Source organism: Nomia melanderi, chromosome 2, assembly GCF_051020985.1.
Source record: "Nomia melanderi isolate GNS246 chromosome 2, iyNomMela1, whole genome shotgun sequence".
NCBI classification, from domain to species: Eukaryota; Metazoa; Arthropoda; class Insecta; order Hymenoptera; family Halictidae; genus Nomia; species Nomia melanderi.
In genome coordinates, this window is record NC_135000.1 from 23,079,498 (window position 1) to 23,634,570 (window position 555,073).

The window sequence follows — 555,073 nt, forward strand, 5'->3', positions numbered from 1 at the left end:
CGCGTGACCCGGTGCGGGAACAATTAAAAATCCGTCTCGCGGATATCGTTTAACTTGCTTTCCAGCTTTTCATCGGCGCCGCCGCGACAATGTGGCGGGTATTTTTTTTTTTACTTAGCACGCGTACACGTACGTCCGTGGATGCGTTATTAACGCGTATGTGTCGAACCAATCGATGCGAGTGGTCGAACAACGCTTCAGCGAAAAAACAGCCGATTGGAAGCCGGAAACCGGCACGGTGAAAAACACCGGCCGAACACCGGGAGAGGGAAAAAGGACTTTTCATCGAGGGCTTTCACAAAACGTGCAATTTCATCCTTGATCAACTGGTATCGGGCTTCTGCGATTTTATTTCAATTCACCAGGGGATCTCAAACGATACGGTGGTGTGATTAAATATGTACATCAAATTTTTATTTCATCACGAGCAGGTATATATACAAATAGACTTCGGGGGCGGGTAACTGTCTACGTTCTTTCTTCACCCTCTAAATTGATTTCTTCTTCGCTCCGCGTGGAAGCCGACTGGCAGAGACGAACCAAAGCATCGTGAATCTTCGGTTCGCATCGATTTCTGAAGTCAGCGGAACTGGATCGGAACACCAAATCAAGTTTAACAGTTCCCTACTTAATACAAATTAAACTCGACGATCCTTCTACTTAAACGGAATCCGAACTCTGAGCGCTCTTTGACTTTCCTTCGAAGGAATCTTTACCAATTTCATCGAATATTTAGAATTTCTATATTTCTCTTATAACACTGTCACGAAGAATTCTTTTGTTAAGTACAAAACAATATACCATCCTATTCACCCGAAACTGTAAACAATCTTTCACTCGATCCAGAAAAATACGTTCCACCGAATATTCAATATTGTTCATTTCCTTGAGTCGTTTAGAATTCGACGATCATCTCGCGATCCGATCCAACCCCCGACTCCGTCCCGCGTCTGGCCAGTCACCTTCCGTGGCAACGCGTAGTCGTTTATTACGTAATTATGCACAATTGTTCGCCTTAACGTATTAATACTGCAGAATATTGTTTATGTCAAAATGCGTCTGCCTCCGTGTCCGCGCGTGTCAATGCTATATGCTACAAGAGATAGTTATCTAGTCCCGCGTCGTGGGAACGCGCCGGTACGCGAGCCGGACGGGCCGATCGCGTCCGACCGTGAAAAATCCTGGAAGAGTTCCGCCGGAAACGGGAACACTCGGCGCTCCTATCCTCGGACAAACAGGAAGGCAGATCGATCTCCGCGCGGCTGCTTATTATTCGCCGACCGTGCACCCCTTCGCTCCCCCCGTGTCATTGGTACGAGCGGCAAGTTGCCGCTTAACGGCCAATAGCGCAGCTCCGATTGGCGTGTCCATCGGTCTTGCATCCCGTCCGAGGTACATGATTATCAAACAATTATACTAATCGTATTTCGGATACGGGACCGGCATTGCAGGGGAGAACGATCGTTCGGCCACTGACCCTTTTGTACCAATTAATCTCATCGCGAAACGCGCCCGTCGCGCGCTCGCGTCCATCGATCCGATCGATTGGATCGGGCTAGTCCTCGTCTAGGTGTCTTATTAGTCCAATTGCTCACGGGCTCGGCTGACTCGTGCTTGGAACACGAATAGTTTCGTTTACATATGTCGATGTCAGTTCAGGATATAGATTAGGTGATTGTAATTGAAATTTTGTGAAGCACTTTTCGCGACGATGAGGGCGGGTATTGATTTTGCAGAGAAGATATCGGATTCTTTCATGAGTGACGTTATTTCGCGATAGCTTTCGACCCAATTGTAATCTTTAGTGTTACAAAGAAGAATTGTGGAAAAGATAGCTCTCTTGATCACATTCCTGAAGCATTGAATAAAATTGATTCTTTAATGCCATGTTCTGAACACCGTCCGCAGCACCTGAGAGTAAATCGAAATGTCTCGTCCCTTCCGGAACCGTTCGAATCGAGCAAGACTCGGTTACGTTTCCGGTGGTTCGGTGCGTGCGCCCGCACGCGATTGTCTCCGATATCGTATTGGTTCACGCGTTAACCAGGGGTGATCCACGCACTAAAAACTCAGGCATTCAGAAATATATTTTCAAAATTCTTCACCCCAAGATTCCTCGATCAATCGTTAACCAATTGTACAATCCCCTACTCAAAACTACACCACCGGTTAACGCGTTCGATCAGGTTCCTCGTATCCGTCACGCACGCAAAATAAAATCCCTGTCCGCGCGAGTGTCGCGGTCTTTTCGTCTTTAAAACTATATGCAATATATTACTTACTGAGCTGTATGGTTCAGGAAGTTAGGGTATCCCGTCGCAGCTCGGACGACATCAAACCGAACGGGAACATCTTTGGGTCTTAAAACTATTCTGTCTGTCGCTCTATCATTCTCTCTTCCATTCATTCTCTCACTCTCTCTCTCTCTCTCTCTCTCTCTCTCTCTCTCTCTCTCTCTCTCCCCCTCTGTCTCTGTCCTTCCCATAATGATAGAAAAAAGTCTCCGCATCTCCGACCTCTTTATTGCACTATTATCGTGAATTGCTACGTGCCGCCTGTCCGGAGAGCGGACGGACGATCGAACCCGGTGCACGATAGGGATCGAAGCTTCATATCGCGTCCCCGCAGCCGTGAACTCGAACGAATCGCCCGGGAACGACGTAACGAATTTGATTTACCGATCGAGGGTGGTTAATAACCGGGGTCAGGACAGACCTGTTTCGATTACCGTTGGAAACGATCGTTCGCGATAATCGGCCCTTCCTTCCTTCCTTCCTCCTGCCGAGGTCCTTGTACTTTTTCTTTGTTCTTTTGCGTCCCATCGGGCTCTCCCGATATCCGATAAACGATGTCACGACTGGAATAGAAACGACGTGTCCGAGTCGTTCCGGCATCGGAGAAACGGGTGACGGGGGTGCGCGGCAGCGGTTACGGGCGGCACGAGGGGGGAACGCGTTCGCCGATCTGGTCCGGAACGTTTTCTTGTTCGGGGTTGAGGGATGATCGAAGGTGGAAACGTTTGTCGGTTTCGCTTCTCGTCACGCCCGCGGCGTCGGAACGGTGGCTACCGCGCGGCCGGACGCTGGTTGCTGCCTTCGTCGGTCGTACGTTAAACTTCAGACCATTTGCAACCCTTTGGTGATGCTCTCGACGTGTTCCTTGGCCCGCATTCTCAGCGCCTGGATGCTGGTCGTGCGTGGATCGTGGCCGGGTGGGCTCGGCGGCGCCGTCGCGACGTGCCCGCCGTTACCTATGCTGGTCATCCCCGCTGTCAGGGTTCCTGTTGACGGAACGGATGATTGCCATTGAGATGTCTGATGAATGGGACAACTATGCGAAACGATTCATTGTTGTTAGCAATGTGTGCTCTGTATTATTCGCAGTTTTTATTGTATATGATTTATTCTAGTTTCAAGTTAGCAAGCATTTTGAGAGGATTGACGATGTTCCGATACTTTCTAGATGTCTCTGTTATATTGCACAGGCGATTAATAGAGTCTGGTGTTAAATATACGTCTAATTATAGTCTCATTAAAAAAGAATGTGAACCTCTGATGAATGTAATGGACTCAAACACATTTCACCTTTTTTTTCGAAAGAAATTCAAAGTTCAGCGTTGCCATCGATATATCATCTTTATTGGAAGGGAACTCGATTACGTAAAGACTCCGCTACTCATTAGGCCATTAGCGGTTTATCGTGGCTTCGACTTAACTTATATATCATTTTGCTCGCGCGAAAATGTTATTAAGAAGCGGAGCTTACCGGGCACGGCGTTTCCAACGGCGGCGACATTCGGTGGCGACGGCAGTCGTCTCGGGGACGTTAAATAACTGGGATATCCCGAGTGAGGTGCAGCGAGGAAGCCGGGTAGAGCGCTTAACAGGCCCGGAGGAGTGAGCCAAGGGTCCCCTGGTAAGCCGAGAGCCGGTCCGGCCACGTTTCTACCGAAAACCAGATAACTTATGAATCACACGATCATCGATAAAGCTATCAACACAGCAGAATCAACGACGCTCTTGTCTAGCTTTCGCAAAAATTACCTCATATTGGCGGCGTGGTGGTACTCGCTCAGTCCAAGTCTCGCGGCTTCCATTTTCTCCTGTCTGCGCCATTTTGCCCGTCTGTTCTGAAACCACACCTGTAACAAGAATAAACGCGAACACGTTATTACAATAAATATCGCCGCCACGCTGCAACATCTCCTCCAAATTGCATTTTATATTCCTGTAATCTCGCGAAGGAAATCTCGAAATAAATAAGACCGAGCGTCAATGCAATCTGTAAATCGTGGTTTGGGTCTGGGCAAAATTGCCTTCGGTGGTGGGAAAAGGCGTGTAGAAAGTCAACGCAAAAATTTCTACCGAACGGGACAAGAAAGCGCAGGGAAGGGGATCCGCGAAGGATTTCAGAGGGGGTGGCAACTCCTAACCAAGAGTAGCTAGAAAATGGAGTTCCTTTGGCCTGGTGCTGTGCGAGCAGGGCGAGAAAGTCACCGCCAAACCTCCCTCGTCTTCTGTTTCGCTCTACTTTTCGAGTTTCCCTCCTTCCTCGAGCACCCTCTGCCTCTCTTCCTCGGATTGTGTCTCTTTTTCCACCGTCTCCTCCCTCCCTCGATTCTCCTCCAGCTTTCTCTCTCCGTTCCGGCATCCCTCGTCCGTTTTCTTGGGGTTGCCTCTCTCTCTCTCCCTCTCGACAGCGCTCGAGCTAGCCAAGGCTCCGCTCGGCGGAGGGTTGAAGAGAAATGTCTCTCTGGGCGGGGCGGTCCACCCTTGGAGGCAGCGCGGCGCAAGAAAAGGAGCTAAGAAGGGAGGCCGTAGGGTGAGTCCGCGCGGGGGACCACCCTTCGAACATCAAGAGGGTAACGAGGCTGCGGGGCGAAATCGAAAGTGAGCGACGTGACGGCGTCGGCGACGGTGACGGCGGCTAGGTGGATTCGAGAAAAGCCTGGAACGGCAGCCGCTTTTGCGAGGAGGGATGAAAGGGTCGGGTCGGCCATGTTGATTTCTTTATTGTAACATGGCTGCTGTTGGCAGGCCGGCTAAAGTCTATCGCGATAAGTATCGGCTGCTGGCTTCTCGGCTTATGAATTATTCAGCGACGCGAAGACACGACGATAGGCCCTATTGAGTGTGTCCGTGACGAATGTACCGAGTTCGGTGAGAAAAAGGGGGAGGCGTGGGTCGATGTGAGACGGAGGGACTCGCCGATGGCAGCGCGAGCGATCCTGGGATCCTTTTTTGGCCGTGGCGAAGTGGCGGAGTCACGGTCACGCGGACGACGTGCTATCGTCGATCGTTGCGAGTCGAGACTCTTAATTTGAGAGTGCTCGGGCGATGGGTTCAACTTTTGTATTAACTCACACCTAAATGTTCGTAATATTAAAATTATATCATTACGAATTCAGTACTTCCCAAAGGGTTTTACGCAACTGAATTACGTAACGTCAATAGAAATCAGTGCACTATATATTCAAAACGAATTTTACGGGAGCTTAAAACACCATTGATACAGTGGAAATTGCGTCCATTAAATTTATAAAATAATCTTCAAGTAGAATTGTCCACTTCTGTCTGAAATAAATTGATTCTTCTATAAGCTATGTTCATTATAAACCTAATTACTGCACACAAAGCTGAAGGTACACGCTAACGCGAGAGAATTAACTATTTAACCGGCACTAAAATTCCGATCGTTTACAGATCCGCCCGCGTTCCCCGATACAGGATACAACAAATAAACCAATCCAATTCCTGCGGAACCTGCAGATGCCGAAATCGGATTTCCCAGGAAGACTTCCGTCGCGGGGGATATCCTCCTCGTCTCCGACGGCCCGTGACGACGCGCGCGGTCTCCATCGAACGAACTATCTACAACGTCCCATTCCCGTCGCGTACCGACGCCGGCGTCGCCGTTTCTCCATACCGTTTCTCTGCCTCGTTTTATTATGTAATCTACTCCATAATTTCCCGTTTAACTCCTGAATTCCCTCGACTCATCGTCGTCCCTCTATCCTACTACCGCCGACGCTCCGTCCCTCCTCCCCGAAAGGATTGCTCGCGAGGAGGAGGACAAGCGTCGCGCGTTGGAATAATAAATAACGGACAAATTGAATGTCCCGTCGCCGGTGAACGAGAAACGAAAGAGAAACGGCCAAAAACCATGGGAGGAACGAGGCACTCGGGCGGAATGACACCGGTGTAGACGGTGCGGCGGACAGGAGGCGCGGAGGGCAGCGAGGGGACGGATATCGAGGCATTCCCAGGCTCATCAGGACGATATTCCGCTCTCGAGGACGAGAAGCAATTTTCTTTCCTGGCTGCGTGGATGAGTAAAGGCCGTGGACAAGATGCCACGTAGAAATGATGGGAAAATAAGCGAATTTCCCTTCGTATCTCTTATATATCCTCTTCTTCTCATCTTTCCGCCCCTTCTCGTCCCTCTCACCTTCTCTAGCTCTCTCCGTCCGTCTTTCCCCATTCATCGTCTTCTTCTTCTTCGTGACAGCGACGCCTGTCGCGGATACAGCCCCGTTCCTCCGCTCCTCCCTTCCAACAATCCAGAAGAGAAAAGTCGCTGCTGGCCGAAGCGTCCACCCTCACCCCCGCTCTTTCTCTCTCTCTCTCTCGCGGAAATATGAAAAACAGGGCTAACACGGCTTAACCATTTTACGTCGTAAATTTATTAGAGTAGGTACTTCCAACCTTCTCCATCTCCGACCCGTCTCCGCCCCAACCCCCGGTTGTTTCTTCCGCGTTTCGGCCCTCGTCCTTCTCGAGTTTTCTTCCACCTCGGCCAATCCCACCCTCCTCTCGGCGACGCGTTTACTTCGCGCGAGACGTTCCCCGGCAATGATATTGCGAAGGTAAACTCGCTTAGACGGTTTAAATGTAAGAAAATTGGAATAAAATGGAAGTAATTCCGGGATTAAAATTGGACGTTGCGTTCGCCTGCGTGAACCGGGCGGCGCGACGCGACGTTTCGCGCATGATCACCGGCGTCCATGATCGCGGGGCGAGAACCGCTGTCGCCGTTCAGAAGCTTATCGAGGATAGCAACGTGAATCGCATTGTATAATTAATACCGAATCACGGCTGATGATCGCAGACGTGTTTCCTTTCCGGCTTTTCGTCTTACGCAGTCGACTGTTGATATCTACATCGGTTAATCCAGTAAAACTCTATTGCGACGGATCGATTCATAATATCCTGCAGACATCTGCCAATTTGACGTCTATTTGCTAGGTATTAATAAAGATGGTGTCCGACTTCGATGCGACACCTTTTTGTCCGCTTTTCAAGCTAACGTTTAACGATCTCTCCAATGGGAACAGTAAGAAAGGAAACGGAAGATTGTTAATATTCTTGAATTAAATCTACTCCCTCTAGAAATAATTCACTTTGTGTTCCGACAAAACTTCGCGAAACATATTGAACTCAATACATCTACCCCAAACTTTCTTGAACCCCAGCTAAGGTAAAAGCACGCCGCGAAAACGTGAAAAATTCCATACGAAGAAGAACGATCGCATTTTGATTCCCAGCGACGCAGGCCGGAAACGATGGCATTGCCACGGAATTTTCGATGCGCGGCGTGTCGCGACACGCGGCGGAACACATGCTCGGCGCACGGCGACGCGCCGAAAACGCGTTCACGCCAAGCCCCGTTACTTTCGACAGAAAACCACTTTGCCGCGTTGGCGCGCGGCCAGTCGGACCTGGAAAATCTCGGTCGGCGTGCGGAACGACGGACCGGGAAACAGAGTGGTCGTTTACAGGGAAATATCGACGTTAACGTCGTGCCCGGCGGCTGCGTAACAGCTTTCCCGGATCGGTCCTCCCGTGCACGGTGACACACGGTGACGAAGCTTTCCCCGTTTCCCTCTGTTCATCGGCGCGGCCGCGTATCGCGGGCGAAAATCAGTTTTCCACGTACCGACAAGCTCGTCGCTGCCATTTCTTTCATCGGGCTCCCGTCGGCGTCTTCGTCCCCGCCGCCGTCGCATCGTTCCGGGACGATGATCGCTTTATCCTCGCTCCGGCGACGGCTCTCGAATTCGGATTAGCGCCGGTAAAAAGGTATCTGGCCGGCTCACGCCACGTCGAACGCATTGTCGTTCCGCGGCGGCATTAACAGATTTTCGTCCATTGTTCGCCAATGCCGGTGGCCCTCGCCCTCTTTGAAAGAGTTGCGGACCGGCCGAGGTGTCACCACGCGTCTCACGCTCCCGTGATTCTTGTTTCTCTTCCTTCTCGCTTTCTCTGTTAACCGCGTGATCCACTTGCCGGCCGTTCGAACGACGCCTATTTTAAGCGATAATCGCCGACGCGTAGTCTGGGTTTCTCGGTGTTGGTTGTATTATATACAATAGGAAAAGATGTAAGTTGAAGTTTAGCGAAGCGAGGAGTGTGGAATAATGTATCATTCGACACGTTCTCCGAGAGAACGTTATTTCGGGAATACGCTTATACGGGAATTCAATGAGGTGTTTTCATGAGAATTAACTCATTTTTGTTCGATCACCAGTAACTCGATATTCTCCTTTACTTAACAAACAATTCTACATTCTCATACCTATATAAGCTATGTTACATTCACGTGCTCCATACCCTTTACTATTGAACCCAGTACTGTCCGATCGATGCGGAAGGAAACAGAGCCATCTAATAGTTATTTTTCTTTCGGGTGTATTACAAGTTTATCAAAACGCTATATCGGGCACGCCGACAAGGGGGAGGAGGGGAACATAGAATAGGGGCGGACACGTTTCGAATATAAGCCTAGATTCCGGTCCAGAGCACTGTGGTATGCATAGAGAGGGGAGATGTTTGGAGAGGGTTGGAGTCTATTATTCACCGTGCTTTTTATGCCCCCTTCCCCCTCCAACCTTCCTCGCCGGGGAACCCTACTTCCACCCTAGCCCATACTATTTCCCCCTCCGTCGGTCGACCCTGTCAAACTGTCGTGCAAATTCAATCCTATACCAGTCGTTCTCATTTCGATTCGGTTTCGGAGCGTGCCGAAAGGACAGCGTCTGTGCATCCGCAGTGCGGATACGTTCCGAGGATAATTGACGATGCGGCGTGACTCGTGCAGCGTTCGAGTTAAATCAATTCCGGCCGGGGCCGAGGGGGGCGGTGGACGGTCGGTATCTAGTTAAACGGACCGAGTTGGTTCGCCGATCGGTCGGGTTTCGTTGCGATTTTGATTCGCGGCGCGATTTCTCGGCCGCGTTCGTTGCTGTCTGTCGAGATCAACTTGAACGTAATATTTTCTGTTCTCTTCTCCTGAATATAATTTAGTCGCAGGCTTCGAGTTTGACAGTGGGTTAGTTAATTATGGACAATCTGCCGACGACAGACGAATTAAGTGAAATATTCGTAAGCGGAGTTGTAAGAAAATTGAGAGTTTCGGAAGGGTTGTAAACGCAAGGAAGGATAAAGTGATTCAGAGATTCATGGGAACGGATGCTGAGCGCCACTGGCCAGCTCCTCCAATAAAGCCACCCCTGTCGTTGCGTGTAATCACCCTTAAACACTCCAACGCCCCGGCCTAACCCCGGCGTACAGCGATACAATACTAATGTGCTACAAATAACATCCCAAACACGAGGCGATTTCACTTTTACAATGAGGCTAAACGGCTCCGTGTGTAACGACGAAGGATACGCCACGGATCGTTCCGCTGGTCCTCGAGTGGATCCTCGCGCGCGTCCGTCGCCGAACAATGCGTTGTTGTGCGTTCTTTTCACGCTGGATCGCCGATATCCTTCTTCCTTCTTTGTCACGAAGTCATCGAGCGGAGCGTCCCGATCAAAATCGAAACTCTCTCGCTCCTGATGCACGTTTATTGAAATTTCGCTTTGCGACGACACCGTGCGACGTTTCGAGTGGGTACGCTACCATCTGGAGTTACGAGGCTGACATAAGTTTTACGACTAACAAGTTGAAACGTTTATGATAGGAGAAACACGTTAACGAGTTTCCCGTCACGGGAATCTTGATCGTTTAATGCATTACACGTATCACTTATTTCTTTATACCAGCGGTAATGGGTATGAAAGACAATTATTAATTAATTGATATCACAGCTCTTATACCAAGTCAACGTTTTAGCGATTATGAAGGCTATTTTTACTCGATTATATCATTGCGGTACCGTTAAATCTCTACAAGAATACCTTCCGTCATCGTTAATCAGCGAACGTCGTTCTTCAGTCGATAATATATTCCGCATAATAAAGAAGACAGCGAAGTGGATTTATTTCAGGTATTAAATAAGCGTATCGAGATAATCATTAATTTTACCCTGAACGATTCGAGTGCTCCAGAACCGTCTGGAAATAGAGCGCTAAAGAGGAAAGACATATCTTCTTTTTAAAGTACCGCCGTGTCATACAATGCTTCGATCGGATTTATTTGCACGGTCTGTCAGTATTTATCGAGCCACGGGCATAAATGCACGATAAATATACGAATATTCCGGTTATTTGATCAACGCGGATTTATTCCAAGTATTAAGGTATCGGCGACGGATATTAATCGTGGGTAAAGAGCTGCGTAATCGGCGCACTTGAAATTAGCCGCGTCGGCCCGGTTCGCATATTCCATTTCGCGTGTTTTCGCGTCATTAATCGAGGCCCCGTTTTAATGCGCCGGTGTAATGCACTGCGAATGGGGATAAATGGAATTAATATGCTCGGCGAAGCCATCCGGAAGACAAAGGATTATTAAATTGCGGGTAATCTAAAGACAGACAGTTGGAAGGTGAAGGCAAGCTCTCGTAATTCTCGAAAAAAGATCCGCTCGCCAGTGAGAATAATATACTGGCAATTACTTGAAGGGAGGATTCAACTTTCTCGTTTTTCCATTCTTCTCGCTTTCTCCGTCTCCGCCCTCCCCCCCTCTCTCTCTCCCTTTTTCTCTCCCCGTCTTTCTTCCGAGAAGGATTATGGGCGATCGACTTTCTCAATGATCGGAGGAACACGGAAGTGTCATGAACACGAATCGTGCCCCGAAATTCGATCCTTCTTATTAAGACCCCGTCGACGTCGAAGGAAAAGGGGAGTTTAACTGGAACGAAGGATTCAGGGCTCGCCGTTGCAAGGGAAATATAATTGAACAAAATTACGAACACCTTCCAGCACTTTCGGTCGTATAAGATATTGCTTAATACAATTAACAGCAGTTTACAAATCGTTCGATTAATATTTAATCATTCCGTACTATAATTTGAGGAACACCATCGAAGAGACAACCAAAAGTATCCATGTTCCTGTATTATCTCGCGTGACAGGACTTTCTATCTCGATATTAAATAAGAATCCCTTTCAATTCTGCAACCGTCACACAATTTCTCTAGAAAGCAACAGACAACTTAGCGCACTGGCTAACTTCAGAACTTCCAAAATCACATTTTCTTTCTTTATGAGAGTATAAATACAATTTTTATCTCTACGAGGTAAATGAGATTATCCCTACAATATTTAATCACTTTTCGAACACTATATATCTCTAACTAAAATTTTAACCCTCAACATATTTACATTCTCCCGTATTTCTACTATCAAGTGCAGTAGTTTTCACAAACCCTCGGTTCCACCGTCGGTAAATACTTACAATGCAAGAAACTACCGAAAAGAAGACCGCCCCCAAGAACACAGTTAATTATCCGACCCAGTTCTCATTGCTGAATCGAACCGTCCAATCGCGGTGAAATCAAAAGCCGCGGGCTCTTTTATCCGCCACTGTCATTAGCCCGGGTCTCGTTTTAAAGACACGGGGGCTGAATGCGAGCCGAAAACAACAGAGCCCGCGTACCCCGACGTCGCTTCCGACATAATCGGTTGAGGGTGTTTCGCGTGAATAAGGCACGCAGAATTTCGGCAAATTAGCCTTATGGCCTTCGGTATTTTGACACCGCGCGTTCATTGTACGCCGCGGACTCCCTTTTTCGTCACCAGGCCGCGGAATCGGGCTCGGTTGAATGCACCCTTTGTCACCAAGCGGAGCCATTTACCGGGCAATATGCCCGCAACCCCGCTAAGGCTGCGGTTACGGTGGACGCGTGGTAGGACGAACCAGCTTTCTAACGAATAATCATCCGAAGATTGCTGTGCACACACTCTCAGGGATCTGTATACGCATTTCAATGCTTCGACGTATTGAGTTTATCAAAACTTATTTGAACACGCATGCACCGTAAATGCAGCTTAAAGGTATGATTTTGGTAGAACTTCGATAGAAAGTTGAATTTAAGAAAGTTTATTAGAAACCGAGGGTAGAGGGGTGTTGAAATATTTTTCTTCGGTGCATTTAGAGGCGATGATAATTGTATGGTTTCAATCATTTAAAGTTTTATGAAGAGGAATGAGTGATGTAATGAGTGATCTTGAGGAACTGGAAATTAATTGTCTTATGTTTATCGTTAATCGATTAGTAAATGTAACTAGGTATCTCTTAAACGTGAACGCGGTCACTATAAAACAAATTGAAGCATTTATTTCCATTCTTCGCTGTCGTTGGTTCTGATCGAGTATCGCAGCACTTCTGCAAACGTACCCTAACGGGACTGGCTCCCTGGATCCTCGTAGATCCTTCGATCAATCGGTCCCGAATTTATAATAGAGAACGAACAGGTTCACGGTACGAATATAACGAAACGATCGATAAGCTTTTCACCTCTCATTTTTCTGTTTCGCATCCGGTTGTCCGCCGCGAAACAACCAATTACGACCGACGGACGGCGAAATTTGTGCCACCGGAATATACGATCGCGTCATTCGATGATCAAAGCGTTCCGGCTATTCAAATGGTGGTTCCCGTGCAAGGTAAACTAAGCAAAGTGTTACAATCTATTTTCTTCGCGACCAGATATCGATTTCATATCTTTTTTAAACTAAACGTCACAGTTTATCACCTCGTTATTACTTCCTCTTCTCTGACACCATCTACGGACTCCGGCTAATTAAATATTTTCGAGCGGTGTTCCACCAAGATATAATTGTACGCGTACAAGGCAATGCGCTCCTTATTTATACCTCGCTGATTACATTTTCACGGAAATATTCATAACGATCTAACAGCGTGTCGGAATAGTATTTTGCCCATGTAAATGAATTTAAATAATTCAAAATCTTCTGCAAGGATGCATCGTATCGAGACAGAAGAAAGTCGCGCGGGCTGCGCCGGCGATCGGAGCAGCGGGACAACGATAATTAAAAGGTCCGCCGAAAATAAAAAAGGAAATGCAAAAAGGAGGGAAAGGCGGGGAGAAACCGCGAGAGCGGCGAGATAAAGGAGACGCGTGCGCGGCGGTCCCGGGTCGCAGCGTAGCTGCACGTGAAAATCCGTCGCCGATGTAATAACTCTAATAACTCGTAATAAAGCCCGGGTGGAGTCATATTAGCGTCAGGAGCACGCGTGGGCGCACAAAGGGCGGCCGCCCTCGACAAACACCGTGACTTTTGATGATTATTAACTTCACGGGCCGGCCAACGTCGGGCCAGGAGATGGGCAGCGGAGGGGAAAAGGCGAAAGGGAGTGAGGATCCATAGGCTGTGCACGGTAATCTGTTGCCCTGAAGGCTTTCTGGTCCTGCCTCTTCCACCCCTCTTCTCCTTTCCGCGCGACTCCCTTCGCGGCGATTCCCTTTCCACCTCGTTCCCACCCCCTCGACCCTGGGAACCAAATTAATAGTTAGTTCTGCTGGATATGTCTCGAATTCGGTGTATTCCCTCTCCCCCTTGAACGTGGAAGAGGGCAGCACTGGACTGACCCCGGCTTCCCGTGCCTTTCTTCCTTGTCTCCGGGCTGCGTTTGACATCGGTTACTCGTTAAAGGGCCGCGCGATATCTCGATCAAACGGACCTCTTGCGGCCCTCGAGTGGGATTAATTGAACCGTATCTCAGAATTGTTAATTTACCACGGCCTTTGGCCTCGGTCAGCGGCAATCGGTCGCTCCGATGTTTTCGATCGTGGTAAACATTGCGTCAATCGTGCCAGGTGGAAGAGCTCGATCTCGTTGGATGTGGGAATCTTAGGTAATCCGAGACTTGGTTTGCCGAGGAATGGAAACTCGCGATACTAGTGAATTGTAATGTAAATTATCTAGTATTCCGAGTTCCAAGATGTCGTTATCCATATGTTTCTTCACTGTTTGTCGTATGTGATATAGCTATAATCTACATTCTTAGCGGTAATTCACGTCCGAGATGAAACTCGAGCGTCTCCAAGTTAAAAGATGTAAAATACCAGATCCGATCAAGAGACACTTCGATCCCGAAAGTATCCTCCGTTTAACGTGAAACTATTCAAGATTCCTTATCTCTCCGGTGCAAACGATCCTCCGAAATCACGGATACGGTGCACGAGGGATCACGGGGCGGCTCGCCGCCGCGCCGGCCGGTAGTTTAGTGTTACTAATCCCCGGCGCGATTTACAGTGCGCATTCACAGATCAAGGAGAGGTTGAAGGCGCGCGCGCGTCCTCGTTTGGTACCTGCTCGGATCCACACACCCGGACAACAGAGAGCAGAAATCTCGGAACTCCTGAAACGGATATATTTTCACGAAGTGACATTCATCCCCCGGCGAAGAGAGGGACGGGGAAAGAGATGGAAAGAGAGAGAGAGAGTGGCTCGGCTTTCCCGCCTTTGTAAGGGATCCCCTTCACGGTTGCATTTTGCATCTATGCGCCGCCCGAACCGTCGAGGGCATGCAGCGGCAAGAAATTCGATCTTAAACCACTCCGGAAAAAAGAGACGAGCCAATGAAGGCGGGGAAAGGGGATGGCCGACGAGAGGAAGGAAGAGAGCAAATTCGAGGGGGAGGGAGAGAGAGAAAGAGAGAGAGAGAGACAGACAGATTTACGGGGATGACGGAGGGGCGGAGAGGGAGGGCCAGCAACCAGTGGAACTGAATACGTTTGTACCTGAGCCCGACAATGGGCTCCGTAATTCGATTACAAGGACCGCGAGCTAATTGTTAATTGCTGGCCTCAGGACCATATGCCGACAAAGGTTTCATAACATTATATGGAATATTAAAACGAGCAGGAACATGCGTGGATTTTCTATGCGTGTGCCCTACATGAAGGACCTTCATGCCGGGCAGGATCCTAACGCGGTCACGGGGACCACCGTTTCATCCTCCTGGACGTTCTTGCGGCCGCTTCGTGGGAAAAGCTTCCTATTCTTCCGCCTTCGAACTCCTACCAGCTCTTCCACTTCGCAAACTGCTCGCTTGTTGATCGATATAAAGTTTAGAAGATCGAGTGAATCTCCTTGTGGAATTCATCCCCCATATTGCGAATTCTTGTGCTGTCTTTCTTATTGGAAGTCTATCGTTGTTAATTATTCATAGGAAATAATTTGGATATTGCAACCAAATTGCGAACGCAGTGTAGTCTGATTCGATTCTCATCGACTCAACCCTAATCTATAAGTCTTGCGACAATGCCGATATTCCAAACGCTTTTAGACCCGCAACTTTTCGAAATTCGGCGGACGATCGCTGCCATGACTTTCAATCGCGGCGGTTCGACAGACGATAAGTTCCAGTTCGAAGAGAGCCGCGCTTCGTGTCCGCAATTAGCGAGATTTAATCATGCTCGCGTGTCAAGTATCGTTCGTGGCTCGGGTTCCACGCATGCGAGGCGTTCTTATCGTCTCAGCTCCATCGAGCGTGGAAACGTTGGAGTCCTCTTACCCGGACTTACTCGTTACCTCCTTCGACGTCGTCGCGATTAATTATCCTTGTAATTGCACCCTGTGCCCGCACTGGCCAGTCTTTTTTCAGCTCCCGCGGCTCATCCCTCTCTCTCTCTCTCTCTCTCTCTCTGTCTCTCGTCGCTCTTCATCGGGACGCCGCTCGTTTAACCCTCGGTGTTTAACGGCTAATCTGCCAAATGAAGTGTTTTTGTGTTTGAGCACAACACTTCGACTCAATAGAGGAGCAAAACCGCCCTCGGGAAAAGGGTTGCTCTGACATGATTGATGCTCGAGGGGGCTGCGCCAAGGGTCTACGCCAACCCTTTTTAGTCAAGCGCTAAACGGAGCGCTTAATTGAGCCACAGACCTCAGAACCTCGGACAGCTAATCTCCCGGACGTATTTACAGAAAACGATGGACCGTGCCTCGTCTTTCCAGCGCGCGCCGACTTTCTTTGCCCGTCTCTGCGACGCGACGACGCGGCGCTACGAGGGCGGGCTGCTGATTTCTGCTTTTCCACGGCTCGCGGCGACACCCGTATTCCAGACGTTTAATGGCCGCCTTTCCAGCGACCAGTTACCTACCTACCCACCTACGTGACTCACGTTTTAAACGCTTCTGTCCCCCGTAATTGGTGCTCCATCAATGTCCACTTGGAACGAGCTTGTTGCTTCGTGCAACGAAGTCTTTCGCGCGCTCGCGTGATGTTGCGCGCTGTATCGAAGAATTGTAACTGTTTCGGATTAGTTTAACTGATCCGTACACGTTGCGACCTTTTAGCGGCTACTCATAGCTGCCTTTATCCGTGAATAATAATCTGTAGTATGTTTAAGTAGCTCCAATTAACGTAAACGGTGGAATAACAGCTGGATACATTGTTAAAATATACTCGAACTCTTCTACCCATAAAAGTTTCCAAGATATTCCATCACTTCTCACTCTTAACTCGAGACGCAGTTAGTCCCGTAAAAGATTCGAAAATTTAATAGAAACCAACGGATGTCCACCCCTTGTAACCGCAGCGGCGTTAAACAAGACCGGCAACGAATATTTTCGAGCGCGCGATTCCTTTTTCACAGGGAGAACGCGGGGGATTGATAGAGGAAACCGTTGAATTGGTTAACGACGATATTTCCCAGAGCGCGAGTATCTGCGGGCTATCAAAGAGCTTCGTGGTACCCAATAGTAATGAAATCACACTCAGATTCGATTCCTTTCCTCGATCAACCCCGGAGACGTCGCCCGTCGTGCCCGTGGTATCGGGGAGGTAAACGATTCCCGGCGGAGAGGACGTTTTTCTTTTTCCTCTCCCCGTTGTATCGTCCCGCGTTTCCTCGGTTTCCTTTCGGATCGACGCTGTCTCACCCTTTTCTCGGCGCGCTCCTCGGAAGAGCGTGCGGCGAGCCGGCTCCGGTCTGGCAAGCAACGGTGGCGTGCGCGGGCGCGCGAACGCGTGAGTGTCTGTGTGGGCGCGAACGAAAGGACGAACACTGGCCCCGTAATGGAGTTTCCAAATATTCGGGGAGCCCTCGCTCAATTTCGAACAATTTGCATTTAGGGTGAAGTGCAATTAATAGAAGCGGGGTGTTGTCCCGCGCCATTCCACGCCTATTAACACTATATTCCGCGGGAGTTTAGCATATCGGGGGTGGCCCGGGGAGAGAGAAAGAGGGAACCACCGGTGGAGGGAGGAGGAGGAGATGTCGGGAGGGGGGGGGGCGGGCAATATTGAGTTACGCGACAGTAATTATAATACTCGTTAGACGGCGCTGCAAGAGTTTACCCACTTCGCATGCTCTCGCTAACCCGCAGGATCGAAGGACGTGTTCCTGCGACGACTTAAGGGTTTGACAGTCTGTTACCGAGAAACCGACGGCGTCTACCACCCCTCGTCCATCCCTCTCTGTCCTAGAACCCTTTTCCTAGCGACTGCTTTAAACGGGGGAAAAATGTGCCTCGTTAACGAATCGGGTCCGGGGGTGTTAATGAATTAAGCAGAAGTAGAACTCCCGCGAGGGACTCGCCGCCTCCGCCAAAGGAGACTACCGATTAATGAGCTACTGGAAAAGCGAGCTGGGAAAAGTTCGCCAGCCTTTCCCCGTGAATTTTCCGGATACTGGACGCCGGTGATTTAACAGTTTCGGTGATTTTGAAAGGGCCGAGTTTTAGTTTTGTGTTACAGGAAGAAGCTTGGTATATATAATACTAATGAAATATGATATGACAACTTCTTTCCTTCGAAAGAAGGAAACTCTGTTATTTTCTTATTCATCGCAGAGACAAACCGTGCGATATATTTGATTATGCGAATGTCTAATATTTACCTAACCCCTCCTGTGACAATAGAAACTCGTGTGAACGAGTATATCGACCACTCGTCGAGTCATCTAATCGCTTAAAAATTCGGAGCAGTCTGACTTATTTCATCCTCCGCCACTGACGCTTGATCGTCTCGGTGCCGCCGAGCCGGACACGCGAGACGCGAACCGACGTTTTTCCGCCCGCTTGTCACGTCCCGGGACTGGAAGCGTGCCTGTCCCCCCGGCTGATCTGTCGCGGCGTTATATTTTTTTTGTCCTTCCTTTCTTCCGTCTTTCCGTTCCTCCGTGACGCCCTCCGTCGCACGCGGCAGCAGGTGTCCCGCTCCCACGATCTTCGCTATTTCCCGCCGCCCCATTTTCACCCCCCGCAACCGCCGCCGCCGCCGCCGCCGTGCCGAGACTCGGGGATCTCGAGCCTAGGCGCGAGGCCATTATCTTATTTTCCGCCTGGAAACATCGCACCCACAAGAAAAACGATCTGACGCCGGAGGAAGGGGACGCTGCGAGAAAGGCCATTGGCTGCTCGTGCGGAAGATCAGAGGCGCCAGCGTGTAATAACATTTGTATCCGCGGGAACGTCTTCCTCTCCGGGGAGATATCGAGCTCCGAACAGTTTTTATCCTCCGATCGTCTGGTTTAGGGTATCGGCCCGTCAGAATCGGATGTGTCCGGGTGGCAGCGGCCATTATTAAAGCCGAGTTCCCCGCAGGGGGATGCTCGCGAGGGTGGACGATGATCGTGTGATAAGAGAAAGGAAAAAGAGACAGACCACCGAGGATCGGTATTTCCACCTTGAACGATCGGGGGTGAAATTATTTTCCTTTTGTCGTGCGCGGTAGTCCTCGTTTCCTGTCTTCGGACAGTTCGGGGTGATTTGTTCTTTGTTTTCGTCGCACCGGTAGATCAGGCTCGCGGATAACGGCGTTTCGACGGTGTATTATCTTGATTTATATATCCGAGATCGATCTAGTCACTCGAACATACCATTAGCCGGCCTGGTGCGAAAATTCTCACTGGGTACCCTTCGCTAAACAGCTTTATGGTGCCACATATGGGTATTAATATTGCGAGCTTATGGTTCTCGGTCCGCTGACCACGAGGGGCACGGTTGGCCAGGGTGCGGCCGAGGGGACCCCGTGAAACTATCGGTTCGAGCCTCTGATATATAATTTACCGCGAAACCTACGAAAGAGAAATTACCCGATGGAAAAGAACAATCCTGCGTGTCACGGTTCAATGACTTACTTTCCACTGAACGTCTTCCTGTCGCGGCACCGTTTCTACATAATTAAGTGTATCAAACGCAATGCCTACAGTCTTCGCAACTGTCAAATCAAATTAAACTGAAGACGAGAATCCAAGCGAATTTAACAACTGCAATCGAAATCACTTTCGCAACGTAAAGTATTAGACAAAACAAGTAAACATTCGTTTCAATTCAAACTTCCAAATCAAACAGCCAGAATCCCAATCAACGAGTGAACAATAGAATTTTTCTGAAACGGTAAACAATGCTTATCACCGTTCAGCTCCGCAGAAAGCCGAGCCCTCGAAAAGGCGTGCTGCCCGCGAGATTGCGCATGAGCCACTCGACGCTAATTTCTGCACGTTTTTCCGCATTGCGTGCGCAATTGCGTCGGGGATCGAGGCGGCGTCGTCGCGCGGAGAAATTCGCGGCAGTAGCCATGGTTACGGGCGTTGATCGGCGGGGGCGCTGGGCGGAGGCGGCGTGCGTGACTAATTTGACACCCCGTAGATATAGGCGCGCTTAACCCAGACAGTCACCTGCGATTCGTGCCGGCCTCGTGTCGGTGCTAACGATCACGATTTCGCTCGGTCTCCATCCCCTTTCGTCGGCGTGCCCCTAATAAAACCGAATTAAACGGGCCGATAAGCGCCGCCGTCGCCGTCGCCGCCGCATAGGAAGAAGAGGCCGATTTCGACGGTTTCGATTTCGGACACGAACACAGTTGGCCATTTTCTACAAGCGAACCGAAACAGCGCGACGTTGCTCCACGAATCAACGTTGTTCCCGGGTTAATGGTTTCGCGAAATATAATAATAAACTCGGCTCCGCGGGTAAATTTGGCCGGGTTCCGCTCGGATCCCCAGTGGCTGATTTAGGCGAGAGCTAGAAGCAGATTGAATCATGCTATGAAATTAATTATACGGCACGCTCGCGAGCACGTTACTCGACGTTGTATGAAGTAGACGTTGTACGTTGTTGATTTAAATAACTGACGGCTGATGGTCTGGTGGGATTGAAATTCTTATGGAGAGAGAAGGGTTTTGATCCGTTTTGCGGGCAATGATTATAAATGCGGAGCGATTGAATATGGAAATTATTGTTCAAACATTGTGTAGGTAAATTTAGTTGTACGAAACTGATAAATATTGAAATCACGTTTCCGTTGACGGTTTAGATTTTCCGTCCTATTATTGTCGAGTTAGACGACGTTGTCAGTTGATCGACGAAACTTTTAAGCCGAACCGATTATTACTATACTTTCGATCAGTTAAACTGCGAGTAATCCAATTTTCGCACCCTGCAAGAGCACTCCGACTCTTCGTGTAACCCGTACGTTACAGCAGGAATGCGTGACACTAACGTGATCGTTCTTCTAGGCGTAACTAACGCGCGCAAAGTGGAAAACGCGAAGAGCCGTCGTTGCCAGAAACAAAGAGATTATTGTTCCAAGCGAGGGTTGATAGTCCAAGGGAGCAGCGTAGTCACGCAGATTTTCATTAAAGCAGCGTGTATGCAAGAAAATAGTTGTACGCGAAACGACGCGTTTCTCTTGGCCTTTGTGTCGACGGTTTCTATGCCGACGTGACAGTAAATAACGTCAAGCAGCGCAAAGAAGATCTTTCGCGCCCCCTTTATTTCGTGCATTCCTTCGTGTCGCAAGATGACTTTCCTGCGCGACGTGCCGGGCAACCCTTCCGTCACGCGACAACGCCCCCGTTTCGAAAAATCAAAGTCCGCTTGGAAATCCCAGCAAACTTCGTTGAAAAATCGAAACTGGCCAACGGTCAAGACCGCGGTCAACGGGAACCGCTTCGAAACGTCGTCGAAAATATTATTCCGCGAGCGGGCGGCGTTGAATTTTCTTTGTAAATGGAACGAAAACAGGGAAGATCGCTTTTAAATTGCGCTCTCAAAAGCTTTCAGAAACGATTGCTGGTTCGATATTAGTTTCACATCCGTCCCCTCCCCCGCCCCTCCCTCGCCGACCTAACCCCGACGAATGTATTTCCCGTCGTAGGCGACCGGTTTGAAATTCTTCCCCGGCGGTGGTGTGCGAAAGCCTCGAAAAAAAATTGTAATCGAATTGGAGTATTTTTCCAATTGGCAATCGCCGAACGGCCGAGCGCGCGGAACGATTGTCTATCCGGCTCGTCTCTCTCCCGCCCGTCCCCTTCCACGCGCTTTCTCTATCCCTCTCTCGTTCTCCATTCCAAATTAGTTGGCCTACCGCGAAAAATCAATCTGCCCGCTTTTTTTCCGCCCGCCCCGCGGTGCTCTCCGCCGTTGTCGATTCCATTCTCGGTGGTCACCGGGAAAATGTAGTTCCAACAGGTCCTGCGAGCGAAACGCCGCCCAACTTCCTCTTCGTTTCGCCATGTTATATTATTATGCTATCTGTTTTTTTATTGTCTCTGAATGTCTCATTTAGAAAACTGCATTCAGCCCCGCGGGGAACTTGAAATCGAATTTACCTTTATTGCTGCCACTGACTTCGATATTTGGCTCCACTTTTCTAACCAATATATATATATAAACGAGTTCTAAGTAACTAATTTTAAATGAATCGTTGCATTATGGAGTTTATAGATAGTACACTCGAATATTGTCAGAGTCTAATATGAAGAGTGAAAATACATGTTGATAAAACAGTTATATACCTTCGAGAGTGATATTCTTAAATGTATAAATGCAAATTATTCAGGGTAGAAGTTTAAAAGGTCAGAGATAAATTAAGTGACATTATTCTTCGAAGATTCTCAACTTCGAAATTTAAAACGTTCACCGCGAGTAACACGTGAATAATACCGATAAGTCCCCCTACATTTTTCCCGAAAGTTCCCGATCAGCAGGTGTTTCTCGGCTCGGTTAATTCGTTAAGTGTTTCCAACGAAACTCACCCCTGTATCGATTCCCATCGGAGGCCCAGTCACTCGGCGCAAATCGTCGAGTTAGTCGGTTATGCCTTATTCCCCGTTCTTCGGCGGAAACTTGGTTCGCGTGACGGCGAAGTTAAACGCGCAACAATCATGTATCTCGACGATGCAACGGGCGAAAGGGTGAGGTGGAGCAGACGTAGAATATTCGCCGTGGACCGATAAAAAATTGAGCACCGGCGAACGGCCGATTATAAAGATTTAATGCCCTTTTGATGCCGTCGTATCAGGCAGAAATATGTACGTTTCATTAAGCTCGTTCCCGTCAATTTCGATGTGACCTTTTTATGGCCGCGCGACGGACAAACGGAGAGGAAATAAACGTTACCGGCAACGGGAAAAGTATCCAGCTTGGCCCTCGGCCATCGAGGAATCGAAGCGAACATTTAATAATTGACGATTTAGCTCTGTTCCCGAGGCCGCCAGACCGTGTTCCCATTACCGAACGCTATTCATCTCCCCGTGGATTTTTTGTAATTCCTTTAGCATCAATTAGAATCCAGTGCTCCCAATAACGAACCAACGGGAATTGCCTTCAACGATTTACAATAATTTAATTTCTATACGTCACTTTCCGTGATTTTTCAAAGGGTTGCTGCGCGATTTCCGTTCGACGGAAATCTACGCGAAAACTGCGACGTCAAAGAACGCGTCCGATCATTCTATGTACAACTTCAGGATTCGCCGCGTCGGAAAAGGAGAATCAGTTTCGAGAGATTCACGGTGACGCGACGGTGGCCGCCATTTCGAGAGATCGTTGTCTCGCGTGGGACCGATTTTCGGTAATGGAGCTGAGTTACAATAACGAGCTTAATAAGCAATTCGCTGCTTCGATATCGGTCGAGGCGTTCGGGGGCCCGCGTCCAATAAAACCTCCGCGCTACGGACGATAATTATCGCGAGAAAACAGCGTTAATCCCCGCAATCAATCCGGCGTATATGCGGCCGGAGGATGCATGAAAATCTGGAAAACGCGCTTTCCCGGTCGCAATCGGGGCTACGGTGACCGCCGACCGGAGCCCCCTACCATCGAAACGGCCCGGTTTGTCCAATAAAAGCTCCGTTTTCCCTTCGCTATCAGCCCCTTCCACCCTTCCGCAAAACCATCTCGTCGACCGGCCTAATAAATCCGACAGATAGGATTGGCGTGCGCTATCAATTAAAAATGATGAAACCGAACGTGCGTCCGCCTCTACGTTTCGCAACCGTTCCACCCAATCTCTATCCCTACCTCCCTACCACCTTCGCCCGCCATCACTCTCTCTCTCTTTTCCTCTCTGCCTCTTTCTTCCCTTCTCGCTTTCTCGCTCACGCTGTCATTCCGTCTCTCCGTTTCTCTACCTCTTTCTCAACCCTCCCACACTTTTCGCGAGGAACACGGCTGATTCCTTCGCCTTGTCTGCTCGCGTAATAAGCTTAAGCGATTAGGTGTACCTTAGGGGCGCACCGGTGTTCCCTTCTCTGGCCTCACGGCTCCTCGATTTCCAGTCGATGGAAGAAGAAAGCTGGAACAGGCGCGGCGGGGGAAACGCGAGACGAGCGGCCAACCCCCTCGAGAAAATTGCAAAAAAGCAGAACGAGAACGGAGACGACGGGGCCGCGACGCCGGCACCGGCAGGTTTTAAACGCAATTTAAATTTTTAATTGCGACCCGACCGGAGGGGAAGACCTCCAATCCTATCCTTCGTCCTTTTCACGCGATCGCGCACCGTCCTCTGGACGCTGCGTCCAACCGCGCCCTCCTTCCGCGTTTTCTTCCGTATTAATTGCGTGGGTCTCCCGACGATTGGGCTCGTCGGGATATTGGCCAGTGAAGCGAACGTCGTCTTAAGGTAATTTCTTTTTCGGGAACAAAGTCGGCTTCGATCGGTCTTGAGAGAGGAATGTACCTATCACCTGATAGTCTGGAAAGTCGCTTAATCTCGATATCTTCTTCTCTTCGATTCGACTCGAATATTGAAGTTTCAATGTATTCACGGTATAAACATTTACGCTGGAAACGAACGTGTCGAACGTTACGCGACGTTCAAGGAAAGCGTCCTCCCGCGGACATTATTTACGCTCGTTAAACCCCTAGCCTTTAACGACCCGCACTGTAATTCCGAGCGATCGCCGTTGCGAGCTGGCAACCCAACAAGCCCGTAAATTCGAATTTTTGACGTCATTTATTCAATTTTGCGACCCGCGCGCAGCGCGGATGGCACGTTAACGCGTCGATAACATCCCGGCCCGATGCCGGGAGATTCGGAACGCGTGCCCGGGTTCCCGGGCAGTCGAACGGGGCGAAGTGAAAACCCGGTGAAAAATCAATTCCGCGCTTCGACAGGCAAAAAAGCAGGTGCCTCGTGAAGGCAGCCAGCGGCGCGGCGGGCAGGTTATTATCCGGGCCGCGGTGAACTACGGCGCGGCCGGCGCGACGTGCACACGTACCACGCTCGGGAACCGTGGCCCCGGGAGTCTAATCGATGCGTCGTCGCATGCGACTGCGTGCTTTTATCGCTGTCACGCACATAATTAATTTAATTTAGTTTAATACGTCGGGCCAGCGTCAGGCGGCGATTGCTGTTCCGATTGTTTGCACGGAAACGCTACCATTAACCCCGGACAGCTCGTTGCGCGAGCGTGCGCGGCGCGCAGGCCGCCAGCGCGAGCTTTGCCGCGTTCACGCGGCCACGACACTCGTATCCGCTTCGCTCGGAAGGGAAAAACAGACGGAAAGAGAGCGAGCGATACGAACGAAGATGGAGATAACAATAAATCGGTTGTTTCGTGATCGGTCACGTCACGAATCGCTGAACGTCCCGCGAATTACGGTTAATCGCCGGGAACGATAATTTATCATCGGCCGAAGGAACACTTATCTCTATGTTCTCTCGTGAATTTCTATGTCCTTTTTTCCCCCGTTTTTTTTCCCCCCGCTACTTTTCTTTTATCCTGCGCCGGCACTGTTACTTTCATGAAAAATATAAAAGCCAATAAAGCGCGATTCGCTTTGCGAAAATTATTGGTCGGTCCGCGTCAAAGCGCGAAATTTGTACCGTAATTCCCGAGCGGGGGTTAAAAAAAAGCACCGCTATGACGACCAAACGACTACGCTGTGCTTTTTAATAAACTTTGTCGTCGGTCGTTGAAGTGCACGAATCCGCGGCTCGATACAACGCTACCGCGCCGCGGCGGGACTCGTCGTTTTCCTTTTCCTCTTGCTTCCTTTCATTTCCCCGTTTCTTTCCGTTACACTGTTCCCGGTAATACGATCGCGGTGTCGTGAGGGTTAACGAGTTAATTCCTCGTTAGTCGCGTGACTCCGTTGCCGGCGCGATTATTTAAAAATGTATGAATTTTCGTTGTCGCCCCGGGAACCGCCGGGCTTGATATACCGGCCCGCCGATTAACCGGCCTGTGTTACACAATTATTCTCCGCCGTTTCTCTAATCCGTACGGGGATCTTTGATTACGGGGAAAATGGCGTGCGCGCGATTAACGGTCGATCGACGTCCGTATCTTTTCGGGATTCGCGGCGTTATGCACGGGTCCCGTGTCCTTCGTTCTAAATGGCGTCCGTTACAATAGATTTTAACGCGTTTTTACACAACAAAATACGAAATACCGAACAACGTTGTATATTCTTGGATCCTTGGTTCTTCTTCGTTACCAAACACATTAAGTAACCGAAATATCTCGATCCACAGAATATGGACTGCCGGAAATGATTAAAGGTGACGGAAAGGAAGTCACAGACATTTCAATGGAACGTTATCAACCTACAAAAATAGTGGGAAAGATATATCTATTTTCTGGTAGGATAAGCTTCACTTTCTTTTGTTCAGAATGGAGAATGGAAATAGAAATATCTCGGGGAAATTGTATCAAGCAACAAAAACGGTATACCAATCTATTTCCCGTGATGAGTCCTTCTGTTCTTTTTTTTTCGGGTCGCGAAATGGAAATAGAAATGGCACCAGAGCGTACATATTCGCCGGCGATTCGCAGATTCGTTGGGAATAACTCACCTGGACTCGCACTTCCGGAAGATTGACTTTCATGGCGAGTTCCTCCCTGGAGTACACGTCCGGATAATGAGACTTCTCGAAGGCCCTCTCGAGCTCGTGCAGCTGGTAGGTGGTGAAGGTCGTCCTGTTCCGGCGATGCTTCTTCTTCCCGCCGTTCCCGTTTAAATCGTCCCCGCAGCCTGCCCCGAGTTCCTCGTCGCTACCGCCACCGGTGGAGTTGCAGCTGTTCTCACCTGGAACCCACGGGAGTGGTCAGGTCTCCTCGGAAACGGTCGTTACGGTTAATAGGTACGGTAATGGTGATCGATTTATCCAGTCCCAGCTATTACCTCTATTATGCGCGTATAATGGTAGCTATTACAAGTGTTGTAACGCTCGGCGGCCGTGCGCGAGCGAACGGAATTTCGCGGCCACGTAAATTTTGCTGCGCCGTGCCTTCCGGCATTTTGTGGACCGACGAATTCACCGATTGTCACTTCTTTGTCTCAAATAAAGTCGAATTGTTCTATTAGCGTATATTTTCTACCGAAGCTCTAACAAAGGAAAATTAGGAAATTGCTTTGAGCGTAATGACGCTCTCCGTTAGCGGAATGAATGTTTCTATAGGTTATTTGTATAAATTAATGTCCATATTGGTGAATTTCCATGAATATTTGCGTTCCATTTATCGGAATACAGATGATAATATTTTTAGTTATAACCAATCCTCAGTTAACGTATTCTTTCGAGTGACAGTCGAAAAATGTTTGAATTCGATTCCAGGAATATCACGGCAGACCGTTCGCGATGCGTTAATGGCGAAATGCATGCATGGAACTCCGTCTCTCTCGCTGGAAACCATTATTCGTAAAAATATCGTGGTACAATCATTCCGAATAATCCGGTTAATTGGCTAGAATGTAACAAAGAATTTCAATATTCCCCGAACTTTCGACTTTCCGCGTTATTCGGCGACGACATTTTTATTGGCATTTCGTTCGCACGCGTCGTTTAATTTTTAACGCAACACCGTGGATCTCTGCGACGATTATTGATTCACACGGGCCCCGTAATTATTTCCTCTGTAATACACAGCGCATAATTCAGTGGATCGTCATAAGGGTTGTAATTGATCCACGCATCGACTGTGCAGTTAACAGTGTATTATCAGAGTCCTACCCGGATAACTCATTATCGATTCCCTTTTATGAAATGGAAATGCGTGCCTTTAAATATACAGCCTTAATTCGTCCCGATTTTTCTGCCCGATGTGACAGCGAACGGTTCGAGTTTACGAACCAGCGAGTGTAAAAATATACGTTGTACATCAGGTGTCGGTTCCGAATCGAATGAGTCCAATTACAACCATGAAAAAAGGTGACGTTTATCTATCATTTCACGAAATGACGGGATATCTTCATTTCCTACTATTCGTGGCTGGGAATAGAAGTTTCTTAGTCTTGTTATTATCGCGTGGATTTAGTTCAAAATAATCCCGTCAACGGTTGTCCTACATTCCAATTCATCGAAACTGTTTCGTACATTTCCAAAATGTACCGGATATAAATTCATGTGGAATCATAATTCACAATCGAACAGGGAGTTCCTTATCTCACCGTACAGCAACCCAGGGAAAGAGGCAGAATGAGAAATAGTGAATGAAAGAAGAGAGAACGGAGAGAGATAGATACAGTTGAAAGCACAATGGACAAATATCGAAGCACGAAAATACACGTGTCAGTGACTTTTCCGTTACGCAGAATCCGGCAATTTATCGTAGGAATCAACGTTCCAATAGAATTTGGTCGGTCGCGATGTTCAGTGTCGCGCCACGGAAATTGAACGGTGGCCTGCAAAAAGGGAACTCTCCGTTTTTGGTTGTTTTGCGTGGCGTGTCGCGAATCCGTCAATATACCGACTATTAAGCGACTCGGTTTCGACCGACGAAAATGGGACAGTCGGAAGCATCGGTCTTCCGTATATAATTTCTTATTCGTTTTAAATATCGATCGAAGTTGAATGATCTGTGTTTAGAAGCCGCGAGTCCGTCAATTACGACTGTATACGATCATTACGGCGAGCCGCTTCAAGTGGCAAGAAATTCGACTAACTAACGTCCCCAAATGTAATTCTTTGTCCGCTTATTCTTATTGACTCTCCGAAAAGAGCTCGCTCCGAGAGTCGGTATTAATTGGCTTAAGGATTTTGCGGATTTCTCGGCTATATCGGCGACGCGACATTTCGACGTCGTTAAACAAGTTCTGGCAGGTGACCGCCGTAACCTGCACTTCCGACAAACTATTACACGGTCATTTTCAATGTAAATTACGCCACCTTCCCATTATCCGTCCTTATTATAGTGCCCAAGAACATGAACACCGTAATTGGAGAAGAAATTGATTTTGCGGGGCTGCGCGAACGAACGACGATCGTTCACCTCGCTATCGTAGCAAATAAACACTTTCTCCGACCATGCCTCGGATAATATATTATTAATACCTTGTAAAACATTAAAATGCGCCAGCGCGAACATCCAGGACAAAGATCACGCTCGTTTTATGGGCTGCGGGAACGTAAAGCCGTTTAAAAGCGTGGAATTACTTCACTACCAGTAAACTGAACGCTTTACTCAATCCAGCTGTTAATTAATTCTTATCATAAATAAAACTACTCGTTTCGCCTCAAACCTTTCGTCCAAATGGTACTCATAGGTGCCACGAACATTTAAAATCTCCAATATGTACCAAATTAAATACTGGTACACTTGCACCACCCACACCCTCCGCTCATCTTAAAAGGATTATCACATTTTTCACTAAAAAACTTCAATTTCACTTAAAATCAACTATTCTTCCCCCGCCTCCTTTGATTTAGGGAGAAACACGTATTCAGGAACGAAAGGGTTAAACTATACATTCCAATTTCAGTAGCCTCTAGAATTGGCGAGCGAAACTTTCGTAGGCTCCCAATAATTGAAAGCAAATCAAGCGTCAAATCCACGTCGACATAAATCCACGGCTAGGTTAATTGAAAAAAGAGAAGAGAAATCAGTCAGCGGTCCGTCGGAACGGTTGAAAAACAATGCCGGTCGAACGGGGCGTCGCGCGTCTAACGCGTTTAATTCGAAACGGAAAGATAATGGAAGACCATTTTCCGGGGTTCCTCATCCATAACCAAATCCAACAATCGAATCCGGCCGGGGCACCAAATGATTCTCTTTTCGCCGATGGATCCCGACACCCCGTGGGGTATATATATTCAGGCTCTCATTAACTGCATAATTAACCTTCTCTCGCGTCGCAGCGTAGCGCATTAGATCGAATTGTGGGGGGTAATCGGGTGGCTCAATGGCGGCGGCGGCGTTCCCGTGCACACACGGACAGCTGCGCAACGAGCACGTATATAACGGGCGATGCGTGCGGCTGTGTGCGCGCGGTATCGGCCCGGTGCTAACCAACAGCCTAATAACCTCGCCTTGCCTCGTGATTGACGCGCCTGTACCGGCTAATTATCAACAACAATCAATAATGGCCCCCGAGAGTGCCAACACCGTCGTCCTCCTTCGCTCCGGGGTACCCGCCTTCGCCTCCCACGGTTACGTGTATCCAACGCTACCAGACACGACGCTCCACCACCCTTCTTCCTCCGGGCTCCGAATCCTATGGAGAGGAACTTCTGTTTCAGGATAGGAACGATCATCTTGGGATTCGAAGGGGAACCACGGCCGTTTCGCAGCCAAGCAAGCACGTTCGATCCCGAACTCGCGTGCTTGTGGAGTATAATAATTAGACGGCGAATTTTATGCATTCGTGGCAAATGCATGTATACAGTGTAGATCGGAGGAATGTTCAGAAGAATTTAACGTTATCTACTTTTTATGGAAATCACGGGAATGCAATTTTTTGAGCTTCCGGTGATCATTATGTCATCTAAATGAACCTGTTTTGTAAGATTCGAGTAGTTAATGGTTATACGTTGTTAGTGATTCTGGAACAAGAAGAGTAACATGGGTTGGTTTATTTTTATGTTATTGATATTCTTTATATCGTGAAGTAATTGAGATCTGTTTCTCTTGGCAGCACCTTGTTTTTTCTATAGCTAGGTTATATGAAATAAAGAATTATTTTAAATAAAGAAATATTACTATATCATTATTTATTGTGTAAGACGTATTCTACTCGTTGTAAGAGGCTTAATTTTAAAGTTATCAGACGCTCGTGAAAAATACGCAGTGGTCACTGTATTAGAACAAAAGATTGTTTCTACTTAAATGGAGCTTCCTCGAATAATGGTTCACTCCGTTAAAAATGGAGTATAGATAACCTGATTTGATTTCGCCGAGGAAACATCGATTTACTGGGAAATATTTTTAAAGTCGAATGAAGTCTTTTGTTCAGCCGTTCTTCGGCTTGGCAGACTATAAATTCATAAACATCCAGAGTTAGCAGACTGAAAACCTGCGGACAGTTTCCGTAGATGTATGCTCGGAATAACAGTACCGTTTATAAGGAGTAACAATTCCGTGGGCGATTCAAATCCACACTTCCGCCCCAATTCGCATCGCGCTCGCGATGGTAGACGCCCGTCAGAAATTGAATTACTAGGAGAAACCTTTCTCCGGAAATGGCGGAGTTCGTGTCAGAAACTCGATCTCGCGTAATTGATCAAAAACTTATGAACCACGAATAAACGATCGACCTATTCGAAATCAAAATCTATTTTCACATCGACGAATCCGTTTCTTCAACTTTATCTATAAAAAGACATTCGTCCGAACCTTTGATCAAACTCACATCAAAATATCTGATAAATCTCTATGGTTTTCGTTTCGTTGAAAATTTCTATTAAAAGACAATCGCTTATAGTGCGTGATATTACAAAAAAGAGAACGTTAACAATTATTTACTGTCTATTTCGCCCGCGACGAATGCGATGGAATTGGATGTGTTTAGAGTGAAATTAATGTGGGTATATTATATTCGTAGTGGGTTATGGAGGTTTGTATAGGTGTATATAGAACGTCTGCATAACTGGGCGGTGTAAGCGTGTACCGGGTTGTGTGAGTACGTCTGCGCAATAATTGGTTTCGGTCGGACAGAGTAACCATCGTGATTAAATTCTACGAGGCAGGTGCAGAGTGGTGGTGCGCCGTCGCTGTTGCGTTATATCGAGATCACCCAGTGTATCGCTCCAAGTGGCTCGAGTTTTCGTGGATTAAAGGCGACACCGCGTCGCAAAGTGAAAGTTTTCCACGGTGTAATTGGGAATCGGTGTTATTAATATCGGGGAACACTGCTCTGGTCCTGGCTTCATAATGTCGTTAGAATTGAATAAACTGGCGAACGCAGATCTAAAAGTAATTCTGTCATAATCGTTATCTCTACCCGCGATAGAAGACTCGAATAGACACTGATGTACATTATGATCTAGATTCAGAGAATTATACAGTTAATGTTTTTCGCTGGACGAGTAACTACAAGAAATTACAGAACGAAACACGTGTATTTCGACTTTTAAATGTATATGATACGCGAGAGAAGGTACGACAGTTATGCGAGATAATAATGCCAGTTGTAGTATCTGGCAGACATATCAATTTGAATTTCAAGTATGAATGATTTATGTTTGAGTTAGTTACATTGTTGCATAATAGGGTTTCAACGCAGCTTTTAATCAGCTAGAAATTATTTGAATACTAGAAATAATATATCACACCTTCCAATTATCTCACATTAGTTCCCGATGATTGTAGTTTTTGCTTCTAGAAGTATCGAGCGACAAGAATTGATGACGACCGAACGGATACTCCGTTGCGAACATTAACACGATTTCATTATCCACCTTAATCGATTCTTTGACTCGATTAACGCCCCGGGGGAAGAATCAAAAGAAGACCCGTGGCGTTCCGAAATTTATCAGCGATCAGTGTTGGCCCATTAGAGGCGGTGCCCGATTCAGGAGGCCACGATTCCTCTCCGGCCACTTCGTCCATTATACTATCTTCCCGTGTCAATCTCTTAAGTAGCTGGAATGGGCTAAGAACGCTTTACAATGTCCCGATACCATCTGTTCCACCGTTGAACGCGAAATACCGGCGACGATCTGTTTTCCCGAAATCGAACCACTTTCGGCGAACAATTACGCCACTGAGACGTGAAATCCGGGCACCGTTGTCGCGTTTCTTTCAAGCAACAACTTTCGAAATCTGCGATACTTGCCTCCCTTGAAAATACTATTTTATCTCCCTTAATCACAGTTATAGAACGAACTACTCTCCCAACGCAATAAGAATCGCTCCGTTCGAATTCCAATTTTCCTGATTTACGAAGCTAAGAATTACAAGGACTTACAATTATACGAACATTCTGAACATTCGTGCAACGCTGAAAACGACGATTCTTTACGAATAAATCCGCGAGGCTATACAGTCGACGCTTGCCACGGGAACGATATTTAAAGAACGCTAATGGGCGAAGTCCGGTTTAATAAGGTCTTGTGTTTCGATTACAATTAAACTCTATTTATAAATCGCCCGACTTTCGTCACCTGTTTCAACCGGACCTCGTTTCTGCGATCCTTTCAACGTATCCACGGCTGACCACGCCGACCGAATTCGAATTCCGCGAACGGTGAATCAGCTGTCCGACGTTCGATTAACGGAGACATAATGAACGCCGCCGCGGGAACTTGCCACGTAGGAGAACGGGTTCGGGGAAAGTCGTGCAGCCAAATCAATCACGTGAGCCGGACGCGGGTCTCCAACCCCTGGACAAGACACCCGCTAATTAAATAACTCTCGTCGTCGACGTATTTTCCATCGGAGCCGCGGCGAACATAAATCGGCGAATAGATCGTTGGATGGAACGGCACACGCGTCAGCGATCTTTTTTCTCATAACCGCGATCCAACCCCCTCCTCAAATTCCTGTTTCCCCCGAGCGACGTTGTTCGATGTCGCTTCGTCGTTTATACTTAAGCACGGCTGTCGATTCGAAATTTAATTTCCTTGATCGGCGTGGGAGGACAGGGCGGGACAAGGAGAGGCGAAACGAGAGGAGGGAAATAAGAGAAAGAAGACGGTATACGCCGTCACACAGAGGGCTTAGCTCGCCGACCAAAGAGGATTACAGAATTTGTCTTCCCGTGGACCGTCACCGGTACGTCTCGCCGGCTCTCCCGTCTATCCTTTTCTCTTTCTTCCTCTGTCTCTCTCCTTCCACTCGTTTTCTCTGATCTTTATTTTCTCCTGTCTCTGAACTCTTCTTCTGTTCCCACCCCCGCGTTCCCCAGCCGCTCCGTCCCTCCACCTTCACCTTCTTTCTCTGTGGTTTTTATCTCCGGAACGAAACGCAATGGCCACTTTGCGCGGCACAAAGTTTCGACGGAAATTTCTTCGTAAAAGCCACTGTCACCTGTCGCGCTCTTTAATCTGACGCACGTATCGATCCACCCAGAAGTGTTTCCACCCCGCGGCGCTAACCCCCTCCCCACCGTACCGCGTCACTCGCGTTCAACCAGTGTTTTTATTATACCCGATGCAGGCTCGAGGAGTTGTCGAGTGTCTCCCGCGACTGGTGCCGGGTACATAAAATGGAATAATTAGGGTGGCGATTATGTGCCCTTGATGCCGTTTACGCTTCGACTGTCGCTTAGACGCAGGTAATATTTGTTTCAACACTTTGAATTGGTATTTCGTGAATTACCGATCAGCGGTCACGAATCTTGCACGATTTAAAGGTGTTGTTACTTTTTAAATTGTCCGTTGTGCTTTCTTGATCTTTAAATTTTCATTCGAATATGTTAATTGAATAGGTATCCGGGCAGTAGCGGAATCGCATAATAATTCTCGCAACGCCTGGTCTTCGCTTAGCAACGGAAAGATGAATTTATTAGTGCAGGGAGTGAAGAAACAAGAACAAACTATTCGGCGAATGGAAAGACAAATAGAAGAGGAACCCGTAGAACGTGATCTCTCGATTCTCGATTAGCGAGAGGAGAGTATCAAGTTCGTCGATTATTCACGTACCGGTATCGAATTATTAAATTGTCAAAGCTACGGCAAGAACGCGAACAGAGGTGAAGAGAGAACGGGACAGAAGGAGAGAAAGAGGGAGAGAGAGGGCAGCGTGTCTTAAGAACGCTCGGCGAAAGGCTCTTAAGCTGTCATCAAGTTCTTGCAACGGGGATAAAATTTCCTTCTAAACGGGTCAACGTTCTGGTAATCATCTCGAGTAAGTTAATTGGAACGATATCGAAGTTAGAAATTATCTAATCGAATTGAACCGACGTGTCTATTTCTGAAGAATTCGGATGTAGAAGTGTGTCGAAGGATTTTCTGTCCGACTAAATTGAACTTGTTACTTTGCTCATCGTTATAAATAATAATATCACGTATATATTATTTTCTATAGCTCAATATAAACTATTCGTATCATAGAAAAATATAATTGATTGTAGAAATATTGTGAAGGATCATTGATCTCGATGGAAAGAATTTAAACGATTTAAAATCGTTTTCTAATTCACGATTTAAAAATGTAATGTTTCATCTTACATGAACTTTTACGTTAAACCTTAATATACGTATTCTGTTCTTTCCATCGTGTAAGGTAACCTCTGCCAATTAATTTTTTTTGCACGGAAATAACACTCGCTAACTTCCATTGCGTCGTCGTAATAGCCTTACATCGAGGCTCGGTATAATCCGCTGTAAAACAATTTCAACTTTAATCTCGGTGTGTTTTCAATTTTCCCCACGTTCTCGTTAAGGCGACATATTTCTTTACAGAGGTTTGAGAACAGCGACGGAAAAAGAATGCAGCGAGCGAGCGAGTGAAAGGGCAGGCGATATTTGTCTGCGTTCTTTGAGGGAGGATTATAATTCGCGGCGTCGCGTCGCCTTCATTATAATAGTAATCAACGTGGCCGCCCCTCGTTATCGTTACTACTTAATAATTTAATTGTTCGGTGGCGTGCAGCCTTTATTGGGATATCTCTGGCTGCATCGTGCGACGGTCGATCCGCCGTTGTGTGGGTTCGTTCGTGATCGCGCGACCCGGTGTTTTATAAACTTGCCGCGAAGGAAGCCACGAAAGCACCGCGAAAAAATTGATTTCGAGTAAACACCGCGAAATAGATCATGACAATATTGCGCGAATACGGTCTCGCGAATTTTCACGCTACTGCGGTGACACCCATTACACTCGGTTCAAACAAACTTTTATTAAGCCGAAAATTCTGATGCGAGTAATTTTATTATTACCAAAATTTATTTCATTAACCATTATTTTACTGATTAAAAGACCGCCATAAAAATAAAATAGAAAAATTAGTGATGATTGTTTAATCCAAGGGATTTATCGTATTTTTGAATCTCATAATTTCCCAGATCTTAACGTATTTCTGTCTCTCGAATCAGGAAGCTCGGCTCTTCTAAAAAGATTGTTTTCAACCTTTCGGAATATTTCCGAACGCAGAGCGTCATCGCAAAGAATCCAAGGGCGTTCGAAGGGTCGTTGATAAACTCGAAGGGAGTGAAACCTTCCACGGTCGTCCATGAGGTTCGAAAGCAGGCCGGGGTAGAGCGCCACGCAATAAAACACCCCGTCGTGCACAATGTACCTACTAATAATTTAATTGTTCCGAGGCATGCGATGCTTATTACAATCTCTCCATCGACGTTGTGCAAGCACGAACACAAATTCTCGCGTACACGCGCTTCTAAACGAGTTGACTCGGCCTGCTCTGTCTACGACAGTCTGTGCACGCATCTTCTTGGCCGAGCACACACATACGTGTGCAACGGATGGATTCTCAGTATCACCGATACGTTTCCATATGAACTCATGAAAGTCTCATAAACCCTAGACAACATCTATTATCATCATACCTGTTCATTCCTCTTTTCTCAAAAATCTCGAGAAAATGAAACACGAAAGCTAAGACACGACAAATCGATATAAATATTATCATCGTTCAACTGATCGATTTAGCAAAAATAATTTAGACAATGGAAAAACCTTTCTATCCTCTTAGTTTCAAATTTTATTCTAAAACATTCTCGTTGTCGATATAATTTGAATTCTTCATTCAACAAGATGAACCTAACGTTAGAGAACATCAATAAAGTAATCGTTATATTAGAAATTTGCTATACTCTTGCAAGTAACGTTCTCAAGTCGATACGTAGCATAACACCGATCACTAATCGCCGAATCACGGGGAACATCAAGCTGCACGAGCGCCTCCACTTCCTGTGCTTCCGCCACCCCCTCCCAAACCCCTCCGTCGCCGTCTGTCCCCGTATGATGTATCTCATTGGATTCGTCTAGGCATGGAGACCCGTCTGCTATCGATCACGAAACGTTTCGGTATCCGAGCGGCGAAATAGCTTCCCCGACGCCGGGTGTACGATTGATCGACGACACCTGTGCGCCAATTACCACTCGTAAGCTTTGATCCAACGGTAATTCGGTTAAATCGGCGCGCTTCTCGCTCGCTCCAGATCACCTTGTTCCGTCTACGATTCTTGACGCTTTATTGATCATTTTCCAACGAGATTCATGCGGAAATCGTGTGTCTACGAATATTGCTCGGTATGCGAATTTAACGAAATTCCACCAGAAAGGGTTACACAGAGGATCATTTTACATTCGACAAATGATACAATTATCCATCGTTGTTCGATGGTAAACATTATGATAATTCGTGAATCCGCTTCAAAAATCTCTATTGGCGATATTGAAGAGATTATAAATAAGCCAAAACGCAATTTTTATAGTATTATCGGTTGGAACAAGTTAGGATCAGTAACGTGAAATATAAACGGAAATTCCTGACCACATTGAAAGCTGTTGCGAGACAAACAGAATTCCCATCCTCCAAAAGCGGTTGATCCGCTTCATACCGGAGCGACATTTCGTAAATCTTTCGCGACAGTGACACGATTATCTTGGCTGCCGTAAATAGAATATCAATTCCTGGATTTCGATTTTTTCGGTTGACCGCCTCAGTTCGTAAAGAGCAACTTTTATTCCACATGTATTTCCGAGTTTTATAAAACACTTTAATAAGCACAATTGCTCTGTTGCGAAAGAAAATCGATAACGTTTCATGATAAAACTGTTAACAATCTTGTTGCGGGATGATTCTCCGTTTAAGTATCAGTTGGATTATTCAATGTTCACCGCGGCACTGATTCGAAGTCGATCGCGGGCGATACGAGTCTCCGATTGATTCGATATACTCGGCTCGTTTCGAGCTCCGTTCGATTCGGCCGATCGACGTCGGCGAGGCTCGAAAAGCAGTCGAAAAACGAGCTATCCTCGCAATAAATGGGTATGAAATTACACGTAATTGCTCGTGCCTCCTTCCCTCCGCGCTATATTGCCGTTGTCACGCGATCGAAATTACTCCCCCTAACAAAGCACTTTTACCTGCGGCGTTCCAGAGCGCGGCGACGCCGTTACCTCTACCCCGGCCGCTTTAATTCCGCCATTCCTTTCAATGGGAGCATTTTTCTTCTATTAACTGTTTGCTCTTCCCTTGTTATACATGCACATGTTGCCTCAACGTACTCTTTTCAACGAAATTTCTCTATACTTTAATTTACTTCAATTATACTCGCGTTCACAATTAGGTACAGTGTTCTTATTCCCCCCCGGTGTCTTTAATCTAGATACTGTAGTTCAAATCAAAGAGCATACGTGTCGCGTTTAAATACTTCTTGAAATAATTAAGGCACCGATATACAAGAGAATATTTCAGAATACACTGAATTCAGTTTACAGAAAGATGCGAATATATTTAAGAAATCCTGATAGTAGTTTAGGGATACTTTAGAGTACCTACAGAAAGTTACTTATAATAAAAACTAACGGTTCCTAGAATTCGAAATTATGAAGTTTATATAAGTAAATCACAATCGTTACCTTGGTCCCAGAATTACAATTACTCAAGCAACTGGGCGGAGATCGTGAAATGTGAGGTTTCCGGGCCTCGAAACGTTTTCCAGCAGACAGGACCGATTAATTGTCCCAATTCGTCGCGCTCGTATTACGCGTGGATCCGCGAAGACCGCGCGTGATTAATTGGAAGCGTGCCGCGTAGCAGTTAGCGGCCGCTAGCCGGTCGGAAAATCAGAAAGGATAATTGTGCGAATTACCAAGGAATTGATGCAATTACGACGGCGGAGCCACGGCGGCATTATCGCGGCGTTAAGGAAAGTTATTCGTTCGCCGGCCGGCTCATTATGCGCCGGGAATTAATGAAATTTGAAAGTGCATTAATCCGCCGGCTCGCGTACGAGGTAAGATTGATTGCGGCACACTTAACGCTGCTCCGTCGGTCCCCTTCTTTCTCTTCTCTCTGCACTGTTCGGTGCGTCTATCGCGGGAATTTATCGTCGTCGCGTTGTGTCATTTCGAATCGGATCATCGCGCTGGATACTTCCTCCAAAGAATAAAACGTACGCTGTTAATCCCGTAAAACATTACAGAGTCATGTTCCTCCACGCTCTAATTCCATCATTTTTCTTCTGTCTGTAATATATTTTTTGTCTGTCACACTTTAATAACTCACGATATGTACATCCTTTTTATTAATCTGTTTAATATTTTGACAGTAACAAGTTGACGAAGATACGGGTATGATAATACTAATGCGTTCAGCCATAAATTGGGCAATAAGTAATTTCAATAGCTGAAGGAGATACTAATAGAGTCTACGAGGTTCGTAATAGTTTCGCCAAACGTTTTTATTTTCACGGCACTAAAGTTTCCAGTAACATGTGGAAAACATGCGAACGAAGGTAGCGGTTTTCGACCGTTATTCGTCCGTCGCCGGCGCTTTCTTCAAAATTCATATTGTTGCATGTTAATTGCATGTTGAAAGCCAATCAGTTTTATCTACGAGTCTCCCCGCACTAATTATCTTAAGTTGCTGCCGTACAAGATTCCAGTTATTAAAGGCACCAAGGACAGGGCACAGCCGGCAAAAGTTCACGACGGCCTTTCACTTTTAATAACTTAATAAATTCTCCCGATGACTCGGTCGCGGGCAGAAGGGTTTTCGACAGGGATAACAGATCCGTTTTAAACCTACGATGGTAGCCGCCGCGCAGACGGGCCCCGGGAGATGACGAAGAAGAAGACGAGGACGGCGGAAGATAAGGTTGGAGGAAGAGGAGGACGAAAAAGAGGCTGAAGAAGAAAGTAGATGGGGCAGGCGCGATCCATTAGTAGACACGTCAATTCAGCTCTTAAGAAGCGACTGACTTAAAGCCGCTTCCATCTATCTCTTTTTTTCGCCCCTCCCCGGTTCATTCCTCCCTTCTCTTCCATCATACTTATTAGCGGAGGCCGACCTTGCCTCTTACCTTTTCTTCTTTCTCGCGGACGGTATCATAATTAATGATAATTCGATTAGCGGAACAAGACTTGGGCTCCGGCTAAGCAGCCTTCCGAGTTCATCTTCTTCTTTCTATTTTCTCTTTCTTTCGGCAGGCAGGGAACCGGAGGGAAAGGGAATCGAGGGTTTCTTTTTGTTTCCTCGCGGCTCCTCGATTTCTCCTTTCAATTTTCTCGTCACGGAGATAGACCGCGGCTCGTTTCCTGAATTGACCGGCACCGCCGAAGGGTTAAGTGGCTCGATTACTCTTGGAAGACATTGTGCACGATTTCCTTCTACCTCTCCCTTCGCCATTCTTACCGTTCACCGTCTTCTTCGTTCAGAGAAAACCGAAAGAACGGTGTTCTTCGGGTTTCGATCTTTGAGTTTGTTATTGTGGCGGATGCGTGTAAGTAAACTGTTCTCCAAGGATTCTTTAAAAGACAATCACTGAATTCGTACGTTGTTTTAAATCGAACAGGAACGAGATAATGTTATTAGTTATCCCAGATTTATTAGTTGAACCGCAGAAAAAGATTCTCCTATCATCTACCGTCCAAATAAAATTCCCGATTAAATGAACTTCTACGCGAACCGATGTTTCCAGCTAAAAGAACCAACGATCGATCATTATCACCACCGGCCGGCCCTTTTTCCGCGACATCCTCCGCGTCGATCGAACTTCGTTCATTATCCCACAAAACCGTCGCGTCCGGCGCTACCGATTTCTAACTCGATGAAGTCGTTTCTTGCGCGTCCCATCGAAATTACCGGGACATGCGCGACTACTTAGTTGCCGCGGAAACGCGTTGATATCGAATGACGTATCGCTCTATCGATCGTCCCGATCACCGCTCGATCATCGCCGGTCGACTGATCTCGCAGACAAGAGAAAGAAGAGATTCGAAGCCCGAAACGCCAACAGCGGTCGAATTAAATCGAAAAGTCACCGATGACGACTCTGTCCGAGAGGGATCCGCTGCCGATCTTCGCGCCCCAACAAAATCGATCTGTCTGTGACGGGCTCGGTGTTGGGCAGGAACAAACGGTTAAGTGCATTATGCAAAAACGCTTAGTTATCGATGACCGACACCGGCCGCGGCCAACGAGATTACACGAGGCTTAATATATCACAAACAGAGGATCGAGCGCGGACCTTAACCGGAACGAGGCGTCGAATCACGCTAATTCCCATCGGTCGAAATGGTTGACGATTTCGCGCGGCGAATCATTCCCTTCTCCGCCCCTCGAACATCCTCCCTCGTCCCTCTTCCTATTCGACCTACTCGACGCCGAACCCTGGGTGCAACGTTTCTCTCTCTTTTTTTAATTTCTCTTTTTCTCCTTCTTCCCCTTTCTTCTCCCTCCCCTCGCCCTCCCCCGTTCGAGGGGGAGAGAAACGAATCGCGAGGCAGCAGCGCCCGTACGAAATTGTTTTGTCGATTTTTACCCTTCCGGCCGAAAGTGTTTGTTGCGTCGATAGGCGGGCGCGGCCGCGTGCAATACGGGTAACGGTGACATCGTGAACGACAGTCGGTGGTCAAACCGTTTTGCCGTGTATTACGGCCACAGAAGAACAACAACGGCAACGACGACGACCAGAACTACGACGATGACGTCGACGACGGCCACCGGTCCGCTCGCTCTCGGAATTGGAATTATCGGATACACGTTTCGACGGGGCCGATACAGCCGGACTCGGTTCACGTTTCACTTCGCCTCCGGACGACGACTAATTAGCGGCCGTGCACGGTAGCATACCGCTGCCACTCGGGAACCAGATCGTCGCGATACTAACGATTTTTCAATTACACTCGTAACGTCGCCCCCGTGCGCGGCCCGAACAGTAGTGTCGGGATAATGGCGTCGGGGATCGCGGCGGAGAGGTTAAGCAGCTAATGAGGAATTGATGTGCATCGGAGAAGGAAACTATGGGAATACTTTCGTCGGTGTTTGCCTCTGCTGGCAGTAATATTGCGTATCTACGGAAGTCTATTGAAATCTTGATTTTCGGATATTTGCTAATGGGATTTATGACGTTCAACCCTCTTAGTTGCAGCCTTTCGAAACATTGTACGAGAGGAAATGCATTGTCGTTACACAGCGCAATGTGTAAATTTGAAATTTTCTGATAATCATGAAACTGTGTCCTTTTATTCGGAGTATCTAAATAGTTTTTAGATTGCATTTCAGACTTTTGTTAATTAGGAAATTTCATTTGACTGTATTTAATTCACGCTGCAACGTGACGTTTATGTTAAACAAAGTTGGAAGCTGATTACTAAGTGGACTCGTAAATCTTTTGTAATAGGATCAAAGTTGAATAAAGCGGATGAAGTGCTCGAACAAATCTGCCTGCGCCGGTTGATAAGTGTTTATCTGCTATGTTGGCTTATTAAATCATGTTGATAAGGACGTTTGACTACGCAACGCAACGTGATCGATTGCTTATTGTTTTCAAATTGCAGATCAAGATACAAAACATAATGAGAATATGTAGCTTATACCTACTTAATTATTTTCACTTCCGCTTGAGTCATTTGATTAAATGTTTCTTTTCTGGAATGTTTTTGATTTATTTACGATTGCATATTTAACAAACATGAAACGCTTGATACCCTCGTAGGATTAAAACAGATGAAGAAGAAGAGAATGGGGAAAAAAATAATATTCTTTTATAAATAGAACACTGAATAAAATCCATCAAAGTTGAGACAATAATTCTTCTGTTCTAAATGAAGATGTCTACATACTTTGTTACACCGATTAAGAAGTTGCGGATAGCTGTTCATTACTCACGTCCGTTCGCGATTATTAATTTCACGTGAAAGAACGTAGACCGCGATGAGGATATTCAAATCAGACGAGAAATTATACAAATGAGCGCGGCTTAATTTGTCAGGAAAAAATACCCCTCGGGAAACCGCGGTTGTTCCGTGATTTCTAACGCCGATTCACTCGGCGAGCATTGACGAGCACACTAATGCATTCTCCTAATTAGCGTCGCGCTAGAGAATCAGCAAGCGAGATACATTAAGGTTTTCACGACGTTATTATCTGTGGCGTCATCTCAATTTCCATAACTACCGTATTAATAATTACCGCGATCAGAACAACAGTGTCGCTAATAACACGCTCTAATTCGATCCGGATGTCTATTAATGAACTTAATGAAGGAGGAAAAGAATACGAAAAACAGCAAAATGTGTCTTAGACCTCTCAAACTATCAAGCTAATTACATAATCCGGAGTTTCCCACGAAATTGCAGGCAAAACATTGCGCTGATACAGATGTTTGATCAACGCCCGCCATTAAATCAGGAGTTTCGATCGGTACGGCGGATAATAGTGAAACTAGTAATTGGATGAAATGATTGATCGAAGCTGCTTTGTTAATAAGTCTCCGGGGGTAACTTGAGCCGTTTTGGGATTTGGGATCCAGTGTCCTGGATCTGGCACAGGGGTAGCAACCGAGACGCATGAGGCTCTTGCGGCTCATGCGTGCCCGTCGGACGGAGCGTACCGTGTTCTACTATCTCTCACCGTATTGTGGCAATAAAATAAGTTTTACATAATTCTAATTAGCGTAATTGCGTCAAATAACTGAAGCCAGTTTGTATACTGGTATATCAATCTTAAATACACCCTTTGGAGGTAACGTTCATCGCTAAATTGTTAATTTAAAATTACATCATCAATGCTAACATCATTTAACCCAGAAATTAATGAATAAAACAACAATAAAATCTTTCCAAACCTTTAATGTTTATTATAATTGAAAGATAAAATGTTAATTAGCGAATACGATATTTATAGCTCGAATTAGTTTTAAATCAGAGTAAACGATCTAATTGATTTAAACCTATTATGAAGTAATTTCGAGTGTTCTGTTGGAAAAATGGATCGTTAGAAGAACACTTCATGGTACAAATCTTTCAATAGCAACTAATCAACCTGACTAATACCGTACAACCCTTACGTGTGGGTACTTCGAAAAAAATCTCTCAAAGTATTTGTAAACAAGAAACCATGCGAGTGACTGTAAAATATTCTTGACAAGTACAAAAGTAAGCAACGAAAGCGTACGTTACCGGTGTTCTCCTGCGTGTCCCGAGCGTTATCCTCCATTTCTTGATGACCTCTTTTGTTATTAGCCAGTCCGAGGATAGCGTCGATGCTGTGTCTGGGCGTACTGCTCGCGGGTTTCGGCAGGACTATGTCCTGGCTGTTCTGCGAGGCGGTGTCGACGAGCTGTTGCGAGTCCATCGTCGGAAATCCAAATCTGACCCTCGGTCCGATACAACTTAGGCCACCGATCCCGTCAAGAACGGCACCCCCCGAGCGATCGTTCGGTGTACGCACTAGTACTCGACCGACGCGCGAAACGATTGTCCAGGACACGCGTTCTCAATCCCAAAATACATTTTGAAGGACTACCGCGCTATCACGCGCCAATGTTTCAGCGTTTCCCGCTTCGAAATCTCTAACGGGATACAAATTACCGCAAACTTTTGCTGTCGCGCCACCACCCCCTACAAATTACACGCGACAAGTTCCCCTGTCAAAACAGTTCCTCCGTTTAATCAAGCTAACGGCAGTCAACACTCGGTTACCAACACTGCTTCTGGCATCGATGCAATCGACTCGAGACAGTTCTCATGACCGATCCTCGACGCACAACATCTTGACACTCGATTGTAGAATCTATAGATCCTCGACGATCCTGTTCCTGGCACAGATAACAGAATACCGCAAGCTCGATCCCACTCCGAAGAGTCTTCTAAGTATCTCGTTATTCTGACGAGAACGTTTCCCAGTATTTTACACACTACGTACTCCTCGACGGTTCCAGGCGAGATCTACCTTCGATCCGATCCCTCTGTGATCCATCCGCTCGCAACGATCTTCTCGCTCGCTCATCGAACCGACGATCGGGATATCTCCGGCGCGGACAGATCGCCGAGAGGCACGCTGGTTCCGAAAAAAAAGAAGTTGACAAAACAGTTCTGGAGTCGAGGCTGTTGTGCGTGCGTCGTGCCAACGAGGACTAGTCGGCTGGTCGTTCGGCGGGGTGGCCTTTGTTGTAGCTGCACACAACTACTACGCGGGAGAAGCCGTTCGCTGGAAAGAGGTGGTCCGGGAGCTGTTGTCGTGGGCGTGGCGTCGATCGGCGAATCCGGGACGTCGTTCGCCCGCCGCCGGGCCAATCGCGGCCGGGAGCCAAGAACATGGCGAGACAGTGGTGCTCAATCGGCACGGGGCGACGGTTAACCCACCCTTGCGGTCTCGGTGGTGGGGTTAATTCGCAGGGGTAGAAGAGGTGGACTCTCGTCGAGCTTCCGTGACACCGTGCGAGCACACCAGCTCAGCCTCCGGCGAGTGTACGAGTCACGGGTTCGTTGTGTGCGCGCTCGAGGGATGGATAGAGCGGGGTGGCTCTGTGTACGCGCACACGCGCGAACTCGGAGGGGTGGCCCGACTGAACAGACGCGCGTATACGTGATCGCCCGTGTACGTGCATGCCGAGCTAGCGATAGAGGGAGCGAGAAGAGAATTGTACACATAGACGCGCGACCGGCGCGGCTTGATTCTTGCGGCGGATTCTGGCATCCCCTGTAATTGCCAGAAATGAGGTAAAGCTTACCGCTTACGCGAAGCCTCTCTCCTACGCTTCTGGATCCACCATCTCGCGCGTATCTACCTACTCCATCCGTGCCCGGCGACTTTGCGCGCGCTACCTGACCGCGCATTTACGGTGTTATGCGTGCACCAGACCGCGGCCTCGCCAGCCCCTGCAATTTTTCGAAGACAGTCGTTCACGGTTGTTAAGCTGTTTAACCCGGCTGCCGCGTACCCCGCCGCTCGAGCCGCCCCCGCGTTGTTTGCGCCCCGGTGGGGATGACGACTCTTCGCTCGCGGTAATTACTTCGTTTCGATCCTCTTGCCCGGCCGTCCGTCGCACGGCTATATAATCTCGTTGTTCTTTGCCAAATTATACTCGCTTCCGTCTCCTTGTTTCGTTGGACACTTTTACGCGCGCCGAATGCCGTTTAATTGTTGAATTATCGAGGGACGTTTCCGTGGCAGCGGCGGGAGACTGCTCGCGAATGATAGTCGGCGAGGGGATTATTCGAAATTGGTTTAACGTGATGTGTAAGTTGGACGTGTCGTTGGAGCAATAGTAAATTAATTGTTGCGAGATGGCAAATATTCTGTTAACAGTACGAGATTTAATTCGAAATATGTTCGAAATGCGTTGAGAAATATGTAGATTTTCTGGAATCAGATCATTTCTTCAACCAAGAACATGGGACATTTCAAACTAGATTTAATATCTTAGATACCTATTACTGCGGTTTATTATACAAGAGAATTTTAAACATAATTTATACTATGTTAATTCACTTGATAAGCAAGAGTGTCAAAAAATTCAAGTCGATAAGCGTTGCCACTGAAAATCCGATTTTTCGGATCCCGGTAGCTAAACCGTTAAAAAGTAAAAGTTAAAAATTTAGAATATATGTAAACAAGTACCCAATAGGTAAATATGTATGTATCACTACAAAAACAAAAGTCTTTCGCACAAAAGAGAAATATAAATTATAAGCTCATAATATTAAATTTATTAAATACTTAAAATTGAAAGCAAACAATGTCTTTTACAAAATTATTTGCAAGAGAGTCCTCTAGCTTTGTTCTCAGGGCTCATGATCAAGATCTCGCCGACAGATTTTAATCTGGATTTCCTTTCACAGCTATACATTTTTTTTTAAAGGAATTGGTTTCGCGACAAAAAGACACAAGTAAGTGGGAGGCTTTTTACTTTGCCAGGACGTCGCGTCCGGTCTGGAAATTGTTTCTTTTTCGGCTCGCACACCGAAAAACCAGCTCACAAAACAAATCCCCGTTTCCCATTCCGCATTCGATTCCGCGTATCGTCGTTACCATTTGGCGTTTTAGCCCAGGGGGAAGTGTACGCCCACAAAACCGCGACACAAAAGATATCCGCCTGTAGCGAAACAGTAGCTGCTCAAAATCGATCCAACTAAATCGAGGCAAATTATACGTTGCGGGCGAATTCATCGTTCTTCCGTTATAGAAAAAGCCTCCCCCCATGGTCCGGGACGCGTCCCGATTATAATTGCTCCGCGAAATAGTGCGTGGAGTTTGCCGGACCTCCTCTAAACGACGCCTGTTAGCTATGATTGGACTTTTCTGAATGGCCTGTGGCGAATGTCGTTAACCACTGTAATTTAAGTCTACAGCAAAATATAATCTTTCCGTGGTGTTAACGGCCTATCGTGAATAACACACAGTGGTCCTTAATAGCCATCGTAAACTTTACTCTTGTGTTCTACGAACTGAACACAGAAGATATATAACTCTACTCGTGGAAGATATATCTGTATAATAAAAACATAATTATCATTACCAATATAACAATTTTCAACAAATTTACGCTTTTCCGTTTGCAAGAAATACTTAATAAACATTATTATTGCACGATTCTATCATACAACTGCTATAAATGGTTCAACCTTGGAAAGACTGATTGGCTTCCAATATTTTATTTCAGAAACAATCATACATTTATCGAATTTGAATGATTATCTCGTAACGCAAAGCAAGTTTCAATTTTCATGGCGTTTGGAAACAATTACAGGCGATAACAGTTTCATTATTGAAGTCTCGGGACCATCTGTGATTCGGAAACGCAGCGACGGGTACGCGTAACCGACGATGGATTCATACAAAACCGGGTTTATCGTCGATCCACTCTGTATGCTTTTGTACACGATTGTTCCCACGTGCTCCGTGTCCCGCGACGCGTTTGCACGCGTTTAACAAGGAACGCGCGACGCCGCTTTTCCACCGCGGCACAATCTCAGTCACGGGATCTAGCTCGTGGTGATGCCCGCCACGGGAACAGGGAGAAAAGGCTTTTAAGGCCCCCGTAGAAATCAGATCAGAAGTTGCATTTAACCGGATCCCACTTACCGCGATAAATATCTGCCCGTGGAGGACCGGGGGACCGGACCGGAGTTAGATCGACGCGTTTATTCCGTGCCTGGCCCAGTTAGAGAGCACCCTAGAGCCACTTAGCTCCAGTTTTAGCTAATTTCCTGAACGTTGATCCTGCGACCGTGCTCAAGAGATTCCTCCCGTGCTATCCCGGAAGATCGCTCGTTCCCCCGAAAAACTCAGGTAGCCCCGTGACGGTTGAACGTTTCAACCTGTTCGACGTATTCCAGCTAGCAGCTGATACGTCTCGGCCGGGAGATAAGCGGATTCCCTAACTCGTCTAATCTCCAGCCAAACCGAAAACTGTTTCCCTCGGAGTTCTTGCCAGCCCCCATTTCCGGCGAGTGAACGTTGCTCGACCTAATTTTTTGGCGCCCGGTTTCCGGAAATACTGAAGTACACACAAAGTATAGTTATAATTCAAATAACATGTACAAATATGTCTACCATCTTTGTTTTATATTTTCTAATATTTGTATCTCAATATAGATTAAAGAAATGTTCAAAAACCAGCTATTACCCACCGTACGTAAGTAGGTAATTCTATGACTTAGAATCTTTCGTAGGAACACAAATCGAAGAAGTTAACGTATCATCCGGATCGTGTAAAATTCCACTTATCGTTGAAAGAAATCGTACGTAATTCCACATGCGCCCCGAATAATACTCCACTTCCCCAAGCTCCCGACCGAGAATTTCGTACAATCTCAAGAACGACCTACAAGATGTCCCCATTCTGTCCCCAATAAAGGGAGCGAGGACTCGAAATTGCCTAAATAATGTACAGCCACTGGAAAATTCCCTTGTGTGGGGCTCTTTGAATCTTCATTGTAGCGGATCTTGTAGATCGGTGATCAGGGCCGATCGGCCGTTCACAATGACGCGTGTCTCGGCCGTCGAAAGGAGCAACGCGGACGCACCCGGGGAAACAGTTTTGCAAATCGGACCGACGGCGGTATAATAAAGAAAAATCGGGCCGGACCATTCACGCGGACGCGGAAATTTCACTGGGCGACGCAGCTGCGCGGTGGGTGACCCTCGATGACCGAGATAAGTCTAATTTCGTTGTATCGGGCATTGAGAGCGTTTTAGAGCGGCCGTTCTAACGTGATCCGCTCCAATTTTCCTTGGCCGATCCGCTGGCTCTTGGGCAGTGGCGCAGCGTGCGGCGAATCGCCGGCGAGGTGCGAAAACAGGAGCGGCGCGAATGAATGGGACTGGAGAGCGTGTCGATCCTCGTCCCGCTCGAGCATGGAAGAAAAGCTTGTTTGGCCTACGGTAGCCGCGGGTGGCTCAAGAGCATCGGGCATTGTCGCGTAGACAGACGGATTTCGCGACAGGTTTTGGGAAAACTCACAGCGGGGCGCAGGCCGGCCCCTGACGGATCTTCAGATTTCCGACGCTTAAGCCGTCGCGCGCCACTGTGCGCCGCGGACGTTGGCAACCATCGCGCGCAAAGAACGTTTCGGTGAAGCATCAACAGGGAGATTTAGTCGAATTGATACCGTCACGTGAAACCGCGTTACACGTTAATCGATTCGCGTTCTGTGTAAGAGTCACCGACGAGCATCGAATTTTTCCGGTTTTCGCTCTTGGTATTAATTAAACGCGGGGGGCGAGACGGCCGGGCGGGCCGACGAGAAACTTGATGACCCGCATGAAATCGTTTTCGGGGATTATTACCCGGCAAATGCCGGTACGCGAAACGAACCGCGCGGAATCGAATTAGAAGAGGCTCGCGCTGCCGGCCGCACAATGCGGATTTTTAACGAACCCAAAAAACAAAAAATAACGTTCGTATTGCCTTTCAATTCACGCGGCGGACGGCGACGTGGAGCGAAGGGGCGGCGGGTTCGGCGGCCAATCGCAAGGACACACCCGAAACACAATTTCGCGTTCGCAATATCTTCGACAATGCGTGACAATCGCTCAATAATCCCGATGAAAAAGCGGAAAAACGCGGGGCCGGGCCAGAGCGCCGCGGAAAAACATTGCCGATCGAAGGGTCGAGTTTTTGTTTTCCAGGGTAATATCGAGGCTGGAACGGCGGTCATCAAAGCGGTTCGCGGCGAAGGGCGCGCCGCGCTGACTTACCCTCGAACCGTGAACGCGTACACCGCTGCACCGCCCGGATTTCGAAATCACCGGTCGAAACGGTTCGAAACGGCCGCGCCGGAACACGCTCGTCCTGTTCACTCGCGAACGTATCCAGCTGAGAACCGCTGGAAGCTGCACATCCAGAGAGCAAATTACCTTTGCAGCCCACAGGACAAAATTGTTCGTCCCTCTCTCGCTTTCGCGGCCGCCGGTACGTTTACCTCGTTCCATCGTTTCCCCCCTCGCCGTCCACCGTTAAACCGCTCCCCGCAGCCCCTCTTGCTGGAGCTTCATCTCGCCTCGCGCTCTCATATTCCTCTCTGCCGTTCTACCGATCTCCTGCGCCTCCCTCCACTGCCTGCTCGCTCGTCCTTCCGCTGTACCCCTCGCCGTCCTCCGTCGGTGGTACTCCGGCTTAATTAACTGTGTATACACTGCAGTCAACTCCTACCGTTGTCTTGCTCCCGCCAATTGGAGCCCGAGCCGAGTTCTCCGAGCTCGCTCCACACGCGGCGCCCGACGACCAGGACGACGAGGAGGAGGACGACGACGGCTGCGACGCTGCGACGACGACACACGCCACGGGTATCCCCCGTTTAATTCTCGCGGCATGATTTCATCAAGTCAACCATCTCCGAGTTGCATCTTACTCGCTCGCTCGCTCGCCGCACTCCGGTGTTCCTCTCTCCACCGCTGAATCTCTCTTCTTCACTTCTGCTGTTCGCGTCTTTGTCGCTCGCACACGCGCCCATTACGGCGACTCGTCAATTTAGGATGGCCGAGACTAGCTCGCCGAGACGTCACCGCGGTTAATTAATTAACCCAGCCGTTGACTGGCATATCATTGTTCGATGACTGGAAGCTCGTTGCGTTGAACCCGTTTCAACGCGGAGTTTGTCCCGACACGGAACAGGCTGATTCGCGTTTAGAGTCGGTAGAAGTGATACTTATTGGCTTCGATCGCGGAGGAGAATTCCGGGTCTTTGAGTAATTCGATTGGCTTTTGAAGTGAAGGTTGAGCAGCGGCGGAAGTGTCTATACAACTCTCGTCACGTAGCAATTTCTGAATAAATCCTATTTAAACTTTTCAATTATTCCGTAAAGTTTCGCTGAAATCATTCGAAAGAGACCCAAGAAACGGAGGTGAGCTATGATGCCCTCTCCGAGCTTTCCAGAACGCGAACTCCCTTTTCTCCCTCGACCAATTTCAAACGTTCCGAAACGCTGCGAACCCTTACTCCCCCATAAGAAGCTACAATCCATCACAATAGAAATTCGATCGCGAGTGTCCTGTAATCGAATATTCGCGGGTGTCGAGAGAGAAAAACGCGCTCCGCCGGCGGGGGGATGAAGCGTCGCGGAGCGGAGTATACGTACACCACGACGTATAAACGAACGAGATTCACGGGGACAATCGGCCCCGTCGATCCGACGGCCCGGCGTCGCGGGGAACGGCGAAAATCGCGGGCGGAAAGCTCGCCGACGCAACGCGACGTGACGCGACGCCTGCGTTTTATCGCCCCCGTTTTCATCGCGTCGGAAGGCGAGACCTTTCGGCAGGAGAAAGAGAGAGACAGGGTGAGAGTGAGGTGGCGGAGAGCGGCGGTCGGTCCGGGCGAAACGGGAGAGACAACGATTTGGCTTGTACAAAAAGCACAAAATTAAATTTCGGTCCCCTCGCGCACGCAATATACGAGCCACGGGTATATTCCGGCCGGGGAAGGGACGCGAGGTCCTCTCCAATGGCGTTTAGCGGTACGTTAACTATCATTCGGTCTCGCCCTGGGGCCAATTCGCTAACCCGTGTTTACCGATGCCCAGGGCGCTGTTAAATAAACTACGGGGACGAGACCCCGGGTCAGACAGTCGTACGCGCGATTAAAAGCGTATCCGTGAGCGGGGACCACTTCGAGGAGACTCGACCAAGATCGCCACGACCGTCGTCGACGGGCTGCGAGCCAATCGTTGTACGACAATTAAATAAATTTTGCATGCGGAATCACATTCTTGTTAACACGAATCGTGAAACTGATGAAAATTGGTGTTTATTACTTGTTCTCTTGATTTTGGTAGGTTGAAAGTAATTCGAACGAGTGAATACTCTTTGGGGAAACTTATTTCGAAGATTTTAGTCAATTAGTAACGTATACACATTTATATATATGAATTGTATAAGGGTGAAATTAAAGTAAGGGTGAAACTGAAATTGACGTTCGATTATAAATTAAGGCTAGGGGTTCAAAAGTCTGTTATTCTTGCTGTTGTCGTCACATGCTTGTCGAGATGGTGCATCTCTAGCAAACTTCGCTAAAGAAGAGTTTTAATTTCACAAAGAGAATTGGCTCTGGAAAATACAGAGCAGACTGCTCTCCCCAAGTCTCGCCAATGAAAGTTTCATCCCCGTCGGGACCATGGTATCAAGCAAAAATTATAAACAAGATTACCGGCTTGTTTCGCGAAGCGTGAACAATTTCATTCCCGTGTCCCGAAGTTCCGTTTCATTACTGGCAACAATTAATTCCATCAAAAGCGGAGCAATCGAAGGAGCGCAGCGGCACGATAAGCCGCTCGCTCCGCGATTAGACGTTATCGAATTCGAAATCGATTACTCGGCGCATTGTCGCAAAATCGGATCGCTGCAGATGGACCGGCCCCGCTTCCTGCTGCGTGCATATGTGCAAGATACACGACAGAATCGCGCGAGGCGTGCGCTGGAAGTTGCGACGTATTTATCCCTGTTGGATACCTTTGTAGCCGATACGGGAGTACCCTTTCGGGCCATGTGTTCCCTTTGCCTGAAAGTCTCCTCTCGCCTTCTACCACCCCGCCCTCTTGTTTCTCTCGCCGCCCGCTTCTCTCTTTGACCATTATTACTTGTTACCAGCGGTGATCCGTGCTTGCAATAATTGCGACAGGATTTTCGTCGACGGGTATTATTACGGGACCGCCGGGACCGATAACAGAAGCCGTCAGTGATACACTTGGAACCTATAACGTGGATGGTGTCATTATTATTTCCTGTATAAGAATATATTTTATTACACAGCAGAAACAGTATATTCTTAAGGTGTTAATATTTCGGTTTACTAAATTCTCTTGATAATTGCTTTAAGGGAGGGGTTGAAGTGTGCAATATTTGAATTGTGGAATAATCAAGCGTCTAAAAAAGTGAAACTGTAAAATTCAATTATGATCAAGCTAATTTTCTTGGTTAGTTAGTAACATAAGTTTACATATCAAGCACATTTTCCATCGAATGAAAGCTACCTTCTTCTTAAGAGTCGCCAATTTAGATAATAAAAATATTCAAACCACGAATGCTTCTTTTTCTAACGCGAGGATAGTACAATTTTGTACTCTGCACCGCGTTCGAAACTCGGTTCCCAGAGCAATCGCAAAAAGCAGCGGCAATCGAAATGGGAAGCCGAAACGCGGCGGCGTCGAATCCGCGAAAGTCAAGCGAAGACCGAGTAACGAAATCACAGCTAACGGGGTTCATCCGGCTCGTTTATCAAGCGCACGAGCTTCCAGCTTGCGCGGGATCAAATTTCGTGATGCGTAAGGCACTAGACAATTTTCCTCCGAGTTTCCTGCTTCCCCGACCCCTCTCGCGGCGCCATTGTTGCCGCGTTCCTAGCTGTCGTCCTCGTCTTCGTCCTCGCCAAGGCGGCGGCCGTGCGGTCGTTTATGCGAACGGAATTTCCTCGTCTACGGCACATAGTGTATGGCAACGGAGTCGGCTTTATAAATCCGATGTTCGACGGGGTTGTGTGTCGGGATTCGTCGGGTGGCGAGGCAAGGCGAGGCAAGGCGAGACGAGCGCCCTCCGACAGCCATGTTTGCGGGTTTATAAATTGGGTTCGGCGCTGGGGATTTTTCTATTAGGACAAAATTGGTTCTTTCAACCGCCACCAGGGCGGTCGGCCCTTCTCCCCCTCGTCCCTCTGCCGCCCAACGTTTCAACAGAACCCACGACCGTTCGTTCCACGCTTGCCGAACTCGTCGATCCTCTCCGCGTAGCCCTCACCCTCCGCGGCCGCCCTTCTCTCTTCTCCGGCGGTCTTCTTCGCTCTTTTTGATTCTCTCTTTCCCTCCGGGCGTCCCTTTCCACGTCGTTGCATCCTTCTTCCTCCCCTACCCTCTCGCAGTTCCTCCCATTCGCATTCTATCTTTCTTTCCCCGGTTTTCCGCACGTCCTCGTCCCTCGAGCGGCGTGGTCCGCTATGATGGGGTGATTCGCCGGGGGCTGATGGGCGCGAGGGGAGGGGATGCTCGTGGCAGCTCTCAAAAGTCGATATTTCCGTCACCGGTGTTATCGGTGTTTCCTACATTCTGTGTCCAGCGTCACCATAAACGAGGTTACCGATCAAAGTGCCGCCGTCGTCGACGCTGCCGCCGCGGCGGTGGCGGCGGTGGCGGCGACATCTCTCGCTGCCTGCCCCCCGCGGCCGATCCCATCGCCATGGATTCGGCCGCCAATCGCTTTCCTCGTCGTCCGTGGCTCGCCGGAGCTGCGCGTAATGGAACGGAAGGCGTCATCGTGCCACCCCTGAAAAACGGAACGTTCCGAGCGACTTACCCGTGACCCGGCCCGAAATGTAGTAATAAATCCCCGAAAGTCACCGTTCCCGAACGTTCGTGGTGTATCCACTGGCCGCTCGAGTGTTCGGCTGGGCGCCGGAGGGAACGGGGAGGACCCTGACGTCAGCCATCTTGATGGGAATATAATTGCGCCCTGTAATTATGCCGGTGCAGCTTTCATTGCGCATTAACCCTCGTTACGGCAGTTTTCACGGACTCGTGAACCGGCTCGCGGAAGCTAATTACAATGCTAATTACCCGACAGATTTTTCAATCGTCGGATTCGTCTCTACGGACAGCAGGGCTGGGGGGAGGGTGTACGGGCGTGAGGATAGAAGGAGCGCGACGCGACTAGCCGCGGACGGAAATCCGTTTTAATATGGCGCGTATCGTGCGAGCGTTAAACGGCGGGAAACCTAATTAGCGACTTTCAGCGAATCCCTCGGCAGGAATTGCGAGAGATCGCCGCGCGGAATATAACGGTAACTCGGTTAAACGTTGCCACTTGAAGGGGGGGCCCTCCTCCACGAAGCGCTACCGATCAAACTATCCGAGCCCGCGGGCAGCTCGCGGGAAACACTTTCGAATCGGTTCTTGTTATACGGTTTCCCTATTCAACGTCGTTTCGGTTAGGTAACTACTTACTTACTTACTTACCTCGGAAACACGGGAACGTAATTAGTCGCGAGCTCAACACCCGCCGTGTTTAATTAGAACTTATCGCGCGTTTAATAGGACAATTGTCCGCGATACCCGATGGTAAGGACACGTTCGACCCTGTTTTCTTCTTTCTTCTTTTCCCGTCCAACACCTGCGGCTTTTTGCGCCTTGTTTCCCTTGCTTCTTTTTCCTCCGTTTCGTTGTTCTTTCTTTCTTTCTTTGTTCGGCACCTTCGTCGTCGCTCGTCCCGAAACGCGGGCTAATTAGCCGCCGCCATTTTTCCATCGGGCAACCCATTATCGGCCATTGAGGCAAGTACCGGCAAGCCGGAATAGAAGTTTAATGAGGTTTACCGCGGGAACGGGGATGGTTTCGCGAGCGCGCACCGAAAACAGGAGGGACGCGTCGATTTCGGACCGTCGGAAATTTCGACGCGATATGATCGTCGCGATGTGACGTTTCGATTATAAGGAAACGAAATTTTTTTTCCGCTGATTCCGAATCCTTTATCGCTCGAGATTCAATTTCGGATTGCGTAAATATGGAAAAGTAGAGATAAATGGAAAAGAATAAGAAAAATAAATATCGCGCGAAATCAGAAAGAAAACATGGATTTACATTCAAGCCGAAGACAACACCGTCTTGCTTGTTTAAATGAAGTGAATACGTCAGCGATAAACATTTACGACAATATAGAGATTATCATGAGTCACGAAACACTTTACGACATTACATTTGCCAATGGTTATCCGGTAATTATATATCATATTTCTTTCGCCAGGGAACCTATAAAAAAGATTTAATAGCCGGTAAGGGAAGCACATCGGGCTAGCCAGAGGACCGTGTCAAAGCGAACTTCATTTCGAACAAAACAGGCTTTACCTTTCACGGTTTATCGTCCGATGGAGCGTAAACGGGGACAGTATACCGGCCGCTGCAAATATAATAAGAGAAGATAATGGGACCGGCTCCCGTAACGAGCGACAATCATAAATCGTCTCTCGATTCCTTCGCTCGGCAATCTCGCGGGCCGCCCCGCTCTCCCTTTGTGCCGCCAGCGAAACGAACAATAAATGCGATAAATACGAGTCGTCGCGAGGATAGGGCAGTTGGCGGTGGCCGAAACGAGAGGGGCCAGGGGGCGAAATTATTCGATTTGGCCGAGACTTGAAAGTTATCGAAAGTCCCTTCTGGAGGGGCGGGCTGGCAAGAGGGTGCAGCCTGGTCGGGTCATTTGGCTTGACTTCATAAGTCATTAGAATCAGCCTTGAATCGAGTCGTTTGTCACGAAACACCCGGTACAACGAGGCACCAGTCGAGATCGGAGAAGGACAGTTCGACGTCAGCGTGTGTATAAACGGTACACCGCGGGGGTTGAACGAGAAACAGGCCGACAGACGAAGAGGGAGAGACAGAGAGAGAGAGAGAGAGAGAAGCAGCGGCGAGCACGAGAGGAACAAGTGGGACGGGGGTTGGGCGCCTAACCAAATTACATCAATCCCATTTCACATCGTTTTGACATGGCAATTGAGTTGAGTCCCGCGCAACTGTTGTGTTTTTGCTCGCGCGCAGCAAATATTCGCGGCGACGAGCGCGGAGGAGGGAGGCAAGAAGCGGGTCCTCGCCTCGCTGGGTTACGGGGCCTACGCCTCCGCGAGGAACGCTCAACTTTTCACCCCTCCGGTTTCGAGCGAGGCGAACGGAGGGCTCGGTTCGGCGGATGACGGCGCCGGTGGGGGCAAGTGCCTTAACTTTTCCTTATCGAAAATAAGTCGTTAGCCGGCCTTTCATCTTTAAACGAGTTTTCGCGGTGCGCTGAGTTTTTACCCGGGACCACCTCCCCTCGAGCCCGACGTTCGCCATATCTGTTCCGTCCCTCGACGATATATCCCCTCTTCCTCCGGCGAACCTTCCCCCCACCCGCGCCGCCCCGGACCAGCCACTTTCGCCCGCGTTTCCTCGGTTTAAGGGATTTTTCAATTTCACCGTGAGAAGCTAATTTAATTTCTGACGACGACCAGTGCCGCCGCTGGAAGCCGGTTATCCGCGGCGCTTCGCCCGCGAATCGCGGGGTTCGTTCGGTGATATCGCGCGAAGGTTTTCTTTTAATCTTTGGCGGTTAAATTGTTCGCGTGAGTAGATTAATGCTATTTCTTATGGTGTGCACTTTATCTATAGTGTGCGAACAGTTCGCTTTACAATTTATAATGTAATTGTAGTCTGTGACAGACATTTTTACCTACTCGCAGCTGAAATTATGAATGAATAGTAGGTATGTGACTTGATTTATTGAATCTCGATGAAAATTTAGAGGATAAAGTAAAGGAATTCATTCGATATCGAAGATTCGTTATTCAGGGGTACAAGGAGCTAAATTATAAATTATACTCTTTGCCAGTGAGAGAAATCACGCCGATCGAGTGAATATTGAATGGAATGTTGAGCATAGGAATCGAATCATGTGTCGACCCGTTTGATTGCAGCGTTCAAGTGGATGGAATGGAAATATTTTCTTGCTTTTTCGGGGGGAAAGGAGCGGGCCTGAAAAGAAGAACGCGAGGGAGAAGCTTGGAAGCGTGTTGCCTCATTGTCGGCGTTGCTCGACAGGGGGAAGCGAGAAATAACGGTCCCCTTCCTCCGCTGTCAGGCTCGTGGTGTGGCTTAGAAGAGTACAATGCTTGCAAAACCGCCAGCAATCCGCTTACCAAGTGACATCTTTACGCAATTACCAATAATTGGTCGCTGGTCGGACCAAAGCCTCGTAAACCTAATTAGGATAAAGAATGCAATCGGAGATGTTCCCGAGGGGAAGCTTCGTTCCGTTTGTCGATGGCGATAAGGATTCGCATGCCCCGGGCCGGGCCAGCACGATCTCGCACCGTTTTAAGTTTATTTAACTCGGCGAATTCTCTCTCTCTTTCTCTCTGCATATTTTGTACCGTAACTTTATTTCAAATTAAATGTTTCGTACAATTCGCGGGCAACCGGAGGTTGCGACAAGAAGATAATAGCATGCAAAAATATTGTAAAAATTATCGAACAGTTAGCCTAACGATTGGAATTTGTGACAGAAATACGAAATGTGCAAATGAGTAAACTATAAATTACTATTATTGTAATATTTATTGCAAAATAATGAAGAAACATTGCATTTTGTTGCAGCGATTAATTCAAGGTGTGAAAGATAAATGAAATACTTCTATTTGACATTTGAAACTCGTTATACAATATGGAAATATATATGCTACCTTTGTTAATGCAAGCGTAACAGTGCTTATGCAAGCTCACCTTCGCCAGTAATTCTCCTTGAGGTGACGGAAACGTAATCGATTCACGGACGCAAACGTGATAATCGCGTTATCGAAATCGAGTAATAATCAAATGAAAGCATTTCGTCCCGTCCCAGATGAGCGTCTTAACGAAGTTCCACCGAATTATCAGCAATTATCGGTCCTTCGGTGTAATTCCGTTAGCCACGCTGAAGTTGGAAAAGGCACGAACTAAAAGCGTGTTCCGTCGAAAGGTCAAATCAGATTTCAGTCTTCGGGCGGCCTCGAATCCTCTCGATTAAATCAGAATTTTCTCCATCGCGTCGTAATTTCGCAATTACTCGAACTGAAGAGAGCTCCTTGCTATCCATTCTCGAACGATCGTTCAGGATTATATTCAACAACAATGCCTTTCCAAATGTCGAGCCAAACTGTCATCATTTCCATTATCGTACACGCTATTAAAAACTTCAACATCCTTTAATAATGTAACTAAAGAGGACATTAATCTCACAATTGAAACGTGATAATTTCAATAATTTTTAAACCATAAGTTACTTCTACAACCTTCCCATAGAAAAGTTGTCTTAAAGAGAACATTAACAGATAAGGACCGCTAAATCGACCAAATCCGAACGAAACGTTTGTAAAACTTCAAATCACAGTAACGACAAGGCGGATGACGCCGTACGGCTGGGAAAGTCTATAAAAGCGCCGAATGTTCCCTCCGCTCCCGCCAGCGTTCGTGCTCGGTTCGTAACCGATACGTTTGTAAGGGAAACCGAGACCCGTTGATTCCGCCATCCTCGTTCCCGCGGTACAATAAAATTGCCTTTCTTCGCTTTGGTTTCGCCTCGTCCCGATCCCGGGCCATCCGACGCGGATAACTCGCGGTGCAATTGTCGCGTGCACACCAGCGCAGCGACGGCAGAAAGCGACGGAACGACGGGACAGCGAGAATCGCGGGAAAAACTGGAGAAATCCGGTGAAAGGGTGAAACGCGAGAGAATCGAAGCTGCGAGGACGGAAAGATAAAACGGGAAACCGGGGAAACGTCGTGGAACGCGCGCGACAAAGGGTGAGAAACCGAGACAGAGCCACGGGGGTGTGAGGGGGTCTGGACGGGGGTGAAAAGAGAAACTAAAACGAGGGGGGTAGGGGAAACATACGTAAACACATGTTGTTACACTTGGGAAAGCACTTCTGTTAGAGGGTCTCTTTCTGAGACGGCTTATACCCGGGGCCAGGACAAGGCGAAGAAAACCTCTCTTGCTCCGCGAAACGACGTGTGGCGACAATTCCATTGTGCGTCCCATTCGGTCGGCCGCTTTGAGATACAAGCACGCATACAAACTTCTTTGTCCCGGTGGTGAACGCGGAAGGTCAGGCGACGCGGACTGCTTTTTGGAAGGGGATGTATAGGTGCGACGGAGGATTACGAGTGGCGGGGAAGGTATTTTGACACCCCGTATAATGGCGCGACCGCGGGGTGCACCCAATTAGGTAACGTCGGGGCGTGAAGGGCCCGGTTTGCTACGGGGAATAAGATACAAAACTATCCGGTGAACGGAGAAAGAACCGTGAAACAGCTCAATGCTGATGGAAACTTTCGGGGCCATTCACTGGATCGTTTAGGATTCCGGCCCGCCGGAGAATGGAGGTGTTTAGAGACGCTCCCCGCGAGACATTGTACGATCTTAAACAATAAGCTTTGTACGGACGTGGACGTCTTGAACTGAATTCGGGCGTTGTCGCACCCGAGCATGAATACGTAGAATTAACAACGTTCCACGAACTTGATCTGCATTACGTGTCTGGATGTTTTACCGAATTCGCTTCACTATCAGTTCCATTGTAGACTAATATACTATCATTCGTGAACCTTTCAAGATATCGCGACATATCATCGATTCCAGTATTTCAAATATCCATTCGAGTTATTCGTCTTCGGCGATAACACAGCATACGAAATGTCGCGCGATGGAAATTTGGAAGCAGTTTGCAGCGGAAAAACGCGAAAGGGAAATTTCTCGTTGTCGGTGTAGCCCGAGGAAGCCTCGGTGGATCCGGATCGACGGTTAAGAGCGCGACAGCCTGTTCCCCAGCGGGAAAATAATGAAATTTGCAGGATAATCGGTAGGCAATTCATAGTCGCTGAGTGGTTTCTATTAAGGCTAACGACAGCCGTCACCGGAGGGGCTACGGAGTCCTCGAAGGAAGACAATCTCCCGTGAGGAGATGGGCCTTTTTTTCGTTCCCCTTTCGCGCGCCTCGGCTTCACCTCCCGATCCTCGTTTCGTTCTACCGCCAATCGCGAGGATCTATTTCCTATCGGCGGACCTGTCCCCGTCTTTTTCACCTCTTTGCCGGCGAGCTACCTTGCCTGCGACACGATTTCTCCTCCATCTCCTTTTCTAGCATCTTCCCCGTTCCTCTCATTCTCTTTTCCTCGTTCGTCGGGTCCCCTTCGTCCCCCTCGCCGACGTTTCATCCATCTGTTCCGTTATCCGCGCGCACTCGTAGCCAGGCGCTCTCCCTCCCCTCCCGTCTCACCTGTAGAGCTCTCAGTGTTTCAGGTGGGAAGCAGGCGTAAGCGGAATCGTCGGAGAGTTGATTTTAGGTCGGCTAATGTCGTTTCGCTTTTAATGAACTTCTCCGTTCGTTAAGTACGTTTCGCCATCTCCGTCTCGCCAATCGCGCCGCGGATCCTCCGGCCGAGAAATTGGCCCATTCGGATTTTTCATCCGGGACCACGATCGGTCATGGTTTCTAAGCGCTTCTTCGCGTCGCCAAGAATTTTTAAGCATTTCCTTGCGAGATACTGTTTGGGGTACATTGTTTAGAGAAAATTTAACTCATTTTCGTTCGTGTAACTTTATATCGGTCCCTGTATCATTCGAATAATCTGTCACTCAATTTTCGTCTGTCCTTTTGTTTCTGTTCTCGCAGAGAGAAATTTGTCATGGAACTTATTTACCTTGATTTTGCAGCTAGTTCGTTGACTAGTCACGGCAGGGATGGGTCATAGGATATATCTACAAAGTATCGGTGCGGTTAATATTGAGGATGTCGAGTTAAACGAATTTTTCGTGATTAAAATGAAAGATACGATGATCGGTAACCGTAGAAATTGAAGTCGATCGGTAACCTTGCGGCGTACGATAAGCTAGCGTTATTTGTGCAACTCAGGATATCTATAGAATAGTTTATAATAGTAATAACTTTGCCGATGATCACTATGTTGCATAAGAAAGAATATGAATAGATAAGAATTAAATTTAGTGAAATGTATTTCGCTACGGTGAAACATATTGCGTTGATTAATCGCGGTGAAAATGTTACAATCGGGCTTGCAACTTTCGTTACGTATCGTACAGATGCGTTTGATGAATGAAAGAATGCGATGACCCGAAGCACGCCTGCTCGAACGTGTTTTGTTCCCTTTGACGAACGTCGCCGCCGTATTGCCAATCCTCCATTATCGCGTTGACGTCCGCTGCAAGTGTCATTAGCAAATGAAAGCTGAGAACATTATTGCACTAGACGGAATATTATCTGCTCTGCTGCTTCGTAATTGTTCTTATTTTGATTCTCTTGAACCGCGGCGAGCCGTGAAACGTCATCGAGCTATCGTATACATCGGCAGTGGTTTATCGTGAGAACCTCGTCCTCCATCTTTTTCCTCTTTTTCGGCGGGACCGATACAATTTATCTTTCTGCTACAATTGCGCTCGTTACGTAATTCATCTCGAAACTACAGCGTATTCGTGTCACTAAGATAAATAACAACAGCTTCGGGCATGTGTTCACGCTGTCTGCCGTCTCGGAGAATGTCGACACGCGTGCCCGCGCGTAGCCGGCGCGCGCGGTGTAAACACTCGTCGATCGAAAGGGGCGGGCCGCGTTTATTGTTAACGCAGATTTCGATTTCTGTTCGAGGCCGTTTTTATATCCGTGTAAAAACAGTGCGCACGAAGGATGATTGCGATTCTCCTGTTTTTTTTCTCTCTTTTGAACGTTTGAAAACAGCGTGTTTCCTGTTTTTCTAGTCATTTACGCCTTTACGTATTATTTTGATCGCCGTTGGTACCGCAATCTCGTCGGCGACTACGGGGAAGCGATGCAATAATATAACCTGTTTACGGTTCTTCCCGGTTATCTCGAATTTATCTGCTGTCAGAAGGGAATCTGCCGAAATAAAGAACAAAGTTGCGTACTTGCGAAACGCTCGGGCTAATCTGGCTACACGCTTTGCAACTCGCACGGATAAGATGCGGGGAAAGAAACGCGGAAGAAATCTATTTAAAGAAAGGCTTGTCTAGTGTAATCTATTTATGTGCTTTAACTACTTGAATTTATAATTTACTGTAATTTTAAAACTGATTTTCTTTTTAATACGAAGCACAAAGACGTTTGCTTGAATCTAAAATTACTAGTAATTGCTTTTTCACGCGCATATTTACCGAAACGGTACTAAATACTTATTTCTACTTTACTTTTCATCAGACGAAAAATTTGAATGAATTAACATTCAATTGGCGCGCGTAATATCAAAAACAAATAGAAAGAAATATTAAATTGCTTAAATAGTACGTTTAATTAAAATGTAACGAATGAAATTTTATGAAATTTTATGCATTGTATCTATCGTGTCAGATAGAAGCTTCCTAGGTAATTTTCCGAGGTGTACAAGCGAACATGGCGACGGACTATTTATCAGTAAGTGAAACGTCGTCGTTGGGAAAAACGCAGCCGATTAAATTCTGCCCGTTTGTTGCATCAGAATAATACTTACGACATTTCAACCGTTAGATTAACGTTCCGCAAAAATAAAGAATGTGGCGTGCTCCCGAGATTTTAGTGGGGGGACAGATTCGTGATATGTGTGTGTATACATACGTCAGCCTGATGGCCGATACAAGCAGAATTTATCGAGCTAGATTAATTAGCTTTTATTTCCCGGAGATATGCAAGTGTCACGGGTCATTAAATCTCCATCACGAGCTATCCTTCTGCACGGGTAGTTTCAAGCTGTTGATCGATTTTGATAATCGATAAGATTACCACGACCACGGCGCTACTCATTGTGCACGGAATTCTTAACAATTTGTATAATTATAACAATAAAAGTAATAAACATTTTTCTTGTAGAAAATAATTTGATTGAATTATATTATACCAGAAAAATAAAGGAGGTAGAAGAAATGTACACGCAAGTAATAAAAACAATGAACATTTTCATTGCACAAAATAATTCTGTTGCATTGTATTATACCAGAAAAATAAGAGGAGAGGAGAAATGTACACAAAAGTATGAATAAATGAAAATGGTGCAACGGCAAACTCGCATTATCTGTATTTACACGGAATTTCATAGTGCGTCACCGGTTCTTTACCGATTCGCCCATTTCATGCGAAAGTGAATTGTTTTGCAGGTTTCCCCTCGGAACATTGAGTTAGGGGAAAGCCGAACGAGTATTTACCTATATAGGTGCAGTTTTCTGTGCTGGCAACAAAGGGTTTTCCCATACGTTCCATGACGAGCCGATACGCTTGGGAAAACAATCGAAGTAGGATGCGTTTCTGTCTCGCGGAGATAATTTGCTATCGAAGAAACACGCTTCAGATCAATTTCGTAACGAGCCACTACCGTCGACGGGGCGTGCTTCGACAGCTCGGCTATCAACCGTAACAAACACGCCTTCAGAAATTGTGACTAGGAATGTTTATTCCGATTGTTTCAATCGCGAATCGGTTAGATTATTTCAAGACAATACCACTGAAGGCAGGTTGTTGTTTCGAATTGTTGACACTAAGCCAGCGTGACTCAGAATTCTACGAATTGACAATTGTCAAAGAGGGAGTTAAAGGAAACTTTCACTTTCCTTATATATTATTTGCCGAGTGAAAATGAAAATCGCACACGAATTTAGGAAATAACAATACCACTATCGTACAGCGTTCTGATTCGTAACGATTAAAGTTTGTTGAATTTTTCAGTATTTTGATTAATCGTTTTAAAAAATCATTTAAGTGTTTAGTCGCAAACGTCGCGCGATCAAGCGGCGCCAAGATGGCGACTGGACGAAATGTTTCAATGTGCATACTATTTCGTGTACCCTATAGAATTTTCTTTCGATTCTATGCAGGATTTGTTCGTGTATCCACAATCGAATCTTTTCTTTTGAGAATTTTCCTCTCGTTTGAAGAAACAATTTACATGTATATAAACGAAGTTCAGTACGAGTCAATGTTACTGCCGTGTTTGCATGCAAACGTAAAGATATTATTTCGTTTCCGGTGATTATTCTTTTAGATTCCTCGAGGTGCTGCGCGAATACAAAATGGCGCCCGAAGCTTTTCACGTGCAGAGCCAGTGCAATTATAACGAAAATATGTTACGTAAATGGAAGACGGCTGTGGAATCGGGTCAGTATCACCATCATTTTCGCCATTCATTCACGGCGATGTAACGCCAAACCATGTTACATCATGGCCGACAGTCGAGTAGATTCTTTCGTCAGATAGTCGGATCACGCGGAATCACCGTCGATCGTTGAATATCCCAATTTCCCCGATGCTTTCCGTGAATTTTTCTTTCTTCCTCTCGTAGTTTCCCGCGTTTCACAATCCGGAGAGATAAACCTGGGGACATCGATCGGAGTCACGGAATTTTAGAATTTGTATCACTATCGGCGCAGGTTGCTTCATACGTGTTTCTCTCCGGGTATCTGCGGACGCTGTAAACAATTTTATTTTCCACAAAAACAATTGCCGTTTCAGTGGCCGAAACTTCGGTCGGCATTAAAATATCCGTGGTCGTTTTCAAATGTTCTACAGATTGTGCAAAGTTATCGTACACACGATTACAATACCGATGTACACATAGATAACTATATAATATATATAAGTTACGTATGAAACTCATTCGTTTCTTTTCAACTACGTGAGTATTATCTGACGCAACCAAAGCTATCGCAAAATATAAAAGCCGGGTGAACGCGAGAGTGCTGTCAGTGTTAATAGTAGTGCCGTTGGTATTCCATGAAATAGAATCTGTTCTTAAGAACAATCCTCTCCGCTCTATTCTCGAGTAAACTCGCAAACGTCGAGAAGCGACAGAACCCAATATTAAACGATCTCATATTGTATTTGTTCCAATCAATATTCGTTACGATCTCGAACTTCGAGCGTTGAATTCCTCGACGGTTCATACGGTTTCAAGGATGCAAAAAATCAGAGAGAAATTCAATATGGATTACTCCAGTTTTAAAACTGAGGTCTCTAAACAAAGGAGGTCCGCGACCACCAGGGAATTAAGTAAGAAGTCGATTTTATCGATTTAATTCGATTTTCAACGATCAACCGACTGATTTTAAATGCTTCTTTGTGTAACTCATTGCAGCGAAAATAGCGTACTCCGCGGGGAACAACGTGGTGTCTCTGGCCGAGGGAATGCCGAACGAGAAAACGTTCCCGTTTACTGAAATCTCCGTCAAACTTAAGGATGGATCCTCGTTCACCCTCGAAGAGAGGGACCTGGCCGTCGCGCTGCAGTACCTTCCCACGCAGGGTTACCCGCCGCTTCTTCAGGTAATTAACTAATAATCAACTTCAGTTATACTATACCAAGAACCCGTGAGCTTTGATCTTCATCTTCTGGTAATTTAGACTGCAAGATTTTCAGCGCTTCCAACTTTGACATATGTACATAACACAAAGAACACGAATAGATTAGTTTAAACTATTTCAATTCAGCTGTGTAGTCCTCGGCATGTTATTTCAAATTAAACCGTCGAATAAACACCAGCAGCATGGAAAGTGTCAACCTTTATCAAAATACTTTAATCAGCGATTACTCGGTAAACCTTTTCGAATTAATAACCAGCAACCACCAAGGCTAATTTTCAACATTCTCTCGGTTCAAAATCAGAAACATCGCGTACACAAAATATTTAGAAACTTCAAAAGTAGATTGAATAGTTTGGCCCTTAACGTGTAAAGAATATTCTTATTCTGCTCGTTATTCGAATTAATTTGTAAAAGTGTGGTTGCACGTTCGCCGAACAATGTTCTCCCCGCGTAGCAAGAGAAAAACACGTTAAAATCTCGCGTATTATGAGATTCTGGGGGAACGATTTTTCTTTATTGCCGACCGCCACGCAGTCGCGCGTCTCCTCTCAAGTCGCTGCAATTTTTCCTTCCTTTTCCCCCGGCGTAATGCAATTGCCCCCAATATGTTTAACGACGTTGAATATTAAATTGGTTTCAGAGCCTGAGGGAGTTCCAGCGAAGGGCGCACGCACCTCCCTTGTGGGAGAGCCGCGACATTGTGATCGTCTCCGGAGCTCAGGACGGATTAAGCAAAACTCTCGAGGCTATAATCGGGCCCGGTGATCCGCTCTTGGTGCACGATCCTTTTTATCCGGGCGTGGAAGTTGTGGTCAGTAATTTCTTCACCGTTTTCTATTTCACCCGTTCGTCCTCGTTCCGATTTTATTCAGACATCCGAGAACCGGTTATGAATGAAAAAAAAGAAAGAAAATGCCGCAAAAAAGATTCCAACTTTTCGAAACAGACGGAAATTGCATTATTTTCTCCATTATTTTCTCCGTGCACAAAGTGTACAGGAGTTCACAGTTAATTGGAATTTTTATGTGAAACGTTAATTGCGCTATTTCCTCAATAAAAATCCGCATCGGCGAATTACGGGCAAATAACGATGTAATGTCGATCACCTAGCAGCGATAATGTAACTCTGATATAATTTCAATTGATATATACGTTGGAACACAATTAATGCGGGACGTCTAGAAAGGAAACGGGAAAAAGGTAAATTTCAGAAAACTGTTATCGAATTGAACTGTTTTCTAGTCGACAGACTGAAACAAATCAAAGGAAGTATCTCTTATCGCTACGAAGTATCGCGAGACTGAATTGGAGGGCAGCGATTTCTTAAAAGTTCCATTTTTCCTTCAGAAAATGTGAAACGTCTGATAAATTAGAATAACATTGAAGCTAATCGTGAATACGCGTGACTCTGTTTCGATGGAAAAAACAATTACGCTGATCTGTTTTGTACGAGAACAGGCATTTTTCTCAATGTTATCGCGGGCTATGTAAATTGACGTCATCGTTTTCGGGATGGACCATTGATTGCGAATAATCGATTAGTGATTTACCGATTCAGCGATTCAACTGATTTACCTAACCTATGAATGTTTTGACGAATGGAAAATGTAGATTAGTATTAAACAATTATCTAACTGTTGCAAATACGTCACGCTTCGTGCCACTATCATCGTAAGCATTATGTGAAGTGATTAACGAGTGTTATCGGTTAACCACGCTGCCGATAATCGCGGTAACACATAGTCAAAACGAAATACAGTTTACGTAATCGGAGGTGCACCGTGTCAGAGTTCATTAGGTGATTAGTTTCATGTGTTGGGAGATGATCGAGACGAACTCTACTGACATCCCGTTTCTCGGTTACAGGTCGCGCCCTATAAGGCAGAATTGATCCCCATCCCGCAAGATGAGCACGGTGTCATCCCGGAGATTCTCCGGGAAACGTTGAGAAACAGGGAACTCGCCGGCAAGAAAATGCCCAAGCTCATGTACATAAACGCCACCGGGACCAATCCCACCGGCGTTGTTATCCCGCTCGAAAGGCGGAAGGAGATATACAGTATTGCCTGTGACTACAACTTCTTGATCCTTGACGACGATCCTTACCATTTCATGCACTTTGAAGATGTAAGTGACCATTTTTCAGAAAGAGATTTGCTTAAGCTTAGAATACGAATCCAATGAAATTAATCCGGGAAATTAATAGAATAATAATTAAATGAATTTGAAAAATGAACTTTATTATAAATAATCGATCAACGTCAGCAATCTAGAGTAATCTAGTAATTAAAATTTTAATGTTTGAGATTTATGATACGAACGAGGAAAGTTTTTCCTTCATCAATTAATTGCTTAATGAACTTGTTGTTTAGCTAACGATTTAGCGAGTCAGCGACTGTATGATTCGATTGATCTCTTTCACAGGAAGAACCTAAATCGTTCTTGTCGTTGGACACGGAATGCCGTGTAATAAGGTTGGACTCCTTTTCGAAAGTGATCAGCAGCGGTATTAGATTAGGATTCATCACAGCAGCAGCGCCGTTAATCGCGAGCATAGAACTCCACTTGCAGAGCAGCCATCTCCATGCCCCTACATTATCACAGGTTGGTAGGGTGGTTTACCCTCACCCTTATTCTCGGCAATCGATATCGTTACGGCTTCTGAAGAAAATTGGCGATAGAAATGAAAAATTCAATTAAACTTCAATTCATAGAGATCAAACCAAATGAAGATTCAATGTTTAAAAAGGAAGAAAACCAAAACCTAGGCGCATATGAATTCGTGTAGGAAGTTAAAACATTTGATCGGAGTTCTAACAAATATTCGTATCTTATCTTATCGATGTAACAAAAGGACTTTGACCAGAAAAGATGACCTCTGCTACTTTTTCCTATCATTATTAATTACATCTGAAAAAAGAAAGTTCACAATGGAACTTTTTCGACAAGACCTTCAGCTTGCTGATTTCATAGTCCGCTGCTTCTGATAAAAGTACATTGTATCTAACGCCTAGACTTGCGTAAGTCTATATTTCGGATCTTTCTTATGAAATAATTCTTTACTCGATCTATTAAGCCAACGAAGCACCTCAGTTTTAATTGTACAAATATTCAGAATTCAAATTTGTGAAATGTACATTTTGAAATTCATCTCCCAGCAACGGAAACCGTTAACGAAGCTGCGAAGTGTCTTGCCCAATTGTTACCAAGCCAATAAAAAGTTGCAGCGATAAATTATATGCATCGATAATGTCCCGATCGTCAATAAAACTCATGTCACTGCACGCTTCATAAAGATAGTCTCGAATCTTGTGATGCGGGGACGGCCGAACGCGCGTCGTAAATATTATTCTCCCCCTATTATGATGAAACATAGTGAAACATATCGGAACAGCTAGCACGCTCCGCGCGCTTATCGCTCGGCGCGCGCGTTTGCTGTACCGACAGCGGCGCGTGTCCGCTCTTATCGGGAATGTAAACACTGATCACTTTTAATGACTCTAACGGGGGAAAAAATGTCTTCGCGTCCGCCACGATGATGCAGGCGGTGAAAAATCTAAAATGATCGAGTCTATAAAAATTCTGATGACTTCGAGATACACGAAGTACATGAAATTTTTATCGATCTCGCCGTTTTACGTGTGAGACGTCCACCGACAGATATTCTTTAGATGATATACGTGTATTTCAATATAATAATGGTAATTAGGGAAAAGTATTAATTCTATATTAATTTTATATTAGTAGGATACGGTTAGGAAATAAATATAAGTGGATTGTTAAATATTACTCTTTTGAAATGTTATTAGAAATATTCAAATGTTTGTGTCGGAACAATATTTGAGAATTATTGTTACATTCACATATCATTTTGAACGCGTTAATTAAGGGTAAAGGTAAATAAATAAGAGTGCAATGTTTGATCAGTAAATTATTTACTATTATCATTGGTCAAGTAAATGAACGAAATCTGTTGAGAAGCCAATAAAATTCTAAATGAAGAGTGTTAAAGTAATTGGCGTATTTAGATTAATTTGTGTAATTAATATCCTTTTGTTTCCAGGTGATAATGTACAGATTAATGAAAGCCTGGGGATACGATGGACTAATAGACCATTTCATGAGTATAAGGTATTTCTACAAGCAGCGCAGGGACGTTATCGCGGCGCTCGCAGAAAAACACTTGAACGGTACGTAACAATAATTAATTTACACCCGACTGATTTGATTGTCCGGCATATCATTATTCGATGAGCCTCTTTGCGAAAGAACTGTGATACACGGTGTCATTTTCACAGCTATCTAATATTTATTGCGAAACACTTAAAGAAATATTTACAAATTCGTTTTGCAATTCTGTGTTTCATTATTAAAATATAGATATAATAACATTCAACGAAGATTCTTGTTTCGTATTTTATATCATCCATTACGTTCATTACATGAAAATAAAGTTCTTCATAATGTACGATGAACGAAGTGAAATTCATTTAACTATATTTAATAGCAATTACCGTCGGTAGAAGGTTCGAGAACAGTCGTCTTATAATTAGTATCGCTGCACAGAGATTGTTCGGAGCTAATTAAATTTTCAATAGTATTATATCAAAGGAAGTGACGTCGATTCTCTGCTGTGCAGGTTTGGCAGACTTCACTCTGCCAAAGGGAGGATTCTTCCTCTGGATCAAAGTACGAGGCATCCAGGATACTTGGAAGATGATCATGCAGCGAGGAGTTAAGGAAGGCGTAATAATGGCGCCCGGCGGAGCCTTCATGAAGGATACCACTAAACCTTGCAATGCTGTCAGAGCGAGCTTTGCAAAAGCTTCTTACGAAGAGATGGATCTGGTAAGCTGGAACAAGTCTTTTACGAATATGTAATTTACGATAATTCTTCGACACGTTATTCCTTTCTGAGAAATCGAATTTTACTTTAAAGTTGATTTGTATGTAATACATATTATGAGGAGTAATCGGTTATTATATTTTCTTTCGAATTATGATTACTATCAGATGGATACGAAGTTATTAATTTTTGGAAATTTCTTTTCAGGCGTTACGAAGATTGGCGGATTTGATCAGATACGAATTGCGGCACAATTATCGGTTAATGAATGGAAATCCGTAGTATTAACGGTGGTATTACGATTCTGAATGTAGTATACCTTGCATTTTCGACGTTACCAGCAGTGAGTAACGACCGACTATGTGAATAGAGTAGTCTATTCGTAGGGAATATCGTACATTGGTAAAGATGCGATAATTTCATCGATTGCTGAGAATTTACCGACTACTGATACGTTAGTTCGAAAACTAGAGAATTATTTATACCTATGATAAATAAGTCTTCGCATATTATTTGTCAATATGATTCCTAGAGGACGCTATAAGACCAAACTTTTTCTTTGATATTTCTAATTTCTAATTGGTTATCGTTTTTTGTATCGTTCAAAGCGCGAACTCAAATTTGCGTTATATAGCGACGGTTTCGCTAGCTATCATCGTCTCATTGTCTTAATATTGTCATCATTATTTTCATGATCATCATTAAGTTGTATTTAACCGTTTCCAAAAATGCAAAGCGAACTTTGTATTTTATTGTGATATATGTATACGAAAGCGATTTTTTTTATTTATCAAATAACGGCGAAGTATTGTATATTAATTGGAGTTTTGTTAAATTTATCGTTTTGTAAATAAAATTGCGTTGATTATATATTCTATTCACGATATTCCTTCACCGTCTGATACCTATAATTATTGAAATTATTAGAAACAAGGAAGCGAATTATTGTAACAATAAGTAAAGCACGTAGAAAGGAGCACGTAAAGATTTCAAGCAATTCATTTTGCAACGAATGAATGCCTATGAAATGTTACTTACATCGCGAAACGCAGATTATCTACCCCTGACGCTTTTTAATTAGCCTTCGGAAAATGATTTAACACAATAGAAGAAAGCAGGCAGTAGATTAGATAGAGCGAAGATGGGTCAATAAGTGTAGAGAGGGACGCGAATCCAAAAGATAGGGGTGTTAGGGGGAAACAGGGACTAGACTCTTTCGCATAACGCTAAACATCTTAATTACCAATTAATTGAAGAAAATTAAATTAATCTGCACCAATATAAGCCGAGGAGAGCCGTCCTGCGGCGTGCAGACTTCCTTGGTGTTCAACTCGTGTGTTGTACGTCCCATCGTCGATCATCCTCTCCGTGTTGCTTCGTTTTCGTAGGAACGATTTCTCGCTGCTTAAAATAGTCCCGATATTGCATTATATTTTCTTCTGACAAACGCGACGGGTGTGACCGTTCGATACGGCTCTTGATTTCTCGCTAAGAATAAACGAAAAAATACCACGCTCCGTTCAGCGCTGTTATTAACCATACTATCGATTTCCTATGAGGAATATTTTCTGAAAAAGACGACGTAACGACGCACACGAATAATTGATGAATATACCCGAACGATGAAGAAGTAACCTCTCAATATGTCGATAACACACGGTAACGTATCATTTATTCATTTCTTCAAAAAATCGAATTATGTATTGTATTCTTAACCCGTCGACTGAAAAACGGAGTTAACTCCTCATTTGCATAAATCCCTTCTGTTTTGTGTATAGTCGTTCTCCGAGTAGGCCGAATGTCAACAAGCTGCAAAGACAGAGGAGCAAGGGGTCTCTTCTGGAAATGTATTTTGTGCATGTATAAGTACAATAGTTATGTTTTCATAAAATGATACGTAAAAGGATCATTATGCGCCGCCCCTTATAATGGCGGATTTTTCGAGGAGACTCAAACATCGCGAGTAGAAGATTTCCCCTGCCCCTCTGATTTTTCAGCTCAGATTGTTCAGCATAACATGTAGTTACATTAATCATTTTAATTCAAGCACAAATATTTATTTCTAAAAAATCACTTGTCACTTCCCTAAAAGCTAAGATGTAAAATTATGTTAGTCACCGAGAATGCGTCAATTATTAAATATAATAGCACCTATTTTATTATTAACGTGTGATCTCTATTCGTTTTCCTTCTTATTATAAGTGTCCGGATTGAATCAGTGTTCTATCGCAATCTAGGATGTTTCCGCGTTTTCAGGGGGTAAGTAAAGAAATGAAGAACGCATTAACCGGAAGTTATCGAAGGTAACGTGAGAAACGTTCGCCCTTATCGAGGAAGAGGGTGTAAAGGGAACGGCGAACGAGGTTAATACACACGTAATGATGGATTTAAGGCGACCAACTTGTGTATTTTCACCAGTAGGGAGGAACGAAGGGATATTCCCCGGGCCCTTCGAAGATATAGTGTATATTAAAAGACGTTTCTGGGGGCCGTTACAGGGGATGCACAGATACGGCCGATCATACGAATGGCCACATTTTCAGGAGTGGGATTTCGGCGAGAAACCAGTTCACTTTCGTTTTCCGTGCGGGGGATCATCGAGGTCAGTTCTGCAGGTTTACGAGCGGCGATTGACCAACAAATACGATCCGCCGATAACACGGCCATAATATCGCAAACTAGTAAATATGAACGCATCGAGCCCGGAACTTTACAGCCCTCGAAAGTACAACTCCGAGAGCAGCAAGAGTCTCTCCGTTGCGCATTTGAATATTGCACTCGTATTAGGATTTCCTTGAAAAACATATTATTCTTATCATTACACGATCTCGCTGAATGCACGGGTAATTGGAAAGCAGTCGTTTTTCTCTTCTTTATCGTAAACTGTGCGTTACAATAAAAGATGAATCCTCGCATCGAATCCATCCCCTATAAGAGAGGAATAAGCACACCACTCGCAACTCATATCTTTCTTTGGAAATTTCAAGAATACTTCAATATTTCATTTCGTTGAAAACATCAACCCTGACGTCGCTATGAATCGATACGAAAAAGGAAAATAACCGGTTCACTTCTCCGGTATTAGTACAATACCATTTTCAAATATCCTTTAACAATAGTCCTCGAAAACAAACTACAAAACGCATTAGGAATCTGTTACTCCACAATTCAGTATATCCAACGAACGTATCAATACCGATCATACACAGAAACTAGCCCAACTTCCTCCCGAAAGACAATTCAGAGATCACCATCAATGCGTCCAGGTAAACTGTTGACGGCCTTTATCGGTTGCCAAAAAACTCATCCAGCCCTCGCGTCGTCTGTCGTGCCCGCGATCCCCCGGCCCGGCCGGAGCATTATTTTTACAAATCTAGCCCCAGCCCCGGGTACCATTCGCCGTAGACAGCTTTCAAGGATGCGCGCGTTACCCCCGCGCAGTACAGGAACCCCGGCACGTCGAGCTGCCGGGAGGACAGTCGAGCGGAGCGTGGGAGGGTGGCGGTCGCCGGAAGGAGGCGGAAAAAGAGAAGAAACGCGGCGAAGAAAGCAGAGGAATTCTCGGATTGGAGCCGTACCCTTAGCTCGCAGCTCGCCGCTCGTATATAGCCGCGCTCCGCGCTTTCTGTCGCTCCTCTATTCGTTCCCGGCGCTCCATATAGCACGAACGGTAAGGGGGTTATTCCCCGGGGGTAGGTGAGATCGGGAGGTGAGACGCGGAGACGATAGGCGAGGGTGACTCCGAGGAAAGGTGGGGAAGAGGGTTGCGGCTCGTGGCGCGAGCGAGACGGACCGGCGACCGGGGAAAGGATAGACAGGGGGTCGGAGAGGGACGAAGAGGGTCGGAGAAAGAGGAAAGGACAGAGCCGAGAGAACGAATGAAGCGAGAAAGGAGAGGTTGGCAAGGGTGTGCGAGGGGTAGTGCAGTTTCGTGTTGGCATTACTCTTGATTTCCGTGGTGACGTCGCTACCTCGGCTGCCCTTTCCCTCCAGCCAAGCTCTTCCTACTGCTCCTCCGCCTCTGCCGCCCCGGCTTCTCTCGGCGTCGTTCCTTCGTGTCTTGTGTTTTGCCCGTTCCTGTGCGGAGAACCCATCCCGTCCACCCACCCAGCCGTGGATACCGAGAAAGAGCAGCAGCCACCCGGACTATCCGGCAAAGATAGATCCTTTTGTGCGCCCCTCTCTCCCCCAGCCGTCCTGCACCGTCCGCCGGCCACGAACACAACGCGACGCAACACCGTAACACTGGGACTTTGGTTTTTCGTGGCGCGTTCGCGACGCCGCCACGGAAAAAGCCTTTCTCAACGGCCATTATATCACCGGGGCGAACATCTCTGGCCTACCCCGAAAAAGCACCGGCCCGACCCGGTATAATAAAAAATTAAGGGAGACCGGTATCGGACTGCTCGCCCTACGCCTCGGCGAGGGTTAAACGACTGGTAATGAACAGATGCTGCTCGGACGTGCTGAACGGGGATGGAAAGCTTGAGGGTTTCTTGGGGTTTTAGAGTTTTTGGAACACGGTTGTACTGGAATCTGAGTATTTTTTGGTGATAAAGGATGATAGGGTTCGTTGTTGTGCTTGTTTTTTGGAGGTAATTATCGAGTTTGGTAGTAATGGATTCTTGTTATGTTGTATAGAGAGTTTATGGAGTAGAAACGATGTCTGTTTATACGAGACACGTGTGTTGTTGGAATGTGAAGTTCTACCTTCGTTTTTCCTCAGAAATCAGAATATCCTCTGTTTCTTTCAAATAAATTCGATCGGTTAAGACGATTGAAATATCATTAAAATGGGTTTATCCACTTATCGGTGATCAAACTTTCATTGACGCTTACGCCGATTCTGAACGTATACGCCGCCACGACATCATTAAAAACGGATGAACGCTAAATAACGAGTGACGGATTGTTGATTTTCCACTCTAATGAAATTGAATTTATTTCCTAGTTCGATGTTCCAGTATCTATATTATAAATACGTTTTATATTTTCGCTAACAGTTTCGATATTGAAATTATCCTCCGTGCTCGAAAGTTGTTAATATCTTATAAACATCCGAGTATTTAACAACGTGATTACACCAAATGCCACTTTAGACTGCTTCCTCGATCGGTAATAAAATTCGGACAGGAAATACGGTGAAACCTTTCATATCCGAATAATACGGACACGAAAGTATTCGGATAAAAGAATCTTTCACGGTAGAAAGACCACTTTTCTGGTACCAAATGTCATTTAATTAAACAGAAGTCATGAAGATTGACAGTTTGTTTAAATATTTGTCAGTCTTCTCGGCTGTTTTACTTCAATTGTAAGAAGAATCCACAATCGGTTCAAGAGGAAGTCTATAAAGGTCAAACAGATCGAACGAATATTATTCTTTCGCTGTTCGAATTATCATGATTAATCTCCAGTATTTAATTTATTTAAATATTTATTGATCTAATGAAACGGTTCAGCGATGTGCTCTGAGCTCCCAAATTCGCAGCGATCACGGTCGATGCTTGTCCTGGACGTAATTCAGTCGGCGAGGGGTAGAAGTAAAAGGCGCCGGGATGTGCTGGACAAATAAAGAGGCTTCGCAACACGCACAAGTCTTTTCCGTCGACGTTACGAAAACTAACGACGGAGCCGGATAAGAGATAGCGCCTCCACGGAGAAACAGGTACCGACTACTCTTTGAGCTTTCCCCTGGATCTTCTTTCCAACCCCGACTCTTGGCGCGGCGGAATTTTTACGCGTGATATAATGTCTGCGGCAGGTTGCCCCTGGATCTCGAGGACGACGCCAAAGGAATAGTCTCGTCGAGCGCTCGATACGCAAAATTAAATATCATGTAACAGGGGGTTGTCTCGCTGCAAAGTATTACAGTCTCTCCACATTTAAATTTCAAGGTTCCACTCTACTCGAATTTTACAAGACAGATTTCGTTGAAGTGTAAAGCGAATGTTTTAATTATTACCATCTTAATATTTAATATGACACATTAAACTATACGGACAACATTTTGCAAATGAAAAATGTATGATCAGCGTATCGTTAAGTCATTAAACGAGTCAACTATATTCGTCTACGGTACAGACGTTCAATGTAGCATATGTAAAGAGTATCGCGTCCTAAGTCTGCGTCCACACTGAACGTGTTAACAACTTACCAACCGCTCGCGAATAGAATCGACATACACTGCTTACCATCTCAGTCAAACGCGGATGCAATACTACTACCGTATTAGAGCCACCATGATTCTTTCATCCAAAATTCTGTACACAGGCATTAAATTTCTAAAACAAGTGAATACACTTATATTGCCAATAACAAGTCACACTTACATTTTTAAATAGAACTTTATTACCTTCATCATTACGGAATTGGTTAACCCCTTGCCTTATCGTGTCAGACACGAGGCGAAGATATCTAATATGGTTTAACAATAACATAAATGTCACCGAGTTGTGTTAAGTTGAAACGAAACATTATTGTTCTTGTTAGCAATTTATATGAATGTTTTCTTTTTTCTTTTACTAGAATTTTTCTTTTATTAATGCATCGTTAATGATGAATATTTATAATTAATGCACCTACGAAATTCAATCGTAAGGCAAGGGGCTAAGAACCATTGTCCCAGACGAATCGAAGTAAAAATAAAATATACTCACGGTGAAATTTCATAAAACGAAAATCTGTCTGCCACTGATCAGGGAGTAGGGGTTCTAATCGGAAAACCGATCGGAAAGGTCGATCGCGGAACAACGTGGAACTGAACGATGGAAAGAGGTGGTTGAAGGGAGGTGAAGAGCGGGATGCCGGCGTGAGGGGTTCGGATCGGCGTACAATATAGCCTCGCGATTGCCCAGTAAATATCGGGGCGAGGTTATAGCCGGCTCCGCGGCCCGTAAACCAAGACATTAAATTTTATAATATTGCGTCCCGTCTCGCTCCCGTCCCTCCTCGATGTCGGCCTCCCAGGCCCCCTCTCGCTACCGTTCACCTACCTAACCCGCACCCCCTTCTCGCAGCACGGGCGGGCGCGCGGCACCACGCGCTCGCGCGCTCTCCGTGCTTTTATTGGCTATTTACAGAGGAAATGGCCTCTAAATTAACTACAGACTGCCGGATTGCTACCTCTGCCGAGCGGCCTCGTATAACGCCTCGGTGCTCCCGCCCGTTAAGATCAAAATCGAAATGACACCGCGGCGACGATTAATTTTCGCGCCGAAATAGAGACGTGAAACGGCATTCCTTGTACGATCGCAGTCTCGAGGAATTCTTGACCGACGATGGGCGCTAGTGTCTTCTGGTGTAAAGGATTGTTTGTTTTAATCGAGGCGGATTGTATTTGAAATTCTCTTGAGTGTTGAATAGATTCTGCGGTAGCTGAGGGGTGGTTTTTGTAGAATTATACGGAGCATTGGGAGAATCTTGTTGAGTGGAGGGAGATTAATGTTGAAATGTTCGATGTAGTTTCTAGGGGTGGGAATGATTTTGTTAGTTCAGTAAGGATATGTTTTAGAATAATTTCAATGTAGAGATGAAGATTGTTTTGACAAATATTGAAACTTTCGAGTCGATCTGTTAAACTTTTTGATCAAGTGGTTCGGGGATGTTTGATAACAATTGTTTTATGATTTTTACAATGATTCAATTGAAATTCTTTTCAGGTATGTACGATGATATTCGATACCGCATTAATCGTTCCTTCTTATACAATCATTTATTGTAACGCGCAGTTTCTTCCATTACCTCGAGGCATCGATACAAGGGTCGACGTTGCGTCTGGAAACCAGGACTCTTCCTTAATTACGTAGTGAATTCTTTATTATCTGGTTAGAAGAAAACTCGCGAGACTTCTGTATTCTGCTGGAAGTTCCATTACTGAATTGACTTTCCTGGTTATCAACAATTTCACTAACACCGAAAAAAATTCGAAAAACCCGTAACGAGTAGCTTTTCTTTCTTTATCGGTGTTCGAGATCGGTCCGGTGTAATCATGGAAGTTTTTCAGTGAAGTTTCGTTTCAATGTTATCTGATTTCCAGCGAAGATTAATATACCTAAGCGAGTGATCACTGTCAGTGTGCTTTTTGCGGGTCGCGTGGAGCATAAATTTCAACTGGCAAACTTTTCATCAGGAACATCGAAGCTGACAACACGGTGCCAAATAAATTTCATATCTCAATTAGTTTTTGTGGCACGTGCCGTCACGTGGCCACCGTTTCCCTTGCTGCTCCGCTCCCTTCACCCCCTTTTGGATCTTCGTCGCCGTAGGCAGGGGCGTAATTCAAACACAAATATATTAAGTGTTGTCTACGCCACGAGACCCGTTTAGTGTGTCTGTTTCATTTAGCCGGATAAGAATCTCGCGCTCCGGCGAGACACGATTCTAAGCGACAGAATGAACACAGGTAGATAGGAAGGTAGATGAACACGATGCCCATCAATGAATCAAAGACTCTTTCAACTCCCCAAATGAATGTTCGCGAAAATGATTATTGACTGGAAACATTTATGCCCCACGATTGATTATAAAATTATTATAAAATTCTGGAGTTTTGTGAATTCTATAGACATTCGGTTAAGTATGTTTGAAATTTAAATCCTTTGTCTTAATTTTCTTCTGGAATTTCGATCGATAATTTCAAGTACCATTTATCTTCTTTTCTTTAATGTTGGTAACCCGTTTAGATTAACGAGAAGCTTAAATTGTTTTAACGGTTACATCGTAAATAATAATAAATATCAAGTTATAAGTAAAATTGTTTATAGAGTGTTGTACTTTCTCCTGCCGCTAAAGGAGTTAATCGTTTCTAAGACCTTGGGAAGTGGTATCGATCAATAAATGCAGTTAAAATCGAATGATCCGTACCGCGGCCGCAATCGTCACACTCCCCGCATGAACGCGATCAGAGAAGACATATGTTTGAGCAGTGTAATATATACATAGTTCCTCCTCGGACACATCGTCCTACAACATATTAACAGCTTAGCCGGTAAGCCTTTTATATTACATTTTTCCCTCTATGGGGTCTCCTAATCCAATGGGGTAGCCACCCGCCCTATAACACGGGGGGCGCACATAGCGAATTTGACCTGAATCGAAGTTTAACTCTGCGAGCATCGAGGAACCGCAACCTCCGAAGTTCCTGTGAAACTTCACGTTTACGAAAATAAACAGCATACGCGTACGTCACTAATTAACTTTTTAATGATCACCAGGTTACATTCAGTTTAAATGTCTTGGCTACAGATCGAGGTAAGTAGGATCAGATAAAAGCACCAATTTTGAACATGTACAAGATTTATATCTCCAATATCGTGAATAAAATACGAAGAGATGAGCTAAGTCATAAGGGATTCAGGACAATTGCAGGTTTCCTGTTTTTAAATCTTACCACTTCTACTGTCAAACAATTGCTATTGTTTAAAGTAAACTATTCACCGAAAGGAGAAAGAATTTAGAAGATTAAGATTAAATGGTCCAGATTAGTAAAACGGCTATCTGACATCGTTCTGATGGGAATTAATGAATGATTTGAAATTTATCAGTAGAATCAACGTAATTTTAAGTAACTCGTTACTCTGTCCAATTAATTGTCGGTCTACGTACTCGATCCTCGAAGCGTTACAAAAATTCAACCCCAAAACCGACGCGCCACCCCTTTCGCGTGATCCTCCATCAAGGTCTCATGCCTTTCCCATGCGAGTCTGAACATCGATGATCCGAGAATCGCTTTCTACCGGCAGTCGCTTCCTCCGACTTGACTTTGTGAACATTTCACGCCCGAAGCCCCAATTAAGTAGAATGACTGACCCGACTTCGAGGTGTCGCAGATTTATTGTCCCGCGATTTCCTGCAGCGCCGGCTGGTCGTACTGGACATAACTTTCTCAACGGTGTTGTGTTTGCAGGGCGCACCCTGACCGGGGTTGGCCTATTGTTTGCTTTGAAACGCACGCAACGCGGAATCATCCCTTGACGCGTGACTTACATGCCTGTAAAGCCAAACACAGTGGGAGGCAGCGCGTACGAAAGCGTGAGTGTTCTTCGAATCGGAGGTCGATTCGGTCGAGTTACTAGAGCTCTAGTCCTTTACATAAAGGCAACACGAATGAGATAAAAAAAGGTGTCCAACTTGAATTTTTACTTCAATATAAACTTGCACTTTGCTGTACTGATCGAATATCATTTGTTGCAATTTTATTAAAAGTAAGATGTTAACTAAACGCATTTTAATCGAGATCTTAAGATCTTTTTTCTCGAAATGTACCGTTTGCATGCAGGTAAACGACATGACGATCAGAATTTTGATGATCGCCAACTGATCTATTCCGAATTATATTTGACAAGGAAATGAACGATGCCTTCACGAGGACTAACTCGAAAGCGACGCGACGCAACGCGACGGCGCGTTCGATGTCTGAACATATACAAGGGGCCATCAAAATGCAGAACATTGCAACGGTGCGCCGGCAGTAGTCAAGAATTTGAAGATACGAGAGGCCGGTAATAAATCTTTAGCCAGGACTTAAGTTTCGAAGTAAATCTTCCCACGTTTTAGCAGTAAGTCCAGAGCTCACTGCGGAAAGGGATCAGGAATACCGACTTGCCGGATAACTGCTTGCATGGCCCCGCCGGTGCCGGTGGCTGCGTAGACTAGGAAAGGTGCTAAATCCACTTGTGACGAGTTTAAAATCGACTCTATCGCCCATACTGATGTGTCTCGCCTTAATCCGCTCGAGAGGCGAGCAAACCGCCTCCTCCGCCTTCCGACTGCGATATTCGGACATCACTTTCCAGCTGACGTATCCATAAAGGAATCTTCTTCACTTTCAATTCAATTAAACAGAATTTTCCTCGGTGATTTGTACATTACTCTTTGCCAATTATTGCTTCAACCGACAATGTCGAGGTAGTTTTCTTGTCTGATGTTAACAATTACTTTATAGTCACGTAAAGGATGAAGTAAGGCATCGTGTTCTCCAATAGAACAGTGATTTAGCAAAACCTATTGTTTATTTTGATCACTAACAAAGAAGTTTGGGATCAGCAAGTGAAAAAGTTCTGTTTCCTTTATTTCAATTTGTCACTCCAAAATCCCCTGGAAAGGAACCGAAGTATGCGTGAAAACGTTTCCATGTTGTCGTGCATAATTTCGTATCCCGAAGCATTATTTTATTCACATGTTGCACTATATTATATTACTGGAATGAATTTTCCGCTAATGCTAAATAAAACAGGATCGTTCGCGTTAATATTACATTTCGATTCTGCGCGCCGCAACTAGATCAATGATTACATCCCGTTTAGACTTTCGCAAACTGTTTTCCAATCGCCTGTAAACTCCCGATTTTACACGTCGAATCGGGGATGACGCGGAATGATTTTTGGTGCAACGCGAACGACGATTGCGGAAGAATATTATTGAATAAAGAATCGCGAAATGGCAGTGGTCGGCTGGGAGGAGATAAAGTTTCGGCGAGCCGGAGGTGAGAAGAACGTGATTTAGATATCGCCTTCTTGCGGTAATCAATTTCCATTAACCAAGTCTCGACGCAGTTAGAGAGAGAGAAGGTTCAGGGGCGAGGCCAAGGGAAACGAAAGGTGAAATGGAGATAAAGAAAAGCTGGGAGGCGGGGGACAAATCTAAAGATGCTGTGCTTTAATCAAGCCTTTCAGATCTTTCTGCGAACCTATTTAACGACTAATTACTTTCGTGATGTTATAAGGCTACAAGATTTTATTCATTTGTTCTTCATGCGAAGAAACATTCTATACGACCGCATAAGAAATTTCATCCGCTCTTTTAAGGGTTAAACATGTCCGACAATCGTTGCTTGAAGGAATATTAAGTGTTCATAATATTTTGCTTCGCTGCTTTATTGTTCAGTTGTATTGAAAGATTCTTTCGAGTTGAATCAAAGCGAGATGCCGAAAGATTAAATGAATCCGAGCATTTTTACCGATGATAATCGCCGTAGTTCGAGGCACCAGACATTCTGCAAGAAGTTTCTTGCAAGCGATCCTCCTCGAGATTCTTTGAACTACCAATAAACAAATCTGGGATAACGAGAGAAGTGTCGGAGCGTCCTGGATACTTTCCGGGGGTAGTCCGTGAGCTGAGAAAATTGAAAAACTTCTCGGTAAAATTGTCCCGCCACTACACAACTTGCACTAAACTTAACCTGTCCCTGCTCAATACATTCTAAAAACTAATTAAACTTTGGATATACACAAGAAGAGACCCGACCACAAGTTCCCGTCGAACGTTTCTCAGGGGTGGATTAAACAGGACGAGTTCTCGCCGAGCAAAAATGCTTGCAGTTGAAGGCTACGGGAAAACAAACGTAACTCACGGGATTGAAATAATCTGATTAACAACGCGATTTCCATCCTACACGAAACGACGTTTAATTTACCGAGAAATTAATGGGCCACTGTCATTCATACCATCGTGCAGTTATAACTCATGCTTGACGAGTTTCAATGAAAAATATTATCCGATACGATCGTGCAGAACGCAACGCTTATGATGTTCGTGCAACAAATAATACTCTTAACATTTGATCGTAAATAGCGTGCCAAAACAGAAAGAAATGTTACGGTCACCGTGCAATTACAGTCACTCTAAACATCGAAGTTCGCAACAGATATAATAACGCAAACAATTCATCAGACTTCACACACAATTACACAATATTCATTCGACAGCGTCAGAGAAAGAGCTCTCCCGATGAACAGATTCAGTTCATTGACGGTTAACAAAGGATCGCCGGTCGGACAAAAACCTTCTTAATAAAAATCTATAATATTTGAAAACAACGGAATACACAGGACAAATAAAGTGTTCGTTCCGTTCATCAATTCAGCCGGGACGATCGAATAACATCGGTCAAGCCCGTCGATTAAATGCATGAAATTTTCCGCTTGGACACGAGAAAAGAGAACTCGCGATGGTTGGGGCCGAAAATCGACTTCGCGGGGTGGTTGGGCGGCAGGGGGAGGGGTCGGTTTCGGGCCAGGCCGAGGAAGCCACGACGCGATCGGTGAAAAGCGAAGCCCCGTAAACGCGTGCACAGGCCGGGTTCGGTCGAGCAATTAAGCAAAAGCCGACCGCGTCGAGTGGCAAAATATTTGCAGAAACGTGGCATCGCCGTTTGGAAACTCGTTGGTAGCCGGAACTGGAATGTGAGATATGGCTGGAACTCGATCGACGTCCAAATGAAGCACGCCCGGAGAGTCGGCAAGTGCCTGGTCGGATATTATAGACCTGTGAACGAGGCTGAGGGGCGGTTGTCGCGTTAAATTGAAACGCTCGAAGGTAACGTCTAATGAAAGCATACGCGCGGAGCTAATATCTACCCCACTAGAATGTAATAATTTCGGAATGGTACTTCAGAGAGTGGCCGTACTTCTGCAACAAAGGTTTAAGCACACGTGCAGCTATTCGGAATCGCGCGTTGCCGGAATCATCCTCCTCCACCTCCGCCTCCTTCAGCATCCCTCCCGCCCTCCCCCCGGCCACCCTCGCCGAAGCTTCGGCGGCATGTCGGGCGACGGCGTTGTAAAAGTAGCAGGTATAGGCGATTTATTAAAAAGTTCATTCAATGATCCCCGTCCGAGCCGGTGTGCAACCGAGCCGCCGGCGTTGATTTCGTTAGCCGACGAGCTGACGTAACGAAGGGTAAAGGCCAACCGGAAAATCAAAATTTGCACTTCGAACGCCAGGTTCGATCCGTAATTGCGCTCCCCACGAGTTTCCGACGATTCCGTGCTCATCGCCGTTCGACGAGCTCTGGATCGGAATTGAACGACTTCGTTGGAACTAAAACACGTGTAATTCGTTTCAATATGCGACTGCTAGATGCCTGTTTTCCTTTTACCGACTGTGTGCTTCGTAACGCGTTCTGCAGATATTCGATGATCGATTAAGTTTCTCTGCTTCGATTTATATTTATGTTTCTAGGGTGAGTTGCAGTCGACAAATGCGGGTTTTCATCGTGAAAAATGCTTCGATGTATAAACGAATATTAAAGAAACTCGAAGCGTACAGAATGTTAGAGAAACTTCCTAATATAGAAAATGAATTCGCCCTCGTTTCAGTTGCGAATTAATCAACAAATTGCCCGTCATTGACTCATTCCTGTCCGACGTACAATTAAAAGGGACTGCAGTCGGGCTCGGTATTAAATCGCGAACGAATTCGAAATCGTGTTTCGGAAAAAACGTGGGAACAGGGAAAAAGAGGATCGAAGGCACCGGAGCGCGCAGAAAGTGTTTCTAATTGCAGCAAGCGATAATAAAATCGGCCGTGCGTCGGTGCCGCGGAAATCCATCGAGCTTCAGCTTTCAACGATCAACGGTAATCGGATACAGGCGTTTCGGGAGCGCGGCGTTGAAAAGAGTTTTCAAGAGTTGCAGCTAGAAGTGCGCGCGTAGAATGAATTTCAGTTGAAGGGCCGTGTTCGGGCGCGATTGTGTTTCGCGTGCGATCGTGTACGTGGGAGAGAACGAGACGGATCGAGGGTGAGAGACACGACGCGCTCGCGCGCGCGCGCACACGCGTTCACACTCTCTCTCCGGCGGTGGCACGGTGTTAAAGGGATGGGGCAAGGGGCGGGTGGCACGAGAGCATGTGGGCGCTGTAAGCACAAATTGCCACAAATTGGAGAAAATTGAATGAAGCTTACAGCTTAACGAAGGCACTAAATCCTTGTGGAACGACCTACCTCAACATGCAGCCCATTTTCGTGATAAGTGAGGAGATGTCGTGCGTTTAAAACACTCCATTGACAAATCGCGATTAACGCGACTCGAGCCATTCACCTGGCGAGAACGACCGGTTCGCTGCTTAAAACGCTGCTTCCTTTAGCGTTTTGTGAATCGGGATTTTTGAAGTTATCGAACGTACGTTCCATATGTGCGACGTCAGTAACGGATAATGGAGAAAATTCGAGGTTTGAAAAACGTTCTACGAAGAAATCGACGCACGTTTTATATTTGTTATTGGAGTTTCCAATTTCATTTCTAGAAGAATTTGTAGAAAAGTATTGCTAATAGCAATAGTATGAGTATTTCTTTCAAGTTCATTCGTTGAAGTGAAACTGCAATACACTGATTTGCAGTATAGCCAATTACGCTTACACAGCACTAAAACCCGACAGCCTATTCGCGACTTTTCGCTTCGCGATCGCTAAAACCACGGCCACACTTTCGCCCGGAATGATTAAATCAATTCATATGTCTGGCCACAGATAACAATAAAAGTCGCGCGAGAAAAACATTACATAACAATCAATTGCAGCCGGCGATGCTTCTAGCGTTAAACATTAGTAGAATCCAGCGGATATTCTAGCCCGCAACTCATCCCCTCCGCTCTCCTAACCGCTATCTATTACGATTCCCGATCAATTTTAATTTCACCGTGCCCGTTAACGATCCACGCAACAAAATGGCGATGGCAGATTATAAAGCGATCCACGGGAAGCCTCCCCAACGATCGTGGGACGAATCCGAGCAGTAACATTCACTCGGGATCTCTCAGGCAACGGCGAGCTGCGATAGAAAGTTTCCACCCCCGGTCGAAAAGAAGCCTTTTATTGGAGTGCCTTCTTCGTTAAAGGAGACCCCCGTGCTTCCTAAACAGCCGGCGGAGGATCGAAATCGGGGAGGATGAGAGTCGGAGGGTCGGGAACGGAACACCGCGACGGGCGGCGCAAGGGGCGAAGGTAGGAGCCGAAGGTGAAAGAGAGGGTAGGAAAGAGGGATAGAACGGTTCCCTATTTGTAGCGAACAGGAGACACTGACGAGAGCCGGGGATGCGTGCTAGACACGGAATATGTCTGGCGTATGTAGAGAACCTCGTACACTCCCTCGGGATTGTTATGGGGGCATTCCGGCTTCTGGTATGTAATATCAGAAATTCCTGTCTACCTGTGTGTCGCCTGTTGCCCGTGCATGTTGTTCCAATTCGAACAGGCTGGGGGGGGGGCGGACGGGACGTCGGTGGGCGCGAGGGGGGTCGGGGCACACGGCGTACAGCCTCGAGAAAGTGGTATTACTTCTGCCGGTATAGAGGCCCAGGAGGGTGAGCTTGAGTATCGCGGCCTCTCTCTGATACGTCGAATATTTCGGAGGACGAAACTATGCAAGTTTCTACGACAAAAATTAACTAGACGCGCAAGAGGATCCGGGCACGAACGTATTTCGTTTGACCGGCAAATGAATACGCCCGCGGACCAGCCGTCAGTTTTCATCTTGTCTTTGTGCGCGTTTCGGACAACCGCGGGCGACCAGTTTTTTTGTTTTCGGGGGACTTGCCGGTGCCTTAATTTCACATGTTATATTCGTTCCGGTGAAGCCCTGCGCGCACTTCACCTCGAGGAAGATTACGTTTGGTATGGGTTTATTGTATGTTTTGGTTTTAACATTTAATGTTAATAATATGAAGGAGGATATGTATGGTTCTATACATTTTCGGATAGTTGAAAGAGATAGATTTCATTTGTAGCGTTGGAAGGTGGAAGAGTTAAACGGTTCGAATGCGGAAGGTGAAATTAAAATAATTCCCTTCATATTAGTGGTACTTGTATATTTTAGTGAATAATTTAATTATTTAATATAGTGGGGTAAGTTTTAAATTGTGTCAAACCAATTGCGCGTTGTTAGTACAGGGATAGCACAACGTTCAAACTACTAATTGATTTTATTGTCAGATATATGTCACCGCGCGTTGCGCGGAAAAAATTCCGGTGACGAAGGTGCACAGCATGGAGGATCGGTAGTGTCGAGTCGCTTCCGGGGCGGCGCGTGCACCGTTGTACCGAAAACGGACCACGGTTTCACTACGCGGAAGGGTAGTTTTAGCCAGAGGCATCGGTTGTCTGCATTCGACACATTGTCAATTTGCCGCTGTTCGTCTCGCCTGTTTAAAATCGATCGCGTACAGGCACATATGCCTCCGCCTGCAAATACATTTCCGGCGACCAAGTGTTTCTGCGCTGTTACCATTCATCTCTTCCAGCGAGGCGCGGGAAAAAAAGTACAACCTTTTATTCGCGCACCGTCCTCTTTACATCGAAACACCCTTATCTAGAAACACTTGCGTTAATAGGAAAAAAGATACTCCTTCAAAATTATTCGAAAATTAAATACATCATAATGAACATTAATCGACGCTTTAAAAACCGTTTCGAAGCCTAAAACGATGATCTTAAGATCACAAAAATCGAAGATCTAAATTCTGATTAATACATTTCTTCTAAAACCATCCAGTTCTTATTGTCGCATTTTCGAATCCAATTTCACGTCTCAAAATTGGAACGAATTACGACGCATTGTTGAAAGCGCCGCGTCGTTCGGAATTAATTCGAAAAACGACAATCTTAATTAATCGAACCGACGACAGTCGTGTTATCGAGACCCGCGTCGATACGTCACTACACGTATCGTTGCTTCGCTCCGCGTATCGGTGTATCGTATCGAGACACCGTCGGTGTAACGATAATTGGACGATAATAAAGTTTTTTTCCGGCGTGGAAACAGTGGCTGCCGCGCTCCGGTGCCGGCTCACCGATGATAAAAACTGGGAACAGCCGGATATTTGAAATATATATCGCGCGGCGTGGATTCCTGTGGGCGAATCATGCCGCGCATTCCCCGGTTATGTCTGTTTCATTAAACCGTAGAATTCCGGGCTATTTTTCGAAACGCTACGCCCGGGGAACCGGCCGGTACCGTTGGTTACACCGTTTTCCATGGATCATCGCGCTGAACAGTGGAATATTGCCGCGCGACGCGGCCGAAAATTTCTCCGCGTGATCGAATACTACGGGTCGACGACGTTAATTATCCTTAATACGATTAGCAATGAATTTGCATACGACGAACCCCGAATGTTTTCGATGCATGCGTGCCGTATACCGCCTTTGCGCGCCGGTGAAGGGAAAGTGACGCGGACACGAACGCTTGTAAAGAATCGCTTATCTTCGATGGCGCATAATTATCCGTTGTATGTTCCTTCCAGTGAAAGCGTCAGTATGAAGGATCGAATTAAATGAATGTATACTGCGTATTGTTTAAAAGAAGTGTGGTACGACTATAATAGGATAATGTTTCTTAAAACGATTAGATGATGTGTTAACTAAGAAATTTGTAAAGTTGCTTGCTGGATGCATGTGAGAACGAACGTTTGACGTTGTTTACAGAATAATGGCTTGCTGGTGGCTGTGAATTAATAAAAAATACTTTGTTTTCGTTTTTTATATTAATTGTTTACCATTTGTAACGAGGTAATATGATACATTGGACAAGTGCACTCAAGTCAGTCGTGTACGTCTGATTGTTCGAAATTAAAACACGTTTCCGCGGAATGCATTCGGAGAACTGAACCGGAAGATTAATTCCAATAGCCACGTCCTCCTTCGTTTCGTTTGACAGGCAAAGCGTCGAAGGCGCTCTCTCAAAGTCCGACATCTTTGATATTAACTCTGCGTTGTAAATTATTTTCATATTAATGCAGGAATGTCGAACAGTCGGCTGACGAAGCGTTTCTGGCGTGTTTATTAAATTTCTTTGACATCCGCTCCCCAAAGCAATATGGCTCCTTCGCACGTGTGCGTGTCGTTTCACCTAGATCTACCTCTAACGTAAGACATCGTGCATGATTTTCCGAAAATACAGGCACCTTGGGATTTAATTACGTTAAACAATTAATGTTAATGATAGGTATCTTAATCGTTATAAAGCATCAATGATTAATTTATATCATTCAATACCTGTCGAACAAGTCGAAGATTCAATGATTACGTATTTCACTTATTTATCTGCATATAACATTTTACGCTCCTTGAATAAGTAATTCGCGTTTTGACATATTTCAGTGGATGCCACTTTGTTCAAACGAAAAAATTACCTTATAACTGGTAGCTAGCAAATGTAACTTTGTAAGAGAAGTTTAACCCACTTTACTCGGTCAGTTGCTCTACGATTCTTTGCTGATAATATTAATTTTAATAAACTATTTCACAGGCAAAACTAGCTTCCTAGTACCTATCAGAAATTTCGGAAAGAGCCTTGAAAGTGTAAGTTTACATTGTTATGAAATTTTTAGAATAGGTTCAAGTTCCTGCTTTAAGTTCCGAAATAATGGAATCAGACGGCAATGATACACAGACAGTCACAATAGAATTCCTCCCCTCTTCGAACACCTAAACGTCATCAGTCTGGGTGTGATCCTGGCGGGTGGACAGCTATTGCAACTGTCGATGTATCCCAAGGGTCAGCTTCCGAAAAACAAACAATAGCAGAGTTGTGGCATGCGGGATATATATAAAAAGGAATTCATTTGTGCAATTCATTTGTAAAATAACTAAATTACTACTAGGCAATAACTGTAACTAAAAATATGTAGCTTTCAATATTCACCTATCAAATTCCCATATGAATCCTGCACCCTCCTTAACACTTCTCAATAAAAAATGTTCTTGATCTCTCATTCCACGGCATGACCAACACGAATAATCAAATTAAATTTAAATACTGTATCTAGCTATTAATTAGTACAGCTGATTTACTGTCAAAGAACGCAACGTTTCTACTTATAAACAATAATTCTAATCATCCAAACAAATGTAACATAAACCAGTAATCCCTAGAACTACCAATCAATAGTAAACAATAATTTCTCAATATCGTATCGAACAGTCAGCTGTACAGAGCCGTCTAATACCAATCCAGACGCAGTTCTCGAGGAGCGGTCTCAGGGAAATTTCCGAAAATCCCGGATACGTGACGCATTTCACCCAGTTCCGTGCACCGGCGGGATCGTAATTCCCAATCGTCGCGATAAATATCCCCGTTGAACGGGCGCATTATACTAGCCCGGAGCGTCGACTCGTCCGCGCCACCCCCGCGGGAGAGAGAGGAATATCAAGCGCGTCAATACCGCGGGTACCCCGAACTGTTCGCGGGGCATATTCGTCGGGTGGCTGACGTTGGCGTGGCGGCGCGGCCGAGTTCCGTCTTCGCCATCCACCTTACGCAAAAAAAAAGGAAAAACGGTAGCTATTGAATTAAAAGGACGTAGCGAGTAAAGCGGCCGGGGCTGGCGGGGCCACCCTCCACGAGGAAGAGGGATGAAACACGTTGATACGGAGGGTAGTCGACGGGAATGAAACGAGGACAGTGGATACGCGGAAAAAAAGGTTGGAGGAAACGAGAAGGAATCCTTTCCTCTTCTTCAGCCCCCCGTGAACCCGCCGCTCACCCCTGCCCGTTCCCCAGCCAACCCCCGCATCAACCGGACGCCGTGCTCACCGGCCATAAAAATAAAATTTCAATAAATCTCCGGCTACGGGGGTAAGCTAGTGGGGCATCCAGAGGGCGGGCTACTCGCTCATTGGAGCTGCGTCCGCGGCGGTTACCGCCTACCGCAAAACAGAGACAGCTAGACTACAGTAGCCTGGATAGAGTTTACCTCGGGATATGGACAGCCCCGCCAACCACCGTAGTCTGCGAGCCGAGGCTCCGCTTCCACTGCCCGCTTCTCGATTTCCTTTACCATGGTTCTATCTCTTCCCCTTTCATCCCTCTCGTCATCGCCGTGGAGCCACGCGCTTTTTCCTTACTTTCCATCCTTATCTTCTTCTTTGGTTGTCTCCCGCCTTTCTTTCCTGTCCGTTCCCCACAGTCCTAGGGTAATCTTCCTAGCAAAGTGCTACCGGAAGACTGATTTATCAATTCACCTTATCCGAACGTTTTATGAACTTCAAATGGGAGTTCAATGGGCAGCATCGCTTTTCTTCGGATGTTCCTCCAGAATTATCGATAAGACTAGATTCACCGATCCTTTATAAGTTTAGGATTACAGGTTCCCTTAAATTTCGTGTATACTGACGATTCCTTTTCCCGGAGAATATGAATATTCGCTTAATCCTTCGATAGTAAAAATGAAATCTTTAGACTCACTTTCGAGCTGAAGAACCACTAGTCTTCGAAAACGTCCGTGAAACATTGCCAGCAGAATTTCCAGCGTGGCACGGGAGATCACGGAGCCAACTCGGATCGGCGGGACCGCGTCCACGGTCCGCGTGTCGCGCTTCTCCCTGGCTAGGTACGGTCCTGGCGGTGGCGGCGAGTCCGAAGCGTAGGAGCGATTTAATATCACGCCCACAAGCCGATAGCGAGAGCGAGAACGGGCTGCTGGTATCCGCGGAGTGAAAGAAGAGGAGCATAGGAGGGTGGTTCGCGATGAAGCGAGAGAGTGAGGGACACCGGCGCCGACACGGCGAAAGTGGGGGAGCTCGGATATGGCAGCCAGGCAGTCCGCTGTTTGCCTTGCTGGGGCACGGGCCGTTTCTCGGTTGCGTCTTCACGTTATATACCGCACTGTCGCGATAAACAGACGCCTAAGCCGCATTATTTCAAACTCGCTTGTGATATATACACGGTTGCCGAACGCTTCTTTCGAGGGTGACATACGCGGTGACACGCGGGTTTCCTGTATCAGCGAACTTTGAGGCGGGGTTACGCTACCCGTAAACGGCATGATCAACAACATCTCCGCCGGCGGCTTCGTACACGGTCTTACTGGTAAGTAATTACGATTCGCGTCGTCGGGTACACTTTGACAGTTCGATCTTCTTGGTTATTGACTGTAATTCTTCGTTTGGAATGTTCCGTTGTTGGATTTTTAGAATTGGCCGTCGAGAAGTTTGGATAGGAACCGTCGGTGACAGATTTTTGTTTTGGTGACTGTTTTAGATGAGAGTTTGTACGATGATGTGGGGATACGATGGTTAGTTGTTAGTTAAGGAATTCGGGGAATGTTGAGTTTTTGATTGGATGTAAATGGGAGACTGAGAGATGAACAATTTTGTGTGGGGAAGAAGGTGAGAGGGAAAGATTGTTTTCCTTTTGTAATTTCTTTGTGATATTGGTGTATGGGCTTGTTTTGATGCTAGTTATGGAGCTTGAAAAATATTAAAAATCTATGTTGATAAATGCTGGTAACAGATTGAAAAATCGTGGCGAATTTTGCTTAGAAATGGAAAGGGTGAGGGGTAAAAAATTAACACTGAATTCTCTTCCATTGTACTTCACTGATTTGCTTTGTTAGCCTTTAGACCTACCTAGAATTAGTCATGAAAAAAATCAGTGCCAATAAGCGTAAGTTATTGCTAATGAAGTTAGTGAATGCGGAGTATTAACTTTTAGTTTACATAGATTCTTCTTTTTAAACTAGTACATCATAAAAATCGTTAAATTTTTTAATTTATTAATACTAAAGGTGGTATCAGTAGTAGTAAAACGTATTCTTGTCTCCAGGTAAAACGCGAACCTGAGATTGAATTTGCTTAGCCGATTTTTGATTTTCCACTACTAGTCATCATTAGAATTGTTTGTTTCCGCGTGAAAAAGTTTTTAATCGGATATGGAATGTCAAAAGCGAAGAACGATAGATATTTTTTTATCGCTGATCGATGGAGTTGGATGCAGTTGGAAAGATGGATGCTGGATTTGTATAGCTTTTTCGTGTCATTATTCTTTTTCCAATATTTTTTGTTCGGTATTTAGAGTCTGACCGTAGATCTAACTCTTCACTTTTTTTGAAGTTAAGTGTTTAATTCTTCGAATGGGAACGATCATTGTGCAAAACTTTGATGGAACTAAAAACTTCAGAAATCTCCTCGGCAACTATATATTTTACGATGATGTTGAAAAATTTGTGACGGAGTTTATAGCAGTCTTTGAATTACCGACGGCGAACGACGGTCTTTACTAGCTAGGCGCCATATTGAACAGTGTTTATAATTACAGTAAGCAAACTGTATACTCTAAACTACTTATCAACTTCTACATGATCTCATAAAAAATGTTGCGATGTTTATATAATTAAATGAACCTTAATTTTTTTATAAGTAAAACGGTGGTGGCGTTTTTACAGAATACGGAATAGCTTGTCAGCATTATACGATTCGCTAAATTGACAACTTATAGCCACTAAACATTTGCAATTCACTTTAATATCCTCGTCATTATTATGCACGAAAAAGCTCATACCGTGTAGTATTTAAAGAATAACAGAAGTTTAATTCGTGACGATGAGGGAAATGATATACTCATTTGCGTTTAAAACCTTGTCAATTATGGAGGGACGATTCATGCGATAGCAACATAAAAATTTGTTAATACGTATATATTTCTGTGACTCGGTTTTGCGATGTTCTAATTCCTGGCCGTAATTCACTCTGAAGTGATTATATTTATGAAATATTTCCACCTCGTTGCGCAACATGTTCAATTATTAAATATTGGCAGGCTTCAGAGACTGGTAAACTATTGATTTCGTCATTTATTTTTGTCTACGAATTTCCACGAACCTGTGAGTGAGTCTTCGACCGTCGGCGTTGATTCTTTCTATGCTTTCGAACTGTTTCTTGTGTAGATATTACGAGACGATTAAAGTTAACTTAAAATATTTGACATTCGGTAGTAATAAGGTAGCTAGAACTGCTCAAATTGTTACATTTCTTCGAGGCTCTATTTGGATATTAATCGCTGATGTCTGCTTCACTTATATCTCTCGTAAAATATGCAACAGTAAAACACATCAAATCTTACCGTTCACCCAGATAACAAATGCACACAATTCGCATGATTTCATTTATTACCTACCATCATGTAATTCATATTTTAAGCTTACTGTTACATGACTTCTTTCTCTAACAAATCATTCCTAATATCTACCACTTAGAGTACGAGGAAACTTTAATTTATTTTATTGTACCTCTAACTCTATTGTTTTCGTTGTTTTAAGAATTTTGTATGCTTTGTGCAAGAATTACAAAGTGAAAAACCATTTTGTAAAGATACATAAAGAGATTAATGGATGGTACGTTTTGCTTTCTAAAAATAGCAATGATATCTTTCATTTCCCGGAATGTCACCAAATTTTCATAATGTTAGGACTTACTCTAATTAAAACACTTAAAGATTTGCGCGTGTGAAGGTGTTTGGAGTTGATTCGTTTCCCGCCGAAAGTCGAACATTTGCCGAACAGAAAAAGGGAAAAAGTTAGTTGAGTGTGTAAAAGAAAACCTTGGCCACAGATAACACGTGGCGATGCGACCGCCCGTTTGCTTCCCTCCCGCTCAAGGAAACCGCTTCTCGAGTTTGATGACCTTAATTACCTCAACACTGATTACATTAGGCGGGAAGTTAAGGAACGATTTAGAGTTGGGATGTTGCTACTGGTAGAAACCAAGCGAGGCGCGACTCATTCAACCGATTAGGCCCTGTGCAACGCGACTTTTGTTGCGACGTGTACACTGCGGATAATTCGCAAATTCAAAATACAATGACACAGTGGCCGAACATTAAATTTCAACAGAGTCACCGAATCGTGGTCGCTTAGTTAACGTGCAGCACGATAGTTGCAAATAAAATATATTATTGGATTAATTCAATATAATTCAATATCTGGTCGCAATGAAACTTATTTAACTACATTTGTCTAAAAAGAGGTAGTTTCCGTGGTTATCAATTATAACTTTGTTTTGCTATGATAACTTTCAGTTTCCATTCGTTCGATATAGACGATTTCATCAAAATCTGTCAATATCATTTCCTCCTTCTTTCTAGATTCTTTTTTATCGTTTATATTCGACAAACTGTAGAGATGCGGTTGATAAAAAATATGTAAAAGTGTTGTAAATTCGAGAATTCTCAGGGCAGGGTCGCGATAGCGATGAAGTAATTACATTATGCGGATTAATTGCATTTGGTGCTATTGTCGATACGCTGAGACACAATGCGACGATCATGATCGCGACGTTTGGTATCAGTGCGTCCGTCGCGTCGTTTTTCGACTGGTAATGTGATTTATGAATTTATTAATCAGACGTTTTTAAAACGGACGGCTGTCAATCAAGAGATTTTTAAGCGCGCTTCTACGTCGTTATTGAAGTGATACTCGTCGACGTGATATTGAATCAGTCCGCCGGCAACGTTGTTTTTACCGGCCGCATCGAAAACGGGGGGTGAAAAAAAAAATATAAAAAAAGACACGGAAATAATCGAATGCGACGTACCCTCTGCGCAGCCTTAGGTATTATCATTTTAATTCGATTTAAAAATCCGATAATCCGATCAGCCGGAATAGGATTAAATAATCAGTCTAGGAGCTAATAAAGGCTAAAGCACCGCGAAGCAAACAAAAGATTACGACGGTAATACCTGCAAACACCTTCCTTCGTTCTTAAACTTGAACTGAAAACTGTACGTACAATTACTAAACCAAATATTCTATCTTCATTTTTGAATTGTTCGTCATTCGAACATTATGATACAACATACAAGTCCAGCACCGTTACCAGTTCTTCGTAAAAAAATTCGTAATTTCCGGAATGAATTGATCTCAACCGGGACGAATTAAATCACACGGCCGATGGCGCAACTCGCATCGTGACAATTAAATTTCGCGTGTCCCTTTTTCAACCGGTGAGGCGAGACGAAGCGTTCCGTGGCTCAAAAAATTATTGTAAAATTGATGGGAAAATCTAGTACCGGTCGCTTGTCTTTCCTTTCCCGTTCGTCGAAGAGAGCCGAGTGGAAAGGGGAAGGTAAAAAATCACGAGACGACGAGATCAAAGGAACCCACCGAATTTCGGGCGAGAGCGAGGGCGCCCATAAATACCGGGTCTCCCAGTAAAATCGAAATAAAATCATCAGCGACCATAAAAGTAAAATGGGAATAAAGACCAGTCATAAAGTTCATTCATACGGAGTATCCATTGAGTAAACTTGCACGCGTGGTGTCTGGGACCGCACAGTGTTCGGTTATACCTCTCATGATGCGTTCGCGAAAAAGGTCAAGACGAGCGTCGCGATATTCTTTCGACCGCCATTAATTACTCGAATTTCCAAATCGTTTCTCATTTATTATTCAGCGATCGATTACGACGGGTTTTTGCGAGCCGTCTGCGAGCTCCGTGCTCGATAGAATTTTCTAGCGATTTGGCATGCACGTTTTCGGAATATATCGGTCTGTCTAGCTCGAAATAGATTCTCCCAGGATTGCGATTAATTATTGAGAAATAGCGGGGATGATATTTTATTTCCATCGGAACAGATGCGACGGCATTACGACTGGTCCGAAACGCTTCGGTTCAGACCGGAACGGTGGTCGAAAACGAAAGTCGCCGCGCGGCGACGCGTGCGCGCGCTCGCGCGTTAACGTGGCCGATCGTTCGTAATAATTCGCGAAGGATCTTGTGAAACGATCGCGAACAGTTTACACGTCGTGTATCCGGTCGTTATTCATCGAATGCACAAATTGCATTAACGGGTACACGCGAGCCGAAACGTACACCGGCCGCGCCAATAAAAACCGAAACGGATTTTCGGGCTGACATTTGCATAACTTAGCAAAAACCAGCCAGCCGGGGTCCTGTCCGAAATATGTAACGCGGAATTATGTAACTATTTCCGCGATACCCATTGAAATTCCAGACCGCGCGACTGTATTATGTGTCTGTCCAGCTGTATTAAACATTTTGGATATCGGCCCGGGCACGGGCTGTGAATGAATCACTATTAATCACGCGGATTATAAAATATCGATGCAAAACTGTTGGGTATCCACCCCTTCCCGGCGCCGTATTTATGAAACCAATAAAATTCCTTACGGTTAGTATATTATCGTTCTGGCCCATGTAACTTCATAACTCGCTTGATGCATGGTGCGAGTCTTAATTAACAGTTTCCGAGATATCGACCACAACGAATGAATCGCGATAACGCGTTCTTATGCGTAATCGGTGCTCGACAAATCTACGGCGAGCACGAAATTGTACCGATTTATGGAAACTTTTCGTCGGTGTACCATAAATATGCTTCCTGTTTCACGAATGACAAGAAACGTTATTGTCTATGCGACACATGAGACGGTTTCCTGAGCTACTAAAAAATAGCTATAGACAAGTGTCTAACGACTGAATAGCGAGACAGAAAACTGTTTGTTTATCCAATAATGAACACTAATGCAACAATCACGAGAAAACCGTTTCTCGTGAATTCGAAGAAATTTAACAGCGCGATGAAGTTGCGATTCCTCGACTTCCGGCGGCGGTAGTCATAGCCGTGTTCGCCGGAGCACGAAAAGTCCCTAGGCGGTCGCGGGACGTCTGTAACCACCGTTCAGCCGATTGCGTAAGCGACTTTGACAAAGCACAACGACGCGCGATGGCCGCCGCGCTGATCACGGGCACGGGTATACGAGAATCGTCATGGTTCCAGCCGTTCAGCCTCTCTTCTCGCGCGCACACTGGAAAAGTGTTCAACGACCAGCGTGACCGTGCACGCGTGTACATACGCGCGCGAACACGGCGATCCTGCATGGGTGTGTTTGCACGCCTAGAAGCCGGAGGCCGGTGACGATTCTCGCACCTTCGTGCTAAGTGGTCCGTGTTCCCCTCACCAACGGCCCGGCCAGCTTCTGCTCCTACACAAATTTAAACTACATAGAGCAGCGAAAGGGAGTGAGCGGGTGATGGGGAGGGCCGGGAAGACTGGCCAGAGAAAAGGAAGAGGAAACGGCTGTGTGGCCTGTGTGTAATGGCACGATTTTTTCGCGTTTCGTGTTCGCAGGAGTGAAGGATCTTCATGCGCACGACCTGAAGAGGCACGAGAAGTTGGAAACTCCCGTGCTAGGAGGGAATTTGGATCCCGGGCTCGCCGCCAGCATTGGGTGCACGCTTCATCAGGAAATAATCATGGCTGGCGCGGGTAAGCGATTCACGTTCACGCGCGTCCGGCAGCCTTCACTTCATTTCCGTCGTAACAGGCATCGATAGTGCGAGCAGTAGCTTTGATTTGAGATTTAATCAGTTGATGGCAGCGGTATTCTAATTTCTAGCATTTTGAATCATGAACTGGGTGAAAGCTGGATTAGCTAACTGTGTTTTGAATACCTTTAAGTACCTAGTCGCGCTTAAATATTCGATCGATATTTAATTGTTATCCGTAAAATAAAGTCTCCTTATGATTTTGTGTAGTTAATGGCTGCAGCGAACGAACGCCTCATTTGTTACTATTAAATTTTGTAGTACTTATGATGGGTATTATGTACAATTAATAGACGACGGATTTTATATGTTTGTACCCTTCTCATTTAAAATTCGATGTGGTAGATTATTTGAATACGTTCGAGCTTCCAATGAAACAAAGGAACTTTCTTTGAACATTGCACGACGATGCAAGAGTCGCGTTATTCCCGAAACGCTTCAATTCCAAGTACAGCTTCGACAGGTTTACCTGGTAGAGGAAAAATTGAAGTTAATTGCCTTCAAGTTCTGTAATGAACCCGTGAACCGCAGGCTCCATTTTCCCCTAATGGTCGACCTTGAAACGATCGAAATATATTAAGGTAAATGGATCGAACGGATGCCAGGGATTAAGAATTTGCATAAATGGTTTAGGGAACTCGACGAGAATCGGACAAGGCGATGACAAGCCGGTGAAACAGAAACGACATCGGACGAGGTTCACGCCGGGACAGCTGAACGAGCTGGAAAAGTGTTTCAACAGAACGCACTATCCGGACATTTTCCTCAGGGAGGAGATAGCTCAGAAGATCGGCCTCACGGAGAGTCGAGTTCAAGTAAGTGTTATTAATAATGTCGTATCTTCTCTGTAGTATAATCGTCTAGTTTCCAAGTTGATCAGAGAGCAACCCTACGTTATTTAGAAGTTAACTCTTATACGTAATTATCGCGTTAAGCAATTCAAAACCGTACTCGGTCATAGATGACTGAATCGTTTTACTGCATAGTATCTGCAAAACATTCCCGGACATCAATGTATTTCATTTCGTGTTACTTTCTGGACAAGGGATTGCTTTAACGAGCGCAACCGGATGGAACCGCGAGTGTCTCGAAATCAATTTCGTCGGCCTACCGTGGCTTTTCGGATTAAACTGAAACTTGGAGTAGCATTAAGCGTTCACCCTACGGGGTCTCGAATTTTGGCGGACTACAGCTTGACACGGGGTTACCGCAAAACTTTCCGGAATCTTTCCCCACCCTCCGCACGCTGGCGAAATTCAAAGATAACCACCGAATAGCCATGGTATGCTGTGAATTTTCCGTTCGCTAAGACACAGGGAAAATTCAATTATTCTGTTATTACGTGGACTATAGTATAGAAGTGTTCGTGCACGTTTGAGATTGTACATTGTATTAAATATTATAGTAAACAACCGTCGACTGAATAATATTGTTATTTTAAAAAATACATCGGGACAGAGGGAATTTCAGTTAAATCCATATTCCGCGGTCGAGCCGGAATCAATTATTAAGAAGTCCAAGAGGATCGCGGACGATGAAAATAAATATTAGAAGTAACAGGATTCTGAAACGATCGTTACGGGATATTAAAACGAACAACGACTCTTGAACTGGAAATTAATAAAGCCGATACCGCTGACCAACGAGGGTGGTTTTCATATTCCCTTGCGGCAGCCATCAGGCTAGAGCTTTTTTAAGTCTCCGGGACACGTCTAGAAAACCGCGGGCTAATAGAAATTCATGAAAATTTTATTCGGAAGTTGGAAGCGTCAGTCAAGCCGGGCGTCGTGCTGCATATCAAACAGTTTCGCTCGTCTCCTTTCCCGCGTCAAACACACACGTGCGTCCGCCACATGGATGACACTTATTCAAATGCTACGTCTCACCTTCCATGAAACAATTATAAAAGGATCCGTACACATTAATCCGTCACGTACGTTCCTTTTTCCGTGAGGATTGACGTGAGATATATAATTCCCATTCAAATATATCCGCGGAAGGCACTTCGGAAATATTCTTTGGCGGAAGATCTGACATAGTTCAGTCTATTAAATTCACGGGCCAATCTTACTTATCTTCATTTAGTAACTATCACGAAGTAAGTTAGTCTCCGAGCTTCCTGCACGATCGTGCTTTGATGGATGATCCTCTGTTACCCGTGATAGCTTTCCGATAGAAAACGACTCGAATTCTAGAGAACGCCCCTCAAAAAAGACAAATATCACATGGAATTATCGAATGCTGTTTTTCCTGCAATATCAAATCGAACGACAGATAGACAACAATTGTTTCACATTTAATTTTGTGCTCGGATACTGTTCCAGACATTTTTAGCGTGGTTCGTGCTTTTTACCAATTCATCAGCTTTCTATCCTTTCCGGAAGAATGATTTAAAAAAAGACCGATTCTGAAAGCTATGAAATATCAATGCACATCCGTTCTACTGCATTCGTGTGTGTAACAATAGCGTATTTTTATAACCTTTATACGATCTAGTTCACAACAATTTCTAAAATGCTATTCCTGTGACTGTTCGCAATATTTTTGATACGCGGAGCCGGACGGAATACCGAATATTTGCTGGGCGGCGCCCTTAGAGTCGTCTAATACTATTTTAAAAACGAATGTAACTCTGAAAGCAATGTTAAAAACAAAGGGAATTATCGGGGATAGAAATCGTGGACGCGAAAGGGAATTCCACAAAGCCGGTCGACTCCCATCGACGAGGCAGGTAGTCACACGGTGTCGAAAAGCGGCTGTGCAGCGGCTGGCCGAGCGGAGAGAGAAAGGAGAAAGGGAGATCCCCGTCGGTCGGTGGCTCGGGGTGGCTGGTTGCCTAATTGAAAGAGGTTTTCCGTGGGCGAGGGTAGACATCAGAGCGAACGAAGCGTTTCCAAGGAAACCCGGCGGCGGGCACTCGCGTGGAGAGGGACTCAGGCACCAATGGGGCTGCTAGGGAAAGGCGCCGGCGCCCAGCGTCGCTATACTATCGAGCGTCGCTATCAAAGATTTCTTGGCTGGCCATGGCGGACCTCGTTGTTGAATATTTTCAAGAGAGCTGAACCACCCCCTGCACACCACCCTCGCTCTTTCAGACGATGCCGCGTGCACACGTGGCCTGTCTGCGTCCTGCATCTGTCCTGAATTGGTGGAAGGGGTGGCTCCAGGTACAGGTGATCGCTAATTCTTCGTATACAGCAGTCACCTCAATAATAAAACGCGGAGGCACTATTCAAATATTCGATGGTTCGGGAAGTTTACTTGAACTCTATATTGCTGTAATATATTGGCAAAAGTATTTACTACCCCTATACTAATCGCTTGTTTTGTGACGTCGTGTGAGGATCACGATGAAAATTTTAAACTGAATTGTCGATAAATCTACATGTTATTTAACTTTTTTGAATATTAATGAAATATTGCTTCTTTATTATTAATCGTTAATACCGCAAAGTAAACGTGAACACTGAATAAGTAAACGAATTTTGTCCTTCTAATGAATTATTAACTATAGTTTTAACAAGCACAGTTGTGAAATAAAGCATAGAACATGTGGTTAAGGATGATGTTGAAATGATTAGTGAGTTTTCTAATGTTCATGTTTGTGGACTGCATCGATATAGAGATTCACGATCTGTTTTGCGAGTTTAGATAATGAGGCGCGTAAAGATTATTTATCCAAAAGATAATTATCAGATAACGAAGTGCGGGAGGAGTAATTCAAGGTAACGAGAAGAAGTTACCCAGGAATAAGTTAGAATTAACTGAATCTGAAAGAAAATGGGAACTGAAATCGTGAATGTTTCTTAGCAAATTGGGAAGTCTGGGCTCCGCGTGCATAAAAATAAGTTTTAATTTATGCAGAGGAAGAACTACATTTAAATTTTCTGGACGGCTGCTTCGAACGTATCATACGCAAATGAATTATTTTTAACGAGCAATGGATGTAGCGCGATTTACCATATCGCGCCGTTGCAGAGTAGAAACGTACGTGCAAAAGGAAGAAAGGAAATACGCTTAGATTTGCAGCTCACCAGAGGGAGAGCCAGTTATGAAAATAATCAAACCATTCGATCGAAAATCGCGTAACCGGCTCGCTATTAAATTCTGTTCCAAACCGGTTAATTGGCGATAGCCAATGATCGTCGGAAGAGTTCCTCGGTTATATAGAATCGCTGGAATTTCCCGCGCGAACAATTGGGACTTTTTAATCGCGCGAAACAGTCGGAAACGGAAACGTTGCGAATTTCCGGAACGAATCGCGTGGAGGGCGGCGCGAGCGGCGGCGTAGGGCGGCGGTGGCGGTCGTATCCAGAGGCGAAAAATTAACCGTGGACCATTTTAATGCGATGATGGCGTTAGCAGGTGGCGAGAGGGCCCGCCCGTTTCTAATTACCAACAAAATACTTGGAACGCTGTAATGAAATATTACGATTCATCGATCCCTTGTAATTTATTATCGCTCTTGTAAAGAGAGTAATTGCCGTTCCGTCTCTAATTGCAGTTAATTAACAACTATTATATTGCTTGCACGATAACGCGTGCACGGGCACTGCTTTACAATCAACAATTGCATACTTCGTGCCGCATGGCATCGCGTAGCCGATTCCGAAATTATGCTAGGCATTTAATTACTCGCTAACGTAATAACGTTTTCAATAGTGTCACTCGTTTACCGCGGCCGCGAACACGGTCTGAGATTTCCGCTCGTTGGATCGTCGCCGAACGGGAGCCGATACGTGTAATTTTTATCGTGATAATCAGATATTTAATGAACGACCAGCACCATCGGCACCCCCGCGAGGCGCCCCCTCAATCAACGGCGATAAAATAATCAAAAGCCGCCGGGCTTCCACCGCTGAAAAATTTACGTACCTCCGCGCTCATCTTTCACTTCGTTTTATTAGTAGTAATGGACGTAATGAATTTTATATTAGACCAACTTTTATTATTTCGAATAAAATATAAATACATCGTTCCCGCGTCTTCTCTCCCCTCCTTTTATCTTTTTTATTCACCTTCGTTTATTTACAACTCGAGCCCGACGCCCGGTGCGCGCGCGTGCAAAAAAGATAACGCACGAGGGGAAAAAATGAAAAATAAAAAATAACTCGGTTTATTCGTTTCACTCGCGTTTTCGTTCCCACCGTTCGCGTTCAACCTTCGCCTGGACGCGACGGTTCGACGCGCGGTAGACGCGACACTGGGGTGTCGCTGAAATATTTGACGAGGCTTATCGTGAATTTGAAACCGGTCGTGAATGCGCACAGATCCAAGTTAAAGCACCGGTGGAATGATAGGATAAATATTAACAATCGCGACAGGGTTGTCACGATATTCCTTCGACGAAATCTCTGTCGGCTGCCCCGAGAAACCCTGTGTCAAGGAATTCACGGTATTATCCATGAAGTGTGGCGATAAAGGGTGCTAAAGCATTTCGACAACAACGCGCGAACCCCACGGGAGTCGTGCGCTGCTCGAAATAATAAAATCGTCGGTTGTTAGTACAGCTGGGATGGGCGGCGCGAAAATGCGACATCGGCTGGAAAATCCGGCGATATTCGGGAATTATTCGTCGCAAAACGGCGATTCGACGGCCATAAATAATTTCGCGGATCCGGCGGACGCGCGGACGAAAAAAAAAAATATGCTATCGGACGTGAGCGAGTCCGCGGTCCTTTTTTCTCCACCCCTTTTCGAAACCCCCATGGCGACCGGAGGTCAATGGCATTTTTGTGTGTGCGCGAGTGATGCCACACGAACGCATCCCTGTAACCATTCGGTCGGCACAACGGTGTCGCGGTTTTACGAACGAGATCGTGTTCCTTACCGTCAATCATTTTCGGAATATTAATTATCCGGCTGCCGATCTCTGAAATGAAGCTGGATCATCCGCGCCGCGGACGTGCGCGCGCACGCGAAACCTTTTTTCAGTCGGGCGTTTATTCTAAAGCGAACGGACTATTTTCGGGGGGCGCGTATCGGTGCTTCAGCGTTTTAATTACGCGTATTTTAATCCGCCCAGGAGACATTTTCTGTTTGCGGCGGCAGGCCACGGCACCGCGGCCGCCGCGCCGCGGAACGAGCTTTATTAGACCTGCACACAGCCGATTTAAATTTAATCATAATGAAGAGGCGATTAAAATTGCAATCGTCCACGGAATAGAACCCATAGCGGCGAGCAGTTAACGTCTGCTAACAGGCATTTAACTTAACTGCCTCCAGGTAACTGGTCGTTTCTAGGCTGAAGGGTCCTTCCGATTACTACTGCCCGGAAATTTTATGGGATACGACCTTCCGTCGATAGCCGCGGCCTGTACGAAACGCTCGGCAAACCGAAAAAAACGAAGGGAGGGGGTCGCACCGCCGGCGAAACTTTGTCTCCCGGCTAACCCGCTGCGTTACGCGCTTCGCGTTATCTGTTCTGATCTTCTCGAAATTAATATCGCTAATGGACGCGGGGATCGGTTGAACGGAAATACTCAAGCTGTTTATGAACCTTTATTTTATGACCTACGGTGATAAGATTGCAGATGTGCAAGGTTTGCGAACACAGTCTTCTGTTTCATATAAATTATGTGCTTTCGGTTACGTTAAACACGTGCAAACACTGCATAACATTTATATTGTACTATTGATTGGAATGTTGTCGACAACCGGACTGACTCTATAAATACGTGTTTATAGACTTCTAAGAATTGTAGGTACTTAATAATGAGTGCTACATGATCCATTAATTAACACTTTGACTACAATGTTGGACGCAATGAGTGACTGACTTCCTTGTCCAAACTTGAAAATTTATTTTTATAGTAGTGTATCGAGTGATTCGCTGGGATCTGTTAAACGAGTAATAGATATAATAAATTTTGATCCGTCGATTCTTGTGCCGTGAAATAAATTCCTTCGATTTTGTAAAGTTCTTATAGATAGTAGTAAGCGTTCGATAAAATTCATCTATAAACTGTGTTTATACAGCATTCAGATAATCTGTAGGATTAATTTACTTACTCATCGGGAGAACGCGAGGCAATTCCCGACAAACATTCCCGTCTCGATTCATTCCGATCAGAGATAAAGTCGAAATCTGTGTCGTCGCACGAAACGGTGCATTTCGACTGCTAAAAGTCACATATGCCGTCCTGGGAGACGGCAGTCCGCGGTGGCGGATGTTGGGTATTGCTTTCAAAGTATCCCGCGGGAGTTGGACGAATGGCGGTGTCATTCGACCATCCTCGGGGACCAACAAGTGACTGCACCGAGGGTAAATGTAGTTCGTTATTGTCTTGTCCTGAGAAATGGGGGAAATGGTTTCAGCGGTCGCTCGGAAAGTTGGAGAGCACGTTTGAAACTGAATTCGGCGAACCGGATTTCCGTCTATACGAAAACATTTTATTCGAAATTCGCCGTGCAGCGTTCCGCGTTCGTCTCTGAACGAAATAAAAACCGTTCGTTTGTTCGTTCGATTAATCTTGACACGGTTAGGTGGAACGAAGAACCAAAAAAGGGGGACGAAAAAAAACTACCATTTCGGCGGTGAGAGTGGAATCATGGCCGCGCATTGAATCAAGCATCGAAAACCGTCTCTATGATCGATATGAAATTTCCATCCGCAAAATGTCCGACCATCCCGTAAACTATCACTGATCATTTACGCGGATGCGCCGTCCGCCGTATAACCAGACACGTGTACGCGGCAATCGAGTGTTTTACGATGGCGCATCAAACATGCACGCGTCAAGCTTCCGCGGAACGCGAATCACTCTCGATCATGGTCTCTGTCCCCGTGTTAAATCACTGCCGCATTGTTTCTGCCCGGTTACGTATACGAATGTCATCGAACCGGTATCGGTATCCGCGACGCGCGAAAAATAAATCAACGTCCGGCCGAGGCAGGAATAAGAATGCACGGTCCGCGCAGACATTAGTCTAATATCGCGCGTGAAATGTGGCTTGATGGATCATTGACGCTCCTTTTTGCATACGTTACCGGGATTATCGAGAGAACGGGTCGGGTTCGATTCCTCGCGTGTTTCATATATTGATCCGGCTGCTCCGGTTCCAAGTCCATTTTCCCCGATACAAAATAAAGACTGGTAATGACATGTGATACCAATTTATGAATCGAAATCGCTTGTCAATGTTCATCAGCGTTAAGCGACACAGTAAATCTTCACCTCGTTTGAAATTAATATTCTACGTTTAATGATATTTAAAGACGCTATGATCGTTGACCCTCACTAATGAATAGAATCAGTTATAATTAAGCGGCTGTTGTTTACGTACTTATGGCTCGGAATAGTGACCAAAATTGAGATAAAAATGTGGTCGACCCCAATAACATTCAATCTACAATTTCATACTATGTCAAGTGAAATTATTTTCGCTAAACGTTGACTATAATAATTCTCATCCGTTTGCATTCAGTTCCCGAACGACGAAACAGTTGCCTGTTCAAATGTAACGGATGAAATTGTTACTCGAGGAACTATGCGCGTAACAGCGCCCGCCCGCTGACAATTACGGAGCAGGTAACGCGACGTCGGGAGTGTCTCAATGAAATAGTAAAAGTTCAAAGGGAACGAGGTCTCCGACTACAGGCACGCCACGGTGACAGACGCTTTAGCCTACGCGGGTTGGACGAAGATTCAGCGCGTCTGCTATGCAACAGCCTATGCATTTTAAGGGAGGGGTGATTTTTAATGCCGTATAAATATGCATAGACCGCGATATTAGCTCTTACGTGTCGCCAGCCGAAAAATATCACGCTGGGCTCCCGCACCTACATTCGCCCGCGCACACCACCGTGAACACGGACCCGCGCGAACACGCCGGGAGAAAAGCATCCCCGTGTATACGCGGGGCAGCGGCTAGGCGTGGAGGAGAATGTGGGGTCCTCAATGGATAAACTATGTCGCCGCGATCACCCTAGGGAGCATCATCTAACGCCCATTTTGTTATGACGTCTACCGGCACTGAATAATTTCACAGCCGCGCAACGCTCGAGATCTCGATATGCATGGATGATTTTCTGTTGACAGCCGGACTGGACGCTTCTCAGCCGAATTTCCGTATCCGCGGTTAGCGCGAGTTAACGCGACAGGAGTCGCATGCTCTTCATTCCCCGCGGCAGTTTAAAAATACCCGATGTCAATCTTATCTGTTAATTTTCATGATCTTGTGTTCGTACTCTAAAAACGACGGAATCATTCGTGTACCTTCTACCGTGTTTGCCGCTGTCTAATGTCCATTTTTCCGTTGTTTTGAACTGACGTCGACTTCGCCATCGTGACGTTTCCTTTTTCCATCTGGCCATCGCGAAATTTTCTGGTCTAATAAAAGGATGTAACACGACTTCAAAGACAGATTGTTAGTATGGTTGTAATTTGATTTTAAGAGTGAAGAACTAAAGTAATAAGTTTAATTCGATGTATGCGAATAAATTGTTCTGCTGAAAACGCACAAGATCGTACGGATTTTTGCGATCGCACTTACTCTGGGGGGATAAATCCAGTTCCACGGGCAATTCGGGCTAATTTGACGACGGGCATCCGAAGCCAACGATATTGCGTCCGTGAAATAATAATAAAGTATAAATGGATCAAGTTTACGGTCCGTCGTGCATACCGGAGCTGCAAGTATGCATTTTATCGGTTGTTCCGCGCCCTTTATGAAGCTTCCTGTGCTACAGAGCGAAATGTGCAATTTGTAGTAACGTTGATAGTAAACGCTTTGATAGAAGCTCATTCGAAACGTACTAGCGAGTGAGCGCTTTATTGTAGCAACGAATTAAAGTGTCTCAACTTTCCTTAATCGATGTCTGTAATGAAATGAGGAGTGTGCATTAGAAAAATGTAAAATAAATTTTTATGAATACACACCGTTGTAGATTCGAAAGCGGTGAAAAGTTAATTTCGAAAATATTGTGGCTGGGTCCCGCAGGTCGATCCTCGATTTTTAATTCCGCGTGACGTTAGATCACGACGACCCACTAATGGCCCAACGAAAATGTCCCTCCTGACGACGTAACGCGGCATGAAACAGTAGGCGGTCCGGGTAATGCGTCTTGCCACCCTCGGACAGGAGCCCAACCACCGTCATCAATCAGGGTCGCATCGCGTAAACTTATGTAGTATTTATTTTCATTAAATATTAGCCTCGTCGCGTCGTCGAAAAGGATTTTTCTCGCTCTCCTCGGTACGCCGGTCAGAAAATTGTTTCAATTTTTCGAATGAGATACGTACCGAATCTCGATAGACCGTATTACGGAAGCACTCGAATTAATGCGACCGCAGTGTACAGCTGCGATTTCCCGCTTCACAACAGATTTCGTTACAAAGTAATGCAAACAGAAAATTTACAGTTATTAGTTGGACGTGATTCATTACTTTATAATGAACCATTTTATAATCGTTACCGTTTCAGCTCTCATGAATTCGATTAATTACGGCGCCATTTAAAATCGACCGGAGGGTCGATTGTTTATTAATTACGGCGCCGTTTAAAACGCCGAAGGGTCGATTGTTTCGACCGACGATTGTTATTCGCGAATTCGGTTCGCGTTACCGGGGAGTTGAGTCTGGCTCGCGGCCGTCTCGTTCTACTTGACGCGTCGCGCGGCCGAAAGTAGAAGGAAGATTCATACGTTCCGCCGTGATCGAGCTGGGAATACATCCTTGAGGGACAGAGGGGAACGATGAGCGATGAATTAAGTTTTCATCCGGTGAAAAGTTCTCTCGCCCCCTTGGCTCGCGGGGGTCGAGTCTCGAAAGAGAAACGTTATCCCGTTTTGCGGCGATTCCGAGCATTTTTCCGCGAAGTGAGTCGAACTATTCTTCAATGGCGCGCTGAAAGCTACTTCTATATATCTTGGGGTCTTGGCCAGATCCCGCCGCTTGCCTTGATGGCAAGCTCAATTTATATCAGCGCCCGTTGAAACCCCCTTTACGAGGTCTCGCCGCCGCCCCCTCCACCACCTAAACCTCGCCCTAACCTTTAGGCCACCACCTTCCCTCCCGGCACGGCCGAACCTTGCCTCTTGCCACCTTTCGGCCCTCCGACGGCTCGAGAAACTCTTTTCCCGAGTTAAACTAAGCCTGCCCGATTCACACATGGGAATAAAATGAAGAGAACAGCACCGCGTATTCTTGCGGAAATTAACCGATTAGTTTCGACCCTGCTATTCTGGTGAATTTATCTATAGATTTGAAATATTGTTGAGTAATATAGAGCATGCATACTAGTAATAAATTTTCGTAATATTCGGAAATTCGAATTATTATTTGGCATTAACTAGGAAGAGACCGAACGAACGAAATGCTGCTGAAAGAATGAAAACGTGATTGGATCAAATAGACTAGAAGACTAAATGTTAATGGTAATTATCAATTTCGCGCAGTTGAACATTCTGTTTAGAAATGCGCTATCTTTCAAAAAGTATCAAATTTATGAAATTTATATGAAGTCAAATAATATGACAATATAAACATTCTGATTCCATCGGTTAAGATAGACATACACAAATTAGGATTAATTGCAGATTTTTCTTATTTATATTCTATTTGATTTGTCGTTTAATAAAAATAAGTCCAACGAAAAATTAAACCAAAGTCGATTCATCCGAATTAGTTTCCAATTACGTTTTGCGTTTGACACGAATAGCAGTATTTAAGCCCAGTCGGTGTTCTTAATCTGGAAACCGGCGAAACTTCCACGTTTAAAATAAGGGTCGATCGCCAAGAATATATAATGGCGAAAACACAAGATTTTACTTTTAAGAGTTCGATACGCTATAGAGATTTAATCGTATATTCTGTGTGGATAAAAGAAATGAACGGACTTGGGACTCGTATTTATAGATGTACGTGATGTACTTATAAATGAACGTCGATAGGAGTTCTTCTATGCACGTGGAGACATCAATTCGAGTTGCGTTTTCGATCGTATATTCCAATGCAACGCCCAGTCATCATCACGACTGATGCTGATTATTCGAGAGAGCATTTGCTTTCGCTTGCACCCTCGCCATGCCTCCAGGTGCTTCCTGGGAACAGCTGCGACCGGCGCGTGCGCCGCCCGCAACAGCGATGCCGTGATTGATCAATTTTTAAAAAGCAATGTTCCTAATTGATCGGCCCGTCTCAAACGCAGGTATTATACTCACGAAAGGCGCATCAGTCGAGCCACCTTAGTCATCGAAAGGTGTGTTCGGTGGTTCGATCCAGACGGCTACCACCAGAACCCTTAACGCCATTCTACTATTCTTCAATGTGTTTGTTAACAGTCGATTCATTCCTGTCGATAGACTGCTAACAGGGCCGCGTCGAGGTTTCTGAACAACCCAGGCACTCTTGTACTGAATTGCATTTTTTTTCTTTCTTAGAAAATGTGAATCATGGATAGACGAAGATATAGAAATTATTCTGATACTTGTTTCTTGTTATAATTTCTTTTAAACTTGTCGTTGGTCTTGCTTTAATGGACTCTGATATTTGTATGGGCGATCCTAAGCCTATTTCTTATTGTTTTATAAAAAAATAGGACCGATGACCACAGGATAATATATACTATTTTTATTTTATAGTTTTATTTTTCTTCCCAATTTCTGAGGAACTTTTTGATGAGCTTGCTTTACGAGTCTTAAGCATAGTGCCTAAAAAGCGTAATTGATAGGGGTCTCTATTCCTATCCCGAACATTCCCGTCCGATACTATTCAATAGTTACGTCGATTGCAGAGCCATCAATTTGCAATCTTTCGGTGACACTAGTGCAGGATTTTTAAACTATACATGAATTTAATGGACGATAATCTATCGATCACGTCAGGTATGCAATTAGTCTGGGATCGGTTCGTATGAATCACCTTTGTCCGCGTGTCATCACAGAGGACGATAGTTTCATTCCCGTCATAGCGTGGTTCCTGTCGTGATATTTGTAATTAACACAATTTCATAGATATCTACGGTCGTCGGTGGTTATTGAACATGCTTTACATATAGGGGGAGTGATTTCATCGTTATTATGAAAAGCACAATACTATTTCATAAAGAACCATACAGATTGATAGACCTGATTGAAAATCTGTAGGATTCGGGGAACTGAAATCTAAGTCCTTCAAGTTACCACTACTTCAAAATATGCATCAAACTCTTAAAACGCATAAAGATATTACATACTTTCAACAACCTTTAAAACAGTCCGCACGAAAAATGAATCAAAGATTCCTTTGGCGACGAACATTCCTTTGAAACTCCACCAAACAGCTGACATTTAGTACACTCAAAAGAAACAGCAAAGTACGCTTCCGATACAGATTTCGACACGATAATTGATTAGCCGTTTAAGCGACTTTAACGCGTCGAATGAAGGATAAACTCGTAATCCGAATCACTAGGTGGAATACAACGAACGTATTAAATTATCTCGAAGATCGGCGATCAGTCGAGGTAGAACAGTCGATAACGCGGCCGGTCGACGAAAGCTCTCGTTTTACGTGCAGTTATTTCATAACAGGAGTCATTAGCATTCACCTGCGTTAATTAACGGAAGTTCTGCGGTACGTGTACGCGGGCTGCATCGGCTACGGCCGCGAGAGAGGCGTCGAGGGGTGGGCACGTGATAATGCGCGATATATGCCTCGACAGAGTCCCTTGTGCTTTTTCCCTCTTCTGGCTTGTATCGTCGATGCTCACGTGGCGTGTAACCAGCAAATTATCCACGGGCTTTTAGCCGTAGTTCTGCCGTAGTTGTACCGTGAAATCGACGCAACCACACCCACGAATGCCGCAAGGAAGCATTGACATCCCGGCAAGACGGGGGGATTGAGCACAGGGGCTGCCGAGATTTTGCATATTCCATGCATCGCTGCCGAGTCCCTCCAGAGCATCGGAACCCAGCATCTTTTCCGAACACGACGGTTTGATTCGATCTTCCACGGCAGACTTACGTGGACGACGTAACCGACGACTGGCTGCGCCAATGGCCGTTCCACGCACACCGATTCGATCGCGGCGCACTTAACACCGCCCAGCTCTAATGCCATTCTCTCGTCACGAGCGTCCATCCTTGAGAGGCAACGGACGTGCCAGATGTTCCTAAGCCTCGTCAAATGAGCCAAGATATCCCGGGATAATGAGACCGGCAAACAATTTCTGCGGATAGCCACCATCGATGGGAAGAGAGCAATCGTTGCATCAAAATACTTCACGCACGGTCGAAGGAAATATCAACAGCGATAATGACTATTGATAAGTAGTCTTTAAAATACTCGTACGTTTATAAACATTGAACTTCTACAGTGAACCTATACGAAGAACATATAATTTCTTCTCCTATTAGGTGATTATTAACGATAAAGTGATTCTTGCGAGGCTTCCCGCGAAGTGAATCATAAAGTGAGGACTTAAACTCATCGGTCGATCGTTTCTTCTTCAATAACAAAGATCACTGAGGATACAGCGAGAGGCGAGGAAAAGCGGTAGCGGTTTTCCATTCTCTCGAAACTTAGTGGCTCATAATAAACCGCCTTCCGGGGTAGAAATCCGACGATCGCTTTCTGGCAATACCTGGAGCACACTGGAGCCTGTAAATCCCATATATCCAATTAGATTCGTATAATCCCTGCATGTTAGCAGAGGGTGTCTCCACCCCCGGTGCCGGCCGGCTGTCTCGTTCCCGCTTGGCCGTGAAGCAGCCGGCCGTCGCTGTTGCTCTCTCGCAGGTACGCAGCTCGGAGTACGTGTGCGTAACGGAGGCGCAAGCGCGCGCGCATCGCGCTCTAATGCTAAAGTACTAATTTATGGGCACATATGAGATGGCTATAGCGTGCTTTACCGCGGCCAGGAAAGGGACTGTAGCCTGCCCGGAACAGGGGAGGCGGGAAATGGTGGGGATGTAGGACGAGGGTATATCGGAGAACGCAGGGGTGGGCTTTGCATGCGATATCAATAAATCAAGTCCCCGGGACCCCGGCAGCTTAGGGGGCCACTACGTGGCCAGAATCAACAGCTCATAACGTCGGCTAATAGCTACTCGCCGTGGGGTCGAAGATATTGTCGTAACGCCCGGGGACATCTTAACGTCTTCCATCGAATTTCCTGCCGCGGAAAAGTCTGGCTGGTTCGGTTTATTCGACTCGGCGAGTCTAGATCCTCCAGCTTCTTTTGTACTTTCGTTTAATGTTCGTCGTGTGTCCGTGTTACAACGTAATCGTGGAACAGTTGTGTACCTTTTGGATTAACTGTGACGCACGGATGAAGTATGAGAAACGCCACGCTGCGTAGAATGTTAATGTCATCTTCTTTATTTTTTCATCCTATGAAAGAACTTGAATTCGTAATTAGAATAAGCGACTTGTATACTTATCGGTTTCCGTTCAGTTCAATTCATCTTCGAGTGGCACTCAGAATCGGTGAAACGAATCGTTCCAGGTGTGGTTTCAAAATCGCCGGGCGAAGTGGAAGAAACGGAAGAAGTCGGCACCAATGTTCCGGACCCAAAGCACGTTGCTGCCCTCGCACGGCTTGCCGCCTTTCGGCCCGATGAGCTCCGATCTCTGCGGCGCTGGAATGTTTCACGGACCTGCTGAGAGATGGGGAATGGGAACAGGTCAGGCTTCAAAGATTCTCATCATTTACATATGTCAATGATCCTGACTCTTTGGAAACGGAATCGCTTAGAGGCATCATCCGGACTCGAACTTCGTTTCCGTTTGCACCGCGAAAGACGCGACGTTTGCCTCGCTAAACGCGTTAGTTGTCCACGAAATTTATAAACTTCCGAATCACGTTAGATATACGTTTAACCAGAAGTACAGGAGGACCGTTTAAGCGCAACAAATAGCTCGAATTTACTTTAATTACATTTAATTCTACCTGTCATCTCGTGACTTCATTATCAACGTTTCGTGTAGGATAGGGGACACGATGTCTTTAAATATGTCGTAGACAAAGTTTCAACAGCGGAGTCGGATTTAATTTAATCTCGTGTTTCACTGGTAATCGGGGCAGTTTCAATTAACCACTCGTATCATTGTTCCTACCGTCGCGACTCCCTTTTTCTTCCCTTAAACGGCTCGTCCGATCGACGCCGTTCGTGGTTGTCCTTTTGGGATGATCTGACCGAGACTGCGACGCCGGTTTAATTGAAACCGCTTGTTTTACAGGTCTTGGACAATTGGGGCAGGGAGGCATGGGGATGGGCGGTTTCGGGCCAAGTTTAGGGCAACTTGGTCAGCAAAGCACGGGGAGCCTCGGCTCGAGCTTGGGTCTCGGTAATTCCGGCCTCCCGATCAGCAGTCCATCGCAGACCGTCTATCAAGCCAGTTATGGGCTAAGTTCCCTTGGTAAGTCTTCACCGCGCTTGGATTAATATTGTCCAACTCGGAAGCAACCGTTAATATCCGACCTCTTGATTATTCATCCCGTCCCTATCGAACCGTGACATTTTTACCGTATCATTCTTAAATATACTCCTCGGTCTAATTCCGCGTTCGTATCGTTCAGTTGGAACTTCGAAGAGTATGCCCCCAACTGTATCAAGAAAGAAAGCTAGAATATTTACACGGACATTGAATAATGCAAAGATATAGGCTAATTTCCTTCCGATGAGCGATCTACGCTATCTCGGGCCGGATAGAGTTCGGGGAACAAGGGGAATCGTTGGTATTCGTATAACTTTAAGGAACAGCTCCTACCATGACGTTACCCGGATGTCTTCGAAAGCGATACACACCGAGATAACGAAGATTAACGTGCGATCCTTTAAACCGCGACTGGGACCGACGGCGTCAACCGCGAAAACGGACGTTCCCAAGAGGAAGATTTTCTATTCCCGACGGAATATTAACGCGGCGTACAAACGCAGACGCTTATAGGCGGTTCGATAATCGTCTTGCCAAACTTTTGGACCGTGGTCCTCGCTCCCCTCCCCCCGCACCCCGCCCATCTGTGAAAGAAGACGACACGCAAACAGTATCGAGGAACCCGGTGCCTCTTTGACGAAGTCGTTAAACGTTACGGTGCATTATCGCTCGAAGGGGTTATGCGCCTGCATGCAAGGAATTTGAGACAGAAACATAAACTCCGTCCTCTCGTCTGTTTACACAGGCAAACACCGGGCCTGGTCTCGCACCTAGGTGCGAGTTCTTTCGCTGTATGTTTACCATAACATCCCGATGCAACCTGTCTTGGCTGAGTTACGCTTCACCTTATCCGGAGGACCTTGTACCTTCGACGGTGCCAGACCGATGAGGCGTGTGTGAAATTCTTTGTCTCACGAAATTTCTGTTCGCCGTCGCTGCTCCGAGACCGCGGGGACATGAATGGCCGCCGTGGAAACGTTCCGAACGGTGAACACAGCCGCGAAAGAATAAGAAACACGAAACGAGCTTTTCGTGTATTAACGCGAAATTACGAAAAGACGCCGGGGAACGACGCGGCGCGGAGGAAAAAGGTTACAGACAACACGCTGCAGCGCGAAGTTCGTTGATCCGCGAGCTGTCCAGGTGGAAAATTCGCGTCTCAATAGGAACGCGTAATCGAAGTTTCGATAATTGATTAAAAAAACATACCCGGCCGATACGTTTCCAGGTTGGCTGTCCGTATATTCTTTTCGATCACTCACGGTTAATAACATCTTTGCTATATCAAGCCCGGCCGCGTAATTGTTTCCAGAATGGAGAAGGATCCGAGCTCCGGCATGCCCGGCTATTTAGCCTGACCCAAAAACACCTTATCCGATGATGCCCACGTCAAATGCATATTGACACGTTTAAACTGATTAATCCGGCCGGATATATCCCACGCCGTCGTTTGCCGAGGTCAACAACTCCTAAGATCGGCATTCTTCATTTACGCTTTCCGAATTTTAGTCGTTTCGATAGACTCACCGAGCGTTTATTTCTAATGGAATTTTTCGAGCGTTTGACCGATAATCGAAAAGCAATATTTGGGGAAAAAAGAAATGCAGTATAAATAGAGGTTGAAGTGTCGATGGGGAAAACGGCGGAATACGATTTGCTGCGATTTTCTTTCGAAAAAAATGAGATTAAGTTACAGTTTTAGAAGGTTGAAATACCAGAATTCATTGGAATCTCTTGTTCTTTGTACGTCAAGTGATTCGGGCTGGATTTATGTACGAATGACGTGGCTATGAGTTAATTATTTGAATATGTTTCTGTATAATTTCTGTATGCCAAAAATTGATATCGTGAAATGAGGTTCTTATGAAACATTAATCTCTCTTTAACCGAATCGAACATTTGGTTTAAATGAAGTCTCGATGGTGCTCGCGAGAAGAGCTAGGAGTTTGGCGATATGGCGAAACCGCCTTCGGGTGTAGCACAGTTTCACAATGCGCGCGCGGACGCGGACGCGCCTGAAACGCGAACACTTACATGTTTACACACGTAACATGTACAAGGTGTCAATTATCACGTATTATCGCCGCGGGGCAGGTAGCGTCAGCCGAAAAGAAAAAAATCCGTCGTTCCGCAGCCGCGATTTACCGTCAGCCACGGTTCGTGTGGACTCGGTTTAAGGTGGACGCCAATACCGGGACCGGCCTAGCCGTAGTCAGTCATCCCGCTTTTACTCGTCCGGTAATGCCTACGACAAACACCTTTTAGAGCATCGCCTTATTTTTCGGTTTTCGATGATGATTAGCATCGAACAGTAGCGCGACCATGGCTCGCCGGTCTTCAAGTCGATTACGGAATTCTATTTTGTTTATTCTCGTTCACCAGCGTCGGCAAACGGACGTCTATGAGGTGTGAATTAACCGGGCCCGAAAAATGCCCGATTTTCGAGTCGCGCGACCCCGTGAACGCTCTCGGAACAGCCACGGACGCAACGAACTGGTTTCACGAATTAGGTTTATCCTCCGGATTGTCCTCCGGTTCGCGGGACATTGGAAAGCGACGATCAACGTGGAACTTGTAAGGGAGAGTCGTGAACGTTCCAGTTTTTATCAGAACGTTGAAGTCGCGGAACAGCCAACAGTAACGGAAGTTTTAGGAGTGCAATCACCCTTCCATATTTTTTTATCTATAATTCAAGTTTCCATATTGGAGATTAAATTTTAAAAGATGCTAAAGTTTTATTTAAATTTCTCCTTTGAGATTTAATTTCTTGTTTGAAGGATCGTTCGAGACTCTTGTTAGTCTCTTAGTTAGTTCCTCTCTGTTAGCCAGACATTTTCTTTGAGAACCATGCAGAGATATTTTACCGGTCGGACGTTCAGTAGAATAGAAACAGTAAAGAAAATCGCAGATAGTTTCAGATGAAGTTGACAGTCATGAATCGTCGAAGAAAACGCCGTAAAATCACGCCCGCCGATGCCATTAGCTATTCCATTCTTTCATGGAGCCCGCTAAAAGGGGCAGCTCCGTAGTCCTCCGCAAACTTGTGCTTTCGCCGCAATACCGCCATAAAAAGATCCCTTTTCCCCGTTGTCTCTCGCCGGGGCCACCAACGTGGCGCAGGAAGAGGCGGAAACGACTTTACGACACCCGGTAGCGCGCACCCCACGCACTTTGTGAGCCTACCGTATTAATATCTCCTGCGAAGAAAGGAAACGTTCCCCGGCGCACCTGCGGTATCGTGCCTGTAAATTGCCCTTTCGCTACCTGTCCCGGCTGAAGGATTCGTGCCTGACTATTCGACGCGCAGCTAAGAACAATGTTGAATCAACGATAACGCGCAATGTCTTCAGCATCCGACGGCAGAGCATGAACCGATGCAACCGGTGTTTGCACACTAAACCGTTCACAAATAATCCACTCTTTCATCGTCTATTGTTGGTGTTCATCCCGGGTTCAACCGTTGTTCTTCTTTCTGAACGATTTCTGCAAGTTTTTAACGACTTCCGAACAGCCTACGTTTAGCAAACTTTGTTGCCTAGGATTATTTGTACACCGCTGAATTGATACTTTCAGACTATAGACATTAAATACAGCATAACATCGATATTCTCAAAGATGTAAAGTCATTCTAGAAATAACACTCGGTTTAATGTTTGCTGAGTAAATTTGCTATAAACTTCAAGTTTCCTATACCGGATGTAACGCTTAAATACGTAATATAGAAGATTTATAGTTAACCGTAAGCGTGGTACTATGTATTTTTTCCTGGGTTACAGGGGGTGTTCACATGTCAGCGTCTCGAGGCTCCCCTCCGGAAGGATCGAGCGTGGGCGGCGGTCAGGGTGGCGGACTAGGCTCGTCCTTGAACTGCGGCCAGGGTTCACCGGGGACAACTTCCGGCAGCGGAGGCGGCGGTGGCGGTGTGTCCTGCGTGGCCGCCGATGTGAACGCGACGGAGGCGTCGGATTGGAGAGGCGCCCATAGCATCGCGGCGCTTAGGCGTCGCGCATCGGATGCGTCGCAACAATACAGTCCGCAGCCGCCGCCGCCCGGCGGGCCGCCACAGTATGCCCACGACATAGAGTACAATTCCGTTTACTGAGGTGCTTCGATCAACACTGGTACTAACTCTACGATCAGTTCTGTCGTGACGCACGAGGAGAAGGGTCTTCTCATGGACACTGGTTCTGAATGGTCGATGTGCAGGGTAGCGGACAGAAGCGACGGAAGGGACGACGCTGTTGCTTGTTGGTAGTCAACGACGATCGGGATCGTTCGACGGTGATCCCGAACGACGAAAAGCGTGCATTCGCGTTTTCAAACGTCGAACGAACGATACCAACTACCAGCAACTTCAATCGTGAAGCATCGTGACACAGAATTCTGTCTCCGCGTCGGAGAGTACCAGGTCGGAATTTCGAGGAAGCGAATGAAAGAGGAGCGACTAAGGATTTTACCGTTATACCAGCCAACTGTGCACACGAAGATAGTCTGGTTTCTATTTAGGTGGTAACTAGTTCTGGCAGCTGCGAGGTGAGATCGGAGAAACTGCAACACAGGGAATAACGCGTCGTTAGTACCTCACGGCTAAGTTGGAGGCAACTAAGGCAACAACGAACATGTTTTTTATGATCGTAACGAGAGATGGGTACTCCTTCGAGTTTAATAGCAATGAATCTGCACGTGTACTTAACTATGTTGAAACACTGTGTTCCGATAATCATGCACACGATTGCGGAGATCGATTGACCCGGAAGCTAGGAAGACGGTTTAGATTAACGTGGCGAATCGTTTGAATCCGTGGAGGGATAAATCTGTGGAGGAAGAAGGAAGAAATGCTCCGTCAAGTGGAAGAACGAAGAGTTCGTGTCACAATGAAGCTGTGCAACGTCGGAAAGTGTGTGTTGATTGCTTCATAAGCTCATGTATTACCGCAACACCGATGCTGATCAGACAGTTTCCTACCATTCGCGTGTCCGTGATGTTTTAGTTGAAGGATTATTGTTTATAGGAGTAACGTTGTTTTTACCCACGTACTAGAAAGGTTACGGAAATTCGGAAAATGATTTGTGACTGCATTTTGCGATTGATTCGTTGATTTTTTACGAGCAAAGCAAACAATGGTCGTTACGTAAAGTAAGACTCACGCATCGCGGTACGGTGTAACGAAAAGTATACGACAAGTTATTATAGTATTACGTATGGCATTGTAAATATAGTGAAAGAATTGGCGTATACACAGATATATTATAGATTACGATTAATATTATTAAGTTTTGCATACGACGAGATGACCGATCGCTCTAGCTCGGCTATTCAATAATGTGTACGTACACGACTCGTAACCGCCCGCTTTCGGAGAACCCCGATTCAGTTCCGTTCCTCCTGCGTCCCCTATTTATACGAGAGCCGAAAGAAACCGCGTCCCCCCGTCCCTCCGTCCCCCACGATTTTTTCCTGCGTACCGATTTTGACTGTACTTAATCCACGTTCAGGCGGACAAATCACTGTTCAACGATCGCATTAAGCTTTAATAACTATAAACGACAAGTCGTATAAGTTAAATTACTAAGGCAAAAGAAGCTAGTCTTTCTTTGTTCGGCTTTGTACTTCGAGCGCGGACTGGCTCGATTCTCGTCACGGCGAAACGAAGCGGACACCGCCGCGTTCGAACGAGTTCCGCCCGCTTCGAGAAGAGCAGTGCGCGCGTACCGTCGAGTCTTGCATGAAAGAAACAGTACTTTGTGTAATTAAACGAAAAAAAAAATGATCGCAATTTAGCACCTCCGTATATTGCATTCCTAAATAATCCCTTATAGGACGCTATAAATATAGATTGTTCCGTTGTTGTACACCGAAGCGTAAGTTTTGTAAATAGAAGGTATACGTCTAACATTGATAATGAAATTGAATATCGTAAGTAAAAGATATCCTCCCCAATTACCGACGGACGAACACGAGTATACTTGGACATTGTGATATATTGGGCCCCGCGCTGTTCGAACAATATTTTCTTCTTTTTTTATTGTTTCTTGTGCCCACGACAGCGACGAGTCCCGCGCACGATATCGCAACGGAACCACAAGCGGTACCAGTAGTAGTGATCCGCGACAGACACGACACGACGATCGATTATTCTAGTTACGAATTTACGGTAGTTTTAGGTAAAATTTAGTGGTAAAACTATGGAATTAACGATATGCAGTTGTCAGTGTATTACTACGAAACGTATACGATTTTTAATGTACAAACAAGACAAAGGGAAAAGTAGAAACGAAAGAAATGGTGTAGACGCCGCGAGGGGAGGATGTGTTTCACAGTATTTCATCCTGCTGGTGCGACTTGTGTTCGGGATGAAACGGTTTGTACTTGAACTGACTTTAATTCTATTCTCCTTGTTTAACGTTCGTCCTTTTTTTCCCTCGCTTTATGTCTGTTCTCACGATATATATTTTCTGCGCTATGGACTCGCACGTTTTTATATTGCAACGGTGGTTGGCTGCATCACGAGTATGCGAGTGGTAATGCCGAGGACCGTCAGAGTGTCTACGTCACGTACGAGGAGGTACGCGAAGAGGAGCTTCGCGTTTTTTGGATACGGAAAGTGAATGAAATAAAATCTTGTACCTTGATGTAGAATTTATTATTTATTAACACAGTAAATGTAGTCTCTTCTGTAGTAGAGCCTCCAGAAGATCTAAAAAATATTAGAAATATTAATTCACATGAATACGAGTTGAAGACCTTAAAGATAAAAAGTGTGTGATAAATCTGCAGAACCAAGTTATAGTTACTAAAAACAGCTCGTTTTATAGGATTGGCAGAAATAACGTGTCCAGCCTGACGATGCTCCTCTGTGCGTACTCCTGCGCATCCGGTTTACTTTCATCTAAATATTTACAATATTTAAAATATTTATAATACATATTTAATATAAGATCAGAAACTGCCGGCGACGATGACTCAAGCGTATCACAGGAAATTGTTGGAAACATATTTCTGATTGAATGCGCGGAAGATAATAATATTTATTTACCATCTGCATGCGTGGATAGGCATCTTTCTCAAGATCGGATCACTCTCTCTCGAAGTGTCGCGCTTGCTGGCGAACGAATTAAATTGCGATCTACGCGTTTCTGAGCGGACGTTCTGTTTGGTCCCGTACGTTTGCGATAATCGATGAATATACTTGGATAGAATGTGTCGCGAAAGAATGGACTGACTTTTATCGCATCTCTAACACGGATCATTATCGTCGATGACCTTAATTAGTGATAAATAGAAGAATTTTAATTTTTATCGTTGTATAGTTGTGTATAGAGGACAACTAAGTGTGTAAAATAAATCATTATCAAAAAGTCAAACGTCTCGTAACCTGTTGCATACTCGGCCCGATTGAATACTTACGGTGGTACAAACACACATTTTTTTTTTATTTGAATATATACATTTCCATGTTCACGAGTACATGTATCATATTACGACAACGTACAGAATGGTATTCGCAAAGTATTCGATCTAATAACTTAAGTACTTCCACTTATATACTAGAGTACATTGTCGAAATGTTAAATTAAGACTTAACAACTAATTAAGGAACGAAAATAAGCTTCGAAGATGTAGTGTACAAAATTAAATGCATTCCGAGATTATAATATAGTCTTCAGGTACTATTTAAAATACTGTCTTCATTGAACACGCTTGTAAGTAGTACAGTTAAAGCTTAGAACAGAAAGTAACCAGTACATATCGACAGCGACACAGTTGTGTTTCAGATGAAATATAGATTTAATAGGTTCTTTCCTTATATTTTTAAGGAGATATGTCATGGTTTCACAATATATATATATATAATTATGCAATATAATTTTTAGACAGATATTGACAGATAATATGTATAGCACAAGTTTGGTCACTTTCCAAGTATCATTTGCAAGGCCATTATTATCAGGTAAGTTATAGTATTTCGAGAGAAATATCCTTAGAATTAACTCCCGCAAGTTTCAAACACACAATCGATATATTGATCATAAAATCTTACTTGATGTATTCAACAAATAGGATAATCTGCCTCATGTTCCATAAGTCGCCTATCGATCTACATTGATAGTATGTCAATGAAAAGTAGATCATTTCTCGTAATTCCAAAATATTTAAATACATTCATTTTGCCTTAACGAACTTGTCAAACCTTAGAAACTTTTCTTGCCTGACTTTTAGCATCGATTAGCGTCGCATGTAATTTGAAGCACTTTAGGAATAGAATATTCTTTTTTGCCAAGAATGTAGCACAGTCGATGAAAAACTAACACGAAAATACCGGCAGTTTCTCAAAAATACTATTCGATTGGTAGGACATCCGCAAGTGCGCATCGATTTCAAATATTATTTTAAAATACACACAAACATCTTAGTCCATATATCTCATCTCTCAACAGCGAGGAAAACGTGTTTTAATACTTCGTCAGATTCAGATATCGTTCAAAATGTACAATAGGAAATGTATTTCATGTAAACTCGAAGTGATTATACTTTAATCGCGCGAGCGTTTACAGCAGCAGATTCAAATAGCGCGCTCGTCCACGTTCGGCCATAGTCGGGTGAACTCGGCTAGCTGCCCATCGGCGCGAATTCGTGCCACTCAACGGCGAAATTGGAACCGGTAACATCAGTGCTTTTTCGTTCGGTTGTTACAAAGTTTTCCGAACAGTATAAATATATTGATTCGATTTAATTGAAGTAGTCGTGTATACTTAACTGAACGAGTGATGCTCGAGTGTTCTCGCGTCGGAAGGCAACAAGTTGTGAGGTGTTTATCGGCGAATCCCGTAATCAGAGTACGATGTAACATCCCAGGTTTGAATCTGCATGCAACAGGGAGCATCAAGTCAAACGGTAAATAAACTTAACATGTAACGCTTTCGAATTAAATAACCCTCGCGAGGCTGTTTTCCGGGTGCTCGTCCTCCGAGGTTTCCGGTTCCGTGTTCAGTTTACTAAAGTCTCTCGGATTCGGTCGTTTCTCGAATATCTTGAAGCCTTTGCCCCTTCTGCCCTCCAGGAGACTCGACAGCTTAAAGTTTTCTCGTCTCTCTGCTTCCCAGCGCATTCTTTTTCGCATTAATAAACATCCTGTTTGTAAAAATAAACGGAATTAGAAAGCTCGTACAGTACAGGAACGTTGGAAATTCAAAATTTTCCGTTAACTCGCACGAAGCAGTAATAGCGTCAACTAGCTTCAACTGTCGCTGATTCTATGGCCTTGTATAATTTTAAGCGGCGTGCACTATTTCATACAATTAGATACTTACGTGACTGGTCGATAGCTAAATAGGATAATAAGCAGGGCAATAACCGTATACATCGTTGAAATGAGAACACGTATATTTGCTGTTACAAGGTATGCACATATAAAATAAATTAAATGGTCATATACAAGAGGTAGAACGGAAAAAATGGAACGTTCTGTAAAAATAAGTACGCGCGAAAGATACTGCAAAAAATTTCGAGGAAGACTTCAATCTCGTTTCACGAAATATTTCAATTTAATGTATAATACAAAGTTCGGTAATAAAATTATAAATAAAGTATATGCCTACGCTTATGCGATCACAGGGTATTGTAAAGAATATTTACACAATAAGTACATGAATTATTAACTATTCTACCAGTCTGAATGGAAGTCACATGAAATAGATGGAATGCTGACTTAAAATTTTACATATCTCTATATAGAGTTCAAGAGAACACACAATAATATCATTATTGCAATCGTGAATGCAATTTTAATAAAAATAAGATTAGAATCCTCTTGTACTGGCACCGTTTTAAAAAATAGTCTTTGCATAAGCATTTTAAAAATTACTTCCTTTAAAAATAAATAATTATTTACTAAAATGATAAAATAGCATTAGGGTGCATCAAACACGTGCAAAGCCAGTACAAAAGCTTGTCTATTATTTTACAGCGAGATCACCGGTTTCAAAAAAAAAAAAAACTTAAATAATAGCCAAATTTTAGACATGAATCTATACATATCACTCGCCCCTTTATCTTTTAGCAGCCACTGAGGAAATTATGCTTTGCTAAATAGCATATGATAGATCAATGAAATTAACTACATCTGAGGTTACTACCGAAACGCTCGATTTCGACTAAACTAATCGACATGCGTGCACAACTATTAGTTAACAACCCAAAATTAGTCAAATCTGTACTTTCATTCGACTAGTTTTGAGAATTCAACAGCAGATTCATCATACTGAAACAATCTACCTCTTTTCTGACATCTTGCTACAACTGCAGCAATTGCTACACAGAGGGCAATAAAAATGACTGCTGCTGTAACAAGGGATAAGACTAATGTTGCTGTTGTAGTACCTCCACTGGTAGGATTGTTTGCGTTACTGTCCGTTAACGGTGCCGGTTCATGACGAGGTTTTGACTTTATCTCTGATTTTCCAGTTTGCACAGATGCATTTATACCTGAAAACAAAAACATAATGATAATTATAGATTTTTACTACACCTTGAAAGAATCAATGGTCTTACCTTGTGAGAATTTATACATTGTTCGAGTGTTCAATTCTACTACATATATTTCAGAACCATTTTCAGTCACAGCTATATCATGTGGCCTATTCATGTCATGATTCGGACCAAATTGAGATAATATGTCTCCAGAATGCACATCAAGAATAAATCCTCTTATATGTTCAGAATTCTGTGGTTCAGAATTCTGTGGTTCAGGACCATTGATCAAATATAGTTTCTCTTTAGTGTATGCTACACTGTATATCTTTGTACCAATTGTGGGATGCTTATATTGTTTTTGGAATGTTCCATTATTTGCAGAGAACGATAAAACTCTACCATTTTCTCTGTCAGCAACAAATATTAAATTGAACTCGCTAGCAAGGGCTAATGCATGTGGCACATAAAACATATTTGGTGGAGGATCTTGCATGTATATACTTCCTATAATACAAAATACACTTCAAATGAATTAATCAATCTTAGATTAGTTTTTAAATAAGTATGTGATGAGTGAAAATATACCTGTGTATTTCCAACGTCGACCCCATTGCAAAATTCTTTCTCCTTTTGCATTGAATTTAATGATTCGGAAGTTACAATAACCATCACTGACAAAAAAGTCGCCGTTATCTTGTACAGCAACTGCTGTTGGTTTGCAAAATCGTGTTTCATCATTACCAGGTTCAAAAGGTTCTCCAAGAATCAGTGATGGCCTAGGATTATAACTTTGGAACAAAATGTTAAAGTTACGATTATTAAGATATATTCTTTCCTGGTTGTACCGCCTGTTCCTTAACTTTTCCACATTCGTCATCATTGCTATGTCTTCAGCATCGAATTTAAATACTTGATGCAAGGCAACATCAGTAATCCAATAGTTTCCATATGAATCAATTGTTAAGCCATGTGGCAAGTAAAACATGTTTCCACCCCACTCAAATAATTTTTTTCCAGATTTATCCAGAAGAATTACGGTATTCTCCTTAATTGGCCCATTATTTGGATCAAATCTATTATTTACATTAAATGTACTAGCACCCCAGGTACGTGAACCTCTGTGAAACACTCCTATGTTACCATTTGGATCTATAGATACAGCAGATATTTGGCCAAATCTTATGTTGCTAGCCCAGTTAGGATCCCATACTATATCTATAGGTTAAGAAAATCAAAATTTATCTTCTTTATATTATTTTATGTATACATCTCACAGAGAATATTATATTTAAACTTACTTTTATCAAGTGAATCTGAAAAATCTACTACAGAATCAGTGCCACCTTGTAATAGATGCTCATTATCATAGATGTATGGTTCTTGATTCCATTGTGGCGGTAATGATCCCTTGTCTCTCTCACCGGTGTCACTATATTCTGAATACTCGTTGAAACCAAATCTCTTGTCAGGTAAATGCAAGGGTCTGTGCTATAAAAGAAATTATCAATGATATTTAAGCTGCCATTCTTCCATATTATATACCATTAACTTTTATCGTGATTATCATAAAAATTACAGATTTAAAGTGCTTGTATACCTGCTGATTCAGATAATTTTGGAAGTTGGCATTGACAAGATTGATGATCAAAAAAACTAAAGTGCAACAGGCAATGTCATGTTGTAGAGGCATCATTTTTAAACAGCACAGGCATTAGATGCTTTTGTCTTCAATTACTTTCATTCAGATTAGTTTTATTTATTCATTTAATTCACTACTTGTAGCACTATGTTGAGTAATTAGGGGTCAAACACAGATATTTAGTTCATCCTAATCTCACAGGACTCTTTCAACGCCACGCGTATGTTCACTGACTATCACTGACGTATGCAACAGGGAACACGAATAGCCATCTGACGGCACACCATGGGAATACGTTCAGTAAACCCGATTATACGTCTATAAAGAAGGTTCAAACTAATCTACAATTGTTTTTTTTACGATGCCCCAAATGTGGAAATAACTGTTGAAAAGACCCTGCGTCAGTAATAAAAGACAAACGTTAACAAAAGCATGGATAGTAGATTCTAGAAACTAAAATGGCCGGTGTTTTTGAATTGTAGGGAAAACTTTTACTTTATCAGACTATATGGAGTATTGATTAGCTTGCCTATAGATTAGTTACTTATATGCCTCTCGCGTTTCAAATGCGTCAGCTGCGATACAATTATCTTTCTTAGGAAAGATGAATAACGATCTACGGAAATAGCTAAAAATATATCTCACCGGCAACAATTTAAAAAATTTTCTTTTTGCGTAACGATATTGTGGAATTAATAATAAAAATTTCGACACTACGTAAAAGAAATTGCAAAAGGAGTATGACAGTACAACATGAAGAAACTTTAGAATATTACGAACATTACAATACAAGAATCATAAACAAGATAACGAGTTGTTTTGAATAAACATATAGTATTTTTATGCGATGATGGCCTTTGTGCCCCATGAAAGATATAACGCGAATTTAAAAAAAAATAGATAACTTATGAGATAATTTGCAAATCTATATGATTTCGTATGATTTTAATGCATTATAATGTTTGATTTTAAAGCGCTATGCTTATGAAATGAAACTGAGAAAGAAATGTTTACCATAGAGCATAAATAGCACAACAGTGCTAACACGGAATGTGTTGGTCACACTCGTGCAAATTTATGGCTACGCTTGTGCTATTTTTCCACAAAGGCAACAAATTTATGTAACCGAGATACTTCTGCGACCTCGACACCTGAACGATTGATGAAATCGACGTCCTTGCACATACACCATCTGTTGCATCGTGAACCTATCACTTTTATCACCAATCCTACCCTTTTTCCGCCGATGTGTGTTTGTTTTTCTGAATTTACAGGTGCACCTCACCACACTTCGACAATCTAAAATTGATAGAAGTATTTAAGCTGTAAACTTACGCGCACCTTGTTATTTAAAGAACATTAAATTGATTAGTTTGAAACTTTGTTTCATTATTTTCAGCAAAGTTTAGCGATCTCGAGCAATGTGCTTGTATAGTTGAAGGTTGCTTGGTAGCGAAGTTTAGTGAATAGAGCGAAGTTCCTCTTACTGTAATTAGCGGTAATTACGTAAATACACATAAAACTGAATTCAGTACCACAGCTTATTCAATATTTAAGCATGTTAGAATGTTTCAGAGCGTTAAACGCGAGAGTCAACACTATAACATATACGTAAATTGTAAACAATTACAGTGACCTATGATAATCACTGAATTCAACACTCAGTGAGTTGCACTTTAACACTTATTTTTATTATGGTTACAACAATTAATTCCGATATGAATAATGAATAGCGATAGACATTATGTATTAGTTGTTATCATACATTTTAATTATTAAATGGCATTATTATAATAATATTTTATAATGCTCCATTATTATTCAGCATTTTAAATCGATGGAAGATGATCAGGAAATAATTTATGTCGGTAACATTCACCTTGATCCTGAGTAGGTCGGTATACAGTTTCGTACATGATTGAGTTTCCTGCCGCCGTAAGGCACCACAGGTTTCCTTTTTAACACAGATACATATTACAATTTGTTTATATAAAAGAAATTTGTATATAAATTCTTGAACGTATTATTTTTCATTAAATATTGCGAAGTATTTTCCACGAAAATGAAATAAGAGAAGAATTCCTTATATTTTTTGTCAATGACAATAATCATTCGATTCTAATAAATTTTGGAATAAATTTGTGTTGACAAGTTTCCGTTTGTATTTCATCATATTAGTTCGGAAATCGATACTGAGAACTCACCAGCGACATTCAATACTTTATGAATAACATTCCAATCACAGTGAAGGCTTAAACTGAATCGTACATACGATCGTATACACATTTTCCCAAGCAATCTACGTGATCTTAAAATATGATGCACAAGCTGCTTACCTTGAATTACTCATATCTAAAGTACGCTCGCTTTTCGCCATTAGGAACGACCATGATATCTTTCTCTGTTATCACGGATGTTTCGCGGTAATCGCTTAGTTCCGATTTATATATTATTCAGTACTGTTCGCAGCACTCTTTTACGGTAAACTCTGAAAAATATTCGGAAACAGAGATTCAAGGCATATAAAGTAAATAACTACTTAAATGAGTAAGTAATTGAGCTATTGAAAAAATTACATTCTGCTAGAATAAATATAGAAAAAGCTACCTTTTGCTATTAGTGTTATACGTAGAAAAAATTACATTTTCTTTGAATTTCTCGCACAAGTTACTAGCTTACATTTGAAAGATTCAATAATGAAACCTTTATGAATGGCTTGTGAATGATCATTTTGGGAAAGAAATTTCATGTGCAATTTACGCCGTTCCTCGTACATAAACACATGGATCAGCGCGTGGAATCAACATCAACACGTTACAAATCGAAACAATGCTCCCGCTGTTATGTAAATTAATGTAGCCAAACACTTATCTCCTCGTGCAAACAATTTGCGCGCTGCGGCGCGACTCGCCGGGGGGTAGACGCGAGACAGAAACGATTTGCTCGCGTTTTCTTCAGCCCCTTCGGCAGTCACGGGTTGTTCCCCGGATAGATGAAAATCCCCCCGGTTCATTCACTGTTTAGGATTTTGTTCCCCGTTTTGTACTCGCAAGCCATAATATATCGTCAATATTCTTTAGTCAACCTTTCACGTCGCGTCGCTTCAAAGAATTTGATACGAATAGAAGAAGCCCTCTTCATGCCTCCGGCTACATTGTTGCGTCGGACACAGACATATTACATACCTATAGCAGGGCCATTTTCATAATACGCGCGGGGTTAATCTCACGATTAAACTCCTAAGCGTCTCCTGACCAAAAGAGGAATAAGAGGAGTAACCTTCCATTGTTTGGATCCTGTGAATCATTGGCCTCGTCTAATGGATTTCCCGAGTGAAGAGAAATGAGCTAGTTACTCGAATAATCAGATAGCCGATGTTCGTTGGAGTGTCTTCTATGTAGCGGTGCATGCCATTGTCAGAATTCTTCGACAATGCTCGGGGAGACGTGTAACATTCCAGGGTAACGTTTTAGAGTTAGTAACATCGTTTGTTTTATTCACTTTATTCGTATCATCGAGAAACTAATAGCCGTTTCCTGAAATTTAGTAAGAGGAATGTTATTATCAATATTATCATATTGAAGAGAATATTTAATACTTTTTTACTTCTAAATTTATCATTTTATGTAGCGTGCATGTATAGAATAGAAATCACTGAAATGATTTATTAATTATTTTCTAGTTACTTCTCGTCACTACATACGTGGCGATCTCTGAGTGTCTAAAAACGAACAGAATTTTTGGGTGTATCTAATAATTATAATTTCGAGTTCAGTTCTTTAATTGGGCGTATACCTCGAAGGAATTCGATGAAGTTCTTCAACGGACCGACAGAAATTGATCGTTTCCAGATATTTTCTAAAAAGACCCGCTCACTTTCCACCATTGTACCATTATGCTCATTGTTCGGGAGCCGCGTATTTTGACACTTCTGTCGTTATATCCGGCGCGGACAAGACAGGGGGGGAGGAAGTGCCCTGTCGAGGCCCGACAATGGCCGCTTATCCCTTGGCGCGATTGGAAGGAAGGGTTGCGCGTTCGATTTTGTTCTAATCGACAACGCCCCGTCGCGCGTTCTCATCTTACCGCTGCAGACGACAGTGATTCCTGTATTGTTGTGCGGGCACAATTGCCGAGCCGAAAATAAACGAAACCGAACACGTTCGCGTGTTGTTCGCCACGAGTCCCGTACTTAACGTCCAACGGCGCGAGCCCACTCCGAGGAAGTGGAAAGAGTTGACAACCACTCGCCGGAATCCTATATCTTATTCTCGTCGGCGAAGGGGAGGGTTTGTCGTTAAGAGAATTCTAAGTCATTCACCGAGTAAAGTCTGCCGTTCTTGAAATTACTTTTCTCGGACGGCTCAAAGCAAAATATGATAGGAATGAAAGCACTAATTACACAAATTTCTTAACGATATTTTATTGAATAGTTAATATTCGATGAATCACGTATCAAGTTGGAAGTGTAGGCAATATTAAATTTGAATTAACGTGTTCAATCGTAATCGAGTAAGTTACGCTTCGTGTTCATAAAAATTCAGTTATCAATCGTTTGATTAAATTGTTCATAGGGTCGGGATTTATTTCAGAACAGGTTCGCGTAGCAATTAAATAATTTCGGACGCTCCATCGACCGGTGAACAGTATCGATGCATTATTTTCGTTAATGGCCTCGAATCTATTATGCACGATAAGATAAACGAAATCGACATTGCGATTGCTTCCAGCGTAATTCGAGGTTCATTGTTTAATCGAATACGCTGTTTATTCATCGAACAGCTTTTCAGATTTCGAAACAAGCTTGTTCGGTGTTACTTTTCCCTTATCTCTTCAACTTCTGACATCGTAGATTCGATCTGGGCTGTGCGATGCGTGTCAGCCGTTTTTATTTAGATTGTTTCGTGTCTTCCGGTCGAGAATGACAATGAGTTGTGAACAGTATACGTAAATCTTGGTCGTGAGCTGCGAGAAACGAATTCGTGGCCAGCGGAATTTCGAGTGTTATGAAATTAAGTGAAACGTCGTTGATAATTTTTAGGCATTTCCTCTCTCCATCCCAGAACTCCCGATTCTGTCGCTGTGTTCCCGCGTGAAAAATGGCGGCTACGATTCTTTCGTATCCCGCGAATCGATGCGATACGTCGGAGATGGCACAGTGTGGATATGCGTTTGACCATTGCCAGCTTCAAAATCGACGACAAATGTTTCCCCCGCGACCCGAATTTCGTTGAATTTTTTTGACTCAGTGTTAGATACCGCAAGTGGAAAAAAGGAGGAACAGAGAAAGAGCGGGAGAAAGAAGAAAAGTATATTATTTATGATGTATTAGTATGTATTATATATTATATTATTGTATATGACATTATGTTATATATGATATATAAATATATATTTTTTATATATTTATATCAAGTTATATATAGTTTATATTTTCTTGTAAAAAGTCGATATAAACCTGTCTTTAATTTTGGCCGCTCAGATCGGGCAAATACCCCACCGTGCGTCGTTCGACGCGTATCTGTGACAGATGTTCGCACAGATACCAGCGCGACTATCGAGTTTCGGTTTTGTGCTTTTTAACCTTTTAGCCGCGGGACTGAAAGAATCGTCGATGGTTTTCCCATCCCCTCCGACCCGTTTGCCGTGGCTTCTTTCTTTCGCGAAATGTAAAAATAAGCGTGCCACGGGCAATAGGCGTGGCGGCGGGGGCGCGGGCGGGGTGGATGGTTAAAAGAGGAAGCATTATACACAAGCTCGCGCATCAGAGGAGCGGCGTATTCATTAAAATATTCATGTAAAGGAACTCTAGGCATTTGTACCTCTGATTGCGACGAAACAGAACGGCGAAATGATTTAACGCTTTCGCGGACGTTGCGGAGTTAAAAAGTAAAAAAAATGAAGCGGAGAGGGCGGTTGGCGGCGGCGGCGGCGGCGGCGGCGGCGGCGGCAGTAGTGGCGGCGGCGGTAGTAGACGGAAAGAAGCAAAAGTGCTCCGAGATGATAATAGAAAAGGACGAGACCCGCGTTCGCGGGGAATTGTGGGCTAATGGGTTGAACTCTTCGCTGAAGAATCCGACGAATACTGTCCCTTTAGTTCAGTTGATGAATCCTTAATCTACAAATGAATTAGATTTGTCGGTGGTAACCGTGAATTTCCTGTGAAATCTGGGTTACGGCAAGAATAGCGTTCGAAACTTAGGGGTTTTGCAGATTCCAACTTGAAAAAATGTTCTTCCCGGCCTTTGGGTTTATCGCGGGCAGTTAGAATCGTGGAAAAGCCTTTAAGTGTAATTGGATGAGTATGAACACTAATTAATCCGCGCGATTTAAGATAAAGACGAATATTGTGTTTCACCTGCAGGAGAATGAATGTATTCATGTTAAATTGAGCGGAATTTCGAAGGTATCTGGGAATCAGCATTTTCTTCTGCGCGAAGTTCAGAGAAAAAATAGATGAATGATGAATGAACGAGAGGCTTGAACGAGACTCGACAGATTGAGCGTTAAAGCGTTCGAACGAAAGAGAAATCGATACGACGGCCTTGGATTTGGGAGAACGAGCTTGCCAGAATTGCACACCTTGGGACCGAACGTTAAAAGCACCGTCGCCGATCGATAACACATGCAACGGCGCTGCAATAATAAATTATCCGACTCCGAGGCGCGAAATAGCGATCCGGCTAGATAACGTCAGTGAGCTAGAACATGCTAAGATTACCATAGGATTTCTATTTGCTGCTCGTCCTCCTTCATCCTCCCCAGCCGCCCGTCGCCTATTTAAATCTCCTTTCCATTCATTATTTCTGGGAAGGGTTGTCGATAAGAGAATCTATTCTGTATTTCTGTCTCGTTGAATTTAAATTTACAACGATCCACGATTAGAGTATATATATATATCTTTAGAAAAGACTATCGATTACCATCGTCGCGATGGTAATTAATTGCCGCGCCATGTCTGAAAATATAAATTAAAGTTTCGAATTGGCCTGGAATACCGGAATGTTAAGTTAAATTTCAATGCAGTTGCGCTACTGGGAAGCCTTAAATTTCTCACGATAATAATTAAAAGCCTCGGTAATTAAAAGCTTGTCCGTTGAATTGGTATCACCGATCCCTGAAGCTGTAACGAACGCTATATATTGAACTGGTTAATGTTTGATAAAAGAGAATCGCGAAACGCTTGGTTCATTTTCGGATTCGTTCTTCGTGTTCCCGTTCCGGTGAGATAATGTATACGATACAGCATTTCTGCACGACAAATCTGCCGCAAATCGAAAGATTAGACGGGGCTAAGCGGCGCTCGTAAATTCCTCGGGAACTTGGAAAGTCTTACGTTAATAAAGCACCGGACAAAGACCGACGGGAATACCGGCCAGTATGATAACCATGGAGGTCAAAATTTCTCTCTCGTAGGGAGATTAACAGAGAACTGGTGTTGCGAGTAGGGTTGATATTACGTTGCCGGCCCGTGAAAATTAATTACAAACTCCAACGGTTTCCCTTCGCGCAACGACACGCGGAAACTAGACGGCGGCCATAGGACGGAGTCGGGAAAAAGGATTATTACGCTAAGGGAGGTTTTTACATCTACAAGGTCCGTGGAAGGACACAGTTGTAGGGTGAAGTTTATATTTATGGGGCAGCAAGGTGTAAAAGACGGAGGCTTCAGTGCATCTCCTGAATATTTCGTGTTCACAGGCATTCTCTGTTATGACTGCATTGCCGGCTCATGCAGAGCTTCATTTTGATCTCTTGTAACACTTTATACAGAGTAAGTTAATTAATAGAATTATTAAATCATTTTCTCCTCAGTAATAATTCAGAAAGATATCATGAAATTATTTTACCCAAAGAGGTTAATTGGTATTGCGATTATAATTGCTACAGAGATTGGAGAATTTCTTGAGAGATCATTCATTGATTTTTTAATTAATTTAAAAATTGTATTTGTTCTGCTCAAGAATATAAGTTTACAAAAACTTTATAAATATAATATATAAAGCATGTTATGAAAAAGAATATATTTTTTTCTCAAAGTGTTACTTTTCACCAAGATACGATTTCATTATTCCTCGAGTCTTTTAATGAGCAACTATGTTTTAGTATACCATGTGGCGTATGTTGCAGAAAGGATTTTTATCTCGTTCTTTGCATTGTATGCAACAGCGTACCAATAAAAACTGTATGAGATATTTTTGTTACAACGGTATGAAATTACAGAGAAATGTAGGGATTAGGCACAGATGAGTTCTCGACGTCGACAGTCCCTCAGAAATCGTTTTCTGCTTTCAAAACACACTGTAGATTGAATGTAACAAATTAAGGAATAATATCGCGCAAGAGAATGAATAATGCAGTTCCCATCGAATACTTTTCTCGCCGTACGTGTATTTCAACCTGGTGGCCTAGCGGCTCAGTAAATGGCAATCAGTGTTAATGGCACGCTGTTCTAGGGCGCAATTATTACGATTGAAATAACATTAGAGGTTCCCCGTCGTTAGAGTGAAGTGCCCACAAACTCCACTTCTTTTAAGCAGTTCTTCCATTGCCCCGGCGATTTCCGGCTCGTTGAGGCCTGGTGTAACAAGTTCCTCCCTTTCTCTCTGCTTTCTTTACTTTTTTTTCCCTTCGGTCGAAATAATATGATGAAAAAAGCGTACGTTCCGCGGGTCGTACGGGGCGTACACTCCAGGTCCGCGGATCGCAGTGTAAACGCGGGCCTAAGCCGCAAGCTCGACTTTAAAACGAACCGGAGAGAAAGAGAGAAAGAGAGAGAGAGAGAGAACGGGCTTCGAGGTTTTTTCTTCTCTAGAGCTTCCCAGGTTCTTTTCATTCCCTGTTCTTAGTTTAATTAAATACTTCGTTCCAGAGGAGAGTCTCGCTTCGCGACCGATTCGGAATCAAGGGTCGCGTTGATTTAAAATCACTCTAATTAGAACTCGCCCTTCGCTCGAAGGCCCACGATACGCGTGATACTTACATGCGCCCGTTAAATATTCGTCGAGCGTGTCCCCGTGGCGGGACGGCGTTAGAATTACTCCGTTCCGGCAAACATATTGTGGGACGTAACGCGACCGGTTCCATTCTGGCGACCACCCGCGTATCTCATATTCAACCAGCATTTTCTTTCCATTACGTTTCGTTGTGTTTGAATTCAGAATTATCCTCCTGCCACGGGGCGGCGGCAGTCGTTATCGAGCGTCTCTGAAATAACATTCCGCCGGAATGTGGGTTACATTTTTCTCCCCGGAATACTTCCTAGCACGTACTATGACCGCATTACGCAGGGGTTGGGTGACAAGGACGCCGCGGCAGCCTCGCGAAGTGGGTGGGGCGGAGAGACGTGAATGGGACCGTAGATATAGAAACGGAGATCGGGTCCTCGGAACGAGCTACATTCTTCGATAAATGCTCCAGCTATTAGGTTGTATTCTTTCCCGGAACAAATCACGTAGATTTAAGAAATGGATTGCCGATATATTGCTCGAGTCTTCTCCCCCACTCCGAGCCGTTTTATTTGCCGTACGAACGTTAGCCGACCATGTTGCACCGGATTCCGATAGCATCGTAATCGTTGTTCCCCTATTTATAAGGCTTATCAGCGGGGAACGAATAATCATCGAGTGGCCCTTCGAATATTCGATATTATTATTCAAAGGTTTTATTAGGTCCTTAACGTTTCGCTGATCTCGGATAACGTTGAGTTCAAACGGTACGATCGTATTGACTTCAATTTTAAGGGATACGAACGTTAATAAGTTTTTGATTCGAGTCGTTGTAAACTTTATTGAACTCAAACGTCGGTACTGAGCAGTCTTATCTGCGTCGTGTAATTGTTTATATATTATCGTATTTTTTTTAGAAAATTGTACTCGTGGAAAAGTTATGCTACGTGATAGATTAATGAATTTTCAGTTTTTGAGAAAGTAGTTTCTTAAAAATATTCTACCGAACGATTTATGTACTTTTAATATCTTGTAAGTACCTGTTGGGTGGCGCAAACCATCCCTTAAGTGGAGCTAGGGCGAATTCTCGTAGAAATGTGCGCGTTTGTACAGTTGTAACGTTGGCAAACTTACTCAACAGTTACAAACGTTCAGCACTTTTCGCTTCTAATCAGCATCGTAAGTTTTCCCGACGAGCAGTCTGCGAGATAACGCCGGAGCGCGTCTCACAAGACACCGCCGTGTTTGCGACATCGCCGGTGCTAGGGATGTAACAACACGGAATGTGGATTGTACTCCTATTCCCAATGCGTCTAGGCGGTACACGGTATAGACGTAATAGAGTAGCCAGGGACGGGTGAAACTTCGAATGGTATTCGGAACCATCACTCCGTGGGAGCACGTTTACGTGTCTCGAAATTAAGCAACAACCCCTGTAGATATTGGCCTAATGTATATCGAATTACGGGACTGCGATACTGTCAGGAAATTGTGACTAACCTGGCGCTGCCTTTGTAACTTTGCCACGACGCGTGTCAATCTCCAGTGACACGAATCCAATTCTTTCCTGTCTTAACCGAAATTGACGAACGTACAAGATCTTCGATAGAGTTTCACCGTAGTCTTTCTAATACGATGTCAACTTTGAATTTCGAATTTCATCGGCAATTATGTAATACGATAAGTTCATAAACGTTTCGCAAGGAAAGCATTACTTTCCCTTTATTTCGATGTAATACAGAAATTCATACAGAAAACGAATTAATCGACAAATTCAGTGTTCCATATATTACAAAGCATCCGCAGATCTCGATAGAAACATTCTACTGTCATTTCTGAAAACCCTAAATCACCCGAAGTAACGTTATTTCCTCTGCCCGCGATTCACGACGATCAAGAACTTTCTCCTCCTGCGGCGCGGCCGTCTTTCCCTCGGACGCCATTAACGGTGACAGATATCGAAACGGCATTGAGCGTAACTCACAATATGTTTCCCGGGGAAACCGGAAGTAACGTTAGGTCGAAATGTGGGTTACATTCTCATGAGTACAGTCACGGCGCTTCGTAGTCGTATTAGAGCGCCCTGGGCGAACGATGAGGGGGTGGGGCGCGGGGGATCGTAAAGGAAGAAGACGATGTCGAAGGGTGGCGAGCGAGAGAAGGACGCCCTTAGAGCCCGGAGGTAAAGGAGTGGAACGCGAAAAGGGGTGGCGGACAGGAGGGGGATGAACATAGATGGCGATGGAGATGAGGAGATCGTTGGAATAGGAATGGCAATGGGCCGGATAGGAGGTATGGGGGTGAGAGAGCGTACGGGTGTATACACGCGACGACGACGTCTGCTGGCTGGAGCCACGCTGTCGCTGCTGTGGCATCGATCCACCACTCACCACGACTTTTTGCCACCGTTCCAACGAGATCTTTAACCCGAAAACTGCTCTGCGGCACGACCAGTTCACGTTTCAGAACGACCGAGTGATTTCGCCGCGATCCGCACGCCCTTCTCGCGGCGCATCTCGCGTGATACTGCACACCCCCTGTCCGCTACCCCTTTAAAGCCGTTTGTTAGGTATCTTCAGGGCTGACCACATTCGTCTTGGGAAATACGAGGCAGGTCACTCTTAGAGGTTCAGCGATTCCAGTTGATCCAGGGTGTAGCTTTTGAAGAGTCGGAATTGTAATTTTTTGAGGATTATTTTGTTTCGAATTGAGACTGGTATTTCATTGGATGTAATGTGATTTTGGAATTTCTTCTTTTTATGATTGTTGGTTTCACCGGGTTTTTAGTATGTTCTAATTGATTTATGGTGAAATGTGAGTATTTAGGATTTGTTATTTTTTGGTGGTTGTTATGCAGTGCATACTCGTTTTGTTTTAAGGTCGAGCTAAAGTTACAGTTCAACGGGTATTTTATATTTCACGTACGAATTCCATATTTCGTGAGAGTGGACTTATTCACGGTTACGAAAATATTTCTTTCGAATGGGAGCGAAAGTAGTGTCAATGACGTAATGAATATTGACCGGAAAGTCGGTCAATGATGAACGGTACCCGAACATTTTAAATTAACCGTCCAATTGAACGATGATTTGTCACTTTGAGGAGATGAGTTTACACGTAGCTCATTAACGGAAGTCAACGTTACAAGGGAACGGTACTGTTAGACCAAAACTCGATTCAACTACTACCGTGATTGCTTCGCGCTTACTTCGATTACTTCCAGAGGAAACTCAGACACACGTTTGTCCCGCAAGATGTAACGCGACCCATTTCCGCCGAGTTTCCTCGTTCATCTTTTTTTTCCCCGAAGCGACATGAGATAGCGAACTTTTCCCTGCGAAAATTCCCAAAAAGCAAAAGCATAATATTCAAAAGTGCCAAAGAGAAAGGAAAAAAAATAGATAACTAGGTTAATCGTTCACGGATTAAATTTCGTCACCGGAAAGTTCCCGATGATAAAATAGCGTCGTCAAACCGGCCATTTAAAGACCCTAAAAAGAAAAGAAGAGAAAAAAACGAAAAAGTAGAAGCAGCAAAACTCAACGTCGCGAGTTGTATAATTAACGTCATAAGCTAATGTCAGGCGATACTTGGTAAAACTTCTGACAAATTACTTGACACTGTGCCAGCCAATACGGTGCGCACAATGTCCGGGAATTTGCATATTTATATTAAAATTAATTTAACTTTGGCAACTACTTTCCGAGATTTCGATGAAAATTCGTGTTACGGGTCTGTTAAATGTTATTTCAGAACGTAATCGGTTTTTCTCGGGGTTCGACAGATTACTGAAAATCGGGAGAGGATGAAAAATACCTTGGCCAAGTACAGAATCATTTTCCGTGCTTTCCGGCTGAATATAAAACTAAGAGGTTCGTCCGACGAATCAAAGGATCGTCAAGAGATAGTTCGTCCGCGAGGATTTAATCTGAACGCTCGAATGGAGGAACGCGGGCGTTGCGAGTGTCCCGCAACCGGTAACATTAATTTGCATTCGAAATGAAAGTATTTGCGCTACGGTTCGGGGCAGTTTCGCGAGGCGTCGCGTCACGAATTATTGACCGTTACGCGTCCCAGCAAATTTATTTGCACGTTAGAACGTGTTCCTGTGCTTCGTCGTTAAAGCTTTCATTTTTCACCCGGTGAAACGGTGGCGCAACTACGAACCGCGCGCGCCCTGACTCGCCTGCTCTCCCCTTCGCCGCAGCGCGGAGCGTGTACGAGCAGTCTTACGAGTGTAATGCAATAAAATTCCTCGTTGAATCTCAAGCGGCACTCTATTTTCGCCGGGGATAATTTGTCACCGGAAACTTTTGGGAAAAGTTCAAATTAGTCTTGGCCGATGCAGCCAGCGCGGGGCTTTCTGAACTTTGCTACAGACGTTCCCAGAGAGCGGCCCCTGCCACTCGGAATTCGCAGCAGACTCGCGTTGAAAATATAAATCGAAGTACCCCACGGACGTTTTTGTTTACAAACTTTTTCGTCTGCGAATTCTTTCCTCTGTTCCGTCGGAGTTAATTGGACGCCTATATTAATACACGAGGTAGAACGTTGTACGAATATTGATGGAAGGACGCCCGGGGCGAACGATGATCCGTCCTTTTTCGGCTAATAATTTCCGATCATCACGACAGACGGTCGTGGCCAATTACGCGCAGATTATAAGTACGAATGAAATTCAGCTTTCAATCGGGTCCTAATGAATATGGAAATTTTATCGTTAGCGCAATGAATCAACATTTAATCGTTTCGACTGTAGGTCGTATAGCTTCAAATGATTTCGATAGTGGAAAGGACTCTTCTTTTTGATCTTGCCTTTTTACTAAACGAGGCTCGTTTGTGGATTCATCGTGTCGCGCAGTGTGCTGAGAGCTTCGAGCGATGGTAGCTAATGAGACATTTTATGCAAATCATACCCAACTAATCCAGAAGTCTCAAAGTGCATATCTGAACGGAACCCATCTTGAATCTACGGCACAACCATTCAAAAGCGTTAAAATACAGCAAATAAGGATGTATAGAGAATACCAGTCTTAAATCTATATAACGATACCTCTGCTCTAATCTAGACTCCTACCTCGTATCAATATTAGTTATAATCCGTCGTTGTTCCCAGCGATCCCAATATGTTCACAGCACAGGTAGCAAACACGAAACTCGGGCATACGATTTCCAGCGGGTATTATCCGTTGTCGAATGGGACTAGGAGCGAAATAAGTGAGCGGGTAAGCGGGCCGGTACCCGGGTCGACCAGAAATATGACGTTGTCTCGAGTTTCTTGGCACGCCGTTGTGTACTTTATGATCGCGGCCATGTTTCCCTCGCCGCCACGGCATGCAGCCCGCGTTTGAATATCCAGGAACGTGGAAAACCGTGGCGTGGAATAATGCCGGGTACGCGGCGTGTCGGTCAAGTGTTTCACGCTGCTGGACGTGACCTTTACAAGAGAGGCTGGGTGTATACCTGACGAGTGACATCATGACTCAGCCGCGTTAATTAGCGAATTCAAGGGTCCCGCCACGTAAGTGGGTCTCCGGGGCTCTTTTCATATAGACTAGCTGAGGCAACAGTAAACGCTTTCAATGCAAAAAAGGCGTCCTTTATCACCAGCCCCGCTAACGAAGGGAACTTTGAGACCGGCCCCGGGTCTTTAACCCCGGAAAGTAATCGGTGAGCGGCCAGCCCCGGTTATTCGTATTATTCTTCCTTCCGTCCATTTTTCTCGTCTCTTACTTTCATTCCCCCCTTTTCTCTCTTTTTGTTTCTCTTTTCTTTTTTATTATTCGCTTCTCCTCCTTTTCTGTTCTCCACGCGCTCGACCGTATCTGCCCCGCCCCGCCCCGAGCCGCGACGCGCCGCGCCGGACTCGGCCGGGTTCATCTTAAACGGTTAAACAGTTTTCAATGCAAAGCGAATGGAAAGTTTCCATTGAAATTCAATTACGGCCGGGATATTAGCATCGAATCGATGCTTTTCCTCGTCCCTATCCCCGGCGGATCTTTAAATTCGATTACATTTCGTCCCGCGAACTAGCGTCGCGCGGCCGGGACCGTTCGACTTTAATTATTGTCGACGTTATCGCTGGAGATTCGAAAGAATCGCGCGTTACTCGAGGACCAACCAGCCCGGAAGCTACTTCGGGAAGAATCCCAGACAACAAGCCCGACGAGGTCTAATCTGAAATTCATGATTATGCCGGTTGGGGCACGGGGGGTGGGGCTGCAGCGTGTAATTAAGCCGGCAAGTAACTCCTCGTCTGATCGAATTACGCGAAATGCTCGAGCTTTATGAACGCGGGCACGCGTGAGATTTTCGTCGCGGTTGCGTCGTTTCCTTGATTTTTAATCGTGACTTCGTGGCGCGAGTCGAATTGGCGCGTTTCGGACTTCTTACTTCAGTATCGATGCAATCGTGCATCTTCTACGGGAAGTACTTATATGAATACGGTAATTAGTTTGAATGTTTGTACGTAATTTTAATACGTTTGAATTAATAAAATAGCAGATTTATTGTGAGAAGTTATCTTTCACGTATCTTTCGGAAAAGAATTCATTACAATTATTTGATTTCTTCAGGAGCACATTGTATAAGGAGGTTGGAACAAATCGTATTCACAGTTTGCTATCTTCCAGCGATGAAACATCGTTCGGTGCCTCGCAGTTTCAGCAAATCGTTCGAACGATTTCCTTTTCGCGCAGAATAAACCGTTTCCCCTGGTTTCTCCATCTCCAACGGTTTATCCGCGGGAAAAATTAATTTTGACGTGGATAAAAACAAATTCTGGGATCTCTTTCATCGCGAAGTAGATTTTCGTGGATGGGGAAACGCTCGTGGTCTCGTTACGGCCCCGCGGTCTTCTTCCTCGCCACCACGTTTCCATCATTTTTCTCGAAGAAAATAAACGTCCGCAAAGCCCGGGGAACTAAGAGCACTAACGTTTCCGTGAAACCGTCTCGAGATCGTTTTAAAACCTTCCTCTTCTTCAGAGTTTCATATTTATGCACCCCTTTTCTATCTGTTTTTATACATTTACACGGGCCGTATGATTAAAGATGGAATTACAGAACCTACTAGCTTGCTTCACGCGTTCAGGATCAATACATTTCTTCTTGCAATGTTCCCGATTCTGCGGATATATCATTATATTCTCTACATAATACTACTAAAGCAAAATACACATCAGATGAAATTCTATCCATAATTAATTTTCAGCCGTTCAATTTAATCACGTTCATCGGTTTGCCTGAAATTTGATTAGAGATATAAAACAAGTACGAATTTCTATTACACGAATAGAACGCATCGAATCCACCATCAAATTTGGTATTATTACTCCCAAACTACCCCTCCACTCGAACAATCCCCATAATAACCTTCACCAAATATCAAAATCTCAATTAAAATCAAACAAACCCTATTCCCCGAAAAAGCTTAAAACCCCTCGCGCCAGAATTCACCGAAAAACTGCGATTCCCCGGCACCACTCAAAACGTCGCCTCGTTCATCGCGAGGCGGGCAGAAATTCCACCCCCGTAACGGATATAAAATTCTTCAGCCGTCAATAATAAAACGTCTGCCGTCGTATTTCCGTCAGACAGAGAAATCCGTTTGCCAGCGGAATCGTCGCGGGCAAGAATCGATTGTCCTTACACGGGAAAAAGTTGACGAGAGTGCGAGCGGTCGGGTGGAAGCGGGACGGCGAGATCGTTGAGAAATTCGCGATTCGCGACGGGGCCCGAAGGGTTGAACGTTTCGGAGGTGGGAGAATCCTCGTAGACGTCGCCGACAGGGCGGGAGGGGGAGCACGCGATCGCTCGAATTTTCTGACAAATTGCGCGCCGCGGAATCCGTGATTTTAAAATGCAGCTGTTCGCGCACGTGCGGCGCATAAACGGCGACATTATGCGACGAAGTCGGGCCCACCGTGTGTGTCCCGTCGCGCGTCCTCCTCGCGGGGATACACCCCGAGCACGCGTGCATCAACGCTGCACGATGAATCGCGCGTGTGTGTGTTATGCGGTCATATTCCACCTTCCTCTCCCTTTCTCTGTTTTTCTGCTTGCTCTCCAACCGACACCCTGTATATACGTGTAGATATAAGAAGATGAGGTCTATTGTTCATTGTGCTGCGCTGGCAGCGCACTCCAGGTTCCCCGTAAACGACCGGCTTGCTCGCGCGTAAGTGAATTTCCGCAGGTGATTTCGTTCGGCGTTCCGGCTATAAAGATACACTGCCGCTCCTGCCCCGGAACAGGCATCTGCCGTGGACGTTTGGTAACCGGAAAAAGGTGGAAGCACCTTGTTAACGCGCGATGGGACGGGAACAGTGACAGCTCTGTTACCGCGGAAGGGGAGGTTCGCTTTGAATTTTATATATTGTTTTACTTTGCTGTAGTATTTCCAGCGGTGCTACAGATTGTGAATCGGTGAAGGTTAGTTCTACGGTGACTTTGCGTCGTAGTGAGAGTTCTGCTTCGCTCGACTGTAAACTCGACTTCTACCATTTTTTTGTTTCACAGACAACGGAGCATGAGTGTCGTTTCTTTCAACATTCAAGTATTACTTTCCGTTATCGATACACAATGATTTCGGTGTAATACAATTTTTTCCTCCTCTAGTAAATTATTAACAGTAATTCGCGTGACTCGCTAAAGAAACTGCAAGGTTAAACTATTTAACTCTTCACTCGTAGAACAGTGAAAAATACTTTGTACACCGTTTACCCGGCTATCTTCTGTACAAAAAAAAAACTTCCCCGCATTTCGAACGGGCACGACATAATATCACCGTTTACCCTCGCATTCCGCCAGTTCACGGATTCACGCGTCGCGTCGTTTCCTCTTTTATTCGCTCGTAACGGAGTTATCCCCGGCGCGCGGTGCACGGCGAGTATACAACGTGTACGCGGATAAATAAAGAAGGTAGAAAAAGTGGTGGCGGCGGCCGACGGTTGGTACACTTGGCTAGAATGAAAATAAATCGGGTGCAGAATGGACGCGCGCCGGCGCTTTTCATCCGTCGACGGCCGTGAAAATGCGTCGCGTGATCGTTCGCGTGTAGTTAGCCGCGTGTAAGCCGAATCGAAATTCGCTTTTGCCCGCGGCCCGGTCCGCCAAGTGCGCTCGCGGTTTTTCGTTCGAATGGAAATCGATTTCACGGTCGCGGGTCTGTGGTCACTTTTATTCCGCGTGTGTATCAGTGTATCCTCCCGCGACGCGCGGATCATTTGCAATGAAAAGAATCTATTCGCCCCGTTTTTCTTTTCCGTTCTTCCCTTTTCCTCATGCCCTTTTTTTTTATTCGAGCCACGGAATTTTTCATCGGCGGAATTTTTCATTTATTCTTTTGAACGCGTTCCAGAAGCGAGAAGCGATTGGCCCGCGGCTCCGGGCCCAAGATTGCCGAATTTTAATTCGCCGGATCTTTGACCGGTCCGGATAAACAGTTACCTCGTTCAACGACGATCCACGAGAAACGGAAATCCTCGGTCGTTCCCCAATTTTGCGAACGTGCGGAGATTTATCGAACGTTTTTGAAATCGCTACCTGCTAATTACGGGTTCTTTATAACCCGCTCTATTTCCGACTGAAAAAAATGGATCTGCGCTGACTTTCGATATTAAACGTTCAACCGGGAGAACTGGTATAATGAGGTTTTTATTTTTATTTGCTAATTGGAGTTACTTCAAAGTTTTCGATTCCGTCTGCTCCTTTTTCTTCGACTTCTTTCGCTCGTTTTCCCTTTTTCGCTCGCTCTTTTTCTCTCGCTCTTTTTATCTCTTCAAAAATTAATAGAAAACTTTCCAGTCTGAAATAATAAACTTCAGGCTGTTTTAACGCCATGATCTCACCCTATTCAGTGCTCGACGAACATTCTTGAGTATTCGCCTCTTGTTTCCATTGATTTTGCGTCGCTTTCTCAGCGAGCGACACAGTTCTCCGTCGAAATAAATATGGCGGAAATAGGAAGAAATCTTTGTACGAAATTTCGTGACCCTTTCGTTCCGCACTCAGCGATTATCTCACCCTTAAGAAGGGAGCGACTGAGATTTCGCAGGTTTAGGGTCGGTGAAGACTTTAAGACAGTTCAATTCTCGTGTTGCTTATCCTTAGATGTTAACGCCGCTCTGATAAGACTAATCTCCCATCGGTTGATCTTCCTGTCGAGATTCGGTGCTCGTTTGATCCTCGAGGAATCATTTAGGGTGTCCACCCCTGAAGATTGATTTAGGTTGATCTGTTCCTTAATGTACTTCCGCGCAGGTACAATTTCCGTCGTCGTCATTGATTAAGATATACTTCTACGGAACCGAAAGTAAATATGGTTCTTGTATAATCTCTATGAATTTATATAAACTAGATTTAAAAAGAAGTCTTCCATTATACTGTACGTTCTAGCATATTCCTAGAAAGCTAAAATTCTCGTTAAATTTATTTATAAGTTTTCCTTTGCATATTTTAGAAAATCAAAAATACCACGTGGCTCTGTAAATTTCTAAGTCTGATTATTTATTAATTGAAAAATATTCTTGGAAAGATGAGCAGCGTATTGATCCCTGAAAATCCGAAAGTTCAATGCTCACACGACATAATAGAAAGGCAGAGTCTTCACCGTGGGAACGAGGATGGACTTTCCGGCTTTTTCGCGCGTCTCCGATGGCCATTCCCGCTGGTGCCTCTTGCAATAAGAGAAAGCCACGCGAAAAAACGTGACACGAGCAGCGCGTACAAAGTGCAGGCTCGATTTAAGATGCGGAGGGATCCAGTTTATCCGGATACCGTTTATCTAAAACGACGATCGTCCGAATACAGTTTACCCGGAGTGGTGTACGGGACCCATCTACCGACGCGTCGTGTCCCGCGCGACCTTGTCTTGTATCGAGCACACGTCCTGCGGAAACTCGAGCATGCGTTATATCTATTGATTCGATGCGACTATGAATGCGAACGCGATCTAGAAATACCATTTTTTTTTCCTTCCCGACAAATAGACTGCAGCCGCTTTGAGACATCGCGACCATTGAAATTTATTGAGATTAAAAGGACCTTCCTTGCCTTTCGCGGAACCCAATCTCGGCCACCGGATGATTTTGGATATGGACCAACTATCAAAGGCTACGAAACTACAAGGCATTTAGTGGAGTAATAGCTTTAGAATACTTCCTTGTAATATCGTATGCTGTAATGGTTACGAAGAGATTCTGAAATTTGAATTTGTATTATTATTGGCTCTCAATACACGGTATCCATATTGTTCGAGTATATCACGCGATTTATCAACGCAAAATTCAATTCCGATTCTCTTTACAGAATCACACGGCTCGAACACGACAAATTAATAAACTCACCATCCATGGAGAATCGGGGAGATGGTAATTATCAGTTTAATGTATTACCGAGCACAATGAAACATGAACTGTTACTTCAACGGTTAAAACATTTTATTAACAGTTTGTTTAACGAGCTAACCGGCTAGAATCGTCGAACGACGCGTGTAAATTCGGTGAACCGCGGTGAAATTGCGAATGTTAACCGTTTAACCGAGTAAAAGTGGTTACCTGGCTCGTACGAACCGGCGTGGTGAGTGTGACGCGTTTTTCAAATCGACATTTTTAACGGAGGAATATATTTTCGAACGCTATGGATGAAATAAAATTCAAGAAAAAAGTCGGGGAAAGAACAGCGGACAATTTACCAAGACCAGCCGATGGCTCCGGGTCGTAGGCATCGTTTCTCATGCGCGCGACGCGCACGCGGAACAAATAGACGTTTGATTCCGAGCGCTCGTGTGCAGCGCGCGCGGTCGCTACGCGGACGCTGGACACGCTCGCGAACCGGGTCAACGTTTCGATTAACGTTCGTCAAACAACGAACGCACCGCGGGTACACGACAGTAATCATTTCTCCGCTGACCGATTTTTTGACGCATTGACAAGCTTTCAAATAATAGTCCCGGATGCCGACGCTACCCCGCTGGATTTTCAACCTCGATAAATCTCCATCGGCGTGGGGGAGGGCTGCGCTTCAATCTCCGTCACCGGAATCCAACTTCCAACGGCCCGTTTCACAAAAGATATTTCCTTGGTAAATCAGGATATTCACCGAGCTATAAAATTCTGTTTCGTATACCCGCGCGCCACTCCTCTGCGATATTTATTGCCGCTTTATCCCATACACCTGTCGGTAATGTCAATACACATAGATACAGGGTCTTCTAATGACTTGTTTAATCCCACACTCGCAGGATTACTTTCTCATCCCCTTTTGCGTGTCCGGAGAAACTTAATTAACCCCGATACAGTGTTTGTTTCGTCCACGCATTCGAAGTACAATTGAAACTGGACTTTTTTCTATTTTTCTCGAATTTAAAAGAGATCTTGGAAAAACCGAGCACGCGATTAACTGGAAAAGGTGTACAAGGATATAGCACTAAAGAAATGAAAACACTATTGACTCGGAAAAGACCCAAAGTACGTAGTAAGGTTCGAATAAGTTCTTCGTGGTTACTGTGAAATCGGATATTACAGAAACGACGCTCGAAGTCGATCTTTTTTCTGCTGATAGGAAACACCGAGGACCGTCTTTTGGTCCGATTTCCTTCTTACGAAGTTCTCGCACCCTTTCGAAACACCTTGTACAGCGGATAATAATTACCGCGAAGTTCCAGGACCTAAAACTAGAGTCGAGCAACGCGCTCAACAACTGAAAAGTTTCTCAGAATGAAATTCTCCCCCTTTGTTCCAGAAACACAACCCCCGAGAGCGTAATACACTACCTTATCTCAACCAGTACACCCCCAGCCTCGTAACCCGACTGTCTCCTTCCCGACAATTCCGCGAAGATCATCGTTTTGTTCGCGAATCCCGTGGACCATCACCCGCTGCGTTCAAGAATCATCATAAAGAAGAGTGCGGCATTCGAAGATAGACACAAGTTCGCGGTCACACGTCGTTCCTTTCCGAAATTACACGATACGATATTTCAAAAATCTGAGGTAGATGTAACTGAACCTAGATTCTCCAGATGCTTCGAATTATTATTTTTATACCCTTTAAAGATTTATTATTACACGGTTGATAATAATCGTCCATATTCCTGTAAGATATATTCAATAATCGTGACATCAGTCTTCTTGCCATTCGACTTTACATATTAAAAATTCATCGATGGGTAATTAGAGTAATTAAAAATTGCGATTAAGTTACAAGTCGTATCCTACCACAACAACAATCCGTCGAAATGAACAGTCGATTCACGTGAATCAGCCAACAGAACACTTTTTTCACGAATGACTTTTTCGACAATTTTTACCAAGGTATTACTGAAAAAAAAAATAGATCCGTTTATTTCCACAACGATGTCAGCTACAATGCGTACAGACAAAGGGCAAATGTACATACACAAAAAAATACGAGAATGACCTTGGGGACTTAAATAACAAAGCGACATTTCTAAAAAAATCCTTCCTTTGTCCGACTCAGCTTTTGGAAGCATTTTAGACGACACATTTTTCGCAGAATCTAGGGAAGATAACCGCGCATCCCCCGTTACGAAGCGCACCCCAGTTGCTGCGTTGTTTCCACGCATCGGAATCATTATCCAAATTCAATCATGTCCAGCCGGATCGCTGAAATATCACACATACTGTGCACGGTCTCGATCCGACCTCCCCTCACCCACGTCAGTTCTTGGTCGTGCGGCCAAAACCACCCCTACGGCAGCACTTTATTCCAACCTCGGCACCAACGCGAAGTGGGTGGACGTGGGATCGGCGGTACACCAAGGGGTGAGAGAGACGGGCACAGAGAAAAAGAGTGAGAGGCAACGAGAGCGTTGCGGCGGGGGGGTGTGCAGGAGGGTTGGAGTTGGCGTTGGTTAGACGTGGAGGGGGAGGAAGGGCAGACTGTGTTTCTCCGCGAACCCCTCCAGCCCCCACCTTGGCTGCACGGGCGCCAACGTCAAGCGCTTTCGAGACGTTAAGGCCGACACTCGTGCGGCGCACTTCGGCCCGACGACATCGCCGAGCATCCGTGGTCACGTGCGCGCATCGCGGCCGACCCGTGTTTTCCGCGATCAACCCCTGTCGCCCGCACGTCCTCTCCCGCGGCTGTAAAACCACGTCGCATCGCGACAGCCGCCGCGCAGTTGGTCGTGTGATCCGCGCGAACAGTGACGATACACCTACCGCTTCCGACGGTTCGCCTGTCGAGCACCGCTTTCACTTTTCTCCCCCTCCCCGATCCCGTTCATCATCCCGAAAAACGAGAAGATAGAATAAAACAAGCCGATACTTGATAATCGTCGTCGCGCGCAGACACGGTTCGCGAGAGAGTGGCCATGTGTGAACCGCAGCTCGAGGAAGAAGGGTGAAAGAAAGAGTCGAAGGGAAAAGAGCAGATAAAAGTGTGAGCGACGGTATAAATGATAAAGTGAGAAAGACCCGGTGGATTCGTCTCGGAGCAGGGGTCGCACCTTGGTTCTCCTCGATGCGCCCTTCCCTGGACGGTGCAGTGTGTACGCGGCGGCAAGTCGAGGATCTTTGACGAAAGCTCGCGGGAACAGAGTAGCGGCGAGCGTGTCGCGACAGACCGCGGATTTCGGTAACGTTTCCAACGCAGGGGGTGTTTTTGCAACGGAAACTAGCTCGACGTACCACGGAGACGACCACCCTGGCGACCATGAGGCAGTCGTACTTCGTTTTCGTAAGTATTACCAGAAAAACCAGAGTAAAACGTACTTCTCGTCTCTGGACCGACGATGAACGCTGGATGGTCCGATCGCTATAGCTGGGTAGGAGCGCGTGCTCCTGCCGTTCTTCATCTTCGCGACGCTGTTGTTCCCTTTCGTTTCTTTTGCTTCCAGGGTCTTCGTGTTCATTTTTGCCGTTCGTTTCCCTCGTTGATTGTCGTTACTCGCAAAGTCGACGGGGTAAAAGCGAGTCGCTGGCTGCTCTCTCAGGAGAGTTCGCCGTCCCACCCTGTAACTCCAGGCGAATGCTCGCGTTTCACGCTCGTCTTTCCTATTTCTTGCGAGTCCTGTCCTGTCGGAGATCAAAGACTCGCCGTCCCCGCTTTAATCTGCCAATGACGGAACCTGGCGTCCGTCTTTTTTTTCCTCCGCGATGAATCGTGCGCTCCTCGCATCATCATGCCCGTCTCGTCCCACGGGCCCGGGACACCGCGTTCCTCTTTCCCTGCTTTTGTCTGGCCCTGTTCGCGGTCCGAGTGCCGCGAAATTAACGGACGGGCCACGTGACTCTCTTGAAACGAGGGGGGAACGAGGTCAGTCGGTGCACGCGACCCGCACAATGTCGATCCCGAGACTTTTCGGGGCTCAAGGAATCCATCCGGAAGTTTTACGAGCGAAATTCTACCTTGCCGAAGGCGCACCTGAGACCTTCGGGCGTCGCGGGCCCGTTTTTAAGGTCGCCGGAGGTTCAAGTGCCGTACCGGAGGTCCGCCCATGTGTTTTAATGAATGCGATTCGTTTGCGTCGATTCACCGAGCTCGGATTAATGTTGGACCTCCGTTTTGCGAGTCTTTTCTAACTAGGCCTAGGACGATTTCGCTTTTGATCATTTCGTAGCGAGAAAACGAATTCTGTATTCAGCGCAAGAGAAAATTGCTTTAGCAATTAAACATTCATAAAAGTGAATAGCATTATACATGTACGTATACATTTGTAATTAATATTGAATTTACCTGCCTCTACATGTCATTTAAATTTATTACGATATGATTATAATTCGTGTTTAATTAAATCTACATATGCTTTTCCATTGAAAAGCTGGACTGATTAGCAGTTCAAATTCAATTTGAAATCTTCACCGCGGATCTGGTTCTATGTCATAAGACAAGGGACCTGACGCATATCGGATGAACGTACATGGATCCATTATCCACCTCCGTATCCGCGTAGTCCCGATGAGATTGCACGACGATTCAATATATACAAAGGTTTTCAGTAAAAAAAAAAAACGTTGATAAAAATGGCGAGATCCACCACTCGCGTGGAGTGTTTTCGTGACGCGTATTTCGGACTGAGAAATTCGGGTTACCGAATACTAGAATTTGAAAGCCGGCCCGCATGGGCACGGAATGAATGATCAATTTTCCAAGCTCGCGCGATATTTAGGTCGCGCGCGCGCAACCTACGCCCCGCGAATCGTCACACGAAAGTAATAAGGGAAAAAAAATGTCGGTTGAAATCCGTCGGACAAAGCACGATTTCGCGAGAACCCGCTCGTTGATTACGGTCCCATTAAACACGTGGGCGTGGGGCGAGGGGGTGAGGGGTCGTCGGAGGGGGCAAATGATTATCGATTCGAGACCGTTATCCAACGCTCTCCAAACCGCATATTAATCAATTTCAATTTTCGTGACCTGTAATTCGAATTTTTTTTCTCGCGGCTTGTTTCACGCGAAATCTCGCTCGCCGATTAACGGGTGTCGAATGGAAAACCGGATTTCACCGTCCCGCGGAAACTGTGTATCTCCCGCTTTCGCGCGACTCCGCGCTCCAATTAATATTGCCTGTTTAGCGTCGAGAGGGGAGGTTGACGGAACTCGCGCGGTAGGATTTCCTGTGAATTTTCACGGATATCGCGAGAAGCTGCCGCGCGACGCTCCAGTTATAGCCGAAGAAAGTTGCGGATGCCTTTTGAATCGTATTGTACGAATTTCGGGCCATTGCTGTTTGACGCGGCAGAAACTTGGCCGAAACTTACGAGCTACTCCGTCGCTACGTACAATACCCGCCCCGGCTGGGAAGAGCTCGCAGAGCTTTCTCGTTTGCCAGGAGGGTTCCGAAAGAACCCGTGAAAGCGCAAACATCTAATGCACGTGCCGTTTGGACCCTGTTTCTCGATGATTCCGCTCTACCATTGCAGAAACCACCCTGGCGAAGCCACGAAGAGCTGGCTCGTTTTCTACCCTTTTTTCCTCCAGATCTCTTCCGTTGACTCAAGTACCCGGGGATACGGGACCGTCAGCGGAGCGCATTTTCGACCGAAAACCGGTATCGCCAGGCATTGTGTGATTTATACCGCGAACGCAGCCGTATGCGCGATTATTAACTATAATAGGACGTTCGCGATAACGAGATTACGCGCTTGAAAGGGATTTGAACTCGGTGTCACGAACCGAGGAGTCACCCGTTGATAACGGCGTGGCGCGCCGTTTCGGCGGAATATCTCCTCGCGCACAATGCAAGCTGCTATTCTAAATCCCGTGATTTATTAACGAGACCGGAAGCCGGCCAGGCCGACTTCGATGCTCGGAACAAACGGAAAGTTTCGTCTTGCTCGACGATAATATTCTTCTTACGGACGGGCGGGTTTACCTTTTCTGTTTGTCGATTATTAGTTTCATCGAGTGCTCCCCTTTCTCTCCTGCCCAGTAAAACGACCGGACCACTTTTGTCTTCTTCTCCGCAATTTCTCCGTTGAAAGAAGCGTACCTCGATTTCCATTTCCATCATAAATTCCGAACTGATTTAATCTTTCCTCTTGTTTTAAAACCGCGCCCGCAATCGCGTCCACTATCGCCCAGAGAGAGAGAAAGAGTTGCCTGTTTTTCTGCCCGAAAGATTTCTGACCCCATTTCGATTCCCTGGTAAATAAAAGCCGATAGGGCACTTACAAGGTACAACTGTTCGTATCCTCTGAAAATAGATGCATTTTAGGAGTTACGGTACAGCGATTAGGAAAATATTTAGTATTCTTTTGACTACGTTAACGCGGTATCGCAAAGTGATTGAACAGAAAGTAACCCCTTGCCTTATTAATTTTTTCTTGGGTGCGCTAATTAAAGCTGTTATATCGTGAATAATTTGCTAGAAGAAAGATCTTAAATACTGACAGCGATAGAACGGTATCCAATTTCCATTGAAAATCTTTCTAATGAGTTTCATTTGATATTTATAATGCAAAGGTAAACATTTTTCTTTCGACGCTTACAAGAACATTTCTCAAGCAATATTAATTTCAAACGTCTGCAAAGGGATCACGAAAACAGATGACACTTACCATTATCTTTACTAATCAAATTAACTACCTATCGTCCAAACATTCTTCCAATATCTATAAAAAAACAATATTCGAAGAATTACGTTCCAAAGAAAAGAACCCAACTTCCTTTCGTCGCAACCGACAAAACATTCGTTAAAACATTCCTCCGCGAAAGAAAGTTACAGCTCTCGCTCACTTCGAAGAATGTCCGCCCAGTCCTGTTCCGATTCTCCGGTAAACAAGCGTGGCTGATAGGGCCCTTAATCTCGCTGGGACAATGCGAAGATCTCTGTTACCTCTGTCGACGAAATTTTCTCACCTCCCTGAAAGGGGATCCGTGGAGGTAGGTGTCTAGCTTCCCTGGCCCGACAAAAGTCCGCTTTATGACCCGGAGATTTTGCGTGACCACCCCTGTAGACACAGCCCTAGCAGTCGACGGGCCATTGTATGGCCTCTTCCCGGCGGACCTGTCGCCCTTCCGTCCCTCCGCCACGCTGGTACCTGGCCCGAAAGGGCTCAGTGGTGGGTGTCCTGTCGGACAATGGGGTTTAGGAATCAGCACGAGCCAGCCGCCCACAAACAGCCGGCGAATAAAAGTTCGCGGCGCGTTTGGGGACGCGCGATGAACAGATAACGGGGGCGTGAAAGCAGATAAGTCGAACGGGGCCGACGCAGAGGAGGACGACAGGGTTGGCTTGTCGGTCGGAAGAAGCGTTGAAGTGCTTGCCGTGTTAATGACGACACCAGCGAGATCACGAGTGGCCTCGACGCTTCTGCGAGATTCTCGCGAGCGAACGCTTGGCACGATGGGACACGCCGGCGACGCTTGACACACAATTATTCTTTCCTCCGTATTGATCACGTGTTTCCGGATCGCCGGTATGCAAATATCCCGTGCGCTATCATTATGCGCGAGCATCGCTTCGATGACGGAACCAGGGCGAAATGATAAGGAACGCGGATTCCGGAATCGATTTACGTCCCGAAGGAATTTGATTTTACGCGATGATGCGAATCGATATTGCGGGATTTAATATTATCTTTTCGTATGACTCGATTTTGAGTGTGCCGGCTCGATACTTTGCGGTAGCTTATCGCGGTTGGGGGTGAAGAGCTTATTAATTTCACTTGAAATTTGTAATGACAGTTTAATTGGATTATGTCACCTTTTAAACGAGAATTGGAGAAGGAAATTGGTGTATTATGTTGCGGTGGTTGCTGTATTAATTCGTTATTAATTTCTGTTCAAATATAAATTAAAATTGAAATTGTTGTGTTATGTTACTGTGGTTCATTGTAATACGTCTCCATTTTCGTTCATTTATAAATTAAAAACGAGATTGATCTTTTATGTTTCTCTGATTTATCGTATCATACTTTGTTTACAAGTTTACGACGACGTTTCTCGAATAACTTTGTTTGCACTTATTCTGAACACATCTTCGATAAGATTACGCAACATTTTATATCTGATGTATCTTAGAGAAGATAACAAACATCCAAGCATTGAATTTCTACTTGCATATTCACTGCACATTATCACGCAGTGACTATTTTTCAAATATCCGATTGCAAATGAGTGTGCTATTACGTTCCTTCCGATTAGTCTGTTCAATCCTTCGTCTCCTGATCGTGTATTATTCGTCGGAGACGAGAAAGATACATTATTCGCTTTACGTAACCGCCAGTACTGCAACGTTCGCAGTTTCCAGTCCGTTTCCTTATAACCGATTCCTTTCACGTGTAGCAATGGTAATTTCTGATTATCAAACTGAAACGTGTACTCGAGAATATGTAACACGTTAATCAAACCTAATGCCTCGGACACTCATCGAACAAACAATTCCTCAATTCCCCAACTTCTGTCTTCGTACCACATCACCACATGTTCAACTACCACATCAACTATCAACAAAGAGTAGGTACATTAAATTATTTCCAAACTGTAAAGGGTTTCGATCTACAGTCATTTCCCTGCAAATCTTCACACGATGTCTCATTATCCACGATCATTCACAGAACAAACGCCGGACTGTTTGGTTAGGTAGACCGAAAGTGATTCATACGCGAGGCAACGTCAATAGGGAACAGTCATCGTCCGTGCAAGACGCCGTTAGGTACGTCGCGTCGTCAAAGGTACCTGTAATACCAGGTGTTTTCACGGGAAATAGCGTTCCCGTCTGCGGAATAGGGATAATCGTGGGTAGTGACAGGGCGCGGGGACTATTTTCGAGAGAGTTTGCAAACCCTCTAGCGCGGGCGCGGCGACAGGGCGGCACGATCCGGGTAGTAGGTACGTGCCAATTTCTCTCCGGGTTTTGAGACAGCTTGTTGCGGCTTGTACCACGGCTTGTTCACGTAGTTCTGCCAGGTGGTGTTGTGCTGTTCTCCGCAGTGTGTTCTCGTTCACGGCTTTTGGCAGGAACCAGGCTAAAGGTCGCAAGCGCCGATCACGCTTTGTCCGATGAATTCGTCCGCCGTTCGTTTTCTAACGAGCTGGAACGAGCCGTGGCTCGGCCCCGCGAGCGGAATTACAAGCGTCCGATCCCATGAAAGGACATGCAAGCGTTTGTCCGCCCGTCCGGCCCGTCTGTCCTTTCGCAACCTGTTGTCTTCCAGCGATAGGAGCGTCAGCCGGAGCGCGGTAATTAGAGGTTTCGACGACGTTACCGTCGTGCCGGCGGACACAGGAGAAAATCGTGCTCCATTGTACATACTTACGTTCGTACACGTTTCTTCGATGTATCGTTCCTGTTCATCTAACCAGATGCAACACGTAGATCCGTCGGACCGCGATCGTCTTATTTGATCGCTCTTTCCCGGCGTTGCCTGCTATGTTTCTGCTTTCTGTTTTCGCAATGATTCGACGGAATACGAGTGTAATTAACATCTTTAAGTGCCGGTTCTCGAACAGTGAGTCGTTCAGTAGTAAACACCTTCTCTTTCCGATTTACATACAATGTATAATTTCCACTGTCCATAACTACTGATGAGTTTATGTAATTATTTATGAATGATTCAGTGTTCACGATATAAAATGTCACAATTTTAGATAAGAATTTGTATAATCTATCAGCCAACGAACTGTGTAATCCATAAATGTTTGAACAAATTATTAATAGTTTCAAGTATAAAATGGAATATTGTTAGTCTGGGAGAAGTGTTCGGAATTACGGGCACTCCCTGAATTCCGATACAAGTAGAATCGATCTTGCCCCCGATTCTTCTAAACAATACAGACCCGATTAGCTGCGTCTAATTGACGGCGCGTGTCCCGGCAATTGAAATCGGTGTTCCAGCTGATACGGCTGATTCTATGTAAAGTAGCATGTCAAAGGCCTACGGATCAAGTTGTTCCGTGAGTCCCAGTTACACGCCGGCCCATGGGAAATTTCAGCAGAGCATCTCCGACGTCGCAGCCCTTGAGTCACTTGCAAGGCATAAGGAAACACTCTATAGACGAGTCTACGAGTGACTGGTACACCGAGATCAGTAATGGTCGCGAGAATTTCCAGAGGTCTCCTCGGACTTCCGACTCCCTATCCCGCTCTCGTCTCGCGTGTAGCGGACGCGATGGTATTCTTGTACCCTGTGACCCCGGTCGATTTCAGTCTTTTGATTAAATTTACTCGAAGACCACGGAGTAATCTCCCGCAGCTATTATCCTCAAGATAATCAGCTTGTGAATACTTTATCGAACCAATCTTGTAATAAGATTCCAGAGACGGTCATCTCTGTTCCAAAATTCGCCCAGAGTTATTCTAGTTTTCTTTTCCTTTTTGATTAAACTTCTAATTGCCGGAAAGAGGGATTTTCTTGAAGATCCGATTACTCGCGGGTGATCTTTTTGAACGAAACCGAGAACAAAATACGGTGTTTTATATCCTCTCGTCTTTCGGAACCTGGAACATATCCAGCCAGAAGATTCTCTAGAAAGATATTACTTCCCAATTAAATTCATAAAAAAATGAAACCCCGATGCAGCTTACACAGATGAAAAAAGAATACTTTTAATAATCATTTGCCTTCGCGAGAGAAAGGACTAGCAGGTTGCTAGTCACGCGCGATAATTGTATGAATTGCACTGGACCGGGCGCGTTTTCGGCAGCTTGTTAACAAGTACATGTAACTGCAGCTCTAGTCGCCGTTGAATTCTCGAATATATAATACACATTAACAGTCGGTAAACCGAACACGGAGGGTGCGGATCGTGTAGCGAGAAAATGACATCGTTACCCGAGATCGAGCGCGTCCGATGTTCAGGTAGACCAAGAAACTTCTCGCGTTCCTCCGTATCGATACATCGGTCCCTCTTCGGTTCGAAATACAAATTGAAGGTGGCGAAGGGATCCAGCGCGCGGAGACAAAAAAAAAAATGTAAGATTGCGATTCGCGACGAAAGAGAAGAAGAGGAGCGGACGTAGGCTCGTTACCGGAGTTCTCGAAGCGGCATGCGAGATGATCGTTCGCGAAAGAAAAAGAGAGGGAGGGCCGAACACGAACCTGGTACCGTCCGTTCGATCGGTCTTTATTCGGGCCGGGGCGGTAAGTGGCCTGTTAATGGGTCGAGGAGCGACTTCGGCTTGGTCCTAGCGGCCACTTTACAGATTGCCCTCAAGTAGTAAGCCGTTAAGCCCCGTGCTGTACAGAAAATGTTTTAAGAACCGATGGTAGGGCTGCCAGCCTAAAAGGATTACGGGTAACCGGGCGGCGCGACCACGCGCGCGAGAGAGCATTTAACCGTGGAAGCTACCCAAGGCTTATCTGTCCTAACGACCGCTCTCACGTTTTACGGATTTCGTCGTCTGCCAATCGGCCGACGCGACCGGATACGCGTACAGGTGGAGAAGTCCCCGTGATTACGGGACGACCTATGAATCACGGCGGACAATGATACCGATCCGAAGTCGGCCTGGTACGCGTGGCACCTCGCCTCTGACAGGCTGAATTGTTCGCTACCTGGAATGCTGCACCAGTTCGCTGGTTAAAATGATTTCTCTAATAAGAGAAAACTACATTGGTCAAGGAATCAATGAGTTTCTTGCGGGAATTGGAGCGTGTAGCTTCTGGAACTGTAAATTGGTTATTCCGAATTTTATTGGAAGATTCAAGGAAACAATTTGAAACTCAAGGATTCGATCATCGTAAATGTTTAGTGGAGTATAATGTTTCCTCTTTTAAGCATTAGGATCTTGAATGTTCTTGGTTGAATTAAATGTTTGTTAGGACATCTGAGATATGCACCGTTTCAATTGCAAAAAAATGGGAAGCTCAAGGGTGTGTTTCATTTAATGGAATCTTCTAAAGCTACAGAGAAACGGGCGATTCTACCGCGACGCATTCGCACTATAATAGTAAAAGTTGTAATCAGATACCACCTAAGTGTTTGAATACTCGCGCACGAATAGTGTAGATCAAAGCGCCGAAGTACGAACACCGCTGACGATTAACGTAACATCGAGCAGGAATGCAGACGCAGGGTAACTTTGTGACTGGTTTACGTGCCAAAGAAGCACAATACTCCTCCTCGGTAATAGCCACTCTCGCGTTTTATGGATCCCCTAGCGGCAATCGATATGGGCAAGACGTTTCAGATGACACGGAACCAGCATCGCCCGACCGAACGTCAAGACAGTGGTTGCGCCTAGGCTCCTTTCATCATCCTCAGCTGGTAATGGACCAGCTCCATCGAGATACTTCGCGCGTATTGTATACTCGGTTCCTCCGACTGACGCTGGTAATTTGGCAAGGGATTCTTCGCCCAGAATAGAACGCGCTGACTAGTTTTTTTCTCTGCACACTAACATCAACGATAAATACAGTGCTGAATACATAATCGACAAACACAAGAGTCTACTGGTGTAATAATAGTGCATGGTAATAATTTTCACACGTCGACCGTCGATTCTCTCAAACAAATAGAAACTTTCTAAATTATTTCCAACAAAAATCAATTCGTTCTATATTACATAAAAAATGAATGTTCAAATTTATATAAAAAATCCTGACAAACGATTTCTTCTCGTGACAGTCGTAAGTATTAATCACACCTAGAATCCTAATATAACACCATTAATCAGCAGCGCATGATTATCCACAATTATTTGCAACCACGCGTTCCGATAGTATCTAATCACCTTGATAAACGCACTCGAGAACGGACACCTCGCCACGGACACCTATCGTCCGTAGAATCCTATCACCGGTCGTCAACGGGGTGTTACATCAAATTCGCGAGCGTACGGCGCGCCATTATCCCCACTTAACGTAACACGTTCGCGTAAACGGCTGTTGCATATACAGAGGGCAGATTTATCGCGCGCGATTAAACGCCGTTTCCCTCTCGTCCCGTATTCAGAAGGTCGTCCGGCGCGGGGCCCGGCGTCGCCGGCCGCGCACGTGTCGGAAAAGCAATTACCCGCGTAAACGTCAGCGGGGCAGCGAGCAAAACAGCCCCGGGGGTGAAAGCCGCCCCTTGCTTGCCCAGCTTCTTCCCGCGTGATTGATAGTCTTACTCAGCTTTATACACTCTAGCGACTGTTTCGCCCCGACGAGCATTGACCGTCCGTGTTCACGCTAACCTCCGACCCGCTCACGCTGGATTCCGACTGTCTATAAATAAGGCTTGTCCGGCGGCGGCATTCGTAACGATCGGCATGAGTTTCACGACTACTACCGCTCCGGTTCCCTTTGCCGGTGACCCCTCGATAGCGGAGCTTGTTTACAAAACGCGAATTTTCCGGACGTTCGTCGACAAATGTTTGCCGGCCGGAGCGCGACGGAACGCTCGGTCAGAAATGGTATTATGAAAATGGAATTTCCCCTCGCGCGACTCGTCCGAATCGATTCACCCTTTCAGCTTGCTCGCGGCTCGGCTTTTCCGCTCCCCAACCGCCGTCGTTCGCCTTCTCCCTTCTCGCTTCGGGAAGAGCCTCGACAGCCCCCGGAGATCATGAGAATCTCGCTGCCTTCGGGGATCTTCGCCAATAGCTGATCGTGAAATGCGAGGCCGAGGACGCCTCGTGCGCTCGCGCGCTCCTCGAATTCCTCGAAAGTCACGCTCGCGTACCGTAGATGGATTCTTCTTTTTTCTCCTTGCTTTTTTCTTCTATCGGTGATCGATCCCAGCACGGATTTTTGAGGAGTTTTTCGGCGACAGGGACGAGCAGATTGGATATCGACCGAATCGATGTCACGCACCGCGGGCGAAACGATATTTCGCTCGGCCGATGGCCGATCCGGGGAAGAGGAAGGAACGCGCCTCGAGAAAACTGATAAGCGGTATCGATTTTGAAATGGGAACGGTCTCGATAGCCGATCCCGCATTCATTTTTGATGCTGATTATGGATGATACGGGCCGCGGGCTGGGTTTTCAGCTACGGGTTCCTCGTCTTTCGATCCTCGCGATGGAGAATTACTTCTTTCGGTTGCGGGGGAAACGGTGCGCTGGGAAATTATGGAGAAAATTGCGGTTGGTCTGTGAAGTTCTAGAAATATTCTTAATGTAGCTCTTCTCGTTGATGCACGGAGTAGGTCATTCAAGGTAATTTTAGAATTTAAACTTCGATCTTGGAACTTGAAACTTGAAACTTAGAACTAAATATTTGGTTCAAAGTAGCTAACATTGGAATTGATTCATTAAAGTCACCTTTCCCAGTACTCCATTTTTACTTCCTCAGACATGAACATAAGGTTTCATTATCGCGAATAACAATTTCAGTTAGAGATTTTACGATCCACTTACGGAAGTTACCAGGAAGCAGATTTTTAGCCGGAAAAGGCTAGCGGTGTTTCGATGAGAGCGGTGCAGCCTCATCGTGAGAACGCAACCTTAAAGTTACCTAGATACCTCCGACTCTGCCTTCCTAACCGGTAGACTTAATCTCGCGCGAGTAGGATTCCTCGAGGGTGTCACGTTATGCGGACCGATACGAACGATAAGACGCGTGTACACAAGTATTCCGGAGCAGCCCGGCCATTGTGGAACTTCGAGGAAATGATTTCTACGAGTTTCGATTGGTATCCAGACGCGCACGTGTGTGTGTGCAGGCGCTCGTGTGCGCTCGTGTCGGTCGGTGGTTAGTATATGGCACCTTTATCGACGGGACAAACCCTTCTTATCTATCGACAGGGTCGTTACTTCGATTGTTTCGTAGGGTTAGCGACTGTTCTGCCTCTCGTCCGCTCGTCTATTTCTGTTTCCTCGTTAGGGAATCGTTTCCCGATATCTTGAACCAGTTCTTTGCTAATTTCGGCGGTATCGGTAGGCTACTATTGAATCGTGTTCGCGTAATTATGTACCGTTCTCTCTTTTCCGCGAATTTTCGATAATTACTATTAGCCTCTACGCATATTCCGTACTTCATATTTCATATTTCATATCACGCCGTTCATATTTCATAATTCATGCTTCATATTTCATACACCGCGCTTCATCTTTCAAATTCAAGGATAACGACTGCAGCTGTTTTACTTTCTTGCATCGCGAATTACTGTTATATTGTCGTTAAGTTGTAATAAAGACGTAATTAGTACTGTCGTTTCTTGTCGATATTCAAAGGAAATGATTAAACATTGAATTTCGGGAGTAATTTAACTACTCCTTTCCAATACTTCGATTATAAATAAAAATATAATTGATTAGGAAAATAGTGACTTCGCTATTGTTTCATAAATGTATTAATAGAACACGACGAATATAGAAGACCAAGTTTCACAGAAATATTTCGCCAAATGAGGAAGGATACGACCGAGCTTCCGTTATCTATTGACAGTGGCTTTATCAGCACTTTCGACTATCTGCACAGATAGACTCGTCACTTCCGACGATAATCTCGCCGTCCATCGTTTTCGTACGGATTATCGGGATCACCGTTGCCAAAGCATAGATTCCGTCGTCGAATTTATAAGAAAAAAGGTTCGAAGAGGCGTATAAATGGAATGAAGCTGCGAAGTCGAATTTTCATTAGCATACCGCGAGCTAACGCCAGCGGACATGAATAACAATTGGGCTTGCTCGCAGAATACGCAGGTTCATAATGACTGTCGATTCTCTACTGTGATCCCCTTCCGTGCCCTCTGCCGCGGAAAACATCTACCGGGAATGCAATTAATACGCATCCGCTTTCGATGAAAAAACAGCGTGAAATTATCGGAGGAATACCACTTCTGCGTGGGTTCGCGCGAACCCCGTAACCGACCCATGAATATATACATGTAAATTCTGTGCACAGACAACTCGAGTTACAAGCGGGATCGCGACTTTTACGAGGCCATAACCGGGGAATTAAAATTTTTACACAGACCCTGCCATTTTGGACGCGATTGCCCGTGAAACGGAGTAAATTGGTTTTGTAATGGCCGCGTGCTGCTCCGAATCACCGTGGATTTGATTTTATCGATGTGCCAGCGAAAAATAATCGTGCCGTTCATAATGGCTCTCTTTGTTTCCTCTGTCGTTGCATATCTAATAGATCTCTTACGAATCATTTCGTCTCTTGAAATCTTTTCACGTGTCATTTGTATGTTTTCACGACTTTCTGTATATATATACATTCTGTATTTTCCAATCACCTTATTTAATTATCTAACACATTCAACTATTTAATCACAATCGTCATTAACCCTTAGCTATTCTTGTCTAAAGACGCTTTAAACATTTCGTTTTAGTGCACTGTTAGCGCCTATAGGCGCCCGTGAAATGTTATTGACAATGTTATTGACAAGTGAATTCTAGTTCAACAATTACATCTTCCGTTAGTCATGTATTACAGAAACGTGATTATTTTACGTTAGTTTAATTTAATTCAATTCAGTGTTTTCATGGTTTCAGTATACATTCTTACGAATGCGTGCTGATGCATTCTGCCGTAACTTTACCGCAACTTTTTGTCGTAATTTTACCATCTTAAATTCTTTCCCTATACATATACCATATAATATCATTCACCGAATCAGTCGAACAGAAATAATGATCTGCCTGTGAATTCATCGGTCAATTCCATGGACAAGATGTATTAATCTCCGTGTTGCCAACTGATTCGTTGACGAACCGAAATCATGGTACGAGACACGAGCAGTTTCGTGATTACGCTCGTAATTGCATCGAATTTTACCGCGAGCCCATGCTTTCGCAAACTCGTCCGCTGATGTACTCGTGTGCGGAAGCCCGCGCTCCCGTATTGTGCGCGCTTATGGGACCGTTCGAGCCGCGTTTGTAAGGTTCACCGTGCACTTTATTAACGCTCGCCGGCTGTACGGTTCGTGCCGTCGACAATCCAGCAACCATAACACGTTGGTCCGCGATTACAACGGCCGTGTTCATTATTATCGCGCAACCGCTCCCCGATGTGCACCCGAAAGCTTTCATCGACGTCATCCTCGCCGGCTCTGTGAATCCACCGTAAAGACTGCCATCCGTTCGTGCTCCGTGCGTGCGCACGCGTACACCTCACGCTGAAGTCTCATTCAATTTCGAATTGTACACTGTTACGCCTGTCTTCCAGTTTACGTAACACTCTGAAAAAAATGTTCGAGCCGAAATTAAAATATATTTTTCAACGGTTTTGCGCGCAGCAACCCGCTTTTTGCCCTTCGTTTCGTAATAACCAGCTATGCTCGCGTTGAAGGCTTGGAATCGTGTTGAAAAAATACTGGTAAACATTTTTTATTTGTTTTAAGTCGAAACGCGCAATATCTCGTTATTGCCGGACTGTAGTCCTTTACGCGAATTGTGATTTTATGAGTTGATGTTTCTTCTCATTTTTAGTGAAGACCCTTGATATTGCATGAAACGAAACGTTTGTTGAATTTTTATTGAGATTCAGGTGTTATTGTGTTTGATATACTCGTGAACGTAATATTTTTCCTCTTACACTAAACTGTTGAAAATGTTAAAAAGTTTAACAGTTTTCCTCTGTAATGATAATATCCAGAAAATTCTTGAACTACGTTACTCAGAGAAACATAGACATCATCCTCGGGTACTAATCGTTAATTTCAAGAGACAATTAAACAACCGCTAAAATGTTAAGTGGAACATCTTACACGGACTGTAGGCACGGATAGTTACAATTCCTCGCAGCAGTACCGTGTATTTAAAGGGATTATGCCGCGTTAGTTATGGAAAGAATAATTCAACCATTTCAAGTTCTGCCTTGTCTTTGAAGGATTATGCTAATCCCTCGATTCAAATCTTAGGATTACTGCTTGAGGTATTTCGATCGCGATAATCGTCGTTAACTGCCGCCCGGCTACTTCTAATTACTTTTCGCTGCGAATTGCCTCTGTGACCGGTCCTATCTTTCTTTCTCTCCGCTTCGAACAAGGTCCACCGGGGACGAATTCGCGATACCGAGGACGAGAAACCGCAAAAAAGAATTCGAATTCTTGGTTTCTCCGAAGGAACGATACCGTTTCAACGTGATCCATAAGGGGCCTCGGCGATGGTCGCTTTAAGCGACTGATTACATGACGCAGCAGAGACATAAGCGTCCCAAGGAGATCGGGCACGTCGACCCGGTATAAAATTTTTATAGAGAATTTCTGATTGAACGACCATTTTACGACATTAATACGCCCTCACAGCACCTTCACGCCAGTCCTGCTCGATACGTGTTCGATAGCGAAATATGTTCTCGACGAACGAGTAGGATGATGATCTCGTGAAATCTTGAAACGATTTGTACGTTACATATCGAGAATTGAAGTACATGATACGAAGGAACTAGAATTGAAATAGATCTTCCAATGTAGAATACTAGAAGAGCAAGTGGAAAAATCGAAGGATTGGTGAATAGACATTTCGAAATATTAACTTCCAACCGCGAGCAACGTAGAATTCGCGTTTTAAATATTTTCTAAAATATTCCCGCTTAATTGAGTTCCAACATCTCTCGAGTATTTCATCAGGCTATTATTAGTTTCCATTTGCCTCGTTATTTATTAGTCTCGTGAGTTAGTTAGTTTTTATATAATTCTTAGGATGCATCTGCATGACAAATAAAACTAACCCACGATGTCATATCGAAAAACTAGCTTGTCGTTCGAACACAGATAAACCATCGTGAAAACAGAAAATTAGTTGCAAGTTCGAAAGTCACTTTGGTAACTTTGTTCACTTGCAGAGTCCGGAGTTGATTCGAGACGATCGGGTTTCATTTTTGCAGTGAAACACGTCGCGCGAAATACTTGAGCGTTGAACATTGTGGCCGACTCCGCGCGAATGAAGGATTCCATGGTTTTCCATGGTTCGCGCGGGGTATGCGAAATATCACCGCAAACATCGGTTACACGCTTGAAATGCGGCGCACCGGAAACAAGCGGTTTGTCCCGTGACAGCGGACTTTATTAAGAACATGACTGCGGAAAATGCGAAAAATTTCTGGGAACGATCTCGAGAAAGGGTGCAGTATGGAGAAACAAATAGTGCCATTCCCTTGACGCTGTTCTCCCTCTCGAAACGTTAACGTCGATTACTCACTCTGTCCTACGACAGTCTACTCACGATCGTTTCAGAAGCACTGTTTCTCAGTCAACGAACTTTACTATGTTGTAAATAAAATTATTGGCGGTACTCAGGTTGCTCTTAAACGGCAACCGCACTTGATGTCCGTCTTTATGGACAATATTTCAGCAATATTGTTATTGCCCTATCTAAATTAATTCTTCGCATCATTCGCCCGAGAACGTCTACTCCAATTATACACTATAACCACCATTGTTCCAAGAACCATTTTACAGTTACAATTTCTTCGTAACTCATTCACCGGGTGATTTATTCACACTGAAATCTCACGCGAAGCAGGTTCGTTGCGATTTCCATAAATAAAAGCTTGTGATAATAAAACAACGATTACCATAAATCTGTAATTACTCAGATCGAATAAATCAAAGAAAAATACATATAGACTACAATTTAGGAAAATAAATTATCCCAAGAAACCCGACAAAATTTCTCTAACCCCGATCGAGACCGTCGATCTCCCCGAGGCCCCCGAGGGTTAATAACAAGCCAGTTTTTTGTCCCATTAGCGATTTCTCCTGGCCGTGGTCGTTAATCCGCAAAAACAATTACCGCGTAAACAAGATCGTTCCGGCGGAGGAGCCGGTCTGTTCGATTGAGTTGTTCGACTGGTTAACCGCGAGGTACCATTAGCGGCTACTTAAGTGTATAGTTATTAGGAAGTTTCCTCGGTTGTTGCCGATCTCTCGACACAAGGGCCGTCGCTCGAGCAATTACTCGGACACGAGGGGTTCCGGGAATCGTTCGTGTCGCGCGACGCGACGCGGCCCAGAAACACGGTTGCCCGGTAATTGTTTCCTCGATATCGATGTAACCCTGCCCGCGAAAAAGCCAGTCTGTTTCCTTTTCTATCCCCGCGTGGCGAAGAGAAAAGGTATAACCCTTCGGTGGTCCCATCGGCCGATTTCGCTGGTCGAAACGGATACGGTCAGCTTCGGGTTAGGGTCCTGTGGACGAAATTGCCCGCAGCCGTCCGATCGGGCAATCTTTGCGAAGAGATTCCCCATTACCTTGCCACTCGCGCTCCTTCCCCGCCTCTTTCGTCCGATATAATTTCAACTCGTCGCAGAAATTTCTTCGAGCCAGCCGACGCTCGCGTCCCGGCGTCCCCCGAGCCGCTACCTCGGCAGCCAGCCAACAGGGAACTTCCGAAGAGATTAATTACCTACCGGTTCGATTCGTTATCTTGAATATCTTGTTCCGTCGAACCTCTTCCCGCGAGCGTCCTCGCGGGGAGAGAAACTTTCCGTAATCGGAAGTGGCTGGTCTCGGGCTTGGAAATTGAAAATGGACGTAGGGCGGTCGGATCTCATCGATCGGTTCTGCTCTCCCAGGTGTTCGGGCCCTGTTTACGCTTGTCGGCTCGATTATGCTTTACCGTGCGTCGCTGAATTAAATTATAACGTGTATACAGCGTCACAGAGGATTGCCGGTGAACAAGGCGGAGCACGGTGTCTGCTGGCTCCTCGACTTCGCCGCGTTAAGCCCGAGAATCTTGAACTTCCGTTGCGTTGCATTAAACACCGGAAGTTTGAAGTTCTTGTTGGTGTCGGGTATGCTGAAATGTGTTTTAGTCGCGAGTTAACCTTCGAATTTTGCTTAAAGTACTTATTAACCTCAGGATCTCGGATGTACAAATCGTTGCGTGGAAAGTTCTTAACGTCTTTTCTGTAATTCATTCGTGCATTTGTTCCGAAGATAATTGTTTCTGAGGTGGAATTCTGTAAATAAAGCTTTTTAGCACATTGCATTTTACGAGAAAGATTGCAGTATTCCTTCGCGATGAGAATTGTTATTATTTAGTTATTCTCGTTTCTTTTGATTCTTTTGTTCTTTATTTGTACGTGTCTTTCATTCACGTTTCCTTCCCACTATCTGAAATACTAAAGATTTCAAATAAAGAATCTGATTCATGATCTGGATTATCTAACCAGTCCTTGGGACTTTCGGGATTAAGATTTCCCGCAGTCGGGACTGCACACATTCACCTGTAATTGTGCTCATCGTTTCCATACCGTTTCTCAGAGGAGCCGAGGGGGCGCAGACTCGAGTGAACTCTTGTAAAACAAAAGTTCTTTTAGATAGTCAAATCGACCACCTTTCCCGTCGTAACAACCATCGACGGCAGAAGTCCGCGGAAATGGCGGTCGTTAAAAATTTCACGCGTTTCTGCGCGAACTTGCGTCGTAAAGCAAACAAACGTGCGCGTTACACGGACAGTTGGAACCAACAGCGTTCACTCCTCTTTTTTTTTTGTTTTCCTCGCGGAACAATCCACCAGACAGAAAAAGGAAAGAATAAAATTGAATTATTCGTCGCAAGCGAGAAGAGAGCATTGCTTCACCGAAGCGATTCGTCACGATATTTTTAATTAGCCGAAGATTTCGTTCTGAGGCTTATTAGCGTTTGCTCCGTTTTCTCGCGCTCGCGTTTCGCCCCTTTGGAACCTCGAGACGAGTCGAATTTCGTGGTCGATCCTCCTCGTTCGCCCGACCTTAATTACCTTTACGCAAATGACTTCGCATTGGCGTGGCGCGCAACTGCAGCCGCCTCTCGGGACTATTGATGACGCTTCGATCGCTGGAACGCCCGTTCCCTTCTGCGTCCCTTATCTCATTCTGGTGTCTTCGCGAATGGCTATCGGGTCGCCGGAAAGGATCGCGACGATTTTTAAAGGAACGAGGAATTATTTTTCATTTTAATCGTATCTCGCCGATTCCTTCGATATCTTTCGTATTTCCGCTAGTTTTCGTATAATCTGAACGTATTAATAATTAAAATTTAAAATCAATAATAATTCATTGTCATTAATCAAATCCATACGAATATTATAATTTGTCAGCTGCAAAATTCTTTAAGAAACATATCGAGCGAAGAATGATATTTCTGATAATCATGATTGAAGAAGGATATAAGCGAATATAGTTTGTTTTAAACGAATACCGGTATTACGTTACAATAATTTATAGCAAAGTAAGTCGAAAGATGCCATCGAACTCGAATATAGGGCAATATCATTTGCCAGGGACGATTCGGACCCTTTATCCACAGCGACACTGTGTAAATGTTATGTACAGAGCGGATATACGCTCGCGACCCTGTTTCCACAATTTCTGAAATCCTCTCGGGGACTCGGGGATATTTTCTATCGGTTTCCCGGGGTTCAAAAGCTATTTCAGTGTATGAAAACCTTTGCGGATATGTAAATAAGGCGATTGTACTATCCCCGTCGACGACGAAGCGACGACCACCTTGTCGCTCCGAATAGTAACGCGGCGCGCTCAAAGCCAACCTAATTAACACTTGGAGTGCAAAGGGTTAAACGTATCCTAAACGGGCCCGAGTGTGCAGCCTTCGCTTTGGCGCCGTAATCGAGTGAATATTCGGGTGAAGCGTTACAGTCCAATAACACCGAATCCACCAGCGTAAACTTCATATTTTCTCATCTTTATAAGGACGTTGAGGTGAAACGGGAACAAGCAGCAAAAAAATAATGTTTCACGGACAACAGTCGTCGGGGGATTATAAAAGCATGAAAATTACTGGTCGAGAATAATCAGCGGAGTATCGGTAATTTCAATGACAAACAACGGCTTCGCTGACCCCTGGTTCTATATTAAATCGGCCGTGAATCGTAATTAAATATACATCAGATAGCGATAGAACCGATACGTGCGCGATAATTATTCGCCTACGTGTAAAATTGTTCCGAAACGTGGATAGACTCGCACTGCTAGATCACTCGATGGCTAGTCTAAGGAATTCGACTGTTTCATCAATTTTCAGTTCCTTTCGTTCAATTTTCTGTTGGCCCCGTCTTCGAATTCCTGATATTTTCAATTACTAATCTACCATTCGTCGATACGGTTACAATCAAAACTGTTGCCAATCAAAACTGTAAAACTGTAAATTTAGAAAGACACCTCTTGCCTTTGTATCCGTTCTACTGGACATCAAGTCATCTACCAATTATAGGTAAGCGTCGATTCGAAACGATAACGTACCCGTGGGACGCTGTCCGACAAGTCTAAGCGGGCGGGGCGTGAATTTAATAATTCGCAGCGACGATAATTCCGTGAAGTTCGCTCGATCGAGGACTCTCCGCCGGGTGACGTTTATAATCAGTTCCCGCCCCAGGATATTCGGCACGGCACGCAACTTTTGACAATATGAGATTCCAAGTTTTCCACGGTTCACATACTTCATCGTATAAGAACCGAAAAGTCGGTCCGGCGGGTCGCAGAGAGAGAAATAACCGAGCGAGGGAGGCGTCGCGCCGCGCCGGGCCGGGCCGGGCCGGGCCGAATCGCGTTCAGCCTCGTGAAGTTGCCCAAAGTAACGCTGCTAAGTTCCCGTCACCGTTTCAACGACGGGACTGGAAGAACGAAAAAAAACTTGCGAGAGTTTCGCGTCAATTTGTCAAGCGTACCGAAACGTATCCGGTCCCCGCGCCGCACTACGCCGCGCGCGTTCCGTTCGAACTATCCTGAATCGTCGTTTCCTCCGCGGCCAACCGGGAAGACGAGCGAGCGAGACCCGCTTCTCTTCATTCGTCTATTTACGGAATCGCTGCAGCCGCCGGTATCGCCGCTCGAAACTCGAAACGCATTCAATAACGTTTATCCGAACGGGCAAGAAACGCGAAAATATTTGTGGGCTCGGATTCTTCGGGAGTTGGTTGTTTCGCCGGGAGTTCCGGCCCGTTGCGAACTTAAGGGATACAATTAAAGAGCCCGTGAAATTGGAAACTGGTATCGGGACTGGGTAATTTCTTCGGGGGAAATGATCGATTAAATCGACCCCTTCGACCTCTCGCGCCGGAATTCTCTTCGCAACCGTGGGATTCGTTTCGTTATGAATAATTAGAAGACAGTTCGAGTGAAAGAAAAATTATTTATGTATTCGCGTTAAACGCGTGTATACGAAGCTATGATTTCAATTCTTTATCGGTTTTAGTACGGTGATTAGACGTTGAAAGGAGCGTCAGAGGTAATCATTCCAGCCTGTGTAAGTAAGAAAATCTAGTTTTGTTAAGATTATTATCGATGCGACAGCGTTACTACGAATGGAAGGCATAAAATCGAGCCGGCGTTGATTTAATTCGCGGAACATGCCGCTCGCGATCCTTTTCACCGATATCCGTTCGTGCGCGAGGATGTGCCGGGAACGCGAAAGCGTTTACATCACGGCGCAACGGGGCCGCCGATGCTGACTTCACAGTTTTCTCCGTCGTGAGGCGTGCGGCCGCCACTTAATGAGATTTGTGAGATACGAGACACCCGGAGACGACATGTCCCTTTTTTTCTCTCCCCTTTACCTCGGCCTGCGTTTCGCCTATTGTGACCGGCGAGCGTTCCGCGTAAGCAATTCGCGAGCGACGTAAATCACGCAGCCATTCGGCTGTCGAGTCGGGTTAAATAGAATTTACGCGCGCGCGGATAGGCTGAGCCCTTTTTTCCCGAGTCTTTCTAAGAGTTTATCATCCTGCGACGAATTGACGGAAATATCGCGAGGACACGCTGGTGCGCGTTTCATGTTGAGGACTCAAAAGAATTATGATATTAGGTTTGGTTCCTGAAACAGTTAAGAGAACCGAAAGAATAGCTACAACTGTTATTGCAAAGGAATTTTAATAATCGTTTTTATAACAATAACTTATTATATGAGATTAATAAAATGAGTAGGTACACGATACATCGTTATAAACCGAAATCAAATGCTGGAAGATAGGGAAAACAAGTAACTATGTTACATTTGACATTTAAAAATGGTTGGATATAGTGAATAAAAAATATAACAGCCCAGTTAGGTATCGGTTATTAGTGTATATGACAGAACCGAATCATAGCCGATACAAAATTGAAAACAACAGTTACGGAACCGTCGTAATATTGTAAAAACCAGAATTGATTTGAAATAGTTATTTTGAGAACCGGTTCGATTTCTGCCTGATACGAGTCATTCGGATTTCATCGAGGATTCTGCGGCGAATCAATAAAATGTCGCGTTAGAGTACGCAGGTACGCGTTCGATACGATTTGTCCGAACTTCATCGAGGCAGAAGCGGTCTGATAGCGATGACTTGAAAATGGAAGCAGAATTCAGGCATCCAAATAGCTGGGTATCTATGATAAAGACAGAAAATGACTCCCGCGAAGCAGGAAGCTATAGGATCGACTTGAAATTTGGTACGGTCGAATGTAGAGGGATTTGGACTTCAAAGGTTGCGCCGCTGATCAGTCGGGACTCGAGTGATTCTGGCGCAGATGATTTCAAATCCGATGGAACATGGTGCCCGTCTAGTTTTGTTCCCGCTGGTTATTGAAATTTGCTTCATTTAGGAGTCTACTGCCATAATTGTAAGATACGTACACCAAAGGCAGCATTTACATTACTGCCGCTAAAAGTGTTACACGTGAAGTATCCAGTTAATAATCTTCTACAAGTATTTACTCCAACTTCGGACAAACCCCGGCTGATTCGAAAGCTAAAACATCTATTTACATTTCTCCACGGAAACCAATATTTTCCCCGGCGAACGATCAAACATTTTCCACCAGCGCAGCTCTCGATCCACGTCCGACTCGATTAATTCAGGGGAACGTAACAGCCGAAAATATTCGAGCGGCTCGCGATAATGGATTCACCGCTCAGGAATAAAGAATACGCGAGAGGTTTCCCCGCGGGACAAAACGTCGGAGTCTTTCGCGTCGTCGCAGTTTCTCGAAAGCGGTCCGCCCGGAGAAATTTAACGCGGTTCCGCGTCGCCGCGTTATTTTACCGTGGGCTGTGTATTTTCCCGGGGAACCACTTGCGTGCACGAATATCCTTGCCCGGCGCGGCGCGGCGTTTCGCACGTTCTCCGGGTTTCGTTCTAAATTCCGCCTTTAAGTTTCTCTCGCGTCGGCCGGCGGAGTCGTAGCCTCTGGCACCGGAGGGGAAGAAGGACACCGAGACAAAAGCTGAAAAGAGAGGGGACCGGTTTAACGATCACAGCCCGTGAACAAGCGCGAATACCCTGACGCGGCGGGGGATTATAAACGGGCCACGAACATTCCGCTTGGTTCGTTGAATTTCGCGCGAAGTAAACGCTACGCGGTCGTAGTCCACGGCCGCCTTGAATTACACGTGTACAACCCGCGAAATTATTAATCCGCATGCATTCGGAGGCTAGCTCGCTCGATCGCGTGCGCGCGGCTCGCGCGACCCGCTCTCGCTCCCGTCGCGTTCGCGAATCTAACGCGACTAATCGGCCGACTCGAATTCCCCTCTTCTGTTTTCCTCCTAATCGTACTTCATCCGCTTTATCGTCCCATTAGATCCGAGACGACAGCCGCGCGCGCGCGCTGTTTTATCGTCGCCCCGACACTGATCTCGTTTTCGCGAACCGTGCCACCCGACCAGCCCACCGCGGCGAAACATTGAAAAATACCTGACCATCGGTTGCAGCGATACCCGGGGACGAAACCTGTTCGCGTGCCGCACCCGTCGGGCGTCGCGTTTCATTTTTCCAGAAGAAGTGTCGATAACAACGCGTACTTCGCCCGGCCGCCTCCTGAACATACCGCGGCCGATATATGCGATATCGGGACGGGTTTGTTCCTTTGGGTTCAGCCGGGGGGCTATTTCCGCTGCATCATGCGAACCGTTGCCGGTGAGCGAGTCCATCAATCTTTCGACGCCCACCGAAAATCCTTCGCTCACCGCCGCGCGTTGTTTACCTTGTTCCGATCTCGGGGATCCTCGAGATCTCGTTTCCAAAGGGGCGCATACAATGCATCCATGGAGCGTTTGCATTCGGCATAGTAGATAGTTAGCTGGGCACTCTGTTTATGGTACTGATTAATTAACGTGATTTTATTGGCGAACAGCTCATTGCTGTCAAAGGACTTTTCGAATCGAAGCCATGGGACTAATTAGACTGTCTAAATGCCGATCCTCCATCAAAGCGTCATACACTGGAAACATTAGGAACTGGCCGTGCTCGTCGTTCGCGATTCCAGATTGCCTCGTTCGATAAATTGTCCCCGGTTTATATAGACGCGAGCGGCGGAAAGGCGGACACGGATGACGCCAGGCAGAGATGCAAATGCAATTTCATTCATTGATTGGCGTCGCTATGGCGACCAAGATGCAGACGAACTGACGTCACTTTGATGTCTTTTTGCTACCCCGTAGGACAACCCCCAAGGCGAGAGGACGCGTCCGTCACGCGGATTAGAAAATAGTCCGCGGGCCTGCAATCACGCGGAGTGAATAGAGATTGAGGTGAAATTACGTGATGCCACGAGATTCCATCCGGTGTCTCGCACGTTCGGGGCACTAGATGATTGGTGGTTTGATTGTGGGAACAGGTTGATATCGTTGATCTACTCTTCAGTTGCTAATTATTGATTCTTCTGTCATCTTCATAGTTCAAGATACGAATTAAACACATTCTAATTTATTCGGATGAATATTGACTTAACGTCAATCGGTTTCACAATGATTCTTCGTGTAAGAGCCACCTCCACAACATACACTCGCAATTTACGCTCGCTGTGCGAGGAAAGCTTTCTATTGATTCTCTAAAAAGAAACAGTAACAGACATTGTACATTGACCCGAAGTGCGGTAGGTTATAAGTATAATTTTTTACATTTCCTTCCCTCGCACAATCTTGTATCAATCGAACTTTCTTCCGCATCTCTTATACCTGACTCAGACGCGAAGAATTCAATAGGCATACACGACAGAAAGATATTAATAATAGAAACTACTCCGTGATACACGTGTAGAACGGAAACTCCTGTTCAGTCTTGTTGTTCCACGCTGTATTCCTATGAAATGATCGATCTCATTTCACACGTTTTTATGCGATTAGCCGAAGTTATTCAATCAAACTTTCGACCATTCCAACTTCGCGCGTATGATCCGTGAACCTTAAAATCCGCCCGTTCCTCGGCGATCCAACTGCGCACGTCCCGCCGCAGTTTCCCCCGAATTCGATACACCAACGAGCGAGAATGAACGCGGGGGAAGCGGGAACGCGAAAAATCAAGAATTCGATATCGCCGGATTAGCTCGTCGAGGAAACGGCGTCGTGTTTCGCGAGGGAGAGGGAATCATGCTCGGGATTTGTGCGGGCGGGAAGGAATATTTCGACGGTCTACGGAATGAATGTTGATCGATTCAATTGACTGAAGTTACCCGGCGCGCCTCAACGAGGTTCCCCCATTCTCCCGAACCGACGGTGTTGCACGATTCGCCGCTCGTCATGTTGTGTTCCACGGCTCGATCGGTTTTTTCATAACGCGACGCGCGCCGTTGCCGTGGAATATTCCCCGGAGAGAATCGACGGGGGTTCATTTCCACGGAAGTTTCCTGGACCGTGTCCCCGGGGGAGCCTGCGATTCCCGACAGACAAAAAAGGCAAAAGGACAGAGTCGGGAGGATAAAAATGAATGACTCCTTTTCGGCCAAATGACCGGGCCAGATTTTATTTCAATGTTTTTCCGGGTTGCCGTCGGCCGGTCTCGTTTAAACAGCTTTCCACGGAGTCCGTTGGCCAATTCTTCCTGCACCCCTGCCCCCTACCCCGCCGACCCGCGTTCCTTTTCTATTTCTCTCCCCCATTTTTTCGGCCGGCTCCCACCTCTTTTTCCTCCTGTTTAATCGGCGTCTCTCTGCCTCCCGCTTTCCTCCACTTGTTTGCTCCCACCCCTGCGTCCGCCACCCCGTCTAGCTTACCGACCGGCGAACCGACCCCGTTCCTCATCGCATATTCCGCCGGTGTCCACGATTTCGGATTGCACGTTGGCGCGGAACAACTGGGCAAACTGAATACGATGGCGGCTCTCTTTTCCGTGGTCCCCTCGCGGTATCGGTGATTTCCATTTTTAATCGGCGAACGAGCGAGACGGGGATTCAAGCCGTTGGTGTTATCTATTTTGTTGTTGTTCTTCTTCTTTTATGCTTCTTGTTGCTTCAACGCGCGAATGATTCGTCGTTTGACGGCGAGAAGGGTTCGGTTTCACTTTGCAAGGTGATCCCCTTTGTACCTTGTGTTCGTTGTTCCCCCGTGTTCATAGAGGGATGGAAAGTTGCAGTATAACGCCACCGCGGATCCGTGTTTTATTTGCTGTTTCTCCCCAGTCGAACCGGCTCCCCCCTCGGCTCTTCTTTTCGTTTCTGTTTACCCGCGGAAAAAGTTTTTGAAATCGTTTCTACGTACAGGAATAGAAATACCGATGCATAACCTGGGGGGGGGAAACTCGCCGGAGAATTTGTCCGGGGCCGCGTGAACTGCATGAGAATGCTCCCGACGCCCCATTCTTCCACAATTTTTATGTCAGCGTATGTGCTCATCGTTATAAACGCGGTATGCAAATTTCACTCTACCGTGTCCATCGCGGCGGGCTTCTATTGAAACAAAAGTGTTCGATTATCATCGCCCGTTGGGTGAAGTGGACATTTGCTTGGACGTGATAGCAGGAAACGTTGCGGAGGTATTTCATATCACGTGCACGTGCTGGAGAAAAACAGGAACGTTCGGCTTTATATTTCCATTTATCCGGATTAAATTTTACTGTAGTTTTACATTACGCTTATTTTTCTTATCGTTCCTTTCAATCAACTTACCGCGGTCATATTTTCATTGTCACTTTAAATTCATTCGTATTCCTCGTTCTACTTAGCGTTCCTTTCAATTTACTTGCAGTAATTATTTGATTCTCGTTACTTTAAATACCAGTTGAACATTGTCTAAATTATTCTCAATTCTTCTATTACGATTTCTGATTCCACCTCTAACTCAAAATTACATTGTTGTTTGTTGCGCAACGGTCAAATATAAAAATTCCGCGTTGCTTTTTCCATCGACAGTTAACATGCGTCTCGGAGACTAAATGACGCGGTAGTTTACTCAGCTTGGCAATAGAAATTACGTAAGTGTTATCGCACAGGGGTGGCAGAAGATACTGATTGCGTGTTAGGGGAGATTCGAGTCCGCGACGAGCGCGAGTCCACCCGCACCAAACTCAATTCCCGTTCCCATATTTCTATCCGGTACCGAACTAGGGGATACATCTAGATAAATGCGGCGAAACGTGCTCCCAGTGCCCCGCGACTGCGGAATTTTTGTCCGATCGCGACGCCGGAACGTCCCCGGACTTGGACAGGACTTTTTTCGGTGGTGATTTACCGTCGCAACGGTCGTCGTTGTCGTACCGACGTCGCGGTCTTCCATCGGGGACTGCTTGGATCTCGCGCTTTTTTTAAGATGGGAAGATGCTGATATCGTCTCGCGTTAATTTTCTGTGTCCTGACAACGATCGTACAAATCGGAAGCGGGAAAGTAGCTCTGCAGTCTTTCGAGATGAGCAAAATGGGAATATTGTGAAATTAGAACGTAATATCTCACGGATAATCCTTCAACGCTTCAGGTTCTAAAGAAAATCCTTGTAGACGAATCACGACACACTTCCCGTTTAACACTTTCCACGCGAATGTAGCTTCTTGTTTTATTTCCACCGAGAAAGTCCGTCGATCGCGCGTCGTTTAATCGCGCGGATATCGCATTAAACGAAACAGTCCGAGAAAATAGAATTACACGGCCATTTCACAATTTTCCGCGGAATCGATTTAATGAGAACTTAATCAAATTCCGATGCGTGCCATTCGCGCCGACAGTTTTTTACTCGGCGCGCGCGCGCGACAAGAACGATAATTAACGAGCCACAGTGTATCGCGGGAATTCGAGGGTAAATAAACTTTGAAGAGACCCTCGAACGGTGTGAACAGCGATACTTCAAAAAGGGGTATTTATTATAACGCGACGAATTACGAAGCTCGAGCCGGAATCGTAGTCTGCAACTAGATTACAGTTCAGGAAGAAGCTATTACAGCGTACCGGTCTGCTGGTATTGATAAAGATTAACAGTGTCCTGAAAACCCACCCTACCGGCGTCCATTCTCCGCCTTCTGGAAGGGGAAGATTAATCATACTTTAAGACCCGGGCTCGGGTCTAAGGACTTTTCTGGGCTGGAAATAATCCTGAAAAGAATCTTCAAGGACTTCTCCGGCGCGGCGCGGGGCTTATGAAAGAGGGTATCGAAAAGCGGCGGTTCTTCAACGCGTGCTCGATGCATAAGCGATCAGATTAACGGGGTCGCTCGTTACCACGGCCGGGAGATTAATTATCGGCCCCGGGCAATCTTAATCGCGGCTAATTCGAAGGGCAACACGACACTTGCTGACACCGCGGACGATTTATCTATCTCGATGGGGCGGACATTTTTCTTCCGACGACGGCGGCGCTCGATAGGAAAAGCAAAAGGGGGTGACCGCAACGACGACGTCGACCTCGACCGACTGGCTCGCCGCGAAGGAACACTTCGTACCGAGCCTGCTTAAAATGGCGGAAAACAAGGCCGGTCGGGCACGGAAGCGAGTGTAATTTTTTATCAGGCGAAATCGACTTTCCACTCACCGGCTTCCCCTTTCGCACGGATACGCGGCTACCCAGATTCCCTCCCCTGCGGCGAGTGGTTTTCGTTTCCTCCTTTTGATTGTGATACGGCACGGACAAATCACCTGCTTTCGAGCAATGATTCGAGAAATTAATGGTTCAATTTTCAGCAATCGACGTCGGGCAAGAATTTCTTTGTTCGGTGAGGGGTGGTTTTTTTTATTTCTTATTGTTAGTAATATTCTTATTGTTGATAATACTTGAAAGATGCTGAGAATATTTTTGACTTTCTTTTATGTGATTTCTTCGTGAATGTTTTCGAATATTTAGCTTCGCCGGGTTATTCTGCGTAGCATGTTATTTTATATAGTGTCGGGAATATTTTTCCCTTGAATTCTATTCGGACACGTTAGAAAGATTTGTTACCGATATTAATTTGAGCATAATGGATGGGATCGGAAATATAGAATCCATTTACGTACCACCGTTTTCAACGACTTTAGAGGACGGATAACGTTAGCTTGTCTCAAAAGCTTTTCATTGAATTTTAGAACTCATTTGTTCAGCATTATCCACATGCCAACTCCGCACTTCTCTGTGAACAATTCAGTAGAAAAGTCACGTCACTTTTTAATTCAGGCCATCAGCTCGTCGCCGGCTTTTCTTTTTTTCCATCCCTCCCTCTCTCTCTCTAGCTTTCTCTCACTCTGTAACCCCTTTTTTATTTTATTTACTCTCACAACATTGATTTCACCGATTCGTCGTATCGAAAAACTCCAACCCCCGTATTAATAGCGCGCGGCAATAAAGATTTTTTTTTATTTCCCCCAGCGGAAGTGGCTGCACCCGTTAAATAACTACCTGGCAGCCGTCACCAATCGCATGGGTTGGGTTGGTCGGCAAATTTTCCCTGGCGGAGAGGCAAAAAGGCCAATCCGCACGGACGCCCGTACGGAAAATAAACATTCGAATTGATTTTATCATATCTGCTCGCGGTCGCCCGCTATTGAACGCTTCCCCTGTTTTCGATTCCTTTTGTAGACTTCAGCGTCGCTGCGACCAATGATATTCTTTCACTCTCGAGTATCCTATATTCCCCCGCGACGAATTCTGGGCTCCGAATTTCCACGATGAAATGCAGGCACATAATTAGGCACCGGAGATTTACGAGAATCCATATTCGTCTACACTGAGTCGAAAGAAACCGAAATTAAAAGAAATTTCCTTTGTCACCGCTTTCAGTGGATTGAAAGTTAATCGAAGCTCTATTAAATTACCCATTTTATCTTGCATTTTATCATTTTTTTGGAATTGCAATGATTTTTATGTAATTTATAAACGCATCGAATTTTGCAGGTTACTCGTGTAAAGTATATTAATATATTAATGAATTCAAGAACAAGAAGCCCCAGGGTACAACTACAGATCACGTGAGTGACAGGTCATTATATTATATAATTTTCTGGCGTCTCCTTTTGAAGCTTAAAGGAAAAATCCAATTTTTACGGAGACGGTTCAGCAGTTTTGAATGGAAAGTCCTGAAACCTTAAAAAAGGAAGTCAGTGGCGTGGAAATATCCGCAAAGGATTAATTAAAAATAGTCCCTTGCATTACACCCCAAAGAGAATTCTCCCGTTTACACCATACTCGATACAATCACGAACTGATTGACCGATTGATAAGAAGCCAGGAATGGCGACTTCTGTCGGAATCGCTTGTTTCATCAGTTTCTTTCGGCACCGATACAGCTTCGGAGATATCTCCAACACTCCTGCAATAACAGTTCCAAGACAAACGTTTCCAGGTTCGCGGGGACTCGTTAACTCGGAAAAACAAGGGCGCGTTGGCTGCGGCGTAAACGAAAGTTGGTTATTCTAGAACGTTAACACTAGAACTACCAAATGGGTCAAAATCATACATTCCGGATTTCCTTTCTACCATGCTTTCTAAAAATCTACAAATCTTTTAAGCTTCCCTTAACATTCATTCCATTATATTTATAATATATTTGTTAACTTCAGATATTGTATAATATCCTTGTACCATTAATAACTATAAAATTAGCCAACCAGTCATTTTGACTTAGAAAATATTGTAATAAAATACTTCTATCCCCCGATTCACATAATTTCTGCTTAATACAGTTATTCAATTAACGTTTCATCAGACTATTATGAATATATTTAAACAACTGTCGAATGCAAACGGCTAATAGGTATTCTGTGTTATAACTCTATGAAAATCCGAATAAAACCACTCTCCTAATTTATAGAAGAAAATACGAACAACTCGACTCCTCTGCTCAGTAGTTGTAGTGTTAATTCTCTTGTGTGGGAGTGACAAGAAATAACGATGCGGGGGAGTGGGAACGGCTCCGTTGTAACTGTGACGGGCTACGCGTATTTGCGACACGAGTTCGGGAACTCATTCGACAGAGTATCTACCTGCTGAGCGCCCAGTGACACCGGGGACACACCGTCGCCACTGCTCTCTCGCGAGCATTCGCTTGCACCTAAGAACGTGACACGAGCAGGTGAGTGCTCCGTCAACATCGATAAATTCTACGCGGTTTAGCATCCAGACTGCTCTTGATCCGCGGACCCCCGGTGTCCTCGACGGTGCGCTCGAAGACGCGCTCGAAATGCGCGTGCAAATTGCGCTCAAGAAGTTTGTGTAAACCATACTCCCCCAGGGGGCAAACTGGAACGTACGATCGAGCTCGGCGACACTTCATTTCGCATCTTTCGCGAACACAAATATTGTAAAATTCGTGCCTGCGGCGAGGCGGGTTCAACGGAGAATGTTGTTTTAACGACTACGATGATTTAGTAGCTGTTCATTCTTTTACGTTTCGAGTCGCGGCGCTTCGAAACTGAAAATAAATAATATTCTTTATTTTAGACAGATACTTTATGCTGACTCAAGTAACATACGTATTAACCCTTCGCGCTCGAAAGGTGTTTACCAAAAATATTTAAGAAACGAAGTTGAACGTTCTACAGAATTTAATGGCAATTATTAAATTTCATAATTTTGCTGTATCGAATCGAATGGTGACTGTGAATTGCCTCTTGAATACAAATAGTTAATAAAGGACTAGTTCACGAGTCAATGAGACTTTCTTTACGCGTGCCTTATCCGGAGCATCGAAATACATTTCGAATTGAGGTCGAAGGTCTGTTTCATCGAAGGTCTTCCAATTTAATTAACGGTAAAAGGAATTAGGAATTAATATTTCAAGAATTCCAATCGACCTCCAGAGATTATTTCGAGTACATTCTACGATATTCCGACCGCGTTCCAATAAAATTCGAATTTCCGTTCGCACGGTCGAGCAAAATTCGTGGAATCGTTCGCGAGCCATCAGCCGTTGGGATCGCCGACATTTATCGTCGGCGTGTGGTCGTAATAACAGAAGTAACCGCGAAACATCGCGATAAAGCCAGTTAAACAAACTCCGTCGCCCGCTAATAACGAGAATCGAATCAGGAAACCCTTCGTTGCCCTGTCTCCAGAGAGGATTGGTGAGTCGATGAGCCTAAGATCCTTTCCCGTCTCCGTCCCGGGTCGGGCCACGAGAAATATCGTCCTTTAACTGTTTTCCCGGCAGTTTAAGAACCTCCCCCGAATTGGCCTCTATTGATTTTCCGGGAGTAAGTATGATTAGGCGGCTAGCGGGGAGAACGGAAACGATTTACTCACCGAGACGAATCCTAACGGGCTGAAGGTGAGGATCCGTGAATAGAGACAGGTTTATTTTATATTTAAAGCCTGCAACCGACTCACCGTCCGACGTACTCGACGAAATATGCGAGGTGACCGATAACTGGCAGTTTAATCAAGACGGGAACGATGCGAAAATACAAAACCAAATTTCCACTGGTCGAAGTATTGTGTACGGAAATAAGTAAAAAATGGAGAATATTTTTGGCAGCTTTGTTCTTAAAAAAATTCAGCCTCGACGTCAGTCAATCAAGCCTCGACGAACTCCGGAAATTTGCACATCGGATTTCCTCGAAAACAAGGACCAAAAAATTTTACTCTACATTTTTCGCGTGTTCTTGTACGCGAAACAACTTCCTGTCGATTATGCCGTCAACGTATAGCTGAGTCAGCCAAGCGAAAATTTTGAACCTGGGAAAACAGGCCGGCGAATGAAACAATTTTATTCTATTATTTCCTAGTTATTCCTTCGTACGAGATTACCCGCCCCTTACCAGTCGCAGGACGCTACGTGCGCGTCCACGTTACTCGGAAAACCGCTGACGGGAAAATAAAGGGAATTTTTCTTGAGAATGTCGTCGTCAGGAATAATATTTTCAGGGCAAACAGCGCGGTCCGTTTCCCTGTTCAAACTGCGGATTGCTTAGGAACTTTTACGAACGAGTTCGCTAAAGCGCTCGGGAATCTCGATGGCATTCGTCGGAACGTTGATCATACGTTGATATCGTTGCTCGCGTGAATTTGAAGCGGCGCGCTGCCCCCTTTCCCCGGTCTCGGCTGGGGATCGATGATATCGCTTCCGTAGAAACGAATCGCGAAGAGCTACGGGTAGTTTTCTCCGTTGATAGAATCGGTTCTTTCGTAAGGGAAACCTTAGGAAAATGAGTGATGATTACCGGAACCGGTGGAGAGGGATACGTCGAACGAACCAATCAGAGTTTCCGAAGATGAGCGCACGGAAAGTTCCCCCGTACCCCCTGACGCAAAATAGGCGGCGCGTTTCCTTCCATCGAGCGCGGAAGCCGCTGCTACAAATGAGATCGATTCCGCCCGAACGATCTTTCGTTGCAATGCGATTGCGTCCCGAGGCTGCGTGAGTCACTCCGCGACGTACCGAGCGACCGTGCACCGGAGGAAGCCGTGTATTTTCCAACTTTTGTCAAACTCGCGGCGATACGATGGTCTCGGGGGGGAAGCAAGCTCCTCCGGAATTGCAACATCCCTGGACTATCTTAGATGACTCGTAGCTTCTCGTGCGCATTGAGTAAGACAAGACGAATGAAATGGTAATTAAGTTAACGAACGGTCGATACTTACGACGCAATCGTATTTTCTCGGAATATTTCTCGAGCCTGTGACAAATGTAAACTGACTGTTTCTTGGTGATATGTCTTATGGGAACGGTTCGCGTATTAATGTTCAGATGGACAATAACGTTTCCTATTTTCGGCGAAGTTTTGAAAGAATCGTTATGAGATTGTTCATTTGTTTGTTGAGATTAAGGCACAGTACCTCGTAGACGAAGGAGGCGATCGTCTTAAAACGATGAAACGCCGGTCATTGTTTTACAGAATCTTAGGATAAAACAACGGAGAAGGAAAACAAGGGGAATTTATTCAGAGTTCCAACTTCCTGGAACAACGCAAGCTTTCTTTTCGGGGAAGGTAAATGGCTTCCGATTAGGCTGACATTTGAAGCGATTCTTTCTCGATTCTGGTGCATTTGCTTCTCGTGGAGGACAAGAATTTCTCGGGTCGGCGATTACCATTGTTGATCGAACACGAGCATTTCCCTCGAAAAATTACGACTTCCTTCTATGTAATTTTTCCGTCGCATTTATAAAGGTGTCGCTACAAACATAAACCGGCATTCGATTTTCAACAATCATTCGCGAAAATACAATTCTCAATAACAGGAACAATAGACACGCGATTTGTCTCTCCTCAACGTCTAAAAGAATCGTAATCCATTCCCCGGTATTAACCGAACCAAATACGTGTCGCGCGATTGGTAGCAATTACCCGGCGAAACTTTCGTCGACAATTAAATTTTCAAAATCCTATCGGTCGGCTGCCCTATTATCCCGTTCCATTAAGTCCTCCCCGTTCCCTGTAATCGGGGGCGGCCGAGTAACGGGCTTAAAGCGGCAAATTGTAATCCGAAGTGTTTCGAGGTGCCTTTTTTCCTCCGTTAACCATTCTTCAGACTACTTTAACGTAATTGCGAACCTTCGGGAGCGTCTTTGAGCGAGACAAAGGTGCGCCCTCGAATCCTTTCCGCGAATAAATGTTCGCCGATCCGATCGGTCCGTCATTGTCTACCGGAGAAAAGCGTTTGCCAACTATACTTTTGTGTTCCTCCCGTTTCCCCCTTAGGCGCACGCAGCGCTGTCGCGAAGCGGTTATGCGGTTGATTCGATAAATCCCTCCCGTCGATTCAGCCCCGTTTTTTCCAATCAGTCCGACCCTGTGAATCAGCTATCGATTAAAAATACGGAGGAGGGAGCAGCGGGAAAACGAGGAGAGGCGAAAGAAAGCATCGAAGAGGCTCCCGTGACCTCGAATTCGAGGAGGAGGCGGTGCCGCACGATGTTATGGAATTCGTGGCGGATCGGTCCCCGATAAAATTAACGTTCCAATCTTGCCCGTTGGTTTTACGGGTACCCGAAACCATCCGGCCGATGAATAAACCGAGATACATCGGCAACAAACTCTATATTAAGTAGATACTATTCGATGAAACGCCCGGGTGGGGGGCGGGTTAAGCAACCTACACGATTACGCTGGCAACGACGACGGGTACACCGACGCGGCAGAGAGGAGCGGGTCGATATTAATCGAAAGTCATCCTCGTCCTGTCTAACCGCGCACGCAGGAACCGGACGATACAGCGGTATGAATATAAACACGAGCTATCGATGGAAGTTTTAAATAGAGACGTTCTTGTGTGCGTTTTGCCCGTGCGGGATCGAATTCCGATGGTATAATAATAGTCTACCCACAGGCTCGGCAGCGTAATATGATGTTTGATTCTCGTTCTATTGTCACCTGTCGTCGCCCATGAATTTCTAAATTCACTCGATATACCCGGGGGGATAGCGATGAGAGGTTGTGATAATTTCTCGGTTACGAGTTTCATATCGCAGGGGAATGCTGCGCGAGCGAAGTGACGAACTCGTCGGTATGTTGGTTCTCAAAGTATTTGAGGAATCGAACAATCGAACTCCGCTTCGTACTTTTAAATTGGACATGAATTATAATCCCCTTTGTTATTTCGGAATGAACGGTAATTGTGTGAAAACGTACAGTTGGGTAATCGTTGATTCCCCCGAAATGTGCCAATCGTGTCTGTCCGTCGAAAAAATATTGCATTGTGTCCAGAGATAATGCTGGAATTAATAAAATCGGTGCCCGATGGAGAGCAGCGGCAGCATCGAAGTCTTCGGTAGGAAATCTGCTTTGCATTCCCCCGGTGAATTTTAATTAACGTCCTTTAATTAATCCCCGGCCCGACATGGGGCAAGGAAGCTAGGCGCATAAATCTCGCTACAATCCAATTCCGTAAAAACTCGAGCTGTCCCGGGGAACGTGGCCCAGGGGTTAGCGGCGCGGCGGCGGTTCGCGTAAATCTTCTGTAACCTTCGTAGACGTCGGCGATTTGATCCGCGCGGAGGGTTAAAGTTCATCGGGCAGCGGAACGGCTGCTGGTGTTGAGCCATCATCGATGTGTTCGCAACTGTCGCTGAATTTAAACTGCACAACGCCGATGGAACGACGTTTTGTTGTCCACATGTCAGTCACACTTGAGACTATGCTTCTAATTACTCATGTTACAAAGTAACGAAATTCAATGTTAAATAATCATATTAACATTGATAGGGAAAGAGAGAGAAAATCCTAGATAAAAAGGTGCAAAGTAACGAAACTCAATGTCAAATAATTCTATTAGCATTAATAGAGAAAGCAAGGGAAAACACTATATACAGAGATACAAAGTAACGAAATTCAATGTTAAATAGTTGTATCAACATTAATAGAAAATAAGAGAAAATCCTAGATGCATAGAAGTTTGAAATGAAATTAATAATTTGACTGATAACATATTCGAGTCGCTATTGAAACGATAAGAGTGTAAACGCCGTGTTATCATTGTAAGGTTCATGATCGAACTTCATATTTTTCATAACCATCTTCTACGAAGCAGAAAGAAATGATAATGAAATAATGGAAAAACAGGTAAAAGCACTAGGAATGGTATCTGTATCAATACCCTGCAGAGACGTCGTCTTTTATGGATTATTAAGGCGTGCGGGCATTCACTCGCAGCGCTGCCGATTTAAAATTCGTGTACCGATTCCGACGAGCACGTCGAAACGGCCGGTGTTTGCGTTCTGATTGGGCCATTGTGCCAAGGCAAATTCGCGTAGACTACGTATGTATACAGCCGGCTGTTCGCTTTCGTCTCTGGTGAACGCACCGCCGCGTCCACGCGTTTCCACCCCTTTCGCGTTTCGCCCGTTCCACGACAGCAAGAAATCCGAGGTCCGGGGAACGAAAACGCGCCCGCAAAAATGTCCATCGCTTCCTGGCAGGTACTCCGGTGACACGGGACTCAACGGAGGATTTTCCGCGCGCTTTATCCCCTCGTCATCTCGCGGGAAACAGAATCGCGGTTGTACAGAGTCTGATCACGGACTGACTCTTGCCACTGTCGCCGTATATTCCGTAAAGCCAGCCGTGACTGTTGGATAGACCTTATCCGCTTGGCCTCTGCCTTCTGGATCGTCGAGCGACTCGCAAATCCAGAGATCTCGGATCTGATTTTTGATTCACTTACAGAGGTACGATATGGGAAACATTCTGATGAATTTTTATAATTGCACGTCGCATTTAAGGATATTAACAAATTGAATGTCGTGGGAGTCGCCGGTGACCAGCAACCAAATTGAATTACTATAGTTCACTCAATGAAACGACGATTATTCGGAAATATTTCCGTGACAATCAACTAGTAGAACGTGCAATAATACTAATGCAATTCAGTCAAATGATTTAATAACATATTTTTTCCATTTTGTGTATTTTGCTTTATAAAATTGTGCGGCATTCAACGTGTTAATACGTTTTGAGATATATGTGCAGAGTTTTTAAAGAGTTCTGGGTTTGTAGTTGATGAGCTTCGTAGATAATGAATCGTAGCTTTCCTTCGTACCTTGTTTGAATATTTCACGAATTCTATGAATCATATGTGAACAGAATTTTAAAATCATAGAGAAGTAACTCAATGAAGAGTACAGATTTCAATTAGAATAGATTATCTTGTTTATAATCGTGAATATTTTTCTTAAGAAATTATCCTGCGGGTTGCTGTAAGAAAATTCCATTCCTCGCGGTCTCGGCATGAGAATGTCGGACGTAAATCGATAAAAATCTTGCAGTGGCAGATGTAAAAGGAAAAAGGGTTAAAACGTCGATACTATGCATCTCAGGAATCCCCACTAAATTAAAATCGCAAAACTCAATATCCTGGATGCAGAGGAGTACACCTGAGCCGCACCAGGCACGCAACGCCTCTCTTAAAGACCCTTTTAAAATGCAAACAGCTTTATGCAATCCCTCCAACTATCATTAAACTATCATTTTTACTGTACGGACAGCGTATACATTCGGGATTAGGCGGAGGTCTCGAAGACCTCCTCCTTGAGAACGGCGAGCTTAACCGAGCCACCGGGGAAAGGGGGAACCGGGATTCAGAAGCTTTCGGTTTTCAAGTCAATCACCCGCTATTGAATCGCAAAACGGTACGTCCGATTGTTCTGTTTTCCCGATCCGGACAAACTGAGCGCTCGTTTAACCGAATGTACAATCGACAATGGTGATTCTTATCGTACGGCATTTGTTCGCCGTCTCCAATATTTCCTACCCTGTTCTCCTATTATGCAATTGGATTTTCCTTGCGATGTGTTTATCGATGGAAAAATCGATTTCTTATTATCCAATTTGGATAGCTTGAATTACAAAGCAGCATGATACCCATGCTCACTTGAGAGTGCTGTTGACAAAATGTTAACAACTCATCGTTATTTAAATTGCAATTAAATATAGTATATCAAATGTAAATACTAAAAGACTATCTTCAAATCTAAAACCATAAAACAAATCAATATTAACCATTCACTTTACGAAGCAGAACTATACATCTCTTAAAAACATCAAAATCTAATAAACACAAGTATCCCCCACATCGATCAAAGTATTATCTCTCAAAATCTCAGAACTTCTATAAAATAATCAACACTTCCACACAAGTATTCCCAAAAATCTGCAAATCCTCATGTCAAATCTATCTTCAATCTGCTTCCCAAAAGTCTAAGCAAAGATTCATTCCCAATATTCAATCCAGTTTTTCTATACGCACGCTTCATCGCGTTTCTCGCAATGATATCCGAGAAACGATATAGAAATCTATCGGAATCCATTAGCAACGACGCTCCCCATAGAGCTGAAATTTCCATGTCGCTATCAGGAACGTTCTGTTCGGTAGTATTCACAGCCCGATTCTCGTTTGTAGACAATCCGTGACGCTCGAAGCCTCCCTCTACCAGGTTCCCCGATGCAGATTCGCCGTGTCCTGTCCGATGTACGACCTCTCCTGGCCTGTGCGGTGGTTCGCGTTCGACGCGCGCGCGTGTTGCATTGCGGCTGCGACCGTCGCGCGCTGCACACCGGCTCGTTGCAGCATGCAGGTTCGCGCGAGGCCGGCGCGGACCGCTGTTCTGCGGCCGAGTCTGATCCATCCTCGGCTTAATATGCGGCGAACTTGTCCGGTCGACTGGCCTGAGCTCTGCCCGTTAGCCGTCGCAGGATCGTTAGTCGACGATACTCCCTGGCACACGTCCTCGGCCCGCTAATTGCTTTAGAATCCAGCGATATCGTCGATCGACACTCGGCAGCCGGGTGTCGCGCGATGCCCGTTCCAAACTGTCCGTTTCATTCGATACAAGAATCATAGACCGTAGTCGCCTCCCCGCGCGACCATTGTCGACCAACTAATCGATTCGAGCCCAGCGGATCCGATAGTTTCGCATCCGAGACGCCGGACCCTGTCGCCAACGTTCTTGGAACTTGGATAATAGAGGTCTGAGGAAACTCCGAATAATCACCGTCCACCGCTCCGCCGTGCCGCGGACGCTTTATTGGAGCGTTTTACGACTGAATGGAGTTTGTATTTTATGGGCACCGTGTTATTGTTTCAATAGGTTTCATTGGTTCCTTTCCGAGTTAGCTCGTGGCGGGCACGGTCGATTAATGCATCGACTTGTGACGTTTCGAGTATTCGAGGAATTTGGGGAAGTTATCTTTTCTTGAGTGTTTTCTTTCGATCAACCTTCTCGTGGAAGTTTCATTTGAATATTATAGGACTTTGTTTTAATTAACGGATTTTGCGTAGAAGGGACTGCGTACGGGGAGAATCGAATGTACTGCTCTGTACGTATGTGTCGTATTTGTAGAGAATGCATTGGCGTTTGAACAGGACTGACGGATTTTTAATTGGCTATCGTTTGCGAACTAACAAGCACGTGCTGCCGGGACCTCCATAGGAAAATCTGTCAGCCTTATCGAAACATTTTACGTGATCCGTTGTAACGGATTAACCGGTGATTCCCGGCGTCAGTCGGAGAAATCGTTTCGTTAAAGCGCGTCGTGTCGCCCCCGATTTCGCACCGTATTTCGCCGATCGGGTCTTGTAATAGAAATATCGCGCGCCGACCGTTCCCGTAATGGATTTAAGGTGCGCGCGGCGCACAACGGTCTATCGACCGACGTCTTAATTTCGATCGTAAATATCTCGCGGCGGGATTGCCCCGCAAATGGATTCTCGCGCGAATTTCGACAATTGAATTTTGTAATATGCATCGATGTCGTTGGCTCGGATATTTCGTGTATTAAAGGGAAGCACCGCGGGGTTTCGCGGAAATTCCGAATAATCGTCGTTTAGCACGAACTTCCTAATAGAACCTCGGTTGCGGTTCTTCGCTGGCCAAGGGAGTTTGTATTTTACGAGGCCCGTATTAAAGTATTGTTCCGATAAAGTTAACAAGGGAACCGGCCCGTTAGTTTCATCGCGCTCTTACATTTATCGACCGCCAGCTGCCGTTCCTCCGGCAATACTCTTCCATTTGCAAATTGATTTTCAGGCGAATTTGCGCGTGGAATGTCTATCTTTCTATCTCCATTCCTCCTCGTAGAATTTTCATTCAACTTTTAGTACGATCCCGGATAAAACTACCACTCGGTTTTCGGTAGACCGAATTTCCCTTCGATTCTACAGTAAGATTATACACGAAAAACATGCATAACACCCTTAAGATTTCTCGAACCATCGAATACCTCAGAAACCTAACAGACTTCACAAACGACCATCTTCCCCAGTATTATGACAATACGGCTCGTCAAATGGCTCCACAACATAAATCCCAATCGCATAAATCCAAAACACCGAGATAAAAAAGCGTCGTCTCCGGTGCACGTCTAACCGAATTACCGACAAACAGAATATTCGAGTACGCCGCTTGAACGGCTACGGTTCTCCACAAAGGAGTCGCCGAATAATCGATATACAATCGAGCAGAAGTTTCCTAATGCATTCCTGGTGCAGTAAATTCGGTAAACTTGCAGAGGCGATTGCGACTCGCAACAAAAGGGTCTTTATTTCACGATGGTGCCTGTATCAACCCCCGGCGCACTGCTGTTCCCATCAGGTACTTCTCCGTCGGTCCTGCTTTCGCGGGTCACCGCTTTGTACCGTTGCGACGCTCCTCCGTATAATTTATCCTTATCTTTCGGTATCTTTCAGGCGGACGCAATTAAATTTCGCGACGCGCGAAGAAAAACGGCGTCTGCGGCGTTGAAATTATTGTTACGCCGGCTTGGAAACATTTAATTATACTCGGAAGCGGCCGGCTTCAGCTCCGGTCTGTCGCTTTTTAACTTGGGAACGTTAATAAAACCCTGCTGCCCGTTCGTCCTTTCTCTTGGTCCTGCAACGTCTCACGCTCCACCAGCCCGTTTCATCCCTTCCGCGGATCCTGTCGCCGTTTCATCCCCGTCTCTTTCGCCCCTCGCGTGACGGGCCACCCTGGCAACAGCGTTTCCCGGCATGTGCGTCGAATACAAAGTTACAACGCGCCGTTCCACGAGCCCTAGGAGCGATGACTGAACGAACGCGGCCGCATCGAAAGTTACCGGAATATGAAGAACCCTTTTCCACCCGGTATAAGTACCTAGATGGTACGGCTTGCTCGCTATCGGCGAAGGATACCGGATAACTTGGGGAAAACGTCTGCGCGAAACATTACCTCATTCGGTCTTGTTTCGAGTTTCGAAACTGATACACGGTGCTTCGCGGCCGCCGTCGTTAGGCGGTATTACGCAAACACCCAAGCGGTTCACGTATTAACAATTTTCTACCTGAAAGCTAATTACCTTGTTAATAGTTCGCGTAGTTTACGCATCGACGGGCTTCACGGTTCCCGCGCGACACGCTGAAAACATGTTTGACGGCTTTCTGCTTTTTCTCATGGAACTCTCTATTGAATTCCGGCCTCTCTGTGACTTGAAAGATTATTTATTAATAAACGTATTGCTGTATTTTTCTAAGTGTTTGGACATTTAAGGATTTTATTAACATTTTTAGAATATTCGTGTCGCGAATGAAGAAAAATATAAATGGGTGTTTACGGCGACGAAGAGCCGCATAATTTTGACAGCACGTGAAATGTATAATCAAGATAAATAATTAAAATGGATTTCAACGGGGAAAACATTTCGAGCCGTATTTTTCATTTCCGCGTGAAAATCGACGACGATCGGCGCCCGGGGTCAGAACGGTATCCATGAAAATTGTAATTTGAATATTTCATTGAGCGAGCCCCGGTGATACGCGGAAATGTCTATATTATGATTGAACGGCCCGTTTCAGAATATAATGGGTTCGTCGCGCGGAAATTTATATCCAGCTTTATCGGGGGCAGTTTTTCGGTCCTAGCCGTGCTCGACGGTGTCACGCTCTGTACATGAATAAATTCGCGCGTTTGTGTACACGGATAGTTTTTAGGAACGGATCTAGAAATAGTGGGGGGGGGGGATATCGAAGGAATTTTTCTCGCGATCCGTTGGGCCAATTGAAAGGGATGGAACACTCGGCGCACGGGCATGAGAAATTCAAGAGGGGTTAAGAAACCGTACGAACCAGCCCATAAAGTCGGGGATACAGATATTTTGCATCTGATTCCGCTGAAAAATTCAGGGTGCACGTGCAGCTGTGAATGAATACTATGATATAAGGGAACGACCAGCCGTGATACGGCTGAACCGGATTTGGGAGGTGTAAATAGAGATCGTGTAGCTTTCCCGAGTATCCAAGATTCTGAAATAAAGCTGAGATTATTCCATATAGATTATTGTCGAAGATTATTTCAGAGGAAAAGAAATTTGGTTATTGAATATCTCGTTCCTAAATATTTGAAGGTATTAAAGCAATTCTGAAGGTTCCTCTCGATAAATATTGTTATTTTGAAGAAAAACGATTGATAGTGTTTTATTTTCAAGCAAAGATGTGATCGAAAATAGAGCACAGTTTCTAGGAACGTTTAAGCGTTAATAAATGAAATGTGAACATGAAGGAAACACGATAGTCTCCGTTGCTCTACTGAATCGAGGCCCGACGAGCCCAACGCCTGTTATTCAGACACCATCGTTCGACGATCAGTTATTTGCACGTTTGCACGGGTCAGGTTTGCACAACAGAATTGCTCCCGTTTGACGCGTTATCTCCGTACAAATATGCGGAATCGCTCGTTGGGCGCGCGTTCCCGGTCCCGTCTCATTATCGAAAAACACGCAACAGCGTAATCGACGCGGGCAGCGAGCAAACATCACTACGACGGGAACAACTGCGGCTGACGTGCAACTGTGTGCCGTTTCCGGCGCCACTTTGCCTGCTCCTCCCCTCCCGCGCCGTTCCGTGGTCGCGAGCAGGGATTTTCCAACGAAAAATCGGCAGCGGAATCTTGTTGCCGCGACGCGACGCTGTCATCGATCATGGCCCACTGATTGATTCTCGTGAACGCGCGGGCAACGTGGCCTTTGTGCCGGCCCGCACACGGTACATTCTATTATCGATAATGTTCGACTGGATAGCGCGGCGGGTGGCCTTTGTCCGACAGCCGCAATGGCATCTGGGCTCCTTGTTCACGTTTTAATTGAAAATTTTCATCGCCGGCGACGATTGAAGCTTACGAAACGATTGGTTAATCAATACACATCGGATTTTGCTAATTTATAAGCTTATGAGCGATCCTCGCTTTAATTCTGCGAGGATCTAGAGGGCTTAGGGTTCCTGGAGATTCGGAGACACGAAAATTAGGGGATCTTTTATCTGAGGGACTTAAAGACCAGAAAGATCTTACAGGATCTAGACACGTCGAAGATTTCACGTGATCTTGAGGGAGCGAGGACTTTCAAGGCTCACTTGGCCCCAGATCTAACCCCTCCGAGCCCTGAAAGTGTTTCTAAGACCCCCAACATCCTTGGATCTCTTTAAAAGCACTACACGTTTTACGACTGCTCGTATTCGTGGGACGTCACGGTCTCCCCAAAATTATCTGGGCCATCTACATCCCCTAAATTGCTTCAGAATTCTTTGAACTTACATGGCCCGTTGAAGCTCGAGTCTTTTGGGATTTAGAACCCTCCTGTGATTTCCCGGATCCGTTAGACCGTGCAGTGCCCAAACAAGTCGGTGTTTCTTCGGAAACCTTCGGGCCAGCCCGCTTAAATATTTCGCGACCCTTTGACGCGTCCGATGGACGCATCGATTTCTGTTAATTCGCATCGACCGCGGGTCGTCAATTAAAAGTTCGTAATAGGAAACGGAAGTGTCGTTCATTAACACGTTCGTTCGGTTTACTTCTCCTACCCACTTTTTCTCTCTCTGAGCGCATACGAGCCGGCGGCCGGGCTTTTTCAAAAACACCGAACTCTATTAACCCACTTCGGTCTGTATACACGGCCGGCGCGTAGTCTCGGCCAGAAATATCAAACTAATTTAAAAGTTCCCTTCGTTACGCAGCGGCGGCGCCAGAAGAATGCTCCTGGCAGTTTAATCGGGACGAAAAACCCGGGCGAAAGTACTTTTAATCGAAACACAATTATCAAGTAGTTCGAGTTTTAAGCAGGACGAACGAGGTCCCGACGATTATAATACAATTCTCGCGGAACGGTTAAAGTTTTTGGTATTTAACGCTTCGTCCGGGTGACTAACTCCGCGAAGAATTAATTCCTGTACTTTAATTAACACGAGTCGTGTGTTTCATTTAACCCTCCAATCTCCGAGCATCTTATGTGTAAATGAATACAAGCCTCCGCTGTTCTAGCGTCCCTTAACTCTAGGAATAGATATAAATTCATAAATGACTCTCGCGTTGTAACAATCTCTTGTAATATCACTGCTCGAAGAAAATCATACTCCTCTCCGACGTAGAACGATCATTGACAAGCCTATTAATAAACTTGCAATATCCGAAGTGCTACAAAGGACCAAGATAACCTTCGTACGAACTAGTGACAATGTATACTCATAAGAGAGGTGGATAAATATAAGCTTTAACCTACAATCGTGTCCTTCTATGGACCTTGTAGATATAGAAAGCTTCAATAACAAAATATTGTTTAAATAAAAATCATTAATCTCCTCTGCAACGTAACAACCTACAAATTAAAAATACTTCAAGTACACCGTGTAAACACTGAATGAATGTTCTACCTATAAATATTCTAAATACTCTAAAAACATTCTAAGCCATCCTCTACATTAACAACATTCTATCTTATATTCCCAACGCACAAAATCCAAATCACCAATGTAATCTATACCAATCGCAACTGAGTCAGTTCTCCAGAAATATGTCCGTCGTTTGAAAGACCAATCAACCAACAACGATTCCTCCGCGAAGGTATCAGTTTCGTTGACCAAAGACATCGGGAACACTTAACCGGATCACGCCGAGGGAGCAGTGACGCGTACCGCGAGGGATCGTTACGGTAAACGTTCGATTCGAGAGCAGGGTTGAAATGCTGATCGCGTTCCACGAGACGGTGTCTTCATCAGACACCGCCGGCGATCCTCCCTTTTCTCACCCCCGCGGCAAGCCTCCACTTCTTTTCTCCTTTTCTCTCCGGGCGCAATCTGTACGGTGCTCGAAGTCGCGCCCGCGCACAGCCTGCTCAAGATGTGGGCGTGATAACGAACTAATACGGGTTACGGTGTAATCTGCATAATAATACGCGGGCGTTATTGGCCCGTGGATTCCTCTTCGGCTGCATACAGATTCAAAATTACCGAGGAGCCAGGAGAGACTTCCCTCCGTGTGCGCACGCCGCGCGGCCGGAAGTCGGATCGGCCCGACATCCCCCGGCTTCTTTCTCCGGATTGATACAAAAAACCGTCCGTTTACCTCGGGCTTTTGTCTCCAAAGCCACCCCGAATAACGTCTTCCACGGTTTCGAAGCCGGTCCTGAGCGGATGCACTCGCACCCTAATACAGTACTCGAACTTTTTTCGCTGAGCAATGAGCCTTCTTGACCTACTTGGATTCAACTGCGGCCAGCAGGGTAATTAGTTCGTTTAGTATCGCTGTCGCGACAAAATAGAATTTTCTTCCAATTTTTCTGGATCCTCGAACGATTCGCTTGTAGGTGAACAGTTGGCAAGCGGCGTTTTAAATAGTGGTTGCTACCTTGGTATAGGTTTTATTAAAGATTTTAGTGTCCGTATGATGACGTTGGTTTTCGGATTTTCGAAGGAAATATTTCCTAACGTGTAAATACATTGGAAATAATCTGTTGGAAACATAGTCCATGAAAACGTGGCAGTCTTTATCATATGAACGTTGGAACAGAGAAGCGAAAGGGTGGGTGGAATAATATTAAAGGGAGGAATGCGGGGAAGATAAGAGAATAGGTAATAATAAGGCAGAGAACGATAAGGAAATAACAGGGTGTAGGGGCAAGTATTGAAAGGAAAGAAGGGGCAGGTTAGAGTTAAGAGAAATATATGCTAGATTAATAAAAGAAATATTTACAGAATATACCAGTGGACACTAAGAAGTAAGTAAGAAAGCAATGCACCGTACAATGCAAGGAAATCATAATCCAATAAGGGCATAATAGAAATCATTATTAACATCATTATTCCATTATTCTTCTTAATATTATCACTCTACTTTTATCGCAGTATCCACCAGCTTTTTCAATTAGCGTCAATTTCATCGACATTGCCAGTTCCCTACTCATTATATAAAAAAAAAAGAAGGTAAATCAAACCCTTCTTGCAGGTGGAAGAAAAACGACCGCGTTAAACGGCGAAAAATGGTTACTTCGCGTGTCGATTTCGCAACACGATCGGCGAGTTTATTCAACGAACTTTCCCCTCCCTCGGACTGTAACGTTTCCTAATTAGCATTCTCGGAAGCAATTAAAGTTTCACGGGGTGCGCACTCGCCGGGGCGCGCGTGCGCGGCCGTTAATACGCCGGTCTGTATTTATTATTGCTATCGGTAAGCTTAATAAATGTTTAATTCACGATGACCCGGCGGCCGTGAACAAAGGCTCCCCAGCAGCGCGCCCCTCTGATCAACGTCAACATTGTAAATTCCGATGCGAAGTAATTATTGAAGTTGAACGTCGGACGCCGGGCAAGAGTTATCCGGCCGGGTCGCGGGAACACTCGGCGCCTTTAAGATTGAGTTTAATATCGTCCGGATACCGCCGCGAACGTTGCTAAACTTCCTCGAAAAGTTGCTCGCGGAATTCGTGTCAGCGAGTTCAGTTATTCGGTGAAAATCATCGGGACTGCCTGCTGCTAAATCGTCGCGAGGGCTTGATAGTGCGGCCGCTTCAGAATTGTAAATTATCCTTGCTTTAAAAATCATAGTGTTACGCGCGCGAGATTATCATTCGAATCGTTTATAACGAAAATGTAGGATTTCTGTATTTCGGACGCCTCGAAGGATCTGCAGATTAGAGGAACATTTATTTCAAATAATCTCTTTCACTTTTCTATTTAGACGTAAAGTCGCGTATTTTTATACTTCAAATGTATTATTATTTAATACGTCGCAAGAGAAAATTAAGATAGAACTAAACAGTCCGTAACAGTAAGAATTTAATTGGATAAAAATAGTTGAAACAACACAGCAGAAATGAACGTTAGAGTAAATTTACCTGGGTCAGTTAATATACCGTTCGTTTTTCGATGCGGTAGTAGATTTCTTTAGAAGAAACGGGAACTGTTTCCTGCCGGGTACCTATGAAAGTAAAATGAAGGGGACAGAACAATAAGCGATACAGTTAGCGCGGCCGCGAAGGTGTCGCGCGGAACACGGTCGAAACAAGCAGCGGAACACAAGAGAGGTAGAACAGTGGAAAAATTAGTCGGCATCAAGAGATTAAACATAAATTAACTGCGCGTCGTAGGGGTTGGTCCGGCCGGTCTCGGGCCGCAACATACTGTTATCGGGCAAGTTCCAAACGACCGAGCGGAAGCCGGGAGCCTCGAGCGTCGAGTTTCCGTCGTTGGGACGTATCAGACATTCAAAGTGGTATTAGCGACCGTATCGTAAATCTGGAATGAGCTTAACCTCGTTGAAAAAAGCCGGCCGGAGAATTGGTAACGGCGCGGACGGGCGGGGGCGTCGACACACAAAAACCGTTTAATAATGCCGCGGAGCTTAAAATACAATTAAGCCTCGGACGACGCGCGATCATTCAACGCAGATGATATCGCAACCTGGAAATTACGGATCAACCGCCTGCACGGTTTCGGGCAGTCCGATGAAAGGGCTCGGTCATCTGCTCCCGAGGAGATTAGAACAATGGTTTTCATCCCTATTCAGTTATTTTAGTAAACGCTGCAATTGTACCGGCCCCAAACAATATTGCTCTGCGGATTGATGCAATTATTGCGAACAATCGGGACGCGTAATCAGCAGCTTAAATTATTCTCCGGTTCTTGCCCGTTCTTTTCAGGGGTTCTCCTATTAGATACAATGATCTAATATTTCTTTTCACGTTCCGTATATATTTTCCGTCGGAACTCGAACTATATTATCAGTCCGTTGAACTGAACGCTCAGATGCGTTATATATTGACGGATGATATTTTCCGTGTTACGCGAATATATAAATTTAACATCATTTCGATGTTACAATCGCGTTGCAAATAAATTATCTTCTTTAATTGGATGTCAGCTCTGAACCAATTGAATTCGTGTTATATTGAAACGGGAATTTTCGTGTAGAACGGAAGAATTCGTATCATTGGCTCTTCGACGGATGATTAAGTTTCGAAGAAGGTATTAAAACAACGAAGTTCGTGGTTTCGGGAGTCATTAAATATTTTCTTTCTCTCTTTGAGAGAGAGAGAGTGAGAGAGGGAGGGAGAGAGGGAGAGAGTGAGAGATGTGTATCAGATTGACTTCAATGTACTTCCGTCGGTTGTCTCTTGAATGCTCGTCCAATTTATGTCAGTACACAAACCATGAATTCCTCCTGTATGCGTCGCGTCCGTACAACTGAAAAGATGAGCTTGTGATACAGAATCCCAGGGCATTTTGAGATGAATCGGCAGCTTTTACCTTTGACGATGCGTATGTTGCCGCGTCAAAGGTGCACCTCCTCCCACGTATTTATGCTCGATCGAATACCGAAAATTAAATCTGTTCAACGATACCCACATATTACGCCTCTACGCGAATTTCTCGCATCGGTTCTTGTAAATAACCTCTTTCGCGAAATCTCGAGAGTCACCAAGATCTCCTATATTTACGACAGCAAAAACACCGTTTACCGAATTTTCCTGTATTACTTTCTGCGGCTAACCTACTTGACATCGAAATTATTTTAAAATGATGCGTTACCTTCAAAGTTTATTGCAGTCGGCATTTCGCTAAATTAGTTGATATTCCGATATTCGATAATTACATTGGAATCTGAAGCTGAGTTGTTTATTATTTCTGATATTATATTCGACTCTGTTGGAACGTTAAAGTTTAGTTTCAGTGAATAAATATTGAATCTTGTGTTGACGGAACATCGCTCCTCTAGACCGCGTTTCGTCGCTATTATTTACGTCATCGCGCAATTAACACAGTTTGTCTGATTACTGCCGAATATATCGTGCTCGGTTCTCTCCGCAAATGTTTGCCGTCAAATATTTCCTAGAGATCAGTTCGCCTCTTCCCGTGACAGTTCGACCATGTTCGAACTCTCGTTATTTAATAACAAGCAGTTGTCATTAGCGCGAGCCTGATTACCCGTGATCAGCGGTCGCCGATGTACTTGAATAAACTGTGGCGTGTAATTGTGCGACCAGCTGAATGGTCAACGGGAATCGAGCTTGGATACAACGGACAACGACGCGAAAGTTTCCCTGCGGAGAAAACGGCCTCCTTTCCCAACGTTCTGATTTCTCTTCATTTCCGAAGACCTAATGCGTTCCTGCTGTTCACCTCGTTTAGAAATTGCGAGCACAGTCCGCGATTATTGAATTTAAATGATCAGTGATTTTCAACGTTTCAAATGTTAATCCGAAATTTCGTAGCGTTTTATTTCCCTCTTATTTTATACGGTCTTTTAAATATAATTAGTGATAAATTTTTTTAAAATGTATTTCTCTTCTACTTTTACTGGCATTGAGAAAATCAATCGTTGATAATTCATTTCAAAAAGAGATCGCGTGATAGTTTAATTTCTTTATCTAAATTAGTGGTTAAATTAACGAAAAGGATTATATTTTACAATTATATAATTCGTCTCTCCCATCGTTTAATGGTAGACCGTCCTCAAGGGCAGACATTTGAACTCAACAAACAAGAGCCGAGTAATGATAAGCTAATTTGTTTTCATGGATGTATTCTCGTTGTTAAATAGAAATTCTGCATATTATGTTCCATTCCACGGTTAGTTCAGAGCCACGTACACGCTGTCGCCATGTTTGCCCATCTCCAATTCCCGAAACTTCCCCGTCCTGCGTATTCGTGCGTGTTTGAGGGCGCATCTATACGATGCAGCGTACTAATTAAGTGGCGCCGTGTATATGTCAAAAAGGGTCAAGAGGCAACGAATACGCGCATCGTGTTCGCCGGTAACGTTCGCCGCGATGCTTGGTTTACAAATTTCTGCCGGTGACCTGTTAATGAAGCAGAATACTTCTGGTATTAATTTTCAGTCGAAATTGACGTTTGCCGTACGTGCATCGCATTACCGTGGAGTACAAGTGTCTCCGTCACTGCTGTCGTCACAGAAAATACAAGGATTGACATCGACGCTCATTTCATTTCGAAACCCCGATATCCCTGCTAATTAAGACTTCAAAAGACAGATGGTTTCCATAATCCGAAATGTACGAAAGATTAACCATTGTTCCTCATATTTTCAACTATGCATCGAGACTTATTCTATTACCCTAAATATGTATCTCGCTAATACCACACATAGAAAAATTCATTACACACAATCAACATCTACTGATCTATAATCTATTCTCTCTCGCAATGAAGACAATCTAATCTTATTTGAAACACTAAACCCTCAAGATATAGAGATCACCTTTTCATCGTACAAAAGGAGATCGATGAAGACTCCTTAAAGCCTCCGTGCAAAAGAAAGCGGAGCCCCGGAAATTCTTGTTCGATCGTTTAATCGAAATGACGCGTGGAAAGGAATGGATGCCGGGAATTCGTTTTCGAATGCGTTCGAATAAACACGGGGCTCGGGAGACTCGAACGCGGCCAACCGCAACAAATAAAAACGTTTCCGCGCGTAGACGTTCCGTGGGCATTTCAACGTGTGGCACGCGGAACGAACGCAACAAGTTATTTTTTTTTCCCCGTGCCGCGGCCGGCCCGTTTCCGGAATGACGGTAATCGAGCGTCTGCGGTTCAAACAGCTATAAGAATTATCTGCTCGTCTCTCGCTCGGACACTGTCACGCTGTCCGCGTTCTCGCAGCTTAATGTCCGCAACCCTCGCGGTAAGTAAAATCGATCGGTGGACTCGGAACGGTGATTGCGCGACGACCAGATGTGTACACGGCTCGCATTTGCAAGTGTACATATCATAATTAAACTCGCGATCGTAACGCGCTCCGATCGCGCCCCGAATTACTCGCGCCGGCTTACCCAGCTGAACAATGACCCGACGGGTCTCATCGAAATTGCGAACGGAATTTTCTCGCCTCGTGTATACCTGATTCGTTGGTTGGGATTTGTTCTTCCGTTTCCAACGCGATCGTTTTTCCTTCTTTCGATCGCCCGACCGCGAAAAGAAATTAACTTGACGCTTTAATTGCTCTGCTAATGCGAACCCGAGCGGGGAGTAAATTCATTAATGCTTATAGAAGGGCACATTGAATCTTTTTAACAGTATAATAGAATTTTCACATTTTTTTATACAGGTATTAGAATATTACTACTGATTAGTAGTTCTCAGTTACAAGTATCGAATTTTGTAGAATTCGGCGATGAATCGTTAGTTTTCCAGATTCATTGTTTCATATATAAACGAGTTCACTGCGCGGCAAGAATAAGGCAAGCTGCACTTTTCATTTCATTGAAAACTCGACAGAATCTTCGGCTAAATGGATTTCTATTGAATTTCTTTCTTAGCGGGTCGGTCTCTAACACCTGATATTTGTTTATTTATTACTGACGCTCTGATAATTGTATACGACGCGAAAGAACAAGCAAAGTATAAACTTATTGTTATTCGAGCCGACGTAATTCATTCCGCGTTTCAAACCAACGTCCATGTAAATTACTCGCATGCCGGGCCGAGGCGACGGAAGCGTTTCTTTTCCTTTTTCCGAAAGAATTGCAGGAAATTTTTTAAACGGGAGAATTTTTTCTCATATGCTCGCCAGTTGCGGACGGTTTCTATAACAACGTCCGGCACAATTTCTTTGGGCTTGTTCCCTGGAATCGCTCAAACGTGGTATAACTATCGAGCGGGTTACGAGGTCGTATCGTTGCGAGTAGGTGTTCCCGGTATACAACGTTCTTTCTTTGATTTCAACCATTTCATCCACGGCAATTGAAGTCGATCGTTAGACACCGTGTTGCAGAAGGATATCGTGTCGTAAAAATATTTTCAAGCTCGCCAATAAAAATATTTATGGCTGGTACGTTGGCGGCACGACGATTGAAAACGCGGACGCGAACCGATTCTATAATACTCACTCCGGTTGGTCACATCATATTCTTCGACTAATACACAGTGTTCTGCGAAATAAATCGGGTCAGTCGCACTCGTTCCATACTTGCAATTCTTTTCCGTATCTATCACGACAACGATATTTTCGTCGGTTTCTTCTCTTCAATTCTCTCAAAAAAATTCTGTAAATCACACGTTTACATTTAAAGAAACTTCCACGATAAAGCTTCATGCGACGGATAAAGATGGTAAAACGAAATTCTTCGTTCGAGACTCCATGCACTTTTAAACGCTGCTCAAATTCCTGTCTGGCCATTGCGTTCCGTTTCCACTTGTCGCAAGCAAACATACCATGTATTCTCTCAGAAATGAAATTCTGTTCATAAGAATTTCATTCCGCGCATTTGATTCGCTTTCGCAAGAAAAGTCGCGAGTCGTTGCTAACCGAACGGCGAAAGTTTACGGATTTATATCAACCACGAATGCGACCGAATTTAAGATCGCTCTCACTCGAACATCGATTTATCCTACTCGTCCAAGAAGAAAATCGAATTCTATTCTTATACGGAAATCCATAGTGCGGTTAAAGTAACAGACCCACCTTGCAATCCTTTCTTAGACACGGCTCACTAATATTCCGTAACATGATAAAAATTTAACTGGCTGAAGACGTCAAGCTGTCTATTCTCGGTTCAAGTAGAATAACCAACCAATGTCAACCCATTCAATGTCTGAAATCCGGCGACGCCTGTTCAGGACTAAGATGCCCGTGAATATTTGAAGGAAACTCGTGGCCGACTATAACCGGCGATCTCGTGAGTCTGATACGTCATCGTGAACGTGCATACAAGACGTGCTCGTGGAATTATATAAAGGAATATCCCTGGTCTAGTTAACCCGCCTCGTAAAAGATGCAAGGGCGCCGGGTGTATAAATAAAGGTGACAGCTATTATTCTTCCGGACTTCTTGCCGTTATCGACCTACATACCCTCCCACGTGAGTGAGTAATCCAGCCTCGGGGTTATTTACGCTGCCGGGCGTTCTCCACCAAGATTCGCCTTGGACTCCGCTGGACCAGGCGTCCGTGGGTCGCGCGAACTGCAGTCGATTCGTCCTTGCTCCCCTGGCCACAAAGGGGTGAGCCGCGCAAACAAGCGGATCCAGGGTAAACGTCGATGCTAAAATAAAACCATGACGCGCCTCCCCGGGTAACCTTCAACGGATTTGCGTGGAATGGAAACTGGGCTTAAGCCGAGTAAACCATCTCGTCCCTCCCTACTCTCCCGCCGCCTTTCCACCTTCTTCCCATTCACCTTCCGTTATCGGACCTTTCGCTTCTCCCTTCGCGCAGCGTGTTTCAAGGACGATGCGGATTTTCGAAATACGCGGGTTGCAACGGTAAATAAGGATTTTTCATTCGGTACGCAGTTATATTCTAATGCTTTGCCTCGTCGCGTTTGTACGAGTTAGTTTCGCTTTTTCCTTTGGAACACGATGCTTTGATGGTTCCTCGTTTACTGTGAAATAAGAAATTTCCTGAATGAAGATTTAACCCTTCGCATTCGAAAGGTTCTCGAAATATTCAACATTCCTCGACGGGACGTAGACTTTCTTTGGAAGTAACCGATGAGAAACAAAGAAATTTTATTTGAATATTTACACTGATGCATTGTATATAATGATATATTTAATACTTTATGATTTTGTTATACGAAGTCAAGTGGTGATGTTTCGAATGAAATAAATCAATAGTTAATGTTTAAACAGCAACATCTACGAACACAACGATGCGAGCCGAGAGATACTCATACTCCTCTTCGCAGTTTGTACCTATAATTCTGAAGAAGCCTCTATAAAGTTACATCGGAGTTTGTACGGTGATTATTTCTTCTTCTTCTACTCCGCCCTGTTCCCTGGCACGGAAATGTAAGTTAAGTTTGAGGGTGAATTTATGCGACGAAGTGTAATCAAGTTTCGTCGTTTGCGGAGGTACGTTGATTGTTCGCTTTTCCGTGGGGCTCTGTGTCTTCTTTTCGCGCGAGTTCCTCGCGGGAAGATCCCTCCCCCGGCCCCGGCGACGAGGGAACGGGTTGTTCCAACCTGGCAACGTTAAAAGTCGGCCGCCCCTGTAACGTTTTTCGTATAAATTTCTGCTCGAAGTGAACTCCCGGGGCCGTGACAGTTGAACGAGCGTTCCTCGGGAACTAAGGAAAATAGAGTTCGAAGCCGGAATAACCTGCTCCATCAGCTTGAATTTTTGATGTAGATTATCCCGGAAAGGCGTAATTTATCGCCGGGAGACAGGCCGCTGTATTCTCCGACGTTTCCCTTATTATTTACAACGATCCTCGCGGAACGTTAGTGCTGTCTAAACTTCCATAAACTCGGTTGTCTCGAACGACGAGCACAACTCAACGAATTTCCCATTATCCGTAATATTCCATTCTCAAATGTATAATCCACTAATTATTTATAGACAATATAGAAGGTTTATATCCGTTAATCTTTCTTAAACATAAAAAACATTCAGGAAAATGTAACGTGCGACGCGCTGTATCTGTCTCAGTGGAAGTGGTCCGCACATAGTCAGACAAACATCAGAAATTAAATTACACAATTCCTATCCATTTGTCACGACTCGTCCACTTTGAAAATAATCAGCGATTAACTGAAACATCAATAATTAGCTAATCGCTTATTACTACCGAAATGAAATTTCGCAAAACAAACTGCATCCATTAACTCTACAGAAGGGAGCCACAGAAGAATTCAAAAATAGGTACCCAGCTAACATAAGCATTAATAAACCGTAACGCTGTCGAGAGGCTACAGGGTAGCCGAAAAACGCCGTAGAATCCCAAAATCAAAAACGCCCTGATAAACGAGTGTCGCGATGGAAATCTCTGGACCGGACCGGACCGCTGAAGTCCGTTTCCATTTTCCCCGGTCAGATCGAAATCGTAACGAGCGGCTTACTTTGTCTTATCCGTTTTCCTTCCTCTGCGATCCTCTCTGACCCGGAAACCTACATGCTCTCCCTCCTCGTCTCCCTTCCGCCCTCACGTTCCCTCTCTCTCTCTCTTTCTCTCTCTATCCAGCGTTATTCCCCAGGCCCGCCCGGAGCATATTAAATTTCTGGGGGGTATTTTCGCGGCGTTTCCTGGATTTCCATGCGATCAGATGAATCCGGGCTGGCACGGGGCTGCGGTTTAAACCGTTGGCTAAACGACTTCATCCTCGTTCCGCGCGCTCGCCCTTTTCCCGCCCCGCTTTCTTTCGGCTTTCTTCTCGGGCCGCTTACACGTCGAGATAGCGGTGATGGCCGGCCAAACGAGAACACGCTGCAGATAGACCCCCGCACCGGCGGCGGGCGGAATTCGTCATCACCGCGAAACGGTTCGACATTCACGGGAATGGTTCCCGTGGAATGGTCCCATCGCTCGTCGCGACGGCCGACTTCGTGACACCGCGGTGATTCCGTAGGAACAGCGTTGTCCCCATTAAGCGGGGAACGAGCGAGGACGGGGCAGACCCTAAACAATCGTCCGTTATCCGAGCATCGATCGATACTGTCGCGGCTAAACAACCCTCTGCCTGTGGGCATTGGTTGATAACGATCGGGCTTGTTCGGGTTCTTTTCTGTTTTCGTAATGGCCAATGTGGCGTCGGTTCTTCTGCTTCCTTTTGTAATTTGTTGCGATTTTTCTTTGCATAATGGTTACCGTTGTATTTATTCGTTTTTCTTGTATGAGATTAATGTTCATTTCTTTGCTTTATGTGGTCATTGATGTGGTACTGATCTTCTTTTATCTGTGATTATTAATGTTGCGTCGATCCCTGGAAACGGGTAATTAGTAACGAGAACGAAGATAACGATTTACAATCTGTAAAAGCTTCTGCCTTTAGGGACGAATATTTGCGGCACAACGTAACGTGATACGGCGCTACATAAAATTTCAGTAGAAGTATAGTTAACCGCGTCAGGCCGAACCATCATGGAACGTATCACTTATCCAACGTACCGTGGTGTTAGTAGTTAATTCTCGATGCGACGTTTGATAGCTGCAACTTACTTAGCGACAGTACGTGTAACTATTTGCGAGGTGAAATTCTAGTATACACGGGAGGATCAAATTTCGAATTCTTCGCGTGAATCCTGCAAGTACATACGGTTGACGAGGTCACGAACGAATGACGAAACATTGCTCGTTCCCAAAATTCCACCCCGTACATGCATTTCTTCAATGTACATATTACGATCAATTGAGTCTAACGCTTCTTTATTACATTGTAAATAATCCTACGTCACAAAATGATCCCCGAGGGCGTCTACCTCAACCACTTTACAAATGAATAAAGACCCGTTTATAAATAAATAGAAAGAAAAATGGTGATGTCGTAAATCGTGGGAAAGCTCGCTAAGTCCCGTAAAAGCTTCGGCTCCGAGACACCTCGGAATCACGATTAATACTTGAGGATCCTCGAAGGAGACGGAATCGCGACGCGACAAGCTATCCCAGCGAGTTGTGAAATTTTGAAGCGAGGATTGTAGCCGGTAGTTTCTGTTTTCCTTGCGTCAAGCAAATTTACCTGCGTTCCGGCGCGGATTAGCGCGCCGTGAACTCTGGGACACCGAGTTAATTCTCCCACCGGTTGTCGGTTGTCGCTGCCCGAGATCTGTGATCCACGGTGAACATCCGGGTTCGTGTTTTTCCACCGGTCCCTTGTAAAGTTCCATTTGTCTTAGCGAAGCTCGGCGGTGGAACCCCGATGGCCCCGAGACAAGACCAGGATTACGATGCATGACGAGCTGAAAATTTCAGTATCAACCTTTTACTAAAACCGACAAACGAAAGACAACGAGCGAAGGAAACTCCAGCTTCTGCACTCCTCGCGTCCATCTCGCCCTGCGGCACATTTCTGCATTTCTTTGAGACGTCCTCAACACATTTTCCATGTTTTTTTTTCTATGTTCATGAAAGTGTACTGTTTTAATAGGAAAACAGATCTGGATTATCAAAGAAAATAATTTCTCTGTCTGTGTCACTTTCTTTAATAGGTTCCCTCTTTAAAGCTGATACTCCGATAGAGCTTCTCAATTAAATTACACTCCCCGCCAATCGCAGAGATCTCGATTGGCAAATTTCTCTGGTCTTAGTTAATCGTAAAGAATATATTCTCACAAAAACCGCTTCCGATCGAATTCCCGTGAAACCTAGTGGCTCCGCGGTACTTTCCCTCGTTAGAGGGGAGCCAGCGAGAACAGTGGCGCAATCCGATTTCACCGAAACCGAGTTTTTCCAGTGCATATTTGAAACTCCGTTCTCAAACGCGTCCAATAATTTCCGACTCATCGGTTCTTCGAATGTATATATATATATAACGGCGCCGATTCGAACGCGACAAAACCGGACCACTGGTTTTTATTTCCGTCTTCGGCCGGCCGATCCAATTCGAAACGGCGCGTCCGCGCGAACGCGTCGCCCCTTAAACGAATAAACCGATTCGAAATCGCGCTTTCGAAACAGGATCGCGACCGGGCGGACGCGCGAGGCGTGTGTTCCCTTCCGCGTATCGATAAACGCGGCCGGCCGGCGTTGGACAACGGTTTTTCGTGTTCAATTTGCAAACAAGCAAATTCGCTCGCCGATGGAAGGGATCGGCGAGAGAGGGGGAGGCGGCCAGTCCGCGGCAGCGTGTCTAATTGAATCCTAATGTTGACCGTGCCGGCGTAAAATCAATTAGAATTCGGGGAAACGCGGTCGGTTCCGCGCGACGAATGGCTGGGGGCCGGGCGTTAATGAAATTAAACGACGCCTGAGGTAATTGCAGGTCGCGCGACCCGAGCCTGCCCGGTTCGGTTCGGTTCGGTTCGGCTCGGCTCGTCGCGAGCAGTGGCGCCTTCAACGAGCGCGTTGCAGCTACGCCGCTTGTTTAGGGATCGATTCCCTCGCGTAGCGCCGCGGCGCGCGGCTCTGGTCTCTCTCACTCAATAATCGACGCGGCTTTTGATTCGACCACTCGAATCGTTGGAGCGGCACTTCGATGCCTCGTTGGACCCGGTAACGGTTCGCTCTCGTCTGAATTGCCGTGAAGGAACACGGAGTGGCCGAAGAATGGCCCCGTAAAAAGGGTGGGACGATGAAAGATTCCGCGCGGAGTTTCGCTGTGACCCGGCACTTTCGTCGTTTGAGTGCGAAGGTTTTTTCTTCTAAAAAAGAAAAAAAAAGAAAGAAAGAGGAGGAGGGAGGGGGAGGCGACTCGCTGCCGGCTGAGATTAGCGCAATTCCTTTCGACGAGCCGATTACTTTTTGAAAAGCGAACGAGACACTTTGAGCCTTCTGCCTTTTCAACGCGGACGCTCCTGCTGCTGTTGCTTCTTCTTCTTCTTTTCCTTCTTCTTTTTCTTCTTCTTCGTCTTCCTCGTCTTCTACCGTTGCCTTTTACTCCTTTTTCTCTTCTCCCAGTCGCACGCCGCGCTCTTCCCTCCCTCTTTTCCTTGCTTGATGCGATCTTTCACGGACACGAAGAGTTCTACCGTCGTGTTATAGCCTCGTCGTTCCCTTTCCTTTGATACACAGCGAACATCTTCCTCCTCGCGGTTCTTGCCTGTCTTATTTCCGCGCGCTTACGCGGAACCCCTTTCGCGCATAGATTATGCGCGGTTAAGGTGTTGGTCTTCGTTCGACGTGCAAGCCTTTCGCGTGCGCGCGCGCCACGATATGCGCTCTGTAACCTTCGGGAATTATGTTTATTTAATAACGTTCCCGTAGCTTCGATTATGCGAGATGGAACTTTGGTTCGCCTGGTACTCAATGAAATTTCGTTTACATAAATTGAATCCTGCCGTCTCCTTCGGCTCGCTCTTCCTTTTCTTGAACCAATTTGCCGACTCTCTTTACTACGTCTTCCGGCTCTCGCGTCTGCGCGCGCCTTTCTTTAATCATTCGCGCTCTCCATGGCGTAGCTGCTTTATCGGCATTGCGGTATCACTTCGCGTGGAAAGTACGTTTTGAGGCGCCGGAGAAATTCGATAGTCAAGAACAAAAATTCACTGTTTCAACTTTCTGTATCGTAATCTTGAATAATTGGGCACGTGACGAAAATTTTAAGTTGAATTCCAAGGGACGATGCGTTGCATTTGCGAATATCGAAATTTTACTAGGAAACGGTTATTATTTTCTAATTTATTTGTGGAATCTTATCGTAATCGTTGAAATTGAATCATACCGAAGACAGTTAGGCGGTGAAGTGTGAGTTCAGCTTAACGTTTTATACTCGACCCTTTTGCTATGCATAGACCGGGCATCGAGGGATATCCTGTGGCCTAAAACTCTTTTCAAAAAGTTCTTTTTTCTTCCCCTCTTCTGTTTTCTTCGCTTCTTTCCTCTTCCGTCTTCCTTTCTCTTGGCTCATCATTTCTTTATTGACCACTTCAGCGTCACCCTTTGTCCCCTTCAGCCAAGCTCAAAGTCTCAAATTACACGGCCTTCTGTGCAATTATCCTTCGGGCACTTTACCGCTTAAACGCTCCCGCGTAAACCAAAGAGAAGAGGGTGGAATGCCGAAGGTGTCGAACCGCACATAGAAAAATTCGCTTATATTTCCATGAAAATTTATTCATTGACGAGTTTCCGACGTTGATCCTCGGGAATTGTGGAAATACCCGCGTTGCTGCTTTGTGAGTGGCTCCTGTAACTCGATTACAGTATAACCTACAATTTCTTGATATTTCTAATGAATATTCATCGTTGCTGAAAATGGAATTTCCATTTTAAAAGCCTCGGTTTATAGATTCATTTAATATTGGGGTGAAAAAAATTCTAAACGATTCGGACACGATGGAATTCAGCGTACCAACGAAGGAAAATTGGTCGACGCGAAATAACGGAATCGGGGAAACACTGGCGTACGGCGTGCCACTTGTTAGCTTGAGCCAGATTACGAACCACGTAGACGTTAAACGGTCCGCAATTACGCAGAGACCTGCATGTGGAAAACATGTAAATTACCGTCTTGCAATAATAGACCGCCGGCGCGTGCATTACAGCAACAGGCGTTCGAAGCAGGCATCACGATAATATATGTACTCCGGGGTTGCCTGTGTCTTGTCATCGGGACAGTTGAATAAAGATCGATAACATCGGCCGGAAGAATAAGATTGTCAGCCTAATGGAAATCAGACCGTCTTAACGTCGATCCCTCGGCGAAACCCACGCGCGTCCCGATTCGAGCTCCACTTTAGATAACGAAAACCGATGGGAATATAATTGCTTCCTTAAGGAAACGCGATGCACGGCCGCGCGTTTTTCTTTTAATAAAATTACGCAAATGCAGCGTGTATGTACGTACCGTCGGGACGCTTCGAAAAGAAAGTGGAATGTTTGAGTGTCTCGTTTGAAACTTAATTGACCATTGTCTCAGCTGCATTCTATTATTCAGAATGGAAATCGATCTCTTGGTAACTCTTGAAAATATAAAGTTACCAATCGTTACTTGTACTTCGCCAATTTTTCGTTTCTGTAAAAAACCAACGCTGAACGAGTGTTCATCCCTTGTTTCTGAATTTCGTTATCGCGATACTAATGCAGGAAAATGAATATTATTTACAGTACCGTGTCCTATACTTTCGCGAACGCAACAAATACGTAAAATCCGCAGTGCAATGATCAGTTTAATTGCGTTCAAAAATCTCTGCAACCATATTTCTGTTCAAAATGTGATGTACACTCTCCATTCGTCCAAATAATTCCAACTACTTATTGCTCACTACTCCGTACAAGATTCTCCACCGAGAAAAAAGGAACTTTAGCTTTTCTTCCCTCGACTTCTGTTAGTCGTACTCCCTCGAGGATGCGAAACGAATCCTTGCCCTTCAAGATCGGCCCGAGTTTCGCGGAGAATCGACGCGTTTTCTCCGTTTTCCCTCTTCGTTCGCTCTCCTCGTAATTGAGCGAGCGATCTTAACGCTCGAACGAGCCGGAATGGGCCGCCGCTCGTGGAGTGCGTTTCACGAGCCTCGGCAGGCCAACGATTCGTATTTTGCGGTCTCCACCCGGATCCCGGCTCCGTCGTGATAGTCTATCGTGGTCCTTCCGCGATCTTGTTCCACTGCGCGAAGATTTCGGTACAAAGAGACGAGAGAGAAGATTGCCTTGAAAATAGTCTCCCCTCGCCGTTGTGCGAACGATTATCGTCTTCGCGACATAAGTAACAGTAAGAAGCATCTTTCTCGAGCCCTGTTTTTAAGAATCTGAAAAAAACTATTCAGAATTTCATCGCTTTTCCAGTGCGTCATATTATGAACAATCTTCAAAGTTCTCCATTTATAAAGACACTATCATAAATGCATTTAATCATTGGAAGCATTACAAATTTCTCCTGTTACCTAGAACATTCGAAAGGACCATTTACATGCGCGTCTTGGATATCACGCAAGTCAGTTAAAAACATACAACTAAATATAACAGAGATGTTACAATATTTTAGATAAAGCATCACCAATGCTTTAGATTCAAATTTCCAAGCCGCATCTTTGATCACAGAAACACAATCGTCATTCGCGAGGATCCCCGTATCCGACACAGTTTTCTTAAGAACCCTTCTCCTTACTTAGAAACCAGTTTCGTTGCGGTATTTCCAGTAGAATCGTCCTTTAGTCGGCCAAAGAAAGGCTTTCAATAAGCCGGGAGGATAAAGAGGGCGAAGGATGCAGAGCCGAGGGGTTGAGCTGCGGAGGGCCGCGTCGGTACCTCCGCGGCGGTACAAATTTTGTAACCGAGCCAAACTCTTTTAACAGTTCAACGGCCTGTCTCTTCACCCTCGTACACCCTCCCCCTGTTACCCTCGCGTTAGGGACAACGACTCCCAGGAACGATAGATTCCGAGGGTGCATTCTCGAGGAACTGCAACTTTCCTCTCCGTAACTCAGAACTTTGAATCCATGCACTAAGTTCCTCTCTCCCTCTCGCTCTCTCTTTGTTTCATTCTCTTCCTTTCCTCTTTCCCTCTCCCTCTCTCTCCCTCTCTCTATCCGCACTTCGTCTTCCACGGTTCCCGAAGATCCTCGCCACGGTTAACCACCGTTTTCATTGGCGAATGCGTCCGGATTCGGCGAGCGTACACTTAGCTACTTTTTCTCCGCATGCACCCTCCCATTCCTAGAAAAGTTCGCGACGGATTAGGGGCGGCGAGGGTGGATTCGGTTGACTTGCAATTTAGTTGGTTAGTTAGTTTCGGAGAGGGGCGGGTAATTAACCCTTCGTTCCGGGCTCTTGGAGATCCCCGAAGAAACAATGTTCCTGGTGGGATGGATCGCCGGTGCTGCTGGTAATTATCAATTAGCTGTTGAGCTACAAAACAGAGGACTTACTTTTCCACTTACACTGGAATTTCGGGTGGGTTCCGGCGATCGCGTACAGCTATTTGCCTGCGATCTGATTCGTTTTATTCGACCGTTGTTACTGTTGTTACTATCGTGGTACATAGTTCTGTTTCTTGTGCGGCGTTTGGTAATAATTTAGCTGTTTACAAAATTCACCACCGACGAGTGGAAGGTTCGGTTTGTAATAGAAATATTCGGGTTTGTAACTTGTTTGAAATAATCGGCATATATCATTTCCACACTGCGGTAATACTTGCAAAATTGAATTTTGTAAAATTAGCATTTAAAATTTCAGTATTTAAGATCTCGTGTCAAAGAACTTTTAGACTGTCGTTCCATTATCAGAGACGTCGAATTCTAACAGAATTTGGCTTGAATAGAGAGAGGATTGTCGGTTCCGTGAAAGAGTCCAAGCGAGTTATCATTCCGACCCGCAAACGAGCAATAAAAATTTCAATGCAGTAAATTCTCCGATAGAAAAAAGAGGGAAACCGACGCAGAACCGTGGCCCCGAATTTTTTGTTCGCCGAGCAAACGGCAAATGGAATTTAGAAAATTGCCACGCAGAATCGCGGCGCCCTGTGTTCCGATGTAAACTGTGTTCCGACTGAAAGGCAGAACCGTAGAATTCCCGAATCTGTCGAAAAAGTCGACGCAAAATTGAAAGCCGGTATATTTTTCGGCCGAAATATCGATTCCGCGAGAAGGTCGCGGCGCGGGTCTCGCAGCGACGCGCGGATTGGATTATAAAATCTTCTCGGAGAAAAAATATTTCCCGAGTGCGACGCTCGCAGCGTGTAATTCTATTTTCGCTGGAGGAAAACAAGTCGATATTGAATCGTTCCGGCGAACGGTAGCTACTTTCCGCGGCGAACTCCGTTGGCCCGTGGCGAAACTTCGTTAAAGCGCGACGTTAATTGCATTCAGAACGTTTCCGCTCGCAGATTGTCACCGCGGCCGCCGCAGCGACGGCGGCGGCTCGTCGTTTAATTACAACTTGCCGAAGAATACGGCGTACGCCGGCCTGTTGGTACGTGACGGAAGTTATAATTATGGAAGTCAGTCGCTAAAGAGGACGCCTTAAAAATTCACGGCCCGGTCTTGCCCCGATCTGCGCAATGTCTAACTAATTGCTAACGAGCGCAGAGATAATCCTGGTTTCACAATTTTCAATGGAATCTCTGCAATTCCATTTTCAAACGATCCTGTTTCCCTTTCGCTTAATTAATAAGCTTTCTAACCTTGCTGTTCAGAAGTGATATAAAAGATATTATGAATCTTTTATACGGAAGTATGATTAAAATGGTAATGAAACAAATGAAATTTTACTTGTTCGCCTTGTTATGTGATACCATTCTTACCGGGGAAAGAGGGGGAGTCGTTTCGTTACATTTATTCGTTATCATTTTCGTTAAGCGAGTTAAAGCTCAAACGAGGGTATAGAACTCGATGCGAACAGAGTAAACCGATACAAAACCAGAAACGGATATTTAGTAGAAAGGCTCTCGATTCTTTCCCGTTCGCGGAGCTACGTGGATCCTATAATTACCTTCGAGATCAGACTTTGATCGTAAGGCGTCGCGGCACGATCGCGTCGTCTACGGGAAAGATGGTGCGCCAGTAAAGGAAGCCAATTTGCAAGCAATCAGCGTTGGGACATAGTTAAAGGCAGAGAGATCCGTTCTGGGATTTGCTCGCTAACCTGTGAGTCAGTCGGCGGAGTCCAACTAGGACAGGATCTCTCCTGAGAGACACCGATGGCTCTCTTCTTCGTGTTCCGAACTTTCCCCGACCCCCTTTGGATCTTTCTCTTGCTTTTCAATCCTCGGACGGCCTTCGTTTATTCCCTTGTTTGTCGCGAACCAAATTTACCACAAACTTCGAACCATTAATACCGTCAGCGACGCTAAATAACCAACGATCTTCGGCAAGTCATCTATAAATTGTTCAAAAGACATTAACCATGTACAATTCCGTTTCTCTCAAATTTAACCTTCAACCCTTCAATACAAAAATAACAAATTTGAGGAACAAATGATCAAATCTCTAATACTTCCCTCAGTCTTTCCAAGACTAACCTCCTCGACTCAAAACAACCCCCAAACCACCTAGAAGCATCAGTGCCCCCAAAGAAATCGCAGTATATCCGAGCCAACGCCGCGATTCAATCCTCGTACCCGCAGGGATCACGAAACGCAGACACGAATTATTTAAACCCCCTAACTCGGCAACCACTTAGCATCTCATTACACGCACTCGGCTCGCGCTAATTCCGAAGAGTCGTCAAAGCGTCGGCGCTCCGCGGCCGGATTATCCGACTCACAAGTGTGTCATCCAGCGTGTATGAATATGGAGATTGGTTTTCTTCGTGCAACCGGGGATCGATATCGCGGACCGGTTCCTCGACCGTTAACCAAGTTTCCGGATACTTCGGGCACCCTGCCCCCGGTCCTTCCCCCGTTAGCTTCGCTGTCCCGTTCCGGCGGGCAAGTTAATTTAATCCCGAGTTTCGCGAGCCTGCCAGCCAACCTAAATCATTCGTTTAGCGTGCTTAATTCGGCGGCCGCGCGGCGCTCGCTATAAAACTGCTGGTCACATCCCATTGCCTATTTTCAAGTCAGCCGGCCGGCCCCCGCCCCCCGGTCGCTTTCCTCTCGAAGCCGGCCCGTTTCCTCCTCGGAAGAGTACTTGGCACTTCCGTCAGAATACGGCTCCGCCTGCAGGTACTCGCGAACTCCGATCGTCCCGCGGAATACTAAACGCCATTTGGCAAGCCGACCGTCCGCCCGTCCAACTTTTTCTCCCCGCTCGAACCCCTTTCTTTTTCATCCCCCGCATCATCCTCCTCTCTCAACCCTGTTTCCCCCTTCCCACGGTTGCCTCGTTGTACCACTTCTGTCTTTTCGTACGAATGTTTTCCACCTACCTTTTTTTTTATTTATTTCGACCCCGAAGAGATTGACCGTACTCCGTTGAAAGTTTCTTTTCCGAAATTGGACAACTTGCGTGCTGTTCCGAATGTCTTCACGTTTCGATTGTCGTGCATCGAATCCTGTCCGATTGAAAGGAATTTTCGGCGAATCGACTCTGGGTGTGTTGCATCGTAAGTTAAGTGGTCGATTCTTTTGTGTGTTCGATGTGTGAAACGGTATTGAATTCATTTGTTTAGCTTCAGTTTGATTACGGATGGAGAATATGGGTTCGTTTTTCGGTCAAATCGATTTGTACTCTGCCGATTTTAATATTCCACCACCCAACGTACGTTGGTATTTTAAGAGAGGCTGATTCGAGTATGTAGATATATCTCGTAGATACACTCTAGAGATGGTACGTGTACTTAAAGGGGTGAGCGCAATTTATTATCTCGTATCATCAGATCGAGCTGCGTTGCAGAAACTTTGACGTACTTAAAACTTTAGTTTGCCGAGCCGTGAGTTGGCTAAGAATGAATTTTGATCGTCGAAACATAATTACCTGTTATCATCGCTCAAGAAGACAATACACGTTTCCCTAAGATAATAATCTTAGAATTCGCTTTACCAGACTGTTCATCGGAGCAGTCTCAATATCTTCCGAAACATCCTCAACTTTGTATCAATAAACCATCACAGTTCCCTTCCATCCCAATATCAAATTTCGAATTCTAAATCGATCTGTACGCCAATCAAATTATCAAACAACACCGATGTTATTTTCATCGAAACAAAAGCAGGATGTAACCACACGAAAGAGTCGTCCCTAGAAAGGGTATCGAATCCCGTGGAATACAAGAGTGCCGCGGGTTCAAGACTACGTCCCTTCCCCCGTCACCCTTGATTTTAACACGGGAAAGAAAACATAAAAGCGTTCGTGTCGCACGGCTTAAAACAATTCAAACACAATTTTACGAGCATGCCGTGACTTTTCACAGGGAAGGAGCGCGAGCGCGCGCGGTCCCGAACGCACGATCGCCTTCGTGTCGATCCCTCCCTTCTAAAAACACCGTTTTCCACTCTCGAAACGGCCGCTAAACGGTCTGAAACGGTTTTTATCTCGTAACCGGGCGAAGCTTCTCGCCAGTAACGTGATTTCGCCTGCACCGGGCCCGACCGACGAAACGATCGATAATTCCGGAAAGGAAAAATAGAGGATATCGAGCGTGGTCGACTATGCCGCCCCTGGTAGTCGACCAACTTCTTCCTTGCCCTCACTCGCTCTCTCCCTCTCCCTTTCTCTCTCCGTTAACCCTCTTTCCCTCTTTCTTTGCTGGCTCTTATCCCTCTCACGGTTACTTTGCCGATATTATTCTTTGGGATTTCTTCGCCGTAAAGTCTTTATTAAAAGCCGCCCTCCGCCGCCCCCGGTAGCTTTTGCAAACTTTTAACTCGATTTTTTCGATACCTTTACCCCCGCTCGTTATCAAGCTACCGGCCGGGATCGAGTCAACCTTTCGATCCTCCCCGCCTCCACGCGGCCTTTCGCCGCGTCGAATGTCGAACATTTATCGCTACCGAATCAAGCGCGTTAAATCGTTCCGCTGAAAGTAATCCCCTTATCCTCGCGGAACTTGTTGGATTTCCTTTTTTGCTTTCCTTCGCTGTTTACATTTATTCCTCCCTTTTTGTGTTTCTAGTTCGATTCTATTTCGTTTGTAAGAGAAGCTTTTTAATGGTAGAGGTTATAGGAAACGAATGTGAAGACGTGATTACGTTAAGTAGACAATGCTGCGTGAAAGTGTAAAATGTCAGCTTCGGGGAACTGAGATTACGAGAACTTTGGAATGAAACACGGTTTCCCCTATAATTGAGGTCCTCGTGAATATTCAACGAAAAAAGTGCAAACAGTTCCTCGTCCTTTCTTTCCACTGCGTCAGGAGATTTTCTCTTGTTGAAAATATTGCTCATATTTGCTCTCCGTAAAGATACATGTGTAAAAATGTTAATGAACGAAATAAAAAAGAGAGGTACGATAGCCACTGTGTGTTCAGTGGCCATGATCGTTTCCATGAAATTTATGGCGCTCGTTCTAGCAGCTCTTGAGTCCACAGGTAAAAGTGTCCCTTCACTGAAGAACTAATAGGATACACACTTACTCTTCCCGGAATTATTTATCGCGCGCTTTTAGATGCGTCATTTTCGAGATTCTTTCCCAGTGTTTCATTCATTAGCGTGTATAAGTTAAGCGTAATAACGTGCAAGCATACCGTATCAGGAGTAATTATATAGTACAAAGCACGACGAAACAAGTGTCGCTGGGAGGATTTATAGAAATTATATATTACTTAAAATTTATACCGACCTTTACCAGCGGCGGTGAACGTACGTTTGGCGTCGACCTTTGAAAACCTGTCCACGGCACCTGGCAATTGCATAAACACCTGCGGTTCAGCAATTAGTCTCGGATAAAAGTATCTCGCACGGTAATTGCGTCGCGTTCAGGAAAAAAGGTGGGTCAACGTGTCTTGATACACCCGCTACCCTCCGCTCGTCAATTAGCGCCGCTAATGAAATGAATATGTTTCACGAGGATTAACACTCGATTACTCCCGTGTGCATCACAGGATTAATCCACTTTTCCCCGAATGGGAGGTGACTTCCAGCGAAAAGACTCAACGCACGCGTGAAAGGAGATCCATTACAAAGATTGTCCCACTCAATTTCAATCGCTCGCAGAATATAAGAACAAGTTACCAAAAATTTCAAGGGAAAGATGCATATTTTAAAAATTCGCCTGACCCATTGCCAGTTCAAGCTACAAAAATAATCAAGATTTCAGTGAAAGGAGAGCCATTTCTTAAAATTCCTCCGATCGGTCGGTTCTATCCGTCGAAAATCCTGAGATTAAATCGTTCGAAAATTGAATTAAAATATTACCGGTGCTCGACATGAAAGTTCGCGATCGCGAATGAAGCGCAAATTTCATTCCGCTGGTAAATTCGCGATATTAAACGGAACGAAATTATTGAATTCGCGATATTAGCAGAAACAGAGGATGGCTGTTGGGCGACGCTAGGGCGAGCGGGCGGGGAAGAGAATCGATACGGCGGGAATACTTGAAATCTTGTCACTTTGTCTCCGTTAAATCTGCCCGTCATTCAATTACATTTTCCTCGAGCTCCTCTTGTGGCGCGGCGTTCCTCTGCTGGCATTAAAATAATTCATCCGTGCATTGTGCGCTGTGACAACGGGCTTAGACGCGCCGTCCGACAACATCAATCATATTTTAGAACAATTCCCCGCGTACGCCGCGGCCCCGCACCAAAGAGAATCCAATCGAATTGGACGATCGCGGGTATTACCGGTAATCAACGGCCGGCCGCGTTCCGCGATACCTATGTACTTACGTACTTGTAATTACGATCGCGCCGCTGGAAAGCATTTAACGTTGGCTCCGCGCTGCAACCGCGCACGCTTGTAACCTATTCATTAGGCAATCGACGCACGATCCTCGATTATGAGAATTATTATGGGCCAGAACATAATGCTGTCTCGATTACATGCAATCGATTCTGCGATGATGCCCTCCCGGGAACGGTGCAATTTTGATATGGATGCTGCACGTAAAGAATGGACGAAAGCTCACGGTTCAACTTCCGACCAATCGGAACAGTAGCCATTAAAGATATTTCACCGGATCGTATTGCAATTTCGATGTCGGCTGGGATCTGGAGAAGAATTTTCGTAAGTTACTCGAATACAGCGTTTGAAAACTTGAAAACATGAATAATTAAATAATTGAATATTTGAATATTTAGGTATTCGTAAATTTGGAAGTTTGGAAATTTGAGAATTTGAAAATTAAACGAATCTCCCGTTTCATTTGGCGCGCATTCCTAAAAGGAACGGTTCGATGAATAGTTATAAAGTAGGCCACCGAAGCTAAGCTGAGCGAGAAATAATCGATAATCAGCTATCAGAAAACGCGCAGAAAAGTACACAGACATCCGAAAAACGAACAGAAGCGACCGATCTGTCAGAGGAACGTAGACTCAGGAACAAGAACAACTTGTAGCAACGCGGCGGGAACTTCGCGGACTTGAAAGTACTTAGACAAGACTTGAACTAATGCATTCAACGACCTGGTGACTCATGGTTCTCGAAGTTGTTCCATGGAAAACTGGTCGTAGTCTCGAATAGTTCATGAATGATTCAGTACCTCGTTGGCCGAAGGGTGCTTAAGGAAAAGTTGCTTTAATCAATCCGTCGGTCTGGTGTCCCATGGATTCTGGGAGTTACTTCGTTGTGTTCGAACGTATCTTACGATTATTCGAAGATAGTCCTGTTTGCTTGTACCACCGAGAACATGCTCGAAAGATTTCCCCGGCAAACAAAAATGGTCTCAGAAACTGGTAGATCTAAAGATGTAAAACTCCGTCTCAGAAAGATTACATCTTGAGTTTGAACAATTCATTTATATTTGTTACTGTTAAAAATAGTAACTTTGTATTATTATTCCAGTATTTGGTACATTTGGAAACCAGCGTGCTAAAATAAATATTTAATATTAAGTCAGAAACAGATAAGGTCACCTGCAATTTCGGGATTCTCTATTTCAATTATCCTTTACTTCAGTCTTGATAATATCATATTCATAGAATTGGGAATGATATGACATTTCTATAAAGTATTTTAGGCATGTTGCATTTTAAGGAAATGTCAACAGTCGAAAATGTTGCTGTTTCTGAGCTAGATGTGTCTTAAATTCAGAATCCAGGGATCGTCTTGTTAGACTATGATAATGCGAGAGATCTGCTAGTAGTTAATTCAGACCTAACGAACCTGCCAAGTACTGTTAAGGCAATACGCTCTCAGGCTCTCCTAGTTGCCTACGTTTCTTCGAACTAATTAAGGTAATACCCTTACGTCATGTGGGAGGAACGGTTCTAGCCATTGGCTGATTATAGCAAACGCATGGATCGTATTTCGAGATGGACGCGGATAAACGTCGACCGAGCATTATTTTTCTTCGTGCGCATGAAGGTTGCTTCTCGCTCTTATTATTGCGCGAATCGATCCTGCCACACGCACGCGCCATTTTGCGCGATTCCGCTCACGTGCATGTTCCTCGGAACGGCTAATTAATAACGTGTTATTGATTAATCATTTTTTTTTCAACAAATTTACACTTTCATCCCCCGGTGATCGCCGACTTGCTCGCCGGCGCGAATCAATTAGAGTTTCCGTCGGTTCGGTAATTAATCAGCTAGAGTATCGTGGACGTCGGGCAAACATGGAAATTAATAAACGGAGTGCCGATGTCTCGGAACGGTCAATTATGTACCATCATTTAATTATAATAGTTCCTTATTATTCAGCAGACGATCGTTCGAATCGTGATGGAAAAGAAGAAACATGGATGGAATTGTATCTTGTACGTTTATAAATGGACCGTGGAACTCGATACACTTGTAGTGTTTTTAAAAGCGTGCAAAATTGAAAAATTGAATCCATTGAACAAATACCGCTTCGTTTCATTTTCTATCCGGCGAAACTGTCCACGAATGAAATCGAATGTCCCTTAATATCAATTGCTTCAGATTTAGTTATGAAAACGCGAATTTACACGAAGTTCCGCGGTGTATACATAAAAATTGAAATGTACTCCTAAAGTTTCTCATTAAACGAAACATCAATTTCAATTCTTCGTGCGTCAATTAATTCGCACAGCATGCTTAAATCATTTCCCTCGAACGAGTAATGTTATTCCAGATTTACCGCGCAATCGAATTCGATTCGCTCTAATGTAAATAAATGGAAAATGATTTATCGGCGAATTCGTTCGAACGTCCCGATGAAAGCGGAGGAGCGTTCATGTTGTTCGATTTTTTTATGCATTCTTTTTTCAGCTATTTGGACGCGATGAAATCGATGCGCGTTCACTGTAATTGATTTTAAATAAATTTGTTAACGAGGAATTGATTAAACATAAATTGCCGGAACGATCGCATCGGCGGGGAAGGTAAGCCGCACGAGGCTCGCGTCGGCGAAAAAAGCTTAATGGAACGAAATTTACAGAATGAATTCAATTCCGTGGCGTAATCGGACAAACCGGGCGAAATGGACGGGCCAAAAACGTGCGCCATCTTTGCGGCCCCCCGTATCTACGCGCGCCACGTGGCCACGAGAGCGTTGTTCCACGTCGGAGAATATATCGACGATCGAATTAGTTCGAGAATTTTGATAGAACGTCCATTAACGGACACATTGTGGAACCACTAAGTACTCGTCGTTCGACGATTTTCCCTTTCCTACCAGAAAATACCGAGGAAAACTTAGCTCCGACATATTCGTATCGATTTCCTGTTTAAATGTAATTATTTGTGGAAGCAGTTTCAATCACTGATCTTTTCAAGATTCTCTATTATCTTATTATTCGTATATTTCAATAGTTCGTTTTCTAGCGAATTCCTTTGTACGCCGAAGGTTTCGGTGTGCACTGTAGTTATTATAATTTCGCGTTTGAAATTCCTTCGGGTAATTTAGTCGCGTCTAAATATTTCGCCGGGCGGAATTTCTTCCTCGCCAAAGAACTTCAAATATTTTGTAATATTATATCCACCGGAAATATTTCCCTTTGAGCAAATTCTTTAAATTACTGATGGACAATATTCGATGGAGTTTACCGCCGATCTACGTCCACTCGAGCTTGCTCCAATTTCCGTCGACCAGAAGTTCGGGATTGGAGGAATAATCTTTGTCCAAATTTTTCTTTCCCCCTTTCTCCCCCTATCGTTCTCTTTTTAGCTCTCGTTGAGAAAAAAAATGCGATAAATCCGACTCTATGTTCCCTCTTGAAAGACGCTGGCTTAATCCAGTGCCTACCTGAATCAAACTGTAAATCACGACTCACTTGGTGGGTCGTACATCGTTGAACTCGGGACGGGAGATAAGCTGCGGCGCGCATTAAACATTTCTAGTAATTTAGAGCCTCCTCCGGGAGCATATTCTTCTGCATCACTCGAAGTTAAACCATTTTTCGACGATTATAAATGGAGAGTTGAAAACGAAATTATCTCACGGGAATTTTCTGTTTATTGCAGTGATACGTTTCGACTGTTTTAGGCATTTTATACTCGCGTAACTGCAATCTCACTCGCGTAACGCAATATCGGAACAGGTATTTCTCACGACATGGTCGATTTCGATATTTGAAAATACTTGTATCAGACAGCAGCGTAGATTCTACCTCTTGATTTAAAGAATGAAAGAAGCTGCTCAACTATCTCTGAAGCTACGACTACAGGGGAGCACAGAATAAAAGGAAATTCTAAAAAATTCATACAAACGCCTGTCCTGACGGACTTTGTTACAGAATAGTGGTCACTTTTTTTTTGGCTACATACATGGCAACGTTCGGACTGCGGAACTCCAACTCCGTGTCGTAGTATTCCTAAATTTCCAAAAATTCCATGTGTAAAACGAACAATTGGTCGAATGTACAATCGTGGAAAAATACAGACTATGCAGCACAGATGTGTCCCTTAAATTCACTATTCACCCAAAGGATTTTTCAACAGTTTGGCGTATAATAAAACGCAACAGTCCTACAAAAAAGAGAATTTTTCCACTGAAAATATCGCATTCACCGAAAACATTTCCATACAAAACTTCTTCGAATGTTCAGTTACCCATGCCGAAACACACGTCAGCGTGATCTAATCGAATCACAATTTAAACCCACCATCATCCCTTCAAAACACTCTAAACCGAAGCAGCAAAATTTTACCGATAATCATGACTTCCCGGACAAATCCAACACGAATCGATATAACATCGAAACCAAATCCACCGCCAAGTCCGCTTTGACACGATCGAAAAGGGTTAATCCCTTCTGCGAGCCGATCAATCAATCACAATCGCATCCACTCCAACCGGAAGAGGACGCCGAAATCATACGAAGTTCGTCGCGTGCAGCGCTCTCGATTTCGGCCACATGTGCATACATAAATATGCATGCAAAAGCGAGCATCAAAAAAAGGAGAAAAAGAAAAATGCTCGCACATGCACGTTACCCTTCACAGACCAGGTGTATTCACGGTTTTCATAAAGCCTGACCGGATGGTTCTTCACGAGCTACATCGTCTCGTCAAGGCATAATAGAGCCTTTCCGACGATGGCTCCTTTAAAGAACACGCGGGCCCGGCATCATCGACTTTGCCCGAGCTCCGACGCCTATCAGATGATGTAACCGAGCCAGCTTCCACCCTCCCCCGCCCCCGGCCGCGCGAGGGTGAGTGGCGGCGTCCGAGCGCTCTTTTAGGCGCCACAACGGCTACCCTCCGCCAGACCAGCGTCCTCTCCTCCACGTGGGTCGATAACCACGCGTCTCGGCGCTGGATATCGCGATCATCCCCCGCCGCCCTCGCGCATCCCGCGTCTCGCTAAATTACGTGGTTCCGTTCATCCCCGGGCCCCGGGTTGAAAAGACCAGTTTTGCGTACTCACTGGTCGACGCTGCTATTATCCGTCGAAAGTGGGTCGTCGGGATGAGTCGGTGAACGCGCGACCCCCGGAATCGATTAATGGGCCATAGTTTTTGCCTGGTGAACCGGGGGAGGGGGTCGAGTTCCGCGGGCCTCCCGACTGCTATCGGGATTGTTGCTCCGAGGCGGCGGAGAGTTTCGGTCCGGGGTGCTGTTGGGAAAGTTTCGCCGTGAAAGACACCCCCGTGGCGGTTTATTGTCATCGAAGGGCTTGAAATTTGACGCCGGTACCAGTCCCCGCTTACCGGAAACTGTTCTCCGAGTTTCTCTTTCTGTTTCTGTCTGGATTCCTTTTTCCTTCTGCCGTGGCCCCTGCGACGTCTGGCTCTTCCGGAGGATTGCTGTTGGTATTGCGGGATGAATATAGATTCGCGCGACGGAAGAAGAGAAGTTTTGTTCTCTTTCTGTTTTGATTTCTTGAGAAGAGTTCATTGTTCGCGATGAATATTTGAAATTCACGGTTTGGTGATAATGGGTTAAGTTTGTACGTGTATAAGGCACGATCCGTTGTCGTGTTAGAATAGATTAATTTCACGGTGTTGCCTTAAAAATGAAATACAACGCGATTAGTCATTGCGATGATCAAATACCGCGATTCTTCCTGAGAGATGAGAAATTTCTTTTTCTGGGTCGACCAGATCGAGCCTGGTTACGATTACCCGCGATCGCGAGCGGTCGTATTGCGTCTTTCCGGCGTGTGTTTCCGTGGCCGCGAACACGAGCGGCGTGTTCTCCGTTCCGAATGCGCGACGAGTGCCACTCGACGGCACGAAAAGCGCGCGAGTAATGCCGGTTGCATGAATACTACCGCGTCCTCGTATCGCGACGTATCTATCATGCTTCCGGGCGGAACGTAAAAAGGGAGATCCCGGCCGAGCGGTGAATCGTTGCACGAAAATTTGTCTGCCTTACGTGGATTCCTATGTTAATGGAAGATAAATGGTATTGCGCGATCCAACGGAATGCAAACTAGTTGGGGACGAAGAAGCGGAAGGGGAGGAGGAAGATTGATATACTACCTCGTGAACTTTCATAAATATTCTGGAAATATTCGATATTAGTAGCAAGCTTCAAGGCATTTATTGCTTCCGAATACACGGGACTCTTATCGGATGACAACACTGTATCGACGTTTCGAGAATTTGTTGCCGAACTGAATCTTTATATAATCATTTATATATATTTATATATGTATGATTGTCAACGTATCCTTATTCTGTTTTTAACAGAATTACAGGAAAGCATAGTAAACTATATTTTACATTATTCTCGGCTGTCTTATCTCGTGAAAATGGAGTTGTTCAATTTATTCAATGTTTTTGACAATTATTGGATTTCTACGTAACTTCCCCTCAAAACTTCAAAATATCCTCCCGATCTCTTCTGTTTCTATTTCTGCAGTTAGTTCTCGGGCCATGGCCTCAGTTTTGTCGACGATCCTCGGTGAACTAAATGAATCCACTAAACAGCGTTTCAGTATTGAAGCGTGTCGCGAATGAATGGAAATACGTCCGTGACTTGACAGACGTATGCATCTGAACGCGAGAAAACCTCACCTCCGCCCGCGTAATTATAGAACCACGTATAGCAAACTCTGCTGCCATATCTATCATCCGAATTCTCTGCTGCGTGAATCTCTGATATCATTTTATTAATTAGTACCGATGCCAGCCCGTAGTTAGCCGACCAACATTGAGCCACGCTGACGTCAACTGTATACCAGAAAATAGAGTTCACGTCACAAGCGGGTTAATGAATAATAACTAAAGTTATTCTCTATAAATAACTGTACCGTCCAGCTTGTACACAATCGCGCTCATCGAACAAGATCATTCTAAAATGCCACTTTCGATAATTCAGATGTCCAAGTCAGAAGACCTCGTCCGAAGTGAGGCATTTTTTACCCACTGAAATTCAGCTATATTTGCGTTTCTGACCGACTTCTATTCAATATAGTAAAATTTAATATAGCACTGTCAAAATGACGACACCTCGATTACTGATTAATAAAATCAATATTATTTTTAGACTACAAAATCCTACTATATCACAATTTCCTTCCGTCGTCACCTCTCTAAACTCAGATCTCCAGTCCGAAAAGGCAACGCTGATGTCTATGGATGTCTAATGATGACTCTAAAGAATTTTAAGAAATACAAATTTCTAGGGCATAATATAAATACATTTATATAATATCGTAACTATATAACATACGATATACAAATACGTGTTCCACGATAATCGAATAACACGAAGAAGAATGTCCATTAATTAAAGTAATATTCTAACGATCTGTCGCGAAGAAATGCTTGGCCACGTGATCACGCGAAGAAACTGGGCTGAGACGTTCACGCAGCGCTAGTTTGTATCGGTCAGGGCGCCGGGCTCCGCGTTCCCCTCGCGTGGGTGGCGGAAAGTCATCGAGGCAAGCGGGCGGTAGCGCGGACCGCGCCAAAAGTGCACGAGTAATGTCGGGTGATTTGTCAGAGGGACAATTTGTAATCGTTTGTCAACCGCTGTACACCGTAAACACAACTAACTGCCGTCTTATTCAAATGAGGACGGAGGCGCAGCTCTCCCGCGGCCGATGCCTATCCGCGCAGCCTCGCCTTTCGAAACTCGCCGCGCCGCGCCTCCTCTTCTCGACTCGAAATTCTCGTCGCCCGGCGGCGCCGTCCTCTACGCACGGGCCGATATCCTCCGTCATTAATCTTACGAAATTTCCGCTCTCTTATTCCTAAGGGTTGCTCCCCATTTTCCCCCGATCTTCGCTGCTTCAGCATGTTCACTGGAACTTTTGGAAAAATTGGATCACCGGCAATACGATGAAACGGTGTGTTCGTGACCCTTAGGAGTTCCACGTTGTGACAATTTGATTTCGGCGTTATTGATGAGAAACGTGGGAGCGGGTTTGTTTTTAATGGGGTAAGAAAGTATTAATCGGTGAAATTTGTACTTGTAAGTATTAACCTTGAAAGAATGAAAGGTTTGTGAGAAATTGATGTGTTTAGTGGTGTATAAAAATGTTTAATCGCTTGTTTCGTAACGAAATTTATAGATTCCCTGTACGTAATGTCTATTGGTGTAGTTGAATAGGGATGGTAAAATGGCAATAATTAGTAATTAACCTAAAAGTGCTCTAATGAGTCACGTAGTATTCGACATTAGTGTATATCCATTGAAATGGAACGCAAACAATTTACGTAACTAGCAATTCCGCGAGTTGCGTTATAATATTATATAATAATATTAATCACAAGTCATGTTCCCATACTTCAGCGTGAAACATGACGTAAAGTGGAAACTTAAGTGGTCGTGTAATCTGTCCCGACGACCAGTTCTTCAAACACGAAGAAAAACTAGACACAACAAACGATAAAACTGAAGAGGCTCGAGGAGCCCGGGCTACCTAATTTAAAATCTAGTCCAGACTAAAATTGACTTGGCTATACTCTTACCTACAATACCAAGAAACAAGGAACACACAAAACTAGTGTACACTACACTCCATGCATTTAAAGCGTACAGAATTATCCAAACAGTTCCCGCGGCATAAAATGTATAATACAGTTTAATAAGCTTCCCGTTCCATTCGGAACCCGCCGAAAACTTCGACAAACTACTCACCGAATTCTATCCTCTATATCTTACCTTGGCAAAATGTACGTTTACATTTATCCGAGAAATCACTGGAAACTTCCTTCATTCTCCGAACTCGAGGGAAGTTGAGGGAAACGAAAAATACAAGAATAAAATCAGCTCAGCAGAAAGAAAACATAAAAGAAGGGAACTCAGGGAATCGCGCAGAAACGCAAAAATTCGAGGTTCCTTCGGAATCCTCCTTCCGCGGGACAAACAATTTTCCCGTTGCAAAAATGACGCGAGACAAATTCCCCCGGGATGAGTCTAGGTGTCCAATTTGTCAGCGGCACGCTCGTATATCCTCTCATTTTATTTCCGCGTTGTCGCGCGCCGCGGCCGCCGGATAGCTGTAAACTCGTTGATATTTACGAGTCTGCGTCCAGTCCGTAAACCAGGCATCGATTCTCGAAAATTACGCCCTACCCCGCGAAAGGGAACGCGTACCGGCCATTGTAGCCGACGCGTCGTTGCCGCGGACGCCGAACCGTACCGGAAGTGCGACGCGCGGATGAATGTCCGCGGCTATCGACGAGATGATTGCGAATAGTCGCGCCACGCTGGGCGCGCGTGTGTCTCGGGGACGATTCCTCCTGTCGGAGGGTCGCGCGTTTATGGAATCCGCCCCCGCCACCAGACCGACAATACAGACGAGCCACGGCGCCACGGCGTCTGTTCTCTGATGGTATTACCCCGTCAGAGCCGAAACGCCGCCAACGACGGGTATTCCAGCTAGTTCCGATCCAATGCTCGACTTGGCTCTTTGAAAATGCACCACGGTGTCCATGGGAGGTTAGGAACGGCGTGGTTTCTATTTAATTGGAACTTTGCGCGGATGTAGAATGACTAGATTACCGATGGGGTCTTATCCTTTTGGCCACGGTGCGTTCAATTGAAAGAGTGAAACCGGCGATGGGATATATTTGGACGATTGGATGGTCTTTGATGTAGTAGAATCAAGAATATGCGATATATAGGTTGCCAAGTGAAATTGTAGATTAACCTGGGAAAGTAATAGAAACGCGTTTGTCGATATTGATTGAGCAAAAGGAGTTTCGTAAGATCATCATTCGGATCATCCAGTTCCTTAGGTTTAAATACTATTTTCATCCCTTCATCAGAAATGAAGACTTTTCAAGGAACTCATATAAGATATTTCTATAAGTATTTTCTAAGGTGCAACTTCTTTTGTTATTCCGTCGAAATTCCATTCTGAACTGATAGCTCTTCGGAATGACGAAAGAGGATCCTTGAAGATTAGAGGCAAGGGTTCCACGTCGCGCTCGGCGAAAATTACGTAAAAGCGCGAGAACCCGAATGTATAGAGAGTCGCAATTAGGTTCGAGAGGGTGAAAACCGTAAGACCGATCCGGTGAGAAATTGAGGGATGCGGCGTCACCTGGCTCTCCTGCCAGGATTAACGAGCACAATTGGCGCGACGGAGTGCTCGGCTCGCATTCGAACACTTCCGTCGGAAAATTTGCCAGGTACATACCCCGTGGGGTCGGCGAGGGGCTGAAACCGTGAACTTTCTTGTCCGAGGAATAAATTCGTCACCCTCCCGTGTAAATTATTGAGGCCGCCGCGCCGGAACTTTCTGTGTACGCCGCTGCTCGAAAGTTGAGCTCGTTTATTCGACGAGGTGACTCGAATTCTTTTTTGAAGTTTCGGGAACTTGTATTATACGACTCTATGGGGTGGCGTGCGGCACGCGAAGTGTGTGTAACCTGTGCGTCCTCACGACGTAAATTCCCGTGTGTTACGTATTGCTACCCGCGCATTTGTGCAAAATTACACGAGAGAAAATGTCTGGTAGATTCGCGAATTAACGTGATAAAGTGACCGATTACATAGGTTAGCAACAAAATGCCCCTCTTTTCTTAATCGGTATTTGAATCTAAGTACACGGACGTGGCTCGGGGTTGAAAAATAATTTTGAACAACTACCTACCGCGTGAAACGGTGTAACCCGCCGTTTCTGTGTTTCAATTTCGCTCGGTTTACTTGGATTCGAGCGGTAACGTGAAAAGGGAATCGTAAACAGGCGATAGCGGAATATAAAAACTAGACATTGCTGGCACGCGCTAGAAGTTAGCGTGAAAATGAAATTAATTTCAGCGGCGATGCGTGTCGAGGAGGATACGTGGGCGGCTCGCGTGTTCCTTGTTTACGCGATATTATGCTTCACGAAATAAGCTCCGTTGCGCGGTAATGGGAGTGTATGTTTTTTAAGGCCACCTCGTTCAAGGTAAGCCGTTGATAACCAGTGTAGATACTTCGTTACGATTACATCGCTCCGCCTGCGAGGCGCGCGGACAAAGGGAAAACGTGTACGAAACGAGAGATTCGGTAATGCTTTATTAAAGCATGGCAATCGATAAAGAATTTTTATAACACGAAAGTTTCAGCATCAATATTAATGCCTTCATTGTAACCTGTTCGAAGTTACGACACTTCCAGGGAATGGTACATCAGTTTCGATTACAGTCCGTTCATTACCTCGATCCGGAATATTCATACTTCTCTCGTTTCGATAGAAGCTCTTTTCAGCTTGGCTTTACACGACATTCGCATTACAAGTTCCTCGCCACTCGATTTTACACGACATTTACATTATAAGTTCACCACTTTGTTTCGCGGATTCTCTTGATTCCAATTCGGTCGCTGCCACTGGCCTACGCGACTCGTAATCGGAGCATAACTTCAATTTTCATTTTCCCATTACAATGCACATTATTAATCGACGCTTCCTTTCGCAGTATTCTCGAAATAATCGAAGCACACTCTCTATCCCCGAGAAGCAAACATAATCGTTGATTTATCGAATAATCAAATATGTCTGATCGACGGCGTAGATCGTCCGACAAAAAAGTTCTCACCCGAAACGAAACAAAAATTCCGTGAAGCGTTTCACCGTCACTCAAACGCACGACGTTTCATCTCTCCTCCGTCATCGCGCGCCGTTCAATCACACGCGAAACAATTCGAGCGATCGTATCGCCGTGCCACGAACACGTGAACACGAACGTTGATCATTGGCATAACAAGTCGTACTTAGCCGGAGCGGCACGTTACAGTGGGGGGACACGATATCGCCTAATCTTGCGCGAAAGGGTGCACACTGTGACGCTCGATTCCCATTTAGCCCGGGTTCGGATGTTGGTCGCAGGTAGCGGACGTCAAGACTAGGTATCGGGCGATCACTTGGCCCGACTTGGCGACCATCGAATGAGGATTATCAATTAAGCAACGAACAAAGGTCTTGTCCGCGACAATCGAGCACGCGCCACGCGTTAATGATTCATCGATCGCTCTTGATACGCATTCCGCGGCGCCGGTTCGCCGGGGCCCTATGTGCGCTTGACAGCTGTCATCTTCTGTTAATTGGACCGCGCGCTGGTTCCGTATGATCGGCGGTTTCAGTAAAGTTATTCCGTCTGGCTGGGATATTCGGCATCTAGTATTGATCGGCCGATAGCAAGGATTACGGTGTGCCACCGTCAGCCTTACGAATTAGGATCCTCCTTTCGAGAAATATTCTCGATGTATACTATCAAAATCTGTGTACCCGTCGACAAATTTCAAACGAAATTCTAGGTTCCTTCTTAACAGATTAACAAATGAAGATTTAAAGAACAAATATTTATATACGCTGTATGTTCCTAATGATCTGCCATCTGACAGCAATGGTTTCACATAAGTATCAATCTTTAACCCTTTGCGGCGTCGACATTTCGACGAGATGAAATGTTCATATTTGGAAGACCAAGTCAAATGATTTAATCACTCCAACAGCAAGAGATCAGCAATTTCCCTTTTTTCTATTAAATAAGCAATTGATATATAATTTACCTTTATCTCTTCAAGGCTTTGTACATTTCACTGAATTTTCCACCGCAAAGAGTTGAAGTTTCGATAACATGTGACACAAGATAAACAATAGAATTCAACTGCGACATAAAGAAAAAGTGAAACAGCATGAACGCATCCGGAGAAAAAGTATAAAATAGTATTCAAAGGAGGTCCACTCAAGCAGTTCCAGCGGTGAGGGCCGATAAGGAAAGGTCAGGATCAAAATTCCATAAACGGGATGGCCCTCGCCGTGGCGGGGAGCGTTCACGTCACGGTTAACAATGACGTCGATGGGAACAAGCACGTACACGGTAACCGACGTCTTCTGTCAATTCGGCTTTCCGGATTATTACAGCGGGATTGCGTAGAACCCGTTTACCCGGAACGTGTTGCGCAAGCGATTGCCGTCGGCAGGAGGATCGTGGCGGAGGGGCTGGGAAGCGAGGGTGGTTCGACGCCGAGCCGCACGACGTCTGCCGGAAATTGTAAACGTCGTCGAATCGCGTGCAGCCGGAAGGTGCGACTGACAGTGCTCGGACCCCATAATGTGCTCCCGGAGCCTGCTACTGCTGCTGTTGCCGGTTACTTGCCGCTCGCCGGTGCTTTCGTGTCGACCCGGAAACTTGCGTACTATACAAAACGACGTGTTCCTCGGGGGATGATGGGACTGGATGGATATCCAGTCGAACTTCCAAGATTGCACGTAATTATCTTGCCCGGCAAGTTTCGCGCCCGTTACCGGTTGCGTGAACATAGCCTCCCCTGTCGGGCGCCAATGACAACGATAACTTCGGACTTCGATCTAACCGGGCCGAGGATCGAGATGCTTTTTATTCAAATCGCGTGACAGGGTTCGTTCGAATAGTTACTCTGTGTCGTAAAGAAGGGTTCACCGAATGTCAGGTTTTATTGTCTGAGTGATGGCGCTCTTTGTGTGGGCTATTTAGACTTCAACGAGAGGGAACACTAACGGCAAGTGATGATTTCCTGAAACAGTCTTTTAGTTCGAGCTTTGCGCAGTTTAGGTACGTATAATGGTAGAAATGATTGATACGTGGAAGCTGGAAAGCTTCAGGTTTAAAAGATTTGTTGGCATTTTATAAGTAGAATTCGATCATTGGAATGATTTGTCGTGTAAAAGATATTGAAGTATAAAGGGTTGATCAGTGTTCAGTCAAGCAGAATCATCAATATGGAATGACAGGTTATTATACCGAGGCTTCAAGCCCGTACTTCGGCCCCTGCGGGCGTGCTCGTTTCCGTTTGGCCTGTAAGTAAACGTCCCTCGAGTACCATAGATCCGGACGGGTCTAGCGCTGACCTCTATAAGGGTTAACAACACGCTGCATTACGGTCCAGGTGCAGCAGTTCAGACGCCGTGCGTTATTTCATGAAATGGAAATTGGACCGAATTAATTGGATGTGATTGCAGCTCGAGCCACGTCCGCTGCGATTCATCCGTTTGTTGTGTTTACGTTACTCAACATTACACGTTACATAACGAACTACCCACGCCCCTCCGTGGGAACAATCGATAACTCTGAAACCGCTGCCGCGCAACACTTTCACACGAATGAACTTTTAACGAAAACAGGGAAACACCTGTCGACCGCGTCGTACGAATCCGTCTGTATAATAGAAACAATTATTTCCCATCGACGCAACCGAGAAAAAAGACTAAAAACAAATCAATATCGTGCGATAAAGGGAAAACAAAAATACCAATCGGCTTACCGAAGTGTAACGCATACTTTACACTCAATTATCGAGTTTCATCAATTCTCGTTTCGCCGAAAATACCCTGGGAGGAATTGCAACGCGGAAGTCACGGGATAATGCATCACCGGATAAATTAGTGATCGAAAAATGATTTATCCTCGCTTAATAAACGCATCGAAAAAGTCGCGCCGCTAATGGGGATGACCCGACGCAGCCGTTGTAGAATCATGTATCGGCGGCTGTATACCTGGCTTTCGCGGGCCACGATCGATGGGCAGACGTGACAGAGGAGAAAAATTATCGGCCGACCGATATATCTGATATCGTATCGAGTACTCTGAGTTACGAACGCCTATCAAGAACGATGGAAATCAACCCTCTGTCCTCCCTCGCCTCCGGCCTGTTCCGTGCAATATACGATCACGTGACAGGACCTTCTGGTGTCTGGCACCGAAACGATCAGGAATCGATGTTCACGCGTGCCTCGACCCGGCCCGACATACCCGGCGAATGTTCGTGCCGTCGAGTACGCGAGTATCCGTGGTATCCCGACACGAGTACCTCGCCCACTCGGGACAACGACGTTACACATCGCGTGGAACTCCCGCGAAACCCTTCCCATCGAGGAATCGGCGCGGAGCCGTAAATACGACGTTGGCTACGATACAGGCGACGATTAAGGCCGGGGTCACACGATCGTTGACGCTTTGAATGTTCCAGCGAGTGTTGGACTTTGACTGTCCAGTGTAAAATCCTGGAGATGAACATGTGTGCTTACTTTCCCACCCGTTACGCAGTACGAAAAGACTGTGGGCAAAAATCGTTAAGGGGAAGTGTAACTTTACGCTTTATAATGAGCCTAGGAAGAATATTGTACGAATTTATATTATAAAGAGTCGAAAGATCGGTAAGTTTACCAAAGGAAATGTCAATATCTTAAACTGTTAACTCTAGTCAAACGAGTGCTCCTCCCGTAACTCGTTCACATCGATACGCATCGAACATTCGCAGCATCGACTCTCGCGCGACCACTTCCGCGGAACGTAAAACAACGTTCGTGTCGAATGCCACCGTGCACAAGAACGGTAAACATCCTCGACAAATCAAATACTCCCGTTTCCCCGTGGACATCCGAAAAACAACAAACTCAAGATACTCCGCTCTCCCTCGAAACTTCCAAGAATCTCCGCCAGCAACCCCGGTCGTTCGCGTTACGTCCGAGCCGCGTGCACTTCGTACACGGCGATTAAACGAAACGCGGTCGAAATTCAAGATTCACCGACGAAAAACCAACGATCCGTTTAATCGGATGGGTCAGCGAGGGTACGCGACCGAAAGGAACGTCGCGGGGAGGAGTCTCTCGGCGGTGAGGGGCGAGTGAATTGCTCGGCGCGTCGTATCGGAGAAACGATCGCCAAGGGGGTAAGATCGTTCTCGCGAGCGGAGAGGGACGCGGCAGGGTCACAGCCCCCAGAAGACCGTCGAACGGGTCGTGTCTCACGCTGTGTGTGCACGGGAGCGGAGAGAGGGGGGGGCGTTCGGTGTTGGTACAGCGGCTCCGCGTCGTCTTTACACGACGAAGAGGGTGGTAACGCGGCTCCACCGCCGGTACGGTTGCCAAAGTTTAATGCACCTTTGGTTTTCGGTCGTCGCGTTTCGCCGACGGCGCACGAGGACGCGGCCGCCGTTCTGGCGCCGGCGATCCGCTTCCTCCCTCCTTCCGTCGTCGCCCACCCCTACGACTTTTTGGATCCGTCCTTATCCCGGCCGTCTGCTCCTCTCCGTCTCGCCCATTCCTTTATATCCGACTTCTGGCCCGAGCTTCTTTCGCTTTCCGTCTCCCCCCCCCCCCCCCCCGTCCCAGCCCCGACGTTTCTTACGAGCAACGGCCCCTGCAACATCCGAAGAGATATCTTTCTATCGTTACACTTTATTGCCGAGCTCTTTCCTCGTTATTGAACCGTCCTCGTCCCCGGCTCCCCGCGGCTCATCTCGTTGTCACTTTATTGAGCTTTAATGCCCCGCTCGTCGTCCCTCCGTGACGACCGGAATCGACCGGGGAATGATTTCTGCTCCGGATTTAAGTACAGGTGGCCCGTTGATCCGTTTGACGCGCCCTTTGATAGACGGCGACGGGCCGATCTCCATGGGAACCTCGTTCGCGCGACGAGGCACGCGTGACGCGAGAGCTGCTCGTGACCGGGACAGCGAGATCAGTCAGGTAGATACGGTTGTACTTCGTGAAAGGGCTACTTTGTTGCTCTATGAGAGAGCTATGGTCTTCTTCGCGATAGAGCTACCGTGTTCCTTCGCGAGAGGTGTTTCTCGTTTTAACGATAGAGCTTGTTCGCAAGACGGTTTGTGTAAAAATGTTATTTTTCTCCGCGAATGTACTACTATATTTCTCCGTGGGAGAGATAGTCTTTTCAGCTGTAAATTCCTTGTAATTTCCGTTGAATGTAACGCTCTCGACTCTTCCGTCGAACGCGTCGATCAAAGATCAACAGTGACGCGACGGACGGTAACGATGTCGTCGAATTATTACCTGGAACCGTCGTTCAGAGTAATCTATGAAGCTCCCTTCCCGTTTCTTACCGGTCCCCAGCACTTTTTCCGAGGGTTTTCAAACAGAAGGAAAAAAGTTTCCAACGTCAGGAGAATTCCGACCATTCATCCCGCTCTCCCCCCGGAAAGATGGCGACGGGATCTCGAAGAAGATCTCGTGATGACGCCAGCATAAAGTCCCCCGCGATCATTATCGTCTCGGTTGGAACGGTGTTTGGCGCGCGATTCGGCGCGGTCCGTGCTCGCATAAAATACGCATTATGCAAAACGCCACGCAGAACACGCGTGTCGCTCGCTCTCGATTCGAGGGACCGAACGGGTAACGGCGGTTCCGAGCCGGTCGCGTCGCGCCGGATAATTTTTCCAGGCCTCGGTTACAAGTGTCATTAGGCTCTCGACGGTGGGAAGGCTGATTTGCATACAAAACGGCTAATTTGTCACGTTCGTTAGGGAGGAGGAACAGGCGACGCGAAGTCACGAAGTCCATTCCTTCGAGGCGAAATTCTTCCTCGAATTGTTCTACCGGCATCTCAGTTACTGCCCCCCACTCCTCCTTAACTCACCTCGTTTTTATCTCGATCGACTGCTCTGAAATCCAGTCGAAATGTAATTTCGATCCCCTTATCCGCTCGGAGTAACATTGAAAAGTATTTTTAATCTTCATTCCTCCCGATTAATTCCCGAATTTTCATTGCACCGTCTCACTTCGACAATTCGTTCACTCTTATCTCGCCGTTTAGAGATCGGCGTCGCAACGCCGCCTGCGTCACCGCAAGCGGCTCGTAATTCCGTAGCGTAATTAATTAAACTTCAGCCTACCGTGCTCCGACATTCAGGCTGCTCCATTCTCAGCTGGATATTTCGACTTACTTTCGCCAGATGCTGCGCACATTACAGCCGGAAGCTTTACAAGCGGGCTGCAGTAACGGGACTTCGTTAATTAGTTCGCGCCGTTGTAAAATACCCCACGGTCGATTTATTAATCTGCGAATAATCCGTGAACTTAATTGTCCGCGGACATTGTCCGGGCGTGATTCGACTAACCCGGCGACAATCCTTCTCCTCTTCGCCGTGGTAATTCTATCCCCGATGTCGGTCGATCAAACGCTTCGAACGATCGCTATCGATATTAGAAGCCAGCGCGAAAGCTGCCGGCGCGGCAGAGGGTTTCCGCCGAGTGTGCGTCGCCGGGAGCCGGGACGATTGGATTCATTAAAAAATATCGAGCCATCGGGAACCTGTCATTCGATTAACGGCAGATTCATTTCGCTACCTGGCAAGACTCGGGGATTTAATTTCGCTCGGACGCCCTGCCACCCTCGACCGTGACAATCGAGAATAAAAGAGCAGCCGATCCCGAGGACACCCGGGAACACAAGCCGGAGCCAGGAGTCCGTTTCCACACGTCTGCTTTAAAGGATTGACCGCGGCGCATTTCGAAGGGAAACGTTAGCCCGTCTTCGGCCCCATCGCCGCGGAGCACAAACAAACGAACCTCGTCCTTTTCTCTTCTTCGGACAGCGAGGTCATACAACGGATCCCCTCTATTTCATCGTGGACACGCAAGTTCAAGGGACAGCGAAACGGACACGAAACCCGAAATGAAATTCTTTCAAATAATTTCGAGTGAAAGGAATTTCATTTGATGACAAGGGTTTTTGAATACACTGGAAAGCAGTTCTTGAGGTACTAATCGTGTACACGGAATAAGTATCTTCGATTACTTGAAGTAAAAGTTGGAAGCAGAAAGATTTTGCGTTCTAAATGGGAAGATAATAATCCGAAGGTACTAGAATATTTGAAATTCTATCAACAGAATTTGAATAGAAGAAGAAATTATCGATAGAAATATGTAAATATAGAAGGAAAGAATTTTAGAACTTCAATCTCCTATTGTTTCGCGAAGTATCTTTTAATCATAGTACGTATTGTCCCACGCGATACACTGTGTTTCTGTAATTACTTTAACAACACGTGTTCCGAATCCATTCTATTGTTCGGCGGAACAGTAATTTCCACGAACATCAATTATTTTAAGGGTCTGATAACGAGAGATGTATAATACTTCAATTCCATCCCGACCAGCCCAATATCCTCCATTCGGAACTCGTCGGGGCACATTTTCATTTCAACCGTGTCCCGACGTTACCTTTCATTTCCTTGGACTCGCGACATTTACACGAGCCTCGCGCATAAACCCCGCGCTGTTATCGTCGCAGTCATTTATAAATGCTCCCCCGCGAAAGGTTCCACAATGCCAAAGGTCATCGTGTGTATCCATGTGTACGTGCGCGCCTGTGTATAAACCGGGAGCCACGTGGCGCACGAAAACGACCGATTAAATTACATTTAATTAAAAGTGCTCGCTGCTAAACTGTACCTCGTCCCGGCTGTCGTGGACGCACTATCTTTTCCTGTTGCTGGAACACCCGGTAGCTCTCCCGTAGAATAAACAATTTCCCTTGCCGGGCGGGACAGCGGGAAAAAAACAATTTTCGGAAATATCAGACTGAAGTTTAATTAAAACGTTCGTTGGTCGAACCAGTTATTAAATCTAGGAAAACCGAGTGTAACCATTTCTCCGATATTACATTCGAAAAGCGACATCTTTCGAAAACGATGTTTCATTCTTGAAAATATACATTCTAATAAGGTAGATATTTTTGATACTTTCCAGCTGATATACGTCATCATCCTTTCGGTTCGTTAGAATCAACGATTAACGATCGAAGAGCTCTCGCTCGTCTCCGTAGGGTTGAAAGCCAGGAATACAACGATTTTATAAAAATATATTGTCCTTATAATAAATGTTCCATTAAATATAAATCACGGGTCGGACGTTCGAAATCGATTATTTGTGTCTCCCTTGAAACGTTATTTTAAGCGTTCCAGTGATTTTTAATAAGAACATCGGGCTCATCGTGGACAACCAATTATTTCTTTGTTTTTGTCTCCCATTCTTTCGGCATTAACGAGGCAGCGCACGGTCGCGCACAGACAGAAATGGACGATCGGAGCATTTCGAGCGGAAAATTAACGGATTTTAAAATAGTTGAGCGTTCACGGCCGGTTAGCCGCGCGACGCATTATACATTGCCGGTTATATTCAAATCGACTTATCGATTCGTACCACGGCCGACAGCCGTTTCCCCGTACGAGCCATTCATGTAAGCACGGTGTTATGCTTGTATCGTAATCAGGGTCGAGCACCTACTACCCACGCGAAATTGTTTTCCTACAAGCCAGACCGAAGATAAAGCTCCTTTTATTCCAGCTGCATGTTTTTTTTTTTGCCCCTCGTCATCCACCCTCTCCCACTTCTTTTTCATCCCCTCCGCGTCGCGCAACGCACGAGCACAGGTGTACGTTCACCTGCAATTTTACAGCGGAAACACTCGAGTAATTTACGAGACACTTCGTCAGATGATCAGCAGGCTTGTTTTAAACTCGTGAAAATGGGGAAACCGGAATCGCGAGAGCTGAGAGGAACGTAAGGCGCTTTATGGGTAGTTCATAAGAAATAATTGTTCCTTTTATTAAACGATTACGTCTACCATGGGAGTTAACTGTAAATTGTTCCGGGATACATGTTTAAAGGATTCGGTATCTCGTGAGGCAGAAATTTATTAGCTTCCTTGACATGCGACGATTAAATGTCACTCTGTGGTATTTGGACCATTTCGATCGGACCGTGCCTCGGAAACGCGAAACATTCATAGGCAGATTTTTATTGTTACGTTACGTGTCGTTTCTCGTGAAATTGAACACGTTGTAATTTCGGATTCTACTTCCGATGGACATCGAATAACGCTCTGTTACTGTGTAACAATAATATGAAACATTACCCGATGAGCGTTATATTTGCTTTGAAGTCGTAACATTAAATCAAAACAGCAAGTTCCTGTTATTCTGGGATAATGGGGATACATGTAGAGGGCGCTGTATTGCCTTAGAATAATAGAGGCTTATTATTATTACAAACATTATTAACTATTCATTGCTATGTAAACTTTTACGTTTGGATCCTCAAGCAAATATTTATGTACAACATTATTTACAATATAATATTAAATCTTCAATTTCAAGTCCCGCCCACCGTAACGCAACATTTCGGCAGAATCGATGGAATATATCAATTCCAGGTGGCACACATCCACGTTCAATAACAACCACGCGAAAGTTGCGTCAACGATGATTTCTCGATTCCCGATACCACCCCGAGCACGATATTCCAATCAATCGCGAGTGGGGATCCCCGGAATTACAAGATCGAATGCACGAAACGTATAAGTCACGGTACGGGATCTCGAGGATCCTCTTTCTCCCCGGGCGGCGGGGGGGAAAAAAAATTGGTTTAAGAATCGAGGCCGCGTAGCGACGGAAGCAATTTGCTTGCTCACGATTGCGCGAGGCTCGCGGTTCGGGGGCCCTTAATTCCGGCGTCGCTCGACGACATAAATTCGGGGGCGGCGAGGGAAGGGTAAAAGTTTCCGGGAACGATCGAGGTTAGGGCATCTCATGCAAGAAATATCGAATCACTGATCAGCCGCGGCGCAACTTGCACGTCGATATTATCTACCTGATGGATCGAAATTATATTATAATCCCCGGCCCGTGTGATGGATATCCTGATTGGACGGTAAATCGCTTCGCTAATAGTCCGCAGTTTTCAAAGTGGATCGTGACCTAATCGGCCCCACGGTCCCGCGTCGACGGCACACGACCTTTTTTCGTGGCTGCCGCGAGTTATAGTTTTACCGACGCCGGCTTTCAAGCCTCGCGGTGTTTCCGATCTGTTTCGATATAAACGATTACGTGGATAATCAAATACCGCACCGATGTGTATCACATTTGATTTCCTTTTGGAAATGAAACGGTACCTAAATGGACGCTTACTTTTGAGCAGTCGTGGAGGATATTTGAATGTTTGGTTTAATTTTAGTATAATCTTCGTCTATTCTGCGGGAAGGTGGGAGTAAACAAAGTATAACGTGATATATTGCTGGACGCGAACTTAAAGCTAGGTTTTTCTCTTTAGGAAACCTTCAGACGCGATTCACCGCACAGACATCAGGCCACTCTCAGCAGCTAAAACGAATTTTTCTCTACGGATAGTAGATCTTCGCGTGAAATTTCAGTCTATATCGAGTAACGCGTACAGACAGGCATTGCGTTGAAGTTTATTTCTTCTATAAACGAATTTATTGAGCCGGGAATGAACCCGAAGTTTCATTTCATTTTTATTGGGTACATAATTCTCCTGTTCCTCGAGACTAGGTTTTCTTCATGAACACATCTGCAACTTGTGTAGTATATCATATTTCCGTCGATCTGACGAAGGATACTCGTTAAAACTGACGTATAGTCTCGGTATCAACGCTGGAACAAGCTCACAAAGTCATTTCATGTGTCTTTTATTATATATATATAAACCAACAGACGGAAGTTCCAAATTTCCTGAGATAATACGCAATAATACGTCTCTGCATTCGCCAACTTACACGGTAAGCCAATTGTACCGTACAATCTACAAAGCTCCATTCAACCCCGATATTCGCCCGAGCCAACAGGGACGAGAAAACGTTCGCGCCGCGAGTAACTCTCAGAAATGTCCAAAACGCTCTATTACATCCGAAACGTTGCGGCAGGCCGAAGGAATCGTCCGTAAGTGGCTCGTTCCGGTGCATCGTCAGGCGTGTTCCCGGCGAAAGTTTCGCGGCGCGTCCGCGAGCAAACGGGACCGCGTTTCCCGGTTTCAAAGCGGGGCGGCCGGTCCCGGCGCGGCGCACAGAGATAAAAAGAAGCATCGTTTCCCCGGCGTTACAACGGACAATCTTGATCCGCGGGAAATGTTCCTTCTCCGCGGGAAAAGTGACTCTTCGGGCGGTGTTTTTCAGCGGGGCGGCGACCGCACGAAGCCTCCGCGAGTTTCGAGGTAGAAAAAGAGAATGGAAAAACTATGAAGAGGAGGAGGAGGAGGAGGCGTAGGAGGCGGAGGGCGAAAAAAAAGAAAGAAAGAGAAAAAGAGAAACGAGGAACGCAGGAAAAATATGATTGTCCGTCTCGAGAGTTTCCGAGCATTTTCGCAAACGAGCGCTCGCGGCGGCCTTTCTCCGCCTATAACGAGCGCAGAGCTGCGGCGTCGCTGGTTATTCGCCCGGTTAAAACACAGCCGGCTTCGCCGTTTCTACCGGGACCCTCGTGATTTATGTCGCGGCCGCCATACTGGTAGCCGGCTGTCATCGGCACGCGACGAAACGAAAATGCTCTAAATTGTTTTCACCGATGGGCCGGTGACCTCGTTTTTCGGCCCGCGACGTGTATCGCCGCGCGGAAACTCTTCGAACGCGAGGGAGCTGGATCGGTCAGGAATAGAATTCGGTGGAAATTGCGGCCGACTCCGGGTCAAAGTGGCTCCTTTCGATGGAAAAGCCTCGGCGGCGGTGTTCAATATTCATCGAATGGATTTCGTAAGCATTCCGTTCTTTTGATATTGTTGCCCGCGCTCCTTGTCGCTGGTTGCCGGCTTTTTTCTGTGGAAATTCACGGTTGGCAAAACGGAATATGGAGGAGCGTTGTTTTCTTTTTTTTGGTGTGGATTTTATTAAGCTGAATGTATGAAGGGATCGAGCGGAGTTGAATTAGAATGGATGAGAATGTTGAAATTTCGAGAATGCAGTTTTCATATCGACGAAATGAAATGAAAATGGCCGACGAGTTTCGGGGGAGGTGGAGGTCCAATTGAATCCATCGGGAATGGATCCAATTGTTCGTCTCTAGGCTTTTCTAAGTTTCGATACGCGAAATCGATGGTGTCCACTTTAAGTAGTTCGAATCTAAAGGAACCACGAGGACGCATTGAAAATTAGGAAATGCTTAATGAATATTGCAGCATGTGATATGAAAGGTAATCACTTCTAATATATTTTCGGACAATTCGTGCTGTAATACATTATAATAATTCCCCCTTTCTTTACAATTCTCAACACGATTAACATACTTGCTCCTTGATTAAATATCGCGTTACGTGTTTCATCCGATTTATCAAACGAGGCGACTAACAGGGGGGAAAGTATCGCTAAATGTCGTTTCTTTCTCAGGTAGCCAGTTGGATGCTAGCCAGGCCGCTTATCCACTTTCTTCATCTATGTAATTATATTAAGTTACGTAACCTACACGTGTTCACCGCAAGATCCTCGCCACGGCTAAGCAGTTAGCGCAGGAATCTTCGGAACTTCTCAAAAACTGCACAAGACGAGTTCGCAGTATCCTAATCGCGATGTAATATCCCATAAAACTGAACAGCATGATTTCACTTCAATTTTTAAATGCCATCGAATCGTATTGCCAACCGATGTCTACCGCACGAAACACTCGCGAGTTCTTCGGAGATCCATTTCAATGATACAGAATGAATCTGTCGCGTCCGAATAAACCAATATAAACCTGTCAGTCTTTTATGCAGTGCATCCTCGACGAATCTCGAATAAACCACTTCATGGGACACTTGAAATATAACCTGCTTACAATCAACCAATTATCGTATCCCCATCGATCGGCGGTTCAACGACCACTCCTCCAACGCGAGGGGACAAGCGGGAAAACGGATACACGCCTTCCCGTAAATTTCGCGGCGCGTTTATACGTCACACGTTTCCCAGGATTGTCGCAGTTTTCAGGGTGCGCGGCTCCGCGGGCAGAAGAACGCGAACTGAAATACGGCGGACCGCGGTCTGGCGGCTTCCTCCGAAAACAATATCGTAAATACGCCATTAAGGCGTCGACCTCGCGGAATCCATTTGTTTTATGTCCAGCGATACCTCGGCCGGAGGAGATTACAGCATCGTTCGCCGATAACGGTGACTATTCGTTTGATCTGGCGTTGCGAGGCCGTGCACGCGCGGCGCGGAGACGCCGGCCACGGTTTTTAATGGCGTCGCGGCAATGGCCGAAAGGGAGCGTCAGTTTTATGGGACCGAGAGCCGGGGAAGAGAGAAGGAAAGAGAGCTTTACAAGCTCCGCGTAACCGAAACCGTGGGACCGAGCAACCTGTACTCTTTATTCTCGAGTGTCGTTTATCTGAACCCTCCGCGGGCCTCTTCATCGACTGTTCTCGAATAAATTGTTGCAGGTCGGCTCACGATATTCTCACGGCGCGATCCTAAATCCTACCATTTCTGGATTAAACATTCCTCGTGGATTTCGATTCAATTCCCGGATACGTAACTCGTTCGGTACATCGTCCGATACCTTTGGTATCAGTGTCCCCTTTTGGTCTCTCTAAAATCGAATTCGGAACAGTGCACCGGATATGTGGTACAGCGATTTCGTTGGTGGATCCACGAGCTCCTGAGAGAACAGTCATTCTTGCTCCACGAATAAACTCTCAGAAATGCATAAGTATAGTTTCTGGGAGGAGGGGTGAAGCGACGACTGTAATATTGATCTTTCATACAAATTTGGTACTTCAAACGTTCATTTCGTTTACGAAACCGTTTGTCTCCCTTTCCCGACAGCCGACTATGGTAAATTAAATTCTCCATCGATCGAATATTTTATTATTAAATTTTGTACCCCCGTTAATTGAATAGAACGTTTCGCGGCTGACCCAATTTCTATTTAGCGTATTCGCTGCAATTCAAGAGACGGAGTTGACAATGTTCGACAATGTTTTCGAATTTGGCCAATGTAAGATACCCGAAGCTTATGTTTTAAGGTTCAGTGTGCTAGAAAGTGTCTATTAATTCCAGGTAGCTGTGTCGTAGTCGTTAAAAGGATTGTAACGAAATCAGCGGGGGCGACAATATCGGTTTCATTCATGTCGGATTGGCAATTACAGTTTCGCTAATGAATTCCCCGTAGAACGAGCGAAGTTTCGTTGCGCGGCGGCGTACCCCATTAAACGCCGCGGTCTATTTCATAACTTTCCCGATGACTTCCGGTCGAGAACGGGGCCCGCGGTCGCTCGCTCTTTTCCGTCGTCCTCGCGGCCTGCACAATCGCAATAATAACCGAAAGTTGTGGCGTTTACGTCGGCATTAACTTTGAATAATTCGCCAACTTCTTATCTCACGGCGTCGTACATGGTGCGTAACCAGACGACGCCCGGAAGCGGAACAAGAAAACCGTGCGGCCGCGGAGCTTTCTGTTCCTGAAATTAATGCTTCCACGGGCCAAACAAATTCTCCGACCAGCCGCCCGGTTGTTTCGCGATTTCCCGGCTACTCGACGCGATATTTCTGCCAGCCCGCAATTAAGATATTCCGTCCGACTCGTTGAAAGGGGTCGAACCACTTGTTCTACCTTCACGCTGCCGGCTCTCATCGGTGAGACTTCCGAAAGCCTTCGAGCAATTGTTCGGTCAATTAACGAATTATTTCGTCGAGTTAATCACAGATGATTGAACGTTCGTGCCATTATGTTGCACTAGTTTCGCAGCTTTTTTGTGTTCGTGGCTCGCTTCGGATAATATTGTTCATGTAATGGGATTGTCGTTTTGAAGCGTCGTTTACTTGAAAGTGGAGCCTGGTAAATTGAAGATATCCCGTTACGAGATAGAAAAATATTATTGCATAATATTATCATAGTGTGAAGTACGTAATTCAGTGAATTGTGACATATTATTATCGCTAATATAGTGTACATTCGACTGAACGCGCTCTAATCAACAGAGTTTCACTGTCTACATCGCGTCTACGGAGTCCCGCTGCGCAATATCACTCTACATCGTCATTCACAAGACCAAAATCACGACAACACGACGCCACGCGATACACCTGCACTCGAACCACGAAATTCGCCTCGAGTCACCTCGTAAATATCCGCGGGAGACCCGAAAACCAGCGTGACGCGATGCGCGCCCCGGCAACCGAGGCCGTTCCCGTGGTACCTAGCTAGTGGAATCGGTTTCGAGGTGTTACGAACGAGCGGCGGGGTCGTTTCGCGTCCACGGTTACCTGCTCGTGAATCTTGGACCGCTGCGAAACTCTCGGTGAAAGAAAAAGAAGAGCAGAATGAAAGAAAACTGCCTGCCTCGTCGATGCCAGTGTCTCGAAGACATTACTGTAGTTGGTCGAACGATATCGATGTTCGTTGACGTCTCCGCGTGAATTCCGTCTTGTAAACGTAATTAAAATGAGAAAATAGGATAAAATGGAGCTCATGAAGTGATACTTTTAAAAGTATTACAATAGATCTATTCTTTCGAAATCAGATGTACATGTAGCTAACAGAGTACTCTTCAACGCTACCTACCTATAGTTAATCTTAAGTTAACTCTAACTAGTAATAAAAAAAACAAAGTAACAATACCTACTTCGAAGAAAACAGGATTCATCTAGAATAAGCAGTTCCCCCGTTACCAGATCTTTCTCAATCAAGTTCGATTGATTTCTGCGGATTTTATCATAAATTACAATACACATTTAACAGGTAACCGTAACTAGTCAAATAACTGGCTTGATTTCGAAAAATCAAAGCTACATAGAATTAAATTCATGACAATGTGCTTTGTAAATTTCAATGTGATAGCATTCATGTAATTCTTCATCACAATGAAAATGAATGCTACAGCATTCACGTCCACGAGCGTGTTAACCAGTTAACTGCGTTCGACGAGTATACACGTCATCTTAAAGCTCGAAATGCTACTAACTCTTTCAACGATGAATTCCTTATTCTTCCAGATAAACATGTAATTCATCTTCATTTCGCTTTAGTTTCTCATTAAAATATACCCTAGATGCATTGTGTTCGACGAGTACACGCTTCATGTTTTCATTTTATTGCCCGTACAATAAGAGATTTTCGAAAGTAGATTCCACAGTTACCAGGTTAAACGAACAAAAGAAAACGCAGAATATTAAATCCGGTCATTCGACCGATTCCCAGAACGGTTAAGAACCTGTGATCAACATTTTGTATACAGTAGTTTCACAGAGGTTGAAGATTGGAGTTGAACTCGGGCTTTCACTATTCTGGCTCGCTGCGAAGCCACGAGCGAAGCCAACGAACCGAGAGCCGGAGCTCGAGGAGCCAGCGTTCGGGCCCAGTCGCACGCGTCCACGTAGCTCGTTCATGTTACGATCAGAAAAGAAAGAGGAATCCGCGATAAATCTCGCTCTGGGGGAGGTTCTCTTCACGCATGACCGCCGGCCTGGCCGCCTTTCTCGCCCTCCCACCTATTGTTTCTACGGTTCCTCGGACTATTTGCGGCCGGCCCGGATGGATTTCGGCCGGCCGGTCTCCTCGTTCGCGGTTTCCACGCCGCAAAGATTCATTGCTAACTTCGGGTAATAGCCCGGGTTAGAGGGGAGCCGGCTCGCTCGTGATTTTTCGACCACGGCTACGGCCGGCCCACGATTGGCATTCTTCCTTCGGTCTTTTTAGCCCTGCACCGATCGCGCGAGCCTCCTTTAGGTTCTTTGTTGTTTATCGCGCAATTAAGGATCGTCTCCGGATACTGTCGACCGTGTTCGTGGGTTTCTTTAATGGGAGTGTGGGCTCTGGCGTTGAAACAGTTATAAGTTGAACAGTTAAATCGAGCTTGATATATTTTATGGCATTTTCCTCGAATTCGGTTTCTTTTCTCTTCATCGTGTAGATACTATTGCCACAGAGAATCTTTATAAAAGTAGATACACTAATATTGGAGAAATAGAAACTAGAAGAAATATATATTTAACACTGGTCTCCTCTAACTGTCTCCTAGGAGAAAGTTTCGTTGGAAAACCCGCGAGATGTACAGTGGCGGTCATATACTTACGTACAGTTCCTATTTAAAATTTTAATGTTTATTTATTTCCTTAAAGTGTCTATAGCGGATGCTTAGATATTATTTCTAAGAAGTATCTATCCTAATATATATAACAGCATGAGAAGTTTGTAAAAATTTTGTTTCAACGTGTTAGTTTCATAGCGGACAACTACTTACGTACACAGCACAATACTCACATTTTTATAGCTTTTAATACTCGTATAATAATGTTTTTACAAAATTTTAATATTTGGTTGATAATTTCTTATTTTTAATAACTTCGCCGCATCAATTCGATAAAACGAACACATCGATCACCTGGTATTGACTCCCACGCTCCTTTCGTTGTGGAGTAAAATTCTTCAATACTTCTTGGTCTTTTTTTTACATATTTGTTCATAGCATTTCTATTGGGTTTAAATCCGGCGATTGTGCCGGCCGTTTCATTACATTGATGTTATTGTCATTTAAAAATGTCTCGAATCGTTATCTGCTTGGAAGATCCAGTTTTCCAGCATACATTCTTCAGCGAACGAAAGTAGTAAAAACCCTCATGCTGTATATATTAGGATAGATACTTCTTAAAAATAATACGTAAACAGTCGCTATAGACGCTTTAAGGAAGTAAATAAACATTAAAAAGTTTAAACGGGAACTGTACGTAAGTATATGACCGCCTCTGTATGCGCCGTCGTATCGACCGCAACTAAATAATTCGAAACTAAATATTCAAGGGTACAAATATCTCGAATCTACTCTTGTTCGCCGACGATAATTAGAGAGATCGGTTACGCTCTATGCGGATTGCATAACAAAATTACATCGATGTTCCTCTGATTGGCCCATTTACGTAGCCGGACCGTATCATTAGAAGTCATCCCCTTTAATGCGGCTCGATACCTCTTCCGGCCCGCTCTTCCTCTGTGCCGTGCGAATGGCGGCGTATCCTTAACACTCGTTTCCACGAAGGAGAGGCTCGAATGCAAATTCGGCCCGTTTCTCTTCCCGGGACCCGGGCCCGCGAACAAGCGCACCGGCGCCACTTAATTCCCGCAAAAAATCCTCGCTAGTCTGCGCGAGAACTTCGATAATCCGCGCGGATGATCGTATCGGCCGAAATTAGACCGGGGAACCGGCGCCATTATTCGCCGATACCTATACGCGTACCCGAAAAACCTTCTCGGGGCTGTAATTTAAACGATCGACTCGAGAAACGTAACGGAATCGAACCGAATTTCCCATTTTCTATCGTAACCCAGTAACGAACATACGCGAGCATGGAACGCAGCGGGAATAATAGCGAGCGAATACGTGATTTAATATTCCGAAAAGGAAATCGTTGTTCCGCTCGTCGTTACGTATTTAACAAACGCTTCCATAGATTTATCTCGGCCAGAAAATTTATATTTCGACCGTACATTCTCTTCGAACAATGCCTTTGGGATAATCCAAGATTCTGCGGACGTCCAAATTTTCTCCATTCATGCCGAGACCTTTTTAATTTATATATCCACCGTTCGGGTGCACGGAAAATGGGTCAACGATGCGGTCTTCCTATTAACTCTCGAAAGACTAATGGTATCGAAGATATTATTTGTTTTGCTCCGCGTTTCCGTGATCGTAAGTTGTATTGCTTGACATATCGAATAAAATTAAACAATAATGGCAGACAATAGTTATAGTCTTTTATTATAGAACTTATGAAGTAAAAGATACCATGTAGCATTGGAAGTTTCAATCGTTTCCCGTGTTAATAAATCCGTCAGGGTTCTTAGTCTTGGAGCTTGAAAGCGCTAAAGAATCCTTTTCGATTCAACAAAGAAATGAATGGTATTAAATCGTAACGGAAATAAAAATTAAATGGATCGCTTAAACTCGAGGCTCCGTTCCTCCGGGGTGAAAAAGATGAAAGTAACCTTCATTAATTAAAGCGTTTTATCGATCTCCCGGGCGGGTCTTAAAATTCATACTCCTTCCCGTGAAGATTCCTTCAGAGCCGATGCACCCTCCGATGCGGCCCAGAGATTCCAAGATTCATTTCAACTTATTTCCCTCGCGTTCGAGAGGCCGGTAAGCCCGAAAAAGGGGGGCGACGAAACGACCTCCGAATCGAAGGAGACCGTATTAAATAAATCCTCGGAACAAGGTATTCCGCGGCGCCGGGGCTCGCGAAAACACGGCTTCCTATAAAAAGGAATCCGCCCGGTGCTTTAAAAACAACGCCTTCGAAATTTATTCGCCTTACGCCCACGCCGCGGCCTTAATCTAATCAAACTCTGTTTCCCCTGTTCGCGGCGTCGATCCGATCGATCCCGGCGAGATGCTGGCGCGTCTCGCGGGCATAACCTTACGAGATCGTCCGCGATTTCAATCTGGGATAAAACAACAGGCGGGACGCGTCGAACGGTAGCGAGCGCGGATGAAAACAGGGGAGAAAGAGCGGCAATGGCTCACGGAGACTGAATGAAATACAAAATCGATGGTGAGCAATCGCGCAGAGAGATTGATAGAATGGTTCGATGAAATTTCAAGGACGGGTTAAATCAAAATGGGAAACGTGTATTCAGGGAAAGTTATTTAATGTCTAAAATTGGTGACCTAATGCTGTACTGCCTTTGAATGTCAATATGATTTATAGTATGAGAACACTAGACTCCTTGTATCCATCTTAAAACTCAATTTCAACATCTGCATCGAAGAAGAGGTACAGATTCGAAAATCATTCCTTTACCATAAAACCAACGAAACAATCGCCTCCATTACATTTCTTCTTGTTCATTCATTCGACCGAAACGCCCCGGAAGAGGTCGTCACCCCAAAAAGGACAACAGATTTCCCACTCGAAGCTACAAATTCTCGCCGAAAACTCCGCGTCGCACCTGGGGGTCGAAAAATAAGGGAAAAACACAGCGAAACGAGAAGAGCAGACAGGTCTAGGAGAGTCTGGATTCGACCGCTCCAATCCCAGCGATGACGTTTACATTTACATCCGAGGACCCGAAACAACGGAGAGCGAGCCGCGTTCGCAACCGGTGGAACATCGCCACCCCGAAGATTTGCCCGCATCCGAGATTGGGGAGGTATGCGGCGCGGTCGTAAAGCTGCGAGACAGGGGTTGAGAACTAATACACTTTTTCGTGGTCGTATAGCCTCGGTTTATTCGGCTCGGGGGTAGGACCGACGCGAAGGGGTGGCGGTGACGGTGGTCGGAGGGGGAGAACGTTGTGAAACAACCCCCTAAAGATAACGAGATAACCCGTTTTCGGGGTGGCATTCAAACGCCCTCATTTCCAAAAGTCTTTTCAAACCGTGCCCGACCTTTTCGCCGCCGTTCCATCCGCGCCCCGCGCCTTCCGTATCCCGGATCCAAAAGTTTCTCGCGTCACGGGGCTCTTCTCGATCGTTCCCGCCCACCTGACCGTCTTCCCGCAGCCCCGGACCGCCGTTCCAGTCCGTCCGCCGGCCGTGTACAGCGGCAGCGCCATTGTCGTTCCCCACTTTACCCTCAATTTTCCGTTTCATCGTTCCGACGCGACCAGACCGCGCACACCGCGTCCCGTTTCCACCCCCTGCCCGGGAAAATGTCCGCTGGCAATGCTGCAGGTCCAAGATTGCTGCCCCCTTTTTCGAACTGGATATCCCGGAACGCGCGCGGCCATCTCGCGCGCCCGGAAACCGTGCACGCGCGATTATGGCGATTCATTCCCGCGTGCCCTTGCCCCCGCGGCCGCCGCAATCGGGAGCAGAGAGTGCGGCGCGCTCGATACTGCTGGCTGTTTACAACGGTATCAACGCTTCGGCTGGTGGAAGCCTATTAACGGTGGAAGCTGCCAGATGAGTCAACTTGATTGAAATTTCTTCTTCCGCTGTCGCTGGGGGAATGCGGATAGTCTACTGAGGAATTAATATAAGTAGATTTGGAAGAAAGGGGTGTAAGAAAATCTAGATCGGAATGAATGTACTGTTAGAATTTTTACGAGGAGATATGAAACGCTATTCGACCGATCGTTAGTTAGAGTCTTAACATCTTTGCTTTGTAATTTCATTACGTTCCTCTTTTAGCGGGTCTATCGAAGCATGCAAAATGCAGGATCGTATCACGGAGAGCTTGAATTTATTAGTCTGATGGTAGCTTGATCGACGTAATTCTTTATTGAAAGGTCTTCGAGCTCCGTTACGGCTGCCGTAATGGGCCGTCAATTATTGCGTTAATAATTCGAACTACAATGGGGCGGACGAACTGAAACGTGTCGGGACGAGCGTACAATTATTTACAAATGTTAGTCATTTGCATCGGCGCGGATGCGACGCATCGCGATCGCTGCCCTCGGAAAATCGATAACATTTTAGTAATAATGAGCGACAGTTATTTGGCCCGCGGCAATAAACCCATGCGACGAACCGAAAATTATTGATACAACAGCCGCGGGACGCCCGCGTTTCGTCGTTCCGCCGAACGAAATATTCATACCGGTCGATGTCGGGGCTAGGTATTGGCGAAGGGAACGATGGTCTTTTCGATAATGCTATTACGGTAATGTGCATCCCGAGGACAATGGCAAAGCCTTCATCAAAGATACGAGTCACCGGAGTAGCCTCCGGGCCGAGTCACTGGAAACAGACGTCGAAGGATAAATCAAGATTGCTATTCCGTGTAATCACGGCCAGTACATTGACTTGGCTCCCTTTCAGGATTACTCGATAATCCGTTGCCGATTGCGAACTGTTCTTGGATGCTGCCGTAGCGTCTCCAGTAAATATTTATAAACACTGGCAGAACATGATTAACGCTAGATTTACGGAACTAGCCAATTTGACTGATATTGAATTTTATAAAGATTATTCGGTCAACGTTTGGGTCGATTTTTATTGATTCAATTATGTGATTATGGTTCCTAATAATGCATTTTTAAACATTTGATTTCCCACATCTACACGGACGAACATCTTTCTGGGACCAAAAGAATAAACTATACAATAAACGTCCGCGAATCTAGTGTTAACTGTCGCATTTCGATCAAAGACATTGAAACAAACTTCATCAATTACAGATAACCAAAGATAGAACATTACGAAGAATAGACTAAATTTTATTTTACATAAATATAACAGCACTCTATTGTCACATAACAAATTCCACTGAATCCGTGATATTCCGTTAGTTCATTCCGAGCACTCGCGTCAGCCAAGGAACGCACAAAAACTCCGATTTAATGACCACACGAAAACATGCACGCATCCGCAGACGCAAAAAAGCGATCTCGAAGAATTAAACGTTCATTTTCGATCTCACGGAATTCCCGGGAATACCTGCGAATAATACGCGCGGTCGACGGAAATCTGCATACGATAGAAAATTTATGAAACGGTCCGCCACCGGCTCGAAAGTCGGCACAGAAATATCCCGCGGCCGCGCGGAAATACGTCCGCGGACGACGCTCCGATAAATCGGCGGGATCGAGCCGCTGGTTTTTCGAGCGGCGGACTTCCCCCGATCGATCCATTAACATACGCGGCGCGGGAACGCGTAAAATTGGCCGGGGCGCGCGCGCGGCCCGATTACGCCCGTGAAAATTGTCATCCTCTTTCCGTTTCCGAGGGACACGCCGTTATTTCCGGTTTCAGAGCGATTTGCATCTGGCACGTGTCACGTTGCCGGTGTACGAGCCTCGGATAATCGCGAAGGACGCTCGAGCGAGTAGTTCTCTCCGCTCGCCGGCTCCCGAAACGTTTTCGATTACACTCGATCTCGTTTTTGTTTTGTTCGGCCTGTCACTAGACCGAGTATTTCGATCCCCGTATTCCCTTTCCTTCCTCCGGCGGTACGCTATCGACGTTGATGTTGAGTTGACGCGTTTCAAAAAGTGCAGCGAGCCTTTCAACCGCCCCCCCCCCCCTCCCCTCCACCGCCGAACCAGGGTGTGCCGAATAATTCGCGTCCCTTTGAGCCAAAAATTCGATTAGCGGCTGCTTTGTCCGTTTCGATTTAATGTTACCGGAGATGATATTAGAGCGCAGTCGCCACGTAAAGTGAATTAAATACGCGGGGCTTTTGAAGTGTACGGGGTGGACCGCGAGAATGGGACCATGAGACGTATTCGAAGTATTTATAGCTTTATACTGATAAAATAGTTTATCGTGTTTCGAACGATTGCTTTTTTTTATAATTCGATAGTACTTGCGTGGTTCTGTTTATGTAATTGTGAATTGTAAGTGAAACGATTATAGCTTTTCGTATGCCTGCGCATCGTCGATGTTTTTTAACCTACTTTTAAAATGAGTTGAAACGCTTCAGGAGTAACGCTGGAAATGGAAAAATGTGTACTGTGTAATTGACTGGTATTAGTTCCCGATGAAACGTACAATACTTCAGGTTCACTGGCGCAGAAGTAAATCTTCCTCTAATTACTTCGCTGGTATCGCAATCGAAACTTTACAAGTCGTCAGCTGTCGCGGTTTAAATGAACCAAATCCTTCTGTATCAATTTCATGACAGAATCAGTTAAAAGTAATTCAATACCTCATTTAATCGACATCATACATAAACCTTTCGTATTCGATAATATTCGCACAGATCGTTCGATGGAATAATGAGCCAATTAACATTATCGAGTCCATTTAGCCCGTTTACATTGTAGACCAGCTCGCGTTTCGATGTTTTATCAAGTAATTGGTCAAAATCCGAGTGTACGTTGAAATTACTTCTGACAATTCCACGGTTCTATGCATCCGCGCGAATCGTGACACCACGTCATCTTATCAATTATCCATCTCGATATAGCTTATAACACAAATATCCTCTATCCAACAAAACATGTCATCCCGAAGGAATAAGACATCACTTTCACGTGATACCTATTAAAAATCAATCAAAACTTCATTCTCATTAACACTAAACGTACCAGCACTTCGTCTATACTTATTCCCATCGTAACCAGTTAAATAATTCGTTATAAAATAAAGGTAAACAAGTTATACGATCAATTTTTCTTATTACAAACAGAAACAGAATGAAAGACAAAAATTGAAAGACCAATTAATCAGGCAATACAGGAATTGATGTGAAGTTAAATGATTGAAAGAAAACGTAGAATTTTTAATCAAATTTTGAAACCGATCATTTGACCGATCGCTTTAGTGTTAAAAAACTTCAAAACTGTCCTCCCTAAAAACACAATTACTCTAACCTTCACCACTACCACGAACAATTCTCCACGCCGGAATATCAAGATACCAAAAAAATAGTAAACAAATAAGAACTCACTTACTCGGCCCCGAAAACTGAGTACCCAAACATTGACGATCCAACATGAATCACCGGGGCATTCGAAACCGACCGACAAGAAAGCCTGATCCACCCTTCCCCTGTAAGATTCAATCATCAGCCCCTCCGTCCCTCACTCGATCCGACCAGAAATCCAACGGCGATATTCTTCCGCACGTCCAAGGCGGCGTCCATCAGGCGTAACGTCAACCAAAACTGGCGGAAAGGGATCCCTTCGGGCCATTGTCGGCCCTTAAAAGGGTCGCGAATCGCGACAGGAAATCGGACCCGTGCGAATTCAATTGCAGAGGGGATGAAACGAAGCCCGGGATCGGGGGGGAGTGCCGACGGCTCGCGTTCCGCTTTTCATGCGACCTGTATACGCGACAGGGCCGGGGAAATTCGAGAAGCGTGGCCCGGGCTTCTCGCTGGCTGCAGGTGCAACAATACGCCCGTATACTTACATGCGAGAACTCAGTCGCCGCCTGAACGCGGCTGAAGGAGAGGGCCTCGAGGCAACACGGCTGGTTCAACTCTTATATCAGCGAGCGAAATGTTTACGATATTTAACCATTTGCACGACTTCGACAAGTCTCGATGGTAATTATAATTTCGAACCAGGCATAAACGTTACGAGTTCGCAACAGAAGTGACATATCTGTCGCTATAATTGCGACGCAGATTTTGCACGGCGAAATGGTAACATAAGGGATTAACCCTTAGCACTCCAGGTTGACTTGTAATCTATCAGCAACTAATTTTTATAGTATTCCTGGCGAAAATTATAAACGTTATAACATTTCTTCGATCTTTAATTTTCCTTAGTACAAAATTCGGATGTGTGGAAAATCGAATACTTTTAGGGTAGTTTCTTTAAGATTCATTAAAATATTTAATACTATAACTGGTGCAACATTGGAGCCTACAGAGTTCAAAGGGTTTAACATTACTTACGATATTTTCACGTGAAGATTTCTATTTTGGAAGCACGAATCAATGTAAAATTGCTTTAGAGAGTGTAGATTCGAGGTATTGTCAGATTCTTATGTAAAGATAACGAAATGTAGCTTTTTTGACATTCGTTGTTGAACGACGATCTCTATTGTTAAAAGAATGAATCATTTGTTATTAAGAAGAAACGGCGGAACAGTAATATGAAGAATTCACAGTGAGAATCCATTAATGCTTTGTCGGCCAGATTCGTTGCTACGTAACAGGATGTAGAGGAAAAAATGTAAAAACGGTACCTAGGTTGCAAACACAAGGGTCAAAGTTAGGAGACGGTTGAAAGGCTCATCTTGCGAGATTTCCCCGATGTCTTTTCCTCGTCGCAGGCTTTTCCGGCCGGGGCGGAGAAGCGAGACCCGTTCCAGAAAGCCGTTCAAAGGTTTCCACGGAGACTGGCAGTGTTTTAAGACGGGGTGGCGCTCGGGCTTAGCGTAATCACGAGAGCTCGCTGGAGGAGAACGAGTCGAACAGGACGTACCCGACGTTTTCCCTCGATTGCATGAAAATCGACACCCTTTCCGACCCCTTCTAGACCTCCGACGAATTTCCCTGTTTAAGGGTAATCGATCGACGCCAATTTACCCTCCCCCGCGGCTCGACGCTACCGTTCCATTTGTCGCGGGTTGTTTGCGTTCCGTTGATGGAAGTATCGCGACCGCGTCGCTCCGGGGACATTGTTACACTCGGTTAATTGTTGTAGGCTGAATTGGTTTTTTTTCGGTTTACAGGATTTGCTTCGGGACACGATCGATTGAATTCCCCACCTCGCAAATAGTTTTACGCGAGCGACGCACGTTATCGTTTCAAGCTATTCGTTCGGGATTGTACGATTGTTGGGTTACCGGTATATTTTTCAGTCCCGGGCGAAAATTCTCTGTCCGAACTCCGGACATTCTTTTATTTTCCCTCTCCCTGAGAAATCAACGATTGATCGCTTGTTCGAAGAATATTGTTCACTCTTCTGGTAAACAGGACGCTCGATCGACCCTTAGCTTCGTAATATCAAACGAGCCGACGAGAAGTGCCGGACAAATGATTACAGATACTCGTAATAAAACACACGTACCATTCTCATAATTACGCAACACATTAGTCCCTGATTAATTGCCGTAATCCATCGAATTCGCACAGATCGCCTATCACTCGAGAGAGTTTCGAGAATCTGGATTTAACGACGAACGCCTCAAAGCTAACCGAAGTTTCCGTTCAAACGGATTGACGACAGTTCCAAAGCAGATGTTTAAGAGTCGAAACTCAGGCCTGAATGCGGTATCTCTCTCCCCCTGGTCCTGTATAATACACGCGGCAGCAATAATCTGCGGCGTCTATGTGCACAATTTCGCATTGATAACCGGTACGTGTGCGCGGGCTGCTAGAGATCGGTGTACATATGTACCTGGGCGGCGAGAGGGATGGTCGGGGGTGGGAAGGGGGAGTAATCGTGGGAGGACCACGTACATCATCCAAGAAAACTAGAATAGGAAGGCAATGCTCCCAGTGGCGGCGCGCCGTTGGCTGCCTACTCGACTCGAAAGCTAGATGTTCCATATTTTTATCGATTTCGTGTAAATCCAGCGAAACAATGGCCGGCTCCTCGTAAAAACCGCGAGCATCGTTGCTATGACATTTGTTGTACACGATGGGAGCGCGTGCTCCGCGATAGATCGTTCTCGTAAAAGCTGACCTGATGTTTCTGTTCGTCTCCCTCGCTCTGTCTTCCCTCTTTTTACATTTTTCTTCATTTCTTTCCTTTTTTTCTATATGTGTGTACATTCGCGCGCGCGAGTGTGTGTGTGTGTGTGTGCTCATGCACGACTGTACCAGCTTGTCAGTTGGAACGCGAACAGTGGGTTCTGTGATCCGCCATCGCGTCGATAGTTATTCCCGGTTCCCTGTCGATATTAACACTCGAAATGCACTGCCCGACATGGGGATTATTCTTGTTCCCCTGTCGATATTAATACGTTAGACACGGCATTACTGGTTTTCGGTTGAATAATTAGGGTAATGTAATTTGTTATTTATCGTGAGTAACATTCGTGATGTTAAATATAAAGGAAGTGTTTGTAAGAAAATCAATTGGAATGTTCAGCTCGGGAAGGGAGAATAAATAAGAGTGAACGGGAGGTGGTGATTTGCAATTTTTGTCTGACAGTTTCCTTCGGGTTACGCGTCTTAGCATCGAGTGCACGGGAGTTCAGGCATCCGTCCGTATATCTTCCAGTAAAAAATTCAAGTACGTTGTTCATCGAACAAGCGATCAAACATTTATGGTTTCGACCACCGGTGGTGCGCACGGGTTTTCGTCAGCGGATTTTTTCTGCGGCGTCACGTCGCTTCGAGCGACGCCCGCTGCGAGAATAGCGGAACACGACGGCCTGACATCAAAGTGTATAAAACGCGGCGAAAATATACGAAACACAGATGTAGATTTCATTTTAATAGAGCCAATGAAACCCGTGAATGAAGTATAAAATCGTTTTACTGCGACGTTCGGCGCGTTAAGACACTTCGGGCGTAGAGCGGGTGGAAGCTTTAACTCGTTTAAAGATGTATCGCTCTTTTTACCCCGGAGTTGAAACTGTTCCAAGTGTTTGCGTGTAAAGCGCCGAAGATAATAGTGAGGTATTGTGAAAGATATGACAGGCCGTGACTTCGCTTACACGTTATGGATCTCCAATAGGGGGGATTAATATCGTGGCACGTGAAGTGGAACACGCGTTAAAGTGGATTACAGGCGCGTAATAACCGGCCGTTTATCGACTGTCCTTCGAGAATGATGATCGTCGTCGGGGGATTACGGCTGACAAATAACGTCGAATATCGGCAATCGGAAACGGGTACCTTGTTTGAGGTCCTAGAATGGTAGGCTGAGAATTAACATTCCCAAATAAGGGGCTGATCCTCCTGAAGACCGAGGTCTATGTAAAGATACCAACGTTAATCTCCGATTAATTCGAAATAACCGGTGACATAGGTTTCGCGAACTAGTTAGATATTTTAGTGACTACACTTCGACTTTAATTGTCTTTGTGAACGGGTGAATAATTTTGACTATTCTAAGTATTCACGAGATTTACTCGACTCGTTCGAACTAAAATGTCTCAGACGATACACGCTGAGAGATACTATTGATACTTTAAAGATTTGTCATTTCATTCACTTGAAATAAACTCATTTCATTCGAATTAATTCATTCTACATTTATTGTATTTCCTTATTATATTCTCTGCACATTTCGTACTTGGAACAATTTTCCGATTTGCAACATATTTCGCGAGCAGATTTAACAGGACGCGTGAAACACGCGGGAGGGGGCGATTGTATCTTGCGCGGCTCGAGCCACAGAAAATTTCATCATTTTAACCCGCCTCGCGTCCCGGCGAGTGCAACTTCGACCCAACCGAGGGCAAAACGGACGTGGCTAATTGTCACGTATTGAATATGCGACTCCGCTTAATTCGGCCGACGCGCCCGAACGTATAAACTGAAATTAGAGCACGGCGTCACTAAATTAAGGTAATTAAACGGTAATAACTATCGCGCGGTAACCGTCATCGAACGCATACACGGTTTGTCATCGAGCCGCCAATAATTCCGTGTCAACGATCCACGGGAACAATAACCGTAAACTCTTTATCTCCCACACTTTTTACACGCGTAAATTCAAAATCCCAAATTTCTCCTTCTCGCGATCTTCGTTCTCTTCGTTAATCCTTTAATCATCCTTACTATTATTCACCCACTCGCGGAGGAATGAAAATTCCCTTAACTCCTTAACCTTATGGTATTTCGAGCATAAAAGTCCACGAAAATGTAAACGGAGGAACAACGAAATTAGCATAGCCACTCCGCGGCTACGAAATTGATAAGACACAGTTCACACTATTAGAAATATGATTCAACGAAATGCAAGAATTACTTACTAAACAATTAAGAAAGTACAGCATTACCGAGAGAAGAACACGAACGAGTTAATTAGACTGCGAACCCATCTTTCCCGGTTCACAGCGAGAACTCAGTCGTCGAAAACAATTCGGTGGCTTTCAGGTTGAACGAAACCGAGCGAATTCGAAAATCCCAGAAAATCCGGCCGGTGTTCCCGTTCCGTTTCGGAACGATAACTATTATTTACGCTTACGCCGTCGGCCTCGGGCCCGGGAGAAGGGTTGCAGCGGCGAGGCGAGGCGAGGCGCCGCGAGTTCATCAATTAACAAGTGCACAGGGAATTATCGACAAGCCGCGAACGAACACGGTGTTCCGGCGAACTAGTATTGACAAACCATTTCAATTTCATCCCCACCGGTAGCCTCTCCCCCTTCTGTCCGAAGATAAAGGGACGGTCAACGGACACGGCGACCGGCGACACACGTCAACGACGTGACCCCTACGAACGCTCGGAAAACTCACGTCCGCCGGCATTTACCTGATTGCACGAATTGGCTCGTATTATAACCGCGGTGAATTCGATATTACTTCCGACCGTCCCCCACCCTCGAACTCGCCCCCTCCCCGTATTCACCCCACTATTTCGGTCTCATCGTTTACCCGGCTGGGAACGTATCTATATATCGATACACGTGTGTGTATCGATATCAGTTCGAACGGGAACGCGACGGGAATTCCGTATATTTCTCCCTCCGATTCCTTAAAAATTATATTCAGCCCAATTTCACGGAATTGCCGGCGTTCCTGGACCAGATGGTACCTGCCGCGATTCCCCGCTATCTAGAGACTACCTGTGCAACCTTCTCTCTCTCTTTATCTCCATTTCCCTCTCTTCGTTTCTGTGTTTCTCCCTCCTCTTCTCTCTCTCCTCGTCCTCTTTCGTTCCACCGATGGGCTGATTCTCTTCCGGCGCCGGCATACCATCTCGGTCGCTGATCAACGGAACGCGACCGAGCGCACCGGCCCCCGAACCCCCTCAGGGCTGTTACTACGTGAACGATTTTTCGAATGAAGCGGGACGCGTTAATTCGCCATCCGTCTCCCGCCGAATCGAAGATTCCGCGTCCCCGGATCGGCGAGGAAATGAGAATCGAATAATTTCTGGGCGAGGCTGGATATTACCTGAATTTTTATGTCGGATCTGTTTTCGTTGGAGAAAAGGACACACGAGGGATTCTTTCGACGTTTAATCGGTGGAACGAGTAGACCGTGTTATCGAGCATTGGTTTGCGGGTTTATGGAAGTTTAATGTTGTTTAATATTAATGCAGTAATTTGTTAGAGGAAAAGAACTCAGGCGTCTCTCTAATTTTTGATAGATTACATCAACGAAGCTTTTAGTTTGCATCTCAATTGTAGTTTCAGTTCGTTTTGTTTTCAATAGGATTCTAGACAAATGAATGTTAATCGATTGACACTGCAATTCCCGGAACGAAAATTGCGATGGCATTAGGAATTCGTTGTAGGGAATTTTTCGAATTCCTTTCCAGCGGTGCGTCCGTTAAATGAAGCTTTCTATTTTTAGCCGTGCCGTCGATAGTTTCTGTTCCCGAATCGGTACGAGAACCAGAGAACCGAAACGAGCACGAAACTCGATGGAATCGCGAGAAGTCATCGCGAATCGCCTACCGCGGCAAATCTTATTATCGTTGGCACCGCTTCAAACGGCGCCTCGAACAGCGCAACACCATCGGAACGAGACGGCGCGTCCAATGAAATTCCCGTCGTTGCCTTTTTTCCCCGAGGTCTTTTCGTCGAATTCCTCGCGGTGTTCCCTCTGACAAGTGTCGAAATTTCACCGATCAAATCCGCGGGAATTCCCGGCTGTGATCGGGCACATTGTGCCGGTCATCGTTCTTCTAAATTATCCATTATCATCGTTACCATTAATATTGTATTATCTCCGTGATAGGCAATAATTGTACGGTGACTATTATTAATTTATGTCATTTATACATTACCAAAAGTGACATATACCCAGATTAATTCAATGAACTTATTCCATAGAAATACCTTACAATATCCATTTCATCAAAATGATAGTATGAACCAGGTATACCAAAATTTCTTATAAAATCCAATTCAATTAGTCTCATTCGAATATTTCTAAAAGTTGAAAAAAATGTAGTCGGATTAAACGTAAAACGAAAACGGCCGAAACGTAATAGTTAATTCAATTTCGAGTTACTTTCTGCGATTGACAATTGCCCTGCAACTGCAGTTAAGGTAATCACAGCGAATCGCAATTAGCAATCATAGAAGGCAATTCGTAATCAAATTAGCAGTTACATTTCAATCGTCATTATCAACGTGCAATCAAACCGTATTTTCCCCACTTCTGTCCGTTACACCAAAATTGGTTCGTGCGGTAACTATGTAACCTGGCCTGTACACAAACCACTCATAGATCAAAGTAACCCCGATATCTAAATTTCCTCGAACTCTCATGCGAAAACATTCAATCGTCACTCACTTTCCCGTTTAAAACAAATTTCCCCCTAACTTCGCAAACTTCCACCCCACCGAACAAACCATTCACACACAAACATACAAAAACACATTACAAACTTCACCGAATCCCACAACCGACAAGATTCCTCTCCCAAAACCGAACCCAAGGAACCCCCACCCAGAACGTTCAAAAACCATCCCCCTCCGAACCAATGAAATTTCCCCGAGTTCTGATCGATCGGAATACTTACGCGCGACAATGTGTACGCGAACCGGTCGACCAGTCACGTACCCCGATCGAAATGATTATCGTCGCGAGGGCCGCGTCTCCGGGTAATTCGTTCGTCCAATTAGCCCGGGCGCTGTCCGGCGAATTTATCATGGGGCCGGATGCGTGCCGCGACAGGTAGCAACGCAAATAATGGCCGGGTGCCCGGGTAATTACACCGACCGGTCGGCCGATATCCACGGTGAATCGAGCGATGGATCGAAGGTTTAAAGACGCATTACAGGACGGGCGGCCGTGCACACGGTCCCGTTCGCCGGCGCCGTCGCCCGAGACCCAATTCCCTGCGCCTTCCAGCGTCCACGTAGAATCGTATGCGAAAGGCTTAAGGTTACATTATCGCGCGTTGTTCGACCCGGTCCGGTCCGGCGCGCTGATATATCGAGCATGTATCCCGGACAGATCGTCGACGTCGATGCTCCTCCGCCGCGCGGTTGATTAACGCGAGATCAAGCCTGTCGTCCGCAGGCTTCCATCTCGGATTAATATCGAATTCCGCAGGGTAGAACCGCGCGCGCGGCGCGGTGGCCAACGTGGATCGATCGCACGCCAGCCCTCACGGTGTTTCGCGAGCACGTCCCTCGTTTAAGCCGGATGCGAGCCGCAATACGCCCGCGCGCACTCTCTGCGCTCTGTTGATGTGCATTGGATAAGAAAATGTGGAGCTTACCGGGAAACGAATTTGGTTTATTGAAGTGATCGTTGAGGTTTCGAGGTTTCGGGAGGGGTTGATGGATACTGAGTTCTTGTTGGAATATTTTATTGATATAGATATAGAGGATTATTATGTGTATTTTATTAACACGTTGAATGCCGTGCGGGCCACCGATGACCTCCAACCAAATTGAATTACTATGGTTCGTTCGGTTAAACGATTATTATGTGAAGACGTTTATATATTATAAATAATGCTACATAACGCAGTGACGTTCACCTAACTTAACGTGTAATAATATTAATTCAATCAAATAATTTAGTAATATATTTATCCAGTTTGTGTATTTCGCTCTGCGAAATCCTGCGGCATTCAACGTGTTAATCTCCAGAAGTTTTTCATTGAAGATACTCAATTATTTTCTAATAACTCTAATTCTAATGATAAAGCTATTTTCTTTTAATATTTTATATGTTGATGCATTATACAGAGTTTAATATTAAATATTAAACTTTACAATTTTCACGTCATTTGGCGACTGAGGCGTCCCTGGAATGCAAAGGTTGAATACATGATTCTATCGATGAGACTAGCAGTGTCTTATTGAGATATTTAAAAAGAAGATTCAGTCAGATGATAAATTGAATCGATGCTACCAAGAACTTAAAAGAAATTAACAGAAGTGTACTGTCCTAATCGCGAAGCTGCTTCGTTCGCATTAATCCTCTCGAAAATTTCCCGAAAATGTCGCGACGATCAAATCTGACGGCGAGGCAACGAAAGCGGAGGAATTAATGGACGCGCGGGATAATCTCTCGCCAGGATACATGTCCTCCTCTATTTTTTCTCTGTATAACGGGCTTCGGAGGAACGTCGCATCGAACAGGATCGAGAATTAATTAGACGGGTCCGCGGGCGCGTTTGTCGGGTGAACTCGGGTCCGTGCGCGATCCAATTAAAAGTTAAAAACGGCCGCCGCGCGGGAGCGGCTTCAATTTGTTTTCTTCGGTAGGTAGGTAACGAACAAATGTTATTGTGCTTCACGGCGTGGCGCGCGCACGGCATTTTAATAAGTTCACCGCTCCCGTCGCTCGGCTCGCGATGCGCGTCCCGGCAGCGGCACGCGATAATACGCGTGCATGTACCTACACGCGTGTCCCGGGCTCGCGCGGAACCGAATGCAATTAGCGGCCGCTTTCACCCCTCGAAGAATTCTCGCGAGCGCGCTCACCGTCCGCGATGGACAACTTTTGTTGGGAATATTTCGACGGATCGCGGGATTTCCCGGTGATTATCGTAGGACGAATGAATCCGGTGATTAAACTGTGGGAATTTGTACGAATTTCCCCCGTTGTTAAGAACAGGGATGACGGGCCGCAGGTAAAATGGAATTTTGTTCTTTTCCTTTTTTCGACCGATTTTTACCTCGTGTTTTGCGAAGGCTCCGCGAACACCGGGGAACGCACGACACGGAAATTTGAATAATGTTTAGTTATCGTACACGGTTTTAGTTGCATAAACCGTCCCGGTTTTCTACCGGGGTGAAATTTATACTTAGATAAATTTAACTGAAAATTTCCGTTTTACCTTGGGTCCTGTTTAACTAATTCTTGAGAGGTTAATTAACTTTTCAGCGGGACGTTATGCTTTGGGTTCTTTGAAGTTAACGCGCGCATAAAATTCTACTGGCTTCGAGATGGTGGGAAAAATTTGAATATTTTTGGTGTTAACGGTCGGCACGGTGTATTCAGGGCGGATCAAAGATGCATGTACGCGTCAGAAGCAAATTAGCTAACAAGTTCTCGCTTAACAAGATTCAACTCGAATGCAACTAAACTAAGTCTATGTGTAACGTAGATTACGTACAAGCAGTACGAAACTACGGCGTCATTAAAATACATTAGAAGATAATCCAGGTATGAATTGAAGAACGTTTGCATTGATACGGGACAATGATAACGCTAGATTATGTGCAGAAACTTGAATGCACAGGATGGCAGTCTCGCAATAAAGACAATTTCATGTAACTCTGAATGTAGAGGCATTAACGGAAATTTTAAGTTCCCACATACTAATTAAATAAAGAATCTCAATAACAAAGTGAGTTACTATGTACAAAATACAATGCCTATTTCCATATCGATCGTCCAAATTGACGATCAACAATATTCACAAGTATTCTTAACACATTACCAACTATTTTCCAGGAAACTGAATTACGTGGATGACGATCTTCAGTGAAATCAATTTACGTCACTATACATAGAAAAACTAAAATCTCATATTGCTATGTAATATATTTTAAATAGATAATCAGTTCCAATAAAATTGAATATTTTCTTACTGTGATAAATAGCAAAGTTACACAGATAAGTGTCTTTATACAAAAACGAGATTTCTCGTTACCAGTGTGCAATGCGTTAACCACGTTAGATCGAACATTGAACGTACCCTGAACTAAAGCCAGATCAAAATCAGATTGAACTCGCGCCAAGACTACGTAAGAATTAGCCCTAACAGAGCCACAAATTAGACAGCATTCACACCTAACCCAGATCTACGTACTTGCCCACGGTTAGATCGAATTCGAAGATAGTTTAAAGCTTCCCCGGCCAAGTCGAAACCTAATCGTTTCCAATTTAGTCGCAACCCAGACGCGTCCTAGATCTAGGCTGGGCGTAAATCAGCTTCGATCAGACTCGATCCCAACCTGTACAACGTAATATTCGAACCAAATCCAGGCCTAAGTGGACACAATGAGACGTAATCTTGATCGAGCTTAAGTCTGACGCATCAACATGTCTCGAGCCTTTTGTTGGGAACTGCGCGGCGCGGGCAATTAGGACTCCCGTGGTCCGCATACGCCTGACAGCTGACGAAATTTCATCCAGCGACAGTACGATAATGCGAACCGTACGGCGGTTCGGACTCGAAACTGAATAATCCTTCGATATCGATCGGATTATGTGCAAATATGCAGTGCACGCGCGGACCTGGTCGGACGCCCGCGCTTCTGTTGGCTCGCCTCTGCTGACCAGCAAACTGATAAACAGTGTTTGGTGTCCAAGGTCCGAAGAGGATCGACGATCGATGCCAACAAGCCGCGAGCACACAACCACGCCGAGTTTGCTGATCATCCGGTAATCTTTCCTTACCTCTTCTGTCCGAGTACACCTTGTTAGGTCTGTTGTCCTGGGGGAATCGAAATCTGCGTTCGCCGAGTAGAATCAACAATTATCGTGTCAACTGTTGAAAATGTACATGATTCAAGTTCTTATAATCCTCGGTTATAATATTTCAATTAAATGTTAACCCCTTACCCTATGATTCATTTCAGAACGATCGGTACAACTACTTTGTTATTAACCCTTTGCACTCGACAATATTTTTCATTACAAATATTCATTACTTTCTGACTAAATATTAACGATATTTTTCGCAACTAACGCGATTGCTTATCTTATATAAATTAAGGGACAGAACTATTTTATTTCAATGTTTTATGCGTCGATTCGTTATACACGGTTTAATATTGAATTTAAAATGTTACAAATTTGCTGCGTCGAATCAGATGGCGACTGAAAGGCTCTCGAGTGCAAAGTGTTAATAATTTATTGGAAAAAGATAAAAATTCGGGAACATTCTGTCTGTGTTTACTCTGAAGTATGACAAGTGATAGCAAAATTAATATTTCATTTAGATTCAAAAGTATTGAGTAACGCTTATGCTTCTTGAATTCTGTTTGAAATCTTCGCCACGTGTCGGCACGATATTGTAGGGCGAAGGGTTCAAAATTGCTTCCAACAAAATCTACAAAGCAACGAACTTCGGATAGGTAAACCACGTATCACACGTTTCAATCAAAATCGCAAACGAACCTCGAAAACAACTACTCTCACTCTAGTATTAATCTCAACAGTTACTGACCGTCAATCCCAAGAAAATTACGCTTGAATCACGGGGCAATTGCCGGAGCGACCCGGCCGGCGATCGATGCGTCAAAGAATGAATAAAAGAATCTAACCCCGAGAAGTCCGTCAAAGCTCCGTCGCCTTTTCCCGTGACGTTCATTTCAGGCTTAAAGACTCGCTCGCGGCTGCAGATCGAGAAAAGGAAGCGGCATTGTTGCGCGTACGTAACAATGACTACTTGACAGCAGAAAAGATTCGAGAAGTTTCGCAGCTGCGGCGGTCGCCGGCCGGCCGTTTCGCTTCTTCTCTTCCTTTTTCTTCGTTTTCTCTTTTTTCCTCCTTTTTCCCCGCTCGCCGTTTCCCCGGGGTTCCTCCCTTTCATTCCGTCCGGGGGGAAGTTTCCGCGCGTAAGACTCCGCGGAGGGCTCGAAGATCCGATGCCGTGCCGGCTCGTCGAAAGTCTTAACGACCCCCGAGATTCCGGGCTCCTCCGCCGCCCATCCGCTGTATCCGCCGCTGCTCCGCGAAACGGCGCGTCCCGAAGTTCCTCCTCCCACACCCGCAGCCCCTCCCCTTCCCGGGTTATTTATTTTACAATCGCCGCAAGCTCAAAGCGGGCCACCGCAACCCGCTCGTCCGCAGGACACTCGAATTTTCGGATCGTTAGCGAGCTTTCTCCGGTCGTCCTTTTGTGCCGCGCCGGATGGTGGAATTTTATTTTTTTCAGATTGGCACGGGAATTTTTCTGTCGGGTATTTGTACACGACGGGGTGAGCGAGTTTAATTAGCTTTGGCGGACGATGTTGATTACAATTGGAATTTTGGTAGAACCGGGGAATAGCGTGAAAGTGGATGTCAGTTTCGAAAGTTCTTGGTTGGGTTCACGGGTGTGTAAGAATTTGCTTTTTGGAATTGCGTGGGACGACGTTATTGTTTCTCACGTGTTGCGTCTACGCTTTAACACTCTTCGTGTCTCTCTTCGTTATAAAGAATCGTTTATTCTGAGAGTTAATCGGATTCTCGTTTGAGTAATGTATTATCCGTGGTTCAAGCGTGTATCGGCGTTTTAACTAGAAAGTAATAGATTTAAGCTTCATAATTCCTTTAGATCACTGACCCAATTTCTTGCTAGACAAAAAGTACCGTCCCCGAACGCGCGGAACACGGAAACGGATGGAAACTAGACCGTGCTGGTCACGAACGCGTTTCCGCACGAGAGGGAATCGCGAAACGTGCGAGTCTCGCCAAAGACAAATTCGCCGATTCGATGAAAAAAAAACCCTTGTCTCCCGCTAACAAGATCGGAAACAAGCGAAAAAAATCACGTCGGACCGCTGATGAGCACATATCAGCGACACACAACTCGTTAGATCGTTATCGAGTTTTTAACGGTGGAAAACGGGCCGGCGATCTGCTTTTTCGAAACCCCTTCCGAGGAACTCCCGTGGTCGATACGCAATTAAAACGCTCGTTAGTTTCGATATTGCAGCCAGTCTGCGCAAAGCTATCGATATCTCGTGCCCGTGGTATAATACAGGGACAACACAATGGTAAGGATAGTTTATCACGCGCATAATGTACCCGGAATATGACTGCATTCATTTCTCGAGCGTACCTTCGTCGTTCCTCTTTCCAGACCCACTTTATCGCCGCACAAAATAACCTGTTAGCTATTAAGTACCAATGTAATACTGTCTATACGTTACTACGGTTAGAAGAAAAATTGATACCCTATAAATTTCGATGAAACGAATCGTGCGTTACAGTTTCGTTGCTCGTTTGGTAATGGTAATTCGAAGAAGGTGACATTTTCGAAGATAACGCGCAACAAGTACCGTTATTTCGTACAGTTATACAATAAGAAAATGTATCGGCCTCGAGGTAGCGGTAGGACCGTTCAAGATTCGGTTCGTTAATCGGAACGACAGCGATTTCGCCGAGTCTTAAGGAACGCCCCCGACGCATATGAGGAAAATGAAATGGCTCCCGGTCCACAGGTGGCTTATCGCACTGTGCATCCTCGAATAATATCCTTGCACGCCACTCGACACCGTTCTCAGGTTCTTGTATATTTACCGGTTCCCGGAGGAGACGTTAATGCGCTACAGTTTTGCTCTCCGCTGAAGGTTTAATCGTTACCGCGCCGAGGGATCTTTAATGAAATTAGCGGACCGAAAGGGATTTAATAAACCCCGCTGTCTCCTTTCATTAATTTCCCGATAGATCGTACTGGACGCTCTGCGCGCCGGTCGCCGAAGTTTCAATTTTTGGTGGATTTGCAAATCGTTGAAATTTAATCTCTACCGCCGTCTCTCTTTTTCTATCGCGATACGAAATTGGAGTTTTTCCGATTCGAACCTTGCCGAAATTGAATCTCCCCCGATTCTGAACTTCGCCGGGAATAAATGACTCTCTCCATTCAGGCCTCCGTGAAATTCTATTTTTCTCGGTTTTGACTTCGGCGGAATTGAATCCCGCCGATTTGAAGGTTATCCGAGTTAAATGGATCTAATTTGGACGTCGTCGATGTTGAATCTGCTTTGAGTCGGACCTCGCCGAAAATTGGATCACCGCTGATGCAGATTTCATTGAAATTGGATCTTCCACGATTTAAACCTAACTGAAATTGGGTATAATTCGATGCGAGACCTCGCGAAAATCAACGCGATTCGATTCGAGCCTCGTGGAAAGTGAATTATTCTTGATTCGAATCTGAACCGATAGGGTTTCTTTTAATTTCGACCTCATGGAGAATCGACCCTCCGGATTCAAATTTCATTTAACGTTGACCATCCTCGGTTTGAACCTCGGCGAAATGAAATCCCGTCGACTCGGACCTTAATAAAATTTTGATTTGAACCCTAAGCTGGACCTGTTGGATCCGAGTCTCGCTAAAATTGAATCTCTTACCGAAATGGAATTTTACACGAATCAAACCGTAAACCAGATCGCCAGAACTGATCGTCTTGGACGTAGACATCGCCAGAATCGTGTCTCTCTTGATTCGAACTTCATCAACGTAAGACCTCGTCAATATAGGTTACGGAAGTTATACTCCTCGAATTCAGAGGTCGTCGGAGTTGCGTTCCCTTCCACCGAGAACTAGCAGAAGTTGAACCTCTTGACTCTGAGGACACCGAAATTGGATAATTTCAGCTCCCGTGCCCGGCAAAGTTGAATTTTCCAAATCGTACACCTCACCGCCCTATACAACGGAACGACGCAATTTCTTTTTATTCTCGAGAATAACCTCGAAATCGCATCCTATCAACTGCAAATAAAAAAATGCTCACCTTTGAGATACAAAATTCGCGTCTTCTCAAACAAGTACTATGTTCCCCGAATAAAATCTGACTCTTCAATGAAAAATACTCGAAATTCCTTTTGCCGTACAATCGTTTGCCAACGCATCATCCTCTGATCGAACTTTTAAATCATTAACCGAGAGAAGTTCACCACTCCGTACAACGCAACTCAATTGTGTTATCCTGGGAAATAATCGAAATTCTCACCCTGCCAACTCAGAAATATCTCCACGCTCGGTAAAGTACACTTCCCCTCGAGCGAATGACTGTACGCACGCTCCCAATAAAAATCAACTTCCCAATTAGAAGCACTCGAAGCCGAAAACCGCTTCCCTTAATAATTTCCAGCGTGCACACGGGCTTCCGTTCGAACCGAAGGAACAGCCGCGTAAATCACCGCGAAGAAGGAGGGCACGTAGCCGGCGAGCTAGAAAATTCGCAGTGATAGCCCACTTTCAGCGGTGTAACACTCCACCGGTGAGTGATTGCCAACGAGTCGAGGAGATCGAGGAGATCGATCCGGCGGCTAATCGACCGGCGCGATGAACCGAATCACAGCACGAACCAAAAAAGGAAGCAGCGATCGCGAACGGGCGGGGGCCACTGAAACAGGCGGCGGGCCGGGGGGCAGGAAGAAAAACGGATGAGACTCTAATAACGTGAGGTCGAGTAGATGAATAGACGCGAGTGTAGCGGAGGCGTGGGTCGGCACTATCGTACGCTCGAATCGGAAACCAATTTGAAAGCAATACCGCGCTCATCGTTCTCCCTTATCTGATCTCCGGCTCGAACAAAACGTTCTTGGATTTGGCTCTGATCGCTCGACGAAAGCCTGATGACTTAAGCGCCTTAACACCTCTCGGTATTTAAGTCGATTCTAGCCTTCGGCCAGTTCTGATGGGATTTCTTCGTTGCACAAGCTGGGCCCCGGCTGTTTCTGTTTCTCCGTATCTAGAGGAGCATCCGTACTGATAGATAGGAGTGCATCGATTTAAATGAAATGGGTCAGTAGAATTTAAATAGGTGTTTATGGAGTGTTGGGGATCCTGGGTGAATGGGATAGGAATTTATCGAATGAACGCGATAACGAAGAAGGAAACGTTGAGTGTGCTTGGAAGAAAGTTAACCCTTTGCACTGGAGAGGCGACTCGCTATTCGATTGAACGCAGCAAATTGATAAAAGGAAAGATTCAATATAAAATTTTGAATATGGTATTAACGCATGAAACGAAATAATTCTGATGCTAATTTATGCAAGATGTTTCTTTATGTAAGTTGCAAATAATATTGTTAATATTTCGTCGGAAAATAATGAATATTTGTAATGAAAAATATTGAATGCATTATTATTACTTAATGTAGCCAAGAATAATGGACTAGTTATAGGCACATATAATACTGTAAACGATTTCTTCTCCTACTCCCGTTCAAAACCGCTTTCCTATCGTATATACACACATGAGAAAATTTAAATATCTTTAGAATGGATACAAGTTCATAATATACCCCTTGAAAATATTCAAATCTGCGTATTTCTCACGGCGAGCACAATAGAACCGTAACCGAACGTCGTAGATTAATAAAGAAAGGTGTCGTTTATCTATTATAGAGGCCGTAATAATAATCCTCCTGATAGTATACAACGAGCATTCACCCAAAAATTATGGAACCATATGTTCCCGAAAGTGGTGCCGGGTCGAATAAAACCTGACTGTAACGGCGTGCACGCGCGACGGACCCACCCTGTTGCAGGGCGCAGTGACAAAAGGCCAGGTTATAAATTCGACCGCTTTTCTTTCCCATCGGTACAACCACTCGAGAAGAAGGACGGAGGCGGTTGCCACGCCTTCCATTTTCCCCCATGGAAAACACTGAAAAGAAGCGGGGGTGCGCGAGACCCCGCATCAAGGGGTTCTAATAAATTTCGAATCCAAGTGGGAGATCGAGCCGGGGCGAAAAACCGAACGGCGGACGCCGTGAAAAGGAGGGAAGAGAACGGACCGAGACGGTTCCTTGCACCGTGTCGGGCGACCGGCTAATTGGCCGGCAAGATTTGTTTCGATTCTCACGGCATCCCTCAAAAAACCTACAGGAACACGTGGAAATTTACGGGCGGACCACCGACGGGACCGTTCACCTCGGGCCCCGTGAAATTTACGACGCCGCGAGGCGTGCCGGCATCGGCTCCTAAACGGTCCCAAATTGAATCTTGACTTTGAATCGGTAATTACGAAACTTTAGAGGAGAGTCGCTGCTGCTTTGAACCGCACCCTACGTGTCCAGGGCCGTTTCACAATGAATTTTCACGGCGTAACCGCTCCGCGAGAGATACCGGGCGATACAAAAATTGCGAAGGAAGTTCGGCAAATTTTCGTGTCCGTCGTTTCAATTTCGAGATAACGTCGATGAATTGTTCCCTGTGAAAATTCTAAGAAACTAAATTACGGCGTTAACTGATAAATTCTCGATTAACGGGAACGCTGTACGCACGACAAGCAGCTATCTCGTTTCCGCTAAATTTCACTCTCCAAAAACTGCGAGCGCAAGTCGAGCGCGAGCAGTTCATTGAGAAACTCCTATCCCCGCGGGAACTCGGTCCGTCGCTCCAGATATCGAAAAAACAACAGCTAATTATTTCGAACAACGCGGTTTTCACCGTCCGCGTGCCGCCGCCGATAATTCCATCGCGAAACTGGAGCATCGCGAAGGGTTGCGGCGAGAGAACGAGCGAGAGGGAGGTGGACGGAAGAATGGGGAAAAGCCGGAGCACGTTTCATCGATCACATTACCGACGGCTTCGGAATTGACTTCCGATTACTCGAGAAAATAATTCCATACCGGGCTGTGTTCCACTTAAATTCGACGCCGCGCTCCAGTTTCGAGGTTAACCAGTGGTACAGGCAGCTCCATTATAACCTATCATTAGTGGATCCGGTCTACGGTGCCTCCTCGAGCGCACCCACCGACGACCAACCCCGTCCACCCTTTTTTTTCCCTCCCCTTTCGACCAACGCTCGACTCCCGGGATAATTCAATTTACCGGTGCTAGGCGTGATTAAACGGAACGCTTTTCTTCCGCGTTTTTCCGCCCTCCGCCGCGCGGCCGCGGAGCGTACACGGGGATCCAACGTCAGGGGATGACGGTGGACGAAGAAAGACGGACCTCGCGGTAGCGAGCGAGGCGGGCGAACGCGCGACCGGGGAAATAAGCGGCTGCCTTGGGTTCAACCGATGAAAAATGCAGGCCGAGCCGCGAAACGACGAGGAAGAATGGAGGATGATAGAAGAAGGGGTTGCGACGCTGCCGGCGCCCCGTTCAAAGGAGACCACGCGTGACGTCGGCTAGCGATGAATGGAGGGGGTCGTGGAGCATGGAATAATAAATAAAAAAGATATAGGGCGGTCTTTGGATCGTCAGCATGAGGATGGGAGAATTTTAATCGGGGAAGTATTGTAATAAGCTTGGTCTGATGGATTCGACGACTTCTAATGGGAACAAGAGGGTAGAAAATGATATTGCAAAGTATTTTTCAATAAATGCGTGGTTTCAATGTTAACATTTCGCGATCCTCGAAATTCTTATGAACTAAAGTATGACTTATGACAAAATAATCGAATGCAAAATAAGAAAAGAGAACTAGCAATCACGAACGAAGAACAAAGGGAGTGTTTTCATTAAAGGACACGCGTTAGTCTCCACCCACGTGTCTCGGGAACGCCCCAAAATTTGTGAATAACACGGAATACCGGTGACGTTCGGAGGAACACTGGTGTAGATCGTATCGCAGCGGATCATCCAGTTAAACGGGCGAGATAAGGCGATTGTGTCTGCCGTGAGACCGGAGTACCCCGCCCTTTTGTCTTCTGCCGCGGGACACGCCGGGAAATTTATCGAGGGTATACTTCCGTTCCTTGTCGAAATTTCCTCGGACCGTCCCTTTTTCCCCGAGCACCCCGACAGGATCCCAGTGCCCGAGAGCGATTTCCCTGTCGACGTCTCCCGCAGGGGCTGCTTGAGATGCACGGGACCGGGCGTTGCGTTCTCGCGGACGGTGGCTGCCAGCAGCGGCGGCGAGCGGGAAAAGTTCCGCGCCGGAGTCCAAGCCCGGAGGAACATAATGAAAACCGATACGCGCCGGCCGTATCATAAATTAAGCCAGTTTTCTTATCCCCGGCACGTCTTCTTTTCAATCTCTCCCGCGCGGTCGCGCGAGCCCATGGCTTTCCCTTCCGACTGCTTGATTCCGCATCCCTCTGAATAAAGATTCTATCTCGGCCGGAATTTTCCTTGCCGCTTAGACCGCCTTATCCGCTATGCAGAATTCGTCTAGATAACCGAAGCCCCGGCACGGAAAAGAGAGGAAACGGTTGGCTTTCATTCTCTTCCACTGAAAGCCAGCGTGAGAACCTATTTCTTTCCCTTTCTCTTCCTTTATTTCTGCATTCTCGCGTCCTCCGCCGGCGAATTCTACGGGTTGCGTGCTTCGCGGACCCGGGGAACGACGGTTATACCGTTCGCGCACGCGGACGCTTGAATTTTTATTCCTCCTCGGATCCGCGATCGGTCGACTGACTCCTTGGTCTTATAAAAATTTCTGAGATTGTGTAATTTTATCGTCATTCTCGTACGGTGGTCTCACCTTCGGCTTTCACGTGTTAAATATTTGAGACTCGTCACGCGATACACGTAACGCTGAAGAGCGGAGGGTATTAAAGTCCATGCTTTACATGCCACGCTTTACGGGGGTGTATATCTCCGAGTTCGCTTGAAGTTGATTTAATAAGTCGCACGGATATAACTCGAACGGATCGCCTCATCGAGCCGACGTCGCAGGGATTTTGGTCAGAAATAATGTGGAAGTTGACGAACGTATTTTTGGTCGATTGCACGTGTCCTGTCCAGAGAGCCGGATTTATTGGTCGAGACAGGATGGGTAGCGTAATAATATTGGGAAGTCTTACAGCGAGAAGACAGTGATCCTTGGATATCTATTATTCACGGTGAACTAGCTCGACCGACTGGACAATTCACGAACCACGGTTTAATTGACTCCGTCTGGGAGGAGACGGACACGAAAAGGTCGCGAAACGTCTCTCGGATGTTAATTACTCTCATGAATTTTTCAGATGAAATTTGCTACTTTGTCTCCAAAAATAAAGTGTGATGTTTAATTATTCTCTGCTGCAGAAGGATTCTTTGATTCCTCATCATCATTTGATGGTCTCTAAAAATAAAACGTTCAACAATTGATGCTTGGTGAATCGCACGTGTACACGAAATTTCTGCTATTGTCGTGAACTCTTAACAAAATTAAGAATTCCTTTATCACGTTAGGAGTCATGCTTAAAACAGTGTTGAGATCCTATAGATTTTAATAGTGTAATAGTATTATAGTTAATCATTAACGTAGATATTATTACAGCTATTAACCCCTTCTCCTATAATTCGACGAAACTAAATGTTACTTATTTATTTTTCATGTAAATTAGCAGAGTTACGAAAGAAATCATAGGACAAGCGGTTGAGAATTTAAAAATGGAAAATTAATGCCGAGAATTTTCTTGTCTAAATTATTTTGCAATTCAATTCAAAAGAAGGGAACGAACGCCCCTTCGACGGAGATGCTGGAACGCGGAAACCGAAACTATACAAAAAGTTGTATTGGATACGGGACCAGTTAGAGAGCCTGTTAGGGCCGGTCCAATCTTATTTTATGGGGATAGAGAACGGGAGGTGTTTAGGTTTATAGATGACGGTAGATAGGTGAACGAGTTTAACCCCATTTAACCGGGAGAAAAACACCTTCGGCCCTGGGAGGTCCACCGCGTCCGACGGAGATTTTATCGTGTAACTATTGGGCGGTTACGGTGCACGAACATCGACTGGAGAGTTTAGCATACGCGCGTCTAACGCGCGCGCGGGTTCCTGGCCGCCATAACACGCCGGGTAAACAGCGCCGTTTCTTTTACGACTCGTCGAAAACGGAAAAACTTGGGACAAATCCTCCTGGTAGATTTTCCACCGATAAATTCCGTCTCTCAAGGAAAAGGGGTTGTTCCGTGCGAAGATAATTTACTGTACACCATAAATTCACTCTAAATAGGAACTGGAAATGTCTTAAAATACTTCTTTTCTCAAAGAAGCCTGAGGATATACTTATTTCACGTTTCAAACATTTTTTACATTAACGTGCATACTTTTGTCAGCAATATTTATCACCTGATCCTCAATGAATTTTCCAGCCTATTTTCGATGTTCGTGAAACTTCCGAAAGTACTGATTAAAATTTGTTCCACCGTGGAATTTTGGAATAAAGAATTTCGAACTTATTTAGTATTCGGTGATTAAAATAGTGTACGTTTATAGAGGTAAATACTAACAAAGAATGAGGAAAGGAAATGCCGGATTTATTTTCCGCGCTCTTTCCCTTTCGCCATTTTGATTCTACTGCGCTGGCTTGGCCACTGCATTATCCAAGAGTTTATAAGGTGTAGCGATGACTGTTTCACGATCGGCGCTCCACTTTTGTCGGAGCTACTGAATAATAAACGATCCAAAGGTCTCGGAAGTTCCTCCCGACGAGTCTGGAAAGCGTCCCGTTCGCGGTGGTCCTTTTAAGAGGACAATCTTCCGCGCGAAAGTCGATCCACCGGAAGGCCCAGTGACGGCGTAACAATTTGCGACGTAGTTTCCGCCGTCGACGGACTTCCGGTGACGTTAAAACTTCAACGGTCCGCGCCGGGGCGAACGTCTATCCGCTTCATCGTCGTCCCGTAACTGATTGCGGACAATCTCGTCGGGGGCGAAACAAAATTTCTGTAACGAGGTTCGCGCCACCCCTTTCCCGGCCGGCGGGCCCACTCGATTACACCCCTTCCTTCCATTTTTCCATCCCCCCGGCGACCGGCAAACGTGAAATCCGGAAAGTCGCGAAGATATAATAGCATTCGACGAGGAAACTCGGGGTAAATCTGTTATAATTGAGAACAATATTTGAACGTCGAAAGGATAACATTGATTTAACAACGTTGAAATAATATTGAGAGATCACCGGGAGCATATGCTCCACTTTTATTCGGAACGACCCGCCGCGCAGCAAGTCTTGATGTGTTTAAACTATCGACCGCCTCTTTCCGCGTGGTTTTTTCGATCGATTCCATTCGGAGAATCATATTTTTTGACACGCGTCCATCGCGTATATGTTCTGGAACGCTTTCACTTGTAATACAAATACTGTTAGCATATTATTCCCAACTCGCATCGTACATCTCACAGTAATCGAACGCAAGGCTATTAACGCTAGAAATACCGAGCATTTAATACGATCGATATGTAATCCCTACAAAAACTGTAACGATTCTCAGTTTCCTCGGTTATTCGTTATAATATTCAAATGAAGCTATTCATTCTCAAGATCAGTTCGAATATTCAATGCCACGAAAATATCAATAATTGCGTAATGGGAAAATCAGTCATTGTCACTAGTACGGTAGTTCCAGTGTTACAAATGACACATTGCCCTCCGGATATTTCACGTGAAAAGTCTCGATCATTCCCTTCGGCAAACTTCGCAAACCTCATCAACATCCCCGCATCAACTCGCATAAACGAATATACCTTACGGAGAACCTTCCGCAAAGTTCGGTCTTTCAATCGCAATATCAATTCCCTTCTTTTCACCGGGAATCACCGTCAACTCCGGCTAAGTAACACGAGTGGTACACTTGGAAACAACGCGGGGAAGACAGATCAGACTCTTCAAAACTTTGATATCCTCCCGTATCCCCGTGAATATACGACCACCGGAGGAGGCGCGACTACCTCTGCTACGCGAAGCTCTCGGCCCTCATAAATAAAGAAGTTATCTTAAGTGATACACCGTGTATATCGGCGCGGCCGTGCATTGTCCACGCTCCTCCCGGGAGGAAGATCAGCTCGGTCTCCTCGAGGAAGATCTAATCTGTTTACACGGGCCGCCTTTTAGCAGCGCCGTAACCCCGCGAACCGGAGCCCGATATTAATTCCAGCGGAGAAATTAATTTTATTCACACTCCGCCGCAAAGTAGAGTCCCGTGTTCCCGTCCGGGCCGCCTTTTGTTTCCCGCCGGCTACCGGTCGCAGCCCGAAACCCGCCAACCCGATCGCGAGCCGACGCGATAATCGAATATCAATTTTTCTCCGACGATAAAGCTGCCTCGCCCTCCAAGCAAGATAAATTGCCATCCCGTATATCCGGCCACCTGAAAAATCAGTCTGTCCTCGGGACGTTTACGGGCACAACGATCCGTGGCGTATCCCGAACGCGCGCCACGCTTGGAAATTCTTCTCGATTGATATTCCCTATCGTTATTCCACTTCGAATTTGGTTACGTAAGTTTCAACTTGTTTATGATCTCCGATCGATTGTCTTTTTATTATCCGTCGCTTGAGTTCGATTCGCTAAACGCGGAAAGGCGAACGAGGATATTAGAATATAATTCTCGTGTTTTTTTAATAAATAAGAATGCTTCATTATAATTCGATCATGAGAAATATTTATATCTCGAATGCATTTCCTTTTGAATTTTATTGCTACAGCCGGTTTATCGAGTACGATCCACCGATTACAACTTCTCCCGCGAATGTCCCTCTTTCGCGAAGTGTCGCGAGGTGAAATTGTTCACAGCGTCGGGAACGTTCGAGCGAACACCGTGATGGACTTGTCGCTGGTAAACAGGACAGCGTCGTTCGATAATTCGCGCCGGTCACGGGGATCCGATCGATACCGATCCGGACAGGTGTTTTTGAACGGGCGCGGGTTGAAGTTTCCGTGCGTACTCGAGCGTGTCGAAGCGGCGATCCCGGCCGTGTCGAGGCGGGACTAAGTTAATTACCAGAATTAATGTGGACCGACGGCGTTAATCCAAGCATGGCACGCGAGCCAATCAAGGGGGCCAGATAAGAATTAAATGGTATCGAACAGACGCCTCGTTAGTCCGTGACCGTGTCGGACATAAATTTCCGACGGTAAGCCGGTTCGTTCGGCCGCGTTCGCGCCGATGTACGGTGGAATTCCAGTATCGGCAGACATCTACCGAGCCTCGCGTATTTCAATCGAAATCTGGGTTATTCATCGATATTATTGTCCGGCGGCCGCGCTTACGCCGTGACATGCATACGCTGCGCTTTTGTGCGCTCCGGCGAGTACAGATTCGACGACTATTTTGTTCCTGGCCTGGTCATTTGATTAATTTCCAGATATCTATTTCTTCTCTTCTTCTACGGTAATCCAACCCACGCGCTGTTTTGATGTTCCTTTCGTGACGACGCCACTATTAGCTGTAATTTATGCGCCTCCTGTAACGTACGTTCTACCGGCGGTGTTTATTATAATTATATTACATATAATTTCATTATGATACGAATAATTGAATAATTCGTTGTATTACCAGGCTAAAGAGGTGCACGCGTAACCTGCTTCGCGAAATACGGTGAAATAAAAATTTCTTTCCGATCGATTCGCACCCGGGAATTCGGAATAAATATACATATTCATAGTCACCGTGTCATAAATGTAAATTTCATGCTTTCGACGCGAGAAATATTTGTCCATTTGTGTAATGAACAAATTTTGAATATAGAAAATGGAGTGTATAAAATTTAGGGGGTTCTCTGAGATTCTTATTAAAAATAGAAACAGCGTGGTCCGCGCGAAAAATTGAATCGCGATATGATTGATCGAATTGTCGGGTTATTTGTAATTATGTTCCCGATTACTTTGCTTGATGAACGACAAAGAGTCCCTTCGTAGCTACTAAACGGTATCTTAACAGAAGAATTACTACCGAGATAATAACAGTGATCGAACTAATCGATTCGAGGCCCCGATCACTATAATTTCCACCTTTTTCAAAGGCAACACCGTGTGTAAGTAGATACGCCAGACGAAAACGCCCTAGGTGGTCGATTGGCTAATCATAATGATCGTACTAGCGGATGAATAATGACTTCGCCAGTTCCAATGGGACGCCCGTACCAAGCGCTGCGATTCGATGAATTTTCGTAGGAATTACAATCCCGAATATTTTGAAACTTCGCAGTTTAATCCCGCTAATGATCAATCTTTGCGATTGCCGCGAACGGCGAGGACCTTTTGCGCAACTTTAATGACTCGATCGAACGATAATTAATTATTACCGAACGACGGGGCTCGGAATGATTTATGTCGAATGAGAGCCTGCCTAGAAGTACCCATGGAAGATTGTAATTTCTTACATGACAGGAATTTCCATGTTCAAATCTAATTTACGACGTCCACTCGACAAAACGGAAACCACACTTCTACGGATAAATCAGATAAAGAATATATCAGTAATTCTTTTCCTCTTCTTATTGAGAAAATTTGAAACTTTGATATTGGATAATTATAGCTCGCTCGTTGAATCCATCTTTCTCCGTGTTTCTCTCTGAATGTCATAGGTTAATAAGTTACGATAGCGACCGATTTCTCCGGACTTTATTTTCTAATCGCGTCGGCTAATAACAAGCTCGTAAACACAGCGTGATGATCGTAAAGTCCATAAACTGTGGATATCTTTGCTACGCCATACTAATCCCAATCCGTACGAGTTCATTTTCTCGCCGCCCGAGGCGTTTATCGTTAACCTTTAATTACAGGGCGGACCAGGCGTCTTAATTTATCGCTAATAACGCGCGGCAAACGCCAGCTTCTATCTTGCTTGTCGCCGCGAGTCGCCGAAACCGTATTACTCCGCCTAAATAGTAAAACGGAGGATGTTTAGATCTCTGATTCGGTCGTCCATTTTTGATGTTGAATTTAGGGAAAGAAATATTACAGGAAGTATAATAAAATTCTTCGACCTATAATTCAGGAGATAATAATATTCAATTAACTGGAACTTAATGTATATTGTACTGAAACCTTTCACTGGGTTATCATTAGTAATTCATATTACTCCTATTATTAATGTTATAGAAGGATATTAAATCAGCTTCAATAAATTAGTGTTAATAACTGCATTGAAATGGATTGAAGCAAATGTTATAGTAAGTTGTACATGACTTATTTCACGAATATATTATTCCAAGAATTATACATGTGTCGTACATGCGAGATTGGTGTAGTGAATATTTTGTTAAATGAGAATGATATAGTAATATATTAACACGTTGAATGCCGTAGGGGTCACCGGTGACCCCCAACCGAATCGAATTACTATAGTACACTCAGTTGAACTATGATTATTTGAAAAGGTTTGTATATTATAAATAATGCTGCTTATTGCGGTGACATTCAGCTAGATGAACATGCAATGATAATAATACAATTCAATCAAATGATTTAATATTATATTTTCCCGATTTGAGTAGTTTGCTTTATGAAATCGTGCGGCATTCAACGTGTTAATATGGTGTATAACGATTGAAGCATAATGTTAACCAATCGATACTCTTGCTTTTTCCAGATATGCCTGATAGGCCTTGTCGTCAGCGACAACAGCACGATCGGCGATTCGGTCATCGAAGATGTTTCAGAGGTCACGAACACCGGCAACAATCTTGACGCGGACACAGGGGAACAGGTAAGAGAATTTGATACACTTTATCCTTCTACGCGCGCCTTGAAACCTTTCGCCGAAGGTAGAAGCCTCTCAAAGTTGCTCGCAAACTCCGACCGGTTCGCGCATCACCTAAAATATTTCAGAAATACATCGAACCCTTATTGACGCTGGAAATAAACTACTTTTTATCAAACGATAAAACGGCAATATTTAAAATGATTACTTCATTTAATTAAGATTAAATATTCATTACAATTACATCTTTATAAATAATCTTCCGTAAAGATTTCTTCCTTTATCCTAATCTTCAAGATATTTCACTATCGATTACTCCGAAATTTCCAGGCATAGTTGAATATTTCCAAAAACGTACTCCCACCTAAGTTTCTAGATATTCCCCAAAATACTACAATGAACATCATAATTATAATAACACACACGATCATACACAAAACGCGAACCCCAAGACACGCCACATTTCTGCCGAAGGAAAGAAACACGGAATAAGATCTCACGCGGTTTCCAACGATTAACTCGAATCTCCACGTAACAGGGAACAAAACCGCCCCATCGTCGCTCTATGAGCCAAACGACAGGAGATCGCTCGAACCCCTCGACTCCCAATATAATTCCCTCTTTGCCGCTGAAGCCGAGGCAAATTGAAGCATCAATCCCATCCGAGCGCAAACGACTCGCGCACGTTCCAGTCCGTATATTTCACTGGGGGTTCTCCGCGTTCCGCGCTCGTACCTGTGGATTTCAGAAAGAATAAGGGCGGCGGGGCGGTGGCTGCAGGAAAAATAAACACCTTTATTCATGCCAGCCAACCGGAAATAGGTCGCAAGAAACCGTTATAGCCGAACTGAACCTGGCAAAGCTGTCTCTCTGTGTTAACATTTTATTTTTTTCTTCCCTCCGCCGATCTCTCTCCTTCCCACTCTTCCTCTTTCTTTTTATTTCTCTTTATATCTTTTTATTTCTCCCCCCCCCCCCTCTCTCTTTCCCACTTCATTCTTTTCTGCCTTTTCTCCATTTTCACGTCCGCGCAACGCATACGTCCGCGTGAAGTCTTTTACAGTTCGCGAGGCCTCCTCACGTCGGCCCTTCGTGCTCTGTTTAGCCGGTAGTTCGTCACCGGGAACTTCCGGCGTCTTGGCGACTCCAATAATCTCGAGACGACGTGTTACGGGCGCGTGCCCTCTCGGCCCTTCTTTCTTCCCTCTTTTTTCCGGGATGCAGCCGCGAAACGACACGGAAACCACGCCACGCGACCCCAACGTCCGTGGACGTTCACCCCGGCCGACACTTGTAATCCCCACGCTGGAACCGCTGCTTTCCATAATTCCGCCTTAAATCCGCGGCTGTGTGTGTGTGTGTATATATATATATATACATACAGCGACCCGTTTTCATCCCTACAGTCGCTGCTTAAGTGTATACGAACCGTCATTCAGTCCCTCTTCTACTCTGTTCGATACAGTCTCAGATCCGCGAGCGGACTTCAGGGACAGAGGGACGAAGTCGATGGAAGTTGAGAATTTCTCCATTGAATGGATTCGAAAAATTGACAGATCCGGAACTTCCTTGAAATCGGAACGCTGATTTCGTTTCGTTGGCCTGTCGTTTAATCTCAGTCCCGGTCTTTGACTTTTTTGCGACGATCGCACGGAATATTCCGTGAGAAACGAAACTTTGCAGCGTTGATTAAAGAAACCGTTGGATCGAAGATCGGGTGGAAGTTTTGTTGATGTTTAAAGTTGAAAGTTTGTACGTTGCTGTGTATTATATGCGAAATGTAATTGGAAGAAAGGCGATTATATGTGAAAAATGTAAATCAGAAAATAGAGAGATGAATATTCGTTCGTTCGAGATCCATTTTTCGGGAAAAGCAAGATTAAAAGTTCGTAGAAACGTGTGTGCGGCTGAATGCGGCTGAATGCGGGTGAATACAGCTAGTATGGTGGACGCGGAATTGCTTCGCATGAAAAAATAAGTAGAAATTTGTAGAATAAACTTGTTCGTTTGCAGGTCCGTTTTCGAGGAAATTCAGTTTGAAAATTTGTCGGACGCATCTGCATTTGGCTAACTGTCAGCAGAACACGTTGAAACTTCGTTTTTCCGATAACGAAGATTCAAATAAAAAAAACTTCATTCTACATTTTTTGTACATATTCGCATGTGGAATAACTCCATGTCGATTTTACAACCTGTATTTAGTCGGAAGTTGGCCAAGCGCACCTGTCCTCGACAAATTTGCTCGCTTGATTTTCTCGAAAACGAGGTCTCAAAATGCAAAAATTTTATTCTATGCTTTCGACTCACTTTTTCACGTAACATTACATTCCCCGTTGAATCAAAAGTTACTGGACACCCCGCATATAAACCTCCACACCCTGCCGCTTTTATAAAACGCGGTTATCCAAAATTTATTCGCGAATTCGCGTCACACGAAAAACTCCAAACCTTTGTACACTCTAAGCGAAACGAATATTTCTTCGGAAATAAAAACAATAGTAAAATTATTCCTTATTTACCACCCTCATTAACACTAAAACTACCCAGCAGTTAAATTGTCTTGAAATTGTTCTGTAGAAACTTCAGTTGGTTTTCAATTCAGTTTGTCCATTGCCAAACCAATTTCCCTAGTACTTCTTCGGAGAAGCATGTGTTATCCGTTGAATAACTGGAAAAAATGAAATCAGGAATGGGTCATTTTCACCCATCCGGTAGTTCTAGCGTTAAAAAAGTCCTTCAATCGCTGAACAAAGTTTTCGCTTTATTTCGAACACCAAAACCAATACCTACCAGAACAAAAATCAAAAAACAGTGGGACAGACCTTCTTCCCTTTACGTCAACGTCAACCCCTCCGTTCGTCCCGGAATTCTTTCCTGACGGACGCGTATCCCATTTCCACCGGCTAATTTCTGTTTCACCGGGACAGTCGTCGACAGTTGCATTTCAACTTCCGGCCGACGTTTCGTGAGAAAACTTGATGTCTTTTTACGGGGGCGGGCCGAGGAATTTCCACTTTCCTTGAGAGGTTCGGGAAACGAAACGGACTGGGAAAGGCGCTCGGTGGCCCAGTTTCATCCGCGGCCGGGCCAAGACACGAATGCGGCCGCGATGCGCCGCACTCGATACACGTGTAACGCTTCTTCGTGTTTCCTCTTAGGCGCGGAACGCGTTTTGAATATCGTGCGCCTCGAACTCTCCGCCGGATCGATGGCCATTTTCCCTCGCTTCGCTTTCAGCGTTCTCGCCGCGCCGACCCTTCTATCCGCGCGCAACGGACGAGCCAGCTTTGCGGAACAGTTGTTACACGCGTGTTTTGTTAGCACGGAAACAGGGATGGATTAATTTATTATCTCGAGATTACCTGCAGCGTCCCGGGCAAATGAAGATAAAAACTTCGGCCGCACAGCGTTCAACTCGTACGTTTCGTTCGGCAGGAACGAGTGAATCTATTATCTAGGTTAACAGCTTTGGGCTCATTTAATGTTGAATAAACATGGAAATGAAACGCTCTTTTCGCATTTTTGTTTGTCGGCTTCGCGGGGGAACATCTGCGGAGTTTTTGAGTACGAGATTTTATTCTTTGCTTTTATTGCGCGTACGATATAGTATTTATGAGGATAAAAAGGGATTCGGGTATCACAAGACAGCGATAAGGATTGAAGTATCAATCGCGATGATAAAACGATTAGCGATGAAGTTTCGATTGTTCCAAAAATTATTCGAACATTAAATTTCATATAATACACGTAATTCCACTGGTACGCCTGATATACTTTGTATTTTCGGAGTAAACATCGTGCTCGTCGTGGAGTTGAACGGTGTACTCTTCCGCGCTAGTTCGACGATTCGTGTTGTTACTGGGATAAAGAGCCCCAGCTTCTAATCTCTCTCGTATGAATAGCTGGCAGCGAAGCCCTAGTAACAACAGGAATCATTGAACGCCTCTGTGCCAATTTGATCCCGTTTGATTCAAACTATTTGGCCGTATTTGTTCGCGTGGAACAACTCATGATAACTCGGTTAGCTTTGTCCAAGGGCGCAGACTTAGCATAATAGAGCAGACGAACGATTATCCGATGGCGAGTTATCTCGTGTTTTGACAAATCCGGTGCTGTGTTTAAATTAATTCCAATGCCATGGTTATTATCCGCTCTAGGAGAATGTGCGTATTATGAAAAAAGGGAATGATATACGGTTCGCTAAGGACCGGTCCTCTCGAATTGTTCTTTCTCCGGCGACTATCGAAAATCGTCGGCGAAATGGAAAGGATACGCTCCGCCATCCGCCGCAACGATAATGGAACATTACGCAATGACGATGGAGCACACTTTTCCAATACCCTGGAAGACCGACACGAAATTGCTTTCAAAGTACGTCGACTAATGTGTGCGAATCGATTCGGACGGGGACGCTCTCCCTAATATTGCAAATATTATTTCTGCGAAACGACACGATCGCGCGAAAGCGATCTCGACCGTGGCGCAAAGAATGCGGAATTTTTCTATTCCACGCCCTTTTCTACGTTTCCAATGGTCACGCTGTTGCGCGCGCGAAATCAACCCTCGTTTCGTTACTCGAGAACCAATTTAGCAGTTTAATTAGATATATAGCGTTCGCTCTTTTCCGGGGTGTACAGCGGCGATCGCAGAAATATAATTCGAAAAACACGAAACAATTTTCAGCGACTTCTCCCGAAATTCACAGGTTCGACGGGCGTTTTCAAAGACTTACAGTTTTTTGAAACCGTTTTATTTGAATCGGACGAATGTTATTTCATTAAACTGAAGTTGATTAAAGTGTACATTGGCGTTCGACAACCTTTTCGATTCGTGCTTCGGCGTGTTCATTTATAACATTCACCGGTGTATCGCGGTTCAAACGTCAAACTGATAAAAAAAACCGGTAGCCGGAATATTTTTCGGCTAACGTCATCGACGGTTTTATTGATATCGAAACGAAGGATTAACCGGTCAGTTTTCCAGCCATTCGAAGATCAATTCGAACTTAACCAGAGGCTTTCCGTGTAACGGCGTTCCGTTGTCGAGAAAGTAAAACGCGAAATGTAAAACAGGGTGAAAAGCCTGATAAACCAGGAAAAAATGTTCCCGCGACGGGCGGATCCGTGAATGCGTCGGCATCGGTGAAAGTTAAACACTTCCACGCTCAATTTCGCCGTCGAATGCTCGTAAATTGCGCAAGAGGAGGTCCCATCGTTCCTCTTCTTTCCTCTTCGAGCCTATCTCCACTTCGCCGAGAATTTCGCGCGGACATGCACGATCCCGTGGTATTCTTCATGCGCGCGGCGACGAGAGCGAGAGAGAGAAAAAAATATAACGCTTAATCGTCGACACTTCTGACACGTAAAACGCGGACGCGGTTATTTCCGGGACTGTCAACGACAGATTTTCCATCGTTCGCCGCGTCGCGTTTAATCAGCCGCGGCAAAGCTTTGCACGCGGACGGTCTTCTAAGGATACGTTTGCAATAAAGCGCCGATGAGACCGACACGTAGAAACGCTTTTGTTTTATAATGGAACGTATGCCTATATATATACATTGTTTTATAACGTTGCAACGTCGCGTAGAGCTATATTGAATAATTGATCAACGATAGAAATAATTATGTTCGACTCTTCTTCGGAATCGTTCATCGAATTATTTGTTCGTTTTTATGAACGTTTAAATGACCGAATAAGTTTCAGGATAATTTTTAAATAACTGAAATGATGCGAATTTTTGAATAACTAAAATGATCACAGCTTCAGTATGAACACAAAGAAAAATATTTTAACGCTCTCTTAGCTTCCATCGTAGCTCGGCTGTAAACGTACCCTAAACCGAATGATTACGAACGTCGCCACTTTCCGCGTGTCAAAACGCGTAGTGTACGCTTCAATTTAACGCGGCAGGCAACACATTTTAAACTGCGTATCGCGCTTCGCCTCTGTTAACTACTGTGCATCCTGACGAGCGGGGTTGCGTTTCGTTAATTAAATACGTTTATCCAAAAATGGAAAGGAAACAATTGCGCGTAGAATAAAATTATACGGAGCGAAAACAGAGAACACTCGTCCGCCCTATGTAGGTCAGTACGAACGTTCGACCCCCTTCATCAACCCCAGTTCCGCGGCGAAACTTCACCCTCTTAGCGGCCGGTCGTTTAACCAATTTTCAATCCGTCAGAAAAATGAATTAAAACTTTCTGACCCCTTCTGCTTTTCCGTTATGGTGAAAAATAAAATGGAAGCTCTCTGGAAAATTTCCCGTTTTGATCTGGAGGGTTGAAATCGTTTGACGCTTCATATTTGTATTGATGGAAACGGGTATTCGTATTTTATATCGAGGGCTTTGACACCGAATGGAATAGATTCGTTTTTGAAGCTTCATCGGTAGGTACGATTATTTCATTAATTTTAATTGGACATTTAAGTTTGTCGCTCGTGAATCTTGTGGGAGAAGGATAAGGGTTAGTACAGTTTCAAGCTGCGACGAGGAAAATATAGATTCCACCGTTTCGAGTGGAATGCAAAAAGGATTCGCTAAATTGATTATACAAACGTGCAACAAATTAAATGAAATATTTATATAAAAGTGGTCTGAATAAAATCCAGAACATATTTCTTTTAATGAAATGGGCCGTGTACGGTCCTGCTTTTTGGTATCCCATTAAAAACTAAATAGCACCTATTACAAGTACTTTTCATGCAGCAGATGGAAATATTAGCCTTTAAACGATTCTTTTAAAATGTAAATTTTCAGGAGAATGTTATGCGGGGTCACAGTTTGTTCTGCATTACTTTGTAATTGAAAAGGAAAACCTTTTTAACTCTTTATTTTGATGAACCTCAAATTTCACTAAAATTATTCACAGTCACTTTTTGAACGTTTTATTATAATAAATTATATAAAACGTACAACCACGACCCAATTACTACAGAACAAAATAATTCCTTCCGTTGCAACATTCATAAATCATAAATATTTTCCAATGCAAAATTCCCTACCTTTCCCAGTAATATTGCAGTGTTGCACGGTCTTCGTTGAAAAAGAGATCGAAACGTAGGAGGTAGAGCTTAAAAAGGCAAGACTGTATAACCATGACCCAATAATTACAAAGTAAAGTAATATTCTAAACTTTAGTACACACAAATTCAAATTAATTCTCAACAGAAGTTGCTCCCTTTCGCAGCAGCATTATTGTGTTACACGGTCTCCGTAAGAGTGGGATGTTGAAAACGGAAGTGAACATTGAACATTCAAATTGTATAATCATAACCCAGAAATTTTAAAATAAAATAATAGTCTAAAATTAGGTATATACAAACTCCAAATTAATTTCCAACAAAATTCAAGTTACATAGTCTCATAGAAAAGGGGGTTGAAAACTAAAAATAACGCGAGAATGACAGACTGTTGCCCCACCATGAGCCGATAATTATAAAATACAATATTTAAACTTTACTAATACAAATTCAATCTACATACTTCTCAACAGAAGTTTTTGAATTTCTCAGCACCATTGTCGCGTTACACGTTCCCGTCGAAAAACAATAGACTCCAAACGCTGACGAAAAAAGACGAACCGCACAACCGCGGACCGATAATTACAAAATAAAATAATATTCCAAAGTTCGATATCAAACGAATTCAAATTAGTTTCCAACAAAATTTCCTCTTTCCCCTAACTCCATTATGTTACACACTGCGCGTCGGCAAGAAGCCGTTTAAAACAGGGAACACGTGAAAAATACAAGCCGTATCACCGTGACCCAGTAATTAGAAAATAAAATAACATTGCAGAATTCGGTGCATGCAGAATCCCAATTAGTTCTCAACAAAATTCGTTCTCCTCCCCGAGCAACGTTGTCGCGTTATACGGTCCCAGTCGAAAAGAGAAAGTTAGGAACGCGAGCGGACGCGAGAAAGGCAAACAGTGGAACAATGAAAAATTCCTCTCGCGCGGGTTCATCCATCCTAATTCGCCGGAAAGCCACCGAAAAATCATAACGCGCCGCGTCTCCCGTGGCTCCGGGTCCGCGTAAACTTTACAACGTCGCCACCCCCGCGCGCGTCGGCGCGATTAAATCCCCGCGGCGACCGGAAGCCGCTGAAAGCCGTCACGCGGGCGTCGCGTCGTTGAACGACAGTCGCGGCGCCGCCGTGCATCCGTAAAACGGGCGTCGCCGGCATAGCGAGAACAGCCGAAAAACGTGCGACCGGTTTTACGACGGTGGCACCCGTGGGGTTTGCCACGGCCCTGGCGCGTACCGATTGGCAGCGATTTTATTCCGGCCCCAGCCAGACCGGAAACCCTCGCGTAAAATCCGCGAAACTGCTCCATGTTCCCCACGCCGGCGAACTTTCAGCCGGGAGAACCGGTTGAGAACCCCTGGCGCACATATATCGCGCTTTACGTGCTCGAATTTTTACGGCGAATTTTTTCCTCTTCCTCTTTTTATAGACACTGTTAGCCATCTTTTATCGACGCCGACATGAACTTCCGTAACTGCAGAATACTGTTTGTTCTCTTGAGAAGGCCGAAGGGATGAAGAGTGAAAGTTTTTTTTTCATCTGAATTTCATCTGTTTGAATCCCGAATGTTTTTGTATGCGATTGCGTTTACCGTGGGATGATGAGGTTTTTAATTATTAGATTGAAGATGCTTCTGCGAATGTAGATTTTTGCGGGCGCATCGATAGAAATTGAAATGAAACAGAGTTCCATTCGCGTATGTGTATTTCGTAGAATGATAAACATTCTTGTGTTGGATTTATTTTCAGATTGGTACACGTATTTATGTTACGTGTTTTCATTATAAATTTCCCATTCCTGCGCCAGGGGATAACTGAAAATGCTGTATCGTTCTTTTTCGGTTAGTCAGCGCAATTTTTCATTTCCTGGTCGTTTGTTATTCTCAGGAGACAAGAACAACGCAAAGGTTCGTTTCGCGTGACCGTTGGCATCGTGACGCACGGTTCGTTTCCTTGCTTTCATGAACGGTGCTTGTCACAGTTTCTTATTGTCAAACCTAAATGCATACGCGACAATCAATAATATATCAGAAAATCTTTCATCCGCGGGAAATAACATGAACTTCATCTAGAAGCTCTGTATCCCATTATTAATCCGAGTACACGAAGCACACAAAAATTTTAAAACAATTAATCACTTTCAATACTTTAATGCGAGCTCTGTTTTCTTTTTAATGTAGAAGGGAATGAGAATTTTAAAGTACTTCAAATTACATCAGATTCCGATGAGCTTATTTCTCATTTCATTATTAATCGCACAATAGAATCGGGATTCGACATTTTTAACATTCCATATCTGAGCAGATTCCGAAATTACTCGAATTAATTTGTCGTGTCCATAAACGCGTTCGTAACGAGGTAGAACAGCGGCCGAATGATCGCTAAAACCGATTTCCGCGATAGATCATGGAAGGAGATTACGAAAAATCCCGGGCGGTCGATTCAACGTTCATGTATCATCGAACGTGCAGTTAGCGTTATCGTATTCGGGATACGCAAATCGGAATTTATGAATTCGATACGTACCCGCGCGGGCGCCGATGCTTTCTGTAAGCAGTGATGCTATCCCCGAAGATGACCATGGGTATTCCCATGCTGTCGCATTACGTATGTATGCGCCCTATTCGAAACTGGTTTGTATTCGCATATAAAAATGTGTTACGAGAAGATATTGCGCAGGGCGACGCGAATAAAAAAGATAATTTCCGAGCTGGGGCTGTTCGTATATGGTGGTCCTTTATTTCAATACATTTCATCTCTGCTTTCTCTCTCTCTCTCTCTCTCTCTCTCTCTCTCTCTCCCTCTCTGTCGTAAGCATCACGCATAAATATTTATACTGATACGCGAGTAGCGGTTATTAAACGCGGACGATACTTTCGGTGTAAGGCTAGATCGAAAATTTAATAATAATTCATTTTTAATGATCGAAAGAAAATAAAATGTAGTTATGAAAGTCGTGAAGAGAGGAGATGACGGAAATCTTATAAAATTTCATCGATTCTTATCGTTTGATATTGCTTCGGAAACAATAGCGTTCTACGAGCAGCCCAGAGGGAATCGCGGATCTCTCTTGAATGACCTACATCCCATTTTCAATTCTTTATTCACAAGTCTGAAATAGAAGCTGCGTTCAACTTGCAATTAAATATTAATTAATTCGTCGCGGGATCACTCACAGTTTCGTTTTATTCTGCCCGTTTCCTATAAATACATTGTTCCTGAGAATAAATATTTAAATTGAAAGATTATATCACAATAGTAAGATAGAAAGATTATATCATAAAATGTAGTTGAATTAAACATCGCTCAATGAATTTTTAGCAGTTACAAACTGAAATGTCGTGTACCAGAGAAAAGTGGCGGGTTTTAGGAAGTAGCTCGTAGGATTAAAAACAGAACCTTCTATTTCTATTTTTATACCTTCCTTTCTCTGCTCATGTATATGCCTTTGCGTGTATGTACTTAGATACATTCCCTTTTCTACGTTTGTACACTCCCTTCTTTATTCATGTATCTACCCTTTCCTTTTTATTCGTGCAGCCTTCTTTTTCTCTCTCTCCATCCTCTTCCTTTGTTCGTTACGTCCAAATTTCTAAAAACCCCATCTACTTTACCAGACAATGAGCGCTTACAACTGTATAATAACAACAATAGTAATTGAAACAGTCCATTAAGCAAAAAAAGTTTATTAAATGTTCAACCGAAAACACTCTGCTAAATGGGAACAGTTTCATTATATCAGAAAAAGTACCACAAAAAATATCAAAACGTTGTTTCTTCTCAGTGGAATGAAATACTATTTCCCTCGTTTAACATTTCAAATTAAAACCTCCCGTTCCTCCAGCTAATTCCTAATAACACCGTAGCTTCAACGGCTACAAAAGAAATCATAACTCAAGAAATTACATTATTCTCACGATAACTTCCCGACACTCATTCAATTTCCCTTTCATCGCCCTGCGCCTCCCAAATACTCAATCATCCACTTAAAAACCCATCGCATCTAAAGCACCTCCCAACTTCTCCTCAATAACGCCAACTCCAAGGAAAACAGAACCAACAACCAACGAAACGTGTAATTTCTCTGAAAACACTAGACCAGTGGAAAGTATATTCAAAGCTTCACCCTCAAAGGGTTGAAGCGAAACTCCATCGCCGGGAGACACGCGAGATCCGTTTCGTCGCCGCGTACGATCAGATTTCGTTGTAATCCTGGGACATAGGTCTCTTCGGCAGACCCGGGGTAACAGAATTCGGATCGCAATAAGCTGGTGACCCGGTTGAACCTTGTGTCTCGCGGATCACGAGCTTCACGCCGGTCCCGCATGCGCACGCGGAGCGTCTCCTTTTCCGGATGTCTCGCTGTTCCACGGTGATTGCATTGTGCCCGGCTCGCGAGCATAAAACTAACTTCGCGAAAACACCCTGTTCCTCTCCGTCTTCCACTTTCCACCCCCCCCCCCCTCGAGTTTCCGTCTCTCTTTTGTTCCTCGCGTCGCGTATGGAGGATCAGCTGGCTGCGCGCCGCGGATTTCGCGGGGCGAATTAGGATGTCGCGGCGGTATCGAAATAACGTTTGTCTCCGGAACGGCGCGTATTTTCAGGAATTCCTTTTGCCGCGTCGCGAATACCGAATGAGCGCCGCTCGTCGAACTCCCCGAAGCCTGGAAAATTTGGCAACTCGATTTCTCTGATACACGGCCCCGTAACGCGGGCTCCCCCTCGAGCGAGACTTCAGATATATGGACGTGCGCGCTTCCGGGTACGCCATCGCTGGGCGGCGTTCGGTGATTCGGGTTGTGGAAGAAAAGTGATCCCGAAGGAAATTCTTTGTTTTGGAAAATGTCTGAAAAGATACGGGGTACTCTGGCGATTTTGGGGAATTGATTGAGTAATTTTGGAGAATGAGTGTCTTTTTGTTATTGTGGAGACACCGCGGTGGTTGGGTTTATTGAAACAATTTATCGTTTTTACTTTTCTTATAATTTCTTTTTGTAATTTTTCTATCATGAATGGGGGCAAAGCTGAAAGGGGATGCATAAAAAGGAACTGATAACTTAATATGGTTGTGGTTTAGTTCAGTTTTAAGAAATTTTCCTTTTGGGACTTCCTTTATCTTCAATTGTAGGGGTTGTTTTACATTTTAATTATTTATTCGTTTGATATAGGTTTCAGTGTATTTGTAAGTAGATAAAGCATGGTCCGAGTTCCTTAAGTTCAAGTGTAGTTCGGAGGATAAAAGAGATAAGAAGAGAAAATGGTCGCTGAAGAGGCTTCCTCGTTACCTGTTACGACGTTATCCCCACCACTTTCCGTAAATCAGTCTCCTCCGTGACATAGTTGCGAACGAACAAGCTGGAAGAGGATAATTGCAGTCAGTTTCTGCGAGACATCCACCACCCGTGATAATTATTACTATACCGGCTCGAGTTCGCGGTGCGCATTGCAGCAACACTGTAATTAGAAAACACAGATGACTGGAAATTTGGAGGCAAACCAACTTTGTTAAAATTTACATCCCGTTCCTGAATTCACGTGGAATCTCTCTTTTCGTTTCTTCGCTAATCAAAATATAAATTCGATTACCGAATAAAGTGCTACAAATTACAAACGTACGAAACAAGACTCTTATTCGGATAAATGATGAATATTGACATTTGGAAAAGGGAACACTTAACGTTAATTCGCGAATAATATGTAAGATTAAAAGAGAATGTTCACGGAACACGCGTAAGTAAATCCCAGTCGGGACGAGTGTAACAGGAACGGAAAAGAGGAAAGTATAATTGGAATTGCGGCCGATTCATTGTTTAATTGACCGAAATTTCTGCGGTCAAGTGGCCGGCTCGGGAAACCCGACGACTCGGAAGTCCGAGCGAGCCTGGACTGATGGTCGCTCGGATAGAAAAAGGAGGAAAAACGTAATTGGAATTGTGATAGTTCGCTGTTCGATCGGATCCAACTTTATTCAACCCCTGCCCTCGCCGCCCTCGAGACGGAACTTCGAACTTCGCTGGAAAGTCTTGATGAGCGTCCACGTTAACACGAATTATTTGGATAATTGCCAGAATAGTTATTAGTGGAAATGGTTATCTGCGGCTGGCAATTGTTTCGGTAAAAGTGCTCGTGAAATCTGTTCAGCGAACTTCTAATTGCTTTATTATCGAGCCACGTCAGCTATCGCCGGTTAGATTGTCCCCGCGAACGCGATATTCGATTCCCTCGCGAAATATAATTATTTAAAAAATCCCTTCCGTCTCAAAAATTGTTGAATCAATCTCTCATTCACAATTATCTTTGTAATCTATATTCAAAGCAGATCATGCGATGCGTTTAAGATTCATGCATAACTATTCGCGTCACGTTCTGAAACGGGGTCCTTGTCTTTTGAAGCGGTGAGCCTTTGTTACCTGTAATCTAGGAAATCAGAGTTGAAAATCCATTTCTCGTTCGAGTAATTTAGAATGAAAAATATCTACTTCGACTAATTGAAAGCAAAGAATGTCTTATTCCGCTAATTTAAATTAATATGAGTCACATGTTTAGCCGGCGAAGAAGTTAAACAAGGTATTCGTATTAATTGCATGAAGGGAATTTCTACCCGCAGCAGAATTTCGATTGAGGAAGGAAGAATTTTCATAGAACGGTAACGAGTTCGGCGTCTCGTTATAGAGGGAACTGCATTGAAACATAAATAAATCGATCGCGAGGACGATAATTGCACGAGCTTCCCGATTAAAATTTCCTCGGCAACGTAAATAGTTTTCGCGGTTACGTTCGATCGTCATTAGATACGTCATAATTCGTTCGATTAATGAACTATCATTTGCCTATCTGCCTTACCTTTGTCACTGAACAGAACGATCAGTAAAAATCGTTGCTCTAAATCGTAACTCGAGTTATTCACTCAGTTTTCATCTTTTATCAAGACTCGACCGAACGCATGTAATACTATTCCGTCGAAATAAACAATGTTTTGAGAATTCCTCTTATCGAAGTAGGGAATTCAATCCAATTGGCATAGTTTTAAAAAATTATCATGTACGGAACGTGGGAAAACATTAATTTCACGAACTACAAGCAATATTAAGTTACCAACGAAACATTTTTCTACCCATTTAAAATATCGAGTTTCGGTTAATTAATTTTCTTCGAGTATCGATGATTATTAAATTGAATTCCCCTACATGTTCGTTTCATCTGCATAATTACTCTCTTCCAGCTCTTTCGTTTCACGTCGTATTTACCTCGTGCGTCGAAATATGAAATATATATATATATGTCACACACACGTACATAAATTTGCATTTTCATTCAAGATTTCATCACGACTTCGCATGCCGATGCTCGCGTAAGAATCATAGCTGGAGAACCGTCTGCGATGCGGTCGCTCAGGGTTTTCCTATGGTAAAACGCGAACGAAAGAGAAGAAGAAAATTAGTCGGTTGGAAGGAAGCCGCTAGGATGAGGGTGGCGCGGGCCTCGAAAGGTCTCCGAGAAAAGACCGTGCGTGCCGTGACAATGAACATTCGTATCTCAGCCCCCGGTGGCGCGACGCGGAGCGTCGCTCGCCTCTAGTGGCTCTTTCGAGGAACAGAAGGGTGAAAAGCGTCGACGAAGCACTCGCCGGGTCTATCGTGTCTCCGGGCTAATTGTCTAATTGCATTTAACGGGTGTCCGATTTCAAAGGTGGCTGCCAATGGCTGGTCATAGGTGAAAGGCCGTTCCCACCGCGGGTACGTTCATACGCGATGGCGGTCGTTCGACGGCGCTACATCATCGAATTACCGCCGCTGATATTACCGGGAGACCTCTCGACACATCCAGGTAGTCGACTGAAACTCGAAATGCCTGCGGGAAAAATTACATTTAATTAATCATGGAAGAGTTAATCGAGTTTTCGAGTGCGTCAGACGGATAAGGCGATTAAACGGCGCGACGGTGCGATTTGTCCGACTTCTCGTGACTTTCGCGTCAGTTTCGACCCTCTGTTTCTGCATGTAGAGTATGTATCGTTCTTTCAAATACTCTGTCAGTAACTTTTCCATTATTACTACCCAGAATTCTTATAATCATCTATATAGCTTATATCGGATCTCGCGAAATCGTCGTATCCCAGAAGTTCAATAAAGAAACTTACGAATAGAAAATACTGAAAGAATCTCCGACGAAATCATCGACAACTACCACCTCTCCGCGAAACAATCACTCCCATATCGCGAACACCGGGCTCTATCTCACCTCCAACAAATTAATTCTTCAGGACTATCGAAACAAACCAATCAGCGTTATCCTTCAATTCCCCGGGACTGGCGTAGCCCAGAGTACAATGCACTCTAGTTCCCAAATTCGCCTCGGATAGGATCCGGTTGAACGCGGCGTGAAATAAGCGGAACTCCTCGCCGTTGCTCCGGTTAATACTCGGCAGCCGGGCCACGTTTACGGCGTCGAATAATCGTTCCCGGCAAACGGTGAAACGTATGCAACGCGCACACGGGGAACGTGTGTCTGAAAGACGGCTAACCGTCGAGCGGTGTGCGTGCGTGGGTGTGCCCGAGTTCTCGAGGAGCTGCTCGGCTGTTTCGATGGTCGTTTTATTTGCGCTGGGACAGGGTTCGATGACTGGTTGGAGCCGGCCCGACGAGGGTGTATCGATCTTCCGCATTTTTCGGCGGGCCTGAATGGGAGGCCGGAAGGGAGAAGGAGAAGCCCGCAGGAGTGGCACTTGTTCCGATGCTCGACGGCTGATTCCGCGGCGACGAGGGGCCCAGCCGCACCACCTGATAGTACACAAAGGGCCACAGTCACGGCTGAAAAGTAGATTCCGGTGAATGACGCGCGAGGAGACGGGCGCGCGAGCTAACGAAGATCGTTATTCCGGCTGGGTTCGATAGCGGCTCACGGTGGGCTCATGCGCCGAGCCACGATGTTTGTCCCTTTATGCATTCAGTGTTCTAATTTGCCCGGCACCGTGACGCGTAATAAAGTCACATTAGGCCGCGCGAACCGTTACCGGCACGGTTTCGCTGCGAAATTGCCGCGCGGGCCCGTGAAATTTCACGTATCTCGCGAGCGGCCCGTGGTTCCATGTTCGCAACTTTGCTGCGAAATTATCGCGTTAAATGCGAATTCTACGAATCTTGTACGCCTTCGTGTAACGTGCATCTTCGTGCGAATTCTCTGATTTCGACGGTGCTTCTTTACAGCATCGCGTTCATCCCTCTTTACGCGCGCACTGTTCCCACGTTGACCCAGAAACTATGTACACCCGACCATGGAAAACTAATTAAAGTTCGTGTTTAATCGAACATTCCAGATCATTCATCAAAGTCGGTACCATCGTGCAAATTCGTTTTCTCTAGGTCAAAATAGAAATATATCAGGTCTACACCTAACACCGAAGAACTCCGCCGGGTGAAAATAAAACAGTAACCTCGCTCGTCCTTCATCAGCATTTTTATTTCATTATGGATCACGCATTTCCATAGAATCGATTCGCCGCCGGAGCTAGGCATTATTCGCGCGCTCTTCGAAATGCAAGGAAAACTCGTAGACCGTGCGCCTCGCAGTTAAATCAACAAATGCACTAGCCCCGGCGATATCCGCTCGGTGAATTCCAATTATTTCATCGAACGACCGATGCGCTCCGCGACGCGCGGAATTATTAGATCCCGTATGTAACCATCCGGCCGCCATCGGTCCCGGAGCCATCGCGAGTGCTCGCCGTGAAATATAATTAGCCAATCGGACGCGGTTATTGAAAATCCGAAAATGGCAACGCGACCGGACTGCGACGCGTTCGCGGCCGCGCGTCGCTGCGACTCGCGATGCAAAACGGGAGGCGAAGTTACGCGGCCGGTTCAGAATTATTCAAGGATTTCCCGGATAATGCAATAACGCAGCCCCGCGCAACGTCGTGAGAAATTAGCAGGCATGAATTATGAATGAGACCGAGTTTCCCGGACGTTTATCTTCTTTAATGTTTCTTGGCGGCTCGCGGCGGACGAGCACGCCTCGAACCCCGCTATCCGACTGTGCGTCGTGATTCCGGCCCGCTTTGTCGTTCGAACAATGCTATCTCTAAGTGGGACTGTTAGGGGGGACGATGAACGCCGGGAATTTCTTGTAGTTCTGATTCCGTGATGCGGAGTTCTTAGAACGGGGAAGAATAGGCTGTCGAAGCGCCGCGGCGAGGGATGACGGAGAATAAAGAACGAAGACGAGAAGATTCGAAAAGAGATTTTATACCGGACTTCCGAGCACCTATATCCGACTCTACGGTTGTCTCTTAATTTCTCTTTGCTTTGTCTCCTTAGATTGAATTCAGCTGTCCTTGCTTTATTCATTAGGATTTGAATATTATTCGCACAATCGGAACTCAAGCTAAAGAATCTCGTGTCTTCCTCAAATTCGAATATATGTCCAAAGAATGTACCTTTCCATCTGCGAAATTAAATAAGCACTAAAACAAAATTCCAGAGGGGTTGAAATTTCATTCAGGGAAAGAAACTAACACGACCAAAAGCATTCCACGAGAATACTGGAAGGCAGTTCTTAACCTTTCATCGTGCATTCTGAATCCGCGGACGTAACACAAAGCTGGCGCGGGACGCTCTTAATTTCCGGTAATAACATCCATTCGGATTCGGTGTCCGAGACGCAAAGCGTGTAAACCACGAGCGAAGTTCCCGCGGGGAAAGCGGCGAGGGGAACACCGGGACCGAAGCAATTTGTTTTTTCGCGGCTTATATCGCGCCCGGCCGCGCAATAATAAAGCTCCCGGTCATAAGTCGCGTGGGACGTAATCGGCTGAGGATCGTTGTGTCTTATAAAACTTTCGCAATTTTGAGGGAGGTGTGACTGACGTGTAATAACCCTCGTGCCACCGGCAGAAACTCGCGTTCCCCCGGGACGATTTGCGGGCCGCAGACGCTTTTCAACCGTCCCGCGGCCGACATCGGCTTCACCCGCCTTTTAGCCGAGCACGGCCGATTACAAATTAACTCCGTTGCCCGGCCATTTTTCCACCCACCCCCATCGCCGCCGAACGAAGCCCTCCGCGTCTCCGCGGAGCGCGTCTCGATGGGAACAAGTTAAATTAACCCGCGGGGCTGTGCGTCTGTCTCTTTCCGACCTCTTTATCCGCGCGCGAGCTTTTCCACCGGTGAAACATCGGAAACCATTATTTAAAAGCGCGCCTGGCCGCCGTATAATATCTGCTCCCCGGTGTTCCATTAAAATGCGGGGGCCGAGCTTTTAATCAAGCAATCCGAACGGAGCGGAACCGTAGAGCCGCGATATTCCCCCGGAAAATTATGTTCCGAATGGGACGAGAAACGCAACCCCTTTCGCTGGCTTCGATAATCGATCGATCATCGAATTTCGGCCCGCGGAATTATTGTTTCCATCGGAAGTCGCGCCGTACGGTGCGCGACCGTTGCCGGACCGTGACGCTCCGGGCAGTGGCGCGCATTAACGATTCATAAAACGATTACGGCCGAGTATTGCGCGCCATTAGATTTCTAGAAATATTAATGACGCCGATGCCAACGGAAGAATATCGTTTCGCTGGAATCGCGTTTGAATTATTATCGGTAATCGTCGCTTCGATTGCGACCGAAACGTGTGTCGGTGTTTTAAATTGCGGTACTTCTTTCCCGTGTGTCTGCGGTGAATTTATTGAGTCTTCGGACATCGTGTCGATTGATTCTTCCTTTTCGACTGAAGATGTTGGTAAATACGAAATTAATATTAGTATCATTCTCGGAGTGTTATATATTGTAAAATTCATCGTAAATCGATGTTGAAGAGAACACGAAAATCGAAAATGTTTCTTCGTACGAAGAAAATTGATCGAAAATCTACGATGCCGGAGCTTCGATACATTAGCAGGAAGATCGACGACTTTGAGCGCAATTTCCGCGCAGTGGGTGCCGTCAGTGAGTCTATTCCGTGACTAATGGACACCTTAACGAGCTTCTAACGTGGAACAGGACACTTCCATTGCGAAATACAAATTTTCATGCCAACACGAGACAATACGATACAGAGGGTCAAGTCCACGTTAAATACGAAGTCGTACTTCAGCGCTTTATGGGCCGATAAAACCCGAACCATGGCAAGAGCTTCTGATAGCGAGGGATTACGATTTATATTTATGATCATACCGGGTTGCTTCCGCTTGTAAATGCGGTCAAACCTTCATTAACCTTTCCCCGGAGTAGTTCCGCACTGATTAAAGAATTCGGACGCCGTTAGCGACCACGAGAGCCGATCCGGAAGAGCCGAGAATAATATTCCAAGAAGTTTCTTTCTTCTCCTAACAAGAATCTGATAACGGGCTGCTGAATTAAAAGTGATTCATAATTTTGTAACCTTTAAAGGATAACCGATGCATAGGGAAACTCTTTTATTAGACAAATCAACGTTGTCGAGTGTCCCTTCCATTTTCCTCTTAACACTTCGACTGCCATGAGAATTTCGAGCGTTTTGTTACAGTAAGATTTATTCCTTTATAGTAGAGGAAATTAGTATTAGAATTAATTATTAATATTTTGGTATTACAGTACTCGTATTATACTATTATCTAACCTCCGATGTTACATATTTTCAAGCAATTTGGAAGCTCCGGTCATCGGTGACCATCGTGGCAGTCAACGCGTTGACTTAAAACGAAATAAAAATGTCACCTTATCAATATACCCTATCGTCTTCCAAATCCAGACTCATAAATTGGATTGACACGTGAACACGTTACAAAGACTTTTCCTCGAGACCCATCGTTTTCAATGCGATCCAAGCATGATCACGAAAGATCCCTCGAAAGACGCGTGATCAACCGAGACGCAGCGCGAGACATTCGTCAAGCGACACGCGCGTCGGACTTCTCTAACGACAGGTGCGACGAGATTACTCGAAACGACTACAAAAATACCCCGAATAGATACGTATCTCGGATTCGGTCGCAGGTCTCCATTAGCAACGGGCTGAAGAAGGTGGAGTCGCTAAGATGACGGCGGGACAAGCGTATTTAAACGCAAAGGAGAAGGAGAGAAGGAGGGGAGGGAGAGGAAGACAGAGATCCCTCACTATCCTGCTGTTGCTTTCAATAATTTGGGAGTCTAATGTGCCACCTCGGCGTCGGAGAAGAGCATTTCGAGCGACCCGAACGAAACTATGGAACGAGGGGATCGAAGATCGAATCCGAAGACACTTCCGAACGAAACCCGGAGGAGGAAACAAGATCGGGAAGGAAAAGGAGAGAGGGAAAAGGAGAGAAAGAAAGAGAGATAGAGAAAAAGAGAGAGTGAAATAGAGAGACAGAGAGAGACAAATTGACACCTGCACGCGGGAATGGAGCTGTGACTGGCTGGATGCGGCGAAGACGAAAGCGTCGCCGAGGAAGAGGGGCCTGAATAATGCAGGCGGCGCGAGGATCCTGCTTAAAAGTCCGATCATCCGTTTTATTCCGAGCGTCTTCGAGGCCTCCTTGTCGAGGATCTCGAAAAAGGAAACACTTGGGTATATTATCGGCCGATTCCAGAATACCGAACTTCGATTAGGACCTCGCTATGAAAGGATCCTGCACGTTGACAATGTCTTTACATCATCTCGTGGTTCGTCTTATTTGACGTTGTCCAGATTCGATTTCTTTTATCTAATTGATTTAATCGTTAAATCTTTAAATTTCAACTTCAATTATTATACATATTTCGCCCTAATAATGCAATCCTTAATCAGTGTTTCTTGTAGCTCCAATTTTCTTGACGTCACGTCTTTCAAAGTGGATGAGTATACGGCAGAATAGTAAAGGGAGGAAAAAGAAATTATTCTATATATCCTCGACACTCTTACACCTTCCTCGTCTTACTTAACACCATCCAGCCTGATTCTATTTTTTCCTACATAATCCTCGAACCATCTAGATCACCATTTAGATTCCAAGAATGAATCTCATGGGACATTCAGGCCTACTCTCGTTCGAAATCGTTTAGGGATATTATCCCTCTAACCCTCTCCAAGAAGAATGAGTCATTACCCCGCGGTCGAAATTTATGGTTCCAGCTCTCGCGCCTCGATATCCGCTGCTCCTATTGTTATTATAATCACCCCATTATCGTCGCCGCTCGCACCAATTTCAATCCACCCCTGTAACCTTTAAACCGCCCCCGTGCCTGAACCGCTTGCTATCTGCTATCGAACGTTTTATTTTCGGACGCGCGATACCAGTGGCGGATCCACGGGCGAGGTCAGCAGTTTCCAAAAATTGTTGTAACAGAGAAATAGATGGTCCATTTATGGTAAAATACAGTAAAATAAATAATAAAAACTAAAAACGAATATACTTCTATCGACATCTCTACATTTGATATATGTGACAATATCGTGACCTTAAAAGTACAGAAAGTTCTTGATTTCTCGAAAATCCACATGTACTATAATAAGAGAACATTAATCAAGAGTATAATGTTTATTTAATTAAAACAAGAATGATGCGTAAGATACTTTAGAATGAATTAACTTTGCCTACAATATCGTGTCAAACTCGTGGTAAAAAATAAACATTATTCAATTTGTTTGAAGGAAAATCCCACATTATTCCTCTATTGTCAATAATTATACCTTAGAGCACACGTTGACATAGAATAAAACTAGAATTTTCTCTTAGTTTCAATAAATCATCAATAACAAAGTGCATCGATCACAGTTCAAAAAGAAATCATGGGGCAAGGGGTTAAGGCTAGAAAAACTTCAAAAAATTGCGAAACCCTCCAATTGACAAAATCCTGGATCCGCCACTGGCCGAGACTCATAAAGCGCGACCCGAATATCATTACGCAGTGGCGAGATCGGTCTTCCGGAAGATCGGGTCAGGCTCTTGGTCCCCGGAGGACCACGGGAGCACCGCGAGATTTATTTCCGCGGCTTACTTCTTATCCCGCTTAAGACATCAGTCTTTTTAAGCCTATTACGCACCCCTTTTAACCTGACACCGTAGGAGAACGATGCTCAACTCGACTCGACTCGACTCGACTCGACTCGACTCGACTCGGCTCGGCTCCTTCACCTCCTTCGAGGCCGCTTTCGGTGAGCCCACGTTATATATAAACTCCCATAAGCCCTTGTTCCTCCCGACATCGTTACTTTACACCAGGAGATGGCCCCTGGAAATAGTCCGGTGATGTATAGCCGACTATCGCCACTTTCTCCAAATTTTATCGCCGTGATCTCGGCAATGAATACTAATTCAATTTTAAAAGTTTAATTTGTCGTTCGCTGAGCTATGGTCCAAACAGCCGGCACACGCTGCACCCTGTTTGTTCCAGCGGTATTTTGGTTTTAAGTCTTCGAATAAATCCTCGAGATAATTTTAACTAGATGCTTCCTCGCGGGGAGCGGGATGTTCATCCTGATTTATTCCTCTGCAGCGAACGGATGCTGCGAGAATTTTTAATTCGTTTCACGGAATAGAATCTATTAATTCTATTATGTGACATGAAAAATAAACGTAATCGATTTAGAAGGAAGATATTTATCTGAGAAATATCTAGAACATAGCACTTGAAACTATTTCAATATTCTCGTCAGAGGATACTCTTAACCGCATTCAATCATTCATACGACCCAGCTCTAGCATATACCTAGGTCAGACGTGTCACGGTAAAATGCGACGTACAATCGAGCGATTTTTTTTTTTTTTAAAAAAGGATCTCCATCGAACCCTCAAACATTAATCACTCGTGTCGTTCGTTTCCATGATACCCCTGCTTCCTTATTCAATTAAACTGAGCAAATTTCTCGCGTGACTACTCATTTAGCCGTATTCAATTATTCATCTATTCGGTTGCATCATGCAGGTATCGTTCAGAATACACCCCGTGTCCCGGAACAACGTCTACCGCTCCCACCCTCGGTGTGTTTCTACCCGGCAATGAGTCGTCGCGACGAGAGCATGCCGACGCGTTATTGCGAGAGTAGCAAGCGTGTCTCTCTGGACGCCTTTCACGGTAGATGGGACAAGTCGCCGGGTAGTCAGAGAATATTCATTATCCAATGCTCTCTTGCTTGTAGAGGGAAGCTTATACCTGCGAGGAATCGAGGGACGCTGCTCGACGCGTCTCCATTCGCTCGACAAGGGATGGGAAAAAGGTACGGATAGAATACACGATATTACAGAGGGAAAAGGGAAAATGAAAATGAATCGGATTTGCAGCCGGCCGTTTTATTTTCTTCCTTTTTGCGTAGGATCTACCCTTTGCCGGGGAAAAGTTATTAACAACGACTAGTCGCGACTGCCGTGCGCGATTTAAAGTCTAACTGTCACGGCCCCGCTTTCAGCGACACGTTATTCGATCCGACAGGAATATCCTGTTCTCTCTTTTTAGCATTGGGACACTGAAGCCATCGGACGTTTGACACGCTTGTTTAATTTATTTAAGTGACTTCGCCGTGGATAAATCAAGCAGACTGTTTGGGGATCTGTTAGATGTAATTGAAGTAAAACAAATAATTAAATTTGGTTTGAAGTAAATGACAGGAAATAATGCCGACCGATGATGGACTATTTATATTTTAAAACTGAACATTAATGAAAGGTTGAATCTTATTTGACTGGAGAGAAATATAAATGGAAAATCATTATTGCTGATGAAAGGCAAATCGTTTTCCAGGAATATGATTAAATACTTTAGTACAGAATTTGATTGGGATCGATGAAATTTATTTGCAGTTCAGTGTTATATTAAATGATAATAAAAGGTCTTACGTTTCACCCGTTGAAACACTCAGGATTCGGAGGGGATGAAAAATCAAGGCGGAAAAGGGGAACGGTGCAAGTTTGTGGCCACGGCAATTGTAAAATGTTTATATTAGCCGGTAAACGCGGTCTTATTCCCAGACGACTATAATCCGATGGCGGTGTGTGCTGGAATTTCTAGGCTGTCGAGTGGCTGGTGCGCGAAAGCAAATATTTGAAACGCAACGCGCTTTAACTCGTTATTCGTGCGATTGCTTTTTTTCGCGAGCGCCCGTTTGCGGAGATGAAACGCTGAAAGGGAGGACACGGTACATTTAAATCGTGTCGAACGCGCCCGATTTTCCTGGTTGAACCGTTTTGGTTGCCTTGATGTTTCGAACGAATGAAACATGTATTATCGTAACGGTGAAAGCACGTTTTAAGTGATTTATTTAGTCAACGATTGTAACAAACAGTAATTCTTAATGTTAAAGAAGAGAAACCAACAAATCTTCCTAATATATCTGTTGTAGAAACACAACACTGATATTCCATTCGTAACACCAACAATTACTTCCAACAGTAAAACCACAAATTACAAAAAACAAATAACATTCAGCTCGGCAAACCTTGTAAAAAATATAACACTAGAACTAGCGAGCAGTTGAACCGATTTTTAAACATTCTTTCATCGAAACCATAGAACTGCGTCGATTAAGATGCCAGTTAAGTTATATTTTAGTTTTTACATTAATAAATCAAGCATTTCAATCATTTCTCGAAGAAGCATTTATACCCTTTCGATTATTATGAAAGAATACATGAGAAATGAGTTATTCTGTCCCATCTGGTAGTTCTAGTGTTAAAGAAACTTCCAAGGGGATGGAACACCCGAATCTCTCGGGAAAAGGGGTGAAAACATAAAATCATGAAACACTTGGAGAGAAAGATTCCGGCCGGATAGACGAGAATACAATTAGAAATCCAATCTAGTGCATTACCGAAACGAAAATGGATGAGGTGTAAGGTGGTTGGTGGGGGTGGGAAAGGACTGGTGGAAAGACACAAGGGGGTTCCTTAGAGGGTGCCGTTGGAAGTCTAGTTTGGTTGGCGGTGGAGTTTGAATAATGCAGACTTGCAAGCCTGCTTAAAAGTGATCGGTCGACCTCCCGCACCTCCCGGTCCACCCCCGCTCGCCCTTCGCTTTCTCGCACCCTTCACGGTTCCCTTTAGAATCCTACTTCCAGTTCGTCTAAGAGCACGAACTAAGATTGATTTTAGATTGGGTGGGAATTGGGAATAGCTGGCCCGTTACTCTCTTGCAACACACTTTCCGCCGTCTTTCGCCCGCCCCCCCGACCCCTTTCCTGACCCCCTTTCTCTCAACCCCTTCTTTCCCGCGACGCTTTTATCTCTGCCGCCGCTTGATTTTATTAAAGTCCCCGTGGCAGCCGGGTATGAGCTTGTATACATGTAAATGGCCGGAATGGCTTTGAGAGCGGGCCGCGAATGCGTGAAAATGATTTCGGCGCGGAGGAGATCGGCCGGAAGGCGGAGGAGACTTCCGGCAACGACGTCTCGTAGTTTCGCTTCCGATTCCGTACGAATTCTGTACCGCTTTGCTGGTATTAATTGGTGTTGTATATGACATCCGTTAACGTCTACGAGGACTTCGTTGGAGGAACATCGGAACAACGCGATGGCATTGGAAATTCGAGTTCCTATTCAAAATAAAATTTCAACGTTGGAGTTTATAATTAGAATATGAAAAACTGAATATTGAAAATTTGAAAATTATTATATAAGTACGTGTCTTCTTGACTCAGGTAATGATGATGTATGAGGGATACGAGGGTTGCGTCGATTTGTCGAGAGTTTAGGTAAAAATCGTTAATGCAGTGTTGTCAGTTTCCAAATGCAATGTATGGGTATTAACAATATATTTCTTAAGTATAGTTTCAAGATATAAGAGAAATCAACCAAATATTTTCCTCTAAAACACAATTGTTCAGTTTTCCTTTTGTGTTAAAGCACGAGGAACACGTATCGTTGCTTTAATCCCTCTCTTATTAATATTCTAATGAATGATTTTAATTATTGGATCGTTCTGCAGGAATCGTCGTGTATAATTACGATCGCTTAGGGACGGAAGATGACGTGAGTCAGTGTGTCACATAAATATCGGCTGCTACGGTTGACGATATTTAACACGGCACGATCACGCATGCATATGCAACATCGTTGTATAGGCGGCGCGTAACTAAGCGGGCACGGCTGCACGCGACCGCGAAGATTCGCATGCATAAATGCGCAGGGAATCGCGGCACAACAGATGCAGAACTGCGACCGCGTCTAAATGCACGCGCAATATGCAAAGAAGAACGTTGTTTTCGCTCGCACCGCGGAACTCCTTCCTGTCGGAGGAAGTTACAAATTAATTACAGGATTACCAGCCATCACCGTCGATTCACCCTCCGGCGCCTTTTAACGTTTCAATTTAAGGATTCCCGGCCTGGCGCTTATTACTAATTTCGCCAGAGAATTGTATGCATTCGAACGGTACAGGGGATCTACGAAAACACGATAAAGTACAGGATTCAATAAAATTCCAAACAGTTTCATTTTATTTTCCTTCCGTTGGGTCGGCGAAAGAAAGTTTTCTTTGATCTGAATTTCTTTAAATTTCTCGGCAAAAGTGGAGATTTGCATGGAGCTCCGCAATCTACTTATTGCAGCTGTAATTAAATGCAGCAATCAGAGGAGGGTAAAAATTTATTCGAACGAAAGATGGCGGATACGACATTTCGCTCGCAATTCCCGTCACTCTGAACTATTGTTTATGTAAATGGCTTACGGTTAATCGCATAGAAATTACGTTTCTATTCTATGCGACTCAAATTCGTATCTGAACGTGATAAATATTTAAGGAGTTACTTCGTAGCTTTAATTCATTATTCGTGAACTTTCTGCTAATTGTTTTCAGAATAAACTGATACAAATAATGTCCGTTATTATTCTGCTAGGAGGGGTATTAGCAATTAACGACGAAAGTCAGCGATGTTCGAGTGTTTTCTCTCTCGCCATAAATTCATTAAAACACTCTAGCAAACGAATCTCGTCGTTTATGATCAAAACTTTTCTCCCCCTACCAGCTTCATTCCCCTTCGCTCGCGAATCCGGCATTGTACTAATCATTTCGGTCAGTCCATATTATAACAACACCACACCTAATTAAAGCCACACTGGAATTATACATGATCATACAACAATCCCGCGGGATTCACCGATTCACCAACAAAAATTTCTCAATCATCGGTGCATCCCATCGAACTTCGCATATTGGCATCCAGTTTGTATAAACTACGAACGCACGATGTTCCATAGTCTATTCATAGAACGCAGCATAACCAACGGAAGACAGGAAAAACCGATTCGAACGGAAAGAGGAAGGCGAAAGAAACAGAAGTCCAATCGTCGCTTATCAAACCTGTCACAGAAGGACCAACGGAAATCAGGTAACATTTTCTCGAAATCCGTTAAATCTTCCAGCGTCGGGCGTCGATCCGATCGTGGATTTATGCGATCGGTCCGGTCGCGAGTCCCGAACCGAAAAGCGATTCTTATCGAGGACACGCATGGCTCCGGTATCACCTGGAGCTGCGAATCTCTCGCAAATTGCCAATGAAAGAGCAAGATAGACGTTCGGGCAGATAGAAGCGCGGAGAAAGGTGAGAGAGCCGGTGGATAGGGACAGAAACGTGGAAATAGACGAGCACAGAGGACAAGCCAATAGGCCGATAGGCGATCTCTCATTCCGCAATGCGGACTTTCGCGCCGCCCTATATACGTACGGCACTGTGCTAGTCACTTTGCCTCTCTCGTCGCGACTCAGCTGTGCCCACAGGACCCCGGCGATCGTTCAGGACAAATCTCATCGAAGCTTTCCGGTACCTAGCCCAGACCGTCGTCTACCGTTCCTCGCAGAGTCGACCACTTTTCGATCGTCACAGCGACGACGCCTGTTACGGTTCAGCACCGTGCTGGGACCCGTTACATCTCGCGCTGAAATCAGTGCGGATCGCATGGCTACAGCTCTGCGGCTCTACACTCCTGTCCACGGGTTAGGTTCGGATCGTAATGCTAAATCGGGTAGCTCTCTGGTCCTCCAACAGCGAAACTCTTAATCCCTCAACGCTCGTAGCCGAGTATGACACTGATATGCAGACAGCAAGAACCGGAAGCCTATAGAAAGCCTATATCCGAGCCTAGTCGTGGAATAAATCATAAAGCGTTAGAGTTTAGCGACACAGTGGAGCGTAGGGTTCAACCTTTACCGCTTTGTAAAAAACTTAGTTCGCTTTCTTGATGAAAGGTGATTGGGAATAAACTCTTGCGAGTTTAGTCGTGAAATAAATCATGGAAAGGAAGGCTTAATAATACTGTAGGAGATACGATTTGATCGGTTAACCTTTCGTACATGGAAGATAACATCGAGGACATTCCCCGACGTCAAGAGCATATTTTTCACGAATGCGAGAGACTAAACGATTCCGAAGCGGATTGTCCGTGCGTTGCCGCATCTTAGGAACATACACGAACTCCGGGGCAAGGAAAGGAATACGAAGGAAAAACGAGTCCGTCCGGGACCCGAGCCACTTCTTTAATCAACGATTCAAACAGCGCCAGCGCAGCGCCCGGGAACTTTTAACAAATGAGCGCGCCGCGAGCTTGTTCCGTGTTTTTTTAATGAACCAACTCGGCGAATGTTAACGCGACGCGTATCCACGGCCCGATGTCACCGCGTTACCTTCCTCGTTCCGCCATGGAAACTTTCGGGGTCCCGTGACACGAGCTTCCCCGAAATAATCGCGAGGGAAGATAAACGAGAGGCGCCAGTTTTTCGAAAATGCTGCCTACAACGTTTTCTCCCCAGCCGCGCCTCCGAAAACTGCTACTCGACGTTTTTACTGAAAAATTTCGATGTTCGGTACAATTTTTCGCTTATCTTTACATTTTATTATTCCATCTCTGTATATACTCATATAATTTACCTCTAACAATATATAACTACAAATTACAGTTAGCATTATCATCTCCGTCTTAACTCCAACGTAATTTACTTAACTTTGTACTAAAGGGACGCCTAGATTTACAAATCTTCTCTTTTCGCGAAAGAAGCAAGTGGAAATAATACAGACGGTACTTTAACTGCTTCAAGGAAGCAGAATTATAATTACCTCTGAATAGAAACTAAACAGAAACTTCGTTCGTTCCGCTACAGCTTGACATCAAAACTTGTGCCCGAGTATCTGAAAACAACGCCACGCGGTCGAAGCACGCCGCCATCTTGCTCACGCGCGGGCCCTTCTTCTCCCACTCCGTCGTCCATCGTAACGCTTCCGTCACTCTTAGTTACCATGGCTGATTCAATCACGCGCGTACCGTGAAAATAGACGGGGAACGCCGGAAAATAAATTTTCCCGAAGAAGTTCATGGAAAGCCCGGTGACCATTAACCGTTGCACGTTTCCGTCCTTATTCTAATCACTTCTGTTCCCATCCATTCCCCTTTTCCAGCTTCACTCTCGCGACTTCCCTCTCTATGTGTATTTTTTTGTGGATTTTTGGCCTGTCGTTTCACCCCTTTCCACGCGCGTGGTTCCCGTCACTCGCCCACGTCTCTCCTCCCTCTCTCTCCCCCGTTCCGCCGTTTCAGCCCGGACCCTCGGGGGACGCAGCTCGGATAAAAAGGATTAATTGTCCGCCCTCCCAGCAGCTTTCTCTTTCGGCGGAAAGCCGATACAACAGCTCATTATCGAGGAGTCCCGGTTAAAGGGAGCGGTTCCTGCTATCTAGGTGAAAATCGTTGGCGAGAGATTCCATATTTTATTTCGAAACCTCTTCCCAGTTTTAACTCTTTTTGATCGGTACATTCTTCTGGTGGAAGTACCAACTAGATCATAGAATAACACGTACTCGGATAGAAAGATCACGTTTTAATCGCGATAATTTTGAAAGCAAATTTCGAATACGAAGAAAACTGTAAAAGATCTGAATTTCATTCAAATTTAAGAAGACCACTAAGGATTAATTGTCATGTTTTCTACTAGAATTCTTTGAAAATTAAAGATAACCGTGGAACATGTTAGAAAATCTAAATTATCGATCAATTATGGTAGGATCTCTAACGGAGAAAGGAGGGTTTGAAATTATCGAAGGAAAGTGGAAATTGCGCGTCGCCCGCGAAGGGTTAACGATTACGCGTGGATTTTGCGGATTCTATATTTCAACGGTTGTGCCCCGGGATAACCGCGCACGTTAATTGAAAGCAGAAGGGGAGGGCTTCTTCGCCAGAGGCCCCAGACTAACGTAATTTGCCGCGAGAACTATGCGCTACTCGCGAGTTTTGAAACATTTAACTTTCTAAACCCGCTCCCTATAGGTTCGGTAATCGAATGGCGAGCGATAATGCGGCCCAGCCACCGCGGAAGATACTGCGATCTATCGTCGATGAACCCTTCGATCCTTTGGAACCTGAATTCCATTTATTTCGATTGAATATACGTCGTTGATGTTACCCTGCTTCGTAGATTTTATTTTCTACATGATCCTATCGTCGAGTGGAAGTATCCACTACTTATTTTGCCAACTATATCCGGTATTTTCAATAGACCGAAGTAACGACCACTAAAATCAAGGGATTGAACGACCCAGAACCTTTTTAGCAAATTGAGAACCGTCTGTTAGCCGCGTAATTGGAACGAAGGTCGAATAAACAAGTGTTGCCCGAAGAAAATTAAGTAAATGTCCCACTTCACATCATTCCCCTTCAAAACTATTCGTTTAGGAACACGAAGAAGCTAATAAGTATAGAACAAGCTTAAACTAACAGATGAAAACATCAAATAGAACATCCAATATTAAAATATACAACTAATAGGGCGATCAAAAAACACTGTCATCGACTTTAACAAGTTCTAATCCACAAAACTCAGAGCACAAGATTATTCTCACGAATATTTAATATCGCCAGGCAATAAAATTCGTATCCATCGCTGTCGAGACAGGTCACGCGGATCAGAGTCACCCCTGACCCCGGCGGAATCCATAAAAAGGTTTCGCGCCCCATCCGGAAGAACAATATCGGGCCACGAGTCCATGGAGGATCCATCAGGCGACGTATTAGCCCGTGAAACCGCCTCATCAATCTTCCCCGTTCATTTCTATGGGTTCTCGGACGGCGGCTGGCTGTCATCGCGCGGCCAACCCTTCGGCCGCCTCGCGAAACACCCGGCGAGAAGAATTCCCGGCCGACCGACCAGGATCCTCCGGGCCAGACCCAGGCAAAAGTGAATTTTCGAAATCCGCTCTTGGTTCGGCTGCGCGTACGTGCCGAGCATTTGGTCGCGGCTCTGCGTTCCCGGCGCGGCACCGAAATTTTTATCACGTCCCGCAGCGAACTTATTGCCCGGGGAAGGGATATCGATGTGCGAGCCAGACCCTGTGTCCGCCGGAGATTTTTCTGTTTCTGTATCCCGTCGCCGCGACGACGCTAAATACTTTGATATATCGGCGCCTTCCGCGACTGCACTCTTATCGACAACCATTCCTGATCCTTTTAAGCATCGACGACGATATTTCATGCCGGAGAAACGTAATCTCGTGAAATCACTATTTTTTTTCGAGGTGTCAAATCAAAGCTGATTATCGTTCGACATGATTGAAGAGTTTCACGAGAACGCAGACTCTAGAATGATTCGTTTATCCGCTTATCGGATTTGTTTATCAACGAGACACTTCTTATTGTTACACTGAAATGAGCAGAATACAGAAATGGACGTTTGCATGAATAATTGGGGACCGTTGTAAGTTTAAGCTGAAATATTAATTTGTCGTAGTATTGTTTGTGAGCTTATTTAACAGGTTAATAAATAAGGTTTCAGTGTTTGATGGCCCTCGTCAGGGATGCACATCGAGAGAGGAAGTTTCGTAGATATAATACGAACAATGATTATGATTATATGAAGCTCCCGCGGCCACGCTAATTGGGGAAGGAATATTAACAATTATTTCGTGCGACGGTATAATCGGTTTACAAAATGTGTAAAATCAGGGAACGTTTCTTCATAATTTCGCGCGCGTTCGAGAACTGTTTAACAAACGGAGCCGCGAGATAAATACGAAATTTCTCGTTACACCTACAAATTGGCCAACAATTTCGTGAGGGGCTGGTTCAATTACCATTCGGATATTTCTCTGCCGGCCGGCGGTTTTAACAAATTTATCCGCCCCCGGTGCGGATTCTCCAATTTCGTTAAAAGTAACATCGAACCGGGGCCACAGCTCCCCGGAAACCGCGTTCCGCAAATACGATCCCTGATTAATTCAGCGCCGCCGGATAATTGAATGTCGAATTTTTACGCCGCGTGATAAACACGCGGCGAAGCAACGGTTTATTCGCGCAATTTAATCACCTGACAAATTACTTTCTGATTTCAGGGCATCGCGTGGGGCGAGTGGTCGCCTTGGTCCAAGTGGTCCAGCTGCTCCAGGTGAGTGTCTCTTATTTCCGAATTACCACTTGTCCCTAATTAACCCTCCTACGCTTAATTGAGTTTTTCCATTCATTTCGCCCGCAACATTTAACTTCCGCTTAAAACAACGCCACAGTCGGTCCACGAATGTTCCAACAATTTCCGGTTCCCGAAATACAAATTTCGATAGATCAATATCGAAAGGAAGTTATTCCATTTATAATAACGTTTGTTCTATTCCTAAGTAGATTATACTGTACGAAATTTCATTCTTACACGTTAAATGCCACGTCAGTCACCTATGGCTGACGCTTCTGAATTAATCAAGATGTTTAATTGATAATAATGTAATATAAAGATTGTAACGCCAAATAGTAAATAATTGTAGCCACTTTTCTTTGCTAAAATAACCGTACAGAGAAATGATCAAGATTATCGATTACAAGACAGTACCTAAAATCCGGATGATTCGATATTGCCTCAAATAAAATAACTCTCACAGTATCAGAAAGAAAGAAATGAACAAAAATCCGTTCTCTGAAGTTAGCTTGTGCTTACATCTCTGTCTCTTACTCTGTATTTAAAAGATATACCGATATTCTACTACAAAAGTAACCCTGTGCAACGTGAATCAATGAATAGGTTAATTTATCGTGTTACTGTCATTTGCCAGGAATCTTTTCTTCAAAAATCACGGATCCGATCCGATTTCCCTTCGACGGGGGGTTTCCCGTCTAATATCGGGTCGCGACGCAGAGCCCGGTACACCGGCGGAATGTTAAGCGTTTCAGAACTCATTTCGGTAGCGGCGAGTTCCGGGCGGCGGGCAGCTCGTTTTTCAGTCGACCAGAAACGGCGCAGACTGCGCCGGCAAGTAATTTATGACGCTTGCTACTGGTGAACTGCACTCGCCCTACCCGGAGAAGCTTATTGTATGATGTACGGGGGGGTGGGGGCGTACATTCGACGGTTCCGCCCGACGACCGGTAAATCTTCGTTTCACGCGACCCGATACAATTATTAAAATTTTTTCCGTGGTCACGGCCGCCGATTTACGGCGCGACGCAGTCCCCGAAACGTGCCGCGGGAAATACGAATCACGCTTCACGGAAAGCGACAAATGAAAATGTATGACGCTTGGGCCGGCCAAAAAAGGGACGTAAATTTAACAATGATAACGACGGTCACGTTCATTCGCTGAAACATCTCTTTTTTCAACCCGTTGCTCTGCGAGCTCTTTCTCAGCTTCGCAATTAACAATTTACAGGAAAAAATGGAAATTCTAGGATTGTTCTATACTCGAGGAAAATGTGGTTGACGGTGTGATGATAATTGGTGACGGGAAAGTTGCATTAAATTTGAAATGAGAAGAGTGGAGTGGTATTTGTGTCTGTTGGATTTACATTTGATATTTTTACCACGGATCTGGCATGCTTTGCAAGGCAAGAGGTTAAGAATGAGATTCGATACATGAAATAGAACCATTGTATCATTGGGTTGTATAAAAAGAACACTTTAAACTTTTCGTTCGCTGTCTGCGTTTTGAGGACGAATTAAAGATTTTTAGAGAGTGCAGTGAGTTTATATCTTGAGATCTGGGTTAGGTGGAACTGGGAAGTCTCATGTCGGTGACTTTTCGTCATGGATTATTCAAAGTATTTTGAAGGACTACTTAAGGATGAAGGATGTTTCCTTCCTTCGGTTGAAAATGTAGTTTTAGGATAGCTGTATTCCCGGCTTGCAAGAAATTTGCCAACGACATGGATTTTCTTCTACTTAGACGTTTCTGTGTTTTAATTTTGGAGTCACCGACCCTCGATGCGACGGTGTTAAACTTTCCACGATAAAACAATATTTTTAAACCGGACGCCGGCTTTAGTATTATTCGAGACGAAGGGGCTCTCAATTATTCACGATTCACTCGTAATAAATTGAGAATGATTTGCGCGACTATTGACTGAAACTGCTGAGCGCCGCGTGTAAGTAATAACATTCATTATGGGCGTTATTGCAGAGTTTTATTCGAACATCAATTTGATGATCAAACTAAACGTGACAATGGCGAATGATCATTACGCGAGCGCAGTTAAACGCGAAAACGGGGTCAATATTACTGATCGGTAAACCGTGGATTTTCTGGATTTTTCGCGAGTCACGCACACACGCGCGGCCGCGATTGTTTAAAATTCCATTTCAGTTAAAAGTTCCGACGTTTCCATTGAGATTTTCGTTTTAAATATTCCGTGACTAACGGAGCCATCGATCGACCGCGCAGAGTGCCTGCCCGATATATTAATTCGTATAAATTTTTCCACGGGAATTCTTGCGCGTACGCGTAAACATCAGCAGTTAATCAATTAGCGTTATTGGCCGTGTAAGACTCGAGTCGCTCGAGGGGCAGGAGATTCGAACGTGAGCGCAAGTCGAATCGTAACTCGCGGAAAATTTCATTAACTCGAACGCGTGCGCGGCGGGTCGGTCCCGCTGAGTTATTCGCTATCAAGAGCGAGCCGGGAGTTTGTTCGAGAATTTAATAAACCCCCGGATAATTGAAGATGACAGTCATTAGATGAGCGAAACACGGCTCAGAGATTTTCGCCGAGTGTTTAACGGAAACAAGGGTTTGAATACTGGTATTCAGCTTGTCCCGTTGTTCCCGCGAGAAAGACGACTTCAGGACGGTTCAGGGGCCGTTCTAAAGATTCGAGGTGTTGACCCAGAATTTTCCAGTCTGATTGTGCCAGTTTGTTTCGGGGGAGAATGCGAGAATAAAATGTCGCGAGGAGAGCAATCGTGGAAATATAATATTGAGCGCAAAAGAAACGTCGCCCGGGGAAATGAATTAACACTTTCATGGTATTGCTCTCAAATACCACGGTGCACATGCTTCAACGCGAATAATTTGAAAGATTGACGAGTGCTTCATTCGTTGTACGCAAAAAGTGATGAACGAGAATTGGTGAATATTCTAAAATAATGAATGACAATGCATCGAAGTGGACAAATGTAATTTTTAAGAATATTCTATCTAATTTGAAAGGAACGAATCAATCAATTTTCGATTGAAAACCTTAATCAGAATCGGCATTCCACCTTACCTCTTATTACCGATGATTTAATGTCTTTTCCCTTCGTTGAGTAAATTTCATTTGCACGATTATATTGTACGCTACATATTTATTCGTTTAATTTATCATTAACCTTATAACACGAAGCAGTATCTGAACTTCTCCTTTAATATCTGTTTATTAAAACGGTCCATTCGGAAACAACCTGCGCGTTTCAAGTTACATTCGGAATCATTGATCGAGCTCAACGACGGAGAGTTTTCATTTCTTTATCTCCGCCTTGCCGTGTACCGGCGACATTTAATTTCGAAATTGAAGCGGGCACGGACGCAAAGCACGAAATTCCCCAGGCATCGACGGAAGTTTTCGGAAACGAGGTCCCTTTGAAAGCAGTTCGCCCCCGCGAACGTTTCGTTGTCGCGCGAACTGGAGGATCCTCTTCGTTATGCATGTTCCCTCTATTCCATCGCTTTTAAATTTTAAACCGTGCCGGGTATGAAACAAATTTTAAGTAGCGACGTCACGTTTGCGAACTACCAAGAGCTGCAGTGTACCGGAGACGCGAGTGCCAGTTAAACTCTTGCTGCGAGTCGGGCCGGCGTCAAGGAAATGCTCGCGACGTCACTGCGATCCGATGCCTCGAATTTTCCGATTATATCTTTTTCTAATTTCCTGTGGACCTTCTTATCGTTCAGACGATTATTTCAGAAAAATTCTTCGGTAGTGTTGCTTCGAATGTGACCGAATGAAAAATGTTTTAATAAAATCTTAGACGTTGCTAAGAAGCTTCTAGACTATTGACAGTTCTGAAGTAGCAGTATTTTGCATGAACAAATTACGTAATTTCGAAACAGTAGCTATTAGTACAAAGGAATTTCAACGTTCACACAATACAATCACACATTTTTCTATAGAAATACATAAATCGATAGTATTATATATAGATTATATTATATAAATTAATAATGACCACAGTTTTTCAAGTTTTAGATATAACTAAAGTCTCTTATCAACGCAGATTCTTTCACAGTCAACAAAGTTAATTATATTAAATAAAACGAGCCTCGAGTGCGAGTATCGTAGAACACTCAGCGAAGTTTCCATTTTGGAGTCGAGCATCAGAATACTCCTAACGGTTCTGAATATAATTAAGGTGGTCCGATATTTAGCTACCCCCGCCTGTTGTCTTTTATTTCATAAACGCTCGTACACAACGGAAGTTTTTTAATTATACATGATATCCGCATCGTAGGAGCTGCGGCGGAGGAATTTCGCGGCAGCAGAGACGCTGCAGAAGGAAGCCTTGCAAGAATCGCCCGTGGAGTACGAAATACAAGATCTGCAATCCAGAGGTGAGTCTAAAAGTGAATGTCGCATTTTCATTGCACCGAAACAGGAAGCCCGGAAACATTTATTTATCCTTGCATTTGATTTTATCATCGCGTTTCCACTGAAATTATTCTACCAGAAATTAATAAAAGAAGCAAATCTCAAATTCACATTTGTTCAATAACGCATGACCGAATAACATTACAAGGATTCAGTGCAACACTTATACATCCACCGTTTTTTCTTCGCAATTGCATTCTTCAACTTTAACACTAGAACTACTGAGCACATAAACTGACTTTTGAAAATTTCATTATAAAAACTACAAACGTGGATTTATTAAGATTTGAATTGGTTTAAATGTCGACTTACGTATTACTTAATCAGCTTCTTTAGTAATTCCTCGAAGAGATATCAGCTCTTCGGTAATCGCAAAAGAAAAAATCAAGGAATAGGTCATTTAGTGTTATACGCGATTGCAACTCCGAATCTGCACACCGATCACAGCAACCTCGACCGAACCTTTCAACCGATCTTCCGCGCGAAGACCAAGAAAGGAACTTCAATATATCCATCGTAACGCGCCGCGCTCATTCATCGCAGCAACATTTGCAATCGAGACGATCGCAAAGAGGAATGCGCGACTCCGCGTCCCCGACAAAAGAGCCCAGCCGGCTCTCGATTTAATTATTCCAGTCGACTTTTTCCCCGCTATCAATTCCCTTCCTCCATCGTTTCGCTTCTCGCAGCGAGAGGTATACTATACATTGTGTCGCTGCAGAATTAACATTCGCGAGTGCTCGCGAGCGGTAGCGTCCCGTTTGGCGGCGCCCCAACCCGGTGTCGTGCCCTCCGCTGCTCGCGGAGATGTAAAAATGCTCGGCCGTTTTGCATAATCGATAAATTCGCTCCAGTTTATCGGGGAAGGGAACGTCTCGCCGGAAAGGTTAGAGGGTAGCAACCTCCGGCGAAGGAGGGTGTCCCGAATGGCGGCAGGATCCGGCGGCATGGCAGATGAAGCGAATCGGGGACGGCCATTGCTGCGGTATACGCTGCCGCGACGCTGTCGAGCGTGGCGCGGACGGCGGCTTCAAAAGTTCCCTGTTAAACGGCGAAGTTAACTTTGTTTCGTTGTTTGTCGCGAGCCGCAAATTTCCCCCAGTTACTCAAACCCCACGGTGCCGTTATAATCATGCGGATGTGGGTGTGCCGGTTGCCAAAGCGCAGGCCGGGACAGACGCGGGGAAAGAGAAAGCCGGCGGTTGAGGCTCGTTCGCGTCGCGTCGCGTCGTACCGTTTCTCTTCGCGTGACAACTTGCTCGCTGTACGCATCATTCCTGATAAAGGATAGCGGGAAACGCGGCGCAACCATCGCGCAGCCTGGCTCCACGGCTCTATCTCGCGTCGCTGTTTCGTATAGACTCGGTTTCTCTCTGCCTCCCTCGCCGCTGTTCCCGTTCCGCTCGGCGAATGGAATTATTTTGATAAGAGCGATGCTTTCGCTGCGATCCAATATATCTCCGGAATATGCGGGAGGGAATGGGTTGCGTAAATAGAGATATTTTATTATTTTTTTTCGTTTTCCCTGTTTTATGCGCGCAACACGAATGAAATATTTTCTGAGCCCACGTGGTGGATTTCATACATTGCGCCGGCAATTTGATACTGTTCGATGATAGAGTTTGTAAGGTACAACGTAAGGTCGGATAATTTCGCGTTGACTGGAGACTAGTCTGGATAGAGCAGAAAGTGGATCTATTTAGTCAAATGTTATAAAATATGGAAACTATATTGTATCTCTTTTATACGGAACATTTCGAAATCATTGTTGTCGTCTGTATGTTTGAGACTGATTTTGGGAAATTATTTCTTATTGACCGGAAATATGTATTTTTCAGAAATGAACCGAAAATAGTTATCCACGCGAGTTTCACTCGTGGCCTAGTCTTCCTAGAGTTATAGAAGTAATACAGTTAACTTCTCGATTTCTGATAAACGGTCCATCGTTATCCCAATAACTTCCCGACAACTTCATTGGAGCCCGTATCGCACTATTAAATCAACAATCCTAACAGTCCTAATAACGAGCCATCGAACGTTCGTAACACCTGTGTATCGCGAACTAACCGCAACCGTGCTTACTTATAAGCTTCGACGTTCAGCTCTCAGCTCCAGATCTATTAGAAGATTCGAATTTTCCAAAAATTACGCCTGTTTCCTTCCTCTGGGTATTTCACACTCGAATAAGTCAGGGTTTCAAGTGAAAACCACCCCGTTCACGAATTGTAAACCTCCATAATTTTACTTTAAGATGGCACCAAGAAGCGACGGGAACACAGAGCCGCATTTACGACTTCTCTTTCGAACGAAGGAAACCGATGTAAGATACGCTGATGGTCGTAATACCTGTTCACCTCACTCCAATCTCCCAGTACTCGTAAAATGTGAGTAGCGAGAGCAGGTTATACAACTATTATGATTATCAGCGTGTCTCAACACTCCTCTGCTTTCGAAAAACAGGCTATAACGGAACTAAAATCGCCGCAGCTAACAGGCCATTAATGTATTTAATCCTAGTAACTTCCTCATCTGACGCTGAAACAGAGATATATTCGTATCATCTTATCTCAATAACTTTTCCGTTGTAAACACCGCTTTCCAAAATAAACTATTACCACGTTTAATAACGTCAACATCTCGCCGTCCACATATTCATATTTTTCACGCAATCATTCACAATCCAAACATATAAAATCATTCCGCGATACGAACTATAAACAAAGCTATCTAAACGCTCATCAGCACGAAAGAACTTTATAAAATCAACTGAAAATTACCAATCAACAAATTCATCCATACGGAACGACCATCAAAGTACCCAGAAGACCTAAAGCCTTTTTAGGTCAAAGCAACCCCTGACAAGGCCTGCGCGGGGTTAAGATAATTCAAACACCGGTGGCCGCCGTTATCTGTGTGCAGAGGCGCGTGTCAAAGAACAGAGGCGACTCACGGCCGGCAATTAATTATTCCTCGGTTATCGCCGGCGGCAACACGGACGGTCAGAAATTACGCGTATTATCAATTCAAATTCGACGCGTGACGGTCAGCTGCGGTTGTCACGTATGACCGTGTTACTGGCTGCCGCGAGTGCATGGAATACGCGCGCGGTCCTGCAGTACAGCCCCGGCCGTAGCCCGGGGGATGCACGGATGCAGGTGACCCGACCCATATTCCAAATCTGGGCCAGAGATTCGACCTCCCCCATTCGCGACCGTTCCCCACCCTCCACCGACTCCAGCCCTACCGCCGCGACGGACACGTGGGTGGCCGCCATCCCTCCATTGATACCTGCCAACTCGATATTCCTCGGCGAATTTACCCCCGGCGTTTTTTTGAAAGGCTCCCCGAACGGAATAGAAACCGGCGGCGCCATTGTCTTCGACAGCGCGCCGCCGCTATCGCTGTCCACCCACGAATCCCCTCGATTTCCTAAGGAACAAAAAAAAAATAGAGACGCTACGTTGAACGGACCGCAGAAAAGTTGCGCTCCGGTCTGTGCGGATCGTGAATTCGAGGCTGGAAATCGATATACCGTGGGTGTCCTTTTTGTCAGGTGACAGCGTGTACCGGCGTTTTGATTTTCGTGCGACGAATGGAATGTTTGCTTGATAATTTTCATTTTTGATTGATCTTCTTTTGTTCTTTGTGCGAGTTGTTTCGTGGGAAGAGGTTAGTTTGGGTTTGAGTTTTCGGGGGTGTTTTCATGTATTTGGTTTCTATTTTTCTTTTAGTTTGTGATTATAGTAAGGATCATTCATGTGAAATTCCGAAATTCTTACGTTCGTTTCGAATGTTTTACATTAGTGAGATTTGTAGGTTTTATTTTTAGTCGATGGTTATTTCATCGAATCGGAAACCTTGCCTCGATTCGATGAAACATCTGTCGAATAGAAATAAGATTTACAAATCGCACCTGTGCCTTTCACCTGGCATGTACAATTAGATTCTGTTTAAACCTCCTCGAGACACGTCCCAGTATTTGCACAGCAGCGACAGAATAATTCGCCGAGTATTGAACGCCGCATCTAGAAAGATTGTAAAATGTAAATTTCCGTGTTCCATAACGAAGAAAGTAAATCACCGTTCGTTATTTATAGTTCCTGAATTGAATCGCTTGTCTACGATTTCATCCAGTGCGTCGCTCGTCTCATGAATATTGCGAAACGAGGGTGGGCACTTTTCGCTGTGCGATATTGCGCAACGAATGTTATCATTGCCGATGGTTAATCAGTCACTTCCGATGCACGTCACGACTCGATATTCGTTCTCCACTCCTTGAATCGTCTCTGTTTCCAATCGTTCAACGCGGTCGTTTGTTCCCGGAGTTCTTGGTTAACTGGTCTCCCGGGAGTTCCGGGCATGAAAATTCACGACGCTCATTTCGAATGGAAAAGTGCAGAATGTCCTCGGTGTTCCGCACCGATAGCGCGCCACCCTACGGACCAGATAATATTTTCTTAAATAAGTTACCGCGTTACGATTTTCGGAAAACCAACAAGAAACCGTAGATATTCAGTTGCTGCGAAAGAAATTCGTATCAATAAATAATTAATAAGTAGACTACAAATTTGTATAAAAACCAAAAGTTAGATCCGCGGGAAGCTAGAATATTAAAACAGCAATCGCTATGAAAAATCTTAATTTTCCAATTTCCCTTTCCTTAAGAAAACTACTCTTTCTAGAAATAACTTAATAGCTACCAACTTAACGATCAACGCCTTAAAAACTAGAATCTTTAAAACCAAACAACCAAAACATTCTATCGATCTACACATAAGATTTATAGAAAACATTAGGACTTTCATCGAAACTCGTTTTGTAGTCTTAAACCGATACAAACTTCAACCTTGAACCTTTAACCATCCCTTATTAACCTGCAGTTACTTCTTCCTTAAATCCTGCACGAATCAATTATACCCACCGTATAATTGATCTCGAATCCCTGAAACTTCTCTTTTCCAAAACCCAGCAACCATTCACCGAGCGTTCGACGAATCGTTTACCGACAATGCACGAATGCCCGTTCGAACCTCAATTTTGCCGGGACGGGGATTCGTTCGGTCGTCGTAAACGCACCGTGCACAGGGTGCAGGGAGTGCAAAATTGCATCCGGAATTTTCGCGGAGTCGTATGGAAACGGTCTCTCCCCTTTGGTCCCAGGTGAGAACGTTCTCGCCCCGTCCCGTCGTGCCGGCGACGTGACATTTCTCCGGAGGTGTGTCGGCGTCGCGACGCGTCGCCAACGTTTTCCCCTCCCCCGCGCGGCGAGCTGGCTGCGCCCGACGTTCGTAAATGCGCCGGCAACAAAGCTGTCGATAGGTTCCGTTCACAAAGGCGGCGTCGATCCCGTCGGTCCTCCCCCTTTTTCTTCCGGGCTACGACGGCCGCATACGTAACGCGTAATATCTTTCACTTAACCAGCCTCGAAACCGGCTTTATTGGGGCTTTGTTGCACCGATTCCTTTTCCGGCGATCCACCGGCGAGCCGGGAACCGGTAAACGTGCTGTCCATTACGGAACCCGCGCGGCGCCGCGACCAAACGTCCACGAGAGCCCGAGAGAAATGAGCCGGACTCGCTGGGAATTCCGCGAGAGGAATTTTCCTCCTTCCCTGCCGCGGGGAATCGCGGAAATCCCGCCGCCTCACGCCGAGAAATCGATCCGCGACTGGTGGAATTAATCTCGCGGAATCGATGATCGATTGAACCCCCGGCTCTGCTTTCACTCGTCACCGTGATTGTCTGCACTCGACAGTTTGCTTTCGACGCTGAGAAGAATGGCGAGGTTTTGTTTGCGTGTATGTGTGTGTGTGTGTGTGTGGGGTATGCTTTTTTTAGTTTCATGGTGTTTCGTAATTGGGGTTGGAGAGAATTTGTTGTTCGTTTGTTAGTGCCAACGTAGACACGTTTGATTAATGCTTGAACCACTGTGCAATGGAGATTACATGTTCTCAAATTTTATGAACAAGGGTGTAGCGTTGATTTTGTGTGATCACGTGACTGAAGTGGATTTTATTGTTTGATTACGCCGTGGAATTTATAGTCGTTTGGAACTAGGTTTAATTAAACAAGTTTTGAAGGCGAATTGAACTTCTTTGGAGTGTTAGTTTCTAGGAGTATGTTTCGTTCTAGTATTCGTTAATAGAGCGTGCGTATTACAATTATACCGGTCTGATTTTCGAAATTACTTCAGGAAACCGAGTTCACGAGAGCACTAATCCGTATTATTTTAATGGCGATCGGGGTAGGAAATTTACGACGTTTGTTGGAAAGATTCAAAGCGATGTATAAAATCGGAGAATGGACATTTTATTAGAGTGGGGCAAATACTTGTGGGAATGCTACGGTTTTTATGAACTCGCGGTCGCGTTTGACGGGTACGCGGTAAAATAGACATTTTCATCCATTTCATCACGGGATTTTCATTCGCCTGTGCGTAATAAAAATGTTCATTGAGGTAATAAGCTTCTATGAAATTCTTGTTTCCTTAATTCATGTGGAATCCGCATGAATATCCACTCTCTACTTATCCGGCATAGCATATATATATCCTTGAGAAAAATACAGTGCTCTAAAAAGTTTCAACTTCCGAACGAGAACGTATAGACGGATGAGAAAATATGAAGCCGCGTACACAGTCGAAAAGAAACTTGAGCCCGTAGTTGATTTCAATAAAATCTTCTGACTAATGCAACTTTTATACCAGAAGGAGAGTTTACTGCGCTCTCGTTGAAACCGTAAAAGACGAATTGTAAGGCTTCACGGAGAATAATAAAAGAAGAAAAAAGAAGTAGTCCGCCGGAAGAGAGATTTCCAGGCCGCCATAAAACGTTTTGATTTCCGAAAACGGTGATACCAAGATTTAATGGGTTCCCGATGTTAACCACTCGAAAAACCTTGCCCATACAATCGACCCCGCTGTCCCAACGAATTCATTTACTGCAGCGCACCCTCGATTGCGCCCTAAATTAGGTTCCCGCACCATTTACACCCTCTGTTGTACAAGCACCGATGCAAATGCGGCGCCCTGAGCTTTGAAAAATTGTGGTCCGATAATTGCCTCTCCCAGCATCACTGCTGTTGATGAAAACAACTGTCCTCGAATACCTAAACGAGAATCGAAAAACGAATGTCGTTACGCGTTCAAAACTTGGAATAGAAGAATAGAAACATCAATTCCTTATCTGATAAATTAAATAAAATGTTAGTATTACAAAATCCAGTAACCACTCGTTTCAAAGAACATTTCATATCTGAGTTGTTGAAAAATAACAAATAATTTCTTCGATCGAACAAGTTACTATATAGTAAACATCTTTTTAATTCCTAACATTTATTAGTTCTCAAACGTTCGTAATCCATTGATTATAATACTACAATAAATTAAATAATATACTGTAATAAATATTGTTTCTTCGGTCCCAGTCTCAGTCAGATTAGGACGCCGCGTTGCGCCTACCCCACAATCAGACCAACAGGAATCAGCCGGCATCCTCCTCCGATGGTGTTTATTTCGTTCGCAGCCAAGGAAAGTGTTCGTTCCGAAGTTTCGTCACGTTCTCGCCCGCGAAACAGCACGGATTCCCCGTGACATCCCTCGTTCGGCCTGATGGACAATCATCCGCGTTCCCATAAGTGGCGGACGCTTCCCCGAGGCTTTTTATGATGTCGCATCCAATCTGACCGACGCAATTGACAAATCAGACACCGGCGAACTTATATCCCCCATCAATTCGGTCTCGACGGACGGACACGCGCCGCCATGATTTTCTATCACTACAAACGAAATAAACGCGAACTGTGTTCTTTTTACGGTTGCCCCAGAAACGGTTCGGCGCGGTTCGGGGAGCTATACGTCCACCCTTCGACGATTTCCACGGGCCCCGAAGATGGAACGCCGAAATAAACGGAGGCTCGCTCGTTCGCTTTAACCGGAAACAGGTTTATTTTCCCCTATCTCGTGACGAAGGTGTTCGACGTCGGTTATTGATGGATATTGCGGAGACGTTTCCCTGCGCGGTGACGTTATGAGTAGGCTTACGACGAACGGCAGCGGAGGAAAATTGGGGGAGGAGGAGGAGGTTGTTTCCCTTCGGAGGAAATTCCCCGGAGGAATATCGAAGCGTGAACTAGGTTGACGCTGCTGTGGATTACTTTGAAAGATCAGATCAACGAATTGAAACGCTTAAAGTCGCTTATAACCTGTTATTCGCGTAACTTTCCAACGTTCACCAAAAATGGAAGTTCCGCCGCGATAAACGTAAACACAATTCACTCGCTTCACGGTGCTATGGATCTAACAACAATGAAATATGATAGAATTATTAGAGAAATTGAGAAGTTACGGGAAACCGAAGTTCGAAGTCAATGAATTTGAACTTAACCTGATAAATAATAGAATTCTTATCATCGAGGACATAATGAAGATAAACGAAATCTCAACGAAAAAGGATAGTCGGAATATCCCGGAATCATTACAAGAATCCGGGCAGCATTCGAGGACTGGGGCAAAGCCGGAGATCAAAGCGATAGGGGGATAAATTTATCGCCGCTGCCCGGAATAAAACGCGAGATTACGCGGGAGGATATCGTCGACCGGGAAGATTTACGCGTGCCGCTGACGAACAAATAAAACGACAACGCGCCGGGAGGAAATAGAACGAACCGAAAACGAATCGACGGAAAAACCGGCGAGGAAAGAGAAAGTATGGGGACAGGGAAAGTCGACGGCGGAGAGGGAAGAAAATATAATATTTAACGCGCGGCCGCGCGATCCGGCGATCTGTTTCAGCGGGACTCGTCAGTCCGCCGAATGTAAATTCGACTCGCAAAGCGCTGCCCACGGTTATTACTAAACCAAGGAAAGGATTACGCTGAATAGAGGGATTACGGTCGAATCGGGGAGGTGGCCGAAATTGGAAAATTTATGAAAACCTTCCGACCGTTTGGCACCGGCACCCGCGACGCAGCGTACGGGGGTATTTATAAAGCAATCGAAGACACGTCGGCCCAGGCGAAATATTAATAGGGTGCAGGATTCGATCGGGCTCTCCTCTCTCCTGACCCCGGTCGGTCCTCCGGGAGGCCGTGACGGACAATAATTTATCAGCGGGACGATAAATTTCACGTTAAAATCCAGCCGGAAGGGATTTACGTTCGCGGGTTACCCGGAGACCCCTCCATTCGCGCCTCCAACCCCTATATCTCCATCGCTGTCGGATCCACAGTTCTCCGGTCTCTCCCTACGCCCGGTATTTCCGTTTCCTTCCGATTTAAGAATTTCTACAGCACCTTGTCACTTGGAACATCTAAACTGCCGCTAATAAAATCGAGGATATTATTATTTGTTATTTATGTTTGCCTTCAACCCCTATATGTATATCGCTTTTCCGTCTACAGATTTACTGTTATATAATACATCCCGCATTTTTCTGATTTGAGAATCTTTATACGATCTTGTTACTTACTGAACGCAACGAAATTAGTGGTAATATGTAGGATTGAAGATTTTAACTACGCGAAACGTCGATCTGATATGAAATCGTGAAATAATTCTTACATTTGTATACTCCAATTTAGCTGCGCGGTTCGGCGACAACCTGCGACCAGAATGCCCGGCGTATTAAAATCCGCGGGACGCCATAACGACAGCGGAGTGAATTTTTAAATTCCAATATCATAGATCCGCGCGCGATACAAAACAGAATGGGGAGGGGGTGAACGGGACGGACGGAGGAAAAGGGAGTATTCAGCGGGAATATTGATAGGATTGTTTTATTTCGATGAGTAATGCGCGGCGCGATAATCGCGGTCAATAGAAAGAGCCATACGGAATTTTGAGTAGTCGCCGCGGACATTTATCAGCGACGCAGCTTGAGAGTCATGGCGATTCCTGATCGACTGTTCCTTGGGAAAGAAGTTTTTTGCAGCTTTCCTTCTATCGGCCATAATAAATACCATGTCTGTAACTGTTTGGTGAATTCGCGATCGGTACAAGTTTTACCATCAATAAAATTAAACAAACAAAACCCATTGCAATTGTTTAAGAGTTACTTATTAAGAAAATTTGTTGCAACTTCGTTTCCATTAGTCAGTTACAATCAAATTAAATTTAAACTAATAATACCAGGTCTATAAGCTTGGTGTATTATAGCCGATAAGAAGAAATTTCACTGTCGATTGAATTGAAAAGAAAAATCATGTCGATTCCTGAACGCAATCAACGCCATTCGATCTCGTTTCGCGCGGAGGAACAACGAAGCCATTTTTTCGCGGCACACCTCACGATCCCGGGAATCGTTTGACAAAGCGGCGGACTCCTTTCCCGTCCGATGATGAAACAAGAGGGAAGAATACGGATCCGAGATAGTGGCGAGCGGGGCCAGGGGCGTAAAGTGCCCCGCATTTTCCACCAGTTTCGCCGACTAACCGCAGATTGCTCGAAATTCTTTATACCCGTTGCCGGAGCGAGAACGTCTTTCGTTCCATTATTTTTGTCCTCTTTCATCGACGCGTGAACAGCACGGCGAAGGATGGAGAGACAATACGAGAGACGCTTCGTCCTTTCAACGAACTTCTCTCGGTATCTCGCGGATTGGACGGAAAGACGCATTGTACAATTCCAATTGTAACGCCACTTTACTGTTTTTTTTTCCGTTGAAGATAAGCGAGAAAGGGTGGTGACCTCTCGCGTGTACATAACTTTCCATTTCCACTCTCTTGGCTTCCGGGGAATTTATTTCATTTGTTGACAGGTTTACGCGAATGTTGAAATTTAATTTATTTTATTTATATTTGTTTGTTTTAGTAAAGTACCGTTCGCTAATAATAATTATTATCCATCGAAATATTTAACAAATGTCAATTCGATCACATTAATTTCATCCATACAAAGGAATGTATTGAATTAAAAATGGAGGATGAATTTGGTTAATTTTTGATGAAGTATTATTTCAGTGGGCTTCCCGTAGCTGTATTTCACGTAAATATTTAAGAGCCTCGATCGAATAATGGTATTTACCATTCAAGTTAAAACATTAATGAAAACTTTAAACGATTTAGCGTAGAACGATATATAAATTGAACTGTATCGTCATCGGAACTCGTCCAGCTAAAAATGCTCTAAAAACACTAAAAGAATTTTCCGTGTTTTTTTGAACCTCGTATTCCACGTTCCTTTTAATCTTCGTCATATGTGTAAAATATTATTTCAACAAATATACCCGCTAAACCTGATTCGATTCAGTTATACCGAGTCCAAGCGATCTTATTTTTCCCCGAAACAGTTACAATTGTTTCATTGAATAAAATCCAAACTTATTCTCCGGTGTACAAAAATATGATGTTGTTTCGCGGGTGAAAATCAAGTGTGAGTACATTATACGGACAAACTGCACGGCTCGGAGGGAAGGACGCGTTGCAGCCACCCATGCAGGAAATAATTCCGAAGATAAAGCCGTCCGTACGGGCGAAAGTGATATCGTTATGACTTTTATTAGAGTATTCGGAACTTTACGGGGACATTAATGTCGCGTTTAGTACCCGTATCGTAACGACGAGTTCTGTTACATCGTTGGCTCGTAAAATTGCGAAGCTCCTCTCCCTCGACGGTGTACAATCTCTTTTATGCATCTATTAATATTATTGTTTCCCTTCGCGCGATACACCGGTCAGATTACGGAGCAGTTTGAAAACGAGAATTAATCTGTTCCCGTATACGTATGAGAAATTTCCGTTGCATCATATATGAGGAAGATAATGCGGAATATCAAATAGAACGCAAATGAAAATGTTCGTTCATCTGTAAATTAAAAGAGCTGCAATTAGACGGCACGACGAGGGAGAGAAAGAGAAAGAGAGAGAGAGAGAGAGGGAGAGATATTAATATCGCATTCGGTGGAAGCAGAGACCACGTTGGCCCCGGTTACACCGCAGCAATTATAAATAATAGAACTTCCTTGCCAAGCGAAGTGCATTTAACCCACGTCTAATGCATTTCTTCCGTTTCCTGCCGTGTCGGGATAATCACCAGCGACTCTGTATTTGTCGTCCTGTTTGTGCGTCCGAGTTTCTCGCGCTAACGCAACGGTTCGCCGATCGGTAAAAATTAATAGGGTCCTCCGAGCGGTAATTGTGGATTCATAGGAATATATAAATTTCATACGTCTATACGCGATCGGGAGATCTAAAAGGATCACGTACACGCGTAATTTCATGGCGGAAAGGAATTTCGCTGATGGAAGAAATACGGGGGTGGAAGAAGAGCACGAAAAGGGACGCTACACCATTAGCATAACGAAACGGAGGGGCGTGTAGTGAATTCAGATTCATAGACCCCTCGATTCTCCTCTATCTACCCAGTTGTACTTACAAGGGGACGAATGATATACCTGCGCGAGGATTTTTGCTGGATTTTGCACACCCATCGAGAACTGAAAAATATTGAATGAAGGGTAGCTGTTGGTGTGGATGCTGGCAGTCTTCAGCAATAGGAATTGTAAATACAAATTTGAACGATTTTCTGTTGAAATGTTAAATTACTGATTGTTCCTTTTTTGTATAAAATTGGATATATTAATCTGACAGCATTTGTTTGGACACACTGCTTAGTTGACAAATTTAATTCCTCAAGGTACATGCTAGAATTTATGCAAAGGTTTCTTGTTAATTTAATATAGACAGTGATCATTACTATATAAAATTATCAATCTTCTTTCCTATTGTTCGATGTGATAGTTTCTTAATTATGTGGTTACCCGGAATGCAACGAACGAATTTATTAAACCCTTTTATTACTCAACGCGTGAGGATCGACGGGTAAAAAAGGGGAAATCAAACGTAACGAACAAATGCCTACGACGAGTAGTGTTCGGCGGATAGAAATCAATTAAACGAAATTCACGATTAACGAGACGCGCGCCGGTTTTTCGTGCCGGGCGTTGAAATCACCGGCAGCGCGATCTCAAGTGCGCGCGCGATGGAACAAGTGCGTTTAACGAGAGTATTATGCAAATGGTGAAATGAGGTACTCCCCAAAAAATCTCTCTCATTCCATGAATATACAATACACATACAGAATCTGGCCCATAAAATTATATTCGAACGATTGCGAAATAACGAGGCATCAAAAGATTAAAAAAAAAACAAATACCTCTAACTACATCGCGCGGCTAATGAATAATTCTCTGAATCGAACAGACATCACGACCAACCTGTAAATCCGTTAGGCGCCACGTCCGATCCCTGTTTCGTTGCTGAATATACTTTACGGTTTCCCGAAAAATTTTAAATAAACCAATGGACATTAAAGCCCTCCGGACGAGGGACATTAATTAATTCGGCACGTGTAACGCCCACGGAATCGGGCATTATCGCGTCAGTAATTCGGTTAGCACTAATTTTATGGCAGCCACGTTTGTACGGCTTTGCAATAATGAGCAGCGACCGACTCGCCCCCTTGATAATAATAAATCGAAATATCGATCTCCATGGCTGCCGGGGAGAGGGCGGGAGAATCCGCCATAAACGCGCCTCGTCGCCGCGATTTATAAATTACGGATATATTTCGCGGACCGTTTCATCGGATATTAGAATGCCGATCGTTCGTTGATCGTTATTGTCAAACGACGACCCCGGCAGTAAAGCGGTGATCGATAGTGATTAAAATAATAAACGACTACACCGCAAATCAATTCTCTTGTCTGTTATTTTCATTCGCCAAGCGTCATTCCATTTTCGTCGCCGGAGTCGAATGAAACGAGACTGCTTAAAATATTGCTTAGCGAAATTAATTTGACACCGTCATTCTCATTGAATCTTTGTAAACTAATGAAAGAGGAATCCTCTAATCGATAACACATTTTCATCGTTATTCCGCGAATATAGCAAACATTGAAAATTCTTTCGTAGAATTTCGTATGAAATTTGAAGGTAGCCAGATAGTTCGTATATTCGAAAGCATCAAAGGCGAGAAAAATATTTATACATATCACACATGATATATTAACGTCCCGAAAGTAACAACAAATCCCCAGAGGCGGCGGACACATTCGCACTTCGCCTCTTCAACCTAACACAGACCATTTCGAATATCACGAGAGCGGTTCTACAAAGTTCTCGAGTTCGTATTAAAATTCCGCCGCAGCAGCGTATTCGGATTCAACCGATGAGTCGCGAGATAAATTTTTTTCATTCCGGTTCCTTTGAAACGGAGTAACGTTGATTCCGTTCCTGTCGATCCACCGGCAGCGCGCTTTCTTTCAGCCGAAATCCGGGACGGGGAAGAGCTCGGTTTGCAATTTCTGACCGCGGCCGGCTCGGAACCAGAAACAATCGATCCGGCGGTTTAAAATTATGCCGCGAACGCGTCCGTCACGCTGCGCCGGGGCTTTGAACGATGCAACAACATCGATAATGCATCGACGCGTCGCCGCGCATAGCGCCGTCCACGAGGACAGGCTACAGACCGACATGTGTGCACATACTTCCGCTTTCCGGGCGATTAATTTTTTACGATCGGGTTTGATCTGTCTAGAGGCTACGGGCGAAGAACTTTCGACCCGTTTACATGGAACCCGACGATCCTCGCCGGCCAGACGACCGATCGGTGAATCAGGGACGCCGGAAAGCCATTTTGTCGCGTGAACGTCGATATATTACACTACGGGGCCGTAGCTTGCTCGGTGGAAAAACGTATCTAATTTTCGAGATACATCGACTGACGGAATATCGATTCAAACTCAGCTTACCACACAAATTCTGTGCATAATTCTCCTATTTAATTAGAATAATAGCTACTACTAACGATAAATAGTACATACTTTGTAGTAACTGTAGGTCTGAACAAACAAACTTCACACAGTATTACAAAGGAATTTCATTTTATGAGAAATGAATAGAATACTGAGTAAAAGACATCTACGAGAAACCTCGTTGGAAAGAATAATAGATTTTTGAACTATTTACGGTCGATTCGGTTTCCCGAAAGGGACGTCATGAATCTCGACCAATCGGTCGATCTGATTAAATTGTACGAATCATACGGAAATCGTTTAACGAGTGCGGGAAAAGTGTGAGATTTGTCAGCGTCCGATAGGCGTTTCGACACGATCACGAAAGAAGGTTTTCGCCGGTGAAGAATCGGGCCGGGATCGAGCGATCGCAACAGACACGTTTCAGCGACTTGGCGACTCCTAAATCCCGGTAAAGCATGGCCGGCGCGCATCGACGGGACGTTGAAGCATCGCCGGCGTCGGGACCGTTGCCCGGCCGTATTTTTCATCGATGGCTCGATAATCGACCGCCTTTGTCTTTCCTAACGTGTACAAGCGCCGCGAGGAATGGGCTACCGCCGGGTCGCATGCATGCCGCGAAACCGCAATCTCGGTCACGACAGAAGGCTGCGGTTCGGCTCGATTAGGTTTCAAGGTTAATGCGGTGTCATGATGTTCGCCGAGGATCATCGCGTGCCACCTATAACACCATTAATAACGGCGACGTTCATTTCATCGATAGACATCGTTCCGATTAACACTCTGAGCCTGGTTCTCGCTTAATCGAATTCATCCAAGCGTTTATAGGGACTCGTGACTCGGATTATTCCCTTATCGTGATCTTATATTCGTACCGGGGCAGATTAAACAACACTTTCTATGGTTCAGCGGGTTTTATTGGGCATTCAAAGGTTTTAATAGATCGGACGTTAAAATTGAAAAATCTTCTTGCAGTGTTATAAAATACACATCGCTCAATTTGTTTGACAATCTTGTATTATCTCTCGGTGCGTTTGTTTATTTATATTTATTTATATATTTGTTTATGTGTCGTGATGCAAATGTTAGAACGAAAACGAGACTTTTTGGACGCATCTGTGTTATTGATAAATCAATGCTATTTGATTCGAGCAAATCGGTGCAAATTTCTAGGTGATAAAATCTCCTATCTTATTGATTCGCTCTGTTGCAGTTGAATTAATCTCGGAAATATTTAGCAAGTTTCTAGTAAAATACACGTTGTGGAAGTAATGAACGTCCTCATTACAGCGAAATAACGTCCGATATTGCTTCGTAAATCCGCGGGGGGTTCGTGACCGTACAACGTCCAAAATATGTATTATGCATATCGAAGGAAAATATTCCAGGATGCAGCCGTATTTTCGCCCCGCTCCCCCGTCAAAAATAAATATTTTACCGTCGCCACGGTCCCGTGCACAAACAACGAATATTATTTTCCTACGGGAACGCGGCGTCCCGGCGACCATTTCCACTACGCGAATCGATAAACAAACATTTTTGGCAGCACCGGTAAATCAAGAGCTCGAGATTCACTCGCGTGCCATTCACCGGTCCTAACGCTACGTGTCCACTTCAGGGTTTCCCCTTGAACAACTTGAATGTCAATAAGTAATACACACTTTGCACATTAACCATCGATACATTACATTCCAATTTTACATTAATCTCAAACTATAGATCTTATCAGCAAGGGAAGCTCCTCCTTCAGTTTAATCTTTACAAATCGTCCCCTAAAAACCTGAATTTCCATGAAAGTCTACAACCCACCAAACAGTTCTCTAACACATTGTGTATTCAGTAATAAATTGTTTAAGTTCACTGAAAGTGTAGTAAACCAAAGAAATTTATGTAGAAAACTATTAGGAATAAACACCGTCGAAAGTCACCTTTGCGAACATAGCGACAGAAAATGGCGAACAGAACTGAAATACTGAATGTTTCGAATAAATAACTCGCTTTCACTCTTTGTCGGTAGTCGAGGGTTGAACGATCTCGCGGCAGGAACAAATGAGAAAAGGGGTTGAAAAGTTCTCCTCGGGAAGAGGGGGCGGCGACACAGGCAGCGCTGGGACGCCGAATCGACGTTCCGTTTTGACGAGCAGTGGCGGTCCCACGTCTGATGGCAATCACAGAAATGCATTCAGCGGACCGTGGAGAGTGGCGCATTTCCGTAGACCAGACGTCCGCGTTCTGCCACGTGAATATATCCCTTTGTGCGTGCACGCGTACCGCGGCCGATTGCATAGGAGCGCCGCGGTTGTATGCAGCCGGCTGTGCAGCGGCAGCCCACATCATCAGTGGCCGGCAAAGGACAGCGAACGCGAATTAACCGGGGATCTGAAAGAAACCTGGGCCGCCTTCCGAAGCAAATTGATTCAGAGCTGCTGCGCGTTACTCGCGTGGCTCGAAAGTGAAGAGGAGCGAGGGGACTCGGCCAGTAACAAAGACGTGGCGAAACTAATTTCGCCATTACTATCGTAGGAGAAAGAGAATTTTATCTGGAACAGTGTAATTATTTTATGACAACTCACAATAAAACAATCCACAAATCAAACAACGCTCACGCTATTTATACGCTCAGATGCTCTTATCTTACACTTTCTAGAACATTCTGTCATTACCATGCATTAACTTCGCGTATATTTGGAATATTCTAGGTTCATAAAAAACGAACATTATTAACATAAAAATCAATATAGAGAAAATCAATTTAGTCTAGAATATTCCGATGCTTTGAACATTCATTCAAAGCGCGCTCACACACACAGTCGCGTCATTCATCTATTGCACGCACACATTCGTCACTCATCAATACTTCTATTCCCACAGTCAAATACATCCATTCACACAATATCGGGCCGTGCGCCGCGAGAGGAAGTCTCCCCTTGTCCCTCTTCACTTCCAACGCTAAAACTAAATTTTAACGCGAGCAATCAGAATGACTTACTTTCAATTTTTTATAGAAATTAGAACGATACGTTCTTTGGGAGTTTAAGGGTCTCTTAATCTCGTATCTGTACAAATACAGAAATTTAATGTAAAATGTTTTGTAAAAACACCTTTAGAATTGAAATACTTGCATAGGGCAGCTTGAACTTGAGGAATTGTCAACTTTTGACACGTTGATTGTCTTTGACACATATATTCTTGAAGACATTCGATGAAAGTTAGAGAAAGTTTCAGAAAGATAAAGTTAAGAGATGTTTGTGCAAAAGGCTGGTTTCATCGTTTCTTAATTAGATAATATTGTTGTCATTGTTTGATGAACTTTGTTCATTTGGAGTATTGATATTATTGTATTTCTACTTCGATTACTTTATGCGATTTATCAAACTGATCCAGACAAGACGTCTCAGTTGCTAGTTGTACGAATTTTTCGAAATTTTAAATTCCCCGGCGTCACTGACGGGAATTTCATTAATTTAACTGAATAAACAGCCGACGCATCGATCCAAGAAAGTTATTTATGCATCCGTCGGCCTATAAACATACCATTAAAGCATCCGCGCGGCGCACGTGAAAGGTCAGTCGGCGTCAATACTTGACGAGGAGCGGGATGGTAAAATCAGGTCAGCTTCCATGAAGCCAAGGGCACTCGGTGACCGGTCAATAACAAAGTTGCATTTCCCTGTAATGTTCGTGTCTTTGAATCGGTGTCCCCTTCTCTTTAATTAGAGGTCGATTCGATTGGCCCGCGTTACCGCCATTAGCCGGCATGCAACCCTCGTCCGGCCGTTTTACACGCGAGCCAGGAACTCGTGAGCGTTCGTGATAGCGGCGCGTGAAACGAAAAACAGCTGGGAAGTGTTTTTGCAGTGGACGATGGTTTGATGGAAACGAAGGACTTAGATTCAACAAAAACCGAAAAGGAATTACGTTGAAAATTGAAGGAAAGGGAATTGAGAACGTACTGGGAAGCATATTTTATGAATACAGAGAATGAAAGTTAAGAAGGCAAGCCCAGGAACGAGTGAATAATAAATGAATTATTCTTCATCCTTACTATTCATCGTTATGAATAGTAAATCAAAACGAATTCGATGATATCCCGCACTAATTATACCAAGACCTGAAATGAAAGCCAAACTTCTTGCACACACGTATCCTTAATCCAATAAATGTTTCAAACGACCAGCTCGAGAAGAAATGATTTATAGTACTCAATCTGCAACTAGTCATCGATTATCACGCATCTACGAAATCTACATTTTCTATTTATCTTTCCCCATAGATCCGCCCCTTATCACCTCACACCGGCTCAAAGTCACCCTATATAAATCTCCGCTATCTAATTACCCTTAATTCAATTTATATTCATGAGCTTTCTTCCGCATCTCGGCGATACGTGGTCACGATTTTCCTCGCTCTATCTTATCGCCGATTTCGCGGGGAGCGAACGCCGTATCCTCGAATCTAATAAACCCGGGAAATCTTTTCGAGCAGTTCTCCCGGCAATAAGAAACGATCGACGAGTTGTCTATCGTCGATCTTGCCCCGGGGCGAAACAAGGAGCCAGCGACAAGTCGGTTCAGCAAGGCAGAACGGCAAACTTTATTACGAAGGATTTTATCGGTCCCCGAACCTAATCAACGACGATAATCGAAACGATCGTCCGCGACGCGCGGCGGTCGGCGGGGCGGAGCGCGAAACAGGCGGAATCGGGTCAGATCGGCGGGGAGGAAGCTACGAAGAAAAGGTGATATCGGGCGCGCCATTACGAGCACGGCCGAGAATCGGGTTGAATCTGTTTGCGCTGAGGGTAACGGGCTCCGCCGGTGGGAATTGGTGGATCAAGTTGTATCCCAGGCCTTGCAGGATTAAAATCGTGGAAACCTCTGGCCGCTGCGGAAGAACTGCCAGCTCGTGTTACCAGGCTGCATCGGCGATTCTTGTTATCCAAGGGATCTGTCCTTGGAATTAACGCGACCGTTTCGCAGTGTAAACTTGGCAATCGCCCGGCGCAGATGCATCACCCCACTGCTCCCTGTTTGCCGAGTATCCTCGGCGCTCTTCGTTACCTTTCATGGCTCGTTAACACTAGATTTACGGCACTCGTCAATTTGACTGGTATTTGTATTAAATAAACATTACTCGGTGAAAGTTTATGTTGATTTTGATAGCTCCGTTTGGACGAATGTGTATACTGCTTTTGAAACTGTAATTTCTAAGATCTGTACGAGTGATTATTTCAACGATACAATGAAGGGTATAGTAAGTGTTCGAGAATCTGGAGTTAAGCGGAGGCGAATCGAATTTTATTTGTAAAATATAATCCGTCTTGAATTTGAAACACTCGCTCGGTTGCGATTCGAAGGAAACATCGCTTCACAGATAGAATTTTCAAGCGTACTCGACGAAACTTCTCAAGAGAAGGGAAAAGATCCGGTTGTCCATTGTTCCGCGCCGTTTCGTTAATGAACCGACTTACCCGGTACGCGTGCAATCTGAATGACGACCATTATTGCGCAAATACAAAACGGTAATGCAATAAATGAATTAAAATCAATGGCGAGTCCAATTACGTTATCGGAATGCATCGTTCCCGCCGTGAATACGGTTATTTACAGTAATATCGAATATCTGGACTCTCGGAAAATACAATAACCCAAGTTAACGAAGTGTTTCTTCTTCAGTGGAAATTAAAGGCCAAATAACGGAATCATCGTCGATGTTTCGAGAGCCCGACCAACGGCGTGTACATTCATTACATTCGTACCCAGACGACGTGATCCTGTAAAAAGAAATATTAAGGGCATTTCGATCAGTCTGCAGAGAATCACGGGGATAGATAATATCGGGGATTATTGAAAATTTCACGGTTTCGTTTTGCTTACCGCGGTATCCGTTTCCATTGGGGCTCATTCTTTTTCCGAGCGAGTTCCTTTAATAGCAAGGAGCGGGTTTGCACACGCCCCGGTCCTCAATCCTCGGCAATAAGTGTCGTTTTCGGGATATTGCAGCAACACGGGAGAAACTTTTTCGCTACGTAACAACCGAAACGTGAAAGGTCGGTCGATCGGGATTGAGATCTCGAACGATAATGAAATTGCGTTCTACGTAATTGCATAAACTCGACCGTTCTCTCTTTAGTGTCCCGTACGTTACCTCGCGTGGTCGGCTCTTCCTTTTTCTCCTTTTCCCTTCGTTCTCCCATGTCTCGCTACATAATACCGACCGCCTTTTCAGCGGAACGGGTTGATAGGTGACAGTAACAGTCGCGGAAAATATTGAGAAACGAGAACGCATTCCTACCCCGCCGTTGGAAGTTTATTAACAACATTTCACTTCTGTAACGAACCCGGTTGCTGTTCCTTACGGTGTAAGTCAAACAGCCCCTGGTCCCGAAGTTTTTCAATCTTGTCCGCCGACTTTCCCTGCCTCGCTTTAACGTGCTATGATAAATGAAAGGAAGGAAAGAATTTTGCGAGCAGCGCGATCTTGCCAGGGAAGATTGGTAGGGATGTGTTCCTTGGCGCTCCACAGTGAACGATGTTCTGTTGGTCTCTTTCTCCGAATTCATTTTTTCCTGTTTCATTCGTTTCTATAAATTGACCTCTTTATGGCACTTCTTTCCATGCAAACTTCTTTATCGCGAGAAATATGATATCGATAGGAGTATGAAGTGATCTATCGAAATATTGAAATTAATGTAATCGCGAGACTTACGGATGTCTTTTCCTCTTTCCACTTTTATTTTATAGAAACATCTATAAAATATTACATCCCTTAATTCATGCTCCTATGAATTACCTTAGAAAAATGCAAGACGCATTATCCGGTGACCAGGTTCGCGACCCGTCATTAAAAAAGAATAGTGTCAGTTGCACGTTGCACGGAGGAAAGTCACCGAGAAATTCCCGGGAATGAATATTTCCGAGGGCGAACATGGTTTCATCCGGCAGGCCGATGGCAGTGCGCGGACTCCATTTGACTGCATTGATGATTCGTCCTGTGTAGTTTGCCGAGGTGAGCCGGCCTCAGCGAAACTTTCCAACGAGTAATCCGTTACGAAAGTTATCGGGTGTAACGTGCACGGAATTTCCGTAAATACGGATAATCGAGGAACGTGCCGGCTTCCTCTGTTTCCCTTTCTTCGCCATCGGACACCCGTCTCTCCTACGCTCTGACGGATCCCGCGGCGTATCGATCGGCGGCCAGGATCACGCAATAGAATCTGGGTCGCAGCGCAGGATTTCAAAACCAAACCCTCGTTTAACGTTTCAATCTAGCAGAACATTTTTCTCCCTTTTCGAGGCGCAATCTCGTGGGGTTTTTTGGAAAGTATTATGTATTCGAACACGGCGACGAAGAGAAGAAGGATTAAAAACGTTCTTTCAACGAGAATCATCGACGTTACAATTTCCAGAGAATAATCATTCGAACAGTAAACAGTGGACAAGAGTTTACTTTATTTTATTAAAAGGATTCATTTTACGTGTTCATTTCCTAACGCAGAATATTATTTTTATACAATGTATATTTACCCCTTCACTGCGAATCCCCTTAAAATCACACGAAATGCAATCCCGTCGAACGAAGTACAATTTTCCATTTATAAAACATACCTCTCGGTGATTAAAAGACATCGCTTACAAGAATTCGTTTCAAATTATCAGCGTCCGATCGCGCAGTGACACAATAGTAGCGAATTACCCGAATGGCGTCGCGTCGCTTCAAAGTGCGGAAACGCGAGAATCACGTGGAAGATCGTACACAGGGGAAGCGGAAGAATCTGTTCCGCCTTGGACGATGTCAAAGTCAGAGAAGACGAGCGATGCCCGAGCGAAGCGGTCGTTGAATAGCCGGTCATTCAGCGTCGGCGCAAAATAAAGGGGGCGAAAGTCTCTCGGAGACGACGCAGCTGGCCGGACCGGCCGACCGAACCGCGCGCTCGCGTTCTTTTCCGAGAATCGGAACCGTATCTCCTCGAGATGATGGAAACGAGGCCTCGTGGCGCGCCATTTTCTCCATCCGGTGTGTACCCTCGCCGACGGTATAAAGGAAAACACACGGCCGCGCGGCACCCTTATTCCAACGATAACACCGGCGATCTCCTTTTCCACGAGGAGTCCGTGGCTCTCGGAGACCGACGGGGGTTGAAACGGAAAAGCGGGCCGAGGCGGGTGCTCCTGGAAATGCTCGCGAAAATAACGTTTTCGAAACGCGCGGCCGGGACAAGTGGCTCGGGCAATCCTGTTACGCCGCCGGGATGATTCGGGAAATTTGTGGAAATACGTTCCACTTCGGGCCGCGTCCCCGCGGATCTCCAATTCATTTTATACCGACAATCCCTCGACCCTTTACCCGTCGCGTCTCGAACGTCCGCGAGACGCGCGATTCTTTTTCATTTGGATTTAATTAACAATCGCCCGGAACCGTGCGTCTCTTTAATGAAGAAACATACGGAGGGGTGGAAAGTGTTCGCGCGGAAGAGTGAGACTTTGTTAACTTGATGGATTTTCTGGTTGACCGTAGTTTCTTGAGGATTTTACTAATTTCTGTCGATGACTTTCGGTAGTTCTTTTTCTCTTGAAATTAGAATCAAGGAAAATATTCTTTGTATTGCGAATCCTATTGAAATATTAACCCTTTGCACTCGGAAATCATTGACTAGAAATATTGAATATTTTCCAGTGAGTTACAGGCGATATTTTTTTAGACGAACTGAATGATAGAACATATACAAGTTAAGAAATAAAGTTATTGTTTCTATATTTCGCATGTTTGTCGATTATACGAAGTTTAATATTATGGGTAAGATTTTGGTATATCAAATCGAATGGTGAGTGATAGTCACCTCTCGAGTGCAAAGGGTTAATATTGATCATTATCGCAATTTAATGGGAATGATCGAGAAAGCTTAATGGAAGATAAAGAAGGGTGTCGTATATCTTATAAACTATTGTTTCCAGCAGCGGTGACGCGACCGGTTAAAATGTCTGCCGGATGACCGCTGGGTTCCCGGAGAACGATAGATATAGAAACGTCCCGATGTAATGAGTAGTTGAGATTCCTTGTTAAGAAGCGCCTGAACTCTGCACTGCGGCTTTCGCGGTTCCTAACCGGTTTCGGCGTTCCGCATAGTTTCTTCCCCTTTCTGCTTTAGCCGTGAACCGCCGCGCCATCCCCCGAAGCCTCGCCATCGGATCGAAACTCGCCGGATACATCCGTCCCGACAAAGATCCATTCCTGATACATCATGTATCGGATATATGAACTTCCCCCGCAGCAGCCGTACGTTACGGAAACTTTTGAATCGAATTCGACTTCGGTGCATTAAAAACTGAACGCACCCAGCCGGATATTACTCCTGCCATCCGTGAAAAACAAGGTACACCGTGTACAAATAATCGGCAATTTCCTTCCATAAAATCCGTATCGATTTCGCAACACCTTCTCGATATAATAACTTTCGATGAAAATACCAGTGAACATCCAATAACATCCAAAGTATATAATTAAAACGTGGACTTTATAAGAAAAGTTCTACGTTAATATCATTAAAACCAGGGTATATACTTTGAGGAAAGGAATATTCTCTTGTATTATAAAATTTCCTTTGTGTCGAAGATAAAACTTATATTTCTGCATTCCACGGAACCCTTCATTATTCCGTTCCACAAAAATACCGTTCCTCGTACCTGGAAATCACGCGGACATTTAATTTTCACTTTAATTCAGCCGGTTTAAGTGTTTTAAAATTTAATAAAACCGCCCGTCTGAATTCTACTCTCTCAAATTCCACGAAACCCTTTCCTTGGAAATTCTGAAGAATCTTGGTTGAACGACTCTAAATTTCTTTCCGCGGTAACTAGGACGCACGCGAGATACCTTTCCCCCGCGATGTACAAAGGAGGAAGCGCGACCCCCTCTGTCCTTTAAATTTCATCGCGGCCGCTAATGTCCGTATTTAGTAATAATTACAACGGCGCCGGTAATAGTGTGTTAACACGGAGTAACGGCGGTTGAATCCCATTGTCATAATTGTGATGTAATCCCCGGGGGGGATTAAGAATTTAAAGTGCGCGCACTCGCTCGTGTCTCGGTCGCGATGAAAATGGCGGGGGTGCGGTGTCTGCGTGAACGCGGACTGAAGTGAACGACCGGAAGGAGGCGACTGTCAACCTCTCCCTCCGCACAGCCCCCCCCCCCCCCACCTGCGCACCCTCTTTTCTAGCCATGTGAAAACTACTTTCACTGGCGCGGGGGCTAAATAACAACGCTCTCCGGAGCGGAAATTCTTTGAAATAACAGATGAAAGATAGCGAGTGTGCCGGTGCTCGCGGAACCCACCCCGAGTACATTTAATCCTCGAATATTCTATCTCCGGCTGTTTGCACGGCGAAAAAATGTTTTAAACGAGAGCGAGGCCTTCCTTAACCGCGAGACACTGTTCTCTCCGGGGAACACTAATCTCTTGGAACAACGTCGAGTTTAGGGAAATTTATAGACGGATGGAGGGTTAATTCTTAGACACGGTGGCTCTGCGTTGCCTCCTAAAATCTTTGGACGTCTCTTATATTTATCGCTCTGTAGTTTTCGAATTACGTGTCGGACTTCTTTGTAAGCTTCTCGAATTATTTCTTAGATTTAGATTGTCCACAACTCATCTTTCTCTTATGTAGTTAAACGTCGATGGACGACGGAAATACGGAATTAAGGACAATTCCAACTGAATGTAATATGTTGAAATCTTACTATCAGATTCTTCTGCCTTCTTCCAAATTATACCGTGATCACTAGCTACGGAATCGATGTTAAAACGACGAGCGCTACGTCGATCCAATTTTTCTCGAGTTTGCGACGGGCCTGACGACCGAGCGAGACAGCATTAGCAATTTTTCGACGGTACATCGAATTTTTTATCGGTTCAGTAACAGGTGTCCCGTAAGTAGCGCTTTGCATTCCGGACGCGGGAAATGATGGATCGTTGGGTAATTCGACGCCAGTGTCCCATGAAAAGGGGTATAGGTGGAAAAGCGGTGACAAGGCGCGAATGAGAGGGCGAAGGATGGAATGCGGACGCGGCGGGGGAGACAGATGTAGAGGGCGGGCGAATAAAGCGGGCGAGATTTCCGTGGAAAAAAAAGCGGACCGGCAAAAAATTGCGGAAGCTGGTCCGCTGACTACGCGTTGGTTATGTATTTCGCCGCAAATCAAAAGGAAAAAGGAATTTCTTGTGTAAGGAAAAGGGAACTACAATCGTGAGGACCACTTTTTCATGAAGACCATTTTTAAGATAATAGTAGTCTTTCATTAATACGTTGAATACTGCACAACGTGGAGCAAAATAACCAAATCGAAAAAATATAATATTATTATTGCATGTTCATCTAGCTGAATGTCACCGCATTACTGAGTGAAGTATAGTAATCCGATTCGATTGGGGGTCACCGGTGACCTCCGCGGTATTCAACGTGTCAAGAAACTATTCTTCAAAGAAAAATATAAACGTGTCGTTAAATTTTATAATAATGGAAAACCGTATAGAAGCGATAACGTGCTAGAGGGTTCTTTATTTTTCTTCCATCTTAAAACTGCGATTACTACAAACGATTAAATATTATCCGATATCGGACGATTATTACCGCAGTATTCAGCTCCACCGCGGAAAATGCATTTTCAATGCCGCTACTTTGCATACGGAGCTAGTTTCGCGTCTCAATTTCCTGTTCACGGCTCCGCCCGCGGACAATAAGCGGAATACAATCGCGAAGTTTGATTTCTTATTTCAGGATCCGCGTGAAAGGAACGGCGGACGGCCGTTTCATTAAACTTGACGCATTTAAGCCACATTAGTGACGCCAGGTCGACGCCGCGATAATCAAAACTGGTGTTTTTAATTTATGCAACAGCGCGCCACCGCTTGAATTAGACGGTTCGTTGGCCGCGGATCGGGGCGTAAATTAAATAAAAACGTACGAACGCGAGGTCTATATTCCGTCGGGGCTGAAGCGCGCGATCGCGCGACAGATGGAGAAAAAAAGAAATATATAAATATATATACATATATTGTGTATATATATATATATATATATATATATATATATATATATATATATATATATACACATATATATGTGTATATCGTCGCGAGCAATCTCTCTCCATCCCCGGTTTCGACGGAAACGCTATGAGCCATCGATTTCATAAACATGTTCTCCTCTGTCGCGTCTGCTTCACTCGTACGCGTCACATCGATGGCGTAATAATACGAAAAACACACTTCGATTTGCATAATCCACACGGCCCGTTCTATAGTACTATCACACCAATGTCAACTTTAAAACGGCCGAAAGCTCGGATAATCCACTAACGTGGAAATATTAAAAAGAGATACGAACCACTCGCACGAAAGTACGTTAATTTTATATAACGGTATCGTTTCTGCCTGATTGATTTAGGAATATAAATGAATCCCTTATGATCTTCCTTAATTAGGAATTCATCGGAAGTCTGTATGTAATTTTAACGTCTAATTAAAAATTACTAAGTGGGAATTTGCGGTACGGTTCTGAAATTGTAAGGCAAGGAGTTGATAGACGAGCGATTGGCAGTTTAATGATTGATTTTAAATGATAAGGAATTGAGCAATATTTCGAGACCTGTCACCGATCGTCGCGGATATCATCGTTCATTAATCTTTTAAATATTTCACCTTGCGGAGTTTTTTATGACAAAGTTCGCTCAAGTAACTTTGCTTTCCGATAATCTTTCGCCGGATATTTATTTCTCGCGTTTCCCGATGGAACGGGAAGCTCAAACTTTTGACGAGCATAATTCAGGCCGAACTGAAAAGGTTTTACGGTTTCAGTAAATTAGAACGGCACCGCGAAACGAAAACCACGTTTTGACATGGCGGATAAGGAAGAGGGACTTTTAACAAGAGCTACTCGTGTGTATTAAAAATTCTATAAAATTAAAAGTAGAACGAGGATTCCACGTCGGCGAAGTCTATTTTAGTTCTATACGCGGATGTGAACACTCACGTTGACACGCGAGATAAGTGAGTTTCAGTACCACCGGGCATAAAGAGAACTTCTGTGCATAAAAAAGACAAATTTTCCAGAATAAACGGTTTGTCTGCTATTCTTCATTTATGAAAAAATCAACTATGAATATTTATACGAAATTTATACCGGGAACCAGAAACGGTGAATCGGAGCTGAACCAATTTTCTAACGAATCCTTCAGATAGGTTTGTCGAGCGTAATAGTATTCGTTATTAAATCGATTTTTCTAAGGGAATTTTACTTCGCACTTGACACGTCGCGTTTTAATCCAATTGTAGCAAATTGTAACACAATGTTAACGTACGAACATCGGTGCTCTGAAATTGCGCAGGTCGAAGAAAGAAACCCGACCGTCGTGTAATTGTAACGAGAGCAGGCCGGTGTTGATCTAACTGAATTACAGCCAGAGCACCGCATTAATTAATTACCGCAGGCACCGCTGCTAATCAGCTTCGTTAGAACATCGAAAGTGACGGGGAACTTTGACACCGCGGGTTGTTGAAAATCGACTGACTCCGACAACAAAAAACGTCATCTCCAACCCACGTACACATATATTCTCCCTTGCGTCAAATAATTACTGCAAATAGAATCCTTCCGCGCGGGATCCATTTCTGTGTATTCAGTTCCTTTCATCCATTTTCCAGCTGTGGGTCCATGAAACACTAAAATATTCTCCACGAATATTTTTGTGAATGGAATGTACTTTTCGCAGAGGAATTTGTCATATTTGACTTGGTTGAAAGCTTCTCGTTGAAATTCTGTATTGAAGAACCTGTTCTTCGCGTTGCACTGAACCCGTGAATCTACACGAAACTAATCTTCATTCAAATATCGTCGAACAAAACGCAATGTCAACGAAAGTTACAATTCGTCGATTATAAAATTCAAGTTAAAAGTGGAATAGAAGCTTCACCGATGAAAGACAGAAGTTTCTATTTTTTGTTATTCGTTAAGCGAGATCCGACTTCTTCGACCGAACTCAATCGAAAGATTGAACATTGCGAATTCAACGAAGAAGTACGCTCGAAGGGGCCGCGCTTTTTCCCCCGGATTTCGTGTACAGGCACCATTGTTCGTGGAAGACTCGCTCTCGATTACCATTTACATCAATCGGCGGAAGTTTTAACTCGGTCCATGGGCCGAAGTTCGACACGGCCTAGCGGCGGCCATAGTTCTCCCCCGCCGCGAATCTGAAACTTCTCATCCCGTTAGGATCTATCGACAGATAATTTGATTGAATCTTGAGAGAATTCGATAGTCCGTTAATGGGATTAAAACTGCAGATTTGTCCGATCCGTCTTCCAACTTTCGCGCACGATATTCACCGTCCTACCGATAAAATTGATTCGAAATCTGACAGTGGCTCCGGCGAAATTTCACTTCCCCCACGCCGTAATATCTGGCTGAAAACTCCGGGAATTTATTATATTAGATCGTTTAGGTGAGACGTCTACCGTGGAATAAACTTAAAACTAATGGCTAGGAACCGGTCCCTTAATACCGGAAATCATTGGCGGAATCCTCTTCTCCGATCGATGTAATGCTCTAACTGGGTAAGAGGGGAAAGTTTATGGAACACGACGCGACCCTGGTAGAAATCGCCGGAGAAAATGAAAAAAAAAAATTGACGTAACAGAGTAAACGGAATATCACGAAGTAAAGATATCAGGGTGGTAATTGTAGAATGCCAAACGCGTAATGAAACTGTAGTAAATAGGAGGGTAAATACGAATCGGCAACGAGCACGGCTTGGACTCGTTAATTTGCCAGGATTTCGCCGAACGTTCAAGTAGCTTTTATCGCGGGCTTACGTTGAGGCGAAATTAATTTTCTACCCGGCGTAATTAGTTGAATTTCCGTTCGGCTGTCTTTGACTCCGCCGGTTCCTTTCAAGCCGAGACGAGTGGAAAAATGGAAGGCATCAGAGAACGAGACTCCCCGATTCTCCTCCGCTTTGGTCAATTTACATTCTAGGACGTGCGCTCAATGGGAAACGAGGTAAACCCCGAATACTGGGGAAAAACGTACAATCGATATGCCCTCGGGTCATATCCGATCTGATTACGCAGCCGTTAATTAGATCGATAATTAGAGGCCATCGATTCGGTACAGTTTGTTGACTTATTCGCCTCCGTCAACGTTACCGCCGATCAAATATCTGGAAACGTAAACGAGACGCGGATCCATTCGCAGATGGGTTCGCTATAGAATTCCTCTGCTAATTTGATCGTAATTACCAGCAGTTGCTGTTACGAACAGTTATTAAACTGATGGGCAACAAGAAAATCTTGCGAGTGGATATTTCACATTTCTTTCACGAAGATCCTCAAACGATCATTTAAAAGTTTCGGTGATTTATATAAGTTTCTTCCGAATAAACATAATTTGACGGATCGAACAGTTCCAAAATATGTTACAAGCTAGTCACTTGATCGCCACTAACACAACTATAACACAATCATTATAAATCAGTTCCTTGTAATTCACATGTAACATCTTTAAAAACTCAACACTTCGAATCTGTCCATTACCTCCACAACCCTAATTTCTAATAATTACATCCACATTCCGCGAAAGATTCCAACCGCTTCTAATCCCTCAGCCAAACCATTAAGTCCAAGTTTCACCACCGAGAAACAGTCCAGCATCGATCCGTGGATCTTCCGAGCGATTCCTCCTTTCGCGTCCCCCTCGTTAAACCCGAATAATGAAATTATCGAGTGGAAAATGATTAAACGTTGCAGAATGGAAGAACGCTTTTGAAACGTAATAGAGCCGCGCGAGCGGCGCAAGTAACGCCGCGGGAGCACGTATCGTTCCAATTAAATAATTCCGGGGAAATTACAGGCAATCCACAAATTACACGGGAAACAAAGACCCACCCCCCGCGGTGCCGCCCCGCCGGCGCGCTCGCCGGCGAACGTAACCGCCGTGCTATGAAGTGAAACGCGACATTAATAAACGCGATTGCGCGCCGCGCGCCGGTCGGCATCTTAAAATATCGATAACGGTCCGACCTAATTGGTTAATGATCCGCTGCGGCGAAATCTGCGCCTTTGCTCCCGGCGCGGCCGCCTTGTGGAAATCTGTCGCGCTTTTCCGCGGCGCGGCGCGGCCGACGCCGCCGCCAGCCCGGCACGCCTCGTTTAACAGCTTACGGATAACTAAAACGGAAATAATGGTGAAACACTGGCGCGGCCCGTTACGGCGACCCGTCGAACGATATAATCCTGACATTATTGCGACCGTGTTTCATTATCGTAATGGTAAATCGACCCTGAATATATTCCGTTACGTGTAACTGTTATGTATCGCTAAAAGGCAAACGTAACGCGGTGTTAAACGAACCAAAAGGAGACCACGGATTCGCTGATACCATCATTTTTGTTTCGCACGTACCGTGGACCTTTCCACCCTTGTTCATCGCATGATCTGATTAGTTTTCCTTGTAGCTGTGCTTAACCAGTTAACCGCGCTCAACGAGCATACGCGTTATCTTAAGGCTTGACTTAATCCTAATTCTGTCAATGAATTATTCATTTCTTCGGATAAACGTGTACTTCCTCTTCGTTGTGACGTTTTATTGAAAGACACCCTAAGACGTCCTGCGTTTGACGAGTTCACAGTTCATTTTTTTATTCTGTTTTTTTAGTATTTTATATTTTTTAAACTAAATTCCACGGTGAACAGGTTAACGGAGTTCAGGGAAAGAGATTTATTTAATATAAGAGGGAACTCGGAAAACTTGGATAGCATGGAAACTTCTTTTAAAGGTTACTCAGAAATCTACGTATTAATATAGGTGATCTTTTAGTTGGGAAACCCACCGATCCGAGATTTCTCATCAACTTAGTTTTCATCCCTTACGGTTGCGAAGAGAGTACAATAGGAGTATCATTCACCGTCTCCAATACAACGTGTAGAACATCCATCCGGACAAATTGCGAGGATCTTTTGAAAGTTCGGATAATCCCCGAATCGTCCCCCCCTTCCCTACGAAATCCCCGAAAAATAGTCGAGCGAACCGTTTCAAGACAAAATCCGCGTCTTTGATTCCAGCCGTGCGAGAAGCCGAGCGATATCCGAGCGGAGCAGTGCGCGGCGTACGACGACGTACCTTATAGCGGGCAGCTGCTGAAATGGTATCCGCATTACGATCCGGCGAGGCCGTGCGCTTTGATCTGCCGGGGCGAGCAATCCTTGGAGAACACCGGGAACCGATTCAAACAGGAAACGTCCGCGGAGAAAATGCTTCCGCGCGACGCCACCGAGGCTTTGCAGCTCGACAGCGACGAGACCATCGTGGTGCAGCTGGCGGACAAGGTGGAGGACGGAACGAAATGTTACACCGACGGCACCGACGTGTGCATCGCCGGTGAATGTATGGTGAGTACGATGCTTTCCTTCGAATTTCCATTGGTGACAATTGTACGGTTATCTTCTTATATCGCGAGGATACTTTAATTTTGGAAATACCACGAACCTCGATACAAAATCGAACGTTTCGTAGAATAATTGAATCCTAGGGAGACTGATAAATAGATTACGAATAGAAACTATTGCTAACACGTTAACTGCCACGAGAATTTCGAAGGTTTTGTGTAACGATACATATTCCTAAAGGCAAATGGTAATAGAAATAATTATTAACGACTTTGTATCGTGTGTTACGCTATCATCTAGCTGTTTGTGTTGCCAAGTATTTTCGTGCGACGCCAGTTTTCTTATTGTAATTGTATTTAAGCAATTTTGAAGTCAACGTGTTAAGTGGGAACTAACTTTTTCTCTTAAGAATTTCGATAAGTTGAATATTTTTAAATTGCTATAGTTATTCTCGAGTAACAGATTGGTAATAGAGGATTGAATCGAAATCGAACGGAACCGAAGCGCCGAATCGCGCGAACTTTCGGCGAGTGTCTAATCAGAAATTTGATCCCGTCGAAAAACTAATTTGTTAAGTGAATCATAGTTTATTCGGTACGAAGATGGGCGGCGCAAGCGAGCCCGGAAACGTTCATCTCGGGGCAGGACGTAATTTTTGCGCCGGCCGTCAGTATCGCTTCCAGTGCGCCATATTTTCTAGCTCGCGTGAAACTTCGCGAGTCTCGCCTGCCAAACCTCTCGCCCCAATCCAATCTTGTGTTTTACGCACAGCGAGCGCGCGGAGCCGATTTCCGGTTCGTACTTAATCGAGTATAGTGCCGAGCGGAATATGCCGGCGGGTAATCAATTACGCAAATTAATCGAGACATTGGAAAAAAGGTCGGAAAACAGTGACAACCGTGGCACGGGGAAAAGAAGGAACGCGAAAGGAATATGATCGGAGTTTGTTTTGCGAATGCTCGACGATCGGATTACTTCTATTGTTCGATGTGAATATTTGGTTGTCACGCGCGTACTTGTAAACCAACTCCGACGGGATGGTGATTTAAATAAAGACTATCGTGATATTTATTATCAGGCCGGCCGGAGAATCGAAAATTGATTGCTTTTGAAAACGTTAAAGGTTGCCAATATATTCCGTCGCCGTTACATGTTTGATTTTGGAATTATTTCCGATGATTCACTACTGTCAAATATAATTTCGCGCGACGGGAATTCGTTAACACGGATATCGGTGAATTCTGGCGGTTTAATCTTCGCTCGGAGGTACGAAGCAAATCGCAAACACCGGGCGGTGACGTAACAATCTGAATTTTCCCATCGACCCGTCTCCCGTTTCTCCATTAAAGCTCGGGCGCGATTTACTTTGACCGAATGAAAACTACGTTTCATGTTAATTGAAGCGTGCTGTAATCTTCAGATTGATTAACAATAACGAATAACCCCGATGGCCATGCTTATTATGCTTGATTGAATTTCCAGCGTGCGGAATTATTCCCGTTCGCGGACGCGCCCGTTATAATTTCGTAACGACCGGCCATGCGAAAACAAACGGAAACGGTGGTGTCGTTTGTTATCGGATTTCGGGCCGCCCGAGCGAATTTCGTCAACTTTTTAAACCGTGTCGTTAGTTAATCGAAATTAAACGATCGATACCGGGACACGGTAAAAGTAGATTCGAAACATTTTTAGCGCGACAAATCGCCCCTTCGTGTTCCCGTAATTTTTCCTCCGACGCGAAACCACGAAAGCGTTCTCAAAATTTTACTGCCAATTACGGAACACGTCGGGAATATTCTGCTCCAGCTTAAAATATTTACTTTGATTATCGAAACAACAGCAACGATCTCATTACTGTTTCACGGATGCGCACGGAATCTGTTATTGCAAGCAGCCCGGTGTATTTGTTAATGAATATTTACCTGTAACCGACGAATTACACCCTCGCAGCTGTTAACGAAAAGTACCGACGACCAAGTTTATCGATTATTAACACGATCGACCAACTTTCCACCCCGCTAAATGGATACACAAATGAGTAATGAAGTTACCTCGGTAAACAGCTCATTTCGCCCTGCTATAATGTATCGGGCTTAATTAAATTTTCTAATTTCCCCCCGGCAGAACCGAGTTGCAAAATTATTTACGCCGATCATCGGCGACACATTCGCGTGTATCGACCGAACGACGGGGACAGGGAAAAAATGGTAATCTTTTTCGCGAGGCAATTTGCCCCGGAACGGCTGCGTCTGCTCTCATTAGTGATGTAGGTCGTTCGCTGATCAGACGTGCAAAGTGATCATTGCGCGCGGCGCGTCAGTCAATTCCGAAAACAACCGGCTCAATTACCGGACCAATTTCCACGCGTTAATTTCATGGGCGCGAGGCCGAATCGCGACAGCGGTCGGCGCTCATGAAAAATTTCGGAGACCAGGGAAACGCGGAACGCGGGAAAATATTTTCGTCGACGCTCCCCCGTTCGCCGGGCTCTTTCAGTCTTGATTTTCCCGCAAGCACGACTCGCCGCGGAATTTTCGAGCCACCCTCGCGCGAGTTCCATCGTCCTGTTACCATGCGATTAACGCGCGCGACGAACACCGCGACCGTTTTTGAAGCGGGACTGTATTCGCTCCGAGATTTATATCAAACGAACCGGTGAATTTGAAATAAAACGCGACATCGGACCGGCGAATCCATCGCTTTTATTATGAAAACACGCATTCTTTTTGTTCTTCTTGAATTCTTTACAGAAGTTTCCGTTCCGATTTTTTAACGTGTTTTAAAATTATAATGACTGTGGAGTGGGAACACTTTGTACGTTCAATAAGGTCAACCAACGTTTACTAGATTGTAGATGATAATATTCGGGAAAATATGAAAAAGTGGCGTTTGAATGTTTATATCATATAACTGTAAATACAATTTCAACGTGTCCCGTGGATTCAAATAGTCGTTTATTTGATCGAACTCCCGTGACGGTATATAAATCGTGTCATTCGAGTGTGAAGCAAGCAAATAAATAAATTTCACAACGTCACGGACGTTAGAATGAAAACATTTGATATATTCAATGTTATTTAGCGTTATTGACGGAATCGTGTTACCCTGAATTATGATTAACGAAATCACAGACTACAATTAGCGATTTCGCATTATAACGAATATACTTCAATTCCTCGAACGAGTTCCATTTCAGCCGGATCTCTCGGCATCGGAGTCCGACGGGGATCAAAAGGAATTCCAGAAGCGACCCGATCGCGGGATAATTAATTAAGAACGGGGACAAGACCTTTAAATATGCGATCGTGCCCGAGCCGTCCGGCTCAGTTAAGAATTAAGGCGCAATCGCTGCATCCCTTGTCGAAACTTGGCGAGGAAGAAGAAACTTCCGGCGGAAACTCGAGATTTGCGCAGGTGGAACACACAGTATAACCCAGAACCGTCCACTCCGAGAGCCGTTCTTCTTCTGTCCACCGTTGGACTCGTCCAAACTTATTTATAACTTTTGGCTTCCGCCACGATTGTACGCGGCCGCGTTTTTCTTCGGACAGGGAAAATGCGAGCTAACGAGGCGTCGCCCGGTCGTCTTCGGCCAATATTTACCCGTGGGTGCGTCGAGACGCCCGCAATTCTCGTCCATTAAGTTAATTCGATCTTACTTTGCACCGCGGAGCCGTTCTCTATGTGTACCGAGAAACAGAGAACTACGAGATGTCTCGTTCCATCGATTAGCTTCTGAAATGGTCGCGACCTCCAGCAATCAATGGTCCACACAAAATAAAACTTTCCTATCGAAACTGTTTAATAAGATTGCGTCGAAGAGACAAATTGTGGACGTGATTATTAAATTTGTGTCTTTTACTATGATAGAATTTATATATATACGGAGTGAGTCACTTAACGTTGCCACCTGAAATATCTTTGTGCTTTTTAAAGATACGTTAAATGTCTTAATGTTTTTCTGTCATTTTTTTTAGAGATTTCCAGGTCACCTTGATTTTTTTTTAATGGAATGACCTGCTTTTTTAGGTCATAGATCGATAGAGTATCAAATTCTGAGAATCAAATTATATAAATCATATTCCTTTATGATTCGTTTAAAATCCTGAGAATCTGACAGACTCAGAATAGTTATTGTAATATATTGCTTCACAGTATAACAGTATTCGCGATGTTCGCAACGGATTATATATTGCTTTAAAGAATGTATAAATGGTCAACGTTAACACCTGTCAAGCTTGATAAAACTGGTAAAAGGACGAATTACGAAATTCATTAGTCGAGTGGCTGAAATTTGAAATTTAGTAAGACGGCGGCTTCATGGCGCGGAGAAAGCCGAGGCAAATATGGCGACGATTCAGAAGGGTGTCCGAGAGGGGCGTCAAGAAATAATTAACGAGATTTAATAGCGGCGACAGTGGTGACGAAGTTGGAAGGACAATATCTAATCAGCGGGACGAGTCCACGTAATTAAGCACTAACCGGGCGCCCAGTACACGCAAACTGGTTTTGCATTATTAAAGCACCGGCGCGCGAGTTCTCCTTTCACGTCGGACACGCTCGATAAGTGCGCGACGCTTTTGTGCCATCACGACTCGTTAGAGTTTGTCTTCCCCTCCGTGAAATTCCTCCAATTGTATCGTTTAGCGTCCTTCCCGCTTGTTCCGCCGGATGTAACGCGAATCGCGCTGTGTACCGGCGTCTTCCGACGTATTTGTCTGTTCGTTGCAGCGAAGTAATCAGTGGACAACTGAATAATATAATCCTTCTGTCCGTTTAATCCCTTTGTAACCGTTTAATCCGTTTTCTTGAATTCCCCTTTGAAAATCTGCTTCGATGAATATTCCGTTTCGCGCGTTCGGAGGACGCGTTAAAAACAGTCACTGCTGAACTGCTTTATTTGTTCTACTAATAGAAAGATCTTAACGAAAATTCATTTCAACTACAAATCTTTCGTATCATAGAGTACATCACAGAGATCATTTACTTGATGATAACTTAATATTTTCTTTTTATAAAACAAGAATTACTGAAATTTAAAACAGTACCTTAAAACTGTCTTCTGTTCAACGTCGAATAATTTACTTCGTACACAATAATACTATTAAAATGAATACAGATATACAGTTCAAAATAAAATGTCATACCTAACAGAAAATGATATGAAAATAGCGATATATTAATAAAATCACAATCTCCTCTACGATGTTTCAAGCTCCAGCTCCCAGTCCCATTCGCGAAACATTTATTCACATCCAGTCAGTCAACGTCCGTAGGCGCAGCAGATATAATACCCATAGCACATAATCGTTCCAAGGAAGAAATCCGCGTGCATCCTTCGAGAGGTCGATAGGCGGCTCCTCCCGAACCCCGTCGCTTTTCAGTTATACGTCCGTAATACAAAGCTCATAATATCCGGCCGGTGTTCACCGGGGAGAGGAGATCCCGATACATACATATATATATATAAAAAGTACGCAAGAAATTGGATATATGTACAAGCTTCGGTGGTCTATAGGAATGAATTCCGTCGTTCCCAGTGAAAACGGCCGGAATAAGGCGGACAAAGTGATCGGCAGGGAAAAACCCCGGCTTCTCTACAGCCGGCAAATCCCATTCTACGGGAAACTATGTTAAAAGGCAGAAACGAGTGTAGAGAAAAGAACGTCTGAGGAGCGGGTCGTGGAAAGAGGGAGTGAGAGTCTACGGTGGAGGTAAGAGGGCGAGGGGGAGAGAATGAGAGAGAGAGAGAGAGGGGGAAGAGGAACCGTGCAGCAACCGTCGGAAGGGTGTATTGAACGTAATGGGCTAACTCCGGTGGGTGGCAAAGGCTGCGGAAGGTGTACCGACCTGCCGAATGGAACCTTGAAAGCCGGCCTGAATAATTGAACGCCAGTCAAATTTACGTAACGAAATAGCGGAGAGATGGAAAGTCGCGGAAATCGCCGATTTACTTTCAACTCGGATCTTGTTATCTAGCCGCGGGATCGGGGAGGACACGGGATGGATTCATGAAAAGGAGAATCACAGTTGAGCGGATTTTTTATCGAGGAAGGTAACGAGCGTAAGAAAAGGTAATCTGTCGGATGCTTTTTTGTTGATTGTAAAAATTAGAAACCGCTGGTTCAGCTGGACGTAATAATGTTCTTTTAGCTTTTATCATATCGAATCAGATTCGTGGTGATCGAACTGGTACATATCTTCAGTAGACAACAGCTTCCTTTGTAAAATTTATTTTACAACTTTCAGAAGTTTTCGTTGAAGTTCTTTTGTCGGTGACAATGGGTTACAAATAGTTCCTCCTCCTTAGATTTCGACACGATTGACCTAATAAATATATTATTAGACAAACCCAAGCTACCTTTCCAACAATCGCTCCCCTCTTTCGCCAAAGAGAAATCGTTCCTACGATTTCTAAACGATCGAAGTCCCAAGAACGGAATCTCCGGGTTCAATATAAATTGAAATCTGAAGATTCGTAGATCAAAGTAGCACATGACGCAAAGGGTCCGCAGTTCCGACCCCGACCCGTGCAATTTCGCTCCGGAGTCGCAGAAACTTCGAGGACAGGCTCCCGGTGTCTGTACCGAGGTGTCGCAGCGTTAAAGATTAATCAATGAAACCGAACGAAAAAAAAAGGCGAGGAGGGAAGAAGGACAGAAAAAGGGAAGAAAGTGGAACGCTCTCGACCTAGCTGGCGCAGAATCCGGATGCGGGCTGCTCTGAGCCCGAGACGGTACAAATTCAGGAGATTCTTTCAGGAGGAGGGGGCTGGAAAAAGGGCGAAGGAGAAGCTGACGTCGATTCGTGACCTGGCTCGGACGGCAAACTGATTTGTCATTCAGGCTGCATGGAGGTTTGCTCCGAGGTCGGGGAGTACATTATTCATCCCTTATCCGGGCGAGAAGAGTGAACCAAACTGGTGGCGAAGGCGCCAGCCGATCGAGGGGACGGAAGCGAGATAGGGGAGCCGAGGCCGTGCGAAAAGGAGGAGCACAGGCCTAACGAGATCCTTGGAACGATCGACTGTCGCGAGATAATCCGAGATTTGGTGGGCCGACGTCGATTTGAATAAATCTTTACAACTATCGGCGAACCTGCGAATCGCTGCTGTAACACCGTGCCGGAAATGGCGCCGGATTAACCCCCTGACACCCTCGCGTCACCAGTTAGATTCGTTTTCGAGATCGTCACGAGAATCTGATGAAAACCGTTGGCCAAGCCTGGAAGTATCTTTCCCTTTTCTCGGAGTTTTCCCATGCATAGATCTATTTTTTAAGTGCGTCGGTATCTTTCATTAACGTTAGGACATGTTTCATTTTGTATTCAATATTTTCCCTCTCGCCCAATTCCGACAACGAGGAATGTATACGAGCGGCATTCATTTTACAAATATTAATTTCCCGTTCGTTACAGCGAGAAACTTTTATTTCGTATCGAAGGCTCGCACGGTTGTCCAATTACGTCGAACGGAAATATAATTACAGAGGACTGCATGCGAGTTTCGGGGAAATATTTCGCGGAATGTAGAAGATTGGACAAGGACGTATACCGTGCTATCTTGAAGCATTCGCTGACGAACTTTTTGTTGAAATAAAGAACTTAGGGGGGAGGAATACAGTAATTGAAATGCGTAAATTAAACGCGAAACGAACTCGCGGATGGAAATTTAGAAAGTTTGCATGTATAGTTCGAAGAAGACCGCGTTCCGGTTCTGGTTTTCGTTAATTTAGAATGATTTCACTGTGTCAGAAGTTGACACTAACGATACCGCGAACCAGTCAAATGACCGGTTTTAAAATTTGATTAAAGATTCTGCGTCTCCTTTCGTCCATTTAACTTCGTATCAATTCTTATATTATCCGATTAATCTTTTACCAAATATTCTCTTTCCTTCTATTTCCACTGAGAAAAATTTATTATCTAAGTTATTTACCGTTCTTTCGCAGTTATTTGACTGATTATAATCAAAATAAGTATATACAAAGTGCAGGAACGATTAGTGTTAAAAAAACTTCATAGAAACGTTCGTGGCACGCCTTGGGCGCAGTTTTTCGATGAAACTCGCGCGCGAGCGCGTCACGCTTATTCTCGACCAGTTAATATTCAATTTCACGGGGTTCACGGTAGAATTTTTCGAAAAATTCTGTCAGTCTCACGCGTGCCACGCCGCAAAGGGCGCCTTTGCGCTGAGCGAACACGTTCGCCGCACCGCCCGAGCGTTTAGAAACTACGTTTATACTTCCGGGCTGCGAGAATTCTTCGACAGTTGGAATCGCGCCGTCCGCAAAATTTACGCGTCCGGTAACCATTGTGAATCATGCTTCCCGAACGACGGAAGGAGAAAGGTGGGCGGAAAAATGTAAAGGGAGGAAAAAGAACGAGCGCGCGAACGGCCGGAGCAGAAAGGGAGGGATAAAAACGGATTTAAAGTCGGAGTTTACTCACCTGTGCGAGCCGCGATTTAACGGAGCCACTGAATGACATGATAATTCCGCGGGTGAAAAAAGGGGCTAAAGGTAGAAGAAAGCGAAATCCGCGCGAAAGAATTCAGCAAGTCGACGACACGCCGAACGGACGAATTGAGATTTAATTTTACACCGGGCGAGATTCGTTTACAACCTATGCGATTCCGTGCGAAGCTTCGAGTACAGCCCCGGGGGAACAGAATTTAAATCTGGAACACGCGATTTCAGTGACGCGCTTCTTCCTCCGTTCCCGCCGGAATCCCGCGACTTTGTAATTTCGCGTTTCATTGATCAAGGAAGAAAGCGAGGAGCGACGGATTAAGATACTTCGACGATGAAAACTCTGAAGACGATGAAAGATGCGACTAAAAAATTGACAATAAAACGCTTTCGTTTATTCAGTAGCTCTAACGTTAATAATTTTGGAAACTGATTGGAAGTACGATTATTCGTGCCGAATGAGAATTGAACAGAATCAACGAAGCACCGAGAAATAGATTTTTCTAAGAATATATGTACTTCGAGAAGCGGTAAAAGTGGCTTGAAAATGGGGACGCTGGGCCGAAAAATCGCTCTTATCTCCCGAAAGCCATTTCGGATCGCTAAAAAATTCATAGAGATTTCCTGGACGTAGGACCTCAGCAGGCGGTACGATTTTTCGAGCCTGTCGGTGGACAAATGGTGAAAAGGACAGGCTGTATGGCACACGTACACACACACGTAGCCCTCGGTCCACAGCAGACGTGAACGTTTTCGCGCGCGCGTCCGCTCGTGCTGGCAAACAAAACGGTAGAGAGACACAATACGGGCGCTCAGGATTAGGTTTACTTTGCCCCGAGAAGTGGAAACCTGCAGCGGGAGCCACGTAATTGAAGGATAGGACCATCGAAGCAACCGGTTATTTCTCTAGGTAAACAGGCGAAGAGAAACGGGCAGCCGGTCGGGCGTGCAAAATGAAATATCGTGGAACTTAACGGCGCCGATCCCCCTGTTCTTGCAATCCCGGCTGTCCTCGGCTCGATCCGTACAAATAATACCTTTACATTCTGGAGAATGCGGACGTTTCTGTGTACCGGAGAAACCATACCCGGAAATCGTTCGTCTGGAAAGCCGGCGAGTGCGCCAACTGGGAATTCGAGAAGAAATTAACACCGCGAATGCCGGTGATTCTTTCCTCGGAGATACTTAGCTTTTAGTGTCGGAAAGAAAGGAGTCCGGTAGAGATCATATTTATATTAATGTCCTTTTTATTTACTCCAACTGGAGAATATCAAATAAAAATTGTCTTACCTCAATCCTATCTAGCTCTATGGTGAACGGTAAATTATATTATACAGAAATGGTATTTCCTATATATTATAAATAAATCAATAAAATGACATTTCTAGATTTATTCGTATCAAATGATATCGATGGAACTCGTACGAAAATTACTGTACTGAACCATCCAAATTTCCTTAAACATAATCTTCAGCCTTTCAACCTCATCCGTAAACGATTCTATTCCCACAATGTAAAAAACGCAGAGAAATCGAAACGACGACAAATTACACAGTATTCCCCGATATTAAATATCGACAGTCGGTTCGAGATTTTCTAAGAATCACAGAACCGGCGAAGAAATTAATCCTCGCCCCCTATCAAAACCATTTCTTCTCACGCTTGTTTGTTCCCGGCGCCGAGGTAACACTCCGCTGAGCGACGCTGAGGAATTCGTGCCTTGCGGGGTGGACAATAAAAAAAACTCCATCGGAAAGGAGTGGTTAGAATCGGGGGGTGGGCTCAAGGGTAGTCCAATAGGTCAATTTTTCTTCGTTAATTCTCCGCGGCGTGAGTAATTGCTACTCACGCTCGGAAGAGCCATTTGTACTTAGAGAGGAGAAAGGCGAGAAGGTGTGAGAAACGTTTTATTAATCGAACCGGTCGGGAATTTCTGTTTCAGAAGGTCGGCTGCGACTTGCGGGTCGGCAGCAACAAAAACACGGACGCGTGCGGCGTGTGCGGCGGAAATGGATCGAGCTGCCAATCGCGGTACTCGTGGAGTTTGGAATCGATATCCGCTTGCTCGAAATCATGCGGCGGAGGTTAGTGGTGGTTACCAAGTTCATTTACTCGAGGCTGCCCGGTTTCTCGCGCTGCGCCGGTCCATTTACATCGGCATCGGGAGCAATGAATTCTAATGAGCTTCGCGCCCGCGAAATCGTTAAACGCCAAGCCCTACTCCGACTGGCCAAATTAATACTGACTACTTAATTCATCTCTCAGCCACGTATCGGGCTGTTGCGCTCGAGATTGCCCTTTCCAACTGGAAGCCCCTAAGAATGTCTCTTCTGATCGACCTTTGATGTAAATGTCAGAAATTTCATCGAGCCTTAATGCATTTTCATTGTTTCAGAAACAAAGGTTTTATAAATGAAACCATAGCAACTAATTCAAAGTAACATTTCATCTATTTTACAATGATTGACTTCTATGAAATGAACTTTCTCAAAATACTTACATCGTTTCAATAAAGAAACTACAGAAATACCGGTAGCTTTTAAGCAGTAACCCTTTGCGTTCGTACATCAAAACTCAATGTCCAATCTAATACGTTATTTCATCGATATTCAATTTACTTTTACATCCCGGTCATGCAGTATACACGGTTTCATTGGTTCACGTAACAAATCACAGAAGTACCATACGAAACCATAGACAACAACGACGACCGCAAACAGTTAACTGACGAGTCACCGGAAAAGCGGGCCGAATTGCCGATGAACGTCCGCAAGGGGTCCCGATCCCGATCGTAAAGTGAATTCAGCGGTTCTGCCGTCAGGTATCAAGCTGGCGATGGCGGTGTGCAAGAGCACGGAGCCAGACGAGACCGTCGTGGACGACAGCTATTGCGATCCGGACAGCCGACCGGAGAAGACCCGGATTCCGTGCAACACGCACCTCTGCACTGCGAAGTGAGTACTTTCTGACAAACGGAACACCGCGTGCAGGCTCACGTCAAAGAACGTTAAACTAGGCGGCAACGGCGCCGCGTCGAACTCGAGCGGACGGGCATATGGGCCGCGGAATACGGGCGCCGTTTGACGGATCGCCAGCGGATTTTTGCACGCATCATCGCGTGGCAAAAACCGCGACGAGCGGGGGGGGATGCGACGCGACGCTTGTGCCCTGCGATCGCCGCTCATTTCTCCGGAGTCATCGGGAACGGATGAACCCTCCCCTTGTTTTCGATGATGTCAGCTGCCGGCATTATCGTTCCTCATCGCCGGGAAAAGCTCCGAGTTCGCGCGGAATTTTTGCCCCGCGCCGACAAATCGGTCGGTTCATATATTTTTCATTCGACCCTCTTCTTTCCGATGAACACGTAGCGATGACCGTCTCGGATCGGTGAAGATGAATGTCGTTCGCCGTCGAGGGTGGTCCGAGATATTCAAAAGCCCCTTCTTGTGTATTCTCTCGCGGGAAGATGAACGCGAAGGACGCGCACGGTTACTCCAGCTGTTTTTACGATGACATAGTACTCGTTAACTACGAATGCATTAGATATTGACAGGAAGGGGACGAAGCTGAATATTTGAACCGCTTCCCCTGCAATATCGTGTCAGCCTCGCGATGAAGACTTCAAATAGAATTGAACGAATATAAATGTCAATCCATTCTTCCCAGCTCGAATTGAATATTAATTTTCTATTATTATAGAGTTGGTATAGAGCTTTCCTCTTTTCCGTTAACCAGAAAATAACTCTGTTGAGCGCAACTGTGAAAGAAATCATAGGGCAAGAGGTTAAAATAAATTCCTGCGACGTGTCGCGATGTATCGATCATTCTGAAACGGTGAATTAGTAATCTTCACTGAAATATCGTGCATTCGAGCGCGTCGTTTATAAAAAGATGCACTGCAATTAATGAGAAGCCGCCCGATCGGGAGTACGGAGAAACTTCCGCGGAAAAGCCGGTGGGCTAGTTAGAGAAGCGAGCCGGGAACGAGATGTAACATCCGCGATCATGGGAACGATCGATCCCGGGTAATTTCAGTAAACCAACTTTCTCAAGAACGGCCGGATACGAACCCAGCCGCGTTTCGATATTCACCGAGCGATTCACGCGGGCAAAGTGTTCGCAATCGGTGCTTTCCACAGACGCGCCGGAGAAAACGGGTGGCGGAGGGGGAAGGAGCTGGAGGTCTGCCGGGTGGATGGGGGTAGAGTGTATCTCCGTGGAAAGGACCGGGGCTTGTTTTTCCAGGTCTCTTTCAGAAAGAGGCCCGCCGGGCTTTTGCTCTTTCCCTCTCGTTCCCTCGACTAATGGCCGTTCAGTCCGCTTGAAAGCTCCGGCCCATCGTTCCCGGCGAGTATTGCGAGTCCACACGGCCACCGTATCCATTTCTGCGCGGGGTTCCAGCACACGGAAACCCGCATCTATACCCGTACACCGAACATTGTACGCCCCGGCCTCTCTTTCCCTCTCTGTACGTCTGTCTTTCTATCTGTTTGTCTGTCGGTTCGCCGGTGTGCGCGCCCGTGTGCGTGCGAGCGCATGTGTGCACCGGCTGTGCGCGCCTTGTCTAACAATAATCGGGGCTGCTTGCTTTGTCCGCGGCCGCGCGAGGAAATTGGTCAGAGAAGATTGGCCGGCATTAATCCCAAAAGTGGGAATTCCGATTTCCAACGATATCGGGAAATACGGGAGCCACCGAGGACCACGCGATGCACACGCCGTCCGAGTCGGACACACGGCGCCGTACGTAAAATCGAAGCGTCCCGATTCCCCGACGCCATTAGAAAAAACGAAGTTAATGATGTTGTCGCCGGTGATTTGAATGCTTCCGCTGGCTCTGTCCCCCGCGGAGCGAGCGGAGTTCTCGTGCGCACGCTTCCGAATCGTACTGTAATCTCGAAGCGAATGAAAGACACTTTTATAGTAGGAACGACCTTTATGAAATGACTATGCAGTAAATTGACTGGCTTGTAATATCTTGCGAAAATCGTGGAAGCATGTTTCATGAAAATTTCAAGCGATTTTCAAGCAATATATAGGTCATTTTTACCTATGTGTTTCGTAGATACCTATAGCACGGGATCGATAAATGTTGAAACTTTCACGGTACGTGAAATATATTTAAATTGAATTTCCACGAGTATGAGATTTCCATGTAGCGGCCGTATTACCGATTATAATTGGATACGATTTGAAATCGGTTTCAATAATAATAATCTAAATTGAAGTGGATAAATAACTTATGATATGAAAATTATATTATGTTGTGACGTATGTTACAGAAATGTGTAATACCGTATTATAGGGACTGCACTGCGTTGTTATAAAATAGAAGCGCCATATTGAATTCAATTTATCATTAATAAGTCTGAAATTTGTTTCTTCGGAGAAGTAAATACTAATTTTGGACGCAAAATCAGTCGTACAGTGATCTCAGCCGAACGCTCTACCTACACTTTCCAAAGTTCACGGTATACGCATGTTTTATTCAGCCACGCGAAGATAAACTGACGTCTTGCTCGCCAGTTGAAACACTATCCTCAATAATTCAGATGACGAAAAATGACAACCAATCGCTGCTCGTTCCGGGATAATCAATAAACTCCGCTCGGCAGTCGGGGCGTTAATTACGCGGCTTTAAGTGACGTTTCCGCGAATTCAACGCATTCTAAGCTTCGCCGTCGAACAAACGTCTCCGACCTCGTGGATCGATATTCTTATCGGCGCTAATTACAACCGTACATTTTTATCGGAACCTCCCGCGCTCTCGCGAGTCCTCGTTACACCCCGCAAAAAACAACCGGACGGCGAAGGGGGTTGCAACCGTGTCGCTCATCGCGCGTGCATCAACGCTCCGTGTCGCGCTTTGTACCGCGCATTTTTCACGTTTTATTCGACACAACGTTGATTCGCCGTATCAAAACAGGAGGCACGGAAACCGCACGCCGCCATGTTGAACATTCGGCGTGCGATCTTCCCTTGACTTCTCCGCGACGATTTTAAACGCTCCTAGGAAACCACCCCCGAAGCCGCACGATCGAATTTCCTGATCCCCCATAGAAGAATATCGAATCCGCGACACCGCGAGTCGGAAACGAAAAATCTCGACTCGTCGGACAAATCCGAGAATTCCGGTCGCAGTTTTTCACGGGAAAAATGTGGCGTCGCTATATCCACGGCACGCCGTACCGGCCGAGCATTTTCGAACGCGGCAAGGCAAACATTATTTAAAAAAAGCAATTCCGTTATACACAGCGTTTTACTCGACCGCGTCGCGCGAAATATTTTCATGATGGGGCTGCCGATTTTTTGCACGCTAACGCGCGGTAAAAGCGCTTCCATTTCCGCGCGGGGTCGACGGGGAAGGAACGGAATCTCGTTTGATATTGAAATGTTCGATACACGGGAAACGTTTTAACCGGCGAAATCGAGTTACACCTCGCGCGCGCGCGGGGATTATTATTCCGTTTGCTCGCCTCTCCTTCGATCATCGTGCCCCGTTAATTACCCCCGAGTCGCGTGTCCCAATCGATTATGCTCGCGAGGCTTCCTTGTCTCCGCTTTTCGTGTTCCTCGTGCGCCGTGACGGTGAGCTCGCGCCCGAACCGCTGTTCGCCGGAATAAAATAGAGGATGGCGGTCGTACACTGTTTCCAGTCGTTCTCCGCCGTGCGAAGGGGAAAAAAAAAATTATGTCCGTCGGTGTGCCGCGGAATGACGTGCCAGCCATAAAGTCGTGCCACGGGGAGGAGCCGTGGAAGAGAGAGGAAACGGGGAAAAGGGAAGGAGAAGATCGGCGAATGTATCGCCGGATCCTCCGGGGCTGCTCCTGAAAAAGTTATTTAACGGAATCCCACGACTTTTACGTTTGCCCGGAATGCGAATTCACGGCTGCGGAACGACTCCCTGTTTCACCAGATGATGCTTGTTGTTGTGCCTCGCCGGTCGAAATTACGACCGCTGCAAGGAGGGACCAAGACAGTTTATACCCCGCGCCCACGGAATATGCTTTTGTTCTTGCCTCGCGGCTCACATAACACAGAAATTCGCGGCAATTTATGACGAACTGGATTCTCCGGGTCGAAGATTCGAAAAAAAGGACAGAGGGGAAGGAGAAAGAAGAATTTGAAAGGAGAACGTTGCGAAACTTCGCGGGTATGCGGAGGTCGCCTGGTTAGGCCGTATTTTATCCTTTTGCTGTCGGAACGTAGACCACGAACGTAGAAACACAATGTATTGTGGTCTTTCTAGTTTGATAGTCGCATTTAAATGTCGATGACTCGTTGCGGCGTGACGGGATCGAGCCTGTCGTTTTGTTGGGAAATCAGGAATCGATGTAGTTGTTTGGTGGTTGTTCGGGAGGTTTTAGTGTTTTTCTGAAGCTGATCAGGGCACCTTGATGTCCTTGGTTGATTTGCGCGTTTTATGAATCCTTGGTGTCCATGGAGTCTTTCTTTGTTTCGGGAAGAGTGAGAAGTAATCGACTCGTTCGTTTCTGAACGAAGATCGAAATACTTTTGAAAAATATATAATCGTCGATAATATTATTGAAATATCGAGTTTGCAAAATCCTTAGAATTGAACACAGAATGTAGTGAAAAGATCCCTTAAATCGTCAATGGACCTAGCGATGAAAAATATTCATTGGAAGTATCACTTCATCAAACATTCAATTCTTCCAATACGACTAAACAAGGTCCAGCATTCAACTCTGTCAGTTTGAGTAAAAGAACGAACTTCGTGGATGCTATAAAATCTGCTATATAACAGCTAATACACCTTGCCCCGGTGCATTTTAAATGCAGATATATCTTCGTAAAATAGATAGATACATTTTGATTTATACATGCCCGCGGTACGGAAGAGCTCAAGGTAAATCCGTACTGTTAAATTTATGTTTCCGTGATCCATAACGAGGAATAAAATTTCACATAAGATAATCTGAAACATTAAACAAGTAGAATCACTTGCAATATTAAGAAAATTTCCAATTCTACAGACCCAAACTTCCAAAAATATAATCAGAATAACGGAATTATGATAGTAAATAATTTTTACATGCAAGTATTATAAACATCGTTACACTTATATTCTATACTCTTCGCATCAGGTGCATTCTGTAGAATTTTGCACTTTCAATTTTCCCATAAACCCATAAAAATCCGCAGCCTAGTAATTATAGGTCTACGACTATCCAGGCCAATCTAGAATGTTCGGTAACCCCATCCGTAACGCGAAAGTTCGCGCGGAGGATCCGTTCCCGATAAAAGCGGTAACGATCGGCCGGAATAACGAGAAGGAAGAGGGAAAACGTCCCGAGGATATTTTTTCGCAGAAACAATCTTAGCTCCCGGAACGATACAGTCTGTTCTTTGTCCGGATAAAGGAAAGGGGTGGAACGCGAAGGGGGGTGAGTGGTATAGGGGGATAAAAAGCGGCGCTTTAAAGCTCGCTCCCCGATGAGAATCGTTCGCCGGACGAACAGACACTACGTCGACGACGCAGCTCGGACAAAAAAATACTCGCCGCGAACCATTCTGGCTGGATATACAGCCCTGCCTGGAAACGTGGCACGTCGTTGAGACGTACATAGGGACCTGTCCCTTTGTGATCGAAATTATGGTTCGACGTCCGCGAACAGCTCGGCGATCCGATCCGACAAGAGGTTCATTCACAGAGAATTTATGTCTTGCCGGGCATCTTTGAAATCGAGAAACACCGTGTATTGATCGAATCGGTGACAGGGATACACGGGTTTAAATAATTGTGGCTGTAATAGAATTGTCGGGGAAAGTAAGTGTCGATCGATGTATAGATTTCATTAGAGGAACATTGAATTAGATTGAGTTTTACGATACTGCGTCGGATGGAGATTAGAATTTTACGATATTACTATTATTCAGTTTCTCTGTTTTGAGGAATCTTGCAATCTTCTTTTATTTCTCCGCATTCGAGCACAATGTGATCAAAGAACTTTTAACCCTTTGCGCTAAAGAGGTGACTCTCGGTCACCATTTGATTTGATATAACAAAGTTACGAAGTGTTATTGTTGAAGTTAAAGCATTGACCATGCTTGTACCGTTTTTTGGAAAACCCCTTCCTTACATAGTTCTAACTGTACGCCCGTCTTGTAACCACCGATTTCTACCAATAGTTTCTTCACCGTTTAATATCTCTGTATAAATATAACTATTACTCTGATATACTTTACGCGTGTATTATTTCATTTCACGTAACCCCTTAACAGTTATGTATAATATTAAGTTTCGTAACGCATCAATATGTGAGTTTTATGTAAAATAGCCGTGTTTCTTAATTTACTTTTTCTCATTAGTTCGTTTCAAATAGTGCCGTCTATGTCTCATCGGAAAGTGTCGAATATTTCTAGTGAAATGCTTCCGAGTGTAAAGGGTTAATTTAAAAACGAACCTCACAGCCGGCATTAATCAGTCATTTCCAAGCAAGTTCTATATTAGATACTTCAATAGCTTCCAGAAATAGAAACATTTAGATTGAATGAAGGTAACTCGAAGCTCGCACTTACATTTCCGCAGAAAATTGTAACGCGATACCGCCGCGAGGCGGATGGCCGACGTAACCGAGTACCGGGGATCCAGAAATTCGTCTGGATTAAATCGGAACGGTGGTTTCGGTTTGTTTCGCGGTGAACAAAGAGCGTTCCTGGGGATAATTTATGAGGATTCAGTGAAGTACGCGTCTCCCATTGTCCCGCGGTCGTCCTTTAACATTATTATATGCGCTCGGCGGGCGAAAACTTCACTGTACTTCGATGACGCACGTAGCCAGGAACTCGTGGGTGAACGCAGCGCCCAACCGGAATCTCGAGTGGCTCCGGTTGCTCGAACTCTCGTTTAACTTTCCGCAAGATGCGAGTCACCAATTTTCCTCTTTGCCCCTGAGACCACGTGAGGATGCCTCCTCCAAAACAGAGCTCTCCTTAAACGCGAGTACCGGGGACCGATAATTAACAAGATTCCCATGGTTGCTATCCGCGCAGAATATACAAGAAGGAGCACTTAACTGGCCGGCGATAATGAATTCCTTCGTCGGGATGATATTGATTTACTCCAATCACATTATCCCCGTTCGAATTAAATTATCGAACGTCTCGCGCGATCATTCGGCCTTCCGACGGAGTATCTTTAGACGCGCGCTTCTAATTTCACATTGACAAGCAAGTATGATGTGAACCTTTAATCAAGAATTTATTACATTGAATAATGAATCGCTAGAAAATTCTGTATTTATAGCAATTGAAACATGTAATTTCGATTTGTGTTGCATATACACCAAAATATACCATTGATAAGTATGAAAGAAATTTTCACGGAAGTATCGAAAAGAATTCGAAAATATTGAGTACAAAGAATGTTCAACAACCTAAACAGCATTCAATCGAGAAGAATTATGATCAGAACGCAATCAAAATGTATTCGTAGTACCAAAAGTTAAGGGACGAACTAAATACCGATCGACAGACGCAAGATTACTCCGCGACAATTGCGATAATTGGATCATGAATAATTGAACGGTGGCAGGTAGTTCGTTAATTACGTATACTCGGGTTGCAAAACCGAAGGGCCTGCATCGATCGGAGCCGTTCGACGTTTAAAAATCTGGACGTCGCGGTAGAGGCGATTGGAACGTTCGACGTTCGAGGAGCGGCGCGGCGAAGGGGGGGATTCGCGGGCGGTTAATAAATCACCGGTGGAGTGGGCCTCGTCAACGTTAAATTGGTGCTAATTGCCACGGCCGAGAATTTAGTTTAATTTGGTTCGGCGAGGCCGTGCAAGTGGTCGGCGTTTCAGCCATCCCACAAGAGGGACGAGATTCCTAAACCGCCGCCTACCCGCAACTGTGTATTAAGCCACTAAATACTTCAGCGGCCATTATTCCATGTCGCGCAAGGGATACACCCCCAATTAAATTCTATTATCCGCCTTCCGGCAGATTTGACGGTTAATCTTGCGATCCTGGATGGCCCGCTGTATCGATCGGCGCCGGCAACCGCGCGCCGCGGTCGATTACAAAGCGCCGCGGCGTGTGTAACGTGTCAACGTCGGTGGCATTATTCTTGTAATTAACGGTAAACGTTCAATCGACCGGCGTGAATCTTCGGGTCAACAGGGAAGGGAAATTAGACGTGCCGTGACACGAAAAGATTCTCTAAACACGCGGTAATCGATCGGAACGACCGAGCAATCGGTTCTCTTCCGATTAAAATTGCCAGCCGAATCCATCCCCGATCGTCCATTTCGATAATTTGACTCTCGTTGCGAACGTTTTAATTACCCCAGCGACGATAATACGTAAAGCGACATTAATTTCGCTTCGTTCAATTCCGCTCACCGTTGGGCGTAATTTATTTAATTGCTAATTTCCAATATTCCGCGTGTCTTTGCGCGCCTGCTCGAATCGTAAAAATTAGATAAAGAATGATCGCGAAGAGTAAGATCGTACGACAATGCGTTCGATAATAGAATCACGGTTTCAAGGCAAGAGAGAATGTAATTATACGGATTAGCTTTACGCGTCACAGTGTTTTGGACGACAATTTCAATTATTCGCACGTGACAGTCCCGGACAAACAGCTGTCCAACAAACCCGGCGATTAGTCCCCCGTTCCGTGGCCTCAGTAAATCATGCAGGGGCTAATGTCTGCCGCCTCGAAGACACGTAACAGCCACTTGCGCGACATATTCCCAGGCAAGTCCTGGACCACCGATTCGGCAATTAATCGCGCGGCCTGGATCCGGTTCCGAATAACACCAGAAGTAATCCCGCACCCACTCTGAAACGTTCAAGCTACGCGTTCTGGCGGTTGACAGTGAACGACTACGATTTCCGCCGAGTTTCATTCATAATTCATTCCGCTCTCGATTTCTACCTGTCCCACTTTTTAAAAGCGTAACAATCGACCTTAATTATCCGCCGGAACAAATGATCGTCGAGAACAACGGGTGTTCCGTCGAACGGCGAGCGTTCGTCGGGCCTTTCGCTGTTTTCTACTGCCATTATGGCTGGCCCGCACGGCGCTCGCGTAACGTCAGGGAAAAATGAAGGGTCACGGGAACATCTGTGCTCGCGCTATACGGCGACAAAGAACGTTGGTTGTCGAGCGGTGTATCGACTGAAACTTGCTGAGTCAACTGTGACGCGATCGACGGATCTGTCCTACGACTCGGGAACATTTTCGCAAACTCACGATGCACCGGAAATTGAAAAAGTCCGAGTCGATTAGCTCGATTTAAGTTCGTGAAGTTTCGCTGCTGCTTCCGCGCAATTTTCGTAGGGCTCGCTCGAGACGTTAGGACTTTCACCGTATAAAATATACATGACGCGCAAAATGCAGTATCAAGTTATACAATTGAATCGTGTTATTACGTTTTAAGTGTTTACGTTGCTGAACGCTGGCACTTCATGTTGTATTATTTATGATATGGAAATAGTTTTAAATAATTATCGTTTAGTAGTTTGAATTAGAGTAATCCGATTTGGCTGGAGAATCGTTGCGATCCTTGCAACAATTAACGTATTGATCGGTGGAAATTCCTTAATTGGAATGAACATTCCCCTAAGAGAGAATTTCAATAAATATCGTGTACTACGAGCCGCTTTGATCGATAATTGCTTTTGTAGTGAAGTTGTACGCCCGCTTTGTCGCCAACGGCTATCCTAGATTTCGAACGAGGTGTCAAAGACGACTTCCGCTCGACCGGGAACTCCGGCGGGAAAGGATTAATTTTAATTCTTGCGCCGAACGATACGGAACGCCTGCAAGAAAATGTTTGATCCGTACTTCCAAGAGAAGGAAAGCGTTCCAGAAATATTAAAAATCGTCACCGGCAGACGATTACAACGTCTGCAACGGTCGCGCGACTCTCCCTCGTACTCACGCCGAGAGAAGTATTCATTTTTCGTGAAAAAGCATGCAAATATTAGGATTACCGTGGGCATATATGAATGTTAACTCTCGGATCCCCCACGCCTTCTCACGGAACCGTCACGTTAATAACTTTTTATCGAATCGCGTGATTCCTCGTACGTAGAAACGAGGGTTTCGTGTAATATCTTAAGCTCCCTGCAAACAGCCAACGTTTTGTTTCGTTTTCTGCAGCGTAGTGAAACAAGAAATACGTTCGACCAACACTGTTGCGACTGTTGGATCCAATTAAAAATCCTATGTTTCTTATATTTATTCCAATGTAACCGTACTCTTACCGATCTGCAATGTTTCTTATTTCTCAAGCATCGATAAGACTCGTTCGCCACGTAACCTTCATAGAATTCATTAGAAGCGGACCGAAAGCCACCGCGGAATCGAATAGTGACGAGCACGAAGAACGATCGAGCTACGAAGATGAAGAACAAAGAACGTACCTACGCACAACAAGATCATACGCGACGCGTAAAATAATCTCCGCGCAATTTCCGCGGCCGGGGGTCAGAGACGGTTATTCCCCCGAAGATATGAAAGCGGCGGGTCGCGCACAGCCGCCGCCATTACGTAACATCGTGGCGGGCTGCCACCAAACGAAAACGCTGTTATCGCGCCGCGTCTCAATTGATTCTTTTTACCTTTTCTAGATGGGTAGCCGGCGAATGGAGTATGTGCAGCGCGAGCTGCGGCGGAGGATCCAGGACCAGAGCCATTTTCTGCACGGAGGAGAACGGCAATGAGACTACAAAGGTAAATAAGGGGCGGAATAGAGATAATTTAAATACGCGAAATCCCTTTATATTAAATTCCCGGATTTCGGCCCCGAGACCCCGTCCCACTTCGCGCACTGTTCCGTGAAAAACAGCGCAGTGTTTTCCGACTCCTCCGCCGTGCAACGCCGGGAAAGGTAGAAACGAAGAATATCCTCTTATAAATTGCGCGTCCGTGTTTTATTTTATCGTCCCCGCAGCTCTCGGTGTAAGAAGATCCCGATACGATTCCACCGAAAGCTTATTTTTATTCATCCCGTCGGAGGGGGATTTATCGCTCCGCGGATCGTATTCACCCGCCTGGACCGCAACGGTCGCCGGACACGGAGGTAACGAGAATGTAATCGAAATTCCTTCGTGTTTATCGCGCCGGTATTTCGCATCGAGACGCGGCGTTGCAGTTTTACGGTTCATAATTCGGTACCGATCCCGTCCAACGGCTAATATGAATCCCGACGGAACTCACCCCCGCAGCGGTGACGACGGTTATACGCGGACATAAATAGGTTAATAATTTCCTTCATCTTTGAAGGTTCACGAGGCCCTCTAAGAGATACCTACGCGTCCATCCATCCATCCATCCATCCACCCATCCATCCGTCCATTCGGTGTCTACGACAGCCCCGCTAAATCCCCACGAACCCTAACCCAGTTCGGTTCGTTTAAACTGGAAGGGCCGCCCGCGGTTCTGTGTCAACCACCGTAAAATCCTCTCATCCGAGACCCGGCGAGCGCCTAGAGTACACACCCACACACACATACGTTTGCGCCAGCGCGTATACCGGAAATATGTATGCACGTGCAGGTGCATGTATAGTTGGAGGTACAGGGCGCTGCGAGGATTTTCCGTCCACCCCCCCCCCACCCGCCCGACGACTTTGGGTCTACCCGCGACACGAAAAACGGCTAGACTGCGCACTCCGCCTGGTAATAAAGGGTGTAACGCGTCTAGCGATGTCTCGTCGACCGTACGATTGCTCAGCGAACGTGAGATAAATTAGGTTTATTCAGGGATCTGTGAGAAATGTTGACGACCTCGGTGATGAAGATACGGGCGAGATATTAACTTCGTCTTCAACCTACTGCGTTGTAAATCGAGTTGCTTTTCTTTGAAAAAAAATCGATATGAATGTTGATTGATTTCCTGATTACTAGACAATCTGAGAATAGACGTAAAATAAGGGTTAACCCTGTGCACTCGAGAGGCGACTCTCAGTCGCCGTTCGATTTAACAAAATTATAAAATGAAAAATTCAATATAAAATGTTGAATAAGCTATTGACACATGAAACAGAAACAATTCTGCCCCATAATTTATGCAAAATGTTCCTTTATGTAATTTGCGAATAATATTGTTAATATTTCGTCAGAAAATAATGAATGTGTAATGAAAAATATCGTCGAGTGCAGAGGGTTAAACCGAAATGACTTTGTAAATAGAGTATAGTAAGACAAGTATGGATTTGTACACTATTATCTAAAAAATTCTCTAAGCTAATTGAAGGTTGCACAGAGAGGACTCTTTGAAGTTCGTAATAGAGGATATCTAACCTTACATCGAGTCAATCGAATCCATAATTCGGAGCACAATCGGGAATAGTAGACCGGCAGAAATATAAACCCACAAAAAGGTGGCGAACAGATCTAATGTATACCCAACGAAGCCACTCGCCGCCAAGATGAATGTCGCGAGAGCTTTAAATCCTTGTCGTTACAGCTGCCCGACCACAAGTGCAGCGGGATGCACAAGCCCCGCAACCAGGAGAGCTGCAACACCATCTCCTGCCCCATGTGGGAGACCAATAAATGGAGCGAGGTGAGTACAAGGGAATCTCGGGGTGCCGGAACTACGACCCTTACGCGAGCCATGAACATGCAAAACGGGGACGAGGAGTTACCATGGTACAGATAGACGAGAGTCGTTCGCTTGATGCAGGAATTTAGGGCTTTACGAGACGCCACGGGGAAAGGAGTATTTATTGCCGTCTAGTGCGTCGGTGTCTCTGTCCGTCCCTCTCGCCTCCTCTCCGCGAGCGCGGAGGTTAAGGGTAGCTATATTTATTATCGTTTCGGATGAGTCCTCCACCTCGTAGTCGCTAAATCGTAGGAATCATGAACTCGTTTCTCACCGGAGTCTCTCGAGAGGATCGTCTTTGGTTACGGTTCGCCGGAGCGTCGAATGAATCCTTTTTTTCCTTTTCGTTTCGCGTTCCCCCGCCGCGAGGAACGTTTTCCGCGGCGTTGATCTTGCGCACGTCGAAGGTTGCACGTCGAGCCGGGAAATTGATCACTTCTACAGCCACGGGACCGCCTGGATCACGCGATTTCCGTGTTGGATAAACACGAGACGGTAATTCGTATCCGAGCGAAGTTAAGGGAGTTACACGGGAGTAACCGGGACTTTTTGTCTCTTAAAGGGGCGTTAACGTGTTCGGGGCGGATGAGCGTGTTACGTTTCTCTATCCAGTTATACGTGTCTATTCGTATCAGGAAATCCGATTTCCTACGGGAACAGTAAACAGTTCTGGGCTCCGATTGTTGCAAAGGGAAATGAAACTCGTTCCAGAATTTGCTTTGCGCCAGCTGGCTGTTTTGCTATCACGCTTTGCCGCGGTTAATGTCGACACGGCCACTTCGAGCGATCGTTCCACTTTGGTTCTTTGACCGCCGGTGAATTTTTGGACCCCGGAATTAGTCGAAGCGAAACCTATCGGCGGGGAGCAATGTAAAAATGCAGGGATGCGTTCGAGCGAGGAAACGGGGGCGAAGACGGTCGCGACATTTGCAAGTTTTGATGAATGAATTATAAAATAATCGAATATGCCGGGTGCCGGTTTCGTTTTCCTCGTGGAAGTTCGAGTGGAAACGCGAAGCTGGGATTCTCCGGTCCAACATTTTCTTCCTTCTTTCGCGAAACGTCTGATATCCGGCAAGAATGGAGATATTGGCGTTGAGGAAAATTTAAACTGACGTACCGGAAAGACCGACAACGAGTCGAACATCGGTACGCATACAGAACTCCGGGGCGAACTCGAAGAATCGAGTAATTCAACGAGCTTCCCCCGTGTCCCGTGAAAAGGGAGCGAGTTTCCAAGTCGAAGTATCTGCGCGAAAGGAACTTCTTCTTGCTGCTTTTAATACCAGCCAAGAAAGAAACTGGTATACAGCAGTCGTAGGAAAAGAAGAAAAGACAGTGTACCGTTCATAATCGATGAACCAAATCAGGCGAAACTCCATCTCCCTTATTATTATGGTTTCCTTTCATTCGGCAAGAAAAGTTGAACAATCAACGAGGTAAATTCAAATTACTTTACATCATCGAACGATTGTTATAGAATCACTTTTAACCCTCAAATATTCAATTTAACTTTCAACCCCCTTTTAACGCTTACGTGGAGTGTTTCAAGCAATTGAAACCTAAGAATATTCAGTTCTCTCACTACACTAATCCATATTCACAAGATAAAGCCGCGAAACAAGAACTTATTACAAATAAAAACACAGGAGTTTCGTATTTCACATTTCATCGTCGCATCCCGGAAACATTCCCGAAAGATCAAGACTCGTGCTCAATTTCCAAGCAAATTTAATGAAAGCAATCGCGCATCTCTCGCGCCTTCCCAGCGGTAAGCGAGCTCTTAATTCGCTCAAACGTTCTCGCCCCTCTCTGACGGCATTAGCGCTTCCGGAAAGCGCCGCGTCGCCGGAAGCCAAGCGAGTCGAAACGGCTGCCACACCCGAGGGTCTCGACCTCCGGTAAAATTTGTCGAAATCGGATTTTCGGCGAAACCGGGGAACTCAACCGAGCGTGCGGCTGCTACTTTGGCGTGCGCGTGAATAACGAACGCGGAAAAGGCGTCGCAATGCGTCCCGGCGCGTAAAACCGCGCGAGAAACAGAATTTTCAGCGCGGGCACGGGGGATTCGCGTCTTTGCCAGCTTCCGGCGATAACGCGCGCCGCGGTTACACTTGTTTCATCCCCGGCCTCTTCGCGGAGCGCGAAATCTCTTCGCTCGTCCTTCTTCGCCGATCCACCCTCGTCGCTCCTCTTTGAGGACGTAACGGGCCGCATCAACCGCTGACATCAAACAGGACGATTTTCTCGTCAAACAACCCCCACCTTCGTCCGCGCTCATCGTCGCTTTACCACGGCCTCGTTCCGCCAGCAGGCGTCTCTTCTCGGATGCTTCCACCTTCCGCGAAAAAAAAAGCGGACACGCCTCCTCCTGGAAAGGAGGAGCTCGAAGGACGAAAAAATTTGTAGTCCTCGAGCGACGCTTCCGGGTTCAGCGGAAAAACACGAAGGAAGAGAGCGTGCATGACGCGAGGGACTGTCGGAGGGTCTTGAATTATTTAGGGCAATTTGCGAGTGAAAGAGGACACATTACTTCGTTTATGCTTCAGGATTACACTTCGCGGAACCGTGGACGAATTCGTTCTTTGTCCGCTCTTCGTTCGTGAATAGGGAATTGTTCCTCGTGTTCAGAGTGGTAAGGAAGCTTTGTCCGAGAGCGGGATGCAGAATGTTTTGTGTTACGTTGTGATTACGTTTCGGCCTGTATCATCCGTTTCTAAGAAATCCGCGAACTAAACTCGTGTGGAATAAGCATGGAAATATGAAATACGAAGAATGTAGTTTACAAGAAAAACATCAAAGGGATTCAGCTTCAAAGTTTGAAATAGTCTGATGTAGAACGTGTTAACCTACCGTGCGAGACGTACACATTCGGCGAACGTACATTCGAGGAATCATATTTTATTAACCAACGACCGTCAACACCGGTACGTTCTTCGTGAAAAAAGTACAAGCCTGTGAAATTTTGAAACGGTCGCGGGAGTTGCTTCTTAAAACGACGTCAGGGTCGTAGTTTCTTTTGCGCAAATGTAACAATCGAGTCTCTCGCAAAAATTCATTTACCGTATTAAAAAGAATCCACAAAAATACCAAACAAGGACACCGAACATCTCGGAATCCGAGGCAAATTACTAATGCAATGCGTACACCAGCACGTCGTAGAACGCAGGACGGAGAGAAACCGCAGGATCTCCAGTCAAAAGAGGCAATTCCGAGGCGTTCGAGGAGTACGTTTCGCGCGAGTGTAAGACAAACGGTCGGTCCTAAAGGGGAAAAAATACAGCCGTGATAAGAGGGCGTGTGTTCCGGGGAAAGAAAGGGATGGAGGGGCGCGATGAGGAGAGGACGGCAGGAGAGTGCATTCTCGCGGAAAATGCCTCGCGTCGGCCGCTCGACGAGAGAATTCACCGTTGCCGATTGCATTCGCCCGCAGCCGGCGTGGCATTCAATGAGCCAGCTCGCTCCCGCTCGACTAGCGCGATCCGAAAGAGGAGTGCAAATCGATTCGGGACGGGGGCATCAAGAGGCTCGCCGCCAAGTGCGTCTCGCCGTCGCGGTCTAGTCGCGCCGCGTGTCCGCGTTTTCCGCGCGGTTCGTGCGCGGCGACAAATGCGATTCAGATACAGAGTGGAAACGGCCATTGTGCGCGGTACGGCGAGAGAGGGTGGCTCGAACGACTCCGCGGCGCCTGTGGGAGCCGCGGGGGCTCGTTTTGGCACCGATGCTCGATGACCGACTCTCCACGTCGTGCCATTTCTTGTACAACCCCTTCCTCCCCCGCAGCCTCGCCCTCGCACGACAACCGTGTCCCGAAAAGCAGCGCGATATCTGCTGGAACCGTTCCAGACATTTGGTCGCGGGGACGTCCGATTCCGTGCGTTTATGGAAATTTAAATCCACTCGAGACCCCCTCCCCCGGACGTTCCGCTTTTCGTTCTTTGACCGAATGGATAAATAGAATTTGCGGTGTACGGAGGTATGTCCTGGATTCTCCGATAGCTCTCGAGTTACTCGCGAGGTTACTTATGCAGTTTTTACTGTACGAACTGTTTGCGACTGTGTTAGATATTGATAGTTTCGTTCAGAAAATTTTCAAGGGGTTCGTTGATCCTTTTCAATTTTTCCTTTCGGAAAAGACGGATAGAGTATACACGTAAACAGCTAACCGAGACCGAACAACACAGAGTACATAAGATCTCTAAAAAATTCAAACCTCGCTTTACATCCCACCGCAAATTTCCCCAACCGTGTTCCCCGACCGGAAGTAAATGTAATTTGATGAACCCGCGGAAAGGAAGTCGCTGAATTTTCAGCCGCAGAGAGACCGTGTGCACCCCAAACGCGGAACAAATATCGAGCTACTTTATTTCCTCCGCGGAAGACATCCTCGGAGGTAAACGTCGTTATTAATGGTACACGCGTATACAGCGTCATCGCGACGTTTCGCGGGTGTCGGCGCGCAGCGTTCCGTAAAAAGTTTCGCTCGCTGTTTACGCGTGTTCCTGCAGCAGCGACGGCTTCAGGGGAGCGTGACGCGATTGGGCGCCGTACTGTTTCGACGAAGGAAATTAAAGTAACTCGCTCGCGGGTCCCGGCGACGACGTTCCGTTTATATTCAGACGGAAAGAGAGAGAGATGCTAAGAGCAGGAGAGACAGAGAGACGAACCGGGGAGAACGCGGAGGAAAGTTTCTGGAGGGAACAATAAAATTTTACGGCATCGTATCTCAACGCGCTCGAGGGCCGAGAGGAACGCGCGGCTCTACCGAACGCAACGAGCTGCGGAAAAGTGAGGTCCCGCGGCTCCGGGATGCTTCTTGCTGACGCGCCCTCGAAACGCTGCGAATAACGGGGCAATAAGAGGCGCAAACAGACGCAACAATAAGAGACAAGTTGTGTACCAGACGATCACACCCCGTTCCCACCTCGAGGAGGGGAACTTCGGAACCGGTACGGCGCGCGGGAAAAGTCACCTCGAAAGGAGATTCCCTCGCCTCGCGGAATCGGCCTCTCGCCCGCCGGTTATGCGTTATTCATGAGACACCGGCGAAACGCGCGCCCGCACATCCCCGGATACCGTATTTATTACTGTTACTCCCCGACACGTGAAAAAGGCGAGGGCAATATTTCGATCGACACCGGACTCGTAATGCGTCCACGCGATCACGCGTCCGCCTCGCCTCGGAATATCGCCGTATCCCGCCGCGTATATCCTCGATCTCGCGGCCGGTAAAGATCCCACGTGGGAGAGAGGAAGAAAGAAACAAAGAAAGCGGAGGGGGGCCGAAGGAAACCGTAGGTCGCAAATTGAAAGTTAAATTTTGTTTGCTTTCCTCGCCCGCTGGGAGATTACCCACGCTAGAGCCACTCGCGACCCGTTTCCGCCGCGACCCGCTTGAAATTCAGTTAATTTAATCCCGGAGCTGAGAGTTGTTCGGATTTGCTTGAAAGAACTAGCCACGGTTATAGTCGATCGGTTGCTTGTTCGTTTTAATTGTGGGTCGCTTTTAGGAAGTCCGCCGCTGAATAAGAGGAAAAAAGTAATTGAACGAACGGAGTTTGCTTTGAAACTTCTTCCAAGGAGAATGAAATTCACGTGGAACGGGGAGAAATTCGGTCGAAGGTTTTTGCAGCGCGATAGAAGGTTCCGAGCGTTCTTCTGCTCGTCCTTATCGGGTCCAATGACAATGGCGGTAAACAGGGTGCTCTCGGGGGCGACGCGAAAAATATCCACGGTCACGTGTAAACGAAAGTATACACGCGGTGTGATTTACGGCTCATCTCATGCTTGATCGATACACAATGGCCGGCGCTCCGGCCCGACGAAGGGAACGACGCGGGGAGCTGCCGGGGGCGAGGAAATGGCGTCGGTATCCTTTTGCCAGCGATACATAAAGGCCAGAGCCTCTTATGCCCGTCAGCACGGTAATGATTTCATCCGTGGCTGTGCGCGAGGGGCGCGAGGGGTGCGAGCCGCCCCCGGAAGACAGGAATTGATAGATTTCTCTCTTTTGTGAGCTCGGGAGCCATGCAAATATTGAACTGAAAGCACAGGGCTCCTTAAAGCACTACCATGATATCGGACCTCCTCCTCGAGGAAGGGGCTGGATTCTTGAGGAAGGCGCTGCGTGGCGAGGAAGGGTCCGGGGAACATCAGGGAGGACGATCGGGTCGGAGGAAAGTTGGAAAACAAGGGGAAAAAGACGTATCGGTAGATGAAGCAAAAACAAAGTGAGGCTAAAAAGGGTTGTAGCGAGGGAAGCCGAGGAGAACTCTGTTTGGCTGAGGAAGCGTGCATTACGGTGTTCATGAATTTTCATTACTTTATCGTCGACCCGATAACGCAATGTTCCTGATAGCTTTAATACTTGATCGACTCGCCCAACAATCGTTCTAAATATTTCAAACCGAACTAGGAGCATCTTTCAGGATCCATAGGAAAAGATTCGAAGAACACAACGGCGGATTTGATTAAGAAAATACGATCAATGACGTGTGATTCGACTCGATCCACGGCGTTCGAGGTATTAAGAGGAAACAACAATTCACGAGGAAACAGTCGATATTTAATAAAAAAGAAGAAAAAAACAACAATCACTTCCGCGAAATCGTAATGAAACCGTTCCACAGTGTATCTCAAATTTATGGATCGTCCCGGAGTTTTGTGACCGGCCGTGCGCGGGTAGTAGACATAAAACGCCGAGAACGGAATGGGTTAAACAAGAAGAAGCTGAAAAGGTGAGGAGAAGCAAAAGGAGGAAAGTAAAAAAAAGAAGGAGGGAGAAAAAAGAGAGGAAGGTGATCGAGCTGAGAGGTGAAACGGGGACAGAAGCAAACACCGTTTGAGGGGGTTGGGGTTGTCGGAGCGGCGGAGGCGGCGGGAGAGAGCGAGAAAGAGGTTGGTGGGGCAGAGACGGCGAAAGAGAGGGCGGAGTGCCTAAGTCGAGCGGGTTTCCGCTTTTCCGTTCATGTCACCTTTCCACCTTCGACGTCTTGAACGATAGCTCCGGCATCCTGGGGCTTTTTGTTCATCGTTTTTCCCCGCTCGTGCTCGCCTCTAAACCGCTCAACCCGCTCCCCGGGTTCTCTTAGCTTTCCTCTCCGATCAAGCGGACTTTATTCTGACTGAGAGAAGTTTGAGGCCACGGGTATGCCTCGAACGAGACGCTTCGGTGTTCCAGCGCGCTGGAAATGGCGTGGCGCCTGCCACTTGAGATTCGGCTTCGATTCGCCGCGACGTAAAAGCGAATGCGACCCACCCGATCCGCGAATAGAAACAGGCCGTGCCGATACGGAGGACCGGCCGAAGTCGCGTCACGAGGATCTAATCAATTCCGTCGAACTGCAGGGAGAAGACTACACGAGCGTTTTACACGCGGCGTTCCACGAACGAGAACTTAGTTGCATTAACGCTTTGAGCGCTGTGAACATTTACTGGGGTAAATATATAAGTAGAATATACGCCTTTCTTAGCATTATTCGATTTAGTAACATCGAGGACTTACAGTTACAACTTAATTACACCTTGATGGATTAACAGAGTCCATTGGTTTTCGGATTGCAAGCCAGGGGAAGAATGTTCTATATTCGTGCGAAACGGTTTGGCCGGAAGTATTCGGTATTCAAAGAGTTAAAATAGACTGGTTTTAGTTGAAAACATTCGTGTAGTCCCGACCTATGAATTCATCGTGCTTTCGTCGATAACCACGCGCAGCGGCGAATTTAACCGGAGAGAACGGTATTGGTGTCCGAAATCTCGCGACTATAAAGAAAAACTCAAGAATCGGAGTCTCCATGAATCGGAAACGATCAACAGAAGCAATTACCCCTGGTCTTCCGTGACGGGAAGCGAAAAAGTCGAGCGCTGAGATTCGTTTCCGGATTTACAACGTTCCGGGAATTCGTTCGATGTTTCCACGTGTCACGCCCAGTGTTCGCGAGACCCAGACACTCAGACCGGTAATGAAGCACCGGAAGTTGAAAAACACGGTCTGGATTTCTAAGCTTATTTTTCACAATCATATTTTCGTAGTGATATTGGAGTGTATAATATTGATAAAAGTTAACTTATTGTTTGCTGTTTGATAAATTACTGCTGCGTGTTGAAGAATGGTAGAAAATATTGATAAGATAATGGAGGTTTTCAAGGATTTTCATCTTTTGTCTTTACTCGCTTTAGACTCGAATTTTGTTTAAATCATTTAAACGTTTCCTCCTTTTCGTCGTATTTATTTCCATTCTTTTTCAACTTCTACGGCCGTAGCTCGTTGCAATAACGATTTTCAAAGTCTCAAGTTGCCCCAGAAGCAGAATAGAACCTCGCAAATACCACTTGGTATATTGAAATTAGATTCTACGGTTACATTACGAGAGTTTACTGTTCCGACATTCTGCCTCTCCCTCGCGTTACTTCGCTCGTCCTATTTCTATGGACTTTATCCTGCCAGGAAAGTATTAACTCGAGCCATAGCCTCTTTCGTTCCTCCCAAGGTATATTTCGAGTCGAGTTGATCACATTCGTTTGAACAAGTGTTTGACAATTATTCAACGTCGTTAACCGCTCTATTTCCAAGATACTCCGAACAGTAGCCTTGACGATACCCGCGAGAAAGAAAACATCATTACTTATTACCAAGTCGCTTTCATAAGTCTTTTAAACGAACAAAACATTAATCATCCATGGTACAATAGTTCCTCTCTTCGAATTAATTAATCAATGCTCTGTTCATAGATATAGCTCGATTCATCAAGACTCGTTCCAAAAAAGCACGCGCAACGTACGAAGTTATCAGTAGCATAATAATAGTTACACAAAAAACGATCGTGGTTGCGAAACTAATCACGTCTAAATTCAAAGGCTCCTCCCACTTTTCTCCAACGGACTTTCTCAAAACCTGCGAACATTATTAATCCTCTGAGAACCAGCGGGGAATTATGCTTCGCAACGGTGTCTATTAAACGTGTCCGCGATTATGAAAGATTGAACGAAAATGATTAACATTAAAAGGATTCAGGGGGAAACCGTGTCAGCGAACAATTTGAATAACAGCCTTGCGAATTTCCGATGCTGCGAATGTATTAATCGTTCGTGTCTTATTAAAAGAGAACGGCGTGAAAGGAATCCGATGTTCCCGGGCCTGTGAAATAGGAAGAGCCCTTAATTATTTCAGCCGCGTTCCGGTTTCTTTCGCCGCATCACGCTCCCAACGCTCCCGTTTTCAAAGCAATTTGCGGCACCAGCATGAAATTTACTTTTCCCGGTGTGATCGATAGTGTTCCGTGACCTGTGGCACCGGCATCAGGACGAGGATAGTCGAGTGCAGGGACGCCGACGGTTCCATCTCAACGGACTGCGATCCGGCTGAACGGCCGCACACCGAGCAGGAGTGCAAAACAAACATCGTCTGTCCGATATGTAAGTTTTATAAGTTACATTGCTATTCGGCGGCGTCGAGTGCCATTCCGGTGACATTTGGTTCGCGTTCATACACGGTGTCCCTCGATTAATTGTGCACAGTCGAGAAAAGAATGTTATTACATCATACGAACAAATTCTAATGTTTCCTTTATCAATTTAAAATTTCCTTTTACGTTTTCGAGGATATCGAGTTCGTATAATTTCATTCGGCAATTATAAATTTTGGTAACGATACGATACTTTTCGTATTAAGCTGAACAATGTGCATACACGTTCGTTGCGAAGTAGAAATAGAGTGTAATTAAGAGGTATATTTTTGCTCGAAAGTTTGAAACATATTGTGCATTCAAAACGGATAACGTGTTGCTTGAATGAATACACGTTTCATTGAGAACGTTATGGTTTTAATAATGAAAGGTACATAATTGTAATTAAAAGTAGAAGTTATAATTACATTTGTTTACCGGTGAGGTAGTATAATCTGTTGTTAAAAAGTCTGCACAGTGGAGGATGCTTCAAATTTTTGAGTAACAATACCGGTCACTCGCATGCTGTAAAATTATTTAATTTATCTAATTTAATTTTGTCGAGAACAAAGCTTCATATCGAAATTCTATTTTATATTCATCACTTGGCGTTTCGTCTATGATTCGCTGGACACCGTATATATGTACAAACGAGAACTACGATTCCTCGCGTGCTTAAGTCGCGGTTACGGTGCGAACATTCCCATTGACACTCCTACAACCATTGGCAAATAATTTGCCACGACAGACATCGCTGGGTTTTCTTTTAAGAACTACGCAGCACATTAACATATTTATATCGGCAAGCTATTCGTTGTATTCGTTACTTCTCAGAAATTATTTTAAATGTCTTCAAACATTTGCTCAAATTTAAATTTCCATCTTGAATGTCATTCGAAAGAATCAACACGTTTCTGACTGTGTAAATCGCGAGTGATACTCGTTTGAAGACACCAAATTGATTAGAACAACAACTGGAGAGGTCATTTCTAAAGACTGAACATTGTGAAGTCAAAGATACAATAGTGCCACGCGCGAAAAAAGCGCAAAATCGATTGCAGCGAATAGAAGCGAAGAATCGGCAAATAGTTTTTGTTAGATATTACCCGACTTCGTGCAAACACGCTTTCGCCGTAACCGCGGCTTTAACCGATAATCCCTTAAAAGCGAAACGAGCCGGCCGGACAAGATTGCACGCTATCAAATCTTTCATTCAGACGGCGAAGAGATGACTCAACCCCTGATGCAACCGTATCCACCCCCGCCCGTTTCGGAGAAGCTGATCGACCAGCCAATACCGTCGGAAACCACGTGAGTACTACAAAGGATCGCTAAAACGTACAGAAACCCGCGGATACATGCCGTCCAGGTGTGCCCGGGAACGTGCGTAGAACGTTCGTAGAAGCTTCTCGTCGCTTGCCCTTACGTGCGAAGCAAAAAAAAGAAAAAAAAAGAAAAAATAATACCAAAAAAAACGAAAAAGAAACGAACAAACTTACTGTATGACAGCTAGATAGAAATCTTTCCGTGTTAAAAGCATTCATTTCTTGACGTCAATTGGTCTGTCCTGACAGATATACGATCTACTTTGCCTGTGGCTGGTTGTATCTGAGGTATCCCATTACTGTGTCTCTTTCTTCTATCACTTTAAACTGTTCTTCTTCTATTTCTTCTTCTTCTCTGTCTTTTGTTTCTTCTTAATCTTCTACGGTTTCTGTTTCACTCGCACTCCACCCTCTCGTTGTCTTTTTCTATTTTTCTTCTACGTCTTTCTTCTTCTTCTTCTTCTTCTTCTTCTTCTTCTTCTACTTCTACTTCTTCTTCTATTTCTACTTCTTTCTTCTTCTCCATCTCCTCTCCCTTTCTTTTTACGTACACCACTTCCGCCAACCCCATCCCCAATGCACCAGCTTTCAGACAACGCGATGCACACCAAACCCTATTCCCCTTCTCAGTGAATCTCTCTCCGTTTTTCTTTGTTACTAAGCTCACCCTAACCTCCGCCACGAAACCCAACCCCCTCTTCCCCCGCGCGCGTCGCTACTTTCATAGATTCCACGCACGCTTTTGTAACTCACCGCAGAGCCGCGAAGTCCGACGACGCTTCTCGTTTTGGAGGGCGAAATCAAGGCTAAGCGAGTTTTAGAAGCATTTGCCCCGGCCACCCACCCCGTCGCCGGTTTCCGGGATGACTTTCCGCCGAAAGCTTCGCCCTCGCGTCTCCCTCCCCGTTCATTTATCGACCCTCTCCCGCGGCCAGGGACGAATTCTATTTCTTAATTGACCCTTTCAACGCTTTTGACCGCCGAGACCGACGCTTTCAGCGCTTTGTCAGCCACGTATACGCGACACGTCTTCCGCTTTGAAGAAAAATATTAATATTCATGGCCAAACAGGAAATAAAATTCATTCGCTTAACCGATACGGATTCGATAAAGCCATCAGGCAAAAGGACTCCGAACAATCCTCGTTCAGGCGGTTTTCATTTTATTCCAGAAAAACCCGCGATCCCCCTGTGAATATTCTATAGGGGATTGCTCGTTTGACAGTGAAAAAAATGAATAGACTTTTTGTCGGTATCTTTCTTCTTCTGAAAGCTGTCCTATGATTTGTAGGCTTTGCAAGAAGTAGGACGATCAAACTAATCGAGACTGCTATTCGTTCCAATCTTACGCATCTTCTTTTCGTTTTATTTTCTTTCATTCTCTTATTTAAAAACGAGCCTCCGACGTTCTCTCGCGGAAGAGAAACTTCCGCTTAACCTTTTCTGCCTTCCCGCGTACCGCGCGTCAGCGGGAACTCCGTTAGAAGGCGATTAGTAGTTTCGTTTAATGATAATGTTTATTTCGTTCCTGAGAGAACGGGAATTTTTCGGCGAGCCGGGGGGGAATTGTTTCGCGGGCGGGCTCCATTTTCTGCTGACGCGCAACAGTTTTCCAAGTTGAATCTCTCCACGCCGCTAAAATTCAACGTAGCTTAATCTTCCTGAGCTCTCTCCTTCGACCCCCTGTTCCCCGGCCGAGCGGTCCGCCGCTCCTTTTTCTTTCTTTCGCTTAACTTTCTCCTGCCTCTTGCTCCTAATGCATTTGATGAGATTACGAGATTTACCGTGATTTAATTAGCGCATAACGCGAATGCCGTAGAACAAGCATTAGCATAGACTTACGATGATAATGTTACCTAGACTATTATCATACACCGTTTCTTCGCCGATGTTTTCCTACCCACCACGTCCCGCCCCTACGTTTTCTGGCTTGCGTTATTCCATGGTAACCCCCGTAGGCTTAGCATGCATAATGTATAGCGTAGAACTGTCTCCTATGTGCGTGCTGCTCGTCGGTCGGATTTTACACAGGTTCCCGCCTTCAGTATCTTCTTCTTCTTCTTCTTCTTCTTTCTCTTCTTCTACCGCGAAGATCAACGTCCTTCACCCAGACATCTGTCAGTCGACCCGTTTTAATTTAACCTGTTAACCGGGCGGAATTCACTTGTTAAGCGTGTCCGCTAACGTCCTCGACTTCCCTTTTTAATTTATCGGAGAATCAACGGATTTCAGTAATACACCGTAGATGCGGATTCTCATTTCCGTGGATTTATTCAATGAAAAACAGAAAAGAATGTTTATATCGCAGACAAAAGAATTCTTTACGATGAATACCAAGTGGAAAAGTCATTGCTTCTTAATGTAATACGAAAGATATCGTTATTTATTCATCCTCGATTAAAACCCCGTTAGTTTACGTAGCGGAAAAATCGTCCGGTTAAGAGGCTAATGGGGCTAACGACCGTCGAGAAATTTGTTGACGAGCCGCGGTGTACTACATTTGGAAGCGCTTGTATTTAAAAACGGCGCAAAAAAAAGGAGTCCTCCTCCGGGCAAAAGCGAGGTTGAAAAGATTGTTGGCGACAAGGATCATTGATCCGTGGACGAAAGTGGGCACTCGAGGGTAAATTTGAACGGCGCGGTCGGATCGCGTCAAATGGATGAAGAGGACCGAGTGCCCGGGGCTGAAAAGGCGATTCCGGAATAACCAGCGGTTGTTTATTCGGTTTAATCGATGACGCGAAACGTGCACGCGTCGCTTTAGGAGCCGTACGAATAGATGGAAGCCAATAAATTCCTTGTACCACGCGCACGTCGGGACGTCTGTCCAGACGACTGAAAAAAAAAACGAGGCGAATGCGTCCGCGCGGAATCAGCTCCTTTCATGTTGTCCGATTTATCATGTTTCCCCGCGGTGCGTGGAGAACAGAATAAATGACCGTCGAGTACTGACTCTCCGCGTTATCGAAAGTATCGATTGACAAAATTATTTCTCTATCCCCATTCTAGCTGTTAGGGTCGCTTCTTCCGCCTAAGAGTATCATTTCAAATATTGACTGTACGCGGAAAGGTATTGGTCGTTCGATGCCGGGCTCCTTTTACATCGAACGAAGGAACCGGAAGGTGGAGCGGGCAGCCGAAAGATCTAACAGAAATAATCTTGGAATAGCAACCCTGCTTGAACTGTTCCGCCATCTAATTTTTATCTATTCTCGTTATTTGTACTCCGACATTCATTCAGGGATTCTTGTAGATTCTCTTAGAAAATTCCGGGACCCGTTAATTCAAAACCGTGCCAACTTTGAAATCTGAAAGCACGATTTACTTTCGAACTCCTTATCGAAATCTACCGATTCGGTAGCAGCGTAAAAAAGCTGAAGGATCCAAACGCTAAATGTAGAAACTCAAGGAACCCGTTCGCACCTTTCGAAGTGACCCAAACCGATCGTCTATCTGTCCGAAGCCAACGAAGGGAAACAAGAGAAATCGAAAATCGCGACACCTTAGAGAGTTTCCAATATCGAGCGAAAGAAGCCAAGGTGAACCGCGTCGGCAAAGAAACCTCACACGGTCTCCGGAATTCGGGGGCCCGTTTCGAAACGCGAATCATCAAACGAACCGACCCTCCAGGTTCATCGCCGACGACTGGTCGCCGTGCAGCGTCACCTGCGGCGAGGGGATCAGGCATCGCGAGGTCCGTTGCAAGATATTCCTCGAGTTCAGCCGGACCGTTGCCGATCTTCCGGATCGCCAGTGCTCTGGCCCGAAGCCGGTCGAGACGGAGAAATGCGTGATGGAGCCGTGCGGAATGATCGAGAACAGCCTGTCCTACGGAATCGACGCGGTTGGCGACAGCGGATACGCTGAGCCCAGCTTGACGGACACCTACAGATCGTCGGCTGGCAGTTCCAGCGGAAGCGGCTACGATTCTGGGATCAAGGTGGCGCCCGGAAGCGACGTACAGACTACTTACTCGTGGAAGGAAGCTGGCTACACACCTTGCAGTGCTACTTGCTTGGGAGGTGAGGAATGGGATCGAACGTTATTTGAACGTCGAGGGTTAATTATAGCTTACACATTTAGAAATTTGTAGTTTATAATGTATAAACTCTTGATTTTAATGACATTGGACGACTTATATGTGATTCTTTATGTTATTGAGTCAAGTCATGAAACATTGAATGTTCATTGTCTACTAAAAACAGCAGAAACGATACGAATGTATGACTGTGTTTCGAGGGTAATAGGTATTTAGAGTTGGCCCGCCACGTCCATGCCGAGCTTTTCAAGCTTCAGTACACAACGGCAAGAGGACTCGGCCTCACGCTTCCCCCTGATCCTTCCAAGAAACGTAATAGTCGAGCCTCCGCGTCCCCAGAATTCGGTAAACACACAAAAACCGCAGCCGCGCAGAAATGAAATCCAAAGCCAGCGTTGGTTAGATCTCACTCCCTCGCATTCTTTACCGTCTGCTTTCTTCCTTGCGCGGATCGGCCAGTAACAACAACTGTTGTTCTGCAGCTATTGCCGCGAGTATCCTAAGTAAAAGAGTTCCCTTGGCCCTGTGCACTTTCAGCTTGGCAGAGCTCGGCATGGGCGTGGCGGGCCAACTCTATTTCGGACGGGTAACAGATTAAGATTAAAGACTAAAATACTTTCCACTAATGTACGCATACTTAATGGAGGAATTAATTGGAGAGAACGTTAAGTATTCGGAGCACTTACGGAAATAGGCGACATTTGATCGGCTTCATAGGTGCTCCTCGTAATTCTTATTCTTTACGATAACCGATCTCGGCGTTCGTGACTTTCAATACGATTATCTATTTCCGGTAGTAATCATTAAAGTTCTATAAACTGCACTCAGTTCGGCGATAATCAGCTGGGAACATAAGTCAGGGCATTACCGGGAATCAGATCCGCGAGGATTAACGGAACGAATCTGGGGTTCGTTTCGCGGAGAGCGTTTAATTATCCGAGATAATTCGATGCTATTGTGCAATTACCAGCGCTTACCGGCGATCAGGTTGCGCCGAATCGATATGTTAAACGTCTGCGCCGACTTATTCATCACAGGGATGAATAAATCCAATGCCGATCTGATTGCGAATCTACGTTACAGTGGTCCTTCTGATGTTCCAGGTGTGCAAGATCTGATAATAAATTGCGTGCGCGACGACACAGGTAAAACCGTGATGCCTCTGCTGTGCACGACGGAGACCAAACCGGAAGCGAGGATAAGAGTCTGCAACGATCATCCATGTCCACCGAGGTAAAGCGTAAAACTACAATCGACTCGATCGTTTACAACAGACGCAGTTAATCCGCTGCTTTGATCAATAAGCCAGATCAGCTTGTATAAAGTACAATCGTATTCTATCGTAAGATTCTATTTCGACGTTTCTGAATAGCTTCCAACTTCGATTTATTAAAGTGATTATGATCGCTGTTACTCTAAAATTTACGATGGGTGGAATAGAATCCGTTCGACATAATTGTTCACGGAAATTACAGTCTCGTCCTCGGTCACAGTTCTATCTATTGCCGTTAATCGTTGTAGAAACTGACGCGTTTCGGGCGGTGTTACACGCAGGAATTTGATCGTTGCAATTAATTGTCGCCCGCAGATGGAATTTAAGCGAATTCTCGCCGTGCATGAGTCCGTGCGGCATCGGTATACAGATACGGAACGTCACCTGCATACACGAAGTGACGCGCGGATCCACAGGTAAGACAGTCCCCGTGCCGAACAAGATGTGCCCGCAACCACCGCCAGCCGACAGACGATACTGCAACGTGTGGGATTGCCCCGTTAAATGGACCGTCGACAAATGGGGCAAGGTAATTTCTTTCTATTTCTTTCGATAACTATATTATTCATGTCGTGCGATCGTCTTCGGTTTCATCGCAATTTAAAAAGATACAGGGTAAAATATTGAAAGTGGATATAATTAAGAATAGTGAAAAGACATCGGAAAGATAGCGAAATACCCTAAGGAAAATTAAAGCGTACCTTTTTGAGCTGTTACTCGTGCACAAGAGTCTCGCGTCAGCGAAATCATTTTTCCGGAAACCATAATATCACGACTGGATAATCTATGAATGAGAATCATTATGTGATTAAATGCACACTGCATGCTTCGCTTGCATAAAACTATTTCACTTACCTACGCCTGTATTACGTCTTTAGCTGTTCGCGTCATTCGCCACCTAGTTTGTTGTACTTTAAAGAGAGTTCGTATTCGCGAGAGTTCTATTTGAACTAGTCTGTAAACTATGCAAACTATTGGTTAAAAGGATAGAGTATTGTTCTTCTACAGTATTCATTCATGAAGGTTCATTGTTTTCTTGCGACGTTTAAAATTTAACCGTTTGCACTTGGGAGGTGACTCTCAGTCACTACTAGATTTGACACATGAAAACTATAAAATCTGATATTTAATATTGAACTTTGTTTAATGCCTTGATTCGTGAAATATTGGAATAAAATAGCTTTGTTCCTTGATGTACTTGTGACTTCCCTTCAAGTCAGTTTCAAAGAATATCGTCTTCGCCTCGTCAAAAAATGTTAAATATTTCTAATAAGAAACTTCCGAGTGCAAAGGGTTAAGTAGTAATTGAAGAAAGCAAAAAGATGTTAGTGGTAAGGAAAAGTGTCGTTTTTCAGTGCTCGAAGACTTGCGGCGGAGGCGTGATGAGACGCAAAGTGACCTGCGACCAGATAATGGCTCAAGGGCGTCAGCAAAGTCGAGAGGAACGCGAGTGCCCGGCGCAGAAGCCCTCCACGGAGAAGCCGTGCAACACCAGAGCTTGCCACGACATAGACGCTGGTTCCTTGCCGATCATTTCCAGCCTGAACACGACATACAATCAGACCGAACTGAACGCGAAAGTGGATCTGAAGATCGGCGGTATCGCGAAGGTGTTTCAAGGCACACCTTTCATCAAGATCCGTTGTCCCGTTAGGAAATTCGACAAGTCAGTTTCTCTACTTATCTTTCTAGAATCAGTATTATTTCCGTTGCTCTTTTTCATCAAAATGGAAATATTTACAGGACACGAATCATATGGACCAAGGACAACAAGGAATTAAGGAAATCGAGGAAGTACAAAATCAGCAGGAAAGGAGCGTTGAAGATAAACGACATCACAGCTTCCGATTCCGGAGTATACGCGTGCATAGGTATTTCTGATCGACAGTGTCTTTTATCGAAGAGAAAAGAGAAAGCGGAGTAAGAAACTGACTTTCGTTTCAGCTGGAAATTCGCACGCGGAGACGCAGCTCATCATAAAATTTCGTTCGAAGGAGCAGATAAGCAGCGAGGAATATCTACGACTGAGTAATTCCGTCCATCTTCAACGAAACGCGAACTTGGACTCGGCGCCGGCGAATTCGGGGGAGAGTATGTATACCGGTCATGCAGGTAAATAACTTCAGCGTTAAGAACACAGATCTCGACCTGATAGGATAGATGAATCGTTTGGATCTTATTTCATTTACCAACGAGCATCGCGCGATCAGAAGTGAATGTCGTGAAACCGATGCCGCCGCGAATTACGGGAACAGTAAATTTAGATTGGCCGTTAAGATTTTTCGTTGATTTCCAGCAGCCGCCTACGGGAACCGTTTTGTCCCAATCGACAGCGAGGATCTCAGTCACGAACGAGCGTTTCCCAGCAAACCGACAAGGAAACCGAATCAGAGGAGACAGAAAACCAGTCCCACGCCACCAGACTCTACGGACTTGCACCGGGAACAGACCGTAACTTCGCAGAATCAGGTAAGAACGCGTGACGAAGGATCCAACTAACCCCTTGCGCGATTTAATCCGCTCGTCTCTTATTACGAGAACTTCGATAGGGGGATTGAACTAATCTTTTTTCTCGACGATTCTTTATTTGTTCTGCTACCTATATTTCTGGACTTACTTTATACGACGTCGGGTATTTAATATGCCAGCCTGGATACCACGAATCCGTGGAATCGACTGCGTCGTCAAGTGCCTCTACGCTCGTACCGCACTTAACTTATTTTATATCGAGCCTGAAGGTGAGAGCTTCTGGATTATTGTACAGACCGAAATAACCACTGAAGGATCATCTGCTTACAATATTAATTCCCGATCATTCCCGAATCCTCTCTTCTCTACATCGATATTTATATATTTCTCATTTAGAAGAATGTAACGACACCTTCTGCAACATTAATTACAAAAGAAGATGTAATGATTTTAAAAATAAATAGAGCTATTCTTTAATTATTCATTTTCCAACAGGAATATTGGCCGTTCCAAAGTGAGTCGGTCGGCAGATCCCACAGAACGGCCCCGGTGGCATTCATCGACGACACGCGAAGGGAAACCGTGGCAACGAAACGCACCATGTCGGAGAAGTCTGGAGGTGTAAAGTATCGGAACGTAGAGGAGAACCTGGACACGCTGTACCGTAATACCGCCATTCCGGACGAGACGTTTGGACCTGACGAGGAGAGGATATTCATCGACGTTGATCCCTACGATCTCGACGATTCCATGTTCGGGTTACAGCACAGCAACCCGGTGAAGATTACACCTGTTGCGAGCAAAGACGGCCCGCCGACGTCCACCGCATCCGACACCGACTACGTCGAGGAATCTCTCAAGAACGTGAAGAGACAATGGCAAAATCCACCTGAAGACAGAAGGCACTGGAACGCGACGCCTAAGGAGCAGAGTAAAGACGCCACGAGCGTGGCTACCACCTCCGACGATATCGGTTTAGAGATGTATTATATTCCAGACTCGAGCACGAAGCGCAGCGCAGTAGCTTCGCAGAGGAAAAGCGCCGATCGAAGAAACCAGCACGACGGTCTCGAAATCGATCACGTTTACTCCACGATGTCGCTCAAGGAATTGGAGGAGCCCCGGAAGAAACCAGATAGCAGCAAAGGGAAACCAGAGATTCTGAATAGGACGGGGGATGACGCAGAGGAACTCGAAGAGGAGATGAAGAAACGGAAGGTTTACGTGAAGAACGATACGGTCGACGATAGTCTCCCTCGAACAAGTACCAGGGACCCGGAGGAAGATCTGTTGTCTTTGTCCGAAGATAGCCGCTTCAGTGACACGGAAAAGGAAGAGGAGGAAAAAGATGTACCACCGAACACTGAAAATCGTGAAGATTCGTCCGAAGATGCGACCGATCTTCAAGAACGCTCTAAGGAAGAAGAAGAGAAGAAGAACAAGTCGTTGGAAGTTGCTGGATCAAACGCTACCGCGGATGCTTCGATCGCGTCGCTTACTATTTTAGGTAGGAAAATTATTGTTGTAGTTATAATTGAAATTATTCTGACGATCCCGAAAACGTGCAGATACGTCGGATGACTTGGTGTTCGAGTGGGTGACGACGGATTGGTCCAAGTGCTCTCAGACTTGCGGTGGAAGTGGGTTTCAGGTAATTAGTAATGTCTACGCTGTTTCTTCGGTTTAACATTGTAAATGATCTGTTAGAATTAATTTGAGTAATTCGGTTTGTTACATGAAGATGCGCGGAGCACAGTGCACGGTACGATCGGCGAAGCCGATTGGAAATTCGACCCGCACTCCGCCGAGGACGGTGATAGGAGCGAAACTGTGCGAAGACGCGGGGCATCCGATGCCCCAGAAAGTGAGAGCGTGCGGATTCGGTAAGTGTCCTCTGTGGCACACAACCGAATGGACACCCTGCGAGACGTCCAGGTGCTTCAACTGGAAAACCGCGATGCAGAGACGCGATGTTACCTGTCATTTGTTCGATGATACTGAAAACGACCAACAAAATATCACTCTACTGGATCCCAACAAGTGCGACGAAACCACTAGACCTTTACAGAGGCAGGAGTGCTACAACGACGCTTGCAAAGGTGTCTGGAGGGTTGGCGAATGGTCCGAAGTATGTTCTTCAAGATTTTCGATTATAAATTTATGTGATGAAATTCTACAAGACATTTCAGGATGAAAGCAGTAGTATTTTAAAATACCTAGATATATTTCTGTCTGCTATTCGGAAACAAAGAGTAAAATAGGATTCAAAATCCAAAATATTTCCGCTAATTATTGTTTATTAATATGTTTAGTACATATTTTTACATAACCCTAAAATATAACGAACCCCATAGTGCACAGCGTCATGCGAAGAAGATGGCATCAAATACAGAATCCTACAGTGTGTTTGGTTTGGGACGAAAAAACCAGCTGGCAACGCGTGCAGAGACATTCCACGACCGCCTGTCATGAAAACGTGTAGAGGTCCGATGTGCCCTCAGACACCTGGTGAGATAATTTCTATTCTTCGACGATTACAAAATACAACTAGATCTAAAAGAGTGCATTATTAAACTGTGCATCAAAAATTTCATTTAAAACGATTCTAAAAATGTTCCAGACGACTGCAAAGACCGCTCGCAGCTGTGTAGCACGGTGAAAACGATGAACATGTGCAGGGTGCCGCTTTACCAGAAGCAGTGCTGTCAGTCATGTCGCTAGGAAATTGTTGTTGTAACGAAAGAAAAACATTAGGTCGAAATTGATACGGCGAGAGAGAAGCGCGCGTGAGATGCATAGTTGAGAGAGCAAGGTCCGAGGATTACAGTCGCGACGCTCGTCGATACTCTACACTCTACGTGTTTGTCGAAAGGATGCGAGAATCGAGGGTGATAGAGAGAAAGAACGAGGGGGGATAAATCAGCCTCGTATCGAGCGTTCCAATCTGCGAACACGTTCGTCGGTGCGCCGCCACGATATGTAAGAGTTATTCAAGAGTTCGACCAAAATTACTTCCGCTGGTAATTGTCCCCCTCCCTCCTCCTCCGCCACCGCCATCCCCGAGAGAAACTTACCCTTCTCGCTTCCCTCGCATTTCGCAACCTCGAAACGAATGTATTCGAACGCCGGATTCTTACCAGCCCAATAAGAATCCGATTCCTAATTGTGTGCTAATTAAAGCTATAATTTTTGAACGTGTGTAACGCGTTAGTTTGGCACCGATCCTAATTGCGCACGCTCACGCTCCCTTCCGCGGTGGGGAAGGGACGAGGGAAGAGCCTGGCATTCGTCCAAAAAAGAGAGAATACAAAGTTGAGAAAATTATTATTGTTGAAGTTCGGATAAGAACGGGAATAGACGGAGAACGTAATTGTACGGTGGAAAAGGGTCGCGGGCGCACGTGGTAGATCGCGACGCGTTCCCGTGGTTCGATAGACGAGCTTCGAGGGCCATTCAACGTTCAGACGAGACTGTTAACGGGGCGCCGGGGTGAACGGAACAGTGTATTCTGGATCACGGTAACGAATCAGCACAAAAAAAAAAAAAAGAAAACGATAATGAAATTTCCATTCTTCGAGGCTTTATTTTTTTACGTACTCTCCGACAACGCACCGATCTTCGATCATCACTCGGCTCAGTTCCGTGAACGCGTGACGGAATCATTTAATCGAAGACTGAGACTACACTGCACGCTTCTATCTGGGCATCGCCGAGCGTCACAAGCAGAGATAGGCAATGTTTTTATGCACGTCGGGAAATAATTTTGAATCACCTATTAAAACTTGTCGTCTACTAGCCATTGAATAATCGTAAGACCTTTGTTTAATAAACACTATATCGAGTCGTTCCATAAATTCGTAACAAAGTTTCCTTGTATGTTGTTCAACGTTGACGGATACCATTGAATTTTAAATGAATAATTTTTTTTAAGTATACAGTCACACATAAACAGCCAGAATGCTTTACCGCTGCGTCAACGTGTTCCCGGTTCACAGTAGAATGATTGATAATAATTTTCATACATGCATCTGTAAACAGAAGATTTATGTGAATTTGTGGGACGACGTAACGGTATTTCAATTGGCAGGTATCTTCGTGTAATGATTTAATTGAATCATATCAGGACGAAACACTTCGACTATCGTTCGAATGAAATTGTGCCCATCTCTGGTGTCGAGAACCAATTTTTCCGTTCCCTCTCCCGAAGTCTTCGCACATTCCGCGCATACCGTACAACTTTGTTACTTTGTTACGTTTCCTCGGAATATATGTATTTACTTATGATATGTAAATCTATATATCTATATATCTGTATTTATTGCGACGTTATCTCTGATTTTAACGACACGCGATTTATGATAGGAGTTTATCAATCAGCCGAACGACAAATGTTAAGTTGAAACAAAACGATAAGAGTTATCGAAGTTACTAACGACATAAGTTATAAAAAAGTGAATTATTATGCGTGTACGGGCGCCCGAACGGGCGCGCGTAGGCCGATAGATTCTAAGCAATAAAATATATAGGTACTGTAATATACTATTTTGTTAATAACCTCTGGCGAAAATTCGTTAACATGACGTTCCATTGTTAATCGAGTACCGCTGAAAAGGGTTTGCGTGCCTCTGATTACAGAAAAAAAAAATGCTGAAAAAAGATCGACCGTTGACCAGCGGCCGCATTTCTTTTTATTCATAGAAATCTGATTCTTGTTAAATGTTTTCGTTTCGTTTGCGATTGATAAGAATATTTGAACAAGCATACTACGTCTGTATGTGTGTATGTATGTATGTATGTGCGCGTTACCATTTCCCTTGACCATAACAATTTCAGTTACCTTATTCTCGGTTCTACGATACTGTGAACAGATTTTCGCTATCAACGAATTTGCCTCAAACACAGCTAGACAGTTTGCCAAAACAAGCTGATATAAATGAAACGAGATATAAATAAATTAGTATATTATTGAAATCGAAATAAAGAAAGAAAGAAAAAAAAAATATATATATATATACATATATATATATTACAAGCTACATAAAAATAAGACGAGGGCGCACGCGGATATGAAAGAAAACAAAAGATAAATGACTTCTACACCTTAAAGCGCAGGTATGTGTGTAATTATAAAGGATCGAAATATATTGTCCTACGGTAATATTCAACAGCAAATTCTGTACATTATCGATCTACCTTCCGACGGACGTTTCACTCGGGTACTTAAGTGACTGTTATTCGATCCAAGCTAAATCGCAACGGTGTTACTTTAATTGTCGTCTGCCAGTACCACACGAACTCCCCTACCCCGGCGAAATGATTTTCGATACCTGCATTTTTGTATATACCACGACCTAGTTATGTAAAGTGATTCCACACTATTATACGAAGAGCATTATTGTTCAGTATCTATGTAAATATGTAACTGCCTAAATACGAATAAAACCAGAGGATATATCACTGCACAGTACCTTAATTAATAATTGATCGGATCTATATTTATTGCTCTTGATTAATTGACAACGATGGTAAAGTGGTATTAATAATTGACCATATTAAACTCTAAACCTACGTATAAGCAATATAAAATGATCAAAATTGTTAACAGAATCATGGCAGAAGTTTCTCCCATTAATCCGTCAAACCCCATCTCTGAAGCACTTCCTCTTGACTAATTGGCCAAAGGTTCTTCAACAAAACCCACCCAGATTTCTGTGTGACAAGCAAATAATCGTTTTGCGGATCATTGAGATAGGAATAAGCGCCCATGACCAAGCTCTGACATATCCTCGCGCAGACGGTGACCTTTAAAATCTTCTTCTCCAGATTCGTCAGTTTCCTGATATCTTGATACCCTTCGATGACGTACTTTCCCATCGCTAAGTCTCCAGCCTGCAGCATCATGTAACAAAGAGTAATGGCGAGCTCAAAAATTAGGCAAGTCCGATGGGTATCACCAAAATCGATCACCGCCGTTACTTCCGTCCCGTTCGAGTTCACTACGATGTTCTGCTCGTTCAGGTCACCGTGGATGATCCCTTGCTCGAGCTTCGGCATCACTCGAAGAACGTCCTCCTCGAAAGCATGGATCACCTGATGAGCTAGATCCCTTTCGTAATCATTGCTCACCGCGTAGATGAACCGGCGCAGGTCAGGCACCGAGGTCAACATCCACAAGGTCTTATGATTGTCATACGCCGAGTGCGAGAATCCCTTGAGCACGGTGTCCAATTTACTGGTGAACCGACCGACGTTTCGAAGCAGTTCACTGGTGATTGACATGCGATTCAACATCACACCTGGAAGATAAACTAGAAGTCTAACCGCGTAGCTGTTCTCGTAACCCTGCACGGTCAACGTTTCTAAAGAGTAATACTCTCCCTTCACATTCTTCACTGGCAGGGGACAATTGATGTGTCGTTGATTCAGGAAGATCAAGATTTCATTCTGAGCATCTATCACACGACATTTACGCGAGTCCAGAGAGTTCACGATCTTCAATACATAACCATTCTTGCTGATGGTAGTCATGTGAGGATTTTCGTGCAGGTCCTCGCAAATCACGTGATAGTTTCTGTCATCGTACGCGTTTAATTCAGTTATTTTTATCGCCTTCAGCTTGTAGAGCTTATCTAAGAGAGCTAAAACTATCTGTTCGCTACCAGGCGGCCGTATCCGCTGCCCTGGCGTTAGGACTCCATCATTGGTCTCCATTTTGGTATCAATTCTGGAAACGTTCAAAATGAGGGCCTGGAATTGTTTGTTTTATCTTTAATCGCCGGTAATAATCCAACACGAGATTGTTGCTAGATCGTGCTTTTCGAAATCTTTAATTAATATTCTATGAATCCTCGTGTACATCAAACCTGGGAAGTTTGTGAATGAAAAGGAAAATGTTAACGTTACTGTAGCATTGTAAAACTTTTACTTTGTAGCATTATGCACGGTAAGTATGATTACTTACTTTTCTTGTTTAATAAACGAATACAGTTTTAAATGTATCGTAAACTGAAACGCAACGACTATTCACTTCCGGTTCGCTATTCAATTGCTTCGAAAACCATTAGCTCATCTTCAGGTTTTCTGTTATTGAAAAGAATACATTTATCTTATTTATATATATACTTGAAAATTAATAATCAATTACTATCATCTCTCACCTGGTCGAACTGTTTACGCCGCGATGTAAAAATTTTGTTTATTGCGAAACAAAAATATGATGTCTATAAGATTAATCAGATTCCACAGTTGTATAAATTTTGTCTACTTTGACTGAACACTTTTAGTCGAAAAGTAAGGCCACAGTAGTAACATACGTGAGATGTGCTACGAATAAAGTTCGAGAAGTGAACTATAGAATCGTCTCGGTAATAAATGCTGTTAACACTCAATCAGTTGAAATGGTAGGGCGTAAATGCACGATGATTGATGCTTATCGTGACTGATCACAGTATAAGAATAAGTTCTGTGTATATTTACTGATACTAAATCAAAACATTCTTATCACAACCGAAAAAGATAACAAAAACGCTGATATTAAATTACTATCCGCTAATAATGATAATATTATTCATTATTAAACTGTTTATCAGTACTCTTAATGTAAATAAACATACAATGTTATTTGAGAGCTTCTAAAATAAAATATGATTCATGTTGAAATACTAGTTTTTAATTGTTTAGCATTATATAAATCAACAGTACGCTTTTGTATAATAATTTTCATATGAAATTTATTTCGTCGTATAAATATCCAAATTTTTTACAAGTATTTAAAAAATATTATATACGTAACCAAAATACGAACATTGCCGAACTTGTGAACGAGGAATTCAAATTATTTGAAATGCCCGCCAAACATGCTTCTGTGCTGCATGTTCATTCTATTTTAGTATAAATCTCGAGTATCAAAGTTTTCATTTTTACACATACTAGATATTTTACGAGTAATGTTAATAAACATTAACGATCAGTCTAAGGAATACAAACTACATATTATACGAATATTTATAATGAATTAAATACAAAGGAATAATTTAATTTAATCAATAACAAACAGCATACTCTCATTTATGTAATACATACTCTTCGAAAGCTACGTCAAAACATAGTACAATCAGAAAGCGAAAGCCAAATTTCACAGTAAAACAATTTTTAAACAAAGTATACGAGTAGCACACTGTGATATGTCATGAATTATAAACCAATAGTAGTGAAGCATAAATATCAAGATTCAATCATCAGTTGTATCAATTGACCAATCAAATTGAGGAAGTCTTATTAAATTGCATTGCGTAATCTACAGTTTGCCAGTTCTATGGTGAAATTAATTTTTGCGGGAACTCATTGAACATATTCTCGTTATAAGTAATGAGACAACATCTTCTCAAATTGCTTAATACTGTATATTGTTCTGTGATTGTATCTTATTTATAATTCACAACTGGTAATTTTTATTTATATAAAACCATGGCTGTACAACCAAATCAGCAATTTCAAATGGGTTAGTAACACGTAATACAAATTTTGTAATAAATTTTTTATTTTATCATTATTCATAAATTGTATAATGTTTCAGATCCAGCTACTCAACAAAGTTTTATTAGATTTTTCAAAAATCTACCTGAGGTAAGCAAACTTATTAAATTATTACGACTGATACAGTTTACATGCAATTGGACAAAGAAAGGAAAATGTTGTTAAAAATATTTATTTAAATAAGAACACAATACGAAATAATTTTAAAATAATGATGTTCCATAATACTATGTGAACTTCTTGGTTTAATTAAATAATTAAATGATACCAATATATTACTAAATGACACTGATAAATAATTTTTATCCAATGAATTCAGTTAACATTAAGTATGCATTAATGGACAGTTTACGTACATTTAACCAAAGATATTTCTAGCTTTCTCTTTAGCTTTATCAAATGTATTTGTTATTTTATTTCCAATTCTTGCCCAAAATGTTGGGGGGGGAGTTGGTTCATTTATATCGGGCGACAAAGGTACTACTGGCATTGGAGGAGCCGTTGCTTCATAATTTGGCACAGCCACTTCTTTTGGCTTATCACGAATATCCCATGGGTCTGCACTACTAATTGGTGGTAAAGTAGCACTAGGTTTTGCTGTTACTCCATTATACATATCATTATCGTGGAAAGAATCGTAAGGTCCACCACCATAAGCTTGTAATATCCTTGGTTCCAAATGAAATTGAGATCCACTGCTTCCAACTTGTTTTTGTTCACCTTCAGGTTCGTTTAGTGTTGGTTGACTATATTCTAACTTACTTTCTGTTTGAATGTTATCTGTTTCTTTATCATTTTGTTGATATATCTTCGATTGTTCCTCCCCTGCATTAGATGATTGTTGATACAAATTTTCAAATATATATTTATTTTGAGCTTCCTGCTGATCCAAATTATCTTGAGTATGGTAAACGTCTGGGTTACTTGATTGTTGCTGTAGGTCTTCTTTATTCTTTTCATCTGTTTGTTGCACGAATGGCCTTCGATCACTGGGATGATAGGTATAATGCCACTGTAAACCTACAGTTGCATCATTAGACTTGTGTAACAAATTCCCTTGATCTATATTTCCTCCTTCAATATCAAATACATTACCTTCAGTTTGTTGATTTAATGTTTTATCATTATCCATGGATGTTCCAACATTTTGATCTCCTCTGATATCTTGATGTCCAGTAGCACCCATTGCAGCTTCTGTAACAACTTTTGGTGGTAATTCAGGAACCTTATCAATAGACTTATCTTCATTAACAGCATTCTGGTTTTCTACTGGTAAACTGATCACAGATCCAACTCTGGAATACCTAGACCTTGGCCTTGGCTTACCAGCAGGCTTTGGAAGTGGCGCTCTAGACACATGTTCATTAGGTGTACTTTTATCAATACCAGATACTTGTGGTTCATAGGAGTGCTGTGCATGTATGGGTCCCACAGAGGACTGTTGAGAGAGGTCTACTGAATCCTGATTGACATTTTCTGATTTCCAGTGTTGTGAAATATCTTGAGATTGTTGACCAAACTCGAGTTTTCCAGATGTTTGCTGGGTCAGATCATCAAATTCACCAGTTTGTTGAGTCATATCCTCTGAATGTTGATTAGCACTTCCAGGTCTCCATGGTTGATGACCCTGCTGTGATTGTTGACCAAATTCGAGTTTTCCAGAAGTTTGCTGAGTGAGATCATCAAATTCACCGGTTTGCTGAGTCATATCCTCTGAATGTTGATTACCACTTCCAGGTCTCCATGGTTGATGAGTCTGCTGAGATTGTTGACCAAACTCCAGTTTCCCAGATGTTTGTTGAGTGAGATCATCAAATTCACCAGTTTGTTGAGTTAAATCCTCTGAATGCTGATTAGTACTTCCCGAGGTCCAATGTTGAAAAGGATATTGAGATTGCTGACCAAATTCGAATTTTCCAGATGTTTGTTGGGTCAGATCATCAAATTCACCGGTTTGCTGAGTCATATCCTGTGAATGTTGATTAGCACTTCCAGGTCTCCATGGTTGATGACCCTGCTGTGATTGTTCGCCAAACTCAAGTTTCCCGGATGTTTGTTGGGTCAGATCATCAAATTCACCAGTTTGTTGAGTCATATCCTCTGAATGTTGATTAGCACTTCCCGAGGTCCAATGTTGAAAAGGATATTGTGATTGCTGGCCAAACTCAAGTTTTCCAGATGTTTGTTGGGTCAGATCATCAAATTCGCCGGTTTGCTGAGTCATATCCTCTGAATGTTGATTAGCACTTCCAGGTCTCCATGGTTGATGACCCTGCTGTGATTGTTGACCAAATTCGAGTTTTCCAGAAGTTTGCTGAGTGAGATCATCAAATTCACTGGTTTGTTGAGTCATATCCTCTGAATGTTGATTAGCACTTCCAGGTCTCCATGGTTGATGAGTCTGCTGAGATTGTTGACCAAACTCCAGTTTCCCAGATGTTTGTTGAGTGAGATCATCAAATTCACCAGTTTGTTGAGTTAAATCCTCTGAATGCTGATTAGCACTTCCAGGTCTCCATGGTTGATGAGTCTGCTGAGATTGTTGACCAAACTCCAGTTTTCCAGATGTTTGTTGAGTGAGATCATCAAATTCACCAGTTTGTTGAGTCATATCCTCTGAATGTTGATTAGCACTTCCCGAGGTCCAATGTTGAAAAGGATATTGTGATTGCTGGCCAAATTCGAGTTTTCCAGAAGTTTGCTGAGTGAGATCATCAAACTCATCAGTTTGTTGAGTCATATCCTCTGAATGCTGACTATCACTCCCAGGTCTCCATGGTTGATGAGTCTGCTGAGATTGTTGACCAAACTCGAGTTTTTCGGATGTTTGTTGGGTCAGATCATCAAATTTATTTTCATCATTTGCATTCCGTTTGTATATAGAATGATATTGAGAATTTGTGTGTGTATGTTGGTCTATTCCATGAGTACAGTCAGCATGACTTCCTAGGTGGCTTAAATCATGTGCTCCAGTTGTCAGTTTTCCTAATTGTGTTTGATGTGCATAGTTAAAATTACCTCCGCGGTATCTGCTGTTATATTGTGCATTCTGCTCACTAATTTGTGAAATATCTGAAGTATAATGTGGTTCTGATGTTTCTCTTGCATGACTGGAACTCCATTGTTCCTTATATTGTGAAACTCTTCCTGGTGTATTTAAAGCTGACAACCGATGTTCATTATACAAATTTTGTTGCAAATTATCACCAGCCATTTGGTTGCGTCCAAGTGTTGATTGATGTGCACCCAAACGTTCTGTTTGCTGCAGCATACTTTCTTCGTTATATGTATTTTTATTGTAACCACTGTTTCCTGTGGTAATCACATTGGTATATCCTGATGTAGGATTTATATATTGTGTGGATGGCTGGACATTTGACACATGTCCTTCGCGTCTTTCATACATATTGTAACTACTTGTACCATAAATATTTTGAGAAGGATTTCTATGAGATGAATGTTCACTTGCAGTATCTGTATAATGTTGTTCATTACGTTGTAATGCGGATAAGTTACTTCCATATTGTGATCTACCTCTATAAGCGTTATTATTTATATTGTAAATATTATCAGTGTCCAAGTCATTGTTTGTATTAATATTTGTTTGCATAGTATTGCTAGATTGTACATCCCTCGTGGTAGATATGTGATTGTAAGCTTTTCCCATCTCTTTATGTAAGTTTTCTATTTCTTTATGTAAGTTATCCATACCAATTTTAGTAATACCAGAAACAGGGAGTCCGTTAGATGATCCATAACTGGAAGTGTAATTTCTTTTATAATATTGAACTTTTTTAGGTCCTGACATATATTGACCTTCTTCTTCAAACACTCGTCCGTGTCCTCCATCAGTTTTATAAGAATCAACTTTGCTCCAATTTCCTGATTGTGTATTGGTAAAAGAAGGCTGATCTGTAGCATGAGTATTTATGTTAGACGTGCCTTGCTGTATTACTTGCGAGTTTCCACTGTATTCTCCAAAGTCTTCAAGATTTTCACTTTGTGTATTAGTTCTTCTAATTGCGGATTGTGTACGTTGTTGACTCTGTATCCTATTATACCCATGTTGTTGTGCTACTAATTCCGAATTACCTACTTGGTTATATGTCCTTTGAGAGTTGGAAACATCTTCAGAATTAGGTACATAAATACCCTGTCTGTAATTATTGTTTAGCTCTTCAATATCAGATAATCTTGTATTGCTTGGATAGTTTGTATCATGCGAAGAATAATTCTTCTTGTAGTATCTTATAGTCTTATGGCCATTAGTGAATTGTCCCCTTTCTTCATGTACTTTTCCATTGTTTATATTGTATTCATTGTGTTCAGACCAAGTACCAGGTTTAGAATATGCAGGCCCTTGTAATTGTGATGCAGTTTGCGTTAAATCCCTATAACTCTGAATGCCAGATGATTGAGTTTCAAAATGATCACCATAAGTATTACAAGATGTAATACATCCACTTGGTGCACATAATACTTGTGTTGTTAATAATGATAAAATAACAATCCTTTGTATCACCATGTTATTGGCCTGGTCTCTGTAATGTAAGATATACATTCTAATTATTTGTTATCTTAAAATATAAGTAAAATTGTACTTCACTTTTTAATAAGTATTTAAAACCTTTATCTTATATATAGACTTACAATCATTGTAAATTGAGATTAAGTATTTAATTACCTTATATCAAAGACCAAAATTCACTAGTTACAAAACACAATTGATAGTTGAGATGTTCTCAGTGGCAGTGTATATTGACATCTACTATATGTAGATTGCAGCTAATTCCATTTATGTTGGTTTCCCCTTCTTTTTACCACATCTCTGAAAACATTCTTTCATTCTTACACAATGATAATGTTTGCTCTGCGTTTATTTCAGTTCATGTTCCATTCTTATCGTTACTAATAATTCACAGTAATAAATTAATTTCTCTGAAGCGTAATACTAAAAAATATATAGTGTTTACCTTATTTTGAACAGAAAATTTTATGAGGCATTGAGAGCTTCCTTTTTATATTTTTTAAAATTGAAACACCTTAAATTAATATATGTTAAATTAGATATTATAAATTATTTTCCAAAATTTAATTAAACAACATATCGAAGACTTCAATATATTAATAATTTTATATTCATAACAGAGTAAATTTTTACACACTCTCTTGATGTTAGATGCAATTGTTTGACTTCCAGGTAATGCTTATAAATAGTTTTCCATATTAGGATTGGTGTGTCATTGGTGAAGTCATTCTGTATGGGTAACATCCTTATTGCAATGTTTTAATTTACTATTATGTCATAATTAGTATAGCTTCAAGGTGCTTCAAGATTTTATTAAGTTTCTCTTTGATTCAACTTAATTTATTTTCTATTATTCATTTTAAATTCCTAATTAAGTAATTATGTACTTAAAAGAAATACAGCAGCATCTGATGTTTTTGTCATGGCCTACTTAGAATATTATATATTGCTGAGCTTCCTGGAATATGAACTGTGATATTTTATCGTAAGAATAATGAATAATACTTTCAAGATTCTGATGTGACCACAACTTTTACTGGAATTTTCTTAATCTCCCACCAATTCATTCTGCATAAACAATACTTTACAATACTGTTTTGCACTAAGCACTGCATTAATATTATAACATACACTCGTATGTACAAAAAAAAACAAATTGAAAGTAAAGCTAATTATAAAGATCATTTTTTTCATAATCAATATTAACATATAAATTTAATTAAAACTAATATACTATCAATTTAAATTTAATATTTACTTTCCACAAAATAACAGATTTCCTTGAAGTCACATATTACGTTAATATCAGTGCATGATGCTTTGACCCCGAGATAGACATTGACCTACAGATATGAAACAAGATTCTTCACTTTCTTGGAAATATGAAACGTAATAATTATGATTTAGTAAGACTGATCACAATTTTCTTGTTTATAGTATCAAATATCTGTTTTAAAGCCTTTGTACAATGCTAAAATATTAAAGATTTTAATCAAATTTGTATTACAGATTTTAAATAAATTTCATAAAGTTACATTTCAATATTTTATATTTTTCAATGTTTCATAAATATGAAATTATGCAGTGCATGTGAGGTAAATTAAAAATTATAGTGACGAAACAGATTGTACTGTAAGCAGAATAGTTACGTGGAATGAGGATATAACTAACAACTTACATAAATAGGTCAAGGCTACAGGAAAATAATCTCATGTCATACATTCTTAATACAGTAATTTATCATACATACTGCGTATAATTAAATCATTGACATTAATTTCAATTTTTCATTTCAGAAACTTAATACCACTATACGATTTTTCAATAGATCGGATTATTATACATTACACGGTAGCGATGCTCTCTTTGCTGCTCAAGAAATTTTTAAAACTACATCAGTTTGTAAAATGATAGGCTCAGGTAAAAATCTACATTTAGTATTTAATTTTAATGTGAGCTAAGTGCTTAAACAATTTTTATTAAAGTAAATATATGATACAGATCCATACAAAACCGAAGGAGTTATTTTAAATAAAAATCACTTTGAAGCTTTCATCCGTGATTTGTTATTAGTTAAACAATACAGAGTAGAAATCTATGTCAATCAAGGATCAGCAAAAAATCAGAACTGGGTATTAGAACATAAAGGCTCTCCTGGTAATTTAATTCAGTTTGAGGATGTACTATTTGGTAACAACGATGTAGCTGTAACAGTACGTGTCATAGCAGTGAAAGTAGGAATGGATGGGAAATCCAGAGTGAGTCATTATGAGTAACTTTAATCAAAATATTTTATATGAAAGAATAATCATATGGAACTACACTAATTTTACAATATTTTTTAGATGATTGGTTTAAGCTGTGTAGATACTACTGCAACTTTATTTTCTGTTTGTGAATTTCAAGAAAACGAATCATTTTCTAATCTGGAATCTCTAGTTGTTACACTTGCCCCTAAAGAATGTTTATTAATTCAAGGAGAAGGTAGTTATGAATTTCAAACTTTGAAACAGGTAGATATTAACTTTACACATATTAAATTGTATCATGAGTAACTTTTGCTATAAGCAGCAACAATTTGTTAAATAAAGAAATAAAACAGATTTAGAAGTCAATCTAGTATGTAATATACTAATTTATAGTTTATTTTTACAGGTGATGGAACGAAACAATGTAATGGTTACTGTAAGAAAAAAAAATGAGTTTTCCAGTGAATCAATCGTACAAGATTTAAATACTTTAATCAAATTCAAACACGGTCAACAGCAAAATGTGCAGTCCTTGCCTGAAATAAATTTAAATCTTGCCATGTCAGCTACTTCTGCTCTTATTAAGTATTTGGATGTAAGTCTTGTATTATTTTGCTGATAGAAGTTCATCATTTTCTAAATTATGATATAATATGATATTTATTAATAGTTAACATCAGACGAAGGGAACTTGAATCAATTTAGTATAGATCAAATAGAACACTCGCGGTATTTAAAATTAGATGGAGCTGCTGTAAAAGCACTTAACATTGAACCACGTGCCGATACTGCTTCTGCATTGAATGGAAATGCACCTACGAGTATTTTAACACTTTTAGATAAATGTAGAACACCACAAGGTCATAGGCTTCTGGCACAATGGATCAGACAGCCTCTGAAAGATTTATCTCTCATTAAAGAGAGACATGACATAGTTGAAGCATTGGTAAATGACAACGAATTGCGATCTGGACTTAGTGATGATCATTTAAGACGTATACCAGATTTACAGATACTTTCAAAAAAATTATCCAGAAAGAAAGCAACTTTACAAGATTGTTACAAGTAAATATATTGTATTCACCTTATACATTACTTATACTTTAATTAAAAAATAATTAATGTTTGTTTTTTGTTTCAGAATTTATAATAGTGTATCAGATCTACCAAGATTAGTAGAAAAATTATCTAGTGTAAATACAGTAGCTTTAAAAACTATGTTTACCGATTCATTAACAGAACTTATTAATGATATGGATAAGTATCAACAGATGGCTGAACAGACAATTGATTTGGAAGCTGCTGAGAAAGGAGACTTTTTAGTGCGACCAGAGTTTGATGATGAATTAAAAGGTATTCATATAATTCATACTTATTCTTAAATTATATAAATTTATATTAATTTAATAATACTTTATATTCAGAATTAAAAAGTACTATGGATGAAATAGAAGAAAAAATTAAAGCACAATTAGGTAAAGTTGCTGCAGATCTCTCAATTGAAGCTGGGAAAACGGTAAAATTGGAATCCAATCAGCAACTTGGCTACTATTTTCGTGTAACATTGAAAGAAGAAAAGGTATTAAGGAATAAAAAACAGTACACTATTTTGGATTCAAATAAAGGTGGTGTACGATTTCGAAGCAATAAACTCATTGATTTAAACGACGATTACATTGCATGCAGAGACAAGTATACGGCAGAACAGAAAAAAGTTGTAGCAGAAATAATGGAGATTGCAGGTTTGCGCATATTATTACGTTCATCTTTATAAAAAGTAATCAATTATAACTTAGTAAATTAAATTATTACACTTCTTATCATACATATAGCTGGCTACAGTGGACCTATAAAAATGATTGGAAATGTGTTGGCTTCCCTCGATGTACTTACTGCTTTTGCTTCTGCTGCTGTAAGTGCAAATAGACCTTATGTCCGCCCCGATATGCTACCTAGTGAAACGGGTGAATTAAATCTTGTCCAAGTTCGACATCCGTGCTTAGAAGTTCAAGAAGGGGTAGATTATATAGCTAATGATGTTAATTTTAAAAGAGGTAATATTTTTATTATTCTGTACATTTATGTTTAGATGTATATGTATATTACTATCTATATATTATTTCTAGGAGAATACCATTTCTGTATAATAACTGGTCCTAATATGGGAGGTAAAAGCACATACATAAGATCTGTTGGTGTCGCCGCGCTAATGGCACATATTGGAAGTTTTGTTCCCTGTGACGAAGCAAAAATATCATTACTGGATTGTATATTAGCCCGTGTAGGTGCTGATGATTCACAATTAAAAGGACTTTCCACATTCATGATGGAAATGATCGAAACTGCTGCTATACTAAAGGTATATTAGAGTAACTAATAATTTTGTACCGTATCTAGAAAACAATCTGATTTAGATTTTCAATAGACAGCTACTTCTAACTCTCTTGTATTAATTGATGAGCTAGGAAGAGGTACATCAACTTACGAAGGTTGTGGTATAGCGTGGTCAATTGCTGAGTAAGTTATGAACATTGTTTTAATTCTCTACTTTTAATATATATATAATTTTGAATGATTTTGCAGGTACTTAGCAAAAAGTATAAAATGCTACTGTCTTTTTGCAACACATTTCCATGAAATTACTAAATTGGAAGATGAAATAACCGCTGTTAAGAACCAACATGTTACTGCTCTTGTTGACAATAATAAGCTAACTTTATTATACAAAATAAAACCAGGCGTCTGCGATCAAAGCTTCGGAATACATGTTGCAAAAATGGCTAATTTTCCACCAGAAATCATTGAGGTAAACACTTTACATATAAATCTTTGTACATTTTAATGGAAAAAATATTTACTTGTAGTTCGCTAAGCAGAAACAAACTGAACTTGAAGATTACCAGGGTTCAGTTTTTGAAGGCTCTGATAATCCACAAGAGAAACAAAAAATTATTAAGGTAATTTTACTAAAATTAACTAAATTTATTTCATTTAATATTTTTATATTATATAGATAATTTATATTAATGTCTCAGGAAGCTGAAGAACTTATTAAAGGATTTATTAATAAGTGCAGAACATTAGATAAAACTTTATCTGATGAAGAGTTGAAAAACAAAATCTCAACATACAAAGAAGAAGTTCTTTCTCACAAAAATCCTTATATAGACGCACTACTTGTTGCTTCATGAATAAAAATGTGATTAATTAAAATTTTTAAGATAACAGCCAGTATTAAATGTACAAACAGTATTTTGTCAACATAATAAGGTATAGTGTTATTTTATGATGTTGCATTAAATTTTTACTTTTGCATAAGTATGTATTATATTTTTTCCATACTATATTCTCCAAATAAATGTATGTACGTATATATGTACAAATAAATGTATGTATATATATATATATATATATATATATGTACATATACATGTATATATAACATACTCAAAAGTTCCCAAAAAATATCAGTAATTTCTACAGTATTTTATGGTCATATAGTAATGTGTATAACATCATATCCGTACGTACTATGTAACATTTACTTTCACCATGTAATATTGCGTATTAGCGATTATATAATAGCCATTATAGTAATTCTTATTGAGGTATCATCCGTTGATAACATATTGATTCACTATTTTCACCATTGTAACCTTGAACTTGACTAGCGTATTCACCGTTTCTGGGGAGTGTCTGCAATCTTGTATTAGTAACTGTTAATTGTACCTTTTGTATCGTTTATATTAATAATTATGGATCCAGCAGTCTTCCCTGAAGAGATTTGGATAAAAATTTTGTTATATTGTGATGTACCTGATATTATTGCTTTCGGTAGCACATGCAAATACTTAAGGAAAACTTCGGATACAGATTACCTATGGTAAGTTGAAGGTTAAGTTTACGTCAATCTTACGTTAAAGTTCAACTTAATTGATAAATGAATGTAATATTATGTCATTTCAAATTTTCAAAAAGAAAAGATAATTTACGTTGAATTTTTGTAAATTTCGTAATTATTTACAGAAGTTATTTTTTATTCATTTATTTTCAATTTTATAAATTAATACACATTTTTAAAGTACATTCTTTAAAACATTTTTCTACTAACTGTTTTTGTTTGTTTATAGGAAAATGAAATGGCAAGAATTAATTTCAAAAGTACACTTTAGGTTTCCAGACATAAAATGTCTGCAACTACTTAGCGTTAGTTTTAAAGCAATGTGTTACAGATTACATATGGTACTCACATTAGGAGAAAATGTACCGTTTCCAAAATGTTATCACTGCAGCGGTTACACATGTCAAAGAAATTGTGTTGAAGGTACTAGTGCAAAAGTAGTAATTGAAATTGGAAATAAGTACACATGGGTTATTACGCCAAATTTTGGTTTAAGAAGACATTTATCAATGTTTGGTATACCTAAATATAATAATGAAACACATTTAGAACAAACTCAAACACAAAATGTTCCAAGCAGTAGTACACGCTCAAAATGTGATGGAAAGTCATTGGTAAAGAAATTAAAATTATTAAAGTTGTCTGAATTGGAAACTAAAATTCCAAGACCCAGCGGTCCATTTTGTGTTTTCTGTAATCCAGTAAAATTGTATAGAGAAAAAAAGAGGTTAACAACATACCAAAATGATCCAACATGTTATACAAGGCCAAATCCAACTTATGAAAAACTTATAAATGGATACTGTACTGATGCAGTTGAAGTTCTTGGAATTCCAAATGTTGATGTTGTTAGTCCTGCGGAAGCATTGAGTGATGGATCTTTCACTGTTCTCAAAACATTTGTTGATCATTTATTTCAACAGATGCATTTAACATCAACACTAAGAAAACCTAATGCAGTGCTTATGTTCTGTGAACCATTAGCAATGCATCCAACACTTAGAAAACAGTTGTTGCACTACTTATTTCAAGAAGTTAAAGTAGCAAGGTATTAGCATAATAAAAAGTAAATATAGTTTTAAAAAATAATAAAAAAGAAAAATATTATTGTTGTAAAAATGTTATGAATGTTACAGGGTATGTTTGGTACCAAAACCTTTAGCAGCATGTGCAATGTTGGGTGTGGAAACTTGTGTCATTGTTGATAGTGGAGCTCTTAGTACAACAGTAGCTGTTGTAATTGGTGGTCGTGTTGTACCAGAACGTTGGAGGTTGTTACCTGTAGGTGGTTGGCATGTGGCTTATCACTTAAAACAAGCTATGCATTGGCAACCAAAAGAGTATCATCAAATTCCTATATCATACTTAGATACGCTAACTGTTAAAGAAAAATGTAGGTTGAGTTATAATATTAAAAATGAGGAAAAACGAGTAGGACAGAAATCTAGGGAACATATTAATGTTAGAGTTGATAGCTATGCTGCTGATTATAAACAACATTGGGTAAATAAATTCTATTTCTGTGCTTTTTATACAATTTTAAAAGACAATTAACTATGAATATCTTTCAGAGAGTTTCCTTTGATTCAGAATTATACATTGCTCCTGAAATGATGTATATTAATCTTGGTTTACCACAAGTGATAAAAGATGTGACGTCTGGTTTATCAGAAGATCTAATGTATGATTGCCTCTCAAATATTTTTCTTACTGGAGGCAACACAGATCTTTCAGGTTTTGAGTTAAGATTAACTAAAGATCTACAAGAGTTGTTATCTGAACATAGTAAAATTTTAGAAGTGAGAAATTGTCCTGGCACACATAGTTGGCATGTTGCTATGGGTTCTACTTATGTGCCTTTAGCTGTACATCCTGGTAAGCTCATACTAGAGATTAATTCAATAATATATTCTATGGATTCGTCTAATTAGTATTTTCTAAATTAATGTAGGAAAAACTCCGCCTGAATATGTAGAAGGTAATCCGTTTTGGTTGTCGAGAGAAGAATACGTTTTATTTGGATGCGAGTCACTGGAGCAGTAAAACAAAAATAAGTGATTCCATATAATGTTAGTACTACACTGAGTACATAAATGCAACATTCTGCGTGTTCAACAAATTTTATAAAAGTAGAAATAACCATTATGGAATAAGTCTTTTCTACAGTTGCCTTTAAATAAGATACATTTTTCAATTATAGATAATTGAAAAGACATTCCATAATGAGACTCTTTGAAAAAATTAAAAATTGGATAATATCTTTTGTTTAGGAAGAATTTTCAGATTGTCTTTATGAGCTTTCTTTATGTATTGTATTACAGACACATTGGAGCTCTACTTTGTATAAGGGGATAGGAGATTTAAACTCTCTCGGCATGTATGCAGTGAATAATAGGTTAGACTGAAATCTAGGTATTTAATGTAGACATATCTCTGTGCCTATGTTGCTGTTCTTACATCTAACATTATTCTTTCTCCATGTATCCTTCTACACTTCGAAATCTCTGATCTGCAATAACAATGAATCTCTGCAAATTTCTTCAAATCATAAGATAACATTAATACATGCACTCATATAATTCTTTAGACTCCTTTACATCCCTATTCACTATCATACTAACCCAAATTTCTTCATCATCCTGCTCCAAACAAAAATTGAACAATTAGATTTTTACATAAAGTGAATTTTAATTTTGGATCAAAATTCTTTTCATCTTAACCGCATGTTAACTATATGACTTACTGTACTAAAGTCAGTACCCTGTTATTCCGTATCAACTTCTTATTTCCTGCAGTACTGCAAGCTTAATTCTCCCTTTCCTTTATGAGATCACCTGTATGTATATAGTTCAAATGATAAAATGTTTTGTAAATATAAAATATCTAAGCTAAATTGCTTAAACGATACTAAATGTACAGATAGGTAATTTTAAAAAGTATTATTGAAAAAAAGTATTACTTATATATGAATATAGTAAGTCTAAAAAGCTGTCCACGATTTCATATATTTACATCGCATTATTCTTGCCAAAATAAGAAAAATATATTGACAGCAATAGAAAAAAGCAGTAACGTTTCTAGTCACTTTAAATACAATTAAACTACTTAGATTTCCCTTCCAAAATAGTGAGCTTAATACAATTAAAATTAAGAATTCGTAATAATTAAGAACATGAATATTTAACTTTACGAGATATAAAGCTACTGTTACTATAATTTTCCTTAAATTTAAATCTATTATTGTGAATAATTAATATTGTGAATTATAATGTGTACAGTAAAGATATTTTATTGATTTATAATTAGAATTCAAGTAGTAATTGAAAGAATAAAACTCTTTAATACTACTTTAGATAAAACTCTAATAGTAAAAAAGTTGATTAAAAAAATGTTTATAAGCATTATACTATAAATAATTTTTATTAATGATAATCCATGTGAATTATTACATTAATGTAATAATTTTTTATTTAGAATGTTACATGTAATTACAACTTGTATATAATTTAACAAATTTAACTATAAAACAATACGAATATGGTATATATTACACAGATTAAGTATTTTTTATATAAAATATATGTTTTTTATCTTTCAATAATTTTACACTAAAATTAAAGACATAGATACTACTATATTTATTAATTTTTTCCAACTGCCAGTAATATGTTGTTATATTTTGGTATTTCAAGCAAAGGTTTGAAACGCGAATATTCAGTTAAATGATTCTGTGTAGTTCAAATTAAATTATACTATTTGCGTGATTTTTGAATAAATAATTTTTTACTTACTATTTATTAAATATAAAATTTTATATCTTGTTATTGTTTCAATGACTTTATTGATCACAGTCTTATGAAATAAAAATGATATAGTATATAAAACATAATATTTAATATGTTGGTAAGGTGATCAATAAATTATACATGTCAGTATAAGTATATAATTACGACAATTTTTTATGTTACATCACAAATAACAATATCAATAAATTCATACGGTAAATTATAGAAAAATAATGTAAAATTCTATGATATACTGTTTATTTTCAAACATGGATAAATATAAATGTATAGTGCACGAAGATATATGTACTTCCAAATTTGTCAAATTTTACATTTCCATAAAACACAAATTACAAGGTATACATTGTAGAAAGTTCATGTATGTATGTGTATATGTATCTGTATACGTGTGATGTACATGTGTGTTTAAATATTGTAGTTCGGAAATTTGTAATAATTCACATTTTCAACATAAAATTGACAATTTCTATTTACAGAAAAATATTTAAAGACATAAAGGAACTTATTACAACTTTGGACAATACTAATATACACATTTGAAGTTTCTATAACTACAAAACTCATTTTATTAATCTATATTTTCCAACACTGCACATGTGTCTTATTTTTATCCATTGGCTAAAATATAAATGATAAGTATTGAGAACTATACAAATTTGATTATATTATTATAGTTGGCAATTCTTGAAAAATATTTACATATTTTTGCTTTATGCCACAGTTAATGAGTATAAAAATTCATAAATGAACACTATTCATGCTGCATTTGTTCTATTTATATAAAAGGATAATTCAATGCACCCTTTGACATAAAAAATATTATACACTGTGTATAATAATGTTACTGTATTGTAAATAAATATTTTCCTAGTCAATTAAACTCGCGTGAGTTATGCAAGTCCTATAGATAATATTTATACTTCAGTAATTTGCTTCTGTTTCAAAAATATGGAAAGGTTCATACTTTTAAATTATTTCTTTAAAGACAGATAAGTCTGATGTTTTAGTTTTAAAGATAGATATGAAAAAGTGTAAAACACAACTTGGTCAAAAAATGGTCATATTAAAAATATTATACTACTTTATATAAAATTCTTTTTGCCTTGTACACGACATAGCATTTATACAATACACCTTATGATAAAAATATAATAAAGAAGTTTATTAGTTCATACTAATATAAATTAAGGCCCACTAATTAATATGGTATTTCATAACAAGAGTTTTTAATAAGTTTTTTTACATAAATGTGTGAATACTATGTACAGAATAAACATCTTGTTTCAAATCAGAACACAAATTCTTTGTTCATTTCAAAGTATGTTTTTGTAAATTAAGCAGTTGTAGTATTTTATCTTTCTGTTAGCTTTTAATTGAATACAAATAGTAGCAAAGTACATATTAATTTGGCTTCTCGTGTATGTTTAATATTACCACTAGACTGCTGATGTTTATGCAAACATAGATTTTTACAGACCAATATACAAAAATTGATATCAAGTAGAAGTTTATTTACTCTATTAAAAGTTTATCATGTTCCAAATAAAATAAAACACTAATTAAAGTTTATTAAACTTTTTATTATACCAAGTTTTAGGTAATAGAATATACTACAAATACATAAAATCCGCAGTCTAATTATCACAAACTGTGGCACTAAAAACAAAAAATGATTAGTGAAGTCAATCAACAAGAATCTAGTATAAGTATTCCATTACTAATTTATATATGTACAATATATAAAGAGCAATGAATTTCATTTGCATATTTAAAATTTCTCTCAAAGTTTAACTTATCATAATTTAATATTTTGTGTTGTCAAGAAAAAATTACACACTTTTTATTATACACATTCAGTAATATACTTTCATTGAAGAAAGCATTTCAACAAAGAAGCACAGCCAGTTATTTCCTTCATTCAAAAGAACAGTTGATTTACACGAGAAAATACATAAAAACAGTGTACTAAATTTATGTTCAGAACATGAACTTTTTTCATATTTATATATTTTGTCTTTTAAATGAAATTAGAAAACACTCCCTACTTCAATGCCTACATGATTCAATTACTTGTGTGTATGTGTACACATAGATATGTATATATATATATATATTCATATAAATACATATATTTATATATACACATATATATATGTATATATAGATAGATATAGATAAAATTATTTATACAAGCTATGTACAAGAACAATTACTAGAGGCTCAGTTAAAATTTGTCTCTTCCCTAGGGCAAGAATGCAGTGGCATGTAATTTCTCAATGATTAATTTAAATGATCAACTAAATACAGGTATGTACATAAAATTTCATTAATGTGTATATAAATTGAATTCTATAAAATAATGTACAAAATTACAATAAAATCTTATTATAGTATATAAATTTAATATTACCACTGCATTCTAGAAAACTTTTATCCTTTAGAGTAAAGACAACATTAACTTAACAACAAGAACTTTTTGCTGGTTCTGCCTCAACTAAATTAAAATCTAGACCACCAGGTCTAGCAAATCCAGTTTTAATACCGCCCCAACCATCTTCTACCTTGTACTCTCCACTTCGTATTCTGTTATAAACTTCCTGTGTCACCGTTCGAAATGCTTCTTCAACATTTACCCCAGTTTTTGAACTAGTTTCAATGTGATGCACACCGTATTGATCAGCAAAGGCCCTTGCTTCCTCTTTTGAAACCTCTCGTCTACCTCCATTGGTGATTAAGTCTAATTTACAACCTACCAATGCAAATACAGGACGGTGTGGTTCTATATGCCTTCTAGCTTCCATCATCCATTGAGGAATATGTTCAAAACTCACTCTGTTGCAAACATCATATACAAGCAATGCTCCAACAGAATTTCTATAATAAGATTTCGTAATCGACCTGAGATAAAGAAAGCATTTCCCTATTATTATAAATTACATAACCATTTAATTGAAAATTATATTTAAAAAATATAAATGTATTTCTTAATTTATTAATAACAGTTAATGAATTACACACCTAAATCTTTCTTGGCCAGCTGTATCCCATAACTGTAATTTTATTCTTGTACCATCTTTAACTTCAATTAATCTGGCAAAAAAATCAACCCCAACTGTCGGGTCTGAAAGCTGAATTACAGTATATGTACAAGGTGTTTATTTCATTATCAATTTAGTAATTTCTTCGTAATTATACCGATTATTTCTTTGTGAATTTAAATTCTTGTAAACATGTTTAAATAATAAATACATTTTAATTGTAACAAATCAAATGGGAATACAGATTTCTAAGAAATCTCAATACAGATTTCTAAGAAAATTACATTATTGACTGAATAAAAAAATCTTTAAGCATTTCCAATTTTCCATTAAAAATACCTCCAACTCAAATATTACGACATGTTTAATTGTTCCACTAACCTATCATCGCATAATATGAATACAAACAATCAGGAAAATCAATTTATTGAAATTTCATAAATATCAAAATATTGCATTGAAACTTCATTTCCCTAAATGATAACAATCTACCAATAAAACTATTATTAAACTAAGAAATTGGAAATATTCCAATTGTGTTACTGATTTAAGATTTAGAAGTAAAATCTTTATAATAGATAGAAAACCAGTTACAATTATGGTGCAGCTAATTAAGAAGAAAAAAATTATCACAAGAACGAAGAGTGACAAAATTGCCATTTATTTGGAATCAGTTTTTTTTATATTGTTGAAACGGTTAGGATCGCTGTATACCTCTGCGAACTTCCCATCAGTGAAATACTGCAGCAACGAGCTTTTCCCGACTGTACTGTCGCCGATGAGTATCAAACGAAACTGATAGTCAAAAATTGGTTCCACCATCTTGATATTCGTTACGATAAAACTTCCTTGCATGCGACGCTCGCGTTGTCACTTAAAGAATCATGATTTTGCTGTATACACTTGTCAAGAGTGAGAATCTTGCTGGCCGTGACATTAATCATCAGCTTCCTACCTTTGCCCAAGACTGTACTCTACTTATTGCGCACGACACTGCCCGAATAAACACGCAGACATCACGAAGATTATTGGAATCAAGTGCATCGTGATTTCCAGAAGACTAGCTCCTGTCGATCGTTTCAGCTTTCTCTGCTTTCTTTTCTTTTAATACTTTTTAACCACTCGTCGAATATCACGCGATAATACAATGAGTCCAAAGTGGATGTAATTTCATACACTGATCTTGAATAGCTGTGACGACAGTTCCGTATTAATTTCACTTGTAATTTTTGATACGAACTAATATATTTCTTTCATTACAAACATTACATTACAAAAGTTTAATGTGTTTTCAACCAGAGTAATAAAGCTATTTCAAAAAGATCAGTTTAAGATGATTTATCCTATACTGTGATTTTCATTGCATTCATTTCTACTGAGTACAAGTCATTAAAAAAACCCGCTTCACATACTACGATAACATGATGAAAGATTAATGACGATGATATAATTGACAATTTATACGTGCACCAACATAGAATGTGACTAGTGTCATCCACGCTTCACACTGGAAACCACTTGATCACTAAACCCACTTTAACCCAATGAAGGTTATGAAATAATTCTATTTGCTTTGTTCGCTGGAATTTAAATTGAGCTTACCTATCGTATCACGTATTCTATAGTAATTAATCCTGCATTGTAATAATTTAACTGTCCAGCTTTTTCTTTCAAGTGGATGTCGATATAACCTAACCGAATTTCTAGTTTTTCTGTAATGGAGGATTTCAAAGCAATGTTTCTATTAAATTTTTAGAGGATAGAGTAATAATTTGTGTTGAAAAATTCACTCAACTAAGATGAATGAAAAGGAATTGATTGATGAAATTGCGGAGCTGCGTAAGTTATTACGCGCAAAAGAAGCTCAACTGACCACCTTAAAGCGCGAGAAACAAATCTTGCAGGACTACGGTTTAAGTAACGATGAAATATCGAGATACAGCAGACAAATTTTTTTACCAGAAATAGGCATTGAAGGTCAATATAATTTCAGAAAAATTGAAAACTCATATTCAAATCAATTTTAAAAGTGAGATACTGATTTAATTATGTAATTGCAGGTCAATTAAAATTGAAAAATAGTGCAGTATTAATTGTAGGAGCAGGTGGTCTTGGATGTCCTGCTGCTTTATATTTGACATCAGCTGGTATTGGTCACATTGGTATAGTTGACTATGATGATGTTGAGATTAATAATCTTCATAGACAGCTATTATATACTGAGGCAAACATAGGAACACCTAAAGTAAATGCTGCTGCGGAACATCTGAATCGGTAGTTGTGAACCAGTATAATGTTATATGTATATTTTATTTGATAATCAATGTTTGTTTTAAATGCATCGTATTCCTTACAGCATGAATAGTAACATTAAAGTTACTCCACATAAAGTCCAATTAGATAGTAATAATGCTATGGAAATAATAGAATGTTATGACGTGGTATTAGATGCAACAGATAATGTTGCCACACGTTATTTACTAAACGATGCATGTGTCTTGAGTAAAAAGCCCTTAGTTTCTGGATCAGCATTAAGATTTGAAGGACATTTATCTGTATTTAATTATAATGGCCCTTGCTACAGATGCATATTTCCTAAGCCTTCTCCTCCAGAAACTGTAACAAATTGTGGAGATGGCGGTGTCTTTGGTCCAGGTATACACCTAATTTATTTAATATTTGTTTTATGTAAGGGTGTTCACCTAATTTATTTTACATTGTTACAGCTGTTGGTACAATTGGTGTTCTTCAAGCTTTAGAGGCACTTAAAATTGTACTTAAAATGCCGTGCGTTTTATCTGGTCAATTACTTTTATTTGATGGTTTAGAAATGAAGTTCCGCAATATTAATTTACGACCTAAAAATGCAAATTGTGCTGTATGCGGGAACTTTCCAACAATTCAAATCTTAATTGATTACGAACAGTTTTGTGGTGCAAAAGCAAACGACAAGGATCCAAATTTGAATATATTGCAAAAGGAAGAAAGAATTAGTGTGGAAGAATATAATACTGCATTGAAATTAGGTAAAAAACCTCACATGTTAATTGATGTGCGCTCACCTGAGGAATTTGAAATTTGTCATTTGAAGAATTCTGTAAATGTACCACTGAATAAAATTAATAGCAATGAAAAAATAATGTTCATAAAAAATAAAGTAGAAGAAATAAAAGAAGAGCATGATGAAATTGGATGTAAGTATTCAAATATATATTTAAATGTTTTAAAATACTATAACTTTCACTTAAAATATATATTATTTTAGTATACGTTATGTGCAGAAGAGGTAACGATTCACAAAAAGCTGTGAAGCATCTGCAAAAAATATTTAATGAAACTAATTTGGAAATAAAAGACATTATTGGAGGAATTCATGCTTGGAGCAAAAAAATTGATCAGACATTTCCTGTATATTGATTATGTGAAATTAAAAATATATTCAACGTGTTTGTTATGCTTTTTATTCATAAAGTTTATGTGTACATAATTCAGCAATATACGGTCTTGTAAATAACGTATATATGGAGAAACATTCACAACTACAAAAATATATTATTATATGTAAAGTAAATTAATTCATTCAGAATATTTTTCTATTTCACAACTACTTAAACTTGTCTCCGGATATTTGTAATGAAAATCGGGTAAACTTCTTAATTTGTCCGCCGCTTGTTCCGGTGTTAAGTCTCTTTGTGCTTGTGCAAGAAGCTCATAGCCAACCATATGTTTCTTTATAGTTGCAGATCGTAACAAAGGAGGTAAATAAATTCCATGAAAAGTCCAATAAGGATAATCTTGCCTTACATATGGACCAGTTGGTGCACCTTTAACCAAAAATAAATATACATAGTTTCATTTGTAATGTAGGAATCTTTTTCATAATGAATGAATATAGTAAAAAATATTCCATTATACCGTGCCAACCCATGGAGTAAGGAAAAGGGCAATTAAATAAATTATCATATTTTGTACATAATCTTTTCATAATAACTGCTAGTGATTCTTGTTGACTTTCTGTTAAATCTTGCATTCTGGATACTTGCTTTTTAGGTAGTACCATTGTCTCGTATGGCCATATTGCCCAGAATGGTACTAAAACTACCCAATCTCGATTTTCCAATACAATCCGCTCCTATAGTAGTAGTTGTTTAAATAACATACCTAGTTATTGGATATTTTATTATATAATGTAAGTATCTGATGTATCTCACCTTTTTAAGGAGTTCTTTTTGCACGTAATCAATCAGAAGTGGTTTCTTATTGCGATTATAATAATCACTAAGATATTTATCTTTTATTTTAGCTTCATTTGGCAAAAAAGAACTGGCCCAAATTTGGCAATGAGGATGTGCGTTACTGCATCCCATCAAAGCACCACGATTTTCAAAAATTTGAACCCAAGTCCATTTCTCTCCCAATTCAAGCATTTCAAATATCCATCTGATATAGAACAGTACTTCTTGACCAAGAACTGAGATTATGGGAAATACATTTGCTACAAACATACCGTTTAACCACTTCCTTGATTTCAAATACTTGCATAAGGGCTATTGTTACATTTGATTTTGGATGAAAGCACATTACTTTACATGTGCCTCTGGCAGAGTCCATTTGAAATAATTCATCATCCGACTTTTTTGGACTAGGAACTGATTCCAGTAATGCAGGAAAATCATTCACAAACGAATATGTATTTTCGTATATTGGAGTTACCTAGACAAAATAAAAATTGAAATTAAAGTAAAAGCAACAAAATTTGGTAAAAATATATTTAAATATTACCTGTCCACTAGCTCTAATATTGCCTGGGCAAAGAGGATTATTAGGGTCATAATCTGGGAGGTCTTCCTCTGTATCTAATTCGATTTGTCCTCCCCATGGTCGCTTCATACGATGTGGTGATACTAGTACCCATTCTCCCTTCAGGGGATTGTATCGCATATGTTGATGTTCTATAAAATATTGATCTAATAGTTGAAACATAGAACAGTAATTTCAAAAACCTTCCTCTCAAAAAAAATATAGAAGAACTCTAACCAGTGGGATTAAATTCTTCCTTTAATGCTTCTGTGCCATTTTTAGGGCAAGGATCCTTTTTATCACCTGTAAAATAATTTTGTACATTACATAAATGAAGAAATACAAAAATTCACTTACTTTAAAATAATTTACAATATAAAATATGTATTTATTATTTGTATTTACAGTATCTCGGAAATTAAGTTATTTAATTATATCAAAACATATAAAGAAATTTAATTGTGAAGTATTTAACAAAAAGAAATGTTAGATAAAATAATTTTTTTGCTGGAAAACGTTTACATAAACATTACTTACAATAGCAGCGTGTTATAAACCGCAAGTAAACTTTATAGTCACGTGGATTTTACATGAATTTTAAGTACATAATATTTACAAAACATGCAACCGAATTTCACTTTTATTTGAATTATATAACATTTATATTAGTTTTTTAAAATATTATTCTAACGCGACAGTGAACTTGATCTACAAAATATAAAAAAGATCTACGACAGATCATATGACTGATGCATATGTACGTTCGTCAAGAATGTACTTATTCAAAAAACATTCTTCGATCAATAACGGTACACACTAAACGAATAATTTAATTATCTTTATGTGGTAAGAACGTATATTCCACGAAATACTATACTTCCATTAAAATATTTGGTCGTTTATATATTTTACCTGTTGATGAAAACATTTGTACAGAACAGTAGAAAGAGCGCAATAGCTTATGTGGTTTAATCGCGCACTGGAAGATTTTCTAATATCAGCGGCAATTTAAGATCTTATGCCTATCATAAGTAACTAGGTAAGATAATTACGATAACGTTTACTTATGTGGCTTATGAAACACAATATTACTCATATATACTGTGCCTACTATATATCATGTATTATATATTTAAAATTGATTTAATCAAATTAGATCGCGATCAAAAAGATAAAGTATACAGAAAAATTTAACTAGTATTATCTACACAAATTACATAATTTTATTTCTTTCTTTTATTCTTCAATAAAAAACAGTATCACTTTATAGATTTCTTTTTTATGTAGAATATCAAATAGGATTTCTGATTAATTGAACCGCTCTTAATGGATAAGCAAAGTTTAGTCTACTTAAGTAATCTACTCCACTAGACAACTTGAAAGCCAATAACCGTCATTGTAGCTCGCTCTTATGCTATGATATTCATTGGTATATTAAATACTTTGATTGCTAATATGGATATTCATGTGCAATAAATCAAAAAGTAAATAATACACATTGTTTTTAAATAACCTTTTAATAACATCGGACTATGTGTCAAATAATTTATATATAATAACTTTAATTAGGCGCGAATGATTCTTGCCATTCTAACTGTAACACATCATTCAAATTATGGCAACAATCATTTGGCGCAATCAAGTGATTGTTTGATTGGTAGCGCTCTTCATAGCAAAGCGTTGAAGTTACTACTAAACATAAGTTTAAGATCGGTACAACATTTTATTATTGATAGAGGATAAGATAGATTTGATATTTTTTTGGACTTCATATACGATGACACAGCTTAAGTGAATACTTCATTTCATTATGCTGTGCCATTTGCATGTGAAAGTGCAAACTTTAAACTGCAATTTCATGCAACACAAATTGAAAAATTAATCCAGTCTACTTTGTCTCTCGTCAGTAACATAACTTTACGGTTTTTACTCTTGAACATTTGAACATTTTGCAACAGATGGCACCAGTAAATAAGGCCAAAATTGAAGTTCGTCGTTTATGTTTGTGTCCATAGATTCTTAAATCTGCATTGCTGTTTACGTACTTATTTAACGGTTAACGGTGTCGTCATTCAAAACAATAGATAATAATAACATTGCGTAAATAAATACAAGGTCTGTATAAATTTTAAGGCAGTGCCCGTACTATGAATTTTAAATCTGTAACTTGCAGTACTGTCAACTTATTGTTGAGGTTATGATTTGTATGCATACGTCATACTAAAATTGTGCTTCCATATAAATGAGAAGTATTTTTGTTCGTAAAGATGAGTCTTGTTGCCTATGGCTGCAGTGATGAAAGTTCGGACGAAGAAGGAAATAATTGTGATGCCGATAACGTTTGCAAACCCTCAAATGAAATTGTAATTGCACAAACAAAGAACAAATTAAGTTTATCTGCATCGAAACTTGACGAATTCGTAGAAGAGATTCATGTAAAAAATGTTGCTAATACGGAAGAAAAAATACACTTTGATCAATTACCTAAACCAAAAAGGATAATATCAGAAACAGAAGATATTATGGAAGATGATGACATTCCTCTAAAAAAAGAAATCCAATTGGGATCTGAGAAACCTGCGAAAAAGAACCGTGTACCAGTTAAAATAACAGTTCCTTCTTTATCTGAGGTAATAAATATTGGTTATGCTTTTGAGAAGGTGCTTTTAATTTCATTTTTCATTAAGTTATTATTCTCTATTGATTTTAGTTCAAAGATGTTGAAAAAGAAAATGAAACAAGGGCCAATAGAGTTAAACCTTCTAATGTAAGTAGGCACATATAAATATATAATTACTGCATATGATAAAATAAAATAATTATATATGGTTTCAGAAAGGTACTAAACTTTTTGCACTTTTACCACCACCAAAAACAATGGAGATTAAAACTATTAATAATTTAGTCCCAAGGGTTGTTAATAAGACAGTTGTAAAAACAAATCAAATGAAAACTTCATTGGGTACAGATATAAAGGATTCAGATATAAATAAAACTACAAAATCTACTGCAAAATCTACTGCGAAAAGTTCCATAGAAATAGCTTATGATTCAAACTCTGAAGATGAAGATGATAGAAACACTATTGGTGGTAATAATTCTACAGATTTCTTTGCTCTGTCAAAAACGGATACTCCTGTTGTATCTAACTCCTTAATGAGTGAGTTATGCTTGAAAGAAGAATTAAATACATCTGAGTCTATGGTTAAAAATCAGTTGGATAGTGATAGCTGTATTAATAATGACTTACCTAATAATTCTACTAAAACTGTAGAAGAAACTGATATCATTGTACCCGAAAAAACATTAGTGAGTAATGTTATGAACTTATCAAAAGAAGAGATATTACGTAAGAATAAGGCAGAGGTAGGCCCAAAATTGCCTATACCTGAACAAGAATATAATATTGATACAGAGGGTAATGTAGCTTTTGATGAAAAAGCAATTGAATACCTTTGTGGGAAACGAGGTATAAAAAGGAAAAATAAAGAAATTGATGAAGCAAATGTTATTGAAATTAATGGTGAAGATATCAAACCAGATGAACGAGAATGGTTAGTGAAAGCGTTAACAGAAGAGCCTGTACAAAGACCTGTTTCTATGATGGGTGGAGTAAATTCACAATCTAAAAAGAAACATCAAATCACATACTTAGCGCATCAAGCTAAAGCTATGGAAATGGAATTAAAGAATCAATGGGCACAAAATAGGATGACTAGAAAACAGACACAATCAAAATATGGTTTTTAAATAAAATTTATTTGTATAAAAGCTATAAATATAATATTGTTGTTTATTATTGTACAAAAATGAAATAACTTACAAAGAAAACATTGTAAATTTAAAACAATGTTAAGAATAACTTGTCTTCTCTAAGAATACCTTTTCTAATGTTTCGTATTCCTCTTGCTTCACTTCAATTAATGCTTTAGCTTGTAGTAAGTTTGGTGGTAAATCTCCGTATTGATTAAGATCTTGATTAAGTTCTGCTAATTCACCACACATTTCCATATATTTATTATATTTATTTAAAATTTTTTGTGGGTAAAGATCTTCAATTTGCATTTCTGTTAAATCAGTTTCCAATTTTTCTACAGTTTGTTTATATTCTTTCAGTTTTGTAGACAGTAAAACTTGATTACAATAACTATCCGTTTGATCCTTTTGACTGTCCTTCACAAATTCTTCAATAGTATTCACAGCTTCTTGTAAATGACTGAGTTTTTTTGAGAATTTAGTATATTTCCTAAAGAGATTATCATACAATAATGCTAATTGTTTCTCTTCTCGTTGTTTTTTTCTTTCTTCTATTTTCCTCTCTTCACACACTATCCTTAGTACAATGTCATCCAGATCAGATAATTTTTCAAACCTTAAGATTAATGCTACTTTTTGCAATCCTTCTTTAATATCATTAGGCAAAGATTGTGGTTCCAGATTTAAGGTAGATAACAACGGTATAATTTCTTTTCTAAATGTAATATTTTCTTGAGTTGTTTCGGAAATTCCTCTTTGCACGAGTTCGAGCAATGACTGTTCTTCTAAAGAAATACTGTCATCACGACATTTTGCATTTAAATTTGTACTACAGACAGAACTATTCTGCGAGGATGATTCTACCTGTCATGTAAGTTTTGTTATAATTTAATTTATAATATAAAATAGTTATATTGCAATATCCCTCATTGCTAAGAACATCTCATAGACATGCATAAAACTTACCTTGCTGATATTATCCATACTGAACCCAAACATCAAGCAATCATTCGATTAGAAAACCGTTACAACTCGCGCTCTTTTATAAGGGTTCTCAAATACATACATTTTTGTCAATTTGCACTCCGAATGTTTGTGGAGATTATAATGGTTAAAATGGAGATTGTAAGCTTCAAACTGAAATTCAATTCAACTAGTCGAATTTGTTTAGAGTTAAAATTAGTCTTTTTAATGCTTGGCAACATTCAGTTGACAGATCCTTGAAAATTCATGGCTTCAATTTGAAATTTTAAGACCCATTTTCAAGTTAAAGATGAGCGATTATCTGCACGAATTACAATTTTTCTTTTAACTATATTTATCAACCGGAAATGCACATGTGTAGTTTACTAATAGTAAATTTTATGAGGGATCGCTTATATAAGTTAACAAGCAGTCTGTGTTCATGGTTCGTTATTTAAACTGTGATTTTTATCACCTGGGTACGTCATGAAAATTCGCACCTAGATTAAATTCCGGTAACGGCTGTCTAGAAATCCATGACCCTGTACTTACTTACGAATCGTTGATGCTGTCTTTCGTATACGCTTTCATTGACAGTTATTTGTTTTCGGTAACAATAAAGTTTGGAAAACTGTGATCTTACATAGTTATTTGATTTTAAATTAGATTGAAGGAGAGGAAGTTAGTGTCATTGTATTGCGTACTTCACGCGTTAGTGTAAAAACTGTGTTTGAAAGGTGACTGAGGTATTCCCAAAACGATTACTGAAAAAAGTGGTTAGAAACAGCAAGGATGAACAACGATCAAGGAAACGAATTGGCTCAAACAGTTGAGGTAAATTCACTCTAAAGAAAAAAGTGTTTTATTTATTTCAATTAAAAGGCAATACCATTGTTGTTATTTTAAATTTATTTTCAAAACTTTTTTACATTTAAGTATTGGCAAATTTAAATGTTTGTAAGTATGTATTCACTAGTATTCACAACTAAGAAATGATTTTTATTGTAGTTATCCTCAAATGATATTGAAAAGTTAGAAGAAGCAAAATTAAAGGCGAAGTTTCCAAATACTGGTCGTCCAATCAGTGGGCACTCAGCGTTTTTGCAGAAGAGGCTAGCTAAAGGGGTAAATATATATATTAAATAGCAGTTTGTTTCCCAGATATTCATATGAATTAAAATGCTTAAGAATAATAGTATTACTTAATAACTAAATAAAGTAATATGACAATTGAAAGTTTCTAAGAAATATATAAAACGCTTTCAGCAAAAATATTTTGATTCTGGGGATTATCAAATGGCAAAACAAAAATATACAGCTAAGCCAAAGCCAGCTGGTGTTTTGCCAACAGGTGATGCTATACCTACACCTGAAACTGTACCACAACGAAAAACATCTATAATCCAACAAAAATTTAATACCTCGACTACTTCATAAATAGCGTATAAGATTTTCAAAGTATTGCAACTCCAGTGATATGGTGCGATTGTATGCAATCCAAATTTTAAACAATACAATGTCTTTATTTTGATAGATGGTATTACTTTAAAAGTTTACTTTTGTAATATTTCTTAGATGCTTGTCTAATGATCAGAGCTTGAGTGCAAGAATGTTATGTTTCCAGTAATGTATAAAATTTTTAATATTATGTGCTATAAGAGCATTTTCTGAAAGTTTTATTTTTAAAGATCTTTAAGACACTTAAAAAAAAAGAAACAAATTGTAATGTATAACTTTGTATTATGTATTAAACATTTTTGTTTTGATTTTTCATGAAATATGGGAGTATCAGCACATAAATAATGCTCATGCATCTTTTAGTTATTTGAGTTACTTTTATAGGCAGCAATAAATTTGGATCTTAGATTCAGAAGCGCATGATAGTAGAATTTCATAATTTGTTATATAAATAAGCAATGAAGCTAGGTGTTTAGGAATACAAGGAAGACTAAAATTGATGACAAGGGATTGTAATGTAAACGTAACCACTTGTATATGCAATAGAAATTCAGGATAAGACATTTTACAGATCTGCATTTCCAAAGTTGCTGTGATGTGCTTAGTAAGACTATTTTCATATAAGATGTCAGGTTGTCATAAGAATCTGTATGTAGCATAAAACAATCTTAAATATAGCAGTTGTTTTGGTTATTGTAAACTATATTAGTAATATATTGCTATTTAAACTTAATAATATTTGTTTAGTTACCTATCCATTATTATAGTAATGAAAAAGAGAAGAAATATAATACTTACAAACTAAGCTTCTACATATTATTAATTTTCATTAATTATTTTTATTATACATACGTGTGTTAAAGCGTGTAGAAATATTAATAAATTTATTTTATTGTATGAATAATATGCTGAGTATTTAATGATATATTTACCTGTATTAAAGAGATGAATATATTTTAAAATAATAAAAGTGCACTTATAAATAAAAAGATGTGAAACAGAAAGAATTTGCTTGTATAATTTTTATTGTAACATTACCAATGACTTTAGGTTGTATTGTACATATTATCTAAATAGTGTGTTTGTTATCACATTAATAATTAAATGTAGTAACAACAAAAAATAAGTATGTGCACACTATTTCTAATCTATAATATTCAGGGTAAAAATTAATTACCTTAGTTCATGAATAACATAATTTTTTTACACTAATTCATTTGCACAGTGATAAAACGTATTCAAGTGAACAGAAAAATCAGTAACTATTTTTCTATTTTTCAAAATATAAATGAAATATTTAACATATGTACGACTTAAGTAACATTTCCCACTGATGTATTAAATATGTTTTTTATAAAAGTGTAAGTGCAAATAGTATAATAGTACTTAATATATATTAATTCTATTAAATACTAACATATTTATTATTTGTACTGGTACACAAGAGGCACTTATCTATTATCATGTTTCATAAATTTTCTAAATTTTGTTTACTTTTCTCAACTTTGTGTTCGAATTTTAAGAAAAGATAATTAGAGTTATTTTTATTGTCAGAGAAACTGATACGTTAGCAACAAAGTACTTTGTTCCAACAAACTGTATAATTTTATTATACTAAAAGATATATAAAATTTCTTTCATAATATATGTCTAGGACATATTTTCAAATATATTTGATATTATATGGCCAATTATTAAAAACTTTACACCTTAATGTAACAATAAAACTCCTTATAAAATAAACAAGTATATTCAAGATTAGTTTCTTCATATTGAAATATTTATTGATTAGAAAATTGTTGTTTGATGCAGAAAAGTATTTCAAACTGTACTTTGAAACTTGAATTATTGAAAAATGTTAAAAATAAATTGTCATTAAATTTCAGTTTTTTACTTGTATAATATCACAATTACTTTAAATATTAAAGCATTTTATATAGGCTGATTGGCAATTGCTTCAGTATGTATTTTTGTGATAATATTGTAACTTTTTTGAAGGATACATTTAACACATTTTCATGTGACATATTTACTTGTACATGTCGTCTATTAGGTCTTTGTACATTTTGTGGACAACATTTCTCTTTACTTTAAGAGTTGGTCCTAATTCACCTGTTGGTAGTGAGAAGTCATGTGGCAAAATTTGGAATTTCTGAACTTTTTGTGCATTACTTATAACCTTTAAATTTGCTCTTTTAATTGCCTTATCAATTTCATCATATACCTGAAAAAGGTGGTAGAATTTATATATATCTGAGTTAAATATTACATTATTATATAAATTATAATAATTAGTAATGGCAATGGTACTTACAACTGGGTCACGTGAATTGATAACTTCTGAAACTGTTTTTGCCTGACTTCCAATAGACTGCAACCATTTCAAAGTATCTGGCGTAAACTCATCTTTTGGTGCACCCGTTTCATTGTCCATTTCAGTCTAAATAAATACATTTATGAAAGATCGTTAAAAACAATACTTACACAATGTATAAAGAAGATAATATTTTTACCTTTAAAGTAACCAATATAGTAAGATATTTTCTTTTGTCTCCAATTAATAAAGCATTGCTTAATGCAGGTAATTCAGCTAACACTAATTGTTCTATATGAACTGGAGGAATATTTTCTCCACCAGCAGTAATAATTAATTCTTTAATTCTTCCTAAGGGTTGATAAAATAATTGTTATGAGAATAGCATTAACTAAGTTAAAATTATGTATTTATATTATAAAAAATACCTGTTATATACACATATCCATCTGAGTCTTCTGTGCCTGTATCACCACTATGTAACCATCCATCTTCACCAAAAATTTCTGCAGTTTTTGCAGGTTCCATTAAGTATCCCATAAATACATGTCTACCTTTTAGACAAATTTCTCCCTCACCGGAGCTATCTGGTTTATCCAATTTTGTTGAAAGTCCAGGTAGCGTCATACCTACAGAACCTAGCCTAGATATAAAAAGTATTATATATCACACTTTTATTTTGCATTGTATAACTGAGCTGTTAAAATTATTTGCCAGTACTATTTTTTGTTAACAATATTAGCAAGTAGCAATTAGTACTCTTAGCACAGCAGTGAAATACTCTATTGAAATGATAATACATACCTGCAGTTTTCATTTGTACTTAAAATATGTGCACCACTGCATTCGGACATTCCATATGCTTCCAACACAACAAAATCCAAGCTCAGGAAGTACTTCTTAATTTCTGTACTTAATGGTGCAGCTGCAGAAAAGCATAGGTTGCACCTATTTAAACCAAGTGTTGCTTTCACTTTGTTAAAAACTAACCATTTAGCAAATAGATAGCCCCAGTGCTTGAAATCCGTGCCATTCAATTTATTCATATTGTAAAATAACCCTTGAGACTTTGCCCAAGAAGCAATCCATGTTTTTATCACACCATTATTACGTGCAACTGATTGCATTTTTTCATAAATTTTTTCCCATACCCTAGGTACACCTATGAAGATAGTAGGTTGTGCCACAACTAAGGTGTCAACTAATGTACCTTTCAGCGCATTTTTATCAGCAAAGTATACTGTAGCTGCTATTACTAAGCAACAATATACATCGATTATCTGAAATTATTAAATTATATAAATGCTTATAGTAAATTTAAGTTTACATAGATAATTGTGCTTACCTGTGCAGCAACGTGAGATAGTGGTAGATAACTAATTAGAGTTTCTTTTCCATATTCAAATTTACAAGTATCAATTATAGATATTGCGTTATATATTAAATTATCATGACTCAACATCACAGCCTTTGGATTTCCGACTGTACCTGACTATAAGTAAAAATAGATTTATATATTTTGCATATGCATTGCATTTATTATATGAACTTATAAAGTCATTTAGAATTAATAATCTATATTAGGATTGAGTTTTCATACCGTATAAACCAAAGTACAGCATTCATTTACACCAACTGTCTTCAGAACATCATTCAGTTTATCATCAGATTCCTCCTCACCCATTTTGATTACATCCTTCCACTATAATATGAGAATTCTTATGAAATAGAGTTACCTAAAAAATTATCTATTATAAAATCAATTACTAACATTCAAAACATCTTCCTCTTTAGTTTCTTCATTATAGACGATGATTGCTTTCAAGTAAGGAAGATTTTTTTTTATTTCCAGTATTTTTTCTAACTGTTTTTTATCTTCCACAACTATTATATTGGCTCGACTATTCTCAGCACAATATTGGCATGCTGCTGGTGTATTTGTAGTATAAATTCCAACAGCAAAACCTCTGAAAATGTAGCAAAAAAAAGTATGAGTAAACGGTACATCTTAAAATAAATTGAAGTATATTTTTAAAAATATATTAATCTGTACCCTGCATGAATAGCTGCTAGATCTGAAATAAGCCATTCTGGACTGTTGAATCCCATAATACAGACACCGTGATAACGCTCTAAGCCCAGTTTTAAGAAAGCCTTAGCTACAACTCTTACTTGGTATTCATATTCCCTAAAAACAGAAATCCAAAAATTAAATAAATCTCAATGATACATTTATTATAGAAGTATTATATTTTTGAAATATGTACTTGTAAGTATAAGTCTTCCTTTCTCCATTTTCGTTAGCTCTCGCTACCATTGCAGTTCGATCAGGATATGCATTAGCTATTTTTGATAATAATCCAGGAACTGATATAGGCGGCGTGGAACCTATGCCTTCTCTGCTTAATTTTATTCGCACGCGTCCGTTCGGCATCGTTGTGGTCGTTGAGTCGGCCTGTAAAATTTGATTAGGCCCTGTAACAATAATAAATTAAAAATTAGAACGCATATTCCGATATAAACGCATTTAATAAGCCTCTTACAAAATAGATTTTATAAATACATACCATCTAGGCCGGTTTCACTGCAGCTCGCATAATATTCCTTTTCCACCTTATCCTAATGAAGTGTTTAATCGAATAATTAGTACATTACTTTTATTCTTTAAATTTATATCAAATCCATTTACCTTTTCGTTCATCGCGAACCCCTTAATCGCTCCATTCGTTTGAATTGGTTGCACCGCAGTCATGTTATCTAAAACAATAAACAATTTTCAAACTAATTAATCGATCCATCAGTTATTAATAACTTATCCCTTAATTCTAATTAATTAATTCAGTTTAAGTCTCTGGCTAATCAGATTGGTAAGTTAATGAAAATGAATTTCGGAATTTCTTACATAAGAAATGAAATGTGATTATTGAGTTAAAATGAAACGGTTCAAATATACGCAACACTGTTCGTAGATATTTCAATTTATATGATTGTATTAAAGCAAACACTGATTTGATTGGTCATCGTGAACTTGTGGGTGAGATCGCGTGAGTTCATCTTTGGGGAATGTTAAAGGTCATCGATGATACCACTCTCGTATAAAAATCATTATATACATTATCATCTGTATTTCAGCGATACAGTGATTTAAATAATCTTCGGATTTTTACCAAATCGCAAGATAAAAACAACAACTTTAGCGTATAAAACTATAATAAATATAATTTTAGTTCCGATTCGCATTAAATATTTTTATATTGTTATTCGCTCGTTTGAGTGGTCACCATAAATCAGATAAAAGAACATTGCTACGGAAGTCGGATGAGATTAAAGTACATTATTAAGAATATTTCGACACTTGGATTGCGATATCTAATATAACTAGTAACAGAAATTAAAACCTTTCTTTCCACCAGACTTAACATTCATCATTGCCGTTTTTTATTCATACTTTTCTTACGTAAGAAAACAAAAAACAGCTTTCCTAAAAACGTAAACAAGTTCTTTTCCGAAACGGAAAATGTACTTTGAGTCGGTACCCATATAAAATTCTTTTTTATTATTCGATCGACGATGATTTCCGTAACTGTGGCCAATATTGATGTCTGACAAACATTTTCGTGCTATAGAAAGTTTATATGCCAGCGAGGATGTATATTATCGCTGGCATGTGTATCACGTGTATTAAGCTTTTTTTTCCTTCTCCTCTTTCCTTTAACACTTCGAGACATCAGGCGATGCGCGGTCAAAGTACAGTTTATAGATATTAACATTTATATATACAAGAATGTTACATAAAGTAATAGTAATAAATCACAAGAACGAGCAGTAAATAAGAGAAGGGTAGAACATCGTTTAAGTCTGATTCTGATGGTGCTGTCGATCGCAAGCTTCACGCGTGACACCCTGCGCGGATAGATCACCGATCATTGTCGTTTATTTACTGCACAGTCTGATCTATTGATACAATAAACACCGAGCACGCTTTTTATCCTGTATTGTTGGCATCGTTGGTGCTTAACTCTTTGCACTCGGAAGCTTTTCACTAGAAACACTTCAACATTTTCTGATAAGAGAAACACGATATTTAGTGGAACTCGCAGAGAAATCATACGTACATCGAGGAACAAAGTTATTTTATTTCAATATTTCTCAAATTGAGAATATAAGGTATAATATTAAATATCAAATTTTATAGTTTTACTATAGTTTTTCTATAGTTTTTATAGTTTTGGAAATTTAATAGAAGCAACTGATTTAAATTGCACACCGACTTATGTAATGTACCAAACATTATCTAGATTAATGCCGTCGAATTTATGGATCATTCCGAGCGGAGCATCATTTCACGGAAACCCGAATGTCCTTTGAATTTACCGCCTGCCTCCCACGCAATTTTAATGTATATTATGTGTACTATCTGTATACGCTTATTATAGTGCCAGCCCACACCCTGAAGGCCACAGTATTTACTTATTTACAAATCTTTGTGTGTCCAGACACCGCATAATGAGTCTCGTTTAATAATTTCATTATAATAATTTAATTGGCATCGTAATAATGATCAGGATAATACTCAAGAATACATAACGGATGTAATTTGACTTTCTTCGTCCGCGTTCGGAATAAATAAATGGTGGACGAGAATTTCTGAACCTTTCAATGAAATTTGTAAGATACAAATGTGTTCTGAATTAATATGAAAAATTTATGTTCCGCAATGTATGCAATTATTGATGGGGTCATTTACAATTCAAAATTAATGACAGAACACTTGTTTTTATGCTACCAAGCAACTGCAAGGCATGGAATTAATATGTAATCAATTATTAATTTATAACGAAGTTGGTAAATGTTCGTAGTAGATTTTCGCCGGGAAATACGCGGCGCAAATGCGTGGTTATTAAATTATGAATGTTTCATTGATCGATTGAATTTGTTCTAGACAATGCCACCCTTTCGATGACTGCAAAACTATGTTAAAAGCCGCTTCTACTGTGGGATATTATTCAAATTTCGTAGATGTTAGTTTGCACGCGGGGAACGGACTATTTTGTCTTATTTAGTTATAAAAATTACCTTTAAAAAGTAGGATTACCATGTTGGCGACTTTCGAGGTAACGCGTTAGAATACCACGAGCGAAACTGACGGACTCGCCAAAATCAATAATAGAACATCACACCACCTTTCGGCGGTATATTCAAGCGTAGAATGTTTTGTTCATTCGTACTTTGTTTCAGGAAAAACTGTTGTATGCTCGTATAAATGGATCTGTTCCCTATGTAAAATTCGATATACCTCTGTATTGAGGTTGTGGCCAAAAAAGGGACAACGATTTATTTTACGAATGCTAGCGGAACGTCATAGAATTTATTCGGCTTGCAAGAAATGACGCGTAATGTTTCATACCTTGCATAATCGCTTCTTTATCGTACTTTACATGCGATACTGTACATAGGTAAGTAGATTTTGTACAGGACGAAACAAGGCAGTAATGAATCATTATCTGAACCGTGAAGACTGATGTGTTATTCATTAGATGATTACTGGAAATGCAATAAAAATTGGTTTTTTGTATTGCATAATGAAGTTCAGCATTTATCTGTGTACCATTGAATGATACGTCTGTACGTCATGGTTAATAATTACTCAGGACGAGAAAAATATTAGGTAGAGACGTCAATGGATTCAGAGATACACCGATATAGTCATTCCAAATGACATGCATTCAGAAGATTCACGTGTGAGACATGCTATAATCTAGAAATGCATGGATGAAACGCGTACTTTAAATCTATAAGCTTGATTTATATATGTATACCCAACAATGATTGACTGTGGTTCCAAGCACTTTAATCGCTTATAAGTGAATCACCAATGTCGCATAAAGTCCAACCTGTCCGTTTTAATTTGCAAGTATTACTTAATCTGACTTTAATGTAAATTATAATAATTAACGATTCTTGAAACGTCAGGATCATTTTAAAAGAGATATACGTAAAATTTGAAAATCATCCGAAGGACAATTACATTTTAATTCTTGATAAATTATGTCGAAATTAATACTTTATCGAACGTTGATGATGCGGTTTACGTATCATGAAATGAACCCAACTGATAAATATAAAAATTGTAAATATTTTAGTAAATCAGGACAGTACTAAATAATGTCCGACGAATTTATAAGAAGTGGTATAAATAAATAAGAAATAAATATAATCTCGAATATTAATAAATGAAGAACAAACAATCTTAAAGATTATTATTAGTTCTTGTATAAAGAATATCTTAACTGGTTATAAATATGTCAGAAGCACTAGGTATTTATGTGATCGACCGTAAAGTATCTGAACAGATTCAAAATTTCATATAGGAACAAAGACAATGTCTTAGCTGACATCGCCGTGTTCGCGAACTTTTCTTATATTGTAATTTTCTTTCTCTGTGTTCTGTTGAAGACAGTACCGTTAACCGCCGGTGATTCGTTTGAACGCGGAAAGTGGGTCTATGCGCTCGAATAATTTGCTTTATGGAATTACCGAACGAAGGCCAGTTACGAGTATCGACGTGTTACCGATACTAAATAAAGAAATCCAGATAAATGAATTAAACGTTAAATGAAACATTACCAGAATGCATGATACCTTCATTGATAAACGAAATCACGCAGCGGGATTATTACTAATAAATGTTACTAGTTAAAAGTAGACACCAAGAGGACCGTTTTGTCGGTACTACTCGTTTACTCGAATCTTTCCTTCGATTACAAATGATAAGCGATAACAAAAGAACGAAAAAACGAGAATGTCCTTAAGAGACGGTTATATTCCTCAGATGTAATCTTCAATTGTTATCTTGAATGTTTATGTATTTATTTTTATATTGTTTTCTATTTATCACTTTTTACTGATACGCTGATTAATTACAAGATCATGTAAAATTTGCATTGTATTTTAATACGATACATTCTTAATCGGCGCGCAAAATCGTGATTAACCTTTGACCAAAGATGTATCGAAGTAAATTTGTATTTGCGCATTACTTGTTCAAAACAGGTTCTTATTTTCGTTCCTTTTTAAACAGTGATTCAATGATGTATATATGTTTAAAATTTCTAAAGCTATTTGCAAAAGTTGTATATTTACGACCTAGATAAATAATGAGGATCTGCTTGATATTTTAAAATGCTGCGCATAAGAAAGATATGAATACATTTCATTTCATTTAATTGGTGGTTTCTCAAATGGAAGATTAAACTGTTAAAAAATTGAAGACTCATATTTACAATATCTATTGCATATTCGAACAATGTCGTCGATGTCAGAAAACTTCAATCTTTTGACGTCAAACTTTTAAAGTGCCTTCTCGCTGATACAATGTCACATTAGTAACATGCATTTTTTTAGCATTTCAATGAGTCAATTGATAGATAGTACATTCGTTTTTCGAACGGACGTCCACACATAAATGATTTGTTACAATTGCATCATCAACGACCGATATATAATCGCACAATTGTTCCGGTACAGGATGGTACTAAAACTCCGGAGGATGTAAAAATTCATTCAAGCAAATAGAACCAGATTTTTTTCTAACGAAGGTCAATTCCTCTCACAATTCACACTCGTTAAATTAACCCATTGCCACACTTTTAGTTTCAAAATCGTGCCCAGAAACGCAGTTTCTTCTTTAATTATTCCTTTCGACTTGTTCATGAAAAAATCGTACATCGACGTCATTTTTGTTCAGTGTACTAAATAAACAAATAAATGCGCACTAATAATGTTTTTTTCTTATTAAAACGTTGAGTGCCGCACGATTTTGCCGAGAAAAATATACAAAACGAAAATAATGTAGTATCAACTTATGTAATTGAATTGCGTTATTATTATTGCGGGTTTATCTTGTCGAATGTCACTGCATTAGGTGGTATTGCATGTAACATAGAAAAGTGTTCAAATAATCATAGTTTAACCGCATGAATTATAGCAGTTCGATTTTGTTGAGGTCATCGGTGACCTCCGTGGCATCCAACGTGTTAATGAAAGTATGAAATAAGAAGACCGTAAGAACGGCTATAGCCGTAATTTGCCTATATATCGCCAAAAAAATCGACGGCTATAGCCGTCGTTTGCGGCGATGGGTTAAAGAACGACCACGTGGTGACCGTGAACGTGTCCTAGGATCCATGAGCAATGTCCATCTCGCAATTTCACTATGACGTACGTGATCTAGAGTAAATGTTAATAGTATCTGAGCAGGTACAATAATTGAGTTTTCCTTATTGACGTTGTGCCACGCGATTGGTCGATTCCCGATGCCGGTTCGAACATCCGATACCAGGCAACCGGGCACGTCAATAGCCGCACACTCTACGCTTACCCAAACAAACGATCTATAGATCATCGGGCGACAATTCCGCCGTCGCATCATCCGAAAATTGACGGGCTAACATATTCCTCACGGATGTTATATCTATCCCAGAGTCCGTAATACTTAAGATAACGCGATATCGGCGGTTTCCACTCCTTCAGAAAGTGGGGAACGAACTTACAACCCGTTACCGACGATCACGCCACACAGGAATTCGTTCAATGTTTTGAAATCAGTGCCGTACTCTCTATGCTTCCCGAACTTTCTTCAGAAAATCCCGGGAACCGAATCGTCGCGTTTCGAATAACGGAACGCGGTGGTCCATCGCCGATGGAACCGATCGCGACGCGATTTTTCTGACCGGATAGTTTGCGGAATGTATGAATAAGACGAATTTCTTGTTGGCCCTACGTAAATATTTACGTGACAGTAATCGTCGGTGTTTTCTATAAATAAAAAAAACGAAACGATTCGTACCGAGCGAAATATTCGGATAGGCGTAAACAACCAGTGAAATTGCATGCGTCGCATTAGTGACACGCTCGAAACGCGCATACCTACCTGACTTTACGTTTCTTGAATTATAATTTCACAGCGACTCTAGCAGCGAACGGTTTATGTTGCCTCCGTACCTTCGCCTCCTTCCGGCCGACAACTTCCACTCGACACGAACGTTCTTGCGATACTGACGGGTACACTGTGTATTCGCCGTTGATAATCCACGCTCGGCTCGTGATCTACTCGCCGGGACATACACGAAACACGGCGAAAGATTGTTCCGCAGCCATGTGGCGGGGATCAGTGAGCAATGATGTATGGAAATTGACTGCCGGTCATATAGGTACAAGGCTTTGGAAATCTTGATAAAAATTAATGCGGAAGCTTATTTTTCTTTTTTTTTATCCTATTGATAAATAAATGCATCTTCATTTGTACCTCATTAAATTACTTTGGGCCCAACACACATTTTTTCGTCCTGAATTGACGCAGTTCCGCGTCCTTTTTTTCAACCTCTTGCGATTTTAATTGAATGTTTTACTGATAATAAATATTAAAAAGGTATAAATTGCGTTTGCATATATGCAGATACTCTTTCCTGTACACATAATTATAAATAGCATGTAAATAGCTTTATGTTACTAATATTACATAATACTTATCATTATGTTTTAAACTTCTTGTAAAATATTGACTAAATTAGTCGTTTATAGTAATATTATTTTTTATATTTAACATTGATGTTAATTTTATTTTTGACTTATCATACTTCTTAATCGAATTTCCCTTTCCTCTAATAATAATATATTTATTAATATATTAATATTTTGTACACTTAGTGAATATTTCCGGACATTTGAAAATAACTGTATAATGGCGCGTACGAAATTTACGGATACATGCGCAGTTGAGAGGATAAGCAAGTGCAGCGATATTTGTTCTTGCGCGTAAGTTTGTTATTACCGATCGCCTAGAATTTCGTAAAGTACAGGAAATTTTACAATCTTTGAGCGTAATATTTTGACGAATCAATTAAAAATGCCAGGTACACCGATGAGAGAAGAAAACGGCGCACTGGAGAAACTGCAAACAGTGGAACGTCCACCGAATGTGAATTGCGAACCCGTTGTACGGGAAATAACTCAAACCGATCATTTGAACAAAAAGTTGTTAGTATCGCTTTTGCAACGAATGAATAAATCGAATGGTGAATTCGATAAATTTATGGAGAAAGACAACGATGATCATAATTCACAGGATGACGGCGAGTTTTAAGTAGAATTTATACATTCATTTATCGCAAAACATAACCTGCGTACCGTTGGGCGGCAAAATTACCGTTACGCCCGTACAATTATCAGAGCGGGATCATTAGTTGAGGGAAAAACGTTGTTGAATAATTTCTTCCGTACAAACTTGTAATCAACAATTGTCTAAGAATTTTTTACTGTTAAGAAAGAAACTTGTTGATTATGCCGACTTTATCAGACACCTCCGATCATGAAGACGAACTTGATATTGTGGCCGAATATGAGAAACGCGATTCGGCCGCGGAAGAGGGTAACAGTTACAATGATGAAGGTTCAGGAAATGAGGAAAATCAAGGACAGACTGTTCCAAAGAGAGTTGATCCTGCAACTTCTAGAAAACACATAGTGAGAAATCCTATACCCACGTTGAATGTAGAACGTTTGAAAGGTCCTAAGGGAATACAAACTATAGAAAAGTATTTTGAAGGGTTTAAATTTCATGGCAAAGGACATGAAAAATTAGATTTGGATAGAATTTTAAAAAGAATAGAACATTGGGCACACAGATTATTTCCAAAATTAGAATTTGATGCTTTCCTGGAGAAAGTAGAAAAGCTAGGTACCAAAAGGGAGCTAACCGTGTTTGTGAAAAAATATAGACAAGATATGATTAATCCAGATGATAATGTGATGAATCGGGATATAGTAGATGAAGATAATGATGAAAAAGAACCAGATGAACCGATGGATGAATTTGATTTATTAATTGCGGAACAAATAGAAAAGCAGAAACAAGTGATTAATCAACAACCAGCATCTGATACATCTACAGCTGAAGCTCTATTCGATAAATTACTGTCACAAACAAGCAATACAACCTCTCAAGCTATTAAAGAAAGTAATACTTCAACACAGTTAAGTGATGAAGTAAAACAACGTATAGAAAAAAATAGACAACAAGCTCTTCAAAGAAGGCAAGAAAGACTGAAAGCAATGCAAGAAGATGCTGAGAGGAAAAAGTTACGAGATAATGAAGATATACAATTGCAAAAAAGTTCTAATGATACACAAATATCCAATGCTGCTCTAAATTTAGAAAATGAATTTGCATAAAGCAAAGAATAAAGAAATCTTTTATAGAGGTTATATTATAGAGAGAATAAAGAAAACTATTATATGAATTACAAAATGCTAGAAAAAAATTTTGTTACTTGAAAATATTAATGTAGCATTTCAATAAGAATAAGTATATTATATAAAGATTTTCTTACCAAACATTTTGTAGTTTTCTTGTTTTGAAGAATTTGTGCAGGTTAAATTAATAAAAACGTAATACAAATTACATATTTGTTTTTATTTAAGTTCTACGTTTTTGTGTACTGATATATAATACATTGTTACCACGAATAAAAGCATCACCGTATTTATCTTTTAATTGACCATTCACATATTCTTCTGTCTGTTCCAATGCTATATTCATGTAACCATCAAGACAAGCTAAAACACCTGTAAAACGTGAACAATAAATCAATAATTAATGAAACAATTTGCACATAATGTAATTTAAAGGACTGAAAACAAATGTTTCACCTCTATAATCTACACCACTATTTAACTTTACAACAACAGGACGTCCATGGATTTGTTGAATAAATTGAGATAATGCTTCCTTGCGACTCATCTGTAAATTAACGCTATATGTAAAATATATTTTTGAAATACCTTTACATACTTCCAACAAATATTTTTGAAAAAGGTTAGAATACACTGCTAAAATATTTTAGTCATACCTTTCAGATATTAAATTAATAAAAAGTTTTCTGTAGATTCTTTACGTGTTTTATGTATATTTTAAGGTATTATCACTAATGCTTAAAGCGTACAAATAAGAGTGAAAACAAATTTCATTTATAAACAGTAGCCAATAGATGACTAAAAAATACCTATTTTTAGTAACTGATTCATCTGGTGGCGCAAAAATAATAATTTTTCTCGATTAAGCAAGAAGAAATTATATTTTCATTATTAAATATATGAAAACATGAACAAATTCTGTAAAAAAATATTGTTGATACGTTTAAATGATATTTATTTAGTCATCCTTTTGACTGTTAACTAATTCAACCAATGAAATCGTATATATGCAATTCACATACGAACTATACTCTGATAAACCTACAATACAATTTGCAATCTACAATTTAAAAGACTCTAAATATTTTTAAATTGGTTGTTATAAATACAGAAGCATATAAACTTATAGAAAATAGCATAATTTATTGGTAAGAATTTATTTTATAATTTTTGAAATCATAACATTGTTAAATAAGAGGAATATTGAACAATTTTTTTAATAACTTTTGATCATTACATTTTTTCGCTTTCCTTAGCATCCCTATTTACGGCAAGTTCAAGTCAATGTAAAGTGAAATCGTTAGATATATGTAGTCATGAGAACGTCCCTATAATATTACTTAAGTACCTACTTACGGATGAATGGCATAAGAAATACGAATAAACATTTGTTATTTGAATAATATTTTAAATCAAATTTTTTAAGTTTAAAAGCTTTATCATTATTTAAAATAAAATGTGTGTCAGTTAAAGTATTTTACTCTATATGTTTGACATTTGATTGAAATCAAAGTGTACTTATATAAATTGGTGTCTCCATTCTTTGTTCAGAGGGATACTGTCTTCTCTGTAAACATTATTAAATTGCTATTATTATGGTATATTGGCTACCAAAGAAACGTTTCAAAAAAAGGTATTATGACTTTATCAGTTTATATTTCATTTTTGGTATTACATAGACCACCTGTCCGTTTGCAGTAACTAATATTTTAATCTTTCAATTTACCGATCAATTTGCAATAATAAAACTAATTCTCTAAAACAAACACCAAGTAGATGTAATCTCACAAATTTAAAATTTTAAAATGTAAAAAGTTACGAAATGGTTTGTTTAACAATTATTATTTCATTATTGTATAACTAATATGATAAGGAACATTTAATTAAAAGTTTGCAAACATGCGAAAATGAACATAAAAATTTATTTAAGATAAGTACTTTTACTCATGATATTTGTTACTAAGAAAGAATATTGTAGAAAAGGTTGCTCACAGCTGTGTATTATTAAATATAGATATTTTTAAATTTTCAAGTATAGATAATAGTGTCAAGTTTTGAATATAGGTAAATAGTATTATATATTGATTAATATTTCTAAACCATTCTTTATGTTTATCATTTATTTCATAAAAATAATTATGAATTATTATAAACATTTATATTTTTGTTAAGTTATGTAAATGACGATTTCATAATGATGTAAGAAATTTTTTCACTGTTAGGAAATAATATGTTATGAACTTTGTGATTTATGTATATAATTATAATAATTATAATAATTAAACATTAAAAAATGAAAAGGACAACAAGTTATATTATATATTTATTTATAATCATTTTCTATGTATCATTATTCTATAGTAATTCCTTCAAACAACTTCTACGTAACTAAATTACCTTAAAAGGAGGAATTAAAAAGGTGCCTTAAATTTGGTAGCTACTAACAAATATGCAGGCTACTTACCTACTATTAGCAGCACTGACGCCATTCATCGTTTTTGATATTTGGTATACAGGAATGTAAGTTGCTATGTGGTAATCATGATTTAGTCATGTATTTATTTGTTTGAAATTTAAATCAATGTTTCCACTTTTTATTCAATAGTCAATGTTTATCAATGTCATATTTTCATTGTAATGTCAAATATTTACCACAAATACATCTACAAGTTATTGTATAAAAACATTGTAAGTTCAAAGTATATTAATTGCATAACAAATGGTAAGAATCAGGAACTGGTAATATAAACATGTTTTGAAACATGATAATTCATTCTGATAACAGAAGTTTTACATTGTATAACTTAATATTGGCTGGTATTCATATGTTTTAAACATAATTTTTAAGTCTAATAATGCAAATAATCTTCTGAATCAAACAAAGTTAGTAATGTCTATAAATTGAAATCCTTGTATACATGTGAATTACTCAAAGCTTTTTACTAATTTTGTATAATTTTGTACTTTACACTCTTGTTATACTTTGTTCTGTTTTCGCTTTGTAATATTAACTGTGATTTTTTTTGTCACATATTTTCTATTATAGTGTTCGCCATAAGTTGTAATATAATTAAAATACATTTGGAAATACATAATTAAGTGATATAAAAAAGATAAAGACAAATTTTTTAAGTACTTTATCTAAAATTTCATTTGTAAAGTTCAGTTTGTGTGCTTCACATACATGTGAATTCGTTATCAATTTCATTATATTTATATGCATCAAACCACTATGGAATTAAAAAGGTAATTCCATAAATGTGTTATATTCTTATTACCACTTTTTTAATGGTTTTGTACAAAAATTGTGGTGTTTTAAATGGTATTTTTCTTTGTTTGTAACCTATTAGCATGTTTTACTAATAAATATTATTACATTATCCTCTAATAATAAAAATAAACAATATATACTATAGAATAATAATATACATCAATTATCTATACATAAGTGTATTTGATCTTTTAATTAATTATTTACATTATTAACGAAATACTATTATAAAAGAATAAGTTTAATTCGCATTACAGATATTTATTTTGGATGATGAAAGCATCAATAATTACATACTTAGTTATATTTGGGCTCTTGCCCATTATATTTCATTATTCTTATTCCTTACAAAAGAAAATACTCTTTTTAAATTTTGGTAAGTATTTAGAATTTAAGCATATCATTTATTAAATTGCTTTTTCCAATTAGAATTGATTTACTATTGTGCATGATTATTTTCATATTTTTAGTACATTGGCCACTTAATGTGGACTTTTCAAAGCCAGAGTCAGTTGGAATGAAAGGTACAAGGAACTTTTATCTAATAACTGATCAAGAAGTAAAAATCGGAGTATGGTAAGAAAAATATATAAGGTGAATTATATTTTTTTTATTTTTTTAAAATGAATAATATGTATTTTTAGGCAAGTTCTACCTCAATCATTATTAAATGATTCTACTATTATAACTGATAATGATTATGAGAATGTATTGAGTAATACAAAACAACCTGTCTTTCTTTATATGCATGGTAATAGTGGAAATAGAGCAAGTGGTCATCGCTTAGAATTATATAAACTTTTTCAATCATTAGATTATCATGTTATAAGTTTTGATTATAGAGGTAAGTGTAAAATATCTTGATTCTTAAACGTGTAAACAGTTTGACCATTTACTCATCTTTTTATTTGCATGGAACTAGGTTACGGTGACAGCGAAGTAGTAGAACTTTCAGAAGTAGGAGTAGTCGAAGATAGTAAATATGCATTAGAATGGGTGTTGAAAAAAGTCAATGGATCATCTCCTGTTTTTGTATGGGGCCATTCTTTAGGCACTGGGTAAATATTTTAAATTTGTTTCTGAAAACTTTATATTGTAAAAGGCGGATAGATGAATTTTATGAATGATTTTATTACTTATAGTGTCTCCATTCACGTATTAGCATTATTGGCACAAGAAAATATTCAGCCAGCAGGTTTGTTCTTGGAAGCACCATTTAATAATATCGCAGAAGAATTAAGCGTACATCCATTAGCACAGGTATTCTCTAGCATAATTAAATTTTGGTATGTATTAATTTATATATATATTACTTTTTTATTTTCAAGATTTTTAAACATTTACCATGGTTTCATTGGGTTATTGTGGAACCATTTTATTATAATAATCTTCGTTTCGAATCAGATGAGCACATAAAAAATGTTCAGTGTTCAATTATGATATTACATGCAGAAGATGATAATGTTATACCATTTTCCTTGGGTGAAAAAGTATGGAAATATCTTGATATTTTTATGGAAGTTCTGTACTGAAGTAATAATGATGCTATATTTGCACTTTCAGTTATACAAAGCAGGTATAAATTATCACGGTAATGGTACCAATCAAATTCAATTTACACGAATAGATTCGTCACATGGTCTTGGGCATAAATATATATGCCGCTATGAAAAACTACCTAATATAATTAGGTAAATTTTACTTATAATTTCATTTATTATATTGATAATACATTTTAATAATATGTGACATTTTTTTAGATCATTTGTAGCAGAGACATGTAAAAATCGGACTGACTAAATTATGAATTGAAAAAATATTATCAAGATACAGTGGGGCCCCGAGTTACGTCCTTCTGATTTACGTCCTTTCACAGTTACGTCGTCTTCATGCAACACGGTAGTCAATTGTTTTTAACCAATATTTCTTGCTCTACGTGCTTAGTTTTAACTGAATCACTCTGAAATTTACTTGAGTAAAGAATTTTTATGGGTAAATAATTTCAAATTATATATTTATATTAACATACGTGCACAAGTGTAATTAATCGAGAGTTAAGATCATTATTTATATATGTGTAATGGTATTGTAGCATCAGATGTCCTCATCTTTAAATTATATTGTTAAAAAAAAATACTATAGGTTTAGAAACTAAATCAGAGATAATAAAACTTTTTAATAACGGAATACAAGGTTTCCAAATTAACTACAAAATAAATTTGTCAGAAACAACTATAAGAGCATTTCTTAAAGATAAGGAACATATTTTGTTCCAATATTATTTGTGAACATCATGTGTCTTCAATTCTTCATAAACATTTGCTACATTTAATCTCTTCTATTATTTTTATACATTTTTAAGAAAATGTATAATACATACATACATGTTCACCCTTTGTACCCTGACTTACATCACACACCCTGGAACCAATTAGGACATAAATCTGGGGGCTCACTGTACCTGTATTTTTATAGTATGTATTAGTAGTCTCTTATAAATAATATAAATTGGGCTTGAAATGAAATCAGTAATTAAAAATTTTGAATGCTGTCTGTTTTTTCATTACATTTTATTCTTTAATACATTAAATATTATACTTTTTGGTAAACCTGTACTAATTTGGAAGATTATATAATTTTTTATGTCCGAACTTTGTGGAGTATAAAGTATTTAAGCACTATTGTTCAGTATTAATCAAAGTTCAAGAGCATGTAAAATACGTTGAAACGTTAATACATTCACACTTAGTTATAGTAAAGTAAATTTTATTTGAGGGCATAAATACGGATATTTATACGTATTTTGCATAAAATAATGTTGTGTGTTAACGAAGCCAATGCTGTGATAGCTACTTTCAGGCACATCAACAGTGTTTATTATTTTGTATTTGTCAGTGAATGTGATATTTTTACAAATCTATGAATACTCAGCACTACATATGTATTCTCATCAATAATTATGTATATAATACAATTATTTGTAAAGTATTTTAAAATATTTCTATGTCAATACACTTCATGTTATTTATATAAATGATGCAATAAAGAATGGTGATATTATGTTTGATTAAAACCCCCGAATATATCCTGTGCATTAATAATTGTCGATCATCTTATTTTTAATAAATAATTTTCTATTATTATAATGATATGATTGAGAAGTGGGTATAGTTAGGTTAGGTCGATCACGATATCTGCTTGTAATATCCAACATTTTTTGAAACCATGTATTCAATAATGTGAAGTATTTTCTTCTAATAAAATCGGAAAGTAAATGATAATTTCAATGAATCGTATAATAAACTTAACACACTTTAAGTGTTACATTTACGTAAGGTAGAAAATACATTACGTATTAAATCTATTCTATACCTTATCTGTGGTTGAACATTAAGGAGCACCAAATCAAATACTGACTAAATCAGACCACGTGCCAAAACATTGACAGCACAATGCATTGTGAATATTTTTGTATTAGTATAACAAATATTAAAATGTTATTGTGACGTATAATCATTTAATGTAGCATGAATGTTAAAGAGAAGTAGTTATATTCTTTCTTATATACACATTTTAAGTATAAAAATAGTTTAATATTTATATAAATAAATGGAGGATAATACAATGGTGGATAATACTACAGAGGATCAAAGTATTTTAACATCAAAAGCATACAAACGAGCTGAGACAAACTTAAAGGATAGAATAAATCGAACATGTTTAAAAAATTATCCACATTATTTGGTACCAGGATATAACTTACATAATGATTTCTCGTTGGATGATGTTGATTTGGAAAATATTGTTGAACAATATCAAGAGTATCCTTACTATTGTGATCTACCACGACCATTATTACCTCCTGCTAAAATTCCAAGAAGTGGTAAGCAGTTATCTCAAAATAAAATAAAATTACATTACGTAATTTTAATAATATTTATTTCTAATTATGCAGTGTTAAATAAACAAGATCCTGTATTAGAACTGCTTAGTGTTAAGGATCATATGAACGATGATCTACAAAGACTGAAGCATTATTATCTCAAACATGAGAAAGGTAATATAGTAATTTTATGAATTAAACAATTTATAAATAAATGAACATAAATTTTTGCAGAGTTAGGACAAACATATAAAAAAAATATAAAATGGCAACAAACAGGAAAAGCAGTTACTGCTAAAATACCTAAATATGTAGCTGTTGTAGCAGAAATTATGGATCTAGATCCAGATCCGTACTTTAAAGGGGTATGTCAAATTAAAATTTTGTAAGTAGAAGTAAGACTTAAAAGAAAAATTTAAAAAAGTTGATAGAAATTTATTTTAGGCTTATAATTGGTACTTCACTGGTGGATCTGTAGATCAAATTCAAATAAATGATAAGAATATATTACTTTTTCCTTTCATGAGTGAATTAGGTATTATTATTGAACTGGTCATTTGTATTGCACGTTTAAAGTGTTTATGGTCTGATTTTAATCTATTTACAGTTGCTGCACCTATTGTTAATATAGATGAATTTCTCTGGAAACCAATATTTCAAAAAGCAACTAAATGTGAACTTGATGGTTCATTATTTGAATTGAAACATAATATTAATGTTGACTCCTGTAAGTTTATGATAATATCAATATTATTGTACTACACAGAATAGTATTAAATTTTCATCAATATTTTAGGTATGATTTTGGGTAGATACAAGAGTCATTGTAATTTTTACATATTATCAGAACGCAATACTAAATGGAATCTCACTGAAATTCATAAGCAAACATCAGAAGTCCCACTAGTTAGCGTAGATTTAAGTTTATTTAATTTTAATCAGTATTGTACAGTAAATGTAGAAAGATGTGTGACACTGTGGGATGTAACTAAAATGTAAATATTACTTATGATTACAGTCTTTGAATACATATTTGTTTATATATAAAACTATTATTTTTATACTTGTAGGAAACATATACGTAATAACACTGTAATGCAAACAACTGTACTGGATGATTCATGGGGAAGTGTAAAATTTGATACGATGGATCCAAATGTTATTTTATTTGTAGATAGATGTTGTCTTCATTACCTTGATATTAGGGTAAGTACAAAGTGACTCTTATTAGATGTTTTATGTGTGAATAATAATAAATATTATTATACTTCATAGATTCCATTTGATAAACCGGCATTATCATTGTGTCCAAAGCCATTTTTGGAAAAGTGTGAAAATATTACATTAGATATTGAAAGTAGACATCATTCTTGTAGATATATAGGGACTTACCATAGTGTTCTGATGTGTGATAATCGTTCTCCAAAACAATGTGTACAACAAAAATGGACTCATCAGTTTAAAAATCCACCACTAATGGGTCAAACTGTGAACAAGTATTAAAAGATATAAATAGATATATATTTAAATATAAGTATACAGGAAACAGATTAATATGTGATTATTTACAGAGAGGACAAGGAATTTATTGTTTTGTCTAGTCAAGTACCTACTGAAACTACAATACTTTTAAATACTTGGATAAGTAATGAAACTTCACATTCGTTTAATTTTCCATTTACACCTTCTCATGTCATGGAAACGTTGAATGAATCTCAATTACAAGGAATGTGTTTGAATCCATACTTGAAACATAGATTTGAATTATGTAATGTAGGCTCTGTAATTATAAAAAACGAAAGTGAAAATATATTCTTGTTTCTTCAAAATTCAATCGGTATGGATATTATTAGGTAATTTGTTTGAAATGTATATTAGTTTGATAAAAGATATTGTGAAAATATATTTTTCAGGAGACATATATTATCAATGTATAACACATGACACTCCATTGGACAAATATTCACCTATTAACTGCAAGTCATATTGTATATTGAGTACATGGGAAAATGTAGTATCTTCACAAACAGACGCACTATCACCTTTAACAATAACTGAAAAATCAAACATGCAACATGTTTATGAGTGTAAGTTTAATGTATTATTTGAACATTTTACATTAAAATGATGCTATGAGTATTTACATTTTATAGGTTTTACAAATAAAAAGTTACGATTAAAGTGTAAAGACGGTGAAACGGATAATGATTTTGAACCAAGTTGGAAACAGTCCCTTGAAAAATTAAATTCTTATATGGATATATTAGCACCGGAACTACTAGCTGTGTGGGATATATGTGAAGAAGTACCATTGCCTTTAACAGCAGCACCTCACCAAAAAGTTTTAAGTTGGCTGGAATCTGCAGATACTAAAGCAACAATATTCTCTCAAGAAGAATTGGAGAATGTAGCAACACCAGTTAATACGCAAGAATTAATAAGTGTATCACAAGAAATAGATATAACCTGCTTAGATGACAGTAATGCGTTACAAGAATTACTTTTACCGAAAGTTAAATCCCGTCCAAAGAAGAAGGAACATGTACGAAAAAAACGAAAGATATGATATTTATGTATTTATTTATAAAGATAATTATATTTTTAATAAAATAACGCAATAAAATTATGAAGTAATGATTTGAGTGTACAGATGACTTGTTTATTTATTTATAGAAAACATTGTACAATAATTACAAATAATGTGCATTGGTAAGATAAATGAATATGTTAATGAAAGTTCATAATATTTGTACATTTTACAATTTTCTATTTTCTATTTGGATTTAACGATTTTGAAGGAAAGTTGATTTCCATTTTGAAGTAAGTACTTTATTACTTTCCAGCTGCGCTTTTTCTTCCTCTTCCATTTGCGTCTAAAACAATTACAATTAATTAAAATATTTAAAAATTCATTTACTATGAACAAGTGCAAATACTTACAGCTAACTTCCTCTGATTTTCTCTAAAAACTTGTAGTGGATCATCAAATTGCCTATAATAATTCAGGACATCCCGTACATCTTCTACATTTGTAGCTAAAATAGCTGAAAAGAATTTGTGAAATAAGATTAAAATAATATAGATAATTATATATATATCTTATATCTTATGTATATATATAAAATATTTCCAAAACTTATGAAGACTTACTTTTGAGGAATGCAGCTAAGTCATACAATGTTGTATCATCGTCATTACCTGTCCATTGTGGTAGCTTTAATGTGTTTTCAGGATGTAATTTTGTTCTGTTTGGATCCCAATCAACTACTATAACCTGATACAGCATCAAGTAAATTATGTTGTAAGCTGTTTATTTCTTTTTAGATAATAAAATATTAAAAATAAGTTGAATAATTTACCTTACTGAGATCACGATTAAGAGCATCTAGATCTTTAACATGGTGCCCATCTATGAAACGTGTTGAATCTCTCACTAATCTATACATGATATATCCATTAGGATCCAAAATGTCCAAAATTGGAAAGACAGTCTAAAAATAACATTAAACAAATGAAATGCTAAAACTATGTAAGTTAATGTTTTATTTAAGAACAATTTATATTACTTACCATACCATGATCAGCAGTATATACTACAATTTCAAATTGTGGTGGCGCAACAGCCTCTAAAAATTGGTCTACCCCAGGTCTCTTTTTAAACCTCCAGCCAGTTTCATACTTATGATACAATAAATAAAATAAGTAACTGTGATAAAGAAATCAAACACATTTTGATTAAAATTTAACATACCGTCCAGTCAGGGTGTACAAGAAAATCGCTCATTTCCAATATTAAAGTATAAGGGGGTTGAATGTAAGGATATTTAAGAGGATCTGGAAGCAGCTTTTCCCTGCTAGGCTCTTGAACCATCTATAAAAAGAATTCATGTACATTTACATAAATATGAAAAATACATACAGTGTATATAAGTAAATTATAATAAAGAATTTCATACCTTTGTGTAATAAGTATATTCTCTTTTGAGTCTTTTATATATTCTTTCAAAGAGTGGCAAATTAGAATATTCATCTTCAATTATATTTCCCTGTTCATCGTATTTTACTTTTGTCAAATCATAAATAGTGTAAGACAATCCAAAAGTAAGAGTTACTCCAAGAAATGCGAAAGAATATTTAAGCATTCTAATGGACTCTGCACGTTTTTTCTTTTCCTCTGCATCTTCTTTTGATTCTTCTACATTTTTATTATCAAAAGCATTCTGCGCTAAGGATTGAACAGTACGAGCTAATTGTATATTTGTTAAACTATTTGTTATTTTTGGTCGGTGTGCTGTGCAAAAAAAGGCATAGTTAATATAAGAATTATTTGGATCAAGATATTTGTTCAAAAAACGAATGAAGAAGACTGTATTTTCAAAATCAATGAAAAAGGCATCATCATTTGTTAACAAGGATAAGGATATTCTTTCATTACGCGTACTAATTATAGTACTTCCCACTAAATTTCCAACATGTAGATGCATGCTTCAGTTACGTAAGGTTATGTTTCTCTGCTTATACGTACCTTTTGTGTTGTAATTATACAATTGCCCTGTTTGACAAACAGGTATTCGAATAATTGGCTGAAGAAGTTTAGAGTATAGCGTTTCTGTCCTCCCGTAATATATTTTATGCAAATGTCCCAAACTTCTTGTTATGAACGCCATTATTTTAAGCAGATAATGGACTTTCGGGCAGAGATGTACGCAGAAAGATCGTGTTCGTATTCTTTCGTACGTTTCACTACGTTGATGTTTTAGTAATCTGGTTTGTTAACATATTTAAGGGTAGTTTCTAAAATTCTAAATCTTTTCACGCCTCCAACGTCAATTGCATTATACCTAGTAACTCGAAAACAGCGTTCCCCCCCCTACCTTTGCTCTGGAAGCTGTTCGAAATACGTATATTAGTAGTTTTATGTAGTGTTTAACATCAGTACTGACAGATGAGTCAAAATGACCCATTTTTGATTTCTTTTTTCATAACTATTGAAAAGATACAAATGCTACTCGAAGATAATTATGAAGTAACTCTATTAGTAACATGCAAGATGAGAGATAATCCAACTGAAATCTCAATAAACGCATTCTTATAATTCTTATAGTCAAATAACAAAAAATCAATTTGCCTGTTCGGTAGTTCTAGTCTTAATCAAACGGATAAATGTAGGTATGATAAGGGTAGTTTCTCGTAAGGGGAATGTTACGCGGGCACTCTAGTGAGTGGATACAGTGATCTCAAGCGAAATCTCTCGGAGATACAAAAAATGAATTGTATATTCCTCGAGAGAATTTCTAAAATGAAATAACAGCCTTGTTAAGGCAAAGTTAATAAAGCTACTTACTCCTTTCTGACCGAAATGAAATGTCATTCTGCTTCTTCAATAATTCTCAACTCGACTCGTCGATTTTTCCGTAGTTTTTTTGTAATCAATGATTTGATTGTATTATTAATATCTCTATTAATTCGCAGTAAATGACCCGTTCATTAGCCAATTCTTGCACGGTTAAAAGAATTCTTACCATTTCATGTTATTAGACTCAAGAGTAAAGAAATTTGTTTCAAACGTGAAAGATTAATAAAAATATTTTATTTTTACGGACACTTTCTAACATTTTTAAATAAATGCAAATAATCAAGTATGTAATATATTTTTTATTTTTTATAGGCAATAGGTCATTGAAATCTGTTTATTTTCTATATCCTGGTAATCGTTTATCTGACTGTTCTACATTATTTTTATAATTATACATGAATAATATTGAAATTATTCTTCTTTTTGTTCAACTGTGTTTCAATGTCTATCAATCGTTGTTCTATGTTATTGTGTTATTTTACTGTTGAAACGTCACGTCGTGACGTTACTTTTGTCATTGATTGTCATATAAAATTTCAATATTTTTGATTCTCATTCCTTTCACTTATAGCATTGCCATGCAAAACCGGCCTTAGTCGATATGACAGGGCGTGCCATGAAAATGGTAAGGAGTACTAGTACCCCTGAGAGCGCGTGTCAAAATTTTATATTGTATATTACAACTCTTTTATACCTCATCTGTGGTCTCAGACAGCTCTTTGAGTAGAGTTAGTGGGGAAACGCTGTTAAAAGGGTATTAATAAATTAGACACCTCTGCATTATACACTTAATATTCAAATAAACATTGTATGAAATGAAATTTTCTTTCTAGAAGTTCAAATTTCTATTATTTTAATGTCAGGTCTGGTATTATTGATAACACAAGAAGAGTTGTTATGACTTATTGAATTTTTTGTCTGGCCGAGAGATTTCCCCATGTCATCCCATCCATTATTTTAGTGTCGTGTTCCACGTTATTTATCAATAATTCATAAATTTAAGATTGTTTTTTAGTGTTCGAAACTTTACATTTTTATAATTAACTTTGCATAACATTTTTATCAAAAAAATATTCAGAACAGAAATGCATATTACACTTTTAGGTAGTATTTCAAGTTCGCACGTATTGCTAAATATCTATTTAATAAAACGTACAAATTTCAAAATTATAATAAAAGTTTTCTTTACCTCGAGAGTGGTAAAATTTAGAAAACAGCGGAATTTAATACAAATATAGAGACAAAATAAAGAAGTATAATGTATAAAGTCTGTTTTTCTCTTTTCATATTAGTGAATTAAATTTCATCGTTTTCTCTCAATAACCACTCCCCGGAACGCGTTTTGGCACATTTTATTACTATTTCTTCTATGCTTTTGTGATGGGAAGCATTTGTGGACGAATTTAAACACCTACGTTAAAGCATAAAACCTGTGCGCATGTATTCATGGCGTAACAAATTGTTTTCCCGATTTTTGCCTTCTTCTGGCCAGTCCTACGCTTTTGTCCAGGTCTGCTTTAAGTAATAATCATTGCGTCTCGTGGAACGAAGCCGTCACCGAGCCGACACCGACGCGACTGCGAGCCGTCGAAGCTCTTTCCGGTTTAATCAACTTCAGGAAGTTTGCTAGTCGCGGTAGTTGTCGGGGTCAGTATATGCATTCTATACTAGCCAGGGGAATTTTGTGGACGTCGCGCGGTCAACCGCTATAATATTAATAGCTCGGGTATGAAATTTGCTTAATCATGACTAACGGGATGACCCAATGGAATGACAATAATGTGCCGGTGTTCACTCTCCGCGTCAATCTCGAGTAACGATAGCAACGAAATTGGGACCACTGTGCCAAAATGATGTTCAGTCGTCGTAGATTCGCATTATCAACCGGAATATTAACCGTCGAAACAATTTCTCACTCCGATTCTTCGTAAATATCACTCTTCCCCCTTCCCGCGTATGATTCTTATTCCTGGCAAATGTGCCGTAGTTAAAGTTTCAGGTTTTAGCGGCGTCAATGTATCTCACTCAGTTTCCCGCGAACGATATTTATACTCCATGCCCCATTTTTGTGAATAAGAACTCCATGCTCATAGAGACATGCCATTTCATGGCAAATCAAATATGCAATTTCTACAAAAATCAAATCGGCCGAAGAATTTCGTTGAAATATTCCTGTGCGCGTTCAATAGCTTAAATAAAACAAAAAGAGGTCGAATTATATTTCAGCAAAGAACATTATTGATCGAATCATTTATCTTTCGAAGAAAAAGAAGCGTTCCTTACATAGCGTTTTCTCTTAAAGCTTCGATTACCTACCGGATTCCAAGCAACTCATTCAATAAAAAAATCCACTTCACCCCGACCTTTCATCTTTCTCTTCATAAAATGTATAATGGGAACGTCGAGAACGATATTATTTAAGCTTCGAAGAAAGAAAATCTTCCCCGGCAAACTAATATCTGAAGATTCGATCATTCGACGGTCCAATCAAACGGCTCAATCAAAACCACTTCACAATTTTATCGGCTCCCTTTCTGTCTCACAAAACGCAACGAAACTTACGCGAAAGATGGGCCGCCGCCATCTCGAGAGAAGGCGGATTTACCATGAAATTTTTCCCGGTTCTCCCATGGGAACGCTTAAATTTTTGTGACCGCGATCCATAAACCGTGCACGAGGGATGAACCCGTCCGCCGCTTGTGTCAGCTGCTGTTAGGACCGTAATGAGAGGTGCCATAACGTTAACGGGCGAACGCATACGTTCGAGCAATTACGTCGCTCCGACTAATTTCTGTCCCTGGGCAAACTTGAGGAATTCAGGGGCTGCGAGTACGCGTGCGACGGGGACGGTTTGCGGAGAGAGGTGTCGAGGAGAGCACGGAGGTCGCCGTTGACCATTTCGTCGGCCATTCCACGCGTTTTCCTGCGCGTGTGGGCATACACGTGGGCCGCGTGTATACACGCTCGCGGAAAAACGTACAAATACAACACAATGTGTCGGCGCGGTGCGCCCTTCGGTGTGCCGGGAGTGTGAACGCGGCCGAGAGGGTTGTTTGTCAAGAGAATTTTCAGCGGTGAACACGCCGGGCAACGAGTATTACGGGCTGGATTAATTCCTAACAAAAATATGTGAAATATTTTCCCGGAGCGGACGGCCGACCGGGTACACGCACAAGCGCAAAAACCTCCGCACACATCGTTTGTCGGACGTTGTGTTTTGCTTTCGGATTGCGCGCCAAGGTTTTCGCGACAAATTACCTTCGGGGAAAAGACCTGTCTCCCTTACCTTTACCGCTCGTACAGTGCACGCGGTCATCTACGCGGGCGTTTCTTTCGAAGGAATTTTTACCCGTGTCATCCCTCCGACAAAGCGCAACCCTTCGTTATTCCACTTTGGTGCTCTTTAAATTCGTTTGTCATTGAAATGCGCGAAGCGTGAACGGGTTCGCGGCGTGTCGGTTCTCGTTTAAGTTTTAGGCAGAGATAATTCCGTCGAGTTTCCATCCGTCTTCGGGAACGAAGCGCGGGACGCGCGTCGCTCTTCAAGGCGGACATAAAAGTCGTTTGGATAATCGGGTCTCGAGGCGTAATTTATGCTTGCGCGCATTTACGCACAGTGCTCCGTTCTAGCGTGTAATGCTCAGTGATTCGTACACGCGATACGAGGAGAGAGGATCCGCGAGACGACGCGACGCTTCTTAACGTCTGCTTCTATAAATGTCCCGTAGCATGTAAATGGAAAAAGCGTCATTCCAGGCGATACTCGTGTCTCGGAGCCGGGGCGTGCTATTTGCACGGGCTCGTACACATCGGGCCGCGTCGAAAGATTTCCGAACGGAATTCCTCCTCGAGTCCTCGGAATAGCCGAGTCATTCAAGTTCCTGGCGACGTTCTATTCACGGGACGGCCGGGTTCCTCTTCCCGATTGTCGGCGATTTACCTTTCGAAGCGGCCGATCGCCCGTTTAAGACCGGCCATCTTAACTGAGGATTTACAATGTACGTTCGCGTGCTTTGCGTCTGGCCCGACCGATTTCTTTTTCCCTGACATCTTTAATCTTCTTTGCCGGGTCCTCTTACTTACCCAACCTATTTGCGTTCAAGTACCGAGTGTTCTTATTGTTGCGCCTGGTTCGAATCATCGAACGCCTAATAATGCGGAGGAAAATTTTGTTACCGATTGATTTTATGAATTCGTAAAATTCTCCTTTATATTTTTGTTAGTACATCTACCTTTGTTGTTTGTTGGTTTATGATATTTCTCAAGGGGAGCTTTCTCTTTGTAGGTACTGAGATTTCCTGATACTTCTATATTTCTTAGGTTATTTGAAATACTTCCCTTATTTGTCGAGATACAGTTGAACATAGTACACTTTACGCTGTGCCCTGTAAGACTCGATTTTGTGCATATGCACAGTATTCAAATATTCCTTTGAATAGCAAGAATTCCTTATCATCCCGGGTTTGTATGGTATACGTTTCTCAAAATCATTTTCATCCGTGTACATTCATCGCGGGAATCATTCGAAAATCTTTGTGTTTGTCAGAGAGCTTGATGTACCGTACAATTCTGCTCCAGATTATCAAAAATAAATGTCCGTACATGTACTGGTCGATTCTGTGACCCCACGGGGGTTGGTGACAATTAACTGGCCGAAGTTTCCAGGTACTGCTACGGGTTCGCGTTTCCAGCGTCGAAAATAAATGACGCGGCCGGGGGGCAGGGTGGGGTGGCGCAGGGAAACGTCGGCGGTGCACGTCGGGGGTGTTAGGTTCAGGTCCGAGCAGCCGCGAAAGGGAGCATTTGGCGTAATCGAAGTATCGCGTGCTGCCGGTTCCCGCGGAACGATAATTCCATTACGCGAGAGAACAAACGTACCAACATAGCTACCGCGGGGGCAAGACATTTTTATCGGGAACGATCTGATATTTTCGTCGATCACCGTCCGTCGCTGTGAAAGCGCGTGCGTGAGATACGCGAGTAATTCTCCTCGCGTGGGAAAGCAACGTTCCGAGCCGCATAAATATAAAGCCGGAGCCTTGCGCCCGGACGAGACCGGCAACCAGCCAGCTCGCTCGTTGCGAACGCTTCCCCCGTGTAACGGCGGCCCCACGATCGTCCTGTTTGTAAAACTATTAATTCACCGGCCGCCGAAAACTTTCACTGCCGGTAATTCAACGCGCGCTACGACCCTCTCTCGAACTCCGCTCGCGCCGAATTCACGGCTCGTTATTATGATTCCCCGGCTTTCGACACGGTGAAAAAGAAGAGAAACCACGTAACCCAGACCACCCGCATCGGGGGTGAACTTTCTTAATCTGAAGTAAACCAAAGCGCGGATAATACGCCACCTCCGGCCATTCGGAGACTTTAATAATCTAACTTTTCCCGCTACTTCTCGCCCCACTTTTTCAACCTAAAAATTGCTTTTCTCCCCCGTCGTCGTCATCGTCGTAGTCGTGGTCGTTGCCGCTGAACGAGTAGGTTTACGCGTCCCGAGCCGCGTGCGTCTTTCCTCTCGCGGCCTACGCCGCAAGCACCTCGTTCGCGAATTTTTTTATTGGAGTTTAGTTGCGTCTCCGATCGTCTTGCGAGCGCGGAACGCGGAACGAATGCGAAACGGCGTTGTAAAAAAAAAATGCGACACCTCTCCCGCGGCCCACTTCCAACGGGATATCGCTGCGGAAACGTTTAGGCTACGCTGTCCCGTGTGTGCCGCTGCGAAATTGCGGACACTGTTACGGCAAACACCCAGTACAGCTGTCCCCGTCGCAAGAATTTGCGGTAAGCTTTATGATTCGTAAAATACCGGCCACCTAATTTACCCTTACGACCGTGCGGTCGCCTTTCCCGTCGACGGTCTAATGATTTCGCGCGAAGAGAGGGCCGCGTTGTATTGTGCAACCGAAACCGCAGCCGCGCTATGTATGACAATGAACATCAAAACCCCGTGAACAAAGGTGGTGGGCTGTAAAAAGGGGCACAAAGGAAACGCCCGGTTACGTAACGCCGATTCCGAGCTTCCTACAGCCGCTAAAAAGTTTCGTGCGTGCGCAAGCGCAGGGTGAATCGCGGGAAACGCGTTGTTCTTCTCGGGGAAAAATAGAACGAAACGAAACGAAGAAAGGAAACCGAACGGTCGGGCGAACGAATTTTTCGCCCGGATCCCGTTTGGGATCATACGAGGCCGAGGGCCTGGAAAAGGGCGGAAAGGGGAATAATTAATATCAGCCGCGCGAGGATTAAGTAATTTTACAGGTCCGGCTGTTGTTCCCGGAGCGAGGATATATACGGTCCACAATTCATCCGTTTGAAAGGATAACATTTTACTAAAACCGATCCGTTAACAAGGCCGCGCGAGCGCGCTCGGCTGCGATAAATTATAGCATAATATCGGAATGTACGGCCGGGAACAATGAGAAAGGATCACATTGCAATAACGCCCCGTTTGAATAAGTTCCCGAGATACGTGAGCGGGCGCAAACGCGAATTCACGCAAGACTTACGCGCCAAGAGAGAAATATGAAAGCATCGCGGGGGCGCGGAGGCGAGGGCGCGGGACGCCGCGCAGTGTTCGCGAGCTTTTGTCGGCGCTCGGAGCGGCTACGAAACGAAAGAATGAAATTCGCGCTGGCCTGAATGGCATTGTCCGCAAGAGCACTGTAATCGATCGTCGCTCGATGAATGCCATTCGAGAAGGCTAGGCGGCGGAGAGGAGAAATCGAACGGCCGGGGAGGAGATAGGGTGCGTGCACCGACAGATACGCAGAGCCGATTTTTATTACCAGCCCGCGCTTCGACGAGCTTTGTAATTCAGACGATCTATATGAAATCTCCCGGCCACCTTTATCCTCCGTATAAAGGAGGAGCCATCGCTCCCCGACGATCGCTTAACGCGACTCTTCAACGTCGCCGGTAAACCAGTGAAAACTGTCTCACCGTTCCTCCTTTCCTTCGTATTTCTCATTTGTTCCGTCATGATCGTACGCGATCTCGAACTGCGCGATAAACTTTCCCACGTCGCGACGCGTCAGCTGCGATCGAAATTTCAAGCCGTCGACCGTTATTGAAATTGTTCGCTCTCGAATTGGAAATAAATTCTCTTTTCGACGCTGTTAAGGCGTTCGCGGTACAGAACGATCACGGGAAGGAGAGAACACAATCGCCGGGCGTTTATTAACTCGTATTTCAGCTCGAAGGATTTGTGAAGTTTGGTTAGGTTAACGTTGTATCGCTTTGGAAACTGGAAATGATTTATGAGACGACTCGAGATTCTATCCAGCCGTTCGCTGGATAGAAAGTTCTTTTACCTAATGGAAATGATGAATAATTGTTAACGATGCCCGTAATGTATAATATAAAGCTATCTTTTAACAATTACGGTTTCGTAATATTTTGTTTCTCCCCGAATGAATTGGCGCAAAAAGCATAGAAGAAAAACCGTTCAACAAACCACCGCACGTGGCGCAAGTTTTCAACGTGGCATCGATTAAATTAATTGTCATATGTTTCAAACATTTGCATGGGTAATGACGATCGGGTACATAGGTGGGACCGATTACCGTACGTGATCCCGTGCCGGCGGACACTTACCAAACGATATTTCACCGGGTGCACGGATACGGGTTGGAACGTGATCGAAATGACTATCGCGAGTAGCCATTTGAAAAATGACCAGACAGCGGACGCACGTATATCTCGATTTCAAGCGTCGCAGTATTGTAAGCATTCAGATTGAAAGGTCCCAATGACATACTTTCGTTCCTGCTTGCCTCATATCGGGCCGGATTTCGAGATACGATCACGCTAAAAATACTAGGCGGGTGAAAATGATCCATTTACGATCCCTCGTTTCGAAACGATCGCGATTAAAAGGATGTTTTTGCGGGAACTCGTAAAACAAATTAGCCGATTCATGGGTATATCACAATCAAATTCGTATAAAATCCCAACGGTCGAATTCCCGTAATTCTTATTTATAAACTATAAACAACTTCGACCAGATCACTTCTACAGCGTTAATCCCGGAAATACAAAATTCTTTCAAACCCCCGATGAAGAAATTCTTGCGGCATACGTGGCAGGCGATCAATTTTTCGTAAATATTCGATTCGTTGCGGACGAAATCGGCACGTTCGTTGCCAGCGTTACATATTCGTGACGGCAGCGATGTTTTATAAAGAAAATTAAATTATTTCTATAAATATTGTTATCCAAAATTATAAGCTATCGCGTTATATTTGGCTCAATGACTCGTGTCAGTTTATATTATATTTCGTTTAGAAGATTTGTTGAGTCGAATAGAATATTACAACTGTAGATCGTCACCGAGGCAAGCGCCAGTAGTGAACGTGTTAATCAGAGTTTGACGGTGGTATCGTCAGCAGTCAGATTTTCAAGTCATTTTCACCGGTCTACCGCGCGCGGGATTTTTAAGCGGAGCTTTTCCGCGAAGAAACGGTGACTAATGGTCCATCATCGTTCACTGTTCCGCAACGGGACGTATGGCCGAGTGGCCGTGTCTTACTCCCGTTTCGGTCAGACAATGTGACTTTATTCCTGCGGGCAGGAGGCATACGTCCATACACGCGTACATCCCGATCGAACAATACCCCGGCTCATCCACGCGGCAATAACTTAGAGGCCGCACGGTGATACGTTCCACGGAGCGTTCGATCGAAAAATATATATACCCGTTGACAACGGGCTCGGGAGCATTGTTCACGGCGCGCGAAATTTATTACGGGCACCGGGGACGTACTTACGCAAGAAATTATATCGCGTTCATTACCGTTGTTGCATTCGTACGCGGCTGCGACCGAGCAGCTTTTATTGGGCATAAAATGTAATCAAACTTTTTTCCACCGCCCCGGGCCAGCTACAGATTTATTCACGTTGCTCGTGTACCAATGAGCGCCGCGACCGCTCGAAAACAGCACGTTCGGTTAAGGATAATCGATAATTAAAGCGGTTTATACCCTGCAAGTGAGCGAAACGGTCATTGATAGATACTTCCTGAGCTATCGAACATTCCGCTTAGAAACTTACTCCTAGCGTATCGTAATCCGAAAAATCCAGGTTCTAGCGAACGGTCATTCAATTTTTCAGCCGATACGTTCCAGTTTATCGGATTATTGCAACACGGATAGATGGTTCGAGGGAAACGCCACGGGAGTCTGTTTCCGCGCCATGAATTTATAGAGCTGCGTGGGGTCAGCCTCCAGAAGTTCTCCAAGAGCTAAAGGGACACTCCGAAGGATCGCTAAGTATCATACAACCGAAACATAAAGTTATCCAGAACAACGTTGGTCCTCCCCTTCTCTTTCTCTCTCGTCCCCTCCCCCACTGTTGCGCACACACGCGCACACTTCTTTTTTCCGTAGCGAAAAGTAACCTCGCCGAAGAAATAGGATCATTATTTCTTCTTTATTAGCAATCATTCTTCCGAGATCCGCCACCTGACATCCTTGACAAGGAAACGTATATCAAAGACGAAAATATGCTCGTCTCTCACCCGGGGCATTGTTAGACAGGCTTAATACGCTAGTAAAACATTCGGGATGGGAACGCGCAGTGTTGGTCCATATTAAATTCTTAGCGGGTACCGCGTGTCGGCCTTGATGTCCTTCATTAATCAATGCATTGTGGCCGGCTCGGTAAGCGGGATCCAAATGTTTCGACACCGGCCACCCTTTTCTCCTTCCACCAGGTTTCTTTCCCTTTCTTTCTTCCTTCGTTTTTCTCCTCTTTTCGTCTTTCTTCTTCTTTTTTCCTCGGCCTTTTTTTCCTCGTCGGCCGAGCCCTCCGGCTCCGACCATTGTGTACAATTGCGCCAACAACCGTGAGCCAGGCCGGCTATTCCGTACACACCATCGCGGTGTATTACCGCCGCGGTACATTGTAACTTATGGGATCCCATTATATGTAAAGCAGGATGTGTCGGGTCAACCATATTGGCCGGTCCACCTATTTGTTTGACCTCATTGGGGGATACGGTGTTCCGATCGGTGGTTAAGCGAGCCGAAGACGGAAGCGGCGCTCGACGAATTGCAATTATGTATTTATCGTCGACCGTTTTCTTATTGCGCTTATTATCCCTTTATTTGCGTACACGAATTCAGCGGGCCGCGCGTACTAACGACCAACGAGACAAGGCGAACCGAGCGATATATAATGAATGTTAACACAGGCTTTCGTTTTAATTTAAATTTACACTGGTTAATTAGCATCCGGTAATACGGACGGGTAGGAATTTCGTGATTTTCTTAATTAATTAATTAACAGAATATTCTGACGGCGGGACGCCTGTGACGTTCAATTTAAACAGTGACGACCGACCGATGTCCCTTCTAAAAATTACGTGTATAATTGAAAAATCTTTTTATATCATTCGTGTTGTTCATCCGTTTTGCTGTAAATGTTAATTGATTACGAAAAAGGACATCCTGTTCTGTAGTGGAAAGATTGCCACCAAGAATCGATGATGTAGTTCAGCATGTCGCTGAGAGATGTCCGTACCGGTTCTTCTTCAAACCCGAATTCGCAAGTTCAGCGATTCTGACCGGCAAATTAACATCTTGGACGATACGTGAATTTTCTAAAAATTTGTTGACATCGCGAAAGAATATTTCATTTCATGTTTCCTTACATAGAAGCTAGATTGGAGCTTCGATATTGATTTTTATTTCGCCGCCAACGGTTGCAATTTAATGTAACGCCGGTTGTAGCTAGGGCCAGACATTTTTTTTTATTCCCCATCTGGTATTTGCGAACGTGGAGAAAGGCAGCCATGGTCGGCCGTTTCAAGAATAGGTGCGCGGCCATAGCACTTACGAGGCACGCCAACTGACCATTATGCAGATTTCTAATGATTAGATATATCGGTCGTTTGGCAGTGAAACGAATGTAATGCACCCTTGTAGGATCCACTGACTGCCCCGATCGTTCCATCATCGCTTCCTTAATTTGTTATCTTGACTAACGACCCCTCGGCCGAAGAACAGACGGAAAATGGCGCGGAGTGATTATCCTCGCCGGTCGAACGAGGATAATCTATTCCCGAAACAAATGTTTTTTCGACCCGGAGGACTCAAAAATTCCTTTTAAAGCTCACTCGAAGAACATTGAAATTTCCTATGGCAACGCGAGTAGAATCGGCCCAAAAGGTCGAGTAATTTCAGCGTTTAAACGGCGCGATTTGATTCTACGGCGAAGTATCTAATTTTATTAAATGCGCCTTCATATGCGGGAGGCGCCGTATTCGCACAATAGAGCCACTATCCCAGGCACCGGGATTGCGTTTGATGGTATCTATATTATTAATGTTTCCATCTGCCTTTACCTACGGACGAATCCGCGTCTTACGTTTCGCCTCTATTGCGATTAGATACGCTCCACCTAGAAACCGTGAGCGTTTGCCTAGTCGGAACGCAGAGCCGGAGCTGGTGGAAGATAATCAAGAGAACGTGGAAATTACTTTATTATTTAGCGAGAGCCTGCGCGAAGCGCCGCGCCGCCTAGCCTTTCGAGCAGGTGTTATAAGAGCGTGAGGATTATTTATTAGTAACGCAGGAAAACGTTCGCGACGGTTTCGCTGACGCCCCAGCGCACTGGGATAAAAAGAAAAACCTCCGTTCCGTCGAATATTAAAACGCCCCTTAAATATTCATGAATGTCTTATTTCTCGGGGGGTCCCGGTATCGATATTTTACGCTGAACCGGTTGGCCGTGATAGTCGCGCTACCCCGGAGAAGATCGAATAATTATGCCGCATTCTTTGCTCCCTAGAAAGGACCCCGGCGTTTACATACATTCCCCGCGAAATACCAGGCCGGTCACGTGTTAATATTAACGTGTCTTGGTTTCACGCGGAACTATTTACATTAATTAATTACAGGACCCGTAATTGTCGGGACGCGGTCACCGGGCGGGACCGTGATGTTATCGCGCGTCCGCGGGACAACCGGGCCGCGATAGGCGCAGTGATTCTTAAAGCTGCCTACCGGGATGCCGACTTTTTTTATTAGATTATATCCCTCGATATAGCAATGCCAGTTGAGCCGTGCATTAGCATATTTCAGACTGTATAATTTATGCACCCATTACATCACCGGGGGAGAAACCGGGCGCGAGGCTGTAGGGAAAGGGTTGGACGGCTCGCATTATATTGAGCCCGAAGGGGAAGATGGTCGCCGTGTATCCACTCGTAAAGTCCCATTTATCGATTTTCTCTGCCAATAAAACATGTCGCATCGACGATCCGATCTCGGTGTGACGAGGAATACTTGAAACTGATTTCACCGGGATTCATGTCGCCGTCGAGGGTCCTCCGGGAAAGTTGTTTCCTCGCCTAGGGTGCTTTTTTGCTACCGAGCTGCTGAGAATCGTGGCAGTGAGAAATCGTTCGTGTCTTTTGGGAAACGATATATTCGCTAAACTAGAAAACAACTGTTTCCTATAGAAAATATGTTAATTTCTACACAGAACGTTACTTCTATTTCGAGAAGACTATCTTAATTACCCTCTTTTCAATCTTCTTCCTCTCTCTTCAACGTTCTACGTTTCCATTACAATCGCCTGACCGGAGTTAAAGTATCGCAACGAGACAAGGATAAACCATCATCGATTGCACTCTCGATAACGCAATAGACATTGCGTACGTTGCTGCCCGAGGTAAGTAAAGCAAACGGTCGATCGCGCAAGGAGAGGTGAGCGCATTGTTGCAATTAATCGATTCTCCCGATTGCGAAGCGGCTCGAGAACGTCAGATTCCAGGTGTCTGCATTCCAACGATCGCATTACCGTCCCGATAATAATAGTAATTAAGCCGTTTGCCAGCAGTTCGTAATAATGCTTCGCGCCTAATACGCGTTCCAAATCCGACGCGGCATATGGCCCGACAAGCTCGGGTGTCGCGCTTGGGAAACTATCGAGCCCTCTCCTCACTTACGGCCTTAAATTCGCCATTAAAATGTGTTACGCAGTGCGCCGTTTACAGGCTCGCGGCAGATATTTCGCGAGGGCTATATTATCGATCAGTCATTCCCGACGGCCGAGGGGTGAAGTTCAATTTATGGGCCCTCACCAGCCACCCCCACTTCTGCCCATGGTCGCCCGGCTTCCATCCGCTTCCCCGTATCATTTCGCTTGTTCCTACCGACTATCAAAATATCCGCGACGCCTTTGAACGCGTATAAAATTAACCTCTAAAGAACCGCCACACGGCGATTACGTTATTCCCTGTGGAATGTATTTACTGGAATGATATCTTCATTCTGGGTGGGTCTCCGTCCTTTTATTTCTACCGGCAACGTGAAATTAGACTGAAATTGCAGGATCGAGGTGCTCGGCCGACGTTGCCGCGAGAAAATACCGGTCGGGGACTTATTGATGCATGGTGATTTCTTCGGCGGCGACTCGCATTAAGGTCCGACAGAGAATTCTTTGCTCGTTGACTATTTTTCTTCAGCGCAGAGAAGAAACTATCGATTTCAAAGCTTGTAACGTCTCGGATACAATACGATCAATGTAATCAAGTTTGCTGCTCATTCTAAGCATTACCGGTTCAATTTCAAGTCAGAAGTTAAGAAACCTATATAGAATATCTTTAACCCTTCGCACTCGAGAGGTGACTCTCATTATTTGGTTTGATATAACAAAATTACAAAGTGTTATATAAAATAGTAAGTTTTGTATAATGCGTCCATATGTGAAATATTTCTATAAAATAGCTTTGTTTCTTAATTGACATATGTTTTCTCATTAGTCCGTTTCAAACGTCTTTCATCGAAAAGCGTCGAATGTTTCTAGCGATAACCTTCCGAGTGCAAAGGGTTAAATAGACTGCTTAAACTGCATAAAAGCGACATGCGGAGTGACACGAACTTTCGAAGCATAATCGGGGAATTTCCCAGAAGAATATTTAGATACTCGGTTGTAAACAATCGAAGTCCGACGCCGACAAGACGCGGTATCGAATCAGTCATGCATTATGCGGAGAAAATCGAGCCGGCACGACGTCCTTCATTACGGCCGACCTTTAAGCTTTCTCCTCCGCCGAGTGAAATACCATTCTCACTGGTGCAGCGCCTTCTCCCGCGGCGCTATCTCGCTGGTATCTTCGGCACGCGGCCGCTGATAGCGTCGGCCGATACTGGCTCGTTAGTTGTGATCGGAAAGTTGTTAAGTTATTCGTTACTCTGATTATGCACATAATAAATCACATGCGAGAGCGTCTGTCACAGGGCCAAGAACGGATCGCGGGCGAGTCGCGTCGGTTTCCGCTTCGCGACGCGGTTCTACCGGTCGATCCGCTTACCTTTCCGTGTGTTCATCGATCGGCATAATTTCCCCGACATGTAAGTACATATCTGCGTAACCGGACCGTATCGCGGCGATCCACGTGTGTGCACGCGCGCGTGCACGCATTGCCTGACGCCACGTGATGCCTGGAATTTCTGCGAAACGCGTCCCCCGAACGCGATCATTAAGGCGCCACCTATGCGAAACGAATCCGGGAGAGACCGGGGCCCGGATAATTAGATATCGTACCTTTGCGCTAATTAAATCACTTTTCCCCTTGATTAATTAGTAGTCAGCCTGGCCACTCACAATCAGCTCCATTCACCAGGGGAACGGATCACGAACACGTGAATCGAGAGTCGCGGGCACTCTCGAACACTGTCCACTAGCGGCTAAACGAGGGCTCTCTGATGATATGTACCTTGGCCGCCTTCTGACCTTTCAACCCTTTATAAGCACTACGGCTTCTTTACGTTTTACTGCTGGCTTTAAAATTCCTCGAGATCGGTTAAGAAATTTTCTAAATACTTTTTTAAGATTGCAGACAAGGAAATGGCTAAGATACTGCGTTGTTCAAAGGGTTGGAGCAAGGATTGATCGGTCTTAGATTTCTGAACCGAGAATCATTCTAAGGTCGTAGCGTGCTAGATTATTAAACACTCTTCGACGTCGGTGATAAATCGATTGGAATTGAATATACTAAGAAACATACGATTGTAAGATTCTAAGTGCGATCAGTCGAAATGAAAAGCGCGAAATCTCATAAGCGAACGTGATAATTAGGATGATCTTTATCAGCGGTCGGTGAACATTTTATTTACAGAATCCCCCGGGGGCGCAAAGTAAATAAATTAGCGGAAGGAGGTCGGCCAGTGTCATTGTCAGCACCCTTCCGCTCCGGTTACCTCTGATCGTTGAATTCGATCGTAAAGTTCGCAACGGATAGCCCATAAAAGTGCTCGACCAATATCGTTCGGTGCATGCGACGTACGGTGCATGTGCCAAGGCGCAGTGCAGGTGCAAGACATAACAATAGCGGTTCATCGGTGAGAGGAGATGCTCGCGAACATTACGGTATTATCTGAATCTAGAGATCGGCCAACCCACGTAGGCAAATTATTACCCACGAGCATTCATTTCGGGACACCGGAGAGTCGATGTTCTTCTAATCATCGGTTAATTTAGAAGTTAATGGAAAGTCGAGTCAAGAACAATAAGCCAGACTCAACTGGGGTTAATCTCTTTTACGCGATGGATCTAGCGAATCTTCTCCCCAATTAAGGATTCAAATATAATTAAGTCTAAACAATGGTTCGCGATCAGAGCGCTCGGCGGAGTATAATCGTTCGCCGATCGAATCTCGACCGATGAGAACAACGACTAATTAATTACCATACAGGGACCGGTCGTCAGACTTTACTCTACACGTTGCTTCGGCCGCTGACATTTCACTCGCGCCGCGCTCGGATTCCCTCGTCTGTGTCTCTGAATCCTTTATACAGCACTTACGGGAAACGACAGCGAATGAGTAGCCGGTGAAAAGCAAGAAGCGGCACGGAGGAAGTGGATGGTACGTTATCAGGAAGTTTCTAATGGTCCGTGGATGGTTTTGGGCGGAGGCCAACTATACTTATTTCGTGGGCATCGAAGTGGCCGCGCGAATGCAGGAAGCGTCGGACGTGTCGGTGGGCGTGTTGCCGCTGGCCCGCTCGGCTTTATTAGCTAATGGTACACCGGTCGCTATGAATACGCTCTACATCAGAAGCATCGCTAATGAGCCGGTCGTAACCGAGACAAGTGAATCCCCTTGAAATTCAGCTGACTATCGACGCGGTTCTTGGGTCACCGCGCGCATACGCCGCGATTTGCATTTTTCAACGTCTTGAGGGCTGCTAAGCGGATGCATGCCGTGACACCTCCTTTGCTGGCGTCGTTTAAGATTAAGGTCGCGGTAAGATAGCGTCGCGTATTAACATTCTCGAGTGGTACAATTTGTGCCTTTCTTTAACCGCCGCGCGCATCTAATATTCCCACGTTGACGAGGGGGGGACCTGATCTCGAGAACGATGTCAATTTTATCTTGACTCGTCTCCTTGTTGATGAGAAATGAAGGTTGGCGCCCAGTTTGAGGAATAAACATTCCGCGGAATATTTTAAGGACAGCTCATCACGGAATTTATAGTTTACATTAGGAGGGCCGTTTTCAGTTGCCGCGTAACGCGGTTTCCGCAATCAACGGCAGTCACCTCGGTTTTTCTGCGAGTTAGATCCCCCGGGTCCACGATTCTCGCCTCCGAATAGATCGCATTTAAAATTCATAAGCCTATCTGATTTAACGGCGTCGTCACGGGAGCCGTTGTCTCTGATAATATTTTCTCGCGTAGGAGAGATTGTTTTCGTTGCACGTATATGCCGCTGCCTACTGTGTGCACCCTGTTTCAAGCTGATCCTTACAATGTGTTTGTTTTACAAACTCTATGTTCCACCTATTTACAAGGGTCTCGTGCACGTGAAAACATGGAAAGTATTATGAATTATAATAACATAATTAGACTAGGCAAACGTGGATCTAATGGATCAAGCTTTCACGTAAAATGAAGGAAACATTCATTCAACGGGTTACGATTTGTTCAACTTCTGGTATTCAATTTCTATACGCAAGCTGTGCGATTAGAGTTACAGAGAACACGGATACCCTTGTCGTCTTAGAAAAATTCCGAGCTCACATAAGCGAACATCCGTTAGAATGACGGCGGCACACACCGAGGCAAAGTTCCGCGTCGATACGCGTCTAGTATACAGTCTCTGGTCGTTACCCCGGTTTTTGCGGCAACAGAAATGAGGCGTCAAATGACTAAGGCCGGGTCGTGTCCGGAGCAGACTTCGCCCATTTGTTGCAGAGTTTCTTTCTGACGTTCAATTGAGTTTGTGGTTTAACTCGTTGAGCTTTGCGAACGCATCTGTGTTGCCAGTCGAATTCCCTCTTTCCCTCTCCCTCGCTCGTTCTTCCCTCCTCTCCCTCGGTCCGCGTTCGTTTCCGCTTAAATCGACCAGGCAGCGCGCCGGCGAAACTTCTCTCCGCGCGGGGATGAAACAAAATGGCGGGAGAGATTCACCGGCCTGTCGTATTTTTCTCCGAGGAACGATTATTCTCGCCGTTCCTGTGCGTTATCCTGGCCAACGATTTACCGTAGACGGTCGCATTAAAAAATTGAATACAACGGTTTCACGCGCGGGGCAAGAAACCGTGTAATGTAAACGACGATCTTTCCCTGTTGTCCCGTTCTTGCCGTTGCGCTTTCGTATTTCGCGTGTTTGATATTTGTCTCCGGGTAGGAAGATTTTTGCTCGTTAAGCGGCGACCGACGGCGTTCGATGGGGATAACGAGATGAGCGGAAATGAAACGCGAGATGCATATTAATAATAAAATAGTGGGAGAGGCGGCGTCTGTCTCTCGACGTCACTGGCAAAGCGTCCGATACTTTTGTGCCGGCGGAGTTTCTTTTCAGACCTCATTACATTTTTCCTCAAACGTTTTGCCCCCGATAAACACTTGACGAACAAACTGCTCGTCGCTAACAAACCCCGGCCCCGGGGATAAATTATACGGAAACAGACAATTCGATGAGCCGGCGGGAAAGGGAGTAAGCGGGTCGCGATAAATTTGTCAATTTTAAATAGGATTACGATGTCTGGAATATTGCCTCCGCTAATGGTGCCTACAAGACCGGTAGCTGCGGAGTAATTATTTTCCGGAACTCTTGCATTCCCTTTCCGTCCTGTTCCCCAGCTCATCTCCTTTTGTTTATTTCTTTATTTTCTCGTCGAGAGTCCCTCCGTTCGCGGATTGTCATCTTCTTTCGCTTTTCTCGGGCGTTCAATGGATTCCTTTATTTTTTTCGTCGATTGCCATCTCTGCGATGCTTCGCACTAGCGCGTTGAAATTGCGGCTAGCGTGATCAGACGAATAAAGTAATCGTCAAAATAAGTCATCGAGCACGCTAATGCTCGCGAAGTTCGGTTTAACTTCTCGTGCGCGGTTAATTCGCGTCTAATGTCACGCTCAAGGTAAACGATCATTAGTTGACGATGCATATGCAACAGCGCCGGACGGCTAGACTGGTCTCGTATGTTTGTTATTAAATTAGACCACTTGTCTGCGACAGAGTACACAAGATTAGTAAGCGTTTACCGGGGTCATACGCGCATTATGCCGGCGCGGTCGGCTTTCTTCGCCGGAACACTTACCGGCACGGGCGTCCATTAATAACTCTGATTTATGTGAGAATTTCTCGTTACACGACACGCGGATACCACCCACCAAGAATCGACAGTTAGCCCGGGGGCCTCTGCAATAACTTCTGCCGCGTAAATTAACGAATGAGTTGCAGTTTGTACTTCGGAGTGTCGACGTCTGCCAATCCGGTTGCTTTCACGAGGCTCGCCGCGCGCGCTGCCGAGTCGGAAGACGCTCCGCCATGTTGCCTTGACAAAAAACCTGCTCCGAAAATTGTATACGCAAATCGAACAGATCCAATAGAAACAGTTTCCATAATAACACTGATTTTTCATTTTCAAGCGACATTCGAATTAAAATCCAGATATTGTGCTGTTCCGATATTCGTAAATTGCAATTGTTTTCTATACGCAAATGTTTAATTGTTTTCAAGCAATTTAGCTGTGCCAGTGACCGGACACCGGTGACCGCCACAACAGTCGACGAGTTAACACGTTGAATGCCGCGCGATTTCACAGAGTAAATACACAAAATGAGAAAAAATATATTAAATCACTTGATTGAATTGAATTAATATTATTGCACGTTGATTTGATTGAATGTCACCACATTAGGTAGCATTATAATATAGAAATGTTTTCAAATAATCATCGTTTAATTGAGTAAACTACAGCAACTCGATTTGGTTGGAGGTCCCCGGCGACCTCCACGTCATTCAACGTGTTAAAATTCATCGAAGAAACCCTGTATTTTCAATGCAGCTTTGTTCTCCACGAAAGAAAGGAATAAATTACAATTATTAAACTCACGAAGACCTATTCGCGCGTCGTCGACTTGCAGTTTTCAACTCGAAGGGTCGTAGTTATCGAACGCGAATGTGGCAAGAATGTTCGAAAGACGACCGTTCGTGTTCCCGGAGAGTCTGCGAGCGCGTCGCCCGCCGTTTCAAACGAGTTGCATAAAATGAGAATTATATTCTGTATTTCCCGATCCTCTGGGAGCGCGAACAATATCGTAAAATCGTTCGGCCGGGAGGTCGCGTCGTCGAACGGCCCGTCGCGTCGCGTCGCGTCGCGTCGCAGGCAGCAAACAAATTCAAAGTACACCCGGTGAAACGGCACCGGTGCGAGATTCTCGTTTGTTTACAGTCGCTTGTTTCCGCTGTTCTGTCGCGCTCCACGCACGTATTCCCGCACGAACGGAAACAGTTTCATCGCCGTTGCTGCCGATCGTCGGGCGACGACCGGCGTGCCACGCTTACGACGAATTTCACCGGCGCCGAAGGGAAATCCCGAAAAAGTGGTCCTTGTCGCGACGCGAAACGCCGAACTGCGAGAAAGAATATCGATGTTTGCAAATAATATATCGGCTCCCGACGACACGTGACAGCAATTGTTTCTCCAGCGGCCCCGCCGGCCTATAACCTGATCGATCGGAGTACCCCGGAATAAGTAGCGAACGTTAAGATCTCATTTGCGAGGAGGATGAATCGACCGATGATGTGGAAGCTCGTGTGCCACGAGGGTAATGCGGAGAACAATTTCTTCGTGTGGATATTCCTCATCCTGATGACGTACGCGGCTCTGTATCTTATCTGTGTCGTTATATGGATCATATACTACCACGCCTCGCTTTACATACTATGTGCATGCGCGTAAGATTACTTAGAAATAGAACAGGTTAGTACCTCCGTCAACGATTCCTTCCTTGTGCATCTCTGAATCTTAAATCTTATATTCAATTTTCTCTAGTGATATACTCTAGATATATTGATCGTCGCCGAGGTGGACATTACGGAGCAGCTGCATTTGTTCTTCGACGACGATGCCATTAGACGCTAAGGATAATTTAAGGGAATACAAATAAAATCGTATTTTATCGATACTCGTGTCGCAAATACTTTGCAGCCCTTTGTAATATTATACAACATGATATCGAAAACAATTTTTCCTGGCAGTTTATTAAAAGGAGTATCCTTTTATTCTGATCGAATGTATATATATATATAGTATGCGAGTCGTGTTCATTTCGCAATCGATAACATAATATTTTTCATGCGAGAAAATTCCCGTGCCGAGCGTATCGCGTCATCATCGCGAGTATTTTTGCGGTTTCGATCGATTTTCATTTTTGCCGTGTACAAGTGCCCCGAAATTAATACGCGACCGTGTATGCATCAATCTGCGGGCGTGAGCGTGCACATGAGACCGCCGCCGATATTAACCTGCCGTTCATCGGCGGAGATGATGAAACATCGCTTTGATTATCGCGAACACCGGGGCGAAAAGTCTTTCCAGGTATGCTAGGAATGGTTCGAGTAACCCACTGCGATGTTTCAGTTGATTACACGGTAAATTATATCAGGCGGAACCGTAGAATTAAAGCGGGGCTCGCCGCCGGAACGCTCGCTGCTTGAATTCTTTCTCACGTCCGTTCGACGCAAGTTAAGGAACAAGTTTCTAAGTTCGCGGCGGCGGGGAGGGCGGCCTGGAAAAAAGAGACTGGCCAATACCCCATCCGCCGGGGGCGAAATTAAATTCTTCCCGCGTTCGGCCGGGATTTTCCTTTTTTTTTCGCCGTTCGGCGAAGTCAAATATCTAAAATCGAACCGGGTCGAACGTTTCAATATTTACTTCGCGTTGATTACTCCTAACCCCTCCCCCCCTCTAAAAATTGCGTCCTCCCTCTTCCTCCCGTTGCCACGATTTTTTTCCTCTTTCCTTTTTCTATTTTCGTTCCGGATACTCCCCGTCGAAATATTTATTTGAGACCTCGCGCCGATAAATCGTTTACCGAATGATAAAATTATTTCAGCGAGCGACCTCGATTAATGAAACAGTTGGCCACAGAATTGAATTTAAACGGCGAACGGGGAACGGTGCCTAGGTTATCGGTGAACGTTCCCGAAGTCCCGAGAATGTCGAGTTTTTTTTTTATCTCCTCGTTGTCAGTCGAATTCTTTTTTTCGGACGAATGAAACCGAGTTTCGGTCTTGTATGGAAAGAGCGGCGGGAGGAGAGAGGAACGCTTTTTTTCGTCGAGCTTCCGCGAAGTTTGCTCGTTTTATTTGACGTCGAAGGGCCTAACTTTGTTCTCCGCCGCAACCCCGAAGATGAAACAGCTTTCCACTGTAGCAACTGTCGAACGCAGAACTTGCACGTATATTTCCCTTCGTCTACGATGGAGATCAAACTCGCGCGTTAATCGGGGAAGGTGATTTGTGCGTTCGATGGCAAAGCGAGGGGTTGCTACAAAGGACTCGTTTCGATCACCGCCATTAAAGTATGGCATACTTTAATCTGAAAGATGATTTTTAAGAAACGGTAATGTATTTCATTGTAATAAAATATTTACTCGCAAGCAACCACTTATTTGGCCACTCGATCCTTTCAAAACTTATCCATTTCTTCAACCAATCGGACAACGATTCATTCGTATTTCTTCCAATAAACTTTATATAATATCAAATCAGATCTTAACAAAGATTTTAACACGTTCGCTACCAGCGTCACATATTCGCGACGGACGCAATGTTATATTTTACATAAAGCAAATGAAATTAATCTTACAGATATTGTTATTTCAAGTTGTAAGCTATAGCATTATATTTAAGAACTCAATAGCACGTTCCAGTTTCACTTTTTCAAAATTTCGTTTAGATTTACTGGATTGAACGAAATATCACAATTGAGGAGGTCCTCACCGAAATAAACGCTGGTGTTAATAAAACTTCCACGAAGGAATTTCAAGAAGCAAGAAAAAATTAAAATACTTTCACCGTCGTTGACTCTATAAACGTTCATCCGTAGCTCGATAACGAAAGTGAAGTCTCCTTTGATGTCAGTTCACGATTTCGTCACTTTTGATGCTCGTCTTATTTTAGCCTGCGGAGTCACCCCTTAAAATATCTGCTACACGTAATCGCACGCCCTGTACGGTTGCCGTTAGCACACACACAGGGTGCTGATGTGTGACGTTCCCGAGCGGAGAGGCTAACCCTGATTCCGTGGCAATTTCCGGTTCAATTGGTGGTGCATCGTCATCGTGCAAAGGCGACCAGCGGCGGGGAATGGATTGGGGGCAAGGCGAGGGGACGGCCGAACGTGGAGACAGCGGTAGTCGGAGGTCTACATTGGAAATAGATAATCATCGGACGTTTAATTGCTTCCTAGGCGCTGGCTGGAATTAAGGTATCACCGGCGCAAAACGCGGGACCGCTGGGCTCTCCCGCAGCCACGCAGTCCCGAACTAATTAATTATTCGTCGCGATGCCCGCGCGCGCCAACGGTTCGGGATTACACTGATATATGTAATATTTTCGCCCGTGTCCGTTGTAACGCGTTGCCGCGGGATTGCCAGCGCCGCCCTTATTAAATTTGTACGCAGTTCCGTTCCTTTATTTTAATTCCGGCGGGTTTGCTCTTCTGGCTCTCGGACGTTACTGCTCTTTACGTTCCGTTATGAAGGACGAGGAATTTTATATTGGAACTTTCTTCCCGTCCAGGCTCCAGGTAAACTGTAGGGGCGAACTTTAAGGGCTGCCAGACGTTATTACGAGAAGTAATAAATGATTTTGATTCGAATATTTTTTAAGTCCTAGAAACGCTTTATACGGGGAACGAGTCTCGTTGATCGTGTATCTTACTCGAAGGAACATTCCGGGAGCTCGAACAAGGCAGGAGCGTGACAAAGTGAACAGAAAAGGGCTAAGAACGAAATCTATTACTTTGAACGAATTATTAGTTCATTACTTGTTATCTTTTATTCGAAACCCTTCCGAGTTAACGAATTCATTCATTTCTCGAAGATATATGTGTATTTACGAGGCTGGCTCTATGAAAGGAGTTAAGGTAGATTAATGGAAGACGAAGATGTTACGATGGGATCTTCTCCGCGATGATACATAGCGATATGTCCGTTCATTTTTCTCGGCAGTGTTTGCTCACGACTATTGGTATTCTCCTGTTTCCATGGAAGCGATGTACGAGGGCTGGTTGCATCCTTATTAGGCGGAATCCGCGAAATGACGACGAGATGTAGCGATCACGGGACCAGGAAGAAGCTGAAAAGTGATTCATGATTTATGGGGACAGGTGAATCGCCTACGGGCATTCACAGGGCAGCGTATTGAATATTCGTGCAACTAAGGGGGCCGACAATTTGTAGACTTTGCTAGCCGGCCGGGCATGCGCCGCGCGCTCGCTAAAGGAACGCTCTCGCTCAGGTGAGTAACAAAAACCGGTGCCCACACATGATCCTGGTCACGGGGGAAAGCTAGACAGAGCGTAAGGAGAATTTATGCACTGTGTGGGACACGCGCGTGCACGCCGATCCGTTTACCTATTGCTGTTTAACGCCGTATACGTCGATTTATAGTTTCCCGTGGTTGAAATTGGGAATTAGCGGCGGTTCAGCCGGAGTCGTAGCTCACGAGCTCGCGCGACCCGCGGCTGAACGCGATCCTTAAATATTACCCAGGGTTCAAACGTCTTAATAATTTTTGCAATAATTCGCGCGCTGCTCAGGTTATCCTCCTTCTACGCCGGCGATATTTCAGTTCACGGAACGCGGAATTAAACGACCGATTCCGCTTAAACTGTGCCGAGAATAATTACTATTTAACGATGGATACGTTCCGAATATCTGGCAGGAATATTGAATTCGAGCTTGAAATTATATGATATTTTCCAGTGAGTATTGATTCGAAAAGATCAGTTTGTCGTGTAGCGCATAAAAATTGAATCGCAACTGAAACGAACAATCGCGTTTAATGAAAACGAACTTCAAAGTTAACTAGCAATGCTTGACGTTTATTCAACTTCTCTTTGTTTTTCGATTCTTTCATTCATGTCGATTCTGCGTTCAATAAATCCGTCGATAATTTAATTTGTGTTTGCTGTAGTTGTATTAGCGACCGAATTATCGAAGAATTATCGTTTTAAAGGTGACTCGACTCGACGAACGTATCGATGCGAGAACTGCAGTATCGTCGGGGGTGTGTTAGACGGGGACGAGTTCGGCGGCGAATGGCGGGGATGTCTGGGATAATTATTTCCGTGAGCAGCCGGTTGCTCTCTTTAACCTATAAAATTTGCGTGTACGGTTCGACGGCGACCCGTGCCGAATGTGTGCGCGCATTTCCACCGGCGTTCTCGCCAAAAGTCTTTGCACTTGTCGCGTCGCTGAACGCTCGAGAACATTTTTGCCCTGCCATCGCGTGTCCCGAGGTCACCCGTTTCACCTGGAACACACCGAAAAAATTCTACAATTTTTCGCAACCCGGTGGTCTTAAGCGAAAGCTCCCGGAGACGCAAAAAATGAATTATATATTCCGAATTTCTGAAATAAAATAGCCTTGTTAAGTCAAAGTTAAAGCTATTTACTCCTTTTTGGCCGTAATGAAATGCCATTCTGCTTCTTCAATAATTCTCAACTCGACTCGTAGATTTTTTCGTAGTTTTTTTTTTTATAATCAATGTTTTGCTTGTATTATTAATATCCGTATTAATTCGCAGTGAATGACCCGTTCATTAGCCAATTCTTGCACGGTTAAAAGAATTCTTACCATTTCATATTACTAGACTCAAGAGTAAAGAAATTTTCAAACGTGAAAGATTAACCTGTTCCACTTGAGAGGCGCCTTTCATTCGCCATTCGATTTGACCGAGCAAAATTATAAAATTTAAAATTCAATATTAAATTTTATGTAATATATCATCACATGGAACATCGAAATAAAATAGTTCTGTCGCATAATTTATACAAGGTATTTCTCTATGTTAGTTGGAAAAGCTATCATTGATATTTCATCAGAAAATAATGAATATTCACCCAGAAAAGTATTCTCGAGTGCAAAGGATTAAACATCAGTGATTCGCTTTGACGATAATATCTTTAACACTAGAACCACCGGATGGGTCAAATTGTCTTTCCGATTTCTTCTTTCACAATTACTGAAAAGGTACAGATACTTCTACGAAAAACGATTAACGAAACTAACTCAGTAATAGCGAAACTGAAATACGACTCAATTGAAATCTCAGTAAACGCTTGCGGTTTTTATAAAGAAATTTGTAAAAGTCAGTTTAAGTGATCGGTGGTTCCAGTGTTAAAGTCTCCAAAAACTGGGTTAACCGATTTGCCCACCGAGTGGATCAAATAACACTGATTCACCGGCGAGCAGTAAGCCACGAATATAATTGCCGACCTAATGTATAACGATCGTCAAACCTTTATCCGCCGGAAAGCCCATTGGTCCGAGCGAGCGTCCACCGCGACGTGGCTCAAGGCCGGTATTCTGCGGTTCCTCGAAGCGCGCACTCGTATTTTCTGGATTAAAATTCGGCCGGTTGTAAGCCGGCGCGTACAGGGCGGGCGAGGTGCGCGCGTGAATTTTCATTTTCATTCCAGGCCTCGCGCGCTTCCCTTCCCGCATTTTCGTTCTGACAGCCGGGTTTGCGCGCTTAAGCGAACGAAGGTCTTACATTCTGCGGACGGAGGCGAGCCAGAGGGCCGCCTCGCGACGGCTTTACTCGATTTTAATAATAATGTGATAATGCGTTTCGGGCTTATGGCTCCGTGCACCTTAATTGCGAATTCTAAGTCCATTTTGGCGAGCGGTCATCCTCCGTGTAAATAATTCAGGGCGCACATGCGACCGGGCTAGGCCGTTTCTGCATGAATGTATGCGTGCTGTAACTAGTTTACTGATTATTAAATGGCCCACCCTCTCGGTCCGCGACGCCGGCCGCCACCCTTTCAACGCCGACACGTGCTACTCCGTGATGCCTCGTCAACACGTTCCCGCCAAGTGGCCGAATACATTTACGATACTTTCCATAATCTTCCCTTTTGATATCGCTCCGGACATTCGATGGTCCGGCCGGGCCTTACCGTGTCCGTTTCGTTACACGGCCGCGTGCGATTATGTAAAGTTCCAAATGCTTCTATGCTTTTAAAAGCCGCTGAATAATTGACTTCGCCGGGAATTTTCTTCCGAGCCGCGAATGACGAACGACTTAATAATTTAGCGTATTATTTTAGCGCCGCCTGTAACAATGTTACGATATACTGTCCATTATTCACGCGTTGAAACCTTTATCGTCGCCTTCGCGTCCTCTAAAATGTTTATACGCGTTTCATTGAATTTCACGAATAAACTTGTATTTCCCCGTGCTCGACACGATCGGTTCTTTTATAAAACAATTTCACAGAGATTACGTATCCGATGTATAGTCAGTTCACTACGAACTTCCTTCTCGTTTAGCTCGACACCATTAGCTAATCGGCACTTAATAAAATCAACCACGAAGCTTTAAATTTACAATATGGAATTGGTAATGCTCGCTCGTCGAAGCGTTAACGACGACACCGTTTCGCACTACCGCGTTCTCATCACGAATTCGTCCGAGCGGCCTCCCCTGCTAAGATGTTCATTAAGAGGATCAATTACTGTCCGACTAATTTTGTATTCGGAGTGCGTAGGAGCGTTTTTCGCGGTGGGTGGGGACCCGAGCGGAACGGATCGGGTCGAGCCGAGCTTCGGCGCGGGCATAAATGAAATCGTCGGCGTAAATTCGTGGATGATTCCCGCGGCGCGCGTTGCCACGGCCCTTTCCCTCTAATCTCGTCTAATCGATACGAAGGTCGAGGCGCTTACTCAGTGTCACAGCCAGGGTCTGCACAAGGAACTTTCGATAAGAGCAGTGACGGCCCTATACCCTCTCGGCTTCCTCCTGTTTCCTGCAGCGCGTAAATTTGTTAAAGTTCCGCTCGCGCGGCTCTGCCCCGTTATATCGTTCCACCCCTACCACTTCCATCACCATCGAATTCGGGATTGCGCTCGCCGTTCTTCGAATACTTCGCGGTGCCACAGCGTCGCGATGCCTCTTTGAACTTCCGTCAGCCTCTTTCCTAAGTTAATCTAAGTCCGTCGATTCGACGCACCGGCACGAAGGGAACCGATCGACGTGAAAGGGTGCACAGTTCCCTCGAAATCCACCGTCGACGTGGACGTCGCTCAAGGAAACACCGAGAATTGACGCTCGACCTGGACTGTAACTGCAGCTCGAATTTCTCAGTGTATTTGTACATTGTTGTAGTTTCCGTTCGATCGCGATTCTCTTGTTGAAACGGCGCTGAAGATTTGCATGTGTCAGGGTTGCGAAAAGGGAATGGATTTTTGTAATGAATTTTTAATGCATTCCCTTTGCGTTGCAATTGAGTTGTGACAGAGGAATCCCGTTCGCGAAGGGCGGTTGATAAATGTTTGTTTAATAAAATGACAGGGGTTAACCTCGAATTTTTTCGTTGCTCGATTAACGAGGGTCGCAAACAAGTTTCGCAACAAGCTTGTCAGCCAAGGGTTCGCATCGAGATCACGACGCGGCGTCGCTCAACTTTCAAGAGACATTTTTGGCCGGAAATTGTATGCCAATCTCGGGGAAGACAATTACGCCGACAGTCAGATCAGAACTTTGCATTCCGGCCGATCGACAGTCTACTAAACTAGTTAAGGCGCCACTTTTCAATCAGTTTCCTGTTTGCTTTGAGCGGTGCGTTTACGTAATATTGTAAATTACACTTCGGAGTATGGTTATAGAATGATTCTGTTCGAAATTGACAACTTGTGATCGAGCAAATAAACTGGCAGGGAAAGTATTTCTAACAAAGCCAAACTTCTACGCACTAAATTCATTTTTAGATCGAACCCTTACAATTGAAGTAACACTTACGAACCTCTAATCAAGGAAAACGTCATCAGAACAGCGGTCGAATAATGCTGAATATTTTTTCGTTTGTGTTTCGAAATACTATCCGAAGAAAATCAGTTCAATCGTCCGGAAAGGGGAAGCAGGAAACGTTCCCCCTTTAATCTGCGTTTAACTTCATTTTCTGAAACACGATCCCGAATCTTCTTAACGTTAATTTTCTTGCCAACCTGGCCGGATCCGTTAAGTGGATGAAGTCCGTCGACGTTCAACGACGGAATTCCACGGAGGTAACGTGAGAAACTCGTCGCGTCGCCGCAGCCGCGACTCCCGCGCTGCCCGCTTTCGTGCATTATGCAACCGACAGAGATCTCCTGAAAGTTTTATCGAGCGTGCGTGATCTTTTTAGCTGCGTCCGTAGGAATGCAACGGGCGTGCGCATCGAAAGGACGAATAAGTGCCTCGTTCCTCTCGCATCCCGCATTCAACGGGCCCCGTGGCCCGGACGCCCGCAGTATTTCTAGGCAAATGTTTATCGACGAGCGGAGCGCGGCAGCTCGCGTGGACTTTAACAGTTAGTCAATTTTCAAGTGTTCCACTTGGTTCTTACCTCCGTCCGCTCGTGAAAAACGCGACTCGAGTATTATTTTTCTTGTTAACTCGAAACGTTCCGCTCGTTCGTTTCGGTCACGTGTACGCTGGGAATAAGGAAAAATTCCCTCGACAGAAAATTCGTCCACAGAGTGTTCGAGGAACTGCCGCTGAACCGAAAATGCGAACTTCACTGCATGCAACGTAGAAATCGGATATACAGAAAATAGCCTCTGGTAAATCTATCCGTCTGCATGTTCCGATTTCACGAAAACTCCACTTTCAACTAACCGGGAATAGGGTATAAAGTAAAAAGCATGCGAACGAGTTACCGCCGGCCGAAAACACGAAGCCGAACAGGCCTGGACGGCTTCATCGAACCGGAATTCCTCAAGTTCCGGTTCAGTTTCACCTGTTCCAGGGTGTCACCGGGGATTTAGGACGGTGCATGTCCTTTCGGCCGGTCAAGCCGCGCCACGGCGCACCAGGATAGGCTACGCCGTGCCACCGCCAAGCCACGCCACGTCAGGCGAGGGTGCTCTCGCGACGTTAATTATGCGGCGGTGTAATTAAATAGGAGGTAATTGAGGGACGTGGAAGGTATTATTGAAGTTTCTGATGGCGGCGGGGCAGTCGGTGGCTCGGGTTTGTTTGTGTGAGCGCGGCGGCAGCGTTTACGCGCGCCTCTGTACCAGTACACAAAGTGGCGGCCGCGTGTTGGTGTGCGCGCCGTGTGTACGAGTCGGCCGCGGAGGGGGGTAGGGGAGACGGTGTGCGTTGAAGGGGGATGGTAGCGGAGAACGCTGACGCTGACATGCGCGGTCAGTCGTTCGAGGCTGCGGAAAGGGGTTGGTCGACTCATGCATATGCTAATCATATTCGGAGATGCACTGGCTTCTAGGCAGAGATGAGCACCGGCCAATTCCGCCTCGCCATCGACTGCTCTATCCCTCTTTCGCGCGCGCGCTTGTGTGTTGGTGTACCCGTCGCCCCGGTGCACAGCGGCCAGAGAATATCCGTTTGCCCCTTTCTTTTCTACCGGTTGCTCGGAATGTCGCCGGATTGCAAGGTGGATTAAATTAAACGGACCGTTGATGATCGTCGCCCAGAGGGGTGGACGATTATCGCGTTTATGACCGAGTTCTTTTCTACCCCCTTTCCATCCCTTAACAAGTGATTTTTCGTTTCGTCGCGCGATACCGTTAACCATTTGCTGTCCTACATAAATTCGGACTCCATATTCTATTCTAACATCTACTCATTTTAACCGGTTTTAATAAAATAAATAGTCGAAGTGTCATATCAAACTGTATTTGAATTACTTATAAGACATTTATAAAAATAATAGAAACTTGGTTAACATGAGTAAAGTTAGATAAAAATACATTCGTCGGAGGAAGAACACTCCGAGTAATTTTTAATCGAATCTGACAAACGTCTTTCTTGATCCCATCAACCTCAATTATAATTGACTTTACGTCGAATATGGTTGAGGAGTCACGTTTGGCACGAGACGACCCCGAATCCGAGAGGGTTAACCCGTTCGAGGCCACATTTATCTTCGTCTGTTCGCGTCGACAGTACATTTCCCTTTTGAAACATTTAGCTATCACCGTCTCGCGACCTTTCGGCCACCTACGGTCTCATGCGTCTCCGTTTGGCTGCCAATTACCGATTCGCTAGCCAGGCCAACCGTGTTTTTGAAGCGTCGTTACGCGCGCAGAGAAACGCCATTTCCCCTGACGGCTGTCCCCTCCCCGCGGGCCGCCGGTTTTATACGTGTCCCCGCGTCAATGGCGCAGTTCTCGTTAGAAATAGAGTTCCTCAAAGATCAATCTCGGTGCTTGGATGCAGCGTCAAAGCGGCCGTGGCAAACGTGCGGCTTTTGATTCCGCGACCAGCTACGACGCGTTAAAGCCGTTTGATGTGAAATAAATCGAGGCAATTGTGAGGGAAGAGACGTCGATCGTTTATCAGGGGTATGGTCACGGAGAATATGCTCGTGAAATTAGATCCTTTCCAGCGAGCGAGGACTGATTCTCCCCTCGATGTTATGCGCGCCGATAGCGATCGATGGGCATAATCGCAATAATTATTTGGTATTATTTATTTACCCTTACAGACTCTCATAGACGAAGTTTCACTCCATGAGAATTTTAATATCGTCGAGAAACGTGTTATAATTGATAACGTTAATTCCTCGGATACCATCGTTCGAATTATCGTGTTTTTAACTGACGATTTTCAAGAGTTAACAGGGATTCCCAGTTACGTCGTTAAAGCAAGAAACAACAAACGTTTCGATCGCGTTACACGAGGGGAGACATTAGGAAGTTTCGTCGAATGTTGCACAATAATAATTACTTTGCGAGCGGGCACGTATTACGGAGCGCGGTTCCACGTGCCCCGAACTTTTATGACGTATCAGCTCGTTAGAAGTTGCATTCGGAACGTTTTGTCGGTGCTCGAAACAAAACGCGAGATACCATTCAGTTGAACCGCACGGCGCGAATTCCGGAGGCAAATAATTCCGCGATGAAACACACGCGTGCCAGGGTAAATTACAGCAATCCATCGTTCGAGCGTTTCGAACATTTCCCGTGGGTGCTCCTTACGATCCTTCCCCTGAATCGCGGACGCTCCTTATACGGTGTTTCGAACGTTTAAAGAGGAAACGCTGTTTTATCGAAAACCAATCGAACGACCGTCGAGAAAGGAAATCCGAATATTTTTTCGGAAAATGTCGCTCGACGAGGGACATTTCGAAATTTGGCAAACGCATTTGCATATTTCCGTTCGCGTTGTCTTACCGGTGGTTGTGTACCTATCTTTTCCCTCTCGCGCCCTCGGAGCCGTAACCAGTTTCGACTTGTCGTCGGGACGGACGCGAAACAAATGATAGTTCTGTTAATTGCAATTAGCAATAAATTTGTCTGAAAAATCGCCCGGTTTTGATTTATGCGGAATAAATGATACACCCTTGCGAACGTAATCCGACGAAAAAGAAACCGATATTAAAGCGAAGATTCTTATATCGTCCCGGCGCGCAACAGCGAGAGACTGAAATTTATCGTACGAAGAGTCGACACACCGGCACACTTAATCGTCAAACCGGTCTCATTTCTCGTCAGATTGCTTTTCGTGCGACACCACGTCCCAGGTAGCCGCGACACTCTTGTTCTTGTTGTTGCTTTTCCGATGGCCGACAGCTTATTTGAATGCATGGCGATCGTTACGCGAACACCGATTCCGATTAAAGCGCGTTGCTTAAGGCCAATTAATTCGCGCGTAAATCCCGACAATTTATAGAACAATGTTGCGCGAGTGGTGACCGCTGCGACGACATCGACAGGAGAAGCGAGATGCGCCTTATAACCCGTACACGTTCGACTCGCGATATTTTTCACAGGAATAATAGTCCCGGTCGCGACACGATTTTTCCGTGCGTTCGCCATGCATACAGATCGTACTATTTGCATTAATATTTTTCCCCGTGTAATTTCGCGCAGTCAATTCATTCGGCCGACTAAACCGTTTATTCACCTTTCATTAAAAATGACCAAATTACCGGACCGTTGTAAATCGCGTAAAAACATGTACGAATAGACGCGACTGCTACGTCAAAAGCCTCTAGTCCAACAACTAGAAATCGATCTTCGGATAGCGTAAAATATTTACTTCACTTTTCGGCAGAATTCCAAAGCTGCTAATAATATTCAATTTACACTCGAAAATACCGATGGATTTATTTCAATAACTCTATTCCTCTTTTAAACACGCTCTATCGTGTATAAGAGTCGACGTTAGAATTCATCTAATTTGGTCCGATTTCCGTGAATAAGTTCGAGAACCATCGAAAGAGGTCGTACCTCAGTTTTCGGTTAAAAATAGTCGGCGAAGGGTCTTGGAACGCAAGGGGCCTTATTTTCTCCGGGGATCGGTCTCTCCGGGGCCGGGCCGACCGCGTCGCTCTCGTTCTCGTCATCATTTTTGCAATGGCCAATAGCTCATTTGAATGCGCCGCGGTTCCGTGCATCGTCGCGGCGGACGTTAACGATTCTTTTGTTTTACGTATACGCCCGTGGACTTGGCTCAAAGTCAGTCAACAGTTGAGGGGCAGAGGGACTTGATTTAAAGCCGGTACGATATCTCGAGGAATCGCACTGCGCTTAACGAGCGCTGCCCCACGTGCGTGTACGCGACTCGTTCGGCCGTTCGATCCGGGCCCGGCTCTTCCGTTCTTCTTCCCCGGTGTATTTTCGAAAAATTCTCCCTCCTCCCTTCCCCCTCGCCCCTTCGCCTCGTCGTCCCGCTCCAACGACTCGTTCATGTCTCGTATTATCCCGTCACGGTGTGCGTACACCTTGTGGACACTCGTAGAATGTGGGTCGAGCTGGTCTCTTTCGCGCGCGCCCGACCGGCAGCTCGATTTTGATTTCCACCAGGAACCCTTGGACGTACGAATCGATCATCGCGGTTCGTCGAATCTAGATTTTCGTCACGTGGTTCTACTAGGAAAAAATGTCGGCCCGGTTTTAGACGCGATTCCGTTTCATCATTCCTCTGCGGTTCGAAATAGAATTCGACGGTTTCTCGTGGAAACCAATTTTCGTTCCAATCGGTCCTCGCATTTTAGAAGCTCCATTTTTCTGACGATTTTGTAGATCGTAAGAGGATATTTGAGAAGTGTGTATATTAATTCTCTCGGGATTGCGCCGGCGATTTTTCGATGGGAATCGATTTGATTGTTATACCGATCCGCGTGCTTCCGCTGGGTCGTTTCACGAACGGGAGGTTCGTCATCAGAAGATTTAACAATATTTCTACCGAAGGCGTCAAAAGACGCCTTTCGAAGTTTTAAAATTATTTTCTCAGTTAAATTTGGATATTTCCTGTAGTTAATTTTATAATCATTATTGGGAAAGTCGAAAAGTCAATGCAAAATATACGACTGAACTCGGAAAATAATTTTAAGGTAAACTTTCAGAAGGTGCTATTCGACACCTTCGGTAGCAATAGTGTCGACTTTGAAGATTACAAGTTTATCCCAGTTGCAGGTAGCTTAGGATTTCAAAAATTATGTATTTAGCGTACACCGGGGGTGAGAGTTATGATTCAAATCCTCGTCCCAGGAAAATGTATTTCTGCCTCGAGTCTCCTTTCCTGTGGGACACCATCGCGGAATATGCTAAGGTTAATTCCATCTTTGAGACAAAACCCTGGGGTCGCACTTCGGGATGAATCTTCGCCCCCGCAGACTACTGACGAAAGGTCTGCTCCCGTTGTCGCCACCCTTCTTCCATCAACTTCCCGCCGAGCAAACAATAAAAAAAGAAGTTTCGTTCGCTGGGGACCAGCCTGCGGTACAAACATATTTTCGCGGTTCGTTTATTATTCGAATATCGACAACCACCACCTCTTCGCTCGTTCACGGATGAAGGCGAAGTAAAGCGGCTAGAGATACGGTTGGTTACTGACGCTTATTGGGCGGGACAAATACAAGGCGTTCCTAAATCGTCGAATAGAGCTCTATATTTCTATTATCAACGAAAAACTTTGTAAATCAGTAGATCCGCAAAAATGATAATTACAAAGATAAGCATGTTTCTTTTTATATTCAGCTTGTCTTAAATTGAAAGTCTATGATTCAGGTCACGAACGGTTAGCACGTTGACTGGCAGAATTTCGAACGTTTTGTGTAATAATACATATTGTTTCGTAACAAAGGCGAATGGTATTGGAAGTAATTATTAATGACTTGGCATCACAGTACACGTGTTACACTATCATCTACCTGTTTGTGTTACTATTTTTAACACGTTCGCCACTAGCGCTTATTTCGCCGACGACCTCCCCAATTATAATATTTTCTTCAATCCAATCTAAACAAGATATTAGAGAAATGAAACTGAAACGAGTTATCGACTTCCTAAATATAATGTAGTTTATAATTTCTAATAACAATATCTACAGGGTTAATTTCATTTTCACTATGTAAAATATAGAATTACGCCGTCACAAATATGTGACGCTGATGGCAAACGTTAATTTCGAAGCTCCGGTCACCAGTGACTACCGTGGTAGTCAACGTGTTAAATAGAATACTTTGACACTAAAACTACCAGCAATAAGAGTGACATATTTTCAACTTTCCATAAAAATTAGAACAACACGTTTCTTGACACTCGTAGGATCTCCTACTCTTGATACACGGATGTAATTGAAAATCTTTCGCAAAAACGCGTTCACGATTTAAATACCTGCAGATTAAAAATTCTGAGACGCGTCAATTAGAACTCTCCGGTAGTTTTAACATTAAATTCTCTATAGAATCAAAACAATCGTCATTCGTGAATGTGGAATGCTCCCTGACCAAAGACCATCGAATCCAAAAATTAGCTTTCACGTAGAATCCGCATAGCTTCATTCTCGAGCCGTTGACACCCGACATTCAGCAACACTACCGTCCGACACCTTCGGTCGTTTACGAAGTCGCTATACGCATTTGTTCCGGCGAGTATGCGTGGCGTTCACGACGGGTACGGGAGAAAGATCGCCGGCGAAAGGGAACGCGGCTAGGCGCGAAGGGAAACGTAATGTGTTTAGAGGCTGCTGCTGGCTTTGTCAGCCGTGGCAATGTGTTTATTCGCCGGACAAACAGCGCAGGTAGAGTATCGCTTTACGACAGACGTCTCGGGGATAATATATGGAAAGTATAAATCGAGATAGGGCCGAGTCGACGGCAATCGCGACATCTTTCGAGCCCCCTCCCTCTATTCCGCCGATTCCCATATCCACTTTGGCCGATAGATTCACCTATCTGCCGGCGATCAGATTTGTACCCGGGAGGTCGGGGGTTATGTATATTCTGGCGTTGGTTAGGGCGGGTATATACGTATTACCGTGTTCCGGAAGCGAGGCCCGACTGTCGTCGCATTCCCTCCCCGCCGTCTTTATTGGAAGATGAAATATCCCTCGAATCGATTCCATTGTCACCGAAAAACTGAAACTGATAAGCTAACGGGTTTCAGATGTCAGTGAAGTGTTCGGTTGAAATCGTGAATGTGATTGCTCGAGACGTTATTTTTCACTTCAACTTGAACACGGACAATGGTACTGTGTGAATTTCAATGAAGTAGGACAGAAGAGTTGATTGAAAATTAGCTTTGTATTAATATGTTGTTCGTGCATCGTTATTTCTCGATTTGATTCCGCTGTTAATGAAAACGATGAATATTTGCTAATGACAGATACACGAACGCGTTGAAGTACTTTCACTTGTTCCCCATATTTAAACGAATTACTTCGTGCCAATATGTTTTCATTAAGAACGATCATTTCCCTGAATCCCGAAAGTTCTAATCTCGTCAAATTTCTCGTGTCAAAGGCGGCTAATAGCGGGCCGTAATTGTGAAACAAGGATTTCGATCGTGTCATTACACGGTCTATCTACGTCCTTCCTGTCCGATGCCAGGATAATTAAATTATCGGTACTTGATATATCTTCCTTTCCCGACACATTCGACGATAGCCGGGCACGAAGTTTGCTCGAGTGCCCTCACCGGTACGTACCGCGCCGGTATTCTGCTTTGAAACGTGTCAATTTTCAAATCGATCGCCGCCGAGTGCTCTTAAACGATCTAATGAAACTAATTCCTTGATTGCCGTCTGACGCAATATCCGTTCGTTAACGTTAATTCCCGAATTCCTACGTTTCCAGGATTTTCGATCGTCCCTGTCCGCTCAAAAGTGCTACGTGCTTGCTCAGCGTCCCGTGATCCCCCCCCCACCCGGCCGCTGGCCCGACTTCTTGATTTCTGTTGCGACGGTTTCACCCGCGCGAAGAAGCGAACTTTTAATTAAACTATTAATTATAATTACCATTTCGAAACGGCGAGAAGTTCAAACTGCCCGTCGCCTGGATTCCCGCTGACACGTTTTACGCCGTTCCATATTTTTTACGATTATTAGATCTTCATGTAAAGCGGAGGGACGGCGATCGGGTTCAGCCGGACGGCGGGTGAATCCAATTATAGAATTTTCTATTCGGCTACCGCGCGAACTTTCGATCGAGGGCGAAGATTAGCCGCGGAGGCGCGATAAGATCGACCGCCTCCGATTCCAAGATACGCGAATAAAACGCACGAATTCGGCCCCGTGCGTTCCGTAAAGGAGCCCACGGAACGGCCGATTTACAACCGGGCGGTACTTTTCACAGGGATCGTAAAGAAGGGACGGCCTGGAATCGGTACATGATTAAGAAAAGCCCCAGGTGTATTCAGTTCTTCCTGTCGCGGCGCGTTGTGCATCTCCCGGGTACCCGTTCGTTTGTATGCAGGGGACCGGTGTCCTTGACGACTTCGATGTATGACTGGGCATTGTTAGCGGTGTCTCATCAGTTGTATGTGAAATTCACGCGAAAGTATGATCTTTAAGTGCTGCGGCCGCTCGTAAAATTGCCGGGCCCTCGCCCCGAACCACATACTTCTTCTCTTCCCGATCGCGACCGCTCGTGACCGAAATAATCGATTTTTTTTCACCGCAACGACGGTGCGGCGAACGGAAGGACGGGAAATATTTTCGCGAAATGCGAAACTTTATACGAGATTATATCATAGAGGATTTCTCCCTAAGACGTCTGTCCGCGATTTTTAACGCGCCGCGCGCGATACGTGATTTCATTCGTGAAATGTTTAAACTGTTTCGAAAAGAATGCAAAGGTACAGGAACTGCTACGATACATAGAGATTTCAATGTTCGTGTAAGGTAATTTGACGATCGTTTTTCTGGAAAATATACAATTCGAATTTCGTAAGAGTTCGGCTGGTGCCAGTTCAACGACCTAGCATACCATAACCTTGGAATGCCCTTGGATTCAAGAACCCAGGGACGGTCAACGAAAGTACTGACTCGGGAAAAAACGATTTTCGTATTAAATTAAATATTAAAGCGATATCCGTCGGCGGTAACGCAGTAATTTCAATCTAATTCCAGTTATTATAAACCAGTCTATAAAATTTAATATTAACGCAAGCGTCCGCGGTGTCGTAATGATTCTTCATGTATGACCGCCCCGCTCTGGATTCGTTCCCTTCGTTCTGCACCTGGTCCCGACTCGAACCCGACGTATCGAAAAATATCCTCGCAGGATGATCCGAATGCAACGGAATTCGTAAGAATCCCGCGGCGGTTCCACGGCGCGCAATTCCTTTTTTCCTCTTGCGCCGACCTTACGTACTCGAAAACGTACCAATACGTATCCCCGCATCGACGTAGGGTTAATCACGGCGAACAGACGCGCCGCTATCCGTAATCCATCCGGCATTTCGAATCATTTGCATCGTTAAAATGGCAACTACGTACCACCGCGTAGTGGCGCTCGGTATCACGAAATCTCAGCCGAAAGCACGAAAAGGTGACGAGGTCTACGTGCCTCGGACCTTCGGCTTGTCCGCATTTGGGAGTCGTTAGTAGGATCTCCTGGAGGAGGGTCCCTCCCTCTTTCTCTCTCAGTCTTCCCTGGAAGCCAGGGGATCGCTCATTTTGGAAAAGCCTTAATGCAATCTAGACTCGGATCAGCGCATGGGTATGCGTGCCCCTCTGGGCGTTCAATGGCCCGTCGTCGTTGCTGTCGTAGTCGTCGTCCTCCTCCTCCGGCCCGTCCTCATCCTCCGCCTCATCCCCCTCGACCCAACCCCCGTTCCTTCACCCCGTCTTTCCCCCTATCCACGAACCTTCTCTTCGTCGTCCTCCTCCTCGTCGTCGTCGTCGTCGTCGTCGTCGTCGTCGTCGTCGTCGTCGTTGTCTCTGCAGCACTCGCCCGTTTGACAGAAGCCGATGCATTCCGCACGACATCGCGACTGTCCTACTGCGTCTCGTCTCCCCTTATTTATTGCCGCGGGATCACGAGCGAGCCGGACAAACGGATCGATGGCCAGAACGGGCAGAACGGGGCGCGCGGGCCCGGCAGAGAGAGGACATTTGGCATGTGCGTATTCAAATCCGTCCCGGACGACTCCCCTAACTCACGATACGACAGAAAAAGGGAAAGGAAGCATCCCCGTGCGTGCACCGTGACGTTGATTGAATTAAAAATAATCGTGATCCGCTCTTGACGATCTACCGCCACCGTGGTCACTGGCTGTTTTGCCTTCCCCCCGAACCCTCCTCGCCGCCGGACCGTTCCCCGCAACCCCCCGGCCGAGCCACCCTCGGATCATCCCGATAGTCATGATTATGCGCCATTCGCAGGGCTTAATTAGGCGGGGAGGCCGTGAGAACCGCGCCCGGTCCGCGGCGGTCACCGAGATGAAAAAATCGCGATCGCAAGACGATTACGTGAGCGGAATAAAAGCGGACGGGACGCGGACCGACCCCGACTCTCTTGGCGAACCGGGTCGGTCGGTCGGTCTGTCTCTAGCCGCGCACCCGGCTCCTTTGCATAACCCTTCGTTTAATTGTGAAATTGGGGGATGGAGGGTACATATTTAATTACCGTCGCGCTGCCCCGTTCACTTTCGCCCGGACTTGTTAGCATTTTTCCGTCCGTCTACTCTCTCTCCTGCCGTCGTCCCGGCGAGCCAGCCGGTTTCTGCGCGCTCGGCGAAGAAGGACACCGACGCGGTTTGCTTTCGATGCACGTGCGACCGCGATCGATGCGCACGCGAGAATCGGCCGGTTTCTCTGCCGACCGGTTGCAACGTTCGCCGCCGCCGCCGCCGCCGCCGCGACTCGTTTCTGGTGGTTGTGTACTCGAGAGTAAAGCGCGGCCAAGGGAGCCGAGCCCGGAAAATACTTAGGGGAGAAAGTGAAGTCTCGAGGGCGCTCCAGTTCCGCGGAAGTTGATGCTCGATGGCAAATAGTTTGCGCGCAGACTGTCGCTTTCGCGCCGCGTTCGATTCGCGGGATTTTTCCTCGACTTGGAAATAGAACTGCGAGCTTTCTCAGATGCGAGTGGGTTGAATGCGATATTCAAGGGGAGATCGAGGCTGACGAGATCCCTGTGGTTTACTGTTATATCGTTACACTTTGTGGATTGTACGGGTAGAGATTAGTTGTGTTAAGAAATAATTGTTTCGTTGGAAAGTTTTCTGTTATCGGTGTTCTAGTGTAATCAAAGCGAAAGAAATCATTAAATGAAAGGTTATATCCTTTTTACGGAGTGTTAAAGAAATCTGTTGAAGGAGGGTGATATTCGTTTCTTGAATATGTTGCTACGTAAATAATGAGTTATTTATAATGGGGTTTAACGGAATTATCAATTATAGTGTTACTATAGTATAAATAATGAAAGGGTGGATCTTGAGTAATCGAGAGCTAGGAATAAATATATGTATTTAATAAAATAAATCCAAAACTATGATCAAAATATAAAATATGGAAACAACACGGACAACACGTAAAAAGTACAACTCAATGCCACTGAAGCCAACACGCGACTCTCTTCCCGTAACTCTCTTACAGGCATTCTCTCCCAAAAATCATTCTCTCCCCCACAAGCATTCCTCTCACTCTCACTAATCGCAAACACTCGGATGCACCCCTGGAATACTGGCCCTGCAATCTTGGGTCCGCGATGTTGTGCAGGGCACTTTTTAAAAATACCTTAAACCACGCTAAGAATTCTAGATATTACACAATTAAATTAATATGTCGTCACATTTTGAAAAGAAGACGTATTAAAGTAAGCCGATCGAACGTTCGAAATTAGATAATAATGTCGAGCGTCTCTAAAAAGTTCTTCCTCCCGGGCGGGAGGATATTATTGAATTGTGAAACAGACGGAGGCGTTCGCGTCTGCACGTAGGACACACGGGGTCGAAGCCGCCGGTAATTGTAGTAACTTCTGCCGGTGAAATGAAGTTCAGCTTCAATTTACGATCGAATGGTGGGTTACACACCGCCTGACGGTCGAATTGGCACGGGAACAACTTATGCTTCCAGGTAATTAATCAAATCTGTGTGTAGCAGCGAGAGGGTAAACTTTAATGAATGAACGATACAGCGGTACCCGTTAAAATCTCTTAACCGCAAATATGCTCCCGGAAACAAGCGTGCGCCGCCGTACAATGCTCCGCTAACTTCCGCCTAAAAGCGAGCAATGCCCCGCCTCGCCGCGGCGGGCACGGCAATCAGTTATCGCTCTGTATTGTTTCGTTCGGTTGTAATTGTACTGCGCGGCTGATTCTGTGATTTTCTGTTTAATCCACCTGTTAATTACGTTACGGACAGCGTTAGGAACTCGCTGGAAACGTTAAATAAATCAGGAATAATATTCGGCTAACGGTAGAATTATCCAGACGATCACGAACACGATAATTTCATTAAAAGAAAGGGTTTCAGTCCTTATATCGCATAAAGAGGAACTCTAATTTTCTAACATTCTCGATCGAAACCCATCTAGCTAAAAATTTGCGTTACACCCCTTTACTCTGTATTTAGATAAAATCCACGATAGACGTACGATCGGAAGGACATCGAAGGTACCGATCCCGGTGATTTTTCTTTGATAATTTTCCAGCTTCATCGATTATAATAATTAATCCGATTTACCGGGACAGTAGGTTCCGTTCGTTTACCAATCCATTGTGTCCCGTCCCCAGTAATAATCCCCTATTAATCCAGCTTTTCCTGTGTACCAGATTTTTCCCGCGTTAATCTCATTATTTCGATCGCGGATCTTCCCGGGGGTTTTTCCTTGTGCCTCCACACCCGGATTGATAATTCAATTAGACGGCTCACACAGTTGATTTAACTGCCGGGTCCTTCTGTACTACCGCTCTAGCATTGGGATTCACAATTCAATTAGAAGTTAAACGCCGGTAGGTCTGTACAAGGTATCCGGAGTTACCCCCTGCAACTCCGCCGCGTATCCGGCTCTCTCCCTTTCCCCGGCTTTCTCCGTCTCATTCCCTGTTCATCCTTTTGCTGGCTGCATCCTCGTCGGTCCCCGACCGCCGTCTCCCTTCAACGTTTTCACTTCGCGCTCGCCGAGAGCTCCCACGACCGTGGCGACCGTCTCCGTCTCTTCCTTTAACACCGTCAAGGGTGAGAGGCCATCTCATAATCTTGCTGCGTATGTCTTCGTTCCAGCCTAATAAAGTATGCAGCCTGAATAAGCAATGAGCCACGGTGTCACTCGTGAAACTAACTCTTTAATAATCGCGCGTCACACTGATCGTCCTACCGTTCTCCTTTTCTCCTCGTTCATCATTCCACACTTTTCCAGCGCGGCTCAGACGCCATCGGCTACCGCCTCCGCCGTCGACGGGTTTCGAACCACGTAGCGATCTTCGATCCACCTCGCTGGTTCCGCACCTCTGAACTTTCACGGAAGCCTCCGAACTTCCGATTCTTCTCTCCGACACGATTCCCCTAGAATTATTGCAGTTAGAAGCGGACGGTTTACGCGGACGCTGCCGATGACGTCTTTTTACGGCGTATTGAATTTGAACCTGGCATTTCGTGGATTGGCGGATTGTGGCGGTGGTACTCGTAGTGGCTTGAACTCACGAGCTATGGAATCGATTAATATGAATTTTCTTCTAAGATCGTGAGTCGTCAGTATTTTAGAATGCGTATTAGACCTTTGCACTCGGAAGCATTCAAAGCTATTTTATTTCAATATTTCTCAAACCGATGCGTATACAAGGTGTAATATTAAATATTAAATTTTATAGATTGATTGTATGAAATCAAGTGGTGAAAGTTGCCTCTCGACTGCAAAGGGTTAGTAAATATACTTACTATATTAGATTTCTTCAAGAAATGTGTGTACCTTTTCGAAGATTGTAGGAAAAGAAACTGAAAAATTAGTCATTTTTATGAGTTAATATCATAGGCAGGTTACGAACGCCACGGCGGCGAGAAAGTAATTAAGCAGTGCTTCCGTTGGATTCGAACATATCAGGTATTTCAGTTTATAACCTATAAATTGTTGTTTGGGAGTTTCCGCTGATGTATGAACCGTTCGATCGGTTACCTTTTTCCTGACAATCAAAGAGAACGAAACACCGTTGCCGGGACATTTTAAATATATCCATTGAAACTTCTGTTTTCGCGCGACTCTTTGATCGAACGCGCAGCAACGGGGCTTTGCTCGTAGCACGGCTCACAGTTGAGCCACGATCCGATTTAATAACGAATACTCCTTCCGCCCTTTCGCCGGGATCACAATGAAATTTTTACCATAGTAATTAACGGTTTTCTTCTTTTGTATTTCGCGTCAGAAGCACAAAGCTTCCGGCAAACGGCGAACAGGAGCGCACGACGCGTGTGTTTGCGATAACTGGGAGGAAAAACGGGGAAAAGAGTAGAAAACGGTTTTTTCTCTGTAACCAAGTTCTAAGGAGAGTGTTTGTTACGTTTTCTCTACACCGTGGAAAGAACAGAGTCGTACAACAGCGAAAACTTTTGCGGTTGCCACGGTAATGGCAATGTCAAATTTCTTTTATATGTTACAACCAAATATACATTGATCGATACATCTACTTCGTCGTTAATAATTTACCAAGAAAGAAGGGAAAACTTCTGAGCATATTCTACATCTACGTTTGCGCCGAACTATGATAATCGGAAACAGAAGAATAATATTTAACTCGTATTCAAAAGAACTAAGTAATATCCATACTTTTCGAATTCTGTGTAATACTCATAAGGCAAACGTTTACTACATCCAAAGGTGTTGGATTTAACAATTAATCCTTTGTACTGGCAAATCATTCACTAGAAATATTCAACAGTTTCCAATAAGTTATACACAAGTTAAGAAACGCAGTTATTATTTCAATATTTCACATATTCATGGATCATAAGAAGTTTAATATTACATGTAAGACTTTATGATTTCGGTATATCAAATCGTATAGTGACTGAGAGTCACTTCTCCAGTGCAAAGGGTTAAATCATTCAAACTTCCCGCTGTTTTCCAGTTCAAGCATATCTTACGAACGTAGTTCAGCGTAACGTTGAAAAAACCTGCTATCATAGGGTACGTTATTTCCTAACTGATCCATTCCCTTTCGCCCATAGCGTAAAATCGTTGCGGGCAGCTGGCCCGGTTGTCAACAAAACAGTGTTCGTACCGGTTCTTGTAGTTCGGCGGTTAATAGGCACGCTTTCCGTGCCGGGATCGGCAGCACGCGCCGGTCGCGTTAATCGTGCGTGAAAATACCTTTACACTGGTCCGTTACAAGGTCCACCTGTCCAATTATTAAAGAGCCGAACGATATAATACGTCCCAATATTTCCGCCGGCGGGGCGCGCACGTGTGCGCCCGCCGTTAAACTAGAACGGTCTGGTGGCGCAAGATATACGCGCGCCGCGGCAGCTTTTGTTGCACCGTGAGAAATGGCCGGCGCAAGTGTCTCGTTTTCCACGCGGGACGAAGGTGAACCGGTGAGATGGAAAAGGTAAGGAACTCCGACGAGCCTACCACGACACGTCTCCGCACGGCCGTTTACGGGTTCCGCGGCGAGTATCGCCGGTGATTCGGCTTTACGTAATCCTGTTCACTTCGCCGCGAAGCCGCAGCTACCAATCTCGCGATCGTCGCCGGGACTTCACAATAAATGTTTTCCACGTAGTCGACTTTCTCCGCATTAGCGGACATGTGTCGCGTGCTTGCATACGCGAGGCGCGATCAATTTTCCGGGAGCGTTGCGACATTTCTGCTGTTTTCGGTTCGTGCGCGCGGTGTTCTTGCGATAGAGGAAAGACGAAGTGGAAATGTGAGAAGTAATGATACGAGCGTTGATAAGAGTGGTAGGCTTTTATCCGTTGATAACATTTTTTCGAGGATGAAACTGAATAATTCATTTTGTAATTTATTCTTTAATAATACACGTACGTAATATCAACGCCGAACTTGCGCGTAAACGTGTACTCTGATTATTAAATCGCCAAACCGAGGTGATTGTAAACGGTGAACTTAATTTTTACCCTTTAAGAACTGAGACTTTCAGTTGTTTCGGAAAATATTTGCGTAGAATGAGAAGAAAGTTCGTTGTGCAATATAATTTCACTGAAAATCGGCAAGTAGTTTGAAACTTTCGGCCGGTACTGTGCGTGTTCGCCATAGTAAGTTGTTGAACTTAAATTAACTCCAGAAAAACTGAGCCCCGAGCTCTTTACCGAACTGTTAACTATGAATATTTCTTTACCGAGCTAAAAAAGGCTTCTTCATATCAGCCTTGAAGAGTACATAATTCGTCTAAATATTCTGTACAGGTAAAATAACATATCCGAGATAATTAATATATAATTCCTTTTATAATTTCGTACATTATAATATCCAACCTGTTCACCGACAAAATTAAGACTAATCGTGCGTCAATAAAAATCTCGCTGCCTAACATACGAACGTCCCAAAAATAAGGATGAAGAGCGATCAAAAAGCTTTGCGGGAATGCGCAGGTAAACCGACAAAATTCCGTCGATCCCAGAAACCCGTCGCATTGAGGAAATCTGTTTGGAAAGGCGTTGTTCGTGAATGACACGTATCGTCGACGTACATCGTCAGGGACACCGGTCGGCTCGGGTTACCATCGGAAGAAGGGATGAAAAGTGCAACGGGGCCGGGTGGGGTTGGACGAGTCTCTCCGGTGTTCGCCGTTGGCGAGGTTAGAGAAAAATGTATTATCGATTTGCGCCGGGTATCGATATCACCGGGCATTGTTCGCGGGATAGGACGCATACCGGCTGGTTTTTGCTTTTTTATGTCAGCGGCGCGCGGCGACCTGCACGAAAATATTGCGCTAACGATGGCTTTTTGGACGGCCGCTGCGAGGGTTCGGCTCCGACGGTAGTGGAACGCCTGGAAAAACGATAGACGATAGATCCGGAGGGAGGCAAAACCTGATGCCGGGACAAATCGTTAAACGCGAGCTATGATGACAAAGTACGACGAGCCGCAGTCGAGCGATAGCGCCTGGGGATGAACGATGCGTCCGCTTGCGTGGAACGCGGTCCGCGACCGATTTTTTTTCCTCGCCTTCCCCCCGTTCCCTCCTCCTCCTTGGTCGTTTTTCCCCCACGTTTCTCTCTAAACATATCCTTTCGGGACGCTCAAACGCATTTTTCCCCTGACAGAATCTCGCGAATATCGCGCTTGTCGTCGCTCGAAAAACAGGAGGCGGATATGGAACCGGATATTCGCTGACAAATTCTTCGAGGTACTTTGTGTTTTGTTCGGTATCGGGTCGACTGTTCCAGTAGCATCTTAAAATTTTCACGACGAAGTTGTACAATTTCTTAACTCGAGATTCGGACAGTTGAAATATGTTTCGTATACGCGGCGAACGATGAATGGTTTTATTAGATACGAGCGTGAATGTTCGTAGGATTTATGGAGAATCGAGTTCGACGACCGCGTATAACGTGATCAGTGCGAAGTGAATGCAGCAATGTGAATGTTTATTGTAACTGTCTGAGTACAAAAGGGGAAACTATAATTCGTCGAATCGTTTTTCATAGAACCCGCGCCGAATGTCTCACAAAAGAGTGATATAAAATGTTTAGTAGAGGGATGAACAAATAAAACGCGATATCGTTGACAAGCAGATATTCGAGTACTAAAATTCAATTTAATTTATTAAACCATTCTGCCCAGTGAATGGAACGGCCGGGGCAACCACAAAACGGAAGTTAAGAGGACGGTAAATAACAGTTCGGGGTCCTAAATACCGATTTCGGTGATGCGCCCGGGTCCGCGGGAATTGTCAGACGTTTCTTTCCGTCCTATTCAGGTCCGTTCGGAGCTGAGTCGTGCGTTCTGTCGGGCCACGAGGGTCTCTCGTAAACTGAAACGTAAATTTTCGGCGTTTAGGGGAGGCGAACAATCGATTATTACTTTGTGCTTACGCTCGCCGGGGCGATAAAGAACGAATGGCCGTCGTGAAACGGCACCTTTTAAGAAGCCATAACTCTCTCGCCTCCCTTAATTTGCGAATAGATAATTCGTTGGTGGCAGCGCCCGGCCCGAGAATCACCGGACAACCGTGACTCCGACCGTAAAATGACTTATCGCCGCCATCTTGGATCGCGCGCGGGCTCCAAGTGTTCGACTTCAACGAATTTCATCTTCTTTTCACGGCCGATTCTCTGGAGAATTTTTTCACGCGATCCTCCGGGGCAGAAACTACGAGATAACTTCCAAACCATTACTTTCCGCGGATATATTCGACGCCGTTGAAAATTCGCGCAGATGGATTGGCGTCCGGAAGCAAACTGTTACGACGCTTTGCTAATTAATTTCTTCTTGAACGCGGCTGCTCGTGAAACGGTGGTTTCTCTGTCTTTCATAAGGATTTGCTTTTATTTTATGTGCAGTTAAGATCAAGTGCTGAAAAACGTTCCCTTCTGTATACAAACTTCGATCTCAGATATTATCAGCTTATACATTCATCTAACAAAGTCTTCATTCTCGTGCACACGTCGTTTATATAAAATTAAAGGTTAAAAGAATCTTGTAAATATCAGAGTGCAATTTGACCTCATTCAACGATTTACATCGACGATCACATATTATGTAATACGTGAATTTCCACAGCCCAATAATGACGAACTGGCGATACCCACGCGGAACAACCAATTATCATCCGAGAAGCATCCGTAACGACCGATGTATCGAGACAAGGGTCCGAGCGCGCCGAAACCTCAAAGATAAAATCGCTGGAATACTCCAGCGGAATGTCTGAGATTTCAATGTAGCCCAGTTCGGGGCCATATTTCCGCGTAATTGGCCACTCCCGTTAACGAATGTTTTAATCATCCTCCCGCCGACAGGCTGGCCGAGCGTTTGAACCCGCGGCCCGAGTCCCCTAACGATTCCGGCATCGAGGGCCGGAATTCCTGCTCGAACGAAACGAATCCCCCAGGAAAGTGGCGAAATCGTGGGGCCCTCGTCGATACGCGGTAAGACGGACGGACGGGACGGACGGGACGGACGGACGGACGGACGGACGAGAATCGATGAGAAAAGAAGAACGACACGGGGAGAACAAGCGCACCCCTGGACATCGGGCGCGACCGCTGCCGGCGCGGCGGGGAGCAGCGGGTTCTCAGCGGTACGGGGGGGTGTCGGGGGGTAGAGGCAGCACGAAAACAGGTTCGTACATTCTAAAAGGACGGCGTGATTCGACTGCGTGGCCAGTGTCGCGTCCCGATCCCCCGAATTCGGGAGCTGGGCGCAGGAGACCGGCCTTTATAATGAAGCGATAGAATGCGAAAAATTCGCTAGCTCGACAAGCGGACGCGCGTTTTCGGGCGCATTGTAAAAAGGCTGGAGCGGAACTCTGTGCACGAGCGGAAGAAGGAAAGGAAAGAGAGAGAGAGTGAGAGAGAGAGACAGGGAGAGAGAGAGCGAGAGAGAGAGAGTGAGAGAGAGAGAGAGCGAGAGGGAGAGCGAGAGAGAGAGAGAGAGAGAGGGAGAGAGAGGGAGTGAGAGAGAGAGGAATAGGGAATCGGCGAAGATTGGAGGCAGCGTGCAAGTTGGAAAGGCGAAGGACGAGGATGACGAATTGCGTGGAAGCCACGCGGATAGCCTCGGGCGATCCGTGGAGGCATTCATAGAAGACGATTTGCGGACTCGGTTCGTGAATGTTTGGTACCTTTTTACCCTTTTCCTTCGCCGGCATCGGGCGAGAGCAGGAGGAGACGGGGAGGACGAACGGCTCGGGGATGGTAGGATGGACAGTAGGCAGGCGGGAGGAAGTGGGGATCGGGTAGGTAGGCCGGAAGGGCCGGGGGGGTGTTATTAGCGAGTCGACCCTGGCGGCTGCCACGAAGGGACCACACACATCGTCGCGTCGCGCGGAGAGAGAAACGGGAGACGCGGAGGAAGGAAAGGAGCTGGCCGACCGGGGTGAAACGCGGAGAAAGAGAGAAGGAAACGGGAGAAGAGGGAATCCGTGAGATGAAGGGAGGAGAGAGGTGGCTTCTTTGCTCGGCCGCTTCGACGTCTCTACCATGCGTTGCGTGCATCAACTGGACCTTCTCTCCCTTTCATCGTTAGCTCCTTTCTTCCTTTCTTTCTTTCGATATACTCTATTTGTTTCCTTCCTTCCTTCCCCACTTCCCTCCTCCCTTTCCCCTTATCCTTCGTTCCTTTCTTCGTTGCTTCCTTCCTTCCTTCCTTCCTTCCTTCCTGTCTTCCTTCCACCAATCTCTTTTCGATCGTTTCGTCCAAGCCCGAGCTACCATTATGCACTCTCTTCACGGACGCCCGTTACGTTTTATGTCTTTATCCCCGCGCCGGTGTGTCGATTGAGATGAAAGTGCCGACGACACGAGGCTCTCCTATGACTGCGGGTTTCGGGCGAGAGCCCCGCGCCGCTCCGTATTCCGGAAGGCTCGTCTGTAATTGAGGGGAAAAATGGGCATCGATGGCCGATAATGGGAACCCTCGTGGAACGCTGGACGCGTTTTAACGTGCTCGAATTAGAATTACGAACGGAGAGAGAGAGAGAGAGAGCAACGGCGGGAGTGACGACGACGACGACGACGACGACGGGAACGTCGTCAGGTGGAAAGATCGCAGTGCGGAGTGCCACAGGGAAATCCTGTAAATAACCACGGCCTGCCCGGCGACGTTCATTAGTCGCCGTTAAAGACGTTTTTTTTCCGGTGAACACGATTAATTAAGGCCTCGCGTAATAATGGCTGATGTCATTAAGTACGTCGTAAACATGAACCCATTAACTCGGTGTCCCGTTTATTTTTCCGAAGGGGTGCAGGCTTTACTTTATAAATTGCGCGGCGACGAGGTAGACAGAGCGACGATTCGCCGGTGCGGACATTAGGAATCCTTCATGTAAAAAATTGTTTGCTTCTTATTGGCGGATAGTGTGGAATACCACTCGGTGGACGATATTCGAGCGCGAGATCGCAATAGGAAGTGTCGGCTTATCATAATTTACGGTCGTGATTTCGAGAAATGAAATCTTCCACCGGCGTCGTTTAAATCCTAATTAGCATTAAAGTCATCTAGACGCGGTCTGATGTGTGTATACTGGTTTCTAGTAGACCGAGGGGGGCTCCCAGCGGTGGGACGCCGGAGGAATCACTGAGCCCAATGAGAAGACAACGGCAGGAGCGTCGCGGGCATCGTTATCCAGCCCGGAGCCGCGCCGGCCGGATATCACGAGCATGTCCTAGCTGCCATTACCGAGGATTAACGTCACCCGGCGAGACTTAAGCCTGATTTTAATTGCACGTTGATGTTTCGGCGGGGCTCGTGAAAAAAAAGTTGTTTACCCATACTTGGCCCACCGGCGGACCGGTTTATCGGTCGAAGTTGAAAGGATGTCACTCGGCCCCGGGCCGCTCTGTTCCGCCGGAGACGCGCTACGGGGACACCTCGAAGCTTATGTCTTTGCTACCGTTATCGGGGATTAACGTCAGTCGTGCAGGAGGACGCAATTCAAATTAGTCGGTCGGAGCCCTCCTTGAAATTTCGCCCGCTATCTGGCCAGATTCGAGTATACTTTTAAAATTCTTCTCCGGTTATCTCCGTTCGGTCCGCGCCCGGGACATTATTTCTGTACAAACGAGAGCATTAGGGGGGATTAAGCCTTCTGACCAACTCGTAGAAACGCACCGATCACGAGGAAGAAAAGAACTGCCATACGCGTCGGGAGATTATTATTCTCGAAAGGGAGGAACGACGGGGAGGAAGGGACTCTCGAAAGGGAATCGTATCGCAGAATGAAAGAAAAAGGAATTGCTGTCGTCTCTATGACGATTTTCGATGAAACGCGTTCCAGTGTTCATCTATCCGATAAATATCTCTCGAGCCGAAGTTCAAACTATACGCGCGACTCTCCCCCTAAAATTTTTGACTAAACGGGTGTACCTTCTGACTCGTCCGCGCGTACAAGCACGGCTTAAAACGTCGAGCGAGCCTTGATGGCAGCCGTGAGGTCCGGTAGTTTTCGAGGTTTGATAGCGTTTCCGTGTAGTGTCAGGCTCCAGCGTGATCCTCGTTGTTTGTCAGATTTTTGTCAATCGCGCGCACTGCTCGCGCTGCCTACCAATAATCCATAAGCGTTCCCAGCTGCTCCTCCGACTTGTATGTTCGTACGGACGCACGCAGGGGGAGCACGCGATTCCTCGTCGTTCCCGTAGGAGTTCGCGTGTGCGAACCGCCGCGTATCGTATTTCTCGCTACGCGGGGGGTGAACGGGCACCACCCCCCCGACCCTCCTTTAATCCCGCGTGTAAGACATTGTCCGCTTTAATTACCCCGGTTCTTCGTCGTCGATGGTGGCCAGCGTTCAGCCACGGTATCCGGCGCGAGGAGAACAGAAGAGCCGCGTCCCGTTGTTCCCGGCTCCGTGACGGGACTTCCTTTCCGCGCAGCGCACGACGAGATTATATTGCGGCTTACGCCGCGGCCGCCTCTCCTTCCCGCCGCAGACTTTAGGACCCGGACCGGGACAAATTACTTAGTAATACTCTTCACCGAAAATTTCCTCGCCAACTGTGGTTTTGCGGTGCTCGCCGGCCGCGCGGAGTCGCGTGAACCGATGCTCTGCGGTTTCGGCGCGTTACGTTTTCGAAAACCCGCGGGAACGAGGGTGGCGCCCGCAAAACGCCGCGCTCAGCCGTTACAAAGTTGTATTCTTCGGAATTGCGGGCGTTGAAGGCTTGCTTCGGTGTGGTGCAGGGTGTTGCGAAGCGAAGCAGAGGGTGCGGTGAGCGTTATTATCGATTATGGGGATTGAGGATTCTTTGTTTGGCAGTGTTATTGGCGGATTGCGGCGGTGGTTTCGAAATGTTGATTGAAACGTATCTTCGTGCGTGTACAATTGGTATAGTTGGCTTTGGATTATGACGTTTAGGAAGTTGAAATAATTAAAAATGAAGAATATACAATAACCTGTATTATTTATACTGTTTGATCATCTACATCGAGTTATCGAGAAAATCGGTTAATATTATAAGAAACACATTTTTACCTTGATACCTAAAAAGGTATGAAGTAGCTACTGTGTACATTCTGAATCTTTATGTTTCTTACCAAATTCCCACAAATATATTCGTTGATTCCATTTCTGGGCGCCCGAAAGTTTCCGTTGGCCCCAGACTCCGTGCCCGAAAGAGTTAATGGACGGCGTAGCCAATAATATTGAAGAAAATTCGCCTGACAGCGCTGTAAACATTTAAAACAGGAGCTGCCGCGCGTGACTTTATGAGGGCTATTCTCCCGGTCAGATGCTCCAAATAAGGTTTGGGGTAAGACACCATGAAACTCGACTCGAGCGTTGGTCAGAGAGGTGGAGGGGGCGGGAGGGACGACGAAGAATTCTCGAAACAAGCGTATCGCCGCGAACACTTTCCAGCAGGAAATCAGTTCTTTATTACCGCTGGCAGTTTTAAGGCGCTCCTTTCCGCCAGTCAATTACAGCGTTATTTCGTTCACGCCGGTAGTCGGCAAGGACAGCGAGAATTCGCAATAAGGAGCGGACACCTTCGCAGAGATACGCAGCTTTTATCCGACTTTATCCCCGAAAGTTCGCTGGGGCCATAAAGCGTGCGCGCGGTCCGAGTTAAATCAAATTCGTTCCGCGAAACGGTCCTCCCTGGGAAGCGTTTCACGCACGCAAACGAGATTCCGCGGCGACATTCCCAATCATTCTTCCGCACGGTGCACCATTCACCGGGGTTATAAGGCCGATTCTTCGTATCACGAACACACGCGTGGTCGCTCTGCGAGAAAGCTTTCTTTCCCCCTCTTTCTCTCGTTCTCTCCCCTTCTCGATCGCTTCCCCCTTGATTTCTGTCTCCCTCGGGGAGGAACGAAGAAGGGAGATCCTCGGATCGAGCGTGTGCACGAAAAAGGAGCAAAACGGTAATAACGGGGGGAGAAAAAGGACGAGCGGAGAGTCGGTCGCGGCATAAATTATTAACAGCGCTTTTAAAGATTTTTCGAGCAACAGTTCTGATTAACCGTGAAGGGACGTTCGATAATTTGCGGTCACGTTTAAATCACCTGCGCCCCGCGTCGCCGGCTATCTTTCAGTGAGCCGAGTTTATCGTCATTGCGGGCCGTTCGGGTTATTTAAATAATGTACCCACCGAGTACGCGCGCCGGGCACCGCTGTTACGTGATTACGCGCCGGAGACACTTTACACCGACGATTGGAAAATCCTCATTATTAACGTCATTCGTCGTAAATCCGCGAATCCTTCGAATCAAAGTGATACAGCTAGTCCGCACGGATGCTTTATGAAATATCGCAGTGCTAAATTATATTTTCAGAATCGAGGATCTTCAGCAATTTCCCAGTGCATCGCGTCTTCAACGAGAAGAAATATTTTCAAAAGGGATACAATCAAGAATAAAATACACCTTAGAGAGTATCACATTTTTAACAGTAAACCATGCCCGATACGTTCATAAATATAAACCCGTCCAACAGCAATGCGATATACTAAATCGCATTTCCAAAATCGTATGTCTGAGAGTCGATTATCGTTTACACCTCCAACGAAAATGAATATTTATCTGCCGCATCGGTTAGATAAGGAACGATCGCGAGCAGAGTACCAAAAGATCGAAAACACGGTTCCAGCGCGGCCGATAAATATTTGAGCGGAGTAAGCACCGGCTAATCCCCTCTAACGTTGCCGCGAAAGTATTCGAGCGGGGGCACGGAGGGCCCGTCGAATAGTTTCCGAGAAGCACGAGGTCACTCTCGTGCGAAGAGGAGAAACGATCGCAGGAGAGCCGTTCTTGGGCGGCTCGCGTGCGAACCGCCCTTTCGGTTGGTCCACGGGAGGGCGTAGGTCATGCGGACAGAGGTCACACGCGTGACGTACACGCGCGGCCCGTTCCGTCGGGGCTGAACGGCATGGCGGTGCTGGCGGTGGTCTGCCAATGGTCCCGCAATATTTCATAATTAGCCGCGCGATGCCGGTACCGCGCCGCGCCGTTGCGGCACCGCACACGCGTGGTTTATCCGTCGCGGCGCGGGTACCAGTTCCGTTTCCCATCTTTGTCCTGCCCCCCTCGCCCTCTCTGTAACCGCGATTCTTTCCCCTCGCGCGGCCGTGCCCGCTCGCGCCCCTCCGTCATGCCGCACCGCGATGTTGTGCCTACACATCCCCGATTAAATGCCGTATTAACTCCGGGGCCCTTCATATTTTAGGCCCCGCGCATCAACGGACGGGTGCACCGCGAGAGAACGTTTCCGTTGGGGGCACGACAGGGAGACGGTATTTTCGTTGCGCCGGGCACCTACGGGGAAGCGGAGAAAAAGAGATGGCTGGAGAGAAAGAACGATACACCGGTATATGGAGGAGGGGGGGGGGGATTCTACGGATAGCCTGTTCGCGAAAAGGGGTTAAGACGCGGAGGAAACAAAACGAAGCGGAGAAATGAAGCGGGAGGTGAATGGTGAAGGGGGGCAGGATAGAGGAAGCAGAAAAAGACGGAGTCGAGAGCAGAGGCCAGAACCAGGACCGAGGCCCCGGTGAGAAAGAAGGATGCAGAGGCTGACGAGGGGACGGGGAGGATACATCTCACGTCTCAAGGCATCGTCAAGTGATTTACGCGCACGAATGTGGCGTAGGTACGATAATTAAGCGAGGAGCCGCTCGAGCCCCGATCGCGCCGGTGCAGCTTTTCACTCTTCTCGGTTCGGCCGCGTGGGCGGTCTCTCGGGGCTCCGTCCAAATTTGACACGCGTATCATAACCCTTCCGACTTAGTTCCCTCGCCCACCCTCTGCCCGGGCCCCCCGTTCCTCGCTCGTCCCCCTCTCGCCGCCGTCCGTTGGTCTCTTCTGCATGCGTGAGCGTATTTGTACCTGTACCCTGGCTGCCGCGAACTCTCTACCTCATCTGCGGATTTCAGGCGCAGTGTCAGCGAGCGAGTGTTATTAAGTTATACGCGTGGTAGCCCTGACGGTGGGAATTTTTCCCAGAGGTTGCCGCAGGTGTCTCGCGGCTTCGCGGAATTTTGTCCAGGTGTTTTGCTCGGATTTCTGTTCCTCCTCGGTCGGGCCGAAGTCGAAGCTAGGAACCCGGGAGTTATTAATCTCCGACGATGTTTAAGGGCTACGGGTCTTCCGAATCGATACTCCGGGTCAAGTTAATTCTCGATCCGCTCGGAGGAAGGGTCGGCGGCCGCGGCGTGCCGGGCTAAAAGTGGGTTTGATTAAAACCCCGCGCCGGAAAGTAAAATATGAACACGAGTTTCGTCGCGGAATTCATGGTGGCTGCTAACTGGAGTGGAACTTCGCAAGATAAACGGTCGCAGTTCGCTAGTTCGGAATCCTGATTGAAATTGGATCAAACGAGACAAACAATCGATCCGGCGGCCGTTGCCTCGCAGGCTTTCCCGTTCCTTTTTCCTTTCCGGCTTTTTTTCCTCTGTCCGCCCTGGTTCGCCGTGTTTCCTGGCTGCCGACGCGCGAAGGGCGTCGGTATTTATGGGGAAAGCTGACGGGCCGGCGAAACGGCCGGCTCCATTTGCAATTGGATCGAGCAAGACGCGCGGGATCGATCGTTGTCCGCGTGCTTTACGAGGACCGTCACCGATCGGCCCTGTCGCTGTTCATCGCGGACGCGCGGTATAATTCCGGATCCGTCGGCCGACGAATCAATGACGTTATCCGTGCGCGCGGCCGGACCTCCCCGATATTTGCAACGTTAATGCCCGGATAGAAAGCCAGGGCTCGACGCGTTCGCCCCTGGACAACGGGCAGGACGATCGGGAAAGGGAGACGCGGACGGGATCGGGGACGGAGCACGGTCACGTGGGGTGGTCCGTGCGTCTATGCCGGGCTTTTTGTACCTATCCGCTATGGCGGTTACCTCTCCGACCCGATACACGGGCTAGGAATTCGCGAAATCCGAATGCAACTGGCAAATTGCTGTCCAAGAATCCGACGGTGGAATTCCATTGAACGAAATGCCATCACCGTGTTCTTACCTGGACGCGAAGGAATGGACCTGGGGATTCGATTTCGGGACTCGGGGTTTCTTGGATGCGGGACATACGGCCGCCTCTTAATATCGTCGACGATTTATTTTCGTGGACGTTGACGATGTTATTATTGCTGTGGCACGGCCATTATTTTTCAATTCGAATCGGTGGAATATTAATCATTAGCACTTGATAAGCGACTATATCACTGTTCGATTTGATATAGAACAATTATATAGTCTCATATGTATATAAAATTCAGCATTCTATAATCCATCGATACGAGAAATATCGAAACAGCTTTGTTTCTTAATTTATCTATGAATATGTCGAATAAATGAAAATGATGAATAATTCTGGTGAAAAACTTCTTGCAAAAGGTTAACGGACGCGAGACGATTTGAAGTTCGAATGTAGATAGCGCTGTAGTCATCGATGATTCATTGTGCGAACGTTAATGTTTCTATTACCACACATACTATTTGCTTATGACATCCGATCCTCGATCGAACGATAATTATTAGCTAGGAGAGATTCATTCATTAATCCCCTCGACCGAAGCGGTAGCGATAACCCGTCATTAAACGGCGGTTTCGCAACAGAAAGATGAAGCTACTTATCAAAGTAAACCGGTGCCTGAGTAAATACTTCTTAGGATACCGTAATGCCTTTTACTTGAAGCGATAATACTCGGCATTCGACTCTCCCTTCCCTTTCTTTGCATCATCCTTCTCACTTTTGCTTAGGGCACTCGGTGGCTCGACGGTAAATCCTTCGACCTCTCCAAGGTTGAGTGCCATGGAGAGTTGTCTACGGATTAGAGCTCTATAAGGACTTGGTCAGAGTAGGCTCAAACCGGAGGGCACTCGAGGAATACACGCAATGCTAAAGGGCAATGAGAAAAATAAGCCGGGAGGGAACGTTTCCCCCAAAACACGGGGAAACTCCGTTGCATAGTATACATAACAGGGTGGAACGGGCGGACTGTATTATTCTTCGAACGCCAGGATTCACGAGGATATCATCCTACCAATTAAAACTTAAAAAATTTAATTTAGATGACCAACGATAAGACCATGCATCAAACTTCACCTCCAAAGGTTTGCTCTTGCCTCGGAACCTCTCCGCAATTTATTACATCTGCTTTGCGGTTAATAACTTGTTAAAAGAAATGAGAGTAGAATATCGACCGTAAATCACAAAGATTAAATACCAGAGCAACGGTATCTCATTCCGCTGCGAAATCTCCGTCACGAGCCGGGCCGAATATCATACCGCAAAAGGATCGTGAAGAAAAACCGCTTCCCAACGAAATGACAAGAGCAACGAATAACGAAATAATCACGCCCGTAATCCGTTGCATTTCCAATCGCAATCGAAGACAGATACAAGGTATCGATAGACCTAATATTTTTTCCCCGATCAAACCGGCTCCGCGGCTTACGTAACAAGTATCCATCCAGCGGAGGGTTTGGCCCCGAAAGAACAAGAAAAAGTCGAATACGAAGAAGGAGGGGAAGAAGGAGAAGGAAAAGAAGAATAAGAATCGGAAGGGGGGAAAAAAGAGAAACAGGGGCGGGGGGCAGGTCGGAGGATTAATAGCTCCTGGCTAAAACCTAGTCCTTAAAAGATTAAAGTGGCCCGATTCCAATGGACCACCCTCCGCAACGCGCTCCGCGCGTGTATGCGGCGAGGCGGCCGGTTATCGCGAAGGAAATTCGTGCGGGACACGGGACGGTGATCAAAGCGCGAGATGACCGGTTAGCGGCGTGCGGGAAACGCGGTCGGTTTGGCGCGGGGCCTCTATTTCAGCCACGATATTTCAATGCTGCCGACTGACAAATGAGCGGCAATTGCTACTTGGCGTACACCGGTGGGCGCAGCGACGAGGAGGCCCTCGCCAGAGAGCGAGCGAGCGAGCGAGCGAGCGGGCAACTTTCTGCCGGCCACCGCCGCCATCAGCGAAGGCAAATGATTTACCCCGTAATACCGATAGCCCGTATGATCGATTCGAGCATTAATGCCGGGCCCGGACGTGCAGGCGAGCACCGTCGGCCGTGCGCGACGCGACGCCTCGTTCCGATGTATATTTCTCCCCGGCATTACACACTCTCGGCATTGATGTCCGATACGCCAGGGGTACCTGCGCCGCGGCGCGGAGTGACCGGTGACCGGGATGCCGCGCGATTGATGTTTGCACGCGTAACGCGGCTCCCCAACGATCGGTGTGTACGTAGCCACGGCACGATACCTGCCGGACACGACGGACTCGCCGACCAGCCGAATCGCCGTGCTCCCATGGAATGGCCGATGCGAGTCGGCGATGCGTGATTTACCGTGCTTCCGACTCACGATTACGCGCGGGCCAAGCTGCGATACGCTTGAGCGGTTGGTGTCTTTCAGAGTGCACTTTAGAATAACTTCGGAAGAGTTTTTTTCTGGAGAACTGTTATATACTGGATATTGGTAACTGATAAAAGGGAATATATTTATGATAGATGCATGTGAGAAGAATAGTTGAATAGGTTTCTCTGCAGTAATTAGTGTATCGTTGGAAACTGTTGAAGATGTAGACTTGTAGAACTATCTCGCGTGAAATTACCTTATATGGGAGTCGGTTTGCTTACGGGCTCTATCGTGAATGTGCTACTAAAATACTAAAGGATGCGCGATAGTCTTCTTTTGCGGGATTTTGAGTTTAGAGCTAATGGTGGTAAGTAGTTTGGAGTTATTACCATTGGGCTGTGGACGAAAGCTTTAATGAATAAGAAGTGTTAATTGTGAATACGCGACAGAGGCAGGTTTTGCTGCAGAGCTCTGGTAATTCATTTTACCAGGAACTGCGTAAGAATCAGCTTCTCCGCTGATTAGAAGATGACGGTGCAATTCGTGTGGTTAGTGCTGTTTTGAAATTAATTTCGACTTTCATTCTTCCTATTGGATTCTATTTCTTGCACGCCGTTTGCCTGGGTATTCCTTCAATTGCTAATCAACCCTAGACTACAAGCAATATATGCATGTCATGCAGATTGCGTTTCATAGGATTTGTTGGTGAGAAAGAAGAATTTGAAGGGAGCTGCCTGTGCAGAGCAGCATTGAATTCGAAATTAAATTTTGCAATGAATTCGTATAAAGCAGAGGAAGAAGGATAAAGAGGACCAAGCAAGATAGAGGATAAAATTCCCAGCTGCAGATATTAATTCCTGTTTGTCTCAGCAAAGAGTTTATTTACTAATTTACTTTGAAAGGTACGCTTCTGTTTAGCACGTGCAATATTGTTCAGAGGTTAAGCGTAACGGGCGTATCAAACATAACCGTCTAATTTTTGTTTATAGAAACTGTTCAACTTAACTAGACCAGCATGATTGGTATTTAATCAATTCAGCATATATATGTTGCTTCTAGTGTACGTGCCACAGGAGATAGACATCACCTGTAGTTTACGCACAACAATGCTCTATCCCGTTTCAGTCGTCAAGCAAGGCATTACCAGGTCGGACAGTTCTATGGTAAATGGATAGAACGTGTAGCACCGATTGCTTGACCTGCAACCGCGCAATGGATCCATTGAATCCGACGGTCGTCAGGTTCGAATCGAGCCGATCCTCTTTCAATGGCCTCCAATTAATCGTGACCCTTTTATAATATTTCTCGCCGAGAATTATCGGAAAAGAAAGCACTCGGAGCTCGTTGTGCCTCGATAGTTCTCGAATCGATCGACGTTTATTTGCGGTGTTTCGCATTAAGAATTCCCCTTCACCGCGAAACAAAAATAAAAGTAATGCGGTTCAATATGCGACAGCTTGTTAAGCAGAAAATTGTGGTTGTCTTTAAATAAAGCTCGGCTCGTTGTTTTCATGAAAGTTTGAAGCACGGCGGCGGCTTGCTCGGCCGGCGTTACGGCCGCGAGACAAAAAATCCATTTGTTTTCGGGATTGTCATGCATATTTTGCATTGTCTCGTATTTCGCCTTGGCAAAGCGGAGCCGCGTTATTGACGTATTGCGGTAGCAAAACCGGTTCCCCGGCCGCGGCTCTTCGGTCGGCCGGGTCACAAGTAAAATTATTCCCGTCATTAAACTGACGTCCCGGCGCCCTGGAGATGAGGGCGCAACGTTTACCGGTTTTATGGGCACTTGCATTTTACTGGTTTAATCTCTGCGCGCTCGCGAAGGCGGTGCTTCCACTCCCGCGGATACGTATCTCGCCACCTACTTTTAGACCCCTTAATTCTACGTATTTGTATTTATTCCTTGCAGTCTTCATCGGTCTTCCTCACCGCTCTATCCAACCGGCGGCTCGTTAGTCTCCACAGTTTAATCAAAGTTAAACAAATCCGTCTTTATCCGTACCACCGTTGATAGGAACGCTGACACGACAACGAATGGAAGAACAAAGATCATCGCGTTCCGTTCGAGCAGAAACAGAAGCAAACCGAATTGAACAGTTAATTATGGAAACGCGTATTAATAAACTTTTTACCGATGATAAAAATCGTTGGCCTTCAACCGGCCATCGCGGATGCGTAAATCCGCCATTCCGTTTTCTCGTAAAAACACCGTCGTTATTGTACAACGAATCGTAAATTTCTCAATTATTCCTTCCATCGCGAACAATTAATATCAGCGTCTTTTTTAATAGATCTATCTTAAGAAACGAACGCGCAACCCTCGTGTGTACACAGAATAGTTAATGGAAATTAAGTCGGTTCACTGCAAGAAGGTCGACTCTTTTTAAGGCTAGGCGCGTTTCAGCATCACAGTAGCTTTAATTATGCACGAGCAATCTGTTCGGCTATTATTCGAGACGGCGCGGAAAGTTGCTTTACGATATGCATGTACATATTTGGAGGAGTGTCGCTGTCTCACTTTTCTTTCGCGTAATCTTCGTTACGCCCACGCCGATCCTCTATCCTCCATCGTGGTGGATCTCCGAGTGATCACGCGAACGAAGCGTCTTCCTTATTTTCGAAACTTCTGCGGTTTCCGGTGCTTACTCGCCCGTTTCCGTGGAACATTACGATTTCCCACGGACCCCTTCCCTTTTGCCCTTTCGTCCCGGATGGAACTTATCGGAACGTGACGCGCGCGCCGCGGCGGACGACTCGTCGTCGCGTTTCGAGACGAACGGTCCTGTTTTTCTCTCTTTCCCGTGTTGCCGAGCGTCGCGTTGCCTCCCGAGAGTCTCTGGGCGAGTAACGGTCGCCCAGCTAACGCTTCCACGGATCTTGAATCTCGAATCTCGTTCTACGCGGCAAGATTGGCCGAACGTAATGTCGTACCAGGAGGACAACTGTAAAAGCGTCCCCGACTACGGTCGTTAGAGATAGTTTTACGACGAGACCGGCCCGATAAGACGCAGTTACGGCATGATGCGGCACGACGCACCGGGGAGTATCGCCGGGCGAAACCGAAACGCGAGAATAGGTTTGCTTTTACGGTGATCTGCTGCGTGCCAGACGGCCTCGGAAACGAATATCGGAGCAGCTCGCGGCGAGATCTCGTTCGGTGTTTGGATACTGCGCCAATCACCCGTGCTAATGCGGCGTTGTTTGCGCCGGGAGGACGAAAACAACCCTTGGAGCGCGCAGTTCGCGAATAACCGGTGTTCATTGTAAGTAGTTTTGTTCTTCTTCGATGAGCTTATTGTAGGATAAGTTATCTTCCGCGGTGTGAAATCAACGGGGCACACACACGTGGATTACAGAGATTCCATCGATTTAAAACTGCCGATCTTTGTTTCGATCTGGTCACGAATGGTGACCGTTCGCATTATTGGATGTTCAAATATTGATGCATGTTAGAGAAAACATGATTTATCGGGATGAATCGCTGAATAGTTCGGGGATAAATGTACCGTTATTAAATCCGCGGATGATGCGTCAGTGTGAATCATAATAAAATCTAAATCGAACGGTGTAATGTTTTATTTATACACGCGCTGATCGATTATTTTTCTAAATGGTCGCCAAGCATTTGCATACTTATCGTAGCAGGAAACCAATTTACGCGTTGCGCTCGCAAAAAATTCCCGTCCAATTTTCCGACGCCATGTTATGATTGCTTCCGTCTCGGTACTCATCAATAACCCTCTCCAGTCTCTTTTCGAATGCTTCCCAGCACTTAATGACCGACTAACTACACCGACCATTCTGTTCCTGTACAGATACGAACTTTTTACGAATCACACTCTGAAGTGTAATCCTTTACACCCCAAAAAAACGTATTGCATCACGGGTACTTGGGCTGAAACGCACTCCTGGTGTTCCGTGATTAATATAGTGTAAACTACCAACGACTAATGCAGGTTACTCGAAGCTGTACATCGACAATAATTTTTTATTACCATCTATCACTATCTATCATCAATTAAACGCATCTTTCATTGCAATTTACTGAACCTACACATTGCGTTCACTCGAATATCCAGAAACGATATCGTCACGTTTAACTGATTGTCACACGATCGCACTTTCGACTACTACATTAACCCTTCGTACTTCAATATTAAGGTTCGTTTAACTTAATTGCTCATGAAACGTTCAAATAGAATAGTTCTATCCCTTAATTTCTATATTATTCATATTAACATTAATTATAGAACGTATCGTTGATATTTCATCAGAAAATGAGGAATATATCAAGCGAAACAATTTTCGAGTGCAAACGGTTAATCTCTGCAAAAGATATATCTAACCGTTTAAAGAATTTCCCTCGATCTCTCTCCAACCGAAAATACTGTCTTTTCCAATAAGAAAACACTGACAATATTCCGTTAAAACTCGCGAGAGCGTAGTGGCACGCTGCGATCGGGCACATCCGAGTAGTCAAGTGAATTCGCGAGAAGTCAATTCACGGGTCCGCTCGTAAAAGTTCTCGTGAACGAAGAATGAAAAGATAGACGTTATTGGCTGTCGTATCGCGATGTCGATTGCGCGGACACGTGCGCGCTGTTCGATTCGAGGGACTTCCGCGAGGATACCGGCACGCCCGTGAAGCTTCAAATATTGAATACCGCGATACCCGTCGAGCGTAATACGCTCGCGCGGAACGGTTACGACCGCGGTGGTAAATTAAGAACGAATTTTTCCATTGTGCGGCTTGAAGAGGCCTGCACGCTGTTCTCACGGTTGTTCCTTTGATTTCGAGGCCTTCGACACTTGCCGCCCCCTCGCGCGAGGGGGTTGCGGAGATTCAGGGGGCGAGGCGAGGAACACACCCGCATTGCCCGGCGACCACTAAGAGGCAAGAGCGGCTTTTAGAACAATAGCACTTTCGAGTCTCGAGTGCGTTACCTATTCTTCTGACCAGTACGATATTATACGCCGAGGGAACGAACGGGCCCCTCCGACCCGTTCCCGGATGCCACCGGTGAAAAAGTACCGGCCGTGGAAAAGTTCCTGTCGCTCCCTTCGCGCGAATCAAGCGAATTTACCATCGCTTAAGAATTTAATTTAAGACCGCTGTGTGAATCTTGAGCGGTTCGTGTAGTACTCACTCTTTCATGGCATAGGGTGATTCTATTGGAATTAATTTCTAACGTGTTGTTACTTTTAATTGTTACTCTTCTTTGTTACCACTTTCTAGTTGTCTGAATATTGTTACTCGAAATCAGTTTTCTTATTGTAATTGTTTTCAGCTAATAATATGTATTTCATATTGCGATCAGCGTGTGTACTTACTGCTGCACTTTAACACGTTGAATGCCACGGGGTCACCGGTGACCCGCAAGGAAATCGAATTACTATAATTCATTCGATTAAACGATGATAATTTGGAAACATTTCTGTATTATAAATATATCAACGTGCAATAATAATAAAAAACAAACGATTTAATATTATATTATTTCCATTTTGTGTATCTTGCTCTATGAAATCGTATTGCATTCAACGCGTTAATTATTCAGGTACACTAAAAGAAGAATTTTTGCAATAATAGAATATTCTTCACTCTGTCGTATGACGTAAATGGGTTAAATGTCGCGCCGAAGTGGAGACGCGTCTATGTAGAAAGTGTAATACACTGAAGGTTAAACGAAGCCGTAATTCAGTGGCCATTGAATATAATCTCAACAGTTGCCGATAAACATGTCGCCGGCGACCGTTAAGAAACGAAAAATGCAGGAGCTTCCAGGCGATCCTTTCAATAATTAATTCTCGGTTTGTGTAATTAATGACGCGCGGAAACGAGCGCCATTTAGAAGGCGTTCGAAGGGCATTCGGCCGATTTCAAGATCATTTAAGTGTCACTTAAAAGCTACTCAAGCGTTATTGGAAGCGCACCGACCGCATAAACGACACGTAACGCGTCGAATAAAATATTCTACGCGAGAACCGGAGTCGTATTCGTCCCCCCGATATGTACATTCGCTCGTTATCGAAATTTCGAACTTCGAATTTTTCTAATCGAACCCTGCTCCCCATAATCCTACTAATAACGCTCATTCAATGGTCGCGGCTCCGATCTATCCGTGATCGCGACGCCGTCGTAATCGTTGAAAAAAGAATCATTATTGCATAACGATCGTCGCGGTTGAATTCGCGCGTAGAACAGGTTCTACGGTCAGGATCCGCCTCGCGAGTTAAGTTGTTAAGTCGGTTCGAAAGAGATATACTTTGCGAGTTAAGTTGTAAAGTCGGCTCGAAAGAGATATTTCGCGCGACGTGTCGCACTCGATCTTGTTCCGCCTCGATTCCGATAATTTCGATAATTCCGTCCACGGTTCGCCGTCCCGAAATCCGGTTGTCGTCGGATCCCCGTTGAAACGGTGGCGTGGATTCCGCCGGAAAGGACGGGGCGGTCAGGGCTGCATAATGTACACGATAGTGGATGTGCTAACGATCCGCTAAGTTCGACGGCTAATTAGATCAGACACTTGGATGTAACTAATACGAACGAGCGAATGCAAATGATACTTAACGAACGACTTCGGGCCGTACGGGCCGGCGGCGCGGCGATCCAACGGCGGCCGTCCGGCGAGGGTGGTCGGGGGGTGCGGAGATCGCCGAGGGAAAGAGGAGGGGGACGAGTTGGGAAGAGAATGAAAAAAGCGCGGCAAAAAAGTTTTTTTCGATTACCGATCGGATTCGTGCGATCGCGGGCCCGCGGTCAAATGAACCTCGCATTTCGATTAGGTGCTTCGCGAGAGGTTTTATGCATGCATTGTGGTCGGCCGGCCTCGCACAGTCCTCGGTAAAAGTTTCTGGTGCTCCCGGTATAAATCCGATACACCGGCGTGCCATACAACAGCCGGAATAAACGCGAACGGATTTGTCGGCTCTGTTGTCTCCCTTTTATTTCCGTTTCACCGTCGCCCCGCCGTTTTATTTTATTCTCCTGGTATACGCGCTAGACGCGCATGCCGCCCCCTCGTTGCTCGGCTTGTCGCGGCGTTACAACGCTTTTCCTCTTGGTGCTCGCGATCGGGCGCGCCGAGCTCATTAAAAATGGAGGCTTGTAACAGCGTTATCGCCGGCAGTGCTATTATTCGAGGATCTTTTGAAACATTTCGCGGTGTTCGACTTGCCGTTTTCTCTCTTTTATCTTGGGATTGATCCGAAGATTCTTATACTTTGCTGGTTCGTTTTTTCAATATTTATTGTGCTTTTGTGGAATTCCCTTGGTTCAATTTTGGAAGACGTCGCGTTTTGTTAGACTCTTAGGAAGCCTCGATGTTTAATAATATTGAAATCAGTGGGATTCGTGGAGATTGTTAAACGAAATGGATGACTGGTGTCGTATAGAGCGACTGAAGTAATTTAATAACGTTTGCCGAACGGTGATTAAACGTGCAGAAGTAAATCAGTCGAGGAGTCACGTGACAATTTTCTGTAATACGACAGTTTGTTAAAAGCTCGTTAAACCGCCTATATCTTCGCGATCACTACATAAACACTCCATAAGAAGCGCACGAAGGGCCTGACGCTGCCTACCCCCCTTCGTCCTTTTGCCGAACCCGTCTTGGCCAAATAATGTTTCCTTCAAAAGTTAGTGGCTTTAACTGGTTCGTTATCTGGAATCGATCCGTTTAAACGGTCCCGACGAATTGATATGGCCACGTATGCTCCCCGGGTCTCCGTAATGAGTACAATTAAAGCAGTTGTAAAGGTGGGTTGTATTTTAGGATACATACCGTACCCAAAAGTCATTATGTCCGGCCCCCTGACAGCTACATATGTATAAACGCTCAATTTGCGCGCCAGCGCGCGAAACATTAATCTTATTATTTTAATTACAAAGGATCGGATGGGGCTTTGCTCGGCGACGCCTTATAAATATAGATGTCGATCGCGGGCTTTTGACCATGTACAGTCCGCGAAAGTAGTTCTTTCTCTGCTTCTTTCTTCCTTCCTGCGTTGCCGCATTCGACAAATGATCGCGCGTTGTTTTCGACTTTTCAATTAATCAAGCATCCATTCTAACATTCGTTTCAAGTGAAAATGTTGAAAACGTTGGAGATTTAACGTTCTAAGACTGTTAATTTACTAATCGATCCATAAGTTTGTTAGGTCCAATAAAGTATTTCCACGTAATTACGTCTAAAAGTTTCGAAAACATTTCGAGCATTATAGAACGGTTATTATTCAAGTGTAATAGTGGATGGCGAATAAATAATTCGGGTTTGTTAAGATTCTGTAACAGGATGTTGCTACAAGATTTTTCCGTCGAACAAGAGGCTACCGAATACGAAGGGAAAAAAGACGGTCGTCATGTGAACGCTATCAATTGCATTAGTCTTGAACGTTTATGAGACAGATAACCAGCAATTAATTCGGTAGTACGTTTCAGTTGGCCTGTAATTCCTCAAAGGTAACCGATAAATCTTGCGTTGACACGGTGTTTCGCCGGCTGAAAGCAATCCGGGTTCGTTAATTTATACCAATCACGAGGAACGCGCGTACAAAGAGGCCGTAATAGCGTTCCGAGCTTATTCCACGCGGAATTTATTTATTGCTATCGGCGCGCACCGCGTTTGAAGTGCCGACATTCGGCATTATCTTAACGCCGCGACCCGTTAGGCGCAACCCGGGGAACTTTTCCGGGGGAACTATTTGCTGCTTACTTTCTAAATTCTTTCGGCGACGCGCAATCCCGCGTACACGTGTCCCATGTAAATAGATACGTAAGATTCTGATGCGATTGCCAAGCAATGCGAGCCAAACTTCGCCGAACGGAAAATATCCGCGCACGATCGACACAGTTGAATTTGTTACCGCTTGTACGCCGAGGCGAAACAAGGATTTGTTCCGACTTCCACGAACGGTGTTCCTTATCTGGACAGCTGGGAGATTCTGTCAAACTTTTGCCCATAAAATTTCTCGTGGACGTAGCCAGCCAATCGCTGCCAAACGGTAACATGTTAACCTCGAAAGCTCGATGGAAAAAGAAACGTTCCGGTTCGCTCGAAGTTTAATATTATCTCTCTGCCATCGCAAAATTCGATCTCTGAATAGTTCCCTCGGAACGTACTTTTACAGTGTGCCACGATAATTTAGTTTCGCGTCACTAAACGACGTTGATTAAATATATCGGTGACGAGGAATATATTTTACTCGAACATCTATAATTATCGAACAACGGTTGCAACGTTTTGTAAATAAACTGTTCCAGATGCGATGAACACACGGAACGATTTCCACGCGTTCAACAGCTTCGGCGTTGGCACGGTTCGTCCACGGGCCGGACGAATAATTTCCTCGGGTCCTGTACAGAAATTAATACACGTCGATCGGCCCGGCTACGGGGCAAGTAGCCCGCGAAACTCCGCGGCGCGGCACGGCGCCGTCGATCATTATCTTCGGTTTTTAATTACCGCGCGCGCGAAGAAAGCGCGCGCTTTTAATATTTTAACGAACCATTTTTGTTCTCCGCGGTAATTAAGATTGATGGCGAGTTTGAATGCGTAATTGCGCTGGATGGAGACTTCCTCCGTCTTCCTTTTTCCATCTCCTTTCCCCCCGTGGCACGGCTTGGCGCGGCGCAGCGCGGTTTTTTACTTACGCCGCGGCGCACTTCATCAATCAAAGATTTTTTTTCGTGCCCCGGCCGTAACCGCTGGTGGCACGCATTCCGGGCAAGCTTCACGCATCTGCCGGCGAGAGAGAACCAGATGGGTTGCATTGTGAGTGCGCGAGGGTGGACCGGAGCGAGCGTTTCGCGGCGAGCGAGTGCATTGTGCGTACGCAGAAACCATGCGGATGACGTTACGCTGAACTTTTTGGGAATCTGCTCGGTTAACGGGATCGGACCGACGAATAATATTCGACGTTGAATCGGTATTCGCCAGGGTTGTCTTCTTCGCGAATAAGTATACATCTAATTAGACTTTATTCCGAACGTCTGTTTGATCAATAATTCACAGCTGTTCCCATTGTAGGATCATCGTATTATTTTATTTCTCGCAGGACTGGAATAGCTCGCGGGATAACGACAGACGATCATAAATCAAGCCTTGCGATTCCTTCCGCGGCTGCGAGGATTAGAGGTGCTTTAATCATTAATTATTTGCCGGAAGGAAAAGGAAATCTATTCTGGCTGCTGGTTTATCTTTGCTGCGAAAATTGAGCGGTGATTGCAAAAATATTATATCTCATTTGAAGCTGGAAGGAATGATTATACTGATTCAATGTTGTAAGGCGAGGCATTACAACCGCTTCCCCTGCGGGTTAATAAATTGCACTCTCAGTGCGCGCAATATCCTCCGTTGTATGGTACAGATATTGTAACAAGATTCGATTAAGACCAGTCGAATTACATTGATTAGTCGATTGAAAACAGAGCGGTGCGTGTGAACGGTAAGCGCACAATAATAATACGCATAAAGTGTAATTAAAATGTAATTTGTAAAAGGGGGGCTTCTTGTTACTCTTTTGCATCGTGAACTTAACAGTTCGCGCGTCTATCTATCTTGCTAATGGCGGTGCATCGAAGCGCACCGCCGCGCATATTCACGGTCGTAATTCTAAGGGTAAATAATTTTCAATTTTACGGTAGTCGTGACGGTATAATGCATCGTAAATGCGTTACGAGTCGCTTCAAGGCCGTTTTCAATGAGGAACTTGAAACACGCTCGGATTGCCCCCTTTTCTAGCCCGTAGTTTTATAAATCCGTCATCCTAATTGACGCAGATACGGAGGAGTGTGGAAGTTTATCGCTTAATATCAATTACTATGCTCGAACTTATTTATTAAACTGTTACCCGCGCCGGGTAAACAGTGCAATGTCCGTTGCAGCGAGGTGTAAGTTCCGCTGTAATTCCTACCGGGAGCAAGACGGTTTAATGGCCACGGTATTTAACGGCCCGTACTTATTTACCGTGCCGGATATTACATGGGAATAAGTAACTACAGTTTAAACGAGTGGAGCAATTAAATTTCAACGAATGTTTGGTTTGTTTCTTGCAAGTTCTTAATGAATTTACTTTGCCCGTTCGCGAAGGGGACACTATATTAAAAAACTGCAGAATCATAATTAATTGTCGTCGGGGATGTAAAAGCCTCGCAGCTGAAGACTAAGTAACGGAAAATGTTACACGCACTAAGCCGCGCGCGCCGTAAAAGGTTTGTAATTAGTATGAAATTGCATTCCCAGCTTAAGCTCCCCGGTATTTTGTCATATTTTTGACTAATAAACGTCGCCGCGCGCGCTCCGCGCCCTATGTTCGATCATTCGGTGACGCATTATGAAAGGGATGGATTAACACGATACGTTGATAGACAGTACCTCCTCAGATTGATGGATCTGCGCGGAACTCATCTATAATGCACCCTTTATTACCGGAGCACCCTCGGAAAATATTGCATATTATATTATACAAACGTTGATGTATCATGTCATTTAAACTCGAAGACAACATTTTACTTACCAAATTCCCTTTTATCTCAATTCATCAATACGAAATATCCAAGAAACCCGAGACACTCATTGATCTCGTTCTCCAAAAATCTCATTGAAACCCCATCGTGTCGATCAAAACCAACAGTTATCTCCATGTAAACTGCATCAAGCAAATTCAACCTCTCTCCGCCGAAGTTAACGGATCATTCGAACAGATCGTCGTTTCCGTTTCCCAGTTTCTTATCAAAACGAATCGGCCGAATTCGTCAGCGTGTCTGCAACCCGCTGCACCCGTACTTCACTTCATTGTTCCCAAGTAACGAAGTGGGTCACCGACGTCGCGGAACAGCTCGCGGAAAAAGCGGCCGCGCGGCGCGCCGGAAATGGCGTGGAATCCGATGAAGCCACTTGCCAGCGATCCCAGAGTCGAGCGGCGTTGCATTGTGCGCGTTTGTCTAGGATTGTTCGCTGCGTCTCTCAGCGCTCGTCGCCGGGTCGCGCAATAAATTAGCATTGTTCGGGGCAGCGTGGCCGAGCGAAACGGGGAAAAAACGGGCGGACAATTCCCGCGACGTTCCGCACCTGTTACCTTTTTTAGAGGCGCGCGGCGCAGAGACGGGGGAAAAGTTTCTTAACTCGCGGTGGGTGGAACAAAGCGCGAAGAGGAAAGCTCGCGGAGCGTGTTGGACGCGGATGGCACGTGACTTAATCCGGAGGCCCGCGGGTTAAGCCAGTCCCAGATACACAATGCCGGCCACCCGGCTTCCGCTCTAGTTAGTGCGTGCGGCCCGTAAACAGAATGACAACCGAGGAACGATAGAGGCCGCGACCGCTCTTTCGCAACTACTCGTTAAGGCCGCTTTCGCGCGACGTGTATCGTGTATGATGGGTATAGAATATTCATAAGATACATCGAGAATCGGATCATTTCCGATTCGATTGCGAGGGAATAAAACTACTTGAACATTAACCCTTTGTACTCCGGAAATCGTCCGCTGGAAATACTCAGTATTCTCTAATGAGGAGCAGATGACATTTTCTGAGATCGAGTTGATGAGGAATCGTACGTCCATCGAGGAAGAAAACTATTTTCTTTCAGTATTTCATATATTGATGCATTATACAAAGTTTAATATTAAATATCAAACTTTACAGTTTTGCTGTGTCAAATCATTTGGCGACTGACAGCCGCACAAAGTGCAAAGAGTGCAACTGATGGGAAATGAACAAGAATTTTGATATGTCTTTTTTGGAGGTAGGAGAAATTTGAGAAATCTAATTTGCGACGAATGTAGTGGATTCTTATTTACATGTGATTTACTTTGTGATCTTGAGAAGGCTAACTGTTTGCGATACTTTGTACGTGAGAGGTAATATTTGATTAAAGTGCGTCGTTTGCATGAGAGTGACGCGATGCAAGTATAGGTGTTTTAGAATTGAAGATGTTTTTAATCAAAAGATTTGCTTCATGTAGAGTATATATCGTTGTACGTATCATGCGTCCGCGATTTACGATTTTAGCCTACGCGTACCGTGAGAAATTTCATGTACACGTTCTGATTCGCCGGCACAGCAATCGCATTTCCTTTCGCGAAATGGAACTCTTTCCTATGGCAACGCGGATGACGAAGTTCCCGAGTAACGTATCCCAGCTACTTTTAACATTATTTATTATGTTCGCCAGTAAATTCTGTGAGCGGGTATTTATACGCGCGTCCAGTTTCGCAGAATATTTTACACGAAATCCGCCTCCGAAAAAGTTATTCATTAATGGATTTATTACGTGAGGCGACCCGCGGCTTTATTTATCTTCCATTAAAATTTTCAGTTTAGCGCGTTGCCCGCGTTCACTTGCAATGAAAATGTATAGAGTTTTCGGGTTATCTTCGGTTTGGGTGAATCAGAATTTCACGAATTGGCGATGTTGCGTTTCTCATGAAAACCGAGGGAATCATAAAACTAGAACCGTATTTTAGATAATGATCTGTTTTTGTCATTGAAATCAGTGATTTTCCGACAACTCGAGAACTATTCTTCCTCTTTTAGTTTAAACAAAGTCAGCCGTGATCTGGTTAGCATAAAAATATTTTCGTAGAGCGACGGGTTGAATTGGGGCGACCGGAACCTCGGTTTTTCCAGAAAAGTTGCTAATTTCTCCCAAACCAGTGGTGGCCGGAGCATAATCCGTTAAACGGGGCAAGCACACTGTCGCCGTGCCGGAGGAGAATAAATCACCAGAGGTTTACGGGTGCAGCTTATTGACGTCATGGTGCTCGATGGTTCCTGAATTTTACATTGTGTTCCCTAATGTGTTCCCTTGGCACGAGGGACCGTCGGCTCGCCGGTAGGTAACGTACGTGTGCGTCACAGTGGAAATTTTGACTCCGAAACGTGGCAGCACGTTGACGGCCCTGTCGCTTCGCACACAGGTGACATCATTTTCAGCGTGTATACGAAAACACGGTTAAATATACACGGCCCGCATTCATAAAGTAAAGTTCTGCCCTTTTCGTACGGCCATAAATATTTGCCGTGGAAGTAATGTGGCAAAAGTAAAGATTAAAAAACAAAGTTATTTACCGCGCGACCCGGTGGCAATTTTAAAAATACATATTTAATTAGCCGCGACGAGTTTAAATAATAGAAACACGCGGTTCCGTTATATTCGGCTTCCGCGCTGCCTATTTATTCTCCCGTTCGAAATATTTTTCCTGCCCCGCCGGACCGCTATAAATTGAACCGGTATTTTTCTGCCATTACAAACGAAATAGGGAACGTGTATATTTTCCGGCTTACAAGTCGCAGACAAAAAATATACGCGCGTACGTAGACGTAACGTGCGCCTACTGTGCGCGTAAGCGTCCCGGTGCGGCGAGCGACGCAAACAACGCGTAATTCTCGGCTACGAAATTTCTCTCGGAAATCAATAATCGAATAATGTCGCCGGCCGGGGAAATTAGTTCTCCCCAAATTTCGTGTAATCTCGGGGGCTTGAGTTCTAATATGTAAATCCTCTGACATAACGACCGGTTCGTTATAGCGGTCTCCGATTACCGTGGCTGCCTCCTGGATTTCGCGAGAGGACGTTCCCGCATTATCCCGTCCCCATGAAATCGCTACTAATTATCCTGTTTTCCGTCACTTACCAAATTTTCGTGTCACTCCGCGCACCATTTTTCCTCTTCGTCGTATCCTTTCCCGATAAACGCCGACAGATACATCGAGTTCAGAATACGGTTTAATAAAGAATAATTAACTCCCCGCACGCGTTTGCACGATGAATATGACAGGTATATGAACGTGTTCACGCAGTTGACTATGGTTCATTTTATGCGAATGGATCAATCACACCGACAAATATTGAATTTGAAAATTGCTTCCACGCGTGTACCTTTGAATACCTGGCTAATGTGCCCGTTTAATGCCAGCTATTTCTACTTGTGCCGAACAGATACGTATAGGTAATGGAAAATTGTTTTCCGGCTCTTGGTTTACATTAAATTACGGCGGAGCAATATTGTCATTATTTGATTGAAAAATAAATTATGCGCGGTATAAAACACAGGCCTCTGTATAAAATTCACCAGTGTGATATAAAGCTGGGAATTCGATTAAACTCTCAATATAAAATTGAAATTATTGAATTCATTTCATTCATATATATATACTTAAATCATGCACGTAGGATTATTTCATAGTGATAATCACTAAGTACCACCTACTCCTAATTAAATCATTTTACTGCTACGGAAAATCTGGAATTGAACCAAATCGTACCAGAACTCATCTCGTTCTTTCTAATCGAACCCCATCTTCGAATCATCGTATCCAACAGACACACCAAGAACGAAGGAAAAAACGCCAGTCAAATATTCATGCATACACAGGTCCACGCGTAGCAAGTGCCTCCCCTATTTCGACTGTTCGTCTGTTCGAATATCAGCCGAATATTCTCCGAGGTTGCTACGTTGCCTATTTGACGATGTATCTCGGTGGCGTCTCCGGGAAGGCCTCCTTTCCGTTTCCGCCCGCGGCACAAGAGATCGGTCGGTATCGTCCTCGTCGTCGTCTGCAAGAGAAAATGCGCTTTCCTTTCGAGTTTCTTACATTTGAATGAAGCTCGAAGGATAAGAGGAAGAAACGAAGGAAGGAAGGCTACACGACGGCGGTGCCGTGTTTCGAATTCGTTGGCGCGAACTACCGTACCCTACCCCCACCATCGGTCCTTGTTATTCTTCTTGCAACCCCCGTTCCACGTCCCGGTCTTCACCCTCGGGACCGCCGCAGTCCTTGATTTATTTATTTCCTCGTGTTCCGCGTTTGTCGTCTGCGCTCGGTCCTCCTCTGTTCATCTTCGGTTCGTTGTCTCCCCCGGCGCACCGCCGCCGCCGCCGCCTTCGTTCGATTTCCTCGAGCGCGTCGCGGCGTCGTCGTCGCCCAACGATCCTCTCCCTTCCGCCCACGACTTCTACGTCGGCCGGGACCAACCGATTTCCGGCAATTGGCTCGCGACTCGCGCTAAGGTGCAGTATTGGAAGGTATGACTTCTTCTTCCTCTCTTTTCCGCGACGGTGAGTCTACTCTTCTTCGCGGACCTCGCGCGCCTGCCGCAGTCACTTCTGCATCCGTTTTCATTCTTCCCTTCCACGATCGGCCGATGCAACTGTCTGCCCCCGTAACTTCCTCCGTTATCGCCGCGGTGAAAGGCTGTTACAAGGTGAAAGACAAACTTCGTTTAAAGGGGAAAGCGTCGAAGGTATCCGGGCGGACTTCTTTTGGTTCGGATTTCTTGTGGTTGACGGCTTGGTATGAGTCTCGTGTGCACGGATTGAAACTGTAGATTGTGTTATTGAATGATTATGTTTGATTTAATGAATTCATTTTGTTGGATTATTTACGTCGAACGCATAGTAGTTGTTCAAATGGAAGCGGAGACGAGAATGAAATCAGTTTGATTCGAGTTATCAGCGACGAAGGATACTTGATAATCGAGTTGAACGTTTACGCGAAGGCATAAAGAATCGCGACGCTTTCTTTTGAATTTATTCCACCGGACCGAGCCGGTGATAACGTGCCCGCGCGATACGCGTTTGATAATTGTCCATTCCGAGCGATTGGGCGTTAAGCGCGTGTAACACCGAGGAAAATGGAGCCATCGATTGTTAGAAATGTCGCAGGGATTCCGGCCGTTCGCGCTCGTGTATTTTCCCCGCTTTTATTTTCCCTCTTACTTTTGGGATTGAATTTGAACGTCGACAGAGTCGTCGATTTCCGGGGAACGATCTTGGCAAAGGATCGTGCCAAGCTGCAGTCTCCGAGGAATCGATCGTTAGCTTTGATCTTATTGCTGTACGTTCCCCATTCCCGTCCGCGCTCTCGTCCCGCCATTTCTTCCTTCTCGCCGCTCTCGTCAGAAATTTTATAATGACACACATAACGCGCCGCGGCGGAGCTCCGATCGAGAAGTTAGTCGAAACTTTCCTCCATCGTATAAATTAATTTAGAACGAGTTTCCGCGAGATCCTCCGGCTCCCGCCGTGACAGTTAACGTTTCAGAAATATTTATAAAGGTGGTCCACTTAAATTGGATCTCTTCAAATCCTCGACTCGCTCGTATCGTATGAATTTCTTGTTTAACTTGTTTTAAATTTCATCGCTGTCGACGTAGATTCAATTAATGTTTTTATATCAGGTCATTTCTGCCCGGGAACGCTTGACGCAGTACGTACCCGTATCTTTCAATGTCGAGTATAAACTTATCGTACTGCATTAAACTGTAATTTTATTCATTATACGGTAATTACATTCGTATCGCAATCATTCCCCTTTAAACGTATCCGTACGAGTCTTAATAATCAAGAAATCCGTCGGGCATCGAATTAATCAGAGACACCATTTTCCTATTCGAAGAACTTGTTCCAGAATCGAAACAATTTCAAGGATTAGCCGGCGAATTCACCAGCGTGAAACGTTCATTTGCATCGGGTTGAACGTGTCACGACTCGGGAGGAACGCAATGGCCGCCGGGGTTCGCGCTCGAGCGCGCATTAATCGCGGGGAATCGCGACGCGTTACATTAGGTACTTACGCGATTCTTCTCGCCGCGGCTCGGAGGGGGTCGATAGGTGATTTAATAAGGCTATATTTTGTATTGATTCATAAATACGTCTTGCGATGGGCAACGCGCGCGCGGCCACCATTAAGCGATTGATCGCAGTGCAATTTGTAATCAATAAATCTGGAGAACGACCTCGCCGCGGCCGCGGCGGCGGCGGCGGCCCGACGCGCCGCGGAAACCGGAATGGAAGCATTTTTCCGGCCCGGGAGCACCGCCCCGCTCGTTATTCACAACGAGCGGAAGGGCAGAAGTGTTTACATAATAACGTTCGCCACGCGATCGTCTCTTGGCGAGAGAGAAGAAAAAAAAGCATCGATCTTCGCGCCTTCGCTTCGTTAAAGCCCTGCCTCATTGGATCTTAATCAAGGGAAACGATTCTGTTCCGAGATGATGCATCCTCGCCTCGTTAAATGATAAACTTTATTTTCCCGATGTAATTAATGATGGTTTTACGACGTATCGAATTTATTACATTTAAGCAGGATTGTTATTCAACGTAACGCGGCAATATCTATTTATACCGTCGTAACGGTTAGGGTGCACACGGGGGACAAGGTGCGCCGTTCGACTTTAATTTACCGATGAGAAGTGACCACAGACAAGGATATACGTCATCGCAATGTAGGATAAGTTCGGACAAAGATTTACACGTTTCCTGCGACGTTATCTCGAGACTCGTAAAATTGAACCAGAATAACCTACGGGAATGCGTGTGTATGTATATACCAATAGCTTGTTTTAACGGTGAAACGATAGAAATTGTGTTTCAGTTTCCGCAGCGCGAATCACGATGCATAGGGAAGGAGTTAATATCGTTATCTGTCCGCAACGATCCATTTAACCAGATTTAAGAGTGGCGCTCTCGTCGTGCAAAGTTGCCCCATGATCGCGCGGCGTCTTCGCAGTTCCGCGAGCTTGATTCCGCGATGAATACTTTATCAAGGAACGCGCGGCGAGAACGCCAGTGGCGGATAATTTATCGACGATAAAGAATGCAGATGAAATGCTCTTAGGGTGGCTCGTTGTTCGCGTCTTCCGTGTCCCAGTCACTCGATGCCGCGCGTGTGTCATATAAAGTACTTATATCGCGTATGTACGCGAACGCTCGCGTGCATAACGTTGCGGTTCGCGGCGCGAGGAAAACTCGCCGAAACGAAAGCCTCGTCTTGCGAAAGTAACGGCGCCGGTATTCCGCATAATGGGAACCGTCTGCGGATAGCCACTTTTCTTTGGACCGATCGCGAATATCCTCGTGAAGGAACCCGCATCGATCTTCGTTGGAACGAACCACGCGGTCTTACGCGAGTAACTAATTAATTCGTCATAAAAAGTGGATTAAACGGAACCCAGCCGGCGCGGGTCGCAGCCGCGCAATAAATCTCGTTTTCGGTCGGTATCAGATAACGCTGCAGTTGAAACCCGGAACATTAATCGAGAACATGTAATTAAACGGCCATGTAGCGCGGCATTACCGCGTGCGGCTCCATGTGCGCTAGGATCCCGCAGTCTCGTATCAATTGAGATCTGCATCGCTCCGTTCCCGACCGGTTATTAATAGAAGCATCGCATGATCGATAATTCGCACCGCACTCTGTTCCTATTGAAGGGACAAAAGACTGGATAAACGGATGCCGGAAATCCACGGGAACGAGGATGCTAGCGATGCCGTAGTTCGTGGATCGGATCGGCGAAATATCAAGCATCAAGGAGATGTATTAGAATGCACGTGCACCATCCGTTCGGGCCATGTAACATTTCAGTTCAGACAAAAGTTCTGTTTATTACATCAGTTGCTAGATGGAATGGTTCAATTCAGACGTTCGGCGGTTGAGAAAGGCTGGCCGTATTAGTTTCCGACTTTGGCCCCGTTCAGATACGTTCCGACCTTCGATTCCATTATCCACAAGAATGTTTGTCTCGATTTAAGCGTCACTAGCGTTACTGAATAGTACAAATGCATCCTTATTCGACGAGGATGCCAGTAAAACGAATGTAGGTCTGATCGATCAGTTTCCGTCTATCCTTTCAGCTTCGATACCTCATTTCAATGCACTATTCGTCAATGGAGTCACACGTATCGTATGAAAACAATAAGCAAAACACCCGGCGAAAGCTCCTCTTGGCCTTGCGTTGGCCCGCTAGCATTCTCGTCAGAGAAGCAGGATAGTCACGCGAATAACAGGCACCGCGAGGACAGTCGCAGGATTCGCCGGAGCCGCGACAGCGTTCCCGTTGTAGGAACGTATAAGGACGCGCGGGTGTACGCCGAGTAAACCACGTCGTTTCTTCGGGGTCGACGTTCACGGACCGACCGAGAGCGCACGGAGCGAGTCGTGAGCAGCCTAGAGCCGACACGGCGCTGGAATTTCTCGACAAATAGGCGAATATGCACATAAATACATAACAAAAGCCCGTGACGGGTACCTCGAATCGCATAAGGACGCCGACCGACGAAAGGAGACGACAACTGGAACGACGACGACGACGACGACGACGACAACGACTTCAACGACAACGGGGTCGCCGACAAGAGGGGGCACGGGGCTGGGACGGGAAAAGGCAGAGGACGAGCCGGCCGCGATTCCACGGGAACGAATGTCACGCGTGCTGTCGAGGGCTTACACCGACTCGATATAACTCACTTTATTACTAGGTACGTACGTTCTCCGGAAAATGAATTATTGAAAACGTGCCCCGGGACACCGCGAGGATGGGGCCACGCGTCTATCCCGAGCCACTCGGGGAGCCATTAGTAGCACGTCGAAGACTTTGATCGGTGAATATCGATGGAGTCGGTATCGCCGGGAAGTTTGGTAACGGATCTCTTGCTGACTCATTCAATCGACGTTTCGTTTTGTCGGGACATGGAATTCTTTGTTTAAACTTTCCCGCGTTTTTATTAGTTATAGGAGATGCCTGTTGAAGGGATGAGACAGCAAAACCAGTTAGACTACGTCTTCTAATGATCAAATTGAACAAGCATTCCTTTAGGTTCCACGCTGCTCAAGAGTTAATCTTTTCATTTGGAGATTGAACGGCTACGTCCCTTACGGAGATCTTTGGATTTATGAATCTAGCATGCAATTGCGTTTCCACGTGTCATTAAATTTTCTCAATCAATGTCCACGATACGGAGAGTGGGGCGATGAGCGCCGGTATCGATTGCTCGATGATAGAATCGGGAAACGTCGGCCGAAGCCGCAGCCAAGATTGAGGAGAATGTCGCGGATTCAGCGCGGTATGACGATCACGTCTGTAATCAATTGTACGCATAGTCGCGGCCGTCGGTTTGCCCTAGCATTTCGCAATATCCGCGTCTATCCCCTTCCGCGGTGTGCCGGGCCGGCTGGTGTGCGTGCGCGTGGCACTGTATGCGCAGCATGCGAAAAATTAATTCCGTTCATGATTTGCATATACACCCTGTTAGCAATACGTGTCCCTTAACGAAGTACGTGAGCGGCCAAGCTTTACGACGGCCGGCTAGATTAAAACGCGAATATAATTTTTCGCTGTTTACTGGAACCCGCCCCGGTTATTATCTTCCGGCACCGCCATTGGTTAGCTTCCTCTCTAAATTTCAAGCGTTCCAACGATACCGCGGAGATCGTGCTCATCGGAATCGATCCGAGGATCTTCGTATCAGTGGGTCTTCCTTCGGGTTACTCAAACATCGCGCGGAGCGGATGTTTGACTTTGCGTTCGAGAATTTGTTTCTAGCGTACCGATCGGACCGTACGAAACTTTTAATCGATGGAACTTAATAAAACCGAAGCTGCTGCAAAAATGGCGTACTGGAGTACTCGCGTGAACAGCGATACGACCGTTTTGTTATTTTACGCGAACGATTTCGAATTGTTTCTAGTACGCGGGAGTTTTTGTGGCTTCCAAAATAGAGCTCGGAGCCATTGAACGAGATGTTCCGCGACGCGCGGATAATTCGGGATTTCAAACTGGTCGCGATCTGCCTGTAAGCGGTCGATAGGTACTTGCTGAAAACACAAACGGAATTGATTTTTCGATGTACGCGATGATTATGCGCACCTCGAACGTTGGGGCTGCTTTGTCTGCGGCCGGATCGGCGTACACGAAATCGCGGCGCGCCGGACGTATTACGCACGATTATGATGATTATTTTCTTTAATGTATAGCTGGCAGTGGCCCGGCCATGTTATTAATATGGAGGAAAGCAGGGACACCCTGCTGAGGTCCTCACGATACTCCATGGGCAAGGCCCTGACCTCAGGCCCTCACCATCGCCAGGGTCCAGGGAATGGTTCTTGGGTTCCTATGCACGGCGTCACATACGATCATGGACCCGAGGTGCTTTTCATTGTTCCTTCACGACTCGATTCTGCAAACCGTTTCCAATGAAATCTTATGGTAACTTTGGATAAAGGTGATTCTGAGAAAAACATGATCTTCGGAAATGTAAGAATTTTCGTAATTTACTATAGTTCATTGCATTTAACTACCCTATGATAAACTCAAGGATATTTCGTACTGTATAGTAGCTCTGTGCCGTGTTTATGTGATTACGTATCTGCACGTGTGTTAAACGTAAGACTGTGTTAATATTTTATGTAAAATTCCTCCTCGAGATCTAGGTACAAGAAAAATTCCATTACAGGCTAAACTGATCATTCTGCATACGAGGATTAAAACTTAGTTATATACAATACTTTCAATTAAGGAGCCTAACAGTATGGAGGCATAATTTTTGTTTTGAATCTTTTTTTATAATTTTCATACGAAGATATTTAAGTATCCTGTTTCTGAAGACTCATCCAGCACAGAGTGAGTAATTTAATACGGGGAGTCACTGAATCTCCCGGGACATTTTAATTCGCCGAACGCGCGATTCTCGGAGCGCTGTAAATTTAAAATATTTCTAGATAATAAAGATGGCTACCTGCGATCGATGATGCCGCGGATCGCTCCCGGCGATCTTCGCTCGGAGAAAGGGGATCTTTCTTTCCCGATGGATCGTATATTTCCCATGAAGTTTATTCTTCGCCTGGACACAAAGTGTTCGCCAGATGGAACGGCAGTTATAAACAGGAGTATGAAACACTTGCTATTTAGTGTTCGGTCAGGTGTAAGTGTAAATAACCGTAAATCGTTGGCCGGGCTGGGACGAGGAGGGGCCGTTGTCTCGCGTCGTTTCGGGTCGAACGAGCGAAGGACGAATGTGAAAGCGGCGGACGGCGCGGGGAGGGCGCCGGGGGATGATGGAAATGATATAAGTTTACATAGAGGTAGGTATGTTAATGCAGGGCATAAATAAGGAGGCACATTCGGTGCCTAATAGGACGCTAATTGTGATTATATACAACACAGCCCCGCGCGGATGCAGCCTGAATTTTATATACCTATATAACATTTATTGCCGGCCGTCCGACCGGTCGGTTGCAGAGGAGCAAAAATCCGCAACGCCCGGGAATTTATAGTAATGAAAGGGTGGAGATTTATCGGGCGTTACTGCTTTACAAATGATTCGATATCCTGCTCCGCTCTCCTGGTACTTATAATGTTTAATTCGTGCAAGCAGGATCTTTCAGGCGCTGCGTTCGAGTTTCGCCATTATACCGGACGGCGTACACCGGGAGATCAAGGTTTCTCCCATTCCCATACATTCGCTTCATCCTGAAACATTTGTTTGCGATGCTCGCCGTCATAATTAACGCATCGACTGCCGCGGCGCTCGATTTTCTATATTATTAGACGCGTACAGTTTTTCGAAGTCCTTTCTATTTTCTACGCAGTTTGAATTTCTTGCTTTGAGGCACGATACGTTTATTTCGGCGTTTGTTTTGGTTAGTATATTGAACGTGAATTTCAGAGAAATTATTGTTGTTTCAGCTTTTGGTAATTAAAGTGGTATTAGTTGGAACGTTAATTCTTTTACGAGGATTATTGGTATATTTGAATTCTTTACGTAGAAATTTTCTGTAGTTCGACAAATGTTCTGATATTTGATACGAAGGTGTCGTTAGTTTAATCTACGCGATAACAGGATAATTTATAATTATTTTAATTTTATGTCTTCGTTATTTTCGGCAAGATATTTTTATGCAAACTATAAGCGGCTTTCAGTTATAATAAAAATGCACAGCGGGGATGATGAAGCTTTTACAGACTGATTGCAGGTGCATTTACATTGTTCCTCCAGATATTTGTTAATTGGAAACGGGTATTCTTTGTCAGGGTACACGAAACAATGTTTGGACGGATGGACAAATAATCGTATTAAGTAATTCTTTGTAAAACACTCTCCATTTGTAATTTAACGATATTCAAACTAATTACCCTTTTGAGTAATAAACTGATATTGATTTCGAATAAAGCACTCGCCGGGCACCGTTGACAATTGAACCGTTGCCCCGGTACAGGTTCAATTGGACATAACGAACAGCTATCGTCAAATTCCGAATTTTATCGCTACAAATTATCAACGGTACGTCTGTAATAAAGGCGCATTAATTATTTAGCCGTGTACATCAATTTACGATGCCACCCCTTCACCGTTTACACCGCAATTCAAACACGAAATTCCGCTTCGTATTTCTAACCCGCTATTAAATATTTCAAGCAACGCGAAAAACTGAATTCCACGAACAGACCGTTCGAAAAGTACGATGGTATTCGTGACAGATCTAATTCAAATATTCGCGCGACTGCAAAATGATAATGTTTAACACAAGGTTTACCGTCAATCTACTGGACGTTAAATTTCATAAACAATATTTCCTACACAAACAATGATACAAACATGTATACAAATTCTCTGTTTTGAAAGCTCCAGTTATTAAGACCGATACAAATGGGCATCTGCATTTTTCCGAAGGGTGCAATTAAGTGCAATAAACGTCAATAAATCTAGTGTTAATCGATAGCAGCGCAACAGTATTAACACAAACAGCTATTTATTAAAAAGTCCTTCCTTGCGATCGGACATATTCGACGTTCGTTGAATGAATGGTCACGGATAAATTAAAATACGAGTGGTACTCAAGGGAGAAAAAGAATGAGGGGGGAGGAGGGGAGGAGGAGCGAGAGAGACGGAGGAGGGCGAATGGCGTACGACCAAATAACTCTTGGCGGGATGGAAAAAGGAGCGACGGGAACCGGAGTCGGCAGTTTATGCAGCCATTACCACAGGTGAACGCCGCAAGCAATACGTTGGGCTACGCTGATTTAAAAGCGCTCTTAGATTCGGTCTACTCTCCTCCCTTCGTTCCTCCGCGGTTACAAAAGATCCCCGTATCTCTCCATTCTGCTCGACGGCTTCCTTTGTTCCATCTTCGTACGAATCCGGTAACGGTTGTTGGAATAAATCTATCCTTTAGCGCACTTATATTTACTCGCGGGCTCTCCTTTATGGTTAAACGTTCGGCCCTTACCGGTTGTGTCTCCTCGGTGTAAATATCTGTACTCGTCCTCTTATACCGGTTCCTTGTTAACAAGTTCGTTAATCCTGCCCGGCCGCTGAAAGTATAGGAACGCTCGATGGAAGCCATCTCCACCTCGTCCCCCGTTCGCCGCGTCGTTTTTATCAGATTGTTTTACGTACATAGAGGCGAATACTAGAAACGATCATTGAGATCTACACCAGTTTATAGAGCAACTTGTCATTTTTAAGCTGCGGAATTACTCGATTTACATTTATCGGCGATGTTATCTAGAATGTAATACTCTGTGATTTTTAAATATCGGTAATGGCAATACGCGAAATGAAATATAATATCGTTTAAAGTTGTTTTTACTGAGTTGTAGGTTTCATTAGTCGGCCTATAAAACTGCAATAATTTACAACGGATATTTAATCAGTTTTTCACCGCGGTGCCGGGCGTACGATACTGTGTACACTTCGCGACGCTGGTTTTGCGTCGACCTGTACAACGCCGAGGCGAGACGAACGTGTAGAAATCTTTGTTGGAACGACTTTGCGACGCGTATTAACCGAACGCGTATGTCGATATTGCGGGGGTGCATGTAAAAAGAGGACAATACTGCCGCGAAGCAGGCGCGCCACGTATTTAAAAGAATACAATTTCCTTGCGCTCTTCGGTGCAATAATGAGATTTTAACTCCGATTTGCGGGTAATCTCGCAGCTTACGTCCTGCAATTGTTGGAAATTAATTGAAACAAATTGGTCGGGTTTTCTCGCCGGCTACTTCTCGTGGAATACTTTTTTTCACCGTTCACGAGCAGAGTTTCCATGAACGATTGAGTGTCGTTGATTCTCGAGTCAACTCTTTCCTCCTCTCCCCCTCCTTCCTCTTTCGCTACCGATAAATCCGCCATACTGTGCACCGTACACGATGCAGATAAGGTTTATTACGTTTTAAGGTGAATGCACCGAACGTAAGCAAGAATATCAATTTTTCCCGGGCGGAGTTTAAAGGCCAGGCATTCGCAGCCGCCTCGGAACTATTTGTATTCGTGCCCATTGCACTTGTATCCGATACAAGGGAACATATTGGATCCTCGGTACCGGTGACGTCGTCGAATGCTTGTTCTTTATTGGATGTAGGTGCATCGAGCGTAAATAATCTTTTGTGCTCATTTTATTACTGGGTCCACCCCCGCATTTTTACGTCCTATTATCTGTTCCCGAGCCTATGCGTCCTGTCTACACAGGATTAAAGAGTCCAATACCGAATCGTAAAGTTTAGATAATATCTCTAATCTAGTCTATCATTAATAGCATAGACGATCGGTGACGATAACAAGAATGAACAGGAATGGTTATTAAAACTATTAGTTAATATCTTGCTTTTAATTTCCCAACAAAATTTTCCAAATTTATTCGATACCGAAAACTTTGAATTTCCTTACTTATCAGTACATTTTCTCACGTAAAACCATCCCCAATAGAAACGACACGGTTCAGTTCATCATAAGAAAGTAGAATGAAAAGAAAATCCGAGAACATCTTGCGCAAAGTGAACTTTTATCACGTAAGAATAGTAGCTCGAATACGAGGAATTACAATTCACCGTGAACAGATTTAACGCAACGGAAGGGAGAAGTATTTAACGCGTGATACTCCTCGTTCATAAATCAATGGGGTCCGATTACGTCGGTCCAGGTGGTTTCTCAAACAAAGCTTGGGTCGGGGGGGCGGGAACGAGCGGAAAGCGGGTAGAAAGAACTTCTGTGTGTCCCGTTGGCGCGATAAAACGTAGCGAAAGGTGCGCCCGCCGTAAGAAACGTCGAGAGAGGGGGTGGCGAGATAGGTGGAAGACATTAATTTCTAAGCTTTATGCGGTTCTTATTAGAATCTCCGTGGAGAGACGGTGCAGGCGCAGCTGCCCCCAGAAATATGACTCTATTTTTCGTTGGCCGTCGACTTATTTGCACGACCGGCCGGAAAGCGTCCCGAGGACGGCGAGCCCTAACAGTTTATCAGTTACATAAAGGAGAGCAAAAGGTTGATCGTAACGTCACCGTCCACCACTTTTATCCGACCCGAACGATTCCGATATCCTCACCCCATTTCCGCGCGCGCGCGCGCACACGTGTACGTACCTACCTACATACACGCGTCTGACCATCGTCCACGACGAATTTTTAGCGAATCCCCCCTGCCCCCAGCCATCTAGCAGCGAACGTGCGATATACAGTCGGTCCCGATTGCATTTTAAAATTCCCTCCGCCGCGTGGCTCCTGTAAAAATGCCAGGATAAAGTGGCACGACTTAATTAAATGCATTAAAGTAGCTTTCTTTTTGTCGCTGCCCGACCCTGCCCGTTTCTTATATTATCACCATATTCGCGAAAGTAATGGTAATTACATACAGGAGTGAAACCGTAAAAAGCGTAATTTTTCACGGGGAAAAAAATGTTTCCCTGATAATGTGCATCGACCACCACCACCTCCACTACCACCACCACCACCACCATCATCGTCGTCGTCGTCGTTGTCGTCATCGTCGTTGTGGATGGTTCACAGTAACCTCACTTTTTCTTCTCCTTTTCTCCCTTTCGCGTTCAGTTCCCTCTCCTTTTCACTTTCGGTGTCGCTGCGTCCGAATGAAAATATTTAATATCGAAGTCGCAGAACCGGTTGCTTTTTCATTGGCTCCTTTTCTTCTCTTTCCTTTCGTTCTTTCATCCGTGTCTCTTTCTCTTTCCCCCTTTCTCCCTTTCGCTTTTCTCTCATTCTCTCATTCTCTCTCCCTCTTTCCCTTCTCACCATCTCTGTCTCTCTCTCTCTCTCTCTCTCTCTCTCTCACTCTCTCTGTGTCCTCCCGTCTCTCGGCTTCCTCTTATTTTGTTTCACCTTGTCGCGTTACGAGGACGACGTATCTATGCTTTTACGCTTATCCTCCCCTCCTTCGACTCCACGCTGCGTCCTACCCGCCGTTTTCCTTATCTCGTTCTCCACCCATTTTATCCATACATCGAAGACGTCCCCCGATATTGGTAGTCAGTCAAGCGAACGGGTCATATGAAATTCCGGGCCATCGTTTCTGCAGTAATAGAGTATTTCAATACGGCGTAGGGAAGGGGCGGGGGGTGGCGGGGGGAATTTAATTCAACGGTCCTTTGAATGCCGCGTCTCCGTTGCATCTCGGATGAAAAGTTCGAGAGCTTCATAAATTCGGTCGCGAGCAACGAGCGACGTCACGTTTAGATGAACAATGGCACCCGCGGGGACGTCGTCGCGCGAGAAATTGTAGTCGGTAGGGTCGCGTACCCATCGCGGGGGAAAAAATAATTACAAGCGTCCGCCATCGAAATTCTCTATCTTGAATTTAATCTTTTGCTAGGGAAATTGTAGTTCAGTGTGATTTTTTTCAATTTAATGGCGGAACATCCGATGATTAATGTACTTGCACCCGTTTTTATCTGATACGCAAGAGTAATAAGAGGAAGATGTTGAAAAATAATTCGCGTTACCCGTTGTGATTCGTTGATTCATTTACATTTTACTTGGAGAGTCACGAGAAGTTGTCGAACTTCTTTGTAAGGAATTACGGCTGAATAAAGTTCATCGCTACGGTGGTTCTAGCGTTAAGGTATTCTCAGGATCGGTGTTTATGAAAGTTGATAGGGTATTTATATGGCACTTGTATCATTGAATATGACTCGCGCAACTTGTCTGGCCATTACCAGCACATTCTACTTGTTACAACTATTGACACTAGCATTGTGTTCCTCATTTTTCATGAATTTTGCTACATTCTACCAGTTTGTATGACGCTATTCTTACCGTTTTTAGAATCAACAATTTTATCGCGCATCTTCGATTTATCTCGGCGTGACTCGGTACGACTGTTTGACCTCTGCTGTCCCATATTGCAAGTCAGTTTACGCATCCGTGCCCTGCTGGTCTTGTTAACGAAGTAAGAAATGTTAATTACATCTATTTACACCGAATAGAAATAGGAGGGAAGAAATAAAATACAGAATATTCATTTATACGGCCGATGTGACGTGTTTTGAAGGACAATTCGAGGTCATCGCTGGTCTCTCCCGTGGAGGGCCACACGAAAGCTACACTCTCGTAAAAATCAACACGTGCGTATTTTTTGGGGGGAGTAAACTGAAAGTGGCCCGGGGGTTTAACAAATGACCGCACCTTTTTCACCGATAGATTGTCATTAAGAATTTTTTCGTCGCGTTAACGGCCGAGATATTGACTCGTAACAGGTTACGTGACTCGCCCCGTGCCCGCGGCTTTTTGCTAGTTTTGTATTCGCAGTCTTTCGTGTTTCATACATATTCAATGGAACGGCGCGGATATAAAATGCAGTTCAGAAATCGTTACGGCCCGTTCAAATTGCATTTTCGTGTATAATTACATCAGCCAGCTGCCATAATGATAAAGGAGATTGCATTATCGCCGGAGTCCAGGCCAACATTTCCATCGATCAAATCCCTTCCGCCCTACGAGCGAGGTTATTTAACGGGAAAACGTAATAAATTGTAGAACCTCTCTCTGTCTCCGGGCAACGACACTCGTCGCGGCGGACTGGCTGTTTCCAGACACGATCCACCTTCGAACCGAGTGATTTATCGCAAAAAATAATAATAATGAAGGGAGCGACATTCTTTATGCAATTGATCAAACGAGAAATTGAACGTTAATTTACCCGATGAACGAATCTCCGTTGTCCAGACATCCACGGTATCCGCTGTCCGATCGTAAACAGTTCCTATCGCGGACAGAGCTATGACTTAACTATTGGCTCTCAACGCGTCGGTCCGTCGTTTGTCACAATGATTAATACGATTCTACTCGATTTCCCTTTCATCGATTTTCTGGCGGACTTTCCGCTTGATATATTTCCCGCGATTAATCATTTCCTCTTCCAGCAATAAGTGTTGCCGCGACGACGCGACCGTTCTCGATCTCCCCGCGGAGTTATTCGATTTTAATTTTTCACCGTTTGATCTAGTTTCGCTGTTGAACCATCAACGGATTTGATGGGGGCGCCGAGGGACGGTTAACCGGCCGAACAGCGGATTTTAATGCCAACGACGTGCACCATCGGCGGGAAGGGATTTTCTAGGGTTGATTGCCATTAGTTCGGGAACAGTTCGCGAACATTAATACCGTCGTATCGTGAAATCGAAGACAGTGGATGGGTCAGCAGCTAGTCTCACGTCGCACACAAAGGGACACCGTCTGGCCGAAGTTACCAAACAATGGAGTACGCTGTGCTTAGTATCAGCTAAAGTGAAACAAACTTATAATTAGTTATGGGAGCTTGTACCGAGATTGATGCTGCTACTCGCATCTGCAGGTACGAGTTCCGCGAACCACATAATATTCAACACTTAGAAAGCTTGTTCCCCATAGTAAGTACTCCATCTTGATTCCTGTACCGTATCTTGAGAACTGTGGCAAACAAGATATTACTTTATTATTAGTTTCGATTCTTCTTCGAGTCCCCCTCAGATCTACCGAATATACGCGCGTAATCAACGTAAAATCTTCGTATCGTGTAATCTCGAGAAAACATTGAATGTTAAAATTTGAAAAATATAATTCGATCATTAAGAAAAGATTTATTAGTAAGAATTTACAGAACTTCTTGTAAATATCTTTTAAGCGGAAAACTAATTTCATGGAAATATCGTATGAAAGCTAATTCAGAGGAATAAAGACTGAAGTCTTCGTTGAAAGTATTCACCCGTTATATCGTTTCTGGGTTGACCGTGTATAAACGTACATGAACAACGTTTTAAGTTATTCATCTGATATTTCCCGTGCCATTTTCCATCCAATAAACTTTTCCATCCTTAAAAAAGGTTCATGCAGAAGGAGGTTAAATCTATTATGTATTTGTTCAGTGGGTCGTGTTATTAAGTAGGTTGAGAAGCGCTGGTACTTATACAGGATCGGTCACGGGTACGTTAAGTCGAAGGGTGGTGGCGATGGGATACTGAAGGAGGTCCATAAAAAAACATACGAGCGAGATCGTATGCATTTTTAAGGGCACTAACCCTGTCGATGGTTCTTACCGAGACTTACTGCTCAGACTTTGCTTTTTATAGGCGATCCCGCGCGTCGCAGAAAGTAGCGTATGATACGAGAAAGAGAGTAGTTGGGTCACTGGGTCGTATTACATACGAAAACGCGCTCACCACGACCAAAAATACGACTTCGATCTTCGTGAATTATCCGACTCGATCGGCCGGCATCGTACCGCCGATACCGTCCTTTTACGGATAATAAAGCGGGAAGTAATTTACCCGGAATGAATACCTTTTTACGCGAACCTTCGCAGACGAATTATGAGAGGTTCGAAGCACATTTCGAGTCGTTTCATCGAACGCTGGTTAAACATAAAAGTTAATGTCGTTATTAGCAAATTTCATTATTGACCGTACGCGTTCACTCGAAACATGTATATCATACAATCTCATTTTTAAGTCTTAATAAGGTATCGTTAAAAAGTTAATCGTGTATTTTATGTTTTTATAATAAGAGTTATTTTACGAGTGTGCTTCTAATTACGGTAATTAACATTCAATTTTCAGCCCGTGTTGGCCCTCGACCGGCGAAAGCATTGGTAATATTGTTGTATTCATGCGTACCGCGTCCTTTCTTCTTCCTTCCTTTAAATTGGAACGTAGCGTTCGTTGATTATTAAAGCGAGATTTACGGTTCGGTAATTGCTCGCTAAATTTTTCCAATTTCCACTTTGCATAACAATGAGGAAGTAAGTTAACGGAAATCTTCGTTAAGTCTTTCTACGTTGAACAGAGATTACTTTGATAACCACTTCGGTGATTGCTGGGCATTCAACGCACACCTACCGAACTATTAATTAAAAGAGCCTTCGGTAGAAGTTACCCGGGGATCCTTTAAGTAATTTCGTAATTCGGCCGTTGCACAAAGTGAGGGGGTCGGTTTCAATATCGTGGTTAAATAGAAATTTCGTTGTTTCTTAACTTCCTCCGTCGTTCCCACGGTACAATCTCATCGATACAACGAGGATCCTCGAAGTCGGTTAAAAAACATGGACGTGTAAAATTTTCCTTTAAGAGCAGCTCAATCTTGCTTCTCTGAAGGAACACGATAGTGAAACAAAAGTTCGACAAAATATCAAGTTCAAGAAAATTCTGCGAAAAAGAGCACGTAAAAGGAAATGCACACTCCTTATTTAAATAGAATTAATCTTAAGTATATGGAAATTCAAGTAGCAGTTCGTTTTTTGTTCATTAAAATAGCCAGCTTGTCCGTTTATAAAATAAATGATAGTGTATCTTTTATTAAGGCTATGCTTTGAGTAAGGCAATTCCTAATTGAAAGGAGGAAAGTGATTTAAAGTTCGAATAACGTTCCCTTCAACAACATTAACATCTAATCTTGCACCCTTTGTATGCAGACGCGACAGAAGTCGTAGCGGGTCGCTCGCGAAGTCAAGACGTAGCCCGGCGAACACGTGCGCCATTAATTTTTAAAATCGATTTTCTCGAGAGCCGAGTCCGCTTCAGAAAAACTTCATTCTACATTTTCAATTCAGCCTTTCTCGAAAAGTTGTCTGGTTACATTTCGCGTCTCTCTGGCTACTCCAGCCGGCGCGTTGAACTGTAAAATAGCTATTCAAATCTGTTCCCGCGTTCCCTAGGAAATATTTTCAACCGGAAAATGTCACTGTCGAACCGCGAATAAATTTAATCGAACTTTCCCCCTTTCGCTAAATACAGAGCCCCGGACACACGAGCACGAGTTCAAAACTCAAGGGGCGGGTAATAAGTTGTCACTCGCAGAATCCTCGCGCGCACATCCCTTTTTAAATCCTCTGTTAATCACTTGATAGCGCGCCGGAGAATCTAGGTCGGTCTAAACCCGAGTAAAACGGAACAAACATTTCCCTCCCGCGAGTTAAACAGAGTGCACTAAAGATAGAACTGCACTGTTCAGCTAGAAAGGAAGGCTATCTCGACCTTGACGATTCCCAGCCCCTCGTAACCACCCACTCCATTTGTCAGGCGAGCAGTTTTCCGCTCCTTTCTTTTTTTTTTTTTTTTTCTCCTCCTTTTCTCATCCGAGCGTACCGCGCGTCGTAGGCACACATGCCAGGCGTTAGGAGGTCACGGCCCCTTGACCTAATTAGACATTTTCCCCGAGGGTGTAGCACGGCTCAAGGATATTGCGAGCCGCGGACGTGTGCTCGGAGCTTTTCATTACTTCGGCGGCGAGATTCGTAGAACTCACTAAATATAGCGGTTTATTGCCGCGGTCGTGCAGGCGGTAAAATTCGCGGTGGGTGGTAGTGGTTGGTGGTGATGGCGGCGGTGGCGTTGTCGGTAGTGGCGGAGGATTGGGGATGCTCGTTGCGCTGGTTTCTGGAAGAACGAATGGTTATATAGACGTGCCCGGGGAAGCTGGGATCCACCGTCTAGCGTAGACAGATATAATAGAAGCGGAGGGAACAGTGTTCGCTCGCTCGTTCGGCTGGCTTGCCTAGCTAGGCGAGTTACACTTTCCTCAGATTTCCATCTCAGTGGTGTTTCATTTCGATAGACAATATAACGGCTGCGGTTTGCCTCATTCGCGGGTACGGATGCATCGGGCAACAGACAGGGATGTACGGCGAGCGCAGAAGTTCGCGTGGAATCGGCGGGGATACGAGTCGGTTTATGTTGTTAGTCTCCCAAGAACCAGTTATTTGTAGATACGATAGGGAAACAAAACACGGGCGACGGTTGCGTCCGGCTCGGGGAGAATTTGATATAATTCTATTAAGAAAACAGTCTTCTTTGATTGCTTCGAGAGATTCTCGAGTAACCAGGGTAAACGACCCCGTTACCGGCCGCATGAGAATGCGCTCGTTTAAAAGTAGATAGGTTTCTCTATCGTCCGAAGCGGTGCGCATGAAATATTGATCATCGAGATTTCTGGTCTTTCTAGTTTTCTAATTAAGTCCGTTCCCGAGTGTGATGTGCATGTTTACAAGAAAATTATAGTGAAAATTACATTCGGTCTGATGCCTCCTTTATTGACCTATTTATGCGTTCTATCTTATGTTCCCATTACTGTATAGCAGTTCCAGTTCTGTTCTCATGTTAATGAACAATCTCAACCTTCATACTAATATTACTTGTCAATAAATATTTTGATGGGAGAATAGTAAATGAAATAATAAGTAAAATACTCTTACCTTTAATGTTTTAACGTTTAGGTAAATATATACCTTCATCCACCGCTGTCAATGAAATAAAATAAACTACTGATTGCTAATGGGGACATGGTCGCTAATAGGATCATTTGCCGTGGATCATTTGAAAAATACCTTAATTAGAAGACATTATTCGGAATTATGTTAAATATTCGAACGGGGAAGCTGTTGGACAGAGTACTGTATATTATGTCTTTCGAATGATTTCCGTCGACGTTTGTTTCATCAAAACTTTTATCCGCACTCCGCAAGTTAATTTCCTCAATTTCTAGCCGAGTCCCGGCCGACTTTTTCTCTCCACAACCTTTTCTCCTTCTCTCTTTTTCTTTTAGCAAATGCATATGATGGTGCACATTCCTGCAAAGTTAAGCAGATCCTCTGTAGAGTAACCGGGTCGCCCGGGGCTGAAGGGAAGTCTAAATTAAACTTATTTCCATGGATGAGATATTTAAAATACTTCGTAAGTCTATCCGCTCCAGACCACTAGCTGAAAAGTTTCCGACACTGCATTCTGTTACAAGGATATCACGGAGCGGGAGCAACCTCCGATTACTTCTTTTGATGCCGTTTAGCATTCGGTACACGTTTGTCGCGCCCGTGTTCGTCGTTATTCCTTTTCCCCTCATCGTTTTGCGCTCGCCGCTCGCGAGTAAATTATCAAGATTCAGAGAATTTTATTGTTTCACGTGTAGCAGTAAAACACTTAATAACCCATATCGATGAAACAAGCAGAGTTCTCGAGGTGATTAGGCATGATTTGCAAGAGGTTTTAATTGCTCGGCCCCGACATCCGCTGCGCGAGATGATGTACACCGTAACAGGCCTCGAACTCGTTAAACCGCGCCGGGGCTCGTAAATTGTTATTCACAGTCTTCATATAGATGGTTGAACGCGTCATAATTATAATTCGTACGGGCTTCATCAGCCACGTATTATTTTCGCACGAGGAAACGACGGTCGCGACGGCCTCGGCCGTCCGGTAACTAACGGAGCCAGATTTACGTAGTAATTTCTCGATTTCAATGTCGCGATCCGTCCAAAGGTGGAGCTGGGTAGCGAAGGGCGATCTGGGAGGGAGAGGGAAAGAATTTATCGTACGTTTCGAGTCGCGGTGTTATAAATTCGTGCTTGATCTGCGCTTAAGCTGTCGAATCGTTTGACGGTTAACGCCGCGCTACTGCTGCTCCGTTTAAATATCGTTCAAATAGACACACGCCGTCTCTCGATTTTTCTTCTCTCTTTTGAATTTTCTTCCCCCCCCCCCCATTCTTCTGTACGTTCCAAGGCACGCTCACAATTGATTCTCGATGTTCAAACAAGCGAGCGAATGGGCGGAACGAATTTCCACGATAGCCGCGACAACTTTATCGCCCGCTTCTTTTCTATATTTCTCATCGGGCTTGTAAAACGCGCGACGAGGCCCGCGGTTGTTCCGCAGCCGGGGTCGATCGAAATTTTACGATAGCTCGATTCCGTTCGGCGTCGCGGCAGTAGTTATTTCATCGTAAATAGATTGCATGCGAGCCTGTAAAACGATATATTAACGCCGATCCATTGCAGTAAATCCACGACGATAACTCGACTTAACCTTAACGGCTGTTCCAGCGAAGTGGCATCGTTCTTCCTGTCCCTTCGATGTTCGTTTACGACCTCACCGCCATTTTATTCGCCGGAAAACACTCGGGGCCGATAAAAAAAAGGAGAGGCCGCCGTAAATCGATGATCGCTAATTTTCTCTCGCGATATATTGCCTCCTGCGGAAGAAATCGTACTCGGATCTTTCCGTCGAATACAATCTTCTAATGTAAAAAAATACTTTGTAACACGCGAGTCCGCAACTCTTAGCCGCTTCGGCGCTTCGGGGGATACTCCCGTGTTTCAGGTAAAAAAGTCGATCCGTTCTCATGCATAATATCGAATTCGATCCTTCTGCAGTACGAACACGCGAGAAGTTGGTAGAAAGCTACGCGTGGATTGACTTGCATCATCTCCGATAAATCAATGAAATTAATAATGTAAGGCTCATTGAGCGGCAATGTACTTAAACATCGAAAAGCGGTGCAACCAGTTTGTTTCGATTCGAAAGGACTTCCATTCGTCATTTTAATCCCACGCTACCAGTTTAAGATTAATAACCCCTGCTCGAATTTACGATCGAACATTCACTTCGAGAAAAGACATTGCGTACAGTGTGTACCAATGTTTAACAGTATAAAGCAGGGGCTAAATCCAAGGTATCTTGTCCGGCGTGGGCGTACGACAAGAAATGATATCACGTACGTCAAACAATCACCTAACCCCATGTGCAAGGGGTCGAAGCGTCGGTTATCTTCCTTTTCGACGGTGTCTCCGACCGGCCGAATCTTTATCCGTTGGATCATCCTCGATCCCGTGGTTTTAGTGGGCTGTAAAGCCTCCGACCCCGTGACATGCTTTATATCTACGTCGCAACCGTATTTCAAATGCGAGGATAGCCTGCCATTCCCACCACCAGCCGGACACGATGCACCTACCCGCGACTCTATTCCCTTTCTTCCCTTTTTTCTCTCTTTCTCCGGGGTACACCGAGGGCAGACGTTCGCGGCTAGCTCTAAGACTGGCATCAAATGCTTTACGGCCATTCTCGAGCCCGCAAAGATGGACGGTAACGAGAAGTAACGGTGCCAGTTTCTGATTACGCAGTGTTCTCCGGTCTGAGCGTCCCGAGTAAATGATGCTTCCTTTCTCAATAAAATGTGTTAATGGCTTGGGAACCCTCGAGAAGGGATTCAAGGATCGGTATCGATGGTAACCGGGCCGCGGATCCGGAACTCATGGACTCTGCACGGAATTCTTTGTACTACGTGTAGCTTCAAACGGAATGCGTAAGGAAATGTAAAAAACAACGGTCTTCTGAGAAACTGTTATAGTTTCATGAACATCTTGCTTTGATGCTAAGACTGTTCCGAACAAAGTAGCAAGAATGTCGCGAAGTGAACACGGTATTCAAACTCTCTATAGTGTACATAAAAGATTTTGATCGTGAATGCTGTGTAACCATATTATAGAAGACATATAAAGCTCAAATACTATATACCTGCTAATGAAATCAGAATTTTAAAGGGGTTTGCAAAGATTCGTCTGAATTACTTGTATAATTTCTCTCTCGCTGATAACACTTTTACTCAACAACGGAGCCGTTCGCAGGACACCACGGTTCCGCTTCAAAGTTTCAAAATGTACACAAAATTTAACCGTGTTTCTACACTTCTTTACAATACGCTTTAAAACGTATACACCGCGGGTCTATACAAATTAGCTTGATTCAGCGATCCTCTTTTTTATCCGGACACGCCGCTATCTCCCCGTTCATGATCAATTAGCGGCCGCACGCAGCACGCCTTTCTTTTTCTCGTGCGGGGCTCGCAGCTACCGTTGCCAGCTTAAAACGCAATTTACTACTGCGAAATCCAACACCCGGCCCACCACGGGTCCCTTTTATGCCCGTTCCGTGCGTTTTAATGTTTGATTCGGGGGACGCGTCCCTGTCCACGAGCGGCGAACCCTGTCGCGGAATCGGTCGCGCGGGGGTTCATAATTCCTGAAAAGTTCATAACTTCCGAGAACTCAGCGGAGGAAGACGGTAAACGTCGGTGCGCGAACTTGCCGCCATTAATATCGCGTCGACGCTCGTTTATACGCTGGCACCGACGTATGTAGTTCCCGCATAGAGATAATAACGTGAACGACACGACAGCCGCGCGATTAAATGTCCGCCGCGTTGTCGTATTTTTGGATGTGCCTCGGGAATTTCAACTGTGCGCGCGACGCGAGCCCGAACCCCGTCTCGGAACGACATCTGTATTTCATTCAGCCTAGCGAGAGACGTGATCCTCTTGACCGTGATTCGTTTTATGCCCCGAATGAAATTTTGCATAACGTCTTGCAAGCCCCCCCGCCTCCCACCCTGTATATTTAGGCCAGCGTGTGGTAAACCGCCCGAGGCAACACGTCGACGATGGTATCAGATTTTTAATATTTCATTGTTGAACGACCGCTCGATGCTCGCTGTAAAGTGCCGAGAGCTAAATGATTATTTTATGTATGATCTGGTCATTGCGCGTTCTTCGCGCCGGAAAGATGGACACTGATTACGGGGACCAAGCTGCACCTTAAGAAACCTATTCGCTTGATAAATAAGAAAAGACGAGAGAAGTGAAAAACGTGGACTTTAGAAAATTAATCAAAATTATAAGTGTCTTATCTCTTTCTTCACGGGTTGTACGGATTAACTGGTTGCCACGATAGATTCATCGAAATGTGTTCACGGAGTAGATTATCAAAGCTAGGATGCACAAAGTCTGAAAATACAACAGGATTAAGAAGGCATTTGGTTATTCGTAAGCTGTTGATCGTGCGTAATATGGCAAAGAACGGCGACAATAAGCTCCTGATCCATAGCTACGCTTAGGGTGGCACGGGTTGAAGGTGACGGTTAGGGACAAGGCGTTTCCTTTTTCCAGGCCCGTGGAAATCGAGCAGTCGCACGTGCCAGAGATGTCGGTATCCCCGGCTCCTCGCTGTTCCAGGATAAAGAGAAAGTATTACCTCACCGGCGGCGTCCCGACGACCGGGATTAATCCCGAAATTTAATTAACAAAACCGTAAGCGCTCTCCCTGCTGGTCCGCCACCCCTGCCGGCTCCGGCTTTACGCCCCCGTTCGCCGGAAGTAAAAATAAGATCCGTCGTGCCGTCGATCCTGCCGGACGGCAGGACTGTCTGGGTACAAGGAACAGTTGAGAGAAGATTAGTAAAATATTTATCCGAACAGAAGATTTCGTATCACGGAGGAAATCTGAAAGGAAACTTTACGAGCGAATAAAGGAGCATTCATAAGAAACCATTCGATGAAACCGATATTCCGAATGAACGATAATCGATCAGTACTTTTAATCGACATTTTAGATTGCTCTGAAATTCCGTTCGTCCCGGCGCGAGTTTCTTGAGATCGGAATCTGGAAGCACCTAGTTCGCCGATTCAAATCTACCATCAAGCGATCGGTCCGATTAAACAATTTTTTAGTGCTCGAACAGGTTTCAGCTAACTTTATAATACATCTCGTTCGACGGAACTACTCGTCGCCGAGCGTCTCCGAAATCCTCCTCGGCGACGTAAAATCGCATCGCCATAAATTCGGTTAACCGGCCACAGGTGATCGGTGACTTACTTTACGATTGCCATAATAAAAGCTTCGGGAGACCGTCAGAGATGCAGCCCAGCGACGGTAGGCGTCCCAGCATTTCGAATCCCTTGTCTCCGCGACGCCAGCCACCGAGATGCCTCTTTTATCGTCTCGTCCCGTCC

The 555,073-nt window shown here is 43.9% G+C and overlaps 21 protein-coding genes and 2 long non-coding RNA genes across 57 annotated transcripts; 12 read left to right on the top strand and 11 right to left on the bottom strand.

Moving 5' to 3' along the window:
* Positions 1-339: 339 nt before the first annotated feature.
* On the bottom strand, positions 340-44,636 carry LOC116426916 (retina and anterior neural fold homeobox protein 2). Of its 2 annotated transcripts, none has more exons than XM_031976581.2 (5): positions 43,678-44,636; positions 26,223-26,455; positions 4,044-4,141; positions 3,766-3,944; positions 340-3,280 (listed from the first exon to the last, which is right to left on the bottom strand). In XM_031976581.2, the coding sequence occupies exons 1-5, from the start codon at positions 43,850-43,852 to the stop codon at positions 3,117-3,119; spliced, it is 849 nt and encodes a 282-aa protein (XP_031832441.1). In that variant the 5' UTR covers positions 43,853-44,636; the 3' UTR covers positions 340-3,116. The 2 variants fall into 2 exon arrangements, with proteins under 2 accessions (XP_031832441.1, XP_076230532.1); XM_076374417.1 differs by having other exon boundaries at positions 3,766-3,962.
* Positions 44,637-65,210: 20,574 nt separating this feature from the next.
* On the top strand, positions 65,211-71,563 carry LOC116426908 (kynurenine/alpha-aminoadipate aminotransferase, mitochondrial). Of its 2 annotated transcripts, XM_031976559.2 has the most exons (8): positions 65,211-65,535; positions 65,621-65,808; positions 66,488-66,658; positions 67,714-67,974; positions 68,272-68,451; positions 69,911-70,037; positions 70,487-70,695; positions 70,901-71,563. In XM_031976559.2, the coding sequence occupies exons 1-8, from the start codon at positions 65,442-65,444 to the stop codon at positions 70,973-70,975; spliced, it is 1,305 nt and encodes a 434-aa protein (XP_031832419.1). In that variant the 5' UTR covers positions 65,211-65,441; the 3' UTR covers positions 70,976-71,563. The 2 variants fall into 2 exon arrangements, with proteins under 2 accessions (XP_031832419.1, XP_076220479.1); XM_076364364.1 differs by lacking the exon at positions 68,272-68,451.
* Positions 71,564-92,023: 20,460 nt separating this feature from the next.
* otp (orthopedia homeobox) lies at positions 92,024-122,055 on the top strand. Its single transcript, XM_031976560.2, has 6 exons — positions 92,024-92,280; positions 98,338-98,475; positions 99,168-99,349; positions 113,964-114,141; positions 114,698-114,877; positions 118,672-122,055. Exons 1-6 carry the CDS (start codon positions 92,235-92,237, stop codon positions 118,995-118,997), a joined length of 1,050 nt encoding a protein of 349 aa, XP_031832420.1. The 5' UTR covers positions 92,024-92,234; the 3' UTR covers positions 118,998-122,055.
* A 1,491-nt stretch (positions 122,056-123,546) lies between these two features.
* nolo (ADAMTS-like no long nerve cord) lies at positions 123,547-399,250 on the top strand. 7 transcript variants are annotated; one of them, XM_076374403.1, is made up of 24 exons: positions 123,547-123,790; positions 282,594-282,710; positions 314,970-315,022; positions 319,325-319,424; positions 351,328-351,654; positions 362,062-362,203; positions 362,926-363,073; positions 373,725-373,827; positions 375,565-375,663; positions 384,975-385,116; positions 386,363-386,456; positions 390,100-390,491; positions 391,612-391,741; positions 392,097-392,310; positions 393,137-393,447; positions 393,525-393,652; positions 393,726-393,893; positions 394,078-394,250; positions 394,430-394,519; positions 394,746-395,757; positions 395,819-395,901; positions 395,992-396,378; positions 396,605-396,758; positions 396,871-399,250. In XM_076374403.1, exons 1-24 carry the CDS (start codon positions 123,764-123,766, stop codon positions 396,969-396,971), a joined length of 4,695 nt encoding a protein of 1,564 aa, XP_076230518.1. In that variant the 5' UTR covers positions 123,547-123,763; the 3' UTR covers positions 396,972-399,250. The 7 variants fall into 7 exon arrangements, with proteins under 7 accessions (XP_076230518.1, XP_076230520.1, XP_031832410.2 ...); XM_076374405.1 differs by having other exon boundaries at positions 394,081-394,250; XM_031976550.2 differs by having other exon boundaries at positions 362,941-363,073.
* Positions 123,760-127,500, bottom strand: LOC116426907 (peptidyl-alpha-hydroxyglycine alpha-amidating lyase 1). Of its 2 annotated transcripts, none has more exons than XM_031976557.2 (6): positions 126,966-127,500; positions 126,667-126,856; positions 125,954-126,583; positions 125,447-125,872; positions 125,276-125,380; positions 123,760-124,027 (listed from the first exon to the last, which is right to left on the bottom strand). In XM_031976557.2, exons 1-6 carry the CDS (start codon positions 127,059-127,061, stop codon positions 123,822-123,824), a joined length of 1,653 nt encoding a protein of 550 aa, XP_031832417.2. In that variant the 5' UTR covers positions 127,062-127,500; the 3' UTR covers positions 123,760-123,821. The 2 variants fall into 2 exon arrangements, with proteins under 2 accessions (XP_031832417.2, XP_031832415.2); XM_031976555.2 differs by having other exon boundaries at positions 125,171-125,380; positions 126,966-127,335.
* Positions 399,251-399,719: 469 nt separating the features above from the next.
* On the bottom strand, positions 399,720-402,486 carry LOC116426927 (hydroxylysine kinase). Of its 3 annotated transcripts, XM_076374416.1 has the most exons (5): positions 402,333-402,486; positions 401,408-401,731; positions 401,212-401,330; positions 400,218-401,113; positions 399,720-400,139 (listed from the first exon to the last, which is right to left on the bottom strand). In XM_076374416.1, exons 4-5 carry the CDS (start codon positions 400,959-400,961, stop codon positions 399,879-399,881), a joined length of 1,005 nt encoding a protein of 334 aa, XP_076230531.1. In that variant the 5' UTR covers positions 400,962-401,113; positions 401,212-401,330; positions 401,408-401,731; positions 402,333-402,486; the 3' UTR covers positions 399,720-399,878. The 3 variants fall into 3 exon arrangements, with proteins under 3 accessions (XP_076230531.1, XP_031832464.1, XP_076230530.1); XM_031976604.2 differs by having other exon boundaries at positions 399,720-400,974; XM_076374415.1 differs by lacking the exon at positions 402,333-402,486 and having other exon boundaries at positions 399,720-401,113.
* A 59-nt stretch (positions 402,487-402,545) lies between these two features.
* On the top strand, positions 402,546-412,886 carry spel1 (DNA mismatch repair protein spel1). 4 transcript variants are annotated; one of them, XM_031976592.2, is made up of 15 exons: positions 402,546-402,750; positions 402,826-402,875; positions 409,110-409,233; positions 409,315-409,571; positions 409,659-409,826; positions 409,969-410,157; positions 410,233-410,627; positions 410,704-410,915; positions 410,987-411,304; positions 411,395-411,616; positions 411,689-411,921; positions 411,988-412,079; positions 412,146-412,368; positions 412,427-412,519; positions 412,598-412,874. In XM_031976592.2, the coding sequence occupies exons 1-15, from the start codon at positions 402,717-402,719 to the stop codon at positions 412,751-412,753; spliced, it is 2,766 nt and encodes a 921-aa protein (XP_031832452.1). In that variant the 5' UTR covers positions 402,546-402,716; the 3' UTR covers positions 412,754-412,874. The 4 variants fall into 4 exon arrangements, with proteins under 4 accessions (XP_031832452.1, XP_031832453.1, XP_076230523.1 ...); XM_076374408.1 differs by lacking the exons at positions 402,546-402,750; positions 402,826-402,875 and adding an exon at positions 408,029-408,050 and having other exon boundaries at positions 412,598-412,886; XM_076374409.1 differs by lacking the exons at positions 402,546-402,750; positions 402,826-402,875 and adding an exon at positions 408,078-408,298 and having other exon boundaries at positions 412,598-412,886.
* On the bottom strand, positions 402,942-407,613 carry LOC116426922 (uncharacterized). Of its 2 annotated transcripts, XM_031976591.2 has the most exons (3): positions 407,470-407,613; positions 403,881-407,326; positions 402,942-403,805 (listed from the first exon to the last, which is right to left on the bottom strand). In XM_031976591.2, exons 2-3 carry the CDS (start codon positions 407,308-407,310, stop codon positions 403,144-403,146), a joined length of 4,092 nt encoding a protein of 1,363 aa, XP_031832451.2. In that variant the 5' UTR covers positions 407,311-407,326; positions 407,470-407,613; the 3' UTR covers positions 402,942-403,143. The 2 variants fall into 2 exon arrangements, with proteins under 2 accessions (XP_031832451.2, XP_031832450.2); XM_031976590.2 differs by having other exon boundaries at positions 402,942-407,326.
* Positions 412,887-413,012: 126 nt separating the features above from the next.
* On the top strand, positions 413,013-422,169 carry LOC116426924 (actin-related protein 6-like). Its single transcript, XM_031976594.2, has 6 exons — positions 413,013-413,445; positions 413,693-414,511; positions 414,600-414,966; positions 415,035-415,338; positions 415,415-415,532; positions 415,785-422,169. The coding sequence occupies exons 1-5, from the start codon at positions 413,318-413,320 to the stop codon at positions 415,504-415,506; spliced, it is 1,710 nt and encodes a 569-aa protein (XP_031832454.1). The 5' UTR covers positions 413,013-413,317; the 3' UTR covers positions 415,507-415,532; positions 415,785-422,169.
* Positions 419,358-421,166, bottom strand: LOC116426928 (RAS oncogene family member Rab39). Its single transcript, XM_031976606.2, has 3 exons — positions 421,022-421,166; positions 420,288-420,397; positions 419,358-420,167 (listed from the first exon to the last, which is right to left on the bottom strand). The coding sequence occupies exons 1-3, from the start codon at positions 421,160-421,162 to the stop codon at positions 419,729-419,731; spliced, it is 690 nt and encodes a 229-aa protein (XP_031832466.1). The 5' UTR covers positions 421,163-421,166; the 3' UTR covers positions 419,358-419,728.
* Uba4 (Ubiquitin-like activating enzyme 4) lies at positions 422,107-423,757 on the top strand. The gene is made up of 5 exons (XM_031976597.2): positions 422,107-422,284; positions 422,368-422,581; positions 422,664-422,962; positions 423,034-423,501; positions 423,573-423,757. The coding sequence occupies exons 1-5, from the start codon at positions 422,107-422,109 to the stop codon at positions 423,722-423,724; spliced, it is 1,311 nt and encodes a 436-aa protein (XP_031832457.1). The 3' UTR covers positions 423,725-423,757.
* Galt (Galactose-1-phosphate uridylyltransferase) lies at positions 423,753-426,169 on the bottom strand. 5 transcript variants are annotated; one of them, XM_031976600.2, is made up of 7 exons: positions 426,020-426,169; positions 425,345-425,410; positions 425,090-425,259; positions 424,815-425,020; positions 424,519-424,747; positions 424,223-424,439; positions 423,753-424,131 (listed from the first exon to the last, which is right to left on the bottom strand). In XM_031976600.2, the coding sequence occupies exons 1-7, from the start codon at positions 426,033-426,035 to the stop codon at positions 423,884-423,886; spliced, it is 1,152 nt and encodes a 383-aa protein (XP_031832460.1). In that variant the 5' UTR covers positions 426,036-426,169; the 3' UTR covers positions 423,753-423,883. The 5 variants fall into 5 exon arrangements, with proteins under 5 accessions (XP_031832460.1, XP_076230527.1, XP_076230528.1 ...); XM_076374412.1 differs by having other exon boundaries at positions 425,090-425,274; XM_076374413.1 differs by lacking the exon at positions 426,020-426,169 and adding an exon at positions 425,645-425,984 and having other exon boundaries at positions 425,090-425,274.
* LOC116426917 (uncharacterized) lies at positions 426,029-428,947 on the top strand. 4 transcript variants are annotated; one of them, XM_076374411.1, is made up of 4 exons: positions 426,029-426,146; positions 427,375-427,737; positions 427,818-427,874; positions 427,943-428,947. In XM_076374411.1, the coding sequence occupies exons 2-4, from the start codon at positions 427,375-427,377 to the stop codon at positions 428,855-428,857; spliced, it is 1,335 nt and encodes a 444-aa protein (XP_076230526.1). In that variant the 5' UTR covers positions 426,029-426,146; the 3' UTR covers positions 428,858-428,947. The 4 variants fall into 4 exon arrangements, with proteins under 4 accessions (XP_076230526.1, XP_031832443.1, XP_031832444.1 ...); XM_031976583.2 differs by lacking the exon at positions 426,029-426,146 and adding an exon at positions 427,053-427,222; XM_031976584.2 differs by lacking the exon at positions 426,029-426,146 and adding an exon at positions 427,056-427,222 and having other exon boundaries at positions 427,281-427,737.
* Positions 428,948-428,959: 12 nt separating this feature from the next.
* On the bottom strand, positions 428,960-430,239 carry LOC116426918 (uncharacterized). The gene is made up of 2 exons (XM_031976586.2): positions 429,830-430,239; positions 428,960-429,727 (listed from the first exon to the last, which is right to left on the bottom strand). The coding sequence occupies exons 1-2, from the start codon at positions 429,860-429,862 to the stop codon at positions 428,960-428,962; spliced, it is 801 nt and encodes a 266-aa protein (XP_031832446.1). The 5' UTR covers positions 429,863-430,239.
* Positions 430,240-430,279: 40 nt separating this feature from the next.
* endos (endosulfine alpha) lies at positions 430,280-432,453 on the top strand. Its single transcript, XM_031976587.2, has 3 exons — positions 430,280-430,660; positions 430,835-430,951; positions 431,093-432,453. The coding sequence occupies exons 1-3, from the start codon at positions 430,619-430,621 to the stop codon at positions 431,261-431,263; spliced, it is 330 nt and encodes a 109-aa protein (XP_031832447.1). The 5' UTR covers positions 430,280-430,618; the 3' UTR covers positions 431,264-432,453.
* On the bottom strand, positions 432,292-442,682 carry bgm (acyl-CoA synthetase bubblegum family member 1). 3 transcript variants are annotated; one of them, XM_031976625.2, is made up of 13 exons: positions 438,675-438,799; positions 436,288-436,355; positions 436,166-436,217; positions 435,866-436,073; positions 435,652-435,786; positions 435,370-435,565; positions 435,199-435,300; positions 434,944-435,090; positions 434,403-434,878; positions 434,027-434,241; positions 433,798-433,949; positions 433,599-433,724; positions 432,292-433,508 (listed from the first exon to the last, which is right to left on the bottom strand). In XM_031976625.2, exons 1-13 carry the CDS (start codon positions 438,694-438,696, stop codon positions 433,314-433,316), a joined length of 2,094 nt encoding a protein of 697 aa, XP_031832485.1. In that variant the 5' UTR covers positions 438,697-438,799; the 3' UTR covers positions 432,292-433,313. The 3 variants fall into 3 exon arrangements, with proteins under 3 accessions (XP_031832485.1, XP_031832484.1, XP_031832482.1); XM_031976624.2 differs by lacking the exon at positions 438,675-438,799 and adding an exon at positions 442,531-442,682 and having other exon boundaries at positions 432,292-433,724; XM_031976622.2 differs by having other exon boundaries at positions 432,292-433,724; positions 438,675-438,805.
* LOC143176914 (uncharacterized) lies at positions 437,832-441,956 on the top strand. The gene is made up of 3 exons (XR_013001457.1): positions 437,832-438,443; positions 438,541-439,054; positions 439,136-441,956. It is a non-coding gene; the product is annotated as an uncharacterized LOC143176914 (long non-coding RNA).
* Positions 438,752-441,826, bottom strand: LOC143176913 (uncharacterized). The gene is made up of 3 exons (XR_013001456.1): positions 441,764-441,826; positions 439,006-439,142; positions 438,752-438,874 (listed from the first exon to the last, which is right to left on the bottom strand). It is a non-coding gene; the product is annotated as an uncharacterized LOC143176913 (long non-coding RNA).
* A 1,061-nt stretch (positions 442,683-443,743) lies between the features above and the next one.
* Positions 443,744-445,263, top strand: LOC116426936 (uncharacterized). Its single transcript, XM_031976636.2, has one exon. It carries the CDS (start codon positions 443,940-443,942, stop codon positions 444,828-444,830), a length of 891 nt encoding a protein of 296 aa, XP_031832496.1. The 5' UTR covers positions 443,744-443,939; the 3' UTR covers positions 444,831-445,263.
* On the bottom strand, positions 445,051-451,637 carry LOC116426937 (U6 snRNA-associated Sm-like protein LSm6). Of its 3 annotated transcripts, XM_031976640.2 has the most exons (4): positions 451,495-451,630; positions 447,316-447,514; positions 445,308-445,398; positions 445,051-445,223 (listed from the first exon to the last, which is right to left on the bottom strand). In XM_031976640.2, exons 3-4 carry the CDS (start codon positions 445,396-445,398, stop codon positions 445,075-445,077), a joined length of 240 nt encoding a protein of 79 aa, XP_031832500.1. In that variant the 5' UTR covers positions 447,316-447,514; positions 451,495-451,630; the 3' UTR covers positions 445,051-445,074. The 3 variants fall into 3 exon arrangements, with proteins under 3 accessions (XP_031832500.1, XP_031832499.1, XP_031832498.1); XM_031976639.2 differs by lacking the exon at positions 447,316-447,514 and having other exon boundaries at positions 451,495-451,637; XM_031976638.2 differs by lacking the exons at positions 447,316-447,514; positions 451,495-451,630 and adding an exon at positions 445,508-445,818.
* LOC116426934 (lysophosphatidylserine lipase ABHD12) lies at positions 445,835-451,880 on the top strand. 8 transcript variants are annotated; one of them, XM_031976628.2, is made up of 11 exons: positions 445,853-445,999; positions 446,108-446,484; positions 447,213-447,371; positions 448,380-448,498; positions 448,593-448,698; positions 448,767-448,966; positions 449,045-449,180; positions 449,265-449,382; positions 449,451-449,612; positions 449,686-449,813; positions 449,883-451,880. In XM_031976628.2, the coding sequence occupies exons 3-11, from the start codon at positions 447,301-447,303 to the stop codon at positions 449,920-449,922; spliced, it is 1,080 nt and encodes a 359-aa protein (XP_031832488.1). In that variant the 5' UTR covers positions 445,853-445,999; positions 446,108-446,484; positions 447,213-447,300; the 3' UTR covers positions 449,923-451,880. The 8 variants fall into 8 exon arrangements, with proteins under 8 accessions (XP_031832489.1, XP_031832490.1, XP_031832488.1 ...); XM_031976629.2 differs by lacking the exon at positions 446,108-446,484 and having other exon boundaries at positions 445,835-445,999; XM_031976630.2 differs by lacking the exon at positions 447,213-447,371 and having other exon boundaries at positions 445,852-445,999.
* TAF1C-like (TATA box-binding protein-associated factor RNA polymerase I subunit C-like) lies at positions 451,732-454,652 on the top strand. The gene is made up of 11 exons (XM_031976626.2): positions 451,732-452,005; positions 452,078-452,179; positions 452,240-452,370; positions 452,450-452,540; positions 452,613-452,732; positions 452,802-453,000; positions 453,076-453,211; positions 453,281-453,501; positions 453,577-453,842; positions 453,919-454,092; positions 454,159-454,652. Exons 1-11 carry the CDS (start codon positions 451,732-451,734, stop codon positions 454,569-454,571), a joined length of 2,127 nt encoding a protein of 708 aa, XP_031832486.1. The 3' UTR covers positions 454,572-454,652.
* Positions 454,644-456,925, bottom strand: LOC116426933 (mitochondrial import inner membrane translocase subunit TIM50-C). Of its 2 annotated transcripts, none has more exons than XM_076374414.1 (8): positions 456,531-456,925; positions 455,962-456,230; positions 455,757-455,876; positions 455,576-455,683; positions 455,365-455,496; positions 455,156-455,279; positions 454,946-455,049; positions 454,644-454,878 (listed from the first exon to the last, which is right to left on the bottom strand). In XM_076374414.1, the coding sequence occupies exons 1-8, from the start codon at positions 456,670-456,672 to the stop codon at positions 454,789-454,791; spliced, it is 1,089 nt and encodes a 362-aa protein (XP_076230529.1). In that variant the 5' UTR covers positions 456,673-456,925; the 3' UTR covers positions 454,644-454,788. The 2 variants fall into 2 exon arrangements, with proteins under 2 accessions (XP_076230529.1, XP_031832487.1); XM_031976627.2 differs by having other exon boundaries at positions 455,962-456,296; positions 456,531-456,921.
* Positions 456,926-555,073: the final 98,148 nt, after the last annotated feature.

Bases quoted from the DNA above. Each gene is read 5' to 3' on its own strand.
- LOC116426916 (XM_076374417.1), bottom strand. From the start codon at position 43,852: ATGGACTCGCAACAGCTCGTCGACACCGCCTCGCAGAACAGCCAGGAC. The intron at 4,142-26,222 runs GTGAGTTATTCC...TTCTTGTTACAG, and splicing joins TTCCGGAAGTGCGAGTCCAG to GTGTGGTTTCAGAACAGACG. The intron at 3,963-4,043 runs GTAATTTTTGCG...GTGATTCATAAG, and splicing joins CACCACGCCGCCAATATGAG to TTATCTGGTTTTCGGTAGAA.
- LOC116426908 (XM_031976559.2), top strand. From the start codon at position 65,442: ATGCAAAAAATCAGAGAGAAATTCAATATGGATTACTCCAGTTTTAAA. The intron at 66,659-67,713 runs GTCAGTAATTTC...TCTCGGTTACAG, and splicing joins ATCCGGGCGTGGAAGTTGTG to GTCGCGCCCTATAAGGCAGA. The intron at 70,038-70,486 runs GTACGTAACAAT...TCTGCTGTGCAG, and splicing joins CGCAGAAAAACACTTGAACG to GTTTGGCAGACTTCACTCTG.
- otp (XM_031976560.2), top strand. From the start codon at position 92,235: ATGATCAACAACATCTCCGCCGGCGGCTTCGTACACGGTCTTACTG. The intron at 98,476-99,167 runs GTAAGCGATTCA...TAAATGGTTTAG, and splicing joins AATAATCATGGCTGGCGCGG to GGAACTCGACGAGAATCGGA. The intron at 114,878-118,671 runs GTAAGTCTTCAC...CCTGGGTTACAG, and splicing joins TTATGGGCTAAGTTCCCTTG to GGGGTGTTCACATGTCAGCG.
- nolo (XM_076374403.1), top strand. From the start codon at position 123,764: ATGCAACAGGGAGCATCAAGTCAAACG. The intron at 390,492-391,611 runs GTGAGGAATGGG...CTGATGTTCCAG, and splicing joins CAGTGCTACTTGCTTGGGAG to GTGTGCAAGATCTGATAATA. The intron at 394,520-394,745 runs GTGAGAGCTTCT...ATTTTCCAACAG, and splicing joins ATTTTATATCGAGCCTGAAG to GAATATTGGCCGTTCCAAAG.
- LOC116426907 (XM_031976555.2), bottom strand. From the start codon at position 127,061: ATGATGCCTCTACAACATGACATTGCCTGTTGCACTTTAGTTTTTTTG. The intron at 125,873-125,953 runs GTATATTTTCAC...TTTGTATTATAG, and splicing joins TCGACGTTGGAAATACACAG to GAAGTATATACATGCAAGAT. The intron at 124,028-125,170 runs GTAGATTGTTTC...TTTTACAAACAG, and splicing joins AGCAAGATGTCAGAAAAGAG to GATGTTTATTAATGCGAAAA.
- LOC116426927 (XM_031976604.2), bottom strand. From the start codon at position 400,961: ATGGAGACCAATGATGGAGTCCTAACGCCAGGGCAGCGGATACGGCCG.
- spel1 (XM_031976592.2), top strand. From the start codon at position 402,717: ATGGCTGTACAACCAAATCAGCAATTTCAAATGG. The intron at 409,234-409,314 runs GTAAAAATCTAC...TATATGATACAG, and splicing joins TTGTAAAATGATAGGCTCAG to ATCCATACAAAACCGAAGGA. The intron at 412,369-412,426 runs GTAAACACTTTA...ATTTACTTGTAG, and splicing joins TTCCACCAGAAATCATTGAG to TTCGCTAAGCAGAAACAAAC.
- LOC116426922 (XM_031976590.2), bottom strand. From the start codon at position 407,310: ATGGTGATACAAAGGATTGTTATTTTATCATTATTAACAACACAAGTA.
- LOC116426924 (XM_031976594.2), top strand. From the start codon at position 413,318: ATGGATCCAGCAGTCTTCCCTGAAGAGATTTGGATAAAAATTTTGTTA. The intron at 413,446-413,692 runs GTAAGTTGAAGG...GTTTGTTTATAG, and splicing joins TCGGATACAGATTACCTATG to GAAAATGAAATGGCAAGAAT. The intron at 414,967-415,034 runs GTAAATAAATTC...AATATCTTTCAG, and splicing joins CTGATTATAAACAACATTGG to AGAGTTTCCTTTGATTCAGA.
- LOC116426928 (XM_031976606.2), bottom strand. From the start codon at position 421,162: ATGCAAGGAAGTTTTATCGTAACGAATATCAAGATGGTGGAACCAATT. The intron at 420,398-421,021 runs GTATACAGCGAT...ACTGTAATTCAG, and splicing joins CTGATGGGAAGTTCGCAGAG to CTTTCAGACCCGACAGTTGG. The intron at 420,168-420,287 runs GTGTGTAATTCA...TCTTTATCTCAG, and splicing joins GCTGGCCAAGAAAGATTTAG to GTCGATTACGAAATCTTATT.
- Uba4 (XM_031976597.2), top strand. From the start codon at position 422,107: ATGAATGAAAAGGAATTGATTGATGAAATTGCGGAGCTGCGTAAGTTA. The intron at 422,963-423,033 runs GTATACACCTAA...ACATTGTTACAG, and splicing joins TGGCGGTGTCTTTGGTCCAG to CTGTTGGTACAATTGGTGTT. The intron at 423,502-423,572 runs GTAAGTATTCAA...ATATTATTTTAG, and splicing joins AGAGCATGATGAAATTGGAT to TATACGTTATGTGCAGAAGA.
- Galt (XM_076374412.1), bottom strand. The intron at 425,275-425,344 runs GTTAGAGTTCTT...TTCAACTATTAG, and splicing joins GGAAGAATTTAATCCCACTG to ATCAATATTTTATAGAACAT. The intron at 424,132-424,222 runs GTATAATGGAAT...TTTTGGTTAAAG, and splicing joins TTACTCCATGGGTTGGCACG to GTGCACCAACTGGTCCATAT.
- LOC116426917 (XM_076374411.1), top strand. From the start codon at position 427,375: ATGAGTCTTGTTGCCTATGGCTGCAGTGATGAAAGTTCGGACGAAGAA. The intron at 427,738-427,817 runs GTAATAAATATT...TATTGATTTTAG, and splicing joins CAGTTCCTTCTTTATCTGAG to TTCAAAGATGTTGAAAAAGA. The intron at 427,875-427,942 runs GTAAGTAGGCAC...ATATGGTTTCAG, and splicing joins ATAGAGTTAAACCTTCTAAT to AAAGGTACTAAACTTTTTGC.
- LOC116426918 (XM_031976586.2), bottom strand. From the start codon at position 429,862: ATGTTTGGGTTCAGTATGGATAATATCAGCAAG. The intron at 429,728-429,829 runs GTAAGTTTTATG...CTTACATGACAG, and splicing joins GTATGGATAATATCAGCAAG to GTAGAATCATCCTCGCAGAA.
- endos (XM_031976587.2), top strand. From the start codon at position 430,619: ATGAACAACGATCAAGGAAACGAATTGGCTCAAACAGTTGAG. The intron at 430,661-430,834 runs GTAAATTCACTC...TTTTTATTGTAG, and splicing joins AATTGGCTCAAACAGTTGAG to TTATCCTCAAATGATATTGA. The intron at 430,952-431,092 runs GTAAATATATAT...AAACGCTTTCAG, and splicing joins AGAAGAGGCTAGCTAAAGGG to CAAAAATATTTTGATTCTGG.
- bgm (XM_031976622.2), bottom strand. From the start codon at position 438,696: ATGGTAATCCTACTTTTTAAAG. The intron at 436,074-436,165 runs GTATGTATTTAT...TTATTGTTACAG, and splicing joins CAGTGAAACCGGCCTAGATG to GGCCTAATCAAATTTTACAG. The intron at 435,787-435,865 runs GTACATATTTCA...TTCTGTTTTTAG, and splicing joins AGGAAGACTTATACTTACAA to GGAATATGAATACCAAGTAA.
- LOC116426936 (XM_031976636.2), top strand. From the start codon at position 443,940: ATGCCGACTTTATCAGACACCTCCGATCATGAAGACGAACTTGATATT.
- LOC116426937 (XM_031976639.2), bottom strand. From the start codon at position 445,398: ATGAGTCGCAAGGAAGCATTATCTCAATTTATTCAACAAATCCATGGA. The intron at 445,224-445,307 runs GTGAAACATTTG...CACGTTTTACAG, and splicing joins TAGTGGTGTAGATTATAGAG to GTGTTTTAGCTTGTCTTGAT.
- LOC116426934 (XM_031976629.2), top strand. From the start codon at position 447,301: ATGCAGGCTACTTACCTACTATTAGCAGCACTGACGCCATTCATCGTT. The intron at 448,499-448,592 runs GTAAGTATTTAG...TCATATTTTTAG, and splicing joins AATACTCTTTTTAAATTTTG to TACATTGGCCACTTAATGTG. The intron at 448,699-448,766 runs GTAAGAAAAATA...ATGTATTTTTAG, and splicing joins GAAGTAAAAATCGGAGTATG to GCAAGTTCTACCTCAATCAT.
- TAF1C-like (XM_031976626.2), top strand. From the start codon at position 451,732: ATGGAGGATAATACAATGGTGGATAATACTACAGAGGATCAAAGTATT. The intron at 452,371-452,449 runs GTATGTCAAATT...AATTTATTTTAG, and splicing joins CAGATCCGTACTTTAAAGGG to GCTTATAATTGGTACTTCAC. The intron at 452,541-452,612 runs GTATTATTATTG...ATCTATTTACAG, and splicing joins TCCTTTCATGAGTGAATTAG to TTGCTGCACCTATTGTTAAT.
- LOC116426933 (XM_031976627.2), bottom strand. From the start codon at position 456,672: ATGGCGTTCATAACAAGAAGTTTGGGACATTTGCATAAAATATATTAC. The intron at 456,297-456,530 runs GTACGTATAAGC...TTTTTTGCACAG, and splicing joins GTATAATTACAACACAAAAG to CACACCGACCAAAAATAACA. The intron at 455,050-455,155 runs GTAAGTCTTCAT...AATTCTTTTCAG, and splicing joins CTTAGCTGCATTCCTCAAAA to CTATTTTAGCTACAAATGTA.